At 40.3% G+C, this 496,111-nt stretch overlaps 7 protein-coding genes, 1 long non-coding RNA gene and 1 other non-coding gene across 32 annotated transcripts; 4 read left to right on the top strand and 5 right to left on the bottom strand.

The window, feature by feature from the left end:
- Positions 1-6,183: 6,183 nt before the first annotated feature.
- ZFAND4 (zinc finger AN1-type containing 4) lies at positions 6,184-108,985 on the bottom strand. Of its 6 annotated transcripts, none has more exons than XM_008524306.2 (10): positions 108,460-108,872; positions 100,349-100,649; positions 43,319-43,394; positions 42,314-42,381; positions 38,734-38,920; positions 31,074-31,221; positions 19,587-20,759; positions 19,019-19,073; positions 8,423-8,540; positions 6,184-7,122 (listed from the first exon to the last, which is right to left on the bottom strand). In XM_008524306.2, exons 2-10 carry the CDS (start codon positions 100,608-100,610, stop codon positions 6,987-6,989), a joined length of 2,223 nt encoding a protein of 740 aa, XP_008522528.2. In that variant the 5' UTR covers positions 100,611-100,649; positions 108,460-108,872; the 3' UTR covers positions 6,184-6,986. The 6 variants fall into 6 exon arrangements, 4 of the variants coding, with proteins under 4 accessions (XP_008522528.2, XP_008522529.2, XP_008522531.2 ...); XM_008524307.2 differs by having other exon boundaries at positions 108,430-108,853; XR_545512.2 differs by lacking the exon at positions 19,019-19,073 and having other exon boundaries at positions 108,460-108,985.
- A 2,227-nt stretch (positions 108,986-111,212) lies between these two features.
- On the bottom strand, positions 111,213-160,711 carry WASHC2C (WASH complex subunit 2C). Of its 5 annotated transcripts, none has more exons than XM_070569134.1 (31): positions 160,501-160,711; positions 160,295-160,417; positions 159,362-159,526; positions 155,136-155,198; positions 151,697-151,870; positions 149,466-149,559; positions 148,625-148,683; positions 147,385-147,432; positions 145,451-145,561; positions 144,809-144,896; positions 144,143-144,214; positions 143,332-143,450; positions 142,804-142,861; positions 141,694-141,753; positions 141,133-141,306; positions 139,163-139,290; positions 138,037-138,123; positions 134,640-134,741; positions 132,928-133,059; positions 130,611-130,780; positions 128,453-128,555; positions 123,860-124,015; positions 121,464-121,646; positions 119,494-119,622; positions 119,292-119,372; positions 118,585-118,707; positions 117,549-117,611; positions 116,983-117,195; positions 114,715-115,332; positions 113,715-113,892; positions 111,213-111,927 (listed from the first exon to the last, which is right to left on the bottom strand). In XM_070569134.1, the coding sequence occupies exons 1-31, from the start codon at positions 160,501-160,503 to the stop codon at positions 111,788-111,790; spliced, it is 4,017 nt and encodes a 1,338-aa protein (XP_070425235.1). In that variant the 5' UTR covers positions 160,504-160,711; the 3' UTR covers positions 111,213-111,787. The 5 variants fall into 5 exon arrangements, with proteins under 5 accessions (XP_070425235.1, XP_008522533.2, XP_070425238.1 ...); XM_008524311.2 differs by having other exon boundaries at positions 148,625-148,686; XM_070569137.1 differs by lacking the exon at positions 117,549-117,611.
- A 7,926-nt stretch (positions 160,712-168,637) lies between these two features.
- Positions 168,638-234,614, top strand: MSMB (microseminoprotein beta). Of its 2 annotated transcripts, none has more exons than XM_008524315.2 (4): positions 168,638-168,787; positions 230,183-230,288; positions 231,208-231,313; positions 234,371-234,614. In XM_008524315.2, the coding sequence occupies exons 1-4, from the start codon at positions 168,749-168,751 to the stop codon at positions 234,498-234,500; spliced, it is 381 nt and encodes a 126-aa protein (XP_008522537.2). In that variant the 5' UTR covers positions 168,638-168,748; the 3' UTR covers positions 234,501-234,614. The 2 variants fall into 2 exon arrangements, with proteins under 2 accessions (XP_008522537.2, XP_008522538.2); XM_008524316.2 differs by lacking the exon at positions 168,638-168,787 and adding an exon at positions 225,805-225,905.
- On the bottom strand, positions 197,128-205,000 carry LOC139073953 (uncharacterized). 2 transcript variants are annotated; one of them, XR_011523302.1, is made up of 3 exons: positions 204,690-205,000; positions 199,257-199,442; positions 197,128-198,700 (listed from the first exon to the last, which is right to left on the bottom strand). It is a non-coding gene; the product is annotated as an uncharacterized lncRNA (long non-coding RNA). The 2 variants fall into 2 exon arrangements; XR_011523240.1 differs by having other exon boundaries at positions 197,128-198,703.
- Positions 234,615-236,876: 2,262 nt separating the features above from the next.
- Positions 236,877-257,579, top strand: NCOA4 (nuclear receptor coactivator 4). 4 transcript variants are annotated; one of them, XM_008524319.2, is made up of 10 exons: positions 236,877-237,051; positions 249,538-249,692; positions 250,832-250,972; positions 251,164-251,252; positions 251,550-251,658; positions 252,220-252,309; positions 252,822-252,965; positions 254,055-255,071; positions 255,494-255,634; positions 256,000-257,579. In XM_008524319.2, exons 2-10 carry the CDS (start codon positions 249,543-249,545, stop codon positions 256,003-256,005), a joined length of 1,887 nt encoding a protein of 628 aa, XP_008522541.2. In that variant the 5' UTR covers positions 236,877-237,051; positions 249,538-249,542; the 3' UTR covers positions 256,006-257,579. The 4 variants fall into 4 exon arrangements, with proteins under 4 accessions (XP_008522541.2, XP_008522539.2, XP_008522540.2 ...); XM_008524317.2 differs by having other exon boundaries at positions 236,900-237,051; positions 252,819-252,965; XM_008524318.2 differs by lacking the exon at positions 236,877-237,051 and adding an exon at positions 243,594-243,788 and having other exon boundaries at positions 252,819-252,965.
- Positions 257,580-258,138: 559 nt separating this feature from the next.
- Positions 258,139-292,749, bottom strand: LOC103553667 (mitochondrial import inner membrane translocase subunit Tim23). Its single transcript, XM_070569438.1, has 7 exons — positions 292,478-292,749; positions 290,094-290,152; positions 277,010-277,103; positions 276,704-276,788; positions 274,207-274,265; positions 272,259-272,369; positions 258,139-258,723 (listed from the first exon to the last, which is right to left on the bottom strand). Exons 1-7 carry the CDS (start codon positions 292,581-292,583, stop codon positions 258,608-258,610), a joined length of 630 nt encoding a protein of 209 aa, XP_070425539.1. The 5' UTR covers positions 292,584-292,749; the 3' UTR covers positions 258,139-258,607.
- Positions 274,758-274,961, bottom strand: LOC139078400 (small nucleolar RNA SNORA74). Its single transcript, XR_011531331.1, has one exon. It is a non-coding gene; the product is annotated as a small nucleolar RNA SNORA74 (small nucleolar RNA).
- A 24-nt stretch (positions 292,750-292,773) lies between the features above and the next one.
- Positions 292,774-406,169, top strand: PARG (poly(ADP-ribose) glycohydrolase). 5 transcript variants are annotated; one of them, XM_070569379.1, is made up of 19 exons: positions 292,859-292,998; positions 299,102-299,168; positions 299,531-299,666; positions 299,801-300,787; positions 302,194-302,377; positions 306,801-306,923; positions 307,051-307,134; positions 312,069-312,143; positions 341,109-341,201; positions 345,064-345,221; positions 356,362-356,441; positions 360,199-360,259; positions 362,591-362,666; positions 367,705-367,852; positions 383,555-383,633; positions 385,165-385,273; positions 393,404-393,509; positions 404,177-404,305; positions 404,978-406,169. In XM_070569379.1, exons 3-19 carry the CDS (start codon positions 299,659-299,661, stop codon positions 405,130-405,132), a joined length of 2,655 nt encoding a protein of 884 aa, XP_070425480.1. In that variant the 5' UTR covers positions 292,859-292,998; positions 299,102-299,168; positions 299,531-299,658; the 3' UTR covers positions 405,133-406,169. The 5 variants fall into 5 exon arrangements, 4 of the variants coding, with proteins under 4 accessions (XP_070425465.1, XP_070425475.1, XP_070425480.1 ...); XM_070569376.1 differs by lacking the exon at positions 292,859-292,998 and adding an exon at positions 293,139-293,278; XM_070569364.1 differs by lacking the exon at positions 299,531-299,666 and having other exon boundaries at positions 292,774-293,278.
- A 36,312-nt stretch (positions 406,170-442,481) lies between these two features.
- OGDHL (oxoglutarate dehydrogenase L) lies at positions 442,482-468,996 on the top strand. 6 transcript variants are annotated; one of them, XM_070615145.1, is made up of 24 exons: positions 442,665-442,752; positions 445,092-445,180; positions 446,781-446,985; positions 449,047-449,217; positions 453,032-453,134; positions 453,560-453,675; positions 453,823-453,977; positions 454,776-454,922; positions 456,700-456,790; positions 456,972-457,151; positions 457,274-457,402; positions 458,303-458,482; positions 458,760-458,912; positions 459,465-459,567; positions 460,184-460,312; positions 461,371-461,521; positions 462,668-462,795; positions 463,756-463,934; positions 465,446-465,517; positions 465,629-465,754; positions 465,860-465,932; positions 467,326-467,489; positions 467,669-467,823; positions 468,245-468,996. In XM_070615145.1, coding segments are annotated over exons 2-24 (3,036 nt in total). In that variant the 5' UTR covers positions 442,665-442,752; positions 445,092-445,178; the 3' UTR covers positions 468,369-468,996. The 6 variants fall into 6 exon arrangements, with proteins under 6 accessions (XP_070471268.1, XP_070471246.1, XP_070471252.1 ...); XM_070615151.1 differs by having other exon boundaries at positions 442,697-442,752; positions 445,106-445,180; XM_070615141.1 differs by having other exon boundaries at positions 442,705-442,842; positions 445,106-445,180.
- Positions 468,997-496,111: the final 27,115 nt, after the last annotated feature.

A 496,111-nucleotide genomic window follows, 5' to 3' on the forward strand; every position in this document is an offset into this window, starting at 1 on the left:
ATTAAAAACAAAAATTTCAGTTTCCAGAAATAAAGCTGACTATGGTATTTGAGCCACTCCTCAAGCTGAAACTGCTGGATAAGAATTCTAGAAGTATATATTCTTAAAGAATCAAAGAACTGGCAAGATGCTCAAGAATCACTGGGCTAAAATCAAAGTGAAAGCACGCATGCAAAGAGGTAAGCAGAGCCCTGAAATGCTGCTTGTACTGAGTGCTGTGCCAAACTGATGGCCTCGCAGGCAGGGCCAGGGAGGCAGAAGTCAAAGCTCAGTGTCATCCAAGGGAGACCCTCTCCTCCCCCAAAGCTGGCATCCTACTCTCAACCTCTCCCCAACCCCTAAAGCTTCAAAGAAAAGTAACTTGGAGCTGGTGGGAAGGGAGGCTGAGGAGGGCAGGAAAAGGTGAGAAGTTGTCAACAGAGGCCAGTCACTGGAATGACTAAAGGAGAGATAGTAAGCACAAGTAAAGACGTGAAACAGGGAGGACACTCAAACTGTTATGAGTAGAGCTAAGTTGGGAAAAATCACTTTGGAAGGCCAGCCCAGGGGCACGGTGGTTAAGTTTGCACATTCTGCTTTGGTGGCCTGAGGTTCGCCAGTTCAGATCCTGGGCGCAGACCTACACACTGCTTGTCAAGCCATGCTGTGGCAGGTGTCCCACATATAAAGTAGAGGAAGATGGGCACGGATGTTAGCTCAAGGCCAGTCTTCCTCAGCAAAAAGAGGAGGATTGGCAGCAGATGTTAGCTCAGGGCTAATCTTCCTCAAAAAAAAAAAAAAAAACCCACCACTTTGGAAAATTTGTTAGTATCACCTAGTAGGATGAGCAAAGACAATGATCATCCTGTGATCCAGCAATTCTACTCTTAGGTACAGACCCCAAAGAAATGTGTATACATGTGCTCCAAGAGACATGTGCACAAAAGTTCATAGCAGCATCATATATAATATCTAAAGCTAGAAACAACCCAAATGTCCACCAACAGTGGATGGAGGAATGAATTGTAGCAGTCATACAAAAGAATACAATACCACAATAAAAATTAAGCACAACTACATGCAACACAAATAAATCTCACAAATCAACACTGAATGAAAAAAGCCAGATAGAGAATAATACACATCAACCAATTCCACTAGGTAAAGGTTTTTGTTTTCTAAGGCAGAACTGCAGGGTTACATGCTTAGGTGGTCAAACCATACAGAAATGCAAGAAAATAACTATCACAGAAAGTTAGGATGGTGTTACCTTTATAGAGGGGGGTTAGTGACTGGGAAAGGGTAGCAGGTAGGAATGGGCTCTGGGCTGCTGGCAATGTTTCATATTTCTTATCCTGGGCAAGGGTTGCAGAGAGATTTGCTTTGTGATAAGTCATTGTGATGTATGTATTTTGTGTATTTTCACGTTTCTGTATGTGTTTTACATTTTTGTTTTGTCTGCTTGTTTTTTGAGGAAGATTAGCCCTGAGCTAACATCCGCCGCCAATCTTCCTCTTTTTTGCTGAGGAGGATTGGCCCTGAGCTAACACCTGTGACCATCTTCCTTTAGTTTATATGTGAGATGCCTGCCATAGCATGACTTGATAAGCAGTGGATAGGTCCACGCCCAGAATCTGAACCAGTGAGCCCCGGGCCACTGAAGCACAGCACGAGAACTTAACCATGACGCCACTGGGCCAGCCCTGTTTTAAATTTTTCAAATTTTTAAAAATGAAAAAAAACTCCACAAATAGAAGATCTGTCTAGGGTACCAAACATCTAACAAAATTTACATAATAAGAGAACAGAGGCAATGGAGAGATCAATTTTTTTCTAATGAAAAAAAATCCCTGAGCTGTAGAAAATGTCGAGACTTCAGAACAGACACCCCAAAGGTCAAGAAAAATTGATGAAAAATGAATGACATTTCAGATGTCCAAAAACTACGAGAAAAAGCTTTAAAATCTCTAGAAAACAACAAACCACCTTACTAACAAAGATAGAAGTATTTAGATCAGCATTGATTCCATCAGCAACACAGTATATATAGAAGTCAGTCTTCAAACTTTTGAGGGAAAGACTCTAGACCCAGCCAAACCACCATATAAGTGTGAGGGCACATGAAGGACAGTTTCATATACGTTAGTAAGGACTCAACGTTTATATCTCCTAGGCTATGAAGTTTTGCTCAAGGATCCTGAACCAGAGAGGAAAGAAACATTGCTGCTGAAGTTGGTGCAATTTGAATGGCGTCTATAGCCTGGATGGTAATATTGTATCAATCGATACTGATTTCGTTTTTTGGCGGGTTGCATGGAAGTTGTATAGGAGAGTGTCCTTGCTCAGGGGAAACACAACGGAATATTTTATGGGTGGATTGGCATCATGTCTGCATCTTACTCTCAAATGGTTCAGAAAAATTCTAACAATAATGGATATACTCCCATAGGGAATATAAATATGATAAAATATTAATAGGTAAGGAATCCGAGTGAAAGGACTTACAGGAGCTTTTTGTGTGCTTACAACTTTTTGTAAATTTGAAGTATTTCAAAATAAAAGATAGTTAAAACAGACTAAATTAGACCAGAAGGCAAGTGACTATGTGAAGAATATCTTCAAGGAGAAAAATTCCCAATAAACAAATTATATGATTAAGAACTTGGACATTCTTAATCTAATGATAAGATGCAAGTACATTTTCTTTATGACATTAAGGAAAAAAAAGCAATTGGAAACAAAAAAAAATATGAGCTGTAAAAAAAGGAATAAAACACAAAATAATTATGGCATAATTTTGAACAAATGAAGGAATTAAAGGAAAATCCATTTTATCTCTACATTTAGTGACACTGGATTATGGAAAAGAAAATATCATTCTATCACACTATTTGGATCTTCAATCAACAATATTTCTATAAATGTTAATATTTTAACTTACTATTACTCTCAATTTTTAAATCAGCCTAAAAACAAGGCAGAAAAGGTTTAGTAATACTTAAAGTTGATAGATCACTGAAGAGACTTACTACATTCTTTCATTTTTTCATTCACTCAACAAATATTTAATGAGGGCTTACATGCAATGCTCGGGAACAAGGATAGGTAGATGGACAGGAGAGCAATTCCTGCTCTCATGGACTTGACATCACGAGCAAGCCACAGGATCACACAAACGTCAAAATAATACTGTGGTAGATCCCACGAGGGAAAAGGATATGGCACGAAGAGGAAGGGTACTGACTTAGAAAGGGACACATCAGGAAGTATGATGGAGTTAGCACCCGGGTGTTAACAAGAGGAGACAGGTGGGAAAACTAAAAGTCAGCATGGGCAAATCCCAGAAGGCCTGAGGAAAGAGTGCAATACGAGGCTGGAGAAGTGGGTGGGGGCCAGACCACAGGGGCCTCACGAGGAAGAAGGGTTAAGGATTTGGGTCTTTATTCTAAGAACACAGGAAGTCACTGATATATTTCAAGCATCGATATGCTCAATTTTTTGGTTCTGCAAGCTCACTACAGTTGAAGCGTAGAAAACGGCTTACGAAGGGCAGAGAACTAATTCAAGGAGCCCAGTTAGGAAGCTATTGCAATAGCTCAGGTGAAAGCTATGGACCAGGGTCACTGCAGAGGAGTCCGTGAATTTGAAATAACTACTATAACTAACTGACTCTTATGGACCAAATGAATGTGTCTCCTCCTCATTCATATGCTGAAGCCCTAACCCCCAGTGTGACTTATTTGGAGTAAGGAAGTAATTAAAATTAAATGAGGTCATAAGAGTGGGGCCCTCATCCCATAGGATTAGTGTCCTCATAAGAAGAGACATCAGAGAGCTCTATGTGTGCACACACTGGGGGGAGGACATTTGAGGACACAATGAGAAGGCAGCGCTCTGAAAGCCAGGAAGAGAGATCTCACCAGAAACTCATCTGCTGGACCTTGATCTGGGACTTCTAGTCTTCAGAACTGTGAGAAAATTAACTTCTGTTGTTTAAGCTTCCCACTCTGTGTTTTTGATACGGCAGCACGAGCAGACTACAGCACTAATAAAAATTGGGAAGTCGACTATTGAGGTAATGTGTTATCACACTAAATTCCTCCCCTGTAATACAGGGATGTCAAAAATAACGTCTAAATATACTGGCTAGTGTTATGCTGATAAGTATCAGAAAAACTAAAGTAGAAATTATTAAAAGAGATTGGGGGGAGGTCTATGTAAAGTTTTTTACTTTCATTTTTTATCCTTATATAGTTTTTCTAAACCATGTAATTTATTTTCCTCAACTATTTTAAAAGTTCAACGTAATTTTCAAAGAAAAATGAGAATATACTTTTATTTCCTAAATTTCAGTCACTCACATCTACTGTCACTCACATCTGGTTTTTGTTACATGCACCCATGTTGTCAATTTTCAACCAATTTTTTTTTAAATAACAGCTAATAACTGTTACCAATCTTTTTTTTTTTTTTTTGCTTTTTCTCCCCAAATCTCCCCAGTACATAGTTGTATACTTTAGTTGTGGGTCCTCCTAGTTGTGGCATTGTGGGATGCTGCCTCAGCATGGCCTTGTAAGTGGTGCCACGTCCGCGCCCAGGATCCAAACCAGCGAAACCCTGGGCCGCTGAAGTGCAGTGCGTGAACTTAACCACTTGGCCACAGGGCCGACCCCTCAACCAAATTTTTTTAACCTACATCAAATTTATTTTATTTTGTTTTCAACTAAGCTACTTAGAGTTATATTTTTTCAGATCCACATTAAAAACATATAATTATTAAGAAATGTTCATCCACATACCACTTAAAATCGTATCATGTTCCAGGAGTGGTATAGGAGTCATACTTTGGAAGACCTACTGGATACGTGACTCGATTATCTAACACAATGGCTTAAAACCATATTAAACATATACCAGAAAATTAATCCCTGTCATCTTTTTCATAATTAAATCCCTTCACAAGTTACAACACTGACAAAATTTTTAAAATCTGAGTATTTAAAATTCCCATGCTAGAATGATTAAAATGCACGAAACTTAACTAGAAAATATTTCACATAGCCAAAAGTTAAAAGTTTTAAGACTTTTATGCTGCTAAACCAAGTGCTTACTGTTTAAAAAAATCCAGAAACTGAATTGTCTCACATAAAATTAGTTTAGTTATATAAAACAATCTAAATGCCTTTGTTTTTTCTCATGGTTAAGTTGTCCAATACAGTTAATTTTTTTAACTAATGTTTAACCAGTGCCCATACGCAAGGCACTCTGCTAATTACTGGGAATGCAAAGACAGCTTGAGGTCTCTAAAATGATGACCACTTCTCTATAAGAATTTAAAGCTTAAAGAAACGTGTCCCAATAATGATATGATTTCTTGAATTAAACTGGTTTCTCTCTCAGTGACTTAGAAATTAGTAAAAAGACTCAACTTTAACCAAAATCTTTGGTAAACTTAAAACAAGACATTTCTACACGGTCTTGGTTTACAAAGCATATAAGCATATATCAAGCATGCCCTAACCATTCATATTTATTTATACAATAAATATGTTTTGGTCCATTTTTCAGCAGCCTATCTAGTTTTTAGATTTTAAATGTCTGAAGCACACGCTGTCTTGAAAAGGGAGGAAAAACTGAACTACTCAACACAGATGGAAATATTTTTCATTAGCCTATATAGCCCCCCTTAAAAAGCATGCCTTCAACCCCTAATTGCATCACTCTTTCACTAATTTCTCGCTGTTCCCTCCTGTAAATGATTTTCCTCCTGCTCAGAAGGAGCATATTTAGACGTCTTCAGAAAGATGAAGGCCTCTTTCTCCGTTCAACATTCAATCTCTTATAGAAGCAGAGGAAGGGGAACGGAACTCTCCAGTTCATTCGGCTTTGTGTGGAGAAAGAGGCCCTGTGGAGCACCTCAACGAGCCTTCTGGTACCCCTGCAGATCTCATTGGAGCTGCCGAGTCTGCTGGGTGGCCCGCCAGCTGTTTCCCAGGGTTTAGCATCAGCCTCAGCTAAGCTTCCATCAAGTGAGTGGCCTCCCGAAAGTTTGGATGCTATATGGGTTACATCTGGGAAGCAGGGCCCTTAGAATACCTTTATACTGATAGTCATTTTTCCTGAGTAGAATTAAATTAATTAAACAGTGTTATTAAAAAAGTATTTATACAAGAAAAATTATTGTAAATAACCAAATAATCAAACTCATAATGAAACTGATTTATTTGGATTTCTCCTGGTAATAGCACTCAACATGTAAGAAAAACAAACCAAGTTGTGAGATTTTGTTTTAAATGTAGCCATTTTTCAAAAACTAATAAGTTGGGTTCTGTATTAAAGGAAACAAGTGGGACATCTTCTATTTTAAAACTACCATTCAAAAAGTAGTATTAAAAAACATATATACCATGATTAACATGATGTGTTTTATAGAATGGAACATATCTGAATGTCAATCTGAATATGGAATATACATGTGTTAAAACCACACTGGAAAATCAAATGTTATTTTTTATAAAAAGTAGCTTGAAATAAAAAGGAACTTGCTGGTAAAGTCAGTGAACTTTCACACATGGGATTTTTTAGAAATCCCCACCCACCCCACCCCCACATATAGACACAAAAAAGTTGTAGATCTGAGTAGAGCCATCATCACATGACTGCTCATCTCTGTACAATGTGGAAGCTGGTTAGTAGTCAGTGTTAACTTCCTAAAGTGCATCTTTTGAAGACTTGTCTAATAAAATTGCAATATCAAATATAAAATACTTAACACAAGACACGCAATAACAAAGCTAAATCATTATAAAGTTTGTAAAACTTCTGATTCACCGAAAAATAAAGATGTCAAATACAGTAGCATTCTCACGCTCCAACAGTATACACTGTAGGCTTGTGTTATTTGGCAAATCTTTTGGAGTTGAACAAAAATAATGCAGTCCAAACAATATTTCTTCTGTCACTGTAATGCGATTCCTCGGGCAGAACACTTAGGCGCAGAGCAAGAGTCAGATTTTTGGAAGTTTTGGTGCGTTAACCACAGGATTTGCCTCCTGTAAGTATCTCCTCCCTGCATCCTTGTAATCATAGGTGCAGCTGTGAGCTTCTGCATAGCGATGAGACGCACAGAAGTTGTTTCCACATCTAAAGTACAAGAAAAGTTGATGTGAGTAGGCACATTTCTATTAGAGGCTCAGCTCTTTGGGAGGCGAGAGCTTGACTCCAGGTGGTCCAACGGGAGCCCTGGGTTCTCTTCAACAATGTCAGAGCCGACACTTCCCTTCCACTCATAAACAAGCACAAGCACCCCCACCAAGAACAAGTTACAAGAGTTTATAATAAAGAATCCACTACGGAATGAAACAGGGTATAGACCTTTAGGAAGCAGTAAAATTGCAAAAGCTGATAGATACGTCTATCATTTCTCTTATATCTAGTAAACCTGGGAGAACTCTGAATTTCTGAGAAAGTCAGTCTTATAAAAAATCATGTAAAACCTAAATATGCCATGAAAGGATTTTTAAAATATTTCTAACAACAAGATAAGCTGTTTCCATTTGACTAAAATACACTCCAAAACGCAGTGGTTGTTTTTAATGCCTGGCCATAACCTAGGGGCAGACACCATCCTTGGAGGCTATTAATCAATGCTAATGAAAGAAGTAAATATGGGTAGAAAAAAGTCTTATTTCTTGTAAATATACTATTCATCTGTTTTGAAATAAAAGTATACTATATAATTGTTAAAATTTATAGTACATTAACTTCTAATTTAGTCTTTTTTTGTTCGATTTAAAATAGAATCTTGGAGGAGGCATTTTTCCAAGGTATACTCAAACAAAAACCAAGTATATCTATCAGGAGACAAAGAAAGTACAGTCGTCCTTTGGTATCCACAGGAGATTGGTTCCAGGACCCTTGAGGATACCGAAACCTGAGGATGTGCAAGTTCATTATATAAAATGGCATAGTATTTGCATATAATATAAGCATATCCCCCTGTACACTTTAAATCATCTCTAGATTACTTATAATACCGAATACAATGTAAATGCTATGTAAATAGCTATTATACTGTATTGCTTAGGGAATAATGACAAGGAAAAAAGTCTGTACTTGCTCAGTACAGATGCAAACATCGTAGCCCGTTTGATCTGGGGTTGGTTCAATCTGCAGATGCGGAAGCTGCGATACAAAGGGCTGACTGTACACTCTCTCGTTAGTTTAAATCTCCTAATTTTAAAGGGGAGGAGGATCTCCTGAGTTTGAAAACTCATGAGCTGTCTACTTGCTCTTCAGCCAATTAGGGGTTCAAGTGAAGGCTGCTATCTGAACATCACCCTAACGATGTGATGAACAGTCAATTTAAAGAACGTTTTATATCATATCCCCAAGCTGGGCACCACAAAGAAAGCATCTCAGTGTTTCCGACTAGGCAACCTGCCTGCATTCGTAGCTAGTAGCCAGTCCAGTTTTCTTTCCACAAAGAAAACAATGCTTTGTTGTTTTCTTCTTTGTCTGAATAGGGGCTTTCACAGGTGGGAGGTGATGAGTACATTCTCCTGTTTAGAGAAAGGACACTTTAATTAATACAGGCCTAAAACTCTAAACGTGAAATACTATTAAGCAAAACACGAAACACGTTCCTGTCACAGCAAAGTTCCATGCCATAAAAAACTAATTTGTGCTTCTTTTATATCTAAAATTATTTATAGAATCTGCAAGTGAAGATGGGGTAGAACTGTGAGATTTTTTAAGACATGGTAGGTTTCTACTGAGAAGGACTTCTATTTTTAGGACATTTGGACACTCCAACACTTTTCTGATTATTTCTAAGGGTAATTAGTACACAAAAAGCACACCAAACTTTAAGAGAGAATCAAGAAAAGTGTCTGGTTCAAAATCCTGTTTATGAGGCTTCTGAGAAACCATATAATATGTAATACAACCACCCTGTTCTTTTACACCAAGAAGGAGCACTGGAGTATCATGAAACCGGTCTTTTAGTCCTGATAACACCGCAGAAATTAAATTCATCAAACCACGAGCAAGTTATTTATTCTTTCAAAACTTTAATTTGTTCATTTTTAAGGGAACAGAACATGTATTTTTCTCTCTAGGTTTCCAAGTGTTTTAAGGTCAACTCAGTTCTCACACGTAAAAAGCATTCTGAAAATTTTAAATGTTATTATTGTATAAAATATATTATCAAAATTGACTAAAACGATGCCCTGCTCAATTTCACAATACTACTACCATATCAAAAACATTTACTAAATTCTGTACTCTTGTAACAACTTGTTTTTTTACCTTAAAAGTAAGAGCACATCTGTTATTATATAGGAAGGAAATCAATTTCTTTAACTACTAAGTGAAATAGTTTTAGAACTGGGCAAAATTCCAACAGATTCCACTCATCAGCAGAGAGGCTCAAAGTCACTGTCCATGGTTGTTAGAAAAACAGTACAAGTACACAGTGCTTGGTGGCACTCAAAGGCCAAAAAGCAAGAGGCAAACAAAGAAAGCAAAAACAAGAGGAAAGAATGAGAAGAAAAATGAGAGTGTGGGGGCTGGCCCTGTGGCTGAGTGGTTAAGTCTCCACGCTCTAATTCACAGGCCCAGGGTGTGCCAGTTCTGATCCAGGGCACAGACCCAGCACCACTAATCAAGCCATCCTGAGGTGGCATCCCACAGAGAAGAACTAAAAACCCTACAACTAGGATGTACAATGATGTACTGGGGGACTTTGGGGAGGAAAAAAAAAAAGGAAGATTAGCAACAGATGTTAGCTCAGGGCCAATCTTCCTCACCAAAAAAAAAACAAACAGAGAGACAGAGAGAGAGAGAGTGTGATGGTATTGGTACTATTCATTACTGAAAAAGGTTTGTGAGGCCTGGCTTAATGTTTATTTGGCAGCTAAAGGTCTCTGAAAATCCTTCAGGGGTTCAAAAAATTAGAATTACAATTAATTGGTGGGGTGCCCTTTGCCACAACCCAGATTGGGTGCTGGGATACAAGTCCGGCAAAGTTAAGTATGCTTCATTATCAGTCTAAAATACATTCCTAGATCCTCACCAAAATTGGAAACAAAATTTGAAACTGCTAATTGAATGACACCTAATGGTGCCAGGGCACCAACTCAGTTAATAAGCGTGTTCCTCTTCAAATGCTCTTGGAGTTATCAAGAACATTTCACAAAGGTAATGGTGTACTTTCCACTTCTTAAAAAATAAAAATAAGATAAGCATTTGCACAGGACACAGAGGAAAGACACATACTACTGGACATCCTCTGGGAGCTCATCTAATTGCAATTATCTTTCAAATTCAGGCTTAGAATATTCTTCCTTAAACACTACTAGAAAAATTTACTGATGATAATTTAGTTCAGTGTGGTCATATTTCCATTTTTCTTCTTTCCTTAGGGGTGCTTAACTCAATGTTTCCCAAGCTTTTTTCATTCCACAACTCATGAATGTGCAGAGACAGAGAACACAGTAGTGACAGGAACACAGTGGCACAGAAACATAACTGCCGTTTTCTCCTATGAGAATGGTTTCCACATATCCTTCTACCCACCAGAGAAAACCATTTATTAGTCATCTATTCCAGGCTAGGAACTATCACTTAATATACAGGTTCTCTACTACCAACAGGAGAAATTCAAATTCCTTGGACCGGAATTTGAGGTCTTACATGTCCAATAGGATACCTTTAACTTTCAGAATTGTTTTCTGCCATTTACCACATCACACCCACCCTGAATGATGCACCAGACCCATTCAGTGTGTAATCTCTTCTAAAATGCTCTACTCCACCTTCTCAACCTAGTAAAACTCTATTTATCCTCTAAGAAGATATCATCAATCATCAACTCCTCTCTGCAGCCTTCTCCCAAATGTCTACTGAACGTAAGAATAAAGAAAGTCAATAAAACAATGCCAATGTGAAGAGTTGCTTTTCAGAACAAGATTAAAGATACTTGGTAACTTATTTGGCATTTCCTGGTCTAATATTTGATGTAACACAATGATCTACAAAAATTCACCTAACAGAAAAGGCAGCCAACAAAGAAATAAGAGTAGTGTTCAAGATGCAAGTTTGGTAATCATCTGCCTAAAAGTGATGATTAAAACTAGGAAGATGGGTAAGATTTCCAAGGGAGACCCTAGAGGGAAAAGCAAAGAGGATCAAGAGAAGAACTTGGTCAATTAAATTTATACCAAATTATACCACTTAAACGTATACCAAAACTTTCACAGACTCTTCTAGGTAATTCAGAATGGTTCACTTATTACTGAAAGGAAATGGAAACAAGTTACACAGCTCTAGTTTCGATAATCATCATTGCAGATAGCAGCTGATGGCTTGACTTAAATTAAGTTAACCAAGAGTGTATACGTAGGAACAAGGAGAAGCCTGGTAAAACAAGTAAAAATGAAAACTGAGGTTAAAAAAAAAACCCTGAAAACAACCAAAACAAAAATCTACAAAAATATGATAGCCCAGAATAAAAAGAGAGAGAGAGAGGGAGGGAGAGAGAGAAAGGAAAGAAACTATTTTAAGAAAGAGGGGTGGCCGGCCCGTGGCCAAGTGGTTAGGTTCGCACACTCTGTTTCAGAGGCCCAGGGTTTCACCAGTTCGGGTCCTGTGCACGGACATGGCACCACTCATCAGGCCACGCTGAGGTGGTGTCCCACATGCCACAACTAGAAGGACCCACAACTAAAATATAAAACTATGTACTGGGGAGAATAAGTAGAAAAAGAAAAAAAAAAAAAAGAAAAGGATTGGCAACAGTTGTTAGCTCAGGTGCTAATCTTAAAAAAAAAGAAAGAAAGAAAGAAAGAAAGAGGGGAGGGGATCTCATGAAGATGGCAGTGTAGGCAGACTCTGAACTCACATCCTCCCATGAATGCAACCAGGTTACAACTATTCTTGGAAAAATTACCCTGGAGAGAGACCTGAAAACTGGATAAAAAACTGGATAAAAAAGAACCCCCACAACAAGTGACAGTCCTGACTGAGGCAGAAGGGCAAAAATTCCTTCTAGAGTGAAAAAAAGCCAGTTTCACAAGCTCTGGAGCTTCACAGCCATGCAGAAGCCACCCTAAGGTACAAAGAGCTCCCTGGAGGAGAGGGGACCAGAGTGGGGGTGCATTACAGCTATAAGCATCTTTCAGACTCAGCACAACTGAGATCAGTCTCATAACATCTGCCTTTACTGGCTATTAACTGCAATGGGGGACTACCCCCAGAAAAGCTATCAGACATAAGTGGAAAACCCAGTTCTTAAAGGGCCCACACACAAAGTCACCTGTCTCACAAAGCAACCTAAAATCACCAGAAAGAAAGGTGCACAGTCCTTCGGTAAAAATAGACTCACCTGGTGGGCTCTGGGTGCATCTCGGTGAGAGAGGAGACCTTTCTGGAGACTGAGACATTGGCAGCAGGCAACACTGTGATCTAGTACAGGCGTGCTGACACAGATGCTGGCAGATGCCATTGAAGTTCTTCCCCTGGTCTGTTAGCCCAGGGGTCTGCCACACCCACTACAGTGCAGATTTCATCCAGTTCAGCCAGGGCAGGCAGCCTGCCATAGGGACTGACCTCACCCAACAGCAAGCCCTCAGGCTTCTTGTCAGCCTGCATAGACTGGGTACCTTGATCCTCTGCAGGCAGGAGAGTATGTTCACTTCTGTGGGGCAGGGCCTGGCATGAGGGGCATTGGTGGAGAGTGTGGGGGCCTCTGCAGTGGGGCAACTGGGTATGCTCCAGGGGGTTGAGAAGGGTGCATGGGCCAGGACTCTGCTGACAGTGTGTGTGGACCTGTGGAGGGTGGGGCTTATCAGTGGCAGAAGACCTGTGCTTCACAAACAGCCACGAAAGAGATCGGTCCCACCTTCCAAAGCCTGAAACAATTGGCTGCTCCTGTGCCTGGCGCCAGCCCCACTCAGCTGCAATCCTGAGAGAGCTGACAACAGCCTTGCAGGCCTGAGGCCTATAGCAATTGTAAACCCCTGAGCCTAGCAACCGCCACACTGGGTGCCTACTCACTTAGAAAAACTGCAAACAGGAGTGTGCTATGAGACCTTGCAGCCAACTGTGCTGGGGCTCCCCCAAAACAATTTACAAACAGCTGGATGGGGGGTGGGGGGGAACCTAGACTCCCTGGGTACCTGCAGTAAGAGCAACCGTGCCACAGCAGAAGGACACATGTAGCCCACAAGGGGACACTCCTGGAATATTTGGACTTCAACAAGAGGGAAGCACACTGCCAGGCCTCAAAAGGCATCTCTTACATAAGGTCACTTCTCCAAGATCAGGAGACATAGCTGACCCACCTAATACATAGATATAAGCACAGAGAAAGAGGCAAAATGAGGAGACAAAGGAATATGTTCCAAGCAATGGAACAGGACAAAACTCCAGAAAAAGAACTAAGCAAAACGGAAATAAGCAATCTACCCAACAAAGAGTTCAAACAAAAAGTCATAAGGCTGCTCACTGATACTGGGAGAAGACTGGATGAACACAGTGAGAACGTCAACAAAGAACTGGAAAATTTAAAAAAGAACCAATCAGAAATGAAGAATACAATACTGGAAATTAAAAATTCACTAGAGGGACTCAATAGCAGAGTAGATGATACAGAAGAACAGATCAGCAAGCTGGATGAAAGAGTATAGGAAATCACCTAAGCTGAACAGAAAAAAGAAAAAAGAATTAAAAAGAATGAGGACAGTCCAAGAGACCTGTGGGACAATATCAAGCACACTAACATTCATATTATAAGTCTCCCAAAAGGAGAAGAGAGAGACAAAGGGGCAGACAATCTATCTGAAGAAATAATAGCTGAAAACTTTTTTAACCTAAGGAAGGAAACAGCCATCCAGGTGCAGGAGGCACAGAGAGCACCAAACAAGATAAACCCAAAGAGGCCCACAACAAGACACATTATAATTAAAATGTCAAGAATTAAAGATAAAGAGAGAATCCTAAAAGCTGCATGAGAAAGGCAATAAGTGACATACAAAGGAAACCCCATAAGGCTACCAGCTGACTTCTTAGCCGAAACACTACAGGCTAGAAGAAAGTGGCACAATATATTTAAAGTGCAGGAAGGAAAACGCCTTCAGGCAAGAACACTCTACCCGGCAAGGTTATCATTCAGAATGGAAGGAGAGATAAAGAGTTTCCTAGACAAGCAAAAGCTAAAGGAGTTTATCACCAAGAAACCAGCTTTACAAGAGAAGCTGAAGGGATTTATTTAAGTAGGAAAGAGAAGACCACAAATAGGAACAAAAAAATTATCCAAAAAACCCAGGCAATAAAATCACTGGAAAAGGCAAAAATATAGTAAAGGTAGCAGATCAAATACCTATGAAGATAATACGAAGGTTAAAAGACAAAACTACTAAAATTACCTATTTCAATGATAAGAAGGTAATGAATAGACACACACAAAGTAAGAGATTAGACATGATTTCAAAAACAATGTGGGAGGGGGTTGGCCCAGTGGCACAGCAGTTAAGTGTGCATGTTCAGCTTCAGTGGCCCAGGGTTTGCCAGCCAAAGGGATCCTGAGAAAAAAGAACAAAGCTGGAGGTATCACATTCCATAATTTCAAAATATACTATAAAGCAATCGTAACCAAAACAGCATGGTACTGGCACAAAAACACACACACAAATCAATGGAACAGAATCAAGAGCCCAGAAATAAACCCACACATATACGGACAACTAATTTTTGACAAGGGAGCCAAGAACATACACTGGAGAAAGGAAAGTCTGTTCAATAAATGGTGTTGGGAAAAGTGGACAGCCGCACACAAAAAATGAAAGTAGATATTATCTTACACCATACACAAAAATCAACTCAAAATGGATTAAAGACTTGAATGTAAGATCTGAAACCATGAAACTTCTGGAGGAAAACATAGGCAGTACGCTCTTTGACATCAGTCTTAGCAGCATTTTTTCAAATACCATGTCTGACCGGGCAAGCGAAACAATAGAAAAAATAAACAAATGGGACTACATCAAATGGAAAAGCTTCTGCCCAGCAAAGGAAATTATCAACAAAACGAAAAGACAACCTAACAATTGGGAGAAGATATTTACAAACCATATATCAGATAAGGAATTAATATCCAAAATATACAAAGAACTCATACATCTCAACAACAAAAAAACTAACAACTCAATTAAAAAATGGGCAAAAGATCTGAACAGAGATTTCTCCAAAGAAGATATACAGATGGCTAACAGGCACATGAAAAGATATTCAACATCATTAACTATCAGGGAAATGCAAATCAAAACTACAATGAGATATCACCTCACTCCCATCAGAATGGCTATAATTAACAAGAAAGGGAACAATAAGTGTTGGAGAGGATGTGGAGACAAGGGAACCCTCACACACTGCTGGTGGGAGAACAAACTGGTGCAGCCATTACGGAAAACAGTATGGGGTTTCCTCAGAAAATTAAGAATAGATCTACCATATGATCCAGCTATTCCACTGCTGGGTATCTATCCAAAGAACTTGAAAAGACAAATGCATAAAGATACATACACCCCTATATTCACTGCAGCATTATTCACAATAGTCAAGACTTGGAAGCAACCTAGGCGCCCATCAAGGGACAAATGGATAAAGAAGATGTGGTATATATACACAATGGAACACTACTCAGCCATAAGAAATGATGAAATCTGGTCATTTGTGACAACATGGATGGACCTTGAGGGTATTATGCTAAGTGAAGTAAGTCAGAGGGAGAAAGTCAAAGACCATATGATCTCACTTATAAGTAGAAGATAAAAACAACAACAAACAAACAAAGAACAGAGATTGGATTAGTGGTTACCAGAGGGGAAGGGAGGATGGAGGAGGGTGATTACATACGTGTGTGTGGGGATGGATTGTAATTAGGCTTTGGGTGGTGAACATGAGGTAATCTACACAGAATTTGAAATATATTATGATGTACACCTGAAATTTATATAATGTTATAAACCAATCTTACTGCAATAAAAAAATAAGTAAATAAATAAACAAAAAATTTTTAAAAAAAGAAAGAGGGCCACAAAAATCAACTAAGAAAAAGACAGAAGCATGCAGTAGATTTGAAATTACGGAGCTCTCGGTGACCTCGGCAACAGCAATTTCAGAGCAGCAGTGGGAAGAGAAGTGAAGAAAGCACTGAAGCCTGAAGTTGAGTTAAGAGAGCAGAGATAACTGCAACACAAACTTTCAAGAGGCTGGGCTATGGGTTAGGATAGGACAGACTTAAGGACGTGTCAAGGAAAAATAATTATAACATTAAAACCAGATATATTACAGTAATCAAAACAGTGTGGTACTGGCATAAAGACAGACATAAAGATCAATGGTACACAATAGAGAACCCAGAAATAAACCCTCACATATACAGTCAATTTTTGACAAGGGTGCCAAGACCATTCACTGGGGAACAGACAGTCTTTTTAACAAATGGTGCTGGGAAAACTGGATATCCACATGGAAAAGAATGAAGCCGAACCCTTATATTACACAGTATATAAAAATTAATTCAAAATGTATCAAAGACCTAAATGTATGAATTTAAAACTATAAAACTCCTAGAAGAAAATATAGGGGAAAAGCTTCTTGACACTGGATTTGGCAATGACTTATAGGGACATGACACCAATGGCACAGGCAACAAAGAAAAAATATACAAACTGAAAACTATTGTGCATCAAAAGACACTATTGACAGAGTAAAAACGCAACCTATAGAATAGGAGAAAATATTTGCAAATCATATATCTGATAAGGGATTAATATCCAGAATATATAGAGAACAGCTAAAACTTAACAACAAAAAAACAAACAACTCCATTCAAAAATGGGCAAAGGAAATGAACAGATTATTCTCCAAAGAAGATATATGAATGGCCAATAAAAAGACACTCAACATCACTAATCATCAGGGAAATGCAAATCAAAACCACAATGAGATACCACTTCACGCCTGTTAGGACGTCCACTATCAAAAAACCCCAGAAAATAACAAGTGTTGGTGAGAATGTGGAGAACCTGGAAACCTTGTACATTGTTGGTGGGAATGTAACATGGTATAGCCACTATGAAAAACAGTATGGCAGGCCCTCAAAAGTTAAAAATAGAATTACCATATGATTTAGTAATTCCACTTCTGGGTAGACACTCAAAAGAACTGAAAGCAGGGTCTCAAAGAGATATTTGCTCACCAACATTTACAGCAGCACTATTCACAACAGCTAAAATGTAGAAGCAACACAAGTCTCTGTCCACAGATGCATGGATAAGCAAAACGTTGTCCAGTAGGTCCCTCTTATCCGCAGTTTCACTTTGCTCAGTTTCAGTTACCCATGGTCAACCACGTTGTGAAAATATTAAGTAGAAAAATTCCAGAAGGAAACAATTCATACATTTTAAATTGCGTGCCATTCTGAGGAGCATGATGAAATCTCATGCCATCCTGCTCCATCCTGCCCAGGACATGAATCATCCCTTTGTCCAATGTATTCACACTGCATATGCTACCCGCCTGTTAGTCACTTAACCTTCTTGGTTATTAGATTGACTGTCATGATATCGCAGTGCTTGTGGTCAAGTAACCCTTATTTTACTTAGTAATGGCCCCAAAGTCAACTTTATTATTTACTGTTGTTAATCTCTTACTGTGCCTAATTTATAAATTAAACTTTATCATAGGTATGTATAGGAGAAAACACAGTCTATATATATGGTTTGGTACTATCCACGGTTTCAGGCATCGCCTGGGAGTCTTGGAATGTATCCCATGCAGATAAGGGAGACTACAGTATATACACAAAATTATTACTATCCAGTCTTAAAAAGTATGGAAATTCTAACACATGCTACAACATAGATGAACCTTGATGACATTATGTTATGTTAAGTGAAGTAAGCCAGACACAAAAAGACAAATACTGTATGATCCCACTTATATGAAATATAGAGTAGTTAAAATTATAGCGATAGGAAATAGGATGGTGGTTGCCAGGGGCTGGGGTGGGAGGAGAATGAGGACTGGTGTTTAATGAGTACAGAGTTTCAGTTTTTCAAGATGAAAAGAATTCTGGAGATGGATGGTGGTGATGGTTGTCCAACAAGGTGAATGTACCTAATGCTACTGAATTGTACATGTAAAAATAGTTAAGACAGTAAATTTTGTCATGTGTATTTTACCACAATAAAAAAAATTGAAAAAAAAGTAGCTATATTAAGACTTTAGAACCTTGGGGCTTACATAGTAGTGAAAAACAAACCCTAAGTATCTCCTTAAAGACATAAAACTCACATGACAATCATAATATATAAAGTATCCATTAAAACTTCGGGGCTACAGAGCTGGTACATCTTTGGTAATGAGTTTCCCATCCCTAGTCCGGGTATTAAAACACAAAAGGTGATGATAGTAATGGCTTCCTTGTAAATAATGACTGACCAGGACACCTTTACAGTTACTGGTAGAAGGGAGTGCTAATGTTATAGTGATTTCTGCTATTGTGCCTTGGAAAGGGCTGATCCTAGGGATTGTCCCTTTGTTTTCCCCAGGAATAACCAGTTCATTGAAAGGAGCTCTTACTATCATCCTTGATATTGAATTACGATGTTAAGAAACACCTTTCTAGGGTGTTTCCTCAAAACCCATCCAGTAGCCCAGCATGACTCCGGAGTGGCCAGTGACTGAGGGGGTTGGGAATTATATGTTAATTCTTCATTCACCTTGTCTTTTCACATAGACCATATCTCCGACCAGACAACAGAGGCCTCAATTTCAATTTTTGTTGTATTCTTCAAATAAGTCCTATAGTCAGTTCTCATAATCATTTTCTTAAGCAGAACAAAGTTTAGGAACAGTTTACTCCGCACATATCACAGAGAATATTCTTCTCATTTCTTCTTGAAAATTCAACAGTATGCAAAATGACATGATTATTAGCCTTCTATTATTTTCAAAATTATCTGTAGCTTACCTACTCTTTTCCCTGCTGCTGTATTATTTCCATTCATTCCAATACCATGGGCAGACTACAATTAAAACACAAAACATCTATAGAGGTGAGTTAACGAGAACAGAAGAAAAGATCACCACACATGAAATACTTGTATTTTATTACAAAAATGTTTTCGGGCTTTCACCTAAAATTATTTAATCTATTTTAATTAAATTAACTTGGAACCTGATTCTCACAGCCAGCAACATTGTACCTACTATTTATCTTTAAAAGAGTAAAATTTGATGGTTCCAATAAAAGTTTTTATTTGGGAAAAACAGTAATAAAAATATTTAGCATTTAAAAATATATGATAAATTATTTACATGAAGTTATTTTCAAATTACAGTTCTCAACTTAAGACTAAAACATTATTTAAAGTTCAACAGTCAAAAAGATTTTCTAAAAAGTAGATGAACATTTTAAGAGAAATTTATGAAAAGAATTCAACTTTAGGCTTCCTTATTTATATAAACAGTAACAACCTTAAATATGTTGAATCACTACAAGGATAACTAGAAGAACATATTGAAAGGCAAATACTTACTAGAAAAAGTTCTGTAGGTTCTAACTGGGGAGAGCTCTTCCTAAGGTTTTCTTCCTGAAAACGCTGGAAGTTTGTAGACAGCCCAATTCCAGAGGTCCGAAGCCTGCCTGCCCCATGTGTGCTCTGTGAGCTGTCTCTGCTTGCGCTCCGGGCCAACGAAGCAAGAAAATCTATATTATTTACACAACCAACAGGCTCTTTAGAAGCCCTGTTAGCCATTTCTGTGATATCCCGAGCCTCAACTTTAGAAATAATATCAGATCTTTTGCCAGGTGAATCAACTTTAACAGCTCGAAAGCGAGTAGTCCTAGAGAATGAAGAATCAGTTATATTTCGAACATCCAATGACCGGAGCACATTCTGTGAAGCAGAAGACTGGAGGTTCCCAGACTCAAAACATTTGGACTGTCTCTGTGGTTTCAGCAGAGGATTATGGAGTGACATTGGTGTAGAAGAGTGAAGAGGTGACAAGAGTCTTTTCTTGTGAGGACTTAATTCGCGGTGGTTGACCACAGCAGTCTCTACTGATTCACCACTCAACACTCTGGCAACGTGTTTCAGATGCTGCTCTGTAGCTTTCAACCCTTTATCACCATTAGTGAGTAAGAACTCTGGATTCACCTTCTGTGCGCCTTCTAAGCCACGGCTCTGCTCATCAGTGTTTCCTTCTGTAAATGAAGCAAGTGCACTCACTTCAGGGAGAAGCGATTCTTCAGTTACACGCTCTTGTGAAGTTGGAAATACAGTGTCATCCTCCTTATTAGATGACAAATTTCCTGAAAACTGTTTTGTCCGCCTAGGCAGGGATAATCCAAGATGGAGAATAGAATCAGCAAGCTCTTTGTCATTTTCAAACTCCATATGGGCTATCTGAGGTGGTAGTTTGGTGCTACCATTGGAATGAGACAGTGCGTTACTCTCCCAGTTATCATATGCCTTAAGAAAATCACTAGCAATAGATGATATGGGTCTATCAGCAGGTGGCAGAGTTGCCAAACTTGAAACTGCATTGCTGGACGTCTCAGGTGGATAAGCATTCCCAGGAGAAGGCAAACAGGACTGCCCAATGCTGGGGAGAACCCTTAACAATCTGTGGCGAGCAGCTGCTGTGGAACTACTAGAAGGTCGAGGAGCTACAGGTGGACGAGGTTTTACCTTGACAGCTTTCTTAGGCTAAAAGAAAAGAGTGAATATAATATAATTCCTTTACACAGTCATTTTCTCTGCGCATTAACAAAAATTAACGAAGGAAGGGGCCGGCCCCGTGGCCGAGTGGTTAAGTTCCTGGGCTCTGCTTCAGCGGCCCAGGGTTTTGCCGGTTCGAATCCTGGGTGCAGACATGGCCCACTCATCAAGCTATGCTGAGGTGGCGTCCCACATGCCGCAGCTGAAGGGACACACAACTATGTACCAGAGGACTTTGGGGAGAAAAAAGGAAAAATAAAATCTTAAAAAAAAAATTAATGAAGGATGAAAATGTTACTATAACATATTGGCATTTTGATTACCTCAATTTAAAATGTTTAAAAAGAATAAAATCTTAAGCTTATGATTGAGAAGTATTTGGTGATCAACCTTCGAGTATTATTTTCTGAGAATGTGAAAGAAAAATAACTTTGTTTTACTTATTTTCTTCACTACTGATTATTTGTCAGAGTTCTGCTGTAAAGAAAACTCATCGATTATATTACATATGGCATTGCTGACCTATTTTAGATCTCCAAGAACTTTTCTTAGTAAGATAAGTAAGTGTTTGGCTAGGTAGGTATTCCAGAAGAGTTAACAGGCCTAAATTACTATCCTTGAAAAGGTCTACTTACAAGGTTGGCCCTTGGTTGGCTTCTGGGAACTTGTACTTCAAAACGGTTCCAAACACCCTAACTGATAAGAGTGGCTCATTGTGCCTAACCTGTTTGTGCAAACACTATGGTTCATGCTAAACACCAGCTTTCCTTCAGGGAGCCTGGAATTTTGGTACATACTAGGCAGAAGGTGCCTACACGATCCACCGACAATAAAATCCCCAGGCACAGTCTCTAATGAGCTTCTTTGGTACCCAACGTTCCACATGTGCTGACACAACTCACTGACAGAGGAATTAAGCACATCCTATGAGACTCCACTGGGAAAGGACTTTGGGAAGCTTGTACCTGGTTCCCTCTAGACTTGACCCCATGCACTTTTTCCGTTTGCTGATTTTGTTTTGTACCCTTTTGCTCTAATAAATCTTAACCATGAATATAATTACATGCTAATCCTGTGAGTCTTTCCTAGCAAATCATCAAACCTGGGAGTGGTCTAGGGGTCCCTGATACAGTAGGCGTTAATAAAAGTATCACAATTCATGATACTATGAATAAAGTTGAAAATTAAAGACAAGCCTTTGCTCTTATCTTTAAGATATGTGCAGATATGACTATCAGGTATGGCATGGAATACCTGATGACATACCAACACTCCCAACCTAGAAATATAAGAGAAGCTAGATAATTCAGTGGATATCATTCAAGGCAAGAACTAGAGGAGCTAAAAATCCAAAGAAAGAGGAACCTTGGAAAGATAAGATGGCTCCTATAGCTGCTTCCATCCTAGGACCATTGTCTTACCAACCTGCAATTCCATACTTAGCAAAAACAGTCTTCAAAAATGAAGGTGATGACTTTTGGGCTGTAGACATTAATGATGGCTGCCTAAGTCTGAATTTTTCCATGCATCCTTCAAAGAACCATACAGATCAACAACATAAGTAAATAAAATTATCTACACCATACCTTCATCAAAACCAAGGGACAGATAAAATTAATTTCAATTTACCTGTAGGAAGGAAAATACCCAAATCCAGGAGACTCATCTGCAAAGCATATGCCTGTGGTGAGAGACAAGCAAGAGTGTAGAGCAAGAGAGGGAGAGAGGGAAGAAGGAAGGAAGAAGTGGAAAAACTAAGGTGTGGATAACCTAGAATTGATGGAACAAAGAGAAAATAAACCCACAAAAGAGAAGATCCCACTTGATTATGAAAATACTGAAGATAGGCTTAAGATCTAGGATATTAAAACACAGGCTATGAGGAAATCAAAAGCCAGTGACTTGGAACTGTTTAGGACCTGAGGAGAGAGCTTCAAGATGGGACCACTTCTGGGGTAAGAAGGGGTAAATTGGAAGGAAAAGGCACTCATTGAGAACTTGATAGTGAAAGTAAAGAAGGCAGCAAGAAAGTGAAAGTAAGAATCCTATAGACACAAGAGGGAATCACAAAATCAGAAAACATACCACCTCCATGCTCCAATAGAAGAATGCCATTGATTTTAAAAACTGCATTTCACTATACTGAGAGACGAGGGTGCTCTTGAAATAAGAAACTTACTTTGCCACACAAAATCCTCACCTTTGTCTACACACAACTGTTAATATTTATGTGATTAAATAAACCCCAAAAATCAGAAAATAAATATAAAAAGCTAGACCAAATCCATACAAAGCTCCTATAAAAATAAAACAGAAAATGAGAATCAGAACATTTCAGCTAACGAAAATTTCCCCCAATGAAACAAAATAAACCTGCATCACAACACTCCGACCTGAATTAATATCTTTAAGTTAGTATTTGCAGATATTTTTTTAAAAGCAACATCACATCAGAAACCTAAAACTTTACAACACAATGGACAAAAAAAGGGGGAAGATAAGAAATGAGAGTTGATCAAACCCAGAAAATAATCTGAAAAGCACTAACTCATCTTAGAAATGAAGACTAAATTACAAGGTACCCAAGGGAGATTAGAGTCTACTGAATATTTAATAAAAACTACTGAAGAAGGTATGAAGACAGCCAAGAGGATGAAAATGACATAAAGAATTAAAAAGGAGAGGTCCAAGGTGGCAGTGTAGGAAGACCCTGAGAACACTTCCTCCCACTGACACCTGAATCTACACCTACATATACAGCAATTCTCAATGAAGAAGAATTGAGACCTGACTGAACGGCTGCTGCACAACAAAGAACACAGGAAACACACAGGGATGGGTAGGAGAGAGGGAGATACACTATAGATGGGAACCCCACCCCCATAATGCGGTGACCAGCAGCAGGAAGGGAAATCACAGAGGGGCCCATGCACAGGCTTGCCTACCTTGTGCACAGCAAAAAAGCATCAGTTTAAAGGGCATCTATAATATAGGGAAGGAAAAAATCTACTCGTTAATCCTACAGCATCTGCCAAACAGGCAGGGAACTGCTGGAACTTTCTCTAGGGTTGGAGGTGCTGGCCAGAACCATTTTTTGCATTCCCTTCCTCCTCAATAGTGTGGGCAGGAGATGATCTAGATGCTCTAGGAAGCCTGCTAAGGCTTTCCCAGTGAACCCTGGGCCCCTGGTCCACATTGGGTGCAGATGTTCCCCAAAGGATGCCCCGGGACAGTGAGCCCCAGGACCCAGCGACATGTGCTCCAGCTCCATCTGTCCTGCCAGGGTGGCCCCAGTGAAATGTGCCCAAGGACACATCTGGCCCATGTGCAAATCAGTTCCAACAGTCTTGCCAGGGCAGCCTCAGTGTGGTGCACCCCAGGACTCCCCTGGCCTTCACCCATGCCACCCCTGGCCAGCCTACTAAGGTGGCCCAGACACAGTGAACCTAAGGAATTCCCAGACTGCTCTTGTTCCAGCTCTATCAGCTTGCCAAAGCGATCCACCATATGCAGTCTACACAGGGGACACTCCTACACAAGGCCACTCATTCAGGACCAGGAGAGGTAGCTGTTTCACTTAATATATAGAAACAATCACAGAAAGTCAAACAAAATGAAGAGGCAGAGAAATATGTTCCAAATGAAAAAACAAGGTAAAATCCCAGAAAAAAACACTAATGAAATGGAGACAAGTAATTTACCTGATAAAGAGTTCCAAGTAATGGTCATAAAGATGCTCGCCAAACTCAGCATAAGAATGGAGGAACACAGTGAGAACTTCAACAAAGAGTTAGAAAATATAAGAAAGAACCAATCAAAGCTGAAGAATACAATAACTGAAATGAAAAATACACTAGAGGGAATCAACAACAGATTAGATGTTACAGAAGAACGGATCAGTGACCTGGAAGACAAAATAGTGGAAAGCACCCAATCAGAATAGCAAAAAGAATTTAAAAAAATGAGGATGGTTTAAGGGACCTCTGAGATGACATCAAACATACTAATATTTGGATTATAGATGTCCCAGAGGGAGAAGTGAGAAAGGGGTAGAAAACTTATTTGAAGAAATAACGGCTAAAAACTTCCCTAACCTAGGGAAAGAAACAGACATTCAGGTCCAGGAAGCAGAGAGAGTGGCAGACAAGATGAACTCAAAGAGACTCACACCAAGACATATTACAATTAAAATGGCAAAAGTTAAAGATAAAGAAACAGTCTTAAAGGCAGTAAGAGAAAAACTAAAAGTCACATACAAGGAAACCCCCACAGGAGTATGAGCTGATTTTTCAGCAGAAACTTTGCACGCCAGAAGGGAATGGCAGGATATATTTAAAGTGTTGGAAGAGAAAAACTGACAAACAGGAATACTCTACCCAGCAAGGTTATCATTCAGAATTGAAGGAGAGATAAAGAGTTTCCCACACAAGCAAACACTAAAGGAGTTCATCACCACAAAACTGGCCTTACAAGAAATGTTTAAGGGTCTGCTTTAAGCAGAAAAGAAAAGGCCATAACTAGAAATAAGAAAACATATGAAGGAAAAAAATCTCACTGGTAAAGGCAAATATTTACTAAAGGCAATGGATCAGCTACTTAAAAAGCTAGCATGAAAGTTAAAAGAAAAAAGTAGTAAAATCAAATATAACTTTGATAAGTAGTTAAGGGGCACACAAAATAAGATGTAAAATATGATGTCAAAAACATAAAACATGGTGTGGGGGAGTAAAAATGTAGTGCTTTTAGAATGTGTTGAATTGAGCTATTATTACCTGAAAATAGACTGCTATATACGTATATATACACAGGTTGATATGTATGAACCTCATGATAACCATAAACCAAAAACCTACAATAGACATACAAAAAATAAAAAGAAACTCAAACACAACACTAAAGAAAACCACAAGGGAAAAAACCAAAAGAAGAAAAGAACAGAGAAGAACAACAAAAACAAGCAGAAAATAACTAACAAAATGGCAGTAAGTACATACCTATCAATAATTACTTTAAATGTAAGTGCACTAAATGCTCTAATCAAAAGACACAGGGTGGCTGAATGAATAAAAGAACAAGACCCATAAATATGCTGCCTACAAGAGATTCACTTCAAATCTACAGACACACACAGAGTGAAAGTGAAGTGATGGAAAAAGATATTCCATGCAAATGGAAAACAAAGGAAAGCTGGGGTAGCAATACACATATCAGAAAAAACAGACTTTGAAACAAAGACTGTAACAAAAGACAAAGAACAGCATTACATAATGACAAAGGGGTCAATTCAACAGGAGGATATAACATTTGCAAATATTTATGCACCCAAATATATAAAGCAAATATTAACAGACATAAAGAGAGAAATTGGCAGGAATATAATAAGAGTACAGAATTTAATACCCCACTTACATCAATGGATAGATCATCCAGACAGAAAATCAATAAGGAAACAATGGCCTTAAATGACACATTAAACCAGATGAACTTAACAGATCTATAAAGAACATTCTACCCCAAAACTGCAGAATACACATTCTTTTCAACTGCACAGGGAACATTCTCCAAGATACATCATGTCAGGCCAAAAAGCAAGTCTAAATAAATTGAAGAAGACTGAAATCCTATCAACCATCTTTTTTACCAGAAAGGTATGAAACTAGAAATCAATTACAAGAAGAAAACTGGAAAAAACACAAACACGTGGAGACTAAACAACATGCTACTAACTAAACAATGGGTCAATGAAGAAATAAAGAGGAAATAAAAGATACCTTGAGACAAATGAAAATGGAAACAGAACTTTCCAAAAATCTGTGGGAAACAGAAAAAGCAGTTCTATGAGAGAAGTGCACAGTGATCTAGGCCTTCCTCAAGAAACAAGTAAAATCCCAAATAAACAATCTAACTGTACACCTAAAGGAACCAGAGAATGAAGAATAAACAAAGCCCAGAGTTAGGAGAAGGAAGGAAATAATAAAGATTAGAGTGGAAATAAATGAAATAGAGACTAAAAAAACAACAGAAAAGTCCAATGAAACTAAAAACTGGTTCTTTTAAAAGATAAACAAAAATCAATAAATCATTAGCCATATTCATCAAGGAAAAAAGAGAGAGGGTATAAATGAATAAAATCAGAAATGACAGAGAAGTTACAACTGACATCACAGAAATACAAAGGATCAAAGAGATTACTATGACCAATTATATGCCAACACATTGGAAAACCTAGAAGAAAGAGATAAATGCCTAGATACACACAACCTGACAAGACTGAATCATGAAGAAAAAGAAAATCTGAATAGACCAATTACAAGTAATGAAACAATCAGTAATTGAAAAACTCACAAAAAAGCAAAAGTCCAGGACCAGATGGCTTCACAGGTAAATTTCACCAAACATGGAAAGAAGTGTTAACCCATCTTTCTCAATTTATTCAAAAAAGCTGAAGAGGAGGGAACATTTCCTAACTCATTTTACAAAGCCAACATCACCCCTGATATCAAAACCAAATAAAGCCACCACAAAGAAAGAAAATTACAAGCCAACATCCGTGATGAACATAGATGCAAAAATCCTCAAGAAAATGTTAGCAAACCAAAGTCAACAAGACATGAAAAAAATCATCCACCATGATCAAGAGGGATTTACTCCGGAGATGCAAAATTGTGGTTCAAATCCACAAATCAATCAACTTGATATACCACATTAACAAAATGAAGGATAAAAATTATATGATCATCTCAATAGATGCAGAAAAAGCATGCGACAAAATTCAACATCCATTTATGATAAAAACTCTCAAGAACGTAGGTATAGAGGGAACACACAGCAACATAATAAAGGCCATATATGACAATTCCATAGCTAACATCATACTCAACAGTAAACATCTGTACTCTTTTCCTCTAAGACTAGGAACAAGATGCCCACTCTTGCCACTTTTATTAAACATAGTATTGGAAGTCCTAGTAACAGCAATTAGGCAAGAAAAAGAAATAAAGGCATTCAAATAGGAAAGGTGGAAGTAAAACTGTCAATATTTGCAGATGACATAATACTATATATAGAAAACCCTAAAGACTCCACCTAAAAACTATTAGAACTAATAGATAAATTCAGTATAGTTGCAGGATACAAAATTAATATACAGAAATTGGCTGCATTTCTATACACTAATAACGAGCTATCAGAGAGAGAAATTAAGAAAACAATTCCGTTTACAATTTGATCACAAAGAATAAAATATCTGGAAATAAATTTAACCAAGCAAACAAAAGATCTGTACTCTGAAAACTGTAGGACATGGATGAAAGAAATTGAAGACAACACAAATAAATGTAAAGATATACCAGGCTCATGGACTGTAAGAATTAATATTGTTAAAATGTCCATACTACCCAAAGCAATGTACAGATTTAGTGCAATCTCCATCAAAATACCAAGAGCATTTTTCACAGAACCAGAACAAAAAGATCCTAAAATTTGTATAGAACCACAAAAGACCCTGAATAGCCAAACAATCTTGAGAAAGAAGAATAAAGCTGGAGGTATCATGCTCCCTGATTTCAAACTGTACTACAAAACTATAGTAATCAAAACAGTATGGTATTGGCATGAAAACAGATACATAGATCAATGGAACAGAGTAAGAAACCTGGAAATAAATCCATGCATATATGGTCAATTAATCTATGACAAAGGGGGCAAGAATATACAACGGCGAAAAGCAGTCTCTTCAATAAATGGTGCTGGGAAAACTGGAGAGCTACAGGCAAAAGAATGAAATTGGACCACTATCTTATGTCATATACAAAAATAAATTTGAAATGGATAAAGACTTGAATGTAAGACCTAAAACCATAAAACATAAGCAGTCAGCTCTTTGATATCAGTCTTAGCAATATTTTCTTGGACCAGCCTCCTCAGGCAAGGGCAATAAAAACAAAAATAAACAGGGGGCCAGCCTGGTGGTGTAGTGGTTCAGTTTGTGCACTCTGCTTTGGCGGCCCAGGGTTCACAGGTTCGGATCCCAGGCATGGACCCACACATTGCTCACTAAGCCATGCTGTGGTGGCATCCCACATACAAAAAATAGAGGAAGATTGGTACAGATGTTAGCTCAGTGATAATCTTCCTCACCAAAACTAAATAAATAAAAACATAAATATAAAAAATATATAAACATAAATATAAAATAAACAAATAGAAACAAATAGGATTACATCAAACTAAAAAGCTCTTGCACAGCAAAGGAAACCATCAACAAAACAAAAAGGCAACCTACTGAATGGGAGAAGATATTTGCAAATCATACATCCCATAAGGGGTTAATAACCAAAATATATAAAGAAGTTACATAACTTAATATCAAAAATCAAACAATCCAATTAAAAAATAGAGGACTTAAATAGACATTTTTCCAAAGAAGACATACAGATGGCACATGAAAGGATGCTCAGTATCATGAACCATCAGGGAAATGCAAATCAAAACCACAATGCGATACCACATCACACCTGTCAGAATGGCTGTTATCAAAAAGAGAAAAAATAACAAGTGTTGGCAAGGATGTGGAGAAAAGAGAACTGTCACAGGGTGGGTGTATGTGTAGCTTTAGTTGTTTTTTAGTTGTTTTAGTTTTGCAAAGTGTCTGAATTAATTTACACTCCCATCAGCAAAGTGACAGTTCCAGTTTGTGCCACATCCTCACCAATGCTCGATATTGTCAGTCTTTTTCATTTTAACCATTGTGGACTTTATAAGTCCATTCCTAGGTTCAGATAAAAGAGTGCATATGTCCACCAAAAATATGTATAAGAATGTTCAAAGCGGCTTTATTGATGAAAATCAAAAACTAGAAACAACCCAAATGTCTATCAAAAGGAGAAAAGAGAAACAAATTGATGTATAGTCATACAATGAAATAGTACACAGCAGTAAAAAAGAATGAACCGATACAGGCAGCACAGATGAATTGCAAAAGTATTATGTTCACACACACAAAAAACAAAGAGTATATGCTATATGATTTCATTTATACGAAGTTCAAGAACAGGCAAAACTAATTCATGGCGACAAATGTAAGAATAGTTATTTCTGGGAGTGGGGAAAGGTAGGTACTGACTGGGCAAGGTTATAAGGAAACCCGGAGAGAGAGAAAGGTCCTATTTTAATTTGGGTTGTACCTACATGAGTGTATATAAACGTAAAATTTTATCAAACGGTACATTAAAGACTTGTGAACTATATTATATTATATTTCAATAAAGGAACAGGGACGTGCTGTTAATAGAGTAAAAAAGCAAAGTAATAAATAGGGTGGAGATATATATATGACAAAAGACATATCCAGAATATACAAAGATCTCAAAAAAATCAGTAAGCAAAAAACATACAATTCAATGGAAAAATGGGGAAAAGATTTAAAAAGCCATTTTACAAAAAAGGATATCCAGGGCTGGCCCCGTGGCCGAGTAATTAAGTTCACGTGCTCCGCTGCAGGTGGCCCAGTGTTTCACTGGTTCGAATCCTGGGCACAGACATGGCACTGCTCATCAAACCACGCTGAGGCAGGGTCCCACATGCCACAACTAGAAGGACCCACAACCAAGAATATACAACTATGTACCAGGAGGCTTTGGGGAGAAAAAGGAAAAAATAAAATCTTTGAAGAGAAAAAGAAAAAAAAAGGATATCCAAATAGCCAACAAACATATAAAAGGTGCTCAACTTCATCAGTCAGAGAAATGCAAATTAAAACCATAATGTGATGCCACTACGCATCAACCAGAATGACAAAAATTTAAAAAGGACCATACCAAATAGTGGCAAAAATACGTAAAAACTGCAACTCTCGTTCATTACTGAACAGAATGAAAATTGGCTCAATTATTTTGAAATCACTTTGAAAAACCAACAATATCTAGTAAAGCTGAACAAAAGCATACCCCTTATCAACACCCAAACATAGGAGATATCCTTAATAAGTAAATATTAGCGGAGTGTTTTAAAAAGTAATCATTACAAGATTAAGAATAGGTTATCTTCGTTATTCTTAGCTCTAGAACTACGAAATTTTAAAAAATCATGAGTTATTTTAAATGCAGTATGATCACATTAAATGTGTTGCTGGCCTATAAAAAAACAATTCATCACTTTTAATATCTCAATAAATAACTGAGGCCAGACACTTGAAATGAATAACGCTTTATAATTGTTTTTTCAGTTACCAACAGACCTTAGTGCTGCAAGCCCTGCAGGGACAAACTAGAGAAAGGCCTGGCCGAGTGCCAACAGCTTCACCTTTTTGCTGAGATTCATGTTCTCCATCTTAGCCTTCAGCAGCTTCATCTTATTCATAGTTATTGAATTTTCAATTATCTGTTGCCCAGAAGGAGAAGGCTCAACTTCTTCATCCTCATCAGTGTACAAATTATACACAGAACCACCACTGCAAAGAAAACGAGAATTTCTATTGAGATGTGCTTGATACCTGCCCAATAACTAAAAATACTCTATGTGCAATAGAAATGACAGATGCTGCCAATGACAAAACAATAAATCTATCTTGTCAATGTAAATTTAAGGCAAATTTATCTCAAAAAGTATATTTCTTAGGAGAAAACAAATAAATGGGGATAAATATCACGATCTAGCATTACTGAAAATTTAGTACAGCTGAGCTTTTCTGAAGTCAGTATACCATAAGTGAAGAGCTTTTGGCACCTGTTGTATCATTCCCTTAGAAGCAAAATCCATTTCCACAAGAATTTTCTGATTCCATTTTATCCACCATGGCTGATAATTGTGAAACCTAGATCATAGTCTGGTCAGATTTCCACTAACCAGAATGAAAAAGAAATTGATGCAGAAGAAAGTGCAGATTTTTATTCACCCTGAGAGGATTCTCACTAAAAAGGGAACTCATCCATAGGTGTCATCAGAACATTTTCTGTTCTTAAAAAACAACAACAAAAAAATAAGGATAACGAGACTTTTTTCAGTGTGTTGGAAATGTAGCCACCTAGAATACATAGATTTTAAAATGAAAAGAGACACTTCGGTCCAGTCGTGACACAAATTACTAAACATGGAAAACATTTCAATTACTGGTCCATCACCATGACATTTATTCATACCTTAACATAATTAGGTTTGGAGCCTCTTCTCTTTGACTGCATAAGATAATGACACTTACCACACTATCATCACCTTTATACTTACATGTCTATCTTTCCTTCTTACTGTCCCATATGTTAGCAAGTTGAAAGCACATATTAGGCCTTATCCATATTCCTAGTCTTAGCACCTGGCATTGTGCTTAGCACATACGCAATAAATGTTTGTTGAACTGAACACAAACATTATTGAAATTTCATTCAGCTTTTTCAATAATGGGAAAATTAGAATGGTAAGGGTTTGAAAGAAAAATGAGCTCAGCATATTTGAAAAATGACTAAAATTTTAAATAGAGCAGATTAAGAATGTGTATTAGTTACCATGACTGACTGACTTATAGGAAAACCGAAGTATGTATCTATGCTAAAGAAGTATGAAGGTTAATAAGATTTCAATATGGCTGTAAGAAACGGAAACAATTTAGGATGGCCTTAATAGGGCATATTCCATAACATTTCTGAAGCACATACTATCACCACACAAAGGTCAAGGAGAGAGTAGATAGCCTCACTCCTAAATTTTACAAGGTGAACTGATGATATTTTGAAATCGTGGGTTAATTACACACAGAGTCAGCATGGGTATCAGAAAACAATGGCAGGAATTGGTCTCCATAACCAATTTAGTCCCTAGTGGCTGACTCGTGGCCATGAGTCCTACTGTTGTAGATGCCTACCACAGCATGAAAATTGACATACCGAGATTAGCTTTGCTACCATTTACTGAATGCCTACTCTGCCAGGCACTTTCCACATATTATTTCTAATCCTCACAAAAACTATATAAGGTGATATTATATCCCATTTTATAAATGAAGAAACTGCAGTTGAGAGAGGTTAACTGATTTTGTTCAAGACCAGACGGCTAGTAAATAGTGGACCTAAAATTTAAATCTCCCATCTGTCTGGTTCCAAAGTCTGTTCTCTACAGCACCTCCTGGTGCTTTCCCAGGGACCAAACAACAGACCTTACTTAGTACCCAAATAAGTGACAGAACTATAGTACATGAAGGCTCTTGTCTTGAGATTACCTATATCTGAAAAGGAGGGCTGAGTGAAGATTTTTGCCAGTTCACTCTTGGAGTTGGAAAAAATGATTCAAGTATATACTCTCTATGCTTGGTTACCTTGAAATATTTTAACTCTGAGTACTTCTCTGTTATATCCTGTGGTATTTTAAGTACCCATGCTGAATACTGAAAGAGGTTTCTGACTCAACATTCCTGATATAAAAAACTGATTCTTTACTGCCTTCCCACGGAGAACAGTGTGTGTGTGTGTGTGTGTGTGTGTGTGTGTGTGTGTGTGTGTGCGCGCGCGCGCACATGTGTGTATATATGTACACAAAAAAGTACAATCGTGATAAATATTTCATTTGACGCATTTTAAAGGATAAAAAACACTTTTAAATTCACCTAATTTTTTCAAAGAATCACATCATTGTGTTTTCTCTCACAAAGCATAAACTCATGAGATCAGTTAGAAGCCAACCACAAATTTTCTCTAAATGGAAAGATGTTATCAGACTAGGATAACATAGTAATTTATAAACTTAATCCAAAAATATCCTTCTTTATATTTAAATATTCTAAATATTTTCTTGAATTTCTAAATATTTTCTTGAATGCTACATTTAACTTTTTATAAACCTTTTAATCTAATAATATGATTAAAGAATAAGAGATGTGCAAATGTCGTATTTATTTCAACATGACCATTGTTCATCCCAAAGCCGTGTCTTCATGTGACTTTCACAGACAAGTTACCATTTAATTAAGTCTTAAATGCCTCCTTTTATTTCCTTCCACTTATAAAAGCAGTAAGGTGGCAGAATTAACTAAAAAGATTTGAGACTAAAAATGACTGATACTAGATTTTGTATCAGAATGAATCAAATAAGCACCCAATTCTCAATGTTTCTTCTTAGAGAAGGAATTAGCAAACTACGGCCACAGGCCAAATTCAGTCCGCCATTTATTTACGTGGCCCATAAGCTAAGAATGGTTTCCACACTTTCAAATGTTTGAAAAAAATCAAAATAATAATCCTTTATAAAATTTGAAAATTACATGAAATTCAAATTTGTGTCCATAAGTAGGAAGTTTTATTGGAACACGGCCACACTCACTTGATCACATACTGCTTACGGCTACATTTGCACTACACTGGCAAGAGCTAAGTAGCCACAACAGCGATTGTATATGGCTCTCTCACTGGTTTGCACTGTGGCTTGGCACAGTACAAATCATAGCGGCACAGCCATACTTCAACGGTATTTTGAGTGCCACGTGTATCACTGTACCATGAGAGGTTTTTTTTATTACCAATATATTACCCAACATATCAACACAAGAGTGGACTTGCAAAATTGCAGTTTTAAGGCAGAGCAGAGAGTGGATTATTCTGTTATCTATTAAATAGCAAAGCATTGTGTTATTATGCAATGACACTACAGCTGTGCTAAGAAAAACAACGTATTTGGACATTACCAGACTAAAGACTCATCACAATACTCCCAACTTGCAGGTCAGAAAAATTAGAAAATTTTAAATAAAAAATGAAAATGAGACTGCAACCAAAATAAGTTTCTGAGTGGCTTATTTACTAGCCATGGAAGGAAATCTGCTTACCAATAGTGAATTAATTAAACCATGTTTAATCATAGCAGTTGAAGAAATGTGTCCCGAGAAAATAAACTTATTTAGAGACTACTCCTTCAGCAAGAACAATTTCTCGAAGATTTGACAACATAGGAATCAACATCAATAATAAATTAAAAAAGAAGACAAATGGCAAAAATAACCAAAACAAAAAGTGACAAATGTTAGAGGTTGTGGAGAAAAAGGAACCCTCATCCACTGTTGGTGGGAATGCAAACTGGTGCAGCCGCTATGGAAAACAGTATGGAAATTTCTCAAAAAATTAAAAATAGAAATACCATATGACCCAGCTATCCCACTACTGGGTATCTATCCAAAGAACTCGAAATCAGCCATTCCAAAAATCCCATACACCCCTATGTTCATCGCAGCATTATTTACAATACCCAAGATGTGGAAGCAACCTAAGTGCCCATCAACTGATGATTGGATAAAGAAGATATGGTATATATACACAATGGAATACTACTCCGCCCTAAAAAAGGATAAAATTGTCCCATTCACAACAACATGGATGGACCTTGAGGGTACTATGTTAAGTGAAATAAGCCAGATAGAGAAAGATGAACGCTGTATGACTCCACTCATAGGTGGAAGTTAAACATATAAACAAAGAGAACAGATTGGTGGTTACCAGGGGAAGGGGGGGTGAGGGGAGGCCACAAATGGTGAAGGGATGCACCTACAACATGATTAACAATAAGGTACAACTGAAATTTCACAAGGTTGTAAACTATCATAATCTTAATAAAAAGTTAAAAAAAAAAGACAACAAATGACTGGGAGTCGTTTTCCTTGGCTTTTGATGAGTCAACATAAATTATCGATACTGTTGAGTTGTTTTTGTTTATTCAGGGCATCAATACCAAGTTTGAAGTGACTGAAGAACTAGCTCCGATGAACAGTCTGCATGAAACAACTACAGGTAAGAATATTTTCAAAGAAGTTCCTAAAAGACTAATTCAGTACAACTTGAATCTGCTACAACTGATGGAGTAAAAAAATGTGTGGATCAGAAAAAAAATTTAGTTGGACAAATTTAAAAAGCTAATGAAATTGTAAAGTGTTTAAAGCTATAGTTATTGTATTATTCATCAGCAGGTATTGTGCAGTAAATATTTGAATCCATCGTGTATTATCGAACCAGTAGTGTCAACGGTAAACTTCATTTGTCTCATGTACTTAACCATTGGTTCAAATGGCACAGCAGTAAGCAGTTTTATTGTGATTTGTTTTTTTTAGCTCAGGGCTGACATTGAATTTTTCTGAATGAGAAGAACCCCCCCTCAACTGCTACTGTCAAACACTAAATGCCTTTGGAAATTAGTTTTTGCTGTATACTTGATGATGTTTCTTAATGAATTCTGCTTAAAATTAAAGGCAAAACAGTACTTACATGAGAAACTTATACTGCAGTAATGTCATTTTGACAACACCTAGCATTACTTTGAATCACATGGATGGCACACTTTCAAAAGTTAAAAATGAAGTGAGATCTCCATTCCCACACAAATTTCCAGCACATACTTTCTGAACTCAAAGTATACTCCCAGCAGCGTTTTCATACCTCGTTGTGAGTTAAAAGAAATCTCCATATTTCAAAATCTATTTAAACGTGTAATTGAGGAGTTCCACCTATCTTCAACTGGACACGATTAATCTGCAACGTAATGACATGCTAAATGCAAAAAGCAAGAGAAGACTCTAATACAATTCTATAAATGCCTTCCAAGTGATGGACATGCTCAGTTAAAAGCATATGCTCGTGGACTGACATCAGTATTTGACAGTACCTGTCTGTGTGAAAAGAAATTTTCAAATATAAAATACATAAAATCTCATTACAGAGCAATATTAACAGATGAACTTTTGCAAATGATTTGCAAATTTGAAACGCAACAGTAGCTTTCAACCCCCAGTAAGTAAAATATTACTCCCACAAAAAAGAATTCCATTCTTCTCACTAGTAGACCTGATTTATACACACAGACACTCAAAAGTATTCAATTATTATTATTTTGAATTTTGTCAATAAAAATTTTGTGGAAATTTGTTTTCTCTCTTATTATGTAAATACCTACACAGTATCTTTGATTTTATCTCTTGGCCTAAAAATCCTCAAGTGGCTACCATCTGGCTCTTTACAGAAAAAGCTTGCTGCCCTCTGTTGTAAAGTAAGAAAGCCTCTCCTAAAAAAGGCAAGATAAATGTTCTTCAAGGTATCACCAGAGAAAGTTTTCTAGCCCCCCTTTCTCATTCACCCTATTCCTTGTCCAATTCTGGTAGGTAAATAGAAAGGAAAAGAAAAATTTAAAAATTATCTTGAGAGGAATAGTAACCAGCGATATTTGGGCTACGTCTTAACCACAAATAGAAGTTGGCTGGGGAGAAAATGGAGTAAAAGGAGGAAAAGACATTTCAAGCAAAGGGAAAAAGATGTGCAAAAACATGGCATAATGAAAGAGACCTTAAAAACTGATGATGACAGGTTATAAAGGGCCTTCCATGCTAAGCTAAGGAGCTCAGGTTTTCTTCCTTAAGAAAGAGGAACCAACAGTGGATGTGCTAAGGAGAAAACCAAAATGACAGTGAAGCTGGCACATGGAGAGACTGGTGTGAAAAATTCTATCCATGGTCCAAGTGAGGGACACTGGACTAAGGCTGCAGCCCTCACCGCTCCCTCTTCTCTACTTCTAGCCCACACGTTTATGCCACTTTTGAAGTGCTAACCAGATCCTGACACATTCAAGTCAACATCCGTTTGTCACCATCTGCTCTCTGTGGCCACAAAGAAAGGGTCTGACCTTTTGTTCCACATAACACTCTGTGGTGGGGAGAATCCTAAAGCAGCCCCCAATCCCCAATCCCCGGTGCTCACATCCTGGATATTCTCCTACCCTTGAGCTTGGGCATGACCTATGACTTGCTTCTAGCCAACAGAATATGGCACAGGTAAAGGGATCCTGCAGATGTAATTTAGGCCCCAAATCAGTTGATTCTGAGTTAATCAAAAGGGAGCTGAAGGGAGCTGACGGGAGCCTCTAGCCAACAGCCAGCAAAAAATCAGGGCTCTCAGTCATACAACCGCCAGGAAATGAATTATGCCAACAACGTGAATGAGCTTGAAAGTAGATTCTCTTCCTCAGTTAGGCCTCCAGATAGGAGTGCACCTTTGCCAAAACCTTGAGTGCAGCTTTGTGGGACGAGCAGAGCATCCAGCTACACTGTTCCTGACACACAGAAACTGTTCTCCAGACTCTAAGTTATTTTTTCTCTGAATGGTTTTGCCACTAGCTTTTTCTATTGTGGGATTAAATTTAGTTATCTGTAATATCTTTCCTTCCTTTGTCTGCTTGGCAAACTCTTACTCTTCTTTTAAGGTTGCTAATTCTCAGAGGTTGTCCCTAACTCCTCACCTTTCAGGCAAAATGAAGGCCCTCTCATCTGGTTTTCCAGAGATGTTGCTATCTCTTTATAACAACTGCCGACATTATATCACAGACACTATTTTAGCAGATTGCATGCTCCACGAATGAAGGGATGATTATCTTTATAACTCAGTGCCTGGTGCAGGGACTGTCTATAAATGTCCAGTAAATGTTTAGTGACTTAAAGGGAAAGGAGATACAGAATCATAGTAAGGGGGACCTTCTCTAATTCCTTAATTGTTCTACGGCCTAGCTAAGTCCCTTGAAGTTGTTTCCCTCAGATTTTAGAAGCAATATAACAACTCCTTCCCCTTTTAGAGAGTAGGAAAACAAGACTAGAAAAGTAAAGAGATTTATCTACTTTTAAGGAGCCGAGTTAAATTTTGAAAAAAGATAGCAATTTTAGGTTTAACACTTTCTATTACGCCAAGGTTATAAAATAACACACTATTACAATAAGACTCCCTACTCCATAAGAAATTTCAGTTTTAGAAATTACTAAGTATCAACCATATGAAGGAAAATTTCAAAATTACATACCTGGGGCAAGGGGCATGGGGGAAATGCAAGAAATTTAGTCAGTCTTGTGAATATAGTAAGATTATTTTGACAACATAACGTAAGCATAAGGTTTATGGAATGTATCATACAACGTTCTCCTTTTCTAAGTGAGACATGCAAATGAAAACCTATTTACCTTAAAGATTCAGATAATGGTGTTAAAGTGCCATCTCCCCTATCTACTACACGAAAGAAATTCAATTGATCTCCTTCTCGGTATACCAAAAATGTAACTTTTTTGTTGCAGGAGGTCTTCTCCCAGACCTCATCTCGACTGGAATCCATGTACTCAGCCATCTCCCTAAGTGGATCTTCCATAGGAACTACAAATGGAAAAATTGATAAACAAGCTTTCAATTTATATCACGTTTTATGCATACTGGTACAGTGACAGAACATAATGTGCTGAATTTGAACAACCACCCTGTGCATACAATACATACATGATATTCTTCAAATAAGTTTCTGGTCTTTTTATAGTTAATACAGCATTCTCTATGTTGTATTAATATGAAAGAAATAAAATGCATTATTATGATGTTATGTGCAAAGACAGGGCTTAACCAAATATATGAGGTTTCTCCTGTGCCACTAGTCTATTTGTGGATTCTGTGACATAATCATCTATGATTATTTTCACTTTACACCTTCTGCTTCCTATATTTTCCAATACTGGTTCCAAGAATCAATAATTAAAAAGCACTATAAATGCCACTTACTTTAGATTAAACAATAAACACACACACACATAATTGGGAGACACGTTAGAAATTAGAAGCAAGTGAATTCCTCTTTGTCTTTCTGGTTTTATATAAAGGTCAATTCTTCTTGGAGCTGTTTCTTGATGTGAAGTTAGGTAGTAAAAGTACACAATAACTCAGAACACAAAGGGGCCACTTAGTGTACTCAAACTGCAATGTGTGCCGTGGTTAGCATGTTGTTTCTTGAAAGCATCCTCCCAGGATCCCAACTGTCCTGGTATGTATCCACGCGTCCAGTCAGAGCACAAGGACCAGGGCAAAGCCCCCAGTAGTGGTAGGCTCTAGCTGCCTGGAGTTGTCTTCAAGTTTGAATAATATTGCAGCCATCATTACAACCCACTCTTGTCCACAGCAGCCACAGATTCTGCTCCTGTGGTGGAAATGGGCCTCAAGAGATTGCCGACTCATAGGGTGAATGTTCTAAACGCCCCTGAACCCAAGATTTGGGAGTCCAAATAATGGTTACAAGGGAAAAAAACGTTTGCTCCCAAAGACATTCTCATGTCAAGCTGCAGAAACAGTCGCTCTTTCCTAAAAGAGGCAACAATTTCTCAAACTCCATACCTGTCATTCAAGTAGCTTATATGTTAACAGAATCCAGTGCTGTACTACCCTGTAAAAAGTCATAGCAATAAGAAATACGAAACTCTGAAAGTAACAAAGTAAAAACATCAAAAATGTTCCCATATCCTAAACTCAATTTCACCACTACTAAAACACAAAAACTTTAGAAATTATAAGATTTAGTTTAATTTATAAAAATATTTGGATGTTTTGATCGACTCTTTCATAGGCATAAGATATGTAAATATTAAAAGACATTTTTAAAACAAATTCTTGCCATTTTTAAGTTAATGCTACACTTTCCACATTACATTAATAAGAAATAAAAACTATGCTACTGCCATTACTAAAGCCACATGAAAGACTTGCTTAAACCAACAAAGCAGACCTTACTTACGGAGCCACTGGGACAGAAGACATATATGCACATGTGTGTGTGCAGGTACACACTTTCTCCTAACAGAAAAATCATTTAGATTTCTTCAGGTATAAAACATTTTATATATAGTTTAGGATAAAGTTAGTTTTAGAAAGTATTTTCTTTGCTGTTTTGATACTGGTTCATTCATAAATAATTTTAAAAGCTAAATATTGCTGGAACTCACATGATAAAGGCACTTTCTAAATCATAATTTTCAAGTACAACTAAATAAATATGGTTTCTCAAATACAATATGGAAAAGTTCTAGATCTGGGTACGGTTTTTCTTTTCCACAAAGTTTTCAATGATGTAAGGCAGACAACAGTAAACTTTTAATTTTAAAGACGTTGATTTAAAACAAGCAAAATTATTAAAAACTCAATTTAAAATATCAAAAAACAGACAAGTTCTAGACATGGATTTTTCAATTCACAAACAAGGCACAGGAAGTTGTAGGGAAAGAAAAGCATTACACAGCTTCAACTACCAAAACATAAGGATGCCCTGCATTTTCATTTTTTTAAAAAAGTAAAAAGAAACCCATATATTTTTAACTCAGAATCTGTAACACTTATACTCCTCCTCATAAATATAAAATAATTTGAGTCCTAGTAAGAAAAGTAGGTGTTCTGATTAAATGCCCTGGTTTAAGGATAATACTATACACAAAATAACCAACTTTCAAAAATATAATACAAGGGAATTCACATGTCATTAAACACTATATAACTCCATCTTACTATAATGACTCAGTAAACACTTTAGGGTCCTTGCACTACCATTAGAACCAGTACTGTAAACATCACCTTATGTCACATAAGTGACAATTAACAGCAAGTCCCTGATATGAGGAGTGCTAGTTAATCAGTTCTAACATTATCTTTGTTTTTTTAACCTATTCAAAACAGTGCAACAGCCAAGTAACCTATCTCACGAACTCCTCTTCAAGTTGCTAGGAAAAAGAGAGTAATAACCCTATGTTCTAACCAAAATTATGAAGCATAGAGATAAAAATCTGACTTGTGGAAGTAAGCCAGCAGAGGAATTAATACTTAAGCTTCAGTTTAGAGGTTAGTGGAGGATCAAACAATTTTTAAGGCCTTCCCCAAAATGAGGCCCACAGAGCAGGACTGCTCTGAGCAGTCTCAGGATGCCTCTCCTTGGTGGGGATTCATGTGACATACCTGAATCAGGGACCAGTGTGAACACAACCAGTTCTCCCATGCTTAGAGCTTTCTTGCTAATTAGTCTTTGCTCACATCCTCTTCTCCGAGGGCCCTTCCACACCTGTCCTCCCAGTACCCTACTTCTAGACTCTCACACTACCCTATTTCCCCCATAGCACTTATGACTACTTGAAATGATGTCGATTCTCTAATGTTTACTGTGGGCACTATCATGAAGCAGGGACGACTTCTCCCATGGAACACTGCACTGAACATCTAGTAAATGCTCAAAATGTATTTGCTGAATGAATGAACAGACTTCCAGAGACCATTCACATCCTGAAAAAGGGTTCAACAGGGCAATGATAATATCCATGAAACTCAAATGCATCACAAACCAGGCTAACAGGCATCTTTGGGATTTTCTGTAAGCATCATTGCCCCAGGAGATGAAGACTCAGTGGATAAAAAAAAAGCAACAAGACTGGTATGAACCTACACAAAATGATAACAACATAATATTCATACTATGCTATCCCATTTTCATTCCCTATACTGGTGAGGTTTATTTTTAAATCTCCCTGAATTGAATCAGGAATCAAGAGATTTTCTGGAATATGACTTCCTGCCTCTGTGCATTCAGGCTTTAAAGAACAATGCCTAGAGAAACAAATGTGGTTCTTCCAAGAGCTAATAGCAGAAAGAGAACCTGGCTAAAACTTGAAGCTATAAAAACACCAACTGGCTTGGGCCAATTATTATTGTCAAATTGCTTTAATATACATAATTTTAACATATGCCTACCTCTTCTAGTATTTATAGGTCCGCCACGCATAGCCAATACCAGCTTCAAGGTACAACCTTCTGAAATGCTGTGGATAGTTAACACAAAAATAAACCACAATCATCAAAATGCATTCAGTGTTAAATATATACATAATTATGTGCTGGTTTATCAAGCATAGTGCCTACCCTCTGAAATACAAAAAAAGATACAGCAATGTGCATAAATATAAATATTAACTTATTTACATGTATAAATAATGAGAGTAAAGAAGTTTTCATAATCCTTAATATGACATGAAATCTCAGAATAAAAGTACTGCAAAGGACCTCGGAGAGGTCTAGCCTTTTCATTTCACATGTAAGGAACAAGAGGCCCTAAGAACAAGAGAAGCTTGTCCAAGACCCACAGTGTTGGAAAATAGCAGATCTATTTAACAAAACAGAAAAGTAGCAACTCCACAAGGTCTCCTGATTCCCAGTGCTCTTCCAGCTATTCCACATTGCCTCTGACCCTTTTGTTCTTTAAGAGTAACAAATTACGTGAAAGAAGGGAGAAAGACAAAGGGTCAGACACTGTATCTGCTATGACCGGTGCTCACAGAGTCACTTAGTAACAGAAGAAGGGCTGAATGAAAAATGAAAGGCTTGGTGAAGAACAATACTGTCTCACCCAAAACTCCTGTGAAAATGCAAAGAAAAGGAATGTAGCCAGGTGAAAATGGGTCAATATTCAAAAAAAGGAGTAAGGAAGGCAAGATCAGAAGAGGAAGATCTAAAAAGGCAGGGGATAAATAGCTGGGCATGAATAATGAAAAGGTAGAACAAAGAATTGGAGGACAAAGATCAAGCAGTATGGGGTACTGAGCCAACACATCTCGAAGTTTGGGTTTTACACTGAAATCCAGGGATCAGAACTATTCAGAAGAAGAGGAGACACGATCTAAGGATTCAGAAGAAAAACACTATCTTATGGAGTCGTAATACTGAGCATCTATAAAACAGCTAATAAGCAATTATACTCACTTGTAATCATTCAAGCAATATTCATCTTCAAGTTCCATGTTATTCCAAATTAAGTGCTGCTGACAGATGGGAATACCTTAGGGGAAGGTTATAAAAAAAAAAATAGTTAAAAACTCAACAAGAACCTTCGAAAGAGTATGATACAAAGCTATTTTATTAAAGAACTAATAACAATAAATTAAACACACTTCTAAACTGAGTGCTGGGTGCTTAAATTTACCTTTTCATTATTTATCTTTTCATTATTAAAGTTTACAGAATCATAGGTAAAAGGCATGGCTAAAAGCATAGGTAGTCCAATCTACTTGCTTTAAAGAAACCAGTATGTTAGCTCAGAGAAAATCTTCTTCAGCAAAAAAACCCTCTTTGGCCTTGAAACAAAGTATGACATTAGGGAACCCATTAAAAAACAAGATATCATGAAAACAGCCCTGAAGAGTTTAAGATTTAAGGCCTAGAAGACAGTTCTAAATGCTGCAAAGTAGTCCTCATTCAGTTATAGTCAGGGTTAAAAGTATATTATGGGAGAGAGGGGTGTGAGGTGGGAGGGGGTTTAAAATGTACAAACTCCCAGACATAAAATAAGTCATGGGGGTGTAATGTACAACATGGGGACTCTAGTTAATAATACTGTGTTGTGTATCTGAAAGTTGCTAAGAGAGTAGAACTTAAAAATTTTCATCACAAGAAAAAAGAATTTTGTAACTATGTATGATGATGGATGTTAACTAGACTTACTGGGATCATTTCACAATATATGCAAATATCAAATCATTATGTTGTACATCTGAAACTAATAGGTCAATTATATCTAAATTAAAAAATACGAAAGATTTAATTTAGTTTACTGTCCTGAGGGGCTTATATTCTAAAAATTTGTTCCCTGAGTGACATGCCCACTTGGAATAATGATTATTTATATGTGAGTTTATTTAGTGATTAAGACGGCATCTTTCATCTCTCTTCTGAATGGAAAGGCCAATAATCTTGAAAAAGGGCAGAAAATATAATTTCCAATTAAAAAACATTAATACATTAGAAAATTCCCTCAATTTCAGTGTCTGTATGTAATTATAGTTCATTATTGTATATTAACATGCTTTTTTGTAGAGCCGGGACACTAACTACAGAATAAGTCAATCTTGAAAAAAAAGGATACTATGGACAATTTTCTAAGGCAGAAAATTATGGTCTACAACACACTTTCTTTACATTTCTGAGATGTTAAAGGAATATAAGGTAGAATTCCATACTCCAGCATAATTAACTTCTTTTTTCTTTTGCAAATTGCACATTTGAATGTCCCAAGAAAGTCTGGACTATACTAGCCAGAGAATGACCATTATCTACTCAACAGAACATTTAACGGACACTGATATTGATGAAAACATTTTTCAAATATCTTACATACTGCCTTCTGAAATTACTTTTGCTTATGACACTACAAAATAAGTTGACTAGAATAATAACAGTAGGTGGTGTATGTGTTAGCATTTATTATTATAAGCCACGCATTGCTGTAAGTGTTTGACCTGTGTTATCATAATTCAACTACAACAACAATCTCGTGAAGTGGGCATCAATATTATGCTCATTTCACAGGTAATAAAACTGAAATACTGAGAGATTCAGTGACACACAGAGAGCATGCGGATTGGAGATGTGAAGCCTCAGCAGGTTCACTGCAGAGACTGCACTCTCAACCTTTACGCTAATCAGTCTCTAGAAAATCAGCCTCCATAAAGCACAAGTAGCTATCTGGGGGATATGTTTCAGTAGTGTTGCCTGTTAGTAGACCTGAATGTCTACTAAATGTTCAACAAATGCTCCAAAAGATCATCATGGAATACAGCCCACAGGCATTCAGCGAGGACCAGGGGCAAGGGGGTAGATACGTATATCGACCATATATCTCCTGAATGGAAAAACTCTCTTCTTTTGCTTCCAGCTAAAAAAGAACGCCAGTAAGGAAAGGTTTTCAAGCTAGAAATTATTACATGTTAAAAGTATTTTAACATTTAAAAAAATACTGAGATGTGCCTAGGTCATCTTTTCAACCAAAATTATAGGATTCTGGGGCCAGCCGGTGGCACAGCGGTAAAGTTCATGTGCTCCACTTCAGCAGCCTGGGGTTTGCAGGTTCAGATCCTGGGCACGGCCCTAGCACCTGCTCGTCAAGCCATGCTGGTGCCATCCCACATAAAATAGAGGAAGATTGGCACAGATATTAGCTCAGGGCCAATCTTCCTCACACAAAAAAGAAAAAAAATTATAGGATTCCATTAGCATAACTAGATAAAGCAATTTGGGCAGGTAATACCATGTGTACATTCAACCAACACTGTACAGCATTATTCTATAATGCAAATTTTAGAACTGGACTGAAGACAGTAACACCACTGCTTAGCCACAACTCTTGTAATCACTTTTAATGAACTTAGCCATCATTTAGCAGGCAAAAAAAAAATAGAAGGTTGGCAGGCAAGACAGGGTGGCAAGAAGCATTAAGACTGAGCCATGGTCCTGATGGCTACCTAAGTTGCTAGATGACTTTAAGGAGGTCATCAACCTCTCGGAGTCTTACCGTCCTCTCTTGTGCATTAAAAAAGACTAGGTTTTCTACCATGCATACTTTTATAATCTCAAATATATAATGCAAACCAACTTTGCTTTAAGATAAGGTTGCCAAAGTTAGCAAGTAAGAACCTGGCAACCCTATTTAAGGGTGGCCATTTGTCTTTAAACCTCAACACTTATTTCTTGTACAACTAAATCCAGAAAAATTAATTCCTATAAAACAAACATATCGTCCAAAAAAATAGATTATATATACAAATTTTCTATTCAGTGCTTTCAAACTTTTTACAAATTAAAATATTTGTTTTTTATAAAAATAATAGTCACTGTGAAAAACAGAAAACACAGAAATATATAAAAGAAAATAAAAACTACATGTAATCCTAAAGCCAGCAGAATCTATTCTTAACATTTTAGATATACTTCCTTTTAAAATTAATTTCTTTAATAAAATGGGGTCATACTTTGTGAGCTGTTTTATAAACCGCTCATTTTTTTATATCAATAAATAAGAATATACATTATGTTTAGCGACTGGATGGTACTCTAATATATGTTTCTGTCATAATTTATTTACCCAGTCACCTAAGACATATCTTCATCTATCCAACTTTTCACTATTATAAACGAAGTTGTGATAAGTGATATATGAATGTGAGTGTATTTGCGAATATATACTTGTGTGTGTGTGTGTGTATTCATCTGCTCACACCAAATAATACCACAGACTGGATGACTTAAACAAAAGAAATTTATTTTTCACAGTTCTGGGGGCTGGGAAGTCCAAGATCAAGGTTCCAGCAAAGTCGGTTTCACTCTGAAGCCTCATCTTGGCTTGTGGGCAGCCAGCATTTTCCTGTGTGCTCACATGACTTCTTCTTTGTGCGTGTGCACAGAGAGAGGGGGAGTTCTCTGGTGTCCCTTCTCATAAGGGCACTAATCCCATCAAGGCAGTTCCAGCCTCATGACCTGATCTAACCGTAATAATGACTCAAACATGTTTCTTTGGTCTTTGTTAGAATTTTCATGCAAATATGTGCGTTTTGAGAAAATGATCATATCTGCATTTAGAAAATAAACCAGAATCAACAGGATTAGTATTATTCTGTAATGGAAACTTTAGAACTGGATAAAGTTTATTAATTATTAAAAAAAAATTTTTTAATTAAAATGGATAATTAAAGACAATGGTGAACCATAGCTCCCATCTCCCAATATTCCTCCAGAACTAGAAGGGAAATTAATCTACACAGAAACCATATCCTCAGCCCTCATAAACTGAAGACAGAGAATGTCCAAACTTCAAAATAACTGGGAATAAAAAAGGGGCAATCACCCAATCCCAGTGGGCAGTCTCATATTCCCACCTCTGCAGGGTTGACTGAGAAAAAATTCAGAGAAGACAGAGAGGGAAGCTAGCAATGGCACAAAAGCTCAATATGGAGGAAATAGACAAAATTACCTCAAAAACGAAAAATAAACTACAAGTTACCAAGAGATAAGAGACTCAAATACATATTTAGTAAGAGACAAGGTAGGAAAACACCCAGGAGAATGAAAATGACATAAAGAAGTAAGAAGGGTCAAAGAGAAAGTAATGGAAATGGGAGACAGGCCAATAAGGAATGATATTCATATTATCACAGTTCCCAGAAAAAAAAAAAACAAACAGTGGACCAGAACTAATATTTAGAAATATAATCCTGGAAACTTCCAGAAATGGAAAAAGACCTGAATGTACACATTGAAAGGACCCCCTAGGTACCTGGGAAAATTAACTAAGAACTATTAAGCCCAAGACACATCCTAGTAATAAATCTATTCGATTTCAATGATAAAGACAAAATCCTCAACAGTTACACACACATACAAAATCAACTAAGTTATAAGGCAAAAGAATTAGACTGAACCCAACAACAAAGGAACAAATAATCTGATTTACAAATGAGCAAAGGAGGGGCTGGCCCAGTGACATAGTGGTAAGTGTGCACACTCCCCTTTGGCAACCCGGGGTTCACAGGCTTGGATGCCAGGTGCGGACCTGTGCTCGCTCGTCAGGCCATGCTGTGGTGGCATCTCACATTCAAAATAGAGGAAGATTGCCACAGATGTTAGTTCAGCGACAACCTTCCTCAAGCAAAAAGAGGAGATTGGCAACAGATGTTAACTCAAGGGCAATCTTTCTCAACAAAAAAAAAAATTAGCAAATGACCTGAATAGACATTTCTCCAAAGAAGACATACAGATGGTCAACAAGCATATGAAAAGATGGTCAACATCATTAATCATCAGGGAAATGCAAATCAAAAACCACAATAAAATATCACACCCATTAGGTTGTCCACTATCAAAAAAACTCAAAAGATAGCAAGTGTTGGTGAGGATGGGCAGAAATTGGAACCCATGTGCACTGTTGGTGGGAAAATAAAATTGTGCAGTCACTATGGAAAACAGTATGGAGGCTCCTCAAAACATTAAAAATAGAACTACCGCATGATCCAACAATTCCATTTCTGGATATATATTCAAAAGACATCAGGATCTGGAAGAGATATTTGCACACCCATGTTCATTACAGCATTATTCATAAAAGCCAAGAGATAGAAACAACCTAAATGTTTATCAACATATGAATGGATAAAGAAAATATGGTATAAACATATAAAATTATTCAGCCTTAAAAAAGAAGGAAATTCTGTCACATGCTACAACATGGATGAACCTTGAAGAAACTACGCTAAGTGAAATAAGTCAATCACAAGAAGACAAATATTGCATGATTCCACTTATATGAGGTATCTAAAGTAGTTCAACTCTTAGAAAGTAGAATGGTGGTTGCCAGGGGCTGGAAGGAGGGAGAAAAGAGGAGTTATTCAATGAGTATAGAGTGTGCCTACCACAACTAGAAAAAAAGTTCTCAACTTACAAGAACTTACCAGAGAATTCTGCATCCATGATTGCCTCCTGAGGAATCTAATAAGAGGATGAGCTTCATCCAAACCAAGATATGACCAGAAAAACCTTGGCAAAAAGATTAACGGTGGGCATTTAAAAATATATAAATGTCTATCTAAGACTAAAACAAAAGTAGGAATGAAGGTTGGAAGGCTAATACAGAAATGCTAAATGATGTGACAAAGTAGGATTTTTAATTTGCCACACTACATAACGCTCAACTATTTGCTGTAGACAAAAAATACACCTACAATAAGTGACTCAGAAAGGCTAAAATAAAGGGATGGACAAAAGTGCAAGCTAACAGAATCAAAAAGGAAGAAGAGTGGCGATCCTGATTACCACACAAAGTAGAATTCATACCCCAAAGCATCAAATGTGACAATGAGGGATGTTATGTTTTTTAATGCTAAAGTTCATGATGAAGATGTAACCCTTAGGGATACTTTTATGTATTAAATAACACAAGTAACCACCTTATTAAACAAAAACTACAGAAGACGCAAAGAGACAGAGAAACAATAATGAGACTTTAAACACCTTTCAGTACAAGACAGATCAAGTAAGAAAAGTACATAAAAAGACAGAACACCTAAACAACATAATCAATGAGACAGACCTTCATTGTGTCTAGATAGTAAGAATACACCTACTCAAGTGTCCGTGGCACAAATACAAAAACTGATCCTATATTAGGTCAAAAAGAAAACATCAGTACTTTCCACAAAGATTAAATATTACAAAAAACATTCTCTGCTTGCAATGCAATAAAACTAAAATTTACTAACAAAAACAAAACTCAGAAAGGCCCTTCCATCTAGAAATTAAAAGACCTTCTGTTAAAGAACTCTTGGGTGAAAGTAGACCTAAAAAAATGACAGAATTTTTTAAAAGCAATGACAAGATCTAAGGAATACAGTTAAATCAGTTATGAGAACAGAATTCACGGCACCCATCACATAAATATAAACAAAAGGATGAAGATAAAATTCTCATCTCAAAAGAAAAAGAACAAAGAAAATCAAAAGAAAGCACAAGAAAGGATACAATAGAGACAAAAGTAGAAAATGAGGTAGAAAATAGAACAGCAGTAATTAATAAATCACAATTCCAGTTTTCCAAAAACATTAACAAAGTAGAAAAACTACAAGCTAACTTTATCAAGAAAAAAAATAAGACAATCACAAATATACAGAAATAAAAAATGATAAGGAGATAATTTCCTAAGGAACAACAGATTAAGAAGATTGATGCCATTAAAGTTAGAAAACTTAAAGAGACTGATTTCCACAGAAGGACTAGAGAATGTTGTTCGGGAACCACCCCACATAAAGAGCACCAGACCAGATGGATTCAAAACAATTCACCAAACTTTCAAAGACAAAATAAACCTTCTGATCTACAAATTTTTCCAGACAGTGAAAGTGAATGGAAACATCCTAATTTCGTAAAATGAATGAAAATTTCCTAATTTCTTTTAAGAAACAAGTATAGCACTGGCTCCTAACCCTAATACAGTACAAAAGAAGAAAACTAGAGACCAATATCATTTGTTCATATTGGTATAAAAATCTAAATATTAGCAAACAGAATTCAATAGTACATCAAGAAAAGAATTTACTATGACCAAATGAGATGTATTTCAGGATAGTAGGTTGGTTTAATATTAAGAGGTCAATTAATATCATCTACTACATTAATAGCTCTAAGGAGAAAAAAATCTATTTCCATAGATGCTAAGAAAACCTTTAACAAAATTCAATATCCATTCATGATATTTAAAAAAAACCACTAAAGAAAACTGGAATTGAGAGATAGTCTCTTAACGTGTTAAAATACTACTAAATAATCCTAAAGACAGGATCTTATTTAATGAGGAAATGCTAGAAGTATTTCCACTAAGATCAGGAACAAGGCAAGGATGTCCACTATCTCTGCTACTTGAACCCAGCACTAGAGGTATTAGTCAAAGGAATAATTAAACAAGAGAAATCAATTAGAGGCCGAAGAGTTAAGCAGTAGTGAAACTCTCTCTATTCTAGATGATATGTTAGATAACACATTTGAAAAACCCTAGGGAATTTATGAGAAAACTAACTAAAAAATAGTAATTCAGTAAATTAGGAGTATATAAAATCAACATACAAATATCAATAGCCTTCAAATAAACAAACAATAAACCATTAAAGGACAAAACAGTAGAGAAAATTCCATTTATAATACCAATAAAGATTTAAAGATTATTAAATACTTAGAAATAAACTTAAAAAAGGTGCAAACCTCTACAAAGAACAAAACACTCCTGAAAGACATAAAAGTAGGCTTGATAAAATTAGATTCATACCTAATGCCATACATAAGAATAAACTCCAAATGGATGAAAGGTCTAAAGTAAAAAATTAAACTATATAAGTACTAAAAGAAAACATGGATCAATTCCTCTTTAACTTTGGTGCAAGGAAAGGCTTATTCTAACTATGACTCAAAATGCAGAGACAATAAAAGAAGGATAAATTTGCTTTTTTTTAAAAAAAATGTTTTAATTGCATGAGAAAGAAACCACTATGAACAAAGTCAAAAGACAACTGACAAATCAGGAGAAAATACATGTAACATATACCAGAGACACAGGATTAATATCTCTAATATGTAACAAACTCTTAAAAATCGTGGGACAAAGACCAAAACCCAATAGAAAAATAGGCAAAATACATAAACAAGAAATTCACCATAAAAGATGTAAAAATAGCCCTTAGACATATGAATAAAATGTTCCAATTTGCTCAAACTTAGAGAAGAGCAAACTAAAACAACACATTAGATTGGCAAAAATTTTAAAGTATGACAACACTTTCTGTTGGCAAGACTGTGGGTAAACCGGCATTTCATATATTGCTGTGGGAATATAAACTGGTTACAACCATTCTAGAGAAGAATTTGACAATACCTAACCAAACTACATATACACTTACCTTTGGTCTGGTAACCACAATTTTAGTAATCTACCCTGAAGATATACCTACAACATACAAAAATATATATGCACAAGGTTATCTACCATAGCATCATTTAAAATTGCAAAATCCTGGAAACAACCTAAATGCCATACAAAGAAAAGGTGTTGAATAAACTATGGTATTTTCACACAATGGAGTACCCTACAGCTGTAAAGAAAAGTGAAAGAGAAAGACCTCTATAAAGTGACTTGGAGTGATATCCAAGATACATTTAGTATAAAAAGCAAAATACAAAGGTTTGTCTATAATACGCTACCAGTCAACTTAGAAAGAAGAGGCTATATGAAAATATACATGTATCTAAAAACAGGGAGGATATATCAGAAACTAATGATATTGGTTCTCCACAGGGGATAGGGTGGAAAGAATGTGGGAAAGGGAACAAGCAATAGGGATGAGGTAGCAACACTTCTGAAAATTTTGCATAGTTCTAACTCTTATAACCACATTGACACTTCACATCAATTCATCCCCCTCCCAAATGAATAATTAAAATCATTCAGTATGTGAGGATCCTCAAAATAGAATACAAAGAATAACAAATGAATATAACTAATTATAAATGAAGGCATGAGGAAGAAAAAACTTAAGTAACTTTAGAAAACAATATTTTGACAGTATACTGTAGGCTAAGGACAAAAAAAACCGCACACAAATATTATACTCTAGTTAGTAAATTTGTATCTTGCAGAGATATGGGTTAGTGATTCTAAACTAATCTTTGTGTCTAGTAAGTTTGAGCAAATAAGTAGATACCTTATGGATAATGTGAACCAAGTTTCTCATTGTGAAAGAAAAAGGTTACAAATGAAGAAAGGGAAAAGGCTAGAATGAACACTGTGGTGATAAACTGGAATTGGAGGTATCAGTATGAATTCATGGTTTTTATATAAATTGGGATAGATATAGTAAATGTGTGTGTATACATGTGTAGTAAATACACATATTTCCTATCTTTGTCCATTATGAGGGCCTAGAAGCAATGACACCCCAATAGTAATGAGCACACTTAACAATTGGGTCTTGGTTTCTAAATACCATTCCAATAAAAGTAACCTTAGAGAAATGGGTGATATCGAGGCAGGGAAAATACAAGATGAACCTGCAATATCTTTTAGTGCCAGGCAAGGCAAGGACATGCCTAAAAGATTATGGGGACATTTCAAAACAACATACAAACCAATCTGAAGGCACTCCTGATAGTCAAATCTAGGACAATTTCAGCAATAAAATAACAACTGTAAGATTATAACCCATAGAATAAAATAAATATCCACGAGTCCATGCTGATATAAATAAATAATTGGATAAATAGATAAGAACAGATAAAAGACAGTGTTTCCGTACAGTAGAACACCAACAAACGCAACAGAAAAATCATCACTAGGCAAATACTACAGCAACAACTGTTGCTGGTGAGACTATCAGTAGATGCTAAAATTATCGGCCAAAATGATAAGAAGAAACAGAATGTTTGCACAATATCAAGGGAGCTCCTCACAAGATACTAATTAACTCTTTGCTACAATCCAATGGTCAATTCTCAGTTCTTCTCCTACTTGGCCAATCAAGGCAGCTGATCATTCTTTCCTCCTAGAAACATTTCATTCACAAGAAACCACATCTTGGTTTTGTTATTACCTCCTTGGTCGCTCCCTCTCAACCTCCTTGGCTGCTCAGCCTCAACTCCCTGAGCAGTACCCTTGAATCTCTTCTCCTTTTCAATGAACACTTACTCTCTTGGAGATCTCGTCCTACCAGCTAAATATTGAAGACTCTCAAATTTCTCTCCCTAGCTGGGATCTCTTCCCTGAACCCCAGGCAAGCATATCCATCCTATTCAACATACCCCCTGGATGTCTACTAAACATCTCAAAATTAACATGTTCAAAATCAAGCTCCTGCAAATCTCTTTTTGCTCCAGACTGAACCATCTCAATTAATGGCAACTTCATCCATCCAAGCTGCTCAGGTCAAATACCATGGAGTCATCCCTAACACTTCTCTGTCTCTTACACCCTACTATTCAACCTGTCAACAAATTTTGCTGGTTCTATGCCCTCCAAACATCCAAATACAATTATGGATCTCTCCAACTACCATTCCATAGTCTAAAACAGCACATTTCTCACCTATATTTTGCAACTGTCTCTGCTTCTGCCTTCCCTTCCTCCCTCTACTGAGTATTCTCAGCACAGCAGCCAGAATGATCTTGTTAAAATAGAGACTTCTGGTTTCCAGTCCAGTGTGTAAGGAAGCTTGGAAGTCACCAATCCATCCTGACAAGCAAAAAGTTTAACAAACTAAAAAGTCAACAACTCTTCTTGAATCCATCAAAGAAATAAGGTCACAGGGCAAACCACCACTCCCAAAATTGGAGAGACAGACTGGTGAACACAGAAAATCACAAGAGACCAGAGCAGAAACCTCTGCTAGGAACCAGTGAGTAAGAAAGTGTAGACTATAATTGATGAACTGCTGGAGGCTCTGTGTGAGCACAGTCTGAGAGTTGAAAACTCCAGGGGACGCAGTCATGGGGTCCCCCAATCTTTGTGAGTTTTACCTTCAGAAGCTTGACCAGGTTCTCACAGTGAGTAAAAAATCCCCTAGTGCATCCAGCAGGTGGAGGGAAAAGTAACCTGTTTGAAATATGCCAGAGTATTCTGTTCTTCTCAACAAGGCCTGCCCAGAGAAAAAGGTATTTTGCCAGAGCCTAATCTGCTAGAGTTTTATCAGAGCCTAACTGACTTGAGGGAAAGGAAATATCTAACTCTAGTCCACTCTAGCCTTTCACGTGAGGGAAGGGAAATACCCATCTTCAGCCTGCTCTGGGATTCTATCTGGAGTAAGGGAAATACTCAACTTCAGCTCACTCTATGCATCTTTTGCCACCTAAGACAGGGCAGGGGGTAGGGAGGGAGAGGATGAGAAGCACTGATTAACTTCTCAGTCCCAGGGCACAGGTTCAGTAGAAGACTGAGATCTAACCATAGGACTGTAGAAAGCTTTCCCATCCTCACCTTTCTCCACACCTTACCACACATTACTAAAGGCCTATTAACAGCAGTTCCTTTTACCAAATACATCATGTCTAGCTATCAAGAAAGAGTAAGAAGGCATCTAAAAGGCAAAAAAACAGTGTTTGAAGAGACAGAGAAAGCTTAAGAACCAGACTCATATAGGGCAGGGAAGTTGGAATTATCAGACCAGGAATGTAAAACAACTATGATTAATATGCTAAGGGCTGTAATATATAAAGGAGACAGCAGGCAAGAACAGATGGACAAGGTAAGCAGAGAGACAGAAATTCTAATAAAGAATTAAGAGGAAATGCTAGAGAGATCAGTAACAGTGTAACAGAAAGAAAGAATGCCTTTAATGGGCTCATTAGTAAACTGACATGGCTTAGGAAAGAATCTCTACAAATGTGATAATCTACATGAAATGGACCAATTCCTTGAAAGACACAATCTGCCAAAACTCACGCAGGAAAAAGACAATCTGAATAGGTCTTTATCTATTAAAGAAATTGAATCAATAATTAATAAACTTCTAAAACAAAAAGCACTGGGGCCAGATTGTTTCAGCACTGGTGAATTCTACCAAATATTTAAGAAAGAAATTATACCAATTCTCTACAATTGCTTCCAGAAGACAGAAGCAGAGGGAATACCTCCTAACTCATTCTATGAGGCCAACATTACCCTAATACCAAAAACAAAGACATCACAAGAAAACTACAGACCAATATCTCTCATGAACATAGAGGAAAAAAATCCTCAATGAAATATTAACAAATCAAATCCAACAATGTAAAAAAGAATTATATACTATGACCAAGTTAGATATATCCCAAGTACACAGCCTCATTGATCATTCAAAAATCAATGTAATTCATCATCTCACCAGGCTAAAAAAGAAAAATCACATGATCATATCAATAGATGCAGAAAAAGTATTTGACAAAATCCAACATTCATTCATAACAAAAATTCTCAGCAAACTAGGAATAGAGGGGAACTTCCTCAACTTGACAAAAAAACCTACACACTTAATGGTTTGAAATTCAAAGCTTTCCCACTAAGATCAGGAACAAGGCAAGGATGCCCCCTCACCACTGCTTTTGAATATCATACTGGAAGTCCTAGTTATTGCAATAAAACAAGAAAAAGTAGTAAAAGGTATACAGATTGGAAAGGAAGAAATAAAACTGTCTTTGTTTACAGATGATATGACTATCTGTATAGAAAATCTGAAAGAATCAACCAAAAAAACTGGAACTAATAAGTGATTATCGCAAGCTTGTAAGATACAAGGTTAATATACTAAAGTCAATCACTTTTTTATACACAAGCAATGATCAAATAGAATTTGAAATTAAAAACACATTACCATTTACATTAGCACCCAATAAAATGAAAAACTTAGCTATATATCTAACAAAATATATACAAGGTCTATATGTGGGAAACTATAAAATGCTGATAAAAGATATCAAAGAAGTAGTACATAAATGGATAGAGATTCCATGTTCATGGGTGGGAAGACTCAATATTGACAAGATGTCAGTTCTTCCTAACTCAATCTGTAGAGTCAACACAATCCCATCAAAATCTCAGCAAGTTATTTTGTGGATATCAACAAATTGATTGTAAAGTTTATATGGAGAGGCTAAAGACTCAGAATAGACAATTGATAGAAGGAGAAGAACAAGGTTGGAGAACTGACACCAACCGACTTCAAGATCTACCATAAAGTTACAGTAATCAACACAGCGTGGTAATGGTGAAAGAAGAGACAAACAGATGAATGGAACAGAACAGAGGGCCTAGAAATAGACCCACATAAATATAGTCAACTGATCTCTGACAAAGGAGCAAAGGTAGCATAATGGAGCAAAGAGTCTTTTCCACAAATGGTGGTGGAACAACTGGACATGCACATGCCAAAAAAAAATGAATCTAGACACAGACCTTACAACCTTCACAAAAAATTAACTCAAAATGGATCAGAGATCTAATTGTAAAATCAAGACTATAAGAATCCTAGACGATAACATGCAAAAAAACCTAGATGACCCTGGGTATGATGATGAATTTTTAGATATTACACCAAAAGTATGATCCACGAAAGAAACATTTGATAAGCTGGACTTTGTTAAAATTAAAAATCTCTGTTCTGCGAAAGACAATGTCAAGAGAATGAGGAGACAGGCCACAGACTGGGAGAAAATATTTGCAAGAGACAAATCTGATAAAGAACTATTATCCAAAATACATAAAAAACTTTTAAAACTCAATAAGAAAATGAACAACACAATTAAAAAATGAGTTAAAGACCAGAAGAGATACTTGACCAAAGAAGATATACAAACAAGAAGCATTTGAAAAGATGTTCAATATCATACATCATTAGGGAAATGCAAATTAAAACAAAAATGACATACCACTAGACACCTATTAGAATGGCCAAAATAAAAAAAATGGACATCATCAAATGCTGGCAAAGATGTGCAGCAATAGGAACCCTCATTCACTGCTGATGGGAATGCAGAGTGGAATAGCCACTTTGGCAGTTTCTTCAAAACTAAACGTAATCTTACTGTACAATCCAGCAATCACACTCCTTAGTATTTGCCCATAAAGTTAAAAACTTATGCCCACACACAAACTTACACACAGATGTTTATAATATCTTTATTCTTAATCACCAAATCTTGGAAATAATCAAGATGTCCTTCAGTAGGTGAATAGATAGATAAACTGTGGTACATGCAAACAATGGAATATTATTCAGTGCTATAAAAAAATGAACTATCAAGCGATGAAAAGACATGGAGGCAACATAAATGCATATTTTTAAGGAGAGAAACCAATCTGAAAAAGTTACATACTGTATGATTCCAACTGTATGACATTCTGGAAAAGGCAAAACTGGAATAGATAATAAAAAGATTGTGGTTGCCAGGGGTTGGAAGGAAAAAGGGATGAGTAGGCAGACAATGAAGGATTTTTAGGGCAATGCAACTATTTTGTACAGTACTATAAGATGGATACATGTCATTATACATTTTTGAAAAGTGACATAAGGTACATCAAGAGTGAACCCTAAAGTCTATAGTGAACTACAGATTTTAGGTGCAAGTGATGTGTCAACGTAGGTTCATCAACTATAACAAATGACGATGTGGGATGGTGACAGTGGGGAGGTTAGGTGTAGGGGTGAGATGGACATGGAGTACGTGGGAATCCTCCACTTGTTGCTCAATTTTCTTGTGAACTTATAATTGCTCTACCAAAGTTTAACTAAAAGAAGCTTATTAATTAAAAAAAGCTTATTTAAAAAAAAAACAAGTTGAGAAAATAAACATATTGAAAATTACTTCCATTCCTACTTTCATGTTACACTGAATACAGTTGTTGGATAACAACATTTTGGTCAATGACAGACTACATATATGATGGTGGTCTCATAAGATTAGCACCATATGGCCTAGGTGTATAGTAGGCTATTTAATCTAGGTTTGTGTAAATACACTCTATGATGTTCACATGAAATCACATAACAATGCATTTCTCAGATCATATTCCTGTCGGCAAGTGACACGTGACTGTACACATACTCCACTTGACATTGTCAATTACTACTTTAATTCTTAAGGTAACATTATGGGATAAGCATACATAACTACATACAAACTTTTAAAACAAAGATCTTGAAAGTACTTTTGAAAACTGTAAGAATGTAATCACTTCAGTAAAAGCAAAAGATGATAGAGGATTATGAGAATGAACTAGAGAGGGATGGTGTATACATAAAGAAAATCACATATTTTAATGTCATAAATGAAAAAATAACCTACACCAGAAGATCATATTTCAATTAGATCAGTTAAGCAGTACTGGGGCTTCAGAGGTAAGCATGTGCAGAGGGGAGAGGGTGAGAGCAACTCCCCTGTCTGAGGGTAAGCAAGTTATGCCAGATGTTTCACTGCTATGACAAGTCAGGCTGGTCATATTAGTCTGAATGAACTCTCAGGGGTGAGTCACTCTCTCACACACGTGCCAGAGTGAGAAATTGAGTAGTTTAAGTTATCCAAGAAAACAGCCTGTGAATTTGATTCTTCAGATGCACTGTTCCAGCTGAGTAGGAGCATAGACAGCCACAACAGAAACAGGCTTTAGAGAAGAATGATTGGATGCTGAGGACAAATGATGTGCTGTTTTTTTCACCACTGACTGATGTGAGTGAATTCTAGTAAACAAGGCTCCCTTATTAAATTCCTTGGAGAGAGACATCAGCATCACGGCAGAGTGAGTTGTTCCCTTTGTCTCTCCCCTCTAAGTTACAACTCAATGGACATTCATTAACCAAGAGAGGATTCCCTACACAGCGAAATAGGACATCTGAGAGATCCACGCAGCCACATCTCTGAAGATGGGGGGACTGGATCCTTGGGAAGCAGTGAAACTAGGTGAGCAGATGCCTCCCCTGCCCCAGGGGCAGCAATACAGGTCGTGGGTCTGCAAACAGCAGCCGGCATGACTGTAAGAGGAGCCAGTAGCAGCCTGGCCTGCCAAAAACACTTTCAGAGTGGTAGCCTGGCCTGTGGGAGAGCCCACTGTGCCACGGTGGCCCTGCCCGTGGGAACACTACCCACCAAATGGTGCAGTTCAGACCCTAGGAAGGAGCCCCCAGCAAGTGCAGCAGCTCAGCCAAGCCACTGTGGGCAAAGTGCTGGCCTGCACATGAAATAAAGTTCCCCTCCCATCTAGCAAACCAGCTTGGCCAGTCCCCTGCTAAGCACAGTAGTCCCACATGAAAGCAACCCACCAGTGGAGCACAGAGGCCCTGTCTGTACATGTGTGACATGCCAAGTAGCTAGAGCCAACATGCAAACTCAGAGGAGCCCTACCAGAACAAATTCCAGCAGAGGGGGCAGGACAAGAAAACACAGCTCCTGCCCCACCCCAGTGGTGGCAGGTAGAATCTGTGACCTGATCCTACCATAAATGCACTGGCAAAGGATCAATTCATCAAACACCATGAACAACTACATTAACACTTCTGAGCAGAAGGAAAATGACAAGCCTTCAGAAATCAAAGCTGAAAGCACAGAAATTTACACTCTAAATGACAGAGAATTCAAAATAGTTGTCATAAAGAAACTCAACAAGTTACAAGAAAAGTCAGAAAGACAGTTCCATGAGCTCAGGAATAAAATTAAAGAGCAGAAGGAATACTTCACCAAAGAGACTGAAATTACGAAAAAAAAAAAAACCCAACAAATTCTAGACATGAAAAACACGATGAGATAAAAAATAATCTGAATCCATAAAAAATAGAGCTGAAATTATGGAGGACAGAATCGGTGATTTAGAGGATAGGCATATAGAAATCCTTCAGGTGGAGGAGGAGAGAGAAATAAGATTTTTAAAAAATGAAGAAATTCTTTGAGAAATATCCAACTCAATTAGGAAAAGCAACAGAAGGATTATAGGTATTCCAGAAGGAGAAGGGAGGGAGAAAGGAACAGAGAGCTTGTTCAAAGAATAATAGATAAGAATTTCCCAAACCTAGGGGGAAAAGTGGACTTACCAGAACACGAAGTCAACAGAACTCCTAATTACATCAATGCAAAAAGACCTTCTCCAAGGCATATAATAGTAAAACTGGCATAAGTCCGTGACAAAGAAAAATATTAGGACAGCAAGGTAGAAGAAAACAACCTACAAAGGAAAACCCCTATCAGACTTTCAGCTAATTTCTCAGCAGAAACCTTACCAGCTAAAAGAGAATGGAATGATATATTCAAAATCCTGAAAGACAAAAATTTTCAGCCAAGAATATTTTCCAGTGAAACTATCCTTCAAATATGATAGAGAAATAAAGCTTTCCCAGAAAAACAAAAGCTCAGGGAGTTCACTGCCACAGGCCTGCCTTACAAGAAACATTGAAAGGAAGCCTACCATCTGAAACTAAAAAGCAAAGGTTTACAAAACTTTGAGCAAGGAGATAAAGAGACAGATAGAATCAGAAAATTGCAGCTGTGTATCAGAATAGGTTAGTAAACAATTATAAAAGACAAAAGGAAGGAAAGTATCAAAAATAACTATAAACACTCCAATTTAGTCGCAGACTCACAATGCAGAAAAGACAATTTGTGACAACAATAACTCAGAAGGGGAAGAGGAAAAGGATGGAACCTGCTTAGGCTAATGGAGATAAGAGGCTATCAAAAAACAGACTATTTCATCTAGGAGATCTTTTAAACAAACCTCATGGTAACCACTAAACAAAAAATCAGAGCAGGGACACAAATAATATAAGAGAAAACTGAGAAAACCACCAAACTGAAATGGCAAGCAGAAATGCAAGGGAAAAGAAACAATGGAAATACAGGCCATTTGGAAGACAAGAGATAAAATGGCAATACTAAGCCCGCATATACCAATAATCACTCTAAAGGTAAATGGATTGAATACTCCAATGAAAAGACAAAGGATGGCTGGATGGGTTAAAAAACAGGACCCAACAATATGCTGCCTCCAGGAAGAACACCTCAGCTCTAAAGACAAACGTAGGCTAAGAGTGAAGGGATGGAAGAAGACACTCCATGTAAAAGCCAAGCCAAAGAAAGCAGGTGTTGCCATACTTATATCAGACAAAGCAGACTTCAAGATAAAAAAAAAACACAGTGAGAGACAAAGAGGGGCAGTATATAATGATAAAAGGGATATTCCACCAAGAGGGCATAACACTTATCAATATATATGAATCCAACACAGGAGCACTGAAGTATATAAAGCCAACTATTAACAGACCCAAAGGGAGAAACTGACAGCAACACAATAATAGTAGGGGACCTCAACACCCTACTTACATCAATGGATAGATCATTCAGACAGAAAGGCAACAAGGAAACAAGGGCCTTAAGTAAAATGCAAGACCAGATGGACTTAATAGATATATACAGAACACTCCATCCAAAGACAGCAGGATGCACATTCTTCTCAAGTGCACATGGAACATTCTCAAAGATAGACCATACATTGAGAAACAAGGCAAGTATTCTTCCTAAAGTTCTCCCTCAAAGAAAAACTCTGGAGTGAGTTGTTAAAGTAATAATGTTTTCAAATACTACTAATAGAAAGACACTTCCTTAACTTGAAAAAAAAGGAATTTATCAAAAAAAAAAACCCACATTATTCTCATAAGATAACCAGGATGTACATGAGAATTAGAAGATAAAGGAAGCATTTCCAGTAACTGAAGTCACTAACTGTTAAAGTTGTCCGAGCAGTAGTTTTATTCCATTCTCTTCCCTAAAAATTCAGTGAAAATTTTAATGTTAAAAAAAGTTCCATCCTCAAATAACAAAAGGAAGTATCCATAATTTGAGATCATAATCTATAAACATTTCCCACAAAATGTAACAGAGAGGGCCCAGCCCCATGACCAAGGGGCTGGGTTCGCACACTCTGCTTCAGCAGTCTGGGGTTTCACTGGTTCAGATCCCAGATGCAGACATGGCACCACTCATCAGGCCATGCTGAGGTGGCGTCCCACATGCCACAACTAGAAGGACCCACAATTAGAATACAGAACTATGTAGTGGGGGGCTTTGAGGAGAAGAAAGAAAAATTAAAAATAAATGTTTTAATGTAACAGAGAAATGTGAGGCAAAACTAAGGCGGGCAATCAGAATCAACACAGCTTCCTCAGATGTAGGGAAGGCAGAGCTTCCTCTAAAAGCATAATAGCAGAGACTCTGGTTTCCAGTGAAGATGGAGTAACAGGTACCAGATGCATCCTCCTGCCTTAACAATGAAAGAAACAAGACAAAATACATGAAACTATGGATATCAAGACATGAGAACATCAAGCAATAAAAAGTAACTGATCTCTGAAAAGTGGGAAACAAATCAAGTGAGCCCTAAGACTGCCCCAGCTTACTGTTTTGAGAGAAGTTCCAAGCCACGCACAGGGAGGGGAAATTGAGGTGAATATTGGCAGATGAAGAGAGCTGAAAAAGTGGAGCTAAGAGCCCAAGGACACAAAGGCAGACAGAATTCATGGAGTGAAGAGAACTGTAGAACAGAGATCTGCGTGGGGTGCAGAACACTGATCAAGTATTCAGCAGAACACTGATCAGCATATGCTTGTGAGGAAAGTACCTCAGGACAGGAAAGAATCATCTGAGAGAACACTGACCAATGCTCACACAGGGCTAGAAACATGCCAGAATGGAAAAAAGTCTTGTATTTCATCTGGCAATGCGTAGTGTATTCAGGAAGATCTTACCTCAGTAATGAGAAATGACTAGACCTAGAATGAACACTGCTCCAGTCCCACTTAAAACAAAAAAGAAATCATAAAATCAAGAATAGAAAGGATCAAACTATTTCAAAGTAACTTAAGTATATCACAAAATAAAGCTCAAGATTTGTAGAATACAAAAATATCCAGCACTCAAAAATATAAAATTCACAATGTCTCACATCTGGTCAAAGATTTCCAGGCATGCAAAGAAAAAGAAAAATACAATCTTTAATCAGAACAATAATTAATCAGTCAGACACACAAAATTGACAAAGATGTTAGAATTACCACAGAAGTACATTAAAAGTTACTATATTTTTATTTCATATTTCATATTTCAAAAAGTGAAGTAGAGACAAGAATAAAACAGACTCAATTCAAACTTGTAGAGGGGAAAACTACAGCTCTAGGATAAAAAATACACTAGACAGAATTAATGACAGATTTGAATTTAGAGAAAAAGAAATGTGTGAACTTGAAGACACAGCAATAGAAAAACTTAAGCAAAATGAAACACAGAATAACAAAAAGTGTGGAAGAAAATGAAGAGAATATCAGTGAGCTGTGGGACAACTTCAAACAACCTAATATAACAGTAACTTGAGTCTGGAAAAGAAAAGAGTCAGAAGAGGGAATAAAAAAATGTTTTTTAAAATAATAACTTAAAAATTTCCAAACTTGAAGGAAACTATAAAACTCACAGATCCAAAAGGTTTAAAAAAATACTCAACACAAGAAACATTTAGAAAACTACAGATATGTATAACATAATCACATTGCTCAAAACGAGTGATAAAGGGAAAATCTTAAAAGCAGCCTAAATAGGGGCTGGCCCTGTGGCTGCATGCTTAAATTCACGTACTCTGCTGTGGTGCCCCAGGGTTTCACCGGTTCAGATCCTGGGCACAGACATGGCACCACTCATCAGGCCACGTTGAAGCGGCGTCCCACATGCCACAATTAGAAGGGCCTGCAACTAAGAGATACAACTAGGCACCAAGGGAAATTTGGGGGAGTTAAAGCGGGGGGTGGGTGGGGGGGAAGATTGGCAACAGCTGTCAGCTCAGGTGCCAATCTTTAAGGGAAAAAAGACAAAAAAAAAAGCCTAAATAAATAAATAAAGATATCTTACATAAAGAGGAAGAAAAATAAGTATGACACATTTCTTGTCAGAAACAATCCTAGAAGACAGTAGAACAACATATTTAATGTACTGGGGGAAAAAAAGGTCAAGCTAGAATGCTTATCCAGCTGAAATAGCTTTAAAATTGCAGAGGTGAGGATATCAGGAAAAATGGTGAAGTAAAGAATTCCAAAAGTAAAACTCCCCATGAAAGAAACTAAAAAGTGGCAAAAGTGTCAAAATCAACTCTTGAAGAACTGTGGAAACTGACTAACTGCCTACAGCAACCCAGAGAGTACTTACATTAAAAAAAAAAAAAAAAAAGCTGAATCTTGCTAAGAACAATGAGTTTTGTAGTATTTTAAATTACTCTAATCCTATCCTCCACTCCCCCGCCACAGCAGCAGCCTTGAAAACAACACCTTGGTTCTCAGTACCAGTACCACAGGGCACACAAAGAATCTCATTTAAAAAAACTTAAAATTATTTGTTTTGACCTCTGGTGCCTTACTGGAAGATCCCTTCAAATGGCTTGCTTTATCTCACCTAACTCAGAATTTACTCAGCACTAAAGTCACTACAACAGAGGCATTTGCTGAAAAATTTCACAGGCAAATGTTTTATTTGCTGCTGCCTGAGAAAATGAAAAAAGTTGGGTAAAACAAAAGATTAATCAAAAACACTGGGAGAGAAAGGATGGGGAATACTGTGCTTTGAAAATCTTCAGCATACTCCTCGGATCCCAGAAGGCAACACATACGCCAAGCTCTTGCCTCTGTTTAACCTTCAGGCTCTGCATAAGCAGGATGTGAAGGCTAAAAGAGAGTTGTAAACTGCCCGGCTGAGTGTTGAAGGTGTGCCCCAACACACATACACACAGAGTCCCAATGCAAAAACTGGCAGAATCTGTTATTCCAGTCATTTAAGGAAATTTCTGTCCACTCATCTGACCACTATGCTAATGGAAGAGAGACTGCATGGTCACAAATCTAAAAGAATACAGACTTTACAAAATTAATTTTAAAAAACCTGGGGAGGAGAAAACTTAATCATCTGATATCCAGTCATCATATTATAATCAAAATGTTGAAAATTGGACACGTTTCAGCAAAAACCACAAGGCATGCAAAGAAGCAAGACAGCATGGCCCACACCAGGAAAAAGCAAATAATAGTAACAGTCACAGGAAATTGAGAAGTTGGACTTATTAGACAAAGACTTGAAATCAACTATTTCAAATATGTTCCAAAAGCTAAAGGAAACCAAGGATGAAGAATGGAAGAATTCCATAATGATATCTCACCAAATAGAGAACATCAATAAAGATTTAGAAATAATAAAATGAAACTAGAAATTCTGGAGTTGAAAAGTCCAATAACTGAAATGAAAAAGTCACTAGAGGGGCTCAACAGCAGATTTAAGCAGGCAGAAGAAAGAAGCAGTGAAGTTGAAGATAGGCTGATTACCTCATCTGTGAAACATAAAGGAAAAAGAGTGATGAAAAATAAACAGTGCCTAGGAGACCTGTGGGACAGCATGAAGCATACCAACATATGCATAATGGAAGTCCTAGAAGGGAAGAGATAGAGAAGGGAGTAGAAAGAACATTTGAAGAAATCATGGCCAAAAAATTCCAAAATTTGATGAAAAACATTATTCTACACATCCAAGAATCTCAATGAACTACAAGTCGGAAAAACTCAAAGAGACAGACACTGAGATACAGCATAATTAGACTGTCAAAAACAAAGATGAAGAGAGAATCTTGAAAGCAAGACAGAAGCTACTTAGCACATAAAGATAAGATTAACAGTTGATTTCTAATGAGAAACCATGGAAGACAGAAGTCAGAGGTGACATATTCAAAGTGCTGAAAGAAAAAAAATATGTCAACCACAAATTCTATATACAACAAAATTGTCCTTCAAAAATGGGGAGAAATTAAGACAATATCAGACAAACAAAAACTGAGAGAGTTCGTTGCTAGCAGACCCGTCATATAACAAATGCTAAAAGGAGTCCTTCAGGCTAAAATGAAAGGACATCAGAGACTAACTTAAATCCATACAAAGAAATAAAGAACACTAGTAAGGATAACTAAATAGTTAAACATAAAAGACAATATTAATATTTTTTGTAATATCTTTTTTCTGTCTCACTTAAAAAGCAACTAAATAATGCAATAATTATACATCTATGTGGATGGACACACAATGTACAAACATGTAATTTGTGACAATATCAGCACAAACAAAAGGTTAAAACTATTTGGCATGAAACTTTTTATGTATCATTAAAACTAAATTGGTAGTAATCTGAACTGAATTGTTATAAACTAAGATGCTAATTGTATTTCCCAGGGCAATTACTAAGAAAATAACTCAAAAATATATAACTAAAAAGAAAAGCTAAAGGAATTAAAATGATATACTGGAAAATGTCCACTTAACACTAAAGGCAATAGTGGAGTAACAGAGGAACAAAAAATATAACAAATATAGAAAACAAATAGCAAAATGACAGAAGTCCTTCCAATCTTTAATTATATCACATATAAATTGATTAAACATTCCAATTAAAAGACAAAGATTAGCAGACTAGACAAAAAATCAGGATGATGAAACCCAAAGGACTGAAAAAGATATACCACACAAACAGTGACCAAAAGAGAATGAGACTGGCTATACCAATATCAGAAACACAGACCTTAAGAAAATAATTGTTACAAGAAAGAAAGGACATTATACAATGATAAAACGGTCAACCCATCAACAAGATAACCACTACAAATATAGGGGCTGGCCCCGTTGCCAAGTGGTTAAGTTCACATGCTGTGCTTCAGCGGCCCAGGGTTTCACTGGTTTGGATCCTGGGTGCAGGTCTGGCACTGCTCATCAGGCCACGCTGAGGCAGTGTCCCACATGCCACAACTTGAAGGACCCACAACTAAAATATACAACTATGTACTGGGTGCCTTTGGGGAGAAGGAAAAATAAAAAATAAAGAAAATCTAAAAAAAACAACAACAACAAAAATATATATATATATACACATATATATGCACCTAATAACCAAGCCCCAAATTAATAAAAACAAAAAGACAGAATTGAAGGAAGAATAGCTGAACAATAATAGTTGGGAACTTCAATACCTCACTTTTAATAATGAACAGAACTAGACAGAAGATTAGCAAGAAAAGAGAAGACTTGAACAGCACTATAAACCAACTAGATCTAACAGACACCTATAGAGTACTCCACCCAAGAAACAAAGAATTCATATTCTTCTTACGTGCACATGGAACATTCTCCAGAATACAGCACATGCCAGGCCACAACAAGTCTCAATAAATTTTAAACGACAAAAAAAATACAGAATATTTCTACAAAGAAATAGAACGAAATTGAAAATCAACAGCAGAAGAAAATCTAGAAAATTAACAAACATTAGAAAATTAACACACTTCTAAAAACCCAGTGGTTCAAGGAAACAAACACAAGAGAAATCAGAAAATATTTTCAGGTAAATTAAAATGAAAAGACAACATACCAAAACTATGGGATTGAGCAAACACACTGTTTAGAAGGATATTTATAGATGTAAATGCCTATGTTGAAAAAGAAGAAAGATCTCAAATCAATAATTTAAACTTTCATCTTAAGAAACTAAAACAGAAGACCAACTAAACTGAAAGTAAAAAGGAGGAAATAAGAAAGTGGAGATAAACAAAATGAACAACAGAGAAAACTAATGAAACCAAAAAATGGTTCTTTGAACAGAGTGATGAAATTGACAAAACTTTAGCTAGACAAAGAAAAAGAGAGAAGACTCAAATTATAAAAATCAAGAATAAAAGTGGAAACATTACTATTGACTTTACATAAATAAAAAGGACTATAAAGGAATAGTATGAACAGCTAAATACTAACAAAGTAAATAACCTAGATGAAATGGAAAAATTTCTAGAAATTCACAAACTATGAAAACTGAGTCAAGAAGAAACAGAATATGTGTATAAACCTATAAAAGGTAGAGATTGAGTCAGTAACCAAAAAACTTCCAACAAAAAGAGCTCAGCAACAGATGCTAAATTGTACCAAAGATTTAAAGGGTTACCACAACCCTTCACAAACTCTTCCCAAAAATAAAAGAGGATGGAACACTTACCAGGTCATTCTATCAAGCCAGTATTACTGGAATACTAAAACCAGAAAAAGATATTACAGGAAAATAAAACTACAGACTAATATCCCTTATGAATATAGGTGCAAATATCCTCAACAGAATACTAGCAAACAAAATCCAACTGCATATTAAAAGGATTATATACCATGACCAAGTGGAATTCATCTCAGGAATGCAGATTGGGTCAAAATACAAAAATCAATGCAAAACCACATGATCATCTCAACAGATGCAGACAGTGCATTTGAAAAGATTCAATGCCCTTTCATGAAAAAAACACTAAACAAACTAGGATTAGAAGGGAATTTCCTCAATCTGGTATAGGGCGTTTACGAAAAACGAACAGATTACCATCATATTTAAGAGTAAAAGAATGAAAGCTTTCCTCCTAAGATCAGAAAAAAGATAAAGGATATCTACTTTCACAACCTCTATTAAACATTTTACTGAAGGTTCTAGTCAGAGTAATTAGGGAAAAAACAGAAATAAAAAGCAGTGAGATTGGAAATGAAGAAGTAAAATTATATTCATAGATGACATGATCTAAGTATATGGAAAACTCTAAAGAATCCACCAAAAACAAACAAACAAACAAAACATGATTGCAGCAAATACATGAGTTCACCAAGCTGTAAGAAAGGATATCAATATAAAAAATCAGCTGTGTTTCTATACACTAATAACAACTAATCCAAAAATAAAATTAAGGAGACAAATACATTTACAATAAAACAAAAGAAGGGGGAGCCGGCCCCGAGGCCCAGTGGTTAAGTTCGCACGCTCCACTTTGGTGGCCCAGGGTTTCGCTGGTTTGGATCGTGGGCACAGACATGGCACTGCTCGTCAGGCCATGCTGAGGCAGCGTCCCACATGCCACAACTAGAAGGACTCACAACTAAAATATACAACTATGTGCTGGGGGAACTTGGGAAGAAAAAAGCAGGGGGAAAAAAAAAAGATTGGCAACAGTTGTTAGCTCAGACGCCAATCTCTTTTTTTTTTAAAAGATTTTATTTTTTTTTCCTTTTTCTCCCCAAAGTCCCCCAGTACATAGTTGTATATTCTTTGTTCTGGGTCCTTCTAGTTGTGGCATGTGGGATGCTGCTTCAGAGTGGTTTGATGAGCAGTGCCATGTCCGCACCCAGGATTCGAACCAACGAAACACTGGGCCGCCTGCAGCGGAGCACGTGAACTTAACCACTCGGCCATGTGGCCAGCCCCTCAGATGCAAATCTTTAAAAATAAAAAACAAAAAAAAGGATAAAATGTTTAGGAATAAATTTTACAAAACAAGTACATGACTTGTACACTGAAAACTACAAAACATGGTTGAAATTAATTAAAGAAGACTTCAATTAACAGAAAGGTATCACATGCTCATGGATTAGAAGATTTACTATCTTTAAAGTGGCACTACTCTCATAACTGACCTTACAGATTCAATATAATCCGTTTCAAAATTCCAACTGGACTTTTTGCAGAAATGGACAAGCTTATCCCAAAATTTACATGAAAGAAGAGAACCTCCAAAGAGCCAAGACAATCCTGAACAACGAACAAAGTTAGAAGACTTACACTTCCCAATTTCAAAACTTACTACAAAGCTACAGTAGTCAAGACAGTCTGGTACTGGCATAAGGATAGATTTATAAATCAATGGAACAGAATTGAGGGGCCATAAATAAACATATGTGTTTAACTGATTTTTGACAAGGATTCCAAGACATTTCAATGGAAAAAAGAATAGTCCTTTTAACAAATGGACAATTGGATATCCACATGCAAAGCATTGAATTTAAACCTCTACCTTACACTATACACAAAATCAACTCAAAATGGATCAGGGAAAAGAGCTGGGCAGTGCCTTAAAAAGTTAAACATAAAATCATCACTTGACCCAGCAATTCCATTCACAGGCATACAACTGAAGAATTGAAAACAGGTACTTAAATACTTGTAACACATGTTCCTAGCAGCTTTATTCATAACAGACATAAACTGGAAATAACATCAACATCCATCAACTGAAGAATGAATAAACAAAATGTAGCAAATCCATACAATGGAATATTATCCATTTATAAAAAGCAATGAAAGACTAATACATGACACAACATAGATGAACCTCAAAAACATTATACTAAGTGAAAGAAGCCAGACATAAAAGGTTACATATTGTGTAATTCCATTTATATGAAATATCTAGAACAAGTAAGTCTGTAGAGGCAGAAAGTAAGTCAGCTGTTGTCAGGGGCTAGAAGGAGAAGGGAAGGGGAAGGCCTACTTAAGGGTACAGGGTTTCTCTGTGAGGTAATGAGAATTTCTTGGAACTACCTAGACTTAAGATTGCACAATGTTGCGAATTTACTAAATGCCATTTAATCATATGCTTTAAAATGGTTAATTTTATATAATGTGAATTTTTATCTCAATTTTAAGAAAAGATGAAAGACCTAAACGTAAGAGCTAAAACTATAAAACTCCTAGAAAAAGAAAAAGTGAAAATCGCGGTGACTTTGGGTTAGGGAATGGCTTCTTAAACATGACAGCAGCTTCTCCTGACTTCTCTGGATCCTCTTGGATGTCATGTCCTGTGACTGTCCCCCCACTCTGGCCCACACCAACACAGAAGTCACCTTAGGTTCCAGTTCAAAATGGTGATATAGGAGGCTCCTGAACTCACCTCCTCCCACAGACATACCAAATCTACAGCTACATATGGAACAATCCCCTCTGAAAGAAACTGAGAAACCAGCTGACTGACTCCTACACATCAGGTGAACAAGAAAAATACCCATGTCTAAACAGGTAGAAGAGGCTGAGAAACAATCTCACCATAAACACCACTCCTGGCATGGTGACACACAACCAGGAGGGAACTCACAACTCCAGCTTCTCCGAGAATCAAATGGTTTGGACCCCACAAATGGCACCTCAACTTAAGACTTTCTGAGAGATGGGCCCCCAAAACATCTAGCTTTGAAAGCCAACAAGGCTTATGCCCACCAGACTGACAAGGCTATATGGAATGAAGAGACAGTACTTCAGGGGCTCACACAGACTCACTGTGCCTAACCTCCTGGCCGCTGCACAGAGGCAGTGAACGGAAAAGCCCAGTCTTTCCATGAGAGGTCTTTTTGCTTATCTTAATAGCTGGAGCTGAAGGGGAAAGCTTCTGATTTAACACACATTAGGGGAGCAATTGCCACACTCTCCAGAGACCAGTGAAGCCAGCAGGTGCCATCTTTGCACTCTCCCTCTGCCTTGCTCTAGGTGGCCAGTATCTCCCAGAAACTTATGCACACATTTGGCCCTCTGGTTTTTGCAGCAACTGTCCAGGAGACACCTCTTGATTGCCTGGCTCTGGTGGTCAGCAGGGCTTATGTTTATGGGCACCAACGAACTGTGACAAACAGAGAAACAACTCTTAACCAGCTATCCCTCTAGGGAACAGGGCAGAGGCAGCAGATAGAAAGAGCTATCTCCCAGTCTTCCCCAGAAAGAGGTATATTTGCATATTTTAAAAACTGTTACCTAAAGGTCTAGTTTCTAAAAAGCCTGATTCTATGTGTTAACTGAGATCATCCCCTTTGGGACACTGACAGGTCATGGCAAACGCTCAACTACTGGGGGCAACTAAGTACAAAGAGGCTGCTTGGTCAATCACAAAGATTTGAGAGACAACCAAGAGCTAGGGTAAGGTTGAACACTAAGATTCATCTCCTATACAAGACCATTCCAAGACTGGGAGAGGTGACTATTTTATTTAGTGCATAGAAACCAACACAGAGAGTCAAGAAAAATGAAGAAAGAAAAGAGTATGTTCCAAACAAAAAAGCAAGATAAAACCTTGTAATAAAATGGTGATAAGTGATTTACCCAATAAAGAGTTCAAAACAATAGTCATAAAAATACTAACCAACATCAGGAGAATAATGTATGATCAAAGTCAGAATTCAATAAAGTGACAGAAGATGGAAGAAAGTATCAAACAGAAATCACAGAGCTGAAGAATAAAATTAATGAATTGAAAAATTCAATAGAGAGATTCAACAGCAGGCTAGATGAAGCAGAAGAAAGGATCAGTGAAATCAAAGACAGGGCAGTGGAGTTCATCCAATCAAGAGGAGCAAACAGAAAAAAGAGTGAAGATAGTTTAAGGGATTTATGGGACAACATCATGTGGACCAATATTCACATTATAGGGGTCCCAGAACGTGAAGAGAGAGAGGAAGGGGCTGAAAACTTAGATGAATCCAAAGAGAGCCACATCAAGACACACTATACTTGAAATGTCAAAAGTTAAAGATAAGAAGAGCATCTTAAAAGCAGCAAGAGAAACAAAACTTTTAAGAACAAAGGAACCCCCATAAGACAAGAAGCAGATTTTTCAGCAGATACTTTGCAGGGCAGCAGGGAGTGGCATGATATATTCAAAATGCTGAAAGAAAAAAACGGCCAATCCAGAATACTCTACCCAGCAAAGTTATCTTTCAGAATTGAAGTCAAAATAAAGAGTTGTCTAGAAAAGCAAAAGCTGAAGGAGTTCAGCAACAGTAGACCGGCTGTACAAGAAATGTCAAAGGGACTTATTTAAGTTGAAATGAAAGGGCACTATAATTAGTAACAAGAAAACATCTGAAAGTATAACTCTCACTGATAAAGGTAAACATATAGTTAAATTCAGAACAATCTAATGTTGTAATGGTGGTGTGTTAATCACTTATAAATCCAGTATGAAGGTTAAAGGGCAAAGGTAATAAAAGTTACTATAACTACAATAACTTGTTAATAGATATCCAAGATAAAAAGGAGTTAATTGTGACATCAAAGAAAAACTGTAGGAGGGAGAATAAAAATGTACATCTTTAGAATGCCTTAATATATAAGTTATCAGCTTTAAATAGCCTGGTATAAATATGAGATGTTTTATGTAAGCCTCATGGTACACAAAGGAAAAACTGATTCACATATGCAAAAGAGAAAGAGAAAGCAATCGAAGCACACCACTACAGAAAATCACCAAATCACAAAGAAAGAGAGCAAGAGAAGAACAAGGGAATTACAAAACAGCAAGAAAATAATTAACAAAACAAAAATAAGCCCATACCTATCAATAATTACTTTAAATGGAAATGGACCAAATTCTCCAATCAAAAGACATAGAGTGGCTGAATGAATAAAAATATAAGACATAACTACATGGCGTCTAAAAGAGATTCATGTCAGCCCTAAGGAGGCACACAGACTGGAAGTGAAGGAACAGAAAAAGATATTCCATGCCAATAAAAACCAAAAGAAAGCAGGAGTATCTATATTTATATTAGACAAAGGAGACATTAAAACAAAGACAGTAATAAGAAGCAAAGAAGGTCATTATCAAATGATAAAGGGGTCAATCTATGAAGAGGATATAACATCTGTAAATAATTATTCACCTAAATATATAAAGCAAGTATTAACAAGCCTAAAGATAGAAACAGACAGCAGTACAATAGTAGTAGGGAACTTCAGTATCCTACTTTCATCAATGGATAGATCATTCAGTCAGAAAATCAATAAGGAAACATTGGACTTAATGACACATTACAACACATGGTCTTAACAGACATTTACAGAACATTTCATACAAAAGCAGAATACATACTCTTCTCAAGCACAGATGGAACATTCTCCAGGACAGATATGTTAGGCCACAAAACAAATCTTAATAAATTGCAGAAATTCAAAATCATAACAAGCATCTTTTTTGACCACAATGTTATGAAGATAGACATCAACTGCAATATGAAAACTAGAAAACTCACAAACATGTGGAGATTAAACAACATGCTACTGAAAAACTGATGGGTCAAAGAACAAACCAAAAGAGAAAATTAAAAATACCTTGATACAAATGAAAATGGAAATGAAACATACCAAAACTCATGGGATGCAGCAAAAGCATTCCTAAGAAAGACATTTATAGCAATAAACAACTATATTAAGAAATAAGAAAGATCTCAAATAAAAAACTTTGTATCTCAAGGAACTAGAAAAAGAACAAACTAAATCCAAAATTAGTAGAAGGAAGGAAATAAAGACTAGAGCAGAAATAAATGAAATAGAGACTAAAAAGACAACAGAAAAAAATAAATGAAACTAAGAGCTTCTTTTTTTGAAAAAATAGACAAACCTGAAGCCAGAGTCACCAAGAAGAGAGAAGACTCAAATAAATAAAATCAGAAATGAAAGAGATGTTACAACGAATACCAGAAAAATACAAAGGATAAGAGACGACTATGAACAATTACATGCCAACAAATTGGACAACCTGGAAGAAATGGATAAATTCCTAGAAAAACACAACCTACCAAGACAGAATCATGAAGAAAGAGAAAATGTGAACAGACCAATTAGTAAGGAGATTGAATCAGTTATTGAAAACATACCAACAAACAAAAGCCCAGGATCAGATGGCTTTACTGACGAATTCTATCAAACATTTAAAGAAGAATTAATACCATTCCTTCTCAAACTCTTCCAAAAAATAGAAGACGGGAGAGAAGGGGCGGAGCAAAATGGCGGGGTGAGCTGACCCTGGATTCTCTCCCCTCCAAAATACAACAAAAGATTGGAAGAACTGAATTTCAGAGAATAAACATAATGCCAGCTCGTTAGAGACGTACAATACCAAGAAGGCAGAGATCATAAACCTAGCTTTACCCCTTTGGAGGCACTGGAACAGTAGGAGAGAACATCACTGCCTGCCCTAGACTCTGCGATGCTGTGGCGCAGGTCGGGAAGGAGCGGGGGAGGGGCCACGCGACCGGGGATCATCCAGGACTCCTGCCGCTGATTCAGTGGAGTGGGGGGGGGGGGGGGGAATGCTTCCGTCCGCGGGGACCCTATAGATCAAGGGCCTTGGGAGACCAGAGAACAGAACTGATCTGAACCCAGACCGGCACGTGTGAGTAACAGCCCCTCCCCCCAACAAAGCCAGTGGGCGCAGCCATCTTGCCCCGAAGGCGGAGAGCTAACACGCCGCTCTCGACCCCCATCTAGTGGCGACAGGCTGTAACTGCAACTGAATTCTACCACCATGAGAAAAAACCGCTCCTCTACCATCCAGCAATTTATAAAAGCCCCAGACCAGAAGGAAAAAAATAAAAACACAGAATTAAGTCCTGAGGACTTGGAATTAGGTAAACTAAGTGATAATGAATTCAGAGCAGCTATAATCAAAAAACTCAATGAGGTAGAGAGAAAGATAGAGAAACAAGCCGAGTTCTGGAGTTACTTCACAAAAGAGACTGAAATCATAAAGAAGAATCAAACAGAATTACTTGAGATGAAAAACACAATGGACCAGATAAAACAGAATACGGAGTCCCTGAATGCCCGTGTAGACAACCTAGAGGAGCAAATCAGCATAATCGAGGACAGACAGGCTGAATGGCGCCAGACAGAGGAAGAAAGAGAACTAAGAATTAAAAAAAAATGAGGAAAATCTTCGAGAGATAATGGATTCAATGAGGAGTAAGAACATAAGGATCATAGGAATTCCTGAGAATATGGAAAAGGAAAATCGAGCAGAAAGTGTGCTTAATGAAATTATTGAAGAGAATTTCCCAAATCTAGGGATCAACGGAGAAATGTGTGTAGAGGAGGGTTTTAGATCTCCTAGATTTGTCAATGTAAAAAGACCCACCGCAAGGCACATAATAGTAAAGCTGGCAAATAGGAATGATAAGGAAAGAATACTCAGGGAAGTAAGAAAAAAAGAGAGAATAACCTATAAAGGAGCCCCTATCAGACTGTCAGCGGATTTCTCTACAGAAACCCTACAAGCTAGGAGAGAATGGAGTGATATATTCAAAGCTTTAAAGGATAAAAACCTTCAGCCAAGAATACTCTATCCAGCAAGAATTTCCTTCAGATATGAGGGAGAAATTAAATCTTTTCCAGACAAACAAAAGTTAAGGGAATTTGTAACTAAAAGCCCTCCATTACAAGAAATCCTCAAGAAGGCTCTCATACTTCAAAAAAGAAAAAAGGGAGAAAGGGGACACAAGCCACAGACTAGGGAGACCGATGGATAGAACCAGAACAGATAGCAAATATTCAACTATAGCATTAGGGTAAAAATAAGGAAACTACCAAAACAAGGATGATCTTAGCACTCTAACTACAAACTAATAAGATGAGTTGGAATAAAAAATGAAAATAATTATTTAGGAGGGGAAGAGCAAAGGGTCTAAATCAGTATTGGTCGAGTAAGTAAGAGACCACCAGAGAATAGACTATATTATACACGAGATTCTAAATATGAACTTCAAGGTAGACACTAAAATAAAGTACAGAACAGAGTCACAAATCATAGATAAGGAAAAATCTAAGAAACCCAGCATAAGAAACTGCAATATTAAATGGGTAGTCTAAAGCACACAGGAAAAGAAACACAGGAAAACAAGATAATGAGCGAAAGATTGACAGCATTAAGTCCACATGCATCAATAATCACTCTCAATGTGAACAGATTGAACTCTCCAATAAAAAGACACAGAGTGGCAAAATGGATTAAAGAACAAGATCCAACAATTTGTTGCCTCCAGGAAACACACCTCAGCCCCAAGGACAAACACAGACTCAGGGTGAAGGGGTGGAGGACAATAGTTCAAGCAAATAGCAAGGAAAAAAAGGCAGGTGTTGCAATTCTCATATCAGACCAAGTGGATTTCAATATAAGACAGGTAAAGAGAGACACAGAGGGACAATATATAATGATCAAAGGGACACTTCATCAAGAAGAAATAACGCTTATAAATATCTATGCACCCAACACAGGAGCACCAAGATTCATAAAGCAACTATTAACAGACCTAAAGGAAGATGTTAAAAACAACACAATAATAGTAGGGGACCTCAACACCCCACTCACATCAATGGACAGATCATCCAGACAGAAAATCAACAAGGAAATAGTGGAGCTGAATGAAAAACTAAAACAACTGGACTTAATAGACATATATAGATCACTCCACCCTGAAGGAGCTGAATACACATTCTTCTCAAGTGCACATGGAACATTCTCAAGGATAGACCATATGTTGGGAAACAAGGCAAGCCTCTACAAATTTAAAAAAATTGAAATAATAACAAGCATCTTCTCAGATCATAGTGCTATAAGGCTAGAAATTAATTACAAGAAAAAAGCTGAGAAAGGCACAAAGATGTGGAGACTAAACAATACACTACTGAACAAGCAATGGATCACTGAAGAAATTAAAGAAGAAATAAAAAAATACCTGGAAACAAATGAAAATGATAGCATGCCATACCAACTCATATGGGATACAGCAAAAGCTGTATTAAGAGGAAAATTCATCGCAATACAGGCACATCTTAACAAACAAGAAAAATCCCAAATAAGCAACCTTAAAGCACACCTAACAGAACTAGAGAAAAAAGAACAAATGAAGCCCAAAGTCAGCAGAAGGAGAGAAATAATAAAAATCAGAGCAGAAATAAATACTATTGAAACGAAAAAGGCAGTAGAAAGGATCAATGAGACAAAGAGCTGGTTTTTTGAGAAGATAAATAAAATTGACAAACCACTAGCCAGACTTACAGAGAAAAAAAGGGAGAAAGCTCAAATAAACAAAATCAGAAATGAGCGAGGAGAAATAACAACAGACTCTGCAGAAATACAACAGATTATAAAAGAATACTACAAAAAACTATATGCCAACAGAATGGATAACCTAGAGGAAATGGATAAATTCCTGGACTCCTACAATCTCCCAAAGCTCACTCAAGAAGAGGCAGACAATTTGAACAGACCAATCACAAGGAAAGAGATTGAAACAGCAATCAAAAGCATCCCAAAGAATAAAACCCCAGGACCAGATGGGTTTCCTGGGGAATTCTACCAAACTTTCAGAGAGGATTTAATACCCATCCTTTTCAAGCTATTCCAAAAAATTAGGGAAGATGGAACACTTCCTAACACATTCTATGAGGCCAACATCACGCTGATACCAAAACCTGACAAGGACACCACGAAAAAAGAGAACTACAGGCCAATATCACTGATGAATATAGATGCAGAAATTCTAAACAAAATTTTGGCAACCAGAATTCAGCAATTCATCAAAAGAATCATACATCAGGATCAGGTGGGATTCATACCAGGGACACAGGGATGGTTCAACATCCACAAATCAATCAACGTGATACACCACATCAACAAACTGAGGAATAAAAACCACATGATCATCTCAATAGATGCAGAGAAGGCATTTGACAAGATCCAACAGCCATTTATAATAAAAACTCTGAACAAAATGGGCATAGAAGGAAACTACCTCAACATAATAAAGGCCATATACAACAAACCCATAGCCAACATCATACTCAATGGGCAAAAACTGAACCCCATCCCCCTGAAAACAGGAACAAGACAAGGATGCCCTCTATCACCACTCTTATTTAACATAGTACTGGAGGTCCTGGCCAGAGCAATCAGGCAAGAAAAAGGAATAAAAGGAATCCAAATAGGGAAGGAAGAAGTGAAACTCTCGCTGTTTGCAGACGACATGATCTTATATATAGAAAACCCCAAAGAATCCATTGGAAAAATGTTAGAAGTAATCAACAACTACAGCAAAGTTGCAGGGTATAAAATCAATTTGCATAAATCAGTAGCATTTCTATACTCCAGTAATGAACCAACAGAAAAAGAACTCAAGAATACAATACCATTCACAATCACAACAAAAAGAATAAAATACCTTGGGGTAAATTTAACTAAGGAAGTGAAGGACTTATATAATGAAAACTACAAGGCCTTTCTGAGAGAATTGGATGACGACATAAGGAGATGGAAAGACATTCCATGTACCTGGACTGGAAGAATAAACATAGTTAAAATGTCTATTCTACCTAAAGCAATCTACAGATTCAACGCCATCCCAATCAGAATCCCAATGACATTCTTTACAGAATTAGAACAAAGAATCCTAAAATTCATATGGGGCAACAAAAGACCCCGAATTGCTAAAGCAATCCTGAGAAAAAAGAACAAAACGGGAGGCATCACAATCCCTGACTTCAAAACATACTACAAAGCTACAGTAATCAAAAGAGCATGGTACTGGTACAAAAACAGGTGCACAGATCAATGGAACAAAATTGAAAGCCCAGAAATAAAACCACACATCTATGGACAGCTTATCTTTGACAAAGGAGCTGAGGGCATACAATGGAGAAAAGAAAGCCTTTTCAACAAATGGTGCTGGGAAAACTGGAAAGCCACATGTGAAAGAATGAAAATTGACCATTCTTTTTCACCATTCACCAAAATAAACTCAAAATGGATTAAAGACCTAAAGGTGAGACCTGAAACCATAAGGCTTCTGGAAGAAAACGTAGGCAGTACACTCTTTGACATCAGTATTAAAAGGATCTTTTCGGACACCATGTCTTCTCAGAGAAGGGAAACAATAGAAAGAATAAACAAATGGGACTTCATCAGATTAAAGAGCTTCTTCAAGGCAAATGAAAACAGGCTTGAAACAAAAAAACAACCCACTAACTGGGAAAAAATATTTGCAAGTCATATATCTGACAAAGGCTTAATATCCTTAATATATAAAGAACTCTCACAACTCAATCACAAAACATCAAACAACCCAATCAAAAAATGGGCTGGAGACATGAACAGACATTTCTCCAAAGAAGATATACTGATGGCCAATAGGCACATGAAAAGATGCTCATCATTGCTGATCATCAGGGAAATGCAAATCAAAACTACACTAAGATATCACCTTACACCCGTTAGAATGACAAAAATATCTAAAACTAATAGCAACAAATGTTGGAGAGGTTGTGGAGAAAAAGGAACCCTCATACACTGCTGGTGGGAATGTAAACTGGTGCAGCCACTATGGAAAACAGTATGGAGATTCCTCAAAAAACTAAAAATAGAACTACCATATGATCCAGCCATCCCACTACTGGGTATTTATCCAAAGAGCCTGAAGTCAGCAATCCCAAAAGTCCTGTGCACCCCAATGTTTATTGCAGCACTGTTTACAATAGCCAAGACGTGGAAGCAACCTAAGCGCCCATCAACAGACGAATGGATAAAGATATGGTACATATATACAATGGAATACTACTCAGCTGCAAAACAGAACAAAATCATTCCATTTGCAATAACGTGGATGGACCTTGAGAGAATTATGTTAAGTGAAATAAGCCAGCGAGAGAAAGATAATCTGTGTATGACTCCACTCATATGAGGAATTTAAAACTATGGACCAAGAACAGTTTAGTGGATACCAAGGGAAAGGTGGAGTGGGGGGTGGGCACAAAGGGTGAAGTGGTGCACCTACAACATGACTGACAAACATCAATGTACAATTGAAATTTCACAAGATTGTAACCTATCAATAACTCAATAAAAAAAATTAATCACCACCTAAAAAAAAAAAAATACAAGACGAGGGAATGCTTCCCAACTCATTTTACAAGGCCATCATTATCCTGACACCAAAATCAGACAAGGACACTACAAGAAAAGAAACACAGGCCGATATTTATGATGAACACAGAGACAAAAATTCTCAATAAAACATTAGCAAACCGAATTCAACAATACATTAAAAGGATCAGACAACATGATCAAATGGGATTTATTCCAGGGATGCAAGGATGATTCAACATCCAAAAATCAACCAAAGTGATATACCACATTAAAAAATGATGGATAAAAATTATATGATCTTGTCAATAGATGCAGAGAAAGCTTTTAACAAAATCCAACATCCATTCATGATACAAACTATCAACAAACTGGGTATAGATGGAATGCATTTCAACATAATAAAAGCCGTTTATGACAAGTCCACATATAACATGATACTAAATGGTGAAAAACTGAAAGCTTTTCCTTTAAGATTAGGAACAAGGCAAGAATGCTCGCTCTTGCCAATTTATGCAACATACTACTAGAAGTCCGAGCCAGAGTAATTAGGGAAGTAAAAATAAATAAAAGGTATCCAAATCAGAATAGAACAGATACGACTGTCTCTATTTGCAGATGACACTTTATATATTAAAAAAAAACCCTAAAGACTACCAAAAAGCTGTTAGAACTAATAAATTCATTAAAGCTGCAGGATACAAAATCAACATACAAAAATCAGCTGTGTTTCTCTACATTAATAACAAACTATGCCAAATAGAAATTAAGAAAACAATCCCATCTGTAACTGCACCAAGAAGAATAAAAATACTTAGGAATAAACTTAACCAACGGGGTGAAAGATCTATACACTGAAAACAATTAAGACATTGATGAAAGAAATTGAAGAGGACACAAATAAATGAAAAGACCTTCTGTACTCATGGAGTGGAAGAATTAATATTCTTAAAATGTTCATACAGCCACTATGGAAACTAAAACTCCAATAGCATTTCTTTTTTCACAAAAATAGTACAATCAACTCTAAAATTTGTAAGGAACCACAAAAGACTATGCACAACCAAAGTGATCTTGAGAAAGAACAAAGATGGAGGCATCACTCTTCCTAATTTCAAACTATATTACCAAGACACTAATAAAAAATAGCATGGTACTGGCATAAAAACAGACAGATAAATCAGTGGAACAGAAGAGAGAGCCCAGAAATAAACCCACACACATATGGTCAAATAATTTGTGACAAGGGAGGCAAGAATATACAATGGGGGAAAGGAGAGTCTTTTTCAATAAATGGTGTCAGAAAAAGTGGACAGCCACAGGCCAAAGAATGAAACTGGAGCACTATCTTACACCATATACAAAAGTCAACTCAAAATGGATTAAAGAATTGAACACTAAGACTTGAAACCATAAAACTCTTAGAAGAAAACATAGGCGGTAAATTCCTTGACACTGGTGTTGAAACTCAGGATGAAGGAGTTAAAAGTTCCCTCAATTACAGTAACTGTGCCTTGCACCCACAAGGTTAACGTGGGAAACATAATAACCAAAGTTTCTGAGCTTGCCTTCAGAACAGCAGGAGGATGGCTGATAAGAGAAGAACTTGCCGACAGCCCCCACCTGACTAAGCATCTTGCAGGAGTGCTGAGAAGCTAAAATGACTGATTGTAAACTTTAGACATCACAGACTAAAAATCCACTGCGTGCAACACGTAGAATAGACAGTCACGCCTGTACGGAAGACTCTTAGAACTTCAGTCCCCAAGGCCACATGCTCCCACTCACCAACCTAAAACCTCAAATTAAAACCCCGCTTGTAGCTTTTCAGGGAGTTCGGGATTACAGGGTTAGCTGCCCATTCTCCCTGCTCAGCACTTTCCAATAAAATTCCTGCTTTCCTCCACTACACCCAGTATCAGAGATTGGCTTGCTGCACAACAGGTGAGTGAACTCACTTCAGCTTCAACAACAGTGTTAGCACAGATTTTTTGAATTTGACACCAAAAGCAAACATGACAAAAGCAAAAATAAACAAGTGAGCCATATCAAACTAAAAAGCTTCTGTACAGCAAAGGAAACCATCAACAAAATGCAAAGGCAACCTACAGAATGGGAGAAAATATTTGTAAATCATACATCTGACAAGAGGTTAATATCCAAAAAATATAAAGAACTAATAGAACTCAACAAAAAAAAACCAAAAATCTGATTAAAAAATGGGCAGATGATCTGAATAGACATTTTTCCAAAGAAGACATACATATGGCCAACAGGTACATGAGAAGGTATTGACATCACTAATCCCTAGGGAAATGCAAATCAAAACTACACTGAGATATCATCTCTCACCTGTTAGAATGGCTATTATGAAAAAGACAAGAAATAAGCGTTGGTGAGGATGTAGAGAAAGGAGAACCTCTGGGCACTTTGGGGAATGTAAACTGGTGCAGCCACTATGGAAAACAGTATGGAAGCTCTGCAAAAAGTTAAAACAGAACTACCATATAATCCAGAAGTTCCACTTGTGGGCATTTATCAGAAGAAAATGAAACCACTATCTCAGAAAGATATCTGCAACCCCATGTTCACTGAAGCATTATTTACAATGGCCAAGACATGGAACAACCTAAGTGTCCACTGACTGATGAATGGATAAAGAAAACATGGTGAGTGTGTGTGTGTGTGTGTGTGTGTGTGTGTGTGTGTGTATATATAATGGAATATTATTTAGCCAGAAAAAAGAAGGAAATGTTGCTATTTGGACCAACATTGATAGACCTTGAGGGCATTACACTAAGTGAAATAAATCAGAGAAAGACAAATATTGTAGAACACTTATTTGTGGAATTTTAAAAAAAATCATAGATACAGAGAACAGACTAGCGTTTGCCAGAGGTGAGGGGTGGGAGGTATGCAAAATGAGTGAAAGTGGTCAAAAGGTACAAACTTACACTTATAAGATAAGTCCTGGGGATGTAATGGACAGCATGGTAACTATAGTTAACAATATTGTATTAAATATTTGAGAGCTGTTAAGAAAGCAGATCTTAAAAGTTTTCATCAGAAGAAAAAAACTTCTAACTATGAGTGGTGATGGATATTACGTAAAATTATTGTGGCGATCATCTCATAACATATACACATATCATACCATCATGTTGTACACCTAAAACTAATACAATATTCTATGTCGGTTCTATATCAATTAAAAATAATTTTAAAAGATGACAGCAAAAGGACAAGAAACAAAAAACTTAAGTTGGACTTCTTGAAAATTAAAAACTTCTGAGCATCAAAGGACACCATCAAGAAAGTGAAAAGATAATGCACACGAGCAAACATTTTCTCCCATTCTGTAGTTTGTTTTTTCATAGATCTGATGGGGGTCTAGTATCTCAAATATATAAAGAACTATTATAACAATACAATAAACAGACACATAACCCAACTTAAAAATGGGCAAAGGATTCGGATACACATTTCTTCAAAGACACTGGCCAATAAGCACCCAAAAAGATGCTCAACATCTTTACTCATTAGGCAAGTGCAAATCAAAACCACAACGAGATACCAATTTCACAACCACTAGGATAGTTACAACAAAAAATTGGGAAACAAAAGGCATTGGTAAGAATGTGAAGATTGGAACTCTCATAAAACACTGTGACAACATAAAATGGTGCAGCCACTGTGAAAAGTCCAGCAGTTCCTCAATTTGTTAACTATACATTTACCATGTGATCCAGGAATTCCACTCTTAAGTATATACTCAAGTGAACTGAAAACATAATGTTCACAAAAAACCTATATATAAATGTTTATTGCAGCATTATTCATAATACCTAAAAGGTAGAAACCAGCTAAATATCCATCAACTGATGAAAAGTTAAATAAATGTAGTATAAGCATACAATGAAATATTACTGAGACATAAAAAGAAATTAAGTACATGCTAAAATGTGGATGCACCTAGAAAACATTATGCTAAGCAAAATAAGCCACGTACTGTGTGATCCTATTTAATATGAAATGTTCTGAAAAGGTAAATCCGTGGAGAGAGGAAGATTAGTAGATGCCAAGGCAGGGTGGGCAGAGAGAAATTGGGAGATATGAGGTTACTTTTTGGGTGAGAGAAATTTTCTGGAATTAGATGGTGGTGATTAATGCACAACATTATGAATATACCAAAAAGTACTATATTATACACTTTAAAATAGTGAATTTTGGGCCAGCCTGGTGGTGCAGCGGTTAAGTTTGCACGTTGTGCTTCAGCGGCCCGATGTTCGCTGGTTTGGATCCCGGGTGCGGACATGGCACCACTTGGCAAGCCATACTGTGCTAGGTGTCCCACATATAAAGCAGACGAAGATGGGCATGGATGTTAGCTCAGGGCCAGTCTTCCTCAGCAAAAAAAGGAGGATTGGCAGCAGAAGTTAGTTCAGGGCTAATCTTCCTCAAAAAAAAAGGTGAATTTTATCTCAATTTTTTTTAAAAAAATGAAATACAAAGGTTTCAGGCTTACAAAAGTGGAAAATTCATTACCAGCACACCCGCACTATAACAAATTGTTAAGGGAAGTTCTTTAGGAAAAAGAAAAATGATACTGAAAAATAAAAATGTGGATCTATGAAAAGGAATGGAGAGCATCAAAAATGGTAAATATATAAAAATTTTTCTTGTTTAAACATTTTGAAAAGGTAATTGTTCAAAATAAATGACAATTTATGTGGGGTTTATAACATATGTAAAAGTAAAATGCATGACAACAATAGCATAAAAGCCAGAAGGGGAGAAATGGAAGTATACTATAGTAAGGTTCCTATGAGATATGTGAAGTGGTACAATATCAGCTGAAGATGGAGAATAATAAGTTAAAGATATACATTACAGACCACCAAAGCAATACCTAAAATATCAAGACAAAGAGTTATAGTTGATAAGCCAACAAAGGGGAATAAAATGGAATAACAAATAATCTAAGATGGAAAAAGGAAAGAACAGATGGAACAAATGGAAGACAAATAATAAAATGACAAACTAAAACCTAATCACATCTATAGTTATCTTAAATAAAATAGGCTAAAGCCTACTTTTAAAAGGCAGAGATAGGGACTGGCCCGGGGGCCCAGCGGTCAAGTTCGCATGTTCCACTTCGGTGACCTGGGGTTTGCTGGTTCTGATCCCAGGTGTGGACATGACACTGCTTGGCAAGCTATACTGTGGTAGGCGTCCCACATATAAAGTAGAGGAAGATGGGCATGGATGTTAGCTCAGGGCCAGTCTTCCTCAGCAAAAAGAGGAGGATTGGCAGCAGACGTTAGCTCAGGGCTAAGCTTCCTCAAAAAAAAAAAAAAAAAAAAAAAAAAAAAATATATATATATATATATATATATATATATATATATATATATATATAAAATAAAAGTCAGAGATAGAGACAGATTGGATTAACCAAGAAAAGAACCCCCCCACCCAAAACAAAAAGCAAGACTCAATTATATACTGCCTACAGGAAATAGGCAGCTTAAATATAAAGACACAAATAGATTAAAAATAAAAGGATGGAAAAAGATATTTTATGCTGGCCACTAGTAAAAGAAACGTGGAGTGACTATATTAAATTCAGATAAAGTAGATTTCAAAGCAAAAACTATTACCAAGGATAAAGAATGTCATTTCATAATGATGAAGTGGTCACTGAAATCAAGAGGACACAAAATCCTAAAAGTTTATGCATCTAATTACAGAGCTTCAAAATAAACAACACAGAAACTGACAGAATTGGAAGGAGAAAAAGATAAATCCACAATTATAGTTGGAGATTTCAATACCCCTGTCTCAATACTTGAAAGAACAAGTAGATAATCAATAAGAACATAGTATAACAGAACACTATCACAGAAATTGGCCTGACATCCATAGAACATTCCAGCCATCAATAACGGAATGCACATTCTTCTCAAGTGCATATATAAGAGTTACCAAGACAGACCATATTCTGTACCATAAAACAAGTTTCTATAAACTTAAAAGATATAAAATCAGGCAGAATTAAATTATAAATCAATAACAGAAAGATTACTAGAAATTCCCCCAATTTTTAGAAACTAAACACCATATTTCTAAATAACCCATGGATCAAAAAAAACAAAGAAAAAATTAGAAAATAATTTGAACTGAATGAAAATGAAAACACAACATATCAAAATGTGTGGGATGCTGACAGGCAGTACTTAGGAGGAAACTTAAATCACTAAATATCAATATTTCATAAGAAGAAATGCTTCATTCTGATGACCTTAGTCTCCCTTAAGAAATTAGAAAAAGAGTAAATTAAACCAAAAGAAGGAACATAATTAATAAAAATCAAAACAGAAATAGATGAAATAGAAAACAGAAAAATGAGAGAAAATTAATGAAAGCAAAATCTGATTCAAGTTCATTAAAATTGATAAAAAGACATTTAAAAAAAAAGAATATGCAAATTCCCAGTATAAGGAATAAGAGGAATGACAGCACTACAGATTCTCCAGATATTGAAAGGATAATAAGGGAACACCATAAACTCTATGTCAATAAAACTCAACAACAGATGAACAAAATCCTTAAAAGACACAAGCTACCCAAGCTCACTCAAGAAGAAAAAGATAACCAGAATAGCCCTATAATTATAAAGAGATGGCTTCATAGGTGAGGGTAGACTACCAATTCTACTCTTTTCCAAAACATTCCAAAGAAAGGAATAGTCTCAATTCATTCCATGAGGACAGTATTACCCTGATACCAAACCCAAAGGTATTACGAGAGAAAACCAGTATCCTTCCTGAACACAGATACAAATATTCTACACAAAGCTCCAGCAAACGGAATTCAACAATATATTAAAAAGATAATACAACTTGATCAAGTAAGGTTAATTCCAGGAATGCTGGTTTAATATTTTAAAAAATCAATCCATGTAATTGAACCAGTAGAGGAAAATATAGAAGAAATTTTTTGTGACCTAAGATAACAGAAGGATTTCTTAGATATGACATCCATAAAAAAAAAAAAAAAACTTGTTTGACAAATTGGATTTCACCAAAATTAACATTTCTGCTCTTCAAAAGACACTGTTAAGAGAATAAAAAGACAAGCCACAGTCTGGGAGAAAATCTCAGCAAAATATGTATCTGATGAAAGACCTGTACTGAGAATATATAAAGAATTCTCAAAACTCAAAAATAAGAAAAGAAACAACCTGATTTTTAAAAAATCAATAAGAGTTGAATAGATACTTCAACAAAGAATATATAAGGATGGCAAATAAGCTCATGAAGATGTTCACTATAATTAGTCATTAGGGAAATGCAAATTGAAACCACAATGAGATATCACTACACACCTATTAGAATGACTAAAATTAAAAAGACTGACCATACAAAGTGTTGGCGAGGATATGGATAAAAAACACTCTTCCATGCTTCTCCCCACCTGCATCCTCTTCCCTCCACCCAAGGGTAATCACCATTCCAAATCTGGTGAGAATCATTCCTCTGCTTTTTGTTCTTGCTCTAACTTCAATACGTGGCATTGTTTCTTTTGCCCCTTTTTGATCTTTATATAAGTGGTATCACAGTGTACGTGTTCCTCTATAATTTGCTTTTTTTATTCACCATTTAATTTATCCATGTCATGAATGAAGCTATTATTTCATTAGTTTTCCCTGTTGTAATCTATTCCATAGAATTCAATTCCAATATATACACGTATATTTACACATACCACAATTTATCCATTCTAGTGCACTCATTTGAGGTGTTTCTAGAATTTTGACATTACCAACAAGATTACTATGAACATCCCTCTACAGGATTCATTCACATGCTTTACTTTAAAATGTATTTTACATAATAACTTTATCAATACAGAAACACCAGTTTTCTTCAGGTCGGTATTTGCCTGGTATAACTTCAATCCTTTTACTTTGAACATTTTGGTGTCCTTATATTTTAGATTAAGTCTCTTCTAAACAGCATTTCATACGGGTTTTTTTTTAACCAGTCTATCAACTGTAGTCTTTCAATTAGAGTTTTATCCATTCTACATTATTGGGATTACTGATCTATTTCTACTCATTTTTACTATCTTATTTTGTGCTAATTGTTCTGTTTTACCTACCTGCCTTCTTTACGTATTACTTTAGATAGATGGAAGAAGTAAGGCACTCCTACCATTTGGAAATTATATAACTCTATTTCTAATCTCTAGTGATTACTCTAGAAACTTAAATGATCTTATTTAACAAAAGAAAGTCTAAAGCAGATCACATCTTTACCCTCCTCATGAACAATGCTAAGAGCCTTAGCACCCTCATTACAAACAACTCCACCTTGACTTCTGTCATTGTTACCAAGATTGTAATTCAATTTTTCAAACCTTCATATATTATTGTTTAGTTAAGTAAATCTTAATTTAGATTTACCCACAAATGTGCCAGTTTGATAACTATTCCATCTTGCATCATCAACCTTTTTTAGAGATCATTTGCCTTCTAAGATATATCCTTCAGAAGTTCCTTTGGGAACAGTTTGTTGTTTAGGAAACTCAAGTTTGTTTTTTCTGGAAATGTCTTGATTTTGCCATCCTTGAAAGATAAAATCAATTCTAGAGAGAGACTGTTACTTCTCTCAGCACTGTCAAGATAATATTTCACTGTCTTCAGGTTTCTATTATTGTGGCTGAAAAGTCAATTGTCACGCTCACATCTTGCTTTCTAATACCATACTCCAGTAGTGTGACCCAAGCATTTATTCCCAAAGGATCTGAATCCAATAAAGGGAACCAGGGCTCCTTGGAGAAATGGCTGATTCTAAGATAGGGCAGGAAATATACAAGATGATCCTAGAGCCTCTTATTGTGACAGAGAGTAGATGGGAAAACAAAAACACCAAAAGCATGGGAGTTGTGGGGTTTGGGGAACAAAGAATTATCTCTGAGCCAACTCCCCAGTGTGATTAGGCACCATATTTTCTCTCCTTCCCCTTTGTCTCAGGCTGTGAGGTCACCAGAGGCTGAGAGATGCTTTTGGAACAAACGTCTGCTCCACTGCCTGTTCCTGAAGAATCATATTTTGTTATTTCGGGCCTCTTATTGTTTCCATTATATTAATACAAGTTGAAAGAGACAATGGAAAAACTATTTTTAAAAACTTTTACCCAGAATATATGTGTTCTGTATTAGGAAGGGTTTCTATCACATGGCCAGAATCAGAAGTCTGTTTGACTCTACTTTCGAACAAGTTACACTCGAATTTGTCACATCAAGAATTCACCTCTCCAATTTTTTTCTTCCTGTTTCTTCTACAACACACGTGAGTTTTTAAAGAGCCCCAAGCTGCTATAAGACTCAAAGACAATTGTACATAAGAACGTCACATTTACCGTGAATACTCTATTTACTCTGACCACCTTTAATTAAATTAGTGATTAATAATAAAGTGAAATTTTAAAAATTCCCCTAAGTATGGAAATAAAAGTATACTTTTTTTTTTTTTTTGGTGAGGAAATTGGCCCTGAGCTAACATCTGTTGCCAATTTTCCTTTTTTTCCCTGCCCAAAGTCCAAGTACATAGTTGTATATCCTAGTGGTAGGTCATTCTAGTTCTTCTATGTGGGATGCCATCACACCATGGCTTGACGAGCGTTGCATAGCTCTGTGCCCAGGATCTGAACCCGTGAACCCCAGACCACCAAAGCAGAGCGCACTTAGCCACTCAGCCACGGGGCTGGCCCCTAAAAGTACACTTTTAAATAATTCAGGGGGTCAAGGAAGACATAAGAAACCATAAGGAAAATTTAAAAACACGAGGACTTTCAAAACACAGTAACAAGAAAACAACTTAAAAAATGGGCAAAGACTAAATGGACACTTCACCAAAGAAGACATACAGATGATCAACAAGCAAATAAAAAGATGCTCAATATCATTAGCTATTGGGGAGATGCAAATTAAAACCATAATGAGGTGTCTCCAATATCTATTAGAACGCAAAAAAGAAACGAAAACAAAAACAACCCAGACAATAATACACGCTGAGGAGGATGCAGAGCGACTAGAACTTTTAGAGACTATGCACAGGAATACAAAATGGTACAGCTGCTCTGAAAAATAATTTGGTTGTTTCTTATTAAATTAAATACACACTTACTACACAACTCAGCAGTTCTACTCCTAGGTATTTATCCAAGCAAAATGAAAACATATGTTCCCACAAAAAACTGTACCTGAAAGTTTATAATGGCTTTATTCATAATTACCAAAAACTGAAACAACCCAAATCTTCATCAACTTGAAAATGAATAAGTGTGGTATATCCACACAATGGAGTACTACTCAGCCATAAACAGAATGAATGATGTACATAAAAATATGGATAAATCTCAAATGCGTTATGTATTATGCATAAGTGAAAGAATGCAAACTCAAAAGGCTACATTACTGTGTGACCCCATTTAAACGAAATTCTGCAACAGGCAAAATTATAGGGATAGAAACAGATTAGCTGGTTTCCAGTAAGAGGTTGACCACAAAGGCACAGGAGAACTTTGGTGGCCGACAGAACTCTTCTATTCTTGATTGTGGTGGTAGTTACATGACAGTAATGTTCACCAATGACGACAGAACTATATACTAGATATGGGTTGAACTGTGTCTCCCAAAACTTCATATGCTGAAGTCCTAACCCTCAGTACTTCAGCATGTGACCTTATTTAGGAAAAGGGTCTTTACAGATATAATCAAGTTAAAATGAGGTTATTAGGGAGAGGCCTAATCCAACAATGACTTGTGTCCTTATAAAAAGGGGAAATTTAGAAACAGACACACACATACACAGGGAGATTATCATGTGAGGAGACTGGGGTGATGCTTCTACAAGCCAAGGAACAAGAAAGCAGCCAGCAAACCACCAGAGAAGCTAAGCAAAAGGCATGGTATAGATGTTCCCTAAGAGCTCTCAGAAGGAATAACAATGCCAGTACCTTGATCTTCAACTTCTGGCCTCCTGAACTGTGAGATGATAAATTCCTATCCTTTCAGCCACTCACAGTTTGTGATTCCTTGTTATGGCAGCCCTGGCAAACTAGTACAATACTAAAAATGATGAATGTTATAACATGTAAATCATACCCTCATAAAAAATATGGAGAGTTTGCTAGAACTTGGAGATGAAAACATGTACGATATTATTAGTCAGAAAATTGGGAGTGTGTATAAACTACAAAAAGTGATTAGATCTATCTAATCCTATATATTGCTATGGTTCCTGAGCCTCCATTAGAATTTTTTAAACACTAAAATAAGTATTTTAGCAAAATAAACATTTAGAATTTAATGGCAATGAAATTCAACTTAACAAAAACTTGTAGGATATAGCTAATAAAATTCTTGGAAGGAAATTTTAAATTATAAATGGTTACATTAAAAAGAAAATTGAGACTTCCAGTTTCAGTTACATGTAAAGAGCTTGTAAGGTGCCACTGCCATCCTTCTAACAAGAAAAAAGCTGAACAAGGTGAAAACCAACAACTTTTCTTGGGGCCGTCAGAGAAATGAGGTAGGAGGGCAAACCACCAGCACCAAATCTACAGAGATAGGCAAATCAAGAGAGTTATAGCCAAGATCTGATTACCTGAAGCAGAAGAGAGAGAGATAAACTGGAAGGAACACTTAAATGGTAACTTTGATGAACTGGTGGAGACCGAGTATGGACAAGCATGAGATTGGGGAATTCCTAGGGGCTACAGCCTTAAGGAAGCTCCAATACTTTTAGTGGTTACCATGAGGTTTGTATAAAAGATCTTGTAGATGAGATAGTCCATTTTCTGATAGCCTGTTATCTCCATTAGCCTAAGCAAGTTCCATCCCTTTCCTCTTCCCCATCTAAGTTATTTCTGTCACAAATTATTGTTTTGTGTTCTGAGTCTGTGATTAAAATGAAGTGTTTATAGCTATTTTTGATGCTTTCCTTACTTTATCGTTTATGTTATAATTAAGGGTTTGCTAACCTGTTCTGATCAAGAGCTGCAATTTTCTGATTTTGTCTATTTATGTCCTTGCTCAAGGCTTTGTAAAACCTTGCCTTTTTGGTTCAGGTATGAGGGCATCCTTGATCATTTCTTGTAAGGGAGGTTGAGTGGCAATGAGCTCCCTCAGCTTTTGTTTATCTGGGAAAGTTTTTGATTCTCATCGTATCTGAAGGATAGTTTCTCCAGATAGAGTATTGTTGGCTGGAAGTTTTTGTCTTTCAGTATACTGAATATATCATTCCACTCTCTCCTAACCTGTCAAGTTTCTGCTGAGAAATCTGCTGAAAGCCTGACAGGGGTTCCTTTGTAGATTATTCTCTTTTGCCTCACTGCCCTGAATGTTTTTTCTTTGTCGTTGACTTTTGCCAGTTTTACTATTCTATGCCTTGGAGAAGGTATTTTTGCGCTCATGTAATTAGGAGTTCTACTGGCTTCATATACTTTGAAGTCCAGTTTTTCCCCTAGGTTTGGTAAGTCCTCAGCTATTATTTCTTTGAACAAGCTCTGTGCTCCAATCTCCACTCTTTTCCCTCTGGAATACCTACAATCCTCATGTTGCATTTCCTAATTAAGTCACATGTTTCTCAAAGAAGTTCTTCATTTTTTTAAAGTCTTAGTTTTCTCTCTTCCTCCATCTGAAACATTTCTATATTTCTGTCCTCTATTTCTAATTCTGTCCTCCATAATATCAGCTCTATTTTTTAAGGTTTCTAGATTGTTTTTTAGCTCATTCATTGTGTTCTTCTCAGAATCTGGCTTTTTTTTTTTTGAGTTTCAATCTATTTTGTGAAGAATTCCTTTTGCTCATTAATTTTATTCCGGAGTTCACTGAACTGTCTGAGTTTTCTTATAACTTACTGAGTTTCTTTACGACAAGTATTTTGAATTCACTGCCATTTACATTGTAAATTTCTGAGACTTCAGGACTATTTCTGGAGACTTGTCATTTTCCTTCTGCTCTGGAGTGTTAATGCAGTTCTTCATGGCGTCTGATGAAGTGATCCTTTGTCAGCACACAGTGTAGTATCAGCTTGCAGATTCCACCAGCCACCACTTGGGGGGGGGGGGCGGACAGGAGATGTGTTTTCTGAACCCACCACATCTGCTGGAAGTTGTGCCATTGGCCTGCTGGCCACAGCCACTTGGCAGGCCACACGTGCACATGCAGGCACTCTGGTGCAGATGCACTGCCTTGGCCAGGGACCAGCCAAGCTGGTATGCTAGGTGGAGGAGAGGGGTGCCTTCACTCACACGCACGTGGGCCCACCCTGTGCTCATGGGTGGTTCACCTGTGCTGCTGCACTTGGTTAGGGGCACCCACGTGGTGGCTGAGCTGCACCACTCAGTGTGGACCGTTCCTCAAGTTGGGCTGCCAATCCGAAAGCAAAAGTGTTCACGTGCAGGCCTGCCTGCTCTTTCAGTGGTGTACCAGCTGCTGCATGAGGACCTACAACCTAGATCGCTGCCACTGGGGAAGGGGAGAGGATCAGCTCACCTTCTGTTGCTTCCTGGGGATCCAGTACCCCCACCTTCAGATGTACAGCTGCGTGGATCTTTCAGAAGTCCTACTGTGCTTTGTAGGGAATTCCCTATTGGTTCATGAATCTTCCTTTGGTTGTAACTTAGGAAAAGAGGCTAAGGGAACAGCTCACTCCATCATGATGCTGACGTCACTTGGAGCTCCTATACTTCTGAGAGTTTTATCTCTAGGAATCCCATCAGATTCTCACTAAAGTATCAAGATCTCCTTGTAGCTCAGGCAGAGGGAGGGGAAACATACACATTACGAAAAAGCCTGGAGTATTCTCCATAATAAAGGCCTACTCACTTAATCAGAGCCTTATCCCACCTAGGGGAAGGATATTTCACTGATTCCAGACCCCTCTAGTTTTCCTATCTCACCTGACTGATTACAGGGTGGAGGGAGGGGAGAAGCTAAGAGACACTGTGAAGGTCACAGTCCAGGGACACAGGCCCACTAAAAAAACTGAGATTTAATCATAAGATTATAGACAGTTTCCCCTTCCCAATACTTTACCACCCACTAACAAGGCTCTAGTATAGTAACGGTAGATCACAGGTGAAAGAGCTACAAGACACAGACTCTAAGGAGTTCTTAGGGAAATTCAAAGACAACAAGGGAGACACAAGAAGGAGACTAGAGGAATTGGAAGCCTCTAGCACTTACAGCTACAACAAACGTTAAACACAGGACAACTCCTAGCCACTTTAGTATAAAGGCTCACAATAAAGGCCTATTTACCTCAGTTACTATTACCTGATACATTATGTCCAGCTTTCAACAAAAAATTCAAAGCATGCTAAAAAAACAAGATAAAACAGTCAGAAGAGACAAAATAGATCTAAGAACCACACTCAGATATGACACAGATTCTGGAATCATCAGACATGGAAATTAAAATAATTATTAATTAACATGCTAAGAAATCTAATGGAAAAGTAGACAACATGAAAAGACAGATGGGTAATGTAGGCAGAGAGATTGAGACTATAAGAAAGAATAAAAAGTAGATGCTAGAAAACAACATTAACAGAAATAAAGAATGCCTTTGATGTGCTCACGCATCAGCAGATGGCATATGGTTCTAAGGAAAGAATCAGTGAACTTAAAGAAATGTCAATAAAAACTTCCAAAATTGAAATGTAAACAGAAAAAAGAATGAAAAAACCAGAACATTCAAGAACTGTGGGAAAATTTCAAAAGGTGTAAATGGAATACTAGAAGAAAGAGAAAATGGAACAGAAGAAATATTTTAAGTAATAATGGCCCAAAACTAATGAGATACACTGAAGGACAGACTTAGAAGCTCAGAGAACCTCAAATAGGATAAAAATGTAAAAATCTACACCTAAGCATATCGTATCAAACTGCAGAAAAGTAAAGACAACGAGAAAATCTTAAGGGAGGCAGAGGAAAAAAACACATGGATAATAATTACAAGGAACTTCTCATCAGAATTCTGTAAACAAGAAGAGAGTGGAGTGAAATATTTAAAGTGCTGAAAGACAAAGACCACCAACCCATAATTCTGTACCCTAAGAAATTATCCTTCAAAAGTGAGTGAGAAATAGACTTTATCAGATAAACAAAAACGGAAGGAATTTGTTACCAGTACACCTGTCTTGCAAGAAATATTAAAAGAAGCTCTTCAGAGAGAAGGAAAATGATATAGGTCAGAAACTCGAATCTACACAAAGAAAGGAAGAGCAGTGAAGAAGGAATATGTGTGGGTAAAATAAAAACTATTATTAGTTTTCTTACTCTTAACTGATCTAACAGGTAAGAGAATGTTCAGAATAATAACAACAATAATGTAGCCAATGATCATGGCTTACGTATAAGTGAAATGAATGATGCAATGATACAAGTGACTAGAGGCAGGCATTAGGAATACTTAGTAATTATAAGGTAGCTGCAATACCTATGAAAAGGCATAGTATTATTTGAAAGTGGACTTGGATTAGCCGTAAATGTATACTGCAAATTCTAGTGCAACCACTAAAAAAAAAGAAAAAAGAAGTATAACTGATGTTAAGAAAGGAGAGAAAACAGAACCATATAAAATGATCAGTTAAAGCCATAAGAGGCAGAAAAGAGTGGAAAACAAAAATAGGAACACAGAACAGGGCAATGAATAGAAAACAGTAACAAATACTGTAGTTACTAATCCAACTATATGAATAACCATTTTAAACATCAATGGCCTAAATATACCAACTAAAAGACAGAGATGGTCAGACTGGATCAAAAAACAAGACCTAGGGGCCGGCCCCACAGCTGAGTGGTTAAAGTTCCGCACACACCACTTCAGCAGCTCGGGGTTCATGAATTTGGATCCTGGGTGCAGACCTATTCCACTCATTAGCCATGCTGTGGAGTTATCCCAATTACAAAGCAGAGGAAGACTGGCACGGATGTTAGCTCAGGGGTAATCTTCCTCAGAAAAAAAAAAAGAAAGCTGGAGTAGTTGTATTAATTTCAGACTTCAGAGCAAGGAAATTTATCAGGGATAAAAAGGGGCATACATAATGATGAAATGGTTCTATTCTCCAAGAAGACATTAGAACCCTTAGTTGTATGGACACTATCAGCTATCAAAATTTATAAATTATACTGTAATAAATAAGACTGTAATACTGGCATGGGGAGAGATAGACACATATCAGGTGATCAAAAGAGTTGTGTGTCTATAAAAATGTAAACATGACAGGTATGAAATCACTTTAGTGAGAAAAGACTATACTAACCCAGTAAGTAGTATTTAGACAATTAATTATCTATATAGTGAAAAAAAGGATCCCTATTTGATACTACATCAATCAGAATAAAGTAGTTTATGCTGAACCTACCCCAAAACACCCCCAAAACATCAGTGGCTTAAAGATTTATTTCTTGCTCAAGTTACACGTCCACGGCATGCCAGCAGGAGGCTCTGCTCACTGTCACTCAGGGACTCATGCTGATGGAGACTTCTGTTCACAGCTCATTGGCCAGAACTAATAACATGTCCCACTCAGCCATAAGAGGGCCAGGAAAGCAATTCTTATCCCATGCACAGAAGAGACATCTTTATCAGGGAGCAGTAATGCCAAAGACTAGACAGCAAGTCCAGGGAATCCTCTGTCCGTGGCAATAAAGAACCATTGACAATAATCCCTTACATTTCTTGGCACATTTTTTCTTTCCAAATTCCACTGGATTATTTTTCATACCCTCTGAGTAGTATGTACTGCCCTTCACAGACCAGTGCTCTAAGTAATGATAAGCTCCAAAGAATTTGCCGTCTCTGGAAACTCAGAGAGCTAAATCACGTCTCCTCCCAAGGACATAGCTCATATTCTTGGGTACACACTGCCCCACCTCCACAGACTTGACAATTTTCCCCAGAACACAGATGCTCTGCTAAAGGCTCTACATTTATTAACTCTTTAATCCTAAGAACTCTTTCCGATAGGTACGATTATTATTCCCATTTAAATTACCACAACCGAGGTAAAGAGAGGGTAAGTAATTTAATCAGCTAGTAATCAAATCAGGCCATCTGGCTTCAGTGCTCCTTTCCCTTTAAGGCCCACTCAAAGTCCTCTGGCAGGTACCGCTCCTTTCCTGCTACAGCCTCATCATTCCATCATTCCATCAACCCAGCACCTCCATCATCTACCCTCCTATCTCCTACAGGGCTCTAGTTCTGAACTGATTAAAAGCTGCCCCAAAAGAAAAGGAGTCTGGCAGAACAACCATTTCCCTGAAGGATTAAACCGCGTAGTGTCACCTCTACCTTCCTATCCTCTCTATTCCACATCCCTCTATCTTAGAGAGTCTGACCCAACACGTTAGCCCCAAATGTCTTCCTGGGTAGAAATAAAAAGATGACCCAAAAAAGGATTAAAATTGATTTTTCATGAAGGATGCCCTCCTAAAGCCTTCTGAAGAACAGAATGACTGTTACTGCCCATGGGCTGCAAGAAGTTACAAGAAAGTGTGGAGCATTAAGATCTACTGACTAGTGATGGTGCTATGGACTGAATCGTGTCCCCCCAAAATTTGTATCTTGAACCTAACCCTTAATATGATGGTATTTGGAGACAGGGTCTTTAGGAGATAATTAGGATTAGATGAGGTCATGACAGTGAGGCCTTCATGGTGGGATCAGTACCCTTATAAGAAGAGACACCAGAAAACTCACTCTCTCCTTTTCTTTCTCCCTGCCACATGAGGACAGAGTGAGAAGGTGGTCATCTACAAGTCAGGAAGAAAACCCTCACCAGAACCTGACCATGCTAGAACCTTATCTCAGACTTTCAGCCTTTAGAACAGTGAGAAAATAAATCTCAGTTGTTTAGGTCCCCCAGTCTATGGTATTTTGTTATGGTAGCCCAAGTAGACTAAGAGAGTAGGCATTTTACATTCCCTCCTTTATTTCCCAGTAACTGTACTTGTCTTATAAATGTGTAAACTAGGATTCAACTGCCTAATAACTACAAAAGCCACTGCTTTTACCCTGACAACGCTGCCTCCTACAGAGGATGAGAGGTCTACATCTTGGCTCTGCTCCCAACTCTGTCAGTAACTAAATATTTCCCTTGGATGAGTCCCTAATCTTCTTGAAACCCAAGTTTACTCTTCTGACAGTAAGAGACCTAAATGTCAGATACTCTCTAAAGTGGTTTTGCTGCATGGAGATTATTCAAAATGCATAAAAGGGGGGAAATACAGTGATTATTCAGAACACAAGAGGGTTTTACCTTCCTGCTCCTAAAAAGATACCATTATACCCCAATATATATAAAAGAGCAGAACAAAGTCAAAACAAAGTATTCTGATTCCCCACCTGACCAAATCACTTAGGGTGACAAAAGCTTCATGTGCCATTACTAGATACACTGACGTGGTCACTGGACTCAGCTGGCCACTGACTTCAATGAAGCTAGTTACTGGAGAACAGCAAATATTGAGAAGCTCAGATACCAGGATCCTTGACTTTACAAAGATAAAAAATTCCAACTCTCCTCATCCTTCTACAATTCTGAACTTAAATGGAGTTGGAAAGCAATGCTAGTTACTACCTTTATATTACAAGCAAGTTCCAGCTGGTTAGAAAAGCAAAGATCCATTTAACGTTACATGGAACAATTCAATTTTCTAGTTAATACTGGATATTAACAACAATAAATGGCAAATATTACTTATTGCAGAAATCAGTAAAGTATCAAAAGAAGATTCGAATTTTAACCAAGAGTAATTTATGACACTTTTCACAAATACAGAAAGCATAAAAGAGATATTGCACAATATTCAGGATCCCCACTATACCGAGGAAACTTCAAATATACGGAAATGTAAACCAAAAGACTCATCTCAGAAAACCTCCACATTAAAAAAAGAAAAAGTATTCACAAAACAGTATAAAAAAGCAAGCAAGGTCACTAAAAGGGAACTATTTCCCATTAAAAGTGCAAGGTAGTTACGGCAGAATTTGTATGTCATCATAATTTGTTGAAAAACGATTTTAAAATATTATTTCACACCATTAACATGATACCAGGGATTGGCTTCAAAAGAATCTGGTCGAAGGGGAACGAGGCGGGGGGAATGTAGGAACGGAAACAAGGTAGTTCATGAATTGATAACTGTTGAAGCTGAGTAACGGATATATGGGGATTCATTATCCTATTCTTCCTAATTCCATGAATGTTTGACATTTTCTCTGTAAGAAAAGTTAAAATTATTACACATTTTTGATGAACAAATTTAATCCTCATATCCTAAAAATAAAGAAAGACTAGTACCTTCCAATCTTTGAATTTTTGCTTTCACAGAAATAACAGCTTCAAAAGGGGAAACTCTCAGCTCAAAACACGTTCCTGTCAATGTTTCAATGAAGAGCTCCATGGTATCATAGAAAGGAAGTTTGTAGTAAAACGGTCCCACGTTATCTTCATTGAAGAATGGAGGATCTTTTCTGTTATCCATTACTTTGACTTTTCTAATTCCTCTGGAATATGTTGTAGGCAACTGTATTCCAGTTCTAGCCAAATCAGCTTTGAACATTGGTAATATATATCGTTGTTCATGTTTTGAGTTTTGTACCTAAAAAACAAGAATAATTTTTTTAACAAGCCTATTTCAAAGTCTCATTCCTCCATCAAGATTTTTCTGAACAACTCTGGCCCATATCGATCTTCTAGACAGCCCCAAAATGCATTCTAGTGCTTAAATGTCTAATCTTGAACTTTTCATGTTTGTCTCTGAATCACTCTCCCAACTAGACTGTATGTTTATTAAGAACAGGTTTACTTGTGACACTTCTATCTAACTAGAGCTCAGTACACTTATCTATAGTACATGCTCAACAAGTATGTTTTGTTGTTAACAATATTTAAATCAATGAATTCGACACATAGGTATACATTAGACTTGGAAAAACTTACACACATCCTTTTCTAAAACATGTAAATTATGTTTTCTAACCCAAAGTATAACTTTATAGCCATTGTACATTTGAATCACACTGAATAAACAGAATAGCAACCATCTTAATAGGTTCCTTAAAAATAGGACTCACTAAATAACCAATGAGCATTTGCATTTCCAGAGATTATCTATATGACATTGAGATGAGATTAATATTGGTAACAAACACTAGATATGCTCTCTACACACAAACATACAATGGCTAACGAATATGAGAGGCAAACAACTGACAGAAGTACTAAGAAAAATTACAAGTGTATAATTAAGAGAACAGAAATAATCAAATTGATATGAAATGCTATTAATCACTGAAAACTGTAAAGAGGGATCTTGAATTTAAGCTAGAAGGACAGAAGACACACATCTTCCTGGAGAGACAGGTAAACCATCTTTTTAATACCTTTATGGTGATATGATCTACATACCATAAAATTCACCCGTGTAAAGTCTAAAACTTACTGGTTTTTAGCACATTCACCGAACTGTACAACCATTACCACAATCATTTTTAGAACACTTGTGTCACTCCAAAAAGGACCCCTACACTCTTCAGACATCACTCCCAAATTCTCCCTTGCCCTCTCAGCCCTAGGCAACTACTAATCTACTTTCTGTCTCTATAATTTTGCCTATTCTGGAGATTTCACACAAACAGAATCATCCAACATGTAATCTTCTGTGACTGACTTCTTGCACTTGGCATAACGTTTTTAAAGTGCATCCATATTCTAGGATGTATCAGTACTTCATTCTTCTTTATTGCTGAGTAAGAGTTCAGTGCATGGATATACCACATGTTGTTTATCCAGCCACGAGCTGATGAGCATTTTGGGTTGTTTCCAATTTTTGGCTATTATGAATAATGCTATAAGAACATTTAATTACAAATTTTTGTGTGGACACGTGTTTTCTTCCTAGAAGACCATACATACCTAGGAGTGGAACTGCTGGATTATGTGGTACTTCCATGTTTAGCAATTTGTAGAACTACCAAATTGTTTTCAAAAGTGGTCTGAACCATTTTACATTCCCACCAAGAAAGAATGAGGGTGCTGATTTCTCCACATCCTTGCCAATACTTTCTATTGTCTTTTTGATTAAAGCCATCCTAGTGGGTGTGAAGTATTATCTCCTTGTGGGTGTGATTTGCCTTTAATGACTAATTGATGTTGAGTACCTTTTTATGTGCTCATTGGCCAGTCATATATCTTCTTTACAGAAATGTCTATTCAGATCCTTTGTCCATTTTTAACTGGGTTGTCTTTTTATTATGGAGTTCTAAGGATTTTTTTTTGTTTTCTAGATAGAAGCCTCTTGACAAATATGATTCACAAATCTTTTCCCCAATTTCGTGGGTTGTCTTTTAACTTTTTTTTTTTTGAGGAAGATTAGCCCTGAGCTAACATCTGCCACCAACCCTCCTCTTTTTGCTGAGGAAGACTGGCCCTGAGCTAATATCCCTGCTCATCTTCCTCTACTATATATGTGGGACGCCTGCCACAGTATGGCTTGATAAGCGGTGCAGAGGTCTGCACCTGGGATACAAACTGGCACACTCTGGCCCACTGAAGCAGAGCACGTGAACTTAACTGCTACACCACCAGGCCAGCCCCTAACTGTCTTGATGGTGTCCTTTGAAGCACCAAAGTTCTTCATTTTAATGGAGTCCAATTTGGCTATTTTTCTTTTATTGCTTGTGCTTCTGGTGTCATATTTTAAAAGCTTTGCTCAATTCAAGGTAATAAAGATTTACCTGCATATATTTTTCTAAGAATTATATAGTGTTAGCCCCTATATTTAGGTCTATAGTCCATTTTGAATTTATTTTTGTGGATGGTGTGAAATAGAGGTCTAGCTATATTCTTTTGCAAGTAAATAACCAGTTGTCCCAGGACCACTTGTTGGAAAGAACATTCTACCTCCATTGAATTGTCTTGGCACCCCTATTAAAAACCAATTGACCATAAATGTCAGGGTTTACTTCTGGTCCCCCAATTCTAACCCATTGATCTATATATCTACCCTTATGCCAGTCTACACACTGTCTTTGTAGTTTTGTAGTAAATTTTGAAATAAGGAAGTGTGAGTCCTCTAATTTGTTTTTCTCTTTCAAGATCGTTGGCTATTCTGGGTCCCTTGAATTTCCATACGAATTTCAGGACTAGCTTGTCTATCTTGCAAAAACAGCAGTTGGGATTTTGATAAGGATTGTGTTAAGTCTGCAGATTAACGTGGAGAGTATTACTGTCTTGGCAACATTAAGTCTTCTAATTCATGACCATACGATGACTTTCAACTTACTTATAACTTCCTTAATTGCTTTCAGCAATGCTTTATTATTTGTAAAGTACAAGTTTTGCATTTCTTAAAAAGTGTATTCCTAAGAATGCTATTCTTCTTGATGCTACTATAAATGAAATTGTCTTAGTTTCATTTTCAGATTGTTCATTGCTAGTGCGCAGAAATACAATTGACTTTAATATGTTGATCTCATACACAGCACCCTTGCTGAACTCATTTATTAGTTCTATAAGTCTTTTTAGTGGATTCCTTAGGATTTTCTACATACAAAATCACGTCACCTGCAAATGTATTTTCATTTCTTTTCCAATCTAGATGCTCTTTATTTCCTTTTCTTACCTAACTGCCCTACCTAGAATCTCCAACACAAGGTGGAACAGAAGTGGTGAGAGCAGACGTTCTTCTTTTACTCCTGATTGTAGGGGGAAAGCATTCAGTCTTTCACCATTAGGAGTCATTTTAGCTGTGGGGTTCTCATAGATAATCTCTTAGCAGGTTGAGGATGTTCCCTTCTATTTCTGCTTTGTTTAGGCATCTGCTGTTTCTTATTTTCTTATCATGAAGGGTGTTGGATTTTGTCAAATGCTTTCCTTTCCAGTGTCTATTGAGATGATCATGTGTTGTCTCTTATTCTATTAATATGGTATATTACATTGACTCATTTTTATATCTTGAACCAACCCTGCCTTCCTGGGATAAATCCCATTTGTATATAGTGTACAATCCTTTATATACATTGCTAGATTTGGTTTGTTAGTATTTTTTTATGGTTTTTGTGTCTATATCCGTAAGAGAAATTGATCTAGTTTTCTTTACATGTCTTTGTCTGGTTTTGGTATTGAGGTAATACTGTCCTCATAGAATAAGTTGGGAAGTATTCCCTAGAGTTGGGTAAACTTCTGGATGTATTTTAGAATGGGTAAAGCCTCAGAGTGGGAGAAGGGTATCAGGAAGTAAGCCCAGATGAACAGAAAGTGAACAAACGGGAAGCGCAACAGTCAAGGAGAAAAATGAGCGATAAACTTTTTACTTTTTGCCAAAGGATATGTGATATCACTGAAGTCACAGCAATTTTCATGGCAATGTGTTTAAAGAAGCAGTTTTCAAAAAAGACTGTGGTTTGATTAATAACCCACATCTCCATTCTACAGGCATGATATTCCATAGGCATCCGAAATCTCAACACTAGACAGACACACCTGAAACCCAACATATCCAAAACTAATCGTTTTTCCTACAAATCTTCTTGTCCTACAGTCCCCATCTTTGTAGAGTACCACTATTAATATAGTCAGGCAAGCCAGAAATCTAGGAATCATTTTAGATTTTTCCCTCCATCTCCAAAATACCTAGAAATGACCCATCCTAACAATACAACTTCTTAATATTTCTATAATCTGTCACTCCATGCCACACTGATTAGGACTTAGTTCAGGCCTTCATTACCTCTAAGGGAGCAATTTTGATAGCCTACAGACAATCCTTGACTCCTGCCCTTCACTCTTTCCAATTTATTCTCTATGATGACAACAGTTATCTATTTTTTTAAAGAAAGTTTAATGAAAACTGGATTAGGGTATCATATCACATAGTTCAGAAATTATTTACTCTCAACATCTATCTTAAGCAGGGGACGAGGTCCCACGAAGTTCTAAAATTATTTTGCATTTGACTTTAGAATGCACAGCAGTGAAAGCACCAATTAGTTGAAATGAGAGAAATGAATCTAAGTTAGTCTGAAGCCTGAATTTTTTTCTTCCTTTTAAATAGACTTTAGAGCAGATTTAGGTTCACGGCAAAACTGAACAAAAAGTACAGATAGTTCCCATATACTCCCTGCCCCCACACACCCACAGCCTCCTCCACTATCAACATACTATACCAGAGTGGTATACTTGTTAATTGATGAGCCTACATTGACACATCATCACCCAAAGTCCATAGCTAACACATGGGTTCATTCTTGTGTTGTACATTCTTGTGGTTTTCACAAATGTATAATGACATGTCCCCACCATTATAGTATCATACAGAATAGTTTCACTGCCCTAAAAATCCTTTGTGCTTTACCTATTCATTCCTCTCTCCCTCAACCCCTGGCAACCACTGATCTTTTCACCATCCCCATAGCTTTGCCTTTTCCAGAATGTCGCATAGTTGAAATCATACAGTATGTAGCCTTTGCAGATTGGCTTCTTTCATTTAGTAATATGCATTTAAGTTTCTTCCATGTGTTTTCATGGATTGATAGCTCATTTCTTTATAGCACTGAACAATATTCCATTGTCTGAATGTACCAGTTTATTTATCCCTTCACCTACTGAAAAACACACCTTGGTTGCTTCCAAGTTTTGGGAATTATGAATAAAGCTGCCATAAACACACATTTAGGTCTTTGTGTGAACTTAAGTTTTCAATTCCCTTGGGTAAATACCAAACAGCGTGATTGCTGGATCTCATGGTAAGAGTATGTTTGCTTTTGTAAGAAACTGCCAAAGTGTCTTCCAAAGTGGCTGTACCATTTTGCATTCCCACCAGCAACAAATAAGAGTTCCTATTGCTCCACACCCTTCCCAGTATCTGATGTTGTCAGTGATCTGGATTTTGGCCATTCTAATAGACATGTAATGCTATCGCATTGTCTTAATTTGCATTTCCCTAATGACATATGATGTGGAGCATAGTTATCTTCTTAAAATGTAGAACTGATCATGTTATTTCTTAGCTCAAGGCCGTACAAGGGCTTCCCACTGTCTGTAGAATAAAATTCAGACTCCTTGGAAAGGCTCCTAAGATCATGCATCTTCACCATCCAGTCCATTTCATTTATACACGTACCTCATCCCACCCTACAACACCTCTGGTACCTCTATCCTCTAATCATTTGCACCTGCAGCTTTGGAACACATCAGCATCCATTATTATTGCTCCTGCTTTGCTCTACTCACCGCCACCCCCACACTTGGCTACCTGACAAGCACCTAATCATCTTTCAAGACCCAGCTCAAATAGCAACTATTCCACAAAGTGTTTTATGGTTACTCTCCTTGGCACCCTTACCTCCATCGTACACTGCATTCATTACAATCAATTTCATTTTTTACATGGCTTTCTTACTCTAACTAAACTGTAAGTGACTTAAGGGAGGTACCACATCTGCTTTACTGTCCCATTACCTAGCACAGTGTTTGCACATACTGGTACCCATTAAGGGTTTGTTCAATTAAAAAGTAAATAAATATTCACTCTCTCAATTGATCTTTGGAACAAACCTGTGATACAGGTAAGGTATTATCCCTGTCTTAGAGATGAAGAAATGTTTGGTTATAGTCCAAAAGTTTCTTTGGAGGAATGTTGGTTTCCATGGGAATCATGTTATGATTCACTCCAAACTAAGTCCACCAAAGTTTATCCAATTCATAACAGACATGCTCATACAGGGATTTCTGCTTTAGTGTGAATTTTATAACACTGATTGAAAGTATAATTAATCAGGGAACCTGAGTTGCATTGTGGAGACTGCTAATGGTCCTAAAGAGACGGCATCACAGAAAGAAAAGTTCTGCTGGTAGCACAGCTGCTTTGAGTGCTGTTACACTATTTAACAAAATAATGAGTAACAAATATAATCATACAAAGTACTGCGCTAATAATGCTACTAGTGATAGTGGCAAAAGGCCATTACTCTTAAACAAAAGCCAAATGACTGTGTTGCTCAGGTTTTGTTTCTACTATCTTTAACACACTGAAAGGCCTGTAGGAAAAATGACTGTATGAAGCTATCCCCTAACCTCTTTTCCCCTCCTCACTGAAACCACTGCTTTTATGATTTTGGATAACATGCGATTCTTAAGAACATACTTACCATGTTCTACGAAGTATGACTGTACTACAGAATCACTAGTGTCTATTCCCCCAAAGCCAAGAGCACTCCTATCTACATAGCAGCAGCTCTAGCAACAGAAGTCAGGCCAGGAATGCTGAACTGAACGTTAAGGAAATAAAGCCATGGGTAACCAGCGCCTGTCCAAGGAACTGAGAGAAGATATAAGGAGCATTTCCTCCACCACAGTACTCTTTCACAGCAACACCTCTAATAAAATCAACAAGCTGTGGGTGGGAACATACGAGAAAGATTTGGAAGTCCACCTACGAGAATGGATAAAGTAACTATGGGCTAACACAAAAACAGCAACCTAGTGCAGCACTAACACGCATCATAAGTTTGGGCCCTAATCAATGGGGTAATTTCCAATATCAAAAAGAAGCAAGGTTGGTAACCAAATTCAAAACCAAAATAGTTTAACTTCTCCTTAGCAGTAGAAATTACTGAAACAGAGGACAAAATGAGGCCATGAAATCTAGCTCAGCCAGACTGATGGACCAGATGATGGCAGAGCAGCAAAGGGAAGCTCCAGCAGGCCAAAGACCCAGCCAGTATTAAAAGTGGGGTCCACAGGCAGCTTCCGAAAGCGGTGTGGGGTCATGCTCCAATGAGCACACCAACGAGAGGCAATGAAGACTGTAAAAGACAGGATGCGAAACGATGCCAAGAACGGCTAAAAAATTGAAAAGGAAGAGGAAAGGAAAAAGGCAGGTAGAGAAAAAAGTACTTCCAGAAGTTTTACCGGTAGTAATTTAAAAACCATCCTCAGCTATATTAAGAGTAATGGCATCAAAACACATTTCTAAATCAATTCCCAAAACATTTCTCTCATCTCCTCCGAAAGAGTTCTAAACATCACACCCACCAAAGATGAAACGGAAGTTAAAGACAGGCAAGGCAGTAACAGCGCTGGATAAGTAACTTGGAACCGGCTTTATCCTCTGTTGTAAAGACTGTTAGCCACATAAGAGCAGTTGTCTTTTAAACTTTCCCCCCAACATTAAGACATCCGGAATGCTGTGCAGCGATTAAAGATATCTACATTTAACGAACTGACTTTACTAATGTGTGAAAACAGCCCTACGTTTTAATACAAGCTACAGAATGATATCCGCCACACCACGCATCTGCACCCTCAACTCTGGCCTGGGATAAATTTTCTAGCGAAACGGGGAAATCCTTTGGAGCCAACGTCTGGCGGGCCCTTACCGCCGCAGCTCCCTGAAGCCCCTGCGTCACCTGCGCAGCCCGTGCTCCTCGCGGAGAAACGCCGGCTCCCCGGACGCACGAGCTCGATCTGGAGGGCAGGGCTCCGGCTCCGCGTCAGAACTGGCGACTTGGAGATCAGCCCCCGTCGGGCGGGCGGCCCACCGCGTCGCGCTCCGGGCAGCGGCGGCGGCGACCGGGGCTCGGCCCAGCTGCCCTGCGCCGAGAGGCCGGCGGCGACAACGCGGCCCGGCTCAGCAGCCCGCAGCCGCGGCCGCGCTCCACATCCGGCCGCTCGCCCTCGCCGCCTGTCTCCACCACTCGCTCGCCCGCCCGCAGGCGCACAGGGAGGCGCGGCCCCGCGAGCAACGCCTCAGCCCGCACACACTAGCCACGCTCCGCGGCCGCCGCGCCCCCGCCCCTTTGTGACACCGCGTACCAATCGCTCGCCGGCGCTCACGTCCCCCTCCAATCAGCGGGGGCGGGGGCGGGGCCTGGCCACCGGACGCCGGCCGTTGCTCCGGAGCCGGGGCTTCCTTTGCGCTTGGCGGTGGTTGTCAGTTAGCAGAGGCCCGGATGTTGACCCTTTATTACTAACAGCGGCCACCTGACTAGGGCCAAAGCCGCACAGCCTGCTGGGAACGGCGGGTGTCTCGTGTGCTGGGGGAAGGAGGGTCCAGGCCGACGCCGTCCAGTCGATGGCCTTTCAAGAGCCTGTGCACTCCCGGAGCGCTCCGGGCTGTCCTGCCTTGAACAGATGCCCCTCCTTCCTGCGCCTCACTGTCCCCTATAGTTTCCGGCCTCAATGACCTCATCAGAAATATGGGGCCACTGCCATGCCCGGTTGAAAACTAGGAGGAAAGTAAACTACGTCTGTCGTCTTATCCCTTTATTCCTCATCCAATTTACTGAGAACTGCAGGCCAGGTACTAAGAGTGGACATCTCGGGCTGTGAAATGCCAGCGTTGGGTAAAGCCCAGCCACCCTTTTATTCTCCTGCTGCAGTTCCCAGGCTGCTGAGCCCAGGTGTACAACATAAACCCTTCCAACCTGGGACGCCCCCGCTGCTCTTTGGCCCGCCATTCCCCGCAGGCGTTGTAAACCCAGCCCTTACGGATTTCCCAACCCAACTGGCCTGCTGTTTCACTAGGTGAATAACTGCAGACCATGAACCTCCCTCCCGCTGCAGCCTCACTCATCCTCATCCAGTGACAGAGGAACCCCAGCACCTAAACTGGGGCCTCATTCTCCTGAAACCCCACCCACAAATTCGTCTCCACAGTTCAACCAACTATTGAGCATACGCTGCGATTGATGATGAGGCACGGGGCTTTCATTCATCTTCAGGCTCTCTTGCCATTGGTTCCTTCTTAAATTCTAATACTGAATAGATTGGAGCCCCTTGAGGACAGAGATATGATTACTATCTTTGTAAACGAGACTCTAAAATAGTGCCTGTGATGGAGTGAATCTTACTGAAGCAAAAATTTAGCTTCTCAATCTGCCTCCCCACTTCAGTCAGGCAGAATTGAGGGCACCGGCTTTGGAAACAGACAGGTGAGCTTAAAGCCTTGGGTTGTAATACTGGAAGCTCTGTTACCTTGGCCAAATCATCCATTCTCATCACCATCATCTATCATTCTTTAAGCGCCAGACAGTCAACAAAGGTCTTTTCAGATTCCCTCCCATCACAGTCCTGCAGGGTTGGTACTTGACAAAAGAGGAAACAGAAGCTAACAAAGGTAAAAACAAATTGCCTACACTCCAACAGCTCCAAGAGGGGCAACCCGATTTAAATCTAGGTCTCAATACAAAAGTCCAAACTTGCTCCACTATTCCACTCTACTTCCAGATTTTAGCCTCATCTGTAAAATGAAGACATTACCCGTCTGGTAGAGTTCTGGAGACTGAATAAAATAACAGGAAAAGTGACTACCACAGGACCAGTAAGTATAGGTTCCCTCCCCCTTTCGAACCTCTCAAAATAGCAATCTGCATATTTTCTATTATCTCCTGAATTCCTTGGAATCAATCCTAATTACAGATCAGTAGATCTGATCACTCCAAAAGAAAAACGTGTTTAACAAATACTTGCCGAGTCAGACCCCACACTGGGCTCAGACTCAGAGCAGGAAACTACCTACACAAGTAACTTAACGGGTAGAAGGTAGATGCACAAACGGCATAGGGAAAAGGAGTAGGCAACTAGTAAGCACCCTCTTCTGCCACTGGTTCACTCTCACAGCAGAGCAGGGCAAAACCTTTGACTCTGAGTATGAGCAACGACCAGTTCAATCTTAAAAGTGCCCAAGGAAGAAGTTAGTGGGTTCAGAATTAGTGAAGCCAATCAGGCCTGCCTAAAAGGTTGTGCCACAGTTACAAATTGAATACTCATCACCAAGATGACATAGCACAGGAAAACACACACTAGAAGAGGGATCGGCCATTCATGCGGCTGGCTAGTGGCTACCCACACTGGACAACAGTTACAGAACATTCCTATCAGTGCCGAGTTCTATGCAACAACGCTGCTCTAGAGGCTGACATTTCCTCCTTAGCACTTCTCCCTACCATTACCTGGGTTTCATTTTACCTTGTTCACAAAATAATGCAAAGCTCCAAGGACTGGCAATGAATGCCTGAGAGCAAAGGTAAGCAAACCATTCCCGTAAAGCACTAGATAGAAAACATCTTAGTCTTTGTGGACCATCCAGTCTCTGTCACAACTCTGACATTGTTGGTAGAGTGAAAACAGCCGTAGACAATACGTAAATGAATGAGTATGGTTATGTTCCAATAAAACTTTATTTACAAAAACAGACAGTGGAGGCCACAGTTTGCCAAACTTTGCCTTGGTGGACATGTAGAGGCATCTTCAGAATTCAGTGGAATCAGAGGAAACCTCCTCTCCTACTGCAAAGCCTCATGAGGTATATAATCTCTCATCCTCTTCCTCTATCAACTGCCCAGGCTCTGACTAAGCTAGGGCTGCCCTCCATGTAAGGAAGACTCCGGGTCATCCGAATGGCACTTCCTACCTCTGCAATTCCCTGCCCACCCATGAAAGGCACAAACAGGTTTCTCCTCTAACGTGCCCTAAATCATACTGTGGCCCTACCAAGGCTAATTAAATCAAAATAGTGTTTAAAAAAAAACCAAACACTGTGAAACATTTATTTTTGTTTTGCAGTATTAAGCATGATTAAAATCAGTGCAGAAAAATACTAGGTGCGTTGGGTAAGAGGTGAGCTAGCTGTTTCAGTATTCGCTTTTTGTAATTCAGTTACACCACTGAGCATATAAGATGGCATCATTAACTCCAGGCCGCAGCTGAAGGGTGAGATGTGATACCCTGTACACTCTACTGGCCTCCAAGGGCATTCAAGGGATCATCAAATATGTTGGACACCTTCTGTTCAGATCTTGGTTCAGCTGCTGCCTGTGAAGATCGATTTTTTGGTTTGGTTGTCTTAGCCTGGATACCAGAGGAGAAGATGTCATCTTTAAAAAAAGAAAGAAAGAAAGAAAAGGAGTTGATGAATAGGCAAGAAAATGGGTGCTTGTAAGACATTTCAACACAAACCAGCAAAGACTCAAGTCTGCTAACAGTATGGGATCCTAAAAAAGACTAAGAGCCAAGCCTCTTACATTCTGGTCCTGGCTCTCCTACTAAATTAAGTTGTATGATCCCGTACAAGTCACAGGTTCTCTCTGAGCACAATTTCTCAGCTACGAAGGTATGTGTGTGCACATGTAGGAGAGGAAAAAGGGAAGGACAGCTGGACCTCCAATCCAGCCCCTGACTTTACCATCTGTGATGTTATCCTTATTTCTACATTCTTTTCCCACTGGATTTTAAAAGGAAACAGCAATAAAAATAAGCAAAAGGAAATCCCACATAGGAGTCAGCCTCCTCCAGAATAAATGCATCTATCTGAGGCATCTCAATGCTAAGAATGTAAGTCTTTGACTACATTTGTGTTCAGTGGGTCACTGACTCTAGTGCTTCATGACTCATCTTAGTAATGTTACTAACCCAGTAATGTTACTGCTAGGATTCTATCCTACAGAGATTTCAGCATGTGTACATAAAGATATGTATACACAAACATTAAAGACCATGGCGTTATTTATAATAGAGAAAACTTAGAATCTAGATCACCCTCAATAAGCTCACGGCTTATTGATACTACACAATACTACACAACCACTAAAAACAAGGAAGTAGATCTCTATGTACTGACACGGGAAGACGGTAAGTAACTAAAAGGAACAGCAGAACAGGTAAAGTATATTTTTACTTTGGAAAAAATAAGTATATATTTATATGTATACAGATCACCATGTCTGAAAGGATACACACCAAACTCTCAATAATGGCTACCTCTAGGGATTGCTTTTCACTTTTTACATTTCCCGAATAGTATTAATCTATTACAACAGGCATGTATTAGTTTTTTGTTATAGAAGAAACGAAGTCTCCTCTGCACCCCATATGGTGGGAAGCTGGTGGAGACAGAGCACACGGCTTGCTCGGGGCAGAGAGCCACTGGGGGACTGCAGCCCCAGCTTTTTTCCAGTTAACCCCAAGGTCAAGACGTGAGAGACAGAGGAGAGTGAACAGGAAGCATACATGTGGCCTCAAACCAAGTCCTATCCACCAACACAGGATTTACCAGAAGCCCTATATTTAGGGTTATGGGTCATTTGGTTTGCCCATTAATAAAATAGATGTTATACCATGAAGGGAAAAAGAGCACATTTACAAACACTAAATATCTTTGATGAGACGCAAAGTCTGAGTTATACCTGCTTTCCTATATAGTCCTGTTCTCCTCCTGCACTGCCCCTCCATTCTCTGAACCACTGCCGCTCACTCTCCAGCTAGAACTCTGACTCAACCAACAGAATCACACCCAAGGCAGCCACCTGAGCCTACTTTAGCACACTGGGTAGTTTCTGATCCTCCTTTCATAACATCAGGGTGTTCAGATTTGTCAAAGATGACTCGCAAGGGGCATACTAACAGAAAAGTTAAATCATATTTAAAGGTCAAAGTCTGGGCTCCTTCAAATTCTTTGATGTCCCTCACACCAAAAAGTTGTTTCACCAAAATGACTAGTCCATTTACTTATCCATCCTGAGTCTAACTCAGGATCACACAGCAAGCCAAAGGAAACTCACTGGGAAACATTTTTCAGGAAAAGGCCAAGCCAAGGGTAGCAAGATAAATATCAAGTCAGTGAATGGTAAGGACTCTCTAAGTCGTGTGTAGAAACCAAACTTACCCATATCATCGTCAAATATAGACTGAGCTTCCACTTTCTTTTTAGACTTTTCTTTTGGTTTTACAGTTAGGTCAGCAAAGATATCAATGTTATCATCAAACAAGTTGGACTCAAATGTTCTTTCCTTCTCTTTTGTTTTTTGTGAGGGTTTAATTGCTTCTGTAGCAAATATGTCATCCTTGTTAAGCCAAAAAAAAAAAAAAATTTCAAATCAAAATTTAATTAAAAACACTTACTTCAACAAGTTGTAAAAATGCAAGCTACCAGTGTTCGGGCACAGCCAAGTGACTGCCTCCTCTGCCTGGAACAGGCTACTCCAGACCTCTGCCTGCCCCAGTCCTTCTCATTCTTCTAGTCTCACTCAAATGCCAGCTCTACAGAGAGGCCTTCTCTACCAGTCCTCCCTGAAGGAGCACCTCTCACCCAGACCCAGCACTCGGCCCCACTGCCCTGGGTTGTTTTCTTTATGGCACTTACCATTATCTGAATACATCTTATTAATCTGTTGTCCTGTCTGTATCAGATTCCCCTCCCTGAGAGCTCTGGGGAGCAGAGCACTGGTCCTAGTTCACCTTGTAAACATCTGCCCAGGATGCACCACTGAAGGCCTTCCTGCCTGTACTCAATCTCAGCTCCAGCAAGTGCCTGTTCCCCAAGAACCAGAGGTTAAACACTCCAGGTGTACCAAGACTGCTTTATCTGTGTCACAGAGTGGCATGCCAAGGAAGCTGACTATAGCACCATTCTGACAGAAACTATAAAAATCAAGACCTAAGTCAATAGCTATGGCCAGCCAGGAACTAGCCTCTATATGAAACAAAATAAAAAACTACTTCTGAGTAAGTTTCACAGTTAATAAGAAAACCTAATTATAATTACTAAGCAAGTAGAGATCGGGCAGCAACAATAAGCTTAATGTAATCTATGGCTCAAATGAGTCCATCAGGTATTTTCCTTAACAAAGAACCATGCACAAAAATGTACCATTATGTCCTATTACCTCAAAAATATCTTGTGCTTTTGAGATGACATCCTGCTGACTGCTGGGTTTTGACTCATTCTTCTTGCCTTTCTGAGCTGTAAAGAGATCGTCTTCATCTTCCAGCAGAGGGAAGGGATTCGTTTTCTTGGCTGGTTTTGGTTTAACAGACTGAAAGAGATCATCATCGCTGCCTGCCTCACCTGGGGCAGGAAACATGGGGCTCTTTTCTTTAATTGCCCCTGGCGGGTTGGCTGAGCTCTCTGTTGCCTTCGCCTTGGCTTTTCCTCTCCCCGTGGACTGAGATCCAGTGCCCTTTGTAAAGATATCTCCAGAATCAAAAAGGTCATCCTCAAGAGGCTGACCCAGAGATTTTACAAAAGGACTTCTGTCCACTCCAGGCACAGGACCACTTGACCAAGAAGGCATGGCAGCTGCCACGACCGCCTCAGAACTGCCTTCTCCACCAGCTGCCCTGGGCTGCGGCTGACAGCCATCTGGTGAGACGGCACCATCTGCCAATTGTGCGATGGATCCTCTGGGGACACTCATGTCCTCAGCTTCACTGGACTCCTGGGCAGCCAACCGCCGAGCTGCACGGGTCTGTGGTCTGCGCTTCCCTCTTACTTTGACCCGGCTCTGCAATGGCAAAAAAACCACATGTTGATCTGATGATTAAAAAGAAAAAGTGTTCAAAGTTAACACAGCAAATGATCTGCAACTCAAAATAACGTAAGGTTATCTGGTCTACCTCAATCAAGTATTATCTAAGACACAGAAGAGGTTATTTCTTAAAAATTTCCAAAGGAGTTTAATAGCTCCTAATACTGCAAGACTACGTCATTCTTAATCCTTTAGTGTTGCCCATTTTTGAGTCTTTTGAGGGCAATTTCTGTTCAATTTCATACAAAAGGCATCCTCTGCCTCTGACCCTGACAAGTAGAGACGCTGGTGCTCTAAGTCCCACAACCTCCCTGGCCCCTGGGCAGCCCTCAGTTTAAATGTGGCTATCTTTCAAAACAAGAAAGAACCAGGGGGCATTCTGGGACCAACCTTTATTAGGGGCTAGCCTAAAATGGGCTCCAGGGCAGGGAGATATGCGACCATAAAGAAAGAGAAGCAATGTAAGGTGCCCTTTCTTCAAGTCAACAAACATTAAATTCAAATGTCAAATTTTTCACATAAAAACTGTGGTTTAGAAATCAGAACTTTTAATATAACCTCAAGATATGAGTCACTTATTAGCAATAATGCAGTATTTGTGATATTTTCCCAACTATACAATCAAGTAGTTTTGAGAAGGTACAAGCCACTTTGGGCAAAGTACTCGATTGTGTTTCCCTCTACGAAGAAAATCAGATAATTTTAAGTAGCCGATTTAAACTTAACCAAAAGAAAAAGCTAACAAAAAAATATAACAAAAGGAAGGACGCTTTGTTTTTCACAAGGAAAAGAGGTTTGCAAACACTTGAAATGAATGCTTTTGCCAGGGGTATCGTATTGTCGCTTACTCAGAGGTCAGCTATGACTTTCCAGAGAAGGAAGACTGGACAGAAAGAAGAGAACCAACTAAAATTAAAGCAAAACCTCCAAGAGTTCACAGCCCCTCTGGCATAAGTCCACACTCCTATGCAACAGTGTGATGGCACTGTGCTAGCCAGGGAGTAAGTGCCATGGGTCTCAGAGGAAGGAGCCCAGGACAAGGGGGCAGGAGGGGAAATATCACAGAAGCAGTGACGTTTGAGCAGAGCTGTGGATGAGGAAGAGCATTCCTGACAGAGGAAGCAGCATGAGCAGATGGCAGCGCAGGGGCAGGGGGGCACGGGGTGTTCAAGGAATGGTGCCTGGTGTGACTGGAGTGCAGGCTGACAGCGTGGGGTGACCGGTGGGGAACCTGGAAGCTTCAGTTAGCACGATTGTAAAAGGCTCTAATACCCAACCAAGGAGCTCGCATGTCCTCCTTTGGGCAGTGAGGAGCCAGCAGAGGAGGAACACCATCTGCTCTGTGTTTAGCAGACCTCCAGGTGGCAGTGCAGGAGGGCCTCCTAGAGGTAGTGGGACTTCACTGTGGCTACTGAGCAGAATCTAAATGTAACAAACGCAGGCAGTGGAGACGTGCATACAGAATAGGGAGGTGGAAAGAGGACGGAGAGGCTGAAGGAAGGATGAGGTGCCTCCTTCAAATGGGGAGTCAGGGTCAGCCTGCTGTGTGTAACTGATGGACTAGGAAGAAACACACAAGTTGTTGTGATTTAGAAAAGAGCAGGCAGGCAAAGACGGTTTCCTCACCTTGTTTGCACTGTGTAAGGTGTCCGCCTGAGCTGGAAGATCAAAACTCACACCGGCCTCCCCGCTCCCAGGAAGAGACAGCACACTTTCCAGACCGTGGATCCTCCCTGGCTCAGACGAAGGAAAAGCCAGTTCTGGTGAAACCGGCTTCGCTCCAGAGATCTGGGGAGCTGCTGAAGGCAGCAAGGCTGCTGGGTTAATCGCTAAATTTGCCTAAAGAAGAAAAATGACACTTACTCTATGTTTTCCTAAACACAGTAGTCTATTATTATTACTGTGACACAGGATGAGAGACTCAGTGTACATAATGTATAATACGACAGGAGAAAGAGAAACGTAGGGAAGTCTCCTGATCTACTCTTAGAATTAAAACAGAGGATTATACACCTGTGCCCACCAGTGGGCCCAAAGAAAGGATGGTACAGATGCAGCACACAAGAAGCAACAACTAGAGGGTGGAGAAGAAATGAGAAAATGCCTGGCAGCAGCTGACAAAAGTAAAAATCCAAAAAGGTTTATAGATGCCACAAGGCAGGCAATGAAGATTCCAGACATGTTATAATTACTTGTATTTTCCAGATCCGAGGGGATGGCTCTTTGGTTTTAAATGGAGCGGGACCTGGTGAGTCCTGTGTGAAATTACATTCAGTTAAAAATCCATTGGGGAAATAGAAAGAAAAGTGTCCCTGGGACTACACTTAAGCTTATAAATAAATCTGTGATGGAATAAAGCTGTCACTTTGTATAATTCTACAATGGAAAAGGCATTCAAATCTCTCCGGCCTTAGAACATTTCACTAACATTACTTTGCTTATGCCTCCTCATCCACTGTGCAAGTGGAAGGCTGTCAGACTGTACACGGAGGAAAGGGAGACAGAGATCATAAATAAGACTCATAAGAATCATAATCTATCAGAGCACCAAAACCTGACTAGTTGCAAAATGACCATGCCAGTTATCCCATACAGCAAATACTATGGAGCACACAGAAATTCACCCACAGCCTAATGCACTGGTTCCAGAAGCCAAGAAGCTGAAACCTAGGATGAGTCACTGGAGACGTGCAAGTCCTGGGCCTCATTTTCACAGCTTGGGACAGTGAGGTCTCAATGAGACACCCAGGGGCAGCTGCAGGCCAGAATCAAAACTTGCTCTCCAGTCCTGGCCTGTTCTCAGGAGGAGTTCCATAGAGAAGACGGCTGAGGACAGAGGCCTCTCAGCAATGATCTCAGAAGAGGTAAGAAATGGGATGTGATTTATTTTCAATTCGAATGTAATTCTACTCCAAGGTATCCCGAAGGGAGAAATGGGGGTTCCAGTGGGAAGAAGATTCTTTGCCTTACCTCAACTCTATTTTAGAAATGAATCTGGAGGTCCTCCCAAAATAATCATGGTAAGTATAGACTCATGGGGCTGAGTGTGGAATGAGGAAGGGAGAGATGAGTGAGGGTTCAAAAAATACAGTGAAGAAAGAGGAAGTCCTAGTTGCTGTTTCTTCCTTAATTAAGAGAACTCTGAACAGCCTTGGCTCTGCAGGATGGAGTTAATCTCTACTGGGATGCGATCGAGATCTGAAAGTCCTTAAGGACATCAGCTCTAACCTGAGGTGTTTCCAACTTCCATATGCTGTTTTCTTTGCTACCTTGAGTGGATTCAGGATGTTTCTGGTTCTTGAAAGAGGAAACAGAGTGATCTTTTTTCACTACCTTCTTCTTTTCTGGTATCTTCAAAAGAAAAAGAATATCAAAAATCTGTCAGGTATCTTAGAAATTTTAAAGACAAGTCATAATTTAAAAAAGGAATCTGGCTCCTGAGTTTTAAAAGTCATTTCTCAAATGAGGGTTGAGCTAACTCAGAGGCAGCATTTCGGAAATAGCATTCTAAAGACTGTCACTTCCTCAAAAGTCCTCTTTGTGATACAAAGAAAATAGAAAGTACTCACAAAATCTACTGGGGCAGGGGTAAAAATAACACACACAGGCTAACACTCAGATTTAAAGCTTTGCACCTGAAAGGCATGAATATTTAGTCACCGTATTGCATGCACTGGTCTTTCAGTAAATAACTTAAAAATCAAACACATCTGTCATACAGTAAGAAAGCTGGGGTTAGTTAATGCTTTAACGTTAGTTAGGGAACAAAAGATGGAGCCAACATGAACACTGCCAACAGCACATTATTTCCCATCCGTTTACTAGATAAGTATCACAGTCCTCTGTGTATTTTCCTTAATCATATAACTGGACGTTAATTTCCTTTCCCAGAAGCTTTCCCACACACCCCAGTATGGAGAACAAAAGGCTGGTACCAAAGGCTGCGACTTGGCCGAGCTGAAGAGATCATCATCTTCATCATCCCCAAATAGGCTCCCAACACTTGGCTCTAACAACTAGAAAAGACAAAACCCAACTTCAACATCCAAAACAACATCCAGCTTATCAAGAGAGCTGCTGGGATAATACCTAAATACAATAACACAGCCGTGATGTGGAGAACCAGTTAGAACTGACCCTGGTTTTTTTGGTGCCGGAGAAAAGGTCAACATCTGGGTCATTGTCCTTCTGGAGCTTGTGACTAAAAAGGAGCTCTTCATCCTGGAAGACACCTGTGCTCTTGGGGCGGGCAACAGGATCGGGACTCTGGGAAAAAGAGGGAAATTGATCCATGTTTAGACTTCTGGGGATTTATCTCAAGAAAATCACACACAGCCACAAAACTGGAACAACAGAGACACACCCTGCAGCTCTGCTTACAAAGGCTAAAGGCTGGACACAGCCCAAGTGCCAATCAGAAAGGGAAGGACACAGTCACATCACGGATACTATGGAGCTGGGAAAAATACAGGAGAATATATTTACACATACAGATAACACACACATAATCTAGAAAGATCATTTTTCAACCTTTGTGTAGTCAGAACTTTTTATTTAAAGAACAATCTATTAGTTCCATAATGAGAAACATTTTAGGGGTAAAAACACACAAAATTAAATAAGTTCTCTCCATTTCATTCCCGAAGGGAAGAGACAGCAGCCGACTTAATACCAGAAACTACACAGAGAGGTCAGCATGTAGCCCCAGCACCTTAGGCCAAAGACCTAGCACAGGTGTAACCAGCCAACCTTTCTCTGCTCATCCACCTTCTATCCTACCACCTGCAGTTCCAAATGAGTTCTTCTTGTTTGCTAGGATATCTGACATTTGAAAGTTACTATTCACGTTACTTGGTTTGATAGTACAATGCTGCAGACTTGACACTGTAAAATTCTCCCCTATTTCTTCTTTAGAATCACGACCACAGATTAAAGCCAGAAACTCACTTCTGACAAAATGTCACATTAAAAATTGATAATTATTATGATTGATTATACGTAAAAAGCAAGGTAAGATAGCAACTAGGGTTAAAAGTTTCACAATCGTGAAAATCACAGTACAAAATTATATACAGTAAAAGACTGGAAGGAAACATAGCAAATTATTCATATTCACTGCGTGTGGCTCTCATTTATAAACAGGATTATACTACTGGTAAAATAAAAATAATTTATGAAACATTTTTTGTAGAAATCAACTTGGATCATACCATCAGTTTGACTTAGAAGAAGTATTAGCAATCTATGGCTTGCCATCTGTTTTTTTTTTAATATCCCTATTGAGATAAAATTCACATACCATAAAATTCACCTATTTAAAGTATGTAATTCAATGATTTTTAGTATATTCATAGATATGCAAATACCACCACAATCTAAATTTAGAACATTCTCATCACCCCCAAAAGAAACCCCAAAACTATTAGCAGTCACTCTCAATTTCTGTCCATTCCTTTAGCCTCCAGACACAGGCAACTACTTTTATCTTTTTATCTCTATGGATTTGCCTATTCAGAACATTTCAAATAAATGGAATTGTACAATATGTGGCTGTTTGTCACTAGCTTCTTTCATTCAGCATATTTTCAAGGTTCATCCACGTTGTAGTGTGTTTCAGTAATTCATTCTTTTTATTGACAAAAAAATCTTCCATTGTATGGATATACTATATGGTGTTTATGCATTCATCAGTTGACGGACATCTGAGTTGTTCCCATCTTTTGGCTATTATAAATAACGCTGTTGGGAACATGACATTCCAGTTTTTGTATGAACATGTGTTTTCATTTCTCTTGGATATACACTTAGAAATGGAACTGTTAGGTCAAGCGGTAGCTCTCACATTTAACAATTTGAGGAACCACCAAATTGTTTTCTGCAGCGGCTACACCATTTTATTCCCAACAGCAATGAATGAGGGGTTCCAGTTTCTCCACATCCTCACCAACACTTGGCTATTAACAAAAAAGTCAACAGTAAGTGTTGGTGAGGATGATGAGAAATTAGAACCCTCAGTTCTTCAGCAACTCACATGACAGAACTAACACCATGAAATGAGATTTTTTTATCCTTCTAAAGATTTGAACCTTTACTGCTTTTTTGCTCACCTTTCCTACTTCTTTCTTTGGAGCTTGAATGCTGTTTTGATCTTCTGTTTTATCCTCTTCCTCATCAAATAAACTAAGAACAGTTTTGGTTCTACTTTTGGTTCCTTTGTCCAATGGGGATGAGGAAGAAAATAAATCGGAATGCTTGCCAGCTTCCTGAGTAGATGTGGTCAGAGGTCCTTTCTGAAAATGGAAATAATAAGGGAAGAAATAAGTAACACCTAGAAATACAAATTCTACTGTGGAGCCTCCCAAGCTCCTCATTAACTCGGTAACTGCCACCTTCACAAGCTTCAGGACACTACAGCTAATCCACTTCCAGGTAACAAAACACTGAGGTCAATTCCTGATCGGCTGCTCCAAGGCAGCATCCTGCACAGACAGTTCAGAGCCAAAGATGATTTTTCCAATCAGTTTAAAGCCATGGGTCCCTCCTTCCTACCAAGAGATATACACATCAGTTATAACCCTGATCCACACAGGTTGCTCATGAGCTGTAAATAACTTCTAAGTCATAGAGGGAACACAAATGCCGATCATTGGGAATGGATCATATATTTCCTAGTATTTAACTAATACATAAGTCCCAAGGAGAAACCTCATTGACAAAATCACACAAATAAATTGTAGGTGGCTTGCACTGTATTTAGAATCTCTAAAATAATCCTAAAATACAGCATTTATTCATTCAACAAGTACCACATCTCAGGTAAGATGCCACTGATTGTATGAACCACCAAGAAAGAAAAAACAACTCCCAATTAAACAAGCCATTGACTGCAGGCTGCATCCTAATTTCAGAGTGGTTAAATTGTGAAAAAAATGTGCTTCTTTGAAGAAGTATGACATTTTCAAAGTGTCTACTTGTGCAAGGTAATATGCTGAGTACTACAGATATAATGATGAGCAAAACAAACCTGGCCCCAATCCTCAAGGAGCTTAGACTCAAGCCAGGCAGACGGCAGTACGACAAGCAGGTAGAGTTCAAGGGTGGAATGGGCTATGATTGAGGTAACTACAGGAACACGGAAAAGGCCCACAGTGAAACTATGGGAAAGGAATGTCACAGAGTGACTCAGGTACAAATAAAATGTTTGCCCCAGTGTGGCCCCAAGGAGCCTCAATAGCAAAGGACATGCGACATTCTTTACATAGGCCCTAGAGAAGAGACTGAACCTAAGGAGTTGAACACACAGAAGACAAGTCAAGTCAGAAAAAAAGAAAAGGCATACAGAGACAGAAAACAATCACTGACTCCCAGATGCAGCAGCAGCCGTATATCCACAGGCCTACTGTAGGACATGACAGACAGACTGCCCAGGAGGAGGAAGCTAATGTTGTAGAAGACAGACAAATTTCACTTTGCTCCGTAATTCACAGCCAACATAATTAAACATGAAAGACTAGCAAACTAAAATCTTTTTTTTTTTGAGGAAGATTAGCCCTGAGCTAACATCTGCCACCAAACCTCCTCTTTTTGCTGAGGAAGACTGGCCCTGAGCCAACATCCATGCCCATCCTCCTCTACTTCATACGTGGGATGCCGACTACAGCATGGCTTGCCAAGCGGTGCCATGTCTGTACTCGGGATCCAAACTGGTGAACCCCAGGCCGCCGAAGCAGAATGTGTGCACTTAACCGCTGCACCACCGGGCTGGCCCTAAAGTCTTCTTAAAACTGTCATTTTAGGGGCCAGCTCCTTGGCCGAGTGGTTAAGTTCGCGCTCTGCTGCGGCGGCCCAGGGTTCCGATCCTGGGCGCAGACATGGCACCACTCATCAGGCCACGTTGAGGCGGTGTCCCACATCCCACAACTAGAAGGACCTGCAACTAAGATATACAACTATGTATCAGGGGGGTTTGGGAAATAAAGCAGGAAAAAAAAAAAAAAGATTGGCAACAGTTGTTAGCCCAGGTGCCAATCCTTAAAAAACAAAACAAAACAAACTGTCATTTTAATTCAAGTACAGGTGGACACTAGAAGAGAACCAGAGGTAACAAATGCTACAGAGAAGAGAACAAGTCAGAAAGAGCAGACATGTAGAGAGAAAACCAAAATGTCAAAGATGTGGAAGAACACCCTTGAGAGAGAAAGGCAAAACAGATATCAAGATAAAATGGCAATAATGATGGAAAGTGGAAAAATGCACATCACTGTGTGCACACATGCACGTGGAAAAAAGACTGAAAGGCAAGATGTGGAAGGTTTCCCTGAATGGTGGGATCACAGATTTTCTACTGCATACTTCCCAGTGTTTTCAAAATTTTCAACAAATGAGCCATTTATTGTCTGTGGTAGAAAAATGTAAGGGTGTGTGCATGTGTGTGCCTCTGTGCGTTTTACAAGAACATATGAGAGACAAACATATCAGAAGATACAAGGAAAAAACAGTCCACCTGTTCTGACTTATCAACCATATGAGTTCTCCCAAATTCTGTCGGTTCTTTGACACTCTCGACCTTCTTATCCACTGGTTTCACTCCGAACTGTGCCTCCTTCTCCTCTTCATCACTGAACAGCAAAGGTGGTACCTCAGGGACGGTCTCTTTTTTCTGCCAAAAGAGTGAAGGACATCCTCAAAAACAAGAATTGCCTGACGAGCACAGCAATGTATAAAACAAGCAGAAACCACTGTGCTCTTGAGGGCCTTAGCTAAAGAGCGTGGTGGGAGACAGAGGACAGGACAGTGAAGGGGGCACAAACAGGGAGTAGCAATGAGCACTCCTGCCTCCGACTTGCAGACACAGTCCTTCAGTTTCTGCCACCACATCGTGTGCATGTGTCTCTGTGTGTCTGTTAACTCCACAGACACTGCCATTGCTTAGATCTGTATCTCTGCCACCCAGAGAATTACTAGTCTCTCCTCTCTGCCTCCCTCCTATTACATTTCAGACATATCCAGAGCTTTCTTGCTAAAATAAAACACCCACCAGATTACTCTATCTCCCACCCCTAGCCTTCACTGTTTGCATTAAGCAAATGCTAAACATGATAATTAACTGACACCACCTTTATTCATCAGCACCTCATCAATCCTTACTACTCCTTAAACCTACTATAAACATTCATACTTCCATGCTTGCTCCTCACTGTCGATAAAAGCAAATCCTCATCTTTCAAAGGAGGCCCAGCTCAGGTGTCACCCAGGAAGGTTTTCCTGTTCTCTTCAGTAAATATCAGTTGCTTTGTTGATAGGAATATTATTTGTATCTCTACCCAGCCTGTACTTTTACTTTCTTCCTAATTTACACTAACAGCCAGCACACGTTTGTCCACTCATTTGAAAGAATCATATAGTGTATTTCCAGAGCGAATCATAGTGTTTTATACTAAGCAGGCAGTCAACACAAGCTTTCAAGCACTTGGCCCCATCTCTCATCTGTTTCTTACCTGGGAGGCAGGGATTTCAGAGATCGGGAAAGTGAAGTTACATGACCTGCCTAGAGTTATCGACATCCTTGGGGCAAGTGACTTATCAAAAATTCTTCAGAAGGAACTATTAACTTTCTCATACTAACTAGACTAGATGATGGGAGGAAGTAAGCTTGGAAGCAATATCTAAATCAAGGGAGGAAGACAGACTTGGGAAACTAAAGAAGAATATTACTAATTATGATAGAAAAAATTAGGAATAAAGTAAGAAGAATAGGGTACAGAGAATGATAGTTATTACTAGGGAGAGCTCCTTAAAATAAGGATTTGAACTTGGAAGACTGGAAACCCACAAAAGAGATTCAGCAGAGATAAGGCAAAACCGAGGTGATTAAAGGAAAAAAGTTTTGTGCAATGTGCTGCTGGACTCACTGAAAACTACATATAATTTCAATCCAAGTTGATTGGGGTGAAAAATGAGACTTAAATATGGTGACATATATTCTTCCTTCATATGACTATGGTCCTTAAACCAAGAAACATGTTACCCCTACTGGTTTTAAATCTTCCTAAAGATAAGCAGACTTCATCTTCGCCACAAAATTAATTTTCTTGATAGGTTTACAACTGAGTCTTATTTGACTTACTTCTAAATATTCTAGGATCTTTAAACAAAAAATATCTTTTATATCTGTTGTCTAAAGGTGATTATATTTCACAAATGGTAAAAATCATGTGTGCAGGTCGTTTTCCCACTTAAAATGTGTATCTTTGACCTTCTGTCTTATTTAGCAATCATAATTACTACAGGTTGAAAGAAGTTTTACATTTCCAGAACCTTCAAACTTCATTAGATTATTGCTCATTTACCCAGGGTAGAGGTTACCATTCATAATTTAACAAAGAAAAACCACTCAGATCTCCCGACTCTTTTCACCATGGAGCCACTAGATGTCCTCTTTAGGGAGGTGCAAGTACAGTGGATTCAAGAAAGCGTTATGAGCACCCCAGAAGCAGCGAGGAGACCCAGACCCAGGGAAGGCGGCCTGCCCCCTCAACGCTGAGAGCTTCTAGTGCGAGCCGTGCGACCCCACTGAAAGGGAACGTGGCAGGGAAGACTCCCTCAGCTGCCAAGTGGCTCGTGCCTGGTCTGGGAAGCTTGCACAGGACACGTTAACATTCGTACTATGTCCGAGAGTATGAAGAATATTTCCAGACAAAGAGGCAACAACCTCCTCTGGAGTATTCTGGGACAGCATGAGTCACATGGCGAGCGAGGGTGGAAAAGACGAGTTGAGTGTGAAGAAGATTACAAGTGGCATGGTAAGCGCAGCTGAGGCATTCTCACAAGGAGATGAAAGGACTGGGCTGTCTTTAAGGAGAGAACTACGGAACAGCAAAGAGAGCAGATGCAGGGAAGGAGCATCGACAGAGAGGCCAGATAAGAAATTATCTCAACAGTCAGAGCTAAAAATGACAAGGCAGTAAGGATGGGAATAAACATCCCTAACAAACTGGCAGAAACAGTGACGATTACTCCATCAAAGGAGAAATAGTTACACGTGTCCTGGGTTCAGTTACTCACTGGAATGCTATACAGTGGTGAAAAAGAGCAAGGCAGAGCTTATGGAAAAAAACATGCTGCAGAACAAAAAAAGATGTATAAAAATGTATAACATGATCTTATTTAAATTAAAAAAATACATGTGAATGCCTACAAACATGCCTGAGAGGACTGACAACACACTGTTAATAATGATTACACCCAGGAAGAAGTATGGAATGGGGACTTTGTCTTCTCTACTCCAAACCTTTTTTAAGAAGGCATCCACATACTACTGTGTAATTTAAAACAAACTTTAAACAGAAAACATTTAGGAGGTTTGGAAGAGGAACTAAGTATCAGCCTCTAGAAAACAGGAAGTTCCAGGCTCCTTTACTGCTCCCTTACTCCTTCACTGTACCCCCAGGAGGAGCGGTGTCCCAGGGACATGCAGGTATCAGAGATCTCATCACCATCACCATGGTGGGAGGGGGAGGCCTTCTTCCTCAAACTGGGGGGGAGGAACTGCCATCTGAGATTCTGTGGCTGCTCCCACAGGATTCCTGGGGGGCTCATCCCTTCTTCCCCGTCTTGCATGTCTTTCTGCCTCTAACACGTGCCAAGGTGGAGTGGTCTGAAGTTGGGGTTGAAGGCTCTCACAGCACGTTGCAAGTTGGCTTGATTCTTAGCCTTTAGGCTAACTGAGCTCTGGTAAAGGAGATCCCCACAGGCCTAGCTGAAGAAGTTCGACACCTCCCTTTGGGGCCCTTTGCTGGCAATTGCCAGTTGGTGATAAATATTACTCAGCCTCACTTTTCTGTGTGCACATACTCACATCTACCCACTTAGGGAACGTGTTGGGGAGAGATGAATGACAGGCCAAAGACAGGGTTCCAGGATGCCTAGGTTCCCTGGACAAAAATTATCATCATGCCACTCTCCTCTCATTCTTTAATACTCCTTTTTGATCTAACTAACATCAAGATTGGCTAAATTTTTTAGCTTACTTGACTGTGGTAGTGACGCCATTTAGACATAACCACTTGAAGGGTATTTAGACCAGAGAGCCACTGATTAGCTAATTTTTTTCTTACCACATACTTTTTTTTTTTTTTTGGTAAGATTGGCCCTGAGCTAACATCTGTGCCAACCTTCCTCCATTTTGTATATGGTACACCGCCATGGTACGGTTTGATGAGCAGTATGGAGGTCTGTGCCTGGGATCCAGCCCACGAATCCCGGGCCGACGAAGCAGAGCATGGGAACCCAACCACTACAGCACTGGGCCAGCCCCACATACTTTAGTTTTTAAAAGATTTTTAACTGTAGTAAAAAACACAACATAAAATTTACATTTTAACCATTTCTCAGTGTATAGTTGAATAGTATTAAGAATATTCACTGTTGTGCAACCAATCTCCAGAATTTTTTCATCTTGTAAAACTGAAACTGTACCCTTTAAACAACTCTCAAATCCCCCTCCCCCCAGCCCCTTAAACTACCATTCTACTCTCTATTTCTAGGAATTTGACTACTCCAGGTATCTCAGTAAGTGAAACCATATAGCATTTGTCCTTTCGTACCTGGCTTATTTCACTCGGTATAATGTCCTGACGGCTGAGCTATGTTGTAGCCTGCATCTGAATTTCCTTCCCTTTTCCTGATTAACTATTAATATAAATGAGGACCAAAGTGTTAGTACTTGAAACTTGCTCCTAAAAGGAATAATCTGTGCTTTAACTGACCTGCTGTAATGGGAGCAGAATTCTGTGCCTCTGGGCTAAGCCTGGCAATTTCCCCAGGAGAACTGTCCTCTCCCCTGAGACTCCGGAGGCCGCCACCTGACATTGAATGGGCTGCATGCCACAGAGGAATCCTTTTCTCTAGGCTTTGCACGTGTGCCTCATTTGTAAAACACCACCAACCAGAATATCTCTTTCTAAAACCACACAAATGAGCTTCTCCATTGGACTCAGCCTCCAAGATCAGGTTTTAGGAGCTAATTCAGGGAAGGACCACTATTCATGTAACATCACCTCAAGGACACTTCCTGGGCCTGAGGGGTGAACAATACCGTTGTTGCAGGAGGACCAGAGGCGGGAGGAGAGCCAAATAGAGAGCTTCCACTGTCAACGTCATCTTCAAAGAGCAGAGATGCTCTCTGGGTCTTCTTTTGGCTACACAAACAAAGAAAAGGTCAAATTATAGGTAAATGTGATTAGAAAAAAGAAAATATTCTTTCTAGGCCACACCCATAACAACCCATCTAGCATGAAAACACCCAGGCCACCTGTTGACCTTACACAGATGGAAGCAAACAAGAAAAACCGTTGAAGGAGGTGCAGTTTGCACCTAGCAAATCATCAGCCTCCGTCCCTCATCCTTACGTGGAAGAGCCCAGGGCCTCCACACCCTGCCCCTTTCCAGTTACTTCTGACTCAGTGTAGGTGCACCGGCTATTAGCTCTGCCAAGGCACACAACACTCTTAGCATTCACAAACGTAGCATCCTCTCTCACCACTCCCTATGGCAGAGGAAGAACCAGAGAGCATGGATGCCTCTTCCAGAATGGTCAGGAAGGCAGCAGGGCCAGGGCCTGCTTCAGGCTGTGACCTGTGGCCTGGTGCCTCCTTCGGCACTCAACCCTTTCTTTCCAGGTGCCCGTGTGCCCTTCCATGCCTTCTCTTCAAACCCAAAACTCATCCCACTCCATCTGGAGTGGAATGAGTCTGGAGCAGAGAAAGTATTACTGAAAGCTAGGTATTGTGTGTAGTTTGTACTAGGACCTACAAAGAATAAACGTTTCCAGATCTCTGAACTTGTGATCATCTGTGGGTGTGTGTGTGTGGCAGGGGCAGGGGACAGGGGTAAAGGGAGCGGAGCACATGTAAACAGATACTTTCTATACAAGGTAGAAAAGGCTCAAGAGCAACGGAGCCACGGAAGAGGGGCAAATGGAGACGGAGCCATGTGTGCTCTAGACTCTGAGCCTGTTTCCTCTCTCTCATCTGTTTGGGTTAGAGAAGGCTTCCTAAAGAGAGGACTTCAACTGAGACTTGAAAGAAGCTGGTCAGGTAAGAAAGGAAGAAGAGCACCCCTTGGAAAGGGAGAGCAACAAAAATAAAGGAACGAAATGTTATTTCCCCTGCACTCATGATAATAAACAGTAACATTCAGGTGCTTACAATGTAACAGCTATTGTACTAACTGTTTCACATTTGGATTTCATTTAATCTCTTAAAGATCCTATGGAAGAAGTACTATTACTATTTTTGTTTAACAGGTAAGGAAACTCAGGCCGAGAGAGGTTAGGTAACTTGCCCAAGGTTATTCAGAAAGAAACTGGCAGGGCCAGGATTTATTATTAGGTATTGGGATTCCAGAGCCTATATTCTTAACCAGAAGACAAAGATATATCCAGGATAAAGTCACAGGGACCTATAGTAGAAATGATGACATTTGAAGAGATCACAATATTTGGAAACAGAAATATAAGGCACTTCTGAATCTATCAAATCAAAACTAAAGCTTAATCACAGCATTGCACAGGACTTACATGTCTAATCAATTGCCTCTTTACGCTACTACCATTCAATTGAATTTCAAAGTAATCATTTAAGGCTCCCAAGAGAAAAAACAATTTGCTGAGGAGTTATTCTGAATCCACAGCTAACCTGGCAGCATGTTCCACCACCAAGCACAGCCCATGCTCACTCTACATTTCCTGCTGGCTTTAGTCCAAGTGTCATTACTGTACAGGGCCACCCGGATCAGCACCAGGAACTGTGTGATAAGGCACAGCTCTGCAGAGAACCATTTTCCTCACAGGGTGTTTTTCAATGCTGAGCAGATTTCTGTCCAAATCACAAACTTAAGTAAACTTGCCCAAACTTGATCTACATTCTTTAAGGTAGCCCAGAGGAAAAACAAAAGAGATGACAAACTTTCCTTAAATCCCTAACAAAGAAAAATAACATTTTAAGGTTAAAAAAAATGAAAGGTAGAAGAAATTAGGTAAGAATCCATAAAGAACAACATTTCCCAGAATTGGGAGGAAAACATTTCCCAGTATCTTAACTTGCAAGTGGAAATCAAAGACATTCTCCTTTCTGTGACTACTAGGCAATGAATGATTAGCATGTCACCTCCAGTAACTGACATCTTGCACATCAAATACCTTCACTTGTTACCACGGACACCGATTAAAGGATTTCTCACAATGACCATCTCACCTGTCTTTGGCAATGGCAAACAGATCATCTTCATCATCCTCCTCAAAGAGGCTGGTCTTTTTCACAGCTTTGGCGTCCTGGTCCTGGGTGGTCCCAGAGTCCCTAAGTTCTCCTTTAGACCTGTTGTCAGATGCTGAGTTGGTCTGTGAATCAGTAATATTCCAGTGGTCCTTAAAACGTAAAATATCTATTAAAATCCAGTGGCAATTTAGATTAAGGAATCTGAGAAAATAAAATTTACATTCGTTAGAGGACGGCCCAGTGGTGCAGTGGTTAAGTGCACAGGTTCCACTTCGGCGGCCCAGGGTTGGCCAGTTTGGATCCCAGGTGCGGACATAGCACGGCTTGGCAAGCCATGCTGTGGCAGGCATCCCACATATGAAAAAGCAGAGGAAGATGGGCATGGATGTTAGCTCAGGGCTAATCTTCCTCAGGAAAAAAAAAAGAAAAAGCAAAAAAAAAAAAAATTTACATTCATTAAACTAAGTTGTATTTAACATAAGAGTATCACTCTTGACAAAAGCTCACATCCAAAGCTTTTCTTTGAACTCGAATCTAGACAGTTAGGTTCTTTGACCTCACAGACCTCAAGACTCCCTCCTCCACTGCCTTCCATGACGCTTCTCCTCTCTGTGGTTCTGCTCCGTGTTCGGACAAAAGAACTTGTCTACTTTAGAGGATCAAAATCAATTATACAGGAGGACGAGAAGGAAGAGGAATGTTTAAAAAAAAAAATCAAGTACTCTCAACTTTGGAGGAAAATATTTTAATTTAAAAACCCCAAAGCAGGCTGGAAAAAAATGTATAAAAAGCTCATGCAATGAACATGTAAACAAGACACAATGAAAGCTGCTAGCTACCCTTTTACCACGAAAGTGTGAACCTGGTCTTTGCAAAGCATTTAAGGAAACCCCACCTGGCCCCGCTCCTGAGCCCTTGCAAATGAAGGAACTCCTGAGCCCTTGCAAATGAAGGAACTCCTGAGCCCTTGCAAATGAAGGAACTCCTGAGCCCTTGCAAATGAAGGAACTCCTGAGCCCTTGCAATGAAGGAACTCCTGAGCCCTTGCAATGAAGGAACTCCTGGGCCCTTGCAATGAAGGAACTCCTGAGCCCTTGCTCAAGGGGTCCTTTGGTCTCCAGAGTCTAGAGCTTCCCAAATCAAAGTGGGGTCCCCAAGCTGCAGCATCTGTTATGCAGAGTCTCAGGTTCCACCCCAGACTTTTTAATCAGAACCCGCATTCCTAACAGGATGCCCAGGTGATTTCTTCACACGTTATGGTTTGAGAAGTGCTTCTCCAGAGCAGTGACACCACACTAGAATGCCCCAAAGAGCTTCAGGAAATTCCAGTGACAGGCCATATCCCAAACCACTGAATTCTGACTCTCCAGCAGTGGAATCTGGTATCAGGACCCTTTAAAGTTCTCCAGGTGATTCCAATGGGCAGCCTAGGTTGACAGTCACTGTTCTAGAACCCTAGTTATCTTTACTCTGCAAGAACTGTTGGTCCCAGGTTTGGCTATTATTTTTGTTTTCCCTGAACCACTATAATACTATGGTAGGAGAAATTCCACTGATGGCTGGCCATTACTACAGAGAGAACCACCACTAAGAATGCTAAAAAGAACGAAAAAATGGAAAAATCCATCATAAATTCATATGTTTAAGTAGAAAAAGCAAATTATGTTGTGTCATTTTAAGCCGCTGTCAATAAAAAACATTATCTATAATTTACCTACCCACATCATACCCTCATACCTTACCTGCAATGTTAAAATAAAGAAGAGCAATTATTATAATACAGGAAGATTTTTAATGCCGAGGATTCTTTCTTGCATTATATTTAAAGTCTTTTGCTGTACAGCTAAATCTGAACAGCAGCTACACCATATTCACTACTGGCTTTGCTAGTATGTATCTAGGTAGCAAACGGAAATGTTGTTAAGACTCTTATTAAAAAAGGAGTCAGAACTTGCATAGGATCCTCCTACCATGTCTAGCTATAGTTCTTGCTTAGTGAAACACAGTGATCATTTAACAAGGCAAAATAAGGCCTAACTCATTTGAATTAGCATCTACTACAATTTGAGGGCCAAACTTCTTTTATTCCTAACCATTTTGAAAAGATTAGTCTTTCAGTTAACACACTACACTGAATATCTTTCTTCAAGAACAGAAAGACAGTCTTGTGAACAGTCTCTGGTGACTGAACTTCACTAGCTATAAAATAAGCAGAGAAAGAAAATGTTTAGGACGGCCGTAACTCTTAAATCCCACCCAACAACCCACTCCTCTCCGGGAGAACCCTGCAGCCCACCTCCTCGTCACTGCTGAACAACAGTGCAGACGCCTTCTTTTTGGACGGCTCAGAGGGCTTGGCTTTCTCCTGGGTCTGAGTCAGCAGAGATGATGTCTGCTTCTTAGCAGGTGTAGCCCCAAAAAGATTATCCTAGAAAAACAAATGGCAGAAGAGTATGATAACTTCATACGCATAAAACAAAAAACTGAAGACATTCCCTCTCGTCAAATTGTTAGAGGATAGTCTCTCATTAGGTACAGAACATACATAACACCTTTGGGGGGAAAAAACCAAAATGCTAGTAAATCCCACTTCTTATTCCTCACTCTACAGCAACAGTCTACAATCTTCTCTAACTGTACTCTCCATCTAGAGAAGGGAAACAGATACCCTCGAACTCGAAGGCGGGACACTTGGGAGGGAGCAGGAGGAGGGTAACGTGAGGACAAAGTCACAGAAATAGGAGGAAACCTGGCCCCCCCGTTCTCCTGTGAGTGAGCCCTCCATGCTCAGTGGAAAGGGCAGCCAGCCTGGCATCGGCATGAGAGCAGCTCAGCCCCCTGCAGCAGCCAGCAACCTGCATCTTTCTTTTTACGCATTAGAAACTGGAGCAACGGATCAAAGGAGGGAAAGAGAGTATTCTCCACTCTTTCACATCTACAAAGACATACCTGGGACAGAGGGGAGGCACGACTTGTGTTTCTGGTTAATTCTGAAGAGCCAATACAAACTTAAGAAACAGTTCACTAAATAAAATCAATGGCCTACTAAAGAGCTGATTCTTTTGGTTCAATGGCATTTGTAAATTTTTGTGTAGTCAAGCCCTCCAAAAGCACCTATTAAGGTACTTTCATTAAGGCAATGGGAACAAAATCATCAGAAGGCCTGAGCCCAAGTCAGACAGAAAAACACTTGTAATAATATCCTAGAGCAGGTGAACAGTCTTGAAATGTAGCAATTCGATAAAGGGAGGCTTCATGGAGAGTGTGGGAAGGTTGAAAAAGCCAGGAGAATAACGAACTGGCATTTAGTGGTGATACTAAAGACAACAGCTAACATTTACTGTGCACTTACTATGTGCCAGGCACTGTGCCAAGAGCTGCAAATTAGCTGTTTTAGCTGTTTTCATGGTCATAATGACCCTGTATATTATTAAGCATATGAGATTCAGAAAGGTTAAGTTACTTGCCCAAGGTCCCTGAATGTACGTGGTGGAGCTGGGACACGGATGCAGGGCTCTGACGCCAAAGCCCATGAGCCTGGCCACCATACAGTACTGCATCAGGTAAAGTTTGGTTTGTCGTCCCTCATTCCTCTCCCCAACTCTGCTCTCTCATCCAGGGTGAGGATGGAAGGCAAGGTGAGACACGGCTGCCTTCTCCTCTCCACTCCCACTGTATCCACAACATTCTTGTACATCATTGGTTATAACAAAGACCCATCCTCTAAAAAGTATTTCTTAAAGGCAGATTTTTTAAATGAAATCTACAGAGCCTTCCATAAGAGCTGAGTCAAGAATCTAATGTGCTGCCCACTGTACAGCTAAGAAAACTTAAGAAAGGAATCACTGAAATAAAAAACAAAATATTTTTGTCACATACGCCTCAGACAGTTTGACTGCTTCCCTATCACCTTGTCTATGTATGAGCCTCTGGCTATAAAGCTACATCAGCAACGGTTCTCTCCTAATTGAAAACTGGACTATCTCATGTTGCAGTAGCAATGGTTACCTCTTCATCTTCATCATCGAAAAGCGAGACTGACGTGGGGAGTTTGCTAGGCTGGAGAGATGCATCTTTTGACTTACTCACATTTTGAGAAGAAAACAAATCCTGTTGGATCAAGATTAAAGCTCCTGGTTAGTAAGATGTAACAGTTTTTAAAGCATCAGTTAGATATAAGACAATAAAGACTGTGGCGTGACGTCAGCCGTGTGTCCAGGTCTCTCTGTCAGAGGGAAGCTGGCTGAGACAGTCCCTGAGGAACACACGTCAGTCTGTCCTGGCTGCGTGCAGCTCAAACGCCTGCGTGTGAGAGGCCGAGACCCATGGAGCTCCAGGGGGCCTCTCTGGAACCCAGAGGTTTCCACATTCCCCCCTGGATGACCTAAGGCAGCGGGAAATTCTCTAATCAATCTCCCACCATGCTAAAAAAACAAGAATGACTTCCTTTTTTGGTCCAAAGAATCAGAGAGATTAAACAGATTCAATAATGAAAATAGAGGCTAGATTCCAAAATGGCTGGATCTACGACTCTGTTTTACTTACTAACACCCATCTCTCCCAAGAGTATGCTATTATTTCTTTTAAATAAACACAAATTCAATTTTTATTTTAAAACGTTTGGTACATCTACAGCTAGGAGATGCTGCAAGCTAGAGAAAGATCTGGTAGATTCTGAAGAAATTTTCAAAATGCTGTAAAGTGTCAGCCTCTAATGCAAAGACAGATCTGCAAATTGAGCTGCATGAATTAGAAACATAAACTAGGACAACTGTTCCTTCAGGAAGAGAAACTTCAATACAGAAGAGCCAATTAAATAGGACAAGAATGTAGTTTCTAAGACCTCCCTGGATAAAGATCTCTTTTATTATAGAATCAAGGTCTACTCCTAAGATCCAGACCTAGGCAGTTCATTAATGGAGAAGGGCTCTTCTCAGCCCAGTGGTTTTCGCCTGGGCCCTATGGAGTCCCACAGCTCTGTTTAGGTAGAAGAGGCCACAGAGGGGGAGCTCCAGATTTCCCATGCCTCTCTGCAATTGATGCATGGCAAGATTTCACGTAAGGAAAGGGCACTGTTGCTTTAAAAAAAAAAAAAAAAAGTAAAACAAAACCAAATTTCAACATTATGGTTTTCAACTTGTGATGTACTTATCTTCATTGGTGTTGGAAAAAAAGGCTTTTCCATTACCTCAACCCTGTCCCCAAAACGATTTCACAGGGACAGCTTTAGCTCCACACCTGCGATAGAGAGGCAGGAGTGAAGGATCATTCCTCCTCTCTCCTAGACTGCTGTTTTACTTCTCCTTGCCTAAGTATGCTGTCAGTATCCAATGAAGACAAGCTATGATGATGCACATGGGACAAAGCCTTTGGTGGTGGTTTTAAAACCTGTCTGCAAATTCTTTTACACTCTGCCGTCAAGAAGTGGAGTCTATGACCCCTGCCTTTGGACCTGGTGGGCCCTTGGGACTGCCTCAACCAAAAGAATTCAGCAGAAGCGACAACACTGACTTCCGAGGCTGGGTTACAAAAAGCAATACGACCTCTGCTCAGCTTCCTGGGGAATCTGCCTTTGAAGCCCTGGGCTACCACGTAGGAAGTGCAGCATCCCTGAGGCTGCCAGGGAGAGAGAGAGGGCGGTCCCCCCAAAGCCCCGGCTCTCTGAGCCTTTCCTGTTCACTAAGTGAGATGAGTCTCAGCCCGGTCACCTTCAGACCAGAACCACATGAGAGGCCCTAAGTGAAAAGTGCCTCGCTGAGCCCAGTCAACTTCTAGAACCATAAGAGGTAATAAAACTTCTTGGTCTTCTAAGCCACTAAGTTTTGGAGCGATTAGTTTCATAGCAATAAGTAACTGGAACACCTGTTAAGTCACTGAAATTGCTCACATTTGGTTTCTTCACGTAGTCGACAACTATTCGATGGCTTACCAAGTGCCAAGCACTACTGAGGTGTTAGGGATACGAGTAGGAAACAAAATCTTCTACGCTTAGGGAGCTTACTCTAGTTGGGGACAGAGACAATGAACAAGTAGACAAGAAATGTCACACGGCAACACAGAGTGAAGAACAACACAACAGAAGAGGGGGCTCAGGAGTGCGGTGGTGTGTGCTGGCAGGCTTGCTACCAGGCAAGGGGTCGTCAGGGCAAGGCTCACAGAGAACTGGGAAAAGCGAGGATGCAGGCCATCCAGACTCTGGGAACAGCACTCCAGAGGGACAGGAGCCAGTGCACAGCCCCTCGAAGGGGAGATGTGCCTGACGATGAAGAAGGGCGAGCACAGGGTAAGACCAGAGTTTGAGGCCGGTCATGCTGTCCTCACATGTCAGGAGTTTGGATTAACTGGACTTTGGTTAATTCTTATCTTCTGCACACTGGCCGCCAATGAAACACAAGCCTCAAAGGCTTTATTTGCCATCAATGGTAATCAATCTACTTCCAAAGATTGTTCATCCTGGCTGTCGGTGCAAAGTCACTGCAGAGCTTAACCCTGAGTTCACAATTTCTTGGAAGTACATGTAAATTTCTCCCGTGTCCACAGATTTTTCTGTGAAGGAGACTGATTACTGCCCATTACATTCTCATACAAGTCTCTGATGCCCTAAAAGCCTAGCCTAAAGTTAGTTCTAAAAGGACTTAAGCCCGCGGGAGTCAGAGAAAGCAGGGATGCTTCTGAGAGCTGGTACTGCTCCACGGAAATGGCGCTTCCCGAAGGACGAGGCTGTCTGCAGACCAGTGCCAGCCCACACGCTACTACCAAACACAAGACAGAAGGCTGTGCCAGAACACGAGTCACTTCATCACTAGGCCCGCTATCTACTGAAAAAGGAAGCAGTGACGGGGCCAGCCTGGTGGCATAGTGGTTAAGTTCATGCGCTCCCCTTCAGCGGCCCAGGGTTTGCAGGTTCGTATCCTGGGCGTGGACCTAGCACCCCTAGTCAAGCCATTCCGTGCTGGTGTCCCACATAAAATAGGGGAAGATTGGCACAGATGCTAGCTCGGTGACAATCGTCCTTAAGCAAAAAGAGGAACTGGCAACAGATGTTAGCTCAAGGTCAACCTTCCTCACACACACACACACACACAAAAGGAAGCAGTGAGTTTATTTCTGTTCTGGTACAAGTGCCTCATGGCACTGTCAATCAACAAATAGCCTAAAATTTGCATATCCTGAAGAGAGACATTCTCTCTTCCTCCCAGGAAATGCGTGGGGTTCAAATCCAACAGTGAAAAGTATTGTACACGTTACTTTCTAAAGACCATGTGTTCTCAAGACATTATTTCTAAAGAACTAAAGTACTTAAAAAAAGTCTTGTGCCTCTACTGAGAAAAATCTTGATTCAGAAATAGTTTCTAATTCACATCCACAGATTAATTTCCCAGAACTAAGAAAAAGAATTCCTTACCTCAGCGTCTTCCTCATCTGAAAACAAACCTTTTTGAGTCTTTGTATCTGACAAGAGCTTGAGATTTTTGCTGGGAGGTAGGGTGACCTTTGTTGAAAAAAATAATAATAGTTAAGAGTTAAACAAGATTCCTGGAAATGAAGGCTTATTCAATCATTCCTTGAGAAAATGTACTGAGTCCCCGCTAGCATACGGCATCAGGGGATTAAAGATGCCATGCACCTAGGACATGTATCAAGTTCGTACAAAGAATTAACAAAAAAGTAGGAATATCATGAGAAAGAATTTAAAAATTGGTATAAGTTAGGAAACAGGGAAAAAAACAGTTCCTTGATAAAGTCAGTTTCTCAGGATAGCAAGGCCTGGACACAGGAGACGGTACAAGCAAGGACGTTACAGCAGAGGGAACGTGTGAGAAGAGAAAAGCAAGATAAGGAAGAGGGCACATGTGGTGGATCAGAGAGTATGACAGACTGCCCACATTGCACAGTGCACAAGCGGGACATGCATGGTGGGAGCCAGTGTAGGAAGGCGGGTGCCTAAGAGCCTATGGGGTTCTGAAAGCTGGGACCTAGGTGGTCGGCAGAGGGAAGGTCAGGGTTTCATAGTGAGGACACGAAAAGAGATGTACTTTAGAAAGATCAAGGTGTGCAGGATAGCAAAGGGGAGGGACAACAGCCAGAAGAGCTCAAAGACTGAAGGGGACGCATCCCACTGGCCAAATACAGGTCAATACGAGCATCAAAAAAAAATAACGACGCTAATGGATAACAATATGACGAACAGAGAATCCAGGATCCTGTAGTGATACTAAAAAGCTGGGAAAGGAGGAGAGAAAACTCTTCTGTTCAGAAGAATGCCAGCCACTAACTGCAGAAGAAACAACAGAATTGGAAAAGCATTCTTTTGCACTCCAATATGATAACGGGTTCAGGAAAAGATCAATGGATGTTAAAACCACTGAGCAAGGCAAAATCTGACAACTGCGGAAGCAGTTTCTTTCTTTCTTTCAACTTTCGGTATGTTTGAAGTTCTTCATTATACACTTACTTCCCTCTGGGCTCCAGATGAATTATCAAGATGCCCCAAATCAACACTCCTATGTTTTGTCTTCCCTCCTGCTCACCTTTTTTTCTGCTCTTGCTTTATTTTCATCTGTCTGATTGACAGTAGCTTCCGGCAAAGCTGCTGCTTTTTCTTTGAACAGATCTCCTTCCTCATCATCAAAGATACTGGCAGTGGATTTGGCTTTGTCTTTAGAAAGAGACCACAGAATAAAATTACACTAAGGTCAAAAATCCCACCGCAAAATTCACAGATTAAAAATTCTTCCTTCCCACTGAATAAACAGAAAAAGTTATGTTACTTCTTGGAAGAAATATTAAGTGGACTGGATGGAAACTTTTCAGAGAAGACAACAGTAGCTCAAATGAAACACAGGAGAGATGGTTTAATCATTTGGCTTATACACTTATCCAAGCAGCAGCATCCTATGCTTAGCGCAGCTCGGCCTAGCATAAAAGGTAAAGACAGACCTACAGAAAGAACAAGCACTCTAGGAATCTGAAAAGGGAGGGTTAGCTTCTGCTTTTAAAAAGTGAAACCTTCCAAAGACATAGAAAAGCAAATATTGAAATCTCCCCCATAACTCCTCCCGCCCACCCAAACAAGATGTCCATCGAGGAACGGTCTGGTATACATGCTTCTAATTCCCCCAAGGATATACTAACATTAACTCTAGTTATTCACACGTAACACTATAAACAATAATATAATTGGAACAATGTGTCTTATAACTTGAATTTTTTACTTAATGTACGTAGGGTATCTTCCTATGTCAACATACATGGACCTCATTCTTATTAACAGCATCACAAAATTCCACTGAATGGAGGGACCATAAATCCCCCTCCTGGTGACCACTTGGGCGATTCCCAACCTTTCCTGACCAAGGCATTGCTGCCCTGAAGGAGGGGTGTGTCCCTGAAATGAGGGCACCAACTCAGGAACGTCCCAGGAGAGCAGCAGCTGTCAAAGAAAGCAGCATCAACTTACTTCTGATTCCAAATCAGTTCTCAATGGTATTCACAGAGTGAGAGCCCTTCGAAGCCACAAGAGGCACCACCACCTTACCCGCTGTCATTTTAGCTGGCCCAGATCTGAGTGTATTATTCATCCGGTTTGCACTCTTTCCAAAAGAACTAGGCTGTTGTTTCCCTCACGTTTCTGCTGCTACCCTTACTTTCCACACCCACTACTGGAAAAGGAATATAATCCAGAGAGCCTGCTTCTCAATGCATCCTGGTCCACCTGGTCCTTATTAGAAAGACCCCTTTTCTCAGGTTGCTGGAAATTGTGTGCACTTTAGTGGTCCACCCTTCCTTCCTGGAAAAATACCCAATGAATCCAAGCCTTGCTACTCCAAGTGCAACCCAAAGAGCAGCAACCTCGGCCCACCAGGGAGCCTGTCAGAAAAGCAGAATCGCAGGCCCCACTCCACACCCACTGAATCAGAATCGGCATTTTGACAGGAGTCCTGGGAGAGCCACCTGCACATTAAAAAAACAGATTCAGAGAAGCGACTTCATGAACACACTGGCTTAAATTTGAGGGCAGAGGAAAGAAGAGTGCCCAAGTGGCCAAGGAGCTGAAAAGCCTGTCATACAGGGAAAGGTGAAGGTTACCTGGGCTTTCTGGCACAGAGAAGAAAAGCAGGGAACTAAACAGCCAGCATGTGACATTCCACTCACATAGTACACCAAAGATGGCTGGAAGAAAGTCTGATTAAAACTTTCTCCGTAATTCCAACAGTCACAACCAGAACTCCTGAGCAGATATTACAGGGGAACAGAGTTCAGCTCTCAGGAAGGAAGACAATGCTAGTAATTAGCTTCCAAAGCAGAAAAAAATGGTTCATAAAATAGAGACCTCCAAGGCCCATAAATATTTAAGTAGAGATGAGACAAATCTATGACAAGAATGCTTGAGACAGGATTCTGGAACTAGAAGAGATATAGAATAAAGGAGCTTTATGTCCGTTTTAGGTCAACATTCTTTTCCAGCTAAATTCTCAGAAATAGAGGCTGCAACAGATACCAGTTTTGGGAGGTTTGCTGCAGGATGCTGCAAAAAAGTCATCATCGTCATCTTCATCATCGAAGAGGCCGGCAGGCGCTGGGAGGCAGGGGCTCTTTCCTGGGGGGCGCTGCTCGGGCTTCTGGGGCTCCTTCCGCGATGGAGCAGAGATGGCACCAAACACATCAGCATCTCCTGTGGGTGGTGGAACAGGATGGCCCAGCTGTGAGCCAGCATGGGCTCCTGACTTTACAGGGAAAAAAAACCCACTACCACCCACCAAGAACTTTTGAGTTTCAGTTCATCCACAAAACACATTAACAGAACCCAATAACCTCCAGCCCTTAGGGCTGCAGAAGGTCCCACATGCAGAATCACCTGGTCACTCAAACACAACAAAGTTCAAGGCCACTGACTTCTAAGAGAGTATGAGCTAACAGCAGTAAATGACCTCCTTCTGTAGGCTGTTTGATGCCCTCTGAAGCCCTTCCTACTCTCCAACCAGCCCTTAGAAGACGACAATTTCAAAATGACAAAATGATACTTATACAGTTTTTAAAAACAAACCCTAAGTTAGGATACCTAAAAATACAGAAACAGCTCCTGCTGGGATTTTCTTTCCAGGTTTCGAGGATGAAGACACTAAAAGGAGAAAGAAAGAGATAACCACTTCAACAAAGAAAATGACTTTCCTTGTTAAATGCACCTTCCTAAAATATGTGCGACACAATACATAGCTAAGAGGAGACTTTGTAAAACTAATTTTTCGAAACAGAGGCATTTTAGAATTCCTTAGCTTGGTCCTCTCTACCAATGTCATGACTTTTCTCTTGGTACTGACACGTCTAGGCTGTGATTCCCACGGAAGGTCGCTCTGCCTCCAGGCAGACGACAGCAGTGGCGTTGGCTTGGGGGGGCCACGGAAGGTGCAGAGCACAAAAGGGGAGGCAGGGACAGAGCAAGCAGGGCTCCTCAACAGTTCCCACACCAGCTGCTCCAGTTTGATGAAAACAGGTAAAAAAGAACAGCAGAAAATTTAAAACATCCGCGAAAACATGAAGAGAAAGACAGGAAAGAGGGAAACCAGGCAAGCCACCACTGCCAAAAAGTAGAGCAGGAACCGCAGGACGGTCAAGTCAGCCAGCATCACAGCAAGCCCAAAATCAGACAACTCGTGGCCTAGGGAGACCAAACCACTGCAAATACCTAATCTCTAATTCCCAGGAACTACCACAGACCTAGTGGAATAATATTTGTAAGTTTTTAAATTTTTTATGTGTGCTCTTTAAAAACTCCACAGATGGTGCTGATGCACACCAGCCTGGGGAATTACTGACCTCCAACTTATATGGAGAATTTTAGAAATGTTCCTTTGAATTAAACTTGATTAAATTAAAACATCCTCAACACTGCTGGAGCATACTTTTCCTGTTGGACTTTTTATGAATTCTCTCCTAAGGAAGAGGCAAAACTGTGCTGTGGGTTTACAGATGGGACTTTTTGGTTTTTTCCAAGACATGAATTGGTGAAAATCAGCTCCTTTTAACTAGACCGAGGCAAACGGAACAGCTCCCTGCCTGACAAAGAAGTGAGGCTTGGGAACAACTTCAGGGGGTCCAGCGCCTAACGAGAAGTGGACAGTTCTGGAACTCTGGTCACGAAGCAGCACAGTCAGCCTCAATCCAAACTCACCTCCATTAACAGGGGCTCGGGCTTCCCGATCCCGAGGGGCTTCCGCGAAGAGGTCGCTCTGGTGGTAATAAGGTATAAGACACAGAATTCAGAAACGCAGAGGCAAATGGAGCCGCACTTGAAAATTTCTAAAGAAAAGTGCCCGGTAAAGCTTAAAGCTATATATTTAGTGTTCTGCCAGAAAATCAGTTCCCAAAGTGAAAATTATGGCAAAATCAGACCCTTAAATAATTCAGATCTGTCCAGGAACTAAATAGGAACATGGAAGAAGACAACAGATAAGAAACAACTACCTAATCAAGTAAACTATTTACAATGAACGTTGACGTCCGCTCCCCACCTGACAAAGGGCATCAGGATACAATATTTTCTCACTTTGTGATTGTTAGTTCAAAATCTGCCAAAATACGAAAGGAGAAGCAACTTCCAACTAAGAAGCCATGTTTTCCCCACTAAAGGAACAAAGTGCACTTCTCCCTCTTGACCCAGGACACAGCATGGAAAGCTTCACTATTCCCACTGACTCACCTCCTCATCCTCGTCATCAAAAAGTCCCTTGCCTCCACTGAACAGGCCTCCTCCGGAACCGAACGGCGAGAAGTCTTCATCAGTCAGCTTGGGGGGTGCGAACAAGTTATCTCCTTCATCTAGCAAACCGAAAGGAATATTTTGCAGCAAGAGTTAAAAACGGTTTGGCTAACGTGTCGACAACATCTCCAAAACTGGCACAGAGTTTATCTAACCATACGTAACAAGGAGTATTTGAGTGCTGGCAGTCTGAGGAATTTCAAACAAAAACTCATTGAAGAGTTCAAGGAACCCCTCAAGGGCTCTCCAGGTTCCCTCGCTCCAGTGTGAATGTCTGGAGCGGGGTGAATTCTGTAAGCAATCCCCTTTACCTAAAGTTCTTTCGAAGCAACTATACGGTTTAACCACCATTCAAGACCCATCCCACCAAGAATTTGGAGAATGAGGAGCAGACGAAACAGACATCTGCAGATTGACAGTCACAAATGAGACTATAATGGACATTACTGTTTAACATGAAGGGCCTGATATATTCTTTATTGAAAACAAATGCTAGAGATTCCTAGTTTCTGTACTTCTAGAGGATTCTACAAAGATAGCTAATGAGCGCTATACAACCCAATAATTCAAATCTTTTAAACATTTTTACTCCTCACTCACCTCTCCTCTCAGCTTGCTCTTAAATGCTTTGAAAAAGTGAATGGGGACAGACCCCATTTGTCAGTACTTAAAGCGGCACATTATGAATTACGTAAGTGATATTCCCGAGTTAAGAGCCTCCTAGGATGACAGAAAGAGGGAAAAGGCCTACCGTCTGATGGAGTTCTCCTTTCCTTCTTCTCTTTCAACATCTTCCGAGGTTTCGCTTCTCCTGGGGATGAGGCTTGAAGAATATTTCACAGTTTTAACAACACTCAGTCTACTCTTGGTATTTACCCACTGATTCTTTACACACGTCCGTCATCCTCACAACTCCTAAGCTAAGAGCAAGACATTACCTTTGTGTCTCAGCTCCCGCCTGAGCCTCACCCACAGCAGACACTCAGAAGTGCCTCTTTTCAAGGCAGAAAGCCTCAGCTTAGACACCGGGATAATGTGCATGCCGGGACTGCACTTGCTGAGAGAATTTCACTGACACCTTTCTGCCCTGTTAAATTTCTAAAGTACACTGTATAGCACATTTTTATCTGGTCAGAATATAGGGCAGTATTAAGCCGGGGATTCTTAGTCTGGGGTCCACGGTTCTCTGGCATATCCATTAATCCCCTGAAAATGCATATACAGATGTGCATATGTGCATTTTTCTTGGGGGGCGGTCCACAGTGTTCAATTATCAAAGCGTCTCTAAACCAAAAAAAAGAATAAGAACTACAATTTAAGCCTCTGGCAGCTTAGTAAAGGGAAGTCTGCCCCCAGTGAGGCCCAGCGGAGGGGCCTGCACCTCGCCACCACCTGTTAACTCATCTGGGTGGCGTACCTGTGTGCTCCTCTTCCATCCGGCCTGCAGCATCCCCTTTGATACGAGCCGCCAGCTCATCAGCAAATGAGGTAGGTCTACTTCTTTTCTACAGGCAGAAAAGACAGAAAGAATCACTTTTAAGTAACATACAAGCTGGTACAGTTTCTTTTTGGACACCTAACAAAAGTATGTAAATAATGGCAAAGAAATTGAACTGATGAGAAAATAGGGTTTAACTGAATTTAAATATATGCATGCCATACTGATCACCTGAGAAACATGACTCAGAGTTCAAATAAAGGGAGATGCTCTTTATCTCCTTATTTTTTATACTTCACTTTCATACTCAAAGATCTAGATAAGAAAACTACCATGAAGTGGTTGGGGATGGGGGAGGGGATGAGTATCTGGGTCTTAAAACCCCAGAACTGAATCTATTTTCAATGATCTAACTTGTGTAATGATAACTTTTGGAGAAGAAAGTGGTACTCATAAGGTAATCTGGAATGCTCAACCACTGTTTTCAAAAGTGTAAATAAATGAAATTACAAGTATGATACAAAATAAGTCAGTTACAGATATAAATGACAATAAAAGGAATGAGTCCTAGGTACCATTTCTAAAACCTGGCCAAGCGACAGCAACTATAGTCTTTCTTACAGGTCTAGTATTTTCTTCAATGTCCTCAACATCTTCCTCCTCCTTCTCAGAGTCAGCGAAAATGTCACAACCATCGTCATCCTCCTCCTCATCACTCATCTGTGCAGTGTGCTAAGAGCATAAACCACCAGATTAGAACTATAGACACGGTCATCAAGTTGAAAAAGTGAAACTGCCACTTGGCCTTTAGACCTTCCCTTTAAAACTGCAAACATAGAACAAATAATGCACAGGATTTATTTTCAGTACAAAACTGTAATACCAAAATATTGAAATACTAAAAATGTCCACCACTAGAGAAATGCATAACTAAATAAGCATAGTCTTATCTTAACAAAAATACTAACAGTTAAAAGGGATAGGCCATAACAACTAGAGACGTCTAAGGAGATCAAGTGAAAAAACACTGAATGATAAACCCAGCCTGACACCCTGACCACCGCCCCCTTCACTAGACCATTTCTGTGGACACAGATATATTTGTAAAATAAAGGAAAAACACTTGGAAATATACACTCCCAGATGGTAACACCAGATACCTATGGGGAGCATGCGAAGATGAGAACTGCAGGGCTCAAATGTATCTGTTAAGTTCTAATTTTTACAAAAGAAGCCACTGGTATGCAAAAATCATATAATTATTATTATTTTTTTGGTGAGGAAGATTGGCCCTGAGCTAATATCTGTGCCAATCTTCTCCTATTTTGTATGTGGGACACCACCACAGCACAGCTTGACAAGCAGTGTGTAGGTTCACAGCTGGATCCAAACCTGTGAACCCTGGGACGCTGAAGCAGAGCGCACAAACTTAACCACTACACCACGGGGCCGGCCCTCCAAAAAATTTTTTAATGTTTAAATAGATAAACTGTGCCAGGAACTATGCTAAAACAACTTTTTAACTAATTTAATCCTTAGAACACTGACAGTACACATTACACACAAAACTAGTCTATCTTTAACAATACAAATGGTTATGGCAGTGCTTTTAATCACTATACTGTATTATTTGAAAAACTGTTTGAACTTATGGATCTGAACAGCAAATTCCATAGAAATAAATACACTAAAGAACTGATTATTAAAATTATACAGACTAGCTACATTTGTGAATACAACTAGGATAATAAAAGTACCAACCAAAAAGTGCTAAAGCTTTCATTTAATAGTTGAAAATTTTTGTGAAAAAATATTTCCCAATTAGTAAACTGACATGTAAATTGGAATGATCTCAATATACTACTGTACATATATTATGGTAGCAAAAATCATAATCCCAGTGCTCATGAAATTTCAGGAAAATCATTATGCATGATCTGTAGTTTGGAACATCCATCAGAGAATAGTATCAACAGCCTTAAATATAACTATACACTACTTTATTCCTAAGGAAACAGCTCACAAAAGCAAAGGATTTTTATGCATGAAAATACTGAATGCAGCATTATCTCAAAACTAAAAACCTAGAAATAAACTATTTCCCATATACATTTAGAGACTATGACAGTATCATATATCAGTATGCTTAAAAAATAGAGAAGGTTACAAAGTAAAGTACAAAGACTGTTTAAAATGACAAGGAAACACTGAGGATATGTTCATATAAAATAGCAGAAAATAAACTATGCATCTTATGAAAAGAGTATGTCTCAGAAGGATATACAAAAATTAAGACAACAGTGCTAAGACAGTAAGATTAGAAGATTTCCATCTTTTGAGTGTTCCTTAATGTTACTGCTATTATTGTCTTAAATTCTAAAACAAGGGAAAAACATACAGGATGTAGTCAGCCTAAAAACATGAAATGCTTGAAATATAATTAGTTGTAAACATGAGCAAATCCCTACTTTCTCATAAGTCACTCAAAAATATTTTTAGTATATATGCTATGCTTCAATTAAAATTTAAAAGTAACTTCAATACATGAGTCTTACCCGGTTTTGATCATTGTCACTATGATTGGCGAAATCTTCATCTGACTCCTTTAGAGGGAAAAAAGGCTTGTTGTTAACCCATGCTTTACTCAGAAACACAGAAATTATTTCGGGTCTAAGTCTCTGGGGCAGTCAATACTCGGTCTCTTTGTACCGATTACTGTTCACCTGAAGCATCAAGGCGCAGATAAGGCGGACAGTTGGCAAGACTGCCAAGGGTTGTTCCGGTTAACATGTACCTTTTGTGGTTCATTTAAACATGGCTAACAATTTGTTCATGTCTATCTATCATCTCCAATCTTTGGATTTAAAGTAAGGGTTGCACATATAATTAACTAAATTATTAAAAGCTGTGTGTACTTTACATTTTGGACTCCACTCTGTAAATTCCCTCTAAATAAATAGAATAACTACTTCATCAGGCTCAAGAAGGGAACATCGTATTTGCTACGTGCAATTAGATAAAGAGTTGTTTCAATGACCAAAAGCAAAAGATTCAGCTAGTGACAACCAGTTACAGCGAGATTATTTAAGAAAAGCTTATTTCCTACTGCTAGGATTTTTGCTTGGAGGGCTGGAGGAAGGAGGTCAGGAGAGGGGGACTGTGGAAACAGAGGGAGGAGAAGAGAAAAGCACGTGTACAAAACTGTCTCCTTTCAGAAACGCACACTCAGGAACTTCAAAATGTGTCTGCCCTTTGTAATAATGAATATTCCACTTAAAGGAACAACTCCAAATATAACAGGTCAAGGACCACAGGCCCCGAGATCCTAGAGCAGGGAGTCAGATTATCGGATTATGCTCTGTGAATACAGAGATGCGAGAGGCAGCGCAAAGTTAAAATCTAAGTGGATGTTTTAAGCATTCTTCTGGTTTTAAAAGATTTAAACGTGAATTTCTTTTTTTTCCTACCATTATTCAAAGCTAGAACTTACTCAAAAACTATCTCAGGTAGAGATTCCACCAAAATATCTAAGCTGCCCCAGTCAAAATATATTGGGCAGAAAAGAATCCGGTAGGGAAGTGGGAGGCAGGATACTGGAAAAAGAGATTAAATAGCAGTTTTCCCTGTTTATGTAGACAAAACAAAAAAGACATCTAATCCCAAGGATATGGTTTCTATCACTGTTGAAAGATGAGTGAAAACGGATTGCTGATTCACAAATACGTTATTCACTATCCTGCTAAACGCATCCTAAGTTCCTGTCCACCACGACTGGGACACACCACAGAGCCCTACCTCCTCGTCGTTCTCCTCTTCACTGTCTGCAATACTACCACGATCGCTGCCGACCGAACCTTCTGGTTAGAAGAAAGATAAGGGTTATTGCCAATATTCATAAGAAAACGTCCTTTGTGCCTTCTCAAAATCACAAACCACCATGTATCAGCATCGCAGAGATTTTGAGAAAACCATCTATACTCATTAACTGGAATTAAAAGTATCTTCACTATAGTGAGGAATGGAACATTTACACAGCCTCAAAGTATCTCCCCACAAGATAATTACTAGTTACAAAAAAAAAAAAAATTACTAAGAAAAAAACTGGCCTGTACTCTTCAAAAACGTCAAGGTTGTGAAAAGCAGAGAAAGGCCAAGAAATTGCATCAGACTAAAAGAAGACAAGAGAGACTTAACAACTAAACGCAGTGAGTGATCCTGGACCAGAGGAAAAAAGAGACTGTAAGGGACATTATTGGGAAAACTGGCACAATCTGAATATGACTGAGGATTAGCTAATATAATAGTGTTATGTCCAATAAAATTTCCTGACTTTGATAATTATACTGTGGTTATATAACAGAACGTCCTTGTTCTTAGAGAAAACACACACACACACAGAAATATTTAGGAGTAATAGGGCATGATATCTCTCAAATAGCTTCAAAAAAAATATTAAGTATACAGAGAGAGAATGATACAACAAATGTGGTGAAATGTTAACAGGTAAACCAGAGTGAAGGGTACATGGGAGTTCTTTGTATTATTCTTAAAAATGTAATATAAAGTTTGAAATTACTTTATAATAAAAAGCTAAGATATAAATATTAAAAGTAAAAAAATTGGTGCAAAAGAGTACCTTCACTAGACAGCTCTCCAAGACCTACGTCCTCCTGCTCCATGAACAGCTTTGACCCAATTAAATACGGTAAAGGACGATCGATGTACAGATCCTGTAAATAATGACACGGAATGAGCCATTAAAGATTTAGGTCAAAAAATAAAATTAGGTGTTCTACTTGATATCTTGTTACATCTGAGTACTCCAAACAAATTACATAATAAAAGTAGAGAATAAGAGACAGCAGGATTAAAAGTATAAAAAAAAAAAATCACTGATTTAAAAAACATCAAATCTTAAGTGACGATGGCAAAGTAAAGCTGAATTAACCAGAATCTCCCTTTTCAATTGCCCGTTAACAAAAATGGCAAAAGCCTGCAGAAAGTTTACCAGCAGTAACCGAACAAGGAAAAGGGCACAACTTCACAGTAACGTGTTCAAAGGGAGGAGGACTGAGGAAGGAAGGAAGGAAACTGGAAATTCTGGCGAGCTTTGATGAGTCCTAACCTACCCTCCTCCCCTAAAAAGCAGCGCTGGTGAGCAAAAATCGACCATCAATCAATCAGTCTTGAGAATCATCAATAACAGTCCTAAATTTAGCGAGAATCATACTGAGGAAATAACTCAAATGCTTTTATGTGACTATGAGAAGGCAGGTGGGTATGTCCAGGTTGGGGTGGGGGTGGAGGTGGGGGTGGACAAAGAGGTCACAAACAAGGCACGAAGGGAATCGAGGTGAACTCCGTCCCACTGCCTCAGAGCAAAAAGAAGCCTGGAACACAGCGTGGGAAGCATGGGCTAGATGAAAGAAACTATGCAAACACCAACAGTCAACAAAATGAACTAAAGGAACACATCCAAAAGACTGATGAGAACCTATCTGGGAGAAAAAATAACCTAGAGAATAATAATATATCCCAGAGGATCACACTGTATACTTCAGAAAAGTGAAGTTGGTAAAATAAGACCAGATGATAGAAAACAGAATGAAATGAAGGAGACTGTGAACATGGTAATACATGAAGATCCTTCCACCTCAGTCCTCTGCTTCTGAGCCCCATCCATCACACACATTAAATACTTAAGGTCAAGACAGTGCTCCACCCTAGGACAACCTCCCATCTCCACTGCCAAGGACAAGCTTGCCCTCTGCGAGGCACGACCCTTTGGTCACATCATCTCTTCCCCATCCCAAAGACCCCGGGGGAGCAAGAGAGAACAACTCCAATGCTTCAAACAACAACAGAAAGTTTGGGAAGCTTAATGTAAAGGTTAAAGCCACAATAGCAATCAAAATGTAGTGCAAAGAAACAAAGGGCTAATTAGGCTAACTGTTCACTGACTCAGAAGGCATTCCCAAGTCCTCCTGTAAGAGAGAGTGGTGTGCGACTTGGAAGTAACAAGTGCAGCCCAGGCAATACACTTCCCAGGGTCCACAACTAACTTCTAAACTCCGGCAGCGAAAAGGCAAGCCAGCAAGTGCACCAGCGCTAAGGGATCAGCCCCGACTTGGCACGACACTGTAAGCTCAAAGCAGAAGAGAAACATGCAGCCAAATGAATGACCAGCAGAGTCTGGTTTTGGAGCACGTTTCAAGGACTCAGTCTCAAAATCAATACAGCAACCTTTTGTGTTTACTTCTGAGTGACTCTCTGTGGCCCCAACTGTCTCCTTTGCCAATTGGAGAGAAAATCATAGTAATGCAACAAATACCTGCTGGCTAACAGTCTGGTCATGATCGCTCATAGCAGCTTTAGTCATAACAGCTAAAACCTGGAAACACCCAAACGTCCTGCAACACTTCTACATCCTCCCCTGGTACAAGCTACCGAATTCAGGTTCCCAACAATCTCCACCTCTCGTGAGCCTCTTCATCCTTTAAAACCCAATTCAAGTCTCATCTTTACCCTACTTCCACCAGCTCAAAGTCAATTCTCAGAGCACTTACGATGGTGACTCACATAAATGTCTCCTTTCCCCCACCAGTGGTAATGCTGTAAGAAGCATCCTGAGAGCAGGAACCACGCCCTGAACCTTTAACCCCCATAACTTGGCACGCTGCCTTGTACCTAGTGAGTGCTCCATCAATGCTCGCGTAAAGCAGATCTATCTGATAGAGTCAATATGAGATTGCTGATGACATGCTCACTTCCTAGAAGTAAAGTCCACGTCTCACCAATTCTGTGCCCAAGTAAAATACCCAAAACACAACAGGCGTAACAACAAATATTTGAATTGAATGTCTTTACCTTTGGTTCAAGGATCAGTTCCACCCGCTCATTAGCATCATCTTCTTCAGAGTCTGAGTTTCCTGCTTTTATATCGAGTTGCTCAAATGCACTGTCTAATACTTGCAAACCGTAGTTCACAGCCTCCTGGACTTTAGGAATCAGATCTACTTCTTTCTGTTCCCGGGTCTTCTCCTATAAAAAAAACATGTTCAGTATGGATCTCCAACATGTTGATACACACTAATGAAACTGTGAATGTTCTCTGAAGTTCAGTGTCATGCTCCGAGAGAACATTCTGTGGAATGCCTTGACACAGACGCTGAAGTACATTTAAAATCCCACATCTGTCACTTTCTGGACATGGATGGAACTACATAAGGTCCTGGAGCTCAAGGTTCATCATCGACAAAAACAGAAGCACAACTATTGTGTGATGGTTCAGCTGGATAACCTGTGTAGAAGTACGCTAACGATGATGGAGCATCACAAACCCTCCGACAGCACTTGCCTCTCCTGCTCCTGGAGGAACGCAGGGCCTAGACTTAGCCTCACCGTGACGGCACCCCACCAAGCCTGGTTAACAGTCCTTTGGGCAATTTTGGGAGTTGCGACTTAGAAGAAAATACCCCAGCCAGAGATGTCATTTTTCAATTACAGTTTTAAAAAACAACAACTGGACAATTACAGTTATTTTACAAATTTGTTTCAAACCAAGAGAGGGTCAATTTCATGTCTAATCTATCCTGTGCATCACCCGAGAACAATGCCCCTCTGCCAAAGTCTGTAATTATCACCGAACTGCTGGAAATACTCCACAGGTCCCCATTTCCTGCCACAGCAGCTCAACGACAGTCCCCGCATACAGTCCACTGTGTCTTCAGTTGTGAGAAACATTGAAAAAAATTTAGTATCATTTCCCATCTTCACAAATATCCTAGAAGTGGATACATAATCATAGAAAGAATCAAACTATACAGTACTGTTTTGAGAGCCAAAAGGGAAAACTCCACAATTTCACCTCAAGTACGGAAGTCTTTCTAATTTAGCTTTCTTCTTTTGGCCCCAGCTTTTTTCTATTCCGGTATGTTTGGTTCTAGTTAAATAGCTAACACTGTACTAAGTGTGTGAAAACATGTTTGTGAAATAAATATATAGTGGCTTTTTGAAAATAGTTCACTAAATACCTATCACTTTAAAAGTGAAACCTGACTTGGTATAACCAGACACTATTACACTTAAATGGTTAGCAAATCCTTAAGTATAATTAAAAGTAAAATAACTTCTAATAGGCACATGAAAAGATGCTCATCATCACTGATCATCAGGGAAATGCAAATCAAAACTACACTAAGATATCATCTTACACCCATGAAAATGACAAAAATATCTAAAACTAATAGTAACAAATGTTGGAGAGGTTGTGGAGAAAAAGGAACCCTCATACACTGCTGGTGGGAATGTAAACTGGTGCAGCCACTATGGAAAACAGTATGGCGATTCCTCAAAAAATTAAAAATAGAACTACCATACGACCCAGCCATTCCACTACTGGGTATTTATCCAAAGAGCTTGAAGTCAGCAGTTCCAAACGTCCCATGCACCCCTATGTTCATTGCAGCATTATTTACAATAGCCAAGACATGGAAGCAACCCAAGTGCCCATCAACAGATGACTGCATAAAGAAGATGCAGTATATATATACAATGGAATACTACTTAGCTGTAAAAAAGAACAAAATTGTCCCATTTGCAACAACATGGGTGGACCTTGAGGGAATTATTTTAAGTGAAATAAGCCAGATAGAGAAGGACAATCTCTGTATGACTCCACTCATATGAGGAATTTTAAAATGTAGACAAAGAGAACAGATTAGTGGCTACCAGGGGAAAGGTGGGGTGGGGGGTGGGCACAAAGGGTGAGGGGGTGCACCTACAACACGACTGACAAACAATAATGTACAACTGAAATTTCACAAGATTGTAACCTATCATTAACTCAATAAAAATTTTTTAAATAAATACATAAAATAAAATAACTTCTTTTTTTAAAAAGGCTGGGAATGGGCAGAACTGTAACTGGTTTCTAATATCCTTTCCTAGTCTAAGAGCTTCATATGTCACAAAGTAATAGTCACTGATAAAGTACCAACTTCTTCAAGTGATTCATGTTTTCTGAATAAATTAGAGTTGATTCAAGGCTGCTCTGATAATAAAATAACTCACATTGCACTGCGCTTTCCCGACTGGGAGAAAAGGGTACAACTTCTGCCAGAGTGCTAGAAAGTCAAGAACCTCTTATCTATGCTTCAGCCTAGGATGTGAGAACCCAAAAGAATGCTTACGCATCAGTAACACATGAAGCCACAGGGGAAAAAAGGCAGGAGCCACTGCCCCTCGCCCCCGTAGCCTGGGTTACGAAGCCTCCCTCCAGCGTCCACCCCTCCCCCACCTCCTCCTTCCTCGTGCCTGACCTCCAGAATCCTCCACTAACACAGCCCATAAAACACCAGGCACTTCCCCCAACTCTGAGTCTCAGCTCATGGCATTCTTTCCTGCTGAAATGGCCTTAAAATCTGGCCCATCTTTCCTCACCCAGCTAACATCTCATCCTTGAAGTTTTTCCCAGCTATCCTACATCGCTGAGCTCTTTCTCGTCTGAACTATTAAAACAGTTAGCACTCACACAACCTTGACATGCTGTGTCCTGTCACCCTAACCAAGACCGCAACCTGTTGAGGGCAAACTTTCTCCAAGTCACCAGCTCTCTGCAATCTTACTGGAGTCAATAAACGTCCACTGCATATTCCGTATCCTCTGTACTAACACAGCCCGTGGCACTCAGGGCATCAAATGTGTGTGGACTAAAGCACCATCCATCGCGCTGCCATTTTTAACTGGCGGGAATAAGAATCAAAGCAGTTATGAAAAGACAGGGGAAACATCTTCTTCAAAGAACTCACAAACTACAGCCCAGCACGGCCTTTTTTGTACAGTCCTCAGGGTAAGAATGGCTTTTACTTTTTTTTTTTTTTGAGGAAGATTAGCCCTGAGCTAACTACTGCCAATTCTCCTCTTTTTGCTGAGGAAGACTGGCCCTGAGCTAACATCCATGCCCCTCTTCTCCACTTTATACGTGGGATGCCTACCACAGCATGGCTTTTGCCAAGTGGCGCCATGTCCGCACCTGGGATCCAAACCAGCAAACCCCGGGCCGCCGAGAAGCGGAATGTGTGAACTTAACCACCACGCCACCAGGCCAGCCCTCTATATATTTCATAATACACTAAATTTCAGAAACAAACCCAGGAGTTCAATTGTTAGGCTGTCAGGAGCAGCCTCTCCCATTTCTCCTAATACCTGTCCCTCTGCCCACCATCCCCCAGTCCCACTACAAATCTCCATCACTTCTCTTTCTCTAAGTCAGGAACTCAACAGAAGAGAGATTTAACACAAGTACCTGTTCCGCCTTTTCTGCCTCAGCCTTGAGTACCGGCTCCTCCACTTCTTCATCATATACACGCTAAACAAGGAAGCAAATTCATTTTTAATGGTCAAAACATCATTTGGAATAAATCACAATATAAGAATTCAATATACAATAAAGAAAGACAAAGACAGGGAGAAATGATTATTCCAAAAGTGGCTAAGGCCACTGGTCAGGGATAAAAAGCAAAGAACAGTAGTCAGTTCACCAAAACTTAAATTAAAAAAGATACAAATGAGAAGAAACATGAAAAAAGTCAATCTCATTGTTGACCAGAGTCACAAAAACAGTAAGACAGCAGTTCTCACACCTTTTTGTTTAACCTGATACCTAATGCCGAAGGGGCAAGGACAGAGGTCCTCGCTGTGAGCCTCCTGAGAATGTCAACTGGTACAACTCATCTGCCAGGTCACACGATCTTTAATGTTTTGAGCAAGAGAAATGGTAAAGGTAAAAGTTATTTTCATATTGTTGCTTAAAATGGTTGATAAATTTTTATCATCCTATTTACATGAAAGCACATGGGCCAAGCCCATCAACGACTGCAGAGGCCAGGCTTTTGACCGACTCACACAGCATGGGAGGCAGGCCTCTCCCTTTTCCAAGACCAAGCGATCACTCCAGCAACTCACTGTGATTTCCTTCTTTATTTTTTAACTATTTATTATCTTTTAAACTCCCAAAGTAAAACACGCTTGTTATAAACAGTAGGGTGATGAAAATGTTCTGGAATTAGATAGTGGTAATGGTTACAAAACTTTGTGAATATACTAAAACCTACTGACTTGTACACTTTTTAAAAGGGTGAATTTTACGATATGTGAGTTGTATCTCAATTAAAATTAATGCCAATATAAAGATATATGTGAAAGAGATGTTATTTAAAAATAGTTCCCTCCCTACCTCCAACCTAAGCCTTGAAATAACCAATTTAAGCTTGGTGTGGGGTCCTGTTTTCTGTGGCTCTTACACAAATATACAGACATATGTACACATTCAGAGTTCTCCCACTCTTCCCGTTTTTAAATAAAAATGCTTTCATACTATACACATTCCTCTGCCCCACTTTTTCACTTACCGTTCTCATAAACCACTTTCTAGGCCAATGGATAGATATCTGACTCAATCTTTTTAATATCTGCATAATATTCTATGGTATGAACTTGACCATAATTAGACAGTCCCTTATTGAAATTTCAGGTGCTACTTCTTTTTCCATACTTTTTTTTGCTAATGGTTCTATAAAGATCAGAAATTTGGGGGGTAATTTTCAAAAACAGGAACAAAAGAGTAAATAAATCTTAAAATTGAGACTTTAAGACACGGCAGCTACCAAAGTCACTTCAGAATTTAAATAGCAAGACCACCTAACCTAACAGGTTGAGCTTCACACTGAAGTCTGAACAGCACCAACACCCTACGTTTTCTCCTGCCTGTCATTAAAAACTACCTCACACGACATTTCCAGCGTCCAGCTGGAAAGCCGAACACGACATCTAAGAAACCAAGCAGCAAATACACAAAGCCCATCGGATCTTTCGCGGGGGACTGGCACTCTGCATCTCAAGGACTCAGTACACAGCAGATAATCAATGCTAACTTCCTTCACCCTGACCAACTTCATGTGTTTTTCGATCATTTTAAAATCAGGAAGCCGTACTCAGGATTGTTAAATATCTTTGCTATTTCCCCTCAAAGGACCTTTTTCATCATTTGGGGAAATGGGGTAAGAGGTGAAGGCAGGAAACTGAAGAAAAAGGGACTATGCACTGGGGATTTCATCACAGATTATACGCAGCCCTAGTCCTTTTCATTTATGTGTGTTCTCATTCATTCATTTAAATATCCACTGAGTCCCTGTATATCAGGCTTGTCCTGGGCCCAAGAATACAACATTTAGCAAAAATATGGGGCTTGATTTACTAGGGAAGGTCAACGCATCAAATCACACTGATTAATGTAAAATCACAATCGTGGGCAGTGCTACTAAAGAAGTCATTAACCAGGTCAATTAATGTTTCAGGACAAAATTCCTAAATTAACAGGTTTAATGACATTTGAAGAATTGTGTTCCCTTGTGATTACACACTGAAGCACTGAAAATTAGTATTTCTCCTCCTTTAGAGCCCCTATTGAGCCTTTTCTAGAGGTACTAATTTCTCTTGCCCTAGAAAGTCCTGACCGCTCCTCAGTTCACTACCTGAGTTTGCAACCTGGCAGCTGCCTCTGAGGTTAATTACTAAAACCCAGAAACCTGCCCAACTTTGAATGTCTTTCCAATAAACCAGGAAACCAAATGGCACCATCATTCAAGCCAGAATTGTAATACATGAGCACCAACGTCAGGGTTTGAAGAAAACACATAAAAAGCCAAATCACTGTCAAATGTATTATTAGCGTGCAGATTTTTTCAGAATTTTATTAAGCATTAGTAGCTGCACTGCCAACATCATCAAGCTCTGCCATGAATGGAAAGAAAATGTAACACGTGGCATTACAGGGAGGTCTTGGAAGCAGTTAAACTTGGCCGTGGCAACAGGTACATCCATAGGGAAATTCTGGCTGCAGAATGGAAGGGGAAGAGGCCTAAGTACTAAGGGGATGGAGAAATGGATGGAAAACAAGGAATCCAAGAAATGAGAAGAAATAAAGAACTATTACCCAAAAAAATGAGCAAAAACAAAACACCCCCAAAAACTAAATCGTGGAAAACTCAGAATCAAAGAAAACTTGGCCAGAAGAGCTGAAGAAAAGAGAAGACAGACCTGAACACTGTGATTCAGAAAAAGAGGTTTACGATGTCCCCCACCATCACAGTATCAACTGAGTATCAATTTGGTACCAATTTGGGTTCAAGCACATCGAGTACAAAAGAAGCCTTCCAATTCTTCCCCTCGCCCAGTCCAGGGCTGCAGCACTGACTGCAGAGAAGAGACGAGCACCTGATCTAGGGAAAATGGTAGAGAATGAGAGCAAAAAGTATACTTAAAAGGACACCAAACTCAGCTTGATGAAAAGTGACGGGGCTGCACACACCAGTAGAGTAGAGACGAGAGTCCTGTACACTGCCTCTTCCAGCAAGAAAGATACTCAGGACCAAGCACTGACATTCTGTGCAGACGACCAGAAAATAACGACAAATTTTACTAGAATCCTTGTTATATTTTAAACTCACTGGCAAAGAGATATCTAAGATCTTTATTTGACACATAGCTCCCCCCAAAAGGCTAGTAGTGGCATTTCAACCTAAACTACTAAAAAATGCACAAATAGGCTGCATAAGATGCCTGAATTGCAATATTTGGTCTTCTCTTAATCCTGAATCTTGGGATTTTTATAATCTCGCAATTTTCAAAATCTTTCCTATTACTTTACATCTAAGAATCACAGGAGATAGCCTACTTTAATAACCCTCTTCCACAGATTAATTAATGCTGATACTGAGATGGTTAGCCCACCCTATGAGAGACAGCGATCAGCTAAACTACCCTTCATCTCCATCCTCACCTGTTAAGCCTCCCCTTCACTCACTGGACTTCAAGCACACTTGCGTCCTCTCTATTCTGGAAATACACTATTACGGAAGACTGTAATTTCCTCGAGGACAGTCTCTACCTAATTTATCTATGCGTTCCTAGGACCTAGCACTTAGAAACTCACTAAGTAGAGGAAAAAGAATCACACATGGGTTAAAGCTCAGTAACCTATTTAGACTTGATTCTGTATCATAGGTTCAGCCATCCTAACAAAACATTAGCTGAGAATGTTCTAAGTAGATACACACAAGCCTTTAATATAATTTATCAGAACATAATGGACACAGTCAATAACTGTAGCCACATGCTGGTGCCCAGAGGATCAGACCAGGTGTATCGCTCCCCTTACAGAACATGCATAAGGCCTGTTTGAGTAACATGCAATTCAGCACAACCGCTGACTTCTCTCAAAAGTAAAAAGGAAGAGAAAGACCAAAATATAAGGAAATTTTATCACTAGATTTTTTAAAAGGCTTGAAAGAAAAAAATATTTTTAATTTAAGAAAAAGCCATTAATCCTAGAGAAAGACGCTTCAATAACCAAGAACCACCACTTCCATCAAAATTTAGGAGGGAATTTAATAATAAATCACTTGATATCACCATGACTCTTCCTCCTCGAAAAAATATTACTTATAAATCCGATGTAAGCAAGTAACTCACGTTCTCAATGAACTGGGTATTAGACAGCATAAGGAAGTCATTGAAGACATTATGGAGGCGACAATCTGTGGCTTTAGTTTCCCGAATTAATCCGTCCACTTGTTTCTTGATTTCATGGGTCCTAGAGATAGTCTGCTGTGAGAATTCCTGTAGAAACTGTAGCAGCTATTTAAAAGATAAACGTATAGTAGTATCAATATTATATACATCTGCGTGTCAAAACAAAAGAGTTCACTTCCTTTCACCTTTGTGAGTATGTGTGTGTGTTGGCATGTAAAAAGGATGCTGCTTTGACAGTACTAAGATCAAGCGGCACTGAAAAACATTAAGAAAGCTCACCGAAGCAGTGGCAAGGATTCAATGCATACTCGCTACCTCGTTTCTGAAGGAATTTTAAAGCCCTGTCTGGTTGTCATTCCACGAAGGATCACAGACCAAGGGTAAAATAAGAAACCACCATTCTTAGACCAAAAAAAAAAATCCTATTCATATGGGACTTCGGAATCACAATTCTGAGCTTCTTGGCCCCCGGCCTGGAGTCCCACTCCAGGTCATCCACACACTGGCTTGTCTACAGCCACTCAGTCCGGGTCCCAACACGGGATGGCTTCACTAATCCCACAGCAATCCCGGAGCGCAGCGAAACGGATCTGCCCGCGCACGACGGATGCGTGTGCATCGCCGGGAAACCCAAACAGGGACCAGAACCCCGCGCCTGGGCCGCAGTCCGCAGGAGCGCTCGGGGGGCGAAGGCCGAGCGGGCCGCCCCTGCCGGAGCCTGGGGACCGCCGGGCGCGGTTTGGAGGGCGGGAAGAGCCGTGTGCGAGGCCGGGGCCGGCCCGGGCGGAGGGGATCGCGCTTCGGTCCCCGCGCTCGCAGGCCGCGCGTCACCCCGGGCGCCCGCCCTCGCTCCCCCGGGGGCCCGCCTCTCACGCCCGCGTCGGCCGCCAGCGACCAGCTCTGGCTGCTCCTGCGGATCTCTTCCACCGACCAGGGCCGCTCCCACACCGGCTCGGAGGCGGGCGCGCGCTCCTGCTCCGGGGTCGTCCGGCTCATCTGCAGCGGGAAGCACGAGAAGAGGGGCTGAGACCCGGCGAGGCGGCGGCCCCGCCATGGCCACCCCGGGCCGCCGTCCTCACCATCCCACCGTGCAGCGCGGCTGGCTCCTGGCCCGCGGTGACAGCCCCCGCCGACGCCCACCAGTCTCTGGAAGCCGAGCCCCAAGCCGCGCCGCCCCGGCACGTGACCTGGACTCACGTGACCTGGCGCACGTGACCTGGCCTGCACGTGACCCGCCGTGCGGCACCGCCCAAAGGAAGCTGCGCTGCCCGCTGCGGCCGGAAGTTAGGCGGCCTGGGGCTGGGCTGGGGTGGGGGAAGCTGGAGGAAGGAACGGTGCCAACGCCAGGGGGCGCTGGAGGGGTGCGGACGGCCGGGTGGCGCATCATCCCTCGGAGCAGGTGGCGGGGCGTGATCAGCCCTCGAAGCACAGCGCCAGCCCCGCGCGTCTAGAGAGAGGAGTCCAAGAGGAGCTGGAACAACCAGCCTAGGGCTTTAGACGCCGCGCGAGGTGGGCGCAGCAAATGCTCTCCCCGGCTGCGCCTGGTCCTTGAAGTATTTCCGCTGCCTGTCGCGGAGTGGACGGGCGCTCAGTAACTGGGGGATGACTACCTATCTGGCCATCACCACGCTTTGATGACATGCTCAGTTTTCATTCTTTTGATGACGTGCTCGATTTCAACTCACTGTGTGCCGGTACTGCTTAAGATCCTTTACTCCCTCTGCGCTGCCTTCACATTCAAGATCGTTTTGTTACCGAACCAAAGTGGGTTCCCTCCTGGCAAGTTAAATCAGACTGTCCACCAGAAGTAGTTGTCTCACAAAGTAAAGTGTATTTGTGGCAAATAGGAGACCATGAGGAATCATTTCCAGAGTCATGGTGTCCCCAAAGAGAAACAGGGACATTTATTTCGGATGAGGAATGAATATTCAAAAAGGACAGGTGAGTATTTGCTTGTGCAGGCTCAGTTGGAAAACATGCTTCTGCATACACTGTAGGTTACGGTAATAAGGCCGAAGCTCCTCCTGGGGATATCTTAGCATTAAAAATAAGGCAAAGCTCATAGGTGTAGCTCTTGTGGTGAGGCTTGGTCTCATTCTGGGTGGTTGGTGATTGCATCTCCTTGAGGTAACAAAAGGAAAAAGAACAATTTGGAAAAACAGTTAAAATATCCAACCCCACCCTTGAGTTCCTCAGGGTGACTAGTCGGTGACAATATGACAGGTAAAGGCTCTTTATAATCTGATCCCTGCCTCCAAATCCATCCTCAACTCTCCCAGCTCCCCACTAGCGCTCAGTGATCCGGCTGTTGTCTCTCATGCTTCCTTGAAGTTGCCTCTGCTGAGTTCCACTTGTGCCAGACCAACCTACTTTAAAAAAAAGACCCCAGTTTCTTTCCATTCCTGGGTGCCCAAGGGCGTTATTTAACCTCGCAGAGCTTTCTTCCTCAGAAAAAGGAAAATACATATCTTGCAGGCACATGGTATTAAATGTGGTGATATTTGTAAAACAGCCAGCACGGTGCCTGCCATATGGAGAGCGTAAACATAGATCCTACTACTTCCTCTATGCCCTGTGTTTGTACAACTCTTGGACTTTCTTTTGTTTTTGCCTCTATCACCTCTGTAAAGACTTCCCTGATTATCCCAATATAGTTTAAGGGTTCCCTTCAGTTATTTTCTATGTTTGTTAAAATATTCATCATAAAGTGTTACATTGTATTCTAATTTATATCTGTCTCCCATTTAATAATACTAGCTAACATTTATGAAATGTTCGGTATTCACCAAACACTTTATACGTGTTCATTCAATTCTCACGATGTCCCTATGAGGTAGGTACTGTTATCTGTATGTTATATTTGAGGAAACTGAGGCACAGGGAAGATAAGTAACTTACTCAGGGTTAGACAACCAGTAAAGAAGCAGAGCCAGGAGCCCACACCATTAGCCACTATGTTACATTAACTTCGTTTTTAAGTTGCTGTCTACCAACCTCCCAGCCATTCCCCTACATTTGGTTAAAAAAAAAAAAAAACGTATAGAATTTGGTTGGTAAAATTGAGGTGAGCCAGTTACCAAATTTGCATCTCATCTAACATCATCATGGGCAACTTTAGGGGCCATGTGGATGACCCTAGCCTCCATATGCCTTAATAACCTGAATCTATATCCCAATTCTCAAAGCCCCTCTGGGGACCTTATCACCTGGAACTTTCTGACTTCTAGATCTGGACTACAATAGAGCAGCCTCTTAAACTTCCAAGTCTCTCTCTTATTCCCTAGTCTGTTCTCGGCTAACCCAAGCCTTAGTCCCTCATTGCTCCTCTTTCTCCCCATTCCACCCTCTTAGCTTTATTTGCTTGCCTATTCTGCCTAGAGCCCAGAATATTAGCCTTCAACTCCTCTTGACAGCCCTGGAATACCCTTGCCTTATGTTTCTGACACAGTCTCTGCTAGTTCCTAACTTTGAATCAGCCCAACTTTGCCCTTTCTCCTTTCTGCTCCTGGGTAACTGAAGGAAATCACTACAAATTCGTATTCTGCAAACTTAGCTGGACCCTCAGCCCTGGTTAGAAGTCCTTTGACTTATCCTTGATCTTTATACTCATCCTTGATTAGCGATCTCCCTTCCATAACTTCACCAGGTTGTTCAAACTGTCCAACCCACTTGCCTCTGCCGGAGAGAACAGATTTCCCCTTCTCCATGTTTAAGATGTTTCTATGTCTACACCTGTGTCTCATACAGCTCTTTGTTTGCACATAACAGAATTCTGTTGGCAAGCTCAAACAAAATAGAATTTGGGGGAAAGATAACGCAGAGCTCATAGTACTTAAGGAAAAGTGAAGCAGACAGGTCTTAGGAAAAGAGATTCAGAGAGACCAGAGAGACTCAGGACATTCTCCTCTGAGCCACTGCCATCAAAATGACTGAGCTCCAATCATTTCCCCTTCTTATGTGTTTTCTCAGAACTTTCAAATTCCTGAGATAAATAGAATCTGATTAGTTGCCCTTTGATCATATTCCCACTTCTCTAATTGGCGCTTCTATCAAGACCATATAGAATGGAGACAAGTGGGTCCCAAAACAAAACTTTGAGACTGTTCCCAAAAGCAGAGAGAAAGGATGCTAGGCAAACTAAAACAGTAGGCTACACACTCCTTCAGCCCCTTTCTCCCAGTATCTGGAAGAGCCATCCCCACTCTTGCCCAAGTCCAGTGACCACCATGTTGTGGATTGAGCCCTTTCTGCCTCGCCGGGGATGGTGCTGTCTTGAACCCTTCCTGTGTGTTGGATCTTGCTGTCTTTACTGGTACTTCTCCCATAGACCTTTCAAATGTTTCAGCCATGCTTTTTATTGAGTTTGCTCATGTTAGGGGGTTCTTGCACTGCCATGCTTGAGAATTCAGATAAATCTACCTGTCATACAGTTTATTAAAACTTTATTCATTTGCATTTTGATAAGTTCAAAATCTTTTAAATAGTTTATAACAGGAATTGGAATTTTAAATCTGCTGCAAGTCTTCAGATTTTTGGTACTGTATGACCTTAAATAACACTTCTGCTTTTTTATCTCAGTTTATTCCTCAATAATATAACCTCCAACAAGATTTTGCTAGGAAAAACACATAATATTCAGAGAATATACATGCCTCAACATCTAAGAGACTGTTTGTTCAGGTTTTGGTCCTGAAATGAAATTTTCAGCTTAACCATGAATCCCTAGTTTTTCTCTTAAGGATCCAACCTTCCCTTGGCTTAAATCCTCACTCAAAACATCAGAAGGCAAGCATCTGGCCTACGACTTCAAATAATGCCAACATCATTGCCCAGAAGCGGTTGGCAAGTCCTATCTGGAGACAGTATGGCCCTAGGAGTCCAATGGCTGCACTGACGGTTTAATCCAAGCTGAATTACTCTAGGAAACGCTCCCACATCCAGATACTATCATATTGGGATAGTTTTCCTCACCCATTTGCCTCACTCTTTTGTGTGTGCCTGTGTGTGTGTGTTATCCAATCTTTTTTTAATCGAATACATTTGATATATAATATTGTACAAATTTAAGGTGTACAACATGTTACTTTGATACATTTGTATATTGTAATATGATTGCCTTTGTATGACGTTTATCACATTACGTGTTCTAGTACAATATAGGACAGTATTTTTGTCTGTATTCACTGGGCTGTGCATTAGATCACTATGGTTTATTTACAACTCTTTGCACATTTGTACCCTCAAACTACATCATTATCCCCCATCTCTGTCCCCTTGTAAACACCCTTTTACTCTCTATTTTTTACAAGTCTGGCTTTTTTTGTATTCCACATACAGGGGAGATCAGGCAGTACTTGTCTCTCTCTGTCTGATTTATCTCACTTAGCATAAGGCCCTCAAGGTCCATCCACGTTGTCACATTGCCTCGCTCTTGCCAGTAGCAAGTCTACAGCTCCTGCGTTTGGCAAAAAGGTTGACTGCATATAATATTTAAATATTTAATAAATAAATTAACTATACGTTTATTATATATAATTTAAATTTTTCTCATCTTTTAATGGTCTCACTTTTCAATTTGAGATCCTTTCATGGTTACAAAAAAGTTGTAAAAATAGTACAAAGAATTCCCATATATCCTTTACCCAGTTTCTCCACATGTTTATATCTTGCATAAACATAGTATAAACAAAACCAGGACATTAATATCAATGTATTATTGTTGTCTAATCTGCAGACCTCATTCACATTTCATCGCTTGTCCCATATCCCTTTATGGACAAGAGTTCCATCCAGGACCACATAGTATCCTTTAATCTTGGGCAGTTCCTTCATGTTTCTTCTTTGTTCATGACCTTAACTCTTTGGAAGAATATCAACCAATTCTCTTACAGAATTTCTCTCAATTTGGATTTGTCTTTTTCCTCATGAGTAAATTCAGGTTATGCATTTTTGGCAAGAATACAATGTGGAAAAAAACAAATATGCAAGAACATTTAGGAACACACTGAAAAGGAAAAACTGAGGGACACCAGGCTTACCAGATGTGAAAACATACTCTAAAGCCTCTATAACTAAAACAGCGTAGTATTGGTGCATGAGTAGACGAACAGACCAGTGGAATAGAATAAAAAGCCCCAAAACAGACCCAAGCATGTATGGAAACTTAGTGTATTGGTGAAGGTGGCATCTTAAGCCACTGGGGCAAAAATGGACTTTTTAAAAAATGGTGCTGGAACAACTGGGTAGCCATTTATAAAAAGATAAAAATAGAACCATACCTAAAGTTATACATAAAAATAAACTCCAACTGGATTAAAGATCTAAATGTAAAAATGAAACCATACAAGTACTAGCAGAAAACATGAATGACTTCCTCTTTAACCTCAGTGTAAGGAAAATCTAACTATGACTTGAAATCCAGAGACAATAAAAGAAACAATTGATAAATTTGAATGCATAAAAATAAAACTTTTTCATGGTAAAAATTAATAAATAAACTCAAAAGACAATTGACAAAGGAGGAGAAAATATTTGCAACATCTATCCCATACAAATGGCTAATATCCCTAATATATAAAGAGCTCTTAAAGATTAAGTGGCAAAGGATCAAAAACTCAATAGCAAAAATGGAAAAAAGAAAAGAATGGCTTTTAACATATGAAAATATGCCAGAATATTCAAAATTAAAGAAAATCACGTTAAAACAGAAGACATACTATTTCTCATCTGTGGGAAAATATTAAAGAGCATGACAGTGCATTCTGTTAACAAGAGTGTGGGGGGAAAGGCATTCTCATACAGCATTGATGGGAATCAACCCAAAATGGAAAACGACCCTTTTGAAGGAGACCTTGGCAATATCTAGCATAACTATATACGTGTTTTTTGGCCCAGAAATCTCAACTTGAGGAATTTACCCTGAAGATATACTTCCAACAATATGAAAAACATATGTGCAAGGATATTTATTGCAGAATTGTTTATAATTGCAAAAGATTGCAAACAACCTAAATGCCCACTGAGAAAGAGAAAAGCAGCTCCTGATACCCAGGAGCTAGCTTTGAACTATAAGCTAGGTCTTGATGGGCTCCTGTTGAACATGAACAACTTCACAGAACATCAATACCAGACAAGGCCACAGTGTGACCAGGACTGATCAAGACCAAACGAGACCACTTGCAATCATATCTGAACACAAACTGATTCGTGAACATTGTCCCAACTACAAAATGAGCAAACATCCCCCATCTGGCTGGTATGATTGACTTCTGCTTCTTTACCACTTTCTTTATCACTTACACCTTTAGCCTCGCTCTTTTCTCCTTCTAGACGAGATTTATTAAGATACTCCATCATGGAGTTAGTCCGCTTCCTAACAGCATCCAATTCAGAACAAAGCCCACTTAAATCCTCCCACAAATCACCTGACACAAGTCTGGATCCCAGAATAAGTCCTTCCTAACACCCTCTTTTTGAGATGGCCCCAGGATTTCTCTCGTACTCATTCTCCCCCAATGCAATGATTAATAAACTCAACTTGTTCAACTACAGGATGTGCTCCTGTTGCTATTTGGCTGAAAGGCAGTGACACCACACCTAAGAGAGTAGTTGAACAAACAATGTACCAGGCAGTGTGCTCAGCATTTTACGAGATTCGTCCCATTTAATCCTCATCAAGGTGGCATAGTCTGTGAGTGGCATAGCATAGAGGTAAATACAGACAATACAACTCTACAGACCCGCCACCACCACCTCTAGCATCTCCTGGCGACATACCCAAGACTTTTTCCATTGTCGTGGTTCATTTCTGCTTCCATTTCAGAAGCATTGACCTTCCTGGTAGGTGCCTTAGAAATCATTTAACCCAGCTCCATTATTTCCTGTCCCTTTCCTGCTCTTCCTCTTGCTATCCCCACACAATTAGAATTATCAACAGTGAAATTCCTATAGGAACTTCCCGCCAGGATATTTGCAAAGTCAGTTCTATCAGGCGAGATCTTAGGCCCAGTGTCTTTGCTTCTCAAAGTTTAATGTGCCCAAGCATCTCCCGGGGATCTTGCTAATATGCAGATTCTAATTGAGTAGGTTTGAGGTGGGGCCTGAGACACTGCATTTATAACAAGCTCACTGGTGATGCCCAGGCTTCTGGCACTAAAGAATGTTGGGATAAAAGCCCAGGCTAAGAGTTCCCTGGCAAGCAGTACTGCTCCATGGTGCCAACCTTGGCAGCCAGTGTATCTCTGTGTCACAGGGAAGTGACTAAGAACGAGCTGACTGTCTCAGGGGAGAGAAGCCAGGACTCGCTTCCAGAGGCTCATGGAGGCAAGGGAACTGGGCCCCACAAATTATGTAGTGGATCCTAGGTGGGGGTTGCTGTATTTGGGGCCATCCTTCCTGGGTGGTAATTGGAAGAAAAGTGCTTAGGAAGCAGAAGCTGTCCTCTCTTGGACTGCTGGCGTCAGAGAAGCCCAGATCTAGCAGGACTGCCCAAGGTTTCCTGGCAGTATCCCCGGCAAACACCAGAGAGGAGAAGGTGAGGAGTCTGCCCAGAGACTGGCCCAGGCACCGAGCCAATGCTGGCTCAGGGAACCAAGAATTAATGAGGATTATACACCAGCTACTTCCAGATTCAAACCATTAGGAACTTCAGGGGAGAGAAAGATAGAAAGAATCAGCATTACAATAGTCAACACTGTAAGAATCCAATATTGTATCTTACAGACTATAATTTACTTCTGGGGTTTCAGACTATGGAAAAAGCTCTGAGGGCTGTGGGGATCAGAGAAAGGAAGAAAGGAAATACATTGGACTCTGTAGTGTGGAATTTGGATAATCAGAAGGGATTGTTGTTTTTGACGTTGTTGCCATGATTATTTTACTTTTACAACATCATGTCAGAAGGGCTCTAATTAATTTTTTCCGGTTTGCCAAACAGAAAGGTTTATAAGAAGTTGATTTGAAAGAAGAGAGAATTTTTGAATAGCAAAATGCGTAAATCTGAGACTAATTAAGAGGAATGACAGAAAGAGTCATTGTGGCTGTGTTTCCAGCTTTTCCTTGCCTACGTGGAGAAGGTTCCTCCTTTCCTCGGTGTTACGCACAAGAGCTCAGAAAGTGGATAGCACACGTGAGGTCACAGAAGAGCTGTAATAGACTGGAGGCTGTACAGTTCATTGTGTCCCTGAAACCTTAGCTAAAGGATAATTTTTCCAGTCTACTTACATAAAAGCAGGACTTCCCAGCAGATATACACAGCTTCGTTTAGCAGGTTACTAGGAACCTGCTTATTTAACAGTGGGTACCACTGTCATTAGTCTGCAGACAGGTATGGCAGACCCCTTTCATCCCTTAAGATTCTGGCATCTGGTGAGTAATACGGGGTGGAAGGGAGGGAGAGGTCATAAATCCTATTCTGCAAGGCTTGGTAAACTATTTGTGCCTACACATCCCTTTCCCTGAGTGCCTAGCCAGCCTAGATTTGCAAATCTGCCATCTGTGCAAAGGCAAACACATTCAGCAGAAAAAGAACTTGATCCTTAACCAGACTCATTCAACATATAATATGCAAATAATTCCTTGAGAATAAAATCTGACTTTACATAATAAGACTGAATTTCTTGCATCTCCCCCACCCCAAACTCTCCCCCGAAGCCGACACACACCACTCACTCCACTCTTCCTCTCATCTCATTTCCTCGGAGGCAACCTTAACAATGTGTTTGATGTTTAACCTTTCAGAGCTTTTTCTAGATGTTTATGTACATATGTCTCCCTATAAAAAATTATATGTACATATAGTATTGATTTATGTGGGTTTACACATATAAACTAATCCTGCACATTTCATTCTGCAAATATTTAAATATTCTCATTATGCTTATCTATATTGTCACGAATAAATCTAAATTACTCTTTTTAACTATTGCCAAGTATTCTGCAATATGAACATGCTATGGTTTATTTAGTCATTCTTCCATTGACATTTAGATTGTTTCCAGGATCTCACTGTTACAAGCAATGCTGCTAGAATTTCCTTGACCATACTTCCTTGCACATCTATGCAAATGTTTTAGTTTTAGTAGATATTTTAAATTGCTCTCCAAATTGTGCCAATACACTCCCGATGGGGGGACATGAGGGTATCTGTTTGCCCAACTTCCTTGCTAACTTGTGTTATTATCAAAATTAAAAATACTTGCCAATCTGAGCAGCAACAATGGTATCTCAATGCCATTTTATTTGTATTTCCCTGATAACTGGTGAAATTGAGCATCTTTTTATGTTTAATGAGCGATTTTAATTGTCCTTGAATGGCGTTTTCACATCAATCTCCCATTTTCTATTCACTTAAATCTTTTTTCTTATTGCACGTTTATCATGAACTCTCAACTATTTACACTTAACCTTATTATCTTCCTCTGCATTTTCTATTTACTAGGCTCTCTTTTTCTTTCTTTTTTTGTCCCCACTCTTGATTTCTTTTGGGTCGATTGCATTTTCTTTGTTCCGTCTTTTTTCCTCTATTGGTCTGAAATTTATACATTCCATTGTTATTTTTCTAATGGTTATTCTTTTTTTTTTTTTTTTAAAGATTGGTGCCTGAGCTAAAACTGTTGCCAATCTATTTTTTTCTTTCTGCTTTTTCTCCCCAAATCCCCCCAGTACCTAGTTGTATATTTTAGTTGTGGGTCCTTCTAGTGTGGCATGTGGGATGCCGCCTCAACTTAACCACTCAGCCGTGGGGACAGCCCTGTCTAGTGGTTGTTCTTAATTTTTTATATCCATACATAAAGTTATATAAAATCTAAAGGTAGTCAGTACATGTAGACTCTTCCCAAACAGAACAAGAAATTTTCACTTCCTTCTCCCCAGCTCGCCTATTGATATGGTCTAGAATATTCTACTTCTAAATTGTTATTTTAAACATTTTTGGCAATTAATACTAATTTAGTGTTAAACGATAGGATTGGCTGATGACTTAGGTAAGATTTCTTTTTTCATATTGCTTCTTCCTCTGGATTTCTTCCACCTTTTTCCACAAAGGTGTATATCTCAAGTAATTCTTTCAGCAAAAACTTGCTGGTAGTGAACTTTCTTAAATTCTGAATGCTTAAAATGTGCCTTTGTTTCACGTGTGCTTTTAAATGACACTCTAGCTGAGTATAGAATTCTAAAGTGACAGTTCTTTTCCAACAGCTCATTGAACATATTGCTTCATTGTCTTCTTGTATATAGTGTTGCTAATGAAATTTACAGTGAAAATCTGATCCGTATTTCCTTGAAGTTCAACTATCTTTCTGCTTTGGTAACTTTTAGCATTTTTCTTTTTATTTTGATGTTCTGAAATTTCATAGCTTTCTTCACTTCTGGAGAACGTTTAGCCATTGATTAAATATTCCTTTCTCCTTTCTCTCTATTCTCTCCCTCTGGAATTCCTACTAGATGAAAGCTAGGATGTCTTTATCCATTCTTTATATCTCTTAAATTTTTCATCTTTTTTTCCTTTGTGCTGCATTCTGTAAGACTTTCTCAACTTAATTCCCAGCTTGATAATCATACTTTGCTGTGTCCGTTCTGTTACTCAGCCTATCTTTTGAGGCTTTTTTTCTTTTCAACAATTTGGGCTTTAATTTTGAAGATCTCTGATTGGTTCTTTTTCATAATTCTGTGGTTCTATTTTGCTTTATGTTGCTGAAGATATTAAATATACTTGTTTTAATTAATCTATTGATTATGTGAAAGATCTTCCATTTGCTCAGTTTGTTATTTCTCTTTCATGGCAGTGGAATTCCTCAGACATCTAGCACTTCTTGATTGTACACTGATTTTCTGGTTTAGAATTCTCCCACCTAACTCTTGGGATTCAGCAGAATTCCCATGTGGGTGTGGACTTAGGTTACCTGTGGCCTTGACTTCTCCCACGGCTTCTCACCAATTTCTCTCTTTTAGGTATGCCTCATTGTCTGTTTGTGTACTCAAGCACTCTTCCTTCATGATTTCAAGCCCAGCTATGAAGTCAGTAGCTTCTTTTCTTTCTCTGTCCTATCATTTACAAGGATACAGTATGGAGAGGCGTGACTTTCAGACTCTTTTTATTGCATCATCTTAAATCCCTAAATTATACTTTAAAACATTCTCAGCCAAGCTTTTGTTCTTTACTTAGGAGAATAGAGAATATCAGACATGCGCTCAGAGTAGGCATGCACATGCTCATGCTGCGGTATTTGAACTTGTTTTATAATGTATTGCAATAATATTTTAGTGTCAGTGCAGTAAATAATTCAATTTAATTTATAATTAAGTCAATATTGAATATCCCTGTTAAATTTACTTTGAGTATGAGTTTAAAAAAAGAAGGAACACTGATATCTATAGGGAAGACCTAATAGGAGTAGCTGAGAAAGGATTATAAATCTCGGGATAATGTGCTTGTTTTTGATGTGAACATTATTGCTCAGTCCAATCTAAAATAAAATCCAGGGTCAGTTCAGATATTTCCCTCCTTGTCTCTCATTACAAGATGCACAAGAGGAATGAAAACTCTCTCCACCGAGGCCTAGTTTTAACCCTCAAACCGCAGGACACATGCCACTGGGAACTGTCCTCTCCGTCTTGGCTGTAAGTCTTGAGTCCTTTGGGAAAAGGCCAGAAGATGGAAAGATGATGCTGTGAAAAAACATGCTCTTCCCTTTGTTACCTTGACTGACTCTGCAGTTTTCGTCAATGAAATTTTTCTTTATTGAATGTAGGAAAAGATTTTAGGAATTTCCCTTTGTCAAAGGTAGGAAACAGAGGTCATTTTATGAATGCCTGTGCTTCCAACCTTTGAAGAGGAGTCTTTATAAAAAAAATTTTTTTATTGAGACATAATTGATACTTATCATCTTATTAGTTTCAGGTGTACAACATAATGATTCAATATTTGTATATATTGCAAAATGATCACCACAATAAGTCTTAGTTAACATTCATCACCATACATAGTTACAATTTTTTTCCTTGTGATGAGAACTTTTACGATTTACTCTCTCAGTAACTTTCAAACATACAATAAATATTATTAATTATAGTCACCCTGCTGTACAATATATCCCCATGACTTTATTTTATAACTGGAAGTTTGTTCCTTTTGACTTCCTTCATCCATTTCTCTTCACCCCTCCTCCCACACCACTTTTAGCAACCACCAATCTGTTCTCTGCATCTATGAATTCATTTTTGGGGTGTTTTTGTTTGTTTGGCTTTGTTTTTTTTTAGATTCCACACATAAGCGAGATCATATGGTATTTTTCTTCCTGGAGAGGAATATTTATAGCCCATTTTGACACTATGGAGATAAAAACATCTATGTTTCTGTATTAATCTTTTTTGTTGTCTCTTGCTTCCCCTTATCTCTTAGTCTCTGTATACTATACCAACCTCATCTCTTCTTTTTCTTGTCTTCTCCTTTGCCATCTGGGCACAACTTCTCTTTCTTTGGTCTTTGTTTCTTCCCATTTTCTTATCATACGTGAATTAGAAAAATAATTTTAAAAAATAACTTGTTGCAGGGCCAGCCCCATGCCGAGTGGTTAAGTTTGCATGCTCCGCTATGGCGGCCCAGGGTTTCGCAGCTTCTGATCCTGGGTGCGAACATGGCGCTGCTCATTAGGCCACACTGAGGTGGCATCCCACATGCCACAACTAGAAGGACCCACAACTAAATAAAATATACAACTATGTACTGGGGGGATTTGGGGAGAAAAAAAAGCAGAAAAAAAAATAACTTGTTGCTTTAGTTAATAGAAATGTATTATCCTTGTTTTCATTGGCAAAGCCAATGAGTAAGAATTTTTGCCATTCCTTCACTGTAAACAACAAAAGAAATCTCCTGCACGGTGCCAAAACTAACAGAATTCTTTTTTAAAATCTTTTTTATTGAATTATAATATACCTAGAGAAAATAGCACCTATTGTAGCCGTACAGCTCAATTAATTTTCACAAATGAAACGCAGTTATATAACCAGTATGCAAATCAAGAAACAGAACATTACCAGCGCTCCAGGAGTCCCCTTCTGTCTCCATCCAGTCTTCACCTCACTTTCACCAAAAGGTAATCATCACCCAGACTTCTAATAGCATAGATTAATTCTGCCTATTTTCGTGCTTTATTTTAGTGGAATTAAATGTCCTAGTTTCGGTTCCCCTAAGAACTGACCTTGAGACAAGGACTTTAGTGCACGTAGATTGTTGAGAAGGTACAGGGAGCAGTGGGTAGAGAGTGAGGAAGAGGTACAGGGAAGAGAAGGCAGCAGCCAATAAAGGGCATGCTGTGAGTCAGGCTATCACAGTGGGTGATCGGAGCTTACTCCCATAGGGAATCTCTGGGAAATGCTGCAAAACACACTCAGAATTATCTCCCTCTGGGGGGGAGGAGGGAGCTGGGATATTTATATACCCAATGGTCACTTGTCTCTATAATGTCCTTTTTCTGCTCCAATATCCCACCCAAGATCTCATATTGCATTTAATTGTTGGATCTCTTTAGTCTTCTTTAATCTGGGATGGTTCCTCAGTGTTGTTTTCTTTTGTTTTTGTTTTTTGTTTTTCCTTCCACGACCTTAATAGTTTTGGAGAGTACTGGCCAGTCCGTTTTATAGAATGGGGACATTCTATAACTTGTACTTGTCTGCATTATTCCCCATCTTAAGATGAAGAACCTGAGGCACAGAGAAGGTAAATTACTTGCTCAAGGTCACATAGCTCACAAATAATAGCACCAGGGCTTGAATCCAGACCATCTAGCTCCAAAGTGCTGGTTCTTCACCACTAAGCTATGGTGAATTCTTAAACTATTTAACCGAACTATTTCATGTTACCCAGTGGCAATGGCTTTTCTTATCTGGAAAGGAAATATGTTATCACTTTTGCATACATTAGAAAATTAAAATTAATAAGTTGATAAATATTGATAAGTCGACAAGTATTTGTTAAGAATGCAAACAGTGTACAGTTGTACTAAGTACTTAGCGTACAGAGTAATCATGAGCCTTCGCCCTGGACTGCAGTGGTCCACCATCTAACAAACGACCGAGTGATCTAAATTCACAGTGTGGTGTGACTCATTACACTACAGTTGGTTGGTTTTAGAATTAATGCTTAATATACCCTAATAACTTACTATTTTAATTAAAAAATATGGTATGTGTAAAAATAAAAACCACAAGCAAACACTTCACTTATGCGGAGAACAAACCTTTCTGTGCCTCAGTTTTCCCATCTGAGAAAAGGATAATTGTGCCTGTTTCACAGGGTTATGTGCAATTAATGAGATAATACGTGGGGAGCATTTAGAAATGCTTGGCACATAAAGACTCAGGAAGTGTGTGTGTCCTCAGCTTAACAAAGCTCCTATATGAAAAGACCCAGCTAACATCATACTCATTGATGAGAGACTGAAAGCTTTCCCCCTAAGATCAGGAACAAGACAAGGATGCTCACTCTTGTCACTTCTATTCAATATATTAGAAGTCCTAGACAGAGCAATTAGGCAATAAAAAGAGTGAAAGGCATGCAAATTGGAAAGGAAGATGTAAAATTATCTCTGTTTGCAAATGACGTGATCTTATATGTAGTGATGGGGTTCAGGATACGCTACCCCAAAATATGGCACCATGGCATATTGAAGCTGAAGGGTTTTGAGAAAAGAGCAGAAGCAGGAAATTCACTCTGACTTTTAGCCCCATGCATTTCTTCCCTGAAATAGACCACAAAACCCTCATGTGAGGGGCCCTCCCTATACCTGGAGGAAAAGAGCATCCTTATCTCCAAAGATACAGGGATGCCAAGAAGAACCCTAACAAACAGGCCTTACTGTTTCCCCCAGCTTACTATGATTGCTTCATATCCTCATACCGCATACCTCATAACTCATCATATTCCTCCATGACTGTCCACTCTTCATCAAACCTAGATAAAAGGACACAGGTCTAACTGTTTCTTTGAGTCTTCATTCCCTTATGAAGGCTCTCATGTCACGTAAAACTTATATAAAATAAATTTGTATGCTTTCCTCCTGCTAATCTGTTTTTTGTCCAGTTTAATTTTCAGACCCAGCTAGGGATCCTAAGAGGCTCAAGAAAAAGCTTTTTCCTTCCCTATGGTAGAAAACCATAAGAATTCCACAAAATAACTGTTAGAGTTAATAAACAAATTTAGCAAAGTGGCAGGACACAAAATGAACACACAAATATCAGTTGCATTTCTATATACTAACAATGAGGAATACAAAAGAAAATTAAGAAAAGAATTCCATTTACAATAACATAAAAAAAAACAAAGTACTTAGGGATAAACTTAATCAAGGACTTGTACATGAAAAGACTACGAAAGACTTATACACCAAAAACTACACAAAATTGCTGAAAGAAATTACAGAAGACATAAAGAGATGGAAACACATCCCATGTTCATGGATTGGAAGACTAAATGTTGTTAACATAACAATACTACCCAAAGCAATCTACAGATTCAATGAAATTCCTATCAAAATTCCTATGACTTTTTTTTTAGAAATAGGGAAACTCATCCTAAGATTCCTATGGAATTTCAATGAACCCCAAATAGCCAAAACAATCTTGAAAAAGAAGACAAAATTTGAAGACTCGTATCTGTTGATTTAAAAACTTACTACAAAGCTACAGTAATCAAAACAGTGTGGTACTGGCACAAGGACAGACATGTAGACCAATGGAATAGAATCAAGAGCCTAGAAACGAACCCTCACATTTAAGGTCAAATGATTTTTGAGAGGAGTGTCAAAACCATTGAATGCAGAAAGGACAGTCTTTTCACCGAACTGAATATCCACATGCAAAAGAATGAAGTTGGACGCTTACTTTGCACCATACACAAAAATTAACTCAGATTGGTTCAAACACTTAAATATATGACCTAAAACTATAAAACTCTTAGAAGAAAACATAGGGGAAAAGATTCATGATCTTGGATCTGGCAATGATTTCTTGGATATGACACCAAAAGTACAGACAACAAAAGAAAAAATCAGTATATTGGACTTCATCAAAATTTAAAACTTCTGTGCATTAAAGAACACTATCAATAGGGTGGAAAGAAAACACACAGAAAAGGTGAAAATATTTGCAATACATATATCTAGTAAGTGATTAATATCCAAAATATTATATAAAGAACTCCTACAACTCAACAATGAAAAAACAACCTGATTTAAAAATAGACAAAAGACTTGGATAGACATTTCTCCAAAGAAGATAAACAAATGGCCAATAAGCACATGAAAACACGCTCAACTTCACTCATCATTAGAAAATGCAAATCAAAACCACAATGAGACACCACTTCATACCCCTTAGGATGGCTATTATCAAACAAAACAAAATAGAACATAACAAGTGCTTTTGAAGATGTGGAGAAATTAGAACTCTTATGCACTGCTGGTGGGAACGTAAAATGGTGCAGCTGTTGTGGAAGATAGTTAATTTCCTCACAAATTAACAGTTAATTTCAGCAGCAGTTAATGTCCTCAAAAATTAAACATAAATTTACCATATGATCCAGCAATTCTATTTCCAGGAGTATACCCAAAATAATTTAAAGCAAGGACTTGAACAGCCATTTACAAACCAATATTCATAGCAGCATTATTCACAATAGTCAAAATGGGGAAAGAACCCAAACATCCATTGTTGGATGAACGAATAAACAAAATGTGGTCTATACATACAACGGAATACTATTCAGCTTTAAAAAGGAATGAAAATCTGACACGTCACAACATAGATGAAGCTTGAATACATTATGCCAAGTGAAATAAGCCAGTCACAAAAGGACAAGTACTGTATGATTCCACTTATATGAGGTGCTTAGAATAATCAAATTCACAGAGACAGAAAGAATGGTGGTTGCTGGGAGAAGAGAGGAAGGAAGAGTTACTTTTTAACGAATACGGGGTTTCTCTTTGGGAAGAGAAAAAAGTTCTGGAGATGAATAGTGGTGATGGTTGTGAAACAATGTGAATGTACCTAATGCCCAGTTAAAGACAGTTATATGGTAATTTTTATGTTATATATATTGTACCAGAAAAAAAGCATTTAAAAAGGAGTATGTGTGTGTGTTTTAAAATTTGTTAGCTATTTCGGCAAGGTAGGTTTACAGGAGAATATGCCTAGTTGGAAATATTTATTTATCTATTTATTGTTCATTCCATAACAGGGGAAGCATTGCTATTTTTTTTCCTGTGGTGGAGATAAGTGGTTGGGAGTACCTTCTTTGAGCATGGGGAGGGTTTCAGTGACCCTGGCCAGCGTCTGTGATGTGGAGCCTCAGTCGCCCACAGCACCAGCTCTCAGGGCTGCAGCAGATCCAGATGACGGCTCTGCCCACAGAAACCTGGACGAGCCTCTTCTGAGGGAGACAGGGTACAGAATGAGAGACCAGACTCGGCCACCCTACCAGCTGCCTGTAGACTTTCCAAAGGATGAGGAACTATGAGATTAGTTTCCAAAGTGTGAGGAACTATGGAAGTCTGGTACCGGCAAAGAGCATCCTTTCTAACTGTGTGCTCTCAAGATCCAAAAGCCAGACTTTGAGAAAGTATATTTCTGCCAGCTATGGTGTGTGATATCTACACATCCCCACATACATGTATCTATACATCTACTCATCTCGAATTACTCTGAGTGACCAACAGGATAACTCTAAATCCTCACAAAATCCCTTTTAATAAGCTGCACATCAATGACTGACTTTTGCCTTTTGTATGAAAGTTTTTATCCAGTGTGTTCGGTAGTCTCACATTGCCCCTTTAGACCCTTCCCCTCCCTACTCTGTACCCTGGTGGGCTGACCTCTACAGCCCACATCATTCCGGTTGCCTCTTCCCCTGCCTTCTAGCTGAGCTTGGGCGCTGGAGGTAGCAGCAGCAGGTGATGCGGGAGGAGAGAGAGCCCCAAGGTCTTTATTCCCCTGACTTCTTCCCTGCCATAGCTGTGTTCCTTTCCAAAAGGCTTCTGTCGGGGGCCCTTTCCCATGGATCCAGCTCTCCCTCGATTCCGGTAATAGGTTCCACCCCTTATTCCTCAGGCCCAGGGTTGAGAATGCCTCCCTGTTACTGCTTGTCTCCGGGGACGTCGCATCTTGTCACCCACCTACACCTTTGTAAACAGTCCCTTTGCTAAATGTTACACCTCGAGTGTGCAATCTTTTTCCCAGTAGGACTCTGATTGCTACACTAAGAAAACAAAAGAGTAAGGAAGGGGGCACACCGGCATGGGAAAAGGAAACAGCATCTCTTATATCTCAGATACTGTTGGTTCTGCATCTTATCTCACGTAATCCTCACACGATCTTGTGATGAAGATTCTGTCAGCTCTATTTTCTGAGAGATTAAGCAATTTCTGCAGATCTTCGAATAGTGAACAATTGAGTTGGGATTTAAATGCAGGTCTTCCTAAAAACAATAACCCTGTTCTTTTCCCCTATGAAGAGCTATAAGAGCTGTTATGGAAAATTCACCTCTGCCTGTGCTGCAAAATTGTTATGCGTTACATCAATCGGTATCTGCAATGTCAAGTTCCATGTGAGAAATTTCTTTTACAAATTTTAGATTTAATTACATTTAAAAAAATTTTGTTATTTTAAAATTTTAGAAATCCTGGGGGGAAATGTGCCTCTGTTGAGAATCTGGAATGCGCCTCTCTTTTTGAGGAGAGCTGTGTAACTTGCTTTGGTTTTTTCACCTCCCCAGAAACCAGGAAACTTCTGCCCAAGTTCTGGTTGCAGTTATAGCGGCCCTTTCACTCCTGTGAATTCTTCTGTCTTCTTTCCTCACCTTGATTCGCCATTTCTATTTGATCAGCTTCACTGTATGAGCCGTGTTTAGAATCCTTTTGGGAAAAAGTATGAAATTAATCATATACGTCACTTGGCTTTGCAGTTTATATTCGAGGACCCTGGCCTAACATCTCAAGGATGACACTAAGAGGGTCAAAAACAGGTGTAGACCACTGCGGGGCCTGAGCAAGGACCAGGATAACCTGCCCTACAGCAGGAAATCAGAAGAGCTGTCTTTATAAAGAAAATACATTCCATTGTTAATACAAACTTCAATTACAATGACCCAGTGATTAATTAAGGAAGAAATTGATACTTATGTGACATGGTTTAAATCTAAAATATAAATATCCAGTGTGTATAAAGAACTTCCTTCTTCTTTCATCAAATCCTGTTTGCTTGATGTGTTTCATGGGTAACTTGCCACTCAGGTAATAAATCCCAGGAAGCCACAAGGCTAATACTGTGGCTTACAAGATTTGGAAGATGCCAGCCGTTGCATGTCACCATCTAGTCATGTTATAGTTACAGGATAATGGGATTTTCTTCATGGGAAGTGCGAGTACAAATTGCTCTTTCTAGTGAGTCTGTTTCTTTCAATAATGCCAGTCCATTCTTTGAGTTCAAAGCACTGTGTCAATTTCTGGCTCCAAAATTTCGCATAATCTCACATCTGAAAACACTTTTCTTTCAAATGGGGTGTGTGTGTGTGTTTCAAAGAGATTTGTTTGTAATTAAAAGTTGACTAACCCTAATGGCAAAAAGTAGAAGCTGCTAGCCTACACAGGAATGGTCCACCAGAGCTGTAGACAAATTCAAGGGCAGGCTGAAGGGATATGGGATAGGCATCAACATCTGCTACAATAATATTGAAGAAAAAGTTGTTGACCTCGGGGATAATGCTTTTGGGGGCTTTCGAGAGCCTGGGTGGAAGCCTGTGGTGACATGGAATTGTGCTGTGCATTACCTCCCCCATCCCCTTCTTCCCCTTCTCCCCGCCTCCTTCCCCCTCCCCCCATCAAGGAAGAGCTTGCTGCCCAACTTCAGGGAATGTGGTCAGTGGGTGACCTCCAGTTGTCAGCTCTTTCAGGGTCCTTGGTCTTTCAGGGTGACCTTGGGTCACCTGAGGTTGCTGCTTTCCTGGAGCAACCTCATCCAGGAACCAGGTGAAGCAGGATCCAAAGTCCTGACCATTCTGATCCAAATTGGACACTCTGATGGTCACTAGTTGCTCCAGGGCACCCCCAGGTAGACTGGACCTGCATTGCAGTTCAGTTTTTTCCTCTGCCCCATCTGTTTTCTTTCTCTTCCCTTCACAGGTATTGAACTCTAATAAATATCACACACCTCAAACTCCATCTAAGTGGCTGATTTTGGAGAACTCAACCCTCAGCGAGGCCTCCCAGAAACCTCTCCCTATATTTATGCAGAGCACAAGGAAGGGCAACTTTCCTCCAGAAAGACTGCCTGCCTACAGGTACTTGTCTTCTCCAAGACCAGGTACTTGGCTAAACCACGTTCTAAGTTAGCAGGTACTACTGGTCTTTGGCTTATTCCGATCATAGACTTGTCATTAGCCTCCATGCTCCTGGGTGGTCATGGGCCAGTCCTTCGATGCATTAACTGCATAAAAGTTAAGAAATTATCCCACTCAGAAATACCCCAGAAGGTCCTCTCTCCTGGGAACCTGGTGCTCTACAGGGCAGGCATCCCTGGCACCTCTGTAAGAACTAGACTGTTCTCCAGCTATTGATGGAAACCTAGTTCCAGTTCGAGAATGTTCCTGGTATTCCTTGTTGACGGGGATCCTGTGGGTCACAAGTCATGGAACATAAGCACAGTCATGCCTTGCTGGTCATGTTCACTCTGAACTCGTTGCACAAAATAGGAGCAAGATCTGGAATGTTCAGCAGGCATCTCTTCTTACACTCTAAAACTATATGCACAGTATAATCTAGATATGATTCTGCTTGAAAGAATGTGCACAAGAGTGCTGGTCACACTTCTTGCTTCTGGACAGCAGAACTCAGTGGTTAAGACTCCAATCTGCCCCCTCACTAGCTACATGACCTTTAGCCAGCTACTTAATCTCACTGAGAATTTGTTTCTCCATCTGTAACATGGGGATGGTAATGCTTGGCTTATAGGACTATGGTGAGGTTGACATGACATAAAGTATTTGAATGTCGGGTACAGATCTGGCACATTGTAAGCACTCCACTAAGGGTATCTATTATGACCCTGATAGTTACTGTTACCAGAATACCTTCTTAGCAGCATTGCCTCTTTAGGGTCTTTGATAACTAAGAGAATATCAAGAATATCAGGTTCACAAAATCTTGGGAAGTTTCACTGCCCCCGTGTTGCCCACTAGCTTCATGCAGAAGCAGGAGCAGCTCAGAGGAATAAACGCCATGAAGGTTCATTTAAGAATATGTCCATCCATATCTTAATATCTTTCACAATCTTAGTGAGGCTCCTTTCATCATCTTGACAGCCCACATCCTATAAATAAACTGTTGGGACTGTTATCAAGAGGGGTGGAAATGGGAGCAGTTGATGGTTTCTTCTCGGCTCTTCTCTTCATCTTGTGGGTACTTGTCATTTTGTGGTTTCCAACACTTGCCAGTTAGCTTTCTCACAGTTTCCTATGGCTCCACGTGTTTGACTTCAAGTGAGTTTTTTTTTAAATGACACTTAAATCCACATACCTTTTCTCTTACATCGAGGATAGCTAAAACAAGTATTCACTTTATATGCATTGGCAAGGTGAAGAACCACAGGCGTTGTTAAATAACGAGGCTCTAAACCAAAGAACAGGCTCTCGTGCCCTGAGGCATGATGGGGAACGTGGGCAGGAGAGAATGTTGCCCATTGGCAGGATCATAAATGAACTTTACGTGAACAAAGGGCCCAGGCTCAACCAAACAGGTGGTTTATAAATGGTCCCCGCCCTAAACATTATGAGCTGTTGGAGAACAAGGACAAATACAAGGGCCGGCAGGTGACAGCAGAATTCTGACACTCAGGAGGTCTAGTGCTGCTTATGTCTGTTCCATTTTAGCATCTTCTTTTAAAGCATGTTCACCAGCGTTCATGTACCTAACTCTTCCTATTTTTGGTAAGTGTTCCCCCTCTGACGGAGCGATAGAAATCTCGTGGACCAAATGTATGCTGCATTATTTTTGTCCCTCCCAAGTTTTTTTAAATTCTGAAAAATATCAAACATATATCATCTAGGTTGACTAGTTGTTAACATTTTGCCACGTTTGCTTTGCATCTCTGTCTATATTTTTTTGGAAGCCACTTAATGCAGACATCATGTCACTTTACCTCAATATGCTTCAGTTTGTATCTACCAAGAACAAGGATATTCTCCTTCATAAGCGTAATATAATTATCACACTGGGGAAATTTAATAGGGATACAATACTGTTATTTAACATATTGTCCATCTTCAAAATTGCCCAACTATCCCAACAACATTCATTATAGTGATTTTTCCCTAATCCTGGATCCAATCAAGGATCATATCGCATTCAAGTGCCATGATTCCTGATAGTGATTTGCTTGGCTTCCAACTTGAGAACTCAACCACAAAAATTGCCTGATGACGACTGCGTTTCACATTCCCTACAACTCTCCTTTTCCATGTGAGTCACCATGATCAACCCTGACCCTGAATCTTCAAGCCAGACCTGTCACCCTTCTTTGAACTTCATCACCACCACTCCCACTCACAGCCAATCAAGGAAAGCTGCAAATAGGCTGGGGTCCTCTGCATCTATTACTCGGAGCTTTCCTCACTTCATGCCCAGCCTGCTTCAGTTCCACTCCAATTGCATCAGCTACCAATCATGGATTGCATCTCCCAGTTTGGGACCAGTTTTAAGGCCCTCGAACATGGTGTGATACTTGGTTTCCTTGTCTTTGACCATTGGCAAAACATTGTGACTCAGATTCTCTGCTCTGATTTTTCTCTCATTTGGTCACGCCAAACATTAAGCTGAACCATATGAAACTGCTGTTTTTTGTAGGTCAAAAACACACAGATATTTCGTATGGCTCAACATAAAAAATAACTCTTGGGTGACTCAAACACCTGGGGACCCAAAAGCTGGCACAAGCCTGCTTGGCCAGCACTACAGCAAGCAATTTAGTACTATACAATCTATTTCAACTTTGCGTTCCCAAATGTCTGATTATTATAGACATCTAATTGTTATAGACATTTATTATACTCTCTTTAGATGCCCAGTAAGTCCCTTCTTGTTCTTATTCAGAACTATTCAGGCTACTGGTGCTTGTTTCTTTCCCCATGTGAACATTAGAATCAGCTTGCCTAGTATCAAAAATTTCCTGTAGGTGTTTTAAAAATAAATTTATAGATCAATTTAGGAAGAATTGACATCTTTATGATTTTGAATGTTCCTATTCAAGAATAGAATATGCCTCTCTATTTATGCAAGTTATCTTTTTATTCCTTGGTAGAATTAATTCTTAATAAAAACCTTATTGAGATACAATTCAAATACCACAAAATTCACCATTTTAAACTGTTTAATTCACTGGTTTTTAGTATACTCAGAGTTTCCAACTCACTACAATCAATTCTAGAACTGCTCAACACTTCAAAGAAAAACCTCATATGCTTTAGCTATCATTCCTAAGTCCCCCATTCCCCTACCCCCTAGCAACCACTCATCCACTTTCTGTCTCTATGATTTTGCTTATTCTAGACATTTCATATAAATGGAATCATACGGCACATGGCCTTTTGTGACTGGCTTCTTTAATTGAGCATAATGATTTGAAGGTTCAGCCTGACTACATGAATCACTACTTCATTCTTTTTTATTGCCTAATTATATTTCCTTGAATGGATATGCCACATCTTTTTTATCTATTTAATAGTTGATGGACATTGGGATTGTTTCTGCTTTTTGGCTATTATGAATAGTGCTGCTATGAACATTTGTGTAGAAGTATTTGCATATGTTTTTTAATTCTTTGGGGGCATATACCTGGAAATAGAATTGTTGGGTCATATGATAATTCTATATTTAATATTTTGAGGCTGCACCATTACAAAGAGACTACACTATTTTGTTTTCTCACTAGCAATGGATGAAGGTTCCAATTTCTCCACATTCTTACCAACACTTGTTATTTTCTGTCTTTTTGATTTAGCTGTCCTAGTGGGTGAGAAGTGGTATCACATTGTAGTTTTGATTTGCATTTCCCTAATGATTACTGATATTGAGCATCTTTTCATGTGCTGAATGGCCATTTGTGTGTCTTCTTTGAAATGTCTGTTCAAGTTATTTCCTCATTTTTAATTGAGTTATTTGAACTTTTACTGCTCAGTTGTTGGAGTTCTTTATATATCCTGGATATAAGTCCCTTAACAGACAAACAATTTGTGAATATTTTCTCCCATTCCCTGGGCTGTCTTTTCACTTTCTTGATGGTATCATTTGAAGCAAAAAATTTTTAATTTTGGTGAAGTCCAATTTGGCTATTTTTCCTTTTGCTACTATGCTCTCAGTGTCATATCTAAGAGGCTTTGGTGAACCCAAGGTCACGAATACTTACTCCCATGGTTTCTTCTAAGAGTTTTATAGATTTAGCTCTTCCATTTAGGTCTATGACCCATTGAGCTAATTTTTGTACGTGGTGTGACATTGGTTCCTACTTCTTTCCTTTGCATGTGGCGATTTGGTTGTCCCAATACTATTTATTGAAAAGACTGTGATTTCCCTATTGAATTGTCTTGGCATCCTTGTGGAAAATCAACTGACTATAAATGCAAGAGTTTATTTCTGGACTGTCAATTCTATTCCATTGATCTATATATCTATCCTTATGCCAGTAGCACAGTCTTTGTAATAAGTTTTGCAATGCAGGAAGTGTGAGTCCTCCAATTTATTGTTCTATTTCAAGATTGTTGGCTATTCTGTAGATCAATTCGGGAAGTATTGCCATCTGAACAATATTAAGTCTTCTCATTCATGAACATGGGGTGTCTTTCACTGTATTTATATCTTCTTCATTTTCTTTCAACAATATTTTATAGTTTTTAGAGTACAAGTTTAACATTCTTTTGTTAAATATATTCCTAAGTATTTTATTCTTTTTGATGTTCTTATAATTTTATTTTCAGTTTCCTCATTGGTATTGTATAGAAATGATGGGTTTTTGTATATTCATCTCATATCCTGCAATCTTGCTGAACTTGTTTATTAGTTCTAATAGATTTTTAGTGGTTGCCCTAGAGTTTTCAATATACATTTACAACTAATACAAGTCCACTTTCAACCAACACTATACTGCTTCATAGGAGTGTAAGTATGTTACAGCAGAGCATTCCCAATTTATCCCTCACATCCCTCATAACATTGTGTCTCATTTCACTTATGTATGAGCTATAATCACGACACACATGGTTGCTATTATTATTCTTAACAAATCGTTATGTGTCAGGTCAATTAAGAATAAGAACAATACAGGATTTTATTCTCCTGCTCTTCCTTTCTTTATGTAGATCCAAGTTTCTAACCTGTATTATTTTCCTTCTCTCTGAGGAACTTCTAACATTTCTTCCAAGGCAGTTCTATCAATGACAAATTCTCTCAAGTTTTATTTGCCTGAAGAAGTCTTCTTTTCTCCTTCAATTTTGAAGGATAATTTCACTGCATACAGAATTCCAGATTGGTTTTTTTTTAATAACACTTTACATATTTCTTTCCACTCTCCTTTTGCTTGTTTGGTGTCTGAAGAGAAGTCCAAAGTAATTCTCATCCTTGTTCCTCTATAGGTAAGATGCACCCCCAACTTGGCTTTTTCAACGTTTTCTCTTTGTCTTTGATTTTCTGCAGTTTGAATATAATATACCCAGATGTATGTTTTTTGGTATTTATTGTACTTGGTGTTCTCTAAGCTTCCTGGATTGATGATTTGGTGTGTGCCATTACTTTTGGTAAATTCTTAGCCATTGCCATTTCAAATATTTCATCTATTCATTTCTCTCCTTCTCTTTCTGAAAATCTGATTAAATGTGTATTATTCCTTTTTGTGGTTGTCCCATAGTTCTTGAAAATTCTGTGTATTTTTTTATTCCTTTTTCCTTTGCATATCAATTTTGGAAGTTTCTACTGACATATCTTCAAGCTCAGAGATTCTTTCCTGATCTGTGTCCAGGCTACTGATGTGCCCATCAAAGAGATTCTTCATTTCTGTTAGTGTTTTGATTTTTAGTGTTTCCTTTCGATTCCTTGTTAGAATTTCCATCTCCCCTCCTTACATTGTCATGTGTCCTTGCATGTTGTCTACTTTTTCCACTAGTTCCCTTAGCACATCGGCCATTGTTATTTTAAATTCCCAGTCTGATAATTCCAAATCTCTGCTAGATTTGGGTCTAGATCCGACACTTGCTTTGTTTCTTTGGACTGTGTTTTTTGCTTTACCATACCTTGTAATTTTTTTGTTGAAAGCATGGCATGATATATCAATAAAAGGAACCAGGACAGGTAAGCCTTTAGTGTGAGATTTTATGTATATCTGGCTAGTAGTTAAGCTGTGTTTACTGCCGTAGCTATAGGTGTCAGAGGCTAAAATTTTCTCCAGCATCCTTGTTTTTGACTTTCCTGTTGTCTTCGGGTTTTCCAAGAGACTCCTTAAATAGGTCTGAGGTTTGCATTTCTTCTGGCTGTAATCCTCTGTTATTATACAGGTGCCCTATTGTGGTGGTGGTAGGGTATGGGAGGAGGGGAAGCATTCTATAATCCTATGATTAGGTTTCAGTCTTTTAGTCAGCCTGAGTTGGACTTTCCTCTCTAGGTTGCTTAGGCTTTGGTAAAATCCCCACCAGTTAGGCTCTGGTAAAAGTAGTTTCCCTTAATGATGCTGGTCATGATATAGATTCCCCTACATTAAACTCAGTATATGCAGGGTTAAAACCAAAAGCACTTTCCCTGCTTACTCCATTACTTCCTGGCACCAGAATCCACGATCCTCTACAGAGACAAACAACCAAGGACAGCAACCTACAAATTTGCAGACTTCCCCCACCCCAAGCAGCTGTATTCCTTGCAACCTTTAAAAACCCCTTGACTCCCATCTTTCTGGGAGACAAGATGAGATGAATTTGAGGGCTCACTCTTGTCTCCCAGCTGACATCACCTGAAATAAAAACCCTTTTCTTCCCATAAGCCTGGCATTCCAGTTTTTATTTGGCCCCTCTTGTGTGGCAGGTAAAGAACCTATGTTTGTAGCTGGTAACATTAAGAGCATGGCTTGTCAGGGAGAACAAAGAGCTCTGGGCTTATTTCAGAATGGTTACTTTTCCTCTCTCTCTGCCAAAAGAAGAGAGGATTTTTCTCTAATTTCACTGTGAGAAAGTGGTGGGACTCAGAGAGGTAAGACTCATAAAAAGTGTGGAGTTTCCCCTAAGACTGGCCCCCCTAGGAGTTTTTAATTCTCCAGCTGGTCTACACTGAGCTTTCAGCAATTTATCAGTTATAGTTTAAAGTGTTTCTCCCCTTATCGGCTCCAGCTGTGGGCTGCTGCTCCCAGGCGGCTGTGGTTCTCTGTATCTGCTTCTGTCTCTCCAGTTTCCAAGACAGTAGTTTGTCCTGTGACCTCAATTCAAGATCAATAGAGAAGAGTCGTTGATTTTCAGTTTGTTTAGTTTTTTTTCTTGTCGTGAGGACAAAACTCGTCATTTCTAAGCTCTATACATATAGAATCACAAACTAGAAGTCTCAACTTTTATCTTACTATTATCCTTCAATAAGACATATCACTTCATCAATGTCTCTTGCTGCTTTCAATATTCTTTCTTTGTCTTTACTGTTTAACAGTTTGATAATGATGTGACTAAGTCTGGGTCTCCTTGAGGTTATTTTACGTGGAATTCAATGAGCTTCTTGGATGTATAGATTAATCTTTTTCATTAAAGTTTGGATGTTTTTAGCTATTATTTCATTATCTATTCTTTCTGCTCCCCCCTTCTTGCGCTCCCATTATGCATATGCTGGTATTCTTGGTATTATTTCATGGTTCTCTAGGCTCTGTTCATTTTTCTTCAGCTTTTTTTCTTTTTGTCCCTCAAACTGGATAATCTCAATTGATCTTTCTTCAAGTTAACTGATTTTGTTTTCCACCAGCTCAAATGTGATATTGAGTCTCCTTAGTGAATTTTCCATTTGAGTGATTAATTATATTTTTAACTCCAGAATTTCTATTTAGTTTTATTTTATTATTTCTATATCTTTATTGATATTCTATATTTAGTGAGACAGTGTTCTCTAATTTTTTTTCTAGCTCTTCAGACATGATCTCCTTTAGTTTCTTGAATAAGTTTATAATAGCTCTTTTAAAGTCTTTGTCTAGTAAGTCCAATGTCTGGGTCTCCTCAGGGACTGTTTCTACTGACTGCTCTTTTTTCCTGTGTATGCATCATACTTTCCTGTTTCTTTGCATATCTCATCATTTCTCATTGAAAACTAGACATTCTAAATAATGTAATTTGGCAACTCTGTAAATCAAATACTTACCACCCAGGATTTATTTTAGTTAATGGTTGTTGTAGCTGTTGTTATTTGTTTGTTTAGTAACTTTCCTGTGCTAATTCTGTAAAGTCTATTTTCTTTATCATGTGTGGCCACTGAAGTCTCTGCTCACTTAGCTTAGTGGTTAGGCAATGATTAGACACAGATTCCTTAAATATCTGGAATCAATAAGTCTCCCAGCCCTTGTCAAGGGTCTTGTGTCTGTGTGTTGGGGCACATCCTCAATGCTCTGTCAGTTTACAACTCAGCCTTAGCTGTCACTTCCTGCTTACGCAGAGCCTCAACGTTAACCAGAGGTAGAGATTAGAGCCTTCTCAGTTCTTTCCTGGGCATGCACACTGCCTTGCACATACACATGGCCTCTAAATTCCCAGGAACATATTGACAATTTTCCGAGTCTTCTATGGACATCTCATCCCCAAATTCTTCCTTTTAAGATTTTAGTCAATCCCTTCTCTGCGACAACTGTTATCACTATTTCAGGTAACTGCAATATTCAACAGTCACTACTGGTTTTTTTTTTTTTTTTTTAACAAATGCCACAGGAATAAGCTGTTCACAGTAAGCTCTGAGTGAGGTCAAGTAAAGATAAGCCCTGTGAGTGGGGGTTTCTAGGACCCTCCAAACAGGTCAAATTATATAATTCTCTGGGAATGAGGCTTTTTCAGGAGCTTCAAACGTGTCCTGTTCTCTCCAGTGGCTGCTAGGCTGCTGGGTTCCACAGCTGCCATATAAGTGAGGCTGTTGGCTTTCAAGGCTACCACAGAGCTGGGAAGAAGGGGATCAGGATAGGGCAAATTATAATGCCTCACAGCTCCCTGTTCTTACTGAGATCCAGCCTTTTTTCTTGAGTAAATGTTCTTTGGATTGTTACAAGCTTTTGGTTCATTTTCAGAGTTCTGAAAAAGTTGATTTTGACAATATTTGCCAGAGTTCTCATTGCTTTTATGGAAGAGTGGATTTTTTATGGTTCTTAGTGTGCCATTTCATTCCCTGGTGGAATTTTGAAGTTTCCTTTCCATAAATATTATACATTTCTTAAGTCTATTCCTAGGGAGTTTTTTTCTTCCTATTTTAAATATAACATTTTCTCCCACTTTATTTTTTTATTGGTTTTTCTCTTTATTTAGGAAACCTCTTAATCTTTGTGCATTAATTTTGTATGGAGCCATCTCGTTGAATTGTTGTATTGTGTATAGTAATTTTTTTGTTGTTGGTTCTCTTGAATTTTCAGGCAAATGAAGGTATCTTCTACAAACAATGATACTTTACCATCTTTTTCCCCGTCCAATATTATACTTCTTTTTCTTATTAAATACACTTGTTAATACCTCTAGAGCCATGTTAATAGTAATGAGAATGAACGTTCTTGTATTGTTCCTGACTTAAATGGATATTATTTCATTGTTTTACCATTAAGCTTGATGCTCCTTTTTTTTCAATCATTTTCATGGTTTTAAAATATGTACAGATGATCTATGCCCTCTGCCTGGTTGCTCTTCATCATGGGTTCATTTCAAGGCAAGCCTATCCTAGCCCTTCCTTGTCTAGGCTGAGGTCCTTCTATCATGACGCTCTTCCATATCTTCCCCTGGAGCAGAGGAACCAGGGCTTCATCCTCTGGAGGAATACACTAAACAGAGAAATATAGCAAGAAATGACAACAGCAATAACGACATACCAGAGGGCAACCTTTCAGAATATTAAAGCAAATGTCTTAAATGGATATTAGCAAACAGAATCCAGAAGCACATTAAAATAACAATATGCCAGTAACATGTCTTTTTTCCAAGTATGCAACAGTCTTCCAATAAAAGGGAATATAAAGTGTCATCTTAAATTGTTGTAGAAGATGGACTACTATCTTACACCGTACACAGAAGTTAACTTAAAATGGATGAAAGACTTGAACGTAAGACCAAAAGCCATAAGACTCATAGAAGACATAAGCAGTAAGCTCTTTGACATTAGTCTTGGCAATGAGTTTTTGGATTTGCCACCAAAAAGAAAAGCAATACAAGAAAAATAAACAAGTAGGACTACATCAAACTAAAAAACCTCTGCACAGCAAAGGAAACCACCAACAAAATGAAAAGGCAACCTACAGTATGGGAGAAAATATTTGCAAATCATATATCTGGTAACAGGTTAATATGAAAATATATAAAGAACTCATGCAACTCAATAGTGGAAAAAGCAAACAATCAAATTAAAAAATGGGCAGAAGATCTGAATAAACATTTTTCCAAAGACAGATGGCCAATAGGTCCATGAAAGGTGCTCAACATCACTAATCATCAGGGAAATGCAAATCAAAACCACAATGAGATATCACCTCACATTTGTTAGAATGGCTATTATCAAAAAGACAAGAAATAACAAGTGTTGGTGAGGCTCTGAAGAAAGGGCATCCCTTGTTTACTATTGGTGGGAATGCAAACTTGTGCAGCCACTATGGAAAACAGTATGGAGTTTCCTCAAAAAATTAAAAATAGAACTATCATATGGCCCAGCAATTCCACTTCTGGGTATTTATCTGAAGAAAATGAAAACACTAACTTATAAAGATATAGGACCCCCATGTTCACTGCAGCATTATTTGCAATAGCCAAGATATGGAAATAGCCTAAGGGTCCATCAATGGATGAAGGAATAAAGAAAATGTGGTGCAGGTTTGCCCCGCCATCCAAAAGTTCGCCTTGCATCACTTTGCTTTTACAAAAGACCTACATTAGTGCCTGTTTTCACTAACCAAAAGAAATCTGAAGAGGATTTTCGCTTTTGTGAAAATAGCGTTCAGCGTTTTTCTCGCAGCGAGCCCTTATAAAGGCAGCACACACCCTGAGCAGCAAGAGTGGTACTACCAAGTTCATCCCCCAGGAACTACACTCAGCATCTCAGTGTCAAGCTGCCATAGCTTTGAACTGTGTCTGTGAGCATCTAGGCTTTATCGCGATCTATTTTGTAGGTTATCTTTTGGGTCTTGGAACACTCAACAATTTTTCCCATATAAATTAACGGTAATTGCTTCTTTGCTTGACACCATTTCAGGTTACAAAAGGTTTCATAGGAATGCTCTACTTTCAGATAGTAGGGGAAACCTGGACATATATACAATGGAATACTATTTGGCCATAAAAAAAGAATGAAATCTTGCCATTTGTGACAACATGGATGGAGCCTGAGGGCATTATGCTAAGTGAAATAAGTCAGACAGAGAAAGACAAATATCATATGATTTCACATTTATGTGGAATCTAAAAAAGAAAAAGAAAAACACTCATAGAACAAGCTGTGGTAGCCAGAGGTGGGAGTGGGGAGTGGGTGAAATGAGTGGAGGGGGTCAAAAAAAAAAAAAATGTCGCAGAAGAAAAACCATATGATCATCTCAATAGCTGCCAAAAAGGATGTGAAAAAATACAAAATCTATTCTTGATTAAAAAAAAAAAAACTCTTTGGGGCTGGCCTGGTGGCGCAATGGTTAAGGTGCATGTTCCGCTTGGCTGCCTGTGGTTGCTGGTTCAGACCCCAGGTGCAGACATGGCACCGCTTGACACGCCATGCCGTGGCAGGCGTCCCACATATAAAGCAGAGGAAGATGGGCACAGATGTTAGCTCAGGGCCAGTCTTCTTCCTTGAAAAGAGGAAGATTGGCAGTAGTTAGCCCAGGGCTAATCTTCCTCAAAAAAAAAAAAAAAGTCTCATAAAATTAGGAAGATATAGGTAATTAGGAAGAGATACTTCCTTAACATATCCTTTCCAGGGCTAAAAGAGCCCTTGGCCTTGTCTTCTGGTCACCAAATGTTGTGTGTTTGGGAGGGAGACATTTTCTGCTCACAAAGCAGTTCACTGATTCTCCAGACACCAGCTGGGGGTCCTACAGTTTAACCCAATTCTGGTACCATCTACCTGGAGATAGCATCAGGTTAAGGACTCACTGCCCCCCTAAATTCAGATGCCCATCGCAAGTCCAGGCTGTTACCTGTACTTCTGACAAACAGGGACAGGTTGGAGGTTCCCATGACCCTCTCCTGGGGTCAATTAATTTGCTAGAGCAACTCACAGAACTCAGGAAAACATTTTACTTGCTAGATTACTGTTTATTGTTAAAGCTTGTAATTCAGGAACAGCCAGATGGAAGAGATGCTTAGGGCGAGGCATGTGGGAAGGGGTGGGGAGATTTCATGCCCTCTCTCAGCACCACTCCCCCAGCACCTCCCCATGTTAGCCAACCAAGAAGCTCTCAGAACCCCATCCTTTCAGTCTTTTACGGAGGCTTCATTACACAGGCATGATTGTTTAAATCATTGGCCATTGGTGATTGATTTCACCTCCAGCCCCTCTCCCCTCCCTTGAGGTCAAGGGGTGGGACCCTCTAATAACATGCTTGGTTCCCCCAGCAATCAATCCCCATCTTCAGGAACTTTCCAAACGTCACTTCATTAACATAAACTCAGCTGTGGTGGAAAGGAGCTTGTTATGAATAACAAAAGACACCTTTATCTCTCTTATCACTTAGGAAATTCCAAGAGTTTTAGGAACTCTGTGCCAGGAATGAGGATGAAAACCAAATATATATTTCTTATTATAAATCACAACATTATGGTACTCAAAATGAGGAGCAAAAGAAACTACATCTTGTTACTTTCAATACATCAACTGAATTTTGATTTCAAGCCCCCATCCCAGTGGGATGGGAGAGAATTCCATCTCAGCCTTTTTGGGGAATTTTCTCCTGTTCTCCAGGGCATGTCAAGGTTATGGGGATTACACAGAGTCAAGATTTTGGAGAGGGTGCCCATGTGGTCTTCAGATTCTTGTCTCCTCTTCTTTCTGGGGAGATATTCATTGTCTCTGGCCATGTGGTCCCTTTGGATCTAGTAACTTAAAGAGAATCCTTTGGTAGGTGAAAGCCCTGGAGTTTCTGGTCTCATCTTCCTGATGGATCCCTCAACCATTCTGCCACTAACTAATTGCCTTGAGGAACTCAAGGGTGGGTTCGGAAGCATTTGACTGTTTAAGAAATGCAATCACCAACCACCCTGAACCAGATCATGCCCCACCACAAAAGCATGCCTGTGACCTTTGCCTCATTTTTAGTGCTAAGATCTGCACTCTGGGAGGAGCTTAGGCCTTGTTACCATAATCTGCAGTAGATGTAGAAGCATATTTTCCAACTTAGCCTGCGCAAGTGAATACCCATCTCTCCCTTTTGAATATTCATTCCCCATCCAAAATAAAAGGCCCCTGCTTCTCTTTGCTGGGGACAGCCACAACTTTGGAAATGATTCCACATGCCTTTCTATTTGCTGCAAATGAGTTCTACTTTGTGTGACAACTACTTCTGGTAAGAGTCTGGTTTTAACTCTGCCAGGAGGTGAGCCCACTTGGTTTGGTAACAATTCCTCTCTGGGGTCCTTTCACCTCCCCAGGGGACCTCTGGAAAGAGAGGCTCAGGTTTCCAGCTACATACCTCCTCCTGGCAGGCCTCCTATGGATAAATGATCCTGGATGCTGTGAGCCCAACACATAGGTCTTCCCTCCAGCTTCATATCCCTATGGCTTTCATCATTGCTCATCTAACATGGTTTCTGTCATATTGTGTAATCTGGAAGATCAGTGTTCCAATCCCACCACATTCTAGCTATGCACGTAAATAAAAATGGCAAGTAATAGGATGTATTGGAATATATGAGGAAGCCATTTGGTGTAAACCTAATTTGGCCCAACCTTGTCTTTCCAAAAGGGCCTGACCGAGGCCGTTGAGCATGCATTGTATATCTGCTTTAGAGATTCCCTATGGCAAGAGCAAAGGCCCTTGAGATAAACGTGCAACTTCCCTCCCCCTCCCAACGTTGGCATCTCCTTAAAGATTAAGCATCTTTCTTTAGGCTGGGAACCGATTGCAGTGCTCATCTGTGACGCCCCTGCCCGAGGCAACACCGGTGGCAACACCTGCCACCCCGCGGCGTTCACTGAGACAGCAGACCTATCTGCCAGTTTCCATCAGAGCAGCCTCGTGACTATTGTAAAAGGGACATTTCAATCATATGTGAAACATACTCTTTGAGGGTATATAACCACCCTTATACCCCCACTTCTTTGGAGTGCTCTGTTCCTTTGTGGAAAGACTCTCCCGGGTTATAATCCTAAAATTTAAGCTCAGAATAAACTCACCCAAATTTTCATTTATAGATTGGTTATGGATTATTTTCGTCGACACACTCTTAATAACTCACTTACCTCTCTGAATTTCCTCATTTGTGAAATGGGATAAATATACCTTCTCCCCTGGATTGTTGCGATGCCTAGAATGAGACTGTGCCTGTAAAAGAACTGGCACAGTGCCTGGCTACAAGAGTTTGAAGAATTGAAGCTACTGTTATCCTAAGCTGGGCCTCTAGCTCACTTGTAATAGAAAGCTCAAACAGAAAGACCCATGGGATAAACTCTCCCCCACTTCTAGCCTGGCTGCACTCACAGAAGTCTACTAAGACTGTGTAGCAGATCAAAAATTTACCCATTCTACTGCTCACTTGTGCTCTCCACACCCACCAGAACATTTCTTCTTTATTCCTTTAAGGTGGGTTTAATCTTCCTTATGAGCCTCCGTCCAGATGGGAAACGGAGCAGGTGTAGCAGTGAAGGCGGACTTGAAACCTGCCAATCTCATTCTCTTCTGATTCTAACAGCCTCTTCAGGATGACTCAGCCTCTTCCAGGGAAATACACAGATGTTTATTTTTCTTGGCCCTCCCCTTCCTCCATCCAAATCCAAGAATATAGGCCATGGAGAGGGGTGGAAAGCTTGCAAGACCTGCTATCAATAGGAGAGGAGGCCTTGGAACTATTTTCAGAGTCTTTGAAGGTCTCTGTTATGTAGAGACAAGTGTGTCTGTTGGGGTTTATGAGCCCCTTGTCTATCAGGTGTGGCTGGTGAATTAGTGATCTGTTCTCTCGACTCATCCCGGCTGGTAATCTTCCCTGACACTCAGGGCTCTGTTGTGGTCTTATGGGTGCTGTGGCTTTCCCAGAGTTCTGGTTGTTATTCCCACTCAGCAAGGTCCATGTTGCCCCCAACAGAGCAACTACGTTCTGTGTTCCCACCTCTCCCGGGGACACCGAACATCAAGATCACTAACACATCACACACAGGCTGTGGTACCCAGCCAGTTCTCCCTGCCATTGCTGTGCTTTCACCCTCCTGGCTGCAAGGCCTCCTTAGGCAGTAACCCTCTGCCAAGACTTCAAATGAACAGAGCCCCTCTGCTTTTGGCTTTTCCCCTTAATCTAACATGTTGTATCAGTTAGGAATGCTTTTGACTGCAGGTGACGGAAATCCCAACTAACAGTGACATAAATCACAAGGATTTTCACAAGGTCCAAGAGCAGAGGGCATCAGGAATGGTTTGGCAACTCAGTGATGTCACTGAGAGCCCAGGTCCTTTCCATCTTTTCTGTCTGTCATCCTTAGCGTTTTTTTTTTTTTTTTCAGTTCTTGTCATCTAATCATCAGATGGCTGCCTCAGCCCAGGTCATCACAGCCATGTTCAAGGAAGGAATAAGTGGGACAAGAAGCACGAGCATCTCTCCTCTTGTGCTGGTGCCTTTGGTTTGAAGACAAAATATTTGTCTCAAAAGCTCTAGAGGAAACTTATACTTGTGTCTAATTGTCCAGAACTAAGTCACATGGCCATCTCTAGTTTCAAGGGGGGCTGAAAAATAGCATTTGACTTTCCAGCCTCTGCAGGAGGAGGTTACCAGGGAGAAGGAAGTTAGCAGTGCATGGTGAGTAATCACCCAGTAATGTCTAACACGCGCTTTCCCCTCTCTGGGACTTCGGAGTCTAAAGGGGAGATTGGGACTCATATGTTTGACTACTATTTCCCCTAGGAGCACGGGCAATGGGGGCAGAATGCTAGGTTTGAATTCCTCATCTGAATGTTTTAAGGATTAACGAAAATTATTTATGTAAAGCACTTAGCATACTACCTGGCACGGAGTAAGCACTCAATAGATGTTAGCTATTATTCTTGTTATAGGTATTATTAGTATTATTTTTGCTTTTTTCCCCTTTCTTCATTCCTCCAGACCCAAAGAGACAAGCTTCCTATTTCTTCTCTGCAGAAACTTTCTCTATTACATATCTTAAGTTTTTTCTACTGTAAGAAAAAAACTCTATGATCAAGTCAGGCTTGCGTTTGAATTCTACATAAAGCTTAAATATGGTAAACATACCATTTACTGTACAAACTGGAACACTTCATAGAACAAAAGAGAACACTTTTTTGGTAACAGCTTTATTGTTATTTAAAGTATACTCAAAAAATTTTAATGTATTCACAGTTTTACAACCATCACCATAATCAATTTTAGAACATTTTTATCACCCTCATAAGGACACCCTGTACCTTTAGCCATAACCTTACCATCTCCCATGCCTCCCAGCCCTTGGCACCCCCTATTCCACTATCTGTTTTTATATATTTGTCTATTCTGGACATTTCCTGCAAATCGAATAATATAATGTGTGATCTTTTATGACTGGCTTCTTTCACTTAGCATAATGTTTTCCAAGTTCATCCATGTACTATCTGCATCAATACTTTATTCTTTTTATTGCTGAATTATATTCTATTGTATGGATATGCCATATTTTATTTATCCATTCACCCGTTCATGGACATTTGGGTTGTTTCCACCTTTTGGGTATTTTGAATAACACTGCTATAAATGTTCATGTACAAGAATGTATTTGATTGCCTGTTTTTAATTCTCTTTGGTATATACCTGGGAGTGGAATTGCTGGGTTAAATGGTAACTCTATGTTTAACTCTTTAAGAGTTAAGTTAAACATAGAGTCAGGGAGGAGGGAAATTCCCCCTTCCACCCTTGTTGTGTTCTCATGGCTGGACTAATAATAAAATTGACACAAGGCCAAATTAACAACAGAAAAACCCAATTTAATTATGTGCATATGGGAGAATCATGAAAATGATGCTCAGAGAATAGACAAAGCAGGCAGTATGTGTGTGTGTGTGTGTGTGTGTGTGTGTGTGTGTATACATCTTTTACATAAGGATACAATAAATTTGTGAGGAATGACAGGACAAAGAAAGGTTTGAAGTACATAATTAGTGAGGCATTCAAGCAGAGTTTAGGCTTGAGGTAGTAAATTAACAAGGTTTGTTTATATGAGCTTCTTTGTCCTGAATTCTCTAGCTCTGGTGATGAGGATGAAGGGAGAGCTCCCTTCACATGGGAGATTTATTTCTTGTTTTCAGAAGTAACAGAGACAGGAGAGAAAGAATGCCCTTTTTGCTTCTCAAGTAACTTTAATTCAAAATAATCAATGTGCTATTGTGGGATATTTTTGGGGTGGTCTGCCCTGGGCCTCAACAGTTTCCTCCTCAATCAAAAGTTGAGCTGGTAGATTGTTTCATTATTTCATTGAATTAATCTTTTAGTCTTGAAAATAGGTCAGTTCAGTTAAACAGTTGTGACTCATTTCAGGAGGTGATGATGCAGGCAGGCTTCCAAAGTTAGGTCTATCATACAACCAACCAGGTCTTTAATAAGAGACATTTCTATGGAAACAGAGATAAACAATGGCTAAATGACTGGAGCAAATTATAAATCAGTTTCTGAAGCTAGGGGGAAGCCAGTCAAGAACATTTCTAGATGTCAGAATCAGAGCATCTTTTGCACTTTGACATGTCTCTGATGATGTCATTGGGTGTTCACATAAGCTTTCTGAGTGGCTTACACAGCAACAGGCATGAAGGTTGTCTAAACACGGGCTATTGTGGTGATCTCTCTTGAGTCTATATCAAGTTGTTCAGCTTCAGTTTGCAGACCTTCTGGGAAAAGAGTAGCTTTAGTTCTTAATGATTCCAAGTCAAAAGTGGGAGAAAAATTGGAAAGGTTAGTTTGGAGAGTTGTAGCCAAATATTTGAGGAAACTAGAAAAATTTAGGATACAGTCCAGTTTTTAGGTAAACAAAACTTCAAGGAAAATTAACAGCACAAAATTTAATATCCACAAGTGTGTATTATAATTTCTAATGAGACCTAATTTTTCTCTCGAAAATCACCCTTAATTTTATCAAAGATGTTCAAATTAAGAACTAATTTATTTGCAAAGTAAGTCTAGTTTCAATAAACTTGGCTTAGTTATATACGTAAGTACAGCATAGAATAGCGACTGATCTTCTAGGCTCTTTTAAATTTGTTTTGCTGGAACTTTGCATAAGGAATCTCCAGATTGAACTTTTAATAGCCTCTCGAGAGTAAGAAGCCAAGCCAAATATTCCACCTGCAGTACCTATAGGTTTGGGTGAAATCCTCTTTTCTTGAGGCTCCCAACATATGTTTAGGTTCTTGTACCTGCCAGGAAGTGACCTTCTTTACTCACCTGGTTAGGCTGTTGGGAACCCTGTAAGTAAGGTATGAGGCTGTTTTTCCAAGGGGTTTTATTGGCTTCATAGAGTAAACCTTAATTCCTTCAAAGCTGCATGGTCATATCCGTCCATGAATGTCTCTCAAAACATGACATTCCAGTCAAAGTCTTGGTAATATAAATAATGTTTCCAATTGTGTCCTGTGTTACAAGGAGGACAGATTTCTATTGAACTTACGTCAATAAATATATTATCATGAAAATAAGAATACTCACTGAAAGCTTCTGAATTCTGGAGGTATCAGGTAGGGAGAAAAAGTAAATGTTTCAATTCTGCTTACAAAGGTATTATACACCAAATTGCTCTAAGTCATAGATAGCTTAAGAAAAAGGGTTTCCTTAAATCTGGAAAAACAAAAGATTAAAAAACAGTAATATTTCAGAGAAAAAGTCATAAAGATTAGGGGCTGGCCCCATGACTTAGTGGTTAATTTCAGCGTACTCCACTTTAACGACATGGATTTGTGTGGTTGGATCCCAGATACAGACCTACACCACTTGTAAGTCATGCTGTGGTGGCAACCCACATGTAAAGTGGAGGAAGATTGGCACAGATATTAGCTCAGGGCTAATCTTCCTCAGCAAAAAAAGAAAAAAGTCATAAAAATTATGGTCATCCCCATCATTTAGTCTCATGTAATTAATATTTGTTCTGGCGGAATCTAGTTTCTCTGTTAGTTCTCTTGACTTTGCCTGATGATTGAGGATAGGAACAGTGATATTCCAAGATGTTTGCAAGGTTCTCGTTAAGGCTCACAGGATTAGCCCAGTGAAGTGGGTGCCTTGATCAGCAGAGATTGTAGAAGGTATACCCCAAGTGGGAAAGACATTTTCTAGCAATTTTATTTATCACTGTGACGGCATCAGCTTTGTGGCAATGGAAGGCTTTAACCCATCTGGACAAAATACATGCAACAACAAGAACATCTTGATGACCCATACTAAGTGGCAATTGAATGAAGTCCAGCTGAAGGTGCTCTAAAACCCAGAGAGAGGAGTTCTGAGGCCTCTGGGGACAGAAGTAGTTTCTCCTATAGTGGATGGGGGAATGTAAAAACCAAAAAATGGGATTTGCCAGGGAGTCAGGAAGAAACAATCAGCCATCTTGAGTTTCCCATAACCCCAGCTGTTTGTTTAATTTACAGCCATTGTTTACCCATCATAGTTTCTTTGATTCAAGAGCAGACTGTTGCTGTGTTACAAGGACATCAGGATGGTAAAATTCTGGCAACAAGGGATCTTTTTTTTTTTGCAGAAACAGAATGGACTTCATCCACACGTATCATAAACTTTATAGATTCTGTTGTTGCTGCCTTTGTGTGAAAGTCACCTAAGGTTCTCTCCTGATATTTAGGTTCACACCTTTTAGTGTGAGCCTCAATTTTGATGACAGACAGCACTTCATACCAGGACATATTAGACTTACAGGAATCTCATGTAATTTCTTGAATTCTTATAACATATACTTATACAGACACAATATAAAGAAGTCTTAATGTTATTTCTTATTTGACAGTGTTTCCCATGTAACTTAACATATCAAATCAGTCTAATTCATTTAATATCCCTCTTTGTATAAGGAGAGAGGAAAAAATCTTTCAAGATGTTTCAGCGATCCTCTGAAAAATCCCAAAGTTAGCTAATGGTCAAAAAAGACATCCTTTAGAATTTGATTTGGGGAAGTGTGTCAAAAATATTAAAGAAGCTTTAAAACACTTGCCTAAATAGGATCACAGATCATTATGAAACAATATTTAATTATCCTTTTAAACAAAGTGACAGAAAGATTTCAAAAACAAATATAGAAAGTTAAATAGTTTCAGAAACTTAGTTCTTTTAATAGAAAAGATTAAGCATTTAACATGAAACACAGGAAATAGGTCTAATAAAACACCAAAAGGTAAGGGAAAACCTTTCATAATCTCTTATCAGGAGCAGATCCATATTCCAAGAATACTTCATTTTTTTAAGAGACGAAAAGAAAATTAAGTTCCAGTTATAAATATATGCTATTGCTATTAAAGCTTATTTTTAAAATTCTTAAAACAACAATTTAATTTTAGCTAACTTGACCACACAAGGTAAGATTTTTTCTCTTTCTCTTTCTTTTTTCTTTTAACAGAGAAAGAAAACCAAATTTTAATTTTGTACCAGCTTACTTTTGATATTAAAACTCATTCACTTAAATTCATTCCAATCTTAGCCTGAGCTGACCACGCATAAAATCCCTTTCCAAAAAGTCCTCTTCCATTAACCTTTCAATAATTAATAGTTATTAACTTAATAACTAACTTTAAATAAAGTGCAAAACATGTTTATTAACAGACAAAAATTTATCTTTTAGTTTATGTGTAATAAGAAGCCAAAAATATATAAATATCTGTCCAGTAATTAATGTTTCATTGTTTTATCCTATCTGGAAATAATACAGATATTTAATGAATTTTTCATCATTTAATTTTATTTAGCAAAACTCCAACCTTCAAGTTGCCAAAAGATTTGGGGAAGCTATTTTTAAATACACGTACCATAAAACATAATTATTGCATCTAAAAATTCTTATTACATTAACATCGATATAATTCATTTGTTCTTAACAATCATACTTAGATTCACGAAAATTTCATGAGACATTAAAGCATTTAGCCATCATCTTAAGTTAATTTTTCTTTTGTGCTGACAAATTTTAGTAACAGACATAATGTGAGCTCTTTTGACTAATAACCCACGTAAATTAAAAGTTGCATGCTTGCATTGTGTCCACTGTTGGTAACTCTGAAGACATGCCTATTTTAATGAAATCAACAAACTTAAAGAAGCTTTTATTTACCAAAGGTTACTTTATATCACATTAACCTGAAAAACATTTGAGTTTTACATTTAGAACTATTACATTTAGAAATAGTTTATTTAAGCACCTACTTTAAGTTAATTAAATAGAGCTCTTTAGAAACTAATTTTGATGATACCATCCAGAGGTAGAAAAATAGCACATCTATAACATACATACATATATAGAGACAAACATAAACAGAGATTTCATAGCTTTTATTTTAAAAGTTTCAGCCATGAACCAGGTACAATACAAACCTCAGTAGTTTATAAGTAATTGTGTCTCTAGCAGATGGAACAAGTTAAGGTTACTTGCTTAAAACCTTTTTTTTGGTTAATATTTGTGGAGAAAACTTAAGATTTATATTTGCCCTAGACAAGGAAGCAGTGAATTAGATCTTGAGTAAGAGAGCCTCTCTAGCAAATTTCATCTTTCTATTCAATTAATTTTTTATTGAGGTCACATTGATTTATAATATTATATAAATTTCAGGTGTCCATTATTCTATTTCAGCTTCTGTGTGGACTACATAATGTTCACTACCAAAAATCTAGTTGCAGAATTCTAAAATGAAACACTTTTCCCTTTTTTTAAATTTAACCTCAGGCTTTGCTAATTGAGTTAGCTAGGTTTAGTCTCAGGTGATTGTGGGCTGTTGTCTCCTGGGTCAATTACATTCTAAAGACATGGTAAAATTTGCAACTTCAGAGGATTGAAAAAGATGAAAGTTTTTTTCCTAGGAGTTTTGGGCTAATTGCAATTCAAAATTTTCCTTCAGTCTTAGGAGTTAGGGATGGTCTAAATATGAGTTCCCAGAGAGGTTACAAACCTTTTGAGATAAATAGGGGAGGTTTTGGGATTGGTAAAAGGGAATGGGTGGAATTTGAACTGCTGTTAGAGCTGCATTTCCAGTTTTGTAAAGATTTGTAAGAGATGGCGGTTGCTCTCAATTCCTCAGAAATTGGGTTGTAACTTAAATGACATAATAGATTGATTTACCTGCCCAAATACATTTCTCTAATTTGCTTCTTTCCCTCTGGGCACATAGTTTTGTTTTTTGGGTGTTTTTGGTGAGGGGCATTGGCCCTGAGCTAACATCCATGCCAGTCTTCCCCTATTTTCTATGTGGGACACTGCTGCAGCATGGCTTAATGAGTGGTGTGTAGGCCCATGCCCAGGATCCAAACCTGTGAACCCCCAAAGCAGAGTGTGCAAACTTAACCACTACACCACCAGGATGTGGGCACAGTTTTAACTTATGGAAGAAGGCCTGTAAAAAGATTTATATCAGGCTCTGAATATTAGCTTCCAATTTGGCCAATATTTGACCATAGAGCTACAAAAAAAGGTCCTTCTAAATATCCTGTCAATTTTCACCCAGGGCAAACAGTACATATCTCTGGCAGCATTAAACAGCTCCATGGACCCAAGAGGCTTCTTCAAACGTTACTGTCTTCCCAAGATCCAGAGTCACTTCCAAAGATAGCCAGAGAAAGGACCAACAGCTTGCATATCCCAGGCAGGCAGAAAGTTAAGCCAAGCCCTTAGAACTCAAAATGAGACAAGCAAGAAGGTAATAGTTACCCCTGGGAGAGAAAGGATCAATAACCAATGGGTCTAGATTTAGAAAGGAAGGGATAATGTGAAATCTTATTTTTTTTTTCTCTTGACCAGGCATTACAGAATGGCTATTGATTGGAGGTAGAAGAGCTCTAGTCCAGGGGACATGAGTTCCGTGGGAGGGGATTCTAGGATATATCTGCAAAGGATGTTGCACAGGAAGGCCTGAAGCTGGCAGAGCTTGATTATAGAGCCCAGAGAAGCGAGCCCGCCTGCCTGTCTCAGGTGCATCTGCTTTATTCATTTTCTGACCTTCAGTATTTACATGAGTAACCTGTATACTCTTAGAGGTGAGGCTGGAGTGCTGTCTGTAAATTTTGTGGGAAAAGGGAAGCTAAAACAGGCAGATGGGGCCAGATTTTAAGAAGGGTTTTACATTGGATTTTCATTTTAAGTCTAAATTTTCGTTCTTTCATCATGTTAGGGAGTCCCTCAGTCTGTATTATTTCTTTCCTTTTTCTTTTTAAGTGCCGGACAATTGTACTTCCAATGTCCTGATTTTTTTTTTCTTTTACAATATCTGCAAATGTCTGAAGGCAAACAGGAAGGGGTCTGAATGAACTTTGGTTTTTGCCGTAATTTCTATCTTTCCATCTTATTAAGGGAGTCTTAAGGGCTAGGTGTTACACCAATATGAGAGCTCTGTAAAATTTTTTTTCAGTTTAGAAGTTTTTCCAACTCAAAGGATCCATCATCTGGCCATTGATGAGCAGCATCTTAATAGTCACTCAAACCAATAAGCCTTTTCATAGCTTAACCACGGACGCAAGAGACGTCCCCAAAGGAGAGTGCAAAGGATGCAGCCCTCCCAAGACCCAAGAAATTCACTCCCAGAGTTAGTCTAAGAAAGTAACTGTGAGGGGCCTTGCTTTTAACCAGCCGTTTCAAAACACAGGGAATTATGCATATCTTTTGAACAGAACAGGATGACTTACCAAGCCAAAAGTTCACCCAGCTGTTTTTAGATTCCATAAGCTCAGATCCACAGCCTACTGGCTGCCTGCCAGGTGCACATGCATCCTCAGGCTGGCAGAAATAAAAGACCATCTCTGGGAGGAACCAGATCAGCAAAACCAAGAGTACTCATCCCAAATCTTCATTAGAGCTGCTTTCGTCCAAGAAACTCGTTTCACAAACATTTTCTCCTGCTAATCTAAGTTTAGAAAGAAAAAAGAAAATCTCACCACTTTTTTTCCCCTTGGACAGACAGACAGAGATCTGGGAGGCTGACACGGTGAGAAGGCTTACCTTTTGGCTGGTTTCTGTGTCACATGTCCCAGGATCTCTTTATTTGCAGTGGCCTCAGGGAGAAAGCAATTTTCCAGCCAGTGAGGTCTCCTGGCTGGCTCTCCAAGGAATGGGGAAGGGAAGGAGGGGAGAAATTCTCCCTTCTACCCTCCTTGTGTTCTTACAGCTGGACTAATAATAAAATTGACACAAGACCAGATTAACAGGAGAAAAACCCAATTTACATGCACCCTTGAGAATCATGAAAATGACGCTTGGAAAGTGAACAAAGCAGACAGTATATATCTCTTTTATGTAAAGAAACAATGAATTTGTGAGGAATGACAAGACAAAGAAACTTAGGTTTGAGGTAATTAGGGAGGAATTTAAGCAGAGTTTAGGCTCAGGGTAGTAAATTCATGCGGTTTGTTTGTATGGGCTTCTTGTGCCTGAATCCCCAGCTCTGGTGAGAAAGATACAGGGAGAGCACCTGTCACATGGGACATATATTTCCTCTTTTCAGGGGGAACAGAGACAGGAAGGTCAGAATGCCCTTTCCGCTTCTCAAGTAACTTTAATTCAAAATAATCAGTATGCTGTCAGGGAGGAATAAATTTTCCTCTACCCTTCTGGGTTCTTCTGGCTCATCTAGGAATTAAATTGACATAAGACAGATTAATAGGAGGAAATTGAATTTAATTGTGTAAGTACAGGAACTCCATATGCATGGGAGGGTCAGAGACCCCACATACATAAGAGGTTCAGAGACAGAAAGGGAAAATAAGCCATCTTGAGCTAAGGCATTGGATAGCAGCTGAGACTTCAGAGGGGAGGAGGGTAATTCCCAGGACAACAAGAGCAGATGTTCAGTAATTAGAGATTTGCCCTGGCACACAGATAAGTCATAAAAGTTTATGTCTGGTAATAACTCTTATTATGGTCAAGGCCCCCAACTTAAATTCTTTATGGGGAAGGTAAAAGTTCCTCTTGAGTCCACAGGGTCTTGATTACCTTGAGCTCAAAATAATCCACATGCCCTAAAGCAGTACATCTTGAAAAGCATGTCCTGAACCCCTTCATACTGTTGTGGGATATTTTGGGACCACCTGCTCTTGAACCCAATATAAGGAACTGCCATCCAGTTCCTATATCTTCACATTCTTGACAACTCTTGCTGTTATCTGAATTTCTGAGTCTAGCCATTCTAATGGGTGTGAAGTGGTATCTCATTGTGAATGTCACTGCATTTCCCTAATGACTAATGATATTGCTCATCTTGTGCTTATTGACCATTAAGAAGACACTTAAAAAATTTTTTATTTTGATATAGTTTCACTCTTACAGAAAAGTTATAGAATTGTTAAAAAAAAAAAAACCTCTTATATACCTTTCACCCAGATTCACCAACTGCTAACATTTTTGTCCCAATTGAGTTATCATTTCCTCTCTCTGTCTCTCTCTCTCTACACACACACACGCACATACACACACATTTTTTGAGCAATCTGAGAGTAATTTGCAATCATCATGCCCCTTTATCCATGAATACTTGTGTCAATTTCTTGAGAACAAGGACTTTTTTCTTAAACATAACCTCAGTAATTTATCAAAATCAGGAAACTTAACAATGATAAAATGATATAATCTAATCCACAGTCCATCTTTGAACCTCACCAATTGTCCCCATATTCCAGGATCCGATCCAGGATCACAGATTGCATTTAGTTGTTACACTTCTTTAGTTGTCTCTAATCTGAAACAGCTCCTCAGCTTTTCTTCATCTTTCAGGGTCTTGATATTTTTGAAGAGTATGGGGCAGTTATTTTGGAGAAGTTTCCCTGTGATTAGATTAAGTGATGCAGGGGGTGGAGTTGGCGGGAACTCCAGAAAAGAATGTTTGTCCTCAGAGCATCATAGCAAGAGGTTCATTTTTGCCCCATCCATTGGCGATTAGTTTTGATTACTTGGTTAAGGTGGTATCACCTAGTCTCCACTGAAAAATTATTATTTTTCCTTTTATAATTATTAAGCAATTTAGGGGAGATTCTTTGAGATAATGTAATATTCTGTTCCTCATTAAACTCTCATTCATTAGCTTCACCATCCTCTCTGTTTTTAAAAAATCAATTTTGAGATTTAATTTACATACAATAAAATTCACTATTTTAAGTGTCCAGTTGGATGAGTTTTAACAAATGTATAGAGTCACATAACCACCACCGTATTAAAAATTTAGAACATTTCCATCACCCCAAAAAGTCAAAAGAGGGCACTTCCTAATAATGTGGGACGACAGACATAAACCCAGACATGAGCTATCTGAATCTTAAGAAACTTTGAATCACTTTCTGAACTAGGCCTGACCTTCAAGAGCTTTGTTGTCTTAGTCAGAACTCAAAACAGAGCCAGTGGAGGCCCAAAGGAGACAGTGACGTCTCTGTTCAAGGTGGCGTCCATCACCTCCCTGACACAATGGGTGGGAGGCTATGAAGCAACAGGACTTACAGGGCATGAAGACATATCTGGAAATTTTCCAGAAGTTTCCAGATACAGAAATTTCCCAAACTATCCCTCCACGTACTTGGAGTTCTGCTTGTCCTCACCGTAGGCTCTTGCAGGCCTGATGGCCTCTCAGAGGGTATGGGGGCACTTGTAGATGTGCTCTCTCACCACCCAGGGAGCCCAGGAGGTGTAGCAGCTGGGTGCTGCACACTGCTGCTGCCACCATGCACCATGGTGTGGGGATGTTCCGAGACCTGGCTTGCTCTCCCTGGGCCCTCAGGAAATAAGCACAGTTTTCCTCTTTCCTCCCCCTACTTGAAGACCCTCCCACTTACTTGGGGCTATATTGCCTGCAGACTTTCCTCTGCTGCCCACCCTAGGTGGAGTAGTGGGCTGGACACAGATCTCCCTTTCAGGGACCCACATCACTGCCTCATTTTATTGCTCTCCTCTCCAACTCTCTTTTCCCCAGGTCTATGGGACTTTTTCTAGTCTGGGCAGGTGTTGGGTATTTTGTTATGCTTAGTGTTCAGGCTAAGAATTGGATTTGTCAAAGGCCTAAAAGCCTTTTTCTCCTAAAGCTATATGTCTCTGACATTGGCTGGGAAAGTCCGTTTCGAAGTTAAAGGTTGAACATTGAGTCACTTCTTTCTAAATTACTGCAGGAAGTACACTCCCCTCAGCCCAGGGATACCAGAAAGTAGAGTAGGGTGGGAGGAAGGGACAATCCTCCTTGACTAATATTTGTCAATACCATTGCATTATTGTACAGTTGATTTGGGGCAAATAAGCAGGACTTCATGCTTATCAACCTTAAACATTAACATTATTTATCTACTTTAGTTCCTCCTCTTTTTGACCATAGGGAACAATGAATATTTATTAAATATTTATCTACCTTGGTCTCTCCTTCTTTTGACTTCAGGACAGACCAGATAAGGAAATATCTTTATTTTTCTTCTCTGATAGTATAGCAGGTGGGAAAGGACATAAAGGTAAAATGACCAGAAAAAGCAATAAAGGATTAGATCCCGTGCCGGGACGTGAGTTTGGGCTTTGTAGATCATAGGGCCTGGGCCCAAAGGGAAAGAGAAGGATTTGCCAAGCTGTGTGGAAGATGGTGCACGTGTAACCAAGCAGTGTGAGGTTAACTGGGGAGAAAAGGAGGCGTGTCCTCAGCCTGCATCTCAACCTGGGGACATTTGTTGTACAGTAAATATAATACATGTATAAATACATAATAAGTCTAACACTATTTTAGCTTCTCCCAGAATTTTATAGACAGTTTCTCAGTGTCCACCCCAGACCTTAGGAGTGTAGGCTTGATTCTGGTGATTCTCATGACTGTGATAGTTTCATTTCTGTGTGGTGAGATCTGGGGCATCCCTTTAAACAGTATGAGGAAACAGGATCTCCATGCACTTGGATGTAATAGATGAGAGGCAGGTTGAGATTTGACAGGAGACCTAATTTGGGAAAAAATTAAAACTGGATTTGAGTCCCTAACTGGCTGGGCATTTTCAAAGGTCATGCAGCATGGCCATCTGCAGAATGAGTATAACTGGACTACAGAACTAAAACAAAAAGGCAGGGGCTGGCCCCATGGCCGAGTTGTTAAGTTCACATGCTCTGCTTCTGTGGCCCAGGGTTTCACCTGCCCAGGGTTTCACCGGTTCGGAGCCTGAGCGCAGACACAGCACGGCTCATCAGGCCACGCTGAGGTGGCGTCCCACAAAGCACAGCCAGAGGCACTAACAGCTAGAATCTACAACTATGTACTGGGGGGCTTTGGGAAGAAAAAAAAAGACAAAGTAAAGGAAACCATAAAGCACTGTATAAATTTAACTCGCCTTGCTATTCATGCTAGACAAATGCTTCACAAGCTTGAAATGGTCTCCCAAGTTCTCTTTCTATACTTAAAATGCTGCCATAGTGGCTTAGAACTTATAAAAGGGAGTATCACCTCCACTTGCCGTCTCCTGTGTACTCTTGCCTACACAGAGAGGCACACCCTCATTTTTATGTGTATTTCTATTTGCCTTTGTGTTCTTGTTAAAGGCATTTGATGTTAAAAGTTTCCCAGCTGTTGACATACCCAGGCTTCCATTGGTGGAAGCTTCTAAACACATCCCTAAGAGACACTCTTGATACTCAGAAAGATATTGGACTCAAGAGTTAGAATGAAAGAAAAGAAAGGTGACATTTATGGGGTGCAATGGGTAGGAGTTCTGCCAATATTATCTTAACCATCCCAACAACCCTGAGAAATAGTCATAAATGCACATATTTTACAAATGAAGAAATGGGCTCAAAAATATTGTTACCTGTCCAAAGTCATATATAGCAGAGCCAAGATTTGAGCCCAGCTGTGTCTGATGCATTTGACCTGTTCTTTGTATACTCCTGAATACTACTAGCTAGATGTCTAAACTTAGGTAAGTTGTACTTTCTCTCCAAGACTATTTACTTCTCAATGAGATGATACCTTCCCTACCGATCTACCCATTCTGACATGAGACTCAATGAGCCAGGTCCATGAGAAAGCATCTTATTAACTCCCTAATTATGCTTACATAAAAGAGTCCCAGGATCTAATGAGTCCAAAGAAACTTCTTTGAGAAACACAAAAGAGAAAATTGGGCTGTCCAGACATTCTTTATTCATTTTTCATCCATCCATTCGTTCAAAAAACATTTATCTAGTGATCTGTGCGAGACATGCAGCCTCGGTCCCCTGGGAGCTCAGCTAAGTTGACAGAAGGGACTGTTGGCATATGATCTCTTCATGAGTCTTGGGCTTCTCGGACATGGATAGTAGGTTCTGAGAAGGAGGGTCCCAAGAGTAAGCATTTCAGTAGAACAAGCCAGAAGCTGCAAGGTTCCTCATCACCTAGCCTTGGAAATCCCGGGACATCCCAGCTGCCATATCCCATTGACTAAGCAAGTCACTTAGCCAGCCCAGATTCAAGGGGAGGGGAAACAGACTTTCCTCTTGATAGGGAGACAAGATTATATCACAGAAGAGCAGATATTGTTATGGCCATATCTGGAAAGTATAATTTGCCACATACAATGTTTTGCATGTTGCTTTTTACTCTTAAAAATATACTTGGAGTTCTTTTTCACATCAGTACATAGAGAACTACCTCACTTTTTTTAACAGCTGTGTAGTAGTCCTTTATAGTGATTATGATAATTTATTTAACTAGTTCTCTGTAAATGGGCATTTAGATTCTCTTTGTCTCTCTCTTTTCTAATAGAAACAGTGCTACAATGATCATTTTGCTTATATTTTTGGTATACTTTTGCCAAAGGGTACATGCATGCATTTTTAAAGTTTTATAGTTATTGCCTGTGGCTTCATTTACAAACAATAATAGTGTCATAAAATATCAGAAATCAAAGATATTTTAGGCCAATATTTCTCACGTGTGCTCCCTGGACCTCCTGCATCAGAATCAAGTGAGGAGCCTAGCTAAAATGCAGATTCCTGGGCCCCAGGCCTAGGAGATTAGACTCTTCAGGGTGGGGTCCTAGGAATCTATTTTCAGAGATTCCTTGGGTGGTTCCTGAGCACTCTGAAGTTTGAGAATAACGATTGGATCCATCCTCCTCACTTTACAGGCGGGAAAACTCCAAAGTGGATTGATGGCTGCTTCATACTTTCCTTATGTCTCTGTCACATCCCTTAACACAAAATATTCTCTTCACAAAACTAAGTTATTCAAGAAAGGCCAGATATTATCTTAATAATCCCAGTACTTAGCACCATGCTTTGTTTGGGATCAGAGCTCAGTAACTATTTGCTGGATGGCAAAGTCAAGTGACCACACATGCAGAGTTTATTTCTGAACTCTCAATTCTGTTTTGTTGATCTGTATGTCTGTCTTTATGCCGGTACCAAACTGGCTTGATTACCACGGCTTTATGGTTATAAACACTCTCTTCTTGACCAAACTTTAGTCAACTACCTCTGAACTCTCTTCTCGAATAGACTTCAACTTTGATCTATGAAAACTGCAGTTCTCAGCACAATGTCGTCCACTCCACAATGAGACTTGAATGATCATTAGCACAGTTTCTAACAGCTCCAGCCTGCATGCCTAGAATGATCACCCCAGGTGCCTTAAATTCCTCTCTGACAAAGCTCAATGCTGCCAAAAGAATTGACTGTTCCAGTCACAACATGACTACAGGCCCCTGACACTCCTTTTCTTAGAGCATTTACTTTAGTAGACTTGCAATTGTAAATCTTTGCCTCTTTGAGATGTATCTTCTATAACCCAGGAATTTCTTTCTCAAGGACTGGGGAGCTATCCCTTTGAAATGTAATCATCAAGAAGGAAAGGGCCCCAATCTCTGTCTCCCAATCTCTGTGGGAGGGTCGGAGCCTAGCTTCTATAAGCACAGTTAGTAACTCAGACGGCCTGATTGCATTGACCCTATCTCTCCCCTCCCCTATGTCCTTTAATACTTTTCCTTTAGCACATCCCAGCATTTAAAAAGCCTCTTGCCTTTCCTTTTGGAAGAGCCAAGTTCATTTTTTACTGGAGTGTCTCTCCTCTCCTGCAGTTGTCTGAATAAAACCTGTCTTGCCATTTTTAACAAGTTTGGTGCAAAAGTTTTCTTTAACAAGAGTAAGTTTTGAAATCAGGTAGCGTAAATCCTTTAATTTTGTTCTTCTTTTTCAAAATTATTTTGGCTATTCTAGGTCCTTTGCATTTCTATATAAATTTTAGCAGAAGTTTATCAATTTCTACAAAATGTCTGTTGGGATTTGATAGGAATGACATTGAATTGATAGGTCAATTTGAGGAGAATTTTCATGTTGACAATATTGAGTCTTTTACTCTATGAACATAGATTTATCTGGATCAGAGGTCTGCAAACTTTCTGTAAAGAGCCAGATAGTAAATATTTTTGGCTTTGTGGGCAATATTCAACTCTACCACTGTAGTGTAAAAGCTGCTATAGATAATATATAAACAAAGGGGTATGGCTGAGTTCCAATAAACCTTTATTTACAAAACAAGCAGGGGGCCAGATTTGGCCCAAGGACTATAGTTTGCTGACTCTGGTTTAGATATTCTTTAATCTCTTTCAGCAACGTTTCATCATTTTCAGTGCAAAAGTCTTGCAGTTCTTTTGTTAAACTCATTCCTAAGCATTTTATTCATTTTGATGCTATTATGAATCGAATTGTTTCCTTAATTTCATTTTCCGATTGTTGATTACTAGTATGTAGAAATAAAATTGATTTTTATATATTGATCTTGTATCCTGCAACCTTGCTAAATTCATTTTTAGTTCTAGTATGCTTTTGGAGTAGAGTCCTTGAGATTTTCTACATACAGATCATGTGGTCTGCAAATAAAGACAGTTTCACTTCTTCCTTTCCATTCTAGGTACCTTTAATTTCTTTACCTTTGTTTCTTTCTCTCTCTCCTTCTTGTCTTTCCCCCCTTTTTCTCCTTTTCTTTCTTTCTTTTTTTTTAATTTCCCTGGTTAGAACTGATGTGGGTCAAGGCTGCTCCAGGTAGAGAAGCCCAAGGTGACCTGCCCTACATGCCAATCTATATGACCAGATTCGTATCTAAAGTTATATGACCACACAATAACCAGACCCCATCTGCACTGAAATCATTTAATGACTTTTTACATCATCTTTTCTTTTTCCAGTAAAAATAAGTCATGTATCCGTGCCTTATAAATTTAGCCCTAACCCTCAACTCAGGGCAGCATCAGCAGCTCTGACTGCTCATGGGTCCTGTCCCCATGCTATTCCATACTATTCTCTAAATAAAAGAGCACTACTGCCAGACCTTGAGAGTCCAAGAAATCTTTCTTTCGACTCTTCGGCTCACCGAGCCCACGTCAAGAACCACCACTGTGATGCTGAATAGAAGTAGTGAGAGTGGACGTTCTTACCTGGTTCCTAATGTTGAGGGGCAAACATTCAGTCTTTCATCATCAAGTATATGTTAGCTGTAGGTTGTTTGTAGCTGCCCTTTATCAGGTCAAAGAACTATGAAATTTTATTCATAGCTTGTTGAGAGATTTTATCATGAATGAATGTTGGATATTGTCAAATGCTTCTGTATGTATTGAGATGATCATGTAGCTTTTTTCTTTTATTCTATTAATATGGTGTGTTACATTAAATGATTTTTAGATGTTGCGCCAACCTTGCATTCCTGGGATAAATCCCACTTGGACATACATATAATATTTTACTTATGTTGATGGGTTTTGCTTGCTAAATTTTATTGAATATTTTTGCATGAGGGAGATTGTTCTGTAATTTTTGTTTCTTGTGGTCTGTTTGTCTGGCTTTTATATCAGGGTAACATTGACCTCATTGAATGAGCTGGAACATATTCTTTCCTCTTCTATTTTTTGAAAGAGTTTGTGAAGATTGACATTGTTTCTTTTTTAAATGTTTAATAGAATTCACTAGTGAAGCCATCTAGGCCTGGATCTTCTTTTCTTCACTTATTTAGTTCTATTTGGATTTTCTATTAATTTGTGCCTTTCTAGGAATTGCCTATTTCACCTAAATTGCCTAACTTGTTGGCATAAAGTTGTTCATATTATTCCGTTATAGTCCTTTAACTTTCTATAAGTCTATGTCCAAAACTTCTTCAAAAGTCTCCTATTACTCAATGATCAGATTGTTTCCAATATCAGCTACCAGATACAATATTGTAATGAATCTCTTTGCATATCCTACTTTGTACACGTGAACAAATATATCTGAAGGATATTGGGGTTATATCAATGAAGTAGAGAAGGAATGGAGACAGTGAGGAAGAAGAAAATGGCTTTCATTGGAAGAGTAGAGTTGCAATTTAGATGCTGGCCAATGATCCATTTCATATTCAATTATTTGATGTCGTAATGGACAGGGGCCTGTATTGAACTTAGTGTTCACACCATCCCAGATCTGCTGGCATCACCAATCGCCCTACTCTGGCCTGGGCCACATTCCTTGCATTCTGGATGGAGCCATGCTAGTGATGTCCGCTGCTGTTTTAGTGGTCATCAAGCTTAAGACATTGCTGCTGCCACCACTACATACCAAGAGCCCCACGCACATTACCCACCAAAGGGAGAGCTAGCTGCACCTGTGCAGGAGTTTACCCATGGAAGCTCTGTCTTCCCCAGCGGCTGCTTGGGCAGGTGGTGGTTGCAGCCCAGAAGCTAGTTCTAGAATTCACTCCAATTTTGACGAACAGGAGAGAAGAGATGGGAAGAAGCTAGCAGATACATTACCCGCCCTTCCTCCATGCCCTCCCTCCTCAACACTTTCAAGACACAGGAGTTTCACGCAGACTTTTTGAAGACATCCCACAAGACAGAGAAATCGGCTTCATTCGTTTCAAAGTGACCAGCTCCTTGTCTCACTCGTGTGTTATTCTCTCCTTCCTTCCCTGCCTCACTCTCGTTTCTCTGGAATTGCATTCCCAACAAAATGTTAACAGGAAAGTTTTTTCTCTGCTTTCTAAAGAACCCAGGCAGGCAGGGCCTTAGAGGTGACCTAGGAGTGAGGTCACAAACTCGAAATGTCCCAAGCAGGATTTAGCCTACAAACACATTTCGTTTAGCCCCAAAGAAATTTTTAAATAATTGAATTATTTGCCATCATGTAACAGTTGGAGACCACATAAAATCTGGATTTCCTCCTTGTCTGGCATTACTGAGGTCTTGAAACAATTGGCCTCGGGACATTTGTGCTGGCCCTTTAGTCAAGGGTGACTCACGCCCTGGGCCAGCACAATACCCACCACCCCTACTGTCTTCCGAAACTGGGCTGCGTCCACAGGCATTTATCCTCACGGTCACCTCATTTCCTTTTACAGTAAAAACATATCTGTTATACATATGTCTCTATCAAAAAAGTGAAACACACTGGAAATGATACGCATTTCGAGAGAAAAGGGAGAAAGAGGGTTGATTTGGGGAAGCGAAGGCTCTCCTCTTGTGTTTGATATCTGAACACCACACCCACTCCACTGGGTCAGGTTGCCTGACTTGCCCCTGTAAACATTTGAGCTTGCCACCCCGATAGAGGGCCGACTCCCTCCTTTGCCAAAGATGAAATGGGACCCGGAGAGGGTGAGCGACTTGCCCACTGTCTCGCATTAAATTGGCAGCACGCTCTTTTCACTGTGCCCACCATGGCAAAGATGAGTAACCAAGTCTGCCAGGTGTTTACTTTCCTAGTGAATACCTATAAGGGAGGGTTTGAAAAATAAAAATGAAAACATGTGGGCTGTTAACCCCGTCCTAAATTATTAGGCTGATTAGCATCTATTGGAATTTCCTGAGGCCAAAGGTCATGGGAGGCTCAAACTCATTGTCAAGGGAAGAGGAAGGAAAGGAGGAGGGCAGTGGACTCCACGGGCCTGAGGTCTCATCCAGGTGGCAGCTGCCATCCTGGTCCCGCTTAATGGTGCTTAGTTCTTTTCATGGAATCCAGCTGCTGCTGGCCCTTCAGGCAGAGGGGTGTGAGGTACACAGCATCAGCCAAAGGAGCCCAGGCCTTGAGTCAGCAGGCTTGGGTTCAAATTCTCCCTCTTTCTCACCACCTGGAAACCTTGGATAGATTTCTCCATCCTTCTAAACCTCAATTATCCAACCTGCAAGATGTAAGAATGTTTTGTAGTTTTGCAGTGAAAACTCAATGAGGTAATGTATGTAAGCTACAAGAGGCCTGATGTGTTGCTCCCACCCTACTCCTGCCTCTTAGCCTTCGGTCCTGAGGTGGTCTGGCCACCACTGCTCGTAGTGAGACTGTGAAGGTTGCTGGCTAACTTTCTTCTTTCTGATTCTGGTGGCCGCATTTACTTTGTGGTGCTCTATGACGAGAGAGAATCAGGGCTGGTGATGCTGGTGTGCATCAGTTCAGATGTACTGGTGGATAAATGGCTACTGCCCTGAGACCCCTGAGTGTCTCTGTTACCCAGCCCACTGACCCCATAAGACATTAACAGTAGCCCTGCTCAGAACGAGCTTAACATGGTCTCTTTAGCTTACAGGAAACCACAAAGAGGAAGGAGGAGACGGCTGAGACATACAGTCAAAACCTGTTAAAGCTGGTTGAAGGCAACATGGCAGCCTGACTTGACCTGACATAGCCCCTGCAGCTCATTGTAATGCATTACCATGCAACGTAACACCTCCACTCACCATGCTGAACATCCCAGCCCCTCCAGACCTCACCAGACACCGAGACGGAGGAGGTAACACCTGGCACAGCAGGGTCCCCCGGACAGACTGCTTGCAACTGTACTCTAGGTCAGTGGTCGAGTCATGCTGGGTGTTCAAGATCTTGAATACCACCCCAGAAAGAAGGAACAAACCATCTGTCACTAACGCCTCACTGTCATTGCCTTATCTTCAAAAGAAAGCAAACATCAGCTTCACAAAGGGTGCAGTCTTTGGGGCAACTCCCATCAAGGTCAGAGAGGCAGCCGTTCCTGGGTTCTTTGCACAGTTGCTCTAAGCTGTAAACACACCATCCTTGACCAAATAGCCTTTAATCCACTTGATGAACAAGACTTCTGAGCCCCCATGGGAATGCCCAGCTCTCCCCGTTCTCTGGACCAAGACCTGGATTTGTTTCTCAGATTTCTCAGTTTGCTTCAGCTCCATCTCTTTGTTTCAGTGTTTTACCTATTGTTTTCACACTCTTCTAGATAAGCTTTCTAGTTGCCTTAGAGAAAAAAGAAAGATTATTTTCACCAGCAGTCTTTGTGGTCCCTGGCTTGTCAGCTTCAAGCACATTCCTTGATACCTGCCCAGGGTAGACATGGCTCATGGCCTCTACGGTGTCTGTGGATGGCCCGGGAAGCCCACACCTGTGACAGTTCTTGCTGTTCTACCTGTGGCATCACAGTCTCACTGTGAGTTTTGGTTGAAACTGCAGAATCTCTGTCTCACTGCCACCCATGCCCAGCATCCCTCATGCTGTAAAAGACCCTCTGCTGTGTCTTTTGGCATGTGCACGTGAATTCGTCTTATTGCATTGAAGAAAATGGAAATACTTATTTTGCATAAATTCATACATGGAACAGTGTCAGCCTCCATCTTTCTGGTTTCTGGAGAGTGAAAACTATATCGTAAGGCCTGACATAGGCTGAGCCCCTAAACCTAGAAGCTAGTTCACTTCTGAACGGAACTCTTGAACCCAAATCCTTTCCTTTTGCCTATGGTCATTTGAGTTCATTTTTCTAGCACGGCTGACAATATCCTGACTAATGCAGAAGCTGGGCCTGCCATGGGGTATGGCAAGTATCAGACTCTAGAGTGGAAAGTTGATGGGGGCTGGGTGGGCCTCAGGGAGGACCACCCTTCAGGGAGGATCGCTCTTCCCCTGGCTGGGAACTTGACAATTCTCAGGGGCTGGATATTTTCCCATTTGCCCCTTCAAGCCCATTTGTCAACAGTGAGGCTGGAGGACGGGTGAGGGATGGGATCAAGAGGGCGCATTGGGGGGCGGCCCAGGGGCACAGCATGTTCCACTTCCATGGCCCAGGATTCATGGGTTTGGATCCGGGTGTGGACATGGCATGCTTGGCAAGCCATGCTGTGGTAGATGTCCCATGTATAAAGTAGAGGAAGATGGGCATGGGTGTGAGCTCAGGGCCAGTCTTCCTCAGCAAAAAAAAGAGGATTGGTAGCAGATGTTAGCTCAGGGCTAATCTTCCTCAAAAAAAAAAAAAAAAGATGACACATCGGGAACAGGGAAGGAACCCAGAGGGAAAGTTGAGGGAATAGGAGAAGATGTAGGTCAATGTGTAGGCAGTGGGTGGGGCAGCGCTCACCTCTCTTCTCTGTGAGATTATCTTCTGGGTGTGAAGGAGGCACAGGTGGGTGGGAGGTTTAAGAGAAGTGATAACAATTTGGAAAGGCTCTGGAGAAGGATTGGAGAGCCACAGATGGGAGTCCAATAACTGGCTTGAAGACTGGTGAGTGGGGGCCCCACTGATGCTGGGAACCCAGCCCTGCTGCGGCATCCGCCGGGAGCTGTGTGGCTCTGTGGATGCTGAGCAGCTCCGTGGGGCAGAGCTGGGGCAGGCGGCTTGGAGGGCTGATCCATAGGTGGGGATAGGGTTGGTGCAGTGGAGGGAGGGGTGCTGAGGACCTCACATGCTGGCTGACATGCTGTCGGAGGCCGCCCTCCTTTGTATGGCAAACAGCAGTCAGGGGAGGTAACGCCTCTCACCACAGTAGCCCAAAGTCCCACAAACAGTAAAGAAAATACAAGAGTGTGCCTAAGGCATGGTGGGAACATGTGCCTTGACCATTCTTGTCTGGCTTTCTAGACTCCATGAGAAATTATCCACAGGAACAATGTCCATTGTGAAGATTCCATTTCAAAACCTGGCTTCCCTAGGCCATCTTAAAACAGCTTATTAGGTTTTAGGTGGTGACAGAGGATGGCATATTCTCTCCCATTGCCACCTGTTCAATCGAGTGTTACCAGGACTGAGCTTCTGCTGGTAAAACAATATTCCCCATTTCAAAGACAGCTCATCCTAAGAGATTAAAAATTAGACCAGTGGGGCTGGCCCAGTGGTGCGGTGGTTAAGGGCGCACGTTCTGCTTTGGTGGCCTGGGGTCCACCGGTTCGGATCTCGGGTGTGGACATGGCACTGCTTGGCAAAGCCATGCTGTGGCAGGCATCCCACATATAAAGTAGGGGAAGATACGCACGGATGTTAGCTCAGGGCCAATCTTCCTCAGCAAAAAAAGAGGAGGATTGGCAGATGTTAGCTCAGGGCTAATCTTCCTCAAAAAAAAAAAAAAATTAGACCAGTAATTGTCCACCAGGAATTCCTGAATATTCTTTGTTATAATTACAGCAAGAAAAGCCTAGTTTATAGGGTATTTTATATTCACTCTTTGCCATCTGTCAACTCCCTGAGTCTTTGTAATAGCCCTGGGAGTGAAGCAGGTTGGTCCTACTATTTCTGTACTTTAGATGATGACCTGAAGTCACTGACTCTCATTCTTCATCTGTCCTTTGCCCTGAACTATAGTCATTTCTCCCTGACCACGTATGGAACTCTATCCACAATCTACTAGCTAGTCAATGGATTCCGCCAATCTCAGTCCTTGTTTGTAAAGTCAGAGCGCACACTCCTCCGAGGGCCCCTCCGCCTCTGAGATGCTACTGATTAAACAGTTGCTGTTTAACAGATATAATACAGTTTGTTACAATTAAACATTTTAAAGGCTCACTTGTAAAATCGACTTGGCAGAAACAATAGATACACATAAAGGGCCAGACATATCTTTTCTGTAGCATCTGTCTCCCATGGGAGGCAGGAATTTCTGTTAATTTAGTTACAAGACCAGCCACCTATCAATTTAGCAAACATGAATCCATCTGGATCAAGTTAGGGAAAGCTGTATTTCTGAAAATAAGATAACCCTAAATGGGGACCTAAAAGGAAGCATTTCTTGTGCAATCAGAAGTGTTGAATGGGCACTCAGTGAAAACAGATTCATCAAACGAATGCATCAGAACTCCTGCATGTGCCCATTCTTCACTCATCTTTTCTCAAAGGCCCATCTGTGACATTACAGAAGAGGACCACACTGAAGGCAGCGAGATTTGGGGATCATCAGAAAAGGTGTTTACCTAGCAGATATGATGAGATGTCACAAGGTATCTCATAAAATGTGAAGTTGACGCTACAACTGAAAGGAAATTAACAAGGAAAAACCCACGTGTCTGAAATCACCCACCCATAGAAGGTGGGTGCTCCCACTTTCCCTTTTTCCCAGAATCACCAGCTGCAGACCACACGATGGGAAGAGAAGTGTGTGTTTCCAGGGAAGCGTGGCCTCGTGCTTGTGGCTTGTGGAACTGTCCCCACTGTGAAAGCAGATGGCACATCACAGAGACAGAACTGAGTAGGGCATCTCTACCACTTCCCAGAGTAGAGGAGGCTTTGGCCGCCAGACTCCTGGGGGAAAAGGAGGCAGCAAACTGCTGTTGCTTGGTGGCACTGGCCATTATAAAAAAAAGATGACATCACCTTTTATCTGGCACTAGGCTGAACACTTTAGACACATTTCTCGTTTATTTTTCATGCCAATCCTTTGAGGCGGAGATCATTATCCTTATTTAATAAATGAGTACAACATGGATCAGAGACGTTAAGAAACTTACCGAAGGTCACACAGCTATTTAGGGGCACGATGTGGTTTAGAACCTTCTTCTGTCCTAGCCTCTACACTAAATCTTCTTGCTCTGATTCTGCACTCACCCAGCTCCTCAGGCTGCATTTTCTAAAAGAGGAGACTGTCGTCGACAGATACAGTGAGATACAGGAGAGAGTGAAGGATGGAGCCAGCAGATCTTAGCTCCAAAGCAGGTGGCCTCATTTATGAACTGTGGGATAGTGAGAAGGCCTTCCACTTCCTCATCTGTAGAGTGGAAATACTCAGAGACATCGCAGGGAAAATCCTTCCTACAGTGCTGCTGCAGGGCGGCCTCTCCATACGTTCCCTTCTCCTCCCCCGGGTGATGAAGGGACCTTGTTAGGTCGACAGTCATCTATGGGCTTCTTGGGAGTTTGGTACAACGCTGTGGGTTCACAGATCAGCGGTGATTTTGTCCACATACCCAGATTTCTCACGCCGAGATCATGGTCTAGAACACTAACCCCACCAGGACATTACCCATCCCTGTAAACACCTGGCTGTCGAGAAAGCCAGCTTCACAGGAGAGCTCCTTCACTGTGTCCTTTTAAACTACAGCAATGTTATCCACTGGCACAGCACTCATTGCCTTGAAAGTCCATTTCAAAGGAGGGTAATGGACTCTTTTCTCTCTTGATGGTTGGAGCCTGGGATGGTGTGGCAAATGCCCCCAGAGGCCAGCGGTGACTTGAGTGGAGGAAGAGGCTGGCATAGAGCGCACAGACACCTGGGACAAGGAGGGGAGCACACATGCGCCTCGACAAGCGTGTATAATGGTCAGCTGGTCAGGCAGACCACGGAACAGAAGCTTTGCATCCTGTCGGGGACAAGCTAATCTGTGCGTGGTTATTCTGTGACAGGCTGGGAGCTCTGCGGAGACCCCGGGACTTGTCCAAACAAGGAAGAACGTCTCTAGTGAACACAAAGGTTATCAACAAACAGCCGTACAATAATAACTCTCACTCTCTGTTTACACAGACTTTACAGTTTCTACACCCCTTCCACATGCTCTAATTTAAATGTCACTGCAGGCCTGCTGGCTGTTGTTGTTGTTCTCAGCTCATGCAACAGCAGCTGCGCAGCCATGGCTCCCGTCTAGAGTGCCCGTGTTGGGCGTCAGGAACTGTGCAAAGCACTTTTTGATCAGTCATTCGTTCTATAAGTATTTGTTGAGCCCCGAATACATACCAGGCACTTTTGTGAGTGTTGGGAATAAATCCATGAGCAGAAGAGTCAAAGTGCCTGTTCTGAAGGAGCTGATGGTCCAGGTGGGGGAGGCAGACAATGACAAACAGGTCACTGTGTCTTAGGTGCATGCTGGTCTGTGCTTTGTAGAAAAAGAAGGCAGAGAAGGTGGGGAGGAGAGGAGTGTGAGGGCTGGCGTGTGGGTGCAAGGTTGTAGAGTCGCTCGGGGAAGGACCCACCGAGAGGGTGACATTTGAGTAATGATCTAGAGGTGTCCGAGGGCCAGCAAGGGGGGCGAGGACAGCTGGGATGAAGTGCACGAGGGGCCCATAAGGGAGATGAGGCCAGAGGGGTGAGGGGGACACAGGTCACGGAGGAGCTGATGGGCCCTGGGACACTGAGCAAGACGAGAAGCTGGTTTAGGAGAGACCGGATCTGAACTTACTTTTAGGATGTTTTATCTTATTTAATTTTCAGAAAAGCTCCACAAAGTAAGTATTTGAAGTCTTTTTTTCTTGGACTGATCTCTGATATTTGCTTATATTTTATTATTTCCATCTTTATGGGAAAAGGTATGGGACAATTATGTAAAATATTTAAAAAGTAGTGTGAATCCTAGACTTTTCCTACTACACCAGATTTACTACACAAACACATGCACACACACACACACACACACACACACACACACACACAGATATAAATAGAAAATGTATCAAGGACCTTTATAAAAACCACCAAAAGGTTGTCAATTATGAAGAGATTGGGCAATGTCTGGTGTTAATTTGGGCAAGTGACAGAACCAGTGTGAGATGTCACATGTATCAGTGTGCCTCCACTTACCTCACCCTGCTTCAAAAGTAAAATGGGTGGAAAGACCCAGAAAGCCCAGTGGAATGGTGTTAAATGGGAACTGCACACACCAAAGGCACATCTAAAAGCTGATGAAATCAGAGTGAGATCTGTAGCTTAGTAACACTATTGCGCTATGGGACCAACATCAATTTCCTGGTTTTGAAAATGTGCGATGATTATTTAAGATGTTATCATTGTGGAAGCTGAGTGAAGGTACACAGAATGCTCTGTACTATTTTTGCAACTTGTTGTGAATCTTCAATTATTTTAAGATAAAAAGCTTTTAAAAAAATGAGGATGGAGCTCAAAGGCAAGTGAACACAGAAAGAATGGAGCACTGAGAGAAGAAAGCAAGATTTCAGAATTGTGTTCTAAAAAGCAGGTGCACACACACGTGTATCTGTAGACTATCTCTGGAAAGGTAGATATTCAAAGAGTAGCAGTCGTGAGCTCTATGAGAGGAACTGAGAGACTGGGAGACAGGTGGAAGACAGGCGCTTTTTAAAAATGTTTTCATCGTGCGCATGTATTACATATTTAGAATTAAAATGTTTTGAATGTGATGAACCCCAGAAAGAGCCCTCAAGACCTTTCTAGCTATTAACTATACATAAATAAATGCAGGAACGGTATAATAATTACTTGATAGATCTAAGTAAAAGTTTAAGATCTCTATATTTTAAAGCATATTACTTTAAAGATAAAAATAGAAATGAGGAAAATTTCTTATTACTTAGATCTAACTCCAGAGTCAATGTTCTGACTATGGAAAAGGAAGAAAAGAGCCGGCCCTGATGGCCTAGTGCTTAAAGTTCCATGCTGTCACTGCGTTAGCAGCCCAGGTTCATTCCCAGTCGTGGAACCACACCACCCGTCTGTCAGTAGCCATGCTGTGTGGTGGCTCACAGAGAAGAACTAGAATGACTTACAACTAGGATGTACAACTATACACTGGGGCTTTGGGGAGAAAAAAAAAAAGGAAGGAAAATATTTGTTACATATGTGACAGCTGAAGATTAATATCTCTTAGATATATTAAGAGTGTATTTACTAATCCAGAAGAAAAATATAAACACCCTAAAACAGAAAAATAAGTAAAGGGCATGAGTGAATGGGCTACTCACAGAAGAAATACAGTTGGCCGATAAATACATCAAAAAATAACCAGCCTTGCTAATCATCAAAGAAAAGTAAATTAAAACAAAATAACATTTTCCACCTATCAGATGAGCAAATAATGAAATAATAATACATTTAACACAGAAATTCTACCTCTATGATTATCCTAAGGAAATTAGCATAAGTGTGGGGAAGTTTTTCTCTAAAGGATAAAATTCCTAACCTAGTTTTCGTAGTTAAAAAAAAAAGTCAGAAACAACGTGAGTGTTCCACAAGAGGAGATTGATCAAGTAAATGAGGGCTCAGCCATCCCGTGGAATAAAATGTTGCCATTAAAATAGTGATCAGACCTGTATTTATTGATATGCAAGGATGGCCCTGGCATTGCTAGATGAGAAAAGCAGCCTGTATAACAAGGTGCTGTAACCTATGTATGGCATTGCAACTAGTGTCTATATGGGAAGAGGAAATTAGGACACAGACATCTGTGCACACGGAGGGAAGACCAGGTGAAAACAGCGGGAGAAGGCAGCCGTCGGCAAGCCAAGGAGAGAGGCCTGAGGAAAAACCAACCCTGAGGACACCCTGATCTCAGACTTCTAGCTTCCAGAACAATCCATTCCTGTTGTTTAAGCCCCCCCAGTCTGAGGCGGCCCAAGTATGTTGACTGATCCAAATTCTCTCAAACATCCTAGGAGATTCTGCCTGTTGCTGTTTCCCAAAGGCCATCCCGGGCATGAGGAGGGCAAGCAGGGTTTTTGGGAAGATCACTGTTGAACAAAGAGAAGGAAGGCTTGTTTGATGAAGCAAGGAGTAAAGACTCAAGATTCAAGAAGAGTTTTAGAAAGTTCAAGCTGTTTGAGCCCATGGGCTTGTCAACGGAAACCCAGGCTGCCCAGAGCTGCTCTCTCCTGCATGGAAGGTGGCCTGGGGCATTTCTGTTCTCTCAGAATAACTTTACAGGTGGTGCCCTGGTGAGCCTGCTGGGCTGACCCAGTAAGCTATTCTTATGCCTTTTTAAAGGTCAGCTTCACTACCTGGCTGTGTGATTGGCATCCCTCAGCCTCTGCTTCTTTGTGTGTGAAATCAAATAAGATAACATGTCATGTGCCCAACCATCCACCCAGCATAAGGTGAAGGCTCAGGAAAGGGGAGTTCTCTTCTCTGTTCTTGTTACCAAACCAGTTCATTTTTGCCCGCCCCCCCAGAAAGCCAAACACCGAGACGACGAGATTGCAGCAGAAAGAGGGTTTACTCACAACGCAGCTACGTGAGGAAGCGAGAGCAGGAGCCTCAAATTCGCTTCCCAGAAAATAAGGACTTGGATATTTATGGCATGGGGACAAGGTAATCTGAAATGTAGAGGTAGGTGATTGGAGGTGAGATCATTGATGATCTATGCAAGCGTAGTCAGAGTCCATGCCTCTTCATAGGACCCATGCTCACAAAATGGCGGTGTTAGCATGATCTGAGGGTGGAGTTTTTAGCCTCTTGACATCAAAAGGTCATCTATCAGACATCTGCACAGGCCCAGTTGATAAGCTGGTGGTCTCAACCGGCCTGAAGTGGACAAGGAGTTCTAATTCCTGGAAAACAGCTCACACACCCATTACCATGGTGACCCAGGCTCCAGGGAGATGCTATCTGTAGGAGCCTAGTGGGAGTCAGACAGCATATTGCCTAAGCAGCCAGTTAACAATGGGTGGGTTAAACAGAGAAAAGCTATAATCAGTAATTGCAAAAAGGAAAAAACTTTAGTACCTAGATACTTAATCATCAATGGCTGTTTGCTGGTTTCACTCTTTGCTGTCAAGGAGGAATGGATATAAGGGGTGTGGATGACAAGTTTAAACATAGAATTGAGGTGGAGACCTGATTTATGAACAACTCATACATCATCCATCATCTGAAACCAGAATTTCATGTTGATAGCTAACTATGTAAACACTTTCCTAATGATGCCAGAAGTGTGGTTGCCGTCTCCTATATAAGTTTGGTGTGCCCTTCCCCGGATGCATATGCCTGGAAGGACACCTGCTCCTCACAATGGTAGGTAACTGGCTTCATACATAAAGACCAGAAAAGAAAAAAAAAATACATATTCCTTATTTTAATATGCTGTATTAAATGTATGTATTACCTGCATGATGTATGCTGTGTACTGGATTCTATTTAACAGTAAATGTGACCTGGTTATGAATCTTCTGTAAATTACTTGCAATTCAATGTGTAGAGTGTAATGAGCATCTGGGAGTGTGGGAAATCATAATGAATGTAGCACTACTTCTGTTCTCTAAGATCAAAGCTGTTATTTCTTTCAATAACTTTGGGATTCAGTTACGTTCCATATGTGTCTCTAATTCTCGGGCCCTGAGTGAGTGATTTGTGAAATTAAATATAATTTCAGAGCTACAGCACTGCATCACTTTACAGAGGAAGAAACCGAGCCTGGGGAAGAAAAGACACTGCCATGGGGGTCTCACCACAGGCCTGTGGGGAAGCTGAGACATGAACCCAGGTGTCTCTCTCCCCAGGCCAGTGGCTGCCAAATTTGGCTTTATAGTGGAATCACCTGGAGATCTTGGAAAAATGCTGATACCTGACTCCCACCTCAGACACTCTGATCTAGCTGGTCTGTAGTGAGGGCTGAGAATTCTGTTTTTGTGGTTAGTGAGGAAGATTGGCCCTGAGTTAACATCTATGCCAATCTTCCTCTATTTTGTATGTGGGACGCCACCACAGCATGGCCAACAAGTGGTGGAGGTCTGCGCCAGGGATCCAAACCCAGGCAGCTGAAGTGGAACACGTGAACTCAGCCACTATGCCACAGGGCCAGCCCCAGAATGCTGGTTTTCAAAAGCTGCCCAGGTGATTGTAATGTTTAGCAAAATTTGGGAACCATCACCCTAGGCCCTTTTCACTGTATCATGTTGTATTAAGAAAAAAAATTGCATCAAAATCTATAAAAACCCATCTAGACCTCCTTTCTGTCTTTAATTCAAAGTTGGTCTTTCTCGAAATGTCCTTTGCTAGAGCCAGTAAAAGGGAATGAACTTGGCTGCTCTCAGGGGTGCAAAGGAGAAGAGGAAGGAAGTGGCTAGCGGCCAGGAGGAGGCAAGTGAGGTTGGAGAGGGTCCTTGGGAATGGACCCCAGGCTTCCCTCGGCCACGCCTAGGAAACTGTCTTGCGACAGAGCTGGTAATGGTAGAAAAACCGTGGGGCTGGGTCCTCCCTGCTCCACTCAGACTCTCTCCTTGAGCCTCACGGGAACTTTGTAAGCTGTAGACCAGTGATGCCGCTGCCCTGCTTCTGACCCTTGAAGACACCTGACTCTTGGTCATGCAGGGCAAGACCCTTCAAGGAGTAGCAACTTAATTAAAAGGACACAGTTCTAGAGGTATTGCCAGCTTGCTTTACCCCAAGGCCGGCGCGAAGCCATACCAGCTAGAAACCCTAACAAATGCCTGCCTCATGGCTCCACTGTCTGCTGTGCCTGCACGTATCAGGGCTCCTGTTTACTGAATGCAGCAAAGGAAGCAAAGATGGGAGGGAAGGGAGGTGAAAGAATAGACTATGGGAACAAGAAGGCACTTTGGAGGCTCTCTGCTCAGGGGTGGTCCTCAGACCAGCAGCTTTGGCATGACCTAGGAGCTTGCTGGAATTGCAGACTCTTAAGTTCCACCAAGCAGAATCTGCATTTTATTTAATAAGATCTGCTGGGGAGTCCTATGCACATTAAAGCAGCACTGGTTTTAATAGTTTTCCTGTTCTTCTTGCCTGGGGGACTTGGTAAAGATGCAAAGGCCCTGAGCCTGTCCTTCTCCAATGAGCCTGAGACTGTGCGTTCCTTGTTAGCTCCCTCGGTGGTTCTGGTGCCCACCCAGGTGGGAGAAGCTCTGTTTTTACAGAGGAGGAAACTGAGGCCCAGAGAGAGAAAGAGAGAGAGAGAGCGCGCGCGCTAGTGGCAGGCTGTGAGACATTGTTAATTGGGGAACCTCAAAACTGAATAATTTGCTCTCCCCCATGACCGTGTTTGAACTCCATCCCCTAGTCATTCAATCTGGTGCCTCTTCTCAGAGCTGAGGGACATCTGGGAATTCTGTGTCCCTTCCTCACACTGGCCCATAGCCCTGGCTCGTCCCCATAGTCTTCTCTGTTCCATAACTCAGTTCCAAGATTCCTGTGAACACCAATGCCCCCCAGGTGCCCCCTCTGTGGATAAAGGGATCGGAAATTCTGTCTGGCTTTTTTTTTTTTTTTTTTTGAGAAAAAATTCAGGTTTCCACAATGATCTTAAGCTGAAGATTATGCAAAAGAATGAAACAGACAGAATGGTGCAACCTCAATCCTGGTGTGAGTCAAGGGTATCATGGTTTCTTGTAAAAGTCGATGTGTTTCTTTTGGTTATAAACCAATGCATTCCATTGTAGACAATTTAGAAAATAAGAGGAAAAGCCCAAAGAAGAAAACGGTCATAACCCCATAACTCAAAATGACTTGTTAAAATTTGGTACAAAACCTTCTGGTGCACTCTGTTTCTGAGCATCTCCTTCTATCTGTATCTTTTTACATCACAGGAATCACACTATGCAAACTGTTTTGTAACCAGGGTTATTTCACTTAATGATACATAGTGACCATTTGCTCTTGTCATTTCACAGTCTCTTATCTCCTCAGCTTACCAGCTTTTTTTTCTGAGTCACCATGTTCTCAACCAGCCCTGTTCTTGGGCATTTTGATTATTTTCGTTTTGCCCCTGCAGTGAACATTCTTGAGAAGTCTAGCTCCATCTCTGTGCCATTCTTCTTAGGATCAAGTATTAGAAGTGAAAAGGAGAAGTCAGATGTTGTAAATAATTTTAAGAATTTGGATATGCACTATCAACTTGCTCTCCATCAAAACTGTTCCAACATAAACAATCCCTCTGTATTTCACTTCCCATAAATGCCTCTATTTGCCTCTAGATATTAGGAATTAAATAATTGTTCTTGCCATTATCCCATGATGGTTCTATTTACACAGTTACATTTCTTGTGTTATCAGTGAATTTAACTTTTTCATGTGTTTATTCATCATTTCTATTTGGGTCTGTGTATGTGTGTGCGTGAAAATGCCACTTTATTTCCTTTGCCATTTTTCTACTAGTCTGTTTTTCTTTTTCTCATTGATATATAGAAACACTTCATATAATGATGTTGTTCTCCAAATTTGGTAATTGCTTTTTAATTCTGTGTATGGACTTACAACTTTTACAATTCAAATCAATTTCTTTTCTTTTTCTTTTGTGTGTAGAATAAGTTAAATATTTACCTATATTTTCTGTGATTAGTTTATGATCTTATTGTAAAAATTTAACCTTTGAGTCCTTTTAGAATTTATTTCATTGTGTGAACGAAGGTAGGAAATTAACTTTCTTTCTTCCCCAAATAGCCCACCATTTGTTCTAATGCCATTTATTGAATAGTAATTCTCTACAGACTTAAAAGACTAAGTTTACCTTATTAAACTTTTATATATATTTGTAAATACACTTCTCGGGTTTTCTATTTTGTTCCCTTTATTCATCTTCTTTCTCTTCTTATATCAGTAATGTACTAGCATCAGGTCATAATTAATTTTAGAAATTTATAGAACAAGTACCCTCACCCCATCTTCCTTTTTAAAAGTTTCCTAAAAATTCCCACGTTAAAGTTTGTTTATTTAGCTTTCTCATCTCAAAATGACAACAAGAGCAACATGATGATACTTTTCTCTGTCCTACAGATCCAGTATCAGCCTAGATAGACTGATATGTTCAGGCAGCCATCATTGATGCCTTGATCATCTGGAAAATGAAGTTCTCAGCCTCATAGTCTAAGACCTCTGACCGACCCAGTTAGCTCCATCAAGTCTCCTCTTGTGTTTTCTTTGTCTCTGTGTCTTTGTCAATGTTTTATTATCTTCCCCAAACTCTCTTCCACTCCCTCATTTCTGTCCTTTAAATTATACATACTCTGCAAAGCAGCTAAAAATAAACTCTCCACAGGGTTTCCTGAACTCCTCTGTAATGAAATAGCACCCTATCATCATGGCTCTGCTACTTCTGACTCACCTTTAGCTCTTTCTCCAGTTTATCTTAGTAACTTGTGTAGCTCTCGTTCCTTTGGTAGCTAACCTGAGAGTGGAAGCCCCACCTTTACACCACCAGCCAGAGCCCAGCAGGGATCCTGGAAGAGGACCCTCAGTCTGCGATTTCCAGCCCAGCAGGGACCCCCTACAGGACACTCAGTCAATGATTACCATCTGAATTCATTTGTTCTCCTTCCTGACCCTTCTTTACCTTATAGAATGCTCTTCTGGGCAGCCTCCTGGTTTTGGCCACCTTTGTGACTGTATGCAATGCCCAGTGCTTCGTCATACCTCGTGAGAACATTCCAGGCAATTTACCTAATGGTAAGTCCCTACTTTTCTATGTTTATTATGTCATTGCAGCCTGGTGGATGTAACCTGTTGGCAGATGACAGCCTTTGAATCTACGTGAGAAGGAGGGTTAGGGCAGAGAGAGAAAAGGAGTAAAATGAGGGCCTTCCATTTGCCATTTATATCAGACAGTGGTTCTCAACTCTAACTATGAGAATTGCCTGGAAAATTTTTGAAACTTACCAATGCTCAGGCCCCATCCAAGACCAGATAAATCAGAATCTTTGAGGTAGGCGCTGCATGTTTAAAAGCTTCTCAACTGACTCCTACATGAGCCAAGAACCATTGATTATTCCAAAGCAGTACTTCTCAAACTTTAACGTGCAAACCCTCTGAAAATCTTGTTAAAACACAGGTTCTGATTCTGTGGGCCTGGAGTCTATACGGCCTCAGGTGATGCCAATGCTTCTAGACACTTAGGCACACTGGAACCACCAGTTGTTGTCCAAGGATCTAAACCAGTTGTTGTCCCCCTGGGCTGAACATTTGAATCACTTGAGGAGCTTACTAAAAATATAGTGCCTGGGTCCCATGCCCAGAGATTCTGATTTCATTGTTCTAGTGTGGGACCCAAGCATAGATTTTTTTTTTTTCCCAAATACCCAAGATGTTTCACATGTGCATTTGGAGCTGAGGACCAAAGCAAAGAGAAATTGAGAAATGAGGCATTTATCCAGAGATAAACCAGCAGGGAAAAACTTAGCCCCATGTTCCTCCAGGCTCATAATAGTTATTTGATTCAAGATGAGGCCCTTAGTTTTTCGTGAAATGTCTGTTCAGGAACAAAATCTGGAAATTTTTGTTTCCATCTTCAGACTGTCCTAGGTTTTGTGCCTTGTTCTGGTTGCATGCCCTGGGGACTCCACTGACGAGGCCACATGTTTTATTTTAGAATGCAAGGATCTGGATGGAGTCACACACCCGATGAACTCAAAGTGGAAGACTAAGAGCTGTCAGGAGTGTTCTTGTGACCAACATGGAATCAGCTGTTGCAACACGTAAGTCTCAAACCAGCAGACCCTAGATGGGGATGCAGCTGGCGTTGGGCTGCTCAATGGGGAAACAGCTACTCTCTTTCAAAATCCCATCCTGCAAGGGGTTTAGTTGTCAGTCCTATTTCTTTCTTTCTTTCTTTCTTTTTTTTTTATTGTGGTAAAACATACCTAACATACAATTTAGCATTTTAAGCATTTTAAGTATAAAATTCAGTGGCATTGAGTATATTCACATTTTTGTGCCACTATCTCCACCACCCACCTCCAGAACTTTTTCATTTCCCCAAACAGAAGCTCTGTACCCATTAAACACTAACTCTCCATTCCCTCCTCCCCTCAGTTCCTGGTAACCACTATTCTACTCTTTGTCTTTATGAATTTGACAACTCTAAGTGGAATCGTATAGTATTTGTCCTTTTGCGACTGGCTTATTTCAGTGTAACATCCTCAAGGATCATCCATGTTGTAGCATGTCTCAGAATTTCCTCCCTTTTTAAGGCTGAGTAATGTTCCATTGTATATATAGAGATATATATCACATTGTTTTATCCATTCATCTGTTGATGGACATTTGGGTTGCTTCCACCTCCATCTTACTTCTTTTAAGTGGTTTTTGAAACTTGATAAATATCTTTATTATTAAATACCTATATCCAGATAGTTGCTGAAGACAGGAAAGGGTACCCAATGGTCTGACGCTATTCTAGAAGTTGCTAGTTCACTTCACTTCTAGAAGTTCACTTCAGCCTTGGCCTGTGGCGATTTGCAAGAAGAGGAGTGGATCTGAACACACGCAGAGGGAATGGATGTGAGGCGTAAAGGACGATCTGTAGTGCGCCTTGTCCTCTAAACCCTATGTTGCTTCATTGCTCAAGGTTAACTCAAGTCAGCTGGAAGGTCGTGCAGATGTGTTCTGCTAGGTTACTGTGGACGCCAAAGATCTTGTACTCAGGCCAATAGAACAGAGAATACCTGCAGTGTGGCCCTGATTTTCCTGTTTCCTCAGTATCAACATCCATGCTAGCCACTCCCCATCCTCCCACCTCAAATCCATCTGATGTTTTCACGTCAGCCTTAGCCTTCAGAGTTTTGCAAGAACAGGAGTGGCTTTGATGACAGAAGCGTTGGCATAACGTAGCATTTCCCAAACTTGCCTGACCACAAACTCATCTGAGAAACTTGATGAAATGCCGATTCCTGGGGCCCACCCCAGAACCTGTGGAATCAGAATCTATAGGATGCTGAGGAATCTGAATTTTAACAAGTGCTTCAGAGAGTCTTATGAGTAGAGGAGCGAGCACTTGACTTAGAATATTCGAGCGCTGCTGAAGTTAAGGGTCCAGAAAGTTCTGAACATATTTCTTGAGCATGCCCCATGCTAAGTGCTTCATGGAACAAGAGGAATATCACATCAGGAGACGGCCTGGCTGGTTCCCTGAAGCAGGTTCCTAGTGATTGCCCCGGCTGGGTCACTGCATCTTACAACTAAACCTTGATTCTGTGGTTCCAGAAATTTGCCATTGTCTTCGCATCATGTTAATCTGACTCCGGAGTGTGATTGTACTGGCCAGGTTAAGGGCTAGTGAGCCATTCCTCTCTGACATGGGAGCGCACCTCCAAAGTGGTCAAAGCATCCATGTCACTCGGATTTGACACCCCTGTACCCCAGTCAGTGCTGTGTCATCACAGCCACATCAATACAACCCTCTTCTAGGGTTCTGTGGACCTAGTGTAGAAAGGTGATGTGGGAAGAGCCTCAGTGCTGGAGTCAGAGTCACTGAGTCTGAATCTCCATTCCCTTGCATACCAGCTGTGTGACCCTGGATAAGTTTCTTAATCTCTCTGAGCCTCAGTTTCCTCACTGTAAAATAAGGATAATCAGGCGGATGTGAGAATTAAACGAGATTCCACATACAAATTCATTAACTCAAAAAAATATTTAATGCCTTCTGTATGCCAGTTCTGTGTTCCCCGAGCCTGGAACAGTAACTGGCACCTAGTCTGGGCTCAAGGTGCCCCTTCCTCTTTTCTGCCATGTTGCCTATCCTGTTTGGCACATGGATCCACATGGAGCAAATGTGTGCATTTCTCCCTGTGTTCATAGCCAACTCCTTTTCCTTGTAATTGCCTCACAGCCTGGCAAGTTTTTCTCGTGAACTTCTTTGTTTGCCCTGGAAAAATACAGGTTTTGATTGAATTTTCTCTGGGAGAATTTTTTTGACCCACTGCACTCTCTAGGGGACACTGTCCAGATCTCAAGCTGCCCAGTGGCAATGGAGCCTGGGGTTGGAGGCCCGCGGCCAGGCTGCTCTGGCCTCTGTGCTACCCAGGCCTGCACCCAGGGGCCCTGTGAAAACCTTATTCCAACTCATTTTGGTTTCCAGATTACCCTTTGGGGGAAGAGGATTGAAACGTCCTCTTTTGTTAAAGTGAGTCACCTTTTCCAAGGAAACATTGTCAGAAAGGCCCTGGGCATGGCTGCTTCTGTGTACACTTTGGGGGAGGGCAATTGAAATGTGGTGTTTATGGACGGGTTTCAAGAGAGCAATGAGCCCAAAGCTGTTTGCTCCCTTGAATGCGTGGGTGGAGTTTCCTGGGGAGATGGTCCCTAGTTTTCATCAGCTTCTCCCTGGGCTCCATGATCCCAGCCTGGAGTGACTCTGTTCCTGTTGGCTGAGCCAGCTCCTAATCTAACAGGCCTCCAAGCAAGGGTTGGGACAACCTTGAGGGAGTTGGGACAACATTTGAGCAGCAGTATTCCTGGCCACTTCCTGTGCAGGGAGGGCAAGAAAAGCCAGGCGGGAACAAGCTGCCTGGCCCTGACATTGTTCCTGGAATTCAGGAACAAGGTCAGACATGGTCTATGTGTTCATAGTCCAGGTTCTATGTGTTTGGGTCCTGAAGGTGGCACCGTGGGGTTGCCAGCTGATGGGTGACCTTAAGTTGGTGAGGGGCATCCCAAACAGCTAGAGTGTGGGTTGCTTCCGGCACAGAGCTGGCCCTGGGGAGGCCCGGGTATCCTATCCCTTCTAACAAGCTTTGCTCTTGTCTCAATGACAGCGTTGCTATACCTGCGGATTATGACACAACCAAGTGCGAGAAAATCTTTAACGAGAAGACCTGCAGCTACAAGGTGGTGGAGCGGAATGACCCAGAAAAGACCTGTCCTGTCAGTGGGTGGATAATGTAATGTGCTTCCAGTAGGCCAGGTGCTCACGTCTTCTCAGGCTGGCCTCATTCTCCTATGGCCTCTAACAGTCCATGCTGGTGTAACCCTACCTATCAGTAAAAAATGTTTCAGCAACCACTTGAATATGTGTGTTTTTAATTTAGAAATTATGTGGACACTGATATGATGCACATTGTAAAGCATGCAAACATTTAAAGGAGGAGACAAAAAATAAATATGAATAGGGGCTGGCCTGGTAGTGAAGTGGTTAAGTTCGCGTGCTCCACTTTGGCAGCCAAGATTCACAGGTTTGGATCCCAGGCAGGGACCTAACACTGCTCATCGAGTCATGCTGTGGTGGCATCCCACATAAAATAGAGGAAGATTGGCATGTATGTTAGCTCAGGGCCAATCTTCCTCACAAACACAAAAAATAAATAAAAATAAATAAATAAACAAATCTGAATAAAAGTTACACTATTTCCCCTGTACTTCAGTAGATCACTGTGCATTGTACTCAGGGGACCACTGCCACTTCTGTCGCTTCTGATATATCTGCACCCTGCTGCCCCAGTGTTCTGCTCTCTGGTGAACAATTCAAAAAGTAAATGTGTCTTTGCGATGGAGTCAGGTCCCTTCTTTTCTTTGAGGATTTCATGTTTATCCTTCCTTCCTCTTCTTCAGGGAGTGTCCTTCAGGCTGTGTCCCTTACACGCATCTGTGTTTGCCTGAGGCTAGAGCAGGTTAGAGCAGGTCAGCCTGGGAGAAGTGCCTGCAGGACCACGTACTGCCTGATGGGCTATTAAAAGGCCAGGGGCTCTGCCTCCTGGATGGGGGCATGGCTTGGGTGCAAGGCTCCAGAATCAGTTGTTTCTTGCTACATACAGACCATCCCAAAACTTAGGGATTTCGAACAATGACAGTGCTGTTTCTGTGTCAGAGAACCTTTGTTTGCTCAACAGGTCCTTGCTGAGTGCCTGGGCCAGGCGGTGCTCTGGGCTCGGGGCTGCAGCAGTGAATCAGAGAGACCACGTCCCTGCTTTGCTGGGGCTTAGAGTCGGGTGTGCGTGTGTATGTGACCGATCCCAAACAAGCACGCAGTCCTCTGTCGAACAATCTGTGGGCAGTCGGTGAAGAGCTTTATTCCCCCTCTGCCCCCTAATCCTACCTCTTCAAATATGCACTGTGGACTAGGTGAGCAATCTAGGCAGCCTTTAGCTTTTTTGGTTATCCTGAGATAATGAAACAGTGCTTTGGTCACTTTTAGTTACAAAAAGTCTCAATTCAGAGTCCGCATCTGACCTGAGAGAACCGGGGACAGGAGAGTTAAGAGTATGACGCAGTCCTAACTCCTCTGCCTGCGGGAGTGTTTAGGGGGGTTTACTTCCTCATGGGGCTTTTGTGGACCTCTTCGAGTTTCCCCACTGCTCCTCTTCCTTCACAGCCCCCGTTTCCACTCACAAGTGTGATGCCTTCTCAGCTTCTGTATCTGCAGCTGTGTTCCCTGCTGAATTCCACTGATTGCCTTGCCCCTCGTAGGAGTCACCCTTGGGTGGCATCTATAACACCCTAACGTGATCCTCTCCTTTGCAAATCCTGCTTAGACGGTCCTTCACTTTGCTGGGAAGCATGGGAAGCAATTAGCACCCAGTTTTGGGGACCTCTGTCAAAACTGAGACAGAAAGATTCCTATTTTAACATCTGGTCACAGATAAACAGGAAAATTCCAATGTGGATAATGCCACACTGGGCAGATTGTGAGGGGAGGCACAGAGGGGTGGCATGCAGAGTGCAGAAGATTGTGCGGTGTGATGTGGCGCAAACAAACAGTTGCTCTGGACTCAGATGATGTGGCCTGGAATCTGGACTCTAAAATTTATTTATTTACTGAATTAAAAAAAATTGTGGCAAAATACACACAACATAAAGTTTACCATTTTAAGCACTTTTAAGTTTACAATTGAGTAGTGTTAGTACATTCACGTGTGTCGTGCAAACATCACCACCATCCATCTCTAGAACTTTCCATCATGCCAAACTGAAACTCTGTACTCATTGAACAAAAACTCCTCTCTCCCAGCCTCCTCCGGGTCGCCCGGAGCCTATCTTCTATCTCTATGACTTTAGGTACCTTATATAAGTGGAATCAAACAGTATTTGTTCTTTTGTGTCTTCTGACATTTATTTTTCCATCTGTACGTTAAGGCTAAATAATATGTACCTTATGAGGACATTCTGTGTGAGAGAATCACTTAAGACAGTCCTCGGCACAGAGTTTGCCTTCTATAGACGTTTGCTTCATTTAACCTGATTTATTTAGTAAGGGCGAGAGGACACTGACCTCCAGACCCAGGAAGAATGTGCGCTTGCGCTCTGCGCCCTCTAGAGGGCGGACAAGTGCTTTGGGCCTCCCCGAGCAGAGATCTCGCGAGACTGTCAGCTGTGTGGCGTGAGACGTGGGAGGAAGCGTGTGCTCCCGCGAGAACTCTGCCTTTCGTCCCTGGGCTGGTGTTGGGCCGTGTGTCGTCCTCGGAGGGTCCCGTCGGGTCGCCCGGAGCGGTGCTTGGAGTCGGTAAGAACCGGAGCGGCCGGCGAGGCGGGCGCGCCTCCTCAGGCTCTCACGTCTCGGGCGGGGCCCACGCGTCTTGACGGCTGCCCGCGGGCCTGGGCCTGTCCTTCCCGGCCTGGCCGGGGGTCACCTCCTCCGCCCGCCAGCCGGCCGGGCCTGTCCGCCCCTCCCCGCCCTCGACGCTCCGCCAGGGGCCCCCTTCTGCCCGCCGCCTCCCCCCGGCGCCACAGCTCCCGGGTTTTGCTCTCTTGACGATCCTCTTTTCGCAGATAAGAGCCAGGCTCGCTCATTCCTTGATGCATTCCTCCAACCCTCGTTTTTTCAGTGCCTCTGTGCTCAGGCTGTTGGGGATGGAGCAATGGGAAAAATGGGCACAGTCCTTGTTTTCATGGAACTAAATGCTTGTGGCAGGGACGACCAAAAGCATACACTCCTAGTGCCGTGTTTTAGAACTAGGGGTGACGCGATCAGGAATGGCTCCAGTCAGAGTGCTGGAGTCCATCTGGCCGCAAACGCAGAGCCTTTTCCATCGTGCTGTTGTGTAGTTTTCATCATCGTGTGTAGTTTTCGAATCAGGCTAAGATGCTCCATAGCATAAGTGTTTCCACCACCCACTTGGTAATTTGGAAATATGACGGTTGAGTTATTTCCTGGGGTGAGGATGGGGCAGGTGGTCATAGTTGGCTCGTTTCTGCACTGGAGTCCTGGGGTGACATTTCTGAGTTTTGAAGAACATCAGGCCCCTTGAGGAATCGGACCCTTTACCCAGATACTGCAGCGGAGGTGGAGGCGGGGTGCATGTACCTTGTGACCTAGGCGAGTTACTTGGTTTGCTCTTTCCGAGGTTTGCTAGCTGCAGATTTAAGATAGTAAGAGAGATAATATATGTAAAGTCTAGCACCATAGCATTTCTTACATTTATTTGGCTTCTCCTTCTCCCTCTTCTATGGAACTTTTGTCCTCGGGCCGCTATGGAAAATCCTAGAGGTCTAAAGCTTTACAATATTTTGTGTCTAAATAAGCTTCTACAATCGCATTATTACTTTTGGGCAAACAGGTATTTCAAAAGTGGAAAAGCATGGTGAGCTGTGTCAGGAAAGGAAGATGTGATTCTCAAAGGGGGAGGAGAAACCATATTTTAGAATTTCATGTGACTCCCCCACTGCACCCCCCATTTTATTAAATCAGCTTAGCTGTGCCAGAACCTCAGGAACCTGTGTAGGGACTTCATGAAGCTGCACAGGGCATGTATTCTGACACATATTCCTCCCACCACCTGAGAGCCCCTTGGCTAGTGTTTTATAATAATTTCCCTCGTGGAATAAGTGTTAGCATATGGAAGACTTTCAGAGCCAGTCATTGCTGCGGATGGATTTTTAACTCTCAGTCTCTTATTTCAAAGAATTAGTATTTTCTGCTTAGTTTTTGGTGAATCAATGGCACAAATTCTCTAGATGGCAAGTTTACAGTTGTGTCCTTAGGGACCATTGCAGTACATGTCGGCTTAGGCACACCATAAATATTTGTTGACTGAATACATAAAATCTTAGTACCTGAATGATCCCTTTAACATACATTGTGTGGCTGAGGACTTTAGACTCAGACTGAGATTAAATCTTGGTTCTTGTGACTGTAGGTAGTATTTTTAACCTTGTCAATCCTTAGTTTCTTTGTTTTTAAAATTGTGATGATACTACTTACCTCCAAGGTTTGTGAGGACTAAATGAGAAAATGTGTAAAAAAAAGTCTTGGCACATAGATGTATTAAATACTTATTGAATTCATTCTCTCACCAAATTTTAAACACTTGCCATGTAACAGTAAACAAAAAGACAAAACTCCTCCCTGCGTGGAGCTTACCTTCTAGTGTGTTTTCTGAAGTGGAGTCATAAAATAAATGGTTTCTGCATGTCACATTGTGATGAGAGCTATGGAGAAAAATAAAATATGTTAAAGAAGAGTGTGTGGAAGGAGGACTTATATAGGATAGTGAGGAATGGCCTCCCTGAGAAGCTGACCTTTGAACAGTCACCCTAAGGAATGAAGGAGTGGGCATGAGGATATCTGGAGGAAAGTGCGAGAGCCCTGAGGTGGAAGCATCTTTGGTATGTCGGAGTAGCAGCAAAGAGGCGATTGTGGCTGGACTGAGCCAGCAAAACAGAGGAGAGTAGATGAGGCGGGAAGGAGCGGGCAGCAGTCGTGAGGTTTCCGCAGGAATTCTGGAAAGAAATGATGGTGACTTATTAAACTGATGGACCGCATAAGAAAATGTCTTCCTTTGTTATCACACCCCATTCTCTGACTGAAAGTAATAAAAATGGCTAATACTTATATACCTCTTACTATGTGTCAGGCACTGTTCTGAGTATTTTACATATGTTAATCTTTGACTCTTTCCAAAAAAGCATACTCAGCCTCAGAATAAAGACTTGTCACTCTGGAGGATATACAACAGAATGTGCCACTGGCTCAGAGCACCTTCTGAGCCATTGCTGAATTCAGTGAATTCAGTGTCTCTGTATACACACCAGTTAGGTTGCAAGTCTGAAGTGACTATAATAAGGGACCAACCAATAGGTATGTATTGGGTTAAGTTCAGTTTTGTGAAGGAACTGTAGATGTCCATGGCATTTTTATTACTCTAACTGCTACTTTTTAGCCATCTTAAAATTTTTGTCTGTGGTTTTCATTTTGGTGTGGTTTTCATTTTGGCTTGGTTTTCATTATAGGTGTGTCTAAGTACACTGTTCCAACATAGAAGGCAGGAACAATGCGGTGGCCTCGGCTGATGGGGGGCCAAGTTGACCACTTTTGCTCCAGCGAGTAGCTTTGATAGTGTTTCTCTGCTTGTCAGTTAGAGGAGCTGCCCTTTTAGTCCTTCTCAGCTTGTCTTCTTTTTGCTTGTTAAATCATAATATTGCAGGCATAATTTATAAACTTCCCATCTAGCCTATAATATCTCATGTCCTGGCAGATCATTTTTACTCTTCGAATCAGATAGATTCACTGGCAAGTAAACAGCATAGTTATTTTGAGAGTGCTCTTTTTACTTCTGATGTGAATGATTCATTCTAACTGTCTTAGCCATTCTTGTCCCAAGTCATCATCCCTGATTTTGCTTGGCTCCATTATGCAGTGGAAACAAGATTTTCTTCTTTGAGGCTTGGAGTATGTTTGGGGGCACTTTTGTGACTTAATATTCCTCTTATCTAGCATTGCCTTGAGTGTTCTACAAATGTGACAATTCAGTTCAGTGAAGGAGTAAATAACTGACAAAGTAGGTTAAAAGGGTTTTGCTTGTCAGTTTGGTCAAAGATAAGAAGTTAAGTCTTTTAATACTTGAACAATTACAGATTTCATAAGAACATAATCTCGGGTATATTTTGAGTTTTATTTTGGCATTATTGCTAGTCCCCCAGGCTTTAGAGAAGTGAAAATATTTTATCACTTGTTTATTTCTGTAGGGAAAATCACAAGATGTTTACCATATAAAAGTCAGGGATAAAATGGTATTACTGTGGTGGTATATAAACAACATGTTTTCCTATCCTTGACTGTATTATGCTGAGAAGTTTCAAGTTGAAGATAAGGGCACGGCCCCTGTTCTAAAAACCTACCAAACTTCTGTAGCGTCAGCTGTAATTTCTGTGGTGCTGCAAAATCTGAGAAAAAAATCCAGAGTTGGCAGTAAATACATTTAATGTTTCCCCTTTAACTCAGAAACCTGCTGGTGCTTGTGAATCTGTGTAGCTGAGCTGTAATGGGTCTAGCATCGGGAAAGACACTTTATCTCAGTGCTGTCCTGGAATCGTGGTTTCAGTGGCAATACCCTTGCCACTTTTGTTTTCTTTGAAACAAAACTAAAAGTAATAGTTATGCTAGAAACATTTCCACCTCTGAAAACCTTCCTGAATTAATGCAGGCCTTAGAGGGATGTCAAGTTCATTATCTATATTTAAAGCAAAACTACACTATACTATTGTGGCTGGTCTGAACTGGAGCATTCATTTATCATTTATTCACCCATTCATTTTTCAAACATGGATTAAGCTTCTGTTGAGTGTGGGCCACAGCATTGCACAAGACCAGGGACACCATTCTCTTTATGTCAATTCAGTCGAGCACATGGAATGTGAAGGAGGTTGGTCACGCCAAGATACTGATACCAGGGTGTCTGGTCAGCATCGGGGTGTACAAAGCTAAATAAGATGTGGTCCCTTCTCTCAGGGAGCTCTCAGGTTAAGGAGGCAGACATGTAACAATAAGGGTAACATGTGTTACAGGAGTCACGCTGGAAACCTGTACGGATTACAGTGGGCCCAGAGGAGGCAGCAGCTAACTCTGCTGGCCAAAACTATTCAGGAGTGGAATGCTTGGGCAGGAAAGTCTTAGCAGTGGCAGTGACTTGAGCATAGTCAGAAAAGTGGACAGGTAGGGAGAAGGGAAGGAACTGGCATTGCTGGCAGAGAGAGCTGGGAGAGACAAGCCAGACAAGGTGAACCAGCCCGGACTGTTCATGGAACAGCCATCCAGCAGCTCATAGTGAGGGGGCTGCTCTGGGGAGATAGGAGAGTCAGGCTGAAGCCAGAAAATAGAGGACTTTATCCTGTAGGCAAGTGGGGAGCCGTTGGAGAGTGATAGTGTATGCTCTCTTTAGAAGAGATAATCTACCAGGAATGGATGGTTCTCTTGTTTTGAGACAGCGTAGAAATCCTGAAGCAGGAAAGAGGTGAAATGCTTTATGAATTTTTCCCCTTTAGAACCTAAACATTTTATAAAGATTCAAGGGGAAAAAAATGAGGCTTAAGGGAGTAAAAAGGTGTCTGCCAAGTGGTCTGAATGCAGAATTCTTCTAGGTTTTTCCCTACCCAGTCTTTGTATGTTTATGTAATAGTTAATAAATCACATCATTATAGTCACAACTAAAGCTGGCGTAAGTGACAGAATGAACACTGACTCTCACCAGCCGTGTGACTCAGTGGGAGTTCAAATGAGAGAGAGCTGGAGCATTCAGTGTGCTGGGTGGGGCATTGGTCAGGATCTGTGAGCAAGGACATAGAGACCGCTGGTTGAGTAGGCGACGGTCTACAAAGTTTCTACTGTGTTTACAGTGTGACTATTTTATAGGAGCACATAAAAGGGAGATGAAAGTTGTTGACATCAGCTATATTTTAATAGACTGAGAATTCTTTCTTTCCAGCCATTGACTTAAAGTACAAAGGGCCATAAAATTTTACCTTTCATCATTCAGAGGTATGTATAGTTTTTTTTGGTATCTTCACAAAATATGTTGTCCAAGAAGGTATTTTGAATTAACAGAGAAATTGTATTCTCATTACTTTTGGTAATGAATGCCTGAAATGGGATCCCAGAAGCTGTGTGCATCACAGGTAAAGCGGGCGCCTCCACAAACTGTTCAACTGAAAACTATCTGCGGGGTGCTCAATGGAGGGTGATGGCCTTCAGTGTTCCCCTTGCTTTTGGTCAAGTGGTTTTGCTTTACTCTTTCACAAAAATAGCTTCATGTGAATAGGCAAGAGCAAGTATTTTTCATCAAAAAAATTGAATGAAATGCTGTCTAGATTTTGTCTTCTGGCCTGACTGGATATGCAGGCTATAAGGATTATTTTTGGAGAAAAGGGCACCAAATTAGAAGTACCACGAGCATGGTCTTCATCAGACAGGAAGTACTTACTGCGTGCCAGGCACTGTCCTAGACATTTCACATATATTAATTCATAGAATTCTCATTGAGTTGGGTCTATTATTATTGTCCCCAGTTTACAGATGGGGAAACTGAGGCACAGATTGGTTAAATGACTTGCCTAAGGTTACACAGCATCTGAGCGGCAGAGCCACGTTTTGTACCCAAACGGTCTAGCTCCAGAGTCTATCCTCTTAACTACTGTGTATTACTTACTGCCTCTCCAGGCGGCCTCTCCTGTTCACTACTACCTAGAATAGTGCTTGGCCTCTGGTAGGTGCTCAGTCAACTATTGTTGAATGAAAAGCATCCAGGAGTGTTAAAGCATCACTGGACTGAGGCCGTATGGGAGTGTGTGTGTGAGAGAGGGACACGGAGACAGAGAGAGACACGGGGTCCAGGCAGAGGTGTGTGACAGTTGTGCGGAGATGTCCGGGAGCCTGAAACAAGAGTCGAGGGCCGAACTCCAGCTGGGCTGACAGTGGTAATCTCAGAGGGCGTCACAAGCTGTTGCCCAGGAACATTCCAATCCTAACTCGGTAAGCCTTCGACCTGTCCCACGTTTGTTATCTCTCTGCAGTGATTAGCGGCAAAATCCTGAAGTCATAGACGTCCTGACCATTTGGGGTGCGGAGCGGGGTGGACACAGGCCAAGCGCTGGCGCAGGTGGGCCGACGAGAGGCTGCAGAGGAGCCTCCCCCTGGCCCGTGTCGGGGCCCCCCGGGCTAGCTTCGCCGCGAGCGGCCCGGCGGGGAGCGGGCCCCCGGCCCAGGGGCGGCGGAGCTGTGCCCGAGCCTGGCGGGAGGGTGGGGGCCTCCCCCGCCGGGACGCCGAGTGGGCCGCCCGAGTGGGCGGAGCCTCCCGCCGTGCCCCGCCCCGGCGCCGACGTGCGCGCTCCCGTCCGCCGGGGGCTGCCGCCCGTCTCGCGTGCGAGGCAGGGCGCGGCCGGCCGCCCGGGGACCTTGGCCACCCTGGTCCTGGGTAAAGCAGCGTCGCGGTGGCCGGCGGCTCGCACCGCGGGGCCCTGGCCTGCAAGGTATGTCCGGCTGCAGCGGGAACCTCGGGGTGGGCTCGCCGGGCCGGGGCCGCCCGCGTGCGGGCAGGGCAGTGACCTTGTGGCCCCGAAGCCGAGGGGGGACGCGGCGCGCAGGGAGCACAGGACGGAGGCTTCGAAGGGCGACCGTGCTCTTAGAAGGTGTTGGGGAACCTGGAAAGTCGCATGAGTCACTGTTGCTTTTGAACTAGAAAAGCTTTACTTGGCCTTAGATGGTAATGACCAGTTTTGTGGTCGGTTTTCAGTCGCGGCTTGGGAAAGCTGTTGTGCTGGAGTGATTGCCCTCAGTTACAGGTGGGAGAGTAGACGGAGTCGGGCGCAGTCAGCTCTGACGCGTTAAACGATCCTAAAATACGCGTTAGTGAATTTATTATTACTTTATTTTGTTTCTCTTCAGGCGTTAACCTTTGTTTGCGTGGTTTTAAAAAAAATTACGGAGAATCAGATGCTGAATCTCAGAAACTACTTATTTTGATAAAGAATTAAAAGTGGGCTGGGGCCGGGGTACGATATAAATAACTTTTGAGTTAATGAATTGTGATATTAAAAACCCTTTTTAAACTGACGAGAAGAAAGAATGTGTGAATAAAGAAGAAAGCTCTCAAGGTAAAATTGAACGCAGAAATTGTTTTATAATTTATAATTCTTTTTCCTGAAAACTTGCACAGTCTAATATGAGTATTGTCTCATCAAAGATAATCAAATTGGCAGTTAGTATGTCAAATTTGGTAATCATAGAACGTATATGTATCTTGTGGATTGTTTTCTAGGGGCTTGGGCTTCTAGCAATGATTCAATACCAGGAAAATAAGTAAAAAGTGGGCATCATTTTTTGAGAAGAGGAGAGAGGAGCATGTGGGAGGGGGGACAGTGCGAGCTGGAAGGTGCAGTTAGGGATAATCTGGGTCTAACTAAGGCTTCATTCATACAGAGGGAATGTGGAGTGGCTGTGATGCGGACGTGGGATCAGAACCCAGGGCTCTAGCTCTTGTCCTTCATACTTGGCTCTAGGATTTGGCAGTATTTTGATTATTCTGAGCCTCTCATGACATGCAAGGGTATTAGTTATTTTTGTTAGCATTATCCAAGGAGGAAGGTTTTGAAAAATTGTCATTATTGAGGATTATGAAAACGTTCTGAGAATCTGAATGGAAGTTATTCCAATAGTAACTGGAATGTTTTTTAAATGTTGGTTTTACACTGTAGTGTTGACAAATAATTTATGGGGGATAATACAGTAAAGGAAGAGCAGACTGCTTGGAGGGAGAGAATCCAGGACTGGATCTTAGAAACCTTAGTTCTAAACCCAAGTCTACCTGTGGTGACTGTGGCTCTTTAGATGGGTCATTTAAATGATCTGGGCCTTTGTGGCTTCATCTATAAAATGAGAGTAATCTATTAAAAGAGTCGGCTAAGGGTTTTTCCACTTTAAATTGTGGTTTGTGTCAGTCACAAGAGGGTTGTAGCCATTTGGGAATTTTATGGTTAAACCATATGATAATGACTTACTTTTGTTTGTGATTAGTTGCTCAATTCAGGTTCCGTGATCTTCAGACTTCATAACAAGATTTGTGCAAAGCATTGTGCGAATTTGGCATATATAGTTTGTAGGAGTCCTCTTTGAGGAAAGCTTCAGGTTTTCCCGGAGCTTGCTTTATTTGTCTGAGGGATGTGTGTGTTTCCTCCTCCTCCCCACCCCAAAACCTGGGACAGGAATCCTAGTGGCAGGGAAGTTTTAGAAAGCACTTAATCTTTTGCCTTTGTCGCACAAAATATACATTTAAGGCAATCTTTTTGAAGGTGGTAGGGCAGTAGTTTGGATTACAAAGGTGAAGATGAAAAGACACTTTTAATAGTCTTTCATTGATTCAGATTTTAGAATTAGAGCTGATTTGGTCCAGTCTTTTTACAGGTGAGAAAACAGGCAAAAGTCTGCATATTTGGTACATATTGGAGGGTTTAGACTGTTGAGTTTTTGCCATAAAAACAATTTGCCTTTTGCTATGTTGTACAGTGAAAGACTAAATGAAGAGCTAATAGTTTTTAAACAAGTACCACATCCTTACCCCTAAGTCTATGAGGTAGGTATTGTTATCTTCACTTATGAGCTAATTAGGATGTTAGGTTCAAAAAGGGCAAATGGTCCAAGGTCACAGCACTGATAAATGGTGAAATGATTCTATCTCAGGGCCTCCGCACATCAAAGCCTTTTCTAGCGTCAGTGCTTCTGTCTGTAGTCCAAAGGTGGAGGTTCCTAAGGTCCCCACAGCTCAGCTAAACCCCACCACCAGCACCGCAGTGTTACCACTACAGGGGGCAGGGGCTGGGGTACGTGCTTACAGGCAGATAATGTCTCACTTTAACTTCACTGCCGCCCTTTGTTGCTGCTGTCATTGTCTCCATTTTTCCACAGGAGATTGAGGCCCAGAGAAGTTAAGCAACTAGCTCATGGGTCAAACTGGCAGAGGCAGCCAGAACTCCGGTTTGTCAGACCCCAGAGTAATCTCTTAACCATCTGGCTCTTGAACCTGAACCAAATGGTGAATTGTTGAAAATGGCCATATGAACTGGTTACTTTGTATAAGTCTCTTTGGATGTGACATTGCATAAAACTTAGCTCCAGCTTCACCTCATTGTGCTTTGTGTTCACCAGTGTGGTGGAGTTCTCGATTTCAGCTCAGGGCTTCCTCACCTCAGGACAGGGAGGCAAGCCTTTGCACAGCTCCTTTCTTGGGATCTGGGCTCTGGAAGCTGACTGCCCCACAAGGAGGAAGATGGGCAGAGCCAAGGGCAGCAAAGGGACAAGCATCCTGGACTAGCCATAAAGAAATGGAAGAGGTTTTCTTAGTGGCTCACAAATGGGCTCTAAAGACCCTGTTCTGACAAGATGACTGTTTTGAAGGATAACACCCATTTTAATTTGAAACGTGATAAATACATGAGGGAAAATCAGTTTTTTAACTTTTAAATCTCATCTTACGTTCTGTCCGTAGCTGATAAGGGGAGAATCCAATTTGGGTAATTGTGCCATACTCTGTTCTTGTTAGGCCATTGGATGGTGCTTGTGGTTGAATTGAGAAGACTGACTTGAGGGGTCCAGTAATCCGCTCTGCGCTTGAATGCAGTGTGCATTTCAATATGTCCCCATGTGATTTAGAGCTCGGGGCTTTTCACACTGTGAAGCAATATTTTAGTGTAATTTTGTCACTCACATTTTATAATGTGACAGGCATTGCGGCATTCCACATGATTGGTGAGGACAGTAAGAAGGGGAAATTGGCACAGGTGAAAGTTGGTTAACATATTTGAAAGACAGCTAAACAGGCCTTCCTTAAGTGCCAAGTGAAGCAGCTGTGGTAGTGAGGTGACACTCCAGCTCTCCGAATATAAGCCAGCATTTCACTCCTGTTACGGGGGTATTTTCAGAGTTCCTGCAGTGTGCAAGTGTACACTCATGCCTGTGCTTAAAACAGGGCAGCTTCCCGTGCGGAGAAGGCGGCAGCAGAGTAGCTACAGCTGGTATTTTGAGGGTTGAAAAACGTCCTTAGGGGTTCCCGTCAGATCCAGTTAAGGAAGCCGTTCCTTTTTCGAGATCATTATGGGAAACAGAATGAGGGAACAGAATAACAAGGGGAAATTAGAAAGTTTCCTGAAATCTTCAGAGTTTCTTTTGGGAACTCTGTAGTTCCTGAATCTGAGTCTTTTGCTGAGATGGTCAAAAGAAAGCTGCTTCCTCCCATCGTTTTATTTCTGAGGGTGGGGGTTACACAACTTTTGTCCTTTTCCAGCTTCTAGCTAGCCCGCTGGCCCTAAACCTAGGCTTAAAGATGCAGCCCAGGCCAGAGTCCCCTTTGTCTCTGATGAGCGGTCTACCATTTGGGGGACTGGACCCTGGGTAGCTGTTCTTCAGCCAGAAGCTGCCTTCTCTGCGAAGGTCGTTGCCTTCGGGACCGTTCGGAAGGCCTTCCATATATTGCCTCAGATGTCTCCTATTAATCCTTCTCCTCCCCTTCAAGTTGCTCTGAACAAGTCTGATTCTTCTATTGGACAGGTCTCCAAATATTTGAGGATAGTAATCATATCCTCCCAGAGACTTCTCTTATCTAGGTTAAACAGCTTCCCTTCTTGGAGAAATATTTCATGGTTTTGAGGCCTCTTTCCCTTTTCTAAATGCCTCTTTCTTAAGTATGTTATTCAGAAAGAGAGTTCAAATTTAGTCTAATAAACATGGAACAGATTAGTACTGTGACCAGTGCTGTACTTTTGGTAAATGCAGTCAAATAGTGTATAAGTTATTTTTCCCTGAGACCCAGCACACTAACTCATGTAGAGCTTACTTTCAATTAAAAATCTCCATTCTTTTAAAAACATTTATTCTCTTCCACTTTATCCACCCCCATTCAAGTTCAAAAAATTTACATTTTGTTTTTTAAGATTTAACAGCTTTTGTAGAGGTTATTTTGGAATCTGTTTCTGTCATAGCCTCATGTTATCCCCAACTTTAACGTCTGCCTTCTTTGTTTTCATCCAAGTAATTAGGGAAAACAGTTGAGTAATTGGGGAAAACAGGGACATATCTCTAAAAAGTTTACATATTGTCTTCAGTCCATTATCCTTTGAAACTTTGTAAAAAATAATCTTATAATTGAATTGAGCTGTACTTCTGTTTAGCCCCTATTCACTTTGTCTACAAAGATAGCATACAACCTTATCATAATTCTTAACTATTGTCCAGATGTATTGTGTCTACAGCATTATGTTGACTGGCCAGTTCAGTAAAACTATCCAAGAAGGAAATAACTTTGGTGTCACAGGCCTTAGTGAACCCATGCTGGGCTACAGTGATGGCTGCTTTTTTCCTAAGTGTTTAGAAGCCACCTCTGATTCTAGATCTATCCAGCATAAACACCAAATTGTTCTTCCAAGAGGCTTTTGTCAAGCTTTACTTCATTACTTTTCCAGTACTCTTCTGTTGCAGTCTCCTATCATTGTATCATTAGTTATATACTATTCTTTCCACTTCTGTTTCTTCTCTCTCGTAAACCTAAGTTTATTAAAGAATCCTCTTTAGTTTCCCACACCAGTTTCTGTAAGTTCCTCCCTTATCTCAGAATCCTATGAAATTATTTTGTTAGATTTACATTCTTGAGAGTTTCCTAGCTATGAAGCCATCCCTAAGTTCTTCTTAAATTAAAAAATAATTCCACCTAAAAAAAAATAAAAATTCCATCCTCCCAATAAATTAGGTAAATACTAGATCTAAAAAATGTTCTGAACTCTGTTTATCAAGTTACTGGTTTGCAGGTTCTTTTCAAAGTGACTGTGGATCCTTCTAGACCTTTTAGTCTTTACTTCTAAATCTGTAAAACAAGAACACGTGCCCCCCATGACTCGAAGTGTGTTATAAATAGAAACACTCTAGTGTTCTTTTAACTTTTGGAGGCTTTATGTCCTGTCAATTCAGGAGAATTATTGTCTTTTTTTCAGAAATGCCCCTTCACATGTAAAGTGTCACTAAAGTAGACGCATAGAATTGTATGGCGGGAGCACTGGTGGTGGACAGGGAGGAGGCAGTGCTTATTAAGTGTATACTGCGTGCCGGGTCCTGTGCTGGAAGTGATCCACTTAGTAACTGGGAGCTGGTTGGAATAATCATTTGGGGGATGATTGAAAGGTGGTTTTTGGTTCTAATTGTGGTGCAATTTGGATTGTTTTTCTTTTTCTTTTAAAGGCACAATGAGCAGGATGAGTACCTCACAGGACCAGAGTGGCTGCTCCAGTAATAGAGAACCCCTTTTGAGGTGTTGTGATGCACGGAGGGACTTGGAGCTTGCTATTGGGGAAGTTCTCCGAGCTGAACAGCAAATTAAAGATAACTTGCGAGAGGTGTGACGCATACTTTTCTCTTCCCTTGTCTGGACTCTAGCACGGGGCTGATGGGCATGGCCACGGGCTTGGCTTCTCAGTGCCAACTTAAAAGTTTTACCCCATGCCTGGAAGGGTCTGCTTGCCATGTTGGTGCCTTTGTTTCCAAAGGGAAATAAAGCAGATGTTAGAAGAGTCTGGAAAACCTTGTACCACTTTAGAGAATTCAGTTCAACATGCATTTTTGATTGCTCCTCTCTGTGGTCCCTGTGCCAAGCTCTGCCACCAATAAAACAACAAAATGAGTGAGCAGCATACTGCTCAGCTGTATCCTTGATGTGCTTCAGCATGTCCCTTACCATCTTCTAACTTGATGGTGGCATGGTTCTGGTGGTGGCATGGTTCTGTAAATAACTTTTCTGTTAGAGCAAGACAGAATGAAATCTGTTCCATTAGCATAATAGTATTCCGTTGGTGAGTGGTGACCAAGTATTACATGACTTTGAAATACGACTTTATTATACAGAAAAATGTGTTTTAAAGTATAATTTCTTTTGTGGCATCTCATGGTTAATTTATAGCTGTATTGATTTTTTTCCTTAGGATTTTTATATTTATCTCCCTTGTGAATTACTATTTATGCTTCCAGAAACATTTAGTTTATAATTTTACTTAAACTGTCTACCCTAACAGTCCTTTGGCTTTTGACCTGTAGAGGTGCGTCTCTTTACTAAACTGGCCTACTGTAAATGGATTGCTCATTTGTAGGGTGAGATAAGGGATAGCTGTTAAGCCAATACTCTGTTTTATTCCACTGATAAATTTGTAAAGCTATAGGTTTTCAAATTATATGGTAAACTGAGGGGATCAATATCACGCAAACGGTCCTTGTACTTCCTCTTGATTACTTTAGGACACCCAAAATGAACCTGATCCTCTTAGGAGGAGGGGTATTGAAGGAGGATTTTAGAGCTTAGCTATTCCTTTATGGCTGGAAACCTTATACTGGGTCCTTGGGGCTTTAGTGGTTCCATGGGTGGGCTTTGGGACACTAAACCAAGAGGACTTGTGACCCCCAAAAGTTTAAGAACCTCAGTGTCTGTGGGAAACACCATTCTTTGGGCTTATAACACTAATGAAGCTACATGTATGTTTCCTAGGTCAAAGCTCAGATTCACAGCTGCATAAGCCGTCACCTGGAATGCCTTCGAAGCCGTGAGGTGTGGCTTCACGAACAGGTAGATCTCATCTATCAGCTTAAGGAGGAGACACTTCAGCAGCAGGCCCAACAGCTCTACTGGGTAAGGTGGCTAGGAAGCTATCGTTGCTTTGAGCATGGTTTCTGGTTTCCAAGGAATTTCGGTCTTGTAATGCAGAATTGATATAGATCAGATCAAAGTTTAATACCAAGTGCTATTTGCTGTTTTCTAACTCGGATACACTTGGGTTCCTTTAGTGTCATTGTGCTTGGATGGCTTCCTTTTTCTTACAGTTGCTGGGTCAGTTCAACTGTCTTATTCATCAGCTGGAGCGTGCCCAAAGCAAAGATCTAGCCTATCAAGTCTCCCTGTGCCTGGAGCGGTAAAGACCCTTTTGGCTCGTTTTGACTTTTGGCTCTTTGACTTTGGTGTATTAAAAAAAGTCAATTTTGTAACTCATTGCATGTGGTGGATTTAAGTTGACTTTTCTGTTCCTGTGATAAGATTATCCTTCTTTTTATATTTAATATACTTGGTCATGCATGGTTAACTCACTACCTTTGGTTGAGTTTCTTAGAAAAGTACAATCATTTCAAATTACAATTTAGCTTTTGTTTTGGGTAAAGTTGAAAGAGATAGTCCTTAAAAATAGCCAGGCTTTGTTCATTTTTTTCTCCAGACTGGGCAGTTTGACCCTCAAACCTGAAGATTCGACTGTCCTACTCTTTGAAACAGACACAACTGCTCTGCGCCAGGCCATCACCACGTTTGGGTCCCTCAAGACCATCGTGAGTAATGTTGATCTCTGATGATCATAGTTTGCTTCTTACGTCTGTGGCCTCACAGGTGGTCTTAAAAACATCATGTTTTTACTATGAATAGTGGCTTTCTTGAGAATTTGGTAAGCTTCAGAAATTTCATGTTCTGATTAAGTTGATACAGTATTGGGCTGCTAGTTCTTAGAATGTGGTATTGACTCATTGATAGTGTCTAGCATTAATCTTGTATCTTTTTAAATGCCTTTGACATATTTCTTATAAAATTTATGGCTTGAATGGTCTTTAATATAAAGAACCAAACATGATTTCATTCGGGTTTTGTGAAAAGTAGTAATACTACCAATTCTGGTGAAGATTCCTTATGATGATGATATTTATGTAATAGAGAATTCTCAGATTTGATAACTACCTTATAGGTCACCTCGTAGGTCATTGAAGTTAGTGTAAAGAATATTTATTCTAGGGAAATTGTAATGCTTTAATACTTTTGAAATTTAGGGATTGAAATTTCACTTTTGTGGTATGAAAGCATACCATTAATAACATGATTAATTTGACTTTATTTTATAGCAAATTCCTGAGCACCTGATGGGTCATGCTGGTTCATCAAATACTGGGTCCTTCCTGGATAAAAGAGGCTGTATCCCATTGCCAGAGCAGGTAAAATGTCATTTTGTTTCTGGTAACTGTGTTAACTTGGCTAATATTTTTTTTGATTAAATTGCTTTTTTTTTTTCCTGTGACCTTTTATTTGTAAAAAGTCACCATTGGTAATGAGTTAGTTTATGCAGTTAAATATTTCCCTTCTTACTGAATGTCAGATGGAAATTGAGAGGTTTTATAGGAGTTGAGTAAGAGAGAAAGTAATTGTTATCGATTAGTTCATAAGAAATTATCATTAGCCCTCTGATTAGTTTAGTTCTGTTTTGGGAATCTTTCTCTTTATAACTCATTTAGATGATTTACTTCTAAAGTCAGCGTGAATATAGGATCCTAGACGTTTTGAGCTGAGAAGAACCCTGGACATCAGCTATACTCCTTGTTTTATAGTTGTGAAAATGGAGGCTTAGGCAAGCCAAGATTAGCGAGCTTGGGTCCCCTGCTTTTCTGGTGAACTTTCTGCTGCATTTCACACTACTGAGTTAAGCAGCAAAGTATTATGTGATTAGCAGAAGTCAGCATCCAGCACCACAGCTGTCCCTCTGAGCGAATGGCTCCTTGGAAGCAAACCTGCCGCTGCTCGTCAGGCTCCCTACATACCCAGCGCCAACCTCCAGGACTGGCTCCCTCAAAAGCAGACCTTGGAGAACGGTCAGGTGTGTTGCTGCCTTTATTGTTTCTGAGGTAGATGCAGTAGCAGATGGGGTTAGTTACTGCTGATAATAGTTTTTAGGTCTAGTCTGGAAACATGTTTTTAATAACTTTTTGTTACAGTGGTGACACCTCTTCACTATAGATAGAAAGTTTAGAAAACAAAAAACTGTATAAAGAAATACAAACCCATAATCCCAACATGCAGAGACAGACACAGTAACATTTTTGTTTATATACTTCATTTTTCTATGCATACATATACTTTTAAAAAATCCTTCAGTAAATCTTGTTTTGGTTAGCAGATTTTTTTCACTAATAGAGCCTGAATATATTTCTCTGTCATTTAATTTCTTCCATAAAATCCTTAATAGTATATAATTTTTCATTGACTGACTGTGACTTAGACTCCAGTTTTTCTGGATATAAACAGAGTTCCTCTGAACATCCAGGAACTAATTATTTGTGTACATTCTTCATTAGTTTCTTAGAAGTAAATTCATAGAAATTGCATTCCTAGGTTACAATTCTGCATACCCTTTAAGACTTTTGATACAGAATTGCCAACTTGGCTTTCCAGGAAGTTGACACCAGTTTCTATTCCCACCAGGAGAGTATTGGGGTACCTGCTTCCTTGAAACTTCTCTAATAGTGGTAGTCACAAGTTTCTTTTTTTCTCTGAATTTGACACAAAATAGCACTTCTACTTTACTAAGGAAGCTGAATATTTTTCAGGTTTTAGCCTTCTTTGATGACTTGCCTAATCATATCCTTTGCTTATTTTTGTCTTCTTTATTCATAAAGATGTTTTATATAGAACTATTAACCTCTTTTCTACCAAAAACGCTACAAATGCTTTCTCCTAGTTCATCTTTAATATTTTTCACTTTCCTTAAAACTGCAGAAAATTAAATTTTTTATGTAGCCCAATATATATTTTAATATCTCAACAGAGAAATCCCTTGTCTCTTGGCTTTGTATAAATTTAGAGACATTGGTCAGTGCAGTAAGTATGCAAATAGAACTCTTTTATTGTGGAATCTCAGTGCAGTCATAATGTTCTGTTGAACTAATACTGGGTATTTCTTGTGTAGACTTCTGCCAGAGCCTGCACTTTCTTCAGTAATGTCTGGGGCAACCTGAAGGGCTTGGAAAACTGGCTCCACAAGAGTCAGCAACAAGAAGTTGCTGAGAAACCGAGTTATCAGCAGTCTAACAGTTGTTCTACCACCAGCTCTTCCTCTGCTGAGATGGAAAAGGTTGGAGATGAAGAGCTGCTGGAGCAAGATGACATGGACCTTTCTGATTGGCTGCTGACTCCCCAGGAATCCCATAAGCTGGAGAAGTCCAGGAATGACAGCTGTGACACCAGTGAGAAGTTCAAGCTCTTGTTCCAGGTGTTCCAGGAGTCCTATAATGTGAATGATTGGCTTGCAAAGCCTGACTCCTGTACCAGTTGTCAGGGCAACCAGCCCAAAGGTGTGGAGATTGAAAACCTGGGCAATCTGAAGTGCCTGAATGACCACTTGGAGGCCAAGAAACCTTTGTCCATCCCCAGCATGGTTACTGAGGATTGGCTTGTCCAGAACCATCAGGACCCATATAAAGTAGAGGAGGTATGCAAAGCCAACGAGCCCTGTACAAGCTTTGCAGAGTGTGTGTGTGATGAAAATTGTGAGAAGGAAGCTTTATGTAAATGGCTTCTGAAGAAAGAAGGAAAGGATAAAAATGGTATGCCTGTGGAACCAAAACCTGAGCCTGAGAAGCATATAGATTCCCTGAATATGTGGCTTTGTCCTTCCAGAAAAGAGGGAACAGAACAAGCTAAGGCACCAAAAGCAGTGGCTTCTTCTAAAATCGCTGATTCCTTCCAAGTCATAAGAAACAGTCCCTTGTCGGAGTGGCTCTGCAGGCCCTCATGCAAAGAAGGATGTCCCAAGGAAGTGCCTAGTACTGAGGACAGAACTGGCAAACAAAAGCTTACGAGCCCTGTGGCCTCTTCCTGGTGTCCCTTTAATACAGCTGACTGGGTCTTGCCAGGAAGGAAGATGGGAAGCCTCAGCCAGTTATCCTCAGGAGAAGACAAGTGGCTACTTCGAAAGAAGGCCAAGGTGAGCACAGACATCAAAACAGCATTTGAAATATACTTAATAAAGTTTTACTTTCTTAATCCCATACCTTGCAAGTGGGCCACATCCCACTTGTTAAATGTGAATTTTGGCTTAACTATTAATTTTGGTGCCATGTTAGCAACAGAATAGAGGATTTGTGATTATTCAGACTGAAAGTTTTGTGCATTTTCCAGGCCCCTAACCCCCATCCTGCAGGAAAGAAAAAAACTCAGCGTGTTTTATTGCTATTTATGGAAAAGATTAGGGGTAGAGAAAACAATTGTCACTTTTGCTCTTGATTGTTAGAGAGAATGGCCAACATTTAAATGATTGTTTATAGACATTACACTATTTGGGAGATGAGTTAAGTTGGTCTCACGCAGCCAGCTGTCCTGCAACCCACCCTTTTTGTCTTCTTGCAGGAAGTATTACTTCATTCCCCCCTGCAGGAGGAACATAACTTCCCCCCTGAGCGTTACGGCCTCCCAGCAGTTTGTGATCTCTTTGCCTGTATGCAGCTTAAAGTTGACAAAGAAAAGTGGCTGTATCGAACTCCTCTACAGGTAGGTATATGCCACTAGTGTAAATAGTACAGAGTTTAGCCCCTTATGTGTTCTGTCTTATATATGAATCCATTCTTTGCCCATGAAACCATATGCCTATTAATGGTATGTACATTAGGGAAGTGAGGGTGGGAGGGAGATCATAAAAAGTTCACATATTTTGCTTGAACTTGCTTTATGAAATAACCAGGACATACTTGAAAATGACCTTTCAAGATGCTGTAGCTGTCAGGGGAATGATGTAGCTCTCAGAGCCTGTGTGGATTCTAATAGCTTATTGAGAAATGAGTCAGAACTTCAAGGTGGGAGAAATGTGCTTGTATTCCACTGTGAGTGACTTTTCATCTGTGGGCTTTTCTTTGCAGATGTGAAGCAACAGAGTACCACTGTCAAGCAACTTTTCTGCAAATTATCACATCCATGAGCCGAGTGACTGTGGCTTGCCAAAGCTTTGTGTTTCTGGGTCTGACTAGTCAGCTTCGTTCCTTTCCTGCCTAATTTTGAACTAGTGAAGAGAATAAGTCATCAAATCATGAGTTACCATGTAAAAGAAAAAGGCTGTTTGTTGATGCTGAGGTGATTCATTTCCTTCTTACAGAAGTATTAATTCACCCCTTCTAGAAACACGGCATCTTGGTGGATAGGTCTTTTTCATAAGCCTCCAAGGCTCCTTAGATTGGGTTGTTACTGGAAGTACATTAAAACACTGTAGCTTCAAAAATGAAATAGTTCTATAATCAGGGTGTGTTGAGGTATTCTAAAGCTAGTCAACTTCCCTAACCTTGACCTTTAGATGCTTCCCTTGCTGTAGGTTTTCTTCCGTTAGTGATGGAAACAATGATTCTTCTGTTTAATAATTAATATATAGTATATGTTACACAAATAATTAACCTTACCAATAATAGTGAGTTTTTCTTACCAAAACGTGTGTAACAGTCTTGGCAATTTTTGCTATTAAGTACAAAACATTTTAGCCTACAGGTTAGGTTCTACATTATTTTTCTTCTTTTGAAAGAAATTCAGCTACTGCAAATTTTGTCTTTATTCTCTTCTCTAAATGTAAAGTATCCAGCGAGCTCTTTTAAGAGGGGTGCAGTATTGCTTCAAGACTATATTCAGGGTAGTCCTAGCCTCTTTCAAAATACTCTGAACTACAGGCGCAGAAGAGCCCCAGGGGCGACTATCAGAGAGCAAAAGGCAAGACGTGGTGGAAATGTAGTACTTGAACTATTCACTAGCCTAAGGGTTATTGGTGCATCCTGTGTAAACACGAGCTGAGCTTGACACCTGGTGCTTTTAACTAGGAAGAAAGTTCATGTCCTCTCACTGCAAGCAGAGCCTACATATACCTCTAAAAGTAGAATGCAGTGATATTTTCGTGAACAGGCCGTTGTGAACACTTGTGCCTTGGGGTGTTTATTGAAGCTTTATGAAAACTTGATGTTTTCTCAATATCCTTAAAGTCATGTCCATGCTTTAAAAAGTTTTTCTGTAGGAGAGAAATGAGATTTATAATGTTTTTAAATTCTCCGATATCTTAGATGCTTTCCAGGCTTTTAAACTATTAAGCCAGTCAATTTGTGTATGTTATTGGAAATACTTTCAAGTTTGTGATTTGCTCATCTAGAATGCCCTTTTGGGGAAACTTACGAATCTCAGTGTCATTGCCACTCAGCTTCATTAGAATTCTTGAACCACAGCTGAAAAGAGCCTCCTATTATTTTTCAGTGTCCCCAGATACCTATTTAGAACTTTAAAAATAAAGGTGGTGGTAAAAACTTAAGGAGCCTTTCCATTATCTTAGGTTGCAGGAAACTTTATAGTTGAGTTTTAATATACTGTGTAGTCCTAAATTTACATTAATCACTATGCTAATGAGTATGTAAAACATTCTTTTGCATTGATGCATTTTGTACCTCCCTCCATTAAAAGCATAACAGCCGCAGTTGTTGTGTGTATCTGTAAAACGACTCTGTCACAAAATGTTCTATCATATTATATAAGCGTGATAACCGTTGCTTAGGAGTACAGCTCAACTTGAACATAAATTGAGGAATATCAATGTATTTTACAAATCTAAAATTAGCAAAGAATAGGTATATCTTTACTGACTCCCATTTTCAGTCTTTTTCTGCAAACTCTTCACATCCACTCTTTAATTTTTAATCTGCTCTGTTGCAGATGAAATTTAAAATATTAAATTTTTTTTTTTTTTAAACAAGAGGACTTCAGCTAAGGTTCAGTGCTTTTCTGCCCAATTCCTTCTTAGTAGATGCATCCACAAGGGCCCTAGTTGACTTTTTCCAGTCATAATCACCACCAGTTGTTTCCTACATTACTCTAATGGAATATGGTTAATCTGAAATATCTTGAGGTTGTTCACTGTCAACTCTATTGGAGAAAAATCTCCTAGCTGTTAATGCTGTCGGTAGCCCTTCATTTCAACACAACCGTGACATGTTTTAGTCTCTGGGGCAGAAAAAATACAAAAGGAAAGAAAAGAATAATTTTCACTTTATACCCAGAAAGATCTTTTAATGGAGATGCCCACTTTGTTTATGTTGGAGTTGACTTTGGTTCTGTTTTCACCCTTTATTGGGAATACAGGGCAATATTATACTTTTGAGTCATTAAATGAACAAACATGGTATTACAGTATGGATGACAAGCATGACCTGAACTCTGGGAGTAAGTGGCTGTCCAGTTCAGGGGGTAGGAGAGAACAGGTGCAAGATCTTCTTCAAAGGAGAAGAGAACCACATTACTCAGCCACCAAAGGGTTTTGGCTTCAACTCATTAATGGCTGGAAGGCGTGCCAGTCCTGGTCAAACATCCGTGGTCTTCATCACAGCAAACTGGAATCCCCAATTTTTCAAACTAATTGTAGGCAGAAGAGAGAATAACTCCAGACTGACTTATAAATTGATCTGGATAACTACTAAAGTGTCCTCCATTCACAAGCTGGCAAAATTTTCAGAGTGACTGTTGGAGCAAGGAGCCTTTCATGTGCTCCCAGTTGTTATATAGAGCATAGAGGCTGGTAAGTGTTAGTCCTGTTAGACCACCTCGTGCTACGCCTCGAAGACCACCTGGGGGAGAGAGAAGAAAAAAACAGCCTTGCATTGTGTAGTGTTCTAGCATCAAAGGGTTAAATAAGAGTGTCACAAAATTGAGACACACCATTCATGATTATAAGTATTCAATCCCAAACAAGAGAATACAAGTTTTAATGTAGGAAACCAAGACTAGGAGAGAAATCCCCTAAATTACTTAATACGTTTATTTTCATATTCACAACCTTTTTTCACTTTTCACAATTTGTACCTAAGATCATCATCTTTAATAACTTCTTGATTTTTCCCCATCCAACTTGTTTCCACAACACTTTTGCACAAGATCTTATGCTTCTTATTATTAAAGTCCCAGCCAGATCAATAATTTCCTGCTGGTCATATAGTTTATAACTTCACTGGCATTGTCGATTGATTGAAGGCTGCAGTGTCAACAAGGTGACACACTCTGGAAACAATACTATCAGCCTTTGGACTCTGGACAGGTCCTCTAAATATTAACTTTGAAGACTCAAGAAGCAGTGGTGATAAGACGGGTATAAGCAAGCTCTGAATCAGGAGCTGATCACTGCTCTCTCCCACACTGTGTCAGACAGTCTAACACAACTAATGGGCAGTGAGGCGCTTAGCATCATCATACTAGTTGAAAAACATTCAAGGATTAGACTTTGAACTACTTTTGCTTCACAAGAAAACAATTTTTCATGTGGAAAAAGATTGGTAATAGATATTTCATATGAAATGCAGAAACGAAAATGTTTCAGTTACCTGAAAAATAGCTCCCAAGTCTAATAAGAGGAATGGAGGTAGCAAAAGCAGCTTTAAAGAAATACTTCTTACAGTTTCACAAACAAGCAGGGACCATGAACTTCGGGCAGTCTGTACTGTGCCAATGGAGTACTTGTTCCAAGTCATGTGTTAGGAAAGCAAAGTGGATTGGAGCTGTGGTCCAGTGGTTACCCCACTAGAGGCCCTGCAGCTATGAGTGAGTAAATTCTGTGAAATTCAGTGATGTGACCGAGTTAGAAGACTCCAGACTAACCACTTCTGCAATGACTGTCCTGCCAGGTGGCTTCTGCTGATAGATTAAAGGGCCACTCCCTACAGGGGCCTCTCTAGTCTGAAGACTTCTGATAGCCGACCTGCTTAGGCTTCCACTATGAAGTGCCCTAATTATCTCTATCAAACAGACCCCAAAGAAACTGCAGACACCATCTATAAACAGCTGTCAAATATGTGGGAGGGGGACAAACGTTAAAAAAGTGAAGTAAATGGGAACTATCTCCTTGAAGTCCACGTCATTTCTTTGTATCATCTTGCCATATTTAGACTAGGCATGGCAGCTGAGTTGCAACTGCATTCAATGTGGTTGAAAAATTGTAAAAGTAATGTGCACTCAACCTGCTCACTCACAACAATCTGTTCAGTTTAATAAGGATCTACCTTGCTTTGACCAGTAAGTCAATAAAATGTTGCAGGATCTGAAAGTGAACTATAATTACACCAAATACCTAAAAATGGAAAAACTAAACTATGAAGCACAAAAGAAAAAAGGCTCAGGGGGCCGGCCCCATGGCCAAGTAGTTGAGTTCATGTGCTCCGCTTCGGCAGCTCAGGGTTTCACTGGTTCGAATCCTGGGCGTGGACATGGTACCGCTCATCAAGCCATGCTGAGGAGGAGTCCCACATGCCACAACTAGAAGGACCCACAACTAAAATATACAACTATGTACCAGGGGGATTTGGGACGAAAAAGGAAAAATGAAGTCTTTAAAAAAAAAAAAAAAAAAAAAAGGCAGCTCAGCTATCTGCAACAGCATCACTATGGCTCAGTTATTAGACCTAAACTTTGAGTGTAATGAGGGTTCTTTCAAGCAGCTTACAACATAACACTACTCTAACTCCATTCTGAATCAACACAAAGCAAAGCAAAAGCTAAGGTGGCCTTACTGCTGTTTGTTAGTAGAAAAATGATGGAGAGCAGGTTATTGAAAGAAGAATTTTGCAGACACTTTCCTGGGACCAAACATTCAACTTCAGACTAACTGCCCTCGGCCTGTAGTTGAGTACAGGTCCACAGGACTCTCCAGTCTGCCGGCTGGTTTGGAAAGAGCCGCACACTGTTCCTTCCAGTGGGCCCTTTGCTTTGAGCGTCCTAAGGACACGGTTTCTACTTGGCCCTTTTGGAAGGATTTTCACACTAGTTCTCAGCTATCAAATAACAAGCCTCCTTGGGCATAGGTGCCAGGGGTAACACAATGACATTGAGAACTGTAAGGCTTTAAGATCTTTGGGACATCAGTGGCATATTAAGGTTCCCTTAAGAATCATTTATCCCCCAGAAAGCTTTCTACTTTCTGGCCAGAATGAAACAAACTTAGTTCAAATGAATTAGGTAACTTTTTCTAGTCTTCAAAGAAAGTAATTTCCAGCAACAAGACACCAAACATACATAGTCTTTGATTTACTAAGCACAGTTAATCCTGACTCAAGGGTAGCCTTTTATCACATACCAGCCATGTTTTAGTTTTAACTCTTTCCATTAACTCCAGAGTTTTCCAACTGGTTGATGTGTTAAGTTTGAGGGCCTTCAACAGGCACATGAAAAGATGCTCATCATCGCTGATCATCAGGGAAATGCAAATCAAAACTACACTAAGATATCACCTTACACCCATGAAAATGACAAAAATATCTAAAACTAATAGTAACAAATGTTGGAGAGGTTGTGGAGACAAAGGAACCCTCATACACTGCTGGTGGGAATGCAAACTGGTGCAGCCACTATGGAAAACAGTATGGCGATTCCTCAAAAAATTAAAAATAGAAATACCATACGATCCAGCCATCCCACTACTGGGTATTTATCCAAAGAGCTTGAAGTCAGCAATCCCAAAAGTCCTATGCACCCCAACGTTCATTGCAGCATTATTTACAATAGCCAAGACATGGAAGCAACCTAAGTGCCCATCAACAGACGAATGGATAAAGAAGATGTGGTACATATATACAATGGAATACTACTCAGCTGCAAAACAGAACAAAATCATTCCATTTGCAATAACACGGATGGACCTTGAGGGAATTATGCTAAGTGAAATAAGCCAGCGAGGGAAGGATAATCTGTGTATGACTCCACTCATATGAGGAATTTAAAATTATGGACTAAGAACAGTTTAGTGGATACCAGGGGAAAGGTGGGGTGGGGGTGGGCACAAAGGGTGAAGTGGTGCACCTACAACACGAATGACAAACATTAATGTACAACTGAAATTTCACAAGATTGTAACCTATCATTAACTTAAGAAAAAAAAAAGAAAAAAAAAAAGTTTGAGGGCCTTGGCTTTAGGCTTTCTGTAATCAAATTTCTGCCCAACGGAGCACAGGAAGGTGATTAGCAAACACACTTGCTTTGAACAAAGAGTAACCAAATAAGGCCAACGGTCAATCTCTATAAAGCAAAATAAACACGAGACCTATGCTTCACAGTTTCACCTTCTATCTTTTGGATCCTTACACAACTCTTCCAGAAAGGGCAAATATTCCCTCTTCTAAACACGGGAAGATGAGGCCCGGAATATTCAAGGTGCTTTGTTTGTGGGACATAAAGCTGGTTACTGGCAGAGCCAACATATTAAACTGACAATTACTTTAGGGTAGGAATCAGCAAATTTTTCTTAAAACAGCCAAAAGTAAGTATTTTAGGCTTTGAAGGCCCAAAGGATATTACGTAGGGACTTACATAACCATTTAAAATTTAACTGCTTAAAAATGTAAAACATTTGTAGCCTGCGGACAGCGAACAGCCAGACATCTGGCCAGCAGGAGTTGGCCACTGCTGCAGACGAATAGCGCTCCCTACACACTGAGATGGCTACTAAATACCAAAAATCTTTTGCACTATTTAACTTTAAAAAATTTTGTCAAATTTATTATTTTTAAAAATTGCAGTAAAATACACATAACATAAACTTTACCATTTTTAAATGGACAGTTCAGTATCATTAAGCATATTGGCACTGCCGTGCTATCAACACCACCATCCATCTCCAGAGAACTTTTTCCACCTTGTAAAACTGAAACAAACTATGTACCCATTAAACACTAACTATCCCCTCCCCAGTCTAATTATGCCTAATTTTTTATGTTGATACGTCTTTGCTCACTTTTAATTTTATTTTTATCAAAGTAGTCCATATACATAATTTTAAAAGTCAAGATGGTACTAAAAGATTTGAGCAATGCACAACAATCTGCTGCACTCATCATCCTCACCCTAATTCCTAGCTCCCAAAGGCAACAACTATAATTCTTTGCTCTGTTACCTTCACGTTTCTTAACAAGATGATTATCTTCCTATTTCTTGATTTTTCAGTCTTAGATACTGTCTACTGACTTCCTACCAGGAAAACTGTGTTAAGTCTTGTGAGAATCGTATGAAATGTGCTTATGGTGAAAAAAGGAAGTTACTGCTTTCTATAGGTTATCTCCTTTACAGCTCTATGAAGGGAACAGAGGTCACCTTTGTTTTACAGACAAAGAAACTGAAATCCAGACAAGTTCTCTCTGTTCACAAAGCTCTTTAGTGATCAAGTCGATCCAGTCTGACTCCAAAGCCCACTGCCTTTTTCACCATGCCTCCAGGAAACAGAAAGGAAAAATCAGCACAATTTCTTGCAAAGCTAATAACAGTTAAGCTCGGCCTTAGGGATGGACTGGATTTCAAATTTATCTGTTTGGTCACAGGATGTGCATAAGAAAGGTCTGAGAGAAAAGTCTGGAAAGACAGGTTAGGATTAGAGCATGGAAAGCTACAGTGAGAAGTTTAAATTTCGGTTGAAAGGCAGCGTGTCATCATCAAAGGTTTCTTGACAGGGAGTATTAGAACCATCCCTAAGGAAGATTAAGTTAGAAATAGAGAGCAGATAAGATAGACTACTGTAGCAGTAGAAGCCTAAAGTCAAAATGGCCAATGAGAAATACTGTCACAGAAGTTCAGGGCTTCCACTCAGGTGACTGGTGGTGACCTTCACAACTGATGAAATGGGGGATGGTGAGAGGAAGGTCAATCAAAGGTGACTGGTCACTAGAAGGCTGTTTCCTTGTCTTCTCCTTTTTTGCTCTGCTACAGAGTGGAAGCAACATGTGTGACTTTGAAGAGCACAGCAGCTGGCTTTGCTCGCCGCCGCCGCACCCAGCCCTCCCTGCAATCCCAGTTCTCCCAGGCAGGGCCAGACTCGCTAAACACGAGTTGTTGTTGACTCGCCACATCACTGGGCCCTTTGAGGACTATTTTCGGCCAGATTCTTGGTCTCTCTGGTGGTTGCTTTTCTGCGGGAGGTAGGAAGTGAGACCTGTTTGAGAATCTTATGGAAGTTTTGGAGGGTTTATAAACCCTGAGTTAACACCTCCTGCTGTAAACTCTATTCTCAGGAGAAGGGTGAAAGTTTAACTCTCTGGAAGTTACAAAAAAACAATTTAAGGCTTATAAGTAAAGGGAAATGCTAGTATTTAGAAGATAAGAACTAATCAAAGTCCAGTTAGGCCAAATTCTTTTCGAGGGCCCATGAAGCTCTATCTTCTCTTTGATTTGGTCCCTTGCCACTTTTCTGACTCCACATTCTACTACTCTTCCCATTGCCCTTTTTTTTTTTAGAAGAATTTATTTTTTTCCTTTTTCTCCCCAAAACCCCCCTGTACATAGTTGTGTATTCTTCGTTGTGGGTCCTTCTAGTTGTGGCATGTGGGACCCTGCCTCAGCGTGGCTTGATGAGCAGTGCCATGTCCACGCCCAGGACTCAAACCAACGAAACACTGGGCCGCCTGCAGCGGAGTGCTCGAACCTAACCACTCGGCCACAGGGCCAGCCCCCCCCCATTGCCTTTTGACTCCCACTTTAGGGCCTTTGTCCTTGCTGTTACCTTTACCTAAATCACTCCTTCCGGACACCCACCTCACATGCTCCCCCATCTGTCTATCTTGGTTCAAAAACCACCTTCTCCTTAGCCTGTCTTACACACCTTGATACATACAGCTGTGCAACATCTCAGTTTGCTGTAGGATAAATTGCTGAAAGATTACTTGAGCAAAGCATCTACATATTTAAAGTACTAATAACTTTATTATGCCAAATTGCCCTTCAAAATACTTGCTTACCTTTGCCAATATTTAGTGTCATCTACCATTTTTTTAAAACCAGTTGGTGAAAAATATTATCCTAATGTTTTATTTTGCTTTTCCCTGGTTGCTTGTGAGACTTAGCAACTCTCATCATTTAGTGGTCATTTGTATTTTTCCCTGAAGTGCTGTGTCACGTCCATACTCCATTTTTTATTGGGTTACTGGTTCAAGTGATTTGTTGAATTTCTTTACAATTTTATTTTTCCTTTTTCTCCCCAAAGTGCCCCCGTACCATTGTATATTTCTAGTTGTGGGTCCTTCTAGTTGGTGGCATGTGGGATGCCCCTCAGCGAGGTCTGACGAGCGGTGCCATGTCCGCGCCCAGGATTCAAACCGGCAAAACCCTGGGCTGCTGAAGCGGAGCGTGAGAACTTAACCACTCGGCAACAGGGCGGCCCCTGAACTATTTTATATATTATGGCAGTTAGTCCTTTGCCTGTTACCCATGTGACATGCATTTCTGTTTACGGGAAGAATGCTGATGCCAGTAACAGAAATCAAGAAGTCACCAAGAGGCTCTTCTTGGCATATGAACTTTAATTTTGAAGGCCTAGCATTCATTGATAAATAGTACGCTTACCAATAACCTAGATGACAATTAACTAATTTGAAGAACTGGATTTGTACATCCTTTTACTTAGTTTGCTTTTAGAAGATGATTTTCCTATGGAAGGCGCAGGATATCTCAGGGATATTTGCGAGGGGAAGGGGGCGCCCATTTTGGTTTCCGAGGCTTTGTTTCCTGAAGATAAGTGACCAGGCCTCTTAAACATTCCTAAGCTTATGAATGATAGCAAAACTACAGCTGCTCTTGTTCTGGTAGAATACTGGTCATTATTAAACAGAGTTTCATATCCCACAGGAAATCTAATAATGACATTTCAAACCCTCTGAAAAATATTTACACAGCTCATTAAATAAGCATTAGACCTGAACTAAAATCACATCAGCAGAATTATTCCTTTACACTGATCCCCTTGTTGGTCTGACAGTTACTCATTTTCTCAAGTATTTTTCCTCATGAATTTTCTTTCCTCAAAAGTAGCTCCATACCTATGTTGAGTCATACTGCTTTCATTCCAGACTCCTTACCTTTTGTGTACTTTCTATTTCTGAAGAGTACACTGGGACTGGAAATATTTTAGGTCGGCAGGAATTAGCCATTCCCTAAATGTATACTTCTTTCCTTAACAGTTTATGCTAGCTCTACACTAAAAGGGTGCCTCAACTCTTTTCCAAACTCTTCGATCTGGAAGTTGAAGTTATATTTGTATTCGTGCCACACAAAATTCCTAATTCTGTGCTCTGTCTTCTTAAGTTTATTCTAAACCAGAAATCAATAACAGACACTGATTGCCTTTGTTAGTGATTTTGATGTCTTGAGCTAAATTGTTCAGCCAGAAACTGTGAACCAATGTTGGAGCTGTAGGCGTGCAGATTATTTACCTCCTCTATGTTCGCAAATGCAATGGAAACTGAAATCCACTTGTCACCTGACAGAGTTAATGGACATTCTTTTCTGCTTTTCTTCTGGGCCAAGAGCTTCCTCTTCCATAATTTATAAGCTGCGTTAGAAATGCTACTACTACAAGGAAGTCCTTAACACAAGTAGCTAGGCTCCCATTTTTTTCGATAATAGTAAGTGTTCTGCCTTTTTCCTATCTTTTAAAAACATACAGTACGTCTTAAATTAGATAACTCGGTACATTCTTATATTTAGGGCTGAGCTTACCACAGCAAATGCCCCAGCGGCTTACCTTGAGGAAGAAAACAGCAAGCGGTGGGAACTGAGCTGGAGCCTCAGTGCCCATCCAGTGGGGCAGAAGCAGCTCCACTCGGCTCCAGCCATGTGCCACCACGCATAATGTGGGCTTGGTGTCTTCTATTTACTCAAAAGAAGCTGGAATTCCAGGTTTTTGTGTGAAATCTTAAGGTTTTAAAATATTAATTTGATCTTTTATAAACATAGTTTGGGCCAACTAAACTCTTGCTGGTTGAATGCCACCCTTGTGCTGCCAATTAAAGTTTGAAATTCTTTTGTCTGACCCTAAAGATTTTCAACATCTAAGTATTTTTAGGTTTTTTTTTTGAGGAATATTAGCCCTGAGCTAACATCTGCTGCCAATCCTCCTTTTTTTGCTGAGGAAGACTGGCCCTGAGCTAACATCTGTGCCTATCTTCCTCTATTTTATGTGGGACGCCTGCCACAGCATGGCTTGACAAGCGGTGTGTAAGTCCGCACCTGGGATCCAAACCGGGCAACCCCAGGCCGCTGTAGCAGAACATGTGAACTTGACTGCTGTGCCACCAGGCCATGTTTTAATCTCCATGTATCTGTGGCTTTTCTAGTTTTCTTCTTGTAGTTGATTTACATTTTCATATTGCCGTGGTCAGAAAAGATGCTTGATATTATTTCAGTCTTCTTAGATTTATTGAGACTTATGTTGTGGCCTAACATGTTGAGTTATCCTGGAGAATGTTGCGTGTGTATTTGAAAAGAATGTGTATTCTGTAGTGTTTGGAGGGAAAACTGTGTATATCTATTAGGTCCATCTGGTCTAATGCACACTACATAATGATAAAGGAAACAATCCAATAAGAGCATATAACGCTTGGAAATATCTATGCAGCCAACAGAGGAGCACCTACATACATAAAGCAGATATTAACAGACAAATAGAGAAATTGTCAGTAACAAAGTAATAACAGGGGACTTTAACACTCCACTTACGTCAATGAATATATCATCCAGACAGAAGATCAATAAAGAAATGTTGCCCTTATTATCACACATCATAACCTACAAATAGCAATCTATATTAAGTCGCTGGTCTCTTAAGTCTGACCTTTTACTAAAAGCCTTACACTTTTACTCTCCCACTATAATGCTTTATGTTTTTGATATCGTATTTTACCTCTTTTATTTTTGTGTATCCCTTAACCTCTTATTGATAGAATTTTAGTACTTTGAGTTTTGGCCTTAATACTGGTTTCAGAGGTGGTATTCGCCTTACCAGTGATATTTTTTCTTTGATAATTTTCTTATTCCTGTTTGTGGCTTTTCTTTTCCATTTAAATAAGTGCCTGTAACATTTCTTTCAAGGCCAGTTTAATGGTGATAAACTCCTTTAGTTTTTGCTTGTCTGGAAAACTCTGTCCTTCCATTCTGAATGGTAACCTTGCGGATAGAGTATTCTTGGTCGTGCGCTTTTTCCTTTCATAACTTTGAGTATATTGTGCTACTCCTGTCTAGGTGGTAGGGTTTCTGCTGAAAAACCAGCTGATAGCCTTATAGGTTTCCTTTGTATGTTAACTTGGTTTCCTCTTGTAGCTTTTAGGATTCTCCCTTTAATTCTATAATTTTAGTTATAATGTGTCCTGGTGTGGGCCTTGTTGCTTTCATCTTGTTTGGTACTCTGTAATTCCTGTACTTGGATGTCTGTTTCCTTCCCCTGGTTAGAGAAGTTTACAGCTATTATTTCTTCAAGAAAGTTTTCTGCCCCTTTGTCTCTCTCTGCTCCTTCTGGGACACCTATAATGCAATGTTAGTATGCTTGATGTTGTCCCAGAGGTCCCTTAGACTGCTCTCATTCTTTTAAATTTTTCTTCTGTTCAGCTTGGATGATTTCCTCTAATGTTTTGTCCAGATCACTGATCCATTCTTCTGTGTTATCTACTCTGCTGTTGATTCCCTCTAATGAATTTTTCATTTCAATTATTGTATTCTTTAGCTCTGATTGGTTCCTTTTTATATTTTGTATTCTTCGCTGAAGTTCTCACTGTGTTCATCTATTCTCCTCCCCAGATCAGGGAGCATGTTTCTGACTATTAGTTTGTACTCTTTATCAGGTAGATTGTTCATCTGTTTCATTTACTTCTTTCTTCTGAGGATGTGTGTCCAGTTTCTGTATTTGGAACACATTCCTTTGTCTCATTGTGCCTACTTCTCTGTGCTTATTTTTATGTATTAGGTAGATGAGCTGTCTCCCAATCTTGGAAATGTGGCCTTATGTAAGAGACGCTTTATGGGGCCCAGCAGTGTGCTCCCCTCTTCACACCCGTGCCAAATGCTCCAGGAGTGTTCTGTGTGGGCTGTGTGTGTCCTTTTGTGGTGGGGTTGTTCTTGCTGTAGGCATACAGGTAGGCTAGGATGGCCCCCAGGTCAGCTGGTTGTGAAGCTTGGCTGCACGTATCTCCTATGGGCACTTTATTGGGTGGGGCAAGCCCCCGGCACAGCTGCTTCAGGTCTGGAGGCACACATCTCCCATGGTTTTGCTGACAAGTGAGTCAGGCTCCCAGCAGGGCTGGATGCTAGGACAGGGGGCACACGATTGCTACGGGCCCCTGGTGAGCTCCTGCAGCACTCAGCTGTCTCTGCTCTGGTATGTGGTGCAGGCTTCAGGTGAGGCTAGCTGCATGACGCATGGCTGTTGTCAGTTTGCTTTTGGGCAGGGCAGGCCTCTGGTAAGAACTAGCTTTGCTGCCCCGCAGTGCACAGCTCCCTCAGGAGCGCTGATGGGCGGGGCAGGCCCTAGCCACAGGAGTGCACAACCCTGTCAGGTGTTGGTAGGTGGGGCAGAGCCTCTGTGTGGCCATTTGTGATGGCTAGCAAGACAAGTCCCCTGTGGGCTCACAAGTCCGCATGGGCTCACTGGTGGGCAGGGCTGGTCCCTGGAGCGGTCTGCCTGCTGCCTGGCTGTGTTTGACTGCCTTGGGTACTCTAGTGGGCAGGGCAGACTCACGTACTAACAGACTAGAAAAAGGATTCCAATGGCGACTCCCAGGGTCCATGTTAACTCGACTGAACCAGGTTACAATAATGGCTGCTGTCAGCGTCTCAGTCCCTGGGGTTGGGCCCAGCCACCTCCTGCCTCTCTGGGATGCACTCTGAGCTTAGTGAGTAAGTCTGTTTTACCAAAAGACTATACGTTTTTCTATTTGGTGTTTCTGTGCTGGTTTCTGGATTAAGTCTATGCACGGTCCCTTTAACAGCAGGTTTTTCTTTCCCTGATGGTCTATAGTTTTCCTGAGTGTATTCTCTACTGGTTTTCAAAGCCAGCAAAGCCAGGTATTATGGGATCTCATCTCTCTCGTGCTGGATCTAAGAGCTGGGTTGCCTAATGTGGAGTTCAAATCCCCAACTCCTCCAGGACAAGCTCTGTACTTTTGAGATCGCTCCTGGCTGTGAAGCACTGCCGCTAGGATGTGGTTTTTTCCTCAGTGGGGCTGTATCTCTGCCTCTTTCACCCCTGTCTGTGATGTCCCTTGTTGTGGAGGTTCTTTTTATCCAGTTTCCAGATCTCTCTCAGAGGAAATTGTTCCACGGGCAGTAGGTTTGTTGTGTCCATAGAAGAGGTGAGTTAAGGATCCTCCTAGTCTGCCATCTTCCAAAACTCCTCGCCTCGACTTTTTCTTTTCCCTTTTCTCTCTTTTCTGTTGTACCTCTGCCTCTTGTATTTCCTTGTTTGTTTTTTTTATATGCCCTTTATTATTCTCTCCCTAACCATTTCTCATTTTTGAGGAGGGGGGAACATTTGTGAGGTGAGGGTTAAAACAGAAAAATCAAGATGAAAGAAACAGAGGGCTTGTGAAGTACAATGAGCATGTCTTTCTCTTCTCTGTTAAACAGAAAAATGTCCTCCACAGCTGTGTTTGATTAGAAATAAACTGCATCACTTGTCTAAGATGAACGGTGGGCAGGAACAGAGGAATTTCAGGGTCAAGGGAAACACAGAGCCTGAACTCACATACACTTGGCCTTTCATTCTGGCTTTGCCATTTACTATCTGTGTGACTTGCGGCAAGCTCTTTATCCCTCCTAAATTTCAACTCTCTTATTTATAAAATGGGAGTGTTATCATCTAACTGCGGTAAGCAGAAATTTGGCTTCCATGATTTTTGCTCCCTGCTCTTACACCCATGAATACATTAGTCTACATGGCAAAAGGGACTTTATGGGAGAATTAAGGTTACTAATATATTGAGTTTAAGATGGGGAGATTATCCTGAATTACTAGGTTGGTTCAATGTACTCACATGAAGCTTTAAAAGCAAAAGGGAAAGGCAGAAGAACAAGTAAGAGAGATTCAAAGCATGAGAAGAGTTTGATGTGCTGTTGCTGGCTTGAAGATGGAGAGGTCCATACGGAAAGCAAGAGAAGGAATGAATTCTGAAAATGATCAGTTATCTTTGCAGAGGACCTGGACTCCCAGTTAAGAACCACAGCCCCAGCCAATACTTTGATTTCAGCACCCTGAGACGCTCAGCAGAGGCTGTGCTGTGCTTCTGGCCACAAGGGTGAAAAGAGATCAGATAGCAGCTCTCTCCCAAAGTAGGCAGATCTTGCTCTTTTCTCTGAGAACTAAGTAGAATAGCAACACTTGTTTTACCTGTGCTAAGTGAAGACCTGCCTTCCCTCTTGATTTGAAGGAACTTTCTCAGTTTTAAGGATTGTGTGTCCCTTTTCCTCTGCCCTTTCCCTTGGAAAGGACAGAGTTTTGATTATTTTTTTCAAAATTCAATGGTATTTAAGTTCACCCATGTTAGGTAACAGCATTATTCACAGTAGCTAAAGGTGAAGCAACTCAAGTGTCCACTGATAGATGAATGGATAAACAAAATGTGGTATATATGTGCAACGGAATATTATTCAGCCTTAAGGAGGAAGGAAATTCTGATACATGCTACAACATCGATGAACCTTGACGACATTATGCTAAATGAAATAAGCCAGTCATAAAAAAAAATACTGTGTGATTCCTCTTATACATGGTACGTAAAGTAGTCAAATTCATAAAGATAGAAAGTGGAATGCTGGTTGCCAGTGGCTGAAGGAAGGGGGAAAATAGGAGTTGTTGTTTAATGGGTATATTTTCAGTTTTGCAAGATGAAGAAAAGTTCTGAGGACTGGTTGCATCACAATGTAAATGTACTTAACATTACTGAACTGTTCACTTTTAAGTGTATTTTATCAAAATTAAAAAACAAAATAAAAAACAATCCCCAGGGGCTGGCCCCGTGGCCGAGTGGTTAAGTTCGCGCGCTCCGCTGCAGGCGGCCCAGTGTTTTGTTGGTTCGAATCCTGGGCGCGGACATGGCACTGCTCGTCATACCACGCTGAGGCAGCGTCCCACATGCCACAACTAGAAGGACCCACAACGAAGAATATACAACCATGTACGGGGGGGCTTTGGGGAGAAAAAGGAAATAAAATAAAATCTTTAAAAAAAAAAAAAAACAATCCCCAAATAACCATGAGATTTCAGAGAACCCTAGATTACACTGCAAAAATGCATTAACGTTTTCTTTGAAAACTATGAATAAAAAGCATATGTCAAGTATATTGAGAGAGCTCTCCATTCAACAGTACTCACCTGTACATTTATACAACATGCCTGTCATAGTTCCGGCTGCTATTGTGTTGAGGTCATCTTCTGCACCTCGTGTTTTCTCAATGATGACACCAAATGCACTATAAAGCAAAGCTACAGGGGAAATGGAACTGATCAGAAATAAATAAGTGGCTGAATGTCAGTATGGTAATTATATTTAGATAAATGTTATCCCACAGACATCATTCTAAAAGTATTCAAAGATACACAAAGAATGATCACTAGAACATTGTTTGTAACAGCAAAAGCCTGGCAACAAACAAAATGCTCACCAAGAGGGAGCTGATCCAAAAAGGGACTTTGCATATAATGAAATACTATACACTCACTTAAAAAGCAGGAAGAGCTATATTCACTTACAAGTAAAGTAGGCACATGTGTGTATTACTCTGGCTATGCAAAGAATATGTTGGGAAGAATTCAGAAGAAACACTAATAGTAGCCATTTATGAAAAGCACCACTGGGGAGTCCCAGAAAAAGTATCTTTAATTTTCACATATTTTGTTTATCATAGCCATACTTTGGATTTAGAAACAAAAACACATGTATTTCTATTATAAAAAATGTAACTTAAAAAAAAAAAGTGAGGTTTGGTTCCTGCACGTGTAAAAACTGTAGCTCTAGCACTATTTAGTCATGACAAGACCCTTCCCCCAAACCATCCTCCTTCTATGCCTGTAAGGATTCCCATTAGCTGTGAACGCATTAATCCTTTCCCTTACCCTCTTAAAATTATAGCCACATCTGACCCTGTCAACTTTACATCAAGCTCAGCCTTACCACTCCTCTGTTGTAATGTTTTTATACTTCTATAAAGGCTCTTCCCTTTTCAACTTATTTAACTGAAACTGAACTTGAGCAGAACACTGTGATTGATCATATTACAACAGGAACATACAGGGTGATTGGCCATCCCAGTTTGCCCAGGACTGAGGGTTTCCTGGAACATGAGACTTGCAGGGCTAAAACTAAGACAGTCCCGGGCAGACCAGGATGCCTGATCACTCTAGGTATATAAACAATCAAATAAGAACAAAAGAGGAGGGTGTGTGTGGGGGTGGGGGCAATGAGGACAAGAGCAGCATACAGAACCAGCCATTTATTAGGATCCAAAATGTGAATCTGACTTTACAGTGTGAAAACGTACTGCTCCCACATCCTGGGACAACGCCAGGATCTTAGTCTGTCATAACAGAGGTTTTCCTATCTTTTCAACGAGATGCCTACATTTTCCCTTACTTAATCTGCCACAATTAAAAGGTTTTCAGACTTTCAACTAAGTCACCAAGAAAACCTTGGATGTTAGGGCATAAGTGCCACAAGTAGGCTTATTATAAGTCATGAGTAATCAAGAGAGTCAATCATTCGTGAACAATATAGTATGAAATCATTTGGTCTTGACTAAGTACTATTAAATTACTCCTTGTTTCTGCAAATATTTTCATTATCTACAAAGGCCCTATTGCAACTCTGGCAATTAAGTCAGGGAAATCTGCTTAAGTAGACAGAATGCTGAAAGGGCTATTAGGAAAAGATAGAAAGAGGGCCGAATTAATATCATGTCTAAGTACAGGACCTTGAACCTCTCCTAACATACAAAGCCATTTGCCTTGGACCTAAATTACCTGGACTTCATTTAGTTAAGACATGATTTTATTTGGTTTCTCGCTCGGACAGGAGAGGATGCAATGTTTACAAAGATTTAAAACATTCAGAAATGGTATTCACAAGGGTATCGGCATTGGGAATTATTTTATTATGTAGTTCACGGTCTTTTCCTAAGTACTATTTACACTACTCACTAGAGTGGATTTAAACATAATTTTTAATATCCAAGGACCAGAATTTTGGTCTATCAAATTGTTCATCATATGTGTACTTACTTTCTTTGCATTTAATGATTTATTATCAAATGAGATCTCTACTTACCCAGAGAACCTAGAGTATTAGCCCAAAGCGCTCCTTGCCTAGTTACCATATTCAAAATCCTAGCAGGGCAGAAAGAGAAAAGAGAAAGAATCAGTATTTAGAATCATTAGCTCACTAGTAATTTGAAAAACCATAATTTTAGCTATTTAAAACATATAAACCCAATACCCAAAGTTTTCTTAATTTTAAAACTTAATACCTCAGAATTCAATAAGGATGGTTTCACTTTATATAAATATAAATGAAGGTTACGTTAAAACCTCCAACACTTTTGGGCAATGAGTAGGGGAAATTATTATTAAATATATATAGTCTTTGAGTGACAGTCTGGAATATATTTTACAGAGAAGTTTACAGAAACTGATCATGAAAAAAAAAGCCATTATAATGAACAAAGTAGCTTTCCATTAAGTTTTTCTGGGAGAAGTATATACTTTGAATATTAGGGAGAATCAAAGCATGGACTATTATAGAGTATAAAGCAGAACTAAAGATGATTACTCAAGGAGAAGGAAAAAGCTATCTAACCAGAATACACGGAGAAAGCACACTGTGTCTGCTTCCAGACTAGAACTAAGCAGCCAAAGTGAATGCTTAGCACACTCTCAAGGAAGCACAGTTCTGCCTTGCACCAGTGCCAGATGCCACCAGAACAGTGGCAGAGGCAACTGGAGGAAGAAGACAGGACATTCCTCTCCCAGCAGTGTAACACCGTCACAGGAAGGATTCTGTCCGGACAGCTGACTACTGCTGGATATTGTGGAATTACAACAACGAACAGTAAAAGAGCTCATTTAATTTAAGAGCTCATTTAAATTAATGCCCAATAATAACAAAAATATGGATTACCTCTAAAAGATTATTTAAAAAAATTAGCAATGATTATGGAGAAGTATATTGTTTCTGATTAATTACGGTGCATATTTACTATAAGTTCACCACACTGTCTTTTCATTTATAACAAGCTTTTAAAACTATTAATTTTCATTATTGTACTGCTGGCGGCACTGCAAACCGGTAAAATTCTTTGGGCTGCAATTTGGCAACATACCTCCATTTATTGGGCCCTTATCTACTCTTACTTTAATCATCTCTCAATAATTCTTAAAGGCAAAAAGCAGAGAAAGCTTACCTAAGAAAACAAAACAGTACATAATGAAGCTAGACTTTCAAACTACATAGATCTGTCTGTCCCCAAATCCTATCTTCTTTTCATTTTTAAATGCTGTTTCCCTATTTAGGAAGATCAGAATGATTATATTAAAAAATGGTATACAAGATTTTAAAAATATGATTTAAACAAGGCAAACCAATTTGCCTCTCCCCCAAACATTAATAGCCATCATTGTTTTAAGGAATAAAGGTTGTCTTTGCTAGGAGACCTTCCACTTTCAAATTGGTATTTAATGTTATGACTTGGGGATTTGTTTCAAAATAATATGGGAGGGGAGAAGGAGATGGGATACAATTGGTCTTGGTCCTGGCTGATGATTGTTGAAGGATGTGTGTATCACTGTACTGTTTTGTTTACTTTTATATACATTCAAAATTCTCCATAATACACATAAGAATACATAATACATAAGGAACAAATATTAAGAATATGAACATAAAAATATGCAAGGATCTGGGCTAGTAAAGCAAGAGCTGCAACCCATACAGTAACAGGAATAAGAAAACTTGACAGGCCTTCAGGTTTTTCCAAGGTCTAATTCTAGCACACCTGCTGCCATCTGCTGGTTAAGCAAGATGGAGTTTAAAGTGTCCAAAACAAAACCATGAGCCATCGAAGAATACATACTGTGTGATTCCACTCTAATAAAGTATAAAAACATGCAAAATTAAATAACATTATTTAGGGAGTATCAACAGGGAGTGGTCATGTTTATTTCTTAAGCAGGGTGAAGATATACATTTTATACACTTCCTGACCTTCTAAATAGTACTTTCCCTTCTCTGCAAACTTCAATTTCCTAAGAGAAGACTGTCTTATTTCTTTTGGAACTACCTCTAAATTCTAGGATTTTCATTTAAATTTTCTGCAGCTTTCCATATGAGAAATGGAAAGTGAAGTCAGCAGTTCAATTCAAATGACATCAGACCTAGTAATCACTCTTATATGCTTCTTATTTCTTCACTTACCACACACGTCCTACGGTTCTGCATGTCCCTCGAACAATCCAAATAATGTACTAGTAATTTAACAATTTGAACAGCATGTTATATAGGCCTATAGAATGGAACAGGTGCAGCTGAGAAGTTAGGTTGGGGTAGCACCAGCTGCTGAGGGACACTGACTCGAAAACCACTCCTTTTGAAAGCTTAGACTCACAGTAACCTAATTCTTTAGTTCCTTATATTTTGAATAAAAAAAAAGTGACCAAAACATATTATCAATACTCTAAGTATTTATAATCTCAAGATTGTGCTCATCAAGCCAACAAAGTAGAGATTCATATTCAAACACCACTACATTGGATAATTGCATAAGACTTACTGCACGTTTCTTGGTTTGGACCAGGCCATGTTCTGGGTTTCCTTCAATCCAAGCCGGAGACCGTTCATTGCTCCAAATGCAGCCCCTAGTAAACCACAGTAACAAGTCATCCAAATAATACAGGTTTATATTAAAAACAACCGCACTTCTGATTGTTTTTCATTTTTATTTAATAGGAAAAGATTAAAAAATGTATATAATGATGTTTTAAAACAACCCCAAAAGCAATATTCTAACCCCTTTTGATTTTAAAGCACTTTTGACTATCTGGATTGAAGACATTTAAAAAAGACCTCTTATACCCACCTGTCATACAACATCCTCCAATGGTAAAGAAGGCCAGTTCAAATCTGCCTCGGGTTTTATTAGCTCCAGTTGGTAAAATAAACTCATCTGTATCCTAAAGGGATAATAACAAAACCCAAGCTGAGCTTCCCTCAAGAAACAGTACTTGCAAAGCATTTTTTAATTTTTCAAAGTAGTTTTTCACAGAAAGTAAAACCTAAATTAACTAAAACTCAACTATACCTAGTCAAACAAAAGTAAAATTTTCTTCAAATAAAAATAAAATTTTGCTCAACAAAAGTAACTCCTAAATCAAACTGAAATGAAAAATACAACATATATAGTTATGCTCATTAGTTCTTAGGAGGATTCTCATAGAGAACTTTGCTTCTCAATGTAAGTTTGATAGTTTTATGTAATTTGCCTTCTTAATGATAAATTTAAAATGCAAGAGAGTTTAGGAAGGAGAGAAGTGTAAACTGAAAGCTATGAGAAGTAACAGAGGATAGGAGACTGGTCTGGAAGGTGAAAGAAAACTTTCATTCTATAGCTACTATTTATCAAGTACTATTTCACTATGTATAAGACCAAATGATATTAAAAAAATGAACAGAAACTATACAAGCACAACCATTTAAATCAGTTATGCAAGGGCACAATTACCTTCTTAATAATTCTTAAGGGGGCATATATTCCTTTGACAATCTTAGAAATCTATAAACCCTCTTTCCAGTAACTATATACACAGAATTTGGTATGAACCCCTTGAAGGTCACCTAAGAATCCTAGGTTGAGAAATGATACTGTAAGAGCACAATATGACTGATTTTGCAATACAATCACTTTTATGATACAATACAATACAGATCCAATACATTTTTGCCAAGCTTTCCATACAAAAATGGTTAAAATAAATCCCCAAAGGAGAGCATACACCCTTGGCAAAAAACATTAACAAGTACACATCCCTTTGGCAAAGGGTATACTGACCTTTGGTGAATGCAATCCTCACTAGGAAAACAGTAGCTCTGCACTGGCTTTTGGTTTCTGGATTGTGTCTACATTCTTACCCAAAATGGCACAAATAAGTAAGCATCTACTCTCATCATACAGAAATGGTCTGTTGGGCAATAATGAACAAACTCTGAATAGATCCTGTGTCATGATGTAGTTATTATACTTAGTTCTACAAATTTGGGCTGTTTCCTGGCTTTAAATTAATGACTTAGATTTAAAGCGTCCTTCCTGTTTGAGGTTTTTAGAAATGCTACATGTGATTTGATGAGGTGAATTATTATCCTTCAACCCAGAAATGGATCACTAATTACAATAAGGAAAAAAAAAAGATGGTAGTGATGAACATTAGTAAGCACAATTCAATCTTCAGGTAGGGTCAACCATAAAAAAACACTACAAGGGTTGAAAGAAAATGTACATCAATTCACACAAAGAGCCACTTGAAAACAATGTGATTGGTTATTTGTCATTGGGGCTTAACCTTTTCAAGGCAATAAAAATGTACCATACAACATTTATAAAATAACAAAAATTTGCTAAGATTTTTTGAGGGAGGGGAACCTGGCCAAATTACATTCATTCTTTCGGGGACCCAAAAACAAAAAACAACGCATAAAATTAAGGCTCTTGGTTTCTTTAAAAATATGATTAATAAACTGAACAACAAAAAACCCAATCAAAAAATGGGCAGAGGATATGAACAGACATTTTTCCAAAAAAGATATACAGATGGCCAAAAGGCACATGAAAAGATGTTCAACATCACTAATCATTAGGGAAACAGAAACCAAAACTACAAGGAGATACCACCTTACACCTGTTAGAACGGCTATAATTACCAAGACAAAAAAATAAATGTCAGAGAGGATGTGGAGAAAAGGGAACCCTCATACACTGCTGGTGGGAATGCAAACTGGTGCAGTCACTGTGGAAAACAGTATGGAGAGTTCTCAAAAAATTAAAAATAGAAATACCATACGACTTAGCTATCCCACTACTGGGTATTTATCCAAAGAACCTGACATCAACAATTCAAAGAGACTTATGCACCCCATGTTCATTCCAGCATTATTCACAATAGCCAAGACGTGGAAGCAACCCAAGTGCCCACCAACTGATGAATGGATAAAGAAGGTGTGGTATACATACAATGGAATACTACTCAGCCATAAAAAGAGACAAAAGCATCCCATTTGCAACAACATGGATGGACCTTGAGGGTATTATGTTAAGTGAAATAAGCCAGACAGAGAAAGACAAACACAGTGTGATTTCACTCACATGTTGAAGATAAACAAACATGGACAAAGAGAACAGAGTAGTGGTCACCAGAGGGGAAGGGGGCTGGGGGGTGGGCATACAGGGTAAAGGGGCACATATATACGGTGCTTGACAAATAATAACGTACAACTGAAATTTCATGTTATTAACTTATGACCTCAATAAAATTTTTTAACAAGTTAAAAAGAAAAGATAAACAGTTTATGGTTATACAGAAAAAACTTCTGCAAGCCAAATTTAAAACTGTAAGAAACAACCATCTAACAAGGTTGATATCAAAGTATCTTGAAACAATGCAAGTAGGGAAGATATACTGAAAAGTTCCTGTTAAAATATGTGCTGCTGACACTTAGGACACTGGTGTCACTAAAATACTATCTGTACCATTTGTTCACTAACACAGAAGAGAAATGAATCCAAGAATGGGCATCACTGTACTTGATGAAATAGAAGGCCAACATTATATGAAATCTTTATATTTCAACTAGATGACACTACGGATGTCGGAAATATTTAAATTCTCCTTGTTTTTATACTCGCTCTTCTGGCCTAACAAGAGAAAGACTACTTAATATAATTTTTAATATTTCAGTGAGGATGCAAAAGTAGTGATAATACAAAAGCAATAGCAAGAGAAACCACAAATAGTGCCTCAGATAAAAGTTGCTGCCAAAAATCACTATACGGTGAGTTGACAGGTACTACTTAACATGTCTCCATCCTTCAAAAGTATGGAAAAAATATTTCACAAAATGCAATCTTTATTAAGGTGTAGTCTTTAAATTTAGGCTTTCCATGGTTATTTATAACAACGAGATTGAGAAAACTTTTTGACTTCTGAAGACCCTCTAGCATTCAAATGGAAGATGCCACTATAAGTGCTTATGATTAAGCAAGAAATGACAATTTTTAAAAATACAGAATCTTCTTTTATATCTAACTTAATAAGCCTCACCTGGCAATGCAGGATCACAATGTTTCTGTATTTTAAAACAGAGCTAGACTACAACCTTTAAGTTTGGGTTCAACATTTAAGTAAAACACATGTGATTAGTTTTGACATTTTGATTAAACAACTGACAGAGGGCTACCTTTAAAACAAAATCAATGAATATTGTAAAATTTATTGTGTGGACATGTTTTCAATTCTTTTGGGTATTTATCTATGACTGGAATTACTGGGTCATACGGTAATTCTATTTTTAATAATTGGAGAAACTGCCAGACTATTTCCAACACAGCTCTATAATTTTACATTTCTAGCCACATGTATGAAGATCCCATTTCTCCACATCCTCAACAACATTTGTTACTGCCTGGGCTTCTCATTACAGCTATCCTAGTGGGTGTGAATTGGTATCTCATTGTGGTTTTGTGATTTGCATTTCTCTAATTAATGACATCAAACATCTTTCATGTGATTATTGGGTATCTGTATACATTTTGGAGAAATGTCTATTTAGATCCTTCACCGATTTCTAAATTGGCTTGTCTTATGAGTGAGTTAAAAGTTTTGTCAGATACATGATTTACAAATATTCTCTCCCAGTTTGTGGGCTGTCTTCTTTTCTTGATGGTGCAGTCTGATGCACAAAAGTTTTAAATTTTGATTTAATCTAACATCGATTTTATTTATCACTTGTGCTTTTCGTGTCATATCTAAGAGATCAATGCCTAATTCAAGGTCGAAAATATTTACCCCTATAATTGCTTATGAGTTTATAATTTTAGCTCTTATATTTAAATCTTTGATCCATTCTGGGTTAACATTTGTAGGTAGTGTGAGGCTGGGGTCTGACTTCATTCTTTTGCATATGGATTCAGTTGTCGCAACATCATTTGTCGAAAAGACTTAATTGTCTTGGTACCCCTGGTGAGAACCAACTGACTGTAAACGTGGGAGTTTATTTCTGGATTCTCAATTTTGTCTTATTGACCTATAGATCCATCCTTATGCCAGCACCACAATGTCTTAATTACTGTAGCTCAGTAATAAGTTTTGAAATCAGGAAGTGTGAGGGCTCCAATTTGTTCTTCTTTTTCAAGATTGTTGGCTATTCTGCATCTCTTGAATTTCCACGTGAATTTTAGGATCGACCAATTTCCGCAAAAAAGCCAGCTGAGATTTTGATAGGGACTATGTTGAATCTGCAGGTCAATTTGGAGCTTATTGTTACTTTACAATATTAAATCTTCTCAGACAGTGGAATATCATCCAACTTATTTAAGTCTTCTGTGTTTTTGCAATAATGCCTTGTAGTTTTCAGAGTATAAGTTTTGCGTTTCTGTTGAATTTATTCCTAAATATTTTATTCTTTTTGATGCTATTGTTTTTGTACCTTCATCTTTATAGCATCCACTGTTACTCTACAGAAATATAATTGATTATGTAGATTGATCTTGTATTCTGCAACTTTGCCGAACTTGTTTATTCTAATAATTTTTTGTGGTTTCCTTAGGATTTTCTGTAGACAAGATTGTGTCATCTGCAAACAGTCTTACTTTTTCTGTGATCAATCTGGATGCTATTTATTCTCTTCCCTAACTGCCCTGGTTATACAATAATAACTAACAGGGGAAGAGAGTGGACATCCTTATCTTGTTCCTTATTAGAGGGAAAGCATTCAGTCTTTCACCATTAAGTATGATGTCAGCTTTGGATATTCTGTAGATGCCAATTATCAGGCTGAAGAAGTTCTTTTTTACGCCTAGTTTACTGAGTGGGTTTTTTTCCAATCATGAAGGGATATTGAATTTTGTCAAACACTTCCTGCATCTATTGAGATAATCGGTAGAATAAAGTTCTGTCCTTTATTGCTATGGCGTAGCACATTGATTTCCAGGTGTCAAATCAACCTTACATTCCTGATATAACCAACAACTACTCCTTGAAGCTTCTTGATCAGTTTAGTCCAGTAACGATATTATAAACTGAGATTTAAAACAATCTGTCATTTGCACCTTTACCTGTGTTGAATCAGCATCTTCTCCAAATAACCAAAAACCAAACAAAAAAACCCCAAAAACCAAAATGCTGAGGCTAATATAAACTTTAAAATGTATAATTCCAATTTCAAATATTTGTTTTCATTACGCTTCTCTTATTTCCATAGACTTTCAGTAATATTAATAATCTGATCTAATAAAATAAACTCAAGTAGTAAATTACATTTTTAAATTATATGTAGAAATCTGGTTTAAGATTTCATTAAAAAGATACCCAGGCTTTACATTCTCATTTACATTTAACTTAATATTAACAATTTCTTATAATTTTCTAACTACTCACTCCAGTATTTTTATTGGGATGCTTTTAAAACTGTTGTTTCTTGCTTTTTTTTTTTTAACTTTTTTTATTTATTGAGTTAATGATAAGTTACAATCTTGTGAAATTTCAGTTGTACATTACTGTCTGTCAGTTGTGTTGTAGGTGCACCACTTCACCCTTTGTGCCCACCCCTACCCCACCTTTTCCCTGGTAGCCACTAATCTGTTCTCTTTGTCTACATTTTTAAATTCCTCATGTGAGTGGAGTCATACAGAGATTGTCCTTCTCTATCTGGCTATTTCACTTAACATAATTCCTTCAAGGTCCATCCACGTTGTTGCAAATGGGACAATTTTGTTCTTTTTTACGGCTGAGTAGTATTCCATTGTACATATACACCACATCTTCTTTATCCATTCATCTGTTGATGGGTACTTAGGTTGCTTCCACGTCTTGGCTATTGTAAATAAGGCTGCAATGAACATTGGGGTGCATGGGACTTTTGGAATTGCTGACTTCAAGCTCTTCGGATAGATACCCAGTAGTGGGATAGTTGGGTTGTATGGTAGTTCTACTTTTAATTTTTTGAGGAATCTCCATACTGTTTTCCACAGTGACTGCACCAGTTTGCATTCCCACCAGCAGTGTATGAGGGCTCCTTTGTCTCCACAACCTCTCCAACATTTGTTACTATTAATTTTAGATATTTTTGTCATTCTAACGAGTGTAATGTAATAGTGTAGTTTTGATTTGCATTTCCCTGATGATCAGTGATGATGAGCATCTTTTCATGTGCCTACTGGCCATCCATATATCTTCTTTGGAGAAATGTCTGTTCATGCCTCCTGCCCATTTTTTGATCAGGTTGTTTGATTTTTTGTTGGATGTATGACTTGGAAATATTTTTTCCCAGTTAGTGGGTTGTTTTTTGTTTCAATCCTGTTTTCATTTGCCTTGAAGAAGCTCTTTAGTCTGATGAAGTCCCATTTGTTTATTCTTTCTATTGTGTCCCTTCTCTGAGAAGATGTTGCTTGTTGCTTTTAAAAATAAACCTTTAATTCGTGCTCTGATCACTGACTGCTGCTTCTGACTACAGAGATGTGGACAAAACAGCAGGCAGCCACTGTTGTTGCATGTCCACCTCAGCCCACCCTGCTTATTTCAGGGGTTTTAATGAAGATCTTATCCTTTGCTTCCTCTTTCATTTTTCTCTTTTCTCCCCCTTTGTGAGGCAGACATTAAAGATTAGGGCATTCAAAAGCAACTGCATATGAAGAGAAAATTAGAAAGTGACAACACATGCCCAGGAAAAAGTGCAGGCTCCGAAAAGAACTGAGAAGAGCTTAAGTTTACATCTCAGGTTGCGCCCTGGCACAGAGACAGCCTATAATAATTAATAATAATAATACCACAAGACAATAACCAAAAAGAAAAGCAAACCCTGGAGGAGGGGGGAGAGTCTGATTTCCAGAGTCACCACGTTACTAGATTCAAATGTTCAGTTTTCAATAAGAACCAAAAAAAGCACAATGCATATAAAGAAAAAGGAAAATATGGCCTATTCAAAGGAAAAAAATAAATAAACAGAAACACTCACGACATGACCATGACTAATGGTACATCTACCAGGAAAAGACTTTAAAACGACTGTCTCAAAGATGCTCAAAGACTAAAGGAGATGTGGAAATATCAATAAAGAGGCAGAAAACCTAAAAAGAATGCAAAAGGAAATTCTGGAGCTGAAAAGTACAATAACTGAAAACTTCACTAGAGGGATTCAAAGGCAGATTTGAGCAGGGTGAAGAATCATCAAATTTGACGATAGCACAACCGAAATTACTGAGTCTTAGGAACAGGAAGAAAAACAATTGAATAAAAGTGAGTAGAGCCTAAAGGACTTGTGAGACACCATTAAGTGGACTAATGTACAGATTGTGGGAGTCTCAGAAGGAGAAAGACAGAATGTTTGAAAAGATAATGGCTGAAAACTTCCCAAATTTGATGAAAGAGATGTATACGAACATCCAAGAGGCTCAATGAACCCCAAGTAACATAAATTCAAAGAGACTCACACTGAGACACATTAAAACCAAACTTTTGAAAGCTAAAGACAGACAGAATCTTGAAAGCAGCAAGAAAGAAGCAACTTGTCACATCAAGAGATCCTTAACAAGATTAGCAGCAGATTTATCAAGAGAAACTTTGGAGACCACGAGGTAGTTAGCCAATATATTTAAAGTGCTAAAAAAAACCCAACCTGTCAACCAAGAATCTTATATCCAGGAAAACGGTTCTTCAAAAGTGATGGAGAGATACTAGGAAATTCTACATAAACAAAAGCTGAGGAAGTTCATGACCACTAGATCTGCCCTGCTAGATACGATCAAGGGAGTCCTGCAAAGTGAAATGAGAAGGACACTAGACAGTAATTCAGAGCCTTACGAAGAGATATAGATATTAACAAAAGCAAACATATAGGCAATTATAAAGGTATTATTTTAACTTAGGTTTGTAATTCTCCACATTTTGTTTTCTACATAATTTTAGAGTCTAAAGCACTTACAAGATTATTAGTGTACGTTCTGGGGCATACAATGTATAAAGATGTAATTTTATGACATCAACAATCAAAAGGGGTGAGAATAGAGCTGTTAAAGGAGCAGCATTTTTGTACATTATGGAGTTAAACTGGTATAAATTCAAATTAGAGTGCTATAACTTTAGGGTGTTAAATATAATCCCCATGGTAACCACAAAGAAAAGAGCTATAGAATATATACAAAAGGAAAAAAGAAATTTAACATTTCACTACAAAAAAATCAAGTAAACACAAAAGAAGACAGTAATGCAGGAAATGAGGGACAAAGAAGCCAGAAGGCATACAGAAGATGAATAGCAAAATGACAGAAATCCCTCCTTATCAGAAATCACTTTACATGTAAATGGATTAAACTTTCTATAAAAATCCATTACCAAATTATATGCTGTCTACCAGCATATAGCAATTCACTTTAGATCCAAGACACAAAAAGATGGAAAGTAAAAGGATAGAAAAAGATAGTCCATGCAAATAATAACCATAAGAGAGCAGGTGGCTATACTCCTATCAGAAAATATGGACTTTAAGTCAAAATAGGTTACAAGAGGCAAAAATGAACATTATGTCAATAAAAGCTTCAATACAGCAATAAGATACAACAACTATAAACATTTACTTACCTAATAACAGACCATCAAAATGCATTAAGCAAAAGTGACAGAATTAAAGGGAGAAAGAGAAAGTTCTACAACATTTGGAGACTCCAATACTTCACTCTCAATAATGGACAGTAACCATTATAACCAGACAGAAGATAATAATGAAATAGAAGATTTAAACAATAATAAATCAACTAGATCTAACATGACATACACAAAACACCCTACCCAATAACAACAACATACATATTCTTCTCAAGTGCATGTGGGTCACTTTCCAGGATAGACCATTTGACAGGCCACATATTAAGTCTCAATAGATTTTAAAAGATACTATACAAAGTATCTTCTCCAACCACAACAGGATGAGTTAGAAATCAATAAAAGAAGTAAAATTGGAAAATTCACAAATTTGTAGAAATCAAAAAAGACCTTAAACAACCAACACATCAAAGAAGAAATCACAAAGGAAATGAGAAAATACTTAAGAGATGAGTAAAAAAGAAAACACAACATACCAAAACTTAGGAGACTCAGTGAAAGTGGTGCTATGGGGGAAATTTATAGCTATAAATGCTTACATTAAAACACAAGAAAGATCTCAGATCAACAGCCTAACTCTACAACATAATGAACTTGAAAAAGAAGAAACTAAATTCAAACCTAGCAGAACAAAGAACATAATAAATACTAGAGCAGAGATAATTGAAATAGAGAACAGAAAAACAATAGAGAAAAAAATATCAACGAAACCAAAAGTTGGTTCTTTGAAAAGATAAAAAAAAAAAAAGAAAAATCTTTAGCTAGATGGACTAAGAAAAAAAGAGAGAAGACTCTACTAAAATCAGAAATGAAGATGAGGACACTACTACCAAATCAACAGAATTAAAAAGGGTAAGAAAGTACAGTCACGTGCTGCATAATGACGTTTCGGTGAATGATGGACTGCATATACAACAGTGGTCCCATAAGATTAGTACCATTTGTGTAGGTGTGTGATAGGCTAAATTATCCAGGTTTAAGTACACTCCATGATGTCTGCAGGACGAAAGTGCCCAATGATGCATTTCTCAGAACATATCATCACTGTTCAGTGATACATGACTGTACTATGAACAACTGTATGCCAACAAATTGGATGACCTTGATGAAACGTACAAATTCCTTGAAATACGAAACTCACCAAGAAATAGAAAATCCAAACAGACCTATAACTAGTAAGGAGACTGAATCAGTAATAAAAAAATCTCACAACAAAGAAAAGCCCTGGACCTGATGGTTTCACTGGTGAATTTTACCAAACACTTCAAGAAGAACTGACACCAACCCTTCTCACTATTTTCAAAATACTGAAGTGGAGGGAATACCTGGAACACTTCATAACTCTTCGCATAACGCCAGCATTACCCTGATACCAAAGCCACACAAAGACACTAAGAAAACTACAGATCAATATCCCTTATCAAAACTGATGCAAAATCTTCAACAAAATACTAGGAAACTCAATTCAGCTGCATATTAAAAGGATTATATCCCATAAGCAAGCAGGACTTATTCCTGGAATGCAGGATGGTCTGATATACAAAAACCAATCAATGTAATACATTACTCTAACAGAATGAAGGAAAAAAACACATCATCACCTCAATTGATACAGAAAAAGCATCTGACAACATCCAACACACTTTCATGATAAAAACACTCAACAAACCAGGAATAGAAGGAAACTACTTCAACATAATAAAAGCCCTATATGAAAAAAGCCATAGCAAACACCATAGTCAGAGGTGAAAGATGGAAAGCTTTCCCTCTAAGATCAGGAAAAGGCAAGGATGCTCCCCCTCCCCTGATTTTTTTCTTTTGGTGAGGAAGATTGTCCCTGAGCTAACATCTGTGCCAATCTTCCTCTATTTTTTGGTATTGGGATGCCACCACAGCATGGCTCAACGAGTGGTATGCAGGTCTGTGCCGGGGTTCTGAAACCATGAACCCTGGGCTGTTGAAGTGGAGCACACAAACTTAACCACTATACCACCAGGCCAGCCCCAAGGATGCCCATTTTTACCACTTCTATTCAATGTAATACTAGATGTTTTAGCCAGAGCAATTAGGCAAGAAGAAGAAATAAAAGACATCCAAATTGGAAAAGAAGTAGTAATTCTTTCTTTGTAGATGATATCTTACATATAGAAAATCCTAAAGACTGCACAAAAATACCTGTTAAAACTAATAAACAAATTCAGCAAAGTAGCAGGATACAAAGTCAATACAAAAAAAACCAGACGCATTTCTACATACTGACGATGAACAATCTGAAAAGGAAATGATGAAAACAGCTTCATTTACAACAGGATCAAAACGAATAAAATACTTAGGAATTAGTTTAACCAAGGCGGCAAAAGTCTTCTACAATAAAAACTACAAAACTTGCTAAGAGAATTGAAGACATAAACAAATGGAAACATACCTCATGTTCATGGGTTGGAAGACTTAATATTGTTAAGATGTCAATACTACCCAAGGCAATCTACATATTCAATGCAATCCCTATCAAAATACCAATGACGTTTTTGCAGAAATAGAAAAACCCATCTTAAAATTCATATGGAATCTCAACACACCGCAAGTTGCCAAAACAACCTTGGAAAAGAACAATGCTGGACGACCCACATTGCTTGATTTCAAAACTTAGTACAAAGCCACAGTAGTCAAAATATTGTGGTACTGGCATAAAGGCCGACATATATACCAATGAAATAGAATAGAGAGCCCAGAAATAAAATCTCACATAAATCGTCAAATGATTTTCAACAAGAGTGCCAAAACCATTTCATGGGGGAAAAGATAAGTCTTTTCAACAAACGGTGCTGTGAAAACTGAATATTCACATGAAAAAGAGGGAATTTAAACCCTTACCTAATACTATACACAAAAATGAACTCAAAATGGATCAAAGACCTAAATATAAAACCTATTAACTATAAAACTCTTAGAAGAAAACATAAGAGAAAAGCCTCATGACAGTGGACATGGCAATGATTTCTTGGATATGACACCAAAGGCACAGGTAACAAAAGAAAAAATAGAAAAATTGGCCTTCATTAAAATTAAAATTTTTGTGCATGAAAAGACAGTATCAACAGAGCAAAAAGGCAAAGCACAGAATGGGAGAATAACATTTATCCAATAGGGGGTTAATATTCAGAATATACAGAGAACTCCTAAAACTCAACAACAATAAAAATGACCTGATTCAAAAATGGACAGGCCTTGAATAAACATTTCTCCAAAAGATAGACAAATGGCCAATAAGCACATTAAAAGATGTTCAATGTCACTAATCATTAGGGAAATGCAAATCAAAATTCCAATGAGTCACCATCTCACATCCATTAGAATAGCTATTATCACAAAAACCCAGAAAATAACAAGTGTTGATGAGGATGTGGAGAAACTGGAACTCTTGTGCACTGGTAGTGGGAATGTAAAATGGTACAGCTGCTGTGGAAAACAGTATGGCAGTTCCTCAGATAATTAAAAACAAAATTACCATATGATCTAGCAATTCTACTCCTGGATATATAACCAAAAGAATCGAAAGCAGGGTCTGGAAGAGGTATTTGTACACCAATGTTCACTATTCACAGTAGCTAAAACATGGAAGCAATCAAGCGTCCATGGACAGATGAATGGATAAGCAAAATGGAATATTATTCAATGAAATACTATCCAGCCTTAAAAAGGAAAGGAATTCTGACACACGCTACAATATAGGTGAACCTTGAGGAGATTATGCTAAATGAAATAAGCCAATCACAAAAAGACAAATCTGTATGATTCCACTTATTTAAGGTACATAAGAGTATTCAAAATTCAGAGCCAGAAAGCAGAAGGGTGATTGCCAGGGGCTGGGGGGAAGGCAGAAGGAGGAGTTACTGGTTAACGGGTAGTCAGTTTTACCAGATGAAAGCAATGTGGAGACGGAGGGTGGTGACGGCTGTACATTATGAATGTATTTAATACCATTGAACTGTACACTTAAAAAAAGGGTAAGATGGTAAATTTTATGTTAGTGTATTTTGCCACAACTTTAAACAATGGAAAAAACAAAAAACAAACTTCAAAACCCTTAAAAGGGAATTAATCAACTAGTGTCAGGGAGAGATACAAGCCAAATCCCCAGGGTTTGCAAGAAAAAAGGGGGAATGGTGATAAGAGATTTGGTGCCTCCAGAAGTACATATCATAGATCAAGTCAGCATAAGTACTTGCATTATTTTTTTAAACAGTGAGATAAAGCACCAAACTAGTAAAACCATAAAAGGACTAGTCTTAATCTTACCTGCACGAGATATCGTGGATCCACATTTAAATAAGGAGACAGAGGGTTCATACCAGTTACTAGAGAGAAAACAAAGCATCATGTTGCAACAAAATTTTACAAAGTTATTTCATGTAGCTTAATTCTGCTCTTGATTGTTTCACATGCTTCGCAGTTTTGATTTACAGGCTCACTGAATGTGAAATTTTCTCACTTTTCTACGCTTATCCTCCGTCTGGCAGTTTTGGGGCTGTCCCCTTCTGGGGCCCTCCTCAGGCTCTCACGCCAAAAAGATATTGGCAGTAATATGGATCAAATAATCAAAGTAGCAGGAAGCATAGGAAGCATAGCCCAATAATTTCCCTCTATTTTGTTACCAGAATGTGTGACAACTATACAAATTGCAAAATAAGACTGACAAGAGACCAACCAATTCCACGGGAAAAACAATGTTTGGGTTATGCGTTGTGTATAAATATTTTAAGGCAGTTCCCTTAGTGTTGACAGTTGCTGACAGAATTAACTTACCGTGGCAGGACAAAGAATTTTTGGGTCATCACCATAGGGATGGGGGTCAGGGCAAAAGAAAATGGAAACGTTCAGAGGGCCAGACTTTGAATTCCACTAAGTCTGAAGATAGAAAAATCTACCAAAATGATCAATTTTCTCACATGTTAAACGTAATCTTTCAATTCTTCTGCATCTCAGTTGTTTGCTCACAAATTTATTCATCACCCGTGACTGGTCTTTTCAGCAACTGAAAGTCCTATTAGTTCTACATTCAACATCTATCTTTAACTGTGTTACTTATCACCGTCTTTATTGCTACCATCCTAGTCCAACCATTAAATATACCTAGACTACAGTAACAATCTTCTACCTAACTGGACTCCTGACTTGCTCTAGTCCATTCAATTCAGTTTCTTCTAAAAATTCACTTTCCACATGGCAACTAGCGATCTTTTAAGAAAGGAAGATCAGCCTTAATAGCTTCCATTTACACTTGTAATCAAATCCGAACTCCTTACCACAGCTTACAAAACACTAAATTAGCTGCCATTCCTTGCCCCTCCGATCTCTATCTCCTACCTCTCCGACTCCCTTCTAACTCTGCAGACACACTGACCTAACAGCTGTTCATCAAATGCGCCAAGTTTGTTTTTTCTCAGGGCATTTGTACTAGCCATTTTCCCTGGTACATCTGCCTTCCCCCAGGCATTTGTATGTTGTTTAGGTCACAGCTCAAATGTCAACATCCCTGAATAGTGTTCCCTGATCTGTTCTAAAATGGTTACCTGCTCCCATCATCATCTTACGATTATGTTTTACTGCCTTCACACAGGCATCACTAACTGAAATGTTTTTGCTTGTTTTTGGCTCACTTCAATATGATGTAAACTCCACGAAAGCAGCAGTCATCTTTTTAAATTTAACTGCTGTAGTCCTGCACCCAGAAGGTGCTGGCCCACTGTGGGTGCTCAAATGGTGTTCACCCCTCAGTCTCTCAACTTATCTTTAAATCTTAATCAAATAACATAACAATGCTTTGTCATATTACCGCAATGCCCTTTGTGCTCCATAACTCAGAGCTAAGACTTATTATTATTATACACAAACTGTGTTCTACATTGTTTTGACACAGGTGACAGTAGGAACTTATAAGGGCTTTTTTATTCTTGAGCATAAAAGACCTAGAAAAACAGTACAAGGATTCTCAGAAAGCTATTTTACAAAGCGATCTTCCATCAACTTCCTGCTATCTTTAAGTCCAAGTCCTAGTCATCCAGTTTAATACTCTCAGTTATAAAGTCCCAAAGATCTGGACTACCCATTCACAGGACGGAGGGAGGGCACAGGCAGGGTATTAAGGCTTCTGCACCGTCGATCTCGCATATTTCCTTTCTTAAAAGTCTTACCTGACTTCTTTCTTTATGCCTATCAATGACCTTTAAAGCTCAGCTCACTTCCCAGCTCCTCCAGCTGTCCCAACTCTATTTCTTTCTCGCCTACATGCATTATTATTGAGAGTTTTACCCTGACGGCTACTTTGTGGTTTAAAATATGACTTTGTGCTGAAAAGTCATCTCCGGGCTCTCTCCTCTTAACCTAGGGCCAAGCACACAGCCCAACATACAGGAATGTGTGAAACGAAAGACAAGGCACGAGGCTGGGATAAAAAAGGAAGAAAAGAGGCAACATCTCCTGAGTTCTGCTCAATCACAGAGCTTCTCGAGGATCCACAGCTCCAAAAACTCGTTCGGTCTTAACGGAGTGCCGCGCAGACACACTAACCCCACCACCCGCAATGAAGCTCGGGACGCCAGTAAAAAACCCAGGGTACGCCGCAAGCCCGGCGGGTCGCCAGAACCAGGCAGAAATGTTCGCAAGCTAGGCCCGAGACTTACGCGGGACGCCGGCCAAATCCGCGTGCGAGTAGCCTGCTCCGCCGGCTCCGAAAAAGCCGGCCAACCCCCCTGTGGTCTTGTTGCCGCTTCCCCCGCCGCCCTCCATGGTGTCGCAGCAAGCCGCTCGTCTGCTTCTCACCGCCGCCTCAGGCTGGGGTCGTCGGCTCGGCCGTAGCTCCTCGCCTACAGCGGGGAGACCTGCGTTACCACCACCTTCCCCACACGCTGACCTTCTGAGCGCCGGCGCCCGCTAAGCCTCACACTTCCGCTTTGCGACAGTGTACGCCCCGGAAGTCGGAAGCGCCTGACGGCAGCCTTCCGGTGGTGGGAAAGTGAAGGAAGCCGGGATCAAAGCGGCGCGTCTTGAGGCAGGTGGGGTGCCGGTAGAAGAGGGAAGGCAGGCGACTGGACAGCGCCTGGCTCGGGAGGCCGGCGGAGTGGCAACTGCAGAAGCAGGCAACGGCAGAGAGGGGATGGTGCCGCGAGGCGCCGAGAAGAAGGCGCAGTCCGTCCCTCTCAGGGTTAGTGAATGAGGCTCTCCGCTCGGGCCGGCCCGGGGACTGTGCGCTGCGGGTCCCAGCATGAGTGCGGGCCCCGGCTGTGAGCCCTGCACCAAGCGACCCCGCTGGGTCACCTCTGCAACTTCTCCGCCGGCCGCCTTGGACGCCCGGAGCTTCCCCGGCAGGCAGAGGCGCGTCCTCGATCCCAAGGACGCTCCCGTGCAGTTCAGGGCCCCGCCGTCCTCGTCAGGCTGCGTCCCTGGGCGGGCGGGACCGCACAGAGGCAGCGCCACCTCGCTTGGTACGTGGGGAAATAAAGATCTTTGTCATTCGCCTCGGCGCAAACCTCTTCTTGATCTCTGTCTAAGGACCAGGGACTTCAGTCACCCCTTTATGGTCTTGTGTGTTCCACTCTGAGGTCCCCTTGCTGAGCCACGAAGGATACTAGTGGGGAAATGGACCATATTTTTCCCGTTGCCATTGATGGTGTGAGAAGCCGTGAGTAGTGACTCATAGGGCTGGAAATGGCAACAACAGACTCCACCTGTTTGCTTTCCTCGGGTTTGACTGAGAAATTGCTTTAGTCGTTAAGGAGGTCTGATTGTTTATGTGAAGCTTCAGCCTCTGGTTGGAAAGAAAGCTACAAAGAAAGTCACAACTTCCCTCAATTCAGGTTTTAGGTCCCCGAGTGCAGAGCTGTTAGTCTCAGCTGGAATTGTACTTGTCTCTCGTGTACAGTGTTGCACAAGGGTAACTTGGCCTCTGTCTTCAGACTGTAAAATCTAACAGGAGAGAGACAGTTACAGAAGTCAGCATAATAATGAGTAATGCATGTTCGGATAGATGAGGGACAGATCTTTATGGTAGGAGTCAGGAGTACCTAATCCAGCCTGTGGGATTGGAGATAATCTCCCAGAAGACAAGATGCTTATTCTGAGGACTGAAGAATGATGAGTGAGTTAGAAAAAGAGGAAGTAAGGAAGTGTTCCTGGAGTGCAGCTGATGCATACTATCAACAGGGAAGAGTAGTGGGAGGGGGCTGCAGAGAGGTAGGCAAAGATAGATTATACTGGGACATGGGCAGTGCTGAGGGTTTCAGAGTTTAAGGGCAATGAGAAACTATTAAAGGGTTGTCAGTGGGGGAGTATCTTGATCATATATAAATATATATATATATATTTTTTTTAAGGTCGCTGTGGCTGGTACATGGAAAATAAAGAAAGGATTGAAAGGGAGCAGAGGTGCAGGCCCAAGACAAGGAGTTAGTTTAGGAGATAATGACGGTTTATACTTAGTTGCAGGCAGAAGAGAAGGGAGAAGTGGATTCATTTGGGAGAGAATGGGATACATGAGAAATATATCTGTGCTGGAAATAAAGATTTGGAAGTTCTTGGCAGGAACGTGATAAGTGATGCTATAGGAGTAGATTGGATCATATAAAGCGTGTAGAGAAAATAAAGGTGACCTAGGACAGCAACTTTAGGAACACCAGCATTTAAGAGTAAACTGAAGAGAAGCAGCCAGAGAAGTAGGAGGAAAGCCTGGCTTTCTTTGTGTCATGCAGGCAAGAGAGCATTTCAAAAAGGATGCTTTGGTCAATAGTATAAGAGGTTGGGCAGAGGTCAGCGGTCCTCTGGTGAATGGTGTACACTTAGTTCTCTGAGGACATAGACAATGGGGAGCAGATCTGAACTAAGTGTTAAAGGATGAGCAGCCTTTGCTATATAAATCAAGGAGAGAAAGAATTATATAGGCAGAAGGAATGGCACGTGCAAAAGGTGGTAGGACTGGACCACAGAATGACAGGAGTCTCAGATGAGGCTGGGAAGAGGGGCAAGAGCTTATGGACAAACTTGAGTGCCGTTTCAAGGAGTTTAGATTTTATTCTGTGGCTAATGGGGAATGACTAAAAGGCTTTTAAGAAGGGGGATATCATTTAGTTAATATTTTAGAAAAGATGGCTTAGGCAGTGGCCTTTGTACTTTTCTGACTACAACCCACAGTATACATTTCACCTGTTATATAGTGTAAGAAATATGTGTAACCTGGTAAATATGCCATGTTTAAAGCAAACAAATGTTTCATGAAATAACACTTATGTTTACTATTACTATGTATAATGCATTCTTATGTTCTCTGTATTAATTTCATTAAAAAATGTTGGTCATTTGTAAAAGACTGGGTTAGAGAAAGTCAAGGCCAGAGACAAGGGGACCAGTTGCAGGAAAACAAATGCAGTTGCCAATTAGTGATGTACCTGTTCTTTTAACGTTGGTGCTATTTTGAAGATGGAGAGGAAGGGATGGGTTTAAAATTTAGAATGTAATTTCAGAGGACTTGGTGAAGGAGAGGGGAGGGGAGAGGGAACTGAGGGTGACCTCCAAATACTGAATCTGACTTCTGTGCAGGCTAATTTGTGGTCTTGTTAACTTAATTTGCATATAAAGGAGAAGTTAGTTGCAGGTGGTGGGACAGTCAGTCCTCACTGGTTGGATCTTGTGTTTCTGCAGAAAGAGTTTCTACAGAAGAGGAACCAAATTAATACTTGGCTCTACTTTACATGTGTAAATGTTTTCTGTATACATACCTGGCACAGGACACCAGTTAACAAAATATTCAAAGTCTAAGTTTGTTCCAAAAGCTGTTGTTTCAAATTTTGGATTTCTTTTAGGAACTTGGTATTTAAAATTTTTCTATATAGTTATCCTAGGAGAAGTAAGTGAGATAGGGAAATGGATATTTATTCAGTATCTCTAAATTTTGTGTTATTTATCTTCCTGGGCATATTTCTTATTTTGATTGAAATCCGCAAATTTGCATTTAGGCAGAACTCAGCGCGCTGTTCACATTCTGATGGGAAATGGTTTATCAAGTTGCGTTGCTATGGGAGCGCCCCTTTTCTGCCTCTAGAATTTCTCTCCCATTCCAGGGATGACCCAAGTGAAGGTTAGTGGTGGGTGGGTGGGGTGACAGGAGCTGGCTTGACCCCCATTCCCCTTATCATTCTTTCAGCCTCAGTGCTGTCCAAAGCATCTTCAGACCTCTTTCCTCATCTCAGAACTCTCCCACTGTCCATTGCTCTTTGGTCTCACCACACCCTTCCTTCCCATACCTTATCTTTCTGCTGCTGGAGGAAAGAGACTTTCTGTGGACGTAAGGTGTTCCTTTGAAATCAGGTGAATTTTACTGCATTTTGTGCCTTTTACTTCTATCTATAGCACCAAATTGAATGATTTGCTCATTGAAATATGCTGGTTACTGAGTGATGTCAACTGATGAGATTGTGTGTAAATGGTGTAAAGTCAGGATAAATTTGGAGAAAACTGATCTCAGTGAAAAAAGAGATTGAGTGGAAGTGTTGGGAGATAACACATTTGTTGAGTTTCTGCTTTGTGATACTGGACTCTTAATATTTTCTCCCATTGATCTACATAAGCCTTGGAGGAAAGTATCGTTAACCCTATTTTAAAGGTGAGGAAATGGAGGCTCAGAGAAATGAAGTACTAGTAGGTGACTGAGCAAAGATCACAGTCCAAGATCTTGTATCTTTTTCATCATCTCCCATTGCCTCCCTTTTTGTCTGCTGTGATTATTTCTAGTTAAAAGAAAGAAATTCCCGGGGGACTTGGGAAACATCATTTTATGCTTCCTTCAGGAATAAGAGGGGTGAAACTCTGAAACAGTCCTGTGATGTGCTGCGAAAGAAAGCTTTGGAAGCCAGAAGTAGTGGTTTTGGAAAGAGAATTAGGCAGTCTTTTCTCTGGGACCCTAAGAAGGACTGAGGAATGTTTTATTAGCAGGAAATATTGGTTCCTCACCTCTTGCTTCTCCTCCTTCATCCTGTTCTCAGGCTTCAGGAGTTATAGTAGGAAGCGTGAAGCTAGAGTGAGAACATGTTTTCGGTGTCAGAGCTGCAGGAGAGAGCCCTCTCCTTCCGTCAGCTGCACTGGAACACTCTTCATAGGTTTTTATGACATGATGTTATATGCAGTTTTTTGGCCCCACAGACTTGTCATCATAGTACTATGCTTCATGTGTATTATAGGAACCTAGCCATTGCATATCATTGAATCCTTACATTTATAGAAAAGGGTGTTTTAACTTCTACTTTGACTCCAAAGATGCTCATTGTTTGTAATTTGAGGGTTTTCTATACTGCTGTGTTTGACATAATGAAATTAAATAGAGAAGATGCAATTATAGAAAAAGCCTCAGAATCAAGTGGTTCATCCTCTTACTCCTTTCTGACTGAAACTAATTTTTTCTCTGAAGCCTAATTTGCTGTAGAAGTACTCCCTTAATAAAATCACTAAAGTAGTGGTATTTAACAAGAAATATCAAATACACATATAGTTAACGTTTTGTGATAGAAACTATTTTAAAATGCTAATCAAAGATTTTTACCAGTTGGAATGTTAGTATTTGTGGAATGTATAAATTATATGGCACTCAAATACAGTGATAAACTGTTGATTTTCATATATTTGAGACAGTCTCTGTTTTGCTCATGTTATAGTGTTTGAGGGGACATAGGTAAGTAAGAGTGAGTCTGTGACTTACGGTTCCTAGATTCTTACGTTGCGATATAGACAGTAGTTGAGAATGTTCAAGATTGTATGTTTTCTTGTAGTAAAATATTATATATGTTTAATCCATATGCAGTACATTAAATTTTGAAAGCATGTTATTTCTAATGCTTGTGTAAATTGTGGCTTCCATTTATTTGTGTTGAATCTCCCTCTACTAAGCCATCAATTCTACTTTTGCTACTGTCCACTGGTCATTTCTGTCCATTATTTCTTTGGCATCTAAATTTAGTGTGTCCAGAATTGACTTAATCATATTTTTTCCCTAAATCCAATTATCTTATATTCCACGTTTCTGTTAAATGTTGCCACCATCTTTCAAGTCTCCTTTAGTTTAGTTTAGTTTAGTGTCACCTTTAATTTCTGCCATTATGAAGTCTGTGATGACTCTCACTTCTCAACTTTTATTCTCTATTCGTGCAAGGACTAGTTTTGGTCCTTGGCCAATAATTCTCCAACCCAGTTGATCATCAAAATCACTTTTTGAAAAAAAAACCACCTTCCAGCTCCTCTCATGCCCCATCATCACACATATAGAGTCTGATTCAGTAGGTCTGGGCATGGGCCTGGGATCCATTTGTTACCATCCTCCTGAAGCTTGAAATGGTTTGGGAACCACTGACCTAGAGTGATAGCTTCTTCACTGGTTTCCACCTATAGGCTCTTCCTTCTTGCCCCTTCAGATTTGCCCTCTAGGTTATGTATCTTGCATGACTGGGAGGCTCCTAGATTTGAATTCTGGAATTACAGCTCTGAGTGTGACTTTTGACACTTTTTTGTACCTCTTTTTGTGGGTCATTCAGGACCTCTATGATATAGTCCTAGCAGACTTTTCAACCATATTTTCTGTTGCTTTCTTTTTAAGTTCTTTATTTTCCCCTGCCACTGGTGCCTTTGCTTCTGATTTTCCCTTCATATGACCACATGTTTGTTCTTCAAGGCACAATTCAAGCACTGCTTATCACATTATCCCACTTAACTCAGTTCCCTAAAGTTGTCTTTTCCTCAGAAATACCTTAATTCCTTATCAGGATCTCCTTTAATACTAAATATAATTAAGAACTGACACTTACTGAGCATATACTGGATATGTACCCTAAATACTTTGCATGGGCAATTATTTTATTTCATTTAAACTTCACAGTAATCCCGGGAGAGATACTATTAATTTGCATTTTTACAGATAAATAATCTGAGACATAGAGAAATGACCTCTCAGAAAGTCACATAAGAATCCAGTGGGAGAGTCAGGATTTGAATCCAGGTGGTCTGATTCCAGAGCCTATGCTCTTATCCTTTAGGCCATACTAACTCTTTTAGGGGCTGGTCACTTTCTACTCTATGCCAAATGTATTTATCTTTATGTTCCTGTATTATCTCCCATTGCTTGAGTGTGGAAGGAGTGATTAATCTTTGTTTCACACACAGAACCTGGCACAGTGCCTTACATATATATATGCTGCTGTAGGTATTTTCTCTTTGAAGGCATGTGTGCATATATGTTAATGTTTTTGTTTCTTTGGTTTTTGTTTTTACAGTTTTCAAACAAAAGACAATTACCAGTTGGATGGACACTAAAGGAATCAAGACAGCTGAATCAGAAAGGTACAGAAACATGCCTATATAGGAAAATGAACTATGATATGTGAATGTTTTATCTTCCTTCTTGCTATTTTCTCTTCTTCTTGCTTTCCCATTTTTCTTTATTTACATTTTACATTTATTCATTCTCTCTATTTATAAATAACAAGTTTTTAAAGTATTCCATGTACCAGGGACTGTCCTATATACTTGAGATACAGAGTTGAACGAGGAATAGTCTCTGTCTTTAAGATATTTACAGTGTAGTGATGGCGACAGATGCAAAAACACATGATTATTACATAGTGTGATACATGCAACAGTAAAGGTGTAAAATAAGGTACAGTGGCAGTTAGCTTATAGAACAATCAGCTTTACCTTTGCAGGAAAGACCACACAAGAAGTGAGTGAAGTTTAACACTTCACTTTGGCAATTGTTTGCCAGCCACACAGTTGCGGAAAGAGCATTATGGGCATACGTGCAAAGACATGAAGACATTCAAGAGTGTGCTGTATGCTCAGGTAATCACAAGTAGCTTAATTATTGCTGTGACATTGTGGGAGCGTGGTTGGGTAAGTGATTTTTTTGTATCATAAGTTCTTTCTATTGTGTCGTAAGTTCTGTTGTATCATTAGTTCTTTCTCTTCTCTTGTAGTTTGCATGGTAAAGAGAACAACAATACGAGAGTAGAATCCATGATGAGTTCTGTACAAAAAGATAACTTTTATCAACATAACATGGAAAAATTAGAAAATGTTTCTCAGCTAAGTCTGGATAAATCACCAGTTGAAAAAAGTACACAGTATTTGAACCAACATCAGACTGCAGCCAAGTGTAAGTGGCAAAATGAAGGGAAGCACACAGAGCGGCTTTTGGAAAGTGAACCTGCAACAGTAACTCTGGTACCAGAGCAGTTCAGTAATGCTAATGTTGACCAGTCACCCCAAAATGATGATCACAGTGACACAGATAGTGAGGAAAGTAGAGATAATCAACAATTTTTGACACCTGTAAAGCTTGCAAATGCAAAGCAGACTGCAGAAGATGAACAGGACAGAGAAACCAGAAGTCACCAGAAGTGCAGCAAGTCTGGCCATCCTGTGGAAGACTGTACAGGTTGTCAGCAGGAAGAGATAGGCGTGGTGCCAGAGAGTCCCTTGTCAGACGTCGGCTCTGAGGATGTTGGTACGGAACTGAAAAATGCCAACAAATTGAGTAGACAAGCAAGTAGCCTAGGAAATTCTCCTCCATTTGAGAAAGAAAGTGAACCCGAGTCACCAATGGATGTAGATAATTCCAAAAATAGTTGTCAGGATTCAGAAGCAGATGAAGAGACAAGTCCAGGTTTTGATGAACAAGAAGATAGCAGTTCCTCCCACACAGCAAATAAATCTTCAGGGTCCCAAGCAAGAGAAACGGACACTGAGCCAAGGAAACGGTCCTCTGCAAAGGGAGGTGAAATTCGACTGCATTTCCAGTTTGAAGGAGGAGAGAGTCGCACTGGAATGAATGATTTAAATGCCAAACTACCTGGAAATACTTCTAGCCTGAATGTAGAATGCAGAAATTCCAAACAACATGGAAAAAAGGATTCTAAAATCACAGATCATTTCATGAGACTGCCCAAAGCAGAGGACAAAAGGTATTTTTTATTTCCATTAGGAGTATCTCCAATAGAATAATATGTTTTATAATTTTGTAAGGGGGGGTTTAGAAAGTTATGATTTATGTTGAAGCAGAGAAGTAGTTGTCTTTCTTGTTAACTATTTATGCTAAATTTAACCCTAGACTCAAGTTCTAAAAAGGCCAGAAACAGAATACAAGAAATAAATACTGTTAATCAGAGTTTTAGTTTCATGAGCATCCTTCTGAAATTTATAGGAATTATCAGAACATAAAATTATTAGGGGCTGGCCCAGTACCGTAGTGGTTAAGATTGCATACTCCGCTTCAGTGGTCTGGGGTTTGCCAGTTCAGATCCTGGGTGCAGACCTTTGTACCGCTTATCAAGCCATGCTGTGGCAGGAGCCCCACATATAAAGTAGGGGAAAGATGGGCATGGATGTTAGCTCAGGGCCAATCTTCCTCAGCAAAAAGAGGAGAATTGGCAGTGGATGTTAGCTCAGAGCTAATCCCGCCCCCCCCAAAGTATTAGATTGATAGTAGCTATTGTTTATTTAACCGTTTTCCTAGGCCATTGTTTACCGCATTTTCTCTAGAGCTCTGACGGGCAGGCAGGTAGTATTGTACTCACTTCACAAAAGAGAAAACTGAGATTTGGGTTAGAGAAGTCTCTGAAATTATATAACTTGTGGGTGGTAACGCTGGGATTTAAATACCAGCCTGTGATTACAAAAAAAATGTAAAAAATTACATTTTTGCAGTTAACCCATATGGAATCTTAAAGCCCATTCTCCATAATTTCTGTGATCTTATCTACCAAGCATGCCATAGTAAGTGCACTTCTTTGAAAATCGCTGTCTAGAATCCTGAGAAATAGCTGATACTATGAACCATGACTCTTTGGCAGTGTCCATATTCTTTCATGGTCCCTTTTTTAAGAAGGTGGTTTATGTGTATTTGGAAGTTCCTTCCGCTGACTATTGAAAATAAGCATAAGCTTTTTTTTTTTTTAAATGCTTATTTTGGTGAGGAAGATTGGCCCTGAGCTAATGTCTGTTGCCAATCTTCCTCTTTTTTCTTTTTTCCTCCCCAAAGCCCCAGTACATAGTTATATATCCTAGATGTAGGTCATTCTGCCTCTTCCATGTGGGATGGTACCACACCATGGCCTAATGAGTGGTGCTAGGTCCATGCCCAGGATCTGAACTGGTGAACCCTGGGCCACTGAAGCGGAGCGTGCGAATTTAACCACAGCTCCTATAAGCTTTATAAGTGTTTTTGTTTTTTGTTTTGTAAATACCAAGAAGGGAGAGCAAGCGTGGCACATTTTAAACAGTGACATTCTGGGTAAGTCTTGTACTTGTGTATCCAGGTGAATTTAAACAGTAAGTGGTTTGTGACTGAGTACGTTTGTTTTAACCTTAGAAAAGAACAATGTGAAATCAAACATCAAAGAACAGAAAGGAAGATCCCTAAATACATTCCGCCTCACCTTTCTCCAGATAAGAAATGGCTTGGAACTCCTATTGAGGAGATGAGAAGAATGCCTAGGTGTGGGAGCCGCCTGCCTCCCTTGAGACCATCTGCCAATCACACAGTAACTATTCGGGTAGGTATTATCTCTTACGCATAAAGAGCGAAGACTCTAAGTCTTGATTTATTATGATACTTACTCAAGTGAAAAATAGACCAAGGCGTAGAAAGTGCTTCTTTTTTTTCCATTTATAAAGTACTGAGAAATCCACAGAATGGAGAAGTATAATGATAGCTTACTTAATACAGGACTTAACAGATCCCTAAGATGAATTATTGTCAGCTGAGGAGGAAATGCAATTCTTATGTATTTTTAAGAAAATTCATTGGATTCTTTTTTTTAATATTCAGTTGACAATATTTATTGAGCCCCTACTACGTGTTGGGTTCTGGGTTAGTCCCTAAATTTCAAAGTTGCATATGGTGTAGTATGCTCAAACCATTCTCCAGTTTTACCCTCTTTTCTGAGCTTTAGATTCTTCCAGACATCTCCATCACTGTTCCCCAGGTATCTCAAACTCTACATGTCCAAAACCAACCTTATTTTTTTTATTGTGGTAAAATATACATAATATAAAATTACCATTTTAACTCTTTTTAACTAGTTTTCAACGTTTCAAACGTTTCAGTGGCATTAAGAACATTCACAACATTGTTCAACTGTCACCACTGTCCATATCCAGAAATTTTTCATCATCCCATGCAGAAACTCTGTACCTACTAAACAGTAACTTCTCATTCCTTACTAGCCCCTGATGAACTCTTTTATACTTTCTGTGGATTCTTTTTTCTTAAAAACAACTTTATTGAGGTATATAAAATTCACCCATTTTAAGTGCTCAATTCAGTGATATTTAGTTAATTTACTGAGTTAGGCAACCATCATCATAATCCAATTTTAGAAGATTCCCACTCATTGGGTAATTTTAAATAGTCATCTCATTTATTAGTTAGTCTCTGTATTAGATTTCAGAGGGACTACTTAAAAAAACTCCCTTTTATTGTACAACTTAGTCGAGATGTGATTAAATACTTTGAAGTACAGAATTCTTTAGCATGGTTAGAGGTGGCAGTGACACTGAGCAGAGTGGTGACGTTTGAGCTGAGCTCTAAAAATGAGCGGAAATTTCTGAGGTGGAGTTAGTAAGGCAAGAGAATTCCAGACAGATACATAACCTTTGTAAGAAAAGGCTGTGTAGTTGAAAATTATTTGTTTGAGAAATGGAAAGTTGGTTTGCTAGAGCTTAGAATTAGGATGGGGAGTGGTGGAAGAGAAGACTTGAAAAGTGGATTGGGTCCATATCGTAGAGGGCTTCAGGTGCCAGGCACTGGACTGGAGTCCACAGGTATTGCAAATTACTAAAATGCCTGTGCAGACAACAGTTGTGCTGTAGCAAGATTAATCAAACAGCTGTCTGTAAGGAAAATTGAAGTGAGGATCACTGGAAACAGGGAAGGGTAGTGTAAGAGCTCAGATAAGAGATGAAAAGTAAGGAGACGGTAATTGTCAAATGGCACTGCGTGGGAGTGGGTCAGGGGTTCTTTTGAAATTTGACTCAGGTTTCTTTTCCAAATTATATTTTTAACTATGAACAACCTGTAATAAAAGAACTAACAAACACACTTTAGTTTGAAAATGCTTAATACCATATTTTAACCAGCAGATTTGACCAAGAGAACTCATTTTTGTGCAGACCATAGAGTCAGAGTTCTCTTGTCACTGCTGTTTAACTGAAGAGTTTCCTTAAACGTTAAAATGACAGTTAAAAAGAGTCAGCATTTGCAAGTATTTAGGTTTGTGAGTAGGGTTTTCTTAATACTGTGTAAGAGTTATAAACATAAATAGTAGGTTGATATAAGCTGTAGCTGTCATCTCTAACTCCCAATTTCAAATTTTATATTTCTTAAGACAGTCTCATTGTCATTTATTGGTGTTAGAATAAGTAAAAGTTATTGTAAAAATTATATTTATAAAAATAGTCTTTATTTGATTTCAATATAATGATTACATGTCAAATTTTTTAGGGGGAAGAAAGAGTTCTGCTGTTTAAAAAAGGCTGAAAAATTACTGAGCTAGAGTAATAATTGTGGAAATAAAAAAGAGAAAATAGATGGTTGCATTGTTTTGAGGTCAAATTGATAGGACATGGTGAATTCTTAAATATTGGTGATAAGGGATAAGGAAGCATTGAGAATGCATGTAAAATTAGGAAAAGGTTAGATGACTGAGAAGATGTTAATGGTGAAGATTTGGAGAAAAATTGATTGGGGAGATCAGTGGTATTTTTACTTTTCTACCTTCCTCTCTCCCACTGCCCACAAAGAAAACCCAAAGCATCCTATACCATTGTTATTTAATCTCAGTAATAACTGTTAGATACTCAATGACCCATTTTAAGAATCTTTTTAAAATCTTTATTTTATTATAAAAGTAATGCAGGGTATTGTAAAAAAAAAAAAAAAAAAAAAAGCAACTATATGTGAAAGTATATAACTCAGAAAACCCAAGTCTCTCTTAGTCCTATTCCCAGAGTTTAACAGTTTGGTGTATTTTCTTCTAGATTCTTTTTCCTGATTATGGTAATATGATATATGTGTAATTAATAGTTATTAAATAAACAGTCCTTAGTTACATTTGTAAGATGGCAGATATTAATAGTTACAGAATTTGAAGTAATAAAATAAAGCTGATATTTAGCATTAGAAATGTAAGGCAATCTGAAATTGGATGGACATAACACTCAGTGCTTGATTATCTGTAAACACACAGATGAACACACACAAACATACACACAAACACACTTATACGCATACATGCAAACATAGATGCACACACTTTCAGACACATAGTAAACATATTCTCATGTATGATTCCCCTGTGTGTGAAGCTGGACTGGTACCTGTTTTGTCACTTCAGATGACATGGAACATTACAGAATCACCTGTGGGGCTTCCATTGGGAGGTGAAAATACTTTTGGCATAATTGATGACTCAGCCACTTTTGACTCTCGACCATTCTTTCCTCCTCGGAATATTCTCATCCTTTGGCTTCCATGATACCGTATAATCCTAGTTTTCTTTCCACCTTCTTAGCAGCTTCTTAGGTTTCTGTAGCTCTTCTCTATATGGCCATTAAATGTTGGAGTTTCTCAAGGCTTTTTCATAGGTCTTCTTTTCTTCTCCCTCTCTCTCTGAGTGGTCTCATCCACAGTTAGGGTTTTAATGGTCACTAAAGATGGCCTATAGATTTATTTCTCTTGAGTTCCGGACTTTTTATGAAGCTGCCTATTTGACAGGCTTCCTTCTCATAAGCTGTTCCCTTTTGAGGAACAATTTTCCTTTCCTCTTTTCCTATCTAACTTCTTTTTATCCTTTGGACTTTGGCTCAATTACCACTTCCTCGAGGAACTCTTCTCTAAGCTCACCAGATAAGTTAAAATTGTCTGAAATAGATGCTCATAACACCACGAACCTCTCATTCATAGCATATTACGGTTGAAATTTTGTATTTATTTATGTGATTATTTGATTATCTGCAGTGAAGTACTGATCAGTGCTACAACATGGATGAACCTTGAAAACATTATGCTGAATGAAAGAGGCCAGACACAAAAGGCCATGTATTATATGATTCCATTTATGTGAAATGTCTGGAATAAGCAAAATAGAAAACTTTTATGTTTTAAGATATCTCCTTCCTCAAATATTTATTTAATGCTTATTATAAGTAGCATATGTGTATATATACATGTGTATATTTGCATATTCATACATATACACGTATATGTATAAAAACACACATGCCAGGCTCTGTCATACATATTCAGAATACAAAGTTAATATGGTTATTGTTCTCAAAAAGTTTAGAGTCTAGTGGGAGAAGGAAAAAAAGTATGCTCTAGAATGATAATGATCTAATAAAATAAGATGGAATAAGCTGCCTTTTAAAAAGTTTCTGAAGACGTCTTAGAGGCAACAAAAATTGATCTAAGTATTGAAGGTCAGAATAGATATTTAACCAGATTGTGTTTGGGTTAGAGAGGATGTTAAAAACTGGGAACATCATTTGAAATCAGAGTATAGGCAGAGGGGAGCCATTATAGGATTAGAAGCCTGAGAATACTTTAGAAAGATAATGTTATTTCCAAGTGGGGATAAGGATTCTATGGGGTATGAATGTGTCTGGGATCAGTTGATATTACGGAGAGGGATAGAAAAGGCCGTTGGCAGAAATTCAGGCAAAGAGTAAGAGGACCAGGGACCCAGGTGGGATGGAGATAGAATGCCCAGGACATGGAGACTTGGAGACTGATTAAATAGAGACGAGGAGTGGGAGCAGCTGAAGACTTCTGAGGTCTGAGTTTTCAAGAAGACTTTCTTGCCTAGGAGCTGGTCTGTATTTTATATCATCTGCTTTGGCTGCCTTCTTTGGATTATTTTGTAAAAGATACACCTAGTTTTTATGCGCCTACAGTTTTCTTGTTTACCTCTATTTCAGGTAGATCTTTTGCGAGCAGGAGAAGTTCCTAAACCTTTTCCAACACATTTTAAAGATTTGTGGGACAACAAACATGTTAAGATGCCTTGTTCAGAACAAAATTTGTACCCTGTGGAAGATGAGGTGAGAACAAAACTGATGTTCTTTTAGTCTCTGAAAGGTAGTTTAGTGCACGCTCGTTTGATTTATGATTCTGTGATGCAAAAGAACTTCGAGTAGTTTCCCCATTTGTTTTTCCTTTTCCTTAAAGAATGGTGAGCGAACTGCGGGGAGCCGGTGGGAGCTCATTCAGACGGCACTTCTCAACAAATTCCCACGACCCCAAAACCTGAAGGTATGTTCTTTTTGCTGCTGTTGCCTCTTACATGTCTTAGAGATGGGACCAGTGTCTCCTCCCTCAAAGACATTTTTTGATCTTTAATAGACTCAGGTAACAACATTATTTGTATGCAATAGTGCTTGCTTGCTGAGGAAGTCTCTTTAGAGACATTCTTGGTTTCCACTCCATCACTAGCAAATGAGTAGAAGCATTGAGAGTTGTAAATGACTTGCCTGGAGCCACACAGAGTAATTTGGAGAACCAGGAATAAGACCTCTGTTTCTTGATTCCCCATCCAATTTCCTTCAGTCCAAGTTTCTCTTTTATTTTTGTTTTAGAATTATGTTTCTGAAATGCCTTTAAAAGTAAATCAAGAAAGAATTATGACTTGAACAATATTTGCCCAAAGGGAAGCTGAGTTTCCTAATGATTAAAGTATACATTAAGTATTCTATTTTTTATTGCTCTTAATATAGCTTCTAGCAGTTTAATAATTTATTAATCATACTTTGGCAATAATTTAGTTTTTGATTTTTTTAATATTTCACTTAAGACTAAGGGCAACCATTAGATTGTTTTTCTAATATCTGAAATATGAGTGAGTATATGTTTAGTTTTGGAACTGTGGCCATATAAGCTTTTAAAATTTTTATAACTATAAACACTAACAGATGTTTCTATACTTCTGTGAAAATGGGTTTCATTTTCTTTGAGACTGAATTTGCTGTGTACAGTTTCTCAGGTTTTATACTGTTTTTCCATTTATACTTACAGGTTATCCTTAAACTTTCTGTACCTTTTTTGTAGCTCCTCGTTTTTTTTTTCTTAACACGAAAGACATTGATATGTTGTACCATAATGTATTTTGAAAATTTCAATCCTTAGGGATAGTGTTTCTCAATCTTGTACTCCTTTTAAATGAAAGAAATTCTCAAGGTTTGCCAGAGTTTACTTATTTTTATTAGTATAATGTTAATTACATATGTACAAACGTAAAACTAAATACATACTCTTTATACTTACAGTGTACAGCTCTATCAGTTTGATTTTTTTCCATTTTAAGTGTTAGGAACCATCATTGGAGTTGTGCTCATTATCACGGTGAAAACAATTTGTAGTCACCATTCCCTTTTTGCACAGAAGTTTTTTAATCACTGATCTGAACCCCTGAATAGTATGCTGAGGAACTTTAAAAAATACTCTATAAAGAAAAAAATTCTTCATTTTGTCTTTACTACTTTTCTTACTAATCATAGACTGTTGGTGGATACAAAGATGGGATCTGTATACAAAACATCAGCTTTCAAATAAATATGACAGTGACCACTTTGGGCTAAGTTCTTTAGAATTTGACATTCCTGTGCTGCAGTGTATCTTAGGATGGCTCAATCTTTACATCATTTTTATCTCTTTAAAGTACCAGCCTTCATTTCTACAGTGTATTGTCTTTTGGCCCATGTATCCCAAAACCACAATTATAAACTGACAAACACAGAAGCAGGCCACCCGAAAATACTATCCAGACTCCATTTGAGAAACCCTGTCTTAGGGCCTTTATGGCCTTATAAATAGGATTGTTAAGAATTTTCATATTTTTTATTTAAGTGTAAGTACAGAATAATCATACTGTTCTAAATTACATTGTCTGCTCACCTCTTTAGCAGTTCCTTACTGTGCCGTGATTACTTTAGGAAGGGGTAATTGCTTTAATCTGAATTTCCCTTTCTTGTTCATTTTATGGTAGATTCAACAGAGCAGAGTAATCCATCGAGATTTTCTTCTATCTGCTTATGGTAATTGTTTCCTTTGCTGAAAGAACACTGTGAGAGGGAGGGGGAAACATTCAGTCCCTCTTACTGAATATAATCATCTTTTCTGCTGTTTTTATGCCATTTGATGTTGACTTAGGAGGGATTCGACATGTTAAGTTTAAAAAAGGAGGGTGCTGGCCCAGTGGTGTAGTGGTTAAGTTCACATGCTCTTCTTTGGTTGCCAGGGATTCTTGGGTTTGGTTCCCCGGTGCAGACCTGCACACGGCTCATCAGGCCATGCTGTGGTGGTGTCCCGCATACAAAGTGGAGGAAGATTGGCACAGATGTTAGCCCAGGGCCAGTCTTCCTCACCAAAAAAAAAAGATAAAATTTAAAAAAGGACCAGTATCGGGGCCAGCCCGGTGGCCAAGTGGTTAAGTCCACAAGCTCCGCCTCAGCGGCTCAGGGTTTTGCCGGTTCGGATCCAGGGTGTGGACATGACACCGCTCATCAGGCCATGCTGAGGTGGTGTCCCACATGCCACAACTAGAAGGACCCACAACTAAAAAAATATACAGCTATGTCCTGGGGGGCTTTGGGAGAAGAAGGAAAAATAAAATCTTTGAAGAAAAAGGAACAGTGTCCTCAAAAGTTGAATTACACAGTGATGTTTCTCTAAATGGTGTGCCTGATAATTTGCAAAGAATGGATTTCTTTGTGCTTTAACTAATTGTGCTAATTATGAGCTAGGGAAACCTCATTTAGTCGTTGATAGCTAAGAATACAGAAGAGTATCCAGTTTTCCTGATGATAGAGACCTCGTGTTAGACTGCTTTTGAGACTTGAAGACTGATGGAAAAGTAAATACTAGTTAGGAGTTAATGCTAATTATAAAACCCCATTAAAGAATTAGAGTGTAAATGCTATTTAAAATCTTTTTCCTTACTAGCTTTGATGAATGCTTTAAATATGAGGAAATGCATCCTTTTAAAGTATGCAGTTTGATGAGGTTTGCATGTACCTGAGAAGCCCCTACTACAGTCCAGACGCAGAACGTTCCTGTTACCCTCCACGATTCTTCTTACCCCTTTGTGTTCACTTCCTCTGGCCCCAGACAGCTGGTGATCCGCTTTTTTCACTATAGGTTAGCTTACGTTTTACGTGAATGGAGTCACATAGTGTGTATGCAGTGTGTCTGGCTTCTTTCACTCAGAGTGAGGATCGTTGAGCTTCATCCATGTTGTTGAGTGTGTCAGCGGTTTGTTGCAGTATATGCCTTGTTTGTTCACTCACTTGTTGATAGACACTGTGATTTAATACTTTCTGTGAGGTTCTGAAATCAGGTACCAGTCATTAGAGAAAAATTCTTAAAATCTTTTCTTTTTTAATGGAAATTTTTATGTTATGGCTGTGAGAAAAAAATAAAAGCTTTTGTTGCCATGTTATTTTATGGTTGGTGCTTTTTCTTTTCCTTTTTGAAGAAACTTGGTTATCCACAACTCCAAGTAAATAATATGGATTTTTTTGGCTCAATTTTTAACCTAGTTGCTTTGTGGTTATTTATATGGGATGAAGGATGTTTCAGGAAGCTCCTTGGCAAGAGTATTAATTTTTTTAAAACTTATTCAGTGATGAGGAAATTTGGAAAGTTTAAATAGTCTAACAGCGTTTTTCAGACTTACTTATTTTTAAAAAATTTTGGGGTGTGTGTTACAAATGCAAATAGTTGATAAACTCTACATGTTACTTTATTAATATAATATGTACATTATAAAATATAGTCAAAATAGAAATTAAAAGGATGAGATGAAATATAATTATAAATAATATTTTTTTCTCTGTAACTAATGGATTGCCTTATGCATACCCCACTCTGGTGTTAAAAAAAAACAATTCAACTGAGTAAATTTTAAAGATCTTACTGGCTTTATTCAATGATTCTTGAATTGGGCAGCATCCATCTAGCAGACAGAAAGAAGCTCCGAGTTGCTGTGTTAAATGAAAGACTTTTATAGGCAGAAGGGAGCAGGAACAAAGAAGTTACATTAACAAAAAGTAGATTGGTTTTGGGGCCGGCCTGTTGGCACAGTGGTTAAGTTCACACGTTCCACTTTGGTGGCCTGGGGTTTGCCAGTTCATTTCCCGGGTGCAGACCTATGCACTGCTAGTCAAGCCATGCTGTGGCAGGCGTCCCACATGTAAAGTAGAGGAAGATGGGCACAGATGTTACTTCAGGGCCAGTCTTGCTCAGCAAAAAAAAGGAGAATTGGTGGCAGATGTTAGCTCAGGGCTAATCTTCCTCAAAAAAAAAAAAAGTAGATTGGTTATGGCCAGATCACTTTCGTTTAGGGCATGGCAGGGGTCTGTCAGGCAGATGGCCTAATTAGTGCTGACCAGGTGATTCCTGATTGACTGATTTAAGATTCCACTTCTGGGAGAGTCTGAAACTGTAGTTAAATTAATGTCGGTTTGGTGAGTTGCGGTTTAGTGTGAGTGACTCCGTTTTGGGCCGCTTTTCTTGTTTTTAACTCTGGTAACCAGGTAAGAGTATTGCCTATTCAGACAATTAAACATTCCACCAGTAGATGGCGTACTATTTTGACTTTTCACTGTACATGAATATTTAATTCATGTGAACTGCTAGGGGAAGATAGGCATTTTATATGTAGTTTATAAAAATGGCTGATAATAAAGGAAAAAAGACCGTTTTATGCTTTAAGGCAATGTTTCTCAATCTTTTTTTCATTATTGCCCTCTCTTCCAGGGAGCCTTTTTAGACATTTTTTCCTAATTTACTCTCCCCATGAAATTTTAATACTACAAATACACTGTATATCTGTATGTATAATGTGACCCTATTGAGGGCCAGAAAGCATTATTATATTTAAACTTTTTTATCCCCAAGATCCAATTTTTGTTCACTTGGAGTGTATCACCTCTGTTTCAAATGCATGCTTTAGAGTAATGATGATATTTTTTCCACTATTACTTGACCTTTCTAATCTCATTTTTCTTAAGTGAATAATAAATTAGCATGCATTTTATTTGTTCATGGATGCTGATGTGGAGTAGCTAAGGACAGGAGGAAGCTGGTCCAGCGTTAAGGGATTTACTGGAAGTAGTTCATAAAGGAGACAGGCTATTCACAGATAATTCACTTGAGTATATCATGAGATTTTGTTTATGCTTTTTCCATAGGATGCTATTCTGAAATACAATGTGGCATATTCTAAGAAATGGGACTTTACAGCTTTGGTTGATTTCTGGGATAAGGTAAAAGTATGCTTATTTCTTTAACTATGAAACTCTGTGACTCTTTTAACTATGACAACTCTAAGAAAGTTTGAGAAAAATACCCATAAGTGTGTCACACTAACACAGTCGTCTTTTATTTTTGTGAAAAATATGTCCTGTTATTTTATATGCATGTTTTAGGAGCTAATTTTGAATTTTTCTTTGTTCTCTCATAATGTGCATTTTCTGTTATATTGTTGTATCATTGTGATCCTTATCAATGGTTGCGTAGTATTTCAGGACTAGATTTAGAGAATTTAATAATTTCCATATTCTCAAACATCTAAGTTGCATCCAGTTTTGCTTTGTTCTCATCTACACTGTAGTAATATCTTTACATACATCTGTATATGTATATATGTTTTCCCAAATTTGATTGTGTTTCTTTAGGTGATTCTAAGAAATTAGATGGTTAGGTCAAAGGGCACAAAACTTCTGTGGCCCTGGATTTATGCTGTAAAATCATTTTCCGTAGGAGACTGTAGCAATTTAGTATGCCATCAGCAGTGGATAAGAATACCACTTTCATAGTACTGTTAGAAGAATGGGCATCATCCCTTTAGAAAAAATGGTGGTGTACCTTTCTTTTTAACATTTTATTTTAGAATAATAATAGATTCATGAGAAATTGCAAAGAAATATACAAGAAGGTCCCACGCATGCTTTCTCCCACCTTCTCCAGTGTTGATCACTCAAATAAGTATAATACAATATCAGAACCAGGAAAATAATGTAAGAGCTTATTTAGGTTTTACCAGTTATACTTGTACTCATTTACGTGTGTAGTTATGTAACTGTAGCTTCATGTGGCTACCACTGCAGTCAAGATACGGAACTGTTCTATCACCACAGTACTCGCTAGTGCTGCCCGTTTTAGCCACATCAGCTCTCTCCTCACTCTGGCAAACACTAATCTGTTCTCCAGCTCTCTGTAATTTTATTTCAGAAAGGTTACAGTGTGTAACCTTTTCGAATTGCCTTTTGTCACTCAGCATAATTCCCTTGAATCCAGCAATAATAGTTCATTCATTTTAATTCTGTGATATAGATGTATCATAATTTGTTTAACCATAGGTGCATTTCAGGACATGTGAGTTGTTTCCAGTTTTTGGCTGTTACAACTAAAGCTGCTTTTAACTTTTGTAGGCAGATTTTTGTATGAATGTAAGTTTTTATTTCTCTGGGATAAATGCCAAAAGTCCAATTGTTGAATTGTTTGATAAACGTATTTTTAGTTTCAGGAGAAACTGCCAATATGCTATTGCTAGGTAGGTAAACCTCCCCAAGAAAAGATACTTTCCTATAAAATCTATTTTAAAAAAATTTTTATAATTTGCTTTTTCTGCTTACATTATTTTTAGTTATCCAGATTATTTATTCACTTATTAATAATAGAAACTGAAAGTAATTTTTGAAATGGAAACATTTTGCACTGAAGTATTTTCAATATTATACAATTTTGATTTACCCAGTAAGGAATAATTATTGAACTTTGAACACGTCCTGTGTTTTTTTATATTGAGGCCTTTCCCTCTCTGGCCTTTTTTTCAAGTAAATAACTCTGTGAGGTAAATAAGATAGTTGTTACTATTCCTATCGTAAATGAGTAGTTGTGATTCAGAGGTAGGCTTTCTTGGCCAGAGTGACATAGTTAGTCCCAGGCAGGACAGTGTAACCCGATCGGTCTTTCCCCTCTTGCCTGCAGTCACAGTATGATGTCCTTCTGCACACACTCTCCCCTCCTACTTCTTGCCTCATCTTCTCTGTAATAAGAGACTGATATTTCCCCTTCCTCCACTTTTCTCTATTGAAATTCTGTCTCCCCAGACTCACATTTTCCTGTCTACTCCCTCCAAAGTGAGATGTCACTTTTCTTTGAATTTCCATGACAAATTTTTAAATTTGTCTTGTGGCACTCCCTCTCTTTGCCTTGCTTTATTCTTGATGAAATATTGACATCCTCTGGTAGGTTAAAAGTTATGTAGGGCAAGGGCTGGCCCAGTGGCGGAGTGGTTAAGTTCATGTGCTCTTCTTTGGTGGCCCGGGCTTCATGGGTTCAGATCCCAGGCGCAGATCTACACACTGCTCATCAAGCCATGCTGTGGCAGCATCCGACATACAAAAAAGAGGAAGATTGGCACAGATGTTAGCTCAGGGACAATCTTCCTCACCAAAAAAAAAAAAAAAGTAAGTTACATGGGGCAGAAACTGTCTCCTTAGCTTTGTGTTTCCGTTAGCACTTGTACAATGTCTTACATATAGCGAGTGCTCTGTAAGTGGTTATGGACTGGATTCAACAGGAGATCAGGTCATCATATTGGTTTTCAGGGTTACAAAGGTCAGAAGAATATTATCTAGAAGTAACGGTTCAAGTTAATAAAAATTGTTATGTTTCTGATTCCTGCCCCCACTCCCTGCCCACGCATACAACACACCTAAATATAACAGACTCTTTCTTCTTGAGCATTTTTAGCTAGTGATGTTCCAGTGTTTTCGTCAGTTCATTTCCTGTAATATTACTGTACTGAAGATCTGTCTGTCCTCTGGGACTGCTGGTGGTAATCCAAAAGAAAGTAGTTGGTTAATTATGTTGTCAGGAATCAAACATTAAGATTTTTGTGAATCATTATAATTACTACCTCCTGTTAATTTGCAAGAGCCTGAAAATGTGAAAATGGACTTGACAGAGGTATAAATAACACCACCACTCCCTTTTTTCCAGAATTGTTTTGATTATCTCATAATGTGTTTGTGAGGCAGCGTGATACACAGCAGTGGCTCTCAGATTTATCATCCATCTGAATCCTGGAGGGCTTGTTTAAAACATGGATTGCTGCCCACCACCGTCTCCGAGTTTCTGATTGAGGTCTGGGGTGGGACCTCAGAGTTTATATTTCTAACAGGTTGCCAGGTGGTGCTGCTGCTGCCAGATCTGGGGCCATGCTTTGAGAACTACTGGTGGAGAAAAGAGCATAGAATTAGAAATGAAAATCATGGATTCTTAGTGTCAACTAAGTGTAACCATGGGCAAGTGACATGACTTCAGCCTTCGTTTCCTCATTTGTTAAATTGACAAAATAATCACTTTATCCACCTTAATGGCATGTTTTAAAGATCCAGCTATGTATCTGAAATCACTTTTAAAATTCTAAAGTGATAATCAAATACGTTATTACTTTCTTAGCTCTGACAATAGTTTGTTTTGCTGCTTTAAAAAAAACGTTTTTTCAGGGCCAACCCTGGTGGCCTAGTGGTTAAGTTTGGCATGCCCCACTTAGGCAGCCTGAGTTCAGTTCCTGGGCGTGGACCTATACCACTTGTCAGTGTCTGTGCTGTGGTGGCGGCTCACATACAAACATAAGAGAGGAAGATTGGCAACAGATGTTAGCTCAGGGTGAATCTTCCTCAGCAAAAAAAAAAAAGTTTTTTTATCAACACATCTGAATTGCAGACGACTTAGAACATACAAAAAAGTAACGCAATAAAAACTGACCATGATTTTGCTACTCAGAAACAATCACTCTTAATATTTAAAAAAATATAATTCTAGCCACCTATGCATATTGAATGTGGAGTTTTGGAAAATGTTATTATTTTACAATGAGCATCTGGTGCCTGAATCTTTTGTCTGTTTCCTCAGAATAGATTCCTAGGAGTATAATTAGTGGATCAGAAGGTATGTTGGTTTTGAGGCCTTTGATACTGTGTATACTGCCAGCTTACCTTCCTAGAAGATTGTACAGGTTTTCAGTTCTCACCAGAGTTTGTGAGAGTCCTACGTCGCCATGCCCTCCTCTGTATATTTGCTTTCAAGTGTGATCAGTATCTTGTGCAGTATCTTCTGCAGAGCGAGGGCTTAATATGATTCTTAAATTTTTGCCTAAGAAAGTGTACCTCAGATATTCAAGCCTCTTGGAAAAGCAAATTTTGGTTAGGATAAAATAATTTTCTAGCAACTGTAGTGGTATCAGCGTGGGCTATGAGAGTTCTCCAACTTCAAGGACGTTACTTCTCAGACTCTGAATAGGTAATTTTACTAACAAAATATGAGGTTTATAATATAAATTATAAATTTGAAATTACTTGCTTACAAGTTTGAGATCATTTTTCTCCTGGGTATATCCTCTATATACTATATTTTTTCACAGACGTAAAGAAATGTGTTCAGTTACTTTTGAGGAAACGTGAAAAAAAGGAAATAGCATTTATCGAGGACATATGTGTACCAAAAGGAGTATGTCATTGAATTTAATCCTCAAACACTTGCAAAATGTAGGTAGCATGTTCAATTTAGAGAGGAAAATAGATTTAGACAGGTTAAATGGCTGAATCTGGATTTGAGCTCAGTTCAGTTCCAGCACAAAACAGGTCACCAGTAACTGCTCATTAAATACATGAAGGACTATTAGATTCCACAGCCTAGGTTCTTTTTGTTGTAATGATGTTTATCCCTTAAAGAACAGTGAACACCCTTATATGTAAGGCATTGTACTATAAAAGATACAAAATTGATTGACAGTCTTATCGTCAGAAAGCAGGGGACACTGGACATGTCCATAGATGACTGTAACAATTAGGCAGAGCGAAAGAGATGTTCTAGTAGAGTCTAGTGGGTCATAGAAGGTCAGAAGGTTTTATTTTGGGTCACTGGGCAAAAAGCATAGAGGACATAGTATTTGTGTGGTAGAGTGTAAAATGTATAGAGGAAAAATAGTTGAAGGAAATATATAGTACAAATAGCCTGTTGAATGCACCTGCTCCTTTCATTTAGCATAATGTTCTACAAGATTCATCCATATGGTAGCATATATCACTACTTACACCTTTTTATTGGTAAATAATGTTCCATTGTATGGATATACCACTTGTTGTTTATCTGTTCATCAGTTGATGGACGTTTGGGTTGTTTCACATTTTGGCTGTTATCAGTAATGCTGCTAAGAACATTCATGTACAGGTTTTTGTGTGGGCATATGTTTCAGTTCTTGGAATTGTTGGGTTATGTAGTAACTCTTTGTTTAATATTTTAAGAAACTGCCAAACTGTTTTCCAGAGTGGCTGCATCATTTTACAATCTTACCAGCAATGCACAAGGGTTCCACTTTCTCCACGTCCTTACTTGTTAATGTGTTTCCTTTTGATTTTAGCCATTCTAGTTGGTGTGAAGTAGTATCTCATTGTGGTTTGATTTGCATTTCTCTAATAACTAATGATGTTGAGCATCTTTTCATGTGCTTACTGGCTGTTTGTATATCTTTCAAGCAATATCCATTTAAGTCCTTTGCCCTCTTTAAAATTGGGTAATTTGTCTTTCTGTTATTGAGTTCTAAGTGTTTATATATTCTGGATGCGAGTTCCTTATCAGATAAATGATTTGCAGATATTTTCCCCCATTTTCTGGGTTGTCTTTTTCATTTTCTTGATGGTGTCTTTTGAAGCACAGAAGTTTTTAATTTTGATGAAGTCTAATTTATCTATTTTTTTCTTTGGTTTTTGTTTTTGATTTCATATCTAAGAAGCTAATCCAAGGTGCCAAAGATTTACTCCTGTGTTTTCTTCTAAGAATTTTATGGTTGTAGCTTTTATGGGTCCATGACCCATTTTGAGAGAATTTTTGTATATAGTGTGAGTTAGTGGTCCAGTTTTATTGTTTTGTGTATGAATAGCCACTTGGTGTTAATTTTCATATATGATATGTAGTAGAGGTACTGTTTTTGCATGTGGATATCTGGTTGTCCCTGCACCATTTGTTGTTGTTGTTTTTTTTTTTTTAATTGAGTTAATGATAGGTTACAATCTTGTGAAACTTCAGTTGCGCATTAATGTTTGTCGTTCGTGTTGTAGGTGCACCACTTCACCCTTTGTGCCCACCCCCCCACCCCACCTTTCCCCTGGTAGCCACTAATCTGTTCTCTTTGTCCACATTTTTAAATTCCTCGTATGAGTGGAGTCATACAGACATTATCCTTCTCTAACTGGCTTATTTCACTTAACATGTCCCTGCACCGTTTGTTGAAAAGACTTTTCCATCCCTATTCAGTTGTCTTGGTACCTTTTCAAAAACCAGTTGACTATAAATGTGAGGATTTATTTCTGGCCCCTCAATTCTATTCTATTGACCTTATGGTTTTTATTGTCTGTATGTCTGTCTTTATGCCATTACCACACAATCTTGATTACTGTGGCTTTGTTGTAAGTTTTAAATTGGGAAGTGTGAGTCCTCCAACTTTGTTCTTTTTCTAGTTTATTTTGGCAATTTTGGATCTTTTGCATTTACATGTAAATTTTAGGGTATAGCTTGTTAATTTCTGCAAAAAAGTTAGCTGTGAAGGGCAATTTTTATAATCATATTAATAGAATCCAAAGTAATTCTGCATCTTGAGGTAGGACCAATAATTTCAGGGTTACCGTATTGAGCTTTTGACCCATATGATGTTTAAAGGCAGGCATAAAGTAAATAACACAAGCCTTATTATGCCTATTTCAGAATATCCTTGAATCTAGACGTCTCTCACTCTCACAGAGATGTAATTTTTGATGCAATGAGGTGACCAAACTGATATAATCTGTGTCACTTAAGTTATAACATATAGATGGTCTCTTTGCATTTTGTACTTTTCTGGGCTTAAATGGGATACAGTTGTTTATTTTGGTAAGAAGTAATGTTAGATTTGATACCTTGTGCTGGCAGTAAAACACAACTTTGGGTAAAATACCTGTCCCCTTGCTATGAGGTAAAGTAGTCATTTTTTTCCCTCCTCTTAATCAGACTACTCAGACAGGACCTTGTTTCCCCTTTGTCTGGTGACCTTGCCCAGAGCATTCCTGTAAGGGTAATATATAGCCAGTTTTGGTGTGTTTAGTGTAGACCGTAAATATGAGGTGATTACCAGGGTGCTGATGATATTTTTACAGTTCTTTAGAGAGAGGAGTCATTGCATTTTTGACCTTCTGATTTTTATTTACTTTCTAAACATACAGAGGGTTGGAGAAGTCCCCACAACTGTGCTAAATATTTATTTCTATTGTTTTCTTCAAGTCTTTGCCCATATATATAATATTTTATATCTAGATATAAAAGTATGTTTAAAATATTTTATGCTATATTATAAAATCTGTTACATAGCTTTCTCATTTTTTGTCTTAATGGTTGCATAATATTCCATCAAATTGATATATCATTTGCTCACCCATTGCAGTGTTAGAGATTGAAAGAAATCTATTTGTGTAAAGCATATCTAGAGATTCAGGAGTATTCTTCCCTGTGACTGTTTTTTATTCTCTCGTTGTCAGTGTGCTTAATGGAAGACCTTGGAAGTTTAATACAGTTGTATGTTTTCTTGTTCATCCAGTCCCCAAAGGTATTACTGTAGAGCTTTACCACATCATAGCCCACAGGGATAGCATTGCCCAGGCTTGCAGTGGTTAGTGAGAAGACGTAAGGGTTAGGTATATATGTGGGTGGGATTGGAGGAGAAAAAGGAGATCTTGGTGTAAGGGAAACAATTGTTTGGCTATGTTTTACATTATAAATAAATTATCTTTGCTTTGCATTATCTTTGTCCACATATTGGAGCAGGAGTGCTTCCTTAAAAAGGGTTCTTAAATGTTGCTTATTAACAGTATTTGGAAATTTTTTACTTAAACGTCACATTGAACTCTGAGTGGCTTACTTTGCCAAGGAAAAAAATAAACTTCCAATTTAACATCATATCAATTTTAATATTTTACAGTTAAATTTATTTTGAGGCTGTTAATATCTCCTTAAAACCCTTGCTTTGGCTAGTTTTGTGAGTAACAGATTTCATAACCAAACCACCTTTGAACAGGAGTCATTAATATTGATAGTCATTTAGTGTGATTCCATGTTACAGTTATTACCTATACACTGGTATCTAGTGCAAGAGGTAGTCCTGTACGTGAGCATCCTTATTTGGCATGGAAGTGAGGAGTATTACCTAGGCTTTTATTATTTTTCTCAGAGCCCAGCAAAGATCACAGAGATCAATCTGTTATTTTGTAATTTATAGTTAAATATTTAGGTGCTACTAAGTTGAACGAGCTGTTATTTAGTGTTTTTTTGCATCTTGAGTGCTAATATTGGTCTTCCTCGCTGCCAGCTGTTGGAAGTGCTAGGAACAAATAATCTGTTTTATGGCCCTCCTGTGTGGTGTTCCACAAAATTAAATTCAAACACTTCTATAATTTGTATTCTAAATGGACCGATATACTTATTGCTGGCATTTTTCACAGGAAAGTTTAACAAAATGTTCTATATATTAAGAAAGGTTCTCTATTAATCTGTTTTAGAGGTATTTTAAATACTTCCATCTTACAACACCTTTGGCACTATTTCTTTTCATTCTCAGTGAATGAACTTGTGAAATTTACATAGCACATTAAAGCCACAGTGATTGAAGTGGGGTGTTGGGGAAGTATGTTTAAGAGAGGTTACTTCTGTTTCTGTGATCCTGGCTTCTATTTCTTGACTTGGATGGTAGTTAGAAAAATGGACGTTTGCTTTATAATTATTCATTAGTGCGTGCATATATGTGTTATGTAGTTTTTGAATATATATTTCACAATAAATGTGACAATTTATTCAAAATAAGGGGCTTTAAATTCTAAAATTGATTTGTATAGCAAACTTTTTCAGCAAATAGATTAGTTATTGAAAGGAAACCTAAGGTTTTTAGTGACTATTTCATCTTCCTTTCCATGTTTAGTTTTATTTCCGGAATAGAAAAGATAGGAATGAATAGGCCTCTTCTTTCCTCACCTCTGTTGGTTTATCCAGTAAGGCTGCCATAAATAACAAAATGAGAGTTTGGGTTTTTTTTTTTATTACATCTGTGGCTGCTGAAAGTGGAGAGTGAGAGATAGGAATAGAGGAATGAAAAGACATTTAAAAATAAAAAAGAGAAAAATTTAGACTTTAAAGTAGAAAGGTTTTGTTGCTGTGATTAGCCTAGTAATATATTCCTCTTTGGAAGCCACAATTTAGGAGAAAAAAAATACAGCATGAAGTCTATACCTCAGGTCATACATGTACAATAAATTCTTCATTCCAACTTAGAAATTGTGCGTCTTTTGCCTTTGCTGTAGTTGCTACAATATATAGTTGTCCTGTCAGCTAGTGGCCTATCATTTGTCAGAGAAAGGCTGTGTAAAGCCTCTTTTCCTGTAAATGAGGGTATGTAAATCTATCAGTAATGAACTTGCATTCTTGCTTATGTGCTGCTTAATTTTAAAAGGTAAATGGGGGTCCTGTTGAGTTTTGTAGAATGTAAACTAGGTGGAGAAAATTATGATGTCTAAGTTATCTCTTCCTTCAGAGTTCTTCATGTGTGATTTTAAATTTTAAAAACAGGTACCTCAGAATGCGTTGTCCCCCAAATGAAGCATGTCCTGTTAAACCTCTGTTTAACTAAAATAACATTTTTGAACTCATGTGACCATGAGAAACTTTGAGAATTATGATTATTGACAGAACATCATTAGAAACTCAGAAAAAATAAATATAAGCTTGTATTAAAATAGATAACCAAAAAAGTCGTCTCATGTTTATAAAGTAATGGCTAGAAGAAATTGAGTTTTGATTCATATATTTATTATGTGATAAAAAGTTAAAATATAATATGTTGAAATTACTAGGCAAAAATCATAGCATAAATCACCTTTCATTAAATAGTATAAAACATAATAGTTTTATGTTTTGCATCACTTAAGCATCAGTGCGTTCATGTGTAAGTGGTACCCTGTGGTCTTCCTGGCCTTTTGGGGTGTGGCACACCCTCATGGGCAGCTTATCTAATTATAACTGTTATCGAATGTACTTAGTATTTTTTGTGTATTAAAAATTTTAGAGCAAAAATATTAGAGGGTTTTTTTTCTTTCTTCCTTCCCCTCTCCCCCCATCAGAATCTCTTATAAACATTTCATGGAATGGTAGTGGTTTTTAGAATAGTTTGGGAAAAACTGACATAAGGCAACAGGTGGTTGTAACCACTGTTTCAAATCAGGACAGATTTCTTTAGCCAGTAGCCAGTAAAGATTGTGGCCTTCCACAATAGCCTTGTTTTTTTTTTTTTGGAAATGCAGGAGTAAGTTTCTGAATGTATATAAACACATTACTCTTTAGCTTCCAATTCCAAATGGAATTTTTCATAGCTAATCTATTTTTTGGATCTTTCTTCAAAGCTTAAAAGATTTAAAGTGTCCTTGTTATATTTGTCATAAAGAGCCTGTGGCAAATTCCTAATCAAATGAAAGCAGCCTTGAATGTTTCATAAGTCTACGACTAATGTCTTTATCTCTCTAGCTTTCGACCCTCTGATGTGGAGTTCAGTGGAAATTTAACCTTTTTGGACTTCTTCCCTTGGTGACTCACAGTCTCTAGAATCAATAAGGTCTGCATTGCTTTACGGTTTGATTTAATTGATTTCTTGAGAACTGTAGAAGCCAAAAGAGAGCTCCTACACGGAGCTCCTACCATAGTGGTTCCGTGGTAGCTTTATCTACTAAGGACTGGTCCAATAGTCTTCTCCATATTTTACTGTTAGTACTAGTCGTGAAAACTACTTATCCATGATTTATTGCCATGATAATGACAGGTGATGATTAACTGCACGAGGCAGTCAGATTCCAAGCTGTCAGCAATTATTCTTTATAGTGTTTAAGAAGTTTTTAGTAACCTGAGGAGCATAGTACCTTGTTGCCTCAAATGCCCTTTGATTACATGAAAAGGACTATAAAAAGACATTTTCTGCAACAAGAACCATTTCCAGCGTTGTGAAATATGGAATATTTTCAAGTGAACTCCCAAGTGATGCTGCTGGTCTAATTCACCTCAGCCCTGGGAAGCCCAGCTCAGAGATAAACAAGGTGTCTTAATCCATTCAGGCTGCTGTAGCAGAACACAACAGACTGCGTGGCTTATAAAGACCGGATATTTATTTCTCACGCTTCTAGAGGCTGGCAAATCCAAGATCAAGACATTGGCAGATTTGGCATCTGGTGAGGACCTGCTTCCTGATTCATAAATGGCTGTCTTCTTGCAGTGTCCTCACAAGGCAGGAGGAGCAAAGGAACTCTCTGAGGTCTCTTTTGTAAGGGCACTAATCTCATTCATAGGGCTTCACCTTCCTGACCTACTCACCTCCCAAAGACCCTACCTCCAAATACCATCACGTAGGAGGAATAGGTTTCAACATATGAATGTGGGGGACACAAACATTCAGTCTATAGCACAAGGGCATTTTCCTTTGGGAGTGGAATGTTCAAAGTGCTACTGTCACAGCTTACTGGCTTTAGCAGCCATTTATCAGTCTCTTTCCCCATAGTTGACTTCTGTCTCCCTTTAAAATTCTTTCCTTCTTCCTAGCTTACTCTTTAAGTTGTAAACCATTTCAGCTTTGCTTTACTTGCAAACTCTTATCCATTCTGGACTTAGCCCTATCTCCTCTCAGACTTACCCCTTCTGCAAGATCCCTCTTGTAGATAATCTCCTCAGTGTTTGCTAAAACATTGTATTTGGTTATCTGTGGTAGAGACAGTGGAAGCGCTTATTATTAGGAGCTTTACTATTTCCTAAGTACAATTTAAGCAGTATATTTTATCTCCTTTAATTCTCACAACTACTGCATTAGGTAGACATTATTAATATTTCCATTTTACAAATGAAGAACTGAAAACCAAGGCTTAGGGAGTTGGAGTAACTTGCCCAAGTGACGAAGCCAGGATTTCCACCCAGGTGCCTCTCATTCCGGAGTCTAGCTCTTAACTACTATACTCCATTGTGGTAGTTCTCATCATGAGTGATTCTGCTTCCCAGGGGAGTTTCAGCAATGCCTAGAGACGTTTTTGGTTCTCACAGCTGGGAGGGAGGTGCTACTGGCTTCTGGTGGGTAGAGGCCATGGATGCCATTAACATCCTACAGTGAACAGGAGGACACTCTCCATAACAAAGAATTATCCAGCCCAAAAGGCCAAGAGCTAATAACCCTTCTCTACTACAGTGGTTCTCAAGGTGTGCTCTTTGAACCAGCAGCAACAGTGTTACCTGGGAACTTGATAGAAAAGTAAATTCTTCTGCCTCAACCTAGACCTACTGAATTAGAAACTCTGGGGGCAAGGCCCAGCCATCTCTGTTTCCACAAGCCCCCAGCTAATTCTGATGTACCTGAAAGTTTGAGAACCACTGCTCCATTCTAACATCTCTCTCAAATCTCTCCGTGAATAGTACCTGTCCTTCAACTTCCTTACCTTAGCTGAAGCAGCTTTTCTTATTGGCAGTTTTTCCTTCTCATTTGAGAAGTCCCATTTGGGACTTGTTAGAATGACGAGGAGTTGTTGCTTTCCTCAGCCCCCTGCTGCTGATTTCTGTTCATTGTTGAATTGTTTAACCCTGTTTCAGATCTGTGAACACCCAGGGTGATACTTGTAGAGCTGGGCTGAGGTGGGTCTCATCTTTTTATCTGTGCACTGTGGTGCATGCCGTCAGAGCCAGCCCTTGGCTTAGCACCTAGAGAGGAACTGAGTCAGTCAGACACAACACCCAAATGTTAGGTCAGCTGGAAGTGTTTCAGGAAAGGGGCAGAATCATCATAGAAACCAGTTAAATAAAGCTAGGGAGGCCTGATAAGTTCAAAGATTTGAATTATAGGTACAAAGAAGAGGAGCTTAGAAAAATCCTCTAGAAAAAGGTGGCTTTGGTAGCCTGTTGCCTTAGATCTGGTATCATTTAAAAGCACTGACTTAGGGAGGACACCTACCAAGGTCCACTGGCCTCTGTTCCTTTGAATCCTTCACCATCTGGTTGTATCTCCTTTTCTCTTTCATGTTATCTGCCCATCTTTGACGCCTCTTTTCCTCTCAGCCCTATTACCTGACATCAACTTGGGCGGCTTTGGTTGGTATTCATGTTGATGACCCATGTACTAGTCTGACTCCAGTCTGTATGTGAGACCCGCTACTGTGTTTACCTGTATGACCACGTATGATCACAGATTGGACCCCCTAGGCCAGTTCCTTCTCTAAGATCATGAGTTCTGAATTTCTCTCCTACCGTAGCCTTAATTTTCTACTCACTTCTTCTTCTGCTTATCCTCACTGTTTTTAAGGCTACTGCTTCTATCCCTTTTCTTCTGGGCCCCTGTTTCCCAGGTTGTTTTTCTCAAATACTTTGTAAATAAAAGATTGAATGGTCAAATTAGTATGCTGCATATTATATCCTCCTACTGGGAATGGTTCTGAGAAGTCTTACAGTAAAGAACCCTGCTTAGTTTTGGTTAACTAGACATTTTTCCAAACTTACTTATAAACAGAACCGCTTTCTGTGTAACAGCTTATGATTTCCCTGGTAGCTAGTATTCCATGGAACACACCTTGCAAAACAGTTGTAATCTGTTGTAATGTATTCCTGCCTTCCTATCTCTTCCTGTCCAGCCTGGTACCTATAGTCTACTTTTTCATCTAGATCCTTCGTGACGTTTCTTGTCAGCTAGTTTTCAGCTCTGATAGCATCCAGCTATGTGCTTCCTTTGCTCTTAAGTTGAGGATGATACTGAAAAAAAGGAAGGGAGGGAGGGAGGAAGGCAGGAAGTAAAACATAAATCTTACTGATAGGCCTCACTGAGAGTTCGTGTTATTGAATCTTAACTTGGCCTTTGGTTCTTTTTGCCGTCTTTTATATATTTCCTCCTTACTCTGTGGTTCTGAACTTTTTCATTATTTTCTAGTCCTCACCCACACTCTCCTATGCACTGCTCTTACTTCACACCTCATTGAGAGATTTGAGACCATCTAAAAGGTAAATTCTTTGAGTTCCTTCATTTTAGGTTTTCAGTATTCTTCATCTCTTTCTTGTTATCTCAAAGGAAAAGCTAGTCTTAATCCATTCCTTAAACTCAGCATGTCCAAAACAGAATTATCCTTTAGGGTACATATGTCATTGTATCTTTTCTGGCCTCATCCTTCTTCCCCCAAGCCTGGTTAATGCTGGCTTGCCTGTTAGTGTTTAGTGTAGCTGTCACTTGACTTTTACTTGTCCATCTCCTATACTCTTCCTTGAAGGAGGCTGTGATTTGTACCTTGTTATGTCCCTATCACTTCGCATAGTGCCAAGCTTTAAATACCATTTAATACTGGGCACACTCATATCTTATCTTCAGCTCTCTCTGTTGGCTTCTTTTATTAAGACACAATGATTTTACTTCCTGAACACTTGTTGAGTCTCACCACTGTTTCTATCACACTTGTCTGATCCATGCCGTCATCATGACTCAGATGCTATATTGCCAGAGTCATCCAGCTGACCTCTGTGTACAATGTTGCTCCCTTCAAATCCATCTTTCGTGCTGCTCACACTTAGAGAGCTATCTGAAGCGTGTTTCTTAAAACCTTCTGTGGCACCTCATCTATTTTCAGCTCTGGGTGAAATTTATGTATTCCATGGCCTTGCTTCTCCCCACCTTTCCAGCATCATTTCTTGCCACTTTCCTGCTCCAAACCTGGTATTCTAATGACTCTGAATTGCTTATTGTTCTCTGTCATGCTCTTGCTTGCTCTTAATTTATCCTTCTAGACTCAGCTCAGTCTTTATCCTCTCCAGGAGCTCTTTTCTGTCCTCTCAGCCTCTAATCAAAGCTTCTCTCTGTGCTCGCAGTAGTACCTCTGCATACCTCCATGAACTTGCCAAATAATGCATCACTTGTGTATGGAATGTCTACATCCTTCACGAGGCTGAACTACTTCAGGGCATCTTAATGTTTTCTGGCTTGTGGCTGGTGCTCAGTAAATGTTTCTTGAACTAACTTCAAGATTATTCAAGGAGAGTAGATCAACAAACAGAAGTGTAAGTCTAAAGCCATAGTCTCTTACTGAAAGATTTAGGAACTATTTGTGTGAAGTAAAGTGATAGTTAACCATTTGAGATTGGCAGTTGGTAGAGAGAAAAGATGAGGCCAGTACACGTAACCCTTATGGCTGTTTATATGATATTTTTACCCTAAAAAATAGTAAGTTTCTAGAGGACAGAGACCTTGCATTTTTACCTTTGTGTTTACTCCTCACAGTACTCAATATGGTGTCCTGGGCAAAGTGGGCACTGAATATATGCTTGAACTAAACAGCAACATACTGCTAAAGTTAAGTGTAAAGTAGAGGCTGGACCTATGGGGCTGTTGTCTTTCTTGGATTTTTGAGCTCAGCTAGTCCACAGTTCAGGGTCCCACTTACCTTTTTATTCACTACATGTAAGAAAAGAATGAATGCCTCAGAAGATTGAGCCTGAGCTCTTAATCTGTTTTATTTGATGTAGGTAAATGCTATATCAGTTGTCACATGTCTTCAGTTTTATGTAGGCTATAAAGCCAAAATTATTTCTAAAGGATATTTGAGCATTTTCAAGCTAATCTGTATTTTAAAATGAATTGCAGTTACCAAAAGTAGCCCGATGCAACTGAATAAAATTAGGTGCATTTAAAAATCCCCAAACAAAGAGGTACAGATTTAGTCGTGTGTATTTGTACCATTCAGCTGTACATATGTCTAGGAACCTCTGAACCTTCCTTGGATTGCTCTGGGGACTATTTCATTGGAGTGGAGTAGCAAGTAGGACTAGATTTCTGTTGTCCCAACAGTAGCTACTAGCCATAGATGGCTATTTAAATTAAATTAATTAAAGTGAAATAAAATTTAAAATTCAGCTGTTGGGTCACACTAGCCACATTTCAAATGCTCAGTCAACAGGTGTGGCTGGTGGCTACCATCTTGGACAGCACAGATATAGAACGTTTTCATGACTGCACAGAGTTCTGCTCCACACTGGTCCAGGTCGTCTCTAACGTTCTCTCTGCATCTGACATCTTGCTAGTCTGGCTACCTAGAAGCTACTGCTGGTCAGATCTCACAGGGAACTTCAGAGATTTGTCAACATTCTTTGATCACATTTAGAATTTTTTCTAGATTGTATATTACCTGAAGTAATTGGGTTATTGAGTAAAACTTGGTCAATTTTTGAAAAAGATATTTTCATTGTAACAGCATTTGTTTTAACTACCAATGCACTTGCATTATTATTTTTTCTCCAACAAATCTGCCACCAGAGGGTGCCCTCAAACCTTTTGGGGAAAACTGTGTTTGTTTCACCCTTATTGATGAGTGAAGTTTGAACTATAATATTGATTATTAATTCATACTGGATAATTTAAGAATTAAATTATTAAGCACTATAGTATATAAGTATGCACATTATTTGGTATGTATGGCAAATTATTTTTCAAGTGATGGGAGTGTGAGAAGCTATCATTGAACTATCTTGATAATTAAAAGTAAAAATAAGTAGTTTTAAAGGATATCTTATAGTTCAAAAAATATTCTTATTAAATTTAAAAGTGTAAACTATGGTAAAAGATTGGAATTATTGCTCACTTATATTTCTTGGACAAAGTCAGTCCTTTTTGCTTTTCTGACTAGGAAACTTACATTACCGTTAACTATTTCTCTGAAATCTTGTCATGTTGAGTTTGATTGCTTGTCTATAAAAGATGGATAATAGTGTGACTATACGGTGTTGAAAATATCTGTTGGCCTGTATGTAATAGCGTTGTGGTTTGCTGGTGCTTGCGAAAGTGATTGATGGATATGGCCATGTAGTCACGCAGTAATAGAAGTGAGAGATGAGAAGGACCTCTCAGAACACCTTGTGGTAGTGTGGGGTTATTCCCTAAAGAACAATCATTTACCATAACAGGACTGAGAAGAAAATTCTTCTTTGGAGACAGAGTATGATGAGGTTGTTATTATGTTTTGTCCTTTCTAAGGTGAGGATACTCAGCTTTTTATTATTAACATGAAAAAAGATAGTGATTATCAGTAAATACTCTTGAAAAGAGCTTCCTTCATGTTTCATAAACGTACAGAATTCTCTTCTTTGTATTTAATCTAATGAAATTTGTGTAGGAAATAGTGTAGCCATTTTCGATAAGAAGCGTATTTTGTTTCAAGAACTGGATGAAGGCATTCTTCCTAAATTGGTTGTGTTCCCAGATTAGTTGTTAATTATTTGGATTTTGGAGAACATAATAGTGAAATTCCACACCCATCTACAAAAGCCTGTGAATTTTAAGCCACTGTTGGCTTGTTTTCCAAAGTGAGAAACTAGTGCAGAGTTGTGTCATGAGAAACAGAACAGCCATGGGGGAGACTGGTGGTGGAGTTACGGTGAGGGCAGGCAGGAGCGTTCTTGAAGCTTCGTTCCTCCTTCTATTCCCTGGACTGGCTAGTAAGAGGTTGGCTGTGGGTTTGGAGAGTAAGAATAAAAGGAGATTCCAATGCTTAGCACTCTTTCTCCTTTTTTTCTCCTTCTGCTGGCAGCCAGTGATGGGGAGGAAAAGGAAGTGTCTATAGCAGTCTGATTTATCTCATATTAAACAACTGTCAAATTAATATAATGATAGATACAGATTATTTCCAGTGTAAGTTACAGGACAAATACTTTAGAGTCTCTTTTGTATTATCCTTAAAACAAATCATTTCAAATGCTTATAAAGAGCTGTGATTTTTATCAGTGCTTCCCAGATTTGAGTCATAGTACTTTGAAAATTCATAGAGAAATTCTTAACAGCTCTTTGAAGAGGGAAACCAAACCAAATTGAAAGATGGCAGAAAGGCAGGGTGGCTTCTCGGCACAGCCATTTTTCCTGCGTCACCACTGCTGACCCCTATGAGCACTCAGCATTTCATATCACCTTGCCCTCTGCTGCCACATTCATTTTGTACCTCTTTTGATGCCATAAGATAAAATTTTTGGACCGTCTTATTTAGGTTCACAAATTAGCTGGCTAATTTGTGAAATCTGCCTTCTTAAATATGAAAATATTAGACTGGCTATTTCTTGAAAACAAATGGGAATTTATTAAAATTTGGAGAACATTTTTATTGAAGCCATAATTGTCATGGGTGATACACATGAGAGATCACTCTGTGGTTGGCGTGTCAGACTTGCATGAGCTTTCAGAAATTAAGAGGAATGAGTGAGTTTGTTTTCTTGTAGGCTGTCACATTCTTCTCTTCAAAGCGTCAGCCTGAGTCGCACACAAATAAATGTTAGAAACATTCACCTTCTCCAGTTGATTTTTTATCCTTACATAATTTAGTGCTGTAACTGTTTTTTTTTCTCTAATGTTTAACTTTTGTAGTCTAAAAACATGCCTGAAGAATAGGTTGGTCTGAAAGATCTTAATAATTCCAACATATGTTGTTTCTGTGTAATTTTTGAAATGTGAACCTGTCTCTCAGACTTGGGACGCTCTAGAGGTAGCCCCCATAAGTTTTAGGTATATTATAGAAAGCTCAGTCCATATGCAGTTTAATTTACTTTTCTTTTAAAAAAAAAGCGACAAACCTCTAGTATTTGTCCTAAGCAGTGGAGATTCTGATAAGCAGTGGAGAGGAGGAAGAGGATGAGCTTTGTAAAATTACCTAAGTGTAATAGAAAGTATCATTTATTTTAACAAATATTTTTATTGAGAATGTCATATACGAATATTAATATTCTAGACATAGTGAATCAATATAAATCTTGTCTTAAAGGAACTTCTACTAAGCACTAGAAGGCATGTCCATAAATAATCACAACATAAAACAGGAAGCCTTAAGGGTCTTGTGAAAAAAAAGTACAGTTAAACTACAAGAGGGAGAATTACCTTCTAGCTGGTGAGTCCATTTGGATAGACTTTGAAGCAGCGTGTTGTTTAAGCAAGACATTAACACGTTAGGCAAGTTGTAGAGTTGAGTAGGAAGATGTTCTTAGGGTAGTGCAAATTGTATCTGGAAGCATAGGGGAGTTCTAGAGAAGAGTAAATTGCTGAATTACCTGTTATGTGAAATGCACAAGAGAAAGTGTGTGTGTGTTCGTGTGTGCACACTAAATAAGACTAGACAAGCATCTAGAGCCACATAGGTTGATTGTTAGTTCAAGGAGTTGGTACTGTATTGAAAAGGCAACAAAAAGCCATTGAAAGGTTTCAAGTGGAACAGGGACGCCCCAGGATGTACTTGGGCAGAAATGGAAGGTGGGCTGGCAGCAGGGCAGCAGGTAGCTCATTGTGGTGATCTTGATGAGGCTGGATGAGGGGCTGAGTCAGGGGAGCTTAGTGGTGATGAAGAGGAGGTAATGAATATGTGAGGTCCTGCTGGATGAATCAGTAGGACTTGGCAGTTAATTGATGTGGGGGTGATGAAAGAAGGAGGCGGCTCCAGAAAGTTGGTGAATTACTGGCCATTAGACACTAATAGTTTGCATTTGTATGTGGGGGCTTTAGAATTCATTAAATACTGTTATAGCTGAGGTTTCATAACTGTAAGTTAAACAGAGTTAGAATTATCCTTATTATGGATGAGGAAATAAAGTATTCAGGGATTTTTCCATGTTAATACAGAGAGTAATGCAGATCTGGCTCTCTAACTGTAGTCTTGCAGTTTCTTGGCCTGTGCTCCATTCTCTAAAATGCCTTTCCTTGTGAACCTGGGAAGGAAAGCCCTGGCATCTAGTCCTCATGTGTGCCACGAAGTTTGAATGTGGGAACTCGCTTCACCTTCTTTGAGCTGTCTCCAGATATCCTTATGCTTCCTATTTTCCAGGGATACTTTCAGGATAAAATGTAATGTTTTTTATTTTTGTCAACTCTATTCAGCAAATAATAAAGAGTACTAAATCTATGCTTGGTACTGAAATATAAGATGTATAAAATCCGTCCCTGCTTTTGCAGTGTTTCACAGATTAGAGAAGGAGAGGAGAAAAACATGTAAATAAATAATTACAATAAACCATAATAAGTGCTGTAATACAGGTATGTGCATGTGACTATAGAGTCACAGAGGAAGGAACAATTAGCAAAGTCAAGGAAGACTTCACAAGGAGATGTGAACTAAGTCTTGATGCATAATTAGTGGTTTAACTGTAGTAAAATGTTAAATAAGCAAGAGGGTAAAATACGTATCATCAATATAATAGTAGCTACTATTCGTTGAGAGCGTGTAAAAGTCAAGGGACCCCAAAGATTGACAGTAGCCACCAGGAGCTAGGAAGAGGCAAGGAAGTATGCTTCCCTAGAACCTTCAGAGGGAGCATGATCCTGGAAGCACCTTGATTTGGGATTTCTAGTCTAAGGAACTGTGAGAGAATAAATTTTTGTTATTTTAAGCCACCCAGTTTGTGGTACTTTGTTTTGGCAGCCCAGGGAAACTCATAGAGTGTGATGCTGGTGTAAGAACCAAATTGATCAATGGAAAACCCAGAAGTAGGCCTATGATTCTACAGTCATTTGATTTTCAACAAAGGTGCCAAAGCAATCCAATGGGGAAAGAGACATCTTTTCAACAAATCGTGCTGGAAAAACTGGATATCCTTATGGGGGGAAAAATGAACATCAACTCTTTGCACACATACATAGAAGATAACTAAATGCAAGAGCCAAAACCATAAAGCTTCTGGAAGAAAGCATCTTTGTGACTTAGGGGTAGGGAAAGATTTCTTAGGACACAGAAAGCATTAACCATAAAAGAAAAAAATAATAATTACATAATACATAAAATGCATAAAAGAATTATACATAATACATATACAATAAAATAATAGATAAAATAATTTGTCATCAAGAGACATTAAGAAAATAAATAGACAAGCTAAAGACGGAGAAAATACAGTCATGTGTCACTTAACGATGGAGAGATGTTCTGAGAAGGGCTTCGTTAGGAGATTTCGTTGTTGTGCGAACATCGTAGCGTGTACTTACGCAAACCTAGAGGGTACAGCCTACTACACACCTAGGCTATATGGTACTAATCTTATGGGACCACCATCATTGTGTACAGTCCATCTGTGTGGTCCGTTGTTGACTGAACTGCCATTATGCAGCCATATGACTGTATTTGCAAAACATTTATCTGATAAAGGACTTGTATTCAGAATATGTCAAGAACTCAATTCAAAATAAAAAGACAAGCAACTTCATTTTAAAATGAGCAAAAAAAGTTTAAAAGACATATCACAAAGAAAGGTATACAAATGGCCAATTAGTGTATTAAAAAGTGCTCAGTATCATTTGTCATTGGGGATACACCAATTAAAACTAGAATGAGATATTAGTATGCAGGCACTAGAAAGGCTAAAACTAGGACACCTGAATGTAGGTAGAGATGTGGAGCCACTAGAACTCTCATACTTTGTTGTGGGAAGTGTAATATGGTACCACCACATTGGAAAAAGGTCTAGCAGTTCTTTAGTAAACTAAGCACGTGCCTACCATATGACCCGTTAATTCCATTGCTTTCTGTACCTACCCAAGAAAAGTGAAAATATGTGTACACAAAAAGTCCTGTGTTTGAAGAAGAATGTTTATGACAACTTTACTTATAATAGCCAAAACCTGGAAATAGCCCAGTTGTCTATCAGCAGAAGAATGAATAAACAAATTGTGGTATATTCATACAATAAAACAAAATAATAAAAGGGAACAAGATCACTGATACACACAACATAGATGCATCTCAAAAACATTGTGCTAAGAAAGAAAATCCTAACACTAAACAGTGTGTATCATATATTTCCAATATATGAAGTTTTACAAGAGGCAAAGCTAACCTGTGGTAGAAAAGATTTTGAAACAATGGTAGTCTCTCAGGTGTAGGGGCAGGAGTTGGCTGGGATGGGGCATGAAGGAACTTTCTAGGGTGATGGGAATACCCTTTATCTTGATAGGGATTTGGGTTATGCAGGTGAATGCATTTGTAAAATCTCATTGAATGATACACTAAGATTAGTTTATTTCATTGAGTGTAAATTTTACCTCAAAAGAAAAACACCTGTAAACAAATATTAAACTATATTTATATGCAGGTTAAAGTGATCAGAAGTGAAATGTACTTCTGCCCCCAACTTACTTCAAAATGCACTGAAAGCGGATTGATGGATGGATAGATATGTGACAAAAGTACATGTAGTAAAATGTTAGTTGTAGTGAGTATCTGGGTGTTCATTGTATAGTTATTTTCACTTTGCAGTATTTTTTGAAATTTTTCATGTTAGGAAAAATGCTTACCATCAATTGAGAATAGTTAAAAAATTATTGTACATCCATCCTACAGAATACTGTATAGCATCATTCTGTTGCATGGAAAGACTTCTAAGCCTTTCTCTTAAGGCAAAAAACAAGTTGCAGGAAAATATAGTATACCATTTAGTTAAAAAATTAACAAAACAGCTAAGTTTCTGCATGCACGTATATATAAATGTTTGGAAGAAGTCTGAGAAGGAGACATGCATCTGTTTATGTCCGAGAAGTTGTTTGGAACTGGGAATTTGTAGTCAAGGAGAGCTTTGACTTCATCTGGATTATTTGACATTTTTAAGGCAAGAATGCATTCACGTATTGCTTAAAAATTGATAGAAGAAAAGGGTTAAAGGCTCTTAATAAAAGGGCTTGAACACGTGGGAATAAAGAGTTCAACATCATTAGTAATCAAAGAAACATTAAAATAATAGTGAAGTGTCATTTTAGCCTATCAAATTGCAAATATAACAAGAATGTGAGAATGCACAGTATTAGTAAGGAATGGAGTTGAATACTTTCTTATACAGCACCAGAATATCCACTGATAGAACTTTTCTGGAAGGTGACTGGACAGCATACAGCAAAAGCCTTAAAAAAAAATCCTATGGTTTTTGATACAGCATTTTCGCTTGTAGAGATATTCAAACAGATGCACAAAGATGCATGTACAAGGATATTCATTGCAATGGTAATTATAATAGTGGAAAATTGACAACCACCTATAAATCTATCATTAGAAAATTGGGGAAATAAATTTTGGTGCTTCCAAATGGTAGAATAATACCCAGCTATTAAAAATGGTGATGTAGCAAAGAACTCACACAACTCAACAATAAAAAATCAAACAACCCAATTACGAAATGAGCAGGGGACATGAACAGACATTTCTCCAAAGAAGATATATGGATGGCCAATAGACACATGAAAAGATGCTCATCATCACTAATCAGCAGGGAAATCCAAATCAAAACTACACTAAGATATCACCTTACACCTGTTAGAATGGCAAAAATATCCAAAACCAAGAGTGACAAATGTTGGAGAGGCTGTGGAGAAAGGGGAACCCTCATACACTGTTGGTGGGAATGCAAACTGGTGCAACCACTATGGAAAACAGTATGGAGATTCCTCAAAAAGTTAAGAATAGAAATACCTTATGACCCAGCCATCCCACTACTGGGTATCTAGCCTAAGAACCTGAAATCAGCAATTCCAAAAGTTCCATGCACCCCTATGTTCATCGCAGCATTATTCACAATAGCCAAGTCATGGAACCAACCTAAGTGCCCAGCAACTGATGATTGGATAAAAAAGATGTGGTATATATATGCAATGGAATACTACTCAGCCATAAAAAAGGACAAAGTCGTCCCATTCACAACAACATGGATACCTTGAGAGTATTATGTTGAGTGAAATAAGCCAGACAGAGAAAGACGAACTCTGTATTACTCCACTCATAGGTGGTGGTTAACATATGGACAAAGAGAACTGATCGGTGGTTGCCAGGGGAAAGGGGGGTGGGGGGAGGGCACTAGGGGTGAAGTGGTGTACCTACAACATGACTCATAATGATGTACAACTGTAATTTCACAAGGATGTTAACTTTCATAACCTTAATTAAAAAATGGTGATGTAGGATTCTATTTATTTACATGGGGAATTGTCCACTATGTAAATGAAAACAAGATGCAAACTTTAATAGATAGTAGCCTGGAAGGATATATCCCAAAATGTTAGCAGGATATCTTGATAGTGGGTATATGGGTGATATTTATTTTCATTTTGTTTATGTTAATTTTCTACAGTGAAAATGCATCACTTGTTAAAAAACATTTTGGTTCTTGTGATGTTTATGAAGACTATATAGCAAAGTGGCCAGTTCTTTGTTGTCATATTAGATGAAAAAAATATACAAAGTTGTTTGAGCAACATGATTTCAAGTGATTTTTTCTGTGTGAGAAGAAAAACAAACACCTAAGTGTAACAAACACTGAAATGGTTATATTAACTTCAGAATCATAGGATTATGAGTTTTTTCCTCTTCCCTATTTAGATTTTGGGGTGATATACTTTTCATATTGAAAATTTTTGTTTTTTGAGGAAGATTAGCCCTGAGCTAACTGCTACCAATCCTCCTCTTTTTCTCTGAGAAAGTCTGGTCCTGAGCTAACATCGTGCTCATCTTCCTCTACTTTATATGTGGGACACCTACCACAGCATGGCGTGCCAAGCTGTGCCATGTCTGCACCCAGAATCTGAACCGGCTAACCCCGGGCCGCCAAAGTGGAACGTGCACACTTAACTGCTGCACCACCGGGCTGGCTCCTGAAAATTGTTTAATAAAATTTAATGTTCTATATCTTTTATATAAAATTTTTTGAAAATTCCTATTAAAGAAGAGTGTTAGTAACTTTTCAAAATTTCACCAGTATCTAATTAGGTTTACACCAATAGATAAAATGTAGAGGCTTGAGGTGTTTATTGTATTTGTTGATTTGTGATTGGTCACTATTTAAAAGCTGTCTGCAAGGCTGGCCCAGTGGCGTAGTCGTTAAGTTCACTTGCTCTGCTTCGGTGGCCTGGCGTTCGGAGGTTTGGATCCTGAGCTTGGACCTAGCACCGCTTGTCAAACCACACTGTGGTGGCTTCCCACATAAAATAGAGGAAGACTGGCACAGATGTTAGCTCAGTGACAATCTTCCTCAAGCAAAAAGAGGAAGATTGGCAACAGACGTTAGCTCAGAGCCAATCTTCCTCACATATGCCCAAAAAAAGCTGTTTGCTATGAACTGTTTGAAGAAGCAGATCTATGGAAGTGTCCTCATTTATTAAAATACACTAGTTTTCTGATTTTACCAGCTATAGGTTTCACTTATTCACTCAAAGTTCAGTAGTAAATATTTAGTACTTTCCGTCTGTCAGGTACTGCAGTTAGTAATGTATGATTATGTCTTTAGTATTAGAGCATAGGTCACAGATTGTTTTAGTTGATCAAGTATTCTAAGAAAGAAGAAATAAGTAAACTCTTCTGTTTGTATGCTTCTAGATATTGAAATTATTTATAACGTTCTGACATTTGACAAATTTAGTTACTGGATTTTAGTGGTTTGTCCATGTTTCTCTCTGCTGATAGGAGAAAGAAAGATAGCTTCTCCATGGTCACTGACGAGATTGCAGTAATTACTATCCTTCAAGGTTGGGCTGATGTATTGGGGGGGTCACAGAAAGAGCACAGGGCTTTCTGCTGTGAGATTCATGAGGTCAGTGATCACGGCTGTGATTGTTTATGGTTCTGTCTTCATTCCTGGCACAGTGTCTGGCACATAATAGATACTCAAATATTTGTTTACTGGCCAATTGAATGAATGAACAGATCTGTAGTCTAAAGAGAGGAAAAGGGCAAAATAGCATTATAATTTTGAAACTCATTGTATCAATTCTGGGTGAAATATACACATAAGGAATTTTTGGGACTAGAATAAAAGGTCATTATCTACACACATGCACAGACATATGCACAGAAACACTTGCTACATGTAATTATGCAGGCTATCCAGTAGGGCTCTTCTTGTGGGAGAATTTAATGAAACTTTCTTTTTTACCGTCATGTAAATGCTTATTCTTCATCATCATCATCATCATCATCATTATAATAACATAATATATATATTATAAATAAATGCTTATTTATTATTTAAGGCTCTTCCCTCTCTTAAAGTTAAGAAATGATTTACATTTAAAAATGTTTGCTACTTACATCTGGGTTTGCATTGTAGAGATTAATAAATTAGAGATTAATAAATAGTAAATTTGTAAAAAGTAAGGTTACATAAAGATACTAATAATATGTGAGAGGGCATAAGAGAGGGCTAGTTCTTTAAATTATGCATTCCATCTCAAACAGTAGTTGGATCACTTTTTTTATGTTTTCATTTGTGTTTCCAAAGCAACATTAGACATAGGTCTGAAATGCTGATAGTTGTGAAGTCCAGTGTAGTAACGTTTCATCAGATAAATAAATTTTATCAAATAAATAACTTTTAAAGCTTGTGACAGTCAGCAAAGCATGGCAGCAGCTACTCATATGTCAATTTTAAAAGACAAGGACAGGTACCCAAAGGAGAAGAAGCTGTCAGCCTATTTAGACACTTAAGGTTAAATGTCTTAAGGTTAAAAATGCTTGGATAGACACTTCTCCCTATCCCTTTTGCTAAATACAGGACACTGTATAAGCGTAAGAAGACTCTGAAAGGTGGAGAGAAGACTGACCAGCTAGGGTCTGTGGGCCCTCAGGAAGACACTGCACCAGGGTGGTATCAGCAGAGGCCTGGTGGGCAGCCTGAACTCTCACACCCACCCAGCAGTATCAAGATGCCTCTCCCACTCTTTGCCCTGGGAGCCAACAAAGGTGGACTAGAGAATCTGAGTTTCCACTCCTAACTGGCAATAATGGGGTGGCTGTCCCCTTCCACTGTCACAGAAGGCTTGCTAAAACAAGATTTAAATAAGATCCAAAGTCTTATAATACCCCAAATAACCAGATTCAATCAAAAATCATTCATCACCAAGAACCAAGAAAATCTCAACTGAAATGAGAAAAGACAATCAACGGATGCTGGCCATGAGATACAGATGTTAGAATTATCTGTGGCACAATATTTTTGAAAGACTAAAAGAAATGAACTGTCAACTGAGAATTCCATATCCAGTGAAAATATCCTTCAAGAATGAAAGGGAACCATGGCATTCTCAGATGAAGGAAAGGAAGAGAATTTGTCATTAGTCGACCTGTCCCAAAAGAATGTCCAAAGGAAGTCAAGTAAGTTTGGAAATAACTTTTTACCAGAAACTAAAAAAATTTTTTATTAGTTATTATGCCAAGGTGCTAGGGAAGTAGCTTGGATCCTACTCAGAACATAAAGTGCATATGCCGTTGGCAGAAGTCCTCAGAGACAGGAGTGTGGCCATATCTGAGTGAGATTCTACAAGGTCTAGCACTTAGTGTTACCCTCCGGATTAGGATTTACACATCCCATGAAGGATTTCTTCAGAGTCCAAATCACTGGATGTCAAAGCAAAGAGTGGCTACGATACATGCGTTGAATTCATAGTTCCATTGTACAGAGGGAAGATATGCTACCTACTTGCTTAATAGATGAACTACTTCTTTCTCCCGAAAGTGCCAGAACAATGGCTTAGAGGATCAGAAAAGACCAATTCCAGATTGGAATGGTGCACAATCAATGTTGATTTATAATCAGGTTTGTTTATTAAGTAGTAATTGACTTAACCACCCAACCTAAAGGAATTTCTTGAAACAAAGGAAACGATAGAAGATGGAATCGTTGAACATCAGGAAGGAATAAAGAACAAGAGAAAGAGTAAAAATATAATTTTTCTTCTTGAGTATTCTAAATTATGTTTGACATTTTCTCTTTCACTTTTTAAAAAAATTACAATACTGTCAAATGTGGTTCTCAATCTATATAGGGAAATATTGAATAAAATTATATTATAAATAGAGGAGGGGAAAGGAACTTAAAGAAAGGTAAAGTTTCTGTACTTTACTGGAGCTGGTAAAAAGTTGACCCCTGGAAACAGTGATAAGTTATATATAATGTAATGCCTAGAACAGCCAGTAAAAAAAAATCTATTCAAAGAGGTGTACTCAAAAACACTCTAGATAAATAAAAATGAAATTTTAAAATATGCTCAAGTGACCCACAGGAATGAAGGGAAAAGAAAATCAGAGTGAATGTAAATTATCTTTGTTAATTTTTCTGTTTACACACATACCCCATCCAGCTGCAGATAGACAAATGAATGTTCTTTTATTTCAGGTTAGCTCCTGATAGCAAAGGAAGTCTATAGATATTTGTAAAGAGTCTGTATCCTCATCAATCCCAAACATTGGTCACAAAGGAAAGTGGGGAGAGCCGTTTAGTAGAGGCCAGAACACTTGGGTTCTAGTTCTGATTTAATTGCTAATTGACCTTCTCAATCTAGGATGATCAGATAACCTCCTTGGCCCCAGTTTTCTTTTCTCTGTAGAGACCTCTTCTAGTTCAAATGTGATTTCAGATAGATAAATGCTTTACTTTGATCCTGACTGTGTATGTAGTATCTCTAAATTAGAGTGTTTTCATTTTCAATACTTTTAAAGGAATAACCCTGGTGTTTAGAGAGAAATTGGATTAAAAGGCCCAAAGTAATTTTGAAAGCCTTGTGGAGATGGGAAATTATAGAAGACAAAAATGGACCATGAATGTCATCTTTGTTGTACTTTAAATTATGATATGGGAATTGTGGTTTTAACTTCCCAAGGGTGCCTGGAAATGGAAAAGTGTAAGGTCATCAGACTTAGTACCCAGTAGGTTAGATTTGACACACATAATATGGTCTGAAATAATTAGTGTGGCTTTGATGGTGATTTGTTTAAGTTTCAGACTGTTGAAGCTAGATGGGTCCTTGAGGGCGTCTCAGAAGTCCTTGGTGGTCTGGCAGCTTTTGGTTGACGTAACCAAGGGCAGAATGTACTGTTTTTCATTTGCAAGTGTTTTATTCGTTGTGAATGCTGACGTGAGAGATATTTCATATTTGGGATGCTTAATTCATTTTCAGAGGGCATTAAGGTGAATTACATACATTTGGAAATGAGTTTGTAAGTTCTTTAGTGCACCCTGTTCATGTGCTCGTACATGTTTGATGATGCTGATAATGTGCTTTATTATGGGATCCTACGAAAAGCAGATATGTAGTTTAATTTCATAACAAACATTTGTTCGTTGGTAATTATTCACCAATAACGTATTTTATTGGTTTTCAGGTACTTGAAGAAGCAGAAGCTCAACATTTATATCAGTCCATTTTGCCTGATATGGTGAAAATTGCACTGTGTCTGCCAAATATTTGCACCCAGGTTGGTGGAAATAACTTCTTCCTCAGTAGCTTCCTTGAGACTCAGAATTGAATTTCCTTTAAACTCTAGTGGCTAAGGTCAAAGAGAGAGAAGGGAAACAGTTTTTGCCAGAGTATGATGATTTTGCTATACTAAAGAAACGGTTAGAGGCTGGAGAGAAGGCTGCAAAAGGACATTAAAAATGCAGCATTCAATTTCTGAGCTTCAGTTTACACTGTTGATGTTTGCTTGCTCACATTTCTTTTTCTCTTTTTTGTTTAAACAATCTCTAACTTAAAAAAAAGTGGCCATTATTTCAAAACATTCTAATGGATTTAGAACATTTTACCTTGAAAATGGCTTAATACTGCCCACTCCCTACCCCCTCCCCCAAAGCGGTATATTGTATAACAAGTGAGCTTTCTTGGTACTTTATTAACTTTTAAAAAATGAAAGAAAAGATCTGGTATTATTTCATTTTGTTTGGAGTGTATTATTTATTTCTATGTAACAATCTCAAAATTTAGTGGTTCAAAACAACAAGCATTTAGTATCTCACAGTTTCTGTCGGTCGGGAATTCGGGAGCAGCTTAGCTGGGTGGTCCTGGCCCAGGGTCTCTCTTGAGGTTGCAGGCAGGATGTAGGCGAGGGCTGCAGTCCTCTGAAGGTTTGACTGAGAAGGAAGAGCCGCTTCCAAGCTGGCTCACTCACATGGCAGTTGGCAGAAGGCCTCAATTTCTTGTCATCTGCCTCTCCGTGGGCAAGGCCTCATGACAGGGTTGCTAACTTCCCCAAAACAAGCCACGCAAAGGAGAGAGCAAGGAAATGGCAGTGCCTTTTTTACGATAGTTTCTGAGGGTACCCACTCTCTTCCACTGTTTTTTTTTCGTTGGAAATTAGTCACTAAATCTAGCGCACACTCAAGGAGGGGATAATTAGGCTCTGCCTCTTAAAGGAAGGAGTGTCAAAGAGTGTGTGGACATATTTTCAAACCACCTGAAGAGGTTGTTGGTTTGTTCTTCATAATTTTATTCCCATGCGTCTCACAACAGTGGTTTGAATTTGCCTTTGTCTTTTTTTTTAAAGATTGGCACCTGAGCTAACAACTGTTGCCAATCTTCTTTTTTTTTTCCCTTCTTCTCCCCACAGCCCCCCAGTACATAGTTGTACATTCTAGTTGTAGGTCCTTCTAGATTTGCTTTGTGGGACACCACCTCAGCATGGCCTGACGAGCAGTGCCATGTCTGCGCCCAGGATCTGAACTGGTGAAACCCTGGGCCACCGAAGCAGAGCACCTGAACTTAACCACAGGGCCACGGGGCTGTCTCCTTGCCACATGGAGGCTATCCAGGGTTCTGCTAATACTGTTGCTCCACAGGGGCCCTAGGGACATTTTGGGTGAACAATTTCTGGGTGGTCCCACACATTGCAGTCTGTCACTGAGACACCCCAAAACCCACAAGCACAGTCGTTGGGGCAACTAAAAAACATGTCCAGGTGCCTGAAGGCCATGCCACCTTCAATTGAGAACCACTGAATGTTTTTCATCATGCCATATTTTTAGTATTTTACTGTCATATTTCCAATTTTATTTCACCTCATTAGTGCATTGTATCTGAGATAAGTTTTTCTATTGGGCAGGGAAAATGTATTTTAAAACTCATCCTCTTCTTGTTTATGTTGAACGTTATTTGCTTAATTATGTTTTGTGTTCATTCTTTTCCCATTCCCTCCTTGCTTTTCCCCTTACCTAGTAAAGTTTCTCACTACCTCTTAGGCTCTGCCTAACTTTTACTTCCCCTGTGCAGCCTTCCCTACCTCCGCCAGCCAAAGTTAATCTGTCCTGGAGTGCTCAAATCGTATTTAGCACATCATTTTGTAATTTATGTCTTATCTCCTCCTGGTGAGTTAAATTGCATATATTGTTATTTAATGAATTTATCACATTAACATTCTTTAGGCCAAATCTAAAAAGTAAATTTTAGATTTATAAAAAGGAAATTAAAGGAAACAAATTTTGTACATGAACTTTTTGAAAGATCTTGGTTCATATTATCCAGTCATTTATTTTATTCATCTAGCTGAGCACTTTATGAAAAGATTTACAATCTCTAGTTTTCCCCGAGTAGGAGCTTTCAGGCATTTCTCCTCACCAAGAGAACAGAAATCGTTTATTCTATTTAAAATTATATTATTTGGTTATTTGGAGGACAAGAAATGTTTATGTTTAAAGTCCATTAAGCCTAAAAATATCACCATTAATTTTTAAAATCATTTTTGTAGATAACTGGGTAAATGGTAGTTAAAAACTCATTTCTTACTAAAATCAAGTAACAGTTTGCTTTAAGCCATTGACTCATTGTCACCTTTTCTAAACTCATTGCTGGGTTTTAAATAAATGTGTGGGATGGGTAAAGAAGATCAATATGAGCTCTCTATTTCCTCCTTCTTAGAGATGGTAATCACTAAGGCCTAAAAGGAGAGAGAATTTTGGATACCAAAGTGAAAATAAGTTCTTTACATTTCCCTTGTTTACCTTTGTATTTTCCGAAGAGAAATAGTTGAAATGCAAGTTTAACCTTATCTTTTTCTAGCAAACTCTTATTCTAGCAGTGATGTGTATTTTCTGTTACTTTTGAGTGTTGATTCTGAGAGTTGATCAAACTGTTCTCTATGCATCCTGGTTTGAGATTAATACAGTTATCCAGGATTCTTAGTTCTGGGTCTTATTGAAAGGGAGAAGGAGAAGCACCTCTAGATATTATGTTGGGCCATTTTGAAACTTAACAACTGATGTGGAAACTGGCAGTTGGTCTTTGGCTTTACTCTCATGTCTTTAAAAACATGTAGTTTAAGGGGCTGGCCCCGTGGCCGAGTGGTTAAGTTCGCGCGCTCCGCTGTAGGCGGCCCAGTGTTTCGTTAGTTCAAATCCTGGGCGCGGACATGGCACTGCTCATCAGACCACGCTGAGGCAGCGTCCCACATGCCACAACTAGAAGAACCCACAACGAAGAATACACAACTATGTACCGGGGGGGCTTTGGGGAGAAAAAGGAAAAAATTAAAAAAAAATCTTTAAAAAAACAAAAAAAACATGTAGTTTAAACATTTAAAATAAATAAAACCTACTGAACACAGTACTCAGGTCCTGTGGATTATACTGAAAGTAAAAGGTCAGTGAATTTCGGATTGATATAACTAGAAGATATTTCAGACATAAGACATTTGAAGGAAAAATGTCCTACATCTTCCTTAATTTGGAATGATTATGTAGGAAATGGCTGTCTTCTTACAAGTTAAACATAAATCTGTATACACATGTGCCATTAATTGCTTTAATAAAATTAGATTTGGGTCTCATAAAGAAATTGTCTGTGAATTGTTACTCAGAATTAGAGGGAAAAGACTCACTTATTGAAATATTTTCCTTAGGTCATTTTATTTAGAACTGAAATAGAAAAATTACAGTGTCCAACCATCTTTAATATAAGTGAGAACAGAATTTAGCATATGCAATAATAACTAAACTCAACATTGCCTTTTTCTCTTTCGTCCTTTGTTTTAATTTTCATTACATAGATAATGTGTTTTTATTTTCTTACTTGCTAAAGCAATCTTGTTTTTCACTAATAAGTAATGTTTTGTGTTCTCTTCACTATCGTTATTATTGACTAGAAACCTGCAGTTTGTCAAACACCTACATTTTTCCAATGATCCTTGATGAACTGCCCTTGACTTCAACAGTATTGCTGATTTAAGGATTTAAGAGTGGCCTGAAATTATTCCTGCCTTAATTTAGCAAATGCAATTTGGTGCCTCTGCTTTTGAAATTGCTAAACTAATTATTGCTCATCTTGTCTGTATTTTTTGTTTCCTCTATCAGCCAATACCACTCCTGAAACAGAAGATGAATCATTCCATCACAATGTCACAGGAACAGATTGCCAGTCTTTTAGCTAATGCTTTCTTCTGCACGTTTCCACGGCGAAATGCTAAGATGAAATCAGAGTATTCTAGTTACCCGGACATTAACTTCAATCGGTATGTTTTCAGAGAACACCTCTTTAACAATGAAATAGAGAAGGGTGGAAGGAATTAATAATATTTATTGAGTGATTTGCCGTAGGCCAAACTTTTTGTGTACAATTATCTAATTTAATCTTTATAATATGTTGAGTTAAGTGATATTTTTGCCATTTTGCAGGTGAGATAAACGTTCACAGAGGTTATGCAAATTGTTTAGGATCCAGGAGCCAGTAAGTCTCAGAGCTGAGGTTTAATCTCAGGTCTCTCTTACTCTAAGGCCCACATTCTTTCCACCCTGTCGGATTGTCCTCCTCTGAGTGCCCTGGAGTTTTTATACTTGTTAGATGTGATTAGTCACAGGAACGTTTGTTGTATGTTATAATATTTGTATGCTGAAACAATGTTAAAGCTGAAGTACCAGTCCTCCTTTCTTGGAAGTATGAGTTTAAAGTTACAAGGCTGACTATCTTATGAGACTTGAAAAATATACTTATTAATATGAAAAGCAAAAGTGAAAGTTAACTTTAACTTTTTATAGACATGACTAATTTATCCATGTAATATTTTAAAAAGAAAATAAAAGAATGCTTAAATTATTTGACTAAAGTAATACATTTCAAAAGTATTGATAAAGTTTCAGATTCTAGCCATTTTCCCAAATGATAACTCTCTGTCATCTACACAAAACACACGTGTAAAATCTTGGCAAATAAGTATCATTTTTTTTCCTCTCTCCCACTCCCCCCTCCTAAACCTCTCTTTCTTTTTCCACCTGAGAATTATCTTTATTGGCAACTCTGAGTAGAATGTGAGTTTTCTTCCCTAGTGTCAGGAGAGGGCCTTCAGAAAATTGCTACAAAGTATGCTCCTCTTTCCCAGTAGGTTGAGTGTAATGTCCTCCTGCGCTACCTTCCTCTTATCCCCACTCCTGCCTCTGTGGGTGGGACAGTGTGGGCAGGGTGCAGAGTAAGAGGTGCAGTCAGGGAGCGAAGTCACAGTTTTGTATGCCGTTTTGTTTTTGTCTTCAAAGTTGCAGTAGTGTCACTTATATTAGTTTGCCCTTTTAATGTTGTTTCTTTTAAAACTTTTTATTTTGAATTAATTTTAGACGTGTAAGAAAGTTGCAAAAATAGTACCTGGAATTCCTGTGTACAACTCACCTAGCTTTACCCTTATGGTCACATTACTATGTAACCATACTATGTTGCCACAGTGAAATTATCAAAAGCAGGAAGTTAACATTGGTGTGATACTTTTAACTGAACTACAGACCTTATTTGAATTCCACCAGGTTTTTTACTGTATTTTTCTGTTCCAGGATCCTCCAAGTATCCCACGTTGCATTTAGTTTCCTTAGTCTCCTCCACCCCATTCCTTAGTTTTTCCTTTTCTTTCATGACTTTGACACTTTTGAAGACTGCTCATCAGTTATAGAATGTTACTTAGTCTGGGTTTCGCTGACATTTTTTCACAAATGGCGTAAAGTCATGCACTTTGGCAGGAGTATCACAGAACTCATGTTGTGTCCTTCTCAGTGCATCACGTGAGTGAACTCATGATGTGGATGTGTCTTCTTAGTAGTGATCACCTGACTCAGTAAGATGATGTCTGCTGGGTTTTCCACTGCATAATTACGATCTTTTCCTTTGGGATCAGTAAATATCTTGGGAGATCTGTTGACACTATACAAATGTTTTGCCTCACATTTCCCCCCCTAATTTTAGTATCCATTGGTGGATCTTGTCTGCAAACATTACTACTGTAGTATTTACTTAGTGTGATTTTTCTATTTCCCTCTTTCCTTCCACATTTATTAATTGGATTGTAAGGAAGAGCTATCCCTTTTCATTTTTTTATATCAGAATAGACTTACGGATATTTATTTTAGTCCGTCAGTTAAAATTTAACACTGTTATTTATTTTGCTGCTCAAATTATTCTAGCGTTGGCCACTAGGGCTCCTTCAGCTTGGCTTCTGTGTTCTTTTGACAAGCCCCCAACATTTGTTTTGAGCATTTTCTAACTTTCTGGCATCACAAGATATTTCAGGCTCATCTTATATTTTCCATGACGCGGCTTTGGAATCAACCATTTTTCCAAGGAAACTTGAACTTAAGATTTATTGGAGAATGGTATTTAGAGACCAAGATCTGGTGATAGTTGTGCTCATTGCTACTAGAGTGTCATGGTTTCAAGTGCCACTTACTTTTCTGACAACTCCAGAAGGCAGTGGAGAGATAGATTCACAGTTCTCTGCAGTGACGCAGAATTGTCATCCAAAGAGCGTTATTTTTAGCCTCTTGAAATGTAGAATGCTTTTCTCTCTTAAGATGAGAAAAATTCTAGGTCAGCTGGTTAGTACCTAATAAAAATTTTTATTAAAACTAAGCCACTTCAGTACATTTATTGTGTTTTATTTTATTTATTTGGTAAATGAAAGCATAGCAGATGATTTGAATGTAAGACTACTTTTAGACTGTAGTAATTCTTGGGCTATATTTTTAAGCCTTTCAAACATTAAAATATCAATGAAAATCTTTGTTATCACATATAGTACTCTCCATTATCAACACTAAGGAGGAGTGTAGCAACAAACAAAAAATGATGTCATCTTTGTAAGAGAATTTCTTTAAAATCTCAGCAACATTGTCCATTTTATATCATAGCCTGTTTGGTTGTGTAAATACCAGTTGTAAGGGGCATGTTTTTAACTTCTTTTTCAAAATCGGTGCATTAGCTAAGTTTGTTTGAGAATAGTATTTAGTCAGTTTAGTTCAAATATACAATGAGCAATTACAGTCTCTCCACAGCGTGTTAAGTGCCTTGGGGTACAAGAGAAAGGACAGGCCAGTTTCTGACTTCCGTGCCTTTCTCTCCTCCATGTGGCTTTTGTTCCTCCTTCAAGGCTCATTTCACGTATCACTGTTTCTGATAGCTCTGATCCTGCCAGGATAGGTTTGCTATTTCTCTGATTTCCTATGACAGCCTGTATGTACCTGTTATATAAAGGAGAGGTACACATTATTGTGACACTCTATTAGATAAGGATATAATTTAATAAAGGAAGCCTTCGTTGAGGAAATAACTTTTGAACTAAGCATGTGAAGGTAGGGAGGAGTTTTTACCAAGGAGGAAAGGAGAAGTGATTGCATTCTAGGCAGGGGGAACAGCATGTACAAAGGCACTATGGAGAGAAGCACACGACATGTCCAGGGACTGAGAGTAGACCAGTGTGGCTGTAGCACTGGAAGAAAAAGGAGAAGCTGCAAAAGTAGGTGGGGGCCTGTAGGCCATCCTTCGCAATAGGAGGAAGTCATTAAAGGAATTGATATGGGAGGATGGGAGGAAGCTGGTACATCTGCTCAGATTTACATTTTCTAAAGTTTGTTTTGACTACAGTGTGGGAACCACGTTGCAAAGGGGCCAGAGTACAATGATTTTACCCAGTTGGGAGGCTACTGTAATGTACCAGGAAAGAGAGGATGGTAGCTGGATAGTGTAGTGGTGGAGGTGGAGGTGTGGAGACATTTGAAGGGCAAGTCAGTGTGATGGTGAAGGACTGGATTGGCAGGTTGACAAAGAGGCATCCAGGGTACTTCCCAGGTTTGTGCCATCGGGCATGCGCCTTTAGCGCTCTCTACTTTTTCTACTGTACTGCCTACCCTACTTTGTTATCATTGCTTGTTTAATCCTTTCAGTGGGACAGAGATCATATCTTTCCTGTTCTTTGTTGTTTTCATAAAATCTCATGCATTGTAGGCCTTCATAAATCCTTGTTGAATGGATAAAAATAAATTTTACAGATGAAACATTTGAGAAATTAAGTGACTGGTTAGTGGCAGAGTCCTAGGACTGTAACGTACTCATCGTTCTCAGTCTGCTGTCTTACTTTTCAAACTGCATCTTATTCTTAGGAATTGGGAGATTTTTTGGTTTTTTTGGTGAGGAAGATTGGCCCTGAGCTAACATCTGTACGAGTCCTCCTCTATTTTGTATGTGGGACACTGCTACAGCATGGCTTGACGAGTAGTGTGTAGGTCCGTGCCTGGGATCCAAACACACGAACCATAGGCCGCTGAAGCAGAGCACACAAACTTAACTGCTATGCCACCAAGCCAGCCCCCAGATGTTTTATTTTTAAGCCACATATAATTAAAGTTTTTACCTTTAATTTCTTTAGTATTTGGGGTAAGATTGAGAGAAAACAAATAGCATTGGTATCTGCAATTGCAGTTGTATAAGGAACCTGTTTATTTAATACATATTTTTTTGCTTATTTGAGAAGTTATTTAAGAATTTTCTCTACTATACAAGTAGACTCACTAGTAGTTAAGGGCTATGCATCCCTCACAGGTTTTCTTTTTTAATATAGAAACGGAAATGGTCAAATTTTGTATGTAAGTAAAGAAGTGGAAATTTAATTTTGTAGAAATACAATTATCTGTTTCCATGAAGAGTATTATATTAATAATAAGGATTCTCCAAAGAGTAAATAGCCTCTCTGTTTTATTCAGAATAAGTATTTTTCAGCTCTAGGATCTGGCAGACATGCTGTAAATTATAAAATTTCTATCCAAAATTCAGAAGACAGTGGTTTTGGGGTTGTTATCCTGGTTTTTGGTTTTGGTAAGAAGTAGCTCTAATTAATAATGCTTTAGAATTAGTGTTTCAATGGCTACTTACGATTTGTTTTTGTGGAATGAGTAATCAGCTAGTGCATGTATCTCGATGGTCTCTAAGATAAACCTTTGATGTCTTAGTTACAAGCTTTCTCAATTACAGTTAAGTCAAACAGTTGTAAACTTCTTAAATTTTTAATTTTTTGGATAAGAACTGTGCATTCTCTTACTAAGTTAAGATTGTATCAGAAAGCCTCTTCTCTAAAAAATGTTATTTTTAAAAACAGTATTATGGGGGGACTGACCCAGTGGCTGAGTGGTTAAGTTCACATGCTCCACTGCAGCAGCCCAGGGTTTCGCTGGTTCGGATCCTAGGCGCGGACATGGCCCCGCTCGTCAGGCCACGTTGAGGCAGTGTCCCACATGCCACAACTAAAAGGACCTGCAACTAAGATATACAGCTATGTACAGGGGGTTGCAGGAGATAAAGCAGAAAAAAAAAGAGAAGAAGAAGAAGATTGGCAACAGTTGTTAGCTCAGGTGCCAATCTTATTAAAAAAAAAGACAATGGTATTATGGGTACTTTCAAACATTCTAAAAAATAAAGAGTACAGTATGGTGAACCCATATTTTAATCACCCAACTTCAATACTTAGCAGTTTGGATTTTTTTCTTCTGTTTTTCTCCTATCTAACCCCACATTTTTTTCATAGGATATTTTAAAGCAAATTCCAGACATGGTTTCGCTCATTAAGAATTCAATATTTAAACTCTTCACAGAGAACTTTAGTCCTACATCTTGGTTAAATGTTTATAGCACTTTCCTCAGAAAAGCTTAAGGTTCTCTGTGGATAACTATAAATATGCATTCCCCACCAGTAAAAAAAGAAAAAGCACAAGAAAGGGATAGAAAGTTAAGCGTGATTAGAATCAGCAATTGTAGATTTTAACAAGGAATAAAAAATTGTATATAGAATACAATCTCAATTATGTTAAAACATCTGTATCTATTAATATACTTCTGTGTTTACATCTGTACATATAGATGTATGAGCATGGAAAATAGACTGACAAGAAAATGCATCAAAATATGATTACCATTGACTGGTGAGAAAAACATTGAACACTTTCAGTTCATCTTTTTCTATATTTATCAGGTTGTTTATAATGAGTGTATATTACTTTTATAGTCAGAAGAAAATAGTTACTTAAGAGGAGGAACAAGCAACGATCAGAAATGGAGCAGAAGACAAAATTGATAAAAAGAGTGATGATTTTTGTAATTTGATTTTGCGAGTGGAATCCCACAGATTTTTTGAGCCTTTCTCGAAAAGCTAGTGTGGGTAGCTTCTTCCTTCCTAATTATAGCCCCGCAGACACCGTGTCATTACCTCCCTTCACCTTCACTTTTCCGTTCAGCATGTAAAAGAGACCCAAGCCCACAGGGCCCTCGGGCCGGGCACTTGCCACGCTGACAGTCTCCTTTTCCCAATAGTAAAATGGAACACGAGTTTGGGATGGCTGACAGGTAGAAGTCAAGGAGTCTTGGGAAGCCTTGGCTTCCATGACTTCTCATTTCCTGCCACCATTTATCAGAATTTATATTAATTTTAATATATGTTTTAATTTTAAAGCATCTTTGTTTTTCAGTTAAACTTCTGACAGGGGAATGCTCAGACTTCTTGTCAATGGCACCTTTATCTTTTTCATTGTTCATGGTTGTTTATCCTGAAGACTGAGCTGGTTGGCTCTGAGTGTCAGCATGTTAGGCTTGATGGGAAGTGAGGCTGAGCCATTTTTCTTAATGAAGGGACTATGGATTAGAACAATGTAAACATTTTATGTAAATGAGTGTTGATTTTTTTGCTGGGCATTAAGTAATGCCTTATTCCAGCCCAAGGACCTTTGCTTACTCAGCATTATCTGAAATTTTTTTTTGCATGAGAATATCTCTCAGTAACAATAGCTAATATTTATTAGGTACTTGCCATGTAACAGCCACTGTGCTATTGTTTTTTACTTAATCCTCACACCAATCTCACAAATTAGGTATTCGTGTTTTTCTCATGTTTCAGATGAGGAGGTGGAGGTTTATAGAGGGTAGATTACTTCACCAAGTTAACTGGTATAATTGGGATTCAAACTCAGTATATTGTCGGCCTCTAGAAGCTGTATCTCTTACCCCTTCTGCCATGCACCCCTCCCTTTGAATGAACTGGATTAATACTACTTACTGTGTAGCTAGTCAGAAATTCGAACTATCCTTAGAAATTCTTTTCTTTTTTTTTTTTTTTGAGGAAGATTAGCCCTGAGCTAACATCTGCTGCCAATCCTCCTCTTTTTGCTGAGGAAGACTGGCCCTGAGCTAACATCTGTGCCCATCTTCTTCTACTTTATATGTGGGATGCCCGCCACAGACAGCATGGCTTGACAAGCAGTGCGTGGGTCCTCACCCGGGATCCGAGCGGGAGAACCCTGGACTGCTGAAGCAGAACATGCAAACTTAACCGCTGCACCACTGGGCTGGCCCCACCTTAGAAATAATTCTTGATTTGGAAAACGAACCAAAGCCATTCATCAGCCCAGAGTGACCATGAGGGATGACCGTGAGCGATGTAAGCTCTCGGTATCCCAATAGCATTTTCACCAAATAAGAGTTTAAGTAGGTCTGTTGAAGATTTTAAATGAGGCATACTCTTATCTTCCTGGCTGATGGATGTTCTTTTGGTCACCAGAACACTGGGAATTAATTAAGGCAGGTAGAGCCTGTGGTAGTCTCCACAGTTGATTTAGGGAATCTCAGAAGCCAGGATGTCTGCACTTTCCTCACTGAGATCGTTTGTATGTTCATAAGCCTACACTAGCAAACAACAGCAACGATGACTATATGTGGTCAGTGATGCTGGCTGTTGACGGCTCATCTTGATTTCTGTGAATGGAAGTTTCTAGCTAGGGAAGGTTCTGTACTAATAGGTTCAGTGAGAGTAAATGACTTGTCAGCAGAACTGGGACTTGAACACTGTCTTCTGTTCAAACTCAGTGCTCTTTCGTTATGTCTCACTTTCTCTCAAGAGCAGAATGCTCCGAGAGCACTCCAGAAATGGAAAACAACCAACAGGTCCCCTTTTTTGTGTGGCTTGTGAAAGATCAAGTACCTAATTTGATGAGCCATTTGGTAAGCTGATTATGGAGCATTCTGTTGTTGTTCTGTTCTCTTTTTTGTCTAGTTGCTATTTATGATTTTAGTTTCTGGCAGTTGGGAGTTGTATGTGTGTGTGTATTTAGTCTTAAAAGAGCTATGGCTGTCTAGTCGATTGAATAAGAAAAATGGTAAGAGTATGTGGTAGGAGGCTGACGTCAGTAAATTGAATAAGTCTTCCTTTTTTTATTTATTGTTGTGTTCTTCCAGCCCTGCTTAGTTATGTTAAATACCCCTGACCTTTTCCCCTGCTTGCCTTTCTGGGCCTAAACATTCATATAAAGGCTTCCAATATGATTAGCATTGATGCTTCTGAGATTGCTTAGAAACTGATGGTCAGAGATTAATTGTGGGTTGCAGCAGTGGTCAGCCCAAGAGGCTTTTACATCTGCCTCTTCCCTGGATTGAAAATGCGGCTGGGGCCATATGGCAGAGTGCTGCACAGAAAAGCCAAGAACGACTTTCTGGCTGGGTTCCGGATGATCATTTGCTTCCATTTTAAAGTGGAGGTTATAGTGCTGTGGGTTTGATTTACTGTATACTAATGGGATTAATTCTTAACTTGAAATCACATGGGGGGGGTGTGTGTGTGTGTGTCTAGAATCCAATTCCAGTAATGTTATCAATATTCCATTCAGGGAAAGATCTTATTAAACTATGTTTCTCTTTATATGTATGGAGAGAAAAACACCAGTTAATAAATATCTGACCCTTGATGGACTTATTCCCTTGAAAATAAAAAATTTTGTTTAGAACAAAAGTGAGGTTGCCTGACTCACTTTTTCTATTTGCTTTCTTTAGTAATCGGTAATTATCATTCAGTTACATGCCAAAATGTCTTCCCTACATGCAGAGGGGTTATCATGGCCTAGGTTGTGTGCATGTTTACATGCATGCCTGCTGACTCAAAACCCAGGACTGGGAAATCTAAATTAAAAAAAAATTCATGTTCACAAGTTAAAAAATTGGTGATTGTTATTCTCTTTGGTTCTCTGTCTCTGTTTGTCTCTCTGAGTGTCTTTCACTCTGTGAGTTTCTGTCTCATACTCTCCCTCTGTCTCCAGCCAGATTTCTGTCAATCTCTTTCTCTTCTCTTTATCTTCCCTGCCCTGTCTTTCTGTGTCTCTTCCTTTCTCAGGCTCCATCCTCAGTCCTTCTGTCTTCTTCCTCTCTCTCTCAATGCTGTCCCTTAGATAGTACATCACTCTTGTAATGACTTTCATTCATGCTGTTTGCCTAGGTCTTTATGTTATTTTCACTTGCTTTCACACCAGGATAATTCATCTTATTTGGTGTTAGTACTTAAAATTTCACAACAAGGAAGTCAAGAATTAGCACAAGGGTTTTAAACCTGTTTCAGCTTCCCCAGCTTTCTCTCCCCCAACCCTCCTCCCCCCACCCCCATACACACACTTTCCTGCTCCATGGGAAGATGGGAAAGCATATTTGGTTACATAGTGATTTGGAACTAGGCTTGGAGCAACGGATAAGCAGAATACTTTTGGGATTCTGCTTGATTTGTACCTATTAGGTTTGGACCTGCAAAATAAACAGTGGTGCTCATTTGTTCGTAGTAGGTGATAACAACAGCCATTTAATCTTCCAGGAAAGTCCATATCACTAGGGTAATATACGTGATCCCAAGAGGCTCCTAAGGTTAATAATTTGTCATCATGGTTATGAAGTATGTGAACTTTTATGTGATTTTTCAAACCGCTGACTATGTTTATGTTTGGGGGAATTATTTCTTAAGGGCGACAGCCGTTTTCTCCTCACTAAGCACCAGCTCTACGGAAGAGGAGCTTTATTCCCTTAATTGAATTGTATAGTACATCAGTTCATCTCTAAGAATAGGTGGTGGCTGCCTTTATGTTCATACTGCGTCCTCTACTAAGTAGTAAACCTAGAAGGGGATTTTGCAATGGATCCCAAGGTATTCATTTAGTAAATCATATTTATTTGCCACACGATGTTTAATTAAACTGCCCAGTGACTTCTTCATTTTTACTGTCATTTTGATTTAAACAAACTCTGTTCTGGTTGACATATTGCGGAAGAAACCAAACTGAAACCTGCGCTCTCAAAGAGCCTTTCTTTTGGCAGGCAGCTGGATTTTAAGAGTATTTGTAATAAACATTTTAGAAAAATAAGTTCTTTTAGTTGAGTAAAAGTTATCACACAGGCACTCAAACTATTTTTAAGAATCAGTTTTTAACTTTGGTTAAAATACTTTCTGGCATTAGTATTCTTTTCAGGAAATAAGTATTCATATAAATTGTTTTCTCAGAAATTGGCCCTGAATACAGAATTTCAGATCATTGAAAACAGGATCATTTGAAATATGCATTTCCTTCCCTTTTCCTAATTCATTTCACTTGCTCAATAGAATTTTCTCATGGAATTAACTTTTTCCTCTCTGCATAGTTATATAAGCTTGCTTTTCTAATCATGAAAAATTTTACCCATTTTGGCACTTATTAAAGTGAATTTTTGCTTGAAGGGTTTCTGGTTTTAAAGCCAGAGTAGAGGCAGAGGAATAATACCTCATCATTTATAGCTACAGAATTTCTCTATAATTTTTAAATGCCTTTGGAAAGCTAGATCTTGTGCCCAAAAGCATGCTTTTGTGTTTGAAATCTTTTAGTGAACTACTTACTTAGGTCATATGCTGCCAAAGCCCTGCTTTTCTTTCCTCAGGATAAATTGCATTATGTGTTACCAATAACAATGCCACGTCATTTCAAAGAAAACTAAATTAAGTAGTGCAAGTCCAGGTTGCTGGGAACTAGATGTCATAGGGTAGGCACTGTTTTGGTTACCATGCAAAGGGTGTATTTGTTTAATTACCAAGGATTGGTCTGTCCACCAATATCTTGTCATACCCACTAGTCATTGTCCTCGTTGCTGCCCTCCCAACACAATCATGTGGATTTTTTTCAGATAACATTTTTGTTCAATCATTTAACTACCTACTAATATTATGAATTATAAATAGTGTTTGCCGTTGGGAAAATGATCGAGCATTAACTCACTGCCCTAATTGACTTTGGGGACCAGATGGTACCTTCTCCCTGGAGGAAGATAGATTGGAGAAACGCAGTTGTACGAGAGTACCATCTGACTTGAACAACTTTTGAGAAGCCTAGTTCTAGTTGGTTTCAGTCCTCTCCAGATGCCGTTTGAGTCCAAGTAGTGATCTGGTTCTCTGTCATTACAGAATTGCCTTCTGGAAGAATTATTTCTTTCATTACTTGGTAACTATATGGATTTAGTTTTTTGTGACTCATTAAGGCATCTTAAATCATCCTTCACCCTCCTTTATTTTTGGTCTCTTTCAGATTGTTTGAAGGACGTTCATCAAGGAAACCAGAGAAGCTTAAAACACTCTTCTGCTACTTTAGAAGAGTCACAGAGAAAAGTAAATTCCTTTCATTCTAACTATAATTTTTGTCACTGATGGAGACAGTTCAGATCAAGTGGGAGGTCAAAAACATTTTGTATTCAAAGTACACCTTTTCGCCAGACCACATTGAAACAACAATAATTCAATATTACACTCTAGATCTTGTGTGTATGTTATATATATACATAAATGTGTGCTATGAATGTGTATGGGTTTTATATACTCTGAAATTAGACCAATGTAACATACTCTAATGAGTTTTCATGAATAAAAACAGTAAATTAATACTTTCAAAAGAAAGTGTATTTTCTAGGAAATACATGTTGGGTGTTCTTATTTAAAGAAGCATTGACTATTAAATTAGTTCATTTGCAGAGATCAACCAACCCATCACTCTCTTTCTGTGCCCTCTTTACACCGTTCATAGAGGTCTTATAAAACAGAGGAAACAATGTCTGTCTTCCTCTGTTGGACCTCGACCATCTTGTTTTCCCAGAGGCTAATCACAGCATCTGAGGCGATAGTGGTAAATGTCTAACCAGTGCTGCTCTTGACCAACTAATAATAGATTGATATTATCACTCTTATCCTAGGAGCTGTGACCATGGACAAGTTTCATAACATCTCTAAGCCTCAGTTTCCTCATCTGTAAAAGAAAAGAATAATGATAAATTACTTCATAGAGTGGTTATAATTATTAAATGAGATGTTACCTGCTCAATGAATGTTAGCTATTATCAATGGGTAGCCTTTCCTGCAAGTTGATTATAAAGGAAACCAGAACATCTCAAAAGTTTGCTTTTGCTAAATATAGCAGGTCAACTCTGGTCCAGTGAAATGAGTTCTTTTCACTTCTGCTCGTCCAGATTGTGGATTCTTTTAAAACACATCATTGAATTGTTTAAAGGTCATTTTTCTCATATCATTCCTTTAGTAAGTAATCCCACATTATAATGTACTTGGCATTTTTTTCCCTTTGAATGTATTGCTATTGGACATTGTTCAGATTTTTGGAAGGAAATCAATTATCAGGATTTTGGTACTTAAGGGAAAAAATCATATGCTTTTTTGATAGAGGGTTATTTATTTCTTAGCTATCTATTTTTAGTTTGTGCTCGGTACTGAATGAAATATTAAGGAAAATGAAGGCTCACTTGGGCTTATGAGACAACCAAATTAGAATTTGTAATAATTTATTAGAAAGATGAGTATTTTTTTTGCTATTTTAAATCTAAATAGAATGAATTCCATTATTATACCTAAGTAATTCAGAGGTTACTTTTCTGTCCTTGGGGTCAAGTCATGGATGTCTTCTCTAGAAGCTAACTTGCCTTTCTAAGTTTTAGGATTTAAATACTTGGAGGGAAAAAGCTAACATTCTTTTTTTTTCAACCAAAAATTTATAGACCATGATAAGTATTAGGAATTAGGCTGAAAAAATAAATTGTAATTAAACATTTTATTTTCTGGCTTTTTCGCTGTACTTTAGTATTACTTTATTCATTGCACTTTAGCACTGTAATTTAGTATTTTGTAGAAATATAGTGAAACATGCTATAGGTTTTTAGGATGTAAAGCTATAGGCTTAAGGAGGAAGTACTAAGTGGAAAAAAAGCCATTGGCATTTGAAAATTCTGGAGTCTACTGAATAGAAACTATAGAAACCTATTTAAGGTACCATATTTCATCGAATCTAGGACATTGTAGATGGTAAGAAGTGCCATTATGTTATATACCACTAAGAAGGAAAAAACACTCAGGTCAGGGAGTCATAGGAGACCTCCCCTACAAAGCTGGTACACCACAGGTCTATACCCTTAGTCTAATGATAAATGAGAAATTAACCTGGCGATGCAGAAAAAGGACAAGGAAACTGCAAGTGTCAGCCTTGGCGTGGGGTAGGGAGGGGACAAACAAACCTCCCCTGAGAATTTGGACCACAAGCTCCAAGTTTGAGATCTGAAGTCATGCTACCCGTGTGATCCACAAAAGCTTGCAGAGGATTTAGTTTAGACTGATCTTAGGTTGGTGGTGCTCCCAGAAGACGGCAGAAGCAGATGCACATCTTCCCTGGAAGAACTGGACTTTAATCCAGGTCAATAGCAATGGCTAGGTACCTTCGACTATGAAAGATGTATCTAGTTTCAGAAACTTAATACATGACAAAGTATGCTTTTTAGAATTGATAAAATATAATTCCACCAGTACCAACTTCTCAATATTGTCACATATCTATATATTCGTAATGAAGAAATACAGAGACTGAAAGATTTTAAAGAGCTTTCTGAATTAAATTGTTTTTAATATAGTTTTAAAGTATCTTACAGATGGAGTATTTAAAAATTGTTGATTCATATGCAGTATATATTGTGATTTTATTAAGGGAAATATTTGATTAACCAAAATAACCTCTTCTGGTGTGAAAGTTGCCTTCTTAGGGAAGAAAGATGGTAGGCATGCTCTCAAGGTATTTTTGTTATTAATTATATATAAAGAACCATGTTCTTCTGCCTTTTCTCTTATTTTGTCAGCAGTATTCATTTATGAATTTCTCTTGGTCTCTCCTAGTGTATGAAGGTCATTTAATGTTCTTACATCTCTGCTAAGTTACAGAATGGTGATACTGCCATTAGTTTCCTGTTAGTAGAATTGCTTCTCTAGTGTTTGAATTGTTTGACTTCTAAATTACTTGTGAGTTTTAAATATGTTATCCATTTGTCTTAAAGAAAGTAAGACATCTAAAGACTATTTTATAACTTATGTTAACAAAATCCTGTTGTCTACTATAACTACTCCTTATGATTTTTGAGTTGTTACTACTTGTGACTGAGAGCAGAGAAATGTGGAATCATGCAAAGGAATGAAATGGTTGCCAAACTTTGGCTGAGACTCTACCACCATTATCACTAATGGTTCCTGACATCTCTCTCTTTGCTTAAGAGCTTTTTTTTTAAAAAAAAAAAAACAGAAGCAAACAAATGGCCTGGCCTTTTGAGTTTGTTCTTTGATTTGAATCAGACAAATTACTTTTGGCCAGATGATTTATTTGTTGCTTTTGCTACGAGTTAAAAAAAAAAAAAGTAAACTTAACAAAAGGGTCTTAGCCTCTAAAATTTACTGCGTTTTGATCCACTCACATCTATTGCTCCTTGAAAACTATGTCATCTTTATTCTCTAACCTCCTTGAACACAGTAATTCCTCCTTCCGGCTAAGGCGCCTTATAAGTAGAGCAATTCCATCTTGTCTAAGCCCTGGACTTAGCTGTGTCAACTTCAGAGGGCATGCCAACAATTTTCTTTTTTAATCTTAGACATTTTATTTTATTATAAGACACATAAATATGTAGGCATTCACCAGTCTTTACGTGTAGGGTTAAGGCTTTTCTTTGAGAAGGAGTCTACAGATTAAAATTAAGTTTTGTTTTTATTGTATAAGCTAAACTCATTATGCATCCTGTTTTTCAAGGATTTTTTAAAAAGTATATTCAGTTTAGAAAACTTCACCAAAAAGTACCAGCACTCAGATCCCACTGTTGTACTGTTATTTGTATAGTTTTGTGTTTCAATGAGGGTTTATTATTTTATAAAAAAGACTTCCTACTATAAGGAAAATATTATTTTAAATCAGTCTTCTGTTGTATTCCAACACTAGACTTGGTATTTCCTGATTAATTTTATAGCCGTTGTTAGACACCTTTTTTAATTGAGTATGTATAATCTTTTCAAAATCCAAACTTATTTTGGGTGTGTTTTTCTTTTATTGCTTTTGTAGAACCTACTGGGTTGGTGACATTTACAAGACAGAGTCTTGAAGATTTTCCAGAGTGGGAAAGGTAATAATAATAAAAATAATCCTGGATCTTGAAATTAGAAGGACTCTTTTACCATGAGAGGACTCTATTTTACAGCCCCTGGAAAGATAGTTTCCCTGACCTCTTAATTGCCCTAGTGCTGGGGAGTTTCTTCTTATAAGTGATCCATTGATAGCTCTCATTGTTAGAAAGGTCGTGCCTTTGGAATCAAAGTCTGCAACCCTTTGACTTCTACTCCTTGCCTTAGTTTTGTCTTCTGAAACAGTCCTATTTAAAATTAGAGAGTTTTGTGTGTGAAGACACTAATTAATACTAAAGAGAACACCGGTATTTAATGTTCCTCCTTACCATCCTTTTTTGCTTATATTTAATAGGTCTTTTTTTGGAGGACAAGATTGGAAAAAGTTTCTTTATTAAGCTAAAATGTAAATTAACTTACTAAAATCTAAAGTGATTACCTAGCATTTATCTGAGTGACAAGAATTTTGAAGTTTGGCTGTCCGTGTGTACTGTCAGCAGATCTTATGGAAGTTGTTAATATACTGGGGTTTTTTCTTATTATTTGTCTGCAAATACTGAGGGGGATAATAATCAGGGTGAGTTCGTTCAGATCTGTACGTTCCTTAGTGTGCTGAAATAGTTAACACATTTGCTAATCTAGAGTACTGAAAAAGCACTTAAAGAAGAATAGATCAACCTTTTCCATTGCACTTGAGGACATGGTCAAACATACTGAGTCCATATTTGTATTCATGTTAACCAGCGCCTCTTGTATTCACTTTCTAATAATTTTTATCATAGTCTGTAGTTGTTTTGTTTGGAATTAGTAGTGAAAGGGACTCCCTCCTAAGGGAGTTGACTTGAGAAGGCATAGCTCTCAGGTGGCTTTCCCATGGTGTTTTCGTCCATCAAAGATGTTTATTTGTGAAGTGAAAGAAAAACGAACTTACTTTAGGAGGCTGACTGCATGGCTGAGATGATTATTAATAGAGTGAAGTGGATAAAAGATTAAACAACCTGCAGAAAAAACAAAACAAAAACAAAATTGAGCCAAAAAGGAAGAGAACATGTATAGCATTTTAGAGTCCTGACATATTAGAGATGAAAGGGGCCCCAGGAAGTCATCTGTTCCAGCTGCCTACTAAAAATATCAATCAACTCTATAATACCCGTGACCGATGGAGACTAGACAGTTTCAGTGATGGGAAATTCACTGTTTCACATCGGTCTATCCCATTGTCGGTCGCTTGTGTTATTATCTAATACTTCTATTCACTAAAAGTCTGTCTTCTAAATAATTCTCCCCCCCCCCCCATTCCTAGTTCTTCCTTCTGGACCTAATTTTCTTTAACATTCACCCCTCCATGTACAAATTTATTTTATGTAAGTTTATGTGACACGGAAGCCTTCATAAGGAAATGAAGACCCAAAGAAACAGACCTATGTCCTTTTATCTAGGTTTGATGAAGAGTGGACAGTCATGGAGGAATATGATGGGTTAAGGAGTAGGAGGTAATTGTAGTAAACTGGCAGAAGCAGCAGGCGTGTTTGTTAGGATTCTTCTTGGCGTCCGTTTGTCTTTGGAGATGTTGGGAGAGCACCTCTCACATGAGGATTCTATGGCCTGTTTCAGGGAAGAAGGGCGAGATGGGGAGGAGGTCAGAGTCACCGACCTGCTTCTGCCGTTTTCTCAAATTTCTTTCGCTTAAAGTATTCAATATGCCAAGGGGCTGTATTTTGGGGTAGTGTTTCCTGAACCCCATAGACATCTCAGTGAGCATGGTTTATGAAAAGGAAAGAAAATAATTGTGACTTAGTGAACTAGGTTCATCTGTCAATTTTATTAATATAAAATACCATAGATCAGAACTTCGACAGCATGTATTTTCATCAAAACATCCCCCCAACACGTACATGGTTATCAAAGTAGTGAAAATAGAGCCCATCTGAGAATCATATGATTTATTGCCAAGTTTTTTCTATATTTTTCCTTAGGTTGCCAACTCTAGCATAATAATAAATTTCATAAATCTTAACTTTTTAAATATTTTGAGAAGTTTTTCAGCTCTTAAAGAGGAGAAACTTTGGTATTTTGTAGCGGAAAAACAGGTTTCAAAACAGTATGTTATACCATTTTAATTTAAATATGTATGTATATGTATATATATATATGAAGAAAAAGTGCAGGAGAATCTTTACCAAGAATGTTAACAGTAGGCATTTGTTTCTGGCTTTTGAAATTTGAAGTGGTTTCAATTTTTCTTTTATAGTTAATCTATATTTTCAGATTTTTCTGTAGTGAAATACTTGTCATTAAAAAAATAAATGAGGGAATATCTTTTTAAATTGTAGATGTGAAAAGCCCCTGACTCGATTGCATGTCACTTACGAAGGTACCATAGAAGGAAACGGTCAAGGCATGCTACAGGTAGGTGCATCGCAGCAGTGTGCATGTGTCTGGGACTTTCTCTTGTCAAGCTTCTGACAGCAAAGGAAATTTCAAAAGCTGTTTATTTATCTCCTGAGCTGATTTAATGCAAAGAAGCATGATAGCAGAATGGAGAAAAGCACCAAACAGATCATCTTGACAGCCTTGGTAATACTGTTATTTGCCAGTGTACGTTCTCTGTTTCTTACATGTGCCTCTTTAAAAAGCCTTTGACAGAAAATCCCAAGATCTGGACAACATCAGGCCTCTTGGTTCAGACACAGACTGTAGATTGACAGTGGAGGAAGTTCCCAGGGTATGGTCTTGACAAGCTGTCACCAGGCAGTTTTGTTCTTTTTCTTTAAAGGCTCTTGTTCTGCCCTAAATGATGGCCAGCTTGAGATGTTTTTCTGCCACCAACCTTGTTTAGGTCTAGGAGGCAGACATCTAAAGCTGATTGATAAGAAAGTCCTCTCTCCCATATGTAATAGTTTTAGGCCTGTGAGCCAGCTATGCTTGCTGTCTTTTCCCGGTTTTAGAGCAGTTAATTTTGTCCATATCTCGATTTTTGTTATTAATCTGTGTTACTGCCTCTACTTAAAAAAGATATTTCTGGAAAAAGGAGTTAACGAATAAAAAACCCTGTGTATCTAGCTTTAAGTTGTTGTGACACCTAGCCTGAACATGTGTTTTCCTTTTACTTTATAGTGGTCTTTTTTTTTAAGTCACTAATCAGAGACAAAATGTTAGTATTTTCTGTTCTTATCCTGTTTACAAGAGCATTGCAGTCTCAGTTTTCCTTGAAAGAAGCTTGTACATCATCTTATCTTATACTGGAAATAGCTGGATTTTTCTTCTTAGATCCTTATTTGATGCTTATATTGGGTCAGAAGCTAAATAAACCAGTTGCCTGGGAGTAGACTGATTTGTTTGAATAACTTAACGTTTATTGTGAAATGGCTAGACTGATTTGCATTTGGCTAGTTATTACATATTTATGCTCTAAGTGCCTAATGAAACAGATTCTTTTTAGAATGGCGTTTTATTTAGACGTATTTGTAAGTAAAATCTTCAAAGAGGCAAACCATGTTTTGTTTTAAATCACTTTCTCCCAGTGATTATTTGAGATTATAAGCAGAAACACTTAGGATAACCGAATGAATATTTCTCCTGTACTTAACTTAAATTTTTTAAAAAATTTATATTTAATCAGTACCTTTTCTTCTATTTAAAACTAATTTTGAAATATGGTTAAAATTTGTTTCAAATGAATATCACTTCTTCCCCACATTTCCACTTTGATGACGTTTTTCCTACATTAAAGTCTTGGATTAACTGAGGGAGTCTTAATACACTTGAAATAAACAAAGCTACTGCTAATTAGCACCGCAGGAGTGCTGACCTTTCGTTACAATACAATTCGACAAGGAAGTACTTAACAACATTCAAGGTTGAGATTCCCCCCTTCCCTAGAATATATTACAGATGAAATGTGAAACCTCTGTAGATTAAAAGAATACCATAAAGGCTTCTATTAATTGTTCTCCCTCCCGTGCTGTGCATCCCCAGGAGATCAGGGAGTATTGTATTCCGATGTTGCAGAGCTCCTCGGGCAGCATATAAATTACATTATGCTGAATGGTCACAACAACAAAACCTCTCTAAGGAGTGTTATCATTTCTCTCTTTTCATCAAGTTATAATTCAGAAACTGAGTAATCTGAACAAGTAGCTTTGAAGTAAGGTGAATTTGGAAAATGACTGGCTAAAAATAAAGAAGGGCTCATAAGATCGTTTTTATGTACTGGAACACATTTCTCACCTGTAATAGCCTTTTATTAAGAACTTGTTTAAGCAGTAGAAACTTTGATTTTCTAAAAGATTCCTGCTTTCAGAGACATGTTGAGTTAATGTATTTATTTCTATGCATACCTTTCCAGTAATATATGTTGGCCTTTTGTTCAAAGACTGAAGAATAGCATACAGATTGAATATATTTCATTTGTCATTACCAAGTAGTACGTAAGTTGAATGAAGCTTATCTTTTCATTTTAGTTATGTACCTTGTTCCAGTAAAAATTAAGTTTAGCTGATCTCAAACCTTCTTTCTTTCTCATTTGTATTCGTAATACCATTATACTTAGCCAATCTCTCAATTTTTGAATGCTGTCCATTTTCTCTCTTTATTGGGTCTCTCTTTCCTTCACTTTCTTTCCCACTGACCTGAGACTTTAGTGGTACCTGTCTAAACTATTCAGCAATCACCTAACCAGCCTCTCTGCTTTTAATATTACACATTTCCAACTCATTCTTTAAACACTATCCTGGATTATCTTCCTAAAACACAGGTCTGGTTGTTGCTTTTCTTTTTAGAATGTTTCCCAGAACCTTTGGAATTAAGTAAAAATTTCTTAGACCCCAGACTACCTTATCACTCATACAGCTCTTTCCATTTGGTTTTCCCTATGTCTTTGTGCAGCCATTCTCTCAACCTGAATGTCAGCAAATCTAGATTGAGTGCCACGTCCTCTTGTAACGCTCCCCTATCCTCCTCCCCGTGTTCTAATTTTAGTTAATTGTATTATTTGGGAAATATCAAATACATACTTATAAGTTCTTTAATAATTATTTTGTCATTCTGCTTATGTGCCTGACTCCCATCTAGAGTTTAAATGCTGTGAAACCAGGAACCATGTCTTACTCATCTTTGTATTCCATGGTTCCCATAATAACATTCAGTCAATATTTGTTGAATTGAACAGTTTAAGCCATAAGTCACCCAAGGCATAAAGGCCTCATATGTAGTAGGTAACTAATTCTAATCAATGAGCTGGTTTAACCAAAATTATTTTTCTATATAAGCTAGAGGTATTCTTTTTTTTTTTAGCATTGATTTAGTATGCCAGAATATAAACTCAAATATGTTTGATTCTGTGTTGACTCATTTCAAGAACTTGTCCAGTTGTATTTTCTAAGTTCTTCTATAGTGAAAGAAGACTACTTTACTCTCTATTAATTTCTGCCTTTTCACATGTATTTTTACATATCAAAAGATTCATATCCTTGTTTTACTCTTTTGTAAAATAGGCTTCAGAATATCATTTAATATCATAATTGCTCTAGAGAACACAAACAAGTTTTAAGAAGTCTTGTATTTGATAATAGTCTCAAAGTATATGTGAAATGATAGAAAAAAATATATGTGGTATATATTGCTCCTTGCCCCTTGTTGTTGGCACAGAACTCCTAAAACCTTTGTAATTTACTAACTGATAAGAGCACTAGTAGCAACACAGGCTCCTAAATCCCTTGGAATGCCTTGGGTGATAGGATTGTCTTTTGTTCTAATGGGGTGACTCTTGGGATACTCCTGGATAGCTTCAAGATGGGGCTGGTCACCAAAAAGACTAAGCCATGATTAGAAGTTTGGAACTTTCCACCCCACCCCTCCATCCTCTGAGAAAGGGAGAGGGACTGAAGACCGAGTTAATGATAATCATGCCTATATGATGAAGCTTCCATAAAAATTCCAAAAGTATGGGATTCAGAGAACTTGCAGCTTGGTGAACATGTGGAGGTGCTGGGAGAATGACTTGCCTGGAAAGGGCATGGCAGCTCCATGCCCCTTCCCACATACATACCTTGCCCTATGTATCTCTTCATCTAGATGTTTATCTGTATTCTTTATTGTATCTTTTTTAATAAATCGGTAAAACACTGAATGCTGTGAGCTATTCTGGCAAATTTATTGAACCCTAGGAGGGGGTCATGGGAACCCCAATTTATGGCTGGTCAAGCAGAAGCACAGGTGACAACCTGGGACTTATGATTGGCACCTGAAGTGGAGCAGTCTTGTGAGACTGAACCCTTAGCCTGTGGGATCTGATGCTAACTTCAGGTGGATAGTGTCAGAACTGAATTGAATTATAGGACAGCCAGCTGGTGTCACAGAATTGCTTGCTGTGTGGAAAACCCACACATCTGGTGTCAGGAGTATTGGGAGTGTCAGTAGTAGTGTAAGGGTAAAGGAGAGACACGGGAGTGTGTTTTTCCTATAGTGTATATAAGCCTCTTTTACATTACTTACTAAGTTCTGTTTTTTTGTGTATTTGACTATGTATGTACACAAGTTGTGTATGTGTGTAATCTAATTCATAAAATAGGGTAAATCTAAGGCAAACTTGGAAACCATTTCTTACATATTGCCCTATAGAGCCTAGCATAGTGCTGGACACATTTGAGTGCTTAGTAAGTTTAAGAGAAACAAATAATGCTGGCGAGTTGAGTTTGCTTTCTCTTGAGGATTGTGTAACTCACCTTTATTAGTAATAGCTTAGGGATCCCATCATAGTATTCTACAGAAAGCTTATGTATAGTTTTAAACTAAATTGGAAATATTAATTTAGTTGAATCTTTGTTGTTAAACTAAGTTTTATGTCTTCATTTTTTCTCTTTAGGTATGTTTTTAAAAAAATAGATTTTAATGTTCATGCAGTTTGGGGTTTCCAGTTGAATTTAAAGGATGATATTTCCATCCTTTTATTCTTCCACAGAAGGAAAAGATTATCCAAAAAAAGGTCTATTACTATTCAGTTCTTTAAGGACAAGTGTTTGATTGCCATATTAGATAAGAAAGGTGTAATTATATTAAAGCCATATGAAATAGATAAATGGAAATTGAATAGTGAATGGTGGGGAAGTGACCTTGAAACCTTTCCAGATAAAACCTCTCTTGATCTGTGGCCCTTTGAGCACAAAAAAGGTTTATAAACAAGAGTCAATATAATGATATTGGGGCTTTTGCCTAAAAGCTCCATTTTCCAGGTTCTTTACAAAGTTTTGGAATCCAAAGAAATAAGCAGAGATATTAACTGCAGTGAGATGGAAGAGTGCAATCAACCACCTGGGAAGACTACTGATTTGGGGATTGATTTATATGGGAAAGGAAAGGAAGATTAGAGCTTAGAGGAAGTGTACTTCTTTATCATATATGTAGGTATTTTAGATCCTCATTTAACATACCACATTTTCCCAAATAGGTGGATTTTGCAAACCGTTTTGTTGGAGGTGGTGTAACCAGTGCAGGACTGGTGCAAGAAGAAATCCGCTTTTTAATTAACCCTGAGTTGATTGTTTCACGGCTCTTCACTGAGGTGCTGGATCACAATGAATGTCTTATCATCACAGGTTAGTTTTGGGAAGTCTAGACAGTGGTGTAGTTTTCCCAATCTATGACTATCTATCAGGAAGACTAGAGGCCACCCAGGTACAGCTTTTCTCTACCATGGGCATTAGTCCCAATATTTTTATGTATTAATTTATACTTGGTTTTTCGAAATTATCATTTATTTTTTCTAATTTTGAGTAAGACGTTTTATCCCCACCTTTTCTTTCTTGGCATCTTTGAGGAACAAGGGTGAAAACTGTTCAGTTATGTTCTAGTTTGAAATTTTATGATATAATCTCCTTAAGAAGATGATGATATGTCTTTGAGCATGTATTCTATTACTATTCTTCCATTATATTTCCAAAAGTGATTTGTTGTACTTCAATCTGAAGACACTGTATAAATATTAAAAGCACAGTTACAGTGTTTGGAGAGAATCAGTACAACAGTGAGCTTTATAGAAGAGAAATAAATCAGTTACCTTATGTTTACTCTAATTTCAAAATCCTCAAAGAAAAAGTGTGATTATCTTAGTGCTTCTCCTTGATTTAGGTTAATGTGGGAGGAGGAGAAAGGGAAATATAGTAAATTTTACAGGTCTATTATCAAGATTTAAATTTTTTTCTTTATTTAAATTTCTTTAGACTGAGATAGTACCAAATCACAGTATTTTCTGGTAAATAGGCTACAGAAAGTTCATGATTAACACATAGCTCTTAAGAGACTTTTAATCAGACACCATAGATAAGTTAAGCCTTTTATTTGAGTACCTAAAAGAGCAGTACATAAAAACCATAATCAGCCACCAATTGCTGATACTTTTTTCTTTCTGCAAAAGAGGATTTCTTATTTCCTCTTTGAATCTCTTGCAGCTTTGAGATTAGTGTAGGAGATTAAACATTCAACTTGGTTGGAGACTTTGGTTGATTGTTACTCCCAGAGATTATAATGGAAGAAAAACCATTCCCTATGAGTTATATGAAATATATACTCAACTAATTTACCTCCAAGAGGTATGTGATGGAGGTAATACTCTGAGGTCTCATCTTGGTGCCACACTCTGCCTCATAAACATTTGTAGGCAACCTTCAGGAGAGTATCTAAATTGTGTTTTTTATGATTTGCTTTCAAGATTCTCTCTTTGTCTTTTTTGTCTTTTTCTGTCAACAGTTTGACTATGATGTATTTAGATGTGGATCTCTTTGATTTTATCCTATTTGGAATTCATTGAGCTTCTTGAATGTTTAGATAAATTTGGTAAATTTTTGGCCATTACTTCTTCAAATATTCTTTCTGTTCCTTTTTCTCTTGTCCTGGGGCTCCCATTATGCATATTTTGGTACAGTTGATGGTGTCCCATTGGTCTCTGAAGCTCTGTTTTTCTTTTCTTCTTCTTTATTCTTTTTCTTCCTCAGACTGGATAATCTCAACTGACCTATCTTCAAGTTCACTAATTCTTTCCTCTGTCTGCTCTAATCTGTTTTTGAATCCCTCCAGTGAAATTTTTATTTGAATTATTGTACTTTTCAACTCCAGAATTTCTATTTGGTTCTTTTTTAAAATAATTTCTATCTCTCTGTTAAGATTCTGTATTTTTGAGGCATTATTCTCATACTTTCATATAGTTCTTTAGATATAATTTGTCTTAGTTCTTTGAACATATTTAAAATAACTGATTAAAGTCTCTGTTTAGTGAGTCCAACATCTGGCTCCTCAGGGACAGTTACTATTGACTACTTTTTTTCTGCTGAGGATGGGCCCTACTTTCTTGTTCCTTTCCATGTCTCAACTTTTTGTTTAAAACTGGATACTTTAAATAATATGTCAACTCTCAAAATCAGATTTTCCCCTTCCCCCAGAGTTTTTATTGCTGTTTGTTTAGTGACTTTCCTAAACTAATTCTTTAAAATCTATATTCTTTTTCATGTGTGGCCACTAAAATCTCTGCTTGCTTAGATTAGCGGTCAGCTAATGATTGGTCAGAGATTTCCTTAAATGCCTATAACAATAAGTCTCTCAGTCTATGTGCATATCGGGGCTCACCTTCAATACTCCACCAGGCAGTTGACACTTCACTTCCTGCTTGCTCAGAGCTTCAAGGTCAGACAGTGGAGAGCTTAGGACCATCTCAGGCCTTTCTTGAGCATATGTACTGACATGGGCATGCCTGTAGCCTTATAGATTCCTGGGGATACTTAGAACTTTTCAAAGCCCCTTATGGGTATCTCATTTCTCAGCTTTTCCTTTGAAGCTTTTTGGTTAGCCTATTGTTGCCCTAACTGTTATCTACTGTCTCCAGCAGCCACACTTTTAAACAGTTGCCTATAATTGTTCTCAACAAACACCTGTGGTGATTAGGCTTTTCACTCTGGACAAATTTCAAGTCAGATAAAGACAGCCCTGCAAGTGAGGTCTTCAGGGAACCACCAGATGGGTCAAATGATGATAATTCTCTGAGAATAGGGCTTTGAAGGAGCTTCAGCCCTCTTCTGCCCCTTCTAGGGGCTACTAAACTGCTGGTTTTCACTGTTACTACAGGCTGTTCGTTTTTAAGCCTTCTGTGGCGTTTGGGAGAGCAGAATAGGAATAGGGCAAGTTAAAACATCACAAAATTCACTGTTTTTACCAAAATTCAGCCATTTTTTCCTTTAATAAACACTCCTTGGACTGCTGCAAGCTTCTGGTTAATTCCCACAGTTCAGAAAAAGTTGATTCTCACAGTTTTCATGAGTAGTGTTCTCATTGCTTTTATGGGAGAGAGAATTTTCAGAGATTTTTACTCCATCACTTTTGCTGATGTGTCCTTATCTTTTATAAGTACTTGTTGGTAAAGGGGCTTTCAATGAGTTATTTCACATCATTTGGATATCCTATTTTTTTTTTTTTATAATATCCCCATGATTTTGCTGTTTTGGTGAGGTAAGGCAAAAAGTAAAAACTTAATTGTCTGAGTTTATGTAGGAAATTAGAAGGGAACCTCAGCAAAGGAGAGAGCCTCTGCTACTGGGAGTTAATAACATGAAGTATTTCGTCCAGAATTCCAAAGTTGTTATACAAATTGTACTTAAATGGAAAGGTAAAACCCTTTTATTCTCAGTGTTGTCTTAACTCACATGTTGGTCATCCATCTGCATTTGTTGTTTATTATGATGCAGATAGGAAGGACGCAGTTGGGAGGTATTAGGGAGAAGAGAAGACAAAGAATTACAGAATAAAAAGTTAAACTGTCATAAATCTTGTTGGGCAAATAAATACTTTGAATATTGGTCACATACTGTTTTAGAGAGTTCTGAAGGTCTGGAATTGACTGTCTCCAGCATTTGGCTGTATCAAATAATACTTTAAAAGACTTTTAACTTTTAGCAGTTAAGCTAGATTTGAACCGAAGACTCAGAACAAAATAGCTCATCAATTTTTAAGATGATTTTACATCCTTGAAATAAAAAAGTTGGTGGAATGCTGGGCATTTAAACTCAAAGCTAATTTTGTTTCATTTGCTTCCTTTCTTTTGTACTAGGAAAGTGGTGAGTCTTTCGCCATTTACCATTAATGTTGCTGTAAATAAAGAATGTAATTTCCCTTGGAAGAGTAAAAGGAGAACATTAGAATGTTTTTTTCTTTTTTTAGTTTGTCCCCAATCTAAAAAAAAATCATCACTCTGAATTTATATCTGGTCTCTAACTTACCTGCAGCCATTGTGAAATGAATGGAAAATTGTAGATCCATCATTCACCTTCACATCTGCAATTACCTCAGGCTAAGGACATCCGGGGTGACTTTTAACTCAGCGTTTTTTCCCCACATCCACTTAACTCTATTATAGTGCCTTCTAATTAATATCTGTGATGTGATGTTCCCTTAATGGAAATGGCCATTTCATCATCTAGTTGATGTTGGATTTCTGCCATCTTCCTTCTTAGGAGACTCTTAACCATGCACTGCAATCTATCTGCCTGATCAATTCCATTCCTTCAATGATTCATCCAGGCTCAGTGAGCTAATGGCTGTGACTGTGCTGCCTGAATCTGTAGAAGAGTTTGAGAAATTGGAAATAAATTAAATTTATCATCATTGTGGGGCATCTGGTTGGTATCAGACTTTTAAATGAATATGAAACAGGTCATGCAAACAGGCAAAATACTTTTATCCAGACAATGTCATCCCTCTATTGGCTGTGATCCTCCCTACGACAACCATGAGTTAAAGCCTTTCAGTAAGTATAGATAGAGGGAAAGAATTAAAATTCCAATCTTCTCTTTTTTTCCTCTCTTGCGTTCCTCTACAACATCCCGTAAATAGCTTCAGTACCAAAGAGTGTTACTGTGGTTCTGGAAGATTGTTCTGTCATTTCTTTGTGGTGAACACAAAAAGCAGATGCCTAGACATGAAATTTACTGAGCAGAATGTTAGTACATTTAATATAAAACCTGCCCTCTAGTGAACCAAATCATCCCAGACATCACAGTTCCTTACATCTTTTGTGAGTGTCAGCAGGACTGATAGAAAGGACAAAAGTGGACACCAGTTCCTCATAGTACTGGTGCTTTTTATAGAGTAACAACACTAGAGGAGCTCATCTGTGCAAAAACAGCCCATTGCTAACTAAATGACATGAGCTCATTGGGAAAGATCCAAATTCAGTTGGAGTTTGGCTTTTCTTAATTATTATTAATCAGAGAAATGAAAGGTAAGAGTGTTCTATCTGATACAGAGTCACCACTGTATGAGTGATACTAATAAAAGCAGGGTAGATGGCTTTCTTACAAACCTTCTTTCCAAGGGTACAACTCATTGGTAAGTAGAATTTTTTTTTATCTCCAAATAGTTTTTCCAGTGTTCGTCACAAACTTTTATTACTAGTAAGAGAAAATAAGAATATTTCTTGGGGCTGGCCCTGTGGCCGAGTGGTTAAGTTTGCACACTCCACTACGGCGGCCCAGGGTTTCGCTGGTTCGGATCCTGGGTGCAGACATGGCACCACTCATCAGGCCACGCTCAGGCGGTGTCCCATGTGTCACAACTAGAAGGACCCACAACTAAAATATACAACTACGTACTGGGGGGATTTGGGGAGAAAAAGCCAAAAGAAAAAAAAAAAAGAAAAAAGATTGGCAACAGTTGTTAGCTCAGGTGCCAATCTTTAAAAAAAAAAGAATATTTCTTACAATTAAATCTAAAAACTCATAAAGCTGGGGCCAGCCCAGTGGCGTGGTGGTTAAGTTTGTGCTTTCCACTTCAGTGGCCCAGTGTTCACAGGTTCAGATCCCGGGCACAGACCTACACACCACTCATCAAGCCATGCTGTGGTGGCATCCCGCATACAAAAAATAGATGAAGATTGGCACAGATGTTAGCTCAGGGACAATCTTCCCCACCAAAAAAAAATAAAATAAAAAATGTTTTAAAAAACTCATAAAGTTGTTATGAACTTTTGAGAACATTTTAATGAGTTTCTTCTAGTTTTTTCCTTAAGTGAAGATTTGTCTTTGAGCATGAAGTCTTCTAGGCTATCCCTAGAGAGAGCTGTCACAAAAGTCCTTCAATCTTCTGTCTCGTGTCTGCTGTTTTCACTATTTACCTTTGCATTTTCATCATAGTTTATCATTAAATTTGAATTTAAAACAAGTTAAGGGCATCCATTTTTCAGAAAAGACAGTTGACATAATTTTGAAAGATGTCTACTTAGAAAACCCAGGATTTAATTTGTTTAGAGCACAAGCACCAGATATGCATTTTTGATTTCCCACACCTGAAGGAAATAAATCTAATCTTGTTTCTCTTAGGAAAGAAGATTGAAACCATCCTAATTTGAAATAGAAATATGATAATTGATATTTTATATTTTTTAACCCCTTTCTTTTAAAAAGACAGGTGTTTTCGTAGTTAAGAGATCAGAGTAGGCATGGTTTTTTTTTTTGGTAGGAAAAATGAGGCTTGTCCACTGCAGGGCAGAAAACAGAAAAAGAGGAAAACGGTTCCTGGCTCTCTCCAGTAGACCAGGTTGTTTTTAAGCCCCACGTAAATGGAATCAAATACCCTTGGTTCTTATAACCCCTTACAAAGTTAAGTCTAATGACACCAAAACTAACAGCTTTATGGTTTTGAAGGATTTTCAACTCATCTTATTTGGTTTTCCAAACAATTCTATGAGATAAACAAGATAATAATTAACAAGCCTAATTTTCAGATGATGAAATGAAGTCCAGTGAGATTTGGTTACTTAAGGATGCACTGTGGCTTCCTCATGTCTCTAATCTCAGTGTAGTGTTCTTTTTACCACGGCATGCTGTCTTTGTAAATGTGAATTTTTTATATTTAATAAAAATTACATAGTACCTTCGGATTAAGTATTTCTGGTCTCATTATTTTAACCTCAGTTAATACAACGTTCTTCCTGTTTTGCCTGGTAGTTATATTTATGTGGCAAGTACTTATTCAACTTCTTCTATATTCTTCCATTACAAGATGCTAATGTAGATACAAATGTCAATAATTTACAATCCCTGCCCTCGAGAAGCTCACAGTCTAGTGAGGGAGTCAATTACATTTTTTTAACAGCTTTATTGAGATATAATTGACATGCAATAAACTGTATATATTTAAAGTGTACAATTAGATAAATTTTGACATATAGCTACACATATGAAACCATCTTTTGCCCATGTTTTTGAGGTTTTTTTTTTTATTGTTGAGTTTCAAAAGTGCTTTATATATTTTGGATGCAAATCCTTTATCAAATATATGTGGTGTGTCTTTTCATTATCTTTACAGTGACTTTTAAAGAACAGAAGTTTCTGACTTTGAAATACAGTTTATTAATTTATTCTTTTTGTTATTTCTGTTTTGATTACTGTAGCTAAGACTGCTTTGAATCTATAGATCAATTGGGGGAAAATTGACATCTTAATATTTAATCTTTGACACATGAATGACATATCTCTGTTTATTTGTCTTTAATTTCTCTCAGTAATATTTTATACTTTTCATTGTACACTTTTACATTTTCTCAGATTTATCCCTAAATATCTCATATTTTTTGTTGCTATTGTAAATGTATTTTTAAAATTTCTGTTTCTGATTGTTCATTGCTACTATGTAGAAATATAATTGATTTTCAGATTGCAGTTCAATATGTCAACTGCTCTACTGATGGTACATGCAGAGTACTGTGAGGCGCAGAGAAGGAATAACCAATTCTACTTGAAGTGTCAAGGAAGGCTCACACAAGAAACATCGTGAATTTTGTAGTTATTTTCTTGATTTTTAGTTGAATGTCTTTCCCAAAATTCTAGAAGAATTTATAGCAATTAAGGTATAAATTATTTTAAATTTTTGAAAAATTTTTCAGAAGCAGTGTGCTAAGTAACAGACTAGAAACTCTAGTATTGAGTTTAAAACTTTTAAGTCTTTATTTTGGAAAATTTTAATCATATGTGAAAATAGAATCTTATTTTTCATAGCTTTATTTAATATTTATATTGTATATATATTTTTATATTTGTGTGTATTTTGGAAATTCCAGACTAATAGAAAAGTTGCAAAAATAACGCAAGGAATTTCCATATAATCTTCACTCAGATTCACCAGTTTACATTTCTCCCCCATCTGCTCTATCATTCTTTCTCTGTTTTCTTTTCCTGAACTAAGAGTACATTGGAGACATTATGCCCTTTTACCCCAAATATTTTGTTGTTTATTTCCTTAGAATTAGGACATTCTCTTACATCGGCACAGCACAGTTATCAGAATCAGGAAGTCTAACATTGATAAAGTACTATTAGCTAATCCCTAGTTAATATTCTAATTTTGTCACTTATCTTAATTATATCCTAATGTGTAGTGATTTTTTTTCCCCGAGTCTGCAATCCAATCCAGGATCACACCTTGAATATAGTTGTCATGTATTCTTTAATCTGGGACAGTTTATCAACCTTTCCTTTTGTTTTTTTCACCTTGACATTTAAAGTATATAAATATACTTGTTAGAATGTCGCTTATTTGGGATTTTCCCAATGATTCTTCATAACTAGATTCAATTTATTCATTCTGGTAGGAATCCCACTGAAGTGATATCTCTTAGTGTATCTTTGGAGGAGGAAAGTAATACCTGTTTGTCCCAATATTTGTGGTATTAGGTATTATGACTTGTAGTTAAGAAGGAATCTGCCTGGTTTCTCCACTGTCAACTTACTCTTTTTCCCTTTGTAATCACAGTCATGCATTGCATGATAATGTTTTGGTCCCTGATGGATGGTATATACAGCAGTGGTCCCATAAGATTAGTACCATATAGCCTAGCTGTGTAGCAGGCTACACTATCTAGGTTTGTGTAAGTACAGTCTGTATTTGCACAGTGACTTAAATGCCTAACAATGCTTTTCTCAGAACATGTCCCTGTCATTAAGCAATGAATGACTATAATCTGTAATTATTTTATATACTTTGAAATTAAATATCCTGCCCTCATCAAACTTTCACCCACTAATTTTAGCACACATTGATAATTTTTTTAACTCCATCATTAACATGTTTCTCTGTTTTCTGTCTATGAATTGATAGTTAAAGGTAGATGCCATTTGTAATCTTGATCACTACATTATTCTTTGTATACCAAAGCTTCAGAGTTGTTTAAGTAAACATGTAAAAAGTTAACCTGACCCCCAAAATGAAATTAAATTGGTTTTGGATAAAGAACTGATAGTTCATAATTAGCATGTCATGATTTGATTTTGTGTTCTTTTATTTTTATTAAATATGTCCTCTTTTTATAAATTTATATTTTCTTAAATACTGTATTTTCTGGAGTCATTTTTCCCATGAATATTACATCTTTGTCGTAAATATTTTCAGTATTGGACTTTTATTGTGTGAGTGGTCATTTGTTAACAAAAAGTAGTTCAGCTGCCTGAAAGAGTCAGTCTGCTTATATTTTATTTACTGGCAAAACTAGGGCAGTTGTACTCAAAAATAGTCTTTAATCTTAGTTCTCAGTGGTGTCTTGTTTCTTCCTCTTTTTTCTTTTTTTATATATGAAAAGTAGTATCTTGCTCAAGGTTTTCAGCTTTTCATTTTACTGTTTTGTTGGTTCTTGACAAGTCAAGTGATTACTGAATTGACCATAGGAATTGAAATGAGCTTATTTAGTTAAATAGTGGAACACTTTTGACACCATCCCTCCTGATATGTCCAGGTCTGATGAATTAGAAATCCATGTTATGTGGCAAGCTACCTTGGTGCATGTTCTCCTCAGATGAATGTTAATTATGCTTTTTTTCCCTCTCTTTCTTCTTATGCCGTAATATCCTGGTTTTACAAAGCCCTTTAAAGTACCTAACCTGTTGACAGGCAAATCCTCGACTTAATTTTAATGACAGTTTGCTTAGCAGGGAATGTCTGTGTAAAATTTCTTTTCTCAACAATTCGAACTAAATATTACCATCAGATTACTTACATTGAAGACAGTCGACCCTATATAACAGTCTTTATCTACTGAGAAATTTTAATTGAGTTCATAATAGTTTGCATCACTTGTACATTATTTCTTGACTGTCACTACATAAGAGCTCTTCTTCACCCCTTGCGCCCACCCCCAACCCCCTTCCGCTGGTAACCACTGAACTGTTTTCTTTGTCCATGTGTTTGTTTATATTCCGTGTATGAGTGAAATCATCTGGTGTTTGTCTTTCTCAGTCTGGCTTATTTCGCTTAGCATAATTCCCTCCAGGTCCTTCTGTGTTGTTGTAAATGGGATGAATGTCTATTTTCATGGCTGAGTAGTGTCCCATTGTATCTATATACCACATCTTCTTTATCCAATCATCAGTCGATGGGCACTTGGATTGTTTCCATGTCTTGGCTATTGTGAATAGTACTGCAATGAACTTAGGGGTGCATATGTTACTTTGGATTGTTGATTTCAAATTGTTTGAAATTTCAAATTGTTTGACCCAGTAGTGGGATAGCTGGGTCATATGGTAGTTCTATTTTTAGTTTTTTGAGGAATCTCCAAACTGTTTTCCATAGTGGCTGCACCAGTTTACATTCCCACCAGCAGTGTATGAGTGTTCCCTTCTCTCCACACCCTCTCCAACATTTGTTATTTTTAGTCTTAGTGATTATAGCCATTTTAACAGGTGTAAGGTGGTATCTTAGCATAATTTTGACTTGCATTTCCCTGATGATTAGTGATGTTGGACATCTTTTCATGTGTTTATTGGCCATCTCTATATCTTCTTTGGCAAAATGTTTGTTCATCTCCTCTGCCCATTTTTTGATCAGGTTGTTTGTTTTTTTATTGTTCAGTTGTGTGAGTGCCTTATATATTATGAAGATTATCCCCTTGTCAGATGTATGATTTGCAAATATTTTCTCCCAATTGGTGGGTTGTCTCTTTGTTTTGATTCTAGTTTATTTTGCCCTGCAGAGGCTCTTTAGTTTGATGAACTCCCAGTTGTTTATTTTTTCTTTTGTTTCTCTTGTTTGAGAAAATGTATTCGAAAAGATTCTTTTAAGTTCGATGTCAAAGAGTGTACTACCTATATTATCTTCCAGGAGTTTTATGGTTTCAGGACTTATCTTCAAGTCTTTGATCCATTTTGAGTTTATTTTTGTGTATGGTGTGAGATAATGGTCTACCTTCATTCTTTTGCATGTGGCTGTCCATTTTTCCCAACACCATTTATTGAAGATACTGTCTTTTCTCCATTGTATGTCCTTTTCACCTTTGTTGAAGATTAGCTGTGTGTAGATGTGCGGTTTTATTTCTGGGCTTTCAGTTCCGTTCCATTGATCTGTGTGCCTGTTTTTGTACCAGTACCATGCCGTTTTGATCACTATGGCTTTGTAGTAAACTTTGAAGTCAGGGATTGTGATACCTACAGCTTTGTTCTTTTTTCTCAGGATTATCTTAGTAATTCAGGGTCTTTGGTTGCCCCAAATGAATTTTAGGATTATTTGTTCTATTTCCATAGTGAATGTCATTGGGATTCTGATTGGGATTGCATTGGATCTGTAGGTTGCTTTGGGTAGTATGGACATTTTAACTATGTTTATTCTTCCAGTCCATGTGCATGGAATCTCTTTCCATCTCTTCATGTCATTATCAACTTCTTTCAGTAATGTCTTATAGTTTTCATTGTGTAAGTCCTTCACCTCCTTGGCTAAATTTGTTCCTATGTACTTTACTCTTTTAGTTGCGATTGTAAATGGAATTGTATTCTTGAATTCTCTTTCTCTAAGTTCGTTATTGGAGTATAGAAAAGCAACTGATTTTTGTGAGTTGATTTTGTACCCTGCAACATTACTGTAGTTGTTAATTATTTCTATTATTTTTCTGATGGATTCTTTGTGGTTCTAATTCTTTGGGGTTTTCTATATATAAGATCATGTCATCAGCAAACAGCAAGAGTTTCACTTCTTCACTCCCTATTAGGATTCCTTTTATTCCTTTCTTTTACCTAATTGCTCTGGCCAAAACCTCCAGTACTATGTTGAATAAGAGTGGTGATAGTGGGCATCCTTATCTTGTTCCTGTGTTCAGGGGGATGGCATTCAGTTTTTGACGTTGAGTATGATGTTGGCTGTGGGTTTGTCATATACGGCCTTTATTATGTTGAGGTAATTTCCTTCTTTCCCCATTTTGTTAAGAGTTTTTATCATAAATGGCTGTTGGATCTTGTCAAATGCTTTCTCTGCATCTATTGAGATGATCATGTGGTTTTTATTCCTCAATTTGTTGATGTGGTATATCACATTGATTGATTTGCAGATGTTGAACCATCCCTGCATCCCTGGTATAAATCCCACTTGATCATGATGTATGATCCTTTTGATATATTGCTGAATTCAGGGTGCCAGAATTTTGTTGAGGATTTTTGCATCTATGTTCATCAGCAGTATTGGCCTGTAGTTCTCCTTTTTTGTGCTGTCCTTGTCAGGCTTTGGTATCAGAGTGATGTTGGCCTCGTAAGATGTGTTAGAAAGTATTCCATCTTCTCTAACTTTTTGGAATAGCTTGAGACGGATGGATATTAAATCATCTCTGAAAGTTTGGTAGAATTCCCCAGGGAAGCTGTTTGGGCCTGGGGTTTTATTCTTTGGGATACTTTTGAGTACTATTTCAATCTCTTTCCTTGTGATTGGTCTATTCAGATTGTCTGTTTCTTCTTTATTCAGCTTTGGGAGCTTGTAAGAGTCTAAGAATTTATCCATTTCCTCTAGGTTATCCATTTTGTTGGCATGTAGTTTTTTGTAGTATTCTCTTATAATCTATTGCATTTCTGTGGTGTCTGTTATTTCACCTCTTTCATTTCTAATTTTATCTGAGCTTTCTCTGTTTTTTTCTTTGTAAGTCTGGGTAGGGGTTTGTCAATTTTATTTATCGTCTCAAAGAACCTGCTCTTTGTTTCATTGATCCTTTCTACTGCCTTTTTTGTTCCAGTAGCATTTATTTCTGCTCTGATTTTTATTATTTCTCTCCTTCTGCTGACTTTGGGCATTGTTTGTTCTTTTTCTAATTCAGTTAGGTGTAATTTGAGATTGCTTATTTGAGATTTTTCTTGTTTTTTAAAGTGTGCCTGTATTGCGATGAATGTCCCTCTTAATATAGCTTTTGCTGCATCCTGTATGAGTTGGTATGGTAGGTTATCATTTTCATTTGTCTCCAGATGTTTTTTGATTTCTCTTTTAATTTATTCAGTGATCCATTGCTTGTTCAATATCATGTTTAGTCTCCACATCTTTGTCCCTTTCTCAGCTTTTTTTTGTAATTCATTTCTAGCTTTATAGCATTATGATCAGAGAAGATGCTTATTATTTCAATTTTTTAAAATTTATTGAGGCTTGCCTTGTTTCCCAGCATATGGTCTGTCCTTGAGAATGTTCTGTGCGCACTTGAGAAGAATGTGTGTTCTGCTCTTTTTGGATGGAGTGTTCTATATATGTCTATTAAATCCAACTAGATTAGCTTTTCATTTAATTCCACTGTTTCTGTGTTGATTTTCTGTCTGGATTATCTATCCATTGATGTGAGTGGAGTGTTGAGGTCCCTACTATTATTGTGTTATTAGTAATATCTTCTTTCAGGTTTGTTAATAGTTGCTTTATGAACATTGGTGCTCCTGTGTTAGGTGCATAGATATTTGTAAATGTTATTTATTCTTGATGGAGTGTCCCTTTGATCATTATATATTGCCCCTCTTTGTCTCTCTTTACCTGTCTCATCTTGAAGTCTACTTTGTCTGATATAAGTATTGCGACACCCGCTTTCTTTTGTTTGCCATTAGCTTGGAGTATTGTCTTCCATCCCTTCACTCTGAGCCTGTGTTTGTCCTTGGAGCTGAGCTGTGTTTCCTGGAGGCAGCATATTGTTGGGTCTTGTTCTTTAATCCCTCTCACCACTCTGTGTCTTTTTATTGGAGAGTTCAGTCCATTTACGTTTAGGGTGATTATTGATATATGAGGACTTAATGCTGTCATTTTATCACTCGTTTTCCAGCCTGCGTTTCCTTTGTTTCTCGTCCTGTGTGTTTTGGTCTAAACATTGAGTTATGTAGTTTTTTATGATGTGTTTCTTTGTTTTCTCCTTATTTATTCTTTGTTTCTCTGTTCTGCTTCTTTGTTTAGTGGTTACCCTGAGGTTTGTTTTCAGAATCTGGTGTATAAGATAGTCCGTTTTCTGATGGCCTCCTATTTCCTTAGTCTAAACCAATTCAGTCCCTTTCCTCCTTCCCTCCTAAGTTGTTTTTCTCATATCTTATTCCATCTTGTGTTGTGAATTTGAGCTTAGAATGACAGGATTATCTTTGTTTTTGGTCTTTTCCTTCCCTTTAGCTTAATGCTATTCTTGAGTATTTGCTATCCTAATCTGATTCTGAAAACCTATGTATCTCCTTACTCTGTGTTTTGTGACCCTTTTTTTTTCCCCCAGGTATGAGGGCCTTCTTTAGGATTTCTTGTAGGGGAGAGGTCTCATGGTTGTGAAGTCCCTTAGCTTTTGTTTGTTTGGGAAATTTTTTATTTCTCCCTCATATCTGAAGGATATTTTTTCTGGATAAGGTATTCTTGGCTGAAGATTTTTTCTTTTAAAGATTTGAATATGTCATTCCATTCTCTCCCAGCTTGTAAGGTTTCTGCATAGAAATCTGCTGAAAGCCTGATAGGGGTTCCTTTGTAGGTTATTTTCTTCTGCCTTGCTACCCTTAGTGTTCTTCCTTTGTCATTCATTCTTGCCAGTTTTACTACTATATGCCTTGCAGTAGGTCTTTTTCCATTGACAAATCTAGGAGATCTGGAAGCCTCTCGCATACAAATTTACCTCTCTTTTCCTAGGTTTGGGAAGTTCTCTGCTATTATTTGAACATGCTTTCTGCTCCATTCTCCTGAAATACCTGTAATTCTTATGTTGCATTTCCTCATTGAGTTGGATATTTTTTGGACACTTTCTTCATTTCTTTTAGCCTTCATTCTCTCTCCTCCCCTGGAGCATTTCAACATGTCTGTCTTCGCTTATGCTGATATGCTCCTCTATTATGTCCACTAGAGCATTCAGGGAATCCGTATTTTGTTTTATGTATTCCATTTTGTCTTTCATCTCTCAATATTTCTGATTGATTCTTCTTTATAGTTTCAATCTCTTTTGTGAAGTAGCTCCTGAACTCGTTGAATTGTTTCTTTGCCTTCTCTTTTACCTCGTTGAGTTTTTTGATGACAGCTATTTTGAATTCATTCTCATTTAGCTTACATATTTCTGTGTCCTCAGGACTGAATTCTGAGTGCTTGTCGTTTTCTCTGTGGTCTGGATATTTGATGTAGTGTCTGATGTTGTTAGAGGAGGTAGGTTGGGTCTTACGCATTCTGATATTATTTGGTTGCAGTTACCACCTATCACCACTGGGTGGGGGTTGAGAGCTGCGTATTCCGAGCCCTCTGCCTCCAGCCGAGATCCCAGGCCGTGGAGCCATGCTGGTTGGGTGTGGGGAGGGGTGCTTTCTCCTGTGTGCTCTTGGGGTTCTCTCGTTCTGGCTCTCTGGTCTCCTGGAGTGTTGACTTGATGAGGTCACCCCCCCACCCCCCCCTTAAAAGCTTTTACTCCGTTAGAGGGCTTCCATCTAGGCTGCAAGGGCCCTAGGGAGTCCTTGGTGATCCCGCAAATGAGCAACCCCTCCCCCACTCCTTCCTTCACTGAGCCTCCCTGGGCAGCGACCTCAGTCTTTAGGGGGAGGGAGCGAAGTTCTCTCTTACCCCGTTCCAGCTCCTCTGGGGGGGCCGGGGGTCCAGCCTCTCCACCCTCCATCATGTGGCTTCAAGTCTCTCCAACGTTTTTTGTGCTGTGTTAGGATGTCCTCTGTTGGAGTATGGATGCCCCTATTCATTGTATGTTGGAGGGGAGAGTCTTGGGAAAGTTCACTCCACTATGATGCTCATGTCACTCCTATGACGGCATATTTTGTTTTCTGTGTTGATTGAGACATTCAGTCACTGTGTTACAAACATGGTGATGGCTGTTAGGAGGCATCAGTTTTTCTCTGTGGGAAATAATAAGTCATTAAGGACAGTGGTGTTTTGGGGTTTTTTTTTTTGTTTTTTTGTGTTTTTTAGTTGACATTTGCCAGTGAGATATTTCCACAAAGGAGGAATAAGTTTATTAACAAAGACCCTTTAGAAGGTACAGCTTTTAAGAAAAATCCTTCTGAAAAATAATATTGGCAGATTATTTGTTTCAGGTACTGAACAGTATAGTGAATACACAGGCTATGCTGAAACATATCGTTGGGCCAGGAGCCATGAAGATGGGAGTGAAAGGTGAGTTCCTTTCTGACTTTAGTATCACATGGCCAAAAGCCAAGGAGTATCTATGTGCTTGACCCTGGTACATTATGTCTTCCATCTACTCTTATTTCAGAAATTTAACTTTCTTTTGAGATTCAGTATTACAAGTTCATAAGTAGTTAAAACAGTATTACCATTTCCATATACCAAAGGGAAGAACAGAGAAATAAAAGCCAGAAGTCTAAACCAAGAACAAGAAGGGCAGAGCTCTCTAGAGTTCTTTACCTCTTAGCTGCCATTTGTAAACAGTCAGTGGAGGTTAACTTCCAAGGCCAAACTTATTTAGAATAGGTTCTAATTTGAGCTCAAAGCCTTTAAGTAGCTTATTTAGTTATCCTTAACTTTTCTGTGAGATTCGGTAGGTGGGGGGAACCTATGTTGGGACAGTTTGCCTATGTTGGGACAGTTTGCCTCATGCCACAAAACAGTTGACAGTAGAACCTACAATGAACTCTGCTGCTGCTGTCTTTTCTTTCTTATTGAAATATATTTTTATACTTTGATATCTTTGCATCCCCACTAAATTGGTTTACCACAGGTAAATTTTTACAGAAGTGGTGCCTGAAAGCTTGTGTGTGTGTGTGTCTGTGTTTGTGTGTCTGTGTGTTTTAATGGCAGAAGGAATCATCTATTGCCCATGTACCCATACAGACTTATTCTTTGTAATATCTCAAGCCCAGCCCCTGGTCTCTTTCCCTTTCTTTTGGTTAAAATATGTGATTGCAACAATTATCTATGTGGATGTTTAATTCCTGATAATTATTTACAAACTAACCTGAAGGTTTCTACTGCTGTTCTTCAGTGTGAAAAGTTGCTTTGTATATCACTCTGTGCAAGTTTATAGAGAGATGAAATATTTGGAATTTAATGTTTCCAAAATCATCATCTCACCTAGTCATTCCTGTTTCCACAAGCAATATGTTATTGTCTGCTTTGCTATCTTTGTCTTTTTAAAAACAGTTCTGGGCACCAGCAGTTGAGCACAGTAGGTAGAATATTGTACTGAATCATTACACATTTTTTGTAACGTGACTTCCTGGGATTATTTCTTGGGCAATATATGGCAATGTTAGAAACCCAGTGACTTAGAGCAAGTCTTTCAAAACCAAGGAGGAATGAGCTCTTGTAGAGATACAAATGCCAGGTCTTTAGCATTAGAGGAGAACAAAGAACTAAGTTCCTCTTGTTTGCCCCTAAATCCTTCAACCTCTGAGACTCACTGTAAACGATGTATACCTGTTTACAATATGTCATATTTGTTGTCTCGATAATTTTTTATTTTACTGTTTAATGCCTGGCAGTCCACAATCTGTATGCTTTGGAATCTAAAAATAAAATGGTGTTTCCTGCCCTCCTTTTTTTCTGAGACCTATAGCCACTGGTTGGTTTGTTTGTTTTTAATATTTTAACCCTGCCAATGTCTGAAAACTCCGGCCCCGTGAGGGTTTTATTTTGTCAGTGCCTTTCTCCGTTCCTCATCGGTCCCCCCTCTGTCCTGCCCTAGGGACGACTGGCAGCGGCGCGGCACTGAAATTGTTGCCATCGATGCCCTTCACTTCAGACGCTCCCTCGACCAGTTTGTGCCTGAGAAAATCAGACGCGAGCTTAACAAGGCCAGTAACCTTATTTCTTAGTTCATCTGGCAGCTGTCATCTATTCACTGCCATTTTATTAATGCTGAAATTAATGCTTTCTGGTAATTCTTGCAGTGTCAGTATGTCTGCCCACAACTCTCTTGATTTAATGGGTCTGTCAGCTTGTACAAGATGTACTTTCCATTTCGTAATTGTTTGATTACTGATGCCAGATAGACTGTGGCTTGGTATTAAGCCCCACACAGGCATTTATCTCATCAAACACTTTTAGCTGCTTTGGAACATTATCATTGTAAAACCATATAAAAATGAATGAGCCCTGATAATTTTTTTCAGAACTTGCCAAATGACATTGTCTCTGCAAGGTATGCTATCAGGATTCAAACAGATAAACCATCAAAGTCAAGTTAATATTGTTCTATTATAGATAAGATTCACATGTAAATTGTTTATTGATTTGGTAATTTGACATATTTATGATGGAATCTATGATTTTCTGGGATGCTTAGTGCTGTCTCCTATAATCATTTTCCTTTTTTTTATTGTATTACAGAAATATAAAAATGAGCCATACCCATGGTTAGTTCAAATTTTCACTACTGTTAACCATAATAAATAAACTTGATCATACAATAGAGTGCTGATTCTATTCTCTGTATTTAGGGCCTTACCAAAACGGTTGATATTTTCTTTAGTTCTTCAGATTACTCTCACAGTCAAGAAGACTGACCCAATTCTGAAAAACCATTGGTTAACCCCCACAAGTAGGATTTGATTATGAGATTGTTTGTTAAGATAATGAGGTTTGTGGTTTTACATAGCTATACCTTTGCCAGTCCCAGACTTCTGATAATGATAGCACTGGGTGTACCATTACAAGGGGCTTGGGAGTGCCCATGGATCAGCACGTGTGGCCTTCAGTATGTCATCTTCACATCTCCTGGGGTCTCACCACAGGAGCAGTCTGTCTGTGGTGCTCTGTTTATCCCAGCTCAACCACCTTGCCTCTCATATTGCTAGTGTTATTATAAACATTATATGTATATATAAACAACCAACCAATCCAGAAAGGCTTCTACTACACTTACAACTTAGTAGATATTTTGAATTACATGTATTATCTTCTATGTAATCTACCTCAGAATCTAATTTATTGTTGAACATGTTTTCTTATATATAATTTATTAGGTTATTTTAATTAATTAATTTTAGTTATTTATTTGCTGAGGAAGATTAACCTTGAGCTAACGTCTGTTGCCAAAATTCCTCTTTTTTTGCTTGAGGAAGATTAGCCTTGAGCTAACATCCCTGCCCATCTTCCTCCACTTTATATGTAGGTCACCACCACAGCATGGCTTGACAAGTGGTGTAGGTCTGCACTCGAGAGCCGAAACTGCAAACCCAGGCCACCAAAGCAGAGCCTGCTGAACTTAACCACTACGCCACAGGGCTGGTCCCCATTAGGGTATTTAATGTTTAGAGTTCTCAAAGAAATCTCATTAAAAAGTTTGAAGAATAAATGCACTATTTTCCAAAGTTGAACTTAAATAACAGATGTTTAATTTTTTTTTTTAAGTAATTCCTTAGAAAAGCTGTCCAGCTTTTCTGGATGTAAGCCATCCAGAAAGACTATTCTTTGGTATATCAACAGTTATAATTTTTCTCTTTTACCTAACTCTGGAAGTCAGAGATTTGCCAGCGCTGATAATAATCTTTATTATATTAGGTATGTTTTAAATGTAAGCCTGCTTTCACTGTTCAGGACTCTTACCTTAAAGCAGTTGTCTCCAAGCACGTGATGTTTTTATTATGTAGCATATCAAGTAGAATAGGAAGATTTATCTCTAGATTTTGATGAGATATTATTTATCAAACATGTGTATGTTATGAATTTGTCACATGGTCATTGATATGTATCTAGAAGATATTTACTTAAGTTGTAGGTAGTTTGGAGAGAAATATATGAAAAGGAAATGTGTTTAACCATAATCGTACATTAATACAAATTTAAAGCTTCCCTTTTTTCATGGATAAAGTCTACCTTCCCCCAAATACTTTTCTGTAGGAACTAGATCATTCACTTTTAGAAATTATCTGCAAATATGATCTTTTTAAAAGATAATCCTGGACATAAGTAAGTGTTTTCTTTTTTAATTCCCCATGGCCAATTGATGTTCTCTATATTTACTTGTATAGCACTAACCTTCAGTTTATTTGTCTTCAAAGACACGAGAATTTTAAAGACGTGAAGCCTTGGTATGTGTGAATAGGTTAGGTTAGTTGTAAATAACATTGAAATACATTTATTTGTAGGATGTAGTTAGTTGTATGTAGCATTGAAAAACATTTATTTGTAGAATATAGAGTCCTTATGAGACACACTTTATACAATAAAAAATGAGTCTTTAAGTAACCTGGCAACAGAAGTTTTTATTTCTTTCGAGTCACTCAGTGCCTAGCACATTGCTTTGCTTCTGGGCACTTCTCAAAAATGTTTGTTAAATGAACTAGTCAATGATTAATTAAACTTTCTAGATATTGCTAATACAGTTTTTTAAGATAAACTTTTTAGCTATAAATACGTTATCTCAAATCACTCAAAATGTTATAGATTTATGGATATTTCCTAAATACTCTTCAAGTGCTAAAGAAAGCCTAAGAAGTCCAGGGTCACTTCAGGCGTGGAGTAGATGATACCATAGGAAGCAGAGTGATTGATTTTCAATGTATAGTAATGCAGTTACCTATTTGTTTTCAACCTGCCATTATTTATGTCAGTATGCATTTGTGTGATTTCTATTTCATAAAAGACTTTTTGCAGTCAAATGCAGGTAGAATTTTTTTTTAATTTTACAAGTAATGATAGTGAAAGTAATTGCTAATATAAAATGATTATTTACTACATGCTAGGCACTCTACTTAACACTTTAAATGCTTGGTCTGATTAATCCTAACCACCCAGGGAGATGTAGATGCAGTTCTTATCTCCAATTTAGAGACAGTGAACTGAGCCCTGGAAAGTTGAATAACTTGCCCCGGGTCACACAGATAGGCAGTGACAAAGCCAGGACTTGAATCTAGGTTCCCCTGCTTTCAAATTACTTTTTAAAAATGTGGCTCCTCCCACGTAGAGATTACTTTAACTAGATCTGTCTTTCCAGACTTTTTACCTGTTTCGGTCTTAAATCATTAAGAATATTCCTGCGTTTGGTTAACACGTGATCTCCCATAAGCATGTATGCCTGGGTTACCTCTTCTCTTTTAGTCATAATCCTATACTGTGAGCAAACTGCCAGTGGAATACTTTTCTCCATATTCCTTTCTGTTTTGCTGTACTCTTTCAAGGAAATTTAAGGATTTTACCCCCCAGCCTGTTTTTAAATTCCCATGAGACAGTGAAGTAGCCCAGGTGCGAAGTAGCCCCTCAACAAATGGGCTGTGTTGAGAAAGCACCTCGTTCAGGGCCTGCGCACGGGAAGGCATTTGAAAGATGCGTGTTGTTTCATTCACTACTATATTCCAGAACGTTTGCTCTTTTAGCAAAGAATTAGTTTTCTAATTCTTTCATTGAAAAAAAAGAAAAAAGAAAATGATTTTGTTAAATGTCATTGACAATTTAGTTAGAAAACTAATCCAGGTAACTTTGGGCCTTCTAAATTAAAGCATTCTGTCATGTATTAGTTACATTTACCTACTGAAATAGAGTTAGGAATTTAGTACAAGCAAAAGGGGGTTTACATAAGCTGACAGCACAGCCTGGAGAGAATATTGACTTAAAGGTTTTACAGCTCCTTGTGTTTTGTAAACTTAGAGTTAAAGCAGAATCTTTATTAAATCACTTTAGAGATGACTTGCATGATTTTGCTCTTTTTTTTGCACACCAGAGAGAAGGTAGGCAGGAATAGAAAAACTTTATTTTTCTAAATCAAGCAACAGAGCCTAACACCAGTTTTCACCATCAGAATTCAGTGTGGATCTCTGAACTCTGGGGTCCTCTTTGCTACTTTTCGGCATCACTCACCAGATAATAACTGAAAGGGCAGTTCCACAGAGTGCCTTACTACCTCTGGAAACAGTCTGCTCCATGCGCGCTCCAGCGCTCCTTTTGGACCCGCATCTTGCCCCACAAGTAGAGTTGGTTTTTAAAAGGAAGGAGTCAGTCTCCTTTTATCTAACTGATACTGTGAAGCAATGTTTAATTCCGTGAGAGATCAGCTGGGTGACATTCTAGAGGAGAATTATCTTTGTGGTTGGAAAGATTTATGAGTCCAACTTGCAAAAGTGGGAAATAGCTCAGCAAGGGAAGAAAGAAATCATCTGTGAAACGTTGTATTTACCCGTGTTAGACTCATTCAGCTAAGATTAAGTAATGAATATATTTCATGGAGGCTTCTGGATCAGAAATTTAACAAAGTGAAGAGATCACCCCAGCAGAAGATCACCAACATCTACCCTTTTAGAAATTGATTTGTTTATTGATTTTTTTGTTGTTACCTATCACCGGGTGTGGAAGGAGATTGTTATTAAACCAGAGCTTGATTAACAAAACCAATAACTACTTGCTCCTGATGTTTCTAAGAAGTTCAGTATTGGAACATTTATAATCTTTTCTTAAAATATATGTCACTTTACTTTCTGGGAATATTAGTTCAGAATGTATCCTTCTTAGTAAGTTTTCCCTTAAGTCTCTCAATAAACAGAATTAGAATAACCATAGAGATACCTGATCCAGTCTTTTGATTTCACACATGAGGAAATTAAGATCTGCATAGTACTTTCATTTTATATTGCATTTTTAAAAAGCAAAATCAATTTACTGTTATAATTATTTTAAAGACAAAAAGTCATGTATAATCCTACCTCTCAAATAGTTTTCATTTTTGTAGTTCTTTCTACATGAATATTTAGTTTCATATAAATGTGCTCAGAAGTTACCCATAAGTTTGTATTTAAGCTATTTAATTTAACTATATATTGTAAATGTTTTTCATGCTTTCTCATAATCTTCATAATAAAATGTTTAATGGCCATAAAATTGGTTGGACTGACATACTGTGACTTAACTACTGTATTTGAACAATTAGGTGATCCCAAGGTTTTCTCTATAATATGTAATGTAGTAATAAACATCTTTGTGCAGTTGTTAATCAAATAACAAAAGAAATTTACAGAATTATTACTGAATCTTAGCATAATTTTAAGACTTTTAATTAATATTATTATTCTCTTCCAAAAGATTAAGTATCTTTTTATATTATGTTTGTTTTTAAGAAATCACAATATTCTAAAACTTCAGGAAATGAGTATCAGTACCAATTGTGTATTAATTTAAGCTAGACAAGTGTGGTAGATTGACTTCATATAAATAAGTAACTCTTTAGGAACAGTATTGTTAAATTATTAATCTAGCAAGCAGTATAATTATTTACATGACAATGAAAGACAAAGTTTAATTATATGTGCTTGGGTCTGCTAAAATTGCTGCTGAAGCCTCGGTTCGTACTTAAGGCTGTGTGTGTGCTCACGCATACGTGTACATGCGTGTTTGTGACAGGCTATTCCCCTGAGTGCCATCTGTTTCCTGGACCCACTTTAAGGCCTATAGGTTTTTGCAACTGTTTTCTTTGTTTCCTTTTTCACTTTATTTGCTTCCTTCCTACATCTCTATCTTCATCACTGCCTGGTCGGTCTCTGGTTTTTGACTGTAAATACCAGTATTTCCCTCCTGCCTCTTCTCAAAGCTCCCCTTTGCAACCTCAGGACTCCAGCATTACCCTTGCCATCCCTCTCTGCTTCCCCCACCGTCAAAATTCATTCTGAGACATGAATGTTCATTGATATCTTCTCCTTATTGTCCTGAGCTATGAATGCTTCCTCTTTTTCCCCCTTTAGAGTTGTTTATTAAGAAAAATAAATAGCTCTGTCATTGATAAATGTCAGACCAGGATGTGGCTAGAGTTTGAGCTGGCTTTTTTTACTCTTACTGCTCTGATTAATCGCCTCAAGTGCTCTGGCTCAGGGTGAGGAAAAAGGAAAGTATTTGTTGCCAATGTGGAGCTCTTGAGAACTCCTGGTACCTTTTCCTGTGAAGTGAGATCTTGGCAACTTTTTTGAGATCTCTATCCTTATCTTTGTTTCTTACTAAAGGAGCTCAATTACTACTGTAAAAGGAAATGATTCCCTGATTAATGGCCCTGCCCTGGTCTCCAGCATTTGAGCATCTTTCTCCTTACTGGGGAAGGGAGAAGCCTGAGTTGTCCCTCTAAAAGGGACTCAGAGGAGCTTGCTGCTTCTCTTATTTCTGATCTTGGAAATGTTTGGTTTTAACAAAATAAAAGAATTTTGTATTTAATCGTTATAAACAGTTATTCTTTATACCTAATTACTAGGTAATTATTTTATATCATTTAATTTCTATCTGATTAACTTTTTAAAGTTTAATTTGATTTTCTTTTATCAAAACACCAAATGCAGATTTAGTTTTATAGTATGTTTTTGTTTTTGCCACTTTTCAAGATAGATTTTTTTAATAAAGTTGATTAATACTTCACGTTAGGTTTTGCTTCTGATAATCTAAATATTTCAAATTCTCTGTTGTTAGACTTTAGATTCACTAAGGTATTTTCACTCTTTGAAGAAAAGTTAACCCAGATATGTAGAGACAGCAGTGAGGAAGAGACTAAAACCATTCTGACAGTATGAAACAGAGACGACAACTAGGAAGTCGAGCAATGTTCCTCTTCATCTAGGCATGTTAAGAGAATTGGGCAGGAATCCCAGGTGGCAAAATTATGTGTGTTCCGATGGAGAGTTTGTTCTCCCCTTTGTTGGCATAAAGGTAGAGACTCTGTATCTTTCAAGAGCCTGCTCCAAAACATTCAGCTTCTTGATATTTTTGACCTGAAAGAGATTTTCAGAAGCTCCGTGCATCTGATTATACAGGTAATTTGTGAGTTCTAGTGTAAGCTCTGTGGCACAGCATTGAATGATGGTCTGGTGCCAACTCATAATTAATATCTCTCAGGATTTACAGCCTAGGATGGGGGTGGAAGGAATAGCCTTGTTAATCCATCCAGACAGTGTGTAAAATAAATTTTTATACCTTTGTGGAGACTTCAGAGAGCAATTTACTATAGTTCTATGTGTGAGTTTCATAGAAGCCTCTTTCTTTATCCTTGCTTTTTCTCTGGGAGCATTTGTCATAGATCATTCTTTTCATTTTATTTACTATTATACATAAGCTATATTTTAGGTTTTGTTTGGTACTTGAGAGAACCCAGGGGATTTCACTTCGCTATTATATTAAACCTTTTAATGTAGTCTGATAGTTTCAGAAAACTAAAATCCCTTAGGAGGCAGAAAGACCAACTAGACTAACAAAAAGAAATGGAGATCAGAAGCTCTGGGGCCTTGGCCCATAGCCTTCTCATATGCAAAGTGAGCTGTTTGTTTAGTTAATACTTAGTCAGCATCCTCAGGATATATTGTACTTTTCTCAGGTTACTGGCAAATTCTTAGTCTAGCTGAAAACGGAGCTGTGAAACTAGGGAATCCTGGAGCTAGAAGGGATCTTAAAGGTTATTTTGTAACCAGGTGTAGGAATCCCTTTCATATATAGTTGCTTGCTCATTGTTGAGCATTTTGGTGGCAGGAAGCACATTTAAAAGCTAATCACAGTTATTAATCTAGTCCAGGTAATTCAGAGAGCATGCTGAGGAAGCATGATAGTAATAAGTCTTTACCTTGATTGAAAGGTGGTCAAAAAGCCTTCAAATAAAACAGTGTCTTAAGTGCCTTTCCTCCCTTTAGTTCCTGGGTAGTTTGTAATTGGGATCCCATAAGTTCTTGAAATATCTGGCATTTCCATTTATATTTGTTTGAATTGGAAAAAGAAACTGAATCATGTATTGGTTTAAGGGCTTTGATTTACCCAGCATGAAAACAAATAAATATTAGAATTGATCTTTTCTTACTCTCTTCCTTGTATAATCCGAGGCTTTTCTGTTTTTCCCTCTACTTTGGCCCCTAAGAAAAAAAAAAAGAGAGGGATAACATAAGCTTGATACTGGATGCTGATCCTAGCACATCAGTCAGAAATCTTGCTAGTGTCTAGTCACTCATGTGCTTGTTATTTCTCTTATCCTGCAGGCTTACTGTGGATTTCTCCGTCCAGGAGTTTCTTCAGAGAATCTTTCTGCAGTGGCCACGGGAAACTGGGGCTGTGGTGCCTTTGGGGGCGATGCTAGGTTAAAAGGTGAGTGTATAAGTTGTTATAAAAAGGATAATAGCATTCTCACTGGGAAGAAAAGTTAGTCCTTCATATATTGGATTTCTCATGTCCAATCATAATAAGAGATCACAAAGATCTAAGAGAAGAGAAAAAAATATTTGACGCTCTCCTCCTTTTTCTTATTGTGTTTAAAGGAATTCTTATTTTTACTTACTATTTCCCTGCAGAGGTCACTTATCTCTTTGGTCTACCAGACACAGTATTTAACTAAATATGGAGAGGGAAGAGTCCAAAATGACTGAAGTTTCAAACCAAAGCACCCACTCAAGCACTTTGCTTCACGGGAGTGCTTTTTGTGGACAGAGCTGTTTTATTTACTCCTTCATTCACCAAACTTATGGGGCATCTGCCATACTCTAGGCGCTGTGGTGGGCTCTGACAATACAAAGGTGAATAAAATGTGCTCCCTGCTTTGGAATTCACAGTGCATCATGTGAGAGAGGCAGAGACAAACGCAGCACACAGTAATGAGTGCTTTAATAGAGGCACGCAGTGTATGGGAGTTCAGCTTGAGAGAGCTGCCTGTGGCACAGATAAGGAGGCATTTGGATACCCAAGAAGGATAAACGTTTCTTGCATTTTGTTGTTTATGGTAGAAAAGTCACAAAACCTGATCAATAAGCTATTTGGCCATTTACCGGATTATGACATTTGCTTTACTCTCCAAAGTGTCAGTTATGTAGAAAATAATATTTTACCATTACTTGAGATGGTTAATGTTCTGTGTCAACCAAACTGGTCCAGCACCAATTGTATGTGCTGCAATACAATCCTGACAGTAACTACCTGGAGTTAGTGCAGACCCCTTGGGTTAAGGGCAAAGTCTTCCACAAGATGGTCCCTCTGTCAGGCTCCAGCTGCAGGAGGTTCCCCTGGCCACCCATACCTCTGACTAACTGGCTACCAACCCAGGAGGTTCCCATTACCCTTCTCAGGTTTGATAATTCACTATAATGACTCACAGAACTCAGGACAGAGCTATTACAGTTTTATTATAAAGGATACACATAGGGTGAGACCTGGGAAGGAATACAGAGCTTCCATGCCCTCTTCCCAGGGTGTCAGGGCACCTTAACCTCCTGGAACATCAATGTGTTCACCAACCACTTGTTGCAAATTGTCTTTCTGAAAGACTGTTATCAATTTACATTGTCTTTGCATGAGCAACCTCACCAAGATGGCATTTTGTCAATCTTTGTAATTTCTCTGTGGTTGAATAGTTTGTGTATGTTTAGTGACCATTTTTATTTGTTTTTGTTTGTTTTTTGGTGAGGAAGATTGGCCCTGAGCTAATATCTTCTTCTTCTTTCTGTTGACATTCTTCTTCTTTTTGCTTGTGGAAAATTGTCCCTGAACTAACATCTTTGCCAATCTTCCTCTATTTTATGTGTGGGATGCCACCACAGCATGGCTTGATGAACGGTGTGTAGGTCCGCACCCAGGATCCAAACGCTCGAACCCTGGACCACCAAAGCAGAGTGCATGAACTTCACTATGCCACCGGGCAGACCCCAAGTTGTTTTTTGATTTCCTTTGCTTGTCTTCTGCCCATTTATCTCTTTGAAAGTAGTTTGGATTTTTCATTGGCTAGTAATAACTGTATATTAAGAAATATTAATTATTAAACTGTCTTATGTTACAAGTTTTTTCAGTTTTTTTCAATTATTTCAGCTTGTTGGGTTGTTGTCATACAGAATTAATTTTTATGTGTTCACATTTCTGTGGCATGCTTAGAAAAATCTTCCCTATTCCTTCGTTCTAAAGACTTTCGCCCACATTTTTTTCATCTTCAAAAACAAGAACTGCATGGTGCTATTTTCAGTGTTTTGAAAGTCTGTAGAAGAAAGAATTTCTGGTTTTTATTTTATGAAATTCTTTATCATCCTGAATTTGTTTGAGGAAACCTGTTTTTCACTCAGGACTTATTGATCTTATGACAGATACTTTTTTTCTGTTTTTCTCTTAAGTAAAATGAATGAGTAGATTCACATCATCAATCCAGAAGTCAGGTCTGCCATGAGCCTTGGTCATTTGTGATGGACAATTTGGGAAGCTTTATAAATGTGTTTGTTTCGTTTCTTTCTTTGTGGCATAAAAGACTTTCTCTCAGACTGCAGCTTTGCTCCTCAGGTGACTCTCAAGCATAGTATTCAAAGATTTTCTTTATGTAATTTATTTTCTCAACTATCGAGATTTAAACTTTGGAGTGACTTTTTGACAACTCCCTCCCCTTCATTGGCTTGAATACTCATTAAAAAATTAGAAGTTGTCTTAATGTCCTTCAGTGAGGGATTGTTTACTAAAACTGATTTTGGAAAGGAAGAAATTAAGGTACATCTATGTAATGAAATATGCAGGCCTACATATATCTGCTGACATGGGAGGATATTTTGGGAATGCTGACAAATAATATATGCAATATTACCATTTTAAAATTAAATTATGAATAAAAAATATCACACACACTTGAGGTTCTCTATTTTTATCTGTTTCTAGGTGAGAAAAAGAAATGTTCTTTATTTTCTTTTTAATCTGTATTTTTTGTTGTAAGCATTTATTGTTTTGTTACAAAAATCTTATCAAAAAATTTTCATGGAGGGAGAAACATGGGCATGTGTAAATCCTTAAAGTTTTATATCTTTTATTAGAAATAAGACTAAATATTTTTTAATATGCTTGTTGCCTAATTGTGCATCAGTTTTGCAATGTACAACAATTTAATTTTGAACTGCTTTTATAATGCATTATTCTGACAGCTATTAAGAGAATATTTTCTTTATCCATTCATTCAACAGACATTTACTAACAACTTTCTGCCTCAGGCAACCAGTGGCCCTAGGATCCAGAGGGAAGGAAAGAAGGGACATGGGGAAGAGGGAAGGGCTTGGTGCCTGGCCCCCCATCTATCGGAGCACTTTGCAGAGGCCCACGGGAAAGGACTTTTGAGTGAATGTGAACGCTCCTTATTTCTGGTGCTCCTAGCTACTCCAGAATGACCCTTAGTCCACACTTGGCTTTTAAAATTTCCTTAAAGTTTTAGCTGATTTATTCTTACCCATTTGTATGGTGGCCACTTCTTTCTCCTGTGCTCTTTCAAAGATAATAGTTTATATATTTCGTCTCTTCTCGGAGGGTCTTGTCATACTTTGGTTGCCTTGCAAACTCCGCTTTCTGCTAGACTGAGGAAAAGTTATGATCCTGTAGATTACTTGACCTTTTCTAATTGTTTGGGTGGAAGCAATGTTTTTGCAGCTTTCTACATCCCATCTCAGTGGAGACTGTGGAGTGAGATCCTGCCCTAAGGGTGCCACCAGGTGCCAGGCACCCATGAGATTTTTAGGAGATAATTTAAAACCATTTCTAAATGGCTGTTTAAAAAAAATGTTGTTTTATCTCATTTCTAATTTTATTTCATTGTAATCAAAGAATGTAGATAATATTTCTGCTTTTTGGAGGTTTTTGAGCTTCTCTTTGTGGCCTAACATAGTCATTGTCGTAGGTATTATGTTGGCACTTGAAATGGTAAGTCTCTGAAGGGTGTAGAACTTATTCTATATCGATTAGCTTCTGTACCTGTTGGATCAGACCCTATATTCTTCAGATTTTATCTGCTTGTGTTGTGAAGGAACTGAGTGGTGCTCTAAAGTTCTTTCTGTTGTGTTCTTGTCAATTTCTCCTTGCATTTCCTTCAGTGTTTTTTTATACATCTCTATACTATGTTACCTGACTTGTGAAAAGATTATGCCATTGCTAATTTACCATAATTAAAAGTTATCTTGATGTTGTAGTCCTGTACATTTTCTTTTCTATCCCCATTCCATGCCTTCACTAGCTAAAAATGACTTGCAAACAATATATGCTCAATGAACTTCTATTTAACAAATTTGTTAAACAACCTCTGTGTGCCTTTATTAATCTAAGATTTTGCACTTTGTTCTGCAACTGCCTATCTATATCTATCTAATTCTTTCTGTTCCTTTAAGACTCCACTATAGTGTTAACTCTTCCAAAAAAATCTCTCTTCTCCCCTCCAACCCTCTGACCCCTGTAAAAAGTTCTGAGTTAGGATTCTTTCAGTTGCAAGAGACACTAATGTAGTTTATCACTTAAGCCTAAAGGGTATTATTAGCTGATGTGGCTGCGAAGGGAAGAGTGGGGTGAGCCTCAGGGATGACTGTCCTGGGATCAGATGCTCCCTCTAGTCTGTGTGTGTTGGTTCCTCTCCTGCCTGCTTCTCCCAAGATGATGGCCTCCTTCTCTTCTATTTTCATTGGTTATCTCTGCTTGGCAGGAGCTGGGACCAAATAGTTCCAAGTTTATAGTATTGCACTTGAGTGACCCTAGAGGAAAGGAGGACTCCTTAGTTTAAAAATTCTATGGAAATACTCTAATTGGACCAATTTAGATCAGTTTCCTGTCCCTTGGACCAAATCATGGTAGCCAAGGGAGTCAGTAAACACTGACCATCCTCTAATGAGGTTTAAGAGGATTTCCAGTTTATTTTTATTGCATATTTATATTAAGTGAAAAGTTTTCTGAGATTACAGAAATTTTTTGTAAATTCATTTTCTTTTACAATCTATGTCCCATTTATATCAAACCTAAATAGTATCTTTGCTGGTTTTTTGGTGTTTTGGAATCGAGATAGGTAAACTCCAGAAAAATCATTGATCTGGAAAGGGTTGGAACCTGGACAATGCTGATGAATCGTTTTCTATCATGCTGTGGTTGGCCTAGCCTATCCCTTTAGGTGGGGTTTGTGAGACATATGGCTATCAATAGAAAATTGAAGGTAGAAGAACAGAATTATGGGCCAGATCACCTCAATTTGTCTACCACAGGTTCCTCGTCACTTTGCTTCCTTCTATCACTCTCCGTTTCTCTCTTGGCCATGCTCCTACACACTTGAGGAAGAATATTCCTCCCTTAACACTTCCGCGTTGTCCTCTTCCGTGGGCTCAGTGCCTAGAATGGGGTCTTACATGATAGTGCATTCAGGGTCTCTAGAGTGAGTGGAATGGTTGTTTTCAGCACCTCGGAGATGCTGCTGAGTTGGTGGATCTGGGAAATGGCTTTAGGAATGTCTTCCTAACTCTGGGAGTTGCTGATGATGAGCCAGGTTTAAGAATCACCGCATTCTCTGCTTTGGTTTGCATAGCTACCCTCCAATTTGTAGCCTCGTCATTAAGATGAGGAAACCAAGGCAAACTAGAGAGGCTAATAGCCTGCCCAAAGAGAGACAGCTAGTAAGTGTCAGAACCAACATTCAAACTCGGCTTGTCTTCTTCAGAAACCAATATATGTTTTATTATTAGTTGAGAACGTATTGAATGCATTCTGTGTTCCAGGACATCGTAGTAAGTGCTTTCCTTACACGTATTAGTTCATAGCAGCCTATTAGGTAGGTTTTATTTTTATCTTTATAGCTGAGATAACTGGGACATAAAGAGGTGAGTAAATAGCCTGAAGTCACACAGATAGCAAGTGGCAGGACTAGGATTCAAACGAGGGATTGATGCCCAAGAGCCCAGTGTCTGGGCTCTTGCTATTAACTATGTTATTGGCCACAAACTCTGTGTCTAGATCTAGATTTGAGAGTTGCCATTCTAGAGATGGTGGTTGCATTCTTGAAGAGAGGGTGCATTTAAAGCAAGTAAAAGGACCAAAGATTGAGCCTTTAGTTATATCCTTGGTTGAAGGGGCAGGTGGTGTCAAGATTAAAAACGGTGGCCAGAGGACAAGACCAATTAGAGAATAAGAGTTGGCCTATTAGAGTGGGCACGAGCTTTGGGGACTGGTAGCCGTGCTTGAGCTTTCAGGGCCGTAGGGCCATGAGAGCTCACAAAACACCTTGGGGTTCATTAGAAGGACCTCGGTAGTACTTTAAATCTATACTATCTTAGCCTACTTGCCAGCATGCATTTAAATAATGTATAAACTTTTTGAGGCAATTCTTCTGGCCGGCGTATGGTACAGTTCCTTGGCATAGAGCAGAATGGCTTGGTCTGGCAGCGTTACAGCATAGTGGCTGAGGCCGTGGTCCTTGAGTCAGGCTGCTAGGGTTCAAATCTCACCTCCAACAGCTTTCTGGCTCTGTGACCTTAGACAAATCACGTAACCTTTCAGTGCCTGTATTTCTTTATTTTCACAATGGAGGTTATACTAACATTTACCTTATTCAGGTTTTGTAAAGATTTAGTGAGTTAGTCCTTGTAAGTCTTGAGTTAGTGCTTATAAAGCTGCCAGAACAGTTCAGCATGCTCTAAGAGCCCAGCGTCAGCAGTTGTTACTAATATTACATGCTGATGGCCTCAGACCACACCTGTGGTGTGAGTATCCATCATTTTACTCATTTGTTGTTTGGTTCATTTGATGCAGGAGGACACTATGAGTTGTTTTTTGATGTTATTCATATGTATTTGTATTTTCTTCATAGCTTGACATTGATGCCAAAAAAGAAAATTAAAACTAAGCTCCCTGTGGGTTAATTTAAGTGATTATTTTGGCACCTAGTTGTGCTGGAAGTTAGAATTTGATGCTTTGTATCATACTTGGAGTCAGTCCACGCCCTCTATTAGATTTGCGATTTATTCTCATCCAACTTGTGATGCAAGAGCGTTCACTTAAATCAAGAGACAGAATTCTCTAGATTTGCAGAGGTCTTGGGGATGATGGTTCTGTTTAAAATGATCTTTTGTCAGTGATTACTGATGTATCTAGGGTCAAGATTAATTATATTTCTGAAAATTTCATTTGTCTATTTATAGTCTAATATCCAATGCAAGGAGAAAAGCTATAGCAGAGATTATGGAATTCTACACTTTGAAAGAGTCTTCAGGGACCATCTGATTTAACTCCTTCATTGCATAGCTGGGTAAAGTGAGGGCAGAGAGTTAAGTGAGTTGGCCAAAATCCTAGAGCTGTATAGCTAACTGGAGGGCGAGGACTGAACTCAGGTCTCCTGCCTCTTGTCCCAACCTGTCTGCACATGTTTATGTTAACAGTGTACACCCAAACAGAAGTGGGTGTGAAATCAAGAATGTAATCTGGGGGCCGGCCTGGTGGCGCACCGGTTAAGTGTGCATGTTCCGCTTCGGGCGGCCCAGGGTTCACCAGTTCAGATCCTGCGTGTGGACATGGCACTGCTTGGCAAGCCATGCTGTGGCAGGCATCCCACATATAAAGTAGAGAAAGATGGGCACGGATGTGAGCTCAGGGCCGGTCTTCCTCGGCAAAGAGAGGAGGATTGGCAGCAGATGTTAGCTCAGGGCTAATCTTCCTCAAAAAAAAGAATGTAATCTGAATTGGTTTTACTTTTTGCTTTTCTCTTAACAGGATCCAGCATCTTTTTGGTAGCTCTGACAAGCTTAGCCCCAAGAGCCTATCCACAGTGACAAAATGGCCTGGGAAGCATTTATAAAATAAATTCTATAGGGAGATAAAATTTAATTGAAACTTAGTAAATTTTAATTTAAAATTAAAACTAATAAAATTTAAATTTTTATTTTAAATGTTTTTATTAATATTTCATTTTCATAAATGGCAGATGACCAGTGATCTAGTATTTCTGTATTTAAGGAAGAAATAGGATTAAAAGGACTTTCCTTTGAGTCTCTCTCTACTTTAGTAGGAAATATTTAAAGCCAAATTTTCATTCTCACTAAAAGGTAAGAAATGATACCTCTTGGTAGAGGAAGATGACAGTTCATTAGTTTCTATTTTTATATGTTGCTTAGGTTAATTAGGAACCTTTTAAAATTGTGTGTACTGAAGCTTTAATGTACACGTAAATTGGTTGAGCAGTTTTAATTAAAACTTATCTCTATTTTGAGAGTAATTACTTTCAACACTCTGAAATTAATAAGGCCTAGTCATAGTACCTCACATGTTGTGGATATTCAATAAATATTAGTTTGGAAATTAGGAAATGCTTTGGTGTTTTAGAATCTCACATGTGTTATAATGTCTTAGATTCTTTTCCAAATCTGGGGATACTCAACTCTATCAAATTTACTAGTTCAACTTAAAAGTATTTTTCTTTCCTACATAATTTTTAAAACTTTTTATTTGAAAAGAATTTCAAATTTACAAAAAGTAAAAATACTGTATGTATATATATATATGTATGTATATACATATGCACACTATATTTTTCTGGCCATTTGAGCTTAAATTACATACATTGTGCCTCTTTTCCTAAATACTTCAGTGTGTTTACTAAGAATAAAATATTCTCTTATATAAACCCATTACAGTTATTAAATTCATAAATCTGCATTGATAGAATATTTTTGTCTGCCTCTGTCATCTATGTTCCAATTTTGTCACATGCCCTAATAAAATCTTGCTACCTCTTTGCCCTCCAATACAGGGTCCAGGGTCAGATATTGCATTTAGTTGTTGTCATTTTGCCTCCTTTTGAATCCAGAGTATTTCCACAGCCTTTCTTTGTCGTTTAGGACATTGACATATTTGAAAAATACAACATTCTTTGAGTTTGTCTGCTGTTTCCTTATAATTAGGTTGAGGTCATGCATTCTCTGTTAGAGTAGTGCGTAGATGATATTGTCTAGAGGCACTTGATGGCCCTCTGACCCCATTGGTGATGTTAATTTTGATCACCTAGTCGAAGTGTTGTCCAATTTGCCCACTGTATAGATATTGTTTTTTTCTCCCTTGTAGCTAATAAGCATTCTGTAGGAAGACATTTTAAGACAAAACTTCCACTAGATTTAACTCCTTTAATGATTTTTATGTGACCCAATGTTTACCATAATGGTTGCAAAAAGAGGATTTTCCTCTTCTGGCACTCCCTCCACGCTTATTAGTTAAGTCTTCAGCTTTCTCCTGTGAGCAAGAGCCCTCCTTCCTCTGCTCTATTTATTTGTTATCTATTATCACTATGGACTCAGGAATTCGTATTTTTTCAATGGTTTGTAATTTATAACTGTGCTTAATATTTTGGTGTTAGCTTGTCCAGATTTGGCTAATGGGAACTCCTTCAGACCTAGCTCCTATATCTGTGTTATTAGCTCCCATCTATTTTTCCCCCATCTTTTTTTTGAGCACTGGGCTCATCTTATCCCTATCCTGACTCAACCACGGAACCAGGCATTTGCTTGAGGAATCCAGTTCCTTTTAGGGAGAGTGGTATTAGAGACCAAGATCTGGGCACTAGGTGTGCTAATTGCTACTGGAATGTCTGCTTTTTGGCCCTTTCAACAGACAAGCTAGGAAATGCATACATTACACATAAACACTCTCACACATAGTAATGTACATATTTTAGAAGTCATGAGTACACACCAGTTCCTTGCATTTCAGTCCATCCCCACAGTTATTTTTTGTCTTCCCCATTCTGCATTTGTGTGTCCCCTCTTCCACAGTGAGAACTCCAGCTCTCAACAGTATCAACATATGTACTCATTTGCTCAATCCTATAATATATTTAAAACTAGTTTCAAAACTGCTTCACCTCTGCTATTCTGCTAAGCAAACCTAGTAAAAGGAATTGGGGGTTTGTTTGCAATTCTTTCCTCATTGCTCGAGACTAAGGATATGAGTCAAATACTATGCTCATAAGTTACTTGGATTAGTTCTTTGTTTCATTCTTCCTTTTTCCTTTCCCCTCAGTGTAGTTATGTTACACTTTTGAACTAAAATTAGAGTCAATTTGTTTTAGTTTGCTTTCAATTATAGGTTCCTCACCATTCCCATTCTTATTGTTTTAATTTTATTTTTTGAATACATAGAATATTAACATGCTCTCAAAAATCAAAAACATAACAAAACTTGTCCTCCGTAATGTTTTAATTTAATTCCCACCTCCCCTTTTATGAAGGAAAAGATATATAACTAGCAAAAGGGCATTTATTGTACCTATGTTCAATTTTGTTGTTGCTATTCAAAATAAATTTTGTCTACTGAGATTAAGATTATAAAGAACTTAAGTTTTGGAAACATGCATCACGCTTGTTGATTTGTAACTTTGATTCCTAGGGAAAGTGGTTCTCAATGATTTTGCCATTTCAGCACACTAGAGTTAATGTCCAGTGTCTTCAGTAACGTTCACTCTGCACTGCAGTGATTGGGTGCAGGGGGGAGGGTAGGAGGGAGCACACAAGGGTGTGTTCTCTAACCTATTTTGAGAATGCTTGCTGTAGGGTTCATTAGAGCATTAGAGCCTGCCCAGTGCATTGGTCAGAGAAAATCACAGAAGCTCCTCTGATATAAAAGACCAGCGACTAAGTAATAAGACAAAATAATTAAATCAAGCAAGCAAACACAAAAATTTTAGTTCCAGATGAGTCTAAGTGAAAAAAATATCACCTTAGTGCCTTGACTCTGCTGACTCAAATGTACCTTCCTTTATTTGTGATCTAGAAAAGGTGCCTGTGTAGGAAGTCTGTGGCTTCATGATATTCTTGGCAGCATGTCTGGAAACTCACACAACTAGATGATTTATACCCATCCTGTATTTGCCATTTCTAATAACACATATATTAGGTTTATAAATCTTTAATCCAAGGTAAAGCTATGGCACACCAGCTATAATTTAGCTGGCTGAAAGAACTAAAGGTATCTTGATGGGAAGTGTCGTAATATAGCTGTGTTTTTTCTCTTTGCTACAGCCTTAATACAGATACTGGCAGCTGCTGTAACTGAGCGAGATGTGGTTTATTTCACCTTTGGGGACTCAGAATTGATGAGAGACATTTACAGCATGCACACTTTCCTTACTGAAAGGAAACTGACTGTTGGTAAGTAGGAGGTAGTCTTGACACATGGTATCTAGATGGATTGTACACCATCCAGGAGGAACACTTGCTAAATCTGAATGGATCACAGTGCATAAGAAAAAATGAGAGCATGACTTTGAGAGAGGGGGACAAAGTCCTAGAGGGGCAACATTTACAGAATCTTTTTTTCTGGCAAAGTTTCATTTGGAGTCTTGAATGAGTATGTCAGCCTATTAAAGTCAAGAAGCTGGAGTTAGTGTCCGTTTTTACTTTTGTGCATATAGAAAACTAAAAGAGGGAAGGCATAGGAGGGTAAGTTCAAACCTAAGAGGCCTCACTCTGAGTCATAATATCAGCAGGCTCGTCTGCCGTGTTTCGGCTGGATGTGAAAGGCCTCGCTCCCGTGGAGCTGAATGTAGAACTAGAGTTGCCACAGACTCCCAGAACGACACGTGCATGATGCACCATGTATAGCCTGCTGTAATCATGAGCTCATAAGTAGTTTCTTTAGCGAGTTTTTTAAAAGTTTCACTTTATGTCAGGAAAGCCTTCCTGGCATATGAAATTCATGCTCTATTTTCAAAAGCCAAATTTGAGCTTATGTTACTAGATTAAGATAAAACCGGAGTCTTTAGTAGTTTTATCCATCTACATATCTTAATGTGCAAATCGGTCTGGCCTTTTACTCTCCAGGAGAAGTATATAAGCTGTTGCTACGATATTACAATGAAGAATGCAGAAACTGTTCCACCCCTGGACCAGACATTAAGCTTTATCCATTCATATACCATGCTGTTGAGTCCAGTGCAGAGACCAGCAGCCAGCCAGGACAAAGGACCGGGGCCTGAGGAACCGAGTGAATAGAACCTCCTTCCACTTCTCACCAGAGACATCCTGTTTGAATTGTCAGGTGTAATATATGAACTGACGTAACTTAATATAAATGTGTATATAATCCACATTTGTAGGCAAGGATGCAATCCCTTCCATATACATGCGGTTGTCAGTTTGTGCATCTAAGCCCCCTCCATCCTGACTTACACAGGCTTAGATGTATTTAGTTTCTGTTTTTTCTGTTTCAGTCTTCATTCTTTGATTTTTCTTTCTTATGCCCATCAGATTTCTTGCGAAATCTCATGAGAGGTTGTGGTCAGCCCATCAGGTCTCTGTTTTGATGCCTATATATTAATTGCCTCTGCAGCTAGCAGACACCAGTGATGCCAGGGAAGAAGTTGAAATCCAAGATCTCTTTTAACTGGGTTTGCTAAAGATCTCCCTGTGAGTCTTTCACCCCCAACTCTTGTTGTAATTGCATTGTTTAAGTTTTTGAATTTTGAAATTTAAGAGTTGGAGTGTTTTTCACACATGTTACATAATGCAAATCTCCTAGGTTAAAACAATTTTGTATTTAAGACAGAATAATTTCCAGAGATAGTCCTTTTGAGACATCATCTCTATCTGTAATGGTTTGACTGTCCTTTTTCCCCTGATAATATACTGTTTTTGGAAACTAACCAAGATGGAAGGAAAGTAGAATAAAAGAGAGTTTTCCCAAATGATGTTTAAAAGAAAAACAAACAAACTGAAGAGAGTTGAAGAATTTTTTTGTTCCTTGGGATTTTTTCCTTTTAAATTAGAATTATTGTTTTATTCCTTGGTGCTTGAGGCATATTCATATAACCAAAGTTTAGAAACTGGGAACTTCATGCTGATTTGTACATATTGAAGTTTCTCTGGTATTCAAAGGTTAATAAATTTTCATTAACAAATCATTTGTCAGAAACTCCCATGTCATCTATATTTTATATATATAAATACATGTTCTTTAAGTGTGTCTATGTACAAGCACATAAAATCTAAATAAAACTGGACTTGTGGAAAATGATTAGGTTTAGGCTGTATCAGGGGCTCTGTTTAAATCCTTTATTTACAATTGTGTCCATTTAAAACTGGCAGCAAACATAAATAATAATGTCTTTTGGAAGTTAAAGTAAAAGCGAATACCAATTCTGTGTTAATTGAAGTAGAGTTTAATTGCAAAAGCACTTATTCATGTTTCTAAAATAATCCTAAACCATACTGTTGAAGTTTCTAATTTACAGTCAACTGTCAGGAAAAGCTATTGGAGGTCAAATCCTATTAATAAGGAGTTTTGGTAGCTGGTCCAAACTCCTGGTATCAGTATTGTCAAGAAAAAAATGAGGCCTTGGCCAATGTCTGTAACTGTTTTTGTTCATACAGAGATTGAGAGGTTAATGGAATTTGGCACCTGAAGGCAGCCCCTTACCATTGATGGCATTCTTTACCATAGTAACTAAGATTTTTAATTGTCTCCTTAAGTCCAACGTGTCTGGCTTTATTTCTGCTAGTACTGAGGTCTTCTTTTTCCTTACCAACCCATTCTATACTTTGGTAAGCATTCATGGTTGTATTTTCTTTCTTTTTTCTGTCTCCATATTCTTTCCCACTTATTCAGCCCCAAGACTAAGTGAACAATTGCATGAACAGTATAGGATGGTTCATGTGGTAGAGAAATCGTTAAGTTCAGGTAAGAAGATCACCCAGCTAATATTCCAGACGTAGAATCTGAGACTCAGCTCTTAGTGCTGAACAAGCTTAGAGACTGGGCCACCTGCCTGTCTGCCGCTCTTGCTGTGGAGGGCTTTCCAAGAATAAGACCTGCCTAGTTCTTTGTCCCAGGACCTTCTGGGATTGGAACAGTTTAATCAGATGGAACGTGAAGAGAACTAACATCCATTTTTTTAGGAGGGAGGAAGGTGGAGAGAATATGATTACTTTGTTCTTAAAGGCCTTCTGTAAAAAGAGAAAAAAACCAGACATCTAATTAACATTTGTATCTACTCTAAGACATTTAACAGCACCTTTTTATTCTCTTTCGTTTGGAGTTTATTGTTTATTTCATGTCATTTACCCCTTCTTTCTTTAATTTATTGAGGCATGAAAGGGTATTTTTAGTTTAGAATTCTTAGGTTTTTAATATCACTCACTTCTCTTCACTTTCTGTCTGGCTCTCTCAAATATACAATAACAGTTTAAGGAAGCGCTGTGGAGTAATGAAGAGGGCATGAGATTTTAAATCAGACAGGCTGGGTTCAGGTGCTAGCCACATTCCTAGCTAACATTTTAACTTTCTCTAAATATACTGAATTTCTGAGCCTTACTTAACTCATGTAGAAAATGGGCTATTAGCACCTATTGGGAGGTACTACAGACAAAGCAGTGATTGTGGGATCTGGCATATAGTTGGTGCTCAATAAATGTCAATTATTATAGTAGGTCAGGAAACATTTATGGAGCACCTACTGTGTATTAGGTACTGTACTAGTTGCTTTACCTACTTTAGCCCATTTTTCCAATGAGCTAACCTGGAGGTTGGGGAATACCATCTCAGCCTCCAGGAATTCATTATGAAAGGAGACTTACTCTGCCAACTCTGTGGAGGTCTGATAGAGTAAGTCAGAATGTTGCATTTTCTATTAAGGTTTATAACAGTAACCTATAAACTTGGACATAGAATTTCAATACTTAGGAAGAAATATATTCACTGTAGAATTGGTAACAGCCTTAAAAATATACCCTTATCTGCTCTTGAACATGTCTGAAGCATCTTCACAATAATCTTGACCTCACAATATTTCAGAGTATTCATTTATTCCAGGTATGGTATTTCATTAATTCCAAAATGAACACTTTTTTCACATTGTAGCATCTGAAATCCAAACACTTCTAAGAATTGATGGTATGCTATAGTCTAATTTACAGTGATCTTTTAAATGGTGCAGAAAATAAAGGTATTTTATAATCTGTCATCTTATATTTGAGGAAACATGGTAATTTGAATGCCAACTATATGCCATCCCTTTAATGCTTTGGAGCTGTAACTGTGACCAAGATAGACTGGGTCCTTGTCATCAAGTTTGTACTGTAGCAGAGAGCACAGACAAGAGCCTGTAATATGACTAGAGTGGGTAGTCAGGAAATGGTTTTCTTTTTAAGGAGACCTTTAGACATATGCAAAGATTAAATAGGGTAATGAACCTTTCTATATTCATCACTAATCTTCAACAATTCATAGCTATTCTCACTTGCTCTATATTCCCACCCATTAGCTAACCCAAATTATTGTGAAGTTCATCCCAGACATTATATTTCATCTGTAAATCAATGTCGCCAAAAGACAGTACCACAATATCATCACACACACATACACATTAGAATAATAAAGGACTTCTGAGTCCAAAAGCTGGAGTTGGCAGAGTTTTCCCTATTCTTCCTGCTAAGTACAGCTTAAAATCCTGAATATGATATAAAATACAAACAAGAGGACTCTGAAAGGCGGAAGAGAAGAAGGCCAGGAGGATCTGGGGAACTAAGGAACAATACAGTGTGAGTTCCCTGGATTTCCTTATTATCTCATATGTCCCATACTGATTACAGGAGAAGGCAGCAACCTGGAAATTCTGAGTGCAGATAAAGGCCCAAGAAAAGCCTGCTTTCTCTAGCCAAAGGATAAGGAAAGAGGCAGCCTAACAAGACAGAAAGCTTTTATGTAATAATTGTTCTACTCTAGCCAAACACCACAGGAAAAACTGAGGTCCCGCCAGCAAAGACAATCTGTAGGGCCTAGACTTCCCCCATCTCCAGATTATAACAAAGTGCTGTAATTGGTCGTGTAGTAAAGAGGTTCTCTCTCCAGTGCAGTGTGAGTGGAGAACACATGGGAACATTGGACTTCTGCCACCATCTGGGGATAACAGGGCTTTACTTCCCCTTGCCATTAAATGCCCTCTCCCTTCCCATGGGCGTTGTCAGAGGAAGCCTAGCTGAGACTTTTCACCATTGCTCAGCAGAACTGAGGCCTCTCACACACTTCCATCCACCATCCTGCATTGTCAGTGGAAGATACATGGGGAGGGATAACAGTGCTCCTCTTCCTAGCCAGGATTATATCAACATAGCCTGCTGTGGAGCCTAAACTCCAACTTCTACCCAGAAGTGGCAAGGAACCCCTGCCCTTTGTATGTCAAATGAGGTAGAGAGGAAACGTCCATCTCCAGCTGGCTGTAATGCAATGTCTTATTCCCCAAGGGGAGCAGTATCAGAGGCCAGCTGAAGCAGGTATTAGAAGTGGTCTGCTAAAACACAAGATTTAATGATATCTGGAGTCTCATAACATAATATCCAAAATGTTCAACTTTAAATGAAAAATCATGTATCATGCCAAGAACTAGGAAGATCTTGACTTGAATAACGAAAGGTAATCAACAGATAGCAACACTGACATGACACAGATGTTACAATTATCTGACAAGGATTTTAAAGTAGTCATCATAAAAATGCTTCAACAAGCAATTATGAACACTCTTGAAACAGATGAAAAAGTCTCAGCAAGGAAATCGAAAGTCTCAACAAAGAAATAGAAGATGTAAGAAAAACTAAATGGAAATTTTAGAACTAAAAATTACAATAACTGAAATTGAAAAAAAAAATAATCTCCATGGATGAGCTCAACAGCAAAATATGGAGGATAGAGGAAAGAATCAGTGAACTTGAAGCTAGAACAATAGAAATTAGCCAATCTGAACAACAGAGAGAAAATAGACTGAAAAGTAATGATAAATAGAGCCTTAGAGACATTTGAGACTATAAAAAATGATCTAACATTCATGTCGTCGGAGTCACAGAAGGAGAGGAGAAAGAAAGCACAGGGGCTGAAAAATTGTATGAAGAAATAATTTCTAAAAATTTCCCAAATTTAGCAAAAGACATAAACCTATAGATTCAAGAAGCTGAATGAACTCCAAAGAGAGTTGAAACCCAAAAAGCTAAACAAAGCACATGGTCAAACTTCTGAAAACCAAAGAAAAAGAAAAAGTCTTGAAAGCAGTGAAAAATAACACGTTATCTATAAGACAAACACAATTTAAATGACGATGGATTTCCTCTCAGGAACAGTGAATGCCAGAAGGAAGTGACACAACACTTTTCACGTGTTGAAAGAAAGGAACCGACAATTCTATATCCAGCAAACATAAGCTTCAGGAATGAAGGGGAAATCAAGACATTCACAGATGAAGGAAAACTAAGAGAATTTGTCTCCAGCAGATCTGCTCTAAAAGAATGATAAAAGGCAGTTATTGAAACATAAGGGAAATGATAAAAGAAGGAATCTTGGAATATCGGGAAGGAAGAAGTGAGTAAAAATATGGATAAATACAATACGCTTTTTTTGAGTTTTTGAAATTATTGAAGCAAAAATACTAACTTCTGGTTTTCATGTATGTTAAGGAAATAATTAAGACAATTATAAATGGGAGAGTGAAGGGGCATAAAGAGGTGAGTTTTCTATACTTCACTCAAACGTTGACATAAAGATTGTGATTATAATGTGATTATGTGTTTATAATGTAATCCCTAGGGCAACCAATCTAAAGACTACAGAAAGAGCAACACTGAGAAACACTATAGTGGGGCCAGCCTGGTGGCGTACTGTTTCGGTTTGTGTGCTCTGCTTCAGTGGCCTGGAGTTTGCGTGTTCAGATCCCAGGCACAGACCTACACACTGCTCATCAAGCCATACTGTGAGGGTGTCCCACATGCAGGATGGAGGAAGATTGGCATGGATGTTAGCTCAGAAGCAATATTCCTCAAGCGAAATGAGTAAGATTGGCTACAGATTGTTAGCTCAGGGCCAATCTTCCTCACCAAAACAATAAAAATAAAAAACACTATGATTTATCAAAAGGGAATTTTTTTAAATGTTCAGTTAACCCACAGATAGGAAAATAAAAAGGAAAAATTTAAACATAGAAAGCAACAGGAAAATTAAAAAATAATGGCAGACTTAAACACTAATACATCATATTTACATTAACTTTAAAGACATTAAATATAAAAGAGATTGGGAGAGTGGATAAAAAACATGACAACTATATGAACTATATGCTGTCTGTAAGAAACTCACTTCAAATATAATGATATAGGTAGGTTCAAAGTGAAAGGATGGAATAAAAGATATACCTTGCAAATATTAGAAGAGAGCAGCAGTGGCTATGTTAATATAAAAAAAGTAGACTTCAAAGAAAATTAGGGGCAGAGAGGGACATTTCGTAATGATAAAAGTGTCAATCCACCAAGAAGACAGCAATCCTAAGTCTTTATGCACAATAGGGCTGCAAAATATGTGAAGCAAAAACTGATAGAAATGAAGGGAAATAGACAAATCTACAATTACATTTAGTGACTTCAACACCCATCTTAAACATTGATAGAACACTATGATAGAAAAATCAGCAAGGATATAGAACTCAACAACAATATCCCATCAATCAACAAGATCTAAATGACACTTATAGAACACTCCATTCGACAACAGTAGAATGCACAATCTTTTCAAGTACTTATGGAATAATATATGCCAAGGCAGACCATTCCTGGCCCATAAAACAAACCTCAACAAATTTAAAAGAATTGAAATCATATGAAATATGTCCTCTGACCACAATGGAATCTATTAGAAATCAATAACAGAAAGATAAAAGGAAAATTTCCTAACACATAGAAACTAAACAGCACACTTCTAAATAATCCATGGGTTAAAGTCTCAAGGGAAATTTTTTTTTAATGCTGTTAAACTGAATGAAAATGAAAATATAACATCAAAATTTGTGGAACACTGCTAAAGCAGTCCTGAAAGGGAAATTTATGACAGTAAATGCATATATTAGAAAAGAGGAAAAATCTCAATCAATTTAAGCTCCTACCTCAAGAAACCAGGGGGAAAGAACTCAAGCAGAATGCAGAAATTAATAAAGAACAAAACTGACTGAAATAGAAAAAAATTAAGAGAAACTCAAAGGAAACAAAAGGCTGGTTCTTTGAAAAGATCCATAAAATTGACAAACCTATCAAGACTGAAATAAAACATAGAGGAGACTCAAATTACTAATATCGAGAGTGAAATAAGGGATGTCACTACAGAGCCTGCAGACATTAAAAGGATAATAATGGAATACTGCAAACAACTCTACACATGTATCTGACAACTTAGAGTAAATGGACCAATTCCTCAAAAATTAAAAACTACAACAACTCACCCATATCAAATTTATAATTTGAATAACCATGTAAGTATTAAAGAATTTGAGTTTGTGATTTTATAACTCTCTTAAAGCAGATGATTTCACTGGAGAATTCTACCACATATTTAAAGAAGAGTTAACACCATGTCTATATAATCTTCTCCTGAAAATAGAAAAGGAGGGAAAACTTCCCAATTCATTTTATTACCTTGATAGCAAAACGAGACAAAGACAGTGAAAACACAAACAGAGCTACAGACAAGTATCCCTCATGAATATGCATGCAAAATCCTTAACAAAATATTGGCAAATAGAATTCAGCAATATAGTAAAGAATTATACACCATGGCCAAATGGGATTTATCCCAGGTATGCAAGGCTGGTTCAATTAATGTAATCTATCACATCAACAGGCTAAAGGAGAAAAGTCATATAGTCATATCAATAGATGTAGAAAAAGCATTTGACAAAATTTAAGACACATTCATGATAAATACTCTCAGCAAACTAGGAATGGAGGGGTGCTTCCTCAACTTTATGCACACACAAAAAAATCTACAGCTGACATCATAGTTAATATTGAGAAACTAGGTGCTTTCTTGTCAACATCAGGAACAAGGCAAGGATCTCTCTTACCACTCGTGTTCCATGTCACATTGGAAGTTCTAGCTAATGCAATATGACAGTAAAAAGTATAGGTTGGGAAAGAAGAAATCAAACTGATTTTGTTCCCAATGACCTAATTATCTATATAGAAAATCCCAAAGAAATGATAAAAAAAATTTCTGGAACTAAAAAGCTGTTATAAATTGCAGGATACAAGGTTAATATTTTAAAAAATCAATTGCATTGGTATATACGAGCAATAAACAATTGGAATGTGAAATTAAAACAATGCCATTTACATTAGCACCCCCAAAATAAAATACTTAGGTATAAGTCTCACAAAATATGTACAAGATCTGTCTGAGGAAAATTACAAAACTGATGAAACAAATCAAAGACAGTCTAAATGAATGGAGAGATATTCCATGTTCATGAATAGGAAGACCCCAATATTGTTAAGATGACACAACCTCATCTATAGATTCAACACAATCTCAATCAAAATCTTAGTAATAATTTTGGATATAGATAAACCAATTCTAAAGTTTATACAGTAAGACAAAAGACCCAGAATAGCTAACACAATGCTGAACAAGACAAGCAACATCAGAGGACTGGTAGTGCTTGACTTCAAGTCTTACTATAAAGTACAGTAATCAAGACAGCGTGATATATGCAAAAGAACAGATTAATAGATCTATGGAACAGAATAGAGAGCCCAGAGATAGAATCTCATAAATATAGTCATCTGATCTTTGACAAAGGAGCAAAGGCAGTTCAATGGAGAAAGGATAGTTTTTTCAACAACTGTCCAGCTGGACATTCACATGCAAAAATATTAATCTAGACACTGACCTTACACCTTTCACAAAAATTATGTAAAATTAGATCATAAACTAAATGTAAAACACAAAACATATTTCTTGAAGACAACACAGGCCAAAATCTAGGTGGTTTGGGTTTGGTGATGTGTTTTTAGATACCAAAAACAAAAGCACCATCCATGAAAGAAAAGAATAAATAGGTTGGACCCCATTAAAATGAACAATTTCTTCTCTGCGAAAGACACTCTAAAGGAAATGACAAGTCACAGACGGCAGAAAATATTTGCAAAACACATATCTGGTAAAAGTTGTATCCAAAATGTACAAAGAACTCTTAAAACTCAGTAAGAATACAATCCAATTAAAAAGTAGGTGGGAGAACTGCTACACACCTGTTAGAATGGCAAAAATCCCAAACACTGACAACACCAAATGCTGGTGAGGATGTGGAGCAACAGGAACTCTCATTCATTGCTGGTGGGAATGTCAAATGGTACAGCCACTCTGGAAAACAGTTTGGCAATTTCTTACAAAACTAAACATACTCTTACCATGTGGTCCCGCAATCATGCTCCTTGGTGTTTACACAAAGGAGTCGAAAACTTATGTCCACAGAAAAACCTGCACATGGATATTTATAGCAGCTTCATTCATAATTGTCCAAACCTGGAAGCAAGCAAGATGTCCTTCAGTAGGTGAATGGATAAATATGCTGTGCTACATACAGACAACAGAATATTATTCAGCATTATAAATAAAGAGCTATCAAGCCATGAGAAGACATGAAGGAAACTTAAATATATATTACTAATGAAAGAAGGCCCTCTGAAAAGGTACATACTGCATGATTCCAATTATACGATATTCTAGGAAAAGCTGAACTACGGAGACAGTAAAGGGTCAGTGGTTGCCGGGGATTAAGTGGGAGAGAGGGATGAATAGTTGAAGCACAGTGGATTTTTAGGGCAGTGAAACTATTCTGTATGATACAGTAATTGTGGATACATGCCATTATACATTTGTCAAAACCCATAGAATGTATAACACCAAGAATGAACCCTAATGTAAACTATAGACTTTGGGTGATTATGATATGTCAATGTAAATTTACCAACTGTAACAAATGTACCATTCTGGTGAAGGGTGTTGATAGAGGGGGAGGCTGTGCATATGGGGGGACTTGAGGGTATACGGGAAATCTATGTACCTTCCACTCAATTTTGCTGTAACCTAAAACTGCTCTAAAAAGTCTATTAAAAAAAATAACGCAAAAGTGAGCAGAAGATCTAAACAGACCACTAATCCAAAGAAGTACACAGATGGTGCCAATAAGCATATGAAAATATGCTCAATGTTATTTATTAGTAGGGGATTGGAAATTAAAACAACAAGATACTGCTACACATGTATTAGAATGGCTAAAATTCACAACACTGACAATACCAAATGCTGGTGAGGATATGGGAATACAAGAACTCTCATTCATTGCTGGTAAAAATGCAAAATGGTACATCCACTTTGGAAGACAGTTTGGCAGTTTCTTACAGGGGTAAACATAGTCTTACCATACAATCCAGCAATCAATCACATTCCTAGATATTTACCCAAGCAAGATGAAAACTTATATCCACAGAAAATCCTGCACGTGAATGTGTATAGCAGCTTCATTCATGATTGCCAAACCTGGAAGCAATCAAGAAGTCCTTCAATATGTGAATAGATAAACAAACTGTGGTACATTCATACAGTGGAATATTATTCAGTGATAAAAATAAATAGCTATCAAATCACAAAAAGACATGGAAGAACTTTAAATGCACATTGCTAAGTGAAAGAAGTCAGTCTGAAAATGCTGTGTTTTGTATGATTCCAATTATATGACTTTTGGAAAAGTTAAAACTATAGAAATAGTAAAAAGATCAGTGGGTGCCAGGAGTTTGGAGTGGGGAGAGAAGGGAAAGTTGCAGCATGGGATTTTTAGAGTAATAAGACTATACTTTATGATAATTTGATGGTGGATACATGACATCATGCATTTGTCAAAACTTGTAGAACTGTACAACACGAAGAGCTAAGGCTAATGTAAACTATGGAGTTTATTAATAATAATGTATCGTTATTAGTTACAAATATACCACACTAATGCAAGATGCTAAGAACAAGGGAAACTCTGGGGAGGGGATATGGGAACTCTGTGTACTATCTGCTCAACTTTTTGTAAACCTAAAACTGCTCAAAAATAAAGTCTCTTTTTAAAAAAGAGAGAATACTATGAATTAATTTGGGGTCCAGACTTAGCATGGCTTTGAGCTGCATTGAAGATTTCAGTCTCTAAGCACAATGGGGAGACACTGATAGGACTTAAGTGCCCAGTGTCAAGGTTCTTTGATTGAACACTTGCTATTTCTGGGCCTTGTAATGAGGATAAAGGTCATGAGACTTTTTCAGTAGTCTATTGAAATGTAGTTCTCTGTACCTTTATGTATCTATGAAAATGTCAGTTCCTCCTTCCTTTTTTTTAAAGTAGTAAGCCTAAATTCAATAAACGTTCACTCCATATACTTGGATTTTAGAGTTTACCAGACCTCGGGGATACGAAGGGACCAAGAGAATTCTGCTTCTGGAGTAAATGCTAAAAACAGCTATATTCTAGATATAACATACCTTTACAGCTTTTTTGTTCTTGAAAAGTCCCACCTCCCTTCCATCTCCCCCCAAGTGAGTTAAAACTAAAACCAGGAACAATAGATGGTAAGCAAATGGGAGAGACAGCATTGCCCTGCAGGCAGGTGCCAATAACTGCAATATAATTTACATTAATAAACTTTGGGCCAATGAGGAAGTGGGAATGACTAGGCAGATTAGAAAAAGAATAAACCAAGAAAAGAAATGGAAAAGAAAATTGCTTAAATAATGGCTTAGATGCAGTTGAAGAGAGGGTTTGAGATCTGGCAGATTTATCTGAACAAATTACCCAAAGTGAGATACAGAGAAGCAAATGAATGGATAAAAATTAAAAATAAGAAATGAGTGACATCATCATCATGGTGGAGTGAATTCTTCCATTAGACTCTCCCCCCTAAGATACATTGAAAATGACCATAAACCAACACGGGACATCCACACAACACAATAGACATCTGAGAGACCCATGCAGCCATACATCTGAAGGTGGAGGTGCTGGACCCCTGGAAGGAAGTGGAAGGAGGTAAGGGGATCTCCGCTCCCTCCCTGGCAGCAACCTAGGGCATGGGACTGTGTGCAACTCTGAGAGGAGATAGGGGGAAGGGCAGCTGTCTGTAGAAATGCCTTCACTCTCCAAGTTCTCTACCAGCCATGGGAAAGCTCCACACAGAGGAGGCCAAGCAATTGCAGGGGTGTCTTCATCAAGCCAGCACCCCAGGAGGGAAGATAGTGAGAGCAGAACAAGAATGCCCCAGGAATCATGCATGTGAAAGAAAGCAACCCTTCCCCCTGCCCGGCACACCAGCTCAGCCAGTCGGCCAGAGCAAGGGACCCCTGCCAGAGCACATGCACATATGTTTGTGAAGCAGCAGCAGAGAGCAGGCAATTGCAGATAGGCCCTTTCAGCATAGATTCCAAAGGAAAGGTGTAGAAGCCAGGGATTGCAGGAGACTCAGAATACAGATTCTATCATTGTGCAAAAGCACAAATTCAGCACATCAAATAGTATGAAGAAGTATATTAATACTCCAGACCAGAAGGAAAGTTATGAGCACCTAGAAGTAAATCCTGAAGGCACATAAATTTACAATCTAAATGACAGAATTCAAAACAGCTATCATAAAAATCTCAACGAGTTACAAGAAAATTCAGAAAGACAGATTAATGAAACCAGTAATAAAATTAATGAACAGAGGGAATTCTTCACAAAAGAGATTGAAACTATAAAGAGAAAGCAATCAGAAACGTTGGGAGATAAAAAACACAATAAATAAGTTAAAGAAACATCTGGATCCTTGAATAACAGAGCTGATATTATGGACGACAGAATTAGCAATTTGAAGGACAGAAATATAGAAATGCTTCAGATGGAGGAGGAGAGAGAAGTAAGACTAAAAAGAAAGGAATTCTCTGAGAAATATCCTACTTGATTAGGAAACGCAACATACGGATAATAGGTATTACAGAGGGAAAAGAGAGAAGCAGAGAGCTTGTTCAAAGAAATAATAGCTGAGAACTTCCCAAACCCAAGTTAGAAACTAGAATTACAAGTAAAAGAAGCTAGTAGAACTCCTAATTACATCAATTTAAAAAGATCTTCTCCAAGGCATATATTAGTAAGACTGGCAAGAGTAGTGATAAAGAAAAAATATTAAGGGCAGTGAGGCAGAAGAAAATTACTTACAGAGGAACCCATATCAGGCTTTCAGTGGATTTCTCAGCAGAAACCTTACAGGCTAAGAGAGAGTGGAATGATATATTCAAAATTATGGGGGGGGGGTGGGGGTGGGGGGGGTGGATGGGACAGCCTGGTGGTGTAGTGATTAAGTTCTTGTGCTCCACTTCAGTGGCCCAGGGTTCACCAGTTTGGATCTTGGGCGCAGACCTAGCACCACTCCTCAACCCATGCTGAGACAGCACCCAACACAGAAGAACTAGAAAGACCTACAACTAGGATATACAACTATGTACAGGGGCTTTGGGGAGAAAAAAATTTTTAAATAAATAATTAAAAAAGGAAGAGTGGCAACAACTTTTAGCTCAGGGCCAATCTTCCTCAACAACAACAACAAAAGGATATTTAAAGTTCTGAAAAACAAAACCTTTCAGCCAAGAATACTCTATCCCGTGAAAATATCCTTCAGGTATGACGGAGAAATAAAAATTTTCCCAGATAAACAAAAGGTGAGGGAGTTCATTGCTACAAGACTTAACCCCCATAAGAAATGATCAAGAAGGCCCTCATACCTGAAAAAAAAGAGAAAGGGTTTATAAAGCGTTGAGCAAGGAGATAAATAGGCAGACAAAATCAGAAAATTGCAGCTCTCTATCAGAATAGGTTAGCAAGCACTTAATTATAACATTAGAAATAAGGGGAAGGAAAACATCAAAAATAACTGTAATCTCATCACTTTAACCACAAACTCACAACACAAAATGGAATAAGCTGTGACAACAGTAACTTAGGATGGAAAGAGGCAAGGGATGGAAACTGCTTAGACTAAGGAAATAAAAGCCTGTCAGAAAATGGACTATCTTATTTATGAGATTTTTAAATACAAACCTCACAGTACCACTAAACAAATCATCAGAACAGAGACACAAATGATAAATAAAGAGAAAACTGAGAAGACCAACATAATGAACTACCAAACTGCATTGACAGTCTGAAATACATGGGACAAGAAACAAGGGAAATACAGAACAAGCAGAAAACAAGTGGTAAAATGGCAGCATTAAGCCATCATATATGAGTAATTACTCTAAATGTAAATAGATTGAATTCTCCAATCAAAAGACACAGAGTGGCTGGATGGATTAAAAAACAAGACCTGACAGTATGCCTCTGGGAAACGTATCTCAGCTCTGAAGACAAACACAGGCTCAGAGTGAAGGGATGGAAGACGATACTCCAAGCTAATGGCAAACAAAAGAAAGCAAGTGTTGCCATCATTATATCAGACAAAGTAGACTTCAAGGTAAAAATGGCAATGAAAGACAAAGAGGGGCAGTATATAATGATAAAAGGGACACTCCACCAAGAGGGCATAACACTAATAAATATATATGCACCTAACACAAGAGCACCAAAGTACATAAAGCAACCATTAACAGACCTAAAAGGAGATATTAACAGCAAGACAATAACATAGGGGACCTTAACACCCCACTTACATCAATGGATAGATCATCCAGACAGAAAGTCAACAAGGAAATAGTAGAATTAACCAAAAAGGTAGACCAGATGGACTTAATAGATATATATAGAACACTATATCCAAAAACAGCAGAACACACATTTTTCTCAAATGCACATGGAACATTCTCAAGGCTAGACCATATATCAGGAAACAAGGCAAGCCACAATAAATTTAAGAAGATTGAAATCATATCAAGCATCTTTTCTGACCACAATGCTATGAAATTAGAAAGCAACTACAAGAAAAAAGCTGGGAAAGTGACAAACATGTGGAGACTAAACAACGTGCTACTTAACAACAAATGGATCATTGAAGAAATTAAAGGAGAAACCGAAAAGTATCTGGAGATAAATGAAAATGAAAATACACCATACCAGCTCATATGGAATATAGCAAAAGCAGTGCTAACAGGGAAATTCATAGCAATACAACCCACCTTAACAAACAAGAAAAATCTCAAATAAGCAATCTTAAACTACATGTAACAAAACTAGAAAAAGAACAAACAAAGCCCAAAGAGAGCGGAAGGATGGAAATAATAAGAATTAGAGCAGAAATAAAAGAAATAGAAACATTTAAAAAAAAAAACAATAGGAAGGATCAATGAAACTGAGAGCTGGCTCTTGAGAAGATAAACAAAATTGACAAACCCTTAGCCAGACTCACTACAAAAAAAAAAAGAGAGAGAGGGCTCAAATAAATAAAATTAGAAACAACAGAGGAGAAATTAGAATAGATACCACAGAAACACAAAAGATTATAAGAGAATACTATGAAAAGCTATATGCCAACAAATTGGACAATCTAGAAGAAATGGATAAATTCTTAGAGTCATACAACCTGCCAAAACTGAATTAAGAAGAAATAGAGAATCTGAATAGACCAATCACAAATAAAGAGATTGAAACACTAATCAAAAACCTCCCAAAAAATAAAAGTCCAGGACCACATGGCTTCTCTAGAGAATTCTACCAAACATTCAAAGAACACTTAATACCTATCTTTCTCAAACTATTCCAAAAAATTGAAGAAGATGGAACATTTCCTAACACATTTTATGAGGCCAACATCACACTGATTGCAAAACTAGACAAGGACAGCACAAAGAAGGAAAATTACAGACTAATATCGCTGATAAACATAAATGCAAAAATCCTCAACAAAATATTGGCAAACTGAATACAACAATACATTAAAAGAATCATACACCATGATCAAGTGGGATTTATACCAGGGATGTGGGGATGGTTCAACATCCACAAATCAATCAATGTGATACACCACATTAACAAAATGAGGAATAAAAACCACATGATCATATCAATAGATGCAGAGAAAGCATTTGACAAGATCCAACATCCATGTATGACAAAAACTCTGAATAAAGGGGGTATAGAAGGAGAGTACCTTAACATAATAAAGGCCATATACAACAACAAACAGCTAACATCACAATGGTGAAAAAGTGAAATCTATTCCTCTGAGCACAGGCACAAGACAAGGATACCCACTCTCACCACTCTTATTTAATATAGTACTGGAGGTTTTGGTCAGAGCAGTTAGGCAAGAAAAGGAAAGGGTATCCAACTTGGCAATGAAGAAGTGAAACTCTCGCTATTTGCAGACGATATGATTTTATATATAGAAAACACTGAAGAGTGCATCAGATAACTATTAAAAATAATCAACAACTACAGCAAAGTTGCAGAGAACAAAATCAACCTACAACAAACAGTCACATTTCTATACTCTAGTAAGAAGCTAACAGAAAGAGAACTCAAGAATACAATCCCATTTACAATTGCAACAAAAAGAATAAAATATCTAGGAATAAATTTAACCAAGGAGGTGGAAGCCCTATACAATGAAAACTATAAGACATTATTGGAAGAAATTGATGATGACGTGAAGAAATGGAAAGATACTTCATGCACATGGATTGGAAGAATAAACTTAGTTAAAATGTCCATACCACCTAAAGCAATCTACAGATTCAATGCAATCCCACTCAGCATCCCAATGACGTTCTTCATGGAAACAGAACAAAGAATCCTAAAATTCATATGGGGCAACAAAAGACCCCGAATAGCTAAAGCAATTCTGAGGGAAAAAAAACAAAACTGGAGGCATCACAATTCCAGACTTCAAAATATACTACAAATCTATAGTAATCAAAACAGAGTGGTACTGGTTAAAAAACAAGCACACAGATCAATGGAACAGAACTGTAAACCCAGAAAGAAAACCACACATCTACAGACAGCTAATCTTTGACAAAGGAGCTAAGAACATACATTGGGAAAGGAAAATCTCTTCAATAAATGTGGGGAAAACTGGACAGCCACATGCAAAAGAATGAAAGTAGACCATTATGTTTTGCCATACACAAAAATTAACTCAAAATGGGTTAAAGATGTGAAGGTAAGACATGAAACTATAAAACTCCTAGAAGAAAATATAGGCAGTACACTCTTTGACATCCGTCTTAGAAGGATCTTTTCAAATACAATGTCTACTTGGACAAGGGAAGCAAAGGAAAAAGTAAACAAATGGGACTTCATCAGACTAAGGAGCTTCTGCAAGGCAAAGGAAACTAGGAACAAAACGAAAAGAAAACCCTCCAACTGGGAGAAAATATTCGCAAATCATATATCTGACAAGGGGTTAATCTCCAAAATATATAAGGAACTCATCAACTCAACAAGAAAAAACCCAACAATCTGATCAAAAAATGGGCAGAGGATCTGAACAGACATTTTTCCAAAGAAGATATACAGATGGCCAATAGGCACATGAAAAGATGTTCAACATCACTAACCATCAGGGAAATGCAAATCAAAACTACACTGAGATATCACCTTACACCTGTTAGAATGGCTACAATCACCAAGACAAAAAATAACAAATCTTGGAGAGGATGTAGAGAAAAGGGAACCCTCATACACTGCCGGTGGGAATGCAAACTGGTGCAGCCACTATGGAAAATAGCAAGGAAAGTTTTCAAAAAATTAAAAATAGAAATAATATATGACCTAGCTATCCCACTACTGGGTATTTATCCAAGGAGCTTGAAATCAACGATTCAAAGAGACTTATGCACCCCTATGTTCATTGCAGCATTATTCACAATAGCCAAGACAAGGAAGCAACTCAAGTGCCCATTGACTGATGACTGGATAAAGAAGATATGGTATACATATACAATGGAATACGACCACAGCCATAAAAAGGACAAAATTGTCCCATTTGCAACAACATGGACGGACTTTGAAGGTAATGTGTTAAGTGAAATAAACCAAACAGAAAGACAAACTCCATATGATTTCACTCATATGTGGAAGATAAACTAACACATGAACAAAGAGAACAGATTAGTGGTTACCCGAGGGGAAGGGGCTTGGGGGGTGAGCATAAGAGGTAAAGGGGAACATTTGTATGGTGACTGACAAAAAATAATGTACAACTGAAATTTCACAATGTTGTAAACTATTATGACCTCAATAAATAATTGATTTAATTAATTAATTAAGAGATGGTGCATTTGAAGGACCCCATGGATTTGTTTCTTGATTCAACAGTGTTTGGATGGAAGGTACCCTAGGACTATTCTCCTTCCAGGTTCTGACCACCCTCTAATCTCCTGTCCAGCCTCAGCCTCTAGATTACCTCTCAACCAGCCTGTGCCTCCAAGACCAGCTAACACTGTATTTTGTGGTCAGTGCCTTGTCTCCAACAAGAGCTTCCAGATCCTTGGAATTATTCATATGAGGCCAAGGCCACTATCCACTACCTGGCCAACCTGCTTTTATGAACCTTCAACATCTAACTCTCTCTGGGCTAGTATTTGAATTACAACATGTGGCCCTAAAGGGTGTGTGCCACTTCTTTGAGTTAGCAAGGCAAAACAATATGGGCATCAAGTGCCTCCTTGCAAAACCAGTGTGATGACAGTGCCTTCTTTGAGGATAAGCAGAAGATTTCTCACTATGACTCAGATTATACTTTGGATGCCTTGGAGGGCTTCATGGTTCTGGAGAAGAATCTGAAGTTATCCCTGCTAGAACTGCCTCCTTGGGCTCTGCCAGCACAGCCCCTCATGTGTGTGACTTCCTGAAGAACCACTTCCTAAAGCAGGAAGTGAAACTCATAAAGAAGATGGGCGTCTACCCGACCAACCTCCACTGGCCAAGCTTGGGTGGTCCCTCTTTGAAAGACTCACTTTCAAGCATGATTCAAGACCTCCTGAACTCAGTGGCCTTCAAGGGGCACTACTGCATTCTCCTGGCCTCAGGGATTCCACCTGAACATCTGCCCTTATCCTCAGGGCAGTTGCTTATACACCACCCAGACACTTTGCCAAAATGTGGACCAAGTGGAAGCAATTGAGATTTTATGTGGAAAAACATTTTAAATTTAATTAATGTAAGCAGAAGTTTTCTCACGGTGAGTCAGATTTTACTTTGTATAACGTACTTTGTAAGTGTAGGAAAGAATGAAATCTAAAATAGGTCTAATCAGAGTTCCAGAAAAGAATAGGGAAAATGGAGAAGAGGCAATATTTGACAGGAATCTTCTAGGACTGATGAATACCTACCTAAACACATCAGAGTGAAATTGCAAAATAACAGAGACTAAAAGCACATCTTAAAAGCAGGAAGATAGAAAAGAGTGATACTCTATAAAGAAAAAAAATTAATGAAATATTATTATAATATAATTATACTTGTGTTATTATAATTTTAATAAGTTTTGGTATATTGTGTCTTGATATTTATTCACTGCAAATTATCATAACTATATAATAAATTATAATAATAATGAGTGAATAATATATTAGTGAATAAAATTAATGAAATAATATCTTTAAATGCTGGAGGAAAAATTGTTAATCCAGTTGACCATCTTTCAAGAATGAAAATAAAGACGTTTTTAGATAAAACAAAAATTAAGAGTTTGTCTGTCATGCTTTTACTAAAGCACCTTGTAAAATAATATACTTTAGGAAGAAGTAAATGATTTCAGAAGGATAGTCCAAAATACGAGAAGGCGTGATGGACAAATAAACTAGTAATGTATGTATAAATATAATTTTAAAAACATTGTTGGTATAACAAGAATAACGTTAATGCCTAATATGTGAGGTTAAAAACAAAGACTAAAGTAAAATGTTGGATAGTAATAGCATGGAATTTTGGAGGGAAGTGATCAGAAATAATGTTCTGGCATTCTTGTATTTTCAAGTGGTGGTATGAGACATGTTTAATATGTATGTTAAAAATTTCATGAATAATCATTCAAAGAATGGAAATAGGAATGGAAATATATAAATAGATATTTTCTAAATGATTAGTGGTCTTAAATAACCAGTGAGTCAAAGAAGAAATCAAATGGAAAAACAGAAAATACTTTGTGATGAATAAAAGTCAAGACGCAATAGACCAAAACTTATGAAATGAAGCTAAAGTAGTGCTTACAGACAGATTTATATCTATAAAGGCCTACACTAAGGAAAAAGATCTCAAATCAATAACCTAACCTTCCACCTGAAGATACTGGAAAAAGCAGAACAAACTAAACCTACAAGTAAAAGGAAGGAAATAATAAAGATTAGAGCAGACAAAATAAAATAGAGACTAGAAAAACAATAAAGAAAATGAGACAAAAAGCTGGGTTTTTGAAAAGATCAATGTAATTGACAAACCCTTATCTAGTTTGACCAAGAAAAAAGAGAAAAGATTCAAATTAAAATTTAGATGAAATGGACAAATTCCTAGAAAGACACAAACTACTGAAACTGACTCAAGAAGAAATAGACAATATGAATTGATCTAAACAAGTAGAAAGATTGAATGAATAATTTTTTAAAACTAGCCACAAAGATAAACCCAGGCTCAGACGGCTTCACTGCTGAATTCTACCAAAGATTCAAAGAATTAACACCAATTCTTCACAAACTCTTCCAAAAACTAGATGAGTCAGTGACATTTCCCAAATCCTTCTGAGGCAAGTATTACCCCAATACTAAAGCCAGACAAAGACAGTACAAGAAAACTTCAGACCAATATCTCTTATGAATATGGAAGCAAAAATTGTCATACTAGCAAATCAAATCCAGCAAACATATAAAATGAATTACACACCCTGACCAAGACGGATTTATCCTAGGAATGCAATGTTGGTTTAACATCTAAAAATCAATTAATGTAATACATCATATCAATAGAATAAAAACAAAAATTATGTAATCATCTCAATAGATGCAGAAAAAGCATATGACAAAATCTAACACTCTTTCATAATTATAAGTACTCAACAAACTAGAAGTAGAAGGGTATTTCTTCACCCTAATAAAGGACATCTACAAAAACCCCACAGGTAACATTATATTTAATGGTGAAAGACAGGGTGGTTTCCTCTAAGATCAGGAACAAGGCAAGGATGTATTCTCTCAACATTTCTATTCAAAATTTCACAGGAGATTCTATCCAGGGCAATTAGGAAAGAAAAAGAAATAATAGACATTTTATTGGAAAGAAAAAAGTACAACTATTTCTATTCACAGATGATATGATCTTGTATGTAGTAAATTTTAAGGAACCCACTGAAAATCTTTTAGAATGAATAAATGAGTTCAGCAAGGTTGCAGGATACAAGATCAATATGCAAAAATGAAAGGTATTTCTCCATGCTTGCAATGATCAATTCGAAAGTGAAATTAAGAAAGCAATTCTTTTTATAATAGCATCAAAAAAAATAAAACACTTAGGAATCAATTTAACAAGAGAAGTACAAAACTTATACTCTGAAAATACAATGCATTGTTGAGAGAAATTAAAGAATATCTAAATAAATGGAAAAACTTCCCATCGAAAGATGATATTGTTAAGATAGCAGTACTCCCCAAACTGATCCACAGATTCACTGTAATCCCTATCAGAATCCTAGCTGACTTCTTTATAGGAATTGATGCACTGATTCTAAAATTCATATGGAATTGCAAGGGAACCAGAATGGTCAAAACAACCCTGAAAATGAAGAATAAAGTAGGAGGACTCACATTTCCCAGTTTGAAAACTTACTGGCACCAGGGCAGATATATAGATCAATGTAATAGATTGGAAGTCCAGAAATAAATTCATGCATCTGTGATCAACCGATTTTCTGCAAGGGTGTCAGTACCATTAAGTTGGGAAAGAATAGTCTTTTCAACAACGGGGGTGGGACAACTGAATAGCCACATGCAAAAGAATGAAACTGGAACCTTACCTCACGCCATATACAAAAATTAACTCAAAATGGATCCAAGACCTAAATGAAAGAGCAAAAACTATAAAACTCTGAGAAGAAAATATAGGGGTAAAGCTTGATGACCTTGCAGTTCCTCAAAAACTTAAACATTGATTTTCTACTTGATCCAGCAATTCTATTTCTGGGTATATAAACAAAAGAACTGAAAGTAAGGACTCAAACAGATATTTGTACAACAATGTTCACAGCAGCATTATTCAAAATAGCCACAAAGTGGAAACAATCTAAATGTCCATCAATGGATGAACTGATCAACAAAATGTGATATATGCATACAGTGGAATAGTATTCAGCTTTAAGAAGTAAGGAATTCTCATGTATGCTACAACACAGATAAGACTTGAGGACATTATGCTAAGTGAAATAAGCCAAGTAAATAGGACAAATATTGTATGATTCTACTTATATGAGGTACCTAGAATAGTCAAGTGCATAGACACAGAATGTAAAACAGTGTTTACCAGGGACTGGGGGCTGAGGGTCATAGGGAATTACTGTTTAATGAGGACAAAGTTTCAGTTTGGGATGCTGAGAAAATCCTAGAGATGGATGGTGGTGATGGTTGCACAACAACATGAATGTACTTAAAGCCACTGAAACATACGCTTAAAATATGGTTAAAACACTGTTTTATGTTGTGTATATTTTACCATAGTAAAAAAATAAAATTGAAAACTTCTTACCACATGATCATCTCAATAGATGCAGAGAAAGCATTTGACAAGATCCAACAACTATTTATGACAAAAACTCTTAACAAAATGGGGAAAGAAGGAAATTACCTCAACATAATAAAGGCCATATATGACAAACCCACAGCCAACATCATACTCAATAGGCAAAAACTGAGCGCCATCCCCCTGAGAACAGGAACAAGACAAGGATACCCACTCTCATCACTCTTACTCAACATAGTACTGGAGGTTTTGACCAGAGCAATTAGGCAAGAGAAAGGAATAAAAGGAATCCAAATAGGGAGGGAAGAAGTGAAACTCTCGCTGTTTGCAGACAACATGATCTTATATATAGAAAACCTCAAAGAATCCACTGGAAAACTATTAGAAATAATTAAAGTTGCAGGGTACAAATTCAACTTACAAAAATCAGTTGCATTTCTATACTTTAATAACAAACTTACAGAAAGAGAACTCAAAAATTCTTCATGACCTTGGATGTGCTAAACGATTCTCAGTTATGACAAAGTGGTCATAAAGTTTTGTCATATCTGACAAAAAACAGATATGACAAAAGTCGTAACAGTAAAAGAAAAAAACAGATAAGCTGGACTTCATCAAAATTTAAACTTTTGGGGTTGGCCTGGTGGCGCAGCAGTTAAGTTTGCATGCGCTGCTTCAGGGGCCCGGGGTTCGCCGGTTCAGATCCCGGGTGTGGACCTACACACTGCTTATCAAGCCATGCTGTGGCAGGCATCCCACATATGAAGTAGAGGAAGATGGGCACAGATGTTAGCTCATGGCCAGTCTTCCTCAGCAAAAAGAGGAGGATTGGCAGATGTTAGCTCAGGGCTAATCTTCCTCAAAAATAAATAAATAAATAAATAAAGCATTTCTTTCAGAACAAGATTCTCTGTAAATCAGCTGAGAAGGATTCTTGAAGTAAGATCTACCTCTTAGATCTACCAGCCGCTGGTATCAAATGAGTTCTGCTTCTCTTGCTAGCATGCAGTTTTCCAGGAGGTGAAGTCCTCTTCAAAGCATATACGGATGCCTATTTTAAACATGTCTTTGCACTGTCAAATTCACAGTCTTTTCACAGATGCATAAACGAAATTTTTTTGCTGAGGAAGATTAGCCCTGAGCTAACATCTGTGCCAATCTTCCTCTATTTTTTAGTATGTGGGCCACCAGTACAGGAGGGCCACTAAGAGAGTGGTGTAGGTCCATGCCCGGGAACCAAATCTGGGCCGAAGCAGAGCATGCTAAGCTTAACCACTAGGCCACCGGGGCTGACTCCTTATCTGATTTTTTGATTCTATACATCCTCCTGGGTGTGTAGTTTCGATTTGCATTTTCTTGATGATCAATGACGTTAAAAATTTTTTAAACTTTTCTGTTTCAAAAGACACCATCAAGAAGGTGATTAGACAATGCACAGAATGAGAGAGAATTTTGCAAATCATTTCTGATAAGGGATTTGTATCTTGAATATATAAATAACTCTTACAACACAATAACAAAAAGAAAAATTTAGTCACATTATAAGACAGAATTATTTTCCACCCAAAACGTATGTGGTTAATAGTTGTCAACTGCAAATTTTTGATTCATATGAAAGAATCAATGTGACTTAAAATCAGACAGAGGTGTGAGATGCAAAGGAGAAATCCAACACTGTAAAGAGAAGCAGAGAGAAGTCATCCTCAGAAACGGAAGAAGTGCAACCCTTGAGACATCTTGGTGACTGAAGGGAAAGATCAATGTAATTCTGAAAAGTCATAAACAAAAAGAAAAATGTGAGATATCTGTTCATGTAAGGCTACTACAATGTCTTAGGACAAACTTTAGAATGCTACTGTTGATAATATTTGCTTTTCTCCCGTTAGTTTAAGGTATTTTATTCTAAGTATGTGAAAAAAATAAGACAAAACAGAAAAAATAAGAAACAAAAATGTGTCCTACTTAAAGATGACAAATAGGCTAAGGAATGAGTGAAGGGGTATACTGGATTTGGAAAACAAAACAAAACAAAACACCTTCGGTGGCTGCTACATGTAAAGAGAGCCATCCGGATTGCTACTGGGTCTTGCTTTTTCTGATTGAAGTCTTTAATCCATTCACAAATGTTTCTTCAAATTCCAATTAGTCTGCCAACTCTTCCCCAAATACCTCTTCCCCTATACTTTTGTTTGGGCCTGATAAATACATTCTCTTTTTCCCTTTCAACCTTTGTTTCCTTTCTAGACCCAGCAACAAGTCTTGGCTCTGCAAAGCTTTCCCTAACCTGATCTCATTACTCCTTTCTGAGTCTCTATAACGAGTGTCATCTGAATACCATTTAGGCCGGTAAAACCTTTACTTCTCTTTCTCTCTAATTTCTTTTCCTATTGTCACTAATATTAAAATACAAACTAAACCAAACCCTCTTTTACTTAATTCTCCGCTTGTTCGATTTATCTCCCCTGCCAGAGAGAGACCTCTTTCCAGTAGACCTGTGCCCCTCGTTGTTTCTCTTCCAGCATGTGGCGCAGCATCTTTAACAGAATAAGTGATAGATAAATGCTTACTGAGTTACTATTACCGGTGTCTCAAGGAACCAAATGCATCCACAGATTTGCATTTATGTGTAATCCTCATTCACCTGTAAAACAGAGACATGAAAACTGTGTTCTGGAAAAACGACAAACTAAATATGTAAACAGATGATCTTAAGTGCATTTAGAAGCTGGGTATGTAAAAACTATGCTGAAGCCTTTTGTAATGTGAAGTTTTTAAAAGTAAAACGATCATTATTGTATATGATTATATATAGTTTACAAATTTTATATACTTTAATGATCACTGTTCAGTAATCTGTTTTAGCTGTGTGGATTTTTGTCTGTCTTGTTCTTTTGATGAATTTCCTGAAGGCTAGACAAACTTGCAGCAAACTTGCGGGCTCTTAGAGACTGCTGAGTGACAGTGCAGCTCACTCCAAGAAGTGGGGGGTGGTGGGCCGTGGGCAACAATGAGTCTGACCTAGACTTGAACCCCAGCTCTGGGCATCCTGGCTGCAGGGCCCTAACAGCCACATTCACTGAGGCCCAGGTTCCTCGACTGAAACTGGGGCTAATGACAGCTATCTGGTAGGACCATGGAACGAATTAGAGGTGAGCACTGTAAAGCATTCATCCTAGTGCCAGCATCGAGTGGGGGCTAGTGCCAGAAGCCTCCACTTTTTTGAAACTTCTACATATGGCAGCGAGATTTAGCCCTGCCTGCTAATGCTCTGCTTTTTACTTCTCACACACTTTACCCTCCAGTTAACAGTCTCAGTGGCCCAAGGACTTGCTACATTAAGGCGCCTTCAGGGGCCAAGACAAGTTTATCTCTAAAAGTGGAAGCTGTCTGAATTACCCTCGCTAGATTTGATGCACTATCTTATTCCACACACATTGGACCACTTAAGAAATCAATAGTCATTATAATAGCAAAGTAGGACAAACGTCTTCTGCCCCGTGGCTTTCTCTGGCTCGTTGCTGAGAGGATCCAGCCAGTTGGAAGATGAAGGAAGGCCTGGGCCTGCCTGGGGGTAGTAATCACACCCAGAGCCAGGATCCTGGGCAACGACTGAACAATTGATCTGGCACATTGATCGCCTGTCCTCATCAGAACACCAGACTGAGTTAGAACTAAGTTTCAGCTAAAGCGACACAAGCACGCTCTCTCTGCCTTGGCTTTTCCTGAGGCTGTTTAAAAGACGACAGTTGCTACTTTGCCTCTAAGAAAAATTAATTTCCAGTCCCTTGGCACCGTGTTTTGGTTTAATACCATTTAGAGGAATTGATCATTTCCTTGCCTTTATTGCTTTCAGGAAAAAAAAGTCCTTAGATGGAAATATTCTGTTTCCCTTCAAATTTATAGACACTTAAACCCTCTGTGAGCAAACCTAGAGGGCACTAGTCTGTTCCGATTTTTTTCCCCCTGAAAGCATATTTCCACTGTGAACAAGGTCATCAGTACGTTTAGTGTGCAACGTCCGCTGATTAACCTCAGCACGCCGCCTGGAGAACGTTCGCCCTCCTTCCTTGATTTCCATTCTTAGGAAAAAAAGACATAAATTCTTTAATATGGTGGATAAGTATCTTCAAAATTAGATTCCAGCCTGTGTTTCCAGTTCAGCTTTATCTCTTTCAGTCCGCTGCCTTTTCATCCTACCTATTCCGCTACTTGGAATTTCCTTCCCCCTCTTTTCAAACCAGTAGGTTCCTACTCATCTTTGAAGATTCAGCCCAAATGTGACTTTCTCGGGGAAGCCTTCCTGACATTCTTAGGCAGAGTGAGCCCTTCTCCTCCCAAATCCATGCTCCCCACAGCCCCCCACCATATAGACCAGTGCTTCTAAAACTTTGGGGTTCCTGTAAAAATGCGGATTGTGATTCTGGAGCATTTCTAACAGACTTCCAGGTGACGCTATGCTGCTGGTCCTTGGCAACTCTTTGAGTGGTTAAGGTTCTCAGCACAGGCCCTCGTTCTTATTTGTGTATCTGTGTGTCTCCTCTTTCTGCTTTAGCAAGACAGTGACTGGCTGTTTCATCTCTGAGTGCCCAGTACTGAGCGCAGAGCATACAGCAAGACCCTACGTGTTTGTTGAGTGAGAACTCCTTCCCTGTCACACGTGCTAACATCAGCTTCCCCTCCTCCATCTTTACAACCACTTCATAGATTTTGATGCTACTGTCTTTCTTCTTTTTCTTTGTGGCACATGTTTCGTTTTCGGTGTTCACTTTATTTTTAAGGCAGATACAGGCCGTTGGTTGATTTTTAACTCAGGAAACAGACACTTAGAGAAAAGATACAAACCACCTGGTCTGGCAGGCTTTATTAAGATAAAGAGGCTGGCAGCTTCTTTTGCTGAGTGCCTCCAAGATTCCAGCGCCCGATTTCCGTGCTCAGTTCTCACTCCGCCTGCTTCATGTCTTTTGTCATTGCTTCGTGAGTATGGCTCGGATCCAGTGGAGGTGCGACCTGGATTTCATCCTCCTCAGATTCCAGTTAACTAATGTGTATCCTGGTTTTAGATGTTGTACCCTGAGGATGGTGCAAGAAGGATAACGTTTGTGAAGGATGAGTGGCCCTCGTCTCTCCTGTCCCGGGACAGTCTTGGGTTCCCTTTGCATGGTGAGCACTCAAGAATTAAAGGGTCTCATTTTTTCACCCCAGGTCTCATCCCCAAGCCATTCTCTTTCTCCTTTTCTCTCTGGCTTGTCTTTTTCTTTTTGTACGTGCACACCTTTGTAGTCTGATCTGTGCAATGGGTACCCAAGCAAAGCTAAATTATGTCATAAAGGGATACAACATACACAAGGAAATGACTTGCAGGAAGCATTTGAGATGAGGCAGCTTTGCCCACTGTAAATATTAAGCAACCGCAGGATGTTCCGCCTGGACAGAAGCTGGCAGAGATCACCTGGTTTAAACCTATTTTCAGATGGAGAAACTGACCCAGAGAAAGCAGGCGGAGAGAAAATCTAAGCCAGGACCTGAAACCAGGACCCCCAGTAACTCACCTTCTGCATCCGAAGCCCTTGCTCCTGAATCTGATAGTGAGGCCCAGTCCCCTGCAGTACACTTCGGGGACTCTGGGGTCCCTTTTGGCTTCTGCAAGCTGATTCTTCCTTTTTTCATTTTTTAGGTTCCAGTTGTATCACTATTTACTCAAGATTTCTATTGTTCTTCCCCTCTTGACTCCTCTCTTGCTGGCTTTTACTCCAGCTTTAACGCCTCCCTTCTCAGGCGCTGGACCCTGCGCTTTCCATCAGACGTGACTTATCCTGGGTCATAATTTCTGTTTACTTATCTGTCTCCCCGGCACAGACTGTGAGTCTTTTGAGGGCGGGGGTCGTGTCACGTTCACTCTCCCCAGCACAGGATCTGGCACGCAGTTGAGGCTCAGTAAAGTGAGAACCTCTTTGTTAGGAAAAGGAAAGCCGCAGCGGGTTCAGGTGGCATTCCACCTTCGCAGGCAGCCTGTTAACAGTCATGACTAATGGCTGGCTGCGGACTTAGCCAGCCCTTTGGAGAAGGATGCTGTTAGGCTCCAACCCAGGAACTAGTTTATGAAGCCCTGTTTTCCTTCTTCGGGTCTCTTCCACGATGACTCATGTATCTTTTAAATTGGCGTTAGTGTTCAGACACAGCTAAGCTACAATATTCTCAGATAGCAAAGAAAACCGTAATTCATCAAAGCAGAAGCCATTGTACATCTGCGACCCATGCGCAGCAGCAGTGATCAGATCTTAATGACTACAAACAGTATCTTTCTCATGCCTCAGGCACATCCGATACTTCATGTTGGGTTGTTCCATCCCACAATCTACACGCTGCCTGGGTCCCTCCTCCCCGGGCCCCACTCGTGGAACTGCGTTTCACACGGGACAAAGCGCCCTATCCCCGACTGAGGGTCCCCTCCTCGCCTCTGCCTTCTTTCCTACCAGTCCTCCCCCACCTTCCAGAATAATTTTTCTAAAATAAAACCTGACCGTGCCCCCTACTTAAACCCTGAGGAGGTTCCACAGAGCTTTACGGTCTCCAGTGTCAGGTAGCATCTGAGGCCCTTTGTAGGGCTCCATTCTAAATCCAAGCCCTGCTCTGGAGACACCCCCACCCCCACCCCAGCCCATTCACCTGCCAGACTCTCGCTCACCATCCAGGCCTTTGCCCACAACGCTTCCCTTCGCTCCAGCATCCTTTCCTTCTTGTCCGGGAAGCCCTCCCATCTGTCCTCACCCCCCAGTCCCAAGAGGGCAAGCTCAGGGTCCGGCTGTCTGGCCCCGCCGGGGAGGGACCTCATACCCAGGTGCTCACGTGGTGTGCGGGATCTTAAGCTTCCAGGAAGCTCAGGCCCGTTTTATGAGAGACGTGGCTTTCTGAAGGCGAGGCCACGTCCCCCCACATCAGGGGCCTGTATGGGACCTTCCTGGGATAGCCCCTGAGGAAGCTCATCAGGGTGGGCGCGAGGCTGCCTCCATTTCGACGAGCGATCGGCACCTTTCCGCCCACCCGCCCCCGCCCCCATCAAAGCGGCGCCCCCAGCTCGGAGCTGGGACGGCGGCGGCGCGGCCCGGAGGCTCCACGTGAGGCTGGGGGGCCCAGCGGCCGCGGTGGTTCCGGGGCCCGCGCTCGGAGCATCCTCAGAGGGGCACTCTCCTCCGGGCACGCTTGTTGAGGGGAACGCGGAGGGGAAAGAGGGGGAAGCGGGAATGCGGGGAGGGGTCTTTTTACCTCGGACGCTGGGGCATCACTGGGGCGCAGGGCTCTGGAGGCCCGGGCGCACTACGGGGCGTCACCGCCAGGGGGGGCCCGAGGCCGGCCCCAGAGAGCCCCAGGCGCCGCGCAGGGTTCCAGCCCGGGTCCCCGCGGCTCGGCCCGCCTGCAGCTGTGTCCCTGCATCGCGTCCCTCCACACATACGTGGGCGAGGGAATGAGTGACCCCAACTTGCCTTTACAGCCTCCGATCCCTTCACTTCCTCCTCCAAAACCCGCGCTCCAGGAACCACCGAGCATCCTTTAAACAGCCTGGCACGGTCGCCACCCGGTTCTTTCCCTCTTGCTGCTTCTGCCTGCGTTCGCCCGGTACACCGCCTGTAAAACTCTTACTCACGGTTCAGGGCCCCAGCCCAAAGGCCTTCTTACCTACCCACCCCACCTCATCCCACAAGGGCCTCCCAGAGCTCCCGGTTACACCGATTGATGTCGGTTGGCCCACCTGAGGCCAGCACGTAGGTGGCGGCCATGAGCTCGTCCCAGATGACAGTGGTTCACCCGCAGGATGCCTGCCCCGCGGAGTCCACACCCCGAGTGGCAGAGGAAAACGCCACCAGTGGTAGTGGTGGTGATGAAGGAGTGGGCTGGGAGCCCTGCCGCGGGCCGCGGGCTCCCCATCCCCTCTAGACGCCCCAGGAGGGGACTGCCCCAGGCCTGCTCAGAGGGAAGCTTCTGCTGAAGAGGACCCAGAGGAGCAGAAGCCCGAGGGCTAGGACAGAGGGGCCCGAGGTGCAGCCCCCTGTGAGGGGACCCGGCAGGGATGCCTGAGCAAGGCCTGGCAGCAGGTGCTGGAGCCTGGAGGGAGAGCAACGCCTGCTAGGTTGTTTCCTTCATGCAGTAACCTGGCTGTGATCTCCCCTGGGCACTTGCTCTGGGAAATGGGCGGTCTCAGTTGCTGCAGGGGAGGAGGCTTAGGGGTTTGGAGGCTGAGCTTGTATTTGTCACCCTGCTGCCACAAACAGAAGCCCAAGCCACCGCAGGCTCCACGTCCGGCCCACGCGGCCTGGGGTGGAGTGTAAAGGGCCAGCTGGAGGTGGAGACGATGCAGAGGCTCGGCAGCAGGGCTTCCATCTTCTGGGGATGAAAATTCTGGCTTTCCTCAGGAGGCTGGGGGCGAAAGCCCGATGCTGGGGCAGATGAGGCCTGTGGGAGGAGCTCTGACTGTGGGGAGCTTGTCACAGTGCTTCTGGGGCCTTCCGGTAGAGCTGACCACTCCAGGCCTGTGACTAGACTCCGCTGCATCCCGGGTTTTTCAGGGGCCCGTTCTCCACTTTGGGGCACACACAAATAATTTGTAATATGCCAGAAGTCTTGGAACAACTTGTTTTTCTTAAGGTGCTAAAAGTTTCCCTTTTGGTTTCTTTCGGGGGTGATGAAATGTTCTAAAACTGATTGTGGTGATGGTTTGCACAACTCTGGGAATATACTAAAAACTATGGAATGGTTCACTCTAACGGGTGAATTGTATGCTATGTGAATTATATCTCAGTAAAGCTCAACCCAAAGACAGAGCCGCACCAATATGACCAGGTGAGTTCCGACAAAGGTGTAGACGCAATTTAGTGGAGGAAGGATGGCCTCTTTAACAAATGGTGCTGGAGCAATTGGGCATCCACGAGTGAGAAAATGAACCTCAACCTAAGTCTCAGACCTTAAACAAAAATGAACTCAAGATGGATGACGGGCTTAAATATAAATTGTAAAAGAAGAGAGCTTTAAGAAAAAAATGGAGGAGAAAAGCTTGAGGATCCAGGACTGGGCAAAAAAAAAAAAAAAAAAAAAAAGACCAGAAACCAAAGGCAGGAGCCACAAAATGAAAAATGGATAAATGGGTCTTCATCAGAATTGAAAACGTTTGTTCAGTGTAAGACCCAGTGAAGAAGATGAGAAGACAAGCTGCAGACTGGGAGAAAGTAATTGCAAACCACATATGGGACGAAGGACTGGTACCTAGAGCGTGTAAAGGACTCTCAGAACTCAGCAGTAGAAAACTAGGCAATCCAATTAGAAAAAGGGCCAGAACACATGAAGAGACATTTCCCTGAAGAAGACACACAGATGGCAAACAAGCACACGCAAAGATGTTCCTGAGCGATCAGGGAAATGCAGAATAAAATCACAATGAGATATTCCCATATGTACACCTATTGGAATGGCTAAAATTTAAAAAAAATAGCGACCACACCAAATGTACCTATAAAAGAGCAACATGAGAGATTCTTGTGGCGACGGGAATGCTCTGTATCTTGACTGTATCAATGACAATATCCTGGTTGGGATATTGTACTATGGGTTTTCAAGATGTTACCACTGGGGAAAACTGGGTAAAGGATACACAGGATCTCTCTGTGTTATTTCTTACAACCAGAAATCAATCTACAATTTTCTCAAAATAAGTTTAATTTTAAAAATATCTTCTTGCCATATCACTGATGTTAATTCATTTGCTTTAAAATAACTGTGTGCATAGATTCTTGAGGTTAATTTGAACATTTCTTGAAATGGAATGATGATAGACTGATTCTGAACTCTTGTGACCCGAACTAATGAAGCTGTCGTCTATAGATCACCACCCATCAACCCCCAAAGGAGAGAGTTGGAGAGGTGGCAGGTCGGACTCCTCTTGTTAGGAGAAGTCCTCAGGAGCCGGCGCCTGCTGCGTTGTGCCCTCTCTATGGGAGGGTGGGAAGCAGGTGAGAAGGCAGATTGGTGCATGGAAAGAGCCGGGGTGAAGAGGCAGGAGGCCAGGCCCTTGCATCTGGCTGTGTTCTGTGATGCTGTGCAAATACCAGGACCTTGATGGGCGCTCTGCTTCCAGCTCCATTAGATGGTGTTGAGACTGGAGCTGGAAGTCTCAGAGTTCTGCTCTGACATTTCGTCATCGATACACAGAGCCTCACTCTGCCTCCACTGCCTAGGTTGTTTATAAGTGCCCTCTGCAAGTGGCAGTTTCCTCATCTCTTAAATGTTGTGAAGACTAAATGAGATGACACCTAACCCGGCCCTCTGGTGGGAGTGGTTATCTTGGTGGTAACAAAGCAAACAGCATGAGGTCTGGTCAGAGGCCACAGATGGAGAATGGCTCATGGTGGAATTTAAAAAATATTGTACTGGAGTAAACACCCCAAAAAGTATATCATTATATACTTGCAGTCAATCAGGTTTATAAATATTTAATAGCATGGGAAATGCTTAAGTTATCCTGTTAAGTAAATAGAGTATTATCTCACCTGTGTGTAGAAAAGATACATTTTAAAGAGTCAGGATAAAATCTGCCCCAATCTAAAAGTATTTGCCTCTGGGTGATGACCCAAGCCTTTGATATCTCTCCTCGAAATAATAATATAACGAGATGGGAGAGGAAAAGGAGAAAAGAAGCGTACTGTAAACCATAAGCAGACTTTAGCGGGGAGCCGTCTGAGAGGGTAAATGGGGCAACCCCCAGCCCACCTCAGGATAGAAGGAGCCCTAACCCAGGAGAAGCTGGAACTGAGGGGAAACCCTGGAGTCCTGAGCGGTTCTCAAATCGGGGAATGGAGCCTCCCACAAGAGCACTGTATGCATTTGCTTGGGCTGCCGTAACAAAGTACCCCAGACTTGGAGTCTTAAACAACAGACATTTATTGTCTTGTAGTTCTGGAGGCCAGAAGTCCAAGATCAGGGTGCCGTCAGGGTTGGTTTCTTCTGAGGCATCTGTCCTTGCCTTGGGGATGGCTGCCTTCTCTGTTTTCACGTGGTCTTCCCTCCGTGTGTGCGGATGTCTGTGTCCAAATTTCCTCTTCTTACATGGACATCAGTCATACTGGATTAGGAGCTATCCTAAAGACCTCATTTTAACTTAATTACCTCTTTGTCTCCAAATGCAATTACATTCGGAGGCACTGAAGGTTTGGACAGCAACATAGGAATTTTGAGGAGACACAGTTTAGCCCATGATAAGCAAAAACTACCATATGGCTAAAACATCCATAAAGGAAGTTAAAAGACAAGTGACAGACGAGGAGAAATAAATATTTGCAACATTTATAACATGCAAAGTATTCTTATCCAGAATATATAGTTTGGATGAATCAATAAGAAAAATGTAAACAACCCAATAGAAAAACGGACCAAGAACACGACTGGGAAATTCACAGAAGAGAAAAATACAAAAGAATCAACGTATAAGGAGATTCACAACTTTGCTCATCAAGTTTCATGCACACTAAAACCAAGTGAGGTTTTTTGCATTGATCAGATTGGCACAAATTAAAAAGACTGATAATGATAAGTCTTGGCAAGGATGTAAGGAAGTGGAAACTCTCAAATGCTAATGGGAAAGCATAAATTGGAATATTCTTACTGAAGACAGTATCTATTAAAATTTACTGTATATATATATCCTTTAACTTCTTCTAGGAATCAGTGTTACCAAAATATTTGCATGTGTGCAAAACGATATGTGTAGGAAGACTTTTTGTTGTTGTTGAAAATGTCAAAAAGAATGTTAATGCCCATTCAACAAGAGAAGTTATATCTGGTCATACACCCTACAACAAATACACTATACGCATTAAGATGAACGAGGTGGTCCTACATGTCCTGAGATTAAAATAAAGATCTTTAAGACAAAGGGAAAAAAGAAGCAAATTGCACAACTATGGTCTAGTGGATCCATTTTATGTTTTGAAAAGTGTTGTCTTGTAAAGGAGACGTATGTAAATATGTAGACAGTTTTGTAAAGACAGTCACCAAACTGTGGCTTGAAGTTATCTCTAGAGGAGGACAACGGTGAGGTTGGGACAGGTGGAAGGGGAATTTTCATGTTTTGTTCTGTCTCCTTCTGTTTTATTTAAATTCTGTACAAACCAGAATAAATACAAACTTGCATGTTCTCACACACGTGCACGTGCCCACACACACAAAGGCAAGTAAGAAAAGAAGCTTGCCTGCTTTCTGAATATCTGCAGTCACTGCCTCAAGCTCTCTCAGTCTTCTAAGAATGGCAGCCACCCTCATGGGGGCCTTGATTGCCCCAAATGTTTGCTTTAATCAGTGTAATTAGCAGAGCATCAATTAGGCTGGAAGGCCTGCCAGCCCTGCGAGCTCCCACAGCAGTGGCTCTGTCCTTGTCTGCCCCACCCGTCCCGTGACTTAGCCTCCCTCCACGGCCTGGTTCTCTCTCCCTCCATGGGTGTCTCCTGACGCTGAAGATGATGTGGGCAATTGGGAGGCTGTGGAGCCTTTCAGTTTGCCAGGGCTTTGTTCCTACCTACTGCTCCATGTCACACTCTTCATCTTTCTTAAGTGGCTGATTGGTGGCTCCAACTTGTAAACTTTTCTGTCATTCTCCCCAGTCTGCATCTCCTCCTCTTTCCCAGATCACTGAGAGGTTCCACTGTCTCCCCAGTCACTTAAAGCCAGAAATCTGTGAGTTGTCACCACCCACTCATGCCTGGTCAACCACAAAACTCTATGGAACTGACTCCTAAATGTCGCTCAGATCTGTCCCCCTTTCTCTATCTCTACTGCCAGCACATTATTGCCTTTCACCTGGATATATTTTTGTTCTCATCTTTTACCACTCCATCCTCCCTCTAGTTGCCAGAGGAAGCTTTATGAAAGCAAATCTGACCATGTGCTTCACAGCTTACGATGCTGCTGGTGTCTCATGACCTATTGCACAGAGTCCAACCCCCTTAATATGGCATTTAAAGCTTGGTCCCACGTGGCCTCGGGGACCAGTTCCCTGTACTCACCCAGGCTGTTCCCAATCCCCTTCATACAACTCTGCGTTTGCACATGGTGCTTTCCTGCTGGAGGTCTTTAGTGCACATGTGTTGATTTTTCCTCTCCAGCACTCACTCCTATTTCTTGTGGTACCAGCATCCCATAAACCATTTGCCTTGATTCTCAATCCGTGTGTGTTTCAAATGGGTGACTCCAGGTCTCCTATTCCCCACTTCGGGCCAAGTCAGATCATTTAGCTTCTCTCTTCCTGGAATTTGAATTGTGAATACCATAAAAGCCTGAAGAGACAGTCCATTTCTGGCTCAGCCCTGCGTCCTGAGATTAATTTTTCAGCTTTCCTCTAATTCTGTGAGTTGTCCTGCAGACAACCTTCCTATCAACTCCTTTTTGGCTTAAGCCAGTCAGGTCATTTTCTGATGCTTTTAATCCAAGAACTCCCAATGAATCCTACCCTTCTGCACCAAACAAACTCTTATTTACCTTTTGGGATCAAAGTTAAGCATTCATTTACTCATTCAGCAAATATTTACTGAAAACATACTATGAGTTGGGCACTATGCTAAGTGCTGGGGATACAATAGCAAATTAAACAGCTAGGGACCTTAAAATACCTCCCAATAAGCAACTTTTGGTGGGGGGGGGGGCACTGTAGATGCAGAGGGTAGAGTTAATCGCATTCCTCCATTCAGGGCACTCAGTCAGTATTGATATGGGAAATCCATTAATTCACTCATATCAACATCCTGAAACCTTTCTTCCCCATGGGTAACCATATTAATGTGTTTCATTATTTGAATTTGTATTTGAACGTGCTCTTGTGAAATGTATGTTGCAGTTTTGTGGGCATGTGCTTTTCATTAACACAAAGATTATTACATTACCTATTTCTTTTGGTTTCCTAGTCTTCTTCGTTAAGCATGGTGGCATGCCTGAAGTATTTGAAATGAGATAATGGACCTTAGAAGCAAATATGAGGATTTTGGCTTTTGCTCTGAGTGAAATAGGAAGCCATTTGAGGGTTTTAAGCAGAAGGGCGACATGACTTGGTGTTTTACAAGGAAAATTCTGTCTGCTGGTTGAGATTAAAATTCAGGGGAGTGAGTGTGGAAGGAAGGAGTCTAGTTAGGGGGCTGTTGCAATAATCCATGGGAGAGTTGATGGAGGTTTGAACCGCAGATGTATAAATTCCTACAAAAGGAACTCCTGTATATAAATGAGAACAGAACCCGAGGGAAATACAATAGGACCCTCCTCCCCCAGCTAACAAATAATGTGAGATGAAAATCATTGACAATCAGAGAAATGCATATTAAAATAATAACATGACATTGCATCTGTTATTCTGGCAAATTTATGAAGCTGGACACTGCCAAGCGTTGGCTGAGATAGGAGGACTTAAAAATCCTCTTGCATTCCTTATGGGAATTTAGAATCAAGCAGCAATGTGACCCTGGTGAGTCAAGTTAAGTATACACATACTCATGACCCAGCAATTCAGCTCCTTGTTATATATTCCAGAGAAATTTCCACACAGTTTCATAAGGGAATGTGTAGGAAGATGCTCATTGCAGCATTCTTTGTGGCAACAAGGAAGTGAAGGCAGCCCAAGTCTCCATAACTGGGATGATAGATGCGTAAAATGTGTATCAGCCTCTGAGATAAGCTTTATATGCCTTATCTTTATATGCATCATCTCGTATTTTCTTCAAAACAGCCCTAAGAAAGTAGGACTTTTAATAGCATCCTTTTTTACAGACGATGAAATGGAAACTATCCTCTCATATACTCAAACTACTGCTTATTTTCTGGTACACTCTCCTCAGTATTCACAAGAGGACACTGGGGTTCAGGGGCTCAGCAGTGTGCCAGGTCCCTGCGGGGTGCGGGGTCTTCACTCTTCCGGGCCAGGCGGCCTCAGGCCGGGCCGTCAGCACTGCGGACAGCGCCGCCAGGGGCGGGGCGGGGCGGGGCGTCCGCGGAGACGTCACGACGCGCGGAATCTCCGGGGCGCCGCCGCGTCACGTGACCCAGGTAATTGGCAGGCTCGCCGCGCACCGCCTGCGCTCAGCCCCCTGCGCTGCAGCCCCCGGACCGCGCCGCGGCGCAGACCCCCGGCGGCCGGTGAGCGCGGCGGCCCCTACCCTCCGGCTCCCTGCGCCCCCTCTTCTCCGCCGTCTCGGGGGCGGCCTCTCTGACCCCCGCTCCCGGCTTCAGGGGCGCCGCTGCCCGCAGTTTTGAGCCAGGCCCCCCGGGAAAGGCGGGAGGGGGAGTGAGCGTGACCTTAGCTCCGCCCTTGGCTGGCCGCGACCTCCCCAAGGACCACCCCCTCCCCCCCCAGCCCTTCAAGCACGTCTGATCCTGGGAGTGCAGTGTTTTGCGTACAGGAGCGACTCGCTAACGGTGGGGTTCCAGGCGGAAGACTGCAGACTGTCCACGCTGCCTTCCGTGGCCTGGGGAGGGGCCTGCTGGTCGTAGCCCTCTTAAGGGGCCGGGGCTGCGGAGAGCCGCTTGGGGTGGGGAGGGTCCAGTGTTATGTGCCTGGCGGGACACGCAGGCAGCTTCGAAGTCTCGGGACTTCGTGGGGGCAGGGCCCTTCTAGGCAGTTTTAAACACCGTCTCTGCTCACAGACGGGGAAACTGAGGCCATGAGAAAGGCAAGACTGGCCTGAGGTCGCAGCCTGCCTGGAAGTGCGCGTCCCACGCCCCAGGGAGATGTGTGTGTTTGGTAGGGGGAGTGTATCCCTGAGGTCCCAGGAGGGTGCTATGGGCATTAAGTGGACCCCAGCGCCTCACTCTGACACCTGTCCACCAGGGGCCCACGCCCACTCTTGCAGCCCCTCCCTGCACATCCCGTAGTCTTGGAACAGGCCCCATCTACCTTTGTACTTTTCCCGTCTCGTGGCTTTAGTTCAGACCCTTCATCTCTGCAAAGGAAATCAGCACACCTCCCTACCCTACTTCCTACCTCAGAGTCTGCCTCCGGCCTTCTCTTGGGTTCAGCAAACTAAAGTTGGGGTATATTCCTGAGAAAAGCCCACTTAATTCTCAGCATGTGGCGCCAGGCTAAGCCTGCAGCAGCGTGAGTCCAGGTTCCTCTGCTGCCCAGCTTCAAGGTCTTGGGTAGGACCCTTCCCCTGGGGATCTCTGTTAACTGATGTCTACAGTGGGCAGCCCAGCCAGAGCCTCGTGTGTGGGAGTGGCCAGGATATCTGCAGTTGTTACAGTTCTGGGGGTAGGGATGGTACTGAGCGGGTCCCTAGAGAGGAGACCCCTAAGAGCTGCCTAGAGCAACCTGTCTCTTGGTCCCTGGAGGCTGAGCTGGGCTGGAGGTGCTCACGGGGCCCAACTCTGGTTCTTTGTCGCTGCTTTCGCCCGTGTGGGAGGGACCTGGCAGGGCTGGCTGGGGCTCTTGCTCCAGATACTGCAGTTGGCACTGGTCCCAGCCCTCCAGGGTTCCTAGGTCCTCAAGCCCTGCTGGAGTGGGGGCTGGGGTATATGGCTGGCTGTCCTCCTGCCAGGCCAGGTGAAGGTCACAGTACTCCAGCGATTGCCCCAGACCATTCAGTGTTTATAAAACACAGTGTTCCAGCACTGGGCAGGGCTGGACACAGCCAAGCTTTGTCTCTGCTCCCCTGAGCCGTCCTATTCCCCTGTGGGAGTGGCTGTGGGGGTGGGTGTCAGCAGAGGGAGCAGTGCTGGCTGCAGCTGTTGGAAGGTGCATTGTTGTTCAGAGAAATCTGGGTTTACGTCTTGACCCCGCAGTCAGGAGGGCACAGGCTCTGGAAGCACCTAGAGCCCCATCACTCATCAGCTGAGCCTCTCTGTGCCTCAGTTTCCCTGTTTATAAAGTGGGGTTAATCCAGGTGCCCACCTCCTGAGGCTGTTGAGGGTTGAATGAGCACAGTGCCCGTCCCAGCATCAGTGCTCACCGACTGCCTTCTCATGTTTGTTCCCACGGTGGACGGTCTTGGCGTCTGCTTGCCTTTGCCTTAGAGTGGGGCTGATGGAGCTTCTGTTATTTAGATTCTCCTGATGTCTCCAGGCCAGTAGCTCCTAGGCCCAGTGGCCATCTGGGCTGGCCAGCCCTATATTTGCTGAGGCCTTGGGGACAGTCAGAGGTGGAGCAGGAGTTGGGACCCTGGCCCTCTGCCCCTGAGCACATGCCTCGAGCCCCCACCCAGCACCTGGAGAGGTGCTACGCCAGGGGGAGCAGCCTCAGCCACCTTCGCTGTAGGGCTGGCGGCACTGGGCTTCAGTCCAAAGCTTCAGGGGCTGAGCAGGTGGGGAGGAAGCTTGGGGCCCTTGGGGCTCAATTCCAGCTGCACCCGCCTCCTTCTGCCCTGCATTGCAATCTATTTTTGCTTTTAAAGTTTCCTCTGTTTAGACTTGCTCCTGGTTGCCCTGAGAAGCCCACTTTCCTTCTCTTGAAGAGACCACCCCTGCCTTCCCTTTGCGTCATGTGAGTTTGGAGGGAGAGAGAGGGAAAGAGGGAGGAGGCAGGCTGGGAGGGCCGGGCCCTGCCTTGGGGCCTCACCCCTTGTGGAAGGTCCAGCCAGATGGTGCTGGTTCTGGTGACTTGGTTGAGCTGATTGAGGTGGGGGTGGAGGGGCCTGTTGGCTGAGCTCAGAGCCAGGCCTGGGCAGGACCTAGAAGCCAGTTATGCCCCAGAAGGCACATTTTCTAGGAGGAAGGCTGAGGGGGAGCATGTGCGATGCAGAGCAGGCCTCTCCTGCCTGCATGGCCCCTGGTGGGGTGCTCTGGCGCTGCGCCCCACTCACAGGCTGGGATTCTCTGGGCAGAAGGGCATTAGTGAGGATTCAAGGGGAACTGTTCTATGTCCAGGCAGTGCTGGGCTGGGGCAGAGGGGGGGTTCTGCTCCCAGTTGTAGGGGTGGGAGAATAGAGGTCCTACTGTACACATCCTGTGTAGGATGAAGTGGCGATGGTGTTGGGGCAGCAAGGGCCTCAGTGGGCCTGTCAGCCCCCAGCCTGCCTGGATGGGGAGCCCTGGAGGCTATCCAGCACTGGAGGAGGCTCTTAGAGCTTCTGTTCTCTGGGGGGTGGAGGAAGCTCCCTCCCACCACGCGCATGCACACACGCACGCACGCACACACACACACCATTGAAAACCTGTTGTTCAGGAATTTCCCCTGGGAAAAGGCAGGTGACATAATGGAGGTGAGATGAGCTGCAGGTTCTCATCCTTCCCCATCCTGGGTGGCTTCCAGCCTGTGTGTCCCCCCGTGCTGTTAGCTGTCCAGAGTGATATGGTCCTGAGTGTACGCCCTGGGCAGGGTACAGGAGCCCAAGAGGGCAGCTCCAGCCCTGGGCTGGGCTGGGCGTGGGGCTTGCCTTCTGCTTTGCCCTCTGCTGCTCTCTGGGGCCCTTCCCTTCTCTGCACCTCAGTCCTCCCTGCTGTGAAGTGGGGCCATTGAGGCCTGTGTCATCAGCCTCTAGTCAGAGGAAGTCACTGGTCCCTTTGGGTCACAGTGACTGAGATCCAGCAGTGCCATGGGCCTCCTGGGATGGTGCATCTCCATCACCCAGCATCCCCCACACCTTTGCTCAGCCAGACTCCTTTCTTCTGGCTTTTTCCTGACCATGCATGGCACACCTGACCCCTGTAGGACTCCCCTGCCTGAGTTCCAAGATTTCCAGCTGCATGGCCCACTTCAGGGTACCAGCTGCATGTGCCCTGTGACCCTCTGAGGGGGCTCCAGGACCTGGGCTGGGTGCTCCCCGAGGCAGGTACTTGCCTTTGCATCAGGCTTTGGGGGGTGGCGGGGAGGGAGCCCAGGCTGGGCTGGATGGAGCACAGCAGGACTGGACCTCAGGGATACTCAGTAGCTGTCGATGGAGTTTATTGAGCTGGGATCTCCCAGTAGGCAGTGAACCCAGGATGGCTGGCAGTGTCCCATTCACTTCTGCCTCGTCACTGCCTAGCCCAGGGCCACCTGCCAAGTAGGACCAGGAGATGCTGGGTGAGTGAGCAGTGGCTGCCAGAGCTGCCTTCTGACCTGGTCCTGTGGTTTATGCTTCTCTCTCACTACCTGTGTCTAGGATGAGTCAGCTGAGGCTGCTGCCATCCCGCCTTGGGGCACAGGCCCTGAGGCTCCTGGCTCCACGTGATGTCCAGGTGTTCAACTGGTGCAGCAGGTCAACTGGGCCACCGGCCACCTTCCCAAGCAGCAAACATGGCGGTGGCTCTAGTTACATGGAGGAGATGTACTTCGCCTGGCTGGAAAACCCCCAGAGTGTCCACAAGGTTGGCACCCCCACTCCGCCCGCCGTGTAGACTGGAAGCTCCTGGGGCCAGGATGCGGAGGGGGTAGCGCGGAGAAGCAGCTTAGCTGCTGTGTGATCTCGGGCAGGTTTCTTTGCCCCTCAGGTCCTCCGTCAACCCTGTTTGTGAAAGAGCCTTGTCCTGATGTTGGGTGAGGAGAGACCATTGCTTTTCTGTTGCTGAACCAGTCAGTGGGTGGTGGTCTGGCTTGAGAAGCCCTGATAATGCTCTGCTCAGCCTGGCCTGAGACCTGCTTCTGCCCTCTTTGCCATGCTGTGCTGTCCCCGGGTGGCCCCTCATCCTGTAGTCAGGGGCATAGGTGTTTACGTATGTACTGAGCTGATAAATACCTGCTAATGGTAAAAACAAACAAACAAACAAACAAAAAAATCTCAAAACAAAATCAGATGACAGTGAAAAGCGAAAAATGAGGCTGCTCTCCCTCCTCCTCACTCCCACTCCTCGGAGCAAAGTAAAACGTTCACAGGATCCAGAACCAAAAAGGATGAGGTTGTATAGGAAGAAAGCTCCCCACAATGCATCCCCTATCTGCTCAGCTCCCACCTGTCTGTGCCCCAGTTTGCTCTTAGTTTTTTCTGTATCCTTTCAAAGAGCTTCTGTAGGTTACTTATTGTAAATAGAACTCTGGATTCCCCCCTTGACACAAAAGTAACATGTAACATACACTGATTTGCTCCAGGCTTTTTTCACTTAGCATCCATCTCCCAGATCTTTCCTTGGGAGTCCATCAAGAGCCTCATCGTTCTTTTTTCCAGCTGCGTAGTATTCCACAGTATGGATGTGCCACCCTGTTCCCGGTGACAGACATCTACCTCATTTCCAGTCTCTGGCTGTCATGACCAGTGCTGCAGGGCGTGGTCTTGTACATTAGTCATCTTGTATGTGTGTAGTTATCTGTAGGATAAATTCCCCAGAGTGAAATTGTTGGGTTACAGACTATCTGTATATATAATTTTTTTTCTTTTGAGGAAGATTAGCACTGAGCTAACATCTGCCACCAATCCTCCTCTTTTTTGCTGAGGAAGACTGGCCCTGAGCTAACATCCATGCCCATCTTCCTCTACTTTATATGTGGGACGCCTGCCACAGCATGGCTTGACAAGCGGTGCGTAGGTCCACACCCGGGATCCGAACCGGCGAACCCTGGGCTGCCGGAATGGGATGTGTGAACTTAATCACTGTGCCACCAGGTCGGCCTCTGTATATATAATTTTGATGGCTGTTGCCAAAATGCTTTCCACAGGTCTTGTCCCACTATATTCTCCTACCAGCACCGTACGATAGTGTGCAGAGGAAAGCACTTCTGTGTGTGTTCTGCTAGAACATGGAGGTGCTTGTCCATACACACGTCTGCTTTTTGCTTCTACACAAATAGCAAACCATACGTCCTCTTCTGCTTTGTTCACTTTACAACGTATCTGGCGATACTCCACATCCACAGTAATAAATGCACCTCTGTTTTTTGAGGACTGCATCATCTTCCAGAATCTAGGCCTACCATCCTTTATTTAACCAGTTTCCCATTGATAACCACTTAGATTGTTTTTATGTTGTCATTTTTATAAACAGTCCTGTAGGGAACATCCTTGTGGGTACTTCTGGGTACACCTGTACAAGCACATCTGTAGGATAAATTACTAGCAGTGGGATTGCTGGTTCAGAAGATATGTGCGTTGAAAATGTTGAGGGCCTTTCTGCCAAATTGCCCTCCACGAAGACCTCCTCCAACCTTTGGTGTGTCGGGGCGCGTTTCCCCAGTCCTGGAAGCCCCTTTCATGCATGAAGCCCTGGGTCACAACTTACAGCTCCCCCCGCGCCCCTTCCAAGCTGGGTCCTGCAGAGATCTGGACTCTGGGTGAGGGCCCGGGCCTGTTGAGAGGGGCTCCTTGGCAGGGTCCTGGGAGGGCCCTGAGAGCTGTGGTGGTGAGGAACATCCGATACCCCCTGGGTCCCCAGCCTGGGCCACCCCCGACTCCTCGCAGGCCCTGACCTGGCTGTTTTCTTGCTTCTGTCCCTGTCCAGTCCTGGGACAGCTTTTTCCGGAAAGCCAGCGAGGAAGCCTCGTGTGGCTTGGCTCAGCCACGGACCCCCTCTGTCATCCCTGAGAGCAGGCCGGCAGTCTCGAGCCGCACCAAGACCAGCAAGCTAGTGGAGGACCACCTGGCTGTGCAGTCTCTGATCCGGGCCTACCAGGTGAGCGGTGGGGAGGGGGCAGGCTGCGAGGCCGGACTGGCTCCTGGGTGTGGCCAGGAGCTGATGGTGAGGGGACTTGCTCAGCCCCAGTGTCATCTCTTTTGAGAGCCCTTCTCTGAGTCGTCTATTGGGGGCTCTTGCTTTTCCTGCGACTCTGTCACATTACCCTTCATGTCACTTACCCCCCTGGTGTTTTTATGTGTCCTGATTTGTTTGTGTGCCGTCTTTCTCATGGAATGTTGTTTATATCACACACCACTTTGCCCCAAGTACCTGGAGGCGTGCTGAGAAATCAGTTTCAGTAAATGTTGAATGAAAGCTCAGTAGATGGAGCCTTGTTGATGTCTGTTTTCTCCGCTTGACTGAGCATTCCAAGAGGACATTCCAAGGCAGTGATATACAGCAGGTGTTTAAGTAGTGCTTATGGAATGAATGAATGGTTCAGTAAACAGCTCTTCCACTACCAGCTGCTCTGTTCTGGAGAGTTAGGCCCCCCCCCCACTGGATCCCCAGGCTGGGCCCCTGCTCCATCAAGGAGCCCTGATGACCTTCCATAATCTTAGTCTTGACCAAACAGGATTAGTTGGAGAGCTGCCCTGGGTGTTCACTCCGTAACAAGTGTAACTGTTTGCGATCTCTCTTGGCGTCAGTGGCACAAGGTGTTTCTTAAGAGAAACTTGTCTTGCAAACCTGCGGAAGGAAGGACAAGGTCATCCTGACGCCCTTGGCAGAGATCTCCTGCCAGGGAACAACGAGTCGCTGCAGGAGCTGGGGGAGCGGGCAGCCTTAGCTAATGGAAATGGTGCCTTGCCTCCGAGGGAGGCTCTCTGTGTGGGATGGCACCTGCACTCCCTGGGCATCGGCTGTGCTGGGATGGAAGAGGGAAGAGAGCAAGACTGGACCCCTTGCTGGTGTCAGGACCCATGGACTGTGGGCGACCTGCAAGCGAACAGCGTTAGTGGTGATTATGGTTTCCTTGGCTGGCTGAAAGAAGCTGAAAGTGATTTAACCATTGACTTCAAAAATGAAGAATAAGGAATATAAAGCTCTATATTTAATATAACATTCAGAGGGCTGCCTGAGGGCCTCGTCTTCTAAGCACAGTTCCCAGCTCTTCAGCTGCTCTTTGTTCTTTAACCAGCCAAGACCAGGCATGAGCGAGTCCTTTGGGCAGGATAGTCTCTGGCTTCAGGCCTGTTACTGCATATCTGCATGGTAAAAATCTGCCAGAGGTTGTGCCTGTTGTGGATGAGCACCTGCCAGGGGGCCACAGCCCCTCACAGGCCAGTAGGAGGCAGAGCTCTGGTTTGACTCATTTGCACACAGTGCCGAAAAAACCCCATACTTATTATTATGAACATTTTCAAACTTATAAAAGGCAGAAGAATTGTGTAGTGCCCCCCACACCCATCAATACAGGGCCCATCTTGATTCATCTATTACTCACCTCTGGCCCCACCCACTGGCTGCTGATTATTCTGAAGCAAATCCCGGGCATCTGATCATTTCATTCATTGAACATTTCAGCATGTCTTTCTAGAGATAAAGGCTGTTTAAAAAATAGACCACGATAGCATTGTCACTCCTAAAAATAATGACAATAATCCTTAATGTCATCCAGTATCCCCTTGGTCTTCACGTCTGCCTGTGTTTGTCTTATGATTTCTTTTTACTGCTTGTTTGAATCAGGATCCAAATAAAGCCACAGGTCGTGACGAGTCGATGTGGCTCCCACATCTCATGGACTCTGCAGGTTCCCCTCTAATGGTTTTTGTGTTTCTTGCCATTTTTTAAAATTGTTTTTTGTGGAAGAAACCAGGTTGTTTGTCCTGGGGAGTTTTCCTGAGTCTGATTTTGCTGATTGCATCCCCATGGTGTCACTTCATCTGTCCCTTTGTCTCATGTAATTTCTGTAAATTGGTAGTTAGATTGAGAAGCTTGATCCAATGTAGGTCTGACTTTCTTTGTTTCAAAATCAGCTTCCTGGTGGCTATGGGCACTTCATCATAGCAGCCGTGGCTGACTATTTCCTGGACACATTAATTGATTAGGGCTGGTAAAAATGGTGATATTCTAATTCCGTCTTTCTTTATTCCCTAAAGTACTTCTATCAGGAGAAACTGCCCTTTGTCAGCTCTGTTTATCCTGAGGGACAAGTTGTATAGGAGAGACGGGGTCAATGCTTTCTTTTTCCTGTTATTAACTGATTTTCAGAATTACGAGGTGGTTCTCTAAAGATGGCCAGTGAAAGTTTTTCTTCTTTTGTTTAGGAATTGAAACATATTTGATGAGTTTCAGTCTGTTGCCGATCTTATCCTTATTGTGGCTCAAAATGTGTTGCTGCTTCCGGCCCGGGCAGTGTTTGAGCAGCCCCTTGCTGTCTGGTGTGACAAGATGCTCCGAGCTCATCTTGTGTGTTTCTGCCCAGCCCTGGGAGCAGCCAGTTCTCCGGGGAGTCGGGACTGTCCACTGCTGTTGCTTTGGTCCCGACTGCTGGGATCTTCCTGTTGGTAGAACCAGGAAATTTGTGGGTTTTTGTAAAGTTAACATACATTGTGGGTTTATAGTGATGCATCTGCATGCTTCAAATGCAAGACTCAGTGTGTGTCCTTGACCCCATCAATCTTATGTCACCATCTCCTTTTAAAGATACCAACGATAGAGGCTCTCAAAGTCACCAATACAGTGGCATTTGATTTTCCCACAACCCACACACAACAGTCTTAGAGTACAATTCTAACACTACCGCTCCTGATCAGTAATAAAAATGCATTTGTGATTTTCCTGCAGCTGTGTCTGTCTTTAGGGAACATTCTGTTCGTCAATTGGGATAATTCCTCTCTGTGTGGTTATGCCACCAGATGGATGCATTAATTCATTTGTTTTGCTTTACTTTCTTTCTTTCTTTTTTGTTGAGGAAGATTCACCCTGAGCTAACATCTGTGCCAATCTTCCTCTATTTTGTATGTGGGTCACTGCCACAGCATGACTGTCAATGAGTGGTGGAGGTCCGTGCCTGGGAAATGAACCAGGGCTGCTAAAGGGGAGCATGCTGAACTTACCCACAAGGCCACAGGGCTGGCGCTGTTTTGTCTTACTTTCAGTTTTAAAACCTAATTTTGTTTTATAGTGATAGAAAATATTTACAAGACTCCAAAGTCAAATCTTCAAAGCTAGATATATTCTTAAAGTCTACCTTCTAGCCCTACCACTCCACTCTATCTTGTCCTTGCCCCATAAATAATTTTTCTTATTTTAAGGTTTTCTTATTTTATGATTTATTCTTATAATGCATATATTATATATACAGATATACACAAAAGCATGTATTTCCTTCTATCTCATCTTTCTTAGATAATGGGTAGTTTACCACGTACATGTTTTTATAATTTGCGTTTTTGCTTAACAATATTTTGTGGAGACTCTCTCACAGTAGCAGATAGGAATTTTCCTCATTCCTTTTTAACAGCTCTGTAGTACTCTGCTGCGTGGATTTCCCATATCCATATTCCAGTTTCCTGTTGATGGATGTTTGGGAAGTTTCTAGAAATTTGTGATTCCTAATAGTACTGTACTAACCACTTGTGTGTCTGCATCCTTTCCTATTTTTTGAAAGCTGCATGTTGCACTTTTAAACAGAGTCCACTCCATGGTGGGGCCTCCAAGGCAGCTGTGCTGTGGCTGGGTGCTGGAGACATGGGGAAACTTGAAATTCTGAAGCAGGAAGTGAGGGGCCAGGGCCTGGACCTTACCCTTGACGCAGGTCTGTCCAGCTGGGTCCCAGCCCAGCCCTGACCTTTTCCTCTTCTCCCAGATCCGGGGCCACCATGTCGCCCAGCTGGACCCCTTGGGCATTCTGGATGCAGACCTGGACTCCTTTGTGCCTTCGGACCTAATCACAACCATCGATAAATTGGGTGAGAGTGGGTACCGTTTCCTGATGCCCTGGCAATGACAGAGTCCCCTGGGTCCTGGGGCCCAGTGAGGGGCTCTGAGCCCTCAGTGCCTCTGGGTCCTGGGGCCCAGCCAGCGCCCAGGAGGCTTTCTTCTGTCCCTTGCCCATCTACTGCATGGTGTTCCTGGGAGAGATGTCCCCCCATCCTCCCTGGCTGGTGCACCATGCTCAGCAAGCTTGAGAGACCCATCCAGGCCCACCCTCGTGGGGGCAGGTGGGGCTCTGGCTCTTACCTCCGTTCGCTGCAGACAGAGGGTCCGTGACCTTTAGGCCGGACCTGGGGGGAGGATGCTGGGGGAACTATTGTGAGGTCTGGGCCCCACCTGGGCCTGAGTTCCATCTTCCCTCCTGTCGGCGGTCTGGGCTCTGCCACGTATGCCTCGCCAGCCTTCTATGACCTGCGGGAGGCTGACCTGGATAAGGAGTTCCAGCTGCCCACGACCACCTTTATTGGGGGCTCTGAGCACACCCTTTCACTGCGGGAGATCATCCGGCGCCTGGAGGTGAGCACAGGCAGCTGTGTCAGGCATGCCTGATGGAGCTCTCTGGAGCGTGCTAGAGGGAGGGAGGGCGCTGCCTTTTCTGTTGCAGATGCCGGGGCAGCCATCCCTCTTCCTGGTTCCTTGTGGAGTCCCCACCTTTCCCCCCAGAGCACATACTGCCAGCACATCGGTCTGGAGTTCATGTTCATCAACGACGTGGAGCAGTGCCAGTGGATCCGGCAGAAGTTCGAGACCCCTGGCGTGATGCAGTTCTCCAGCGAGGAGAAGCGGACTCTGCTGGCGCGGCTGGTGCGCTCCATGAGGTCAGGCCCGCAGCACTGCCCCGGACGGCCCGAGTGGCCGAGGGGGTCTGCTCCAGGGCTGAACGAGACATCCAGGCCCTGGCTAAGAAACTAGGAGGGTGCCTGGCAAGGGAAGGCAGGACTGGATGGGCCTCACCGCTGGCTTGGGGGAGGCCCTTAGGAGCACTGGGGCCAGATGCTCAGGCAAAGCTGGGCAGATGGGTAGGGATGGGGCGCCAGGAGAACCTGGCAGCAGGGGACACACCAAGCAAAGGTGGAAGTGGCCAAAAGTGGTTGTGGGGATGTTTGGGCAGAAAGATGTCTCTACGTGGAGTGCGTGTCATGGCGCCTCCCTGCAGATGGCTCTGCCCACGGGACTCTCTGAACTTGGGGCTGCTGGGGGCTGCGGGGGCCTGGAGGAGCACTGGTCCAGCCACGGGGGACAGGGTGGATCCTTGAGCAGTGAGGTGTGGGCTGGAATTTGAGTTGAGCCGTGAGGGGGTCTTTGGGGCCTGGTGGGAGAGCCCTGGGCGGTGCATGTGGTGCAGGAGGACAGTGGCCCGGAGCAGGTAGAGATGGCTTGTTGGAACAGTCTGGAAGTGGGAGAGGGTGGTAGCTGGGAATGGGTGCAGGCAGAGGTCTTTGGTTAAGCTGGGGGCATGCCCGGCCTCCCCCTCACCCGTGCTTCTTTCTTGTGGGGGCATCGTGGTGTCCGTGGCAGGTTCTGGACTGTGTAGAGGGAGCGTCTGCTCCAAGTCCTCCTGAGCAGCCCCCGTGTAGCCCCAGCCTCTCCATCTTTTCCCATCTCTCCCCAAGCAGGTTTGAAGACTTCCTGGCCCGGAAGTGGTCCTCGGAGAAGCGGTTTGGCCTGGAGGGCTGTGAGGTCATGATTCCGGCCCTCAAGACCATCATTGACAAATCCAGTGAGATGGGGATCGAGAATGTCATTCTGGGGATGCCCCACAGGTGGGCCCCTCACCCCGCTCCCCTCCCCTCCATAGCCTCGTGCATTTTCCTCCAGTCCCAGCAGACTGAGGTGGAAGGGAGGGGACGAAAATCAGAGCAGGGGTGTTGCAGGGACCTGGGGCTGGAGGCAGAGTAGCCTAGAAAGTTCTCTGAGTACCTAAGCCCTGGCCTACTCATCACATGGCGCCAGGGACTAACCAGGTTCTCTCAGACTCAGTTTCTCTCTCATCATGTTGCTGCTGTCCCTAGCGGGGTGTAGATTTCAAAAAAAAAGGGGTGTATCTTGCTTCTTGAGGTTCCTGTGGACAAGGAGATGTGGAAAGGCATGTCCCAGGGAGGTGAGGGCAGGACCTGGGCAGGTGGCCCCAGGTTGGCACTCCCTGGAAGGAGGTCTCTAGAGGTGAGCCAAGGGTCTGTGTCCCCGGCTGCCAGCTGACTGCACGCTTCCCTGTGACCTTGATAAAGACTTGGAAGGCTGGCTGGCAACTGGGCAGTTACCTCTGAGCTGGAGCCTGTGGGCTAGTGAGGAATACAGCCTGGGGACAATCTGGCCAGGGGCCCTGCTGTGTGGGGGGGGGGGCGCAAGGACATGCTGAGTGGGCTGGGGGGCAAAGCCCTGGTGTTTCCTGTGACTGTTGCCAGCTGCTCACAGTTGGGCCAGGCTGGATCTCATCAGCACGAGGGGGTCCAGAAGCGGTGTAAGGAGGGTCTGCCTCCTGTGGGCTGGCCTGCCAGGAGCTGAGGGTTTGCCTGTCACAGGCTCCGTGCTCTGAGGGGCCTGGAAATGCCCAGTGTCCAGTCAGAGGGTCAGGCAGAGCTGGCCCAGTGGTCTGAGGTGGCATGGTCCCACCTGGCTTCAGCAGAACCGCGGGAGAGAATGGTGCTGGAGGGTCGCTGGTGGCTCTGGGACCATATGGTGGCACTGGGCAGGCTTTTGGCTGAGGAAGGCACTGGGAGCTGAGGGGCTGCACTATGTTCGGCCTCCATAGTCGGGGAGGGGCCTCTGAGGCTGCAGGACTTTGCCCAAAGGGGCTGAGAGATGTTCATACGGCTTCTGTGGCCCCACAGCCCTGCCCCCACAGAACAGGAGAGAGGCCCACCTGGAAGAGGGCTGCCCTTCCCTCGCCGGGCCATGCAGGGCTGGGGGTCAGGCCAGGGTGTGTGCCGGCCTGGGGCTGGGTTATGGGGGAAGAGGTCATCCCCTGGGCTCTTATCAGGCTGGGCATACCCCTAAATAAACCGCTCCCTGAGGGGGAAGTTCAGGCCGGACTGGAGAAGCCCTGGTCCCTGGCTGCTTTCCCATGCCCCACCCCTTAGACCTCAGCTCCCCTGGACAGGTCCTCTGGTAACTTCTGATCTTAGGGTCAGTCCAGTCCCCTCTCCCCTATCCCATTCCAGGATGCTGCTGGGCTGGGGTGGGGGCACATGTGTGAGCAGCTGTGAGGCATTGGCAGTTTGGGATCAAGATGCTGGGTTGGGCTCAGCTGTTTGGTGGGGCTGAGGCCTCCTACCATGAGGCCTCCTGAGTCTGAGATGTGCAGGAGGGTCTCCTGCCCGGGGGAGCTAGCTGGCCAGGACCCCTGACGTGCCTTGTAGATTGAGATAGAATGAGAGGGCTTGGCCTCACTTGGGCTCCACTTGGGGGTTGGGGGGAGTCTTCCCCAACCCCCATGCTGATTCTGATAGGTCCCAGGTAGGCAGGGGGAATCGCGGTGCTGGAGCCTGTGAGGGGAGGCAGCCTCTGTGCCGGGTGAGAACCCAGCCCCTCTGGCTCCAGGGGCAGGCTGAATGTGCTGGCCAACGTCATCCGCAAGGACCTGGAGCAGATCTTCTGCCAGTTTGACCCCAAGCTGGAGGCGGCAGACGAGGTGGGTACCAAGCCCAGGTCCCAGAGCTCCTGGAGAGTCAGGTATTTGGGCCAGCACAGCCTTCCCAGGGAGCAGAGTCCATGGAACATCCCAGCCCCACTGGGGGCTTGTGTATCTGCCCATCTGTCCGCCTGTCTGGGATGGGAGGGGCGGGTTCATCACAGCTCACCTCAACCTTCAGGGCTCTGGAGACGTCAAATATCACCTCGGCATGTACCACGAGAGGATCAACCGAGTCACGAATAGGAACATCACTCTGTCGCTTGTGGCCAACCCCTCCCACCTGGAAGCCGTGGACCCCGTGGTGCAGGGGAAGACAAAGGCAGAGCAGTTCTACCGTGGGGATGCCCAGGGCAGGAAGGTGGGCTCACCTGGACCCTGAGGTGGCTCTGAGAGGCTGGACCCTGGGTCTCTGCAGTACAGGGGGCAGGGCTGGGACGTACACGCTAGGGCATGGGGCTCCTCCTGGCTCACATCCTGCAGGTCATGTCCATCCTGGTCCATGGAGACGCTGCCTTTGCTGGCCAGGGCGTGGTCTATGAGACCTTCCACCTGAGCGACCTGCCCTCTTACACCACCAACGGGACAGTGCATGTCGTTGTCAACAACCAGGTGAGGGCCTCAGCTGAATGCCAGGCCTCATCAGCGTCACTCATCCCTGAAACCCAGGCACTTTCAGGGGAAGGATGAGGCAGTCCTGGTGCTACTCCTGCTGCCCTGCCCCTTACCAGCATGTGACTTCAGGCAAGATGCCTGCCCTCCCCAGCCTCGGGCCCCAGTCTGTGGAAATGGGAGATATAGACCCACATGTATACATATAGATAGATGGATGTAGATAGAGATGCACACACACGCACGTGCCTTGAGAGAATATACATCCACATAGAGATCTTGGAGAAAGTTGTAAGGACAAAGGAATAAAGGTGTAACCAGCACCGAGCACAGAGGCTGGATATGTAGCTGGATGCCCCCTTTAGCTCATAGGAACCAGTCCGTCTTGGAACCCGACTGTCGCAGGCCTTGCTTGTATGGCAGCTGTGGTTCGTAACAGCTCTTCTGAACCTGTAAAGCCCGGGTTAACTGCCTTAATTGCAGTTAAGTCATCTAAGGGGCTGCGTCCGAGGACCTGGGCTCAGCGTAACCCTGTGAGGTAGGAATCGAATGAGCCCTTTTTACAGAGGAGGAAACTGAGGCTTTGGGATTTAAGTGCTTTGCCCCAGGTTGTGCGGTTAGTAACTGGTGGGACTAGGATTTCCCCCGGCCGGTGCTCCTCGTTACCGCCACATATAAAAAGGATTGCAGAAAAAAGAGCAGATGCAACTCCCCTGGTGGGGGCCTCATCCCCATGGGACCTGCTGCTGTGTCTGATTTCGGACCGTTTGCCTGTTACCCCTTTGTGTCCCACGTGCCTCCTGGGCACACCTGATGGACCTTGAGGCACGGGCCCGCTCCTCAAGCCACTCCTTTAGCTCTAGCAAACAGCGGTGCCGTCGCTGCCTCCCGCCTCTGCAGATTGGCTTCACCACGGACCCCCGAATGGCCCGCTCCTCACCGTACCCCACCGACGTGGCCCGCGTGGTCAACGCGCCCATCTTCCACGTGAACGCGGATGACCCAGAGGCTGTGATGTACGTGTGCAGTGTGGCGGCCGAGTGGAGGAACACCTTCAATAAAGACGTCGTGGTGGACCTGGTGGGTCTGGGGGCCGAGGCCAAGGTGGGGGGTGCGCAGCCTGTCCCTGTCCTGCCGAGTGGGCCGGGTCTGCAGCATCTTCGGCATTCAGGTCTGGGGGTGCTTCTTGGATGGAAGTATCAAAGGCCTGGGGGTGGGGCCTTCAGTGATGGGGGGGTGGCTTTCAGGGGCCTCGAAGGATGTGGCCGGCCAGATGTGCCCCAGCTGTGTAGTGACTAGGCCACCCACACTGCCTGGGTGCAGGGTCTGAGCCGCCTGTCCCCCACTATCCCTGCAGGTCTGTTACCGCCGGCGCGGCCACAATGAGATGGACGAGCCCATGTTCACGCAGCCGCTCATGTACAAGCAGATCCATAGACAGGTGCCTGTGCTGAAGAAGTACGCAGACAAGCTCATCGCCGAGGGCACGGTCACCCTGCAGGAGTTTGAGGTGGGTGGACGGCTTCATGGGCACCTGGGACAAGCCTCAGTGGAGCCAGGACCCTGGGGTGGTTGCTGATGTCACCAGTGCGGTGCTGGGCACTGGTGAGTTAAGAAAGTAGCCAATATGTTCCTTGTCCTCAACAGCCCCCAGTTATCAAGGGGGACTGAGGACCAAAGACATTTACAGCCTGGCGGGATGCAGCGAATGCTGCCATACGGGCAAGTCCAGCTTCAGGCAGGAATCTAGGAAGGCATCCTGGAGGAGGTGGCTCCGAGCTGGGTTTGTCCCACAGCTATCTATGGATGCATTGGTCCTGTTGCTGTCAAGAGAGCGAGGACTGTGAGACTTTCCCAGGTCTCCTCCAAGTCCCTTGCTGAGCGGGAGGGATCCCCTGAACTCTGAGACTTTAGCCTGTGGCCACGAGGTCCCTGCAGGTTGGCGGACAGAGAGTTCTAGACCTTGTGAGGGGGACCAGGGCTTATGAGTCTGGGTTTACTCCCCAGCCTCTGGCTGCCCAGGGCATCACTGACTCAGTCCGTGCCTTCATTCCGATTTCAGGAAGAAATCGCCAAATATGACCGGATCTGCGAGGAGGCGTACGGCAGGTCCAAGGACAAAAAGATCCTGCACATAAAGCACTGGCTGGACTCCCCCTGGCCTGGTGAGCGAGTGCTGAGTTGCTGGGAGTGACAGGCTGCGGGCTCTGTCCCTGAGACCCCCGAGGCTTTGTGGGGCCCATTCCTGAGGCCAGGGTCAGCCGGAGTAGAGGGGAGATGGCATCGCCCTCAGAGCACGTGTGACCGGCTGCTCCTGGAAAGGGAGGGCTGGGCCAGGGAGGGTGGACAATGAGTGTAGAGAGTCTTGGGGAGGGGTGCTCAGAGGGTGCTCCCCAATCCCAGACCTGCCATTGTGGCCGTAAGAGATGGCATCAGGTCGGGGAGGCCTGGCCTGTGTCCCCACTTGGTCGTTGGTGGTCAGCCTAGCTCTTGGCGTCCTGGGGATAGTGCTCAGGGAGACTCCCTGGGGTGAAGCTGGATGGCTCTGACCCTGGGCCCTGGGAGTGGCCTGCACAGGAGCCCAGGGGAGGATGTGGGTAGGTGTAGGAGCAGGAGCTGGGGCTGTCAGCTGTCACGGGTCCTGAGGATGGGCTCAGGGTGGAGTCTGAGTGCCTGGTGGGCATACATAAGGGTGGGCCCCTGAGTCCTGGGGAGGCAGGCTGCCTGGGGGCCCTGAGGCCCCACCACCCCCGAAAAGTTCATGGAGACTCGCCATCTCAGGCTTCTTCAATGTGGACGGGGAGCCCAAGAGCATGACGTGCCCAGCCACGGGCATTCCTGAGGACGTGCTGACCCACATTGGTGACGTGGCCAGCTCCGTGCCCCTGGAGGACTTTAAGATCCACACAGGTGAGGTTACTGTGCAGGCTCCAGCATGGGCCACTATCCCAGACCCAACCTTGTGCCCCATGGGAGATGGCATCAGGGGTCAGGGAGGCCTGGTCTGGGTCCCCACTTGGTTGGCTGGTCAGCTGAACTCCCAGAGCCTCGTTTGCGGCCCCGAGAGGTGCCTGTGATGACAGCTCCTCCCAGGGCGGGCAGATGTGGAGTCATGCTCCCAGCTGGGAGCCGGTGACCAAGCACTGTGGGTTTCCCCAGTGCCTTTGCCAGGGCGTCCCTGGCTCAGGCAGGAGAACAGAGAAGGAGGGCGTCCCATGGAGGGGGCGGTTGGGTCTGAAATGTGGGGGATGGATGTAAATGCTGGGCTTGCAGGGGGCCTGGATGGATGACAAGGTGACCCTGTGGCTCCCAGGTGAGCTGGGCTAGTGGGCGGTCACTAGCTGCACTGACTGGCACCTTGTAGCCATTGTAGCTTCTGCTTGGGCAGCCTGGAGGGCCCCTGGCAGTAGTGGGCACCTGCACACTCTCTGATCAGCCTGTAGGAGTTCCAGGGGATTTCTCCATTCTGTGCTCACAGGCCCAGGTGTCCTGGGCGCCCACTCTGTGTGCATGTCACAGGGGGTCTGTGCGGGCATAGGGCTGACTGGACCCCAGCGTGGGCTGGGTGCCTGGCTTAAATCCAAGCACCTTTCTAGCTCTGTGATCGTGAGCAAATTACTTTCCTCTTCTGAGCCTCAGTCTCCTCATCTGGAGAGTGGGGACAGCTGGTACCACCCTTATGGGGTTGTGAGGAAGGTACCCAACTCAGGTGCCTACGACAGTGGCTGGCATATGGCAGATGCTCGCCCAGTGGTACCTCCTTCTTCCTGCAGGGAGAGAGGCTGGTGGGGATGGTGGGCTCGGTCCTGCCCGTCATCTTGGTTGGAGTGGGGTTCCTGGAGGAGGCGTGCCTGCCCCTGGCCCTCCTGTGGGAGGTGTGTACACTGAGTACGTACACACCTGGGTCAGGGCCCTGGTGCCGTGGCTGTCCGAGGTGGGGTCCTCAGGCTGGTCCTTCTCTCTCACAGGCCTCTCTCGCATCCTGCGGGGCCGTGCGGACATGATCAAGAAGCGGACGGTGGACTGGGCGCTGGCAGAGTACATGGCCTTCGGCTCCCTGCTCAAGGAGGGCATCCATGTGCGGCTCAGCGGGCAGGACGTGGAGAGGGGCACGTTCAGGTGAGGGCAGGGGGTCTGGATGCAGGCCCTGTGGGCGTTAGCCTTGTTTGCATCGAGCCCCTGGGGCGCTGGGAGCCCAGCTGTGCTTGGAGTCTCCAGAGTCGGCCTGGGACCCTGGATGGAGCTGGGGCCTCCCCCTCTTCCTGCACCTTGTCTGCGGTGTCCAGGGAGGGCCCTTGTTTGGCTGAGGTCTTCACAGGTTGCCCTGTCAGCATCCCCAGCCCCTGCCCTTGGGCCAAGCTGTCAGAGGGCCACTGGGCCTCCTCTCCACCCCCCATGGGGCAAGCATGCTGAACTGACCACTTGGCCCAAGTTGTTGGTGGATATCAAGCCTTGAGGCCATCTGTGGTCCTCAAGATCCTTTATTTTTTCTTTCGTGAACTGCTGTTAAACCAGCCCCCCCAATCCTGCTTGTTTGCAGTTGAGTTTCGGGTCCAGATGAAGGACCTTACCCTTGTCAGTGTCCCCATCCCATTTCCTCTGTTTGGGGCCCCAGATGTTACGCATCCCGACTCCATCACTGCCATGTTAGCGAGTCATGGTACTATGGCTTCCAGGATTCGACAAGCTGTCTTTCTCTTGTCCCAGTCACTCATCACTGCTGGCCCCACTCCAGCCAGGGCCACAGTGGGCCACTCCATTGCAGTGGAGCTGTGTGTCAGTCCTCACCAGGCTTGGGGGTCAGCCAGGTGGCCCCACTTACGCACAGTGCTTCCTGCTTCCCATGACCCTGGGCAGAACAAGCGAGGGGATAAAGGGGCTGGCAGGGTGAGCAGGGGGACAGTACCCCAGAAGTATGGCCTCCTAGGGTCTCAGGCTCCGCCCAGCGCCTGGGAGGTGGGGAAGGCAGGTCTTATTGGCCCCTTCTTTGGTGAGAAGAGGGGACTCTTAAGTCTGTGCTCCAAGACCCCCAGGGCACTGTGTGGGGACACCACCCGCACAGAGGGCTGGGGAGGCTGCCTACAGGAGGGACCAGGTCACTCTGGCTTTCCAGGGCCCTGTCCGTGCCGCCGTCCTGTGGCACTGTCAGGTTTCCTGGCACAGTGACGAAGGCTGGCCTGCCTCCTGCTGCCCGACCCCCCTGCGCTGGGTGAACAGGTGCCAGTCCACCTGCCGTCCAGCCCTTCCTGGTCTGTCTCTCTCCAGTCACCGGCACCACGTTCTCCACGATCAGGAAGTTGACCGGAGGACGTGCGTCCCCATGAACCACCTTTGGCCTGACCAGGCTCCCTACACTGTGTGCAACAGCTCCCTCTCGGAGTATGGAGTCCTGGGTACGTGGGAACTCTGCCTGCGGGTCAGGTGGGCCTGGAGACGCCTGGGGACCACGGAGGGCCTTGCAGCTCAGGATGTTCTGTCTTTGTTGTTGTGACCCTGGACTGGGCCTGGGGCTGTGGGAGGAGCCAGGATCAGGACCTGGGAGGAGCTCAGAGGCCCCCGGGTGGCCCTGGGTCCTGGAACAGCCCTGAGGGACAGTGGTTGGGCTGTGCCCACCTGAGGCCACATGGGAGATGAGGTCCTGTCCCATCTGGCCCCTCAGGGAGCCCAGCTGGGGGCCCCTGCTTGCCTGAGTGGGGGTCTGTGGATACCAGAGCCCGTCTGTGGGCACCAGCAGGGAGACAGAAAACCCCATAGACTCCGCTCATGGATGCAGTCACTGACTGGCCCTGATCCTGGCCTGGCCCCTCCCCCCCAAAGTTCCTGACCCCAGTCTTGTCTCTTGTGCACTATACACTGCAACCCTGTCTTGAGGTCCCCTCCCTAGGCTCTGGGCTTCCCAGGCTGTCTCCCCTGTCCTCTCTCTCCTTTGGCTGACCTTTAGCTGGCTCGATTCCTCCCTCACTGCCACCTCCCAGAAGCAGGAATGCCCTGAGAGTCGCCTCTGGGGCTGTGCCTGGCCCCTCCTGTCAGCAGCACTGCACAGATGGAGGGCCTTCTCTTGGCAGATGGTCCCTGCTGCCTCCCCAGGGTTTCTTTGGCTGTGGCTCCTGGTCTAAATAAGGCTGAAGCTGGCTATACATGAGGTCAGGGCTGAGGGTGGCATCTCTGGGCATGTTGTCGGCTCCCAGTAGATCCTGGCCTTTGGGCCCCAGGAAGTCCTTGGGCTCATCCTGGCCAGCTGGGAAGGCTGGGTGGGGGCAGGGAGGGCGTATGAGGAAGGGCGGGCTTTGACTGGAGCCACTGCCCTGTGGTGACAGTGTGTGGCAGGCCCTGTCTTGGTGTCTTCTGTGTAGGCTTTGAGCTGGGCTATGCCATGGCCAGCCCCAACGCTCTGGTCCTCTGGGAGGCTCAGTTTGGTGACTTCCACAACACGGCCCAGTGCATCATCGACCAGTTCATCAGCACAGGCCAGGCCAAGTGGGTGCGGCACAACGGCATCGTGCTGCTGCTGCCCCACGGCATGGAGGGCATGGTGAGGGTGCCATGGGGCCGGGAGCTGGGGGGAGACCCTTGGCCACTTGCAGAGATGGGGGCATGCACCTTCCAGCCTCCTGGAACACCTGGTCTACTCGGGGGAGGCCTGTGTCGGGGTGTGTGGCTGCTGCCGAAGACGACAATGGGACTGCTATTACCGGCAACAGAAGCAGCTGACACGTCTGAGAGCTTGCTGTGTGCCGGGCTCTGGTTGAAACCCTCTCTGTGTATTAACTCCTCCAGTCCTTACAACAACTTAATGATGTAGGTCCTGCTCCCACTTTCCAGTTGAGGAAACTGAGGCCTGGAGAGATTGAGTAGCTTGCCCAAGGTCACACAGCTAGTAGCTGGCATTTGAACTTATGCTGTGCAGTACCGCCTGTCCTCTGGGGTTCTCCTGGGTGACCAGCCTGTGTAGTCACACATAGGGGAGAGAGAGGCTGTGCAGGCCAGCGGGGGAGGAAAGGGGAGGAACAGAGCATTATGAGATGCCACCCCGGTGGGCGTGCAACCTGACCAGGTGGGGGGGGGGGCCCGTACTGGCTGTAGGAGCAGAGGGGGCTCAGCCACTGCCTGACTGTGTGACCTAGGGCAAGACCTTCCTGCCCTGGACCGTTGGGCTGCAGTGGCTGTCCCTGAGGGCCCATTCAACCTGGGCTGGCCATCGGTCAGGGACTGAGCACTGCTGTCATGGCCGAAGGGCTGTTCAGAGGCTGGACTCTGTGCCGAGCACCTTGCACGCACTGTGTAATCTGTGGCATCCTCCCAGCTGGCCTGGGCGGTCAGGCCTGTTCCCATTTCACACAAGAGGAGAGAAGTGGCGTGACCTGCCCAGGGTCACCCAGCGGTAACGGTGGTGGCTGCTCACGGGGTGGAGCTTGAGACTGGGCGGGGAGGGTTGGGCTGGCCTGGCTGGTGCCTGTGGTGCTGGGTCCTTGGGGCGTTCCCACTAAGGGAGGGGCGGGTGGTGGCCGAGGAGCAGGTCAGCCCTGCCCCACGGGGAGCCAGCTTGGAGGTCAGTGTGGGGTTTTCTTGCTCTCATGGAGCAGAGACAGACCTGGATTTGAATCTGCCCCTTCTGCCTGAGTGACCTTGGGGTTGTTATTTCACCTCCTTGCCCCTCTCCTCCTTCATCTGTAAAGTGAGTCATCTGTGTGGGTCCCTAGAACTGTGCCTGGCACCCAGCAGGCGCTCAGTAAACGGCCGCTGCTGTAGGTCAGAATGTTCTAGAGAACGAGCATCTCAGCTTGGCCTGTTTGCCTTTTCCTCCTGCCCCGCGTGTTCACATGAGCTGGCTCTGGCCAGACTCTCCTCTGAGGATGCTCCCCTCCTCTTGTCCCACATTCCTGCTTCCTTCCTGTGGTTCGGGCTCCAGAGTGAGGGCACCTCCTCTGAGAATCCGCCCAGGCTCTCTCCTGAGCCCCGGATCCCTGCAAGGCCAGGTGTCTGTCCCATGTCAGACCCTCCGCCCCACTCAGGCCCGCTGGGCCGTGTGGCATTTGCTTCCAGGGCCCGGAGCACTCCTCAGCGAGGCCCGAGAGGTTCCTGCAGATGAGCAATGATGACTCGGATGCCTACCCCGTGAGTGCCACCCGCCCTCCCCCAGGACAGGGGCGTGCCCTGCCGTGCCCGTGAGGCCAGCGCCGGGGGGCCACAGTGGGCCACCTCCCAGCCACACCCTGTCCCCCCCAGGCGTTCACTGAGGACTTCGAGGTGTGCCAGCTCTATGACTGCAACTGGATCGTGGTCAACTGCTCCACGCCGGCCAGCTACTTCCACGTGCTGCGCCGGCAGATCCTGCTGCCCTTCCGCAAGCCAGTGAGCCACCCGCCCCGGCCATCACCATAGCAGTGCAGGGGCCAAGTGTGGGGAGCCCTGGCCAGGCAGAGGCAGCTGGCAGCTGGACACATGTTTCCCTTCCAGCTGATCATCTTCACACCCAAATCTCTGCTGAGGCACCCAGAGGCCAAGTCGAGCTTTGACCAAATGGTGTCTGGTACGTGTCTGGGCGTGTTGGGGAGGTGGCTGGTGTGGGGCCTGGTGGCCCATGGCGTGGCCTCTGCTCCTGGCCTCTTCTGTCCTCACCTCTGTCTTTGGCTCTGTCGGCCGTGCAGCAGCTCCCAGCTCGGTCTCCACCTGTGGCTGGGTTGGGAGGTTGGTGCTGTGACCACCCAACCTGTTCCAGCTGGGGTCAGTTGGGCTGAGCACCAGGGATGGAGGAGTGCATTGGGGCCCCCAGCCACCCAGTAGGGCCGGCCTGGCTGTGCCAGAGAAGCTTAGAGGCAGGAGGCCTGCTGGAGGTCTGCCTAGTTAGTGGGGCATTAAGTATCATTCATTCATTCGTTCATTCAGTCATTCCTCAGTTTTTTCACTCGTGAGCCATCAGACATTACTGGCCCTGGGGACCCGGTGCCCCCTCCAGGAGCTCTCAGCCTCATTGACCTTGGAGTTGGAGGTCAGATAAAGCACCTGAAGGACCAGGTGTTGGAACTGAGATGTGACCCAGTAGAGATCGGGGAGGGACAGGTGTGGGGCCCTGAGGCTCGACAGAGTAGAGCTGTCTCAGAAAACGGTCCTGGGTAGTCGGGCGGGGCAGGGCCTGGCCAGGAAGGGCCTCAACGGAGGGCACAAGTGCGTGTGTTTCACCTGCGTGTGTTTGGGCATCCCCTCTCGTGTGGGCAGGTGGCCGAGCTGGCAGTTCAGAGCTCTCGTGTGGGAGCTGGACCGCTTAGGCTGAACTCCTGGTGCTGGATTTTCTGTGGTGGGGCCTGGCAGCCAGTAACCCTTTGTGCCTCAGTGTCCTCACCTGGGACGTGGGGACACTAGCTTCCTCAGAGGTTTTTGCAGTGTGCTTGGTCTGGCACCTGGCATGTGGCATGAGCTCAGGGAGGAAGAATGGACAGGACTCGGAGCTGGGGGCTCGGCTGTGGGGCTGAGGGAGGGAGGAATGTGCATGGAGACAACGGCTCACCTCCCAGCTTGGTGACTGGGTAGCTGGAGTACGCACAGGAGGTGGGCACAACTTGACAGGAGCAGATAGGGGACAGTAATGCCATCAGATGGGGTGTGACATCACCTTCTCCATCACCTCCAGGGGCTCTCCCCATCATACCCCACCTCCACCCGTCACCTTAGATGTCGATGCTCCCAGAGCTCTGCTTTTGGCTCCAGCTCCTATCTCCACCCCTCTCCCAGTGACATCTCAGGGTGTCTTCTGCCCCCTACTCCATTGTTTGGCTCAAGAGGTGCCCACTGCACCCAGATCTAAATCAGGGGTCATCTCAGTGGCCAGGGAGAGGCTGGGGGTGCCAGGGATGCAGGCCTGGTTCTCAAGCTGCCCTAACCACTCTGGGAACCCATGCCCCTGCCATGCCCTGTCGGTTCCCCAGGGACCAGCTTCCAGCGTGTGATTCCTGAGGATGGGGCTGCAGCGCGGGCTCCAGAGCAGGTGCAGCGGCTCATCTTCTGCACTGGAAAGGTGTACTACGACCTCGTGAAGGAGCGGAGCAGCCAGGGCCTAGAGGAGCAGGTGGCCATCACACGCCTGGAGCAGGTATGCCCGAGCCCTTGCTCGACCAGAGGGATGGACAAAGTCAAATCGCCAGCCCCCAGGCTCTGGCAGCGTGCCAGGCGGGGCCGGGACTGGGGCCCTGGAGGAGAGCTGTGGCTGCTCTCCTGGGGGCACGTCCCACCTCCCCTGGCTGTGCTCCCCTTTCTCCCTGCCTGCCCCAGATCTCTCCGTTCCCCTTCGACCTGATCAAGCAAGAAGCAGAGAAGTACCGAGGCGCAGAGCTGGTGTGGTGCCAGGAGGAACACAAGAACATGGGCTACTATGACTACATTAGCCCGCGCTTCATGACCATCCTGAGCCGGGCGCGGCCCATATGGTACAAGGCTGGGTGCCGGGGGTGCGCGCCACCTGCCCTCGCCTCTGCCGGGCCTGAGGCTCCATCCTGGCTCTGCCCACCCCATTTGCCGTGTTACCCACAACTGGCCACTGTCCTTGTCTGGACCGCTTTGGAAACTAAGGGGTTGGGCCCCAAAGTCCCCTCTGGCTCTGTGTCTGTCGGTGACAGGGTGACTTCCTCATCAGAGCCCCGTCAATACCACTTTTTAGAGAGTAAACCTTGATGGTGTTCTGCAGTTAGAGCTGACCTGGAGGCTCTCCTGCCTGTCCCAGGTCTCCTGCCTTTGATCTCAGGCTCTTCACCTCTACCGCAGGTGATGATAAGCATTAGACCCACGCAGACCCCGGGCAGGAGCTGGGCCAGGCCCACCCCTCCTCTTAGCTCGACTCTCCTCCCCCAGGTATGTTGGTCGGGACCCAGCGGCTGCACCGGCCACAGGGAACAGGAACACTCACCTGGTGTCTCTGAAGAAGTTTCTAGATACTGCCTTCAACCTCCAGGCCTTTGAGGGCAAGACCTTTTAGAGCTGGACATGGCCTGTTTGGTCTTTCGGGGGTTTGGCTGGGGACATAGCGGGGCCAGTGAGGGGAGGGGCAGTGCTCCTGCCTGGGAGAAAGGCTCTCGGGGTCCCAGGATAAAACATGCACAGTGATTGAGGCCAGAGCACAGACACCGCTGGCTTCGGTATAACGCCACCTTGGGCCTTTGTGTTTATTTCAGGATCTAGTAGGAGGGAGAAAGCCAGAGGGGTCTGATGGATGGGATGTGTTTCTGGAGCATTTCCCCAGCTGCCCTGGTCTTTCTGGAATTTTTGTGTGGCTTCTCCATCTGTGACGTTCGTGTCTCTGCAGACAGCCACCCGGGAGCCCGTGTCTTTAGTCTGTCTCCCCCATCCTGGCAGATCTGGCTGCCGCTTACCCTGTCCTTGTTCCTCTGTAGATTCAAGGGGTGTTCTCTTTTGTGCTCTTAGAAATAGAGATTTCAGCAATAACACCCAGGTGAAGCAGGACCCTGCCAGGCGATTTGTCTCTGCTCTGTTTTATGGGGCGTGTCCTAATGAGATATGTCAGCTTCTGTGTGAATTACAGCCACAACTCACGTGTACCAAAGCAGAAAACCAAATAACAGAGAAATAAATCAATGCTTAAGAAAGATCTGTTTTCGTTTCATGTTGTAAAATTGGGGGAAGAGACAGATGGTTTAGGGAGGGTAGGGGATGGGGAGAAAGAAAACACTCAACGTGTGGAGGATAGAGTATCTGCTTCCATTGCATGTGTTTTCCTGGAGCACCGGGCAGTGTTTGCAGATCTGTGGGCATCTCCACTCCTTAGCCTTGTGGAGTTGTAGCCCAGCAAAGATGCTGGGGAAGTTGTGGCACAGGAGGGATGTTTTGCTTTCTGCAGATCATTTATTCACTTATCTCCTGCTCAGAGCACTTCCTCTGTGCTGGTCCCTGGGGCCCGGGGTGAAAGAGGCGGGCGTCCGTGGGCTGGCTCTTCCAGTTCAGGAGTCCGGCTGCAGAGATGTGTAAACAGTTTGATTCGTTGAGTTACCAGTTATGTTGGAGTAAGTGCCAAGGGTTCTGGGAGTCAAGGAAGGCTCCCCGGAGGAGGTGGTGTTTGAAGTAAAATGAGTCTTACAAGAAACACGGGAGAGATGAGCATTCTGTGGAGCAGACCCAGAAATACTGACCATGGCATTGGGGCAGGGCAACCTAAAGAGAAAATCAACCTGAAGTTGGAGCACAGAGTGTCCAGTTGCATCAGCCTCAAATACAGCTTATTGGGGCACACTTCAAATTGCACTGCAGGAGCGTGCTAAGTGACATAAAGTGAAAATAATTACAGCTGCCTTTAAATTGTGTCTGTTGTGCCCTGGGCCTTTTGCTGGGTGTTTTGCATATATTACTAAAAACTATTTAACCTCCATCCTGGCTTTGCCTGCTGGGAATATACCCATTTTATGGAAGAGGAAATCGAGGTTCACGTGAAGTTGTTTGCCCAGGGTCACCCATCAAGTGGACTCGGCCTCTGTCCGTAGGAGCATACTGCTTCCCTTGGGGAATAAACTCTTCCCGTATCACGCTTTCCTGGCCCCATGGAGAGCCAGCAGTCTGGGCCCTCCGTGTTTGGTAGAGTTCAACAGTGAAGATACTTGGACTTGCAGTTTTCTTTGTGGAAAGGTTTTAACCTATTAATTCAATTTCTTTAATAAATTTAGGGCTGGTTGTGTTATCTATTTTCTCTTGAGTGAGCTTTGGTAGTTTGTATCTGTTAGGGGCTGAACTGTGCCTCCCCCAAATTCAGATGTTGAAGTTCTGACACTCAGTACTTCATAACGTGACTGAATTCAGGACAGGGCCTTTAGAGAGGTAATTAAGTTAAAATGACATTAGGGTGGGCCCTAATCCAGTAGGACTGGTGTTCTTAAGAGGAGATTAGGACATGGACTTGCACACAGGAAGACCGTGTGAAGGTACAGGGAGAGGAGGACCATCGACAGGCCAAGGAGAGAGGCCTCAGAAGAAACCAAGCCTATTGATACATTGATCTCATACTTCTAGCTTCCAGAAAGGTGAGAAAATTAATTTCTGTTGATTAAGATGCCCAGTCTGTGGTCCTTCATTGTGGCAGTCCTAGCAAAGTAACAATCTTTCAAGGAATTTGTCTATTTCACTAAGTTGTCAAATTTATTAGCGAAAATTATTTAGGGAAATGAAAATGGCAACTACAAGAGATCCTACCTCATGCTCATTAGGATGGCTACTATCAAAAAAAAAGAAAAAAGGGAATAACAGATGTTGATGGGGATATGGAGAAATTGGAACCCCTGTGCACTTTTGATGGGAAGGTAAAATGTTACAGCTACTGTGGAAAACAGTATGGCAGTTCCTCAAAAAATTGAAATCAGAATCTCAAAGATATATTTGTACATTCATGTTCACAGGAGCATTATTCACAATAGCTAAAATGTGACAGCAACCCAGGTGTCCATGGATACATGAATGAATAAGAAAAATGTGATATATACATGCAGTGGAATATTCAACCTTAAAAAGGAACGAAATTTTGACGTATGCTATAACGTGGATGAGCCTTGAGGACATTATGCTGAGTAAAATAAGCCAGTCACAAGAAGATAAATATTGTATAACTCCACTTATATGAGGTACTTAGAGTAATCAAAATCATAGAGACAGAAGTAGAATGGTGGTTGCCAGGGGCTTGGAGAAGGGGAAAACGGGGAGTTATTATTTAGTGGATATAGAGTTTCAGTTTTGCAAGATGAAAAGAGTTCTGTAGGTGGATGATGGTGATGTACAATATTACAAATGTATTTAAAACCACTGATGTGTACACTTAAAAATGGTTAAGATAATAAATTTTATGTTATGCGTATTTTACCAGAATAAAAGAAATGGGGAAAAAATTGTTCATAGTATCCCTTTATTATTCTTTACATGTCTGTGGCCTCTGTAGTGATGTCTCTTCTTTCATTCCTGATTTTGGCAATTTGTGTCATCTTTCTATTTTTCTGACAATTCTGACTAGAGTTGTTCAAAATCTTTTCAAGGAACCTACTTTAGTTTTATTGATTTTGTGTATTTTTTTCCTTTTCTATGTCATTGACTTCTCTCATTTTTATTTTCTTCGTAAGATTCATTTGCTCTTTTTGTAATTTTCTTCAGGTAGATGCTTAGACCACTGATTTTAGACCTTTATTGTTTTCGAATATAAATATTTAATGCTATACATTTCCCTTAAGCAATGCTTTAATTGCATCCCACAAATTTTAATAGATTTTATTTTCATTTTAATTTCAGTGAAAAATATTTTCTAATTTCCCATGTGATTTCTTATTTTACCCATGGCTTGTTTAGGAATATATGGTTTAATTTCCAAATATTGGGGTATTTTTTTCATGTTTCTGTTATTGATTTTTAGTTCTGTTTTGATCAGAGAACATATCTGTATTACTTCAATCCTTTTCAAATTTACTGAGCCTTGTTTTATGCCCCAGAATATAGTCCATCTTGGTGATGTTCCTTGTAAACTTGAAAAGAATGTTTATTCTGCTGTGGTTGGGTGGACTGTCAGAAATACCAATTAGGACAGGTTGGTTTGTAATGCTGTTTAAGACTTTTATATGCTTACTGATTTTTTTTGTCTATTCTATCAATTAATTGTCAGAATGTCCAAATATAATTGTGGTTTAGTCCATTTTTCCTTTCAGTTCTATCAGTTTTTCCTTTACATGTTTTGAAGTTTTTTATTAGGTGCATACACATTTAGAAGTATTTTTTTGATGACTTAATCCCTTTATCATCATAACATCTCTTTTTCTTCTTGCTAATATTCCTTCTTCTGAATTTTCCTTTGTGTGATATTAATATAGCTACTCCATCGTTCTTTTGCTTTGCATTTGAATGGTATATATCTTCTATTCTTTTGTTTTTAACCTATCTGTATCGTTATATTTCAAATGATTTTTCTTGTAGACAGCATATAGTTGGACCTTTATAGTTTATCTAATCTGATTATCTCTGCCTATTTATTGGAGTATTTAGATCTTCATTGTCCAATAGAGTAGCTCTATGTAGCTATTTAATTTTAAAATAAATTAAACAAAAATTCACTCCCTCAGTTATATTCGCCACATTCCAAGTGCTCAGTAGTGACATATGGGTAGTGTCTATTATATTGGACGGCACAGAGTCAGAACATTTTCATCAATATAGAAAATTGTGTTGGGCAGCGTTAGTTGGCCATTCTTATTTAATGTGGTTATTGATATGGCTGGGTTTAAACTTAACATCTTGCCATTTGTTTTCTTTCTGTCTGATCTTTTTTCATTCCCCCTTTCCTCTTATTCTGCCTTATTTGGATTATGTATTTTTTAATATTCTATTTTATCTCCACTATTGATTTACCAGCTCTCCCTTTTTTGTTTCTCTTTTGGTCAGTAGTCCTTTAGGGTTTATGTCGACATCTTTAACTTATCACAGTCTACCATCAAATAATATTATGACACATCATGCATAGTCTATTATCTTACAACAGTTTACTTCCATTTCCCCCTTCTGTTCTTTGTGCTGATTTGGTCAAACATGTTAATAGTAGTCATTATTTTTGCTTTAAACATTCAATTTTTTATATAGTATTAAAAAGGAAAAAAATATGTTATATTTACCCACATAATTCCCATTTTTGGTGTTCTTTATTTCTTTGGATATAAATTTCCATCTGTTAATATATTCCTGCTGCCTAAAGTGCTCTTTTGACATTTCTTATGCTATGGGTGACAAATTTTCAGCTTTCTTTGTCTACAAATGTCTTTATTTCATCTTAATTTCTGAAAGATATTTTCACTGGACATAGAGTTCTCTGTTAACATTTCTTTTAGCATTTGAAAGATGTTTCTTTTGGCTGCCATTGTTTCTGATGAGAAGTCAGTAGTGTTTAAATTATTGTCCCCCTGAAAGACGTGTTGTTTTCTATTGCTGTTTTCAACATTTTCTCTTTTTCTTTGGTTTTCGGAAGTTTGAAAACAGTATGTTTAGATGTGGTTTTCTTTGCATTTATCTTTCTTGGATTTTGCTGAGTTTCTTAGATTTTGTGGGTTGATGTTTTAAATCAGATTTGCAAAATTTTCACCCAGTATTTCTTCTAATATTTTTTCTACCCTGTTCTCTCTCTCCTCACCACATTTTTTTACCCCCAGCTTTATTGAGGTATCATTGACATTTAACATATGCAAGTTTTAGGTGTACAATGTGATGATTTGATGTATATCTTGCAAAATGATTAACAAAATAAGGGTAGTTAACACCTCCATCCCCTCAAATAATTACCATTTTTTGTGGTTATGTCATTTAAGATCTACTCTTAATAACTTTTGAGTATATAATACAGTATTGTTGATTGTAGTCACCATACTGTACATCAGATCCCGAGAACTTATACATCTTATAACTGGAAATTTGTGTTTGACCAACATCTCCCCATTTCCCCCTCTACCCAGCCCCTGGCAACCACCATTCTACTTTCTATTTCTATGAGTTCACCTTTTTTAGATTCTGCGTATAAGGGAGAATATACAATATTTGTCTTTCTCTATCTGACTTATTTCACTTAGCATAATGCCCTCAAGGTCCATCCATCTCTCCTTTCCTTCTGTGACTCCATTTACAAGATGTTAGATGAAATGATATCCCTCAGGTCATTGAGACTGTTCATTTTTTTCCATTTTATTATTTGGGTTTTAGTTTGGATAATTTCGGTTGACTTTCAAATTCGCTGGTCCTTTGTTCTGCAGTGTCCAAACATGCTGATAATCCCATCTGATGAACTTGACTTCAGATATTATATTTCTCAGTTCTAGAATTGTCATTTTTCCTTATGTGTTTTCATATCTCTTCTGAAATTTCACATCACTTCACCTATTATGTGCATCTTTTCCTATAAGCTTGGCAATATATTTATAATAGTTCTTTTAAAGTCCTTGTCTGCTAATTCCAAAATTTGGCTCGTCTGTGAGTCTGCTTCTATTAATCATTTTTTCCTTTTGGTCATGGACCCCTTTTTCCTGCTTCTTCACATGTCTAGCAATTTTTACAAGTTATTGTATACTGGGCATTGTGGGTAATGTAGAGACTCAGATTTCTGTTATCTTCCTTGAAGAAGGGCTGAGTTTTGATCAAGCAGGCAGTTAGAGTTTTGGTGGGTCAATTTGATCCAGTGAATGCCTGGCTTTAGGCTTTGGTAGAAAGTTTTTTAGGTTTTCTCTTATCCCTGGGACGTGCCTTCTCAACAGGAGCAATATCGCCCCTGAGGGGGTGAAAATTGGCACTTGGTGGGAGCCAAAAATATCTTAGATATTACGATGGTTTGTGGTCCTCCACAGCTCAACCCTACCTAACAAAATATTATTCCTTAGTACTTAATTTTTCTCACTAGGGAGAATTTAAATTTAATTTTTCTCCTCAGCGGGGACATAGTGGGGAGATAATGAAAAAAAGGCCGAGAAATGCTGTCTGTGTAAAGTGCTTGTCCTGGTAAGTGGTCCCAACTCTAAAGTTGTGATCCTTCTGATATTTCAGTGGAAATTCTGAATTGATGGAGCTTCTCCAAGTTGCAGTATTTGAACTCCAGACTCTCAGCTCCCTAATACCAGGCAGTTGTTGGAATCTCTGCTTTTTTGCCTTCTAGCTGTTGCTTTTCACCAGGTTCCTTGAAATCTCGCCCCAAGCCTTTGCAGGTTATGTCAGCCAGGGATGTGAAGGAGGTTTGTGTGCACATTTTGTTCTCTATCTGTGTCTTCCTCCCTCCTAGAATTTTCCCTCTCAATTGGCAGCCGTGCTGGAGCCCTAAACTCTGTTTCTGGCCCCTCAGCTCCGTAAGACACCTCTACTTGGGCTCTGTTCTCCATTGCTCCCTGAGCGGGGGCACCTTCAGAGACAAAGCTGGTCAGATGTGTCCCTCCCTTACCATGCTTCTCTTGTAAGGGTCAGGTCCCATCAATTTCTGCCTGCTTTTGGTTGGTCTCCAGTGTTCTTTTTACATTTTTTCCAGCATTTATAAATGTTATCAGCAGGAGGGTTAATCTTATATAAGCTCCCCTCGCGTTACCAGAATCTCTTCCCTAGAACCACCATTTTTGAAAGACAAATTGGCAATATCTATTAAAAATTTAAATGCCTCTATTTCTTGGTTTCTCTCCTAGAGGTATTCCTACACCTGGGCACATAGAAGTAAGCACAAGATTTTTTCATTTCAGCATTGTTCATAATAGTGGAATAGTAGAAATGCTAACTGTTGATCGCAAGGGTTGACAAACTTTTTCTGTGAATAACCAGATAGCAAGCAGTTTAGGCTTTGCTGTCTGCAGCAACAGCTCAGCTCTTCTGAGGGAAGGAGGAAACAGCCGTGGACAACACATAAATGAATATGCATGCCTGTGTTCCAGTAAAACTTTATTTGTGGACGCTGGAATTTTTGAATTTCACATAATTTTCGTGTGTCACAGGCATTCTCTTTTTCTGGTATTTTTTTCACCTCCTTAAAAATATAAAAATTAACCTTTGATCGCAAGTCATATAAAAACAGGCAGTGGGCCCGATTTGGCATGTGGTTCATAGTTTCTGACTCCTAGTCTATGAGTTTAACTATTTATAGGCAAGTAGGGTTTTTTTCTTCTTAAAATTTAATTTTAAAACAATAATAGATTCACAAGAAGTTGCAAAGCGAGTACCGAGATCCTGTGTACTCTGCACCCAGTTTCCGCCAGTGATTACATTGTATGTAACTATAGTACAGTGGAAAACCAAGGAAGCGACATTCGTACAATGTGTATATGTAATGCCATGCTCTTTTATCACAGGTGTAGACGTCTGTAACTACCACTGCATTCAAGATACAGAGCTGTTCCACCACCACTATCATGCTGCTCATTCATAGTCACAGTCCTCTTCCGCCCAATTAATCTCCTGGCAACCCCTGGCAACCGTTAATGTCTTTTCCATCTCAATAATGTTGTCATTTCGAGAATGTTATATAAATGGAATCATACATGGCACCTTTTGGGACTGGCTTTTTTCGTTCAGCAGAATGCCCTTGAGATCTCTCCAAGAGGCAAGTTTTTGTAATCAATGAAAGCTAGGCAGCCATGGGTTGAACGCTGCTTGTATTGACATGCTTTTTGGCTTAAATTGGAGTTGCCGGCTTCCCTGGAACTCCCAACTCGTTTCTTAAGGAGAAACTTCTATAAACTTTATATCTTTGAAGCTTAAATCCTCTGGAAAAGTGTACGATGTGGCATCTGAAACATCCCATGGCCTGAAGGCTACTCCAATTTATCTATCTTCCTCCAGCCAACTGCTGAACTGGATTTTCTTGTATTGAAATCCCTAGCCCAAAAATCCTGGAATGCTGGGGAGCGAGCAGTCCTGAGGAGTCAGTGGAAATGGGGTTCCTGCTGCAGAAATGACAGCAGAGTCCTTCCACCCCCTGTGAGCCCTGTGGAGCAGCCAGCGGTTCCCTGTTGCTAGACACCATATGGAAGACTTGGTGGGAAAAGCATGCTAAAGGGGACTGAATTCCCTGGAGCAAGGCCAGCTGGAGGACGGCATCTGCCACCTGTGTGGCATCTCCAGCTCCTTCAGAACAGCAGGAAAAAAGGGAGTCCCTGCAGCAGGGAGGCAAAGATCTCCGCTGCCTGGCAGAGCCATGTCCACAAAGCTGCCTTCCTCCACCATCCAGCCTGCTCCATCTCAACCGAGACCGCTCTTGGGAGGAAAGAGTGAGCATTTGCTCTCTAGGGTGGTGGACAAGGTCAAGACTTGGGCATCGAATGGGGATGTATTTGATCCTGCTGTAACATTTATGGTTTTTTCTACTTCTTAAAAAATATTATGAAATTTTAAAAATATACAGAAAAGTAAAGAGACTATGAGAACAGACGTTGGTGTGCCCATCAACAACTTTTCTTGATCGAACCCTAACGTCCTGCCGTACATGCTTTATGTATTTTTAAAACAGCAAAACCTAACAAATACTCTTGAAACAATGTTGTTTTCCTTTTTCTAGTGAGTTTTAGGAGTTGTTTATAAATTATAGAATCTCATCCTGGCAGTTATATGTGTTACAAATATCATTTTCCAAATTATAACTTCCCATTTTATTTATCCTATCTTTTGTCAAATAAATATTTAAAAATTTCTTGAATCCAGTTGATCTTCTGCTGGTTTGGAAGCCATAGATATGCAAACCCGGCAATCCACAGCCCGTACCTGCACTACGTCTTTCATCCAACTCCAACACTCTGGACTACTAGCCACCCGCCCTAATCACCCCAAGGCCAGCTACTAGGCAACCAGAGACAGCCCCTTTGCCCCAGAGCTCAGAATAATCTACTCAGTTATTCAAACCAGCCAGTCCTAAGCCTGCTCAACCCCCTTGCCCATTCCTTCCTGCCAAAACCATAATAAAGGTTCTCGCCCACATTTTCCCCACTCTCTGCTTCCTGACTGACCCGGGTGCTTTCCCATGGGGCACGCCATGCCTCCTGTTTCTAGGGATCTGTGAGTATAAAAACTGCCTTCATGACCGTTGCTTCCATGTCTTTGTGTCTTATTCCTGAGTGAAACAAATCTGAGGTACCCTTAAAACAAACCTTTAATAATTAGTGTGAGTCTGTAGGTGGTAAAACCTTAGTCTTTGTGTGAATAAAAAACTTTTTGTTATCATTTGTAAGTGATAGGTTATCTGGCATAAAATTGTCAGTTGAGTTATTTACCCCCACCCTCAGCCTTTTGAAGATAATGCTCCATTGTCTTTGGCTCTCATTGTTGCTGATGACAAGTCTGTCATCAGTTGTTGTTCTATCAGCAAGCAATTTGTCTTTTCTTTCTGGCAGCTTTTTATTCTTGATGTTTTGCAGTTTTGTTACAATTTCTCTAGGTATAGATTTATCCTTCTTTATGCTGACTGGTACTCACACTGCACTCTGAGAACCCCTTCTTCAGTTCTGGAAATTTCTCGGGTATTATCTCTTCAAACATGTCTTTTCTATTTTCTCCATTCCCTGCTTCTATAACTCCTATTAGATACTTCTTAGAACGTCTCAAAGTGGCCTTTAGGTCTCATAACTGTCTTTTTAATGTATCTTCTAATTTCTTTGTCTCTGTATCTTGTGTCATGGGTGAATTCCCCAGTAATATCTTTGAATTTGTTAATGTTCTCCTCAACTAGTTTCTATCTAGAATTTATCCTGTCTAATGAGGTTTTTTTTTTTTTTTTTTTTTAATTAAGACCTCCTTTAGAACAGTTTTAGGTTCATAGCAAAATTAAGGGGAAGGTACAGATTTCCCATACACCCGTGGCCCCCACATATAGATAGCGTCTTTCATTATCAACATCCCCTACCAGAATGGTACATTTATTACAATGATGAACTCCACTGACACATCATAATCACCCAAAGTCCATAGTCCACATTAGGGCTTGCTTTTGGTGTTGTATATCCTATCAGTTTGGACAAATGCATAATGATATGGATCCATCATTATACAATCGTACAGAGTATTTTCACTGCCCTAAAAATGCTCTGTGCTCTGTTTGTTCATCCATCTCCATCCCCACCCCCTCCAATCCCTGGCGACCACTGATCTTTTTACTGTCTCTGTAGTTTTGCCTTTTCCAGAATGTCATAGAGTTAGAATAACATAATATGTAGCCTTTTCAGATTGGCTTCCTTCACTTAGTGATATGCATTTAAAGTTCCTTCATTGTCTTTTCATGGCTTGATAGCTCATTTTTTTGGTGTTGAGTGATATTCCATTGTCTGGGTGTACCACAGTTTATATATCCATTCACCTATGAAGGACATCTTAGTTGCTTCCAAGTTTTGACAACTAAGAATAAAGTTGCTATAAACATCCATGTGCAGGTTTCTGTGTGGACGTGACTTTTCAACTCCCTTGGGTAAATACCAAGGAGCATTATTGCCAGATCATATGGCAAGAGTATGTTTAGTTTTGTCAGAAACTGCCAACCGTCTTCCATAGTGGTTCTACTAAGTTTTGAAAATTTTCAAAGACAATACATTTCTAAGATTTCTAAATCATTCACATCTACTTGATATTTTATTCTGCCTTCTTCATTTCTACCTGTTTAAAAGTAATTCATTTTAATTTTAAAAATCTCTTTGAGCAGCTTACAATAATTTAGAAATATTTGTCAGACTGCTTTATAAACTTCATTTTGTCTGGAGTGAACTCATGTTCCACTTGTTGATTTTGTTGGTTTTTTTCAGTATTTGCATTCACCCTTAGATTTTGGAATATGAATTGCTGGCTTATTTTGAGTAGGATGTTTCAGGGCTTGTGTTTTCTTTTGTTCTGATTTGTTCTCTTCCGTCTCTTGCCTTCTCCATCGGTTTTTCATTTTTGCAATCGTCTTCACTAAGCCACATCTACTCCCGTCTGGGGCTGAGCATTATAATGCAGGTTGACAGAGACTGCTTTTTGGTGATGCTAGAGAAATCCTAGGCTCAGACAAGGAGCCAGCAGGTGACCTTGGTTAATTCTAGGTTCTTTCTCCAGCCTCCTCTTGAGGTCTAGAACCTCAGATAAACCAGTGCTCCAGGCAGTGGGTCAGAGTTGTTTCAGCCTTATTTCCCCACCAGGAGATCCACATGCCAACGTAAGCAGACAGATTGGAACCAGTGCTGCATCTCATATGGAATATGTTTAGTCCTCTAACCCAGTAAAAAGCCAGACCACCAGGTACCTTGCCTGCTTTGGGCTCCAGTGCTCAGCAGCCTGCGGCTTCTGTGCCTTCTACTATGTTGCATTCCTGTCCTGTTTCTGGCCCTGGACATATTTATCTTCTTTTGAGCTGACCATATCTTAGAGTGTCTGTCCTTTAAAATTGTATCTGTCATTACATATTTGGAGCAAAGGACTGTGCTAAAGTAGGAAGATTTCTTGAAGGATGTCTTAAAGTTCTTTCGCTGCGAGCCACAGAAATGACCTCTGGAATTTGCACGTAGGAAGCCTGAGAGGTAGCTCCTGGGGTGGAGGCACGTGACCAGAACAGATCTGGGGATCTGGGCAGCAGGAACTGATGGAGAGCCTGGTCTGTGCTGCTCTGAAGATGAATTTCTAGATTCTAACCATGTTTAGTCATTTTGTCACTATCCTTAAGAGTCACATTTCAGGAAAGAATATCTGATTGGCATTTCTTGGGCCCTCTGTATCTTTCTTGGAGTAATTTGATTGACAGCCTATCTAAGACTGTGTGCAATAAATGGGGGAGGAGCCCCCAAGTAAAATTGGAGCGTGGTTTCCAGAAGATAGGGATATGGATGTCAGACGGAAGAAAATATAGATGCCCATTCGTCTTACTCTGCCACTAAGTAGGTGTGAAAACAATAGCAGCTGATACTTATCAAGTACTTTCAAACACTGACGCTGTGCCAGTCACTGTTCTTGGTCTCTTCCATCTAAGAATCCACCTGCAAGTCCTCACTCCACCCCGTGAGACAGGTACAACTTTCATGCCACTGATTCAGATGTTGAGGCTCAGAGAGTCTGAGTAACTTTCCTAAGGTCACACAGCTGGGATTCACATCCAGTTGGTTGGGGGTCTAGAGTCCTTAGACAGAGCTGCTGAGCCATGCTGCCTCTGGACTCAGGGGCTTCCTCGTAAGGTTGACTGAGAAAAAAGAAAGGTCGAGCAGGGAAGGCACCTGACACAGTGCTCAGTCCATGGTGCTTGTTCACTGTCCAACTTGGTGGTCAGCGTGGATCCAGTTGGAGCTCACGGGGCTTTCTCCATATGAGGGGAGTGAGAGGAGAAGATGGGAGCTATTTTTTCTTAGACTACCCAAGGAAACTCTCATAATAAGAGGGAATTCTGGAAAATTGGAGGCCAGAGTTGAAACGTGTTACAAATCACCTACGGCCCATGCTGTTTATCACCTCTCTTTCCAGCTGAAGTGCAAAATGAAAATACCCTGCTGTCATTTCTCTCTCGGGACTGCTGGACCCAAAAGAAAGGCCAAAGAAAACAGATGCTACTGCTTTATGGCAGAGGATCTTAGAAACCCAACTGCTGCTTTTCCTGATGGGGAAAGTAATCTGCGTCCTTTGATACAAATGGTAAAAATGATACACACAGGATAAGAATAAAGAAGAACCCCTAACATCTATTGATGGCTTAACAGTGTGCCGGGATCTGGGCTCTCCTCCTTAGATTCTTTCTCTTTATCCTCGTAAGAGGCCAAGGAGGAAGGTGTTATTACCACCCCCATTTTATACTTGAGAAAACACAGTGGTGAGGTTGAGTAATTTCTCAGCCATACAGATGCTGTGAGGGGGGCCAGCGTTCACCCCTGGCTTTGAATCTCCACCCTGCACTGTGCATCTCGTGTTGCTGATGAAACAGTCATCTTTTCTTGTATCAGGGCCCTTGTCCCTAAAATGACACACGTGCTCCTGTTTGACAGCCTCCAAAGGATTTTCTCAAATGTACGCGTGCCTAAGCTTGTCTTGTTCAGGAAAGCAATTTGGGGACACTTTTTGTTGGTGTCTTACAGCCTGTTGCTTTGAATGACTGCTGGGACTGCACGAGGGGATCAGCGTTACTCACGAGCAGGTTGAGCTTTCTGGAAAACAGTGACAATCGCTGTGACCAACTGAAAACAAATTGGGAAATGGAGCGATTTTCCCAAACATGTCACCGTTACAATCATTTTTCCCAGGAAAAATTCCATAACATATATTTTGGTCTCTTTGCCAAAAGCCCTAACATGTCCTGACACCCTCCCCACGTGTAATGAAGTGGATCTGCGCGTGCTCAACCACCTCCAGAGCCTCCCCCGTATCCATCAGCACACGGCGTCCACACCAGCTTCTTCGTGTCGTCTGGATCATGAAGGCAGACTGGCTCTGAGTCCTGACGCTGCCCCCCCACCAGCCTCGGGGTCAGGCGCAAGTTGCTTCACTCTCCAAAACCCTGTTTTTAAAAATGCAGATAGTGAGGCTTGTTGGCTCACAGGTTGTGGAGAACTCATCAACATCCACAGAGAGCAGGGCGCCGTGCCCTCACTCCGAAAAGGGAACTCAGTGGAGCCTTGCAGCCTGTGGCCCGTTTTTGCCTGGAATTGAGATCGGGGAGGAGTTGGCTGCCTGAGGAGAGAATAGGGAAGTGCTTGCTTGAGGCAGAGCCCTGGGGGCGTGTGGGGAGGAGCAAGGGCTGTGCCAGGCCAGATGAGACTGAGGAGAGACTTGGGACCAGTGTGAGGGAGACTTGTAAAGCCCTTGCTGTGGCGTATGTCATAGAACCCCCCTCTCTCCCTAGGGAAGCTTCCAGAAATTCTACTTTGTGCACAGCTGCCTCTGGGTGAGCAGGTTTATTTGGGGGCATCCTAGGAGGAAGGTGAGCTGAGCGACAGCAGTCAGCTCCTGCAGGGGTGGGTTGGGTGATTCAAGTCCCAGATGGAGCTGTGAGCCCAGAGCCTGGGGGCTGCCCCAGCTCCCATATGAGAGGTGGCCCAGTGGCTCTGAGCAGCGGCTGTTGTGTTTGGTGGCTGATCTAGCGAAAAAACATTTTGGTTCCAAGTGATGGGAAACCTAACTCACTGGCCTAGGAAAAGCCAATCACTGTCGCCTAGGGGGTGTCATGCTCCGATTAGCCGAACACGAGTTTCAGCTGTGTGGCGTCCCAGTTTGACCACGGAGACTAGGAGTAGAGGGGAAGTGGATCCCTAAAATACCAGGGCCGTTCCTGGAAGAAGGTAGAAGGCAGGCAGCGGAAGTGCACAGCCACTGCCCAGCACACGGGCCAAAGGAGAGAGCTGTGTCTTCTCTGCTGCACAGTCTGAGAGATTTTCCAGCCACCCAGAACCCAGGGAGGACAGTTTTCTCCAGCAGGTCAATTGACCCCCAGAGGGAGATGCTAAGAAATTGCCAGCAACAATTCATACTAAGCACTTTTCTCCAAGGCATTGAAACACTTTCCAACACGCTTTATCAAGCAAGAATGCCACATTGCCCCTTAAGCAAGTGTCAGTTGGAATGTTGATTGCCAGTAACTTAGCTTTTGGTTATTGACCAACGTGTTTGTTCAGGGTTCTCTATGTGACATCTGCTGTGCCAGGCTCTGCGGTGGGAGGCACAAAGATGTAAAAGATGACACGGCTGCTCTGTGACCCTCTCAGAGGACAGAGACACATGGACACACAAGGCGCCAGGCATTCATTCAGGCTATGGAAAGCGAGGGCTGCAGGAGGCTAGAAGAGGAAGTCCACCGTTTTTCTGGGAGAGAAGGGATGAGGAAAGATTATACCAAGAGGAGCCATTTGCGTTGGGCAGCATTTTACCGGGTGAGGAAGGGCATGACAGGAGGGCAAAGGCCTATGAATGTGAAGGGCCTGGTTTGGTCACTTAGGGCTGTGGAGTAGACAGTGGGCAAGCGGAGAGGTGAGTGAGGGTCTCTGATGCCGGGCTGAAGAGCTTAGACTTTATCCAGAAGCTAGGTAGGGGTGTCTCAGTCAAGGTGCATAGCTGTGGGCAACAGAGCTGACTCTGGCTGATTTGGCTAAATGGAATTGTTTAAAGGGAAAGCAGGGAGCTCAAAGAATTGCCAGGAAGGCTGAAGAAGCAGGCTGGATAAAAGACAGGGACAAAGGCTCTGAAGCCAGAGGAACAGCCCAAGTCACATCACAAAACCAGGCCTGGCAGGATCCCACAGTCATGGCTGCTGAAATGGCAGCCTGCACCACTAGCCTCACTGGATGCTGGGTGCCGTGGCTGGCATTGTTGCCCTGGCTGCCCACAGAAACCAGACGTAGTTGCCACAGCTGGAGCCACAGAACATATTGTCCATTCTCTCACCATCCTTGTGCCAAGAACACTAGAGTCAATGTCTGGGGCAGGTACATCCAACTGACCGAGTGTGGGTTTCCTGCTCATAGCAACCCTCGGCTTCCACCAAGGCCCATCATGTGGGGAGGTCCCCAAGCATAACACGATGATGGGCAGCTGAAAAACAAGTGCACGGGGAAGAAAGAGGGTCCAATTTACGCTTTAGAAAGATTATTTTAGCAGCCATGTGAGAGTGGTTTTCTGGAGGGAGTGATGGAGACAGAGCAACAAGATGAGAATCCAGTGAAATAGTCTAGGCAAGAGATGCTGAAATCCCAAACTAGGGCAGGAGCACTGGCGTTGTTGAGGAGAGGGCAGGTTAGCGGTGTTTCAGAGGTAGAAACAACAGAAGATGGCGAAGGAGTAATTGCCTGTCTCCAAGTCCCCAAATGGAGGAAGCAGATCATTAATCATAACTTTAATTAAAATGGGGAATACAGTCGTAAAAATAGAGCTGGGAGCAGATGTGATGGGGCTACCGCAGGTTGTCTATGGGACATCCAGTTGGAGATGCTCAGAAGATGTGAGACGTCTTCTGTTTTTGGCGACTCAGCATCTATTCTCCCTTATTCTTGGAATAGATCCTTTATAATTTCCTGACTCGACCACTGGGATTTGGGATCTAGCACTTAGCAAAGAACTCAGGGCTGAAGAAAGATGTTGGGAAGTTGTAGCTGAAGCTGTGGATGGGACCTCAGAGAGAGCAGGGAGAAGGAGACTGTGGACAGACCACATGGTGAACCAATGTGTGGGTCCTGGTGCAGAAAGGCAATTAGAGACACGTAAGTAACTTCACAGCACCAATCCTGGGACCCTACTTATGAAGTGTTAATGTTTGTAGAAGATTGAGAAAAATAGGACACAAGGCTGGCCTGGTGGCGCAGTGGTTAAGTTCGCACGTTCTGCTTCTGGGCAGCCCGGGGTTCGCCAGTTCAGATCCCGGGTGCAGACATGGTACCGCTTGGCAAGCCATGCTGTGGTAGGCAACCCACATATAAGGTAGAGGAAGATGGGCACGGATGTTAGCTCAGGGCCAGTCTTCCTTAGCAAAAAGAGGAGGATTGGCAGTAGTTAGCTCAGGGCTAATCTTCCTCAAAAAAAAAAAAAAAAAGAAAGAAAAGAAAAGAAAAGAAAAGCAGGACACTTAAAAACATGAGCAAAGTTTTTTTTTTTAATTTTCTAAGCAAAACCACCGAGATATTATTAGATATTTTGGAAGCAATTTTCAAAATGAGGAAAAATATACGTCTCCCCGAGGACAGTTTCCAAGAAGGCGCGAGCTGTTCAAATGCCATCGGGCTGCCTGGCTTTGGTGCCCCTCCACCGCCTGCCTCAGAAAGTACAGTGATCAACAAGTAGTTTCAGCTATTTTTGCATTGTGAATTGTGGTACTTCGTTCAATTAAGTCATTTAACCCGTTTCCCCAGTGACGCTGAGTCCCTAATGAATATTTAAACGACTGGATCATTTTAAAGACAAGAATCAATCACGCCTTTGAGGCTGATCACCAGCTGCTCTGAGCCTCTTTTAGCGTCATTTAGGCTCTTAATTTTGGTAAACTTTGAAATTTGTTGCACAAACCTGGTTTATGTTATACGTGCACTTTAACTGGATTATTGTTGTCATCCCGTGTGGTTGAAGCAGGTTCCCAGGGGTCCGTTTTGGAAAAATTACAAATATAGCTGGAGTCCCATTCCAGCATTGGGAGTGGGTGGCGCTGGAAAGCTTAGGCTTGGGGTCCCTGGGACGAGGGCTCTGCTCCCAGGCTCAGCCACCTCTCAGCTAGGGAAGCAAGCCCGGTCAAGCCCCTCACCTCCACTGAGCCTCAGCCTCCCCACCTGCTAAATAGAGAAAGCAGTGTGTGGGGCTGTGTAAGGCTCTTTCGAGGACTGGACGGGATAAGGTACATCAGATCAGAACAGCGCATGTCATGTAGCAAGGGCTCGAGAATTGATAGACGTCGGCAAAGGAGCTCAACGTTTGTCTTTTCTTGTTTTTTTGTGTGCTAACGAAATAGCAAGTGCTCATTGTAAAAACTTCAAACATAGAAGTATATAAAGTAAACAGGAAAGTTTCCCTTCAACCTATTCGCCTTGCTCTCAGATAACCCTGGGCAAGGTTCCTGACATACTTTTACTTGTGCAAATGTGTGTAAGCACACTATATGTATACCACAAATGGTTCACAAATATGTGGTATGGACGTCTTTACAAAACCAGCGCCTATAGACAGATACAGACAGTATCTCGTTCCTTTTAAAGTTGTTCAAATAGTTTGGCAGGAGGAGGCACCTGACGTTTTTTGGTAACAGTTTCACAGAGGTATCATTCACATATCACGCAATTCACCCATTTACAGCGTACAAGTCAATGGTCTTTAGTATATGCAGACTTGTACAGCCATTACCACAATCAATCACAGAACGTTTCATCGTGTCGAAGAGAAACCTCATACTCTATCACCCCATCGATCCCCGTCCCCCCAGCCCTATGCAGCCCCTAGTCTGCTTTCTGCTGCTATATATTTGTCTATATGGACATTTCACACGAATGGAATCATATAATATGCGGTCTTTTATAATTGGCTTACTTCACTTAGAATAGTGTCTTCAAGGTTCGCCCATGTTGTAGCGTGTATCAGTACTTCATTCCTTTCAATAGCTGAAGAATATTCCATTGTATGGTTCTACCACATTTTGTTTATCCACTTATCAGTTGATGGACATTTGGGTTGTTTCCAACTTTTTGGCTACTGTGAGTAAACACTGTGAACATTCACGTACAACTTTTTGTGTCCACATATGTTTTCATTTCCCTTGGGTACATAAATCGGAGTGGAATAGCTGCATAGCTCTATGTTTTACTGTTTCAGGAACCGTCAGACTGTTTTCCAAAGTAGCTGCACCACTTTCCATTCCCACCAACAGGGTATGAGCGTTCTGACTTCCCTATGTGCTCACCAACACTTGTTATTGTTGACTTTTTGATAATAGCCATCCTACTGGATGTGATTGATAGCTCATTGTGGTTTGATTTGCATTTCCCTCATGACTAATGACGTTGAGCATCTTTTCCAAGTGCTTGTCAACCATCTGTATATCTTCTTTGAAGAAATGTCTATTCAGATCCTTTGCCCATTTTTAATTGGGTTCTCTTTTTATTGTTGAATTATAAGAATTCTTTACGTATTCTAAATATGTCTTTCAACAGATACATGATTTTTTAAAAATGTTCTCCCATTCTGTAGGTTTTTTCATTTTCTTGATAGTGTCCTATGAAGCATAAAGATTTTTAATTTTGATGAAGTCCAATTTATCTATTGTTTTCTTTAGTTGCTTGTGTTTCTCATGTCATATCTGAGAAACCATCGCCATATCTAGGGTACGAAGATTTATCCCTATGTTTTCTTCTAAGGGTTTTATTGTTTTGGTTCTTACGTATAGGTCCTTCATCCATTTGGAGTTAATTTTTGTATTCTGTCGCATGTGGCTAGCTGGTTGTCCCAGCGCCGTTTCCTGAGGGAACTGACTTTTGAATCTTTCTCCACATTCTGAATTTTCTCTTTAGTCCAAACAGTCTTTCAGTTCGTTCTCGTTTTTCACATCTTCAATGACCCTCTGCTACGCCAGGATCTGGTTTCTCTGTCAACCTAAACCCAACTGCTTTATTTTTAAAATGTTATTTTTGAGTAGGTAACATAATACAAGCAAATTTGAATTGAAATACAAATTCAAAAGACAAAAAGGATGTATAGTGAAAGGGCCCCCTCTCACTGCCATCCCTCTGCTGGCTCAGGCCACCCCATCTAACGGGAGATTCCTCCTGTTTCTTGGTATTTTATGCAGATACAGTGTAGATACATATGTTCCTTCTCCTTTTTTCACAAATCATTAACATAATGTATACACTTTTCTGTAATACGCTTTTCATGCTTTTTTGACTTAAACAATATATCTTGGAGATCCTTCCAGAACAGAATTCTAAAGACCTCTCTCAGTCTTTTTACAGGACACTCAGGACTCCACCGTGTAAATGAATTGTGGTTTATTTAATCAGTCCCTTGTCAGTGAATACGGGGCAACTTCTAATATTTTATTATTCCAAGCCATGCTGTAAAGAATTTTGCACACATGGAAATTTGAATGTGTGGATATGTATCTTTAGGACAAGAGAAATCTATTGAATCAAAAGATATATGCTTCAAATTTTTGACAAATATTGCCTGCTTGTTCTGCAGACATCTTATCAATTTATAGCGCCACCAACAATGCCTGAGTGCCCCTTCCACCCCTCCTTACCAACCTAGATTCCATCTCATTTTGTGATTTACTATCTCAGTTTAATTTGCATTGATCTTATTATGAATGAGGTTAAACATCTTGTCCTGTGTTTAAGGACCATCTATATTTCCTTTTCTGTGAATTCTCTCTTCATGTCCTTTGCCTCTTTTCTGTTGGGTTGTTAGTCTTTTTCTTATTGATTTGTGGGAACTCCATGTAGATTAAAGATATGAGTGGAAAATGCTTTTTCCTATCTGTATTTTAACTTTTGATGTTATTTGCCCTTTTTTTTGGTGAGGAAGATTCACCCTGAGCTAGCATCTGTGCTAGTCTTCCTCTATTTTATGTGTGGGTTGCCTCCGCGGCCTGGCTGATGGGTGGAGTGGGTGCACGCTGGGGATCTGAACATGCAAACCCTGGGCCACTGCCGAAGCGGAGCACAGGAAATGTAATCACTCGGCCATGAGGCTGGCTCCTTATCTGCATTTTTTTAATCACAAAATCATTTTTATTCTTATGGAATTAAACATATCCATTTGTTCTATGCTTTTGGGTTTTGTGTCATAAAGGCCTTTTTCAAGTTTAAAAAATATTTCAAGTTTGTGATTCTATTTACTGCATTTACATATTTGATCCATCTGGAGTTTACCCTAGGATAAGGTTAGACAGGTCTTCAGCTTTCCTCCCAATGGCTATCCAGTTGTCCGACAGCATCGTTAGAAGACGCACCCTTCCCCATTGATTCGAAAGCCCTTTATGGTGCCCTGCATTCCTCTGTCAATTTCTGATCTTGATTCTACTTTTGACTACTATTGCTTGTTTACATTTCAATATGAACTTTGTAACCAGTTTTTACTGCTTCTAAAAAGTCCTGTTGGCATTGTAATCGGGCTGACATTACATTGGTAGATTAACTTAGGGAGAATCGATGTTTTATGATAAGCCTGCCTGCGGGATCTAGGAGGAGGAAGGAGGTTCAAGGACAGGGGCTTTGGAACTGCCTAGAAACGTTCCCAGACCTACAAAACTCAGGTTGTCACGAGACCAGGCATGGTGAGCCTTCGGTGACGACTGAGCCCCCTTTGGTACAAATAGCAGACACCGTGAGCAGCTGCTTTGCGCCAGCACGTGGCTGAGGCTTCTAATGGCCTCTCAGTAGCCATTCTTCCCATGTTCGTCAGTAATAAGATGTTTTAGTGCCCATTGCTATGTGGCTCAACATCTCTGCTTCCTAGTCCTTTGTGTAACTAGGTTTGGCCACGTAAATGGAGGATCATGTGGGGCTTCTGAGAATTCTACTTAAAAGGAAAAAGCAATCCTTTCTTCTTGTCCCTTCCTCCTTCTAGATTCTTGCAATACAAACCTGATGGCTGCGACCCAGCAGCCGTCGTGGACAAGGAGGCTCCATGCTAAGATGGTGATGGCGGAGCCGTGAGGTAGATGGAGTTGAGATCTCTGGTGACTGAGGAGTGGCCACAGTCTAGACTTCCGTATTAGTCAGGCTTCTCTGGAGAAGCAGAACCAAGAGGATATATATATGCAGGTGTATGTATATGTTCTCCCTTGCCTGCCTTTTGTTCTATTCAGGCCCTCAACTGATTGGAGGAGGCCCAGCCACATGGGGGAGAGCAATCTGGTTCACTCAGTCTCCAGATTCAAACCTTATCTCATCCAGAAACACCCTCACAGACACACCCAAAATAGCGTTTAAGCAAATATCTGGGCACCCTGTGTCCCAGTCAATTTGACACATAAAATGAACCATCACAACCTCCCACTTCTAACTGCTTGCAACCACTGTTATTTGGGTTTTTCTTTGACATGCTACTGAACTTGATCCCACTCACCCGGAGCACACAGGCAAAGAGAAGAGAGAAGAGAGGAGACAGCATCTTCAAATCGTGGCAAATCACGGGACTTCTCAGCCTCAGTAACCATGAACCAATTTCTTATGACAAATTTATATGTATATATTTATATATACACACACACACACAAATATAATTATGTAACATATATAAATCTATATATATATATATTTATAGGTGAGTGAGGACCTGAAGGCTGAGCAAGATTTTGGGAGCTAGAGAACACAGCACGGGCATTCCAGGAGGAGAAAGCAGCCTGAGACGGGCAGGAGAAAGAGAGGCGTGGCTTACGCTGAGGAACTGTGAGAAATTTGGGGCAACCACATTGCTTGTGGGTGGGATAAGGTCTAGGTCAGTGGTAAGAATTAAAAGGCATGAAAAGCCATAGAGAATTTGGGGAACAACTGGCAGAAACAGTTAGAGTAGTTTGGAAACATGCTCCTGAGTTTAAAATAAAAGTTAATGGAAAAAGCAGCACTTTATAGAAAATTTATGGCTGTGGTTCTCCGCCTAGTTTCCCCATTCAGCACACACGCACATCATCCCAGAGGGTCACATGGCCACGGCTCACTCCCCTGGGGAGGGACAGTGTATCATGTCAGCCTGCACAGAAGGGGTCTGCAGACTGAATAAGGCTGGAATCCGACACATCCTTAGGGAGGCGTGCCCTCTCTCTCAACCATCCTCCACTCTCCTCGAGATTCGAGAATCGCTGCTCCGCTTCCACCCTTGGCTGGAGGGTACCTATTCTGTCAAGGGAAGAGGGCCCCTATTGATTTTTATCCAAAGCAAAAGACCTACTAATGTAAGTGTGAGTTTTTAATAAACAGATATCTAGAGAAAGGCAAATAATTTTTATATGTATCACCCACGTGCTGCCTGGCTCTTCGTGGTTCATGGGTACCAGTGAAAGACTAGCAACGAAAGCCCAAGTTTGCTCAGAAGTGCCCCCCTGCATGATTGAAAGACAAGCGCACACTCTTCTCTGGACAAGAGTGGTGGGGGAGGTGCACCCCAGTGGTCTCCCACACTGCTCCGGGCCTCTGGGGTCTTGTTCCATATTGCCTGGAGTCACCTCCCGCAGGTTCCAGGGCCACTGCCTCCTAAGGCCTCTGCTGCTGTGCTCACCTTGGGGCTATATTCCCTTCCCCCTTGTCCTTCCCCGCAGCCCAAGGGTAGACACAGGCTGAGAAGAAGAGCAGGTCCTTCCCCTAAGTCCCCACATCACAGCTCAGGTGGCAAGAACTGCTGGAGGCTCTGGGGGGAATTGGTCACACTCATGGAGGACCAGCCACAGATGCTTCCCTCCCACCTACCCCCATGCTCTGGAGACCAGCCTTTCTCACAGCCCAGGAGGATTCCCAAGCGCTCCTAAGCTCCTTGGAATCCATGCCTGAGAACATGAGGCCCAGAGGGAAGAGGCACCCCATTCTGCCTGTCCAGGGCTGGTCTTCCCAGCCCTGCCCAGGATGACCGAGGGAGGCAAACTCCACTCCCTTCATGGGAGAATCCCACCTCTCCCTGTAAGGATGTGCTCTTGTCCTAACACCCCAATGCCACTTTTCTCAGAGTGCAGATGCGCACATGCATTGGAATCAGCCGAAGCACATGGCAAAATGCAGATTCCCAGGTTCCATCCCAGACTCATTAAATCAGAGCATGGAAATGTGGCCCAGAATCTGCTGGAAGAGACTGCAAGGCCAGTGTGTTCCTTGAAGGAGCCAGAAGGTTTTGGTCTTAAACATTACACGTTGGGTAATACAGTAATACAGGCTGGACTGAGCTTCCCCAAGCTTGTTACTCCTGTAGGAAGAGGGGTTGGGGCTCACTGTTCTTCTTCAGGCTTCTGGGTCTCAGCTCTTGACCTCTTCTGAACAGCCACTCAAACAGGAACACACATTTTCAAAAGGTCCATGACTACACAGGCAAATGGCGTCCAACACCTCACTAACGGAAGGAGCATTCCCAGCAGGAATGTGATGGGGGGGGGGTGCAGCTCTGCCCACAGCTGGGCCCCCTTGTCCCTTAGCACAGAGAACAACAGGGCTTTGGGGGGGGGGTCAGCTTCTCAAATGTCTTCATTTCAGAGATCTGCAGTCTTTGCTTTCCATTTGCATAACCAAATGGTTGGGTCAAGTGATTTCACCAGCCCAAGGAGTAGCTGACAAACGCCACCGTGTAGACAGGAGGGCTGGCCTCATGGGATGGGTGACCTGGTCATTTGAGGGGATAATTACACCCAGGCCAAAGGTGTAAACTGAGTGGTCCAGGCAAACAGGAACAGATGAGTAGCCTCCTGGTGGGCTAGAGGTGGTGGTTTTGGTTTTGCTTTTTGTATTGCGGTTGGCATTGCATTTTTCAAAAAATTGAGCCCATGCTTTGAAACCAAAAGTTTCAAATAAAAGTCCAGGTTGCTGGCTCTTCTGGAAAACTTCAGAAGGTTGAGACCATCAGGCCTGCCTCCTCTCGCACAGCAGCTCAGTCGCGGCTCCCCCTTCAAGCCTGGGTGCCGGCTCCACAAAGCCATCCCACCCCCGACTCCCCACGGTGTCCCCCAGGAGGCCAGGCTCCCTGGGCAGTCATTATTGCTGCTTGCTCTGTTCTTTCCTTTTACCAGCTTAGTGCCTCTCGGCCTGCCCTGCCCGGACTCAGGCCCACGTGGAGGAGAATTCGGGTCTCCCCTCCTGAGCCAGAACATTAGCTCAGAGCCAGGACTGGAGCACCTGGTCACACCACTACCCAAATAACCACAAATAGACTCTTTTCCATGAAACGTTCAAGCAATTTGGGAAGGAAATTTCTCCACGCTTTATGCCAATGACCTGGGCTAGCATTTTCTCATCTTTCACCTGGATTTGGCCTGTTCTATTTCTCCTGGAAGCTTGGCACCCACGGAGTGTTCAAACGTTGTCACCTGAGATGTTTTCCCTCGTGGTGCCCACAAAGCCTGCAAGCTGGGGATGAACGTCTGACGAAGGGGGATGTGAGTATCAGATCCCAGTATTACTTTGCCCGGGATTTGTGACCAAGGGAGTAGCTTTTGCTTCCAGAGGGAGTAGCCTATACAGAGTCCTTTGGGGTCCTCCTCGTCCCCCTACTGTGCAAATATCCTGGCAGCTGACCTTAATACAGTTATATTATATATGGCCTTGTCACAAGCTTTGTTTGTCAAAGTTTCGAAGGGTGGACCCACCAAGAGAGCAGGGGGCAGCCACGAAGGCCTCAGGCAGCAAGCCCAGGGAGGCCCCCGGAAATCTCCATTCTTTTTAAATTTTAAAGCTAAATGAAAAAAGCTTAGAGATTGCAAATTTCATTTAACAACTAATAAGATGGAGCTATGCTTCTAATTTGATTCTAAGAAGACACTTTCTTTACACATTCCCAAAACAATGAAATTGATTTGGCATCTTACAAAAATTAAATATGATTTAATTAAGTGGCATTTTAAAAGCGTTAAAAGGCACCCAAATGTCTAGCTTGTTAAAGCACAGAGCATTTTTGCCTTCAGTCAGGAGCAAGCCATGTTTCCTGTTTCTCTGAAGGAAAATATATATTCAAGAAGACATGAGACAGGGGAGCAGAGGAGAAGAATAATGGCACATTTCTTTAGACTGAAAAAATGATTATATTTCCAAAGAGAAAGCTCTTCATAATTAGTGCCAGAGAAGAGCTGGCATATAGACATATGACATATATAGATGTCATATAGGCAGAGGATCTCTATGTCGAATTCTTGATTTTATTTTATTTTTTTTAAGATTGTATTTTTCCTTTTTCTCCCCAAAGCCCCCTGGTACACAGTTGTGTATTTTTGGATGTGGGTCCTTCTAGTTGTGGCATGTGGGATGCCGCCTCAGTGTGGCTTGATGAGCAGTGCCATGTCCGCGCCCAGGATTCGAACTGGGGAAAACCTAGACTGCCGAAGCAGAGCGTGTGAACTTAACCACTTGGCCATGGGGCCAGCCCCTTGACTTTATTTTAAATGTTTATTTGAGAAGTAACCCCCACCGACACACACTCACACGCACACACACACACACACACACACACACTCATATGCAAAGAAAACATCAATTCTACCACTGAAAACATTTACCATATGGAAGAAACGATTGTCCTGTAGGCCTCTTCCTTCCACCCACCCCACCCACCTCTCCAAACCTACCACCCAGAGGTGCCCCTGTAACTTTTTCCAGTAATGCTGACGCATACATCATTTAACACTGATCTAAACTGAAACACAGCACCTCGGGCACAGGCATCTCCCGGAAGTTGCATGCACTTGGGTTTTTCTTGGAATCTGTGTGCAATCTTGTTTTACTTGTCCTTCCACTCTGGTCATGGAGGGAAGGAGAGCAGGTCCTGGTGGTGGTTGGTGAGGGAGGGCTGCTCTGACAGCACAAATACAGGCTCGGGGGGGTGTGTCAGAGGAGGGCAAGGTGGCTGCACAGAAGGCAGATGGGCAAGCTTGCAAATTTATTTCTCAGCAGAAAAAGTTTTGGTGGTGAAAGTAGGAATCACTGTTCAAGGAGGAAGAAATTGATTCAAGATAGGATGTTTAGACCGCGAGCAAATGTTTTAGTCACATGGGAATAAGGTCAATGTAAAAATGTTAAGGTAAAAAAAAGATATGCAGGGGGCTGGCCCCGTGGCCGAGTGGTTAAGTTCGCGTGCTCCGCTGCAGGCGGCCCAGTGTTTCGTTGGTTCGAATCCTGGGCGCAGACATGGCACTGCTCGTCAAACCACGCTGAGACAGCATCCCACATGCCACAACTAGAAGGACCCACAACGAAGAATATACAACTATGTACCGGGGGGCTTTGGGGAGAAAAAGGAAAAAAATAAAATCTTAAAAAAAAAAAAGATATGCAATGGCTACACACAATGTGATCCTAAATTGGTGAAATCAGTTTCTATATATATCTACCTCCATATGAGTGTTCGGACATAAATAGAAGAAACCCAAATTGAAACATACCAAATGTTATCAAATTTATACTTTATCCTTATCTGTATTTTTCCATTTTGCTATAATGAAAATGTCTTTCTCGTGTAGTAAAATGTTTATATGAAAACAAAGACAGAATACGACATCTATGATAACTTAAAGTGGTCTTTGAGAAAAAGGGACTAAATCTAGGATTCCTAAAGACGTGTGAAAACCGGACACCAGGAGGAAGGATTTTTTTAGCTTCTTGTTCTCAGTAAGGACGACTAAATATTTCCGAAGAATCCTAAGTGATTCATAGTCGCTGAATGAAATCTGGTAAATGAAGCTTGGGCTGAAAATGGAAATTCCATCCCCCATTTCATCACACTCGAGAAGGAACTTGACAAGTGGTTTCATCGAGTCCCAGAGACCTTTGAAGTTCTGGGGTGCAGGGGGTTTGAGGCTGCCTGGAGCATTGGACAGGGTGGCCCCCAGGTGCAGCGCAGTGGCAGGGAGCAGGGTGGCCGCCTCCCTGAGGGGTGTGCGCTCGGACCTGGCTGGCAGCCTTGTGGAGGCTCTGAAAGCCCTTCTCTTTCAACACGGCGCCCAGAGTCTTCGGCGAAGGAATCCATCTTTCTTCTCAAAGGTATGATGCCTTCTTCCCATGACCTCACGTTTAACGTCATCGGATCAATATCTGCATTTCTCCCCTCTCCTTTACTCTATAGCCAAGAATATATGCTGCAGTTTGGTGCATAGGATGT

The sequence above is a fragment of the Equus przewalskii genome, chromosome 1, assembly GCF_037783145.1.
Source record: "Equus przewalskii isolate Varuska chromosome 1, EquPr2, whole genome shotgun sequence".
Classification (NCBI taxonomy): Eukaryota; Metazoa; Chordata; class Mammalia; order Perissodactyla; family Equidae; genus Equus; species Equus przewalskii.

Excerpts from the sequence above, each read along its gene's own strand:
- ZFAND4 (XM_008524306.2), bottom strand. The coding sequence starts at position 100,610 with ATGTTCAAAGCTGATTTGGCTAGAACTGGAATACAGTTGCCTACAACA. Across the intron at positions 43,395-100,348 it reads AAAAATTCAAAGATTGGAAG|GTATTCCCATCTGTCAGCAG; the intron begins GTACTAGTCTTT and ends CCTTCCCCTAAG. Across the intron at positions 20,760-31,073 it reads ACATGAATCTCAGCAAAAAG|CCTAAGAAAGCTGTCAAGGT; the intron begins GTGAAGCTGTTG and ends CTTTTCTTTTAG.
- WASHC2C (XM_008524311.2), bottom strand. Across the intron at positions 141,754-142,803 it reads CCGAGCCCCTGTTAATGGAG|TGTCTTCATCCTCGAAACCT; the intron begins GTGAGTTTGGAT and ends TTCTCCTTTTAG. Across the intron at positions 138,124-139,162 it reads AAGCAAGAGCAGAAAAAAAG|GTCACCCTACCTCCCAGCAA; the intron begins GTGAGCAGGAGG and ends TTTTCAACAAAG.
- MSMB (XM_008524315.2), top strand. The coding sequence starts at position 168,749 with ATGGCAGACCCCTTTCATCCCTTAAGATTCTGGCATCTG. Across the intron at positions 168,788-230,182 it reads CCTTAAGATTCTGGCATCTG|AATGCTCTTCTGGGCAGCCT; the intron begins GTGAGTAATACG and ends TTTACCTTATAG. Across the intron at positions 231,314-234,370 it reads GGAATCAGCTGTTGCAACAC|CGTTGCTATACCTGCGGATT; the intron begins GTAAGTCTCAAA and ends TCTCAATGACAG.
- NCOA4 (XM_008524317.2), top strand. The coding sequence starts at position 249,543 with ATGAGCAGGATGAGTACCTCACAGGACCAGAGTGGCTGCTCCAGTAAT. Across the intron at positions 251,659-252,219 it reads TTGGGTCCCTCAAGACCATC|CAAATTCCTGAGCACCTGAT; the intron begins GTGAGTAATGTT and ends TTTATTTTATAG. Across the intron at positions 252,966-254,054 it reads AGACCTTGGAGAACGGTCAG|ACTTCTGCCAGAGCCTGCAC; the intron begins GTGTGTTGCTGC and ends TTTCTTGTGTAG.
- LOC103553667 (XM_070569438.1), bottom strand. The coding sequence starts at position 292,583 with ATGGAGGGCGGCGGGGGAAGCGGCAACAAGACCACAGGGGGGTTGGCC. Across the intron at positions 290,153-292,477 it reads GGATTTGGCCGGCGTCCCGC|TAACTGGTATGAACCCTCTG; the intron begins GTAAGTCTCGGG and ends TTTTCTCTCTAG. Across the intron at positions 272,370-274,206 it reads TAATACTCTAGGTTCTCTGG|CTTTGCTTTATAGTGCATTT; the intron begins GTAAGTAGAGAT and ends TTTCCCCTGTAG.
- PARG (XM_070569364.1), top strand. The coding sequence starts at position 293,059 with ATGAGTGCGGGCCCCGGCTGTGAGCCCTGCACCAAGCGACCCCGCTGG. Across the intron at positions 293,279-299,101 it reads AGGCAGCGCCACCTCGCTTG|TTTTCAAACAAAAGACAATT; the intron begins GTACGTGGGGAA and ends TTGTTTTTACAG. Across the intron at positions 302,378-306,800 it reads ATCACACAGTAACTATTCGG|GTAGATCTTTTGCGAGCAGG; the intron begins GTAGGTATTATC and ends CCTCTATTTCAG.
- OGDHL (XM_070615145.1), top strand. Across the intron at positions 446,986-449,046 it reads ACCCCCAGAGTGTCCACAAG|TCCTGGGACAGCTTTTTCCG; the intron begins GTTGGCACCCCC and ends GTCCCTGTCCAG. Across the intron at positions 461,522-462,667 it reads GTGGAGAGGGGCACGTTCAG|TCACCGGCACCACGTTCTCC; the intron begins GTGAGGGCAGGG and ends GTCTCTCTCCAG.